This window comes from Zosterops lateralis, assembly GCF_965231275.1.
Source record: "Zosterops lateralis genome assembly, chromosome: 8".
Taxonomy (NCBI): Eukaryota; Metazoa; Chordata; class Aves; order Passeriformes; family Zosteropidae; genus Zosterops; species Zosterops lateralis.
Window position 1 is genome coordinate 7,294,905 of NC_139768.1, and position 461,304 is coordinate 7,756,208.

Consider the following 461,304-nt stretch of genomic DNA (forward strand, 5'->3'; position numbering starts at 1 on the left):
AGAATCCAGAATTAAATTGTCGGGCAATCTGACAGCACAACCTGAAATTATTTACCATGATTTAGCATTATGTTTCTAAGTATCTATACAGCATCCAAAAATATCCATTGACAGATATTGGAGAAATAATGAATGGCTAAATAGAGCAGGTCAGACTCTGATGCCCTTCTATGAATTGGGTAGTAGTTTATTCCTCAGCTGCTCCCACTGGCTTCAAATTATGCTTTGTAGCTGACACTCAAAGCCAAATGTCAGGAGCCCAGGCTCATCGAACAGATCAGTGCAAAAGCTCAGAACAGAACCCCTGACTTGACTCTCTTGCATCCTGAACTGAAAACAAAGAATAGAGGCATAGAGGCAGGAAGAGAAGGGAAGGGAAGGGAAGGGAAGGGAAGGGAAGGGAAGGGAAGGGAAGGGAAGGGAAGGGAAGGGAAGGGAAGGGAAGGGAAGGGAAGGAGAAAGAGTCTCCACAATGTTATGACTACTTGCCTTTACATATCCTCCTTTTCTTCAAGGTACACCAGTGTCTTGTAGTTTCTGTAGGTAAGATACACAATGTTCACATACTTATATTCACTTTAAATGAGCATAATTATTAGACCAAGACATTGGTAAAGTTGTTTCAAAAGAAATGGAAAGTGTCATGGATGTAAAGCAAGAGGGACAGCAAATTTAACCACCAAATCATTGGGGTTTTCCTTACTGACAGGCAAATTCATGCAGTAAGAGTGGTGTGGCATATGTGACCAAATATTAAAAGCAGGGACTGCAACACATTCATCTTCAGCCTGTCAGTTTTTCTTGATTAAAACATATCACATGGATATATCAAGTTAAGAAATTAGAAATTAACTGTGAGATGTAAAAAGTCATATCCTTCTGATCAACCCATAAAGCCTGAAGACCACACACATGGCAGACTCTTAGTTTTGTTTGCCATTCTATTTTCACTCCAACATATTAATTTCTCTTCTTCTTACCTATGCTAGAACACGAGAAACGTGCAGCCTAAAGCTCTTTTGAGAGTAGCACTCTGATGAAACCAGAGCAGTGTTACTTGCACAAAGCTGTTGATGAGCAGGCTGGCAGAGGGACATGCAGAGCCTTTCTCAGGCAGCAGGTGTGAGCCAGAGGCCCTGCAGGACACGAGGGACTCACCGTGCAGAGCCCCGTGCTCGCGGTGCTGCAGGTCCAGGGACCCATGTGGATTTGCAGAAGTCACTGGTTGATGCACTTGAGGATCTCTAAGACGACAGAGCCTGCTGTCCAACGTGTCAGATTGAACAGTGGACCAAACAGGGGAATTGGGATCTCAGCCTTGATTGCTCCCCATGCTCTTTCCAATACACAAACTGCAATAACAACATTCAATCTCTGTGTGTCCTTTGTTCCATCCTGGGCAGTAAAGTGTGAACCCTGCATCAAACTTAACATTCTTTGGTGAACCCTAGCCTTTAATTTTTCATTTCTTGTGTGGTACAAACACCAATTTGATGTTCCTTCTCTTCCTTACTACTTAGTTCACCCTTGAACACCCACCTGGACACAGAAAGTCATGTATAAAACATTGAGATTTAGCATGTACTGTGAGTTAAGCACCCATGTCTTGTTCCCATTTCAGTAGGATACACAGAAGAAATACAGACATAAATCACAACAAAACCAGGAGTTACTGTATGACAATTTTTTATTTTATCAGTATCAAATTACATAGCAAAGTAATGAATGCAGTGTCAGATCACCTTTTTGAATACTGTAAATACAAACAAAATCCACCATATTGCTTAATTATCTAAAGTAAATTAAAAGTTTAAAAATGTGCGTTTCAGAGATTCCATTTGGCATATCCTGTCAATATATCCTGCATAAATATTTCTGTACCTCATTTTCATTATGTGTACCTTAATGCAGCCTCTAGAAAGCACGCATGGAGGAGATAGGACCTATCTGTATGTTTATTTTTATCACCAAGTCATGCATCTGCCCTGAAATCACTGAAAGTACCTATCTGCTAACTCACCTGACAGATAAAAGTGACTGTACCTATAGACCTAGAGATGTACTGACAGATAAGAGTGGCCAGACCCAAAGCTACTGCCATCAGTGCAAGATGGCTGAATACAAAGTATCACAACTGTGGAGCAGGTCTTTAAATTACTGACAAAACAGTGATGTACTTTCATGGAAGCTGGACTATCTGATGACCAGATCTTGTACATTCCAATATGTATGGAAACTCCAGGGACATTTACACCACTCTTTACACAGGTCTGACTCTACTTAGATAGATAGAACAACTCCCTGTTTATAAGGTTAAGTTATGAATATAGTCAGGTCTGTTGATTTCATGTAAGTTGAATAAGATTTGGCCACAGCTGGATACAAACTAGATAATTCAACAGAAGTATTTTAATGGTGTTAATCAGCAGTGTCATTTAAACGGGACTTCCTTGGAAACTGTGTAAATAGAACTTTTTCCTGATGGATGAGATATTAAGCTTCACTTAGCACTGTTCCCAAAAGTTAAGACTACTGAGACGTGGTAGATGTATGAAATGGAAAACACTATAGAAATACATATTTTGTTTAGAATACAATGAACAGAAGTACAGAAGCGTTGATGCAGGTACTGGAAAGGTAAGGAAAGGGAAGGAGGAAAAATTTAGGCAGCAATCCCATGGCAACACAGAAGTTACTCTTGATCCCTCCAATTCACCACTATCAGTGGAAGTCAGGCTTCTCTGGGAAGGTGCAACCTGAACGCTTGATGATCACGCTGGCGGCGTAATGCCCAGCCCGGATGCACTCGGTCACCGGCCGGTCATAGACGAGCTGGGACAGAAAGCCTGGGGGAGAGAAAGAGAAGGAAGAAAACAGCCAGATTAGTTTTTTGAGTATATCAGTTTGTTACAGGCACTGAAATACTGGCCTGTCTGTGTGTACCCCTGCAGCCTGGCCAGTTTAAATTGAGAATCACGCCTGAGTGACCTGCAGGGCTGGAGTGGTGCTGCTGCTGTTCCTTTGTGAAGTCTCCATTTGGTAGCTTCCAATAAATTAAAGATTATCAAGACTGATCATTATTAGTGCTCTCAAAATTATTTTAACAGAATTCCTGCTCTCTTCTTTATAGAGATAACCCCTGATTCCTCAAAAAGAACATTTTAAAAACAAAGAAGCAGTTTTCCCTGCTGAAGAGAGTTCCTTCTGTTCTTACTGGCTACAGCTACAGCCCCAACACAACTGTGTGCAAGCTTTTCTCCAAAAAAGAGAAAGGCATGTCATAGAGAAACATTATATTCAGAGTTACAGGTGCTCACAGTGCAAAAAAAAAAGTGAAAAATTTTTACCTGATGAGGAAAGTTGGATGACATCAGTTGCATTTGAAAATGGGACATTTAAGCTACAACTTCAGCAACAGTGGGTCCCCCTGAGCATGGGCAGATACCCCCCTGAAGAGCAAACTGTGCAGAGAACTGAGCACCTCTCAGAACCAGGGCACACAGTTCACAGCTTCAGCTGCCACAGCCTGGAAACCCAGGAATCACCAAGAGCTGAGTGCTTTGAAAACCTGAGCATCTCCTAAATGATCAGAGGTAGGCAATCCCAAAAAGATACTTGGAGAAGTTTAGTGCAAGCAGCACCAGAAATGTTATGGATTTAGTCCCTCATTTCTGAAGCATTTTGTCTTGGCTGAAGCTATTGTGATCAAAAGCATGACAGAACTTATGGCAGAGGTGAAATATGTATTTTAAATTTGGAAGAGGTTTTTGAGATGTGAGAAGTAAACTTAGTATCTTATAATTTAAAACTCCGCTCTGTCATTCTAGAGGTAATATTTTATTCACTTTTATCCTGTTTTTAATATGTTTCAGATGTATCTCTCTTTCTCATCCAATCACAGAAGGAAAGTGAGACTTGCCCAAGAAAATCAGAATTCTAGCAAGCTGAAAGATGTTCTTTTTAAAGATTTCATCCACCATTTCAAGTTTCTGTCATGCTCAGGCTTTGGGCCTTGACAGTACAAATGTAGTCTTGAAACCATGTCTCTGCTAAGTACTGTGTAAAACTCGTAACTACCAACTTCTGACATATTACAAATTCTGATTCAAAGCTGATATGTTTTGCTAGTTTGCTTCCATATTCACGTTCTCTGTTCATCTGGGTTACTATTGGGAACTATCCACACTGTATTGTGATGCTGTCATTTAACCTGTGCTCTGTTTCTAAATAGTTCCTTTTGTGGTACACCACAGCATAATTTTAGAAGATAATAAAAATATTTAATCCAATGCAATGATGTCTGATCTTTGGAGATTAAATATCAGATAAAATAAGAAAAATAAGGTTAGATTAATGAAGGATGATACTGGTGAGCAAGACACAATTTCTTGAATTACCAATATCTATCTTGGCTTCTTGGTCATGACTGATAATGAAAAGAAGCCTAATTGATATACAGTTTTTTCTAAACTGCATCAAATTGAAGAAGAGTTTGAAACTACAAAATCTATAAATCAAGCACTTTTCCTTAGAATAGGGAGGCCATAAAGAGTAGACAGATTAGTTAAAAAAGGAGAAAACTCATATATTTCTGGCATCAATACTTTTCTAGAGAACTACATATTGGCTGGAATGTCACAGATATTGACTGACACTAGCTCGGAAAAAATGACTCTTCACCAACAAAAGCTAAGTCCATAAGCACAAGTGAAGACGGCAGGAGTTATCAGTATACAAAGATAAGAATCTGAAACAGGAAGAAATTGTACTGTGAGTGCTATCACTGATGGCAGTCAGGGATGACAGACAACACAGCTGTGGCAGGATGGTCCAGCTGCAATAGTTGGGTAACAGTTGAGAAATTCAAACAGCATGCCTGGCAGAAATCAGATCGTTTCTGAATAACGAGATGAAAATGGTCTGCTCTCCATTAAATTAACATGCATTCTTAGGAGAAACTTTCTTGGATATGTGGAGGGTGTCAATCATTAAATTTAAACTGCCTGGGAGGCAGGAGCTTGCCAGTGTGCTTCTGGGTGGTTAAAACTTGAGAGCAAGTTGTAACCATATGTAAAATGAGGCTGTTAAGACAGTCCGTTTCTGACTCAGTAAGTATGAAGATGCACTGGGCAGGTCTCCAAAGGCAAACATGGGGCTAGGTTTTGTGCAGAGCATGAATTCAGAGAGAGGTTTATACAAGAAAGAACAACTATCCTCTACATTTATGATCAAGGCATCAAACATACATGAAGATGAGAAAAAATCCACAGAGCAAAGGACCATAAAACATGAACTACTTTTCAACACCAACTAGACTGACACTGTCATCACCTCCCAGGCTCACTGTAGTTTCAAGTTAGTATGAGTCTTTTGTCTTCAGTGAAGCTACTTCTTATTTATTCTGATCTAAGTGAAAGCAGAGTCAGGTGAAAAAACATTTTGTTCTAATTGGGGATAGAAATGAGAGATCTCTGTGATTTAAGAGTGTTGCAGAAATGACATTGAGTACAGCTGTCATATATGAGATATGTAGAAACTGCAGTGGGGAGTTTGCCCTCAAACCATTCTCTTGTCTGCTGAGTTTCTTTTAAAAGGTATGTGTTTCATAGATGAAATGGAAATAGCAGTATCTGACACAATATCGCATGGAATGACAATACAAACACACATATCACAAACAGAACTACATCACATAGGAAGACTAGGCAGTTGGCAAAGCAGACCCCGAGGGAACACCAGAAAGCAGTGTTGTTTGAGCAGAGAAGCAAAGAGCTCTATCAGGTTGGCTGCCTTAGCTGCAGAATGTTCTTTTTAGTTAATGCAGTAAAAAGCAACATGGTCAGAATGTAATTCAGAGTTTGCCTCCCCCAGTGTATAAGGCACGGTGATGCAAACCCCATGAGTCATACTCTCAAGGCATGGATTCAGATCTGAGTTCCAGCTGAAGAAGTTACTCCCCCATCTGTTTTTCACCATGCTGCTTTGCTGCTGCTATAACCTGATCCCCTGTCAAAACGAGCAGATCAGTTTAAACAGTAGCTGTGGAGCAGGGGATCTTTGCTAACCCAGCCGACTGAAGATGAAGTGGGTTAGTGAGCACTCAAGCAGCCCGACCAGCGAGCAGGGCAGGGGAGGGAAGATGAGAAGCAGTTGAAGGCTGTAACCTCTTAAGGTGCCATGATTGGAAATGCAAGAAGATAAGTGAACATGGCTTCAGACTTACTTCATACTCCTCCTACAACTTCAGAGACCAAAAGGGCAGGACTGAATTCTGATCCTGTATCACAGACCTAGATCATCCCAGCACATACTAAAGTAGCTCAGCATCTACTTCATCTCTGTGTGGTCTGAACTGGTCCCTGGCTATCACTGGAATGGAGTGCAGAAAGCAGCAGTAAATTTTGGCTACACTAGACAGCTTCACTTCAAGTATTTTACCAAAACAACTTCAGGCAGTATTGTTTACCATGTTGTTACTGCAGCTGTTCTGCAGTAGCACTTCTGCACTGCTGAGGCTTGGATGGTGTTGCGAGCATTGTGCATCACTCTCATCACACTAGAACACAAAGGCAAGAGCCAAACTGGAGGCTTTCCTGTCTGCCTCCCGCCCTGTTATCCCATAACATGCTAACTGTTAATGGAGGAAGGAAAAAGGCAGCTGCAGGATGTCTAGCAAGCCACCTGGATGTAAGGAGCCATCTTGGTAAGCTTTCAGAGTAGACTGGGATTCCTTTTGTCCTTCACAAGCATGGATACCCAAGTAACCACCTTGCACCTACTAATGGTGAGAACTTCTTTGGAACTGGGTCCAATTCATCCCACTTATCTTTCCTAGAAAAAAGCAAACTTTGCTTCAGAAGTTGCTTTAAACCTTAGAGTGGTACAAAATGTATTTGCATTTTCAGATGATAGAAGTGATTATAAAACACCAATAGCTATTTTTGGCTCTTAATTATTTCTTTTTTGCTCAGTAGAAAAAAAGCAACTCTGGAATCACTTTGCTCTGAAAAGTGTGCCTGAAATAATTGAGAGTTAATCTTTATTATCTCCAGCTTCCTTACTACATATTCTCAAACACAATGTTTGTAATTGTTAGGTCTGCAGACAGAATGAGGGATGGAAAAGTGAAGTTGCTTTGTTCCTTTTTGTGCTCCCCACCCAATGGAAAGTCCTGTAAGCCAAGTGCCACAAGTGGTGCTTGAGCCTCACAGCCAGACCCAAACCAAGGCCCTCACTGAGACCAGCTCAAATCTCTTTGGGGATGTCAGTACAAGTTTGAAAAGACACAGCAGGACAGTCCACTGACTGACACAAAAGGTGTCTTCTTCACGTTGTTACTCCTTAGAGTTGAGTAGCACTTAAAAATCATTCACGGAGAGCCAAGTTGATTTTCTAGCAAAACAGATATTTCAGAGGCAATTTCACTGAAATCAGTGATTTCTCTGAAAGTTTTATTTCCAGATTATTAGTGGTAATTCTGAATGAACACTTAGCACTAGTGCAGTTGGGCAGGAATGTGGGAGTCCAATAGTAGAGATCTAAAACAGCTCTGGTCTGCTACAGCCATGGTTTAACAACACTTAAAAACAGCTCATATTGAAGCCAAATGTTTCATTTCAAATTGTACACTTGACAATTAATTTTAATGACTGTTAATTACTAATGCTGGCTGAAAATCCATTTATAGCCCCCAACACCCAGCTCCCCCACTACTCGTCTTTCTGCAGTTTCTCTCACACTTCCAACCTTTATAAAATGCCCATGGCAAAATTAGTATTTGTTTTTTAATGCAAGAGAGAAAAGCTGAAAAAAATCCAATTATCAAATGCATCAATTATAAACAACTACAAGCTGACCCTGAGTCAGAGCCCCTCAAAACCTTTTTGCTATGTGATGTTCCCAGACAATTCTGCTTCCAGATGAACCCTGAAGCATCTAACCTATGCTAGACAGGCCATTCACCAAAAAAATTGTCCCAGCACAAAAAGGATCATGACCAGCTTAGCTGACTCCTCTTTTTTATATTTAAAATTCCTACAGCCTAATTTGTGAACTGCACTTTTAAAAAATGGTGTTATTTCACCATGGGGACAGTTGCAGGCACCTTTTCACACTCTTGTTCATATACAGAATTTACCACAGTTGCTGGGACGCTCATCTATTTTTAGGTGATTCTGCTAGATTTCCAGGCCAGGAGTGTGGGAAGATGCAGTTTTCAAGAAACATCACCCAGTCAATGTAAAGACTTGCAGCTGATATGACTGGGGCTTTTTCTGAGGTCTTTTAGCAATGTTGGAGCTGGGTAATGTTGAAGCACGAGCCTGGTCAGTAGTAATCAGGTGGCTGACAGTGCTGCTGCCAAGAGCCAACCAGCCACCCCAGATTTTGTAAAAGATGTTGGCATCAGTCGATTCAGCGATATAGTCACTGCACGACCGTACGTCAACATGCTGAGGTTTCTCCTTTTTTAATTTTGTGGCAGATGGTGGATATTACAGCCAAGAACTGTGGTAAGCCAGAGGCCCTGCCCATTGCTATCAAACCAAATGTTGGCTATTCTAAATGGAAACGTTTTTGATTAAGGGTGGGATTTGGCTTCTGTTTTCATGTCTTTTGGCACTGTGGTCTGACACATCAGACTTACAGTATATAAGACAAATTAAATGTAAGCATCTTCAAACACTCTATATTTCTTTCAACCTTCAAGCACTTTTAGCACTTTCTGAAAATTTACTGTAAAAATGATTCCATACATGCATATATATGTTATTAACTGCAAATGTATATGCATAGAAACACTTCTCTTTTTCTCTCTTTTAAAATGAAATGGCTCTGTGCTTAGACAGAACTCTAGTGCCAGGCTAATTACAGTTGAAAGAAAAAAGGTTATCCACCCTTCCGTAAAAATGGTCATTTAAGATGTATATCTAACAAGTGGCAACCTTGAAATCTCTCACTGCAAAGAACATTAGAAAATCCTTCCTGACTATACCACTGGAGGAAAGTTTTAATAAAAACTAATTAAACTACAAAAATCTCAAGTGGTTAACTGATTTTAGGGGCTAAATTTCTGGCACTTCTAATTATCCTCTTGTGGCTTCACTTAGTGTTTCACAACCATGACAGATGACAATGAAAAACTGCAGTTAAATTCATCCTCCCTGACACCATGCTAAGCACTAGCTTCTCCCTCTCCAAGTAAAATCAATACCATGTTTGAGTAAACACGCTTACAGCTTTATTAGGATGTCTTGCTTGTTCTGTAACAGCGACCTGAAGCTGTGGTAGCAAATTGACTCAACTCAGTTAAACCTAGAGAGCTGAGTAAGAGGCTCATCGATAAGGTTGTTATATAAATAAACTGCAGGAGACCAGAAAGCTGGAACAAACAGCTTGGTAAATGTCAATATTTTTACTTCCAGAGAATGACAAAACCATGAGATCACGACTAAAATGTTTCAGAAGTCTATATCTACTTTATTTATAAAATGCTCACGTGCTAAAAGCATTTCACTGCCCGTGTACAAGAAATTTCTTACTTTATAATCAGCAGTGTGAAAACTAAGCCAAGCATGGTTTAAGAAATGCAGTGACATTGGTATCACTGTGCCTATCCCTCTTGTTTTCTTCTTATTTATGGATACATTCTCAGTGCATTGAATTTCTGTAAGGATCACTCAGATGGGTGTACATCTTCCTCAGCCTGAGGTTATACTATCATTTATGGACACATGCAAATAATACAACTTTGCATTTACTAGACAACTATGAATAAGTGAAGGGAGTGTTTTCAGTTTAGCAGCCTCTTCCTGGAATGGAGAGGAGGTGTTGAATACACAAAACAAAAAAAAAAAGAATGCAGTCTCTAAAGCTTTAAAGCATTACACGTGGAAAATGTTAATGAAAGGTTTCTGCAGAAATGTGACACAAAAAAGATTTTATTACATCCCTGTTATTCCATTAGGCATCAGTTACTCAAGGCTGAATAATTTCACTGCATTGCACATGATTGCCACTGTTGGGCTCTACTGGGCCAGCTCACTGCAGCTCAAAGAACAAGGTGTCATCATAGTTCCCAGGGCCTGTATGTGCTCAGGCCCAGCAGAGGCTCCCTCTAAGGAAAATCAGCAGTCTCCTTTCTTTGATGCTTTCATTCAGGTAGGAACGGTGTGTGCAGCTCTGTGGTTGTTTGCCCCTGGAGGCTGTGCCATGGATTGAGAAAACAGACCCTGAGGTAAAGTCTACTCACATTGATGTGAGTTTTTCTATTACTGCCCTGTGCCTTGACTGCATACTGTCCACCTTCTGAGGGAACAGCTCAAAGCTGGAGCTTTGTTATATTTTGTTATAAATATAAGAAGTATTTTACACTCTGATATGCTTCCACATTAATCATCCTCAGTGGACTCCATTTATAACCTGTTGCATATAATTTCTATTAAATTCCCCATTGCACGTTACTGTCCAAGAAAAGAACCATTTCAGTCTATAATATGCTCCAAGAAAGATGTGATAGAGAAAAATGATAACAACGTTGTAACTTTTCATGGCTTGGTCCTATTTTTCATTTTTAAGTCCACATGATGAGCTTTGGGAAATTTCCTTTAGGATCAGAATCTGATTGCCTTAGGCTTGTCTCCAGCAGCCTCCAGGGGAAACATTTGATTAAAAAAAACCCCTCCAAGCTTATAAGGAGTATCCAAGGCACTCATGTGCCAAACCAGAAACAGGTATTTTCATTGGAAGTACTTTGTCTATTTGAAAAAAATACTTTCCAAGCTGATATTTCTCTTTGTTTTTTCCTAAAAGCATTTCCTAGAAGTGTTCTTCAAAATCTAGAGTTTTTCTTGGTAATTTTTGAGACAGAAGAGTGAAATAAGCTTTCTTTTATTAGTACCTGTGGAAAGTTTCTGAGCCTCAAACCAGATCTGTTGTATTGACACTAAATGGTGCCAATTACTACACCTACAGCTTGCAACAAGAGGAACTGCACTAATTTACTATAGATATAATGAAGTTCTAAGGATAATAAAATGGAATAATATGTCCTATTCTCTTAGTTTTTAACATATATTCAAGAGCAAAAAAGGTTGCACGAATGTAACTTCATAGTCAAGATTCACATACACGAAATTTAGGAGATTTGAAGTTGCATTTGCAGAACAACCATCCCTCAGGAGAGTTTTATTTGCAGGTGTGCTTGCACACAGCCAAGCCAGCAGTATGTAAAGAGAATCGAAAAGCAACACCCAGTGCAGTGGGAATATGGGGAGCTAGGCAGCCTGTGAATTTCCTGACTTTTGTGGGCTGAAATAGCCTACCCCAGCATTATATTCATAACGCTCCTACTTTAATACAGCCACACTTAATATCTTTCGTCTTTTCAAATATCTGTTACAGTTCTGGATTGATAGCAAAATTTTACTGATCACCAATAACAGCAACATCCCCTTCCACTGGGTCAGAGATCAGTGTCAAATCAACCAACAAGCACTGCTATGACCACTGCTTTTAACTGCAACCACGTTTTTACTTTTAATTCCTTTTTACTGCAATCTTGCCATCTTCCCACTTCAAGTATGAGCCCATTGCAGTGTGAGGGAAGTGAACAAATTCTGGGATGATCTACCATGTTGTTATATAACAGAGGAGCTGTAAGTGAGAGAAGATCCAGCTTGTGAACACCACTGCCTGAGAAGTGTCCTTATGGTCACTGTGTCCATGTCCTTAGCACCCACTGAGGCATGTTAGATGTCAAACAGACAATATATTCCAGTGTGTTTTTGTATTTCATTGTGTGGTGTTTTATCTCCTGCGAATATAGCATCAGCTTAATCTGACACATCATTTCTTAGGGGACTATATCCTGCCCTGATTCCCAGGGGAATGTTCTTGATGATCCAATCTGACGAGTGCCTCTGTCTCTACTCAGAATACATTAAAATAACACAAAAATATTGCCAACAGTCTGCAAGCAAGGTAATAGTAACTCATTAAAGTAATTTCTAACCTTCCACATGAACATTTTCTTTATCATTACATGATTTTCTAACACATGACACATTAACATAAAATGAAATGTTATGAGGGTAGGCATAGTAGGCATGACAAAGTATTTTAAACGGTGATGATTTGCTTTGAGGCGTTAAGTCAATTTGTAATTGTCCCACAGCTATTACAGCAAAAATTGGAACTTTCTAATTGGTTTTGAAAATCTATTTTTAACACAGTAGGTTTTTTTTTTTTTTAAAGTGTACACAACCAATTTGACGTTTATTTTTCACAAAACCTGTCCAGAATGTCACTGAATTTATGGTGAGGTAAATTAGGCCTTTTAAAAGCCAATTTTGCAAAATATTAATCCTCTTGCTGTGTACTGAGACTCCCTTAAAGTGTCACTGACAGGAAGAGAGACAGAGGCTAAGGAATCAGGTCCTGCTTCAGTCTAATTAGAAACTTCTGAGGGTTTTTTAATTCCATACACTGATCCTTTTAAGTGGATCTTTCTCTTCTACATGCTATTTAAGAAATGACAGCAAGTATTCTGTGTTTTGCCTTACTTTTATTCTACTATGTCTTTTTCTGGATTGCCTTTAAATGGAACAGGTGAAAATGTGAATGATTATATTTACATTACTGTATTATAAGAATACATACGTAATGAAATTAGGAGGAACAGTTGGAGACCAAGTGAAGGATAGCAATTAAAACAACGAAAACAGTATAATCACAATTATACTTGGACAACACATGCAAACAGGTTTACATATGATGTCAGCACAGAAGAGGGTATTCTTTCCATAGAAATAATTTTGAATGGAAACTGGTAAACAAAGAAGTAGGGAATTAAAAAGAAAACAGAAATATTCCATGTTTTTTCCTGAGTGAGATCTACTTTTATGGTTTAGTTTAAGTAGCTGCAATTCAAACTGTGGCAAATTTTGAAAATGAGTCAATACTAATGTTGAAATTACCAGCAACTGACTACACTATTGATCAGGAAAATGATGTGCCTCTAGCTGAGACTGAGAAAAAAATCAACTAGTAGCATATAATCTGGTCATTTTCTAGTTTGTAGAAGGTCAGTTACAAAGATAACGTGGTCATCTAATAGTCTGGGTTTATGTGGGATGTTTATCTGACAGGGTTCCAAATGCCATCAGAACACAGGGGTGGTAAGTCATGGACATGTTGACAGGTTATCCCCCAGCAGGCAAAGATTGATGCCCTCTCTGCAGCTCAGCTATTATACTCCTGTATGCTGTTTATAAACCAAGAGTAATAAAGACAGGCAAAATGGGCTGTCAGTCAAAGCGCTGATGACACAAAGTAAGTATTTTTATTTCAAAGCTTCCTATCTCATCCTCCATGATCTCAGGAACAACAGGAATGCTCAGAGGCAATTAGCCACCAGTGTCGTACAAATGAAAACAAAGAGAGTGCTGCTTATTTAAAGTAGTACCCCCTCTCTCTTTGCTGGTGAAGATAAATTTTGTAGCAAAATTCAGCCATTACAAGTTACATGCACATATATATTTAATTGATATCACCAAAAAAATATCCCTTGCTCCCAGCTGGCAAGTAGCTCTGCATCTCAGAGCTCCGGTGTTATCAGAAGGGAGTGTTTCACAGCAGTGACATTTTATCCACTGTATTTCTCTCTATCAAATGTGATTAAAAAATGATGAAAACTTCCCAAGGTATCTTAAGCAAGTATAAAAACATTATAAAAATTAAAGATGGCTATAAGTGGATGAAGTAGCTTCTGATATACTCCTGCTGTTCAGTAAAGAAAAGTTCCCAGCTCCTTGCACTCCTACTTCAACAAATCTAGAATGTTCTATGGGCAGTGAATACTGGAGGGAGAGCAACCCTTACAGCACAGGTTTATACAGAGAGGAAAACACAAAAAAGAAGAGAAAAGTTCATTTTTAGTGTAAATGAATTCTTCTCCAGTCTTCAAGAGCCCTAGAAATGCATTAAGTAACTTTCTTTTTAATATAGTCACAAGCTTACCCATAATTTAGTGTTCTGAAAAACCATTCAAATCTGCCTCTGCTGAAGGCATTATCAAGATCTTTTTGCATGTTTAGCACTCCTGGAATAGCCATATAGGAACTATTCATAAGAGCTTATTTCATTTCTCACATGTGCACATGCCTCTATCCGCACAATGCTTGCACAAGAAATACATAAGGGACTTGTTAGGCAGAGTCATGAGTACAGCCCCTCTTTGCCCTAGAACAGATTTATTGCAAGAAGATGGAATTCCCACTCTTTGAGCTTGATTTTTTTAATTTGGTCAGCTCCTACTCTGGAGCCACCAACATTGCCCTCTGAAGATGTCTGAGTCTGGATTTCCAGAGGAGTAGGAACTGGCACCTGGAAACTTAATACCTATAGGATTATAATTCATAGGGCCATAACACAATTTAGGTGTGAAGGGGCCTCTTTTGGTTCACTTGCTCCAGCCCCTGGCTTAAGGCAGGGTCAACTCAGATGATGTCAAATCCCATCAAGATGATTTTTTAATTTTAAAAATCACTGGATTCCTTCCATAAATTATGGATGCTACAGAAAAACAGCATAGGAATTATGATACTGGCTTCAATTATGTTTCAATTTTTATCAATATTATACTTGCTGAAATCCACCAGCTTCAGCCAAGGTATTTTAAAGCTATCCTAGTGTGTTCAGAAAACAGAAACAAACCTTTTTTCCAAGAGTTTCTGAATCAAGCACTTAATAGTAGAGGAGTAATGATGACAAATTATTTTGTGCACTATGTATTCTTTGTAAACACTTATTTTTACTTCTTGTACTGTGGTTTTATAGATACCCATGTACACACACGTATATGTACATGCATAATATATTCAAAGAATATTTCACACGAAAGATAGTATTTCAATATTTGAATAATGTAGAAGTATATAAAATATTACTTAGTTCTGAAATCAAAGCTGAATGTCACTCTATTCAAAATCACTTGCATTTACCTCATGAACAGAGGCTAAAATTTGAACAATGTGAGAACCTTTAGGCAAACTCCTACAAGCCCAAGATCTTTATCTAATTTGTACAGACATTTAGATTAAGATGGAAAAATAATGCTTGGAATTAACCTCTCTATTAAAGATGAGGAAGTGGCTTTACTGACACAGTTTGGCTCAAATAGAATCAGAAAGATTCTCAAGTATCTTCAGTAAGCCCTGTGGTTCCTAAAGAGGAGATAAGGATGCCATGAGGCCACTCACACAAGGACACATAAAAGAGGATGACTCCTCTTTTGCTGCTCTCCCTATCTCTATCAGAGTAGTTGTCTGATAGCTGAGACAGGAGTTGGCCATCTCATAAGGCTCATGCTGGGCTTCACAGGGAAGAGAAAGAGAGAGAACTGCTTATTCTGTAAGAACGTGCACCAAAAAATCGTGACTGTAGCTTTCAAACTGTAGCTAGCAGCTTTATGAGATTCCTCAGCACATGAAAGCTGCCAATGCCATTTTTAAATTGACAGGTGGTTTGAGCCATTGACCTCCCCTTTGATACTGACAGAGGCAAATTGCTATCTGGCACTGTACAATGCTTAATGAAGAGCTCCTTCTACCTTGGGATTTCTTTTCCTTGAGAATGGTATAACATCTTTATAGCATGGTGATAAGTAATACACACTGGCTGTGATCATTCTGTCACTGCCTTATCATGCTGCTTGAGAATGATTTGTGGTTCCATTTCATACTCTGGTACTTTTCATGTAGTATATGACTAAATCATAGCAGATTATTAAGTCAATATATTTATATTGATGGAACCTGAAGAAACATCGATTTTACACCTTCTTCTATTCATTTGTTATGAACTCTGTACTCAGTTCCAGTGACTAGACAGAGTCTAGGGGAGAGATTTTGCAGGGAACAATGGCAGCAACTATGAGAACAGATGTGTATTGTTTTCATTAGTTACGGTGGCAATGACAAAGGGGAGTTCAAACAGAAGGCAGGCCTATTCTGGCTAAAGAGAGCAGGATGGCATAAAGGAAAGCATATGATGGTAAAACTGTCTGTATTTCAGTCTATTTATTGCCATTAAGTAGGCTTTGATTATCATTACTGCAATGGTTCAAACTGGGGCTGCCTAGTAATAAATAAATGTTAATTTAATGAGCAACAGAATGCTCCCCAAACTCTACAAACTAAGGCTGTAATTCCATTTAGAAGACTCTCTTGTGACATAAGCCATGTCAGCAAAGCTCAAGTGATTTGCCAATGTCATAAGCATCAGGAGGTGGAATTGCAACTTTAATTTATGGGTATTTCAGGGATTTATAACCAAATATCTGTGGTACTCCTGAAAACCACAAGAGGTGCTGAGATGCTACAGAGTAAACCATTACTGCTTGAACTTGGAAAAGGTAGCAGTGTTGCTGGTAAGCAATAAAAGCAGAACTGTGGTAGTGTTGTTTAGAGAAGTGTTTTTAGCATAAAGATACCTGCAGCAATTTTAAAACCCAGTCTCTTATTCATGCACTGCACCAGCCTGAGTGGCAGATGACTTGATGCCTGCAGTAAGAATCAAGAAATTCAGAAATATTCCTGGTGCCAACTTAATAAAACCACATTTCAACTGAAGAATGTGGTTTATTTCTTGCTGCTAGCTGTTGGGGTGAGCTAGTTCTCCTTGGAGGCTGGCAGCTTCATGTTCAGAAATGCTGAACTCATGAATCAACTCACAGAGTTACGAGTGCCCAGAAACTTTGTGTCTTTAAACTTTTTCTTGACTTTACGGTCTCAAGAGCTTCAGTAGTTAAACTGGTTCTAGTAAAAAAAACCCCACAGTTTTCTTTTTTTCAACTTTTACATGGAGAAACATATGAGGGGTGATTTGCCAAGTTGGCATAATTATTGAGAAGGAATTTCCCTACAATTTGTGAGTTATACCTCTGGAAGAGAGTGCCACTGTGAAAGACCTTTCAAAATATGATAGAGTCTAACAAACTTGACCTCCTAAAGCAAAATAAATCTTGTTTGATGAGGTTAGTTCCTATTATATCCCACATTCCCCTCTCAGCCAAGACACCTGCTCCAGAAAAAAACACTGTTCAGTCATGTTAATATACTGGCTCCAGAGAAGTACAGGAAACTTTGCCATGGGAGTCTTGTTGTTTGCTGTTTGAATAAAGGAACTACGTTTCCAGGAGGGGATATTGTAAACTGAGTGAATTTTTTAGTTAAGGGATTAATTTTGAAACATTTTACTACAAGGACACTAAAATCAAAACATTACCTGTTGCCTAGGTAGTAACAATTGATAAAAAACCTTAATCAAAGAAAGAAGCAGAAAAGCACTGAAGAGAATATAACTTTTCTGTTGTAAAAATTCTGTCAGGACAGTAACAATACAGCTGGCTCAGTGCTTGACCCAATGCAAGAAGATGTGTATGTTGAGCAGAATTACCTACACCACTGCACAGGGCTTGCTACTAAGGACACATTCAAGAACTTCTCCTGTTCCAAATACACATTTTGAAAACATGTGAAAAGTGTGACACAGATAAAATACAGACATTTCCCCCAAATGAAACACAGACCAAATCAAAGCCCATCCAGTCCAGTATCCTATTTCCTACATATGGGAAGGAAAATTAAATGACTCCTTGAAGACCACAGTACACATAAGACTAGAATCAGCTGTGTATCTAGGCTGTTATGAGCTCCAACTCTCCCATCTGGACTAAACTCAGGAAAATCTATTCTCTAAGGAGAATAAATGATGAATTTATTATTTATGGAGTGACAGAGGAGACCTGAGATATCCCAGAAGCCAGTGGAAGAACTATGGATATTCTGCAGCTCATGTTGCTTGGAGTCACAGGAGAGAGAAACATGGTTGGTGCAACAAGGGGCTGAGCTCACAGACTGACACTCAGGTAACTGTCCAACTGCACGGACAGCTCAGATAGATTTGCCATGGCTGAGCTGACTCCCATTACAGAGGAGAAAACAGCTGTGGTCCCTTCCCTGATAGTGAGGGAGAACTGTACAATGCACTGGACTGCACTGCACTTGTGCCCCAATTTAAAAGCATCTGATGCCTCAGTGCCATTTGTGTGGCAACTGAAGATAATATGCATCCATAAGCAGTGATATAGGACTTCTGCTAAGGTTATCCCCAATAAACAGAAGTTTGCTGCATCTTAACACTTAAAAGGATAAGGGAGAAATAATCTTTTAGAATATGTCTCTTCATCACTCTCTTCCACAGATTAACATTGTACACATCATCTTCCCCCTTTGAGAAAGGAATCTCACAACTGATCCAAGACCAGCCTGACAGGATGTGCCCCAACTTCCACTGCTGGTGGAAGGCAGTAGTTTGGAATAGAGACTGATCTGGTTTATATCAGCCTTTCCATTCAGGATATTCTGATTAAAGTTAATGTTTTAGCCCTCCTATAGAAAACCAGCAGCTATGGCAGTACCAGGGAAAAAGATGTAATTTAAAGAGGAAGGCTTTTGAGAGATCTATTTTTAAATTTGATCTTTTATATTATAAAACAGTTCTTAAAGCCCTGACTATTTAGTTGCAATATCCTTCTTGCAGCTAACCTAGGAAAGAAGAAAATTAGGATTATTAAAACAAAAGTCCTGATTTCAAGAGGCCTAAAACTGAAGAACGGAAAATAAATATAACCTGAGATAAACATGGCAGACACATGAGAACAAAATAGGCAAGACCTATTCTCTCTTTTTTTCCCTCTCACAAGAACAGCAGCTTCCTGGCACAGCTGATACACAGAGCAAATGTATACAAGAACAAGCACTTGAAGATGATCTCATTTATGTTATACTCACTGTTACCTACTGGTTCAAATTTAGTCTTGTTTGTGATTTAGGAACAATAGAGAGTGACAAGCATGCCCTAAAAGGTGTATGAATAATACAACCTATGTTTCCCTCTATTTCTGTCCTTTTTGATTCATGAAAGCACTGAAGTAATGAGTAAAAACATTCCTGTTCTCAGACAGATTTAAGTATATACTGAACATTTATCTTTGGTTTAAATGCTGTATTAAGTAAGGATGGAATTACTCACATGCTTAAGATTAAGCTTATGTTGAATATTTTCTTGAAGCTTTAATTTGGACACAATTCTGAAGCTTTAATTTGGTAACACACTGCTTGTTATCCCCTTCAGAGCTACAAGACTGAGCCCTGCAATTCTATTTATAAAGTCTCTTTTGTATTTCCAGTAAATTAGTGACTAATGGAGCTCCTTACAGCTACTACAGACTGGATATTAGAGCCTTCAGGATGCAATAGTGCATCACAGAACTACATGGATGAAGGTTACAATGAATGACAGAAATCTTGGATTAGATTGAGTTTTGGCTTATATTGAATAATTTTTTTACACAGGCATAGACATAACATCCTCTTTTTTCCTTAGAGCTTGGGCCAAAAAAAATAGTAAGTTTGCAAATGGATATTAAGCAATGCCAGATATTTTCGGGGTTTGTTTTAACAAATTAACCCTTTGCGTTCTTTTCTGATGTTCAAATAATTGTATTGGAAGCAGATGTTCTACCAAAATTTACATGATCAGAGACATTATGCTCACTTATTAACATACTGTTTAATATTCACTACAACCTGTTTTAAAGAACAACAATGTGTTAACATTTAAGCCAGGAGGGATTTCTGTACACTATATAGTACTTGATGCAGCTTGTTTATGCAACAGTCTGACAGATACAATTAATCTCATGAAAACGACCAGAGTACAGCATAATGGCATATTATTTTTGAAGTAATAGAAACACACTTTCCCTTTGGAAGTTAGAACTTAATTAAATCATATAACTTCAGGATGCAGAGAAAAGCTGTAAAAGAATGAAGCTCGTTGTGAAGGACAGCTGAATGAAAAACAGTAGATTATATATAGAGAGAATAATAAGATAATCTCCAAACAACAGAAAGAAGTAAGAAATACCTCCAACAAATGCATCTCCAGCTCCATTGGTATCCACAATTTCACTCTGATCACTCACCAACACAGGGAAAGTAGTCACTTCATTTTCTGTAGAGAAAGGGAAGAATAAAACATGAGTTACTTGGGAATCTTATTTTGAAATACACAACGAACAGGGAAAACCAAAACAACTCAAAATGATGACCTTTAGCATGATAATTTGGGTAAAAATAGATTGAGTTTATAATTCTGTCTGTATTTACTTCATAAGGATATGGAAACACATTCAAACAAACCATAAGTTGTGGGCATTTTCATTATTTACTCCCAGCCTCATTTATTTTCTCTAGATCCTAATACTAAGGAAAAGAATAAAAGAAAAAAAGTAAATCAGAAGGAACAACGTAAAACACGTGGGCATATGGATAAGACTGAGAAAAATCCATCCTGCCAAAAACAATGCTTTCTACTAGTTGCAGGAAGGTGAGATAGCCTCCAGAATGGCCAGTACAAGCCTCCAAAAGATCAACAGAAACTGCTGCATTGTTAAAACCAAAATAGATGTGAATTAACTGAAATAAAACTGTGAAATAAAAACCAAAACCAAGTGTAAATCAACGTGCTTCCAAATTATACCTCTAAAAAAATCCATATAAGTAAGAAGCCTTGCCATCTGACTAGATTTGGTTTCAAGATTTCAATGATTTAGCTCTTTTCTTTAGTATTTATTTCAAAAACCCCAACTATTTCCTTCAGCTCCCTGCCCTCTACTGGCACTCATTAAATGTATTGCAATAGGTGGATACTCAGCATCTTCACCTCCAACTCACTGCCACACCACAGTTCAGCATAATTACACCACTTAGGTATGATAACTTTAGAGTTCCAGGGTTATAAATTTAATATATGCCACTAATTAATCAGCTATGGCTTTCCAGGTGGTAATGTCATAATGACGTGATAAAAATATAATTACCACCTTGTCACAATACCTTGTTAAAGTGTAAATTACCCCTGTAACAGAGCCAATGGAAGTTCTGCCTCTGGTAGTCAGTATGCATTAAACTGTCTCAGAGCAAACAGATTGTCCTTTGGCAGACAGCAGGAATTACAAAAAGGGGAGGGGGAAGAAAAGCCTGTCAACCAGTGAAAAGAAAAAACCATCAGAGCTGTTTTCTTTTAATTTTTGGTAAAAATAGAAATAAAATGGAAAACAGAGCTTCCAGTAGCTGAAACCTGGAGTCTTCACTGTCCAGCAACAGAGCAGATCATAAAAATCACTCCTACACTGACATACACAGTAGCAAACAAGGAAACCTAGTTTGGAAGGCATATAAAGAATTCACAGTCTCAAATCAGGCAAGTCTGTGTATGCTGCAGAGGTACCAGAAGGATCCTGGTTTCTGTGAAATGCAGTGTATCAGCTCTACTGCTCTTCACCATCTGCTACTAAGTGAACCAGGCAGATATAATGATGCTGCCTCCAGAGGGAACTGTTGGCTGGCCCACCAGGAGGGGAGGGGAGCATTAGCAACAACTATCCATGAGAGGCAAAGGAAAAAGGGTAATGAAAAACATAAGATGAATATTCCAATTAAAGAACAGGTTTCAGTCAGTTCTCAGTGCATCCTACTCTCTACCCTGTTAAGAAAGCTATTTAGAAACGTGCTTCAATGCTGTGTTGTGCTCTTAAGATAAGTCTTCAAGAGCAATGTTTTTTAGTAATTTTAACAGGATTCATTTGAATTGGAAATCATGAAAGAGAGGTCTTACATTAAACTCTGCCAGACAAGCAGAGTGTATTCATCCATTTCACAAGAAGGTATATTGATTTGCTCTAGATAATACTAAAACAATGAACAATGTGCTAAGTCTGTTGAAGACACATTGTAATAAACTAACCTGCTCCTTCCCAAGTGTGCATGGGCACACACAGATGTTCTATGTTAAATGCACAGCAGACAATTGCATATGCATACAAATGTCTGTGCTTGGGCACAGAGAGTGAATAATGCACATTGTACTTTGAAAGCTGTAAATGGGGAGTGGCATCAAGATTCTGTTCAAGCAAACTAGCACAAATGAAAGTTATCATCATCATCTTTTTCCTTTCTTTTCCTCTGTCTTGACTCCCTCCCTCAGCTCCCTCTAGTATGTGCAGGTAAGTATTGCACTAGGAGCTCCTATTCTATTCTTTCTGTAGTAGATATAATTGTAACTAACTGAATTAGTCTAAAACCCCAAATACAATAGGAAAGTCTCCTGGTGTACAATCTTTTTGAATTTTTTTTCTGGTCACAGTTTTCCATGTCTAGCTGGGTAATACATCTTCTATCTGCAACTTCCTATATATTCTCAAGCAATAATTTCATATTGCTAAATACTGAAGTTTAAGAAGGAGCCAGAATGGCTTTGGAGCACGTACTAAATTATAAAATATTACTATCTGCACACATCAAATCGGCAAATTATCTGTTTTTAGCCTTAGGAGAACTCCTAGCATAGTAGAGTTAACTAAACTACAGCTGACAATAATACATATTGGAAGATCAACAAAAGAATATCAAGGTTTGGGGGGTTTTTTTGTCCTTTCTTTTACAATAAAAGAAGTAAATTAGAATTAAAGCTGCCATCAAATCACTGTTACTATTAAATTTCTATGTCTGTGTAACAGCACCAAAAGAGCTAATTTCTCTTACTGAGCTGTGTTTTGTAGCAACTAAACACAACAAGATGAATCACGATGAAGCAGAAGTCTCCATTCTGAGTATCCTTGGTTTTGCAAATTTAATGTTGCTTTAACTTCATTTTTGATCCATTATGTTATAAAACTCCCAAATCCATCATAGTGAACATTGAGACACCTTGGCTAAGTGCACTGGTCGTCAGTGGCCTTGCTCCTCAAAGTCAGTTCTGATTTCATTCATCATTCTGAGAGCTTATGAAATAAAGAATAATTACGTAAGTGTTTTGAAGCCTAAGTGCCACTGCTCTGGGCATGAAATCCAGTGTTCTATTTTTATGTAACAAATATCTTCTATGACACAACATATTTCACTTGGATATCATTTCCTGGAAGCTCAGGATTGTGAGCGCAAATTACAACAAGCTGACTACAATTAAGGAAAGTTTAGAAAATAAGCATTAATGAAATCTAAAATTTTGGGGCTTTGATTCAACTTCCAGTGACTTTACATTTGTCAGGAACTCAACTCCTTCAAAATGACATAGAAGTAATCCAGCCCAGACATTAATGTGACTTCATAGGCCAAAGACAAGGTAAATTCATAGGTAAGTCAGAAGGATATAGCTCATTGGTAAATTTAGTTATTATTAATCTCTCACATTACATATATAAAGATGTAAAATCTCTATTTTCCTAGTCAAAAATATATATCCTATCATATCCAGCTTAACATATTATTGTAGGTAAAACAGTCTGGAGAGATAATAACTGTAGAGCTGGAGTAACTGAGAAAAGCCAGTGCTCCTTCCATTCTAATACTCTTAAGCTCCCAAATGAACACAAGCCTGTGCCACAATGTTAGCAGAAACAATCGAACCCCGATGATAGGTGCAAATACTACAGGTCTGTCTCTAAACCAAATTAGAATCACAGACTACATGTCTACTCTTAGTACAGTAATAAACACCAGCAAGCAATCATTACATCCAATTAGGCTGAGTACTTTCCTTAACTGGGTCATTTACCAGTCTCTCTTGCTCTTAAAAGTAGATTAAATGTGTAAACTTACATTTAATTACCTGTAACAGAACTCTTATGGGCAACATGTTGGAGTGTCCTTAATTTGGTTTTAAAATAAAATGAAAGGAAGAAGGTAGACCTAAAATATACACAAAAAAGGTCTAGCTATTTCCTCAAATAATCTTTTGATCCATGGGTTGGTAGTGGTAGTACAGATGCTTACAAGATGGAGTCACATTCATGTTTCTTTTGTGAGCTTTAACTTGTAAAATAAAGCAACAACTGTGAAAGAGAATTCTGTCCCGTCTCCTCCTCACCTCCACCCTCTCTAACTTTCTTTAGATCAGGCGCCAAAAAAAAAAAAAAAAAAAAGAAAAAAAAAAGAGAGAGATAAAAAGAAAAGAAAAAAAATGAGACAGGAAGAACTTAACAGAACATAGAAACCTGAACTCAAAACCTATAAATGTCTCTGGGCAGCTGTAAGGTAAGAAGTAATGAGAAAAGTATTTGAAACCAGGCCATGTTGCTTAGGATGATTTTTAGCTCTCACCTGTCTCCAGAAGATAAACCCCAAAAGGCTACAGGCTCTAAGTCTCTTTATCTCCTTCAGCACATCAATACATCTTTAAAAACCCTCAGTATAGCAATACTTTCTCCTGTTTTGTTTGACAGTAAAATAATGCTGCTGCTGTCTTTCACAAGTTGACATCACACACAATAATGTACATCAAAGAGACACTGCAGCTCCCCCACCCAATCAACACAGCACTGTCCAAAGCTACAAGGCAAGGTGGAACCCCAGCTAGGAATCCTTCAGACTTAAAGTGATGATGTGCTTTAAACACATCACTGTCACTTCTAAGCAAACAGAATGAGATCCCACATTTTCAGGCTGGGACTTTCTGATGCCAGTTCTGGATGGACACTCTGGCACTCCTGGCACTTTCTGGCTGTGTGTTAAGCTGGCCTTGTTTTGCACACCAACAGCTCCTCCCTCCACCATCTAGGTGTGTGCACTGTGGGCCTGGGGCTGTGGCTATGTAGGGTTTGTCAGAAAAAGAAGGAATCTCTTTGTGCCATCCAATGGAGTTACAGCATGACAAGCAAGACTCAAGTCAGCCACATGCTTTGGGATCTTTCCATCAAGTATTTTAATAGTATACAACAAATGATGCTTTATTATAATGAATTCTATATGCAACTGAGAAATCTTTATAACTAGTAATGTAGAAGTTGTTTATCCTTTATTGCTACAATAAAAAAGTGACCCTAAACAAGTTACAGAGCAGCTGTCATTTATAATGTTTTAATATGTCTGTGGTTTGATACAAGTAATAAAAATATTAATTGATTTCCATAATAAAAACCCCAATTAATGGGTCTCTTTAGCAATGGAGTTAAAATTCTCTTTGCAGCTTGCTAAGCAAAAGTGTTGATCAGGATGCAAAGGGCTGTCCCTCAGAGACAGCTGGTTCATTTTCAGTAGAAACAGAGAAAGAATATGATGCCAAAGACTTTGAATCTCCTGTGGCTCTGGTCATAGTCCCTCAGATACCCGTAGGGGAAATGACAGTGTGCACACGCCATTTTCCTCTATCCCAGGAGGTAAATGAGACTTGTCTTCCCCTTACAGCTCTCCTCAGACATACAAATTGTACCATTATCTGGTCAAGAGCATTTTGATTCAGGAGTCATATTTGTGGCCTCTCACTGAAGTGTGATTCATAGGATTAGCGTTAATAGGGGAAAGAAGGTTCATCCGAATCAACTCATACACATCAACTATTAGCAATAATGTAAAATTAAACACTAGTTCTGTACATAGTGTGCATCCTCTGAACCTACACCTGACTCTGTCTGCAATCCTGTTAATGCAACACCACTCCTTTGAAATAACTCTTGATTTATACCACCACAAGATTGGACTCACAACTCTGTACATAGTTACAACAATTTTAAGAAATGTAACAGCATTGACTAATGGCTCATGGACATCCTCTATAGGCAAAATGTATTTTGTTTATTTTACCAAAGGTGTGGGGCACACTTAAATGTCATTGTTTTCTATATCATCACTGTCAGTGCCAAGAGTTAAATCTCTACTTTATTTCTCATATTAAATAATCTTTAGCACAAATAAACAGAACACTTTGCTTAAAAGATGGAGAAGCAGGAGGTCAACAGATAATACTAGTTCTGCTTCAGTTTGTTGCTAATAAAACATTTTTTATTATATATATGTGCATATATATTTATATATATGGAAAAACTGCCCTAAAGAACAAGCTGCTGAATTTTTCTGGCATGTGTCACAATGTTTAAGGTTTAGAATGGCAATGAACTCTGTTGAAAAAGCCTCACAAGCACACAAGAATATTGCCATTTGCCCGCCAGGCACTGATTTCAGAGGCAGCTGAAACTGCACCCACTGAACTGCCAGGAAATGCTCTGCTGGAGCTCAGCATGGCTGCTGGAGACATAAGGTAGTGTTCAGAGCTCAGGCCTCTCCTCTGACTTCTGTCCAGGCTCACACAACACTGAAGACTCAGGACAGGCAGGGGTGTGAAGTCACAGACACCAAAATCAAGTATTTCAGATACAACACAATGACTGTCTGGAAATACTACAAAGAGCTCGGATCAGTCCCGAAGACAGGAGAGATGGGTTACAGTAAACAAAGCCCATAAATTGTATTATCCTGGTCTCTATGAGGAGCAAGCTCTACCACAGTGAGCTGAGCCACAGCAGTGAGCACAGGGTGACACAAAACCTCCTCTGGCCTTGGATATTAACAAATGTAAGTATCTCTCCCTGCACTGTAAATCCTACATATATTGCTTTGGGATTGTACATCTTACTTGATCCTCACAGGTAAAAAAACCAAGCCACACCCCTCCACCATTATTTTTTGAGCTGTGTATGGGAATTAGAAACACAAACAAATCTATTTCTGTTTGTAAATAGGTAGGCAAGACTTGTAAACACACACAGACTATGAGAGCTGGAATGTCCATGTCTAGTGTAAGGAATACATCACAAGGTGTGTCTGGGTTACAGTGACACACATTTGGCTCCTTCTGAAGCTTGGCTGTAGAGACTGTGCAAACATGAAACATCTCTCAGCTCAGAAACCAGACCATGTTTGCACTGACCAACACACCAACAGGAAACGTGTGTGCTTGTGCTCCACTTCATGGTGTTCTACAGATGGATTTTAAACCACTGCACAGCCAGGCCACCAAAACACTGTCCTATGGGAGAATCTTCTGACAATCATCAACCTATAAATCATGTCAATGCAACTCCTGCTCAAAAGCTTATCAGGGCATTGGCTAAAAACAAAATAAAACCCAAAAAAGAGAGAGAAACACATAATAATCTGATTTTGAGTAGGACAAAAACTCTATTCTGCCTCACATTTTTCATACATTAAGCATATTGCCCTAGTGGGGTAAACACACCTGTCAAAACTTGCAAGCTTTCTTAGCTCTACCTCAGTTTCAGAGTGGTGAACACAGAAATCACATCATTTAAATAAATGCCATGTTACATGACAGCTTTTTTTCTGCTACATGATAATCTGAGAAGCATGGGTTGTCAGTGGAGGCAGAAATGGGCCCAAGGCACTTCTATTTCACTTGAGCATCAGTAAGACTGAAAAGAGAAGGAGTGAGCATTAGGTCACTACAGAGCAGCTCTGAAGGAGATTTTTCTTCTGGGAGAATTTATATTTAGTTTCATAAATAAAATCAGTCCATTGGAATGAGAGAGACAGCCTTCCCTAGATATATTACTAAAAATAAGTTAATGTATATATCTGCTTCTCCTTGAAAAAAACCCTATTTTGTTACTAGCTAAACATTGATGAGGTAGCTATACCACAGAAATTCTACAGCACTGCCTTTAAAAATTCAAATTACATGTAGAAATTTCAATTTTTAATCCTTTTATCTCAGAGCTCAGCTCTAGAATTTTACAATTCTTTTTCTTCTCATTCTATGTTTGTAAGCCCCATGTTTCCTTTAATTAAGATCTCCCAAGACTACTTATTTATTTTTGAAGAATAAAACATGCTTACTAAATGAATTTTATCAGACTTTAGCAGGTTTTAAATCTATTTAGAAGATGTCACTGCAGTGGAGGCCAAAATTTGTTCTAATGCCAATGAGAAAATACCCTACTCTAAAAATGCCAGTTGAAACAGAGAAACTCTGCTGGTTTTAATGGAATTCTTTAAGGGTTATACCAGTCTAAGACAAAAAATCTGGCCCAAAATGAAGGAGCTTATTTTTCCCCTACATTAGTTTCAGATAATTTCTTAGATAATTAAATAGCCTAACTATGATCTCTGTAGTATCATGTTATCAGTTTAAAAGCATTACCTAACCATTAACATAAGCATTATACCCAAAATGACATTCTTATCTTTTTAGAAGCAATAAAAATTTTTAAGATTAATCGAACTTCAGTTGGTGCATATGGTGCATTCAACTCATGATCTCTGTAATACATATTATTCTTGTATTGTGAAGATGACCACAAGATATGTTCTAGAAGAAAAAAATAAATCCTGCTCTGTAGTTTCCAATCTGAAAAGCAAGATTGGTAAGCAAGTGTATAGATGTGTATAAGCAAAATATGGACACTCTGCTGATACAATTAAGTTATAAAAAGTTATGAAGAAAAACAAGAAGCAGATACTGCTTTAAAACCCACAGAGATATGCAGGAAAAAAACTCTGGTTAGCCTACAGAGTGACATCATTTGAACTGCAACTCAAAAATGTGGCAAAAAATGGAAAATGCTTGTTATTTGTTCCTTTTAGAAGCATTTCAGTAGAAAACATATACTTAATGGCTATTTAGACAGTTTCACGGGGTTTTTCTGCCATCTTTTCCTAGAGGAAATAAAACCAGATTTCAAAAGGAAAGACATTAACATTTTTAAAGAAAAATTTTCCTTTTTCTGTGGTAACAAAATTTAAGACTCTAACTCTCAACTTTCCAAATTCATCCTTTTACCAAGCCTCTACTCATCTTTGTCTAATCACTCTTCCTCTTTCCCCACATCCTTCACCATCACCTGTTGATTCTTGCAGATTAAAGCAATGACTGAGGTGTCTTCTCCTGACCAGGAGGCTAATTGCAGCCAGTGATCCTAGCACAATTTGGATTTTTATGCTAACACAAACTTAGAAGGTTTCATTCTTCTTCCACATAAATACAAATCTGATCTGGTCACTGCTGCTCAGTGCCAACAGTCAGGAGTAGACAGTGCCAGGAGGGAACAAAGCTGCTTGGGAGCAGACTAATATTTGGAGCAGGATTTTCAGCTGAATGCACTTGTCAAACTCAACCTTTGAGCCTGTATTGATTTATTCATCCAGTCTCTTATTTCCTTTCTGTTTTAATTCTTAAATACCTGTGCACTTGCACATTGAGGATAAAGCAGGAAGAGTGGTAGCTCTAAGCTTTCCTGGTTCCCTGTTAACCCAGGGAGTCCAGCAGTGTCCCCCTGCAGGGAGGGGAGGGCTGTCCCTCCCTACCAGTGCATCTCCCTGCAGCAAAGGCTGTGCTTCAAGCCCAACCTATTCCCAGAGTTTGGCCTGGCCCTAAAGAGCCAAACCTCCTTTCTCTTTGTTATCAACTTCTAACATACTTGAGTTTTTGTGTACATTTCCCTCAGCTATTTGAGACCACAACTTCACACACTCTCATTTTCTAAAGCAGTGCAGTGTCTCCTCCAGAAGCCAACACACAACACATATCCAGTACAGACATCTAACATGCTTTACTTTGTCTCTCCAAACATCTGAGTGCACACACACAAGACCATTTTATGTTTTCTGTATGCTACTTTTCACAACAAAACAACTGTGCCCCGATTTTTGAAATGTTCAAGCTATCTAGACAACCAGGAAATCAAAAACAATTCTTAGCTTCTTTTATAGTATTTGGTTTTAGCCAAGAATAAATATGTCAATGCAAAAAGCAGATACTTCTATTTCATAATGTGTCAGAAATTCAAAGAAAATTGTATTTTTAGCATTCTACTAATTAAAGTTAGTTACTGCTCACAAGAAGATTTTCATATTTTTGTATGAATTTACAGCAGACAATAGGTATTGTAATCTAATGCACTGCAATTGTGTAATTTTTGACCAAAAAGCTGTTGATAAATAATGCAAGTATCACGTTATTAAATTTTTTACAATTAGGTGACTAAGAAAGCTGTTTATTGCCTTCCCTTATACCCTCTGTTAATAAGATCGTTGTTGCAGATGTTCATGTGTGCTGCATTGATGTTTAATGGTGCATGATGCTCTAGGTGGTTCCCATAACCTTGCTTTGTCTACTATGAGCTGACTCAATTGATATGATAATAGAGAAAAGAGGTCTGAAACAAGCTGGGCTGTACTGGCACAATTTGCATAACCTTTAAATTTGCCATCACTTGATAGCCAACTGCTCCTAAAAATTCTTATTCAGTTGTCAGCGACAACAATGTACTGTACAAACAGCATTCTGCACTTGGACAGGTGCGCAGGGAAAAGAGGGCACGCACACTTTACTGCACTGTTATATTCTAGCAAGAAATCTACTTATTATCAAATTTATAAAGCCAACAATTGGAGTAGAGTTCTGCAGTTCCATTTTTGATCAATTGCTGTTAGACACAATGCATGGCCTGGCATCTTTTCAGGTTCACAGTACAATATCACAGTGTCATGTTACAAGGGACATAAATATTTGGTTCCATAGACTCCTCTCTGATTTAGTTTTGACTGCTAATCACTGGGGCAGGCAGAAGAATCAGGATGGATTAGGAGGGCAGTGGGGGGCACAGGGTAGTGAACTTCAGCAAACAAAATCAGTGTATGTAGCCTAAGTAAACTTTAAATCTGGTGTCAAGAGTATTCTGTGCATTCCTTTTGAACAAACATTAGTATTATATCATTCAGTAGATAGAGCCAAAACATAACAATATGAAACCAGTCCATGTTTACCCTATTCACTAAATCTGCTGTCTGTATATACTCTATGCCAGGTCTGCTTACTTTACTGTCTTTATTATTCATAACAAAGAAAACAGTTATAGTGAAAATAAGACTGAGAGTACTTTCATTCAAACGGCAACAACTATGTAACTACATAAACATTATTTTTGGCATCCTGAGGTTTATATCTTAACTGCCACTTCACAGTCTATAATATGCTCAGGTGTGTCAAGGCCAGGTCATGGTATCAGACTGACATGCACAGCCTACTTTTCACATATGGCATTTAAATAATTTCCACTTTGCATTATCTCTAAAAACTACTGTGGAAATCACTGAGCCAAAGTGATCATAAAATCTCACAATTCCACTTTTAGACAATTAACCATTTCAAAGCACTCCAATTAACCTCCCACATGCCCTCAATGTTCATTCTAGACATTTTGTCATCTTGCACAAAATAAATTCCAAGTCTCCAAAGTCAGGCAAAGCAGGACCCATTCAAATCTCCCCTTTGTCTACTTTTTTTCCACTAGCCAGGATCTCTGCTCTGTCCCTCCTGGAGCTAAGGATTTGTCTTCCATTCAGCCATCTATTTCCCACAACTTTCATTGTCTGAAAGTGGATGCTACAGCAGAGAAACTTCTAATCAAAGGGTCAGTTCCTGCAGTTAATTTTCATCCAGGGACACCACACATACCCGCATTTTACTCTCCTTCCATTCTGTGCAATTATTCTATAGAGACTATTTGAGCAGGTGAAGATTAGAGGCTTGAAAACATAAGTTCCATCATTTATGGCAAAAGCATGACATGGATAGCTACAATTTAAACTTTTCTACAATGTTCATTCAACTGTAATCACAAGATGGGAAATAAAATCTCTAAATTAAAGATGATGGGCTACCAGAGTCTGTAGGGCACCTTCTGAGTACAGATTCTGCTGTTCAAACTCCTCTGTGATGATTTGTTATGAAGTGAACTGCTGCCAAGTAAAAAAACAGGCTAACACTGCCAAAATAATGGGAAAAAACATCTCCTACAGAAGATAATCTGCCCAGGTGCCAGTGGTCAGAGAGCACAGTTCTTTGTGCCCCTCAGTTCTACCACACAACAAAGAAGACACCTCCAGGTAGAATGTGTTATCAAATCTTTCAGCTTACATGAAGTTTGCTTTGCTTATAACCTCTAGGTAGACTACAAAAATTGAATCACAAATTCCAGACAAGGTACAACACAGGAAAAGACACATGGATCACTATAATCCATTAATATTCATGAGTGTTTTAGGTTCTCATGACCATAATCAATAGCCAATGAAGTTAATGAGATCTTTCCATTGATTTCAAAAGACACAGGGTTGTGCCTCACGGACAAACATGGCATTCTCTCAAGCACTACAGCTGATAACTTACACTTTGATAATTTGTCTCTTCCCATCCTGAATTTCAGGAATAAACAAGAGATGCTATCTTATTTCAAACTGGTTTTGTGGAATGAGCAATATACCATTATAAAGGTCCATATGAAGCATTTAGTATCTTTAATTGAAGAGCAGCCAAGGCCACAGTAGTTACCCATGTTGTTAATGCCAGTATGAGATCCATAAATAAGACAACTGTTATTTATTTAAGGAAACACAAAAAAGGCCTGAATGTGTCATCCTCCCAAAAGGCTGAGATTTTGTTTTGTTTTAACTTTGGGCCCTGGAAAGCAGTGATTCTAACTCTCATGTCTTCTAACATATGTCAGCCCATCCAATAGATTTAAACATTGGTAAGGAGAGTTTTTAGTTCAAACTGGCCTTGACCTTGGGCAGTGTGATGTTATCTGAAAACCATTAATGGTCTGAAACTAAAGTTAAAGCTCATTAATAAAAGCAAAACCATACAAAGGTACAAAGGCAAAACAAAAAAAACCAACAAAAACAACAACCCCAAAACAACAAAAAAGGGAAGTTTTATTAAAACTATTGATCCTGACCTAGGGCACTACAGACATTGATCTTCCCACATCTCCACAGGAAAAAAAAAAGTTAAGCCAACAAATTATTGATCTATTATGAAATCTGCTGAACAAGCCATACATTTAATTTCTTACAATGAAAAATATAATCACACCAAATTAGGATACAAAGAAAATCTATTTCTCAAAAAAAAATATTGGTAAAAAAATACTATTGGAATAATTTCATAAACCAGACATCCTGTTAATATGATTCAACCCTAAATGTTGGGAGGTGAGAAGTGTATGCATTATAAACCTTTAAAGCACAGGTTTCAGATTTCAGCTCATTAAAGCATATGTTTTTAAGGAGAAATGGCCAGTGTCCAATACTGAATATTGCAGGAGCATCGAATGAATGCACAGAAAAGGACAATGGTGAACTTTAAACTTAAAGCATAAATTTAATTAGAAGTGTCTAATTATTATTTTCTATGAAACAGAATACTATAGATTTGGATTTTCTTCAGCTTTTTCAAAAACTCAGAAAGATATATTTAGACTGACATAACATTGTAGAGGTCAAAACAGTTGCCAAAAAACTGAAAGTCACCGGAATTTCATGTTTTGTGTACATGGAGATGGGTAGGTAGGGCTCATTTTCAGAAAACAGGGATAACCTTGACAAAGTTGCATCAATTACATGTATATGTGAAAAGCACAATTTAAATTTGGAAGGCTGTTCCACTTCCAGTGCTTCCCAATTACTGATTCTGCTGCTTCACTATCCTTTTAGTTGAGTTCTATAATAAAATTGGTGGTTTTCAGCATAAAGATAACAGAGTTTTTTCCCCTTCTGTTGCACTGTCCCTGTATTCTCTGCCCTTTGCTTTGCAGACATCATTCTACAGCATTATCAGCCAGTGAAGCTAATTCTATTCCAACCTTGGAACTAGAGTCTTTGTTCGTAGATGGAAATTCAAACAAAGCACCATGTTTTATGCCTCAAAGTGAGGCTCCACAGCAGCTCCAGCTGCTTTGCAGACATGGGGCCTCATCCTTGTCTCCTCCAATGGCAGATGCTGCACATTCCCCTCCCGTGCTGGCACCAGCACTCACCTGGACACTGCAGGGGCTGGTCCAGAGCACCCAACACCTCCCCAGGCAGGCTTGTGTCAGCCTGGGCAGGATGAGGAATTAAATGCCCCATTTGGGTGGAGGAGTGCTGGCAGGGTGCAAGGAAAAGTAGGGATGGAAATGTGTGTCCTAGGAGGAGCCATCAACTTCTGATTTTATTCTCAGTTTAAAACTGCCGTGGACCAAGTCTCAGAAGTTTGTGCTCTGAGGACAGAGTCATTCCAGCCATAGAAAGTGTAAGGTGAACCCTCATTCCTTCCATGACTGCTCAGAAGAGTAGGGGCTGCTTTGGTAACCACAAGGCTCAACTCCTACCATTCTCCCTTCCCAAGATTTGTGACAGGCAGTTCTGTTGCTTCATGGTTTGAGCCAACAGAATAATAATGTACTGACGTAACATTTTCTAAACAAACACCTCACAACTCACTCAGATTGCAAGTAAAATGATTATCAGTTTTTATGTATTACAACCATTACAGCAGACACCAGCAATTTATTATAAATTAATTCTGTGTGGGTGCTCTAATTGAGGAATAATATCAAAGGGAAGACCTAATTTCTTAATAATAATAACGAAAAAAAAAAGAAAAAAAAAAAAAAAAAAGAAAAAAAAGCAGCCTGGAGGTACATTCTTTCCAGAAAAAGAATGCTTATTTGGGATTTAATGGTGTCTGAATCAGTATCTTACTGTAAATTCATTCAATTTTAGTCTCCAGAGTCAAGCAAGAAAGGCCTCAAGTGATTTAAGAGGTGGCCTTACCAAAATCCCCCTGCCTAAGTCCAGTTTCAATGCTGACTGTGTGTACCTGCTCTGGGGCAGCATTTCCTGCCCATATACACCATTTCTGAGGGAGCTCCACAGTACTGCAGGCACCATCTTCTTCTGAGATATTTAGATTCATTTGGGATAGCAAAAACAAAAGTTGAGTGTGAAGAATGGCAAAAGTGTCCAAGATTAATGGGCTACAGAATTTTTTGTCAATCAATGTAAAAAAGGTGCCCATTTAAAAAACAATTTAGCTTTAAATACACAGTGATGGGGTCTAAAACACAAATTACCACACCACAAAGGAAATTTGAAGTTAAAACAGCTAATTCTATAAAAATGTCAGATCAATCATAAGTGGCAGCCAGAAAAGCAAGTTAAACTGTTAGGAACTATTAAGAGAGGAATATAGAACAAAGAAAACAACAAAATTAAGCCACTTTGTAAATTCCTCAGGAACTTGCAAGTTGAACATTCTCGTCCTCCATTCACAAAGACTAAGCAGACCTGTAAAAGGTGCAGTGAAGGGTGGCTCAGAGTGCCAGAATTATGGATCAAACACAGAACAAGTAAACAGAATACCAAAAGAGTCGTGGAAAAAAGACTAGTGCAGGGGAGATAAGCAAGAGTTCTTCAAAATCAAAAGTAAAAGGACATTGTACATGGAATGATTATGGACTGGCCGTGCAATACAAGCAGTTGGAAGCAGCCAGGAACACTCTGAAATGTCTGAATCTGAACAAATAATGCGATTCATTTCTTTACATAATACAGACCCTCTGACACTCATTATCACTAGACATGTATAATAAAATTCTATTCTGGCCTATTAAGCACAAAGATAACATCTTTAGTTCACAAATCCTCAAGCAACATTTTGCTGGAGTGTAACATGGAACTATTACTCCAGATTTGCTCTGGTTTTACCCTCTTTTCCAAGTTCCCACTGCTGTACACTTGTAAACATCACGTTAGAGACAGACCTTTGGTCTGCCTCAGTCCTGCTTCTACTCTTTCACTCTGTATTGCCACTCCAATATCATAATTTCTACTACCTAAACAATGAATTTGTCTATTAGTAGCTATGTCTCCAAGAATCCTTTTTAGAATTACAGTATAAAAACTGAATTCCTAAATCTATGTACCTGTATCTGAGAAACACATACAGAAATTCTTCCATGGAAGAATAAATGCAGCCTAGTTCTAAGGAATGGAGTAGGGGCCCATATTTATTGTTCTTTAACATTCATTTTTCCACAGCTTAAAGGGGTAATTTTTCCTCAGAATTTTAGAATGTAAACTCATTGTAGCACCTGAAATTGGAGCTAGGTTTGATATTCCTTTCTACACATGATTATATATGAAAAAGAGATTTCCCATCTTCACTCAATTTCTGGGGTAAATTGGTGTATTGACACAGTAGACTAGAGAAGACATTCATTTCTTAAATCAATATGAAATTATTGAAACACACACATGTGCCTATTTACATATGTGTATACACATTCTTTGAGGTGCAACAGTTGGTACACTTTTAAGTCCAGTCAAGATATCTGTATCCAGGAATTTAGGTTTTAATAATTGTGTTTCCCCTGTCTAATAAAATGCTCAGTCTTCTTCTCCCATGCAGCATAAAAACATGAATGGTCTCAGTTACAAAAAGGTATTACCAGCTTTGCTATTCATTAATCCCTATCAACAAATGTTAATTATTAATTTAGATTTTGTGGTTTCCTAAGACACAAATAAACTGATTATTTTGGGCTTTCTGGCTCACTTGTTAAGCCATTAGGGGACTAAAATGTCCCTTTTTTTTTTCTAAATCCACTTTTGGTTTTGAAATTTTCCTTTCTATTTGTGAATATAAATGGATAGGGAAGGGTGAAAGGGTGTAATTGTGTGAAAAAGAGAGAACATGGTAATAAAACTCAGCTACTGCTTCCCTGAGTCCAAGGCACTACTCTGGTTTGTATAAATGCATAGGAAGCCTAGTTGATAAAAAAAGGGCTAGTCAAGGTTTTCCTGTCTGAAAGGCCAAGCATGAAAGCTGTAAGCAAGGAAAAAAATAACATCTTTTCTTGTCTCTCAGAGAAGAACACATTACAGTCAGTAACTTACAGAAGAGAAAGGAGCTGCAAACAGACCCACCACAAAATGTCAGCAGTGTCAATAGTATTAAATACTTGTATGTTTTATAGATGGGCTTACAGGGGAAAACATTGGTCTGTGATGGCAGCACAACCTGACAAAGAAAACCTACTGACCTCTGTTTAGAGTGAGCTATATGCTTGAACATCAGCCCTCTTTATTGCCCTCAAAACACACACCTCATCATGCTACTATGCTCTAAGAATGGCTCTTAAAATCTCTCATTTCCCCAACTGTGATAAACCTTCTTAAAGAAAGGATTTTAAAAAATCTTCTAAAATACTTAAGACGTAACATATACTTACGGAGTAAAAGGAGTTTCATAATTCACAAAACAATGGAATTTAAAAATTCTAGTTTAATTTAGATCAGGTTTTAGTTCTGTTCAAACATAGAAACTTTCAATTTATGAGCATATCTGCATATATTACCATAAGAACAGTTGTACTGGGTGACACCAACACCCATACAGCTCAGCCTTCTGTTCCTGATAACACGTAGAGGCAAATGCCTACCATGGCTTCAGTATCAGGAGCTTGGTAGGCAGGCTCTAAAATTTGGAAACATTGCAATTTTATTGTGACATATTAACTTGGCTACACTGCACAGACTTAAATTTATGGATGAGATCAAACAACAGTGATAAAACATAGAAATCTACAAAACTATCTCTGCATGCACTATGTGGTAGGTGCAGTAATGATGTTTTAAGATGAACCTCTCTCTTTTTACCACATTTGCCAGGACTGCTAATGGATTCCCTGAAATATCTCAAGTAATGTGTCCCAAAAAATGAAGATTTAAGTCGTTAGTAAGCTTGACCTGAGCTGGCTTTAATGTTTGAATCCTTAGAAAAATCCATTTTTACTGCCATAGTCTAGCAAATGAGGTTATTACAAACATGCCCTTAAATAGAGGTGGTCCTGCAAACATCAGGGGGGAAAAAGGAATGGAAAATTCTGTGTTCACCTCTGAACATGCCAGATTTCATCATTCATAACTTGAAAAATGCTGAAGTGATTTTCTTTAAATTTGGATTGTTTTTCTTTCCTCTATTAAAGCTATAAAACAAGCCAAGTTTAAAGTTTGTAGCTTCAGCTGTTCTTGAATTATGCAAATATTTCAATATAAAAGCATTTTCCACTGCTGAACTGATTTTGCTCAGACTTTCTGAAGATTTCCCTTTGGGCCAACACCAGTCATAAAATGTATCTGACTAAAAGTAATTTGTTTAAAACTGTTATGAGCAACTCTGTAAAAGGGACAGCTTTCACAGCATTTGATTCTGACAAACATTAGAGCACACATATAGATAGGACATATATGTTCCTGCCATAGCTTGTGATTTCTGGTGCATTTCTTAAAAGCTCCAGCTGCTGAAATCAGGAGACTGCACATGTTCATTAACTTCCCCTGCTCTCTCTGACTGTGTATTTCTTGTGGTTACAGAAGAAAGTCTTGAAATGTCAAATGTATCCTATAAGCTTAGCCAAACCTCAAAACTTAGTCAAATCCAGAATCTCAGGCCTGCTAAGAGGGATGTCCTGGAACAAAGCTGTGGTAGTGGGATCAGAGCCTGGATAGCCAAATAATTCCCAGGACAGCTGAGAAGCACCTGCACAAGAAATTAACGCAATACTGTTCCTCAAATAAACTTTTTTTGAGCAAGTCCAAAGATCCCATTTTCAGTTACAGTCCATTTCCCGAAGCATAATCCTCTGTGCTGAAAAGTTTTGTCACAGGTTTCTTTCACAGGTGGGTTTTTCCAAGAGAGTTGTATTAAAATTCAGTCATGTTGGGGATTAATGATAGAGAAAATTACAATCTTTGTCCATGCTCATTCTTAAGGTCACTGAGAAGGTCTAACAACTCCAAGTCTTTCAGTAAAAAGATAAATTCAACATCACCAAAAAATGCACCTCTGGCTGCCCAGAGAAGTTGCATACATTCCCAGCCCTGGAAATATTCAAGGTCAGGCTGGCCAGGGCTTTGAGCAACTTGTTCTAGCTGGAGATGTCCTTTTGCATTGTGGGGAGTAGGAATAGGTGACCTTTAAAGGCTCCTTCCACCCCAAACTATTCTACAATTCTATGGCATGGAGGGGAAAACCTCACACCACAATCATTTGCTTGTGCTCAGTGGAGTCTTATTAGAAGGTGACAGTTAATTTAGTCAACGCTTCATCTGCCACAGCTCCTGTATGCCAATCCTAAACACTCCTTTCCTTCCCTCTAAAACACACTGATCACACTCAGCTTGAATTTGAGCTTGCCTCTTCCTCACAATGACAGAGAACAGGAAGGAAGGGGAGAGAAAAGGGGCCTTGGGGCTGGAGTACTGTGACAGAGCAGATATGAACAGACAGCAGAAAGACCCAATGCACTCCATGATAAAGACAGAGAAATTTTTCCTCTGAAAACACAAATAATTCCGACAGCTAAAGAAAGTGGACTGACAAATGGGAATGGCTTAGATTGAGACTGCTGATGCAGTTTTTGCTTCTTACTGTTTCCATGATCTGCTCCAGCTGCACGGACCTCTGAGCTGTCTCTCAAATCCATACCTGACTGCCTACAGCTTGTGGTCTGTTTGAGGTGAGCCACCAGTATTTTTGGCTGACATTAAAACAATGTTGTATAAATTGCAGCAATTCATAAGATGACTAAAACTCTTAGCAATATAGCTAGGCCAGATTTTTGGAGGAAGATGTTTTTCCAGTTGTCTCAGTCTAAACTCTCTCTCTCATTTGCAAGAACTATATTCTCCAATCTGTTTGGTCAATCTTTTCTTTTGGTAATAAGCTGTGCCTTTCTGCCCTATATTCTGCTCCTAAAATACCTGTTAATACTTCCATTCTCTGGAATGTCCAGGAATCAAGACTGTTGCCACAGTCCCCTCCACGTGTAATGACCAGCTCTATCTGGGCCTTCTTTGTATGACACCTCTACCCTGTCCTAGAAAGTCCATGTCAAATTTTCGGCATGTATCATTCTGTGCCCCTTCATGAATGGCCTGGCAATCTGCAACAACCTCTTATACCATTCTTATTTCCTCTCCTTACAGCCAGAACTGTATGCAAGCATATCTTCTCATTATTTCCATAATCTGATCCTCATCTGACTTACACATAACTCTTCAAAGAGGTGCAACCCAACCCCTTGGCTGCCTTGGCTTGGAACATCCTTAAGAAAGCCTTTGACAGAGCAAACAGAGCTCTGTTACAGACATCCTCACAGTCTCTGTGCTGCCTGTCTCATTTTCCATGCATGGGGGCAGGGGGAAAGGGAAGGAGGATGGGGGTGGCCATCTGGCTGTGACTCTTCTCAGAGCACAGTCTGATCCAAGCCAGACACAGTTGGCCTCCTGGTTGCCAGGGCACTGCTGACTCATATCCACCTTGCCATTGGCCTGCACCTTCAGGTCCCTTTCCACAGTGCTTCTCTCCAGCCTCTCCTTCCCCAGTGTGTACACACAGCCAGGGCTGCCCCATCCCAGTGCAGAATCCAGCACTTGCCCTTGTTAAACTTCATACGGTTGGTAATTGCCCATTTCTCTAATCTGTCAAGGTCTCTCTGCAATCTGTCGAGGTCCTTGCATAAATATGTTGTTCAACATAATAAACATGTTGCTCTTATTATTGTTAACCTGGACAAAATATAAAGCAGAAGGTATGAACAAGCATACCCAAATCCATAGCTGACTTTGCAAATACTATTTTAATCTCGGCACAAGCTCTTTGAGACTTTACCATTCCCTGGGAAAGGCAAGATAAACAAGTACACACAGCCTGCTCTTTCAAAAACCATACTCTATGCATTAGAAAAAAGAAAGTAATTTTATACTGGTAACTCCTAAATGTAGTAATTCTTTTAAAGATAATTTAAAAACTTTTATACTTTCCACTGCAGGTTTGAAATCTAGATCTAGTTAGTTCTGAAATAAGTGTGTTAGCAGCACTCTATGCCGTTCTGTGGTATCATCATATGCTAAATTAAGGGACACATTTTCCTTCTTTCATTATTATTTTAATGTGAGGAGGTGGGAAAAAGATGGTCCACACCAAAGGAAAAGGGGGGAAAACAATAACAAATTGGTATGTCTTTTGAGAATTGCCCCACAGGCCAAACATTTTTATGTTCTTAATCATTATTAAATGACTTAACATGACACACAGAGCCTGGCGAATGATTGCATCCTGACACAAGAACGAATTACAAATGAAATGAAAGATCAAGCTGTATTAGAGGACTGCCTCTGGGAAATGAAAATCTTTAATTCTCTTTTATTATTGACATTTATTTGGCTGCCATGAATAACAACATAGCAAAGAGATTCAGCTATGCTTGTGCACTGAATAGCTTATCCCACGGCTCAAAACTGCCTTAACATTTATCATGTTTGCTTTTGTAGCTGACACCATTGCATACAGTCTCTATCCATCTCACATTTATCATGCATATAAAGTGCATTCTCTAATTTAAGTTCATTTCATAGCGAACAAACAGCTAAGATTAGCAAGTGTCAGTCCTCAAATAAGCTCCCGGTTGTAAAAATATCAAAGAAGGGATTAATGGATTTGTTAACAACTCCAGTTTGAAGAATAAAAAAAGTACTCAGTGAAAATTAAATAAGAGCACAGGAGGGTTACATATAAGATTTAGGTTTACTACATTATTACCAGCTCATGTATAAAAACATTTTTTTGCTGCTATTTTTCAGTCAACTATACAATACTCAAGTGGAGTGCCTCCACATGGGCTGCTCACATTAGGCATTAACTTCCTGGAAGGAACACTTCCATCATCATTCAGTAAGACACACATACCCAACCCTCAGTGACTGGTTTCTATTTCCTTTAAAACAGTTTGTAGCTAACAAAATAGGGGAAGGAGCAAACTATTGAAGAAATCATTCAAACTGCTGCTAGGAATGATCTTTACAGCAGTGACATACCTGCTTAGTGCTTAGCTCTGAAGCCACAGTCTGAAGCCAATTCTGATTTTGAGGCAAATATCATATGAGTAAGCACCAGTCCCTCAGGTGCAAAGCTTCCTCTACTTCACTTGATTTCCAAGGGAAGAATTCAGCCCAGCCTAATAACTTACCTTGTGAAGGAATGAACTGCTAAATGCCTCGTCACAGCACACATTTTTAATAGCTTTATTTAGTCTAGAAGCATAGGTGGACAGAATTAAAGAGACTGTCAAAAGGTAGGCAGTCATGTTTATAATGTTTAAATCTGTGCACCATACATCATCAATTCAGACAGCAGAAATTCCTTGTATCCCTGCTAGAACACCTTTTTCCCACGTACTCCTTTGAGAATTGAAGAGCAGACAGCTGAGAAAAGCTAAAGTGAGACTTTCTGCTCAAAGCAAAAAAAGCCTGGAAATTCACTTAGTACTGGATTTCACTTCCTCCTCTTTGCAAATGTTTAAATATACTACACTGTTGCACAGCTGTTCTCAGCAGGCACAGTGTATTCTTGTTTGCAGCAAAGATGGCTACACAGATAAAATCTCAAGTCATAAAAATCTGAGTAAAACCAACTGGATCAATATTTTAAATCTATGTTATAAAAATGTTCAGAACTCAAGCATTCTTGTGAAATAATAGCTTCTTAAATTCCAACTCTCGAGACAATTAAAAGCGTAAAAGATGAAAAACATTGAGTAACATCAAAAGGCAAATAATCTGAGTATACCATTTAAAAATTGTAAAACCACAACTTGTAATTGATTAGCTGGAATATCTATTCTGAGCAACAATGGAGATTTGAAGGACGTACCTGTAGCCAATATAGTGTCATCTTTGCCTTGGGTAAAGACTACGATTCGCTGCCTTTTAGTGTTCACCTTCGGCAGCGCTTGTGTCTTCCGGGCGATCTCTTTAATGTCTTCAGTCTATTAGGAGAGAGAAAGAAAATTCTTGTTACAGCACACTGGAGTGGTGGGAACTTTATTAGCAGATCAAAGATTTATTTTCTTACAGCTAGGTATAAAATAGACTTTACTGTCAGTAGAGGAAGATTTTTAAAAGGAGGAATACTTCATTCTCCAAAAGGTTTATGTAGTACTATGAGATCATTGTTTCTAATCTTGATAATGATAGTTCAACTCTTCCAACCACTGCAAAGCCAACAAAGGAATTACAGAGCATTTATTAATGAGCAATTAGTGGGATTCTTTGCTGCTGACTGGATTCTAACCATACCTATCATAAAATTAAAAATTAAATTGATATGAGAGTACTTTGGATAAACTCCGAGCCTGATTTTCATCCAATTTAGCCAGGTTTTATACTATTGTAATACCTCTGACTTCAGCACACTTACAAATACTTTCTCTAACTTCCCTACAGTAACTGGTCCCATCAAGCAAACTGCACACTGTACCCCTGAGATGGTGTGCAGCCCAGCTCCCACTAGCTGGTTGCATAATTGGTTGCATAATTGAGATAAAGGGCAAAAGGTATATTCAGTGGGGCACAGAACATGCCCAGTTTTCTGAAGGAAGGCTCACCTGCAAAAGTTTCAGAAATCTTTGCTTTAAAAGGATGTTGTACTTCATTGTGCATGTAACTAAGAACAGAGAACCTGGCAGACTGAACCAAACCTCTCATTCATCCAGTGTCTTACACACTAACAAGTTTGGAATGTTTAAATTAATACAGTAAACTCTAACAACACCACTTGTGATTATAATATTATCATTTCTATTCTCACACAGAGAATATGACTGGATTATACATTTACCAGCACCCCTTTATGTGAAAATATCTACCTCTTCTGCAATACTTTCAGCCTCCCTCTAATTTCTTCCCTAACTTGGGTAGTCATGAACCCATTGGTTTATATACACTTGGCAAACAGGGAAATAGTTTCCCTTTATTTATTGGTCTCTTCGCCTCTTTTTAAAATTCCATCATACTTTTAATTTACATATATTATACTCTCACTTATGTTATTTCTTCCTTCCTCCTGCTTAGACAGCTAATAAAGCTTTTAGAAGGCAATATCTGCTACCTGAGAAGAGAAGAACTGAGGACAGTTACAGGGGTCATCTGACCATTAATTCTCAGAAGGCAAGGAGTCTCTTAAAGATGCCAGAGAAAAAAACTGAAATTGTTGCTCTTCTGTTTTGAAATGTCTTTTTAAGAGTTTTATGAAGAGCAGGTACCTGCTGGTGGCACAAGCTGTTGAACATGGGATGGATGGAGAATGCAACCATAGGGTTACCAAAGCCTTGCCATACAAAGGTTAATCTCAATTCTGAAACCACCTCAGCCTCGGTAATTAAGAGATCCACAAACTAGAAATTGCAATAAAGCATTGTGAAGATCAAAGGAAACAGGGGAGAGGTGTTTAGTTTTTGCTAAGTAGGAAGTGGCTACTAGTGACTTTATTAGGCACATTTTCAGTGGAGTAAAACAGGCACAAAAATCAAAGAGCTTGAATGTATTTGTACAATGTATTTACAGGCATGATGAATTTTAAAAGGAAAATGATGAAGTTATAATAGGAGAAAATGGCATGATCAAGAGATGATTTCTTCAGCTTAAGGAAGAATAAAGATTAACTTTGATGAAGCAAAGAGGACCCTGAGGAAAGAGATTAGTGAAGACTGATGGTAAGGATGAAATAATGTAGACAAGGAAAAAAAGTAAAAAGCACTTATGTTTTCAGGAAGAATTAAATATAAAATAAGCATGTAACAGTAGAAGGAAAGTATTTAGGGCGAAAAGGTAATTTTTTAAAAAAAGTACAAATTTCAAGACAGAGAGGTTTGGACGCTTCTATCTGATTGTGCAGACTTTAGAAATAACTGAACAGTATCTTCTGTGAAAATTAACTTCACCATTTTTAGCCAAAATTGCTTCCCACACTATTTTTTTCAAAGGAAAAGAATAAAATAGAGCTTCAACATGGGTATTGAGGAGGCTTTACCTTTCCACAGTTTTTTTTTACTGAAGGTACAACTGTGACATTTTACAATATGTGAATATTTACAGCTGATGACTGCAGAGGTACTAATGCCCCTTATTTCAGTGTCAGGCAAACATCATCAAATGTTGCCATCTCCGATTTATTTCAGAATAAATAGCCAAAATGTATAATATTTGTTTAGCAGTGATTTTTACCTGCCCATATGCTGAGTCTTTCTGTGCCTACAGACACAGCTGAGTGATAAACTGTACTGGTTTGTGGTCCTAAAGCCTCTACACACGCCCTGAATTCACAGGATACTCCCACACACACCCAGTTATATACTTGAATCTGATTTAAGAAAGCTGACACACAAACCTCACAAAAACATGATTTGCCTGTTGATGCTGCACCTGGAAAACCCTGCATGTGGCATTCACTGCAGCCTGTCAGTGGGATATTTGCATGTGAAGAAAGCCTACCAGATACCCCAGGATCAGACAAAGGCACGTGGCAAACTGCACCCAGTTAGAGCCGCTATCAAATCGTGTCTTCTGATTCCTACCTCTGAACTGGGACTGCCACAGCCCTGACCTAAAGGCATAAATCCTTTGGAAACCGTGGACTTGTGCAATGTACCTCATTAACTTGAAGACCTAAAGCTGGTCCAGGGTAACAAAACTCTCTAATATGGTTCCTCAGTGAATATGGACTTAGAGGAGACCCCTAAGAAGAAAAGTTATTTTGCATTGCAGCTGCTACTAACCTCTTAGATATTTATTGTCCCATTCATTTCCATTTACTTCTTGGGTTGACAGACAGAACTGAACCCTAAATTTTATGTTTAATGCAGTCTTTTGTTTTCCTAATTTCTACTTCAAAGACACAGGAAGTTACCTTTTTGTAAAAGCAAAACCTCATAAACCTTTGTTATTTGAAAATTATTTAGAAATGTCATTAAAATATACAGTATATGTCATTAAAATATACAGTATATATAAAGGTACACTATATATATCGTTTTAAAATGTCATGAAACATGAAATTCACAAAAAAAACTCCAATCCCACAGTGATGCTCAGGAAAAGACAACAGCAGAAGTAATGTTCTATTTTTGATTATTACACATAAGTGTTGGTCAGGGGATGAAGTGAGGGAAATAATGGTCTTCAAATATGATTGATTTTACAGATATACTTTGTATTTCAGCAAAGTACAATGGAAAACTAACTGTGGGAATGGTGCAGAATAAAAATTAAAATTCCGTTGAATGGAATTTCCCTTGCAAAGAAAAATACCAGATTTGTGTCATGGAGGTGTTATCTCCTACCTACAACAAGATTTAATTTCTTCAGAAATGAAGTGTATTTTACTAAAGTTCTTTTAATTGTAACTTCTTTGTTTTTCAAAAACTTTTTCAGATACATTGAACTCATTCCATGTGTAAAAGATGAATTTAGTATACAAAACTGTTGGAATTACTGAGGTAGAAAAACCCCCCCATAAACAAACAAACAACTAAACAAAAGAAGCTAGTCATCAACTGGTTCTCTATGCTAAAAGATTTCTGATTAAGAGATAAAAGTCCTTTCAGGTGGCAATTCAAATGCAGCCATCAGCAACTTTTAATCACTTCGATGAAACACATACTCTTGATTTCTGTCCTGGTCAATCAAGTCCTTTCCTTTAATTTGCCATGCTTTACCAGTTTTCTATTCTCAATATAAAAAAAAACCAAGCTTTTGACAGTTGCTTGAAATTTTTCCTTAGTTTTAATTGAAAGGCTAATTGAAACTCTTTGAGTTTTTCATAAGATGCTTTCTTATCAGTGTGATTTTTTTTATTTTTTTTTGCCTCCACAGCACAATAGGAAAACAAAACTGTGGACACTTATCAAGTTTTACTCATCTCTGTCAGCAAACTTGACATGTGAGTCGTTGCCAAGCAAGGGAGTAATAAGAGATAAGATCATAATCATTGTGCACTTTACTGATATGCTGTAATCAAATGTGGCAGATTTAGGATGTTCAGGAGGAACTGTGCTAAAATCTCTAGGCAAGCACTAATGGAAAGGTTAATATGATGGTAGTTAGCAGACACCAGCAAAAGCAGTTTGTCACTAGAGCTGAATTTAAACCAGGCACATTCAAAGTCTTTAGCTCAAGGGGGCAATAAAAATATAGAATGGGTAGACTTAATACACTACTTCCTTTCTTTTTATTGTCTAGCTACCAGAGGGTACCAATAATTTCTTATGCTTCATATTTTGGAGGCATCTGTGAAACTCGTTCATTAGCATAAACTCAAAGTGTATTTTTATGCCTAACAATACAGATTATAGAAATGAAAATTGACAGTGATAAAAAGTCTTGATTTCCTACAAAGCAGCCACGTGAATTTGGGAAACATAAAATGAAATGGGACAGCCCACAGTTTTAATAGCTAAAACAGTGATGGCACTGATGTACCTGCTGGTGTATGGTTCTAAAGAAATCTAAATTGCAGAACAAAAGCTGTCAGTCTTTCCCCCTTTTTTTTGTATGCAACCAACCACACACAGAAGTGGCACATTCTGTAAGAGATGTGGTTTGAATTGCGCGGCTTCTATTATTTATGCAAAATGGGTGTTGAGCAGTCAAACTCCTCTCTATTCTTTTACACTGCAAACAAATCAATTAAGGTGGGTCTTATTCCGGTGGAAAAAAACAACATGTAAAAGGATTTATGTGTGTTCGGTTCTGCAATTTAGATTTCAGTAAGATCACTTACTATCTGCAAAATTAGCACAAGCCTTGTCACATTAATTATAGTATTTAAAACCTGCCTGTTTGAATTGGGTAGAGACCAATAGCTGATGGCTCTACAGATTAAGCTATCTGAATGTAGCCAATGGGAGGTACTAGTCAAATAAATACCTCGGGAAGATGAAATCAAAAGCTCTGAAAATCACTGTAAAATCAACAGTATTTACTTCAAGAAAGTAGAGCATCAGACATTTTTAGGGCTCAGATGGAAAACACCAACTCGAATATGTTTTGAAACACAATTTCCACGGTACCTTTTCCAAAAAGCAGCTGTTTGCAGAAGCACGGTTTACATTAATCAGTACCTAACAATTTTATATACAACCTTCCTAAAATTCATTTGCATAATGATAATCCGCATATGGCAGGGTTTAAGTTATTTAAGCGGTGTTATATTTCACTATTTAGTCCTGCTTCACCACTGCTTTAGCAGCGAATCCTTCTGGAGTGTAATGCAGCTAATGAGGTAGCTTTTTAACTGAACAAACTGACAGGTCCCATATCTGCAGAGGCAGCTTGAAACCGTGCCCAACCTCTCGGCTTCCCAAGAGGCTTTTCAAAATTCAATAAATAACATCTGTAGGCGATGTTGGGTGCAGACCTAGCAGAGTGCGTCATAACACTGAGCTGGCAGAACAAAGAAACCATGACGACTGCCAAGTTTCCATGGCAACCGCTGCGAGGCTTGGAGAGTATAATAGCACATCAATCATTGTCCAAAAGAACTTCATTATCAGCAAGAAAAAAACCTTTAGGATCTGTTTAGTGTGCAATTGTGGGTTAACTCACCTCAAAGCCTTGCTCTCTAGCAAAAGTGGCAGCTTCCTGAAATAATAAAAAAAGAACAGTTAATTATAAAGTGCTAGATAATGAAGAAATAACACATTTTGAAACTCATTCAGCCAGTTTTCCCTTTACATGATTATCTCAATATAGCCATATACAGTTGTTCAATTCTGATAGTCGCACCAAAAGCTTCCCCCCTCTTCCCTCGAGCCCAACAACAGCACAATGTCAACACATTTCACAAGTTCAAATAAAGAAGGTACAGTATATTTTTTTCTAGGCGAGGAAAGTTACTTCTGCAGATAGGACTTGAACTAGGAAACATTCCTCAGACAGATTTTTAATTGAAATTGCATCATATCTCCATTTATGTATGGCACTTCATGGGATACATGTTATCAAGCCATTTAAGAAAATCATTTATCATCTACAGTGCTTTAAAAAACCAGGATCACTAAATGTGTTCAGACCCTTGTGGTAGAATCAGATAAACACTTAAAATATTCTGATGTCTTAATCACTGCTTTAAGCAATTTAACTATGTTCCTTTCCTGAAAGAACAGAGGAAACATCATGGTATCAGAATGTCCTCATGACTTATTTATATTAATTGGTGCAATTTAAAATCTGTTTTGAAATAAAAGCAAGGGGATGGAAAACAATAGCAATGTTTTCCCCTTACTCACTTTCTATCTTAACATTGGAAATATTGCAGAAAACAGTTGAAGTCTTTATGTTTTAACTTGCATTCTTCCAGATTATCTTTGCCAAGTGATTATTAATAGAGGGATAATCTTGAGCCAAAATGGTGAGCTGATCTATCTAAACAGAACTAAACTACTGTACCAAACCAATTCAGTGTGCCTATGAGAGGTTTTAGTGCTTCAGAAAACACACAGTTGTGGACCTACATGATCTGTCAATTTGGGGGCAATAGAAGAATTTGAAGTGGGTACAATTGATTATAACAACAGTAAGTTGAGGTTAATAAAATGTGATAAGCTGAAAAGCACAACTCCTCAGGCTGCTTCACTGCAGAAACATAAGGCTGACCGGGTTACCCTTAGCTGATGTTGACAGAAAAACTGAATCATGGTCCTGACAATTGGGTGCGGGCAAGGTTAGCCACTTTGACAATTTACTTACAATTGAATCCCTTCTTGTACATCACACAGTCAATGACATTTGCTAGCCTGGCTGTCAAGAAGGAGTGTAGGGTTCAAAGATATCATGCAGTGTTTTCCTAAACCAGCATGTGATTAACAAAGCCTATGCTCGTATGAAAAAAGGAGCCTTGCAAGCTTCCACTCTGAAGTGATGCTCTTACAATGAACTGCAACACAATCAAGAAAGCCTCAAATGGGACTGTGACACAGAAAAAAAAAAATAAAAATAAGAGAAATAAGGGACTGGTAAAGAGGAAGACAATAAGAAAATTGACTAAAAATTATGCCTTGTGGCCAACCCCAGGTTTTTGGCCATGCAATTGAAATCGGAAGTTACACTGATCTGTCCTAAGGGATTTCTTTAAAATCCCAATACAGCAGGACATTAACATCTGTGTTAAACTATTGTCTGGCCAGGAAATTGGACACCAGTACACGAAATAAAAACTATTCCAGGGAAGTGGTGCTTTCTTGTGTGGGAGACTTTGAGAGAATTCATCTTAATTTTCTGCACTGGGGCACCCATGCATAGCACATGTGTTTTGGAAGACCTGGCCCTGCCACAAGAAAGGATAAATGATTGCACATTTGTTAAAAAGTATCTTATCCTCAGATTCTCCTGTAAGAGCGTCATCTTTTAGCCTGGTGTGCTGCCCAGCTACATGAATAATGGCAGCCAGCATAAAATCACAGATTTTCCTGCAGTTGACCTCTAATCTAAGGGTGCCTGAACATGCCAAAGAACAACAGCAATCTTAATTTTCTTTTCTCCTATCAACTGAACCTAAGAATGACTCCTCAGCAGCTTATTTCAGTAAGGATTGTGCCTACAGTCCCCTAAAAAACAGCCTCTCTCAGAATGAGAGCCCTTTAAGAATTAAGGCCTTTCCAGAAAAAAAAAAAAAAAAAATAAAGCTCAAAACACAGATTTGGACTGTACAGTTTGGTGTTTGTGAAACGCTGAGAAATGTGAGGCAGGCTGTGATTGCCAGGGACAGTTCAAAGTAAATTAACCAGATAAAAGCAATGAGAACCTTTTAGTATCTATTCACAATAACAGTGAGAACAGGAAACAAGCAGAACCCATCTGTGCAGCCCTAGGGCACCTCATACTGAGCTCCACGTCTCTAATAAAGTAGTCAGGTTAAAGTCTAAGTGGATGTAACATGTGGAGACTGCTTGGGTTACAGCGGCCAGCCGGGGCGTTCCCTGATGCAGGTGATAATCAGTATGATAATCACTATATTTACAGGCTTTCCATTTTATATCTGACATTGGAAATCACGAAGAAGGAGGGATTAAGGAAATAAACAACCTACACAGAAGCTTTACTGCTCCCCAGAGAATGCAGCATTTTCATTCATGCGTGACATGCGACAACAGCAGAGCAAAACAGCGACAGAACAGAATTTTCTTTGGAGGCTTCATTTCACATCAGGAGTTCTTTCAGTTTTGATAAACTTTACACATTATTCATTCATTACTCCAGCTCAGCGTTTTCAGAGCTGTTTTCTGTTACTGCCTACAGAACGTTTCATAAAACCCTCTCCCCACCTTATCACCATTTCATACTAAATATATTAAAAACTCACACTCCTTTTTCTGTATAATCTTTTTACTAACTGTGACAGCAAATTTATTGTTGCACCACCCAAAGTAGAAATGAGATTTGTTTTTAGTTGTGAAATGTCATTTGGCTCATGCTGTTTGGGGGAAAAAAAATCCTAAGTACACTCATGCTGACAAAACCTGTGTGCAACAACACTACTTAATGGGAGTAACACAATGTCACCAAAGTTAACACACACCCTCTCTTTGCACAATAGTGAGCAGTTTACACAGGAAAGCGAGATTAATTAAGGAGATAACAATAAAAAAAAACAACTTCCTTTAGTGCTGCCCTTGCTGTTATGTTAGAATTTGCTTGCTAGCTGAAAACTATTTCCATTCTTGTATGCATTTTACTGCTGTTGGAGTCCCAGCTGAAAACTATTTCCATTCTTGCATGTATTTTATTGCTGTCTGAGCCCCAGCATTCAGTAAAAGGAACTGTTTATAATCTACACACAGGCTAATTTTAACGGGACTTGTTAAAATCCTGAGCCCTTTTATCAGCAGCAGTACAAACTATTTGTTTATAAGTAAACAGAAACATACCCTCCAAACACAGAATCCATCAGCCTCTGCAATCCTAGGAATAACATATAATCCTATGTTAGCCCCCTGTGCTGGAATACTTTTATGATTATAGAGTTAAGATGGCTCAACTTCAATAATTGCATGTTCAGTTTGCCACAGGACATAGAAGGCACACCATATATTGAATATTCTTGACACATCCAAATTTTTTTTTGTTGGTACCAAGGTTTTATGATTACTTGATCAAATTACAGCCCAAATGGTAACAACATGCATAGTGGGTTAAAATTAATTAATGTGGGCCAACATAAAACTCATGCAATTGCACTGAAAAGCATTTGAAACCATGTATTGCCAAAATTAGCTGACAAAGGCTGTTTCAAAAACACCAGCAACATTATTATCTACAATATGCATTTTAACCTTTGTATGGGAAAAAAAAGAGCACTGAAAACTAAATTTGCATTTCATTGCCGAAATCAACATTATCTCATAAAGAAATGATAAAACAGCAGGATAGCAATGATACCCTTGCACACTGAATGCATTTCCCATAATTGCACAAAAAAGCAAATGCAGGGGACGCTGAGGATAATCCCTCCCCTGCCATCCTTCTTGGTAGGGAAAACATCTCACACAATAACCCCAACTCACATATTACAGTACTACCCCCTGGATTTGATTTACTGTTTTTAATTGCCAGATTACTGACAGGTTTTGAGGGAGTTCCTACTTCATTAACTGTAAACTTCCTGACTTGTCCAAAATATCCCCTATTCACATTTTCAGGAATACCATCCTCTTTTCTCTGCACAGCAAGTCTGTGACGCAGAGGGTTCAGCCCGGCCCATGAATCAATGCAGCCTCAAGCCTGCACACACACAGAGCATGTGTAACTGCAGAGGAAAGTCCGTGCAGCTCAGCGCAGAGTGCACAACAATAAAAAGAAATAAAAAAGTGAACTTGTGTGGACTCACTCAATGAGAGATAATAAATGACCATGAGGACCATCTACATCTCTGCATTTGACGGGACAATTCCTACTGGTAACAACCATGTTTGATTGTAATTTGAATAGTACTTCCACCACTGTACCTTACAAGCCTTTCTAGACTGCTAAAATCTTCTAAAAACGACTCTTAAACATTTCCTTCCTTTCCTTGATTTCAGAAGTATGGCTTGTTAGTTTTCTGCTATTTACACTGTTTCCTTGAACACACTGAATGCTATGATTATCTCGCTCAGGTAATTCCCTTTTTCTTCAGTATAATCATTTACTACCATTCATCCCACTCCTGAGTTCACCTCCAATCCTGGTATAAATTTGTGTTCTTTGTATCCTCCCTTTCTTTTCTACGGATTGTACTGTTTGTGGCAACAAAGTTACTTTCACAAATCTCTAACATTAAAGCTCTGTTATCTAAAAGGAGTGGGCAACAACTGAAATAAACAAATGAAGATATAGGTAAGGTTTCTGTAGAAGTGATGCCCACTGATATCTACATCTTCATTCTGTAGAAGACAGACTCAAATAATCAAAGTTGGGTTAGATTGATAATCTCCTTTCTTAGAGGTAGGTGAAGATTCATATTTCTGAAAAAAACCCATTTTTATTCATGATTTCCTAATGGACAGCAGACTTGTAAAACAAAAATCAACATCAAACAAAAACAAAAGCAAAAAATCACGTATTATTTGTCTCTCTGCACTATAGAGACATTTATTGTAATATAATTACTAAGACTTGTCATTCAGCTTTCTTTAAGTGGGCACATTTGTCCTTCTCTCTGTCTGTCCCTTCTATTATCTTTCCCTGTCCCTAACAAGGAGCTTTCTTATACAATTCTGTGTTTTCAGAGCTATACCCTTGTTTTATATATGTCATAGGTACTGAGAACCTCTGATTTCAGTAGCATCAGTTGCGCCCTGTAAATCTGAGTGTGAGCCAAAAAAAGGATATTCTTGTTAAAATCTCCCTTCTTATTTTCCTGGAAGATAAGTAATGAAGAATGAATTATCAAGATCACCATGTGCCCTCTTTTTGTTATTTCCTTTCTAGAAAACTTGCCACAGTGCAGGAGATAAGCTAGTTTTTAAGAAAGAGACCTAGTGAGCTGTGCCATGCCACGTTTTCTACACTTCCAGCTTCAGGCCAGTTTATACTAAATGTGACCCTGGAAACGGGGCTTAAGGCACAGAAAGGACAATGGATTTTCAATTGTTGCCTTTGAATTATAACAAAGATGTCATAAATATATCCACTAACTTCACAGCAGGGTTGGTGGGGTGTTCTATCAAATCCAGGTATTTAATGCAGCCCATGAATGTGCAGCAGTATGATCTGTCTTTATACCACTTTTTCCTGTATATGATACACAAAGCCAAACTGAGGTAAATCTGATTTTATTCCCTGTCCCAATTTTAGGAAAATAGTTGATTCATATATATTTATATATATACACATACACACAGACAGAGATATCACAGCAAATCCACAGTTCTTAACATGGTGAATTAACAGCATACAAAAACTACAAGTACTTTCATGCGATGCAAATAGAGGTGATGTCAAAGCTGTGGTAATGATAATCATGACCTCCCCAAGGAATTAGAGGTAGATTCTGTTAAAGACTCTGCTGATCAGTTGAAAACATGATTTCAACAAATGGCTGCTATTATTCTGCTACTTAAAATGAATGGATGAAAAGTCTACAGGACACAGTTCCAGCTGGATCACTAACCTCTGGTGCCAACAGTACATTTATTGTAGTTAGTGGTAAGATACACATGTTCATCTTCATTCAGTGCTAAATAGCTATCAGTGGTTACTCAAAACACTGCAGATAGTCCTATCCAGCCTGTCATGTCATTGTAGTCTGATTTAGACAGACATTACTTTAAGGTCAACTAATACTACATTTCACTGTGTAAAGGCAATAGAAGCTCATATGCCTTTATTTAAAAATGGCAATTTATAAAGGCATTAAGGGCTCAAAGGTAAATGTAATTTCATGCTTTTCCTTTTTTCTTTTTCCTCAGAGACTGTTGCTTTAATATGGGTCATACAAGACTTTGAGAACAAAAGACAAAAGAACTACCCAGCACATTTTCTGAAACAAATGGTGAAATTCTGCTACAGCTGAGAAAGTTTGTGATATACCTGGGGATGTATTACTTGGGGATGTAATGCTCCAATATTATTTTTGTTTGACAACACAGAGGACTAATCCTTGATTCAGTCAGTAGTGTAAACCTGTTCATGTTTCAGAGAAGATGAGTAAAAGTGGTCAGAGAATGGACAGACCCCAAACACAGCTTGAGAATCAACACTGAGAACCAACAAGTATCCACTCCTCGCTGGTTATTAACACAGCTGGCATCAATTGGATGGGCAGATTATCATAAAATAATACTGAGGGTTTTTTTACCAGACTTTCCTTTTCTTATGAGCAGTACTAGACCCCAAAATTGTGGAGGGTTTTTTTTTTGTTTTTCTCATAAAGGATAGATGGCAAGAATTCATATCATATCCTAAAATATTATTTCATCTTGCTCCAGGAATACTAAAGACACTGGTAAATATATGTAACATTGCCTTCACCCAGTAGCTGACAATATAAAATAATAAGAACCAGCTCAAGTGAATAATCAGAATAAGTATAAATACCATATGGGGTTAAAGTCGTAGTGTTCAGAGGGGGTTCTGGCAGAGTACCAGAGGGTTTTGTCTGAAAAAGCCTAGTGTGAAAAGAATTGAGAAAGAAACATATTTCCTGTCCTGCTTGGGCTCACCCTGGAGTGTCTGTATCACGTACAATTCATTAATATTCAAGCTATTTATTCTCCTATTCAGGTTACTACCAGAACTATAGTTCCTGCCAGAATCTTCTGTGGAAAGAATCACCCTGAGTCAGAGCTTAATGCCATTACAGGGCCTGCAACGGCTGCAGCAGGGATGTGCCTCTGAGCCATTTTGAAATGTTATGATGGATAAAGTGCTATTACTTACATCTCTATCTTACATCCTTACCTAAAGAACTGAACTGCCTATGACTCTGTATGTGTCTCTCTCCTCACATATTACAAGCATTAAATTACTGAACAATACTCCTTTAGACCATTTCTCTAGACAAATGTCCGTTTCTACCTTAAAAATAAATGCATCATCATCAAAAGTGAGAAAGAAGAAAAAAAATAACCCCCTTCTTTAGACATAATAGAATCAGGAGAACATAATAAAATGAAAACAAAAATATTAATAGCTACAAGACAAGACTTTTATTTGTACATAATAGAAGACGTGTCTTTTGAAGTCTTTAATACTGTTCCTTGAATGCTCCCAGCTCTAACTTTCTGGCTGGAGGGTGACAAACAGAAATAAAAGATTGCATCATTTTCAATGAGACTTTCTATGATTGTAACCACTCAAACTAGCCTGAAATCAGACAAGACATTCTCATCTAGCAATTTCAGATGAAGAGAATAATCAGATACTCTGCTAAAAGTGCTGGGATCCAGCAGGATTGTCTCTAGTCCTGGTAAAAGGTTAATGTATTTTTAGCAGTGAAATTGAGTTGTTTTATATACTTTGCTTAGTGTGATGTCATGCACAGCCATTTAGAATTATAACTGAGGCTGTGGCATTGGAACTCTGTAAAAAGCAATCCTTGTGTCACACTCTTCATATGCTGGGGTTGCTCTGCCTGTTAACTCTAGCAAAAAAAAAAAAAAAAGTTGCTCACTGCAATCTTCAGCAACAACAATAACTTTTTAATTGATCCTCAAATTACAGATTTTACCCTTTTGATGAATTTCAAAGCCAGTTGACTTTAGGATTCTTACTGGAGTTTCTTGTGTTTAATGCAAATCCAATGATGCATTTATCTGTGTTCAAGATATGAACACCTGAGATGAATTTTGTTTTCTGAAAATTTCAGTTTTATCTAACTGTATCTCCTTTATAGAAGGAAAAACATAGTTCTCAGTCTGTACCAGCAGTGCTCTCTCACAACATGGTCACTGCATGGAAAAACAACATTTCATTCTGACCACAGTTAGATCACTGTGGTCCTGAGTGAAGAACATAAGCTCTAATTCCAGATGTGACCAAGGCACTATTTATCATCTTGGGCAAGTTGCTACTTTCTTGGAGCAATTTTTTAAAAGTCCACAGAAGTTAGAATTTAACTGCTTTTGACCATTAAGTGTTTATGGATGAAGGAGTAAAGTTTGTTTTTCTATTAGAAGCCATCCTGAACTCGAGACAGGCTCAAACAGATCAGAAATGGAAAGAATAGTCAAATAATGAAATTAAAGGGATATGATTCCAACATATTTTAAAACGGTATTACAAAAGACATGCAGTGGTTGAGTTTGGGAGAGGCCTCTACACATCATCTACCGAGTCCAAGCCCACTCCTCAAACAGGGCCAGCTAAAGCAGGCTGCCCAGGACCACTGGGTCTTGAATATTTCCAAGGATAGAATCTCCACAGCCTTTCTGGAAAATCTGTTCCAATGCTTGACCACCATCACAGTACAGCTTTTTTCTTATGCTTAAATGAAATTTCCCATAGTTGAATGTGTGTCCATTGTCTCATGTGGTGTCACCACCAGCACTGTAAAGAGCCCACCTCCATTTTATTTACTACTCTTGTTAGTGTGCATTGGTAGCTCTCCCTGAGCCTCCTCTTCTTCAGGCTCTGTCTGCCCTCCTCCTACAAGAGATGCTCCAACCCTCAACCATCTTTGTGGTCCTTTGGTGGCATCACTCCAGTAAGTCCATGTCCTTCTCGTGTTGGGAGCCCAGAACTGGACCCAAAACTGCAGCTATATCTCATCAGGGTGAGCAGAGGGGAGGGACCATTGCCCCCCAGCTGCTGCCAATGCTCTTCCTAATGCAGCCCATGATGCTGTGCTCTTCCTTCTTGTGCAGGCACATCACTGCCTCACATTCCTTTTTTTCCACTGAAATTCTGAGGTCCTCTTTTGCAAAGCTGCTTTCTACCCAACTGGCTCCCAGCCTGTCCTGGGACCAACATTGCCCCCCAGGTAAAAAGACCTTCCACTTCCATTTTGCTGAACTTCATGAGATTCCCATGAGGCCATTTCTTCTCTCTGTCAAGATCTTTGAAATCTGATATTATATTGTGATTTTTGTTGAAGAAGTGGGGTTCAGAACTCCTACGACAAATGAAACTACAAGCATACTGAGCATTCCATTTTACTTTTAAGACACCACACTAATAAAAAAAGAAAAAAGAATAAAAAGTAAGAGAACAAAAAAAGGTGCACAAATGTGCATTAATTCCTATAGGAAAAAAATTTTGAAATTGGACATTGTAATTATGGAGAATTACATTCCTGCATTGAAGATCAGTAATCTTCCACCTAACACAACAACAGCATTATGACAACAACTTATTTGTCAAAAGTGCATAGTCTAGCAATGCATTACTCCATGGAAAACTGTATGCAGTTCCCTTTCTTGCAGTGTGATCATCTGCCCCAAGTTGCCCTGGATATGCAGCACTAGTACTGATATGCTGAATTCACAGTGGTTTTGCCTTTTGTGTATTTGCCTTCCCTGTTACACCAACTTTATGTACACACACATATACACATCCACATACATGACCTTCCCAAATGCATGTATAGATCATGACAAAACAAATGTGATCTCCCTCTCTAAAACATCCTATGTTTCACTTTTCCATATGCACTCATTTTCCAAGCCCTTCCTTGTTAAGTCAGTGGTTTTCACAAGCAATTTCATTCACTAGACCTTCAGTTAGGAAAAAACAAGGTGCCTGCAATGGAATCCCAGCCAGTAAACATATATATAAAATATAACAATTTATTGGCACCTTCAAGTTTTCTGAGCACTTGAAGGTTATGAAGACCTACAGCAATAATTTGAGATGTACTGGTTATAGCACCAGTTCATCTTAAATAGTACTGATACATCTTGTTACTATGAAGTAACAAGTTATTTTACCTTGTTAATATAATTGCAATGACTTATTATCTGTTCCTCCTTAAGATATCATTTGCTATTTTCACTAGTTATAAAACATTAAATTATAAATACATTTTTCTTTCAGCATAATGACTGAAGTTATTGTACAATTTGCTATGTTCATAAACTCACAAAGATAATTTTAAAAGCCAAGCTGAAAAATAAAATTTGAACTCAGTCCACATAGAAGAGAAATGAAAGATTTGGTCAATATTCGAATAAAAGAAAATTCTGAGTTTCAACTGTGCTCTTTTTACAAGAGCAGTTCTCTCAATCTCTGCTGAGCAAGGACACTCTCCTAGTGGCACCAGTTGTATATTCTAAAGGATCATAAAAATCTATCAGAGTTTTCAATTAATAAAGTTTTATAAACTTGGTACAGAATGATACAAAAAATTACCATTTCTGATTCTACCATATGTGCATTCTCCACATACTTCCAAACTCAAGGAAAAATTTTTAAGCCTCAGCTATACTCCAGAACAGTTACCATTTAACCTCTAATTCTGTGACTTAAGAATGCTAAATTTATTTTAGGATTTGTCTCACAACTACTTTTTAATTACTGAGATAACAGATTGACATTAAATTTAAGTATACATTTATAAATTTGTTAACAATTACTATATGGTTAGTATATGTAAGTAAATGAACCTGAAGTTGCACCTGATACCTTTCTTATTTTATATATGACAAGTGGAAGACTACAAATTATTCTGAAGCTGAAATTAGTAGTCATAGTAATAGTAACAGTAATTCAGTTTTGGACAGGTTATTTTTAGCTAAGTACTTGCTCAAGCCCTTCACTGCAGATTTCTCACACCTCTGAGTGTTTCAAAGTATAAATAATCTATTTTTTTCCTCTGCCTCTAGCATTACATTTGTGTTTAAATAGAACAGAAGTTATTTCAATCTATTTAGTTTGACTCACACTTTCCAACACAAAGAATTCCTGTGATTTCTTCCAAGATGCTGCGTCTCTTCCATTTCATGAAAAATTTGAAAAGAGCTGTAGGGTCAGCTCAGTGCTGTTCTTTTGTTCAGATTGCATTCTGATTTGGGCTCTAGAAATTTACTTCTTTCTCTTACATTGGTAATAAATTTTTTGGCCAAATCCCAGGTAACAAGTGAATGGGAACATTCTAAAGCAGTAATGCTGTACTCTCAGAGCAGAAGTAGTGGCAATAACAGCACACCAGATGCTGCATTGGAGTTTTGGTTTTTTTTTAAAGGCAATTATTTATGGATTTAGGGAAATGAAGAAAAAATAGGATGGGGCCTCTGAAAAGTGGCACAAATTTGTAGAATCTCGGTTTGAGGTTTATTTTCTAAAGAGCTACAAGGAATGCAGTGCTCACGTAATAGACTAAAACCTAATTATGCTATAAACAAGTCAGAACAGATATTCAGCACCAGCAAACACACACTACAACTTTCTTATTCCTTACCTCTTGTCAGATTTTTATATCATGCATACCCCTATTTCAGTCAGGTTTATCAACTCTTCTGAACTGTGCTTAAAGAAGCCACATGTGATACTTACCATGCCATGTTTTGAAAATCACTATGCTCTAAAAGGCATTTTGATCTTAGGTTTAGACCATGAAAAGGAAGAGTTTATTTGGAGCCTGGATGGCTTACATAGCGAGCAGTGAACAGTTTGCAGAGGATACTGTGCTAAAAGTGTCACTTTTAAAAAATAATATTGAAGCAGTTCTTTACAAACATGGCACTTGTCCAAAGCACATATGGAACATAAATATAACCATAAAATTTTATGCACCACATTTGACCAAGGTCTTGAGTGCTAATTTATATTTTCTCCATTTTGCTGGAAGACTAGCTGCATTTGATAAAGCTACTTCATAAGGACTCTGTTCTCCTAACATTTACACATCACACATCTGGACTTGGAAAAGGATCCTGAGTAAAAGAGCCAACTAATGCAGATCTTGTTTATGTTATGTGCAATTACTCTTGTGTCATGAATCTCCCTGGGATATCAGAATGTGCTGAAGACACCCAAACAATATGTACTTCAAATAAAAGTGCAAAAGCCTGAGTGTTTCTGTCCCTATCAATGATCTTGCTACACACGATCAGGGAAGAAAATTAATGGTATTTGTATTTTCTAACAATATTGCATTTCATTTTTATTAATTATTTGTATGTAATTAGAGCTGCCCTCAGCATCTGAAGATCTCTGTTTGGATTGTTTTTCTCTCACAACTCGCTCACTGCAGCCAAGGGAACTAAGTGATGGCAGTTGCAACACTCAATTCAGTTACATAAACACATCTTCCTTGCCAGATTCCCCTGCGGTGTTCCCATTTCATGAAGTCAGTCTGTAGCATTTAGTAATGTACTGTACCAGCAAGTTTCTTTTCATGTCACAAAAGATTAGGTCCTCTGCTCCTGGCAGCAGAGCAGCATGTGTGTGAGCATCACACACATGGAATCCACCCCACACCAGGTGGCTGCACCAGCAAGAGAACAAAGAAGAAATACAATACTTGACTAGCTACAGAACAAGAACTGGATGTCAGATTTTAGCAGGAGAAAGACAGACTTCATCCAGAAAATAAAGCAGATTTATTCCTAAACCTATTGCAGTGTCAACAACAATGACTGTACATTATACCTTCAACCACACACAAGATGCATGTGCTTCAGTCTGTACTGAGTGCATTTCCCAGTAATGATAAATAATGCTCTGGCCAGACCGTCCCTGTAGATGTAAACAGAGTTACACTTTTTAACATCACAGCTGGAACAAACACACCTCTGACTATGAAAGCACTATGTGGTAAAAGAGGTGACATAGACAGAGTGACCTAATCCATCACACATCCCATCAGCTGCAGAGATGAGGGGCTTTTTGGATAAAGTTTCCCCCCACCTGCCCATCAGCATGAAGCTGGGTGGTCATAGTCCATTGATTTGCCAGATCTTACTTTCCCCATGGATAGGTCACTGCCAAAGGCTAGCTGGTAAATTAGAGACTAATAGCTGTATGTCTCTGCAAGGATCAGGCACGATATGAGCCTCTGGGCATGCTTATAGCAGGCAGTGGAGCATCACAGAGGTCTCAGAACTACCTGAGCTACCAGGCTGAGCTGGTAATTCATGCAGAGTCACACAGCTGAAGGTACTCTGGAAGCACCAGCAAATTGAATCATCTAGTTTAGCAGGTTGTCTGTCCTGGGTCAGTTCAAATGTCACTGGTTGAGGAGTACACCTATGCACTTCAAGATTAGTTGTAAATCCCACTTGCTGCCTAGATAAATATAAAAACACTGAGGGTTTTTTTCCTAAGAAAGAAACATAGGAGAACAGAAAGAATCCAAATAAAAACTGAAATAGCTGGAATTACTTATTAATGGCTAAGAATTACAACACAATGAAAGAGGCTTTTTTGGGTCCTTTTACACAATTCTCAGTCAACACCGAAGCTGTGTAAAAAGTTTTCTTCCTTCTTTCTAATTTAAGACTTCATTTTTCTTTGGGGCCTTCTGATCAGATTAAAGAGTCTTAACAACAGCACTGCTATATGAAGATGGAATCTGAACCACCTGGTCTACATGTCCAGTTCAAGGACTTAGGGAGGTTGGATCAAACTACCTAGATAAAGTGATTTCCTTACTGTTCTCCCCAACTCCTACAAAGAAATGTCCACATCCCTACCCAGCAAAGTGAGACTCATCTTTGTGAGAATTCTGACACTACACAATGCAAGGAAGACAAGATCAACCATCACATGAATGTAGATCAATTTTACTTTCACATTTTCACATGGAATTGCTAAAGGCTGGCTCCAAGTGTTGACATGTTTGCTCAGTAATTCATGTGCCATGCTTCTCTTCAGTTAAACAAGAATAAAACACTCCTGCTCTAGCATAGGATGGTCCACAAGTGGACACAATACAAATCTGAGTTTAAACTGTTCTGCTTAAAATGATGTGCTCTCTCAGTTCAGATTAATGTTTCAGAGTAGACAAGTCTTTATTAAAGGAGAATGACTGAAATGGTGGATTAAGTCTGCAGTCCTGCAAACTGCTTTTCTTCAAGTCTCCATACTCCTTATATGTATTCAGGTTAACTCACACCGCCTACACATGGGGAAACCTAGCTGTAAAAAGGAGTGGTCTACATCTGTGCAATGAGTTTTCACCTTTCACTTGCCCACAAGTCATATTGAGGTAATCCACCACTGCCCCAGTGGTTAATGCTGACTTGGGAAATCTAGTACCTTTCTTCTCAATTCTACTGGTCCGTGAGCTGCAGACCAAGTTATAGAAGTTACTACCTAAATTCTTCATAAATTTGCCATTTCTAAAGTAAAAGAAGCAGCAGGTAAAAATCACACCACTTTCTGTGATGCTGTTTTATATAATACTAACAACCTGTAAATAACCAAAGGATAGTTTTACTTAGAGTTAACACTTAGAGTTAAAATCAGAGAAAGTGTCTTCCTGAATACTACACATTTTCTTGAAATATTGCAGGTAAGTACCAATATTCCACAGAAGACTACTGGTTAAGTATATACCAGTGGAGTCTCTTTTGATAGGAGCTGGTGAAGCTTTTCTTGCAGCTTAGTGGCAAAGGATTTACAGTACTAGGGATGCTAACAACCCAAGATCCACTTGCAACACAACATGTTCTGTAAATCAGTGTGTTGCTGTTTGTTTAGAAAAGTGTGTGACACTCTCAACTTCTACTTTCAATACTTGTGCAGAAAATAATCACAGTTCAGGTGGCATTTGGGCATTTTGTATTTCAGAACTAGCAAAGAAGTCTGGTGACATGGTCATTGCTATGGTAACTATACTTTTGTAGTGAACATTGAAGTAAGTAGGTACATAAAACATGTATAACTTGTCACTATATAAGTTACTGTTGCCCTGGGGCTGCAATAATTTCCTTCCTTTAAAATCGTTAAATCTAGCCATAAATACTTGGTATCTCTCAATGTCCTATTATTTCAATAAGATGACAAGGCTCCTCGTACATAATATAGTGCAAACACACAAGCACATCAATTTATCAAAATAGGAACTTTCTGAAGAAGTAATTTATTGGCTTGTAAGTAGCAAAGTATGAACAGGCTTCTGGCCTGAATAAAGAAAACTACTTCCAGGTTTGTATTTGGGCAAGACTGAGCTATTAGGGGTTTAAAATGCTAAGGTGATTTCTCCATCACTGGGAAATACAGAGCCATTTCCAAGAAAAGAGCTCCACTGGATCTTCTCAAGTCTTCCCGTTATTCTTTATTTCCTCCTCTCCTCAAATAATCCACCAATGTCTGAGATCTGGAATTAAAAGACAGGCAGGACCCTGCCTCCTTCAGCAAACAGCAGTAACATGCAGAAAAAGGTTTTGGTCCCCTTTTGTGTTCTGCTCTTCAATATAAAGAATGTTTGACCTAAGGAGGTCCTCCTTTTGTCCCAGCAGAGCAATATAACACCATTGTTATGTCTTTGATACACAAACTTGTTTTGGAACAGTGAAGTGCAAGCTTAACACAAGTTTCTCACACTCAGTGACAATGAACTGATACCCAGAGAAAGGAATCACAGTTGCCTTCCAATTTAGAGCAGGACTGTAACTCTGCTGAGCAAGGGACAGGTCTACTCATGGCACAGAATGAAGGCAGGCATTGATAGGTCAAGTGGATCCCTTGGGATCATTTCCTTGGCTTACATTACATGTATGGCTTGGAAGTCTTATGCTTCAGAAACAAAGGGAATAGTGTTCTACGACAGCTGCATTATATCATCATATCAAATGGATTAGGATGGCCATGGAGACTGGAAGGCCTAGCCAGCTATCAGTGATGAGGGAAGTACAGCTGAATAAGTCTTTTTCAGAACATATGTATGCCCAGTGAGTGGACAAACATCAACAGACACCCTTTTAAACTAGAGAATCCCACTGCTGCAAGGAAAAAAAGAGAAAAGGTGCTAATTTTATGTACAATGAGAAAGCATCCGCTTCAATGTGTCACTGGTGTTCTGGTCATCTCTCTAATGCCAGTACTAAATCCTGTTTTTCACTTAAAGCAGATATTTGACCTCTGTTTGCTATGATGTATACTGTATCAAAACCTTACATGCTTTGAATACAGTTTCTGAGTGTAGAAAAACTTTATTTATGAATCCTTTGACAACTAGGTCCTTTACCACAGATACTCACTGGCTGTATCCCAAAGAGTTTCCCAAATGTCATAGGTAATTATCATTTGAAATTTTACCTTTGGACTATATTCAAAGATGGAAATTTGTACACAAACTATTCTAGATTATCTATTTAGAGGGACTCCAGCAGTGCAGAGAGCTCTAATATGGGATCACTGAAATGGTAGTTACCTATCAGTCATTGCCTCATGATTCTTTAGATTGTACCAATTTATCTCTGGGAAAGAAGCTCAAGGACTGTTTTTTGGTTTCTTACTTTTAGATGTACTATCTCTAATTAACTACATCCCTCATTAAAAAAAAAAAAAAATGTGGCCACACCCTCTTTTCTTTAAAATATTCCCATGTCTCTGCTGCTTTAGCTACACTGTACAGAGGGAACCTGAGACAGAAGATACAAGTCTAGGAAGGGACAATAGGAACAAGATCTCCATATTCCTCCAGCAGTAATTTCCTAGATCAACTCAGGCTGTAATGTGCAACTTTACACTAATGTAACTGCAAATCACCCCCCTCACAGGCTTCATTCACCAGTAGAGCTGTCACTTCATTGTGCTGTTTTGCTGATACAGAAGGTACAGAAGTACAGGTTAACAGGCTGGTGCACTGTGGCTGTTTGTCTTATGCCCTGTTACATTTGGAAATCTGTTCTTATGAGTCAACACCAATAAAAAACAATTTAAGGTTGATATCACTTGAGAAGAATAGAATTTTTGCATTGCTGTGTAATCCTTGGTCTTTTGAGTCCATGTATGATGCTTTTAAAAAGCCATAATGATAATGCTGATAATGATAACAACGACACTATTAATAATTAATAATAATAATAATAAGAACAACAATAATAATAATCCAGGATGAAAATTTACATCAAGTCAATATCCAGTAAAAATCAGGGTATGAACTGACAATTTCAGTATTAATAACTGCAAGTGTGTTGTAAGAATTTTGCAATCCACAGCTTGAATACGAACTCAGAAAACCCAGAATTAGGCTGATATTGAAAAAAAATCCACTACATTAAGATAAAAGATAGACAAGCAAGTTAATCATCCATTAACTCCTGCTTGTCTTGATACTGTGAATGAAAACATATATGAAAAGAAGTTAAATGTTCTGATAACATAATTTCCAGTTAATTTACTTCTCCAAACACTGAAATATTTAATAGTAACAATAGTTATTCTGCAGCTTTACTACAGAATAGCCTATCATTAGTATCCTCAGCAGTAGGACTGTGACATCTCTCTGACACAGAGCTCCTTCATAAAGCTCTTGTGCTGACAGAGGACAAGTTAACAGAGAGCCACCTACTTGTCACAAATCTTGCATCACACAATCCCTGCCATCACATAAAAACTAATGTAGAAATGTAGGGAAGCCCAATCTCCTTTCCCTTTGCTCTCCTGCATAGGAGTTAAGCATAATTCAGTTAATGTATTCTTAGCCCAGAAGCTTTCCCTCTGTTCTGCTAGAATTCAACAGTTGTTTTAAAACATGGGGACTACTACTAAAAGTTGCTGGAAGTATTCATGCAGAAAGCTGAAAAGATTGACAGTGAATTTTTTTTACTTATATAGCAAAGACTAATTTGTATTTTACGCTGTTTCAGCAGTCTTTAACTGTTTTCTTCAAAATCACTGGCTCAGTGGCACCATATGGAGCATGTTGAACTTAAGGTACCAAGAATGTGTCCAAGATATATCTCACTCCAGTGTGTTAAAACATTCCACCCTGCAGCTGTCATTATAGGAATATAATTCATACCCTAAAGTTTAAAGAAAAACAGTGTAGCTTACTATGCTTACAAAAATACAAGATTCTTTTGGTTCCAAGTAACAGTCAGTAAATGGAAAACAGTTAATCTTAAGTACTGCTGTCTTAAATATTTGAAATTTTAACTGATCATGAACTGCTTTAATTCCGTGTGATATTTAAGACTAAAAGCAAACAAAAAAAAAAGAAACATGGAAATGAATTCCTAAAAAAAAAACCATAGTGAAGGGACTTGTATATCCAACCTTAGCACAGACCATCATTACTTCTTTCTTTTCCATTCACTGTATTTATTTAAAAAAATGATATATGAGATTATGGTGCAAAAACCTTAACTACATTTTGTAATGGCACTGAACAAGTGTATCATCAGTGTTACAACATTTCACCTCTCTCTGATCATTACTTCTCCAGTCTTTTCTTTGTTATCTCTGTTTAAAATGTAAGTTTCTCAGGACAAGACATGCATCTTTGTTTTGCACAGTGTATACATCAGCTATAAAGTTAATTGCTGTAATAAGGAGATAGGCAAGAAAAAACCCATGACAGTCTCTTAGAAAAGCTGACTTGGGATGGACACATAATTCAAATAGCCAGTTCACAAGACAGTAATGCAAGATGACTTAGAAAAGGATCCAGAAACCCCCATTCTTACATGCCAACCCATCATCTCGCCTGTATTTAATATGTTTCAGATGAAAACTATTTTAGAGAATTTAAAAACTTCATTGATACAGTCTCTCATGGGCCTTTCCTTGCAAAGCCAGGAAGTTTTAGGAAGCTCAGGGGAAGACATTTCAAAAATCTTCTAAGGTTATCTCATGATAGTTTACTGATAAATGGCAAACTCCTGTAAGGCTCAATACCCTGGAGGCCCCCATGGGCAGGCACTAAGTTGTGTGTGCTGTGCCAGGCTGGGGATCTCCCCTGGACAGCAGAGTCCCCTGGACAGCAGAGTCCCCTGGACAGCAGTGCCAATCTTGCATTTACAGTCACTCAAGGACCAAGGGCACTGATGCAGACCTGAACACTGCACGCCTTGTGGCTCCAGCCAGTGTGATAGGAAGGAGACATTTCATATTTACAGAGCTTACTGGGAGCATGGGAAGGGGTTTTGAAGGTGAGTTTATTACAGCAAGATGGGAGGTTGGGGTGGTTCAGAGCACAAAAGTTGGCTCTTGGGAGACAGCAGTAACTCATATTCATTATAAGTACTACCAGAAACCTTGGTATATTCATAGCAGAGACAGGCAACATAAGATCCACACAACTGTTTGAAAATGTGGAATTGAAATAGGAAAGCATTGCAGAGTTATATAAAATTTGCACTCCAGGCTGTGGCTTGGAATGATGTGTTTGATTCCAGAAAAATGAAATGCAAGAAATATACATGAAAAAAGAAGCTTTTAAGGAAATGTTATGAAAAGGTAAGCATTGCAACTTACTCTGATATCAATTTAAATTAGTAACGGGTTTGGGCAGCTTAGCATAGAGAAAATTAGTTACATTTTGAATAGTTTTCAGGATTCATAATATATTTTGATATATTTGATATATTTCAAATCTCCTTTTGTGAATGTTATTTACATGAAGAATAATTTTTCTTACTTGTAATCCTGAACAAGGATTTATTCCAGAAGATCTTATTAACAAATGAAAAAAAAAAAGTAGCACTGAAAACATTTTTCAAATCTAATTAAAAAAACCCTATTTGAAACATTTCTACATATTATAAAAGTGACCCAATTTTCTGCATACACCTAACACTCAAAGTCATTACAATATCATTGAATGTATAAGATTTTAAAATAGAAAAATTATGGGGTTCGCTCTGTGTTTCATTAAGAGACACAATTCTAAAAGTTGTTATCTTGAACAGTATCCACAAGACATAATGTCTGTATATCTTATTCCTGGATTAAGCATTTTCCTGGTCTAATAATGTTGTTCAATAATCTATTACCTGCTCTCTTCCCACTAAATCTATGTAAATGTCTTCCAATGTAGGTAACTTCTGTTAATTTATGTTCCAATATTTTACATGGTGCATTTTTCAAATTCAAGTAACAATAAAGAGAAACTCGTTTAAGAATAGCAGAGGTGAAGTATGGTTAAGAAGTTGTAATTTCATCCTAAAAAACCAACTCCAATGGAAGAGGTACAAAATAAATCTGCATGGCCTCAATAAATCTGTTACAATGAAGATCCTCCTCTAAAATACTTGATAACTTTACCATAAATGAAAAGATAACTTTGGGACAGGTTATGTTGTCACTACCTTGCAGACTTAAAAATTATTCCAAGAACACCACTGAAGATGATGTTAATGGCCTTAACGCTTTGATCTTGATTTTAACTTCTTCTACCTGAAATATATACCTGCACCACTTATCCTGGGACACAGAGTTCTTGTTTAAAATATTAAAAAAAACTCATCTGCAAGTAAAGTTAATATGGACTCCTGAAACACAGGGTTTTCCATGGGGTCTAAATAATGGGTCCAACTTCCCATCATTCTACACTTCAGAATGCTCCTAAGTGTGTCCACCAACCTCTCAGGTAATGCCTGTTCAGAGCTGTGTTACAACTGGCAGCATAAGGCTATGTACTTCTTCAGTTCTTTTCATGAGTTTAGATTCTAGAAGAAAGAAATTTGGTTCCAGATGATGAGTGTTCTTTTTTGAGCAGTGAGATTCAGTAGTTTGACTCATTACTGTAATTCACATATACCAAGATGCAGCTTCATCCAAATCTGGCATTTACTTTGATGTTCAAATCAAATGCATAGTGTTTGGCAACTATATATGCAGAATTTAAATTGACTGATCCATTTATCTGAAACTGGTATGTGTCCAAGACCACTCACAGATGTATCTCTCCTGCTCTAGTAGAAATTCCAACGAGAGGAAAAAGACATGTTAATCATAACTGCTCCAAAATAACACATACAGCAAATATTGTGTGTTAAGACCATCTGACTGCCCATCTACATTTCAAAAGAAGTTAAGAAAACCCAGGTAAACTGATGGTAAAGGATACCTGTAATTCCATGAAATTTCAGATCTTTTTCCAGTTGCAGGGAGGTTCTCCTTGCACAGCAATTGGGACTGCCCCAACAACATATTTTATGGCTACCACTTAATTTCTCATGAAAATGCCAGTTCTTTTTTTATTTAAAAGAGTGTTGCACAACCTGGAGAGGTCAACAGTTTGATAGACAACATAAACATGCCCCGGTCTTTCAGAGGAATTCCAGAGCAGAAATATGCTCTATTAAAAGAAAGCGTAAAGAAAACCTAATTCTGTGACGTCTCTTATCCGCCAGGGATCAAAAATACTGTCCATAGCTTAGCCTCTCAGATTTTCAAAAATAGAATCCTTCAGAAGGGCAGCCACAGAGAAAGAGAAATTAATATGCTGTTGATTGGTGCCTGCAGACTGGCTTAGACTCACAGGACAATAATATCAAGATGAAGAAGCAGAATTTCTCAAGTTCTCAATAAAAATAGTGAGTTTCTCTTGAATTGAGATCCATGAGTTTTCAGCATCAGAAAAATTTAAAATAAAACTCCTAACTCCAGAAATACTAGGGACATCCTCAAGCAGCTTATTCAACTAGTAAGGCTATAACCTTGACAACAGCAAAATGGCTTGAAAAGTATCCCAAAGGACAGGTTAGTTGGGGATCCTAAGGGCCTTCCACTGGAATGAGTACCACCTTGCCATTGCCTTCAAGTGAGTTTCTCCAACGCTAAAGGTTTTTGCTTCTTGAAAGCACAGCCCAGCTGGGGCCAATTCCTTTGCAAGAGTGGAGAGGAAGCCCTTCTCCTTAGCTGTGGGCGAAGAAAGAAACTTTCTACTTGTGAAATTATAGCCTTCAAATAACAAATTGAAGATGATGGACACGATTGGTAGAATTTCAAGTTCAGAGTCGGGAGTTCCCCTCTACACTAGAAATGGAACCAACAGACAGAGAGGTTTATATATTTCAGAAGTTTTACTGTCCCAGTCATTAGACTGCTATGATTCTGTTCTTTAGAAGGAAGCTCCTGCACCTGGAAACCTGCACTTCAGCATGGGAAGCAAACTGACTGGTGGATGCTTGTTTCTCTCATGGGGAAACTGCACACGCTGCTGGCTCTGACACAGAATATGAGAAATCAAAGGAGGGTCTGAGGATTTAATGAGCAACATTTTGACAACATTACTTATCACATATGGATTAGCAGTAGTTTTACCAAAGTACAGGTTTAATGGATCATTTCTTTGCAGAACTAAAAAAAAAAAATCAAATGTAATGACTAGGAGGGATAAGTCTGTCAACTTAGAACAAAAAACTTACAGAGCAAAGCAATTTCTCCATATTGCTTCCCTGGGAGGTCAGTACTTAAACAAATGGTGTTGTAAGTCAGAATATGACCATTAAACCTGAAAATATAGCTTCAGGACACACTTTGATGTGGCTGCAAAATTATCACCCAAAGGCTGTTATAAATGGGGTGGCTTAAGTTTATAAATAAGGCAAGGTTTTAGAGATCAATTAATGCCTTTGGGAAAACCATGGGTGCTTTTATCTATCTTTCAAATATTTTAGGTATGCTGCAATCATATTTTTTCTACTTCTTTTACAAGCTTGTTTCCTGCTTTTAGGAAAATTCTGAAAAAAAATTAAAATTACCAAAATATTTTTGCAACTCTTACATTGCATATGCCTCATAATATATTGCACAATTAGCTTTCAATCTAATGTCATTACCTCAACTCTAAATTATAATTAAAAATAAAATACAGATTTTAATCTTAATAGTTCAGCTTAAGTCCATTCTAAATACCCTCAATGTGTATTTTCAAGAAGGAAAAATCTCTTTCCATTATTTACTTATACATAGCAATGTTTCAATAGTCTTAAAGAGACATCAGTGGTTAAACTTATTTTTACAAAATCTGCAAAAGGAATCCTGGTAACAGAAGATTATATAGCTAATTGGAAATAAGAGAGGGTTCAAGTGTCTAATTTTGCTCTTCTTTGTTGAAGCAAGCCAAAAAAAGGAATCTAGCTAATAGATTTATAATGAGATGTGAAACTCTCTTGAGGGAATAAAAATATTACATGAGCTATATAAACAGAGCGAAGGAAGGTGTTGACAGAGAAAGATAACATGAGAGAAAGAACAAGGCTGAAACTGCAGTTTTGAGAAAATAGTGCTACGCAATAGTACAGAAAAATAGGTTAACATAATAAAGATATTGCCAATTCTATTCCAAAACCCCCAAACCATATTTTCAAGATTCTGAACATCAGCATGGACCTACTATTGTCTCCTTAACTATCCTTCCCTTTTGTCCCCTTTCAAGAACCCTTTGCTCAGGCTCAAATTTGTAAGCACAGGAAGCATCAATAGATATTCTGAAAGCATCAATACATAGTCTTTAGGCAAAAACTGTCTCGTTTATATAAAACCTTCTGTCCAAGAACATTTACAGCTAATATACAATTTATCCATGCATAATAACATTTAAGTCAGTCAATGACTGTTTTTTGCTGTATTGCCTGCGAGACCCTAACAGCATTGGCTGCTTATATCTGATGAAGCAGAGAGGTTATCAGGCTTTCTCTTTCAAAGTCCTTTGTACCACCATGGATTACCCTCTCATCTAATCAGATCTAGTGATTGTGTTGTCTGAGAAAGCTGGACCAGCTCAGTGATTAACAGAAGTCTGGTCCTCTTGCTCTGGATATAAAATTGCTAGATGTGAGTAAAGGGGGCAGATGACATCATCTGATAAGGGCAGGTGAGAGAGGTCTGCATCAGCTCACACTCAGATGTTATCCATGGGGATAACATGGCACTGCAGCCTTACAATCCACTGCAAGGACTACCAGGAACAGGGGGAGAATCTCCAGCACATGTTGGTGTAAGAGGCTTTAGCATAACCTAACAATATTTTGAATCAGAAACTGGCTACATCTGCCCCAAATAGGGCTTGAAATGTGGAGGCACTGAATTAACCCTAGCTGTAATGGAAAACAAAGCTTTATTGTAACATATTTTTCACCTACATTGTTGTCTGCAGATATCTCTGTGAAATTCAAAAGTTCTGAATTTACACTGATTTAATGAAGTTCTTGCAAACATTTCAGGCTCTATTCCTCTTGTTTGTATCAACTGCATAATTCAATTTTATTCATACTCTTAAGTTTTGCAGCTCTTAAATTATATATTAGATATTACATATTATACATTTTTTGCCCTAGTGATCTGAGTATTAAAAGGCATATGTAGTTTACCTTTAAAAGGCTTTCAGAGACAAATGTTAAAATTACACTGAAAACTGAAAGCCAGGTTCTGCAGGTCTTTTCCTCCAGACAGGTGAGTTTTGTCCAAAATGTATTCAGCAGCTGAACACATTTCAGGACACTTAACTGAAGAAAAAAGTTAGAATTCAATTTTCCTTGTTCCTGGCTCTGCTCTTACTGTATGACCTTGGGCAAATAACCTTTCAATTGTCCACCTGTAAAACAGTCAAGACTACACACCCTCCTGATTGGTTTATTCTCAGCTTTAATGTGTATGAAGTGTTATGAAATGCTCTGGGAAGTGCTACAAAGTGAAAAGGGTTATCAATCATTGTCAGTAAAACACAAGCTGCTGAAATACAGTGGAATCTGCCTTCCTCTCTCAAAGGACATGTTCCATCTTGTGCTGCGTGTTCTCCAGTATTCACAGTCTTAAAAGTATCTCAACACTGCATAGCATAAGGAAGGATAAATATCCCTAAGCATTCTGAGAGACTACCAGAAAATATTTTCAGTTTTAAGAAGTGAAGTCTGTTGGAAACTATAAGCTTTGCTTCTAAATACCTGCTTGTTTCCCATAACAGGAAACAAGAAAGACATTTTTCGAGAAAGGGTTCCTAAATTGCTTAAATAGCTAGACATTAGCTGAAAGCAGCACTAAACATAAATTTAAATACTTGGCTCTCAATTTTCCTTTCATTCATAATGTACTAGGTAAACTATACTAAAATAATTACTTGCTTATTACTCATGAATTTCAGTGCAGCAGCTGAGACAATGTAGATAAATAAGATGATTAATTGAGACAGAATGAATCACAACAAAATATGTTGTTGTAAAAGGTATGGTTAACTCCACAGTGATTCATATCATTTCAGATAACAGGGCTTTTATCAAAAACGGCTGCAAGGTTGGGAAATGATTTAAAAGCATTTTATCTTAGAGAGCCACTGCAGTTCACATGGGAGGGAAAAAAAGGGAAAAAAAAAGAGAGGAGAGAAGAAGCAGCAGATTCAGTGTCTGCAGCTGAAATAGCCTTGGGCTGTTTCAGCATCCTTCCCACAGCACATCTTCACAACACGCCACTGACATTAGCAACCTCCCTTGTGCTAGAGACCCTCTCATTTTTCAGATGGTCACAATTTATTAGATATTCCTGAATATCTAATATTACTACAGAAAAAGTTAATTCTGTGAATTAAGGAGCGACATTACAACACTATAGCTGTCCTATAATTGAAAACACAACACCTACTGCAGGAAATAGGCATCAAAATTCTACAAAGACACCAAAGAAAAACAGCATTTATTTTTTCTCCATTCAGAATTACAATTTTTTAATTCCCAGTCTCCCTCCAAAGACTTTGAAGAAATCTTAAACGTAGGATTTAGAAAAAGAAATACTATGTGTTTACTGCAGTTTAGAAAAGCAAACACCAGCAGCAGCTGACCTTAAAAACCTCTACCTGTTAAAATAGAAGGGAAGATGAGATGTCTCCTTACAAATTTTTTTCCCATGTGTATTTAATAAACTGGGTCAGAATATCTGACTACGATTTTTAACTGAACCACAGACTCCCTGTAGGGAACTGTGCAAACCTCAGTCTCTCACCCAGCCCAGGAACTGAAGATAATTACCCTCACCTGTGGGGCAAGTTTCTGAGAACTGAAAGTACAATGAAAAAGAAAATCCCAGTATATAAAATGAAATGTGAAACACTAACACCCAACTTAATGTCATTTAAGATGATTAATGTTTCTGAAAATTTAATTCTGAGTGAACAGAGATGTAGAAAGTAAAGGCTGAACTCTTAAGGATGACAGATTGCCAACAACCAGTGACTGAAAATAACCTCTCAATATAGACCAGGTCCAGAAAGATATGAAGAAAATGTTTCTTAAGGGCTCTTTACATAACATACATGCAAGTTAGCAGTACTAAAATAAGCCTCTTCAAGGCACTCAGTTTCAAATATCATCTATTATTTGCCTTTCAATATTCATTCCCAACATTCAAAAATAATTGTAAATGCTTACTTGAAAATACTTCAAACAGAAACATCAACTTAGTGATATTTATGGCATGACCAGCCATCCTTTGCTATGTTCCTCACTTCTTAGTCCCATCTGATACTGGAGAACAGACTGAAATGTTAGTCTTCCTTTCATTATTTATTGAAAGTCAAACTGTATTTCCCTTCTTCCACACACCAAATTACATCTGCCACCTGATTTTCTCCTGACTCCTACTTCTTAATTGTTTCCTCAAAATCAGACAACTCACCAGTGTGAAAGGACACTTGTGGCTGTGGAAAGCTATCTGCTAGGGCTAGAAACAGTAGGAATTGCACTGTGTAAATTCAAATCAATTCAGTTATGCCATTATGAATGCACACTAGTTTGAAGAGAATCACCATGAGGCTCATTTATCTTACAAAAGTGATTATGTCTCATTCAAGATTCTTCTGGGCTCTGGGCAGATTCCTAAGCCTGCAGGTATCAATCTGATCCCAGGTGATAATGCAGCAGAGGAAATTTGTAGGTGGAACCGAAGGTTGTTCTCAGTGTCATATCTTAATGTAATATATCAAATTATGTGAAGTGAGAGTTTACAGCAAGGAAATAGACAAATTTGCTTGGAAACTGCCATTTAGGTGTAAATCCTAGTGTGCTGAACACAGTTGAAGCCAGAAAACTTGCCAGTATTTCCATTCCCTCCCTCAGTTAAAATAAGACTACAGACTGCCTGCAAGTGCAAAATAAGGAGAATGTAAATCTCACCAAAACTTCAGTTTCATATCTACTGTTTTTCATTGCCATTGAAGAGAATTTTCCATGTCATTGAAGAGACTTGTCTTTATAAGGGCTTACAAAGGGTATTAAAGGTTGTTGTCCAAACCACTAAATTTGTAGGGTTCTTTCTGTTAGTATTTGATGCCTCATTTGAAAACATTTTAAATAAAGGAGGCACAATGTACCATTCCAGTATAATTGTGAAGAGGAAATGATGACAAGACCCATTTGATATCTTATTCCATTCAAAGGCACTCATCTCTTTAAAGGTCAGGATTTCTATCTCTAGAACCACCACTAAGGCTATAGTCATTGCTTCTTAAAATGTACAAGTCTTGTACACAACCTGCTTTCTTTTCAGCACATTTGCTGTCACACCAGCAGCGATTTCCCAATGGGCTCACGGATTTCTCTGTCTTTGCAAACTTCAGCTTATAATCCTGCAATTAATTTGTTCAGAGATTGAGTGTTTAGAAGTAACAGCTTTATACACTAGAAAGGAAGAGGATCACTTTTAAAAGAATAATTCTTATCTTAGTTTTTTTTATTATTTTGTACTTCAAAAAAAATCACGATTTCTCTTCTACATAACCTCAACCTCTACTGATCGTTGTGCTCTGAATACCACAGGTCATTGGTTATTGTTTTTGTTGTAAAGCACTAGATGAAAAGCTCGATGAGTCTATAACTCCAAAGTTTCTAAATTTTAAAATTTTTCAGTGATGCTCTGCTTACATAGCAAGAGAACCCAGACCTTCACCACAACAATATCAACAAATATTCTTTTGAGTCATGAACTGGTGCCAGATGCAAAGATCAATTATGTGAAAGCCCTGCAATGTCCCTTAAATCCTGAAGAAACTGCTGCCCAGGTGCACATGCAAAAATAGACAGTTCTCTCAAGGTAGTTCCTTCCCTGAGGAGATGCCATTGTAACTCAAATCTTTTGGGGAGACTGGAAATTGAATTCAGATTCCTGTGTCGAGTATTGACTTTGATGGGTCAAGTATTTCATGTACATGAACATTTACCCCTAACCAGGAAAATGGAAAGTGATACACACAAATTTAATCTCCTTTATTTGCCTAGAATAATTGTAGGAAACTTTCTACAACTCAGCGTAAAGATGTTACTTTCAAAGCTTTCGCTGTTTTGACCATTCTGTTACTGAAAGTTACTCTGAGTTGTAAAGTATGTGTTCTAAGGTGAGCTTTTACAGCTGAATTAAGCAGCAACTTGTGACAAAGCAGTTATCATCAGGAGATAATTGACCTTATTTGAGAGTTAAGCATCCTGAGGCAAAGTAGAGTGTGCTTAATCCTGGCAGGTTAATTATCCAGTGATTATGGTAGCTTGGAAGGTATTACTGCTAAGAACCATTTGCAAAATGACACTATTAAAAAACCTTAATTTAATAAAAATTAAAAGCAATGACAATAATCAAGTTCTTCAGTCATGTATTGCTAGATAATGACTGCAGAATGGCCCTACTTGGTTAGCTGCAATGACCATATAATTACTCCTTTTCTGAATGTTCTATACTAAATTTGTTATATGAAGTACTGTTACTAAATACAAAAAATTCAAGACAAGATGTTTAGGTAAGTTATAAATGAGATTAAAATAAATTAGCAAAACACCAGTGGCCACTGAGTTAATGCTGAAATTGACAGATATACTGAGCTGTTACCACAGCATTCAGTGTCTAAACTGCAGTTAAGGGTATGCTGGCATTTACATTCAAAACTAGAATATTTATTCTGAGAGGTTTATAACTTGCCCATTTTAATTACCATCTGGCTGAAACTTGAAATAACCAATCTCCATTCAGATGTAAATTTTTAAGTAGAAGATGTAATTTAAAATCACTTTGCCAATTGTTTTTAGTTTAGGAATGGCAGCAATTTGGAATTTTGCTGCACTTGGATGTTTTTGTATTACTCAAAAAATAAACAGCTCAGTGCTTAACAATAGAATTTTATTGGACTATAATGTGAAGATAAATATAGGGAAGGAAAAAAATTGTGTCTAAGAGTATTGTTTGTACTAATGAAGTAACAACCACACAACTCAGTATGCCTGGCGTATTTGTTAACTCATGCACTTACACTGATGGAAAATGTAGCACAAAGCAAAAGGAAATCACACCAAATGGCTGAAAATTTGGTGTTGGCTAGCTGAAGTGGTTCATGGCCCATCAAGATATAGACAAACACAAAAAAACCCCTGTGAATGTGCTTGTAGCTGAAATTCATATGGGAGGAACAAAAAGCACCGAAACCAAGGGTGGAAGCTACCAGAAGGCAGAACATGTCAGACTGAGCTTTGAGTTCTGCAACTACTTTTTATCAAAAAACCATATGCAGAGAGCAGAAATACTGACAATGAGAAGACACAGAAGCTACTCAAAACTAGAAGTACATCATGCCAAGAGCATGGTTTCAAGTCACACGGAAAGGCAAGACAAAGAAAAAACAATTGCAAGCAGCATTTCAACAACTCCAAAGCAGCAACAGCCAGGAGGAAGCTGAGACTAAAAAAATGACCAGGGTTTCATGATTAATGTAAGTAACAAAGAGGCTGGTACTCTAAAGTATTTATAGATATTGTACTGCCAAGTTTAGGGATGATCACTTAAGTTTAAATAGCATCTTTTCTCCTGAAAGACACCAAAATGCTTTAGAAATGAAATACAGAAAATGCAGGGAGTCTTTCAACTTAAACAAACACAACAGTACTACACAATATTTTTGACAGCAGTTGAATAATACCATAACAAACTGAAATGACAGAGGAAATTAACCTAGTCTGAATAAAATTTCTGAAATGAGACTGTCACTTGTATCATGAGCTACTGCTTATAAAACACACAAATACACAAAAAGTAACAATTCATGAAAAATAGTACCTAATGAACCACTATGATCTCAATTATTCTAATAGGTCAGTGGAGCAATATTTATATAAGAGACCTTCAAGTTTTAATCTCAGAAGTTTCTGTGTAGTTCTTCTACTCCAAAATTATCTAGACTTGGTATTACTTAATCTGTGAAATCTGGCAGGGTTTTGTGTGAGATTATACTGCTATTAAATAAAAATACTCAATACCATCTTTGTGAGGATTGTATCAAGAAAGATGTACAAAGGTAACAGTAGGAAATAGCAAGAACTTGTCTGGAAAATACTTCTGCTGTATAGTTAACTACAGTTAAAAAGGTTTCCCTTAGCCCACTGCATTTAAAAACATTGCAATTTTCTTTGTTTTAAAAGTAAGTATTTTTAGTTTTCTTAAAGTTCTATATCTATAACAATGCTAGCCCCTATGTGAACATGTGGACAATAGTTTAAAAACTGACTTGTATGGGTGCAAGTCCTGTGTCACAATCGGGAATAACCACTGACATAATAATAATAACCACATAAGAACCACGGGGGTTAGTTGCTTTTCCATCACTTTCCTATACTCATGTAGTTATCTTGAAAGACAAACCCACACTTCATTTAGGTGTGTTGCACATTTCAAGGCTTTTTTCAACCTTTTCCTTCTGAGACAGCTAATAAATATTTAAGAACACTTTCTAAAGTGAAAAAAAATCAAAAATGATGGGGGAAATCTGAATTAATTTGGTCTATTAACATGGACTTCCAGGCAGAATTTCATACCATCTGTTTGCCAACTTACACAGCAAAGATAAGCCTTCCTTTGATGGGCTGCCAATCCATCTACCATAAAATCAATGAGAACCTTTTAAACCAACTCTCTATTTCTTAGTCTTCTCATTCCATATCTCCCCAAAGAGTCGTCTTCATCACAGAAAATGCTATTAATAGCAGCACTATGGGTAAGGAATCAAGTTACAGGAGCTCAGGGTAGCCCTTCATATGTTTTCATCCAGCAGAGTCAAATTCAGGGTGAGGACCTTATGCACATGGACAGTTATTACAAAGCACCAATGTGTTGGGTATTTCCTGCTAGAATGAGCAAGTTGTAAACCCCTAATAGGTTAAGTGACATCTACTGAAATATCCCAGTCCAGTGACCATAGATTTAACTTTCTAGTGACACTTGACATGGTCAGATTCCCTCTACAAAAAAAGGAGCAGCATGAATCACAGAATCATCAAAGTTGGAAAAGATCTTCAAGATCATCAAGTCTAACCTTTGACTGACCATCACCCCATCAACTAGATCTGCAGCACTAAGTGCCACATCCAGTTTTTTCTTGAACACCTCCAGGAAGGGGGACTCGACCACCTCCCTGGGCAGTTTGTTCCAGTGCTTGACAACCCTTTCAGTGAAGAAATTCTTCCTGATATCCAACCTGAACCTCTACTGGCCCAGTTTGCGGCTATGTTCTGGGGCAGCAGGCTCTGAGACAGAAACACCTAAGTGCAAGAGATACTAATATTTCCATTGCTCTCTTAAGACTCACCGTTTCATTTCCAAAAAGAACATCCACGTAGGGCATGACCTTCATCATCGGCTCTTTGTAGAACTGGCTTATAAATGGTGCAGAAAGATTCAAGCTGAAGATCTTGTTGTTGGCAGAAGCCTGAGTAGCCACTTTTAATACTGCTTCTGGTGACACTGTCAGGAAGAATCCCTGCAAACATCAAAACAAATCAATGTATGTTACTAATTTTATATGAGGTACCGCATGAAGCATGCTATTTCTGTAAAGTCTCTCCCAACCCACATTTGTCATACACGTGCACAGATAAAAACTTCTGGGAAATACTGCCTTTCCATTAAGGTATTAAAGAGGTGACAAAGAATCTGCATATGCCTAGAATCACAGCCTTTCAAAATGAAATGTAACTCTTACCTCTGCATTCCACGGACTACACCTTCCCATGGCAGCTAAGACTAATGTCCATATATTAAAATGTGATGTATTATAATTCTAAATGCCCCTTTATAGTACTAGAGTCAATCAGACTGTGCTGCTTAATTTTGAAATCCAGTCTGATGGCTCTATACACAGCTAGGAGACTAATGAAATCCCTCACCTAAAACATCAGTATTTTATTTACAATAAAGGCCTTGAAAATGATGACTTTGTAGCACTTGCTACTATTTTGCAGAAAAAAACCTAGAGGTTTTCATGTTTCCACATAGGTATTTTATTTGCCCCCTTCTCTCAAAAGTACTTTTCTTTGCTCAGAACATCCACATTTAAGTAAGTACCAACTTCCACAAAGCACAACTTGTCTACTAAATTGTAAAAATGCTGGTTTCATCCCTGTGAAGAACAAGACTGCCATTTTGAATTTAGGATTGCAGATGGTTACCCCAACCACAGTGTTCCAGGAGCCATGAAAAGATGCCCTACAGTTTCATTAATCTACTTATTAAACAAAGGCTTAGACTTTGCATTAATTAAACAAATTCCACATGTTTTGTTTTTATAATTCTAAAACTTGTTTTACTAGCTGTTCCCTAAACTCAGTGAATAATAGCAATTTTCAAGCATGAGCAGCAAGTGTTAAATTTAAGGCCAGAGATAATGTCTAAGGCAAAGTGAGAAGCAGCTTTGAGGAAGGTCTGACAAATAAAACACCATCTCACTATCTATAACATCACCACCATGACACTCTAAAAGATGTAGTAGTGGCACAGTCTTATTTTTCAGTTTTCATCCATATGATTATGCCTTTGAATCACAAAATATCTATATTTTCATCCTGCATCCTTCAGTTATCAGATCACTTTAGGCATTCTACTCACTGGAAAAAGAATGTAAGTCTACAGATTAAAGACTACTTTGAGAATATATCTATTTATTTCTCCTCTACTCCATACTCTCCAGTCTAAAAAATACATCATTGATTTCAAAATCTGGGCACGATTTGCTACTTGATGATAAAAGTCCAAAGGGCACAAGAATCCTGTGCACCTTGTGGAGCTATTCAACACCCTGGAGGACTGGAAGCCTGTAAACATCCAAGCCTCTTTGCTAATTTTACATTCTGAAGAATTAAAATGAACAGTATATATAACTTCTCATTTCCATAGCAATTTCTACTATCTTTTAGTTTTTTATTTAATAAACAGAGAGATGGATATTTTTTAAAAAAACTGTTCTAAACACAAAATAAAAATCTTTCAAGGGTGACATGTTTCCAGCTCTGGATAAATAACAGATTGCTCTACAGTGGTCTACGTAAATAGTAACCTGGTCAAATAATTAGGCTTCTTACCAATTTTAGGCTGAAAACTTCATCTGAAGTAAAATACATCTGATTGTAATTTAAGGTACAGAACACTATCCCCATGAGATCTAATGCAGGCCTGCATCCAACTCCCTTTTCCTTGGAAAGGCAACATAAAAGTACTGAGATACAGGTAGGAGAGTTTGCTTTTTAGATCCTGCAAAGTAAAGGCCAGGAAATCTCAAAGGCTATAGCTCTGTCTTCTGGGTTTCTTAAAAATCACTTCTGCCATTTAACTGCATTCCTCCATGGTTTTGCTTATATTTTTATTTAAATAACTGTTTGACATTAAAACATCTAGAAATTAAGAGCTCAGTGTATGACAACTCTTTCCCAAGTATAACATTTCTTTGCAAAATAAAATTGTAGCAGTACAATCCACAAAATGGAATTAACAAAGTAAGGAGAAAATAAAATTTGACCTGAACAGATATGGATTTAAAGAAACCTAATTCAATCCCCCCCTTCATGTATTTAAATTGACTTTGTCTCTACTTTTAGTGGAATTCCATGCAGCTATGACCAGTGTAGTTACAGTAACCCAGCTTCTCAAGCTTAAATTACAACCAGAGAAGCTACAGACCACCCTACTGTGGCATGCTACAATAGTGCACATGAATGAACTCCCCTAAAACCCCCAGGTTTTCTTGTATCTCTATGGGATTCAGAGCAAAGTTGCTTTGTGACTTCCTTAGAAAATCAGCCTGCAGGCTCTTGCAGCGGCCACTGCTTTTGGTCCAGAAGAAGTATATAAAGGAAATACACAAAGTTGGCCTAAGACAACTACTCTTACCTGCTCTAACAACTGTCAGCCAACATCAGCTTTGAGTGGGAGAATAAGTGTGTCCAGTATCCCTGGTATAAAGGCTTTGTATTTCACCAGTAGAAGTTCTATTCCCACTAACAAGAAGGTTAACAGGCTCCTCAGAAGATACTCCATATCCATCTACACACCTTAGACTACCACAGAGAGTTTTGGGGTCCTATTTACCCTCAAAACCCAAAGGTACTTAACACAACCATGAGGAAAATACCTTTAATCAAAGGATGAGACAGTCAACAAAGAGAAATTCCAAGAGCCTGGAAAATGTACGTTGCATAGAGAAATGAAATTACTGTGCATGTATCTAGAGTGGTCAGGCATTGGAATAGGTTGCCCAGGGATGTGGTGAAATCAACACTCCAGAGGTGTTGAAGATGCATCAGGATCTGGTGCTGGGTGATGTGGTTCAGTGGTTTAGGGGTTACAGTTCTAGTGCTGGGTGGGTGGCTGGACTCGATCTCAAAGGTCTCTCCTATCTTGATGATTTTATGATAGAAGGACCTGTGACAACTGGGCAGCGCAGCCACAGAAAGTGAAAGGCAGGAATACTGTACACCAAGAAAACCTATAAAACATTAAAGGCTATCAGATACATTAGCACACACAGCATTCCTTTGGCATAGAGTATACCAGATGCTACTGCCTCATGATGTGATACTATTTTCTGCTGCTCAAAATTTAATGAGTGTCTTTTCTATGCCAGGAGGAAAGTACCGTTGTACCACAAGGCAGAGAGCAAGGCTGAACCAAAATGCACACCAGGAAAATAGGATGGTAGGCTGAATTATGTATATACATGCTTGTATGTCCACATGCACAAAGCAATACCATTCTTAGGCACTGTAAGCAGTCCTTTTATTTAAATACAGTCCTTTGGTGGGGAAAACCCCCCATTTTCCTTGTGGGATAAAAAAAAAAAAAAAAGGAAGAAATAAGAAAAATATATTCATGTATTGCAGACACATGGCTACAGGAGATACAGTCACTTGTTTGTAACTTAAGAGCTTTTAAAATTCAATAAGATGTATACAACAGCAGAGGACAAAGTCAATAGAGAATATTGTATTAATCTCACTTCTACTATATTCAGGAATTCTTTGATGCACCTTATAAGATATGCCAGGGTACTGTGAATATTGCATAGTCTTTCACATCCATGTCTTTTTTTTGTAGACACTAGCATTACCAGAAAAACTTGGGGAGTTTACACACTGGTAATTTGTCTTGTAAGCCACCTCTCTCATTTTTATCACGCACACAAACCCAAAAGGTTTCTTCTGACCTACACTAAGCTCTTACAGCACCAGCTATAGCAGATGTGAAGGCAGCAAATTAAGGGTGTCAAAAGTGTCAGCAGCATAGAAACAGAGAGTGCTGAAGAGGTGACCTCACGAAACCAGCACAACTGTGTCTTTGGTGAATGCAATTCTGCACAAGGTGTTCTGTCCAAGCTGAGAAGCCTTGCCTTACACTGAGTCTGTGCTCACAAATTCATCTGGATTACAGACATGGAATGTTTGCACAAACAGGATCAAGATTTTTTTTTCCTGAGTGAGTATTTCCAAACAAATGGAGAACAAGATGATAACAAACAGCCTTGCAATTTGCAATTTATTACAGTTTAATAGTAAAGAAGCCATATTGCCTCAAAAACATACAGAGATAATAAAAATTAGGATTGCTTTCAAATCTACTACCTGCTAAAATACATTTCTTTCTAACTCTTCCACTTTCCTCGCCACTCCCATTTGCAGAGTGGATTACATGAAAATAACTTTATCATATGAATGACAGGATTTTGAACCATGGTATTCTGAGCTGATTTGGGAATGCCATTTGGTAACAATGTAAAATCAATAAATTGTAACTGCAAATCAAAATATTTAACTTTCAGGAAAACAGATACAACAGTCTGCTGCCATCCAAGACAAGTTATATTCTGCCAACAGGAAAGGAACACATCATTTAATCCAAAATTATTTTATAGCAAGCATTTACATAAAAAATGTAATTACGATGACATCACACTCTCATCCATCTAAAGGGTGGAATTTTTCAAGCACACAGAAAGCTTGACAGTTACGTAGTGACAGTCCTGATAAATACCACGATTCAGTAAAGCACTACAGAAATCATCTAACTTCAAGTGTGCTGGCAGTTCCAGTGAAAGAGTGAGAGTGCTGAGGTGCCAAAAAAACTTGCTCCATTACATGACAGACACAACCAAGTCAGAGCTTTTGGACCTGGTTAAGTTTCCTATATTCTGCACACAAAGAGAGCATGAAGCCACACTCTTGGGCAGAAGAGGCATCCCTCAGCTCTGCTCTGCCATCAGTCTCATCTGCTGCAGTCTAGCAAAAATACCAGGGCTTGGAAAGAGTGAGGCTGAACACATGGCAATTCCTGAGCTGGAGAATGAACCACTAGGTAACTGCTCCAGACAGAAGAACTTACACAAGGCTTCCAGGTGTTTTTACAAGCAGAAGAATCTGAAAGACTTTTGCATTCCAGCCTCTGAACTGCCTGAGCACAGATGGGGTGCAGTCCACGTCCCACCCACCGTGAGACATGGCAATGAAATCATCTTCCCTCAGAACAGGAACCAGAAGGAATCTTCTTGGAATGATAGAGCAAAAGCTCTTCATCTGTCTTAGTACTTATGTGAGTTTAAAAGAGCAGGGAGCAATTTAGAAACTACCTTTAACACTGAAACATCTGAGCACATTACTTGGAATGTGCAAGACTGTCAAGTTGGCAGATTTATTGACCCTTTACCACTCGAATCTCTCAGTTTTGAGCATTTATACTTGCAACCTGTTCCTGCTTGAAATTATTGTTAAATTATTTTCCTTACTGAGCTATGACAGAATAGTCATGATGATAAAGATAATAAAATACTCACAGTATGGGGGAAAAAAAACCCCCAGAAATAATTAAAAAAACCATTACAAATTAAATAATCAACATGACCTTTACTAATAAAGGTGCTTGTGGCTTTAAAGTAGCATTTTACTTTCTCTAGAAAGGACAAAAGCTCTTTGTAACTATCCACTTGGGAAATGTTCGGTCTGTAAATTAGTGAAATACATGGATGTTATTTTAATCTATGTACCTGTTCTTCCTGTAAAAGGTAATTTAGGAATTTAGAAAGTACCTAGACAGTATCAATTGAATTTTTGAACTCTATTTTATCTCAGTGATAAATCTTATCTCAGTGATCAGCAAGCAGTTACTTAATGAAACAAACCCCGCTGCTTTTTGTCCAGTTCCTACTGGAGACAGTTGTTTTAAATCAGGAAGCAAGGACAGCAAGAATGCAACATTTTCTCTGAGTAATTGTTTTGGCTTGTTCCTGTATGCCTTGTTTATTTTTATGAAAGTATTGCTTTATAACTGGAAAATGACTAAGCCATAAACTATTGTTTTATCATTCTGAGTGGCCAGTGTTTCTGTTTTCCATAAAAGCCAAGTTTCAAACAGTTTTCAGGAACATAGGAAAAAAACCCTAACTGTCAGTAAATGTGCTTATATTGACCATGACATTTTCCTCTATGATGGTGCCAACATGTCAGAAGGAGAGGATTGCTTTCAGACTTGAACAGCTTCTTTGTTGCTGAAGTGAACTCTCCTTATTGCCATATTTGTATCTCTCAGTAGCAGAAACCCTTCAATATCTGGCATTGCACGCTAAAGAAAACATTTCTTTTATACGTAGATTACCAACCTATTTTTAATTTTAATCAGTTTGAAAATATTTTTCAATTGTGATCACTAATGTTTCAATTTGACACTCTCCAGGAGTTATTCTAAGCCATGTTAAGGACAAAATAACTGTGTGACTTTACTTCAGAGATGTGTACTCACAAGGTAGATGAGAACTTTAACAATGAGGTGAAACACATGTGCCAGAGAGCAGTAATATACCTACTTTTGGTGTAGAGAAATGTCATCCCAAATAAAGAAATTCTCCTATTTCCCTGAAAAGTACAAAATTACTTAAGATCTTAATTTGTCTTGCCAGAATGAGCTTAAGAATTTGGTTTGACAATGCTCCCTTAAGTCAGATCCGTGAAAAAAATAAAAACACCTCTCAAATATGCTCTCTCAAATTCAGTCTATAGTTTTACCTCAGTTTATTAAGCTCAGGGAGTGAGATGTATACACTTAATTATACTGAATTTTTAACAAAATTTTGGAGGAGGTACTAAACATCATCTGGGAGAGATAGGAGCCCAGAGATTTTATTACTTTGATTAATAATTCAACCTCTTTTGCCTCTGTTTACCCACTTGCAAAATAGTTATAATGATAAATGCACCTCCATTGGCAGAACCAGTGGGAGGTTTAATTACTTAACATCACTGAAATGACTGAAATTTTGTGTTGAAAGGTATTATAGAGTATAGGGTATTACCATCAATAAAATATAAGCTGCAAATCAAGCAAGCTATGATAAAGAGCAAGCCACTTCATTTCTCTGAGTATCCCAGAACCACTTCAACACACTTTTTTTATTGAAAACCAATTTAATCCTTACTGAGAAAGCCATGCATCTTAAAAAAAAATGTTAAATTGCTGATTAAAGAGAGAAACCATTTCTTTCACCTTTCATCCTTTTAAAATAACTCTTTATTAGGTTTGTCTAACTAGTCTATTAATAGGAGGATAATGTTGTGTTTAGACCAAAAAGTAGACTCGGACATACTCCAAAAATTGGCATCAATATTATTGATAACGTTTGGAACAATGAGATAACTGGTTTTCAATAGTAATTGTCACAATTTGAACACAATCCCAGGATCCTTGTCCTGGCAAATAAGCACTTTCAGGAAGCATAGAATAAGGTATGGCTAATTTAGGCCCTCGATGATAGTGCAGCATTTGCTTTTTTGTGTATGGTTAGTTCCATTAATATAATGTGGCATCTCATAAATTATGTAAACATCAACCATATGTTGAATTCATTCAAGTTTGGTGTGTACATAATATTTACAGTATATTAGTAAATTGAGAGAATCTATGTAACTACAAATGCATAGAGAATTTCTAATTCTCTAGACAGTTAATCCTCAGTTTGAAAGCTCTCTAAGTAAATACTTTAAACAAGCCCATTTCTTGCTTATTAAAATAGCCTTGAACAAGAAGAGAACAAACCAGAGTATTTGCTTAATTAAATGTCCTTATATCAGCAAAATGTTCTGTTTTATAAATACAGGTTAAACTCAGAGTGAAACAATGACTGATATTAGTAGATAATCACCACTGACTGACTGGGTGTCAAATGGACAAAAAAAAGTCTCACTAAGCTCTTGCTTATAGTATATAATATATACAAATATATATATAGTATATAACATATACTAGCAGATACTGCTATACCTGTGGCCTCAGTGTCATGATCCCCAGGTGAGGCAGAGGAATGCAACAGCTACATAAGATAAACACAAGAATGAGTCCAGTGCCCTGGACAATTAGTCCATCTTACAGATTTCCCTATCAACAATGTGGTCACGGTACAAAATGTTTCCACTTAAATTCAGGTTTGAAAGCAGATACAAGGTATAATGAAATATAGGTATCTTTCTCCCTAAGCACTTTAATACTGCAACACTTCAGCAGAAACCTTTCTTCCCTCCCCCAGCTACCTTTGAGATCTTGTAATTTATAAGAACATAGCAGCATGGGGATTAAATATTAATCAAAGTCATTACCATCATCGTTAGAACATATTTCAAGAGCCCCAAAGAAAGAGCATATTATTTCACTAATAAAGATCGTATCATCAGAAATATGTAGCATGGAAGGTATGAAGAGGCAAAAAGAAATGATCAAGTGGTAAGTCAGAAGATTTCTGAAACTTATAGCACTATTCAAATACTAACTCATCCTTTAACTGAGTCTGTTAAGACAAGGCAGACTCACCATGGGCAAGACTGAGCTCTATATAGAACCACAGAATCCCACAGTATACTTAAAAAATGTAACTTTGCTGAAGGAAAAAACCCACCCCGCAAATAAAATAGAATTTAAAGAGGGGTGCAAACTCCACCAATATATCAGTGAAATTCTGGAGCAGCTTCAAAGCTTCAGTGGAGATGTGAATTCATTTGGGATGCAATAGGGCTTTCCAAAGCACAACCAGGGCACCTGAAACCAACACTGTTCACAGGATGACTTATTCTTTGTATTAAAGAAATGACCACCCTTAAGAAATGGTAGGACCTCCATTATTTACAAATTAAGGTGTAAAATGATTAATAAAACAAATACCTCACTCAGTCCCCAAAGTACTTCCTAGCTGATTTTAAAGGGTCTACATATCCTTACGTTTATTTTCACGTTTAAGCACCACTAGAATTAGGTGCATAGTGCAACAAAAAGCTCAGAAGAGCTAAAAACATACTTGGCATAATAATAAAGGATGTATTTCTTTCAATTTCTGGCTTATCAAGTTACGAGAAAGTGTGTTAAATATTTCTTTCAAATATCACTCTTCTCACAACTCTATCCTCTGAACCACAATTCCAACAAAATGTCTTTCACAGCAAATATAACATTTACTATGAACATGCAATTAGGTCCTAATCGCTTGGATTAATTACCACATCAGGGTTTACAATAAAACATTTATTGCTCACACTTCCACACATTAAAATTAATTATTTAAAAGAACCTTAATGTTATTGCTTGGCCTTTTAATTTTCATTATAGAAAGACTCTTACATGGCTTTGTTTCTGAACACAAATAAATGAGGGTCAGGATCTATGCTAATTCTAATAATTATTGATATAGTTGAAATGTGGACAGTTGCTAAGCTCTAAACAGATATCTTCACTTAAATTAATTTCGGTAATAATAATTGCCTGTAGAATACTTTGAATACAAGGAGCTATTTAAGTGTTGTGCATTAATTATTATAGTCTGAATAAGTACTTCCTTCAAATTCCAAGGGCGAGGGGGAAATACCTCTAATTATTAGCTTTATAGAGCCAAATAATACTTACATTAAGTTTCTGTTGCTAATGAACTTATGAGCTCATACCTCAGAAACCCACTTTTAATAGCAGGACCACTACTGTAACCAGGGAGAGTAGTGTAAGTCTTTTATTTCCAGATCTTAAAACCTCAGGGGAAACTTCCCTGCTAAGACATTATTTTCTGTAAAGACATTATTTTTTGTAATGTCATATTATTGGGGGAGTAAGAGACTTTAGTAGGGGCTTCACTTTACACTGCTATTCAAGATGCTTGAATACCCCATGTAAGTTTTAATTTTCTACTGGATATTTTCCATGCTTCTCTACTCAAAACTGACTCTACTCCCATCACATTATTTTCCCACCTTCAGAGAAAATCAAGATACATGAAATATGACAGAAAAAATACTTTTTTTTCAATTTAATTAAAAATGCAGCATTTTAAAAAAAGTTTTAGATCAATAAAAGATCAGGTTAGATGGTCAACCTATGACAGACAACTAACCTTTCTTGATGCAGAATATCATTGAGTTTAAAAGTCAAATTATTTTGAGAGCAGGAAGCACCTGAAACTTAAGTGAGTAAATACCTTAGTGTTCCCTAAGAATGTGTGACAACACCTCTTTGTGGAAACCAAGCTAGCTGAGATGGAGAATACCTTAGCCCAGGCAGCCTGTGCAGAAACCACTAACCTGAGATCATGGGAGGTGGGATATGGAAATTAGGATGCTAATGGAATCATTCCAAAATAGGTCACGTCTCTAATTGTAGTTCGCTGTTGGTTCAGGACCTTTGACATATAAAGTCATGTCCTTGTCCCTCATTTGGGATTGGACCCCTACCCACAGATAACCTTACATATTGTTCAGTTAGCCATGCCCCCACATCTTTGTATGTTAACCATTGGACCATGAGGCCCCTGTGTTTGTTATTTCACCAGCATTAAAGTTACATTTTCAGGCTCTCCATCATTCCCTCACCTCTATTTTCCCCAGACTCAAAAGTCACAGTGCTTGACTGTGATAGCCCTTTAGTTGCCTTGGAATATGAGGCAGCCAGGGCCCTTGTCAGCCTTCAGGAACAGGAACCCGAGCCCAGCAGGACACGAGCGCCTTCAGTAGATGTCGAGCTGTGTACAATTTACAAGTAATCACATACACTGGAGAACAACTGCATTTGCTACATATTCAAGACCTTCCTAAGACAGAACACTAAGGAGGCAAGGTCAAAATTTTTTCAGCACCAAAGGCTCACCTGACTGCACACCTACAGCACAGCCCATCTCAGATATTCTACTGAAAGAGCTCCTGTGGCAGGGTGGGGCTCAGGAAATACTGACTGAGGCTGCTCACACATGCAACACAATGCAATTTTTTATAGAAGGATTGTGTGCTACTGATTTCAAAAATATTGTGCAACCCTTCACATTTCTTCTGAAACAGTAGAAACATATGGGCACTATTTTTTAATGCATGACAAGAAATGGATTTTGTAAACTACCATGTAAATGAGAATTTATAGTTCCAAATCAACTTACAGATTAAAAACAAAAGTGCAGAATAAAATTAGCTATAAAGACAATCACTGCTATCTAGTAATTAAGTGATTTCTTTGGACTCATTTAAGTCTCCAAAACTTTTACTTTATGGAAGCAAGGTTACATTCAAGGAGATATTTCCAACATGCCAATCCTAGTTTCATAAGTCAGACCTAACCCCCTGAACCAATGTCTCTTCTATTTGTCGGTGCCCAAATTAGTTTGTGTGGTTTAATTCAATTGGTTCATTTTTGAACTGAAGTGTATAGGGAAAGAGATTTATGTGACTTCATGTTCTTAAAAATAGCATTTAAAATGAAATCAAACTGCTTTTGAAACTCATGTGAGTTTTACAATATTCAAAGAAATTTCACAAGGAAAAAGAATTTTCATGACAGGGATCAAACATTAGAACATCCTTGGAAGTATTCAAAATGACTGAAAGCAACTGTAAACTTCAAATTTGTTCTAGCAAACCTCTAGGGGTCCATTGCAATGTGAATTATTGTAAAAATCTATGCTAGATATGCTAGATTTGTGCGTATTTGAAAAGCATGGACAAAAAATATGTGGACCATTCATACAGTCTCCAATGTTCTATCAGCTTCTTAAACAGTATCTCAAAGCAGAGCATCCCAGGTGGTACTTTAACAATCAGAAATCAGCTATTTTACCCTGAAATAAACACCACAAAGTGTATACACTTTGCAAACAAACCACGTAGACATGTTAGAACACCTTAGACTTTGAGATCCTTCTGCAGCCCTTCCTCTTCACATGGAGCATCTCTGAATTCCAAATTATGAAGTCAATGTGATCCTAATAATGCCTACAACCCTATATGTAGACAGTCCTTTGAACAGGAATGAGCTCTGTTACAGAATATTAATCAGAATACTAATTATGAAAAAAATATTCCCTGTTCTTTTTTACCCTTTACTTGAATCTTTGCCCATTCAATTTGTGTCCCTGAAAACAGAGAGAATAAGAAAAATAGATACTAAAGCTATCATAATGTATTTAACAGTGTTAACTTGTGTGCTAATTTATACACTATAACCATGATTTCTGGATTAGACTATCACTGAATAACTTTGACATATTTGAGGCACACAGAAGAGACAAATGAAAAAGCACTCCTTTTAAAATCAGCATTGGAGCTCATGTTTCAGTGCTTTTATAAGAAAATGAAGTTGGGATTTCTCAAAATCACCTACTTAGTTCAGGGAGTTTAAATCCCTTCCTTATGCTAGATAAACAGAATTTCTACTTTTTAAGCAGCCAAACAAGAACATTTTGAAACTGTGTAACAGAATAACCTTATTTTAGGGAATGAAAATTATTAGTCCATGTCAAAGTAAAATGCAGCAGGCATTCTTGAAACATGGAAAGTGCCTGTCTCAAGTTTTTGATTTATTTTTATGCATCTGTATCAATGACATCCTTCATTTACAGAAATGGTATTTATGGTACAAGATGACTTGGTAGTTATTGGAGCTTGCTCTCTCTTCAAAACAGCTAACCATGGAAATCAAGGATTTCCTTTTTACTCCTGTTCCTACAATGCCTCCTCATCAACATCTCTGCTCCAACCTGGTCATGAATCTAGTTAGACACCAAGGCTAACAGAGTGGCATCAAACCCTTCTGTAAATAATAAGAAACCGAAGTGATTATGGTACCCCAAAACCAGAGCTCATCTGTCATGCATAAATTCTTTACATTTCTTCAATTTTCTGAGGTTTAGAGCTCTAATGTTCTTCAGTAAAGGCAGTCTGGACACAAATCAGCCATTTTCACAAAACTTTGCCCAAGAGAGCAGTATCTATTTGGTGCTATTTAAAACATCTTCTGCAGAACAAAATTAAGCTTAAGAAGTTTCCTTCTGAAACAAATGTTCAGAACTGGTACAAATCACAGAAAAACTTATTACAACAGTCACGTTTACCCATAGCAATAATCATTGATAATCAAGGGGTTAAGTAGTTGGCAATGACACAAACAACAGAAAAAATTATTTGACAAGATTCCACCCTCATTCCAATCTCTACCAAAGCATCAATTGTAATTATAAATTTTCACCAAAGATGTCAGATTCTTATGTTAATCTCTGCACAATCTGACATCGCCATTCTTTCACTTGTATAGATGTGAACAGTTATCATTTTGTTTGTATGTCACCACAGACAACATAATCAATAGTTTTCATATCTTTCTGTTCATACTTTTTGTTAAAATGAATTTCATGAGTGCTGCTTACTTTTGTTCCACTATGAAACTTGTTACTGCTTGAATAGAGAGTACTTAATCTCAACAATAAACATTATAATGTATGATGGAGCAGTCAAGGGAAAAAAAAAGTTTCAACTTTTTTTTCAGTCCCCACTTTAACATAGTCTGTCCTTATCAAATTAATATCTAACAACAGTGACACAAAAGCAACACAATGAGTGGCTTTGTTCATTTTATATGTACTAATCTGAAGCACAAACTGCCTTTCACTCCTTTTCCTTTTATGCTCCATAATTCTGTATTAAGGAAATCTTATTTCATGAAACTCAAAGCAAAAAAATTGTAACTGGAAATAACTGGTTTATAAAATATTACATGTCAGCATCAATGATTTAAAGAAGATTCACAAACAGATGGATTGCTTGTTTATTGTTTCCATATGCAAAGAACCACCAGGAAGGCTGGAGAGTTATTCTTTCTGACCTATCACTCAGGTGAAAGAACCATGCAGGCTCTTCCTGCAGTTCTACAGCAGAACTCCCTCACCTCTGAGCTCAGTCAGCACAGTTGCTCTGTACCAGAAACAAACACTGATAGATTTCCATAACAGTTGCAAATGACACTTATTGAAAAATTGTTCATCATAAGAGAGTGGCTCCTGTACAGGTAAACTTGATCCTTACTGTGCTGATCCATTTACCTATTCTTATGGATGCTACTTTAGAAAAGGTAATTTTTTAAATCAGTCAGCAGAGCCACAAACTGAAATGCAAAGAGGAGAGTAAATTTCCTGCTGGCATAGGCTTTCCTTTAGCTTTTACAAATGAGCACCACTGCACCAATGGTGACACTGGTCTGGATTTTATGTTTGCTGAACTTGAGCTTAGAAATTGACTTTCTTGATACACAGTCAGATGGAAAGTTTCCCTTCCAGGCACCAAAACAGACTAAACTGCTCCAATAGCAAGAACTTCTCTTGGATATAGTGACTTAGCTAAGGTTTGAGACTCTAGCTTCACCAAATGAGTACTTTAGACATTTAATATCCAACTAAGAGCATCCAGATCTTCTATTGCCAGCACTCAACTGATTTTATCCAGTGTGAACTAGAACCAGTTAAGAGTTGGTTTCATCCACACCTTACCAGCTTACAACTGATTTATATAAATCATAGAATATGCTTATATCACCTAACTGTTAAGTTTAGCCAGAGGTAATTACTGTTAGGAACTGCAGGCTTGGCTTGTCTAGAAGCACAGAAATGACACGGGCCCCCTTGAATGGGAGCCTCAGGCCTGTGAAGCTTATGTACTTTGTAAATCCAACAGGACTCAAGTCTAAGTCCAATGCACATCCATAACCTTGGAGTAATAATACCATAGTACACTTCAGGCTGCTGGAACAGCAGACTTCAGAGAGCCCTTTGCAGCACAGCAGTACTTCAGTGCATGTGTAATAAACGATCTCTGAAGTGTCTTCTGACCCTATTTGCTCCTGACAAATGCACAGGAGTTGCAGAAGTCTTCATGTGAACTTGCTTTTCCAGCAATTTGCTCTCCACAACAATTGCTTACATCTCACGTACCCAGCCATATCCCTGACCATTCTAATCTTGGAGCAAGGAACTTCAGAATATTCACTGCTAATAAAGTCCTTGGAAAATATTCAACAATTTCAAGACTCTGACACTTTTTAGAATTCAGACATTTCACACCACTGATGATTACCAGTTTTCCACAATTACCACCATAATCATTCTAAGAGGATTCTATCCTGAGGATACAGATGACCAGGAGATGTTTGAAACTTTTATTATAAAACATCTTCTGAAGGTCTGGCATTTTGACAGGGTAATACTTTCTCTGCTCTTCTGACTGTCTGCTACAAATTTGTATTTGTCTTTGGATATTTTTCTTATGGCAAAAGAGTCTGTTGTGAGGAGATGTGTACCTTGGTTTTACTACAGTGAATTATGCATCTGTTCAGAGATCACACTCTCCCAAATGAACATCCAAGCCTGCTAAAAAAGTCTGCCAACATACTGTGAAGATCTGGGAAATGGCACACCCTCACAAATGCCAGATGTAATTTTGCCCACAAGAAAAGTCAGATGGATTCCTCCAATAAATTCCTACTTCTTTTGTCTGCCTCTTGGTTGATATATGATACCACTGCAGATGTATCCAATTTTATTAAAATTTGTCCCATCAGCTCTACTCCAAAAGGAGAATTTTCAGATTTACCCTGAGTTTGTGCACATTTGTTACAAGTTGTTTTTAAGCTGAAACCCAAGTGTTAAGCTTTATTCCATTTAATTCCATTTAGTTTAGTTTAGCTTAGTCCATATCTGGTTAGACAGTCTTCTGTGTTTGTGGCTGTGAAAAACAACTGGATTTTTCTAAGTGTTCTTGAATATTTGAGCTCCCATCTCAGTAAATTTTTCAGTCAGCCCTGAAACTGGAATTATTCTGTTGAATTTGGCTAAGTTTGAAAATCTTCATAAAATAGTGGAGTTCAAGCTACAATATATCCCACGGGCCTACTGTAAGACATAGAGATCTCATCACAGCTAGCTCTTCAAATCCTAGCAGAAGTTTTGCTAAAGAACTGGAGAATAACAATCTTTAGTATTTAAAACTTAATATTGAAAGCTTTTCTTTAATGAGTGGCTAATAAAGTACTTCACTCTGGAGATATTGGTAAATCTATAATTAGAGATATCACTTAATTCCCCTGTTCCAAAGACATCCCTAATGTTAATGAGTACACAGGAAATTCATACAGCTGAAAGCCAAAACAGTTGTCTTTGCTCAATTTGACACTAATAAAATTGTGAACTACTCTGAAAACCTTGTGTCTGAAAAATCACCTCGTAATAGAAAGTTAAATAAAGTGGCAATCCAAAGTAATTTCAAAAAGGCTTTTTGAGTGAATGTTTACTGTAATTTAAGCATGATAATTTACAAGTAATCATATACAATAGAGAACAACTGCATTTGCTACATATTCAAGACCTTCCTAAGATGAAACACTAAGGAGGCCAGGTCAATTTTTTTTTAATTGGGAAGCATTAAGACTTGCTATTGAGCTAATATTGTAAAATCTTGCACTGAATTACCCATACATTTAAAGACTGATAAAATAACTCCACATAAATAAATTCCCCTCCTTCCTCCACCCCCCCAAAATACAGATATCCAAATACGCTGCTTGCTCTGCACTGCTTCATATACAGAAACTAAGCTTTTAATTCAGCTTGTCTTTCTGTAGTATTACTACCCTTCAGAAAAGCTTGTGTTTTGTTTCTAAAAATGACATATTTGGCATTATGCCCACATTACTTAGGATTCTGAAGATATTGTCCACAGTCATCCTCCCACTTCCACTCATTCATTTTGCAACTAGTGTTTGCAGAGACTGATGATCTACAAAGTCCCTTGTGGTAAGATTTTGTATTCCACTTTCTTCTCCACTGAGGGTAGTAAGTTCTATTCTATTCACATTTAAAGGAGCACAGAGTGTAAAAGTTAGTGATGCCCATGGGAAGATATTTTTCTGTTTGGAACAAAGAAGAGATTAATATTGTGTGAGAAACAGAGAGATAAATTTTAACCCAAGTGTGGAAATGAACTGGGGTTACCATTTTTGTCACTGTGGTGTCACAGCTGGCCTTGTGATAGATGAATCTTTGTGTATGAAATTCATATACACTAAAACTTTATTAATGGAAGTATTAATTACTCCAAGATGATAACACATCTTGGATCTAAATCAGATACTGCTCAAGAGCACACCAGGGATAACTAAGCATTGTTACATGAGTGCCTTTCTCACATGAGAAAACACAATAAAGATTCTGTACATCTCAGTTTTGCAGACAACTACCCAAAAGCATATTGGGGCTTCCTGTAGAAACAGAAAACCTCTAAAAGGGGCCTTTAAAGTTGGCAAAATCAGTAAATTTAATCTATCCACTTTCTTCTGACCTTTAAACCTGACTTGAAAAAAGTGTTCAGCAACATAAATTTGATCTCTAAAGGCTGCTGCAGATCTCATTTTCTGCTGTTTTTCCATTAGGCATTTATGGGACTTGCTGGTGTTACAGGGGACTAGTAAAATGTCGAAGTAATCCTGCAGTTCCTGTGTATGAATTCAGCTTTTCCCTGTGAGATGACAACATTTTTTTTTTGTCTGCCAGGTTTTTTTCAGATACTGGAGTACAAGACTAATACCATAGGTGTGACGTTATTTTTTTTTTTTTTTCATTTGGTAACATTAACCAGATCTGGCAGTTCAAGTGTTGAAACAAAAGAATTCCTTCCTGAGCCAATAAGGTGGCTTGGTGTACATCTGCACTAATTGAAATCACAGCATGGCTTTTCAGGATAGGAATTGTATCCAAAGCATACAGAGGATTTGAAGATCTTGGTTGTGTGTTTGTGCATTCTCACAAGTGCAGAGGAAACCAGCTGCTTCCATTTATGAACTGTGCTGATACATGTGCCTCAACATACCAGTGACATAATGAGCAACTTAGCAGGCTAAAGACTGGCCAACTGTTTTAACAAGGGAAAAGGAAAGGACAGGTATAGAAGGCAAGACAATAGAAAACAACTTATAATATAACAACATCTAATGTTCAGATTCTATAATTTATGCTATAATTCTCGAGGATTAGAGCTAGAGGATAAAAATAATAGGTTATTCCATCATGCTGCCCTTTTATCCAGCCATAATGGCCCTTGACTTCAAAGTTCCTTTCTCCCATCTTTTTGGCTATTGTGCTGTTTTTCAATAATACAGCCATCAACTTCCAACCCCAATTCAGTATCCACTTCTTTTATGTAATAGTAAATTTTGATGTAAATTCTTCTTTCTGAAGTGTTCTTTTTCTCTTGACTTTACTAACTTTTCACTTTAGGTGCTCTTACCTAACAACTCCTTCAGTACCTCTTTGGAAAGATCCTCTTCTATAGTACTGAACCTGGTTCTACAGGTGGGTTAAACATATCCTTACACTACCTCTGTCTCCAGTCTGTATTGAGGCAATCACTGCCAAACACATTTCAGCTGACAGTGGAAGGACCTTTGTTTCTTCTCCTTTCTCTGTTTTAGTCCCGCCTTATTCTGTCCAAGCTGAGATCCCTACTTTCAAACCACATTCTCAAGGCTTTTTTTATGTTGTCACTTGAATTCTTCTAATTGTTTCTCCATAAAAATTCCTCTACTTATTAGTCACACAGCTTCGATTGAGCAGACATCACCTTATTCCAACTGTGTTTGAAAAAGGAATGCAAATCATTTTCCATTCATCACCGTCCTCAATCAAGTATTTGGGATTTGGCTTCTCTTCAAGGCTTTGATACCCATCTTAAACCAGATTATCTGTGAGCATGCACTGCTTGCTACTTCACTTTTAAAACAATTAGCCACCTGTTTTTATCCCATTCTGTCCAAAGCAGGTGGGCAGCTTCCCATAAACTCTCCTTTTCCAGGTCCACTATAAAACTTTTAACACTGGAGATTCTGGGAATTCTGGAATACTCAGACCAACATCGTTGCTATGTTCTTATTTTTATGTGCTTTCCCTACTGCACACTCTACAACAGGAAATACTTTGAGTAGCATCCCAGCAGGGCTTGGATCTGTCACTAGGCTCCAAGGCACTACAACAATAGGATGAAAAAGGAGTAAGTTTGTGTGAAAGTTTATAGAGAAAGTTCCTGAGACAGAGAGGAAAGAGCACAGTTTTGAGTGTGTTTTACTCCATGCAATTCATATAATACTGAGCACAGTCAGTCCATACGCTGCAATTGTAGTAAAACAACAGAAATAATGGAGGGGAGGATAGCTGCAATTCTTTCGTTAAACAGCGGAAGTAAAATTACTCATTATTGATTTAGTCCTGGAAAACCATAAAAGCATTTCTATTCAATAATTAAATACTGCACAGCAGAGGGAGTTATACCAAAGACAGTTAGGATCCTGACATTATTACAAGCAAAGTAAAATTTAGTTCAATCAATGAATTTCAGCGTCAACAGACGAAAATTATGATTGTGATCACAAACAGTCATAAGCTTTCCTTTGGAAAAAAAAATCATATAATTAAAGGTGCTAGTTTCCACATCAAATTCCACTTTGGATGTGGTTAAATTCCAGCTTGGTTAAGTATTTCCTGTCTATTTAATTTCATCCTGTAGATCCAGCTGCACATAGTTATTCTACACTTCCTGTTCTAAACTATCACACAGTGCCATTGTGAGTTATTGAGCAGCTTCATTTTTGAATCTTTATATGATGTACCGATTACATCATTTAGAAACTGCTTTGAGACTCTCTGAGAAGCCACCAGAGATGTCAGGTTAGTATCCCTAACAAACAATATGCAGTGTAAACTTTCAAAAATTTCAACTTTTAAAAGGTAGCATAAGTAAAGTAAGAATTGTTAGATTATGGCAAATTATGCGAGTAACCAAAACCTAAAAGCCATATAAAAATTAATTCCAGACAGAGTTTAAAAAAAAATTACCTCAATTTCATCACAAAGATGCTGCAATTTCTATGATAGTATTGGTGGGGGGAAAGTAAATTTAGAAGTAATTATACAAAACTAAAAAACAGATAAATGTACTTTTCTGAATTTCCTTTCACTTTTTTTGCATTATGTAAGAAGTAAATGACAAAACACAAGTATGCGCTGTCAATCACTCAGTAATACTCTAGCACTCATACCAGCTCACAAAGGAACAGAGAAGTCCTCAGATAACACCTGGTCTAAAAGCCTTAAAAGCATTTAAAAATAATGCTTGTGGATTCACAACAGCTCAATTACCAGTGATGAATCTTCAGCCAACACAATCCTCCCTTGGCTGTACCATGAGTGAATTCTGCAACACCCACATCAACCCATGACTTCAGTCTTTCCCATCCCAAAGACTGACAGAGGTTCTACAGTTAAGTCCTCAGTGTAGAGGACATCACCTGTAAGCACACAATCTCCTGCTGATGGGCACATGATTCTTGTGGGGAAGTGAAAAAAGCACAAGTATAATTTCAGCAGAATGCAGCCTCCTGATGCTGACTGATTATTAAAAGGAATGAACTAGTTAAGACAGGCACCTGCACATCACTGCAAGAATTCTGCATGAACATTTTATATAAAAAAGACTAGTTGGCAGCAGCCTTTTCCCCTTGTAACCAACATACAGGAGCACAGAACTTATTCTGGTTTCAAAATACAATACATACATAAGGTCTATCTATACATCACTGACATTTTGTCAAGAAACATAGTTACAACACCACTTTTCTATGACATTCTAAAGAACAGATTTCATCATTCAAAAGGTTTGAACCAAATTCATGTTCTTAAAAAAGGTTGGTGCTCACTGCGTCTCAAAACCTAGACAAACACAAAGAAGAACATATGCTGCCTATGATACCACAAGGCATCAAAGGCCTTGGATGTGGTAACAATACTGGTGGAAAATCTACTTCCTACCATACCAGGGACAACAGGTTAGTAAGACTAATTAGTAAGATACATTAGAAAGACAAAGACTTGCTGTGATTCCTTCAGTGCATTTCAGACTAATGACCCACAAAAGTGAAAGATCTATTGGTTTTACAATGCAGATCAATGCTTATATGCAGTGAGCAGCTTCTCTTGACTTCCATTATACAAATTACAAGTTGCTCTGGAGAAATGGTAACAGCACACTAAGTAAATGTAATTTCTTTTTTGTTTACACTTCTGTAAATTACAGTACTAGAATACCAATAAAGTTTCTCCACTCAAGTGAAGAGAAACGAAAGAACTTAATACCATGAAAAGTTGCAAACATGGAAATACATGTCAATGAATCCATGAATGTAAAAAACCACTGGACACATAGAGACAAATCTGGGAGACATCAGCTAAGCTATTTTCACATTCAACCTCAAATCAATTTTACTGCAACATACACATAGTGTTTCACATCAGGATAACTTATAATAAAATTTACTTTATTCTTTCTAAATTTATTTGCTGATATAGGGAAACATGACCAAACAATGAGTCTCCATTTAGCAGTGGAAACACAGAAATTATATTTGCATTTTTATTAAAATAACATGTGAAAGATGTATTACAGATTGAACTTCCTTTTGGAAACTTTAGCTGCCCTGGGAGACAACACAGCCTATAATATTTCTTTACTAAGAATATCCATAATAGTTTTGGAAAGGTCTTAAAATAAAATCTAAAATATGCATGAAATATATGTTTTTCATGAGTTCTTTTTTTCCCTGTCTTTTCCTTATGAGCTCTAAACTGCCAATTTTAATGTTTTAATATTTAATTCAATTCACTTCGTCTTTTCACCCTTTGCCTTGTAAGACTTAGGAGAGAAAGGTTGAAAAGGTAAAGAAAAGGGGAATTTATCTAATTAAATGGAAATCTTTTAATGATGTTATGAAACCACTCAGAGCGATGTTTTAGATTTGCTCCTGCTGTTGTTTGAAGCTGTGGTGTTAAAAATGCCCTGGTTAGAGTTACAGACTGTTCTAAAAAACTGTGAGGAATTTATGTAGGATTTAAAACAGACACATGCTTTTAAAGTCGAGAACCTTCAAATACTACAGCTAATCCACACAATAATTCAACAACCAACCATGCTCAAATTCCTAACAGATACCATATGCAACCTGTAATAAAAACTGCATCAAGGTATTTCAAGCAATAGGATAATTTCATTTTCCACTTAAGAGCCCTATTTACTTTTAATTAACAAACTCCTATAAGGTGCATGAAAATTATTCCACCATTTTGCATACAACACTTACACCGAAATGGCTCCTGAAGATATTTTACTTTCTGAAGAAATTGGGTTATTGAGTAGATTCGTTACGAGAAAATTAGTGATCATTTATCTAACTATCCTTGACAAACATACACCACAAAAACACCTTTTGCTTTCTGTAACTACAACAAAAAAGAGAGGGCAAAGTGACCCATCTGGTGCAGAAGTAGCAAATGTATAAGTTAAAAAGCAATAAGGAAAGCAACCTCCAGAGTTCAATGTCATGTATCCTGTAATGGAAAACGGCGCTTTGACAATATAGGAACACACTGTAAGGATACACTGCATTTAATGGTTCAGCCCTTACATTTTTCTATCTACTTTTTCATTCTAATATCCCCTCTCTCAACATCCTCCTCCTCCCCGAGGATTACACGTCTTTTGGAATCGGACTTTCTCACAGGAATAACTGTGGTAATAAAGCTGAACCCAAATTCCTGTAGTAGTTAAAAAAAATGTACTTCATACAAATAACAGGATGTAATTCCTCTTTTGACTGTCTCTTTAGTTAAGCAATATATTTAGTTGGCTAAATAATTAGGCCATTGCTAAATGTGAAGATTTTTCAAATGTGAATCTAATTAGCCTAAGTAAAGAAGGTACTTCATGGGAAATTATTTTTTGCCTTCAAGGAGATGATTCTACACTCAGTGAAATTGTGTCATCTTATTAACACTCAGCTTGTCTGGTATAGGTCCTGAATGATTTACTCCTGTACTCTGTTCCAAATTACAGATTCAGTAGTTCTTGAATACTAGCAATCTCTACCAAAATTCTCAGGATTTCTATTGAAATGCTATACTTCACAGAAGTATAAAAATTTGACACTGTGAATATATTTTTAAAAACCAGTAAAGAATTCTATTATGTCAAATGGAAAATTTCTTTAAATAAATGAAATAATTGTTCATTATCATGATGGGAACTTGGCACACTTAATTGAGGAGCTTCAACTTCAGATCAGTGAAGTCCCTAACTGCAGACAGCCAAGAGCTATCAGAATACCAGAAGACAGGCAGAGTTTCTCCCCATTTCCTTAAGCATTTAAGGAATATCTGACCACTATCAGATACAGCATATTTGGCTAGATGGATTTTTGCCATCTAGTCTGATGGAATTTGTTTTGCAGATATGAGCAACTGGAAATATTTAATGTATCCTTGGGCATAGCAGCCTTTTACTCTATGAAAAGATTATAATTCAGCACAGCACAGCTATTTAATAAACACAGCGTGCACTAAACAAAGTATTTAAACTCTTTCATAAAACACCAAGAGCTCAGTGGTAATTCCTAAAGATGGCATAAATAACAATATGACTATACAATTCCAGATAGCAAAAAAATCTCACACTGTCCACCTGAGGTAAGCACAGTATTTTGCAGCAACATAGATTCCCTCTCATGAGATTGTGAGAAAAAAGAAAACAAAATGAATAAATATATCACATGACAAAAAATTATTTGTCCTGATAAAATCAGTTTCATTCTAATTCACTTTACAACTACTTAAAGAGTCTAAATTCTGGGTGCTCCATACTTCTGCTTCTGACTGGCCACAATGAACAATTCACGAATCTTTTTTTGGGCTGCAGAGTATAATTTCCTCTGTACTAACACTTTGACAAACTTCAGCAACTTACTGGTGTTCACTGAGTGGAAGCATGATCAGTCCACCTTCCAAAGTCTGGTGTTCACGTCTCTTATACAAGTTATTTGGGAGATAATGCTGTACTTCAGCTGTGACTTCCCTTAAAGAACTACTTTCAGAGTCCAAAATAGAATTAAAAAAATTTACTCTTACAAATCAAACATTTCAATAAAGTATTTCTAAATTATTGCTTAATTCTAGGTTTGAAAGCTGTGTTTTTATGGATCTATAAGCTACTCAATAAAATGGTGTTTTGTCTTTTTTCTTTTTGAAGTTGTTTTATGAAAAGATGAAGGAAAAATGATCATAAAACAATGTAATTTTTAAAAGCAAGACTATTGACTTCAACTGAAATGCTTTCCAAAGATTTTTAATTGCCCTAAATTTGTGAAAAACTGCCCAGGAGATCAACAAATTCATATCAATGAACTGCATTATACTATTGAGAGAACCCTTGGCCTCAAGCCAAGGGAGAACAAATAGAAAGGACCATTTTCACTTGGCTGCAAATTATCAAAAAGCTAAGAGAAAGCTATGCAGTTAAAGTGACATGTTTGTATGGTGGGAAAAAGATCAAATATTGATCGTCCAAGCTGAGGTAATTAGAGCAGTTGTCAAGGAGATGTGATGCATGTCGTTAGCCCTACAGAAATGCATCTTTGTTTTATATTGAGTGAATTAGCTGTTCAGCAGTTGGCAGCGATTTTTTCTTTTCTTTCTTTAAAAGGCCATACACCATTCAGTAGCAACATATTCCTGCAATTCGAATTTTTAAAAAATAAACATACACAAATACACATTAAAAGCATCTTCTGAATATTCTAAGTTTTTTCTACCTAGACTTTTATGGCTATTTTGTCAAACAAATGTGTAAAACATGCATCTTCCCATGCTTATACCAGTGCAAAACCTCCAACTGTAAATGGAGAGAAAGACACATGGCATGGAGCTGTTTTATTAGAACCCTTCCTCCCCACCCTAGGCAGCAAGTCCTTGCAGATTAATGTCAATTCACTGATGACTGGAAGCTCACACCACAATGGACACCAGAGACCCACCTGCTGGAGCTGGTGGCACTCCTGCATTTCGTTCAGCAGTGAAATGGTGCCCCTTCCCCAGCAGTGAGATCTCAGTGTGCCTCCCCTCTCCTCCAGCAGCTGCAGCCCAGCAGAGCCCAGGCTGGCAGCAGCACCTTCTGCCACAGCCCTACCTTTGCCAGAGCTCAGCCCTGGGACACTTGTGCCAAGGAAGGTCAGAGCAGAACGTGGCACCTTCTAGAAAAGCACAACTCTGCAGGGTTACCAGACTCCCCACAAAGACGTGGGCCAAACCAACAGCTGCAGCTCTGCAAACTGGATTTATGCACTTCAGTCATCAAATCTGTATCTATCAACAGGGAAGATCATTATGGAGAGGACACGGAGCCTTCGTGGAACTGCACGCATCAGGTCTAATCTCCCAGACACAGAAGTGTTGTTTCTGGTAGACATTTACTAAGTATCTTCACCTACTAGACTAGTGGCAAACCTTCCCAAACCAAATTGCTCCAAAAATATCCCCAAATGACAAAAGGTGAGATGCATGAGATCTCAATTCACAACTGCACAATACCCCCAGGAAAAACAGCCCATCTGACACTTAACTGGGAACTTGCTGTCTCAGGGATTTCCCTTCAGTGTCATATTACTATTTAAGTGGTCTCGTCCTTCCAGTTGTAAGACTGTTCTCAGTTGTGCATGGCTTTGTAAAACTTTCCATTTGAGTCAAAATTTGCCAGTGCTGGATGTCTTCTTTAAGCTGAAATAATAATCTTTACAGGAAATGTTAAGCAGAGGACTTAAAAAGAAGGCATGAAGTAACTGACTTAAATTCAATTCTCCATAGGACGACAAACATGTGAGGATTGTGCTTTACCTTAATGCGCTGCTAAAATATTTTTTTAAATATTAAAGACTGAAAGATACGAATTTGATAAAATCCAGCAATTTATTTTTCCAAAGACAAAGTCACCTCTACAGTTCTATCTTGCACATATTTCTCTCAAATAAAAAAATCTGGTCTGGAAACCATCTGACTAGAGGGTACAGCAAACAGCCACCTTCCAGTAGAATACTGAACTAAGCCTCAAAGCCTCGTTTCCTTACTATGATGATCCCAGATTTTTATTTTTTAAATACTTATCACCATTTTAAAGCTTCAACAGTAAGCACTAATGATAGATTTTCATACTGTTCTCAAGAATTCAAAAAATTTTTATAAAGAGAAAACAAAACACAGCTGCTCAATCCACCAATAAAAAAACCCCTCAACATATTAATATACAAAATGTAATAGCCTGTCTTTACTGCTGTGCCATGTCTTTAGCTTATTCCAACTAATTCAATAAAAATAACTAGCTTTAACAGAAGCAGACCAGGTACTGGAGTTGATACTTTTTCACAAGTCTCTGTTCTTTTTGAGCAGAGCTGTACTGAATGTACAAACCTTTTGCTTCCTTCGGTCATTTACTCTTCCCTACACAGAATCAGATTCCTGGAACACCTATTTGCTGGAAAAGGAATACATTATCACCACTCAGTTCAAATACTATCCTTCTTATAAAAGACAAACGAAAGTAGAATCTTGAGCCAAGTACAATATTTCATCTATCTGGATGCCACGGTGCTCCATAACATGGCAATGCTTTATAAAGACCTACTAAGCAATCAGACATGAGTTTGAGAAATTGGCAGCCATTGGACTGCATATTGTTAAGGAAACTTCCCTGTCTGGCCACCCAGGAGCCACCCTGGCAATCACATCTGCACCCCCCGTGCTGGCACCAACAGCAGGAGGCTCCCATGGGACTCACTATTCATCCCACACACAGAGGCAGACAAGGTTTCCTCACCAGCTCGATTCCCAAGCAGAGACTCAGATGACCAAATCCTTCAAATAGTTGAATCTTGGTGCAATAATTAAATAACACAATAACAATCTGAGCTGGTGCCTTCAAGAACAGACCATGGGCAAAGGAACCCCCACAGTTCAAGCACAGGCAGGTCTGGGGTCCTCAGCTCCCTGAGTGACCAGACCCCTGGCTGGGACACAGCTCCCTGAGCCTTTCATTATGCAAAGTGTTGGCGGCTCATGACCTCTTGACTGGCCTCCCACCCAGAGCTCAACCTGCAGCTGCACCCTGAGCTACTGCCCTGAATGTGCTTCTTAACAATATCCTTCCCAAAAAATACTTAAGTACTTATTTCACATTGGCATTCCTGACATAGCCAAACTCAGAAAAGAGTCTTCTTCATTCTTTCTGCCATTAGAATTTGTTTGAAAACATGATGATTCCTAAGTAAAAGCTATCCCTCAGATTGTGAAAAATTGCCCAAAGAAAAGGTTCTTGTTTAAATTGTTACAGAATTTTATTTCCTTACTGCATATAGAAGGAAAATATATTTCTTATCTGCCATTAGAGTAACAACTTCTCTCATTCATCCTAATGGAGCCCCAAATTTGATAACCATGAAAACTAAAAGAAAAGCAACCCAAAAGGCCAAACAAACTCCTAACCCAATAACCACTGAGCACAGCCCAGATATTCCACTTTCTTATATCATGTACTTGGTCAATACTTGTCCCACATAACAGCACAATGATTCAGAGTAGTCTTGTCTTTCTAAGACAACATTTTCATGCATACTGTATACTGTAAGACAATACTTATTCTTAAAGAGACATCAACATTGTCCAACAGGAGCAATATAGTAGTAAAAGAATCATGCCACTAAGAATATTTTATAGATACTGCCAGCTAAATGTTGAAAAATGCTGAATTTTTAATGTAACCAACTGCATACTTACTATCTTGATCAATAATTAAAGTATACTTGTCAGAATACATAAACAAGAAACGTGATTTCAAATACCTTAATTTATTATGTTTGTTTACTTGCTTCATCCAAAACCTGATCATATTTACTCATCACTGAAGCAAAGAGTTTCAACAGCACAGTAAATACCACACATTGTGTTTAGCATAATGAGACCTTTAGATCTGCACAGTATTTCTGTTTCAGTACCAGTGCTGAAATTAGGATTCTTCTTACAACATAAGTCAATTTTCTGGCCAGCAAAAATGTTGTTTCAAAAACAATCAGCTCCTTTCTTTACTACAGGCACAAGGCAGTTGGCCTCTGAATAGGAACAAGGGAAGGACTGAATTTTCCCCTTCATGTCCACCTCACAACAGTAGACCTTTAATCTTATGTGCTGAAAACTGCATCAAGCTCACAAATCTCTCAAAAAAGAAAGCCCAGCACTGGGCCCTATCTCCATCTGCTTAACAACAAGGACAGACAGTTCAATGGTTGCAGAAAAGAAATCATAAGGTGGCATGCACTGCCCTTTAGTGGTTGTAGAAATCTTCACCCATAAAGTACACAACTGTTAGATTATCACTAAGAGGAGCATACCTTACTGTGCTTTTCTTAAAAAATCCCAATATGAGCTCTCCAAACTGGCATTTCTCAACAGCATGAAAACCACTAGTCTCATTTCAATGTAACAAATACTTCAACAGGAGAGGATTTCAGGGGATATGTCTAAATGTGCCATGGTTTCTGACTCATCCAATTGCAGAGCAGAATAAGAAAAGACCAGGCTTGAGAAGACAAAAAAGAGAAGAGCTGAAATTAAAGAGAAGGAGAAATTTATTTATTCATCCTTGTAACACTTGGACTCTCAAGGGCTTTTAAAAAAGATACTGGCATGTAAGACATTACTTCTGAAACTACTCTTGATGACCATCAGTATTAAAAGACACCCAAGTAACTTTGATTACTGAACCCTTAAACCTCTCTTTCAACTTACTGAAATTTTTATTTAGGTAACTTCACATTTGTTTTCCCACTCATGCTCTTGGATGGCCAGTGATAATTGCTACTTGACTTCAACAGTGTATGTAATGCTTCAGTATTCTTCCACAGCTATTTTTTGTACCACCCACAGTTCCAAGATTGCAGGAAACAGGAGCATGAACTCTGTAAGACCCAATATACTCTGACTGTCTACAGCTCAATAGTTGTCACAATTTCCTCTGGTTAGTGTGAAACACTGAAAGGTTTAATAGAAGTTTAAAGCTCATTTGAAGGAAACACTACCACATCTAGGCTAATAAAGTGGGAAATGAATTTAGTTTGATTTTAAGGTCTTCTATGGATTAGATGGCCAGTCGTGACTATCATGTAAGTTTTATCTTCTAGGTGTGAACAACATTTCAGAAGTGTACAGAAATGTTCTAACAGAAAGGATATATTTATTACAATGCATAGTAAATATTCAATTCTGAGTATGAGGGCTTTTATATTAGTTATCCAAGGAATTAGTCTCGAGGACTGCTGAATTTTTGTCTGAAGTCTCTGATTAACCTCGCAAGTGATAAATGAGTGAATGCCATCTTGTATTTTCCTCAAAGATACACTGAAATAATGTTTACTATGAAAATCCCAGGTGCACATTCAGAATTACAGAAGATGACCTGCTGGCCCTGAAAATACCAAAACTGAAGCATGTTGCAGATAAAAAACATGAAACTGCTGCATCTTCCTGATGACACTTGTATTTCAATGATTACTTAAGTCTCAATACATTTCTTCTGCCTTTATCAACATAAAACCACTCAGCAATTCACAGAATACTGCAAAGAAGAGTGAAGAAAACACAGAAGTATATCACATGCAATTTCTGCTTGGGGAAAAAAAGAGAGCTGGAGAAGGGATGTGTGTGTCAGATTATAAGTAACGACTACATAATAAATATTTGTTTATTCCATTATTAGGATGGCATATGATTAAAAATAGCCACTTCCCTAAAAAACTTATGCTATTTCTTATTGCTCAAATAGGAGCAGATCAGTAGTGAAAATCTTGGCAAAAACATTTCATACTCACCCTGTGGCCATTCAGACCATGGGACAAGTCCCCAGTCCCTGTTAGGCAATTGTCACCTGATTTCTTTTGGTTTTTCAACAGATTTGCCCATAGTATTACTACATGGTTATTTTACAGTTTTGAGTACAGCATTACCTTCTATGGTAATTATCATGAATTTGGTAAAACGGGTATGCGCTGAGAATCCAGTGGCAGGTGAAAATTATGGGAGCTATTTACTTAGTTACACATCCTGCCAGGAAACAACCAAATAATATGGAAATCCTCAAACTAGTCTTGTATCCCATGTGACTGGAACCCTAGAAAATGTTTTAACTTCATTATGTTAAATTAATGTTCTAAATCTACATTGTTCCACTGCCTTTATTTCTTAGGTACCTAATATATGTTAGCAAAATGAAAGGCAGTTTTATAGTATTTTCCCCAAAAAGGAGATGCATTTCCTGGTTACAAAGAAAAAAATTTATACTTTTAAAAACTTGGATTTTCTCCAGCCCTCTCCTGTACATAAAAAACTTCTAGATTTTTGCACAGAATGGATTTTTAACAGCATAGCCTTCTTCAAAGATAGAATAGAAATTTGGTACTTTTTTCTCTTAGAACATCTTCAAAACCAAAATTAGTAGAAGTAGCACAGTGAGAAGTAAAGCAGTCTTCTTCATGCATTAATGTGTTATTGACCAGCAGATAAAGTAAGGAGATAAGACAGTGTGGCTAATTAGTCTTTAAAATACGTGCCTTAAAAAACATTATTACTTAAAGTAATTATTTGTTCTTTAAAAAACATTTCCATTCAGTCATTTTCACTGTCTTCTCAGAGGCAGCATAGTGAGGGCTGGACTCATCCTATTTAAAGTCTGCAAAATCTGGCATTCACTGTGTTGTACTGGATAAAACACTTGTGAAACAGAGGCAGCCAGTTGGGAGTACTAGACAGAAGGTCTTTGGCACAACTCAGTTAATGAATCTAGGCCATGACATCCAGCAGAGCACTTGGAGCATCTAAAGAATAGCAAGGAGTTAAATTCTATAAGCTTTAAGTTATTATGGGCTGCTTTCCAAAAAGCATGACTTGCAATACTTGAGCATGCAAGCCAGATTTCATTTCTGGCTCCATCTCACGATGCTGTAATAGTTTAATTCAGCTGAACTAGAGATTCTCTTTTACTATAAAAATCAAGAGCTAGCACAATATAAGTGTTTCATTAACTGCAGCAAAATTAATTAGCAATTGATGAGAGAAAAGAAAATCAATAGTGTCCTGCAGCAATTCTGCATCTGTGTTGGCTTCTTGCAAATTCTGCTGGCTGCTGAAAACCCCCCAATGATAGAAGATGCTTTTTTTTTTTTTTTTGGTTAATAATTTATTATATATTACAATGTTTCTTCTTATCTTTAGATAAAGTATGTGTCAAATCTAGTGTATCTGTGACCAGGAAACAAAGTTTGCCCTATCTATCTCTCTGAGTACTTTGCAGGCTGAAAGTACAAACCCTAATACTCACTAATGTGGCGTGAACAAGTCGTGAGATAAAAACTAAATGTTATCTCTCGTGTCAAAAAAAAATAGTTTTAAAAATTACAGTCAGATTTTGATTATAATGAAGAAAAATTTGAAGTCAGATTCAAAACAAATGGCAAACTCTAAAGTAGATACCATCTTGGTATCTTCAGGAAAAGCAATCCCACAGACATCTCTGTGTGTACCTGTGCACATGCATGGAATAGATCTGTACTCTTGCTCATACAGCCAAAAGTTCCTGATGGTGACATCTCTCATACAGTCGTCACCTCTTTAAAGTACTGCCCAATGAACTGTCATTGGGACAGCAAAGCAGAATTTTGATTTTTAATAATGTTACATATACTTGGATTTTTACAGAACATTTTCTTGGAAGATACCCCTAATTTCTTTAGAAATATAATTCATAGTTTCCTTTCTGAGCACATCACAATGAAAAAAGGGAGGGATGGGACCCACGGGTATATCATATATATAACTACTAGCGAATACAAATGGAAATTCTGGCTGAAGAAATTATCCCTGGAGCAAATCGTTAACAACAAGGCAAATAATACTAATACTTTGCACTTAAAACAGAAGCTGAGAAGGTTTCACAAGTGTTATTGAATTAAACCAAACAGCAAGTTTCCAAGCCAAGGTTCCGCAAAAAAATTTTAATTGTACAACCAGGAAGCAAGGTGTTTTTCATGACTACAGATTCAGTAATTCATCTCAAAGACATCTTTCTCTCATCCCCCCTTTCACTCCTAATAATTCTGGAGAGAACACTTACGTTTTGCAATTAAGAGAAGACTCATATTAATTACTTGCTTCCAACTTTGTCACCTTCCTCATCTTTCTCACAAACTGCCACTGAACATTCACTCATACTGAAAAGATTGACACCACACCAGTTCTGAGTTACACTTGCTTTAAGAGAACTTTGTATATGCACTGAGAAATGCAGTGAAACAACTCACTTTTTCGTAAAAATTATTCACAAACTTTATTATTTACTATTACAAAGTGATGGACATCTGAAGAGCAAACAGTTCTTATTTGATTTCTTTTGAGCTCTCAAATGTCCTAATGAGCTTGTGCAAAACCCACATTTTGTTTTCATAAAAAACCCTAAGTGTATCCTAATAAGCCAAGCTTTTTATGATGAGGTAAGAGGTAAAGCACAAACAAGTGTGGGTGAAACACCTTCCTCTTGCTTTTTTTGTCACATGCCATTTTCTGCTATCTACTGCACAAAGTGAGCCCAGAGACATTAACTGAAAATGACTGAAGAACAGGTATTGCAGAAAACCTGTTGAATAAGAATGAAACTGATTGCCATTCTTAGAAAAGTGAATAGGCAAAAAATATAGAAATTACCTGATTTTTCTCTCCTTTTTTTTTCTTTAAAAAGAACGAGTGGGCACTCAAGTCATCTGCCTCTAAAAGATGAAGAATTTAATTTATAGTTCTAAGAAACTGCATTTTTTTTCAGCTGCATTTTGGTAGTTTAAGCAACAAAACCAGTTCCTTATGTGTAGAAGAGTAACAGCCTGACTTTGCTGAAGTTAAATGAGACTTAGTCCAACTTTCCATGAGATAGAAACAGACTGTAAGGCACATTTTGTATAATCACTTCTAACACAGAGATAAAATGCACGTAGCTTTTATCTGCTTTCTTAAGGAACTGTACATAGATGGACAAAATTTTGCCAAATACACAAGAGGATCACATTTTCCTATTCATTTACCAACATCCTAAATTGCAAAAACATTATACTCACAAACTTTAGAGCAAACATTATTGCCTGCCTTTGCTAAAAATGGGCTGCTGTTTTTGAATTTGTTTTGTATTATGTTTCTTAACCCAAAAATACACAGGAAGAATTACAGCCCAGAATTTTCTCATGCAAATACATAAACAAGGTGAGAAATCCTCCCCCATCCCCAACCACAAGTTTCATTCAGTCTCAGACTGAATGAAAGAAGCAAGTTACAATGCAATAGTTAACAATTCATTAAAAAATTTTAACAATAATTACTCTGCAATCATCACTTATTTACAAACATGTAAATGTGTGCTTTAGTTATGTAATTAATCATAAAAGAAATGCACAGTATATAATATTGTAATTAAGTATAGATTTATTAATGACACATAACACTTGTAACTAATTAATGCACACAGTTAATCATTAAGTATCCTGCTAAGTGCTTATTAGGGTGTTTCTTCCCATGGACATCTGATATTTTTCTTTGTCAGCTGCCTGATACCTTCACATTTCAAAAGAGCAAGGAACGTAAAGGAAGGCAAGACCTCTGAACAAATTATTTTGTAAGGAACATAAACGAAAGTAAGACCTCTGAATAAATTATTTTGTAAGATGAATATTACTTCAGATTTCATTGCTTTACAATTAGAATTGACCCAATAGCTTCTGTCTTGGAATGTTTACAATCTAATAATTTAAAATCTCTAAAGCAGGAAGTTCTGCTAGATCCAGATAACTTCTATTTTTTGTTAGAATATGCATGTTTTTTCTTTTAATAGATATTTGCATACAAAAGTAGTTCTTTTTCAATGAGAAAGCCTTTTATGGATTGAGGATATTTTCTCTACACCAGAAATGTGCACTAACTTATGAAACCCAAAGCTTGCAGTTCATCTACATTTGCCATATTTAGAATTTAGGGTAGTTGTGCATCCAGTGTAGATGGGCTGCTGTTTCTTATTAATAATGTTTTATTATTTATTCATGTTGTGGTAATGTTCTAAGTCTCTGATCTAGATTGTAACTTCATTATAGTACAGGTGATCTATACACAAAGGCTAACTCAATTCCTACCCTAAAATTCGGAAAAACTGCAAGTGAACAAGATACAAGGTACAAGCAAAGTAATTAAGAGCACAGACAAACTTCCTATTAGTTACCTACTGTTTTTATAACCTCCATAAATTCCCTATTGTATTTCCATTTCCTCCTCTGTCACTGTAAATAACACAACAATTACTTCTCTTTTCTCAATTTCATGTTTTAGCTACAAGAAAAAAAGAAAAGAAACATACTGCACTGAATCAGAACTGCTCAATTTACTTGGTACAGCATTCCTCCCAGGGATGGTTGTACAAATCTCCCACAGGTATTTATCAGCTCCTGTTCAAGGAGGAGTGATGGCCATGAATGTCAAGATTGGTCATCCCAAACTCTGGAGTTAGGCCAGCTCTTGTTCCTGGGGTCTTCTGAACTTAGTCCTCTACTCCAAGAACGTTCTTCTGCCTTTAGCAGGGTGTTGTTTAGGGGATGTATTTCTTTTGTATACACTCAGGTTTTTTGAAATGTTTTCTAAGTGTCAGCTTCATCACCATGAATATTTTTGGTGTGACTTTATATTTTAAGCTGAAGACGTACCCTCTGTACTCCCTCCTTGCCCATCTTTCCTTTCATTTGCTCCTCCATCCCTGTCTGCAACACCCCTCTTTCTGCCTTTGTTAGTCAATAACTTGTCAGCATTTATAAAACAGTACAAGTGTCTGGAAAGAATGAAACAAAGCTCAAGGACTGGGAGCACAAAGGTATCCAAACATGTATCAATATTTCCATTGGCTCTGAAACCTGCACACATGACAGGGCTTGGCTTAAATGGCGTTTTCCTGTAATAGTAGTGAAAGTAATAAAGGCCCTCATGTCTTAATCTCACTGGTTAATGAAATCTTCACTAATATCTTAAAATATCAGACAGATATTATAAAATTTATAACCAATGGATCACATATCCTTTAGCGAATGCAGAAGACTGGATCCTAAAAGATTAATATTTTTTATTTACTAAATGAATAATTCTGTAAGCTTTTCAAATATTTCAATTAAATCAGTGAGAAGTTTTTAGCAGAAAGCTGGATGAGATGCAGCTGCTTAGTATATTTAGGTAGGCAGCTTTTTTTTGGTTTTTTAATTACATTTCCAATAATAAGATACATATCCAATTTTTTTTTATATTTTATCATGAAGGCAACTTCTACTACTGCAAATACTGGAATAAATCTTGGTGGCATTAATGTGTAATTTATATGACAGTAGCTACATGATAGATGTCCAGAGCATCTGAGATCAAAACACTGAATCAGTCAAGAGCACGTGCATGTCATTATCTTAAGAGAAACAGTATGCTCCGTTTCTGCTTCTGAAGAAATGATTCAAATTTCAATCCAACAATCTGAAATTTTACTTGAAAACAATTAAGCTGCTTTCTCACTATTAGAGAAAACAGACATCATGAATATCTAGCATGTAATAATTTCTACGGTGTTTGGTTTCTTGGCGTTTCAAGGGGTTTTTTGTTTAAAAACAAATAACCCCCCCAAAAAACCAACAACCTCATGATGAGCAAAGGCTAACAGATGATGAAAATGATCATGTTCAAATTGCCCAGAGAAGTTTATCTTGACCAGATACCTTGCAGAAATAAATACATTTACACTTATCTCCCGCATGGAAAATAGGACATAAACGCACTGTGAGCAGCACAACACAATCACTCATACAGTAATAGAGGCACTGTAAACAAAACATATTAAAACTTTCTAACAGAAACCAGTAAATGTGTGAAGCACAAGAGATTTTATTTTTTTTGAAGAAGAAGAAGAAATGCATGCTGTGGGACTGGTACATTGATCTCTCTCACCGGCCACAGAGTCCCTGGCCAAGCTCAATGTAAGACAGCATCAGATGAGTAACAGGCACTCATCAAGCCTCTTTGTCATGCCCTTATGATTTGAAATCCCTGAGCTGAGACAGGACAATAAATGAAATAGAGTTAGAATTATATGGTTGATGGTCAAAGACACTGATAAAAATGGCAAGTCCAGTGAGCAGTGATAGCTTCACATATACAGACAATTCTACCAGTGAAACATGCTTTAACACATGCCTTACAATTTCAGGGATGCTGTTTCACTTTAAACTATTACAGATATCTTTCAAAAGCAAATGTGTAAAGACAAGCCACAGACAGATGCTCACTTGGGAACTTTTCATAAGGAATTCAGAGTACCTTAAATAATTTTTATTTCAGTAGCCATTGAGGTGCAACAAAAGAAGAATGTTAGTAATAATACTAGTGGAGGTGTAGGGGCAGGAACTGATCTCTTTTCCCTGGTGAGCAGTGACAGGACCTGAGGGAATGGCCTGAAGTTGTGTCAGGGGAGGCTTAGGTTGGCTATCAGGAAAAGGTTCCTCACCCAGAAGAACCCAGAGGGTGTTCAGGCACAGGTCATAGCAGCAAGGCTGCCAAAGTTCATTGTTTGGACAATGTTCTCCGGCACATGGTGCGATTCTTGGGGTGTCCTGTGCAGGGCCAGGATTGGACTTTGATAATCCTTGTGGGTCTCCTCCAACTCAGGATATTCTATAATTGCAATTTTTGCACATCTCACTCCAAGTGGAACAATCTGTTGCCATTACAGTGAAACATCTGAAATTAATTTTGGATTTTAGCTTTCTTGTGCTAAAGATATTTCCAATCGCTGTTTTATGGCATGAGCTGATGGGCAACATATACTATTTGAATTAGTGTTAATAATTGTATTTGCTCTGCAAAAATAGATATTTCAGTCCAAAGGAAGCTCTGCTGGATGAAATAACAGGGCTTACATAAAGGGTAGTTTGCAGCTCTCCACTTTTCCTTATGTAAACTGTTTTTTTTTTCCCCACATAGCTGAACATCAGATGTTCATATCCATATTATTCTGCCCAAACCCCAAACTTGTCCATGTTAGCAAACTTACTATTTCTACTGCAACCAGAAGTAGCATGGAAACAACGAGTAGCACAGCTGCCCTGTGAGCTCTATACACAAAAAAAACCCCTCTCTGCAGAATAACAATTTTTACAAACTTTTTAATGTTTCAGAACATTCTGGAAAACAAGCCACAACTTTCAACACTGAGCACAGCTATATATGTACACAGATGCACCCAGTCCTGTGTTCTACCTCTACTAATGGCCATGAGTGGACACACATAGAGAAAACCGAGAACAAGGCACACTGCATTTTTCACTTTCCCCATGTAATCTTTCAGCCTCCAGTTGTTTCCAGCTCAAAATTTCCTGAGCACACTGCCTTTTCTCGTGTAAAGCTCTCTGTGGATCCATCTTTTCAAAAAACTCACCTTGTAAGAGAACATTTTGCATCTACAAACACCTTTGCCAAAGCTGTACCATGTCTACTACCTGTATTTACTTTGAATCTGGCTTCTACTGGCTTGACTAAAAAACATTTTAGTCTCATCTTGTAAGAAAGTGAACAGTTGATTCTGATGTGTCCTTTTACACCATGACTGATTTTTTCAGCTTCCGTAGTTTCCTCTTTTCAACAGTTACTTTCCAAGAAAGTTCCTACAAATACGTTCTTTATCTTTTTTTACTGCTTTTCTCTGAACTCTTTCCAGTTCTGTTACAGCTTTTTAGAATTAACGGAACAGAACTATCAGCATTACTCAAGGTGTGGATTTCTTTGATGACTTGATGATATTTTGTCTTCCATACCTTTTTCTCTAGTCCTTGCTTTATGATTCCTAATTTTTGGCCAGCTGAGAACCATGCATTCCTTCCTAATGTAGACATAGTTGTATTAGTTGGATATCCCTCACCCACAGGTTTGTTGAGGCCTTCGAACAGCACAAATCAGATTTCTCTTTGCAGAAGTCATACTGACTTCTCCCAGGTGAACTATATTTAGCCAGACATTCATTAATGCTCTTTTATTATCGTCTCTACTAAATTTTCCTGGTAAAATCTCCATCTTACATGCCTTAAATCCCTAGAAACTTCAGGAATTGCTTGAACAACAGGATTATCTCTAATCATCTAAACTAAAATGTTTAACTACTTGCTAGAGAAAATATTAATACAGAGTTTCCTTTGTGTATGATTAAAATCCTCAAACAATGTGTTCCAAAAGACAAATATACTCCTTTTTTCAAGGAAAGGAAATAATAGATGTGTTTTTACCTTGACCTTAGATAAGGTGGTAACAGATACAGTTGTCAACCAAACCAATAGAAAATATTTTTATTCCCAAAGTGCATTTTCAGTTTCAACTTTCTGTCCCCCAAAATTACTACTTTAAAAAAATTTGTTTTTAAAGTAGGGATATGATTGATAAAAATATTTGCTACAGATGTGGACAGAGTCATACACACTTCTATATTAACATACAGGAAAGGCAACAATTTGCCTCTACATTTCAGCTACCACACTACCCATGAAGCTTGCATCTTCTGGTAGAGGGATGAAATACAATTGTATCATCTCTGATTGCCACAAAGGTGAACCTTAAAGTCATCTGTATTTATTAAACAGAAAGATACTGGCAAAGTCAGAAACAAATATATCTGACCAGGATAACATTTATCAGTTATCAATAATTAAGGAAAAAAAAAACCATCTAAAGGCTTATTTAACAACAGTTCTGACAAATCAATTCAGTAGTTACTGAAGGTCTTCTCCAGAAAGGTATTTTTTGCTTCTAAAAAGTTGTTGCTGGCAGTTCTATGCTGCTCATGATGGGTTATGGTCAGATTCAGTTTGGCTGTGCACAGGAGTGACCCAGCTGCAGCAGCTCCTCGTAGCGTTTACCTGCTCCAACATCTCTAACTGGATGGGATCTTCTGTGCATACCAATGGCTATCACAGGACTTTTATTTCCATTAAGCTCTCAATGGAGGCTCTTGCAATCTAATTTTACATGTGTTTTGTGTTAGTCACATTTGCAATTACCCAGGTTACCCCCACCTTCTCATTACGTTATTATAATAGAGACTTGACTAATTGAAACCATAGGTGCAGTTTTAGAGCAAGACATAATTTTCCTGTAATAATGCACAACTCCCTCCTTCCTTTCTTCCTCCAGTGGAACCATGGGAAATTCAGAGACAACACTTTTCAGTAAAAAGCTTTTAAATATTGATCATATGCAGAAAGTCTACTGATGAATTGGGGAATCATCACTTTCCTACCCTTCACCTCTCTGTTCTTAAATATGAAAAGACAGAAATTTGACGAACAGACTAAAGACATAACGCCATCTCAGGAAGGCATCATACAGGAGACACAATGGAGAAAGGACATCTACCTTTGCATCTCACATAATTTTTGACTTTCCCAGGGGGGTGGACGAGAGCATTTCAACATATGCCAGAGCAGTGCTAATTGCTGCTCTAACGCATGGTGGTTGCCTTCTTTCAACAGCTGTTCTACAGCACAGAATACAGAGTTGAAAGTGCTCCATCCTTTGAGGCCCAGATGCTCCCATCCCCTCCCCCAGCAGACTTCCAGTCTGCAGTTTGGGAAAGCCCCGGGGGAAAGTGGCTCAAGGGGCTTGTTACATTGCCTTTGAAGCTGAAGATCTACTGCAGAATGAATGCACCACTACAGACCTGCCCTAACAAATAGTGCATAAACAAAGGCAATTCCAATTTTATATAGAATTTAAAACCAAACAAAAGAAAACAAGTAATATTAATTTTTAAATAATTATGCCAAATAGAAAAATTATAAGGGGCATATTTCTTTGAAATCTTTCAAATTTAACTTTCTGTGTATATAACAGTTTTTGTTCAGTTACTACAACACCATCAACCCACATCTAACTAAAAAGGTATTTTTAAGACTAAGTAGTACATTGATGTCTTAGAAGTCTAAAATAATAAGTTACAAGCATAATGGTATTAGAAATGGGGTCAATAAATGTACTTTACACATACATTTTTTTCATTGTTAAAAATGCAAATGTGATGTAGACAGTTAGACAACAATTACTTGCACACTTTTACTACCAGCAGTGCTAGGGCAAGTAACTCCTAACCTTTACCTTCCCTAACTGCTCCTCAATATCCCTAAAGCATGGTCAGTTTTATGGGAGGAATGTTTGTGGGGTTGCTTGGTGATTGGCTAAAACACCAACATTTATTTTCTGTTTCTTTCACTCAGCTCAGTTCCCTGTGCAGCCCAACAGATTATATTAGTACACAAGTGAAAACATGAATTAAAGACAGGGAGAACCTGCTTGGGATATACTATATGCTCTAGGAGCACAGTACAGCTAATTTTTTAGCTATAGATATGGGAAAACACTGCCTTCTGGTTCTCTTAAAGACTAAGACTATATTGCCTGCCATGGAAATGTTGCAAGCACTTTCAAAAATAATGAATTTGCCCATATATATCCATATATATGTATATCCATATATAGCCATATATATCTATACGTCCATTCTATGCCACATAGCAATTTTCTTTTTTTCAAATGACCAAATGAATTGACAGAGAATTCACAGCTTTAGGACTGCAGGTACAAGACAGTGCTGGTGGGCACAGACATTTTTCTGGAACAAACCACCTATATGGCTGGCATTTGGTGGTAAACACAGAAAGGAAGCAAGGGCACACTACACTGCTATACCCCCCTCAGCTAGGAGGCTTTCAAGGCTTGCTGATCCTCAGGACAATCCTGATGCCCTCCCTCTACTCTGCTCCTTCATACTAGCCACAGGCTCATGTTTTGCCTGAAAATTACTCAAACTCAGAATTATGTTTCCTTCTGCTTCTCAGCGCTGTTTCCTTCAACTCTGAAGTCCCTCTTGGGGATTCCTGTAACCTTGAGTATTTACAGCTTAATTGGCCCATGCACCTCTGGTTTCTTCTATGCTTGCAGAACCCTGTTTCAGCTGCCATCCCTGCCTGGGGCGTGCTCCTCCCTGCTGGCTGCACAAATTTAGGTTCCTGCCTTCCCATGCAAACCAAAGGCAACACTTCCCAAGTAGTCAGCGAGGAAAAAATGCACCACCTCCTAATCCTCAGGCACTTCCATAGCAGAACCTATTGATTACACATAAAGTAAAAATTACTATTATATTAACATTCATAAGACCAGTGAATACACTTTATCCATAGTTCTAAACTGACAGCAAACAAATATGGAGAGGAATGTTAATTTGGGAAGATAACACCTAAATACAGACACTGGAACTGGAGTGGGGAAGAACTGCACTCTGAGATTTCTTATAGCTCCCATAATCTGAAACAGATTTGCACATGTAGTTTGTACTGTTGCTCACTTAGGATACAGTCAAGGTTTCAAGCTGGCACTAGGTTTTCACAGGCAAGTTTAAGTATTAGCTTCAAACTATTTCTTTAAAACATAAATACTAAAAAAATCTTAAACACTGGAAAAGGTAGTCTTACACATAAGGAATATAATATAAGTTGCTGCACAGTTCTAGTTAAGTGCTGAATGAATGCTTTAAGCACTGTAAGAAACATAAAGGCAGCATCATTTTAGCTACTAAAAGAGGCATGGAAGTTGTTCTCATTTACAGTATATGAGTGCTATTATGCAGTATATTTTGCAACATCCTTAAAATGAGGCAGATCAGATTAATTGCACTCACAGGCATCACTGAAACCATAAAGCAAAGAGCAGCTCCAGCCAGAGCTCTGAAACTATTTTATAATTCTGAAATTATCACTATCATGTACTTAGGACACACTTGCTCACTACATTATTATTTTACAACTAGTTCCCCCAGGTACTGGTAGCTTTCCAGATAAATTAACTTATAATATGTTATGGGAACATTGTTATTTCGGGTCAACATTTTCAATATGAACTCATTGTCTCCATGAAGGAAAGAAATATTATAATCCATTAATATCTCTTTCAACAAAAAGGATGAAATCTTCCCCTGGTTATGCTGATAAACACTTTGGTGTCAAAACTAAGCCTCTTTATCATGATAACCTAGAGTAATGGTCTGCTGCTCCAGGCACTTTACTTTACAGATGAAAAATCAGTTCTACTTTCATGGAATTAGATTAATGCCATAACAGGAAATACTTCTGGGGCTGAACTTGCTTCATGCCTTCAAAGCTGGCTGTAAATTTAAAATACTTCCTGAACTCAAAAGATAAGACAGGAGAGAAGGAAAAAGAAAAACAGTGAAGTGACCCTCTTTCTGAAGAAATATATTGCTTCCTGAAAAAGCTGTCAAAAGCTACTTGCTAAGGGCATTGTGCCCCAGAAGGCCCAGGGCAAGTCTGGTTTAGCTGAACATGAGGATACTGGGTATATATCAGACACTTGCCATAAATCTGTTCCTTCCATAATCCTCTACGATAAACTTTTCCTTTTTTCGTCATCTTACTTGGCAAAAGCTGGAGTAATAATTTTCTCAGCCTCTCACAAATACAAAACAGCTTGCTATTTTATGTACAATATTTTTTAAGGATTACAGTTTTGCAAAGGGAAAAATGCTGACCCCCAAGCCTTAAAATTGGATTTCAATGGTTAAAATGGACAACAAGCAGCAAATTCAGTAACATCTTTATACATAAACAGCCTTACAATAAAAGATGCAAGGCACTCTTAAGAGGAATTTAACATTTATAGGAACAGAACCCAAAATGTGATACAAAATATTACTATAAAGGCAGACTTTAGGGAATTCTGTGTTAACTTTGTCAGGACAAGGAAGGTTTTCTTTCGTTCCCTTTCCCATTGGACAATATACACTAAGGAGTGTGGTATACATTTGCTGTGGTATACATTTAAATGCATGGAATATCACATCATTAAAAGCTGAGGATCAAATAGCAAATTTCACAGTTAAGTACTGAATAACAGTAACATTTACATACTCACAACCTTAAGTCAGAAAATCTGAGGAAGATAATATATGTGACTTCCATCCATTCTAGACCAACAGTTGTGCCTACTTGGGCCAACATTTTTATAGATCATGTAATCCTTTTTGCCTTTTATGTTTGTTGCACTCAGTACATTCCAGCAGCTGAAAAAAAAACTCCACTTACTGTCTTGTCTCCCTCGTCACAGTTCACCTCTGTAACATTACTGGTCCATGATGCATGGATTTAAATGTTTATGCCTGTGCTAAGGCATCCTTCACTTGATCATGATGCAAAATTACTAGTTTGAAAAAGTAAACAGGAAATGAAGTTTATTGACCAGCTCAAATCTAAAACCGGCCCAAAAGGGAGAGTCAGCTACTCTCTTGTAATTATAGATGTTCAGGCTTCCATGCCACATATTGAGAACTGCACACTATTTCTGAGATCCAACTTTACCTCCAGGTTCAAAGAGGTAAATAAAGAGCCCACCCACAAATCACCATCAGCCTTCAAAAGTCGCATCAGATCCACAAGATGCATAACCTGCAGCTCACTACTCTCTGCTCATCTCTAAGCATCAATTTAATCAGTAGGAAAAACTACAGAGGTTTGCTAAAGATGAGTGGGAGGTGAGAGAATGCTGTGAAAAGGGTACATAAGTAATGCAACCAACTGAATTTTATGACAGAATTGTGTAAAGCATGCATTTACACATTTTTGAGAGATCAGCTTGAAGCTGAAACACACACACAGCTGTTCAAATGTTCAGAAAGACTGTAGCAAACCAGATGCTTTTCTTTGTAGATTATAACTAAGCTTTTCACAAATTAGAATTGGATACATTATTCTGCTAGTATTTTCTGTAAAACAAGACTGGATGCTAAAAAAACCCTAGCACTGCAGCAAGACCTAACATAGAGACAACAATTCAATCTTTGACCTTACAGTATGCTCAAAAGCCCAGGAAAAATAAGGAAAAAACCCCTCAAAAATCTATTTTAAGATCCCCCCACTATGAATTGCACCCTAAATACCCATTATTATTCCCATATCCATTCATAATAGCCCATTCTCAGAAATTTTTCTTTTGGAAAGATTTCAATCTTGCCAGAATGTTCTTTTTGCTTTTAAGTCCCCAAGATCAAGTACTTCCTCCTGAATACCTTATGCTATTGCAGACAATTGCTGCAACTCAGGGACAAACAAGCTTAGCACCAGGGAAATGTAGGATTTCAGACTAGCCTTACTCAAGTAAAATAGTACTTTTATAAACCACATCTTTATAGTACTGAAACTATCCTGTAAGAAATTGCAGGTACATTGCACCAGTTAATGCAACAATAGGACTAACCTGCTTCTAGGATAAAGCAAACTTGCTGAACAACACACCAGTGTGTTGATTAACTCCTTTGAAAGCTGTACTGATTGATGAAGTTTGTTAGGGAGACAGAACTAGATCTTAATCTTGTATGTGTTTTTCCTGTCAATGTTTTACTCCTAAGACATATGGAAATCACAGGATTCAAAGGGGAAAAGTAAGATCACACCTGCATATTTATCTTAGTAGCCTTATGGAGCAGAATATGATCTTTTCCACTAATTTCTATAGAAATATTTTATGCTAATGCATTATTAAAGAATAATAAGAGCATTGACTTCACAAGAATGTTAAGTTAAATTAACAGTGGTTTCATCTATGAAGTGGCAAATATATGAAAAAGTCACTATTAAAAGAAAAGGTAGGATATTACAGTGACACCAGAAACACACACACAAAAAATAAGCAATAACAAGGAATATAAACAAGGAATATAATTGGTAAACGAATTTTCTTCAGTTGTTTGGGTTTTTTTTTGGGTTTTTTTTTTTTTTTAATGGGTTGGGTTTGGCTTTCTTTTAAAAAAGGATTTGTTTTGTTTTATGAAGATTTGATGAATCTGAGACCTTACATTTTCAACAAATAACTATGTGAGTTTGCAGTCAAGATTGCTGATAAGCAGGGTTCCTACAATAGGCAGGTTTTGTGCTCTGTGACGCTGGTACAGGACACCAGCACTCCAGAAGTGCCAAGTTTCCCTAGAAATCTCTACAAAGCTATAGATAGCACTGCACCCCATCTCTGCTTCCACAACACTTCCTTGCATTCACAGACATCTGTCACTTTTTCTTTCCACAGCACTGACATTCCTCTTACTGCTATAGGCTGCAGACCACACATGAAAATACTGAGGTCACTTGAAAGAAGAACCATTTGGATCTACTATATGGAAAAATACGAATTAAGGACATCCATTTCAGTAACCTATTCATTTGTTTTTCTGGAGTTAAAAGCATCATTATGAAAGGATTAAGCTCCTTTGTGAAATGGATATGTCATGTAGAAAGTTCAGTGTAAGACTTCAGCCTTATCTATTATTCACATGTGAAGGAAATTTTTATAAATGAGCATTACTGCTGTCAGAATGTTGTTATATTTGCATGTGTTTAACAAAATGCTGCCTTCTTACACCTACACTCACTAGAAATAGAGCAAACATATCAATCTTTTCATAAAAAAAAGCCACAAGAAACACTGCTGTCCTAAACCTCAAACCCTCAATTTAATAAAAGGGAGGCTTTTCAAGCCTGAGTAGAAGCTGTATCTTTTACTCCTTGAATCTTTCACTGTGAAGTTTATTACTTCAATTATTGTAATACATCAAGTCTAGAGTAAGACAAGATCCATGAGCAGAACATGTGATCACGACAGGCACCAGCTGTAACACTCATTCATCTACTGGTGTCTGTATTTGTTACAAAAGGGGTGGAAGACTTCACTTGAGTGAGCTCAAACAATCCTTTTCTGTCCCACACGGATACCACATCAATATCCACTTTTGTGAGAGACTAGTCTTCCAGAAAATATTTGTTTTAAAAGAAAAGAACTGGAATACTCAATTTGTTTGGTATATTTAAGAAAATACTCTCCAGATTTTCCCCTGAGAACATATACTTTATATTTATGAGCAGGCTTGTACTACAAACAGTGATTCACAGAAAAAAAAAATTGAGGAGGCAACAATGTTACTGCTAACCATTAGCCCTTTTTATAGATGGATTTATCATTTTTTTAAATATTTCAGAGTTCAATTCTAAGTGTGAACACTATCTTTTGGAGGGTTGTGCTGCGGGTGGTAAGGGAAGAAGACTGTCAGCTGGATGCATTTTGCCACAGCAGAAATGTTTATAATACAATATACAACAATATTCAACCCAGAACAACTCAGTTCCTGCTAATGTAACTACCCTGAATGTGGATGCTGACAAGCTCCATGATGAGGCTTCTAATACTTTGCCGCATGTAATTATGTGCCCCAAAAGGACTGAGCAGCTTTAACATAACTGTTTAGGAGACATACAGGATTGGTGTTTTCCTGTGCTGAGCCCCAGGGAGCTCTGTCCCATACCGGATACAGCAATGCCAGGGCACAGCAGCTCAAGTGCTATTTTGCACACCCTCACTCAAGGTAAGCAAAGGACAGTGAGCCAACCTGAGCTGAGAAAACCTGATCTAGCAGTGTAAATGTACACAATGTCCCTGTACAGTAACACAGGGCCCTTCTAGGGAACCCTCGGTCTGAGAGCAAACACTGGACATTGACACTTATTTCACACTAGGCTGTGTGTGCAAAGGTTATGCAGACAAATGCATATTTGTAATTCAAGAACAGACGTAAAAAAGGTGCGAATGAGTTTTTGAGGGCAAAACAGATTAGCAGATCTATACAGAAAAAAAAATTTAGAACAGGCTCTCACTGCAGACAGGGCATAACACTGGCATGGTTTACTGAGGTCCCACTAAGATCATATCCAAAGAAAAAGAAATTAAATGGGCATAAATACAGCCTGTTCACATTTGACAGAAGCCATGCTCAGACTATTTAAGAAACAAGCAACCCTGCAAAAAGCATGCCCCAAAGCATCACTGAATGGCTACCACATCCTCCTCATCTTCCCACTATATTCTTTTGAAAGTATTTGTTGATTACTTTGTTATGTTTATCTATAAATCTAACCTTACAAATCGTAAGTGGTCTGTACAAACAGCCTGTATGAATATTTGGTGCTATGAAAACACAAATTATTTTTTAGCTTCATTTTGTGCAAAGCCACAGGCAATTGCTAGGGTTAGGTGTAGGAGGGTGGCACTGTGATAAAATTCTTTTCAGGCTACAACTGATTCTTTGGAAATGACTGACTGTTCTGGCCTTAAGCCATGTGTAGCAGCCCACATTTTATAATTATCAAGTTTGTTTTGTTGCTTTGGGGCAATTGTTTGGTGTTTTCTTTGTTGTTGTTGTTGTTTGTTTTACCTTACTGCTACTGAATATACAATAGTCTAAGGCTTTAAAGCAGTAGAAGTCTACACTCTTGGGAGATACCCACATATGCAACATTTTGTGAGTTGTCTAAACAACGTAAAACAAAACAACAAAACAACTTAAAAAACCCCCATGTGCATACCAATTCAAAACAATGTAAACAAGATTGATATTCTTTTTTTACATATGGGATTTTCAAATTCCCGAAAGCTAAACTATCAGAAACCACTTACAAACAAGTAATCTGATTGCTGATCAGAGAGTCTTTCAGTTTGCCCTCTTCTTCACCAGCAGCACCAAACCAGACATACTGACTCAGGCCTTAAGGCAAGGACTATTCTCACATGCTGGTAATTGATTCATTCATTTTGTCTTTACCCTCCCAAAATCTAGATCAATGATTTTTTTTTTCTTTTATCTTTTGGTCTTCAATTCTCCATCACTAGAGTATTTAAGAAAGGAAAAAAACTAATTGGATATACCCTCAAAGTTTACCTTTTTGAGAAAAACCCACTGCTCAGCAACTGCAAAAAAGCAAAATTCAGGAGATAATTCTGAATAAATTACAGTCATACATCCTCAGCTGAAATATAGTTCAGCTCTTAGGAGCCAGAAGCAGGACTCTGTGATTGCAGACAGACCTGGTTATGAAAACAGAGTAAGATAACCACAACTAAGAAATTTAGAACCAGGATGCCACAAACATGTGGCATCATATAATTAAGAGATACTATGTTTTATATGAGATTGAAAAAATGGAAGGATAATTAATACAAAAAAAGAAATACAAATCTGCATCTACTTGCTGTATTAGGGCTTGTCAACATTGCAACATACATATCTATAGAGAGAGAGAGAGTAAAGCAGACTGTAATAATATCATAATCATTAAGGTTGACTCTGATTATCATAGTCATTAAGGCTGAAAAAGACCTCCAAGATGATCAGGCCTAATCTCCAGTTTGTACTCTGTGGTAACTCATAGCAAGACTATACATGGAGTTTCTCCATGTTTGTAGAACGAAAATACATCTTGCCAGTCCCTCAGTGTGGTGTACACTCAACACTACTCATGCAACAGTGACTGCCATGCTGCTCCTGCCTGGTTTCTGCAGGCAAGCCTTAGGACTTCACGGCCTTTGCACCCATCAGCCCATTCCACTTCAGAAGTTACAAGTGTTTCCTCACAACCTGCCCACACTAATGAGATCCATATGGGGTCACCCTCCTTCACATCACTGCTTACTCCATATCAACCAGCTCATACAAAATCATTCTTCTTTGATGCCACAGCCAGCTTAGAGCTTCAGGAAGGACAGCAAGAACAATTGTTCTGTGTCTCTGATACTGTGGGGACTGAAGGACATCCAATAAAACTACCATGTGGCAAGTTCAAAATTAAAAATTCTACTTCATCCATGTATTGCTCAAGTGTACGACTTGTTACTCCAGGAGGCCACAAAGGGAGAGGTTCTAAAAACTATTATTTGCATTTACTTGTAGAAAAATGATAAAAGTCAAGAATTCTTGAGCAACATGCCACTGCCTTTAGCTGAGGAAGACCCTGAGCTGCAGATTAAGGAATGCTGAGAGGGTATTTTGTGCATATTTCCCCACAGAATGGCTATGACCTCCTACCCTTCCCTTAGTATTTCCTGTACTCTCTATCAGCTCACTCAAGAGTTTTAAGTGTTGCTCTTGCTTTGTTTCACGGTTTTATTTCTCATTTACATTTCTGTTTTATTCTGTTTAAGAAAATATTTTAAAGAAAATAAACAGTATCTAAACCCCAGTTTTATGTATGTTTGATTATCTAATGAGAGTGATATAAAAATAAAGGAAAGAGTTTATGTAATAAACAGCATTGATTTAAAGCAACTAGAGGGGCTGAGGCTAATTCCTGGTTTTGAACTTATAAGGAAAATCAATGACAGTAACTTTGTCCAAACCATGCCTGAACATTTGTATTAAACTATGTCCCTATAAGTTTGGGGAGCACCTTAAACTATCAAGATCAATCAGAACACAAAGTACTCCTGAACAAAGCATTGCTCAAAGTACCATAACTCCCATTTAGTTAAATCCAACTGCCAATAATCCTGCTACATCCCAGCTGGAGCACCATGGCCACCTCGGAAAGCAGCCTTATCCAACTGCTTTCAAGCCAGTCATAAACAGCTACAACTGCATGAAATATCAGCTTTGAAAGTGATAATAAATGTTGTGCATTTCATAGCAAGTTAAGCAGTTCTCATTATTTCTGTCACGTACACCACTTCTTGGGAGAATTCACTTAAATCCACAGGAATTTCCCTAACTAAATCCGTTTTGACAAAGCAGCAACTTGAAAGTGTGCTTAATTTTGAATCTGACTTGTTAGTATCTGAAAATTTATTTTCTGAAATGAAATTATTTTTCCATTCTTTTTTAGGATTAGCTTGCTGGAGTCAGATGACAAGTTATATTTTTATTAAACTCACTAACATTTATATTAAAAATTCAAATATCCATTATGAACATACGACAGTGTTGAATAAAATTTTAATAAAATTTTAATTAGCCATTATACAGCATAGTCAACATAATGCATCAAATATTTGGGTGATCTTACCAGGACATAATCTCTTATAAAAGAGATATGAGATGGATATAACAAAAGCATGAGCAAAATTGGAGAAAAATTATGCTTAGATTTACAGCTACATTTGAACCACCAACCACAGGCACTCACATTAGCACAAGGCACATCAACCACTGCTGGTCTGGGGCTCCTATCGCCAACAATCACTGAACTTTAACCACAAATGTCTGCAGAAAATGATTTGTTTGCTTTACTGTGCTTAACCAACGTTACCCTCTCAGGAAAACCACACTGTAAACCGAATGAGGTATCCCACATCCTAACAAAGTATCTTCAATATGCTGAATAAAAACATGAGTAGCAGTACCTTTGGTACTCTAAACTCTTTTATAACATGCTCTTTGCCCCCTCTCGTTTAATTTCCTTCTATACTGTGAAAAAAGTCACAAGTCCTATGTATGACAAGTGCTGCAGACTGTACCATTACAGCTCTTTAGATGATTTATGAGATCCATGACTCAGTTTTAAAGTCCCACGTGACTGCAGGCTACCGAATCCTGCAGCTCATCAGCAGGAGGGATTCCGAGAATGACAAGATGAATTTTTATATTTTAAATCAAATTACAGCAAGCAACAGAAATCTTCCATGTGACACAAGCAAATTAAACTATAAAATAAATTACTAAGTATAGAGAACATTATCTTGAAGGAGATTTAAAAAAAGAATCTCTGGAGACTGAACCAACCATCCTTGCAGTGTAAGCCCTCTGCTTCCATACACTTAAAATCCAGGATTTTGTTGCAAAATGGCAGCAATCTTTTCAACGTGGCAAGTTAGAGGGAGTAAAGATGACAAAAGAATGAAATCCAATTTTTCTGGCCCATTATTACCAAAACAGCAGAGACTATTAGGGGGTTGAAGGATCTGTGGTATATCATTATTTGAAACATTATGCCAAACAAGGCTATACAAAATAAGACAAAGGCAGATCAACCATATGTGCACCCTTTTACAATGAATTTTAGACAAAAAACCACTTTATATCAGACATTACAAGCTAAGAGCTTTTGAAAAACAAACAAACTATAAAGTTCAATATAAAAACCAGTGTACTGAGAAATTTTGGGAAGGCTGTTTTCTCATCAGAGGTTTTGGTAATGAAAAAATTTTATGGCAATTACAAAGCCAAATGAGTCATTAATAATAATCCTTAACATCTGGGAAGAACTGGGTAGTTTATTATAATATATTCTCAAACATTTGTGGCAATAAACATTACACAAGATGAACTCAACAATGTTTCACAGGATTTCTAAAAGCTTTTCATTGTTTTTAAACAAGAGATTTTAATTTGGGAACCTCTTTTACGCTTGCTCTAGAAGTTCTTACGCATTTGTCGCATCAGGCAAATATTAACTCCCTCTAATTTGCACAAGGCTTATTTTTGAACCACCATCCATTCCAGGGCAGTCATCATTTCTGAGTATTGCTAGGCAAACTTATCAGTGAAGGCAAACAGAACTCCAAGCAAATAATATTCATGTAGAATTTACAGCTAACATCTTTTATGCATTTCATAAAAAATCCATATTTAGCTACAGCTTTTCAACTTGAAAGGACTGTAAACACATTCTAGATTTGGCCAAAATCTGTACAGGATTGTTGTGTAAAATTTTATAATTTATAATGCAATTTTTCAGTTCATTGAGGTCATAGTAAGTATTTAATCTTATTTCATATAAAATAATTAATACAGATAAGCAAAACATAAGAGTACACACAAAGCAACTGATATTTCTTTTTATGTAGCTCTGGGCTACTGCTGCCCTTCTGGTACAGATGAGTCACTCCACAGCACTGATTCTTTTGCCAGGGGCCATATCAACAAACCAAAGTTCTTATTATCTTCATCCCTGTTTTCTTGCTGTACTAAAACCAGAAATTGATTTCCACTAGTCATTTTGAATTGGCAAAACCAAAACCACAAACACACAATAATATTAAGGTTTTTTGGATTTGTTTTTCTTGTTTTGTCTTCCAGTTACCAGTGGAAGAAGCTTCCAGGAATTCCATGTAAAGATATGTATTTTCTATTAATTTTAAACCTGGCCTACTGTTAAATTGAAAACTTATCTGAATTGCAACAAGAGGACAAGACAGTGTTGTAAAACTGATGCAATATTAAATAGTATTTTCTTTCAATAAAATGTCAGTGACTACTTTTAGCATTTATAATATATACAATACTAATAAGATTGAAAAGACAAGATGATGACTGAGCTTAGATTTTGGGAAAAAAACCCTCTCTTACTATAACAATACTGCCTAATTATTGTTAGGAGGAAGAAAAAATTACTTTCCAAATTCCAACTGATTCATCAGTTGCATATGCACAAATATATTTACAACTCAAAAAAGAGCAAGCAAAAACAACATCTAAGGTTTGCTCCATTCTAATCTAACTCGGCTGAAACGAGGGATATGGGAAGAAATATGGAAATACTCTTCCTTCCTGGCAAATGTCACTCAGCACCAAAATATCCTGCCTTCTGTCCAAAGGTCTGAACTATTCCTCCAAATGAGTAAGCAAGGATTACTCTGACAGAAGTTCAAATATATATTGACTGTGATTCAATAATAGCTTTTTAGGTATTATAACCATTTATAGCCTACAGATAAGAAAATGGAATTCACATCCTGAGTAACATGCTGGGTGTAGTTTTCTACATAAAAAAGCCTAAATTCATCCTGGAATTTTCTACTTACTTAGATGTTATTACATTGTACCATCAGAATTAAAACATTTGCCTTCAGGGCAGATCTTAATTGTTGATTCGCTTTCTAATTGGTAACACAAGTTTAAAACAATTATAGCTTAACAAAATCTATTTTCAAATCTAAAACCAATAGCTCAAACAGTGTGGAAAACCCATTAAATGCTCCACCATGGTTCACCAACGTGTAAGCTGTATTCTACTGTATTAACATTATCACAATACTTCTGAAAATAAAACATCAAAGTACACATATTCTTTTTATGCAAAAGAGAAAGACACTACATTATAACATGCTCAGGAGAATTTCTTCCCCAACATCTGAAGATTTATACTTTTCTTTTTAACCTCTGACACTTTTGTCTTACTTTTCATTATTGTTTCCATTTCAGTTCTCTCACTAGGTCAAAAAGCAAGAACGAGAGGTGCAAGCCATGAATCTTTTGAACTTAAAAGCTGCAATAGTAAATTATCAGTTCAAAGTCCTTCCTAGTTGGGTATGGCATCCCAACGTGGATGTCTGCCACACGTGGATGTCTAGACAAGACTAAAACAAGAGAAGCACACACAGTACTCTTCCAGGTGCCAACTATTTCCAGCAGAGAAGATTTTCTACACAGATCTGCCTTGCAGAAGGACTGGAGTGATCTTCAGATACTCCTGCCTGTCAGGTCAGTGGTGAGTGACATGACTGCTAGTGATATGAAAATCAGCAGACACAATCAGATTATCTACTAATTAGTAAAAGAGTCTCCACAGTGCTATCAATCTCAGGTCACTTGGTTAATTTGTAGATATGATTCTAAAGTGGTTTTGCTACTGTACCTCTCTCCTCCAACCTATAATGTCACTTGATCAACAGAGCAGCCAATAACTCCATGTTTTTAGAACAAAATTGAAATTAACTTTCTTACAGATGAGATCAATTCAACCTAGTGCTGTAAAAAAACTCCACCAAGACAACTGTTAAGCCTGTAATTCTACAATCCTATAAAATAGGATATTTGGCTGGGGAGCACGACTGACATTTAATGTAAAATTGATATGGTAGAGTGACTGAATAAAGCAGAGAATATGCCTCCAATTACAGAGGGTTTTAATACCCTTTTCTGATATCTATCTACTAAATCATAATATTGGATGTTTTCTGTTGTTACTTTTACCACTGTACAACACTTGGTACCAACTCTGCAATTGGGCAGATTACCAAAATGACATTTTTACTCAAAAGAAAAGAAAGATGACACATACTTTCAATTTCACTGACATAATTTTATCATCACACTGATAAAACAAAGTAGTTATTAAATTCATACTTTGAAGGTCTGTAGGCTTTGTAATAGAAAGAAATTCAATGCTTTCAAGATAATTAGAATCTGATTATTTTATTCAATATATTTACCAATCTAACGCTCAAACATTTCACTCTGCTGCAATACAAACTTCACAATATTCCATGATCTAAAAAAAATTTGAACATTTTCTGATCCTTTTCCATGAACTACATTTTCTACTTCTGCTGTTACTGTGAAATGCACTAAAGGCAGGTCACATGGTTTCCCTCATGTCAACAAATGATGGCTCAATTAGGCAGATAAGAATCCACAGTCCTCAGCAGAAAGTCTCTTCAGCCCATTCTCAGCACTATAAAGAAGCACTTAGGGACAGCACTGGTTCTGGGGAATGAATACTTGCTATCCTTTATATAGACACTCCTTGAAAATTTCTCTCTTTCTTCAGCGAAAATTGGATCCTTCATATTGTTGAAAATTTTCAATCACTTACAGTTTGTAATTTTTTTCTACATTCAGTTGTAGTTCATGATTAAAATAAATAAAATAATGAGGAATTTGAATTTTAGTACAGTGCTCTATTGATTTTAAATTGGAATTTTTCCTCTTGGAAATCAGCTATCTTAATAACTAAACAATTAAAAAGTATTTCGTTTTGACTACAGTCCTCAAAGGACAGGGGAAATTCATATTTAAGGAACAAAGTTAATTCTTACCTTACTTTGCTGTGATCAAAAACAGTATGCACAGCTATAAATGCCAGTATTGTCCTGGGTGCCCTCAGTAGATGACAAGGTTGTTTCTGCTTCATTCCAATTACTCACACAATCTTCCATATCCACTACCTGCCACTGTTTTGCTGAATTTCTTTATTTTAACCCTTCTGTGAAGAGAAATCTATGAAAAATACTGTGGTCTCTCACATCAGGTTACCCAGAGAGCAAGACAGAGTATTCAGTACCGCCCTCTTCTCCCATTTCTTACATTTGCCTCATTCTTTCAGATTTTATGACTCTTTATAATGCTTAGCCTTTACTTTTCACAAAACACCTCAATGTTGTTCAGCACCAATTATACTCCATATGGTCTTAAAAAGACATGTTCAGAGGCATATGCTGAGGCATATTTCATGATAAATACTGTTAACTGCTGTTTCCCACCATTTTCAAATTTGCAGGAAAGTATTGTTATATTGCATCTGGCAATACCATAGTTGGCAAAAAACTATTAGGAGCAGTGGCATTCTGCAAAACAACTTCCATAACTTCAGCATAAAAAGCAGTAACAAGATACATCTCATCTCCACATCTTCAAGGGTGAGAATTGTTAGCCATGCACTTACCATGGGAAATCTTGTGGCTTAGGAAGAGCTTTGCAACATTTATGGACCATGAACTTTGAGCATTTATGGTGAATACTATGGCCAGGTGTGTATTAAATTATTTTGTTCAAGCAGCTACATTATTTAGAAACATGAAAAAAAGCACATTATCCTTAACCAACATGGTTTTCCCAATAGAAAGATGGTGCAAGCATGACTGGGAAGGTGAGAGCACTTCTGCTGGTGCAGCAGCTGTTACAAAGTGCCTCCATATTAGGGTGCTTATGCCAGAAAGAAGTGTAAATCCCCAGGATGGTTTTCCACAGCAGCTGCACCAGCAAAATCCTTCTATTATGGAAGAAATCTAAGGGCTCTTATCTTTTGTTTAAGTCAAACCTTTGCAGGGATTAGTACTGGTGTTTTTATCTTGTTCATATCGCTAAAAATGATGTTTTATCTATCAATTACTAGCTGCTACTATGATGGTCTGTATATTCCTTAGAAAGAAACAGTGTTTCACATCCACTGCTCCAAATTAAAAAATTCTTCAAAAACAGCACATATTACTTATTCAGAGAATGTAGTATTTCCTTGAGCATTCTACCCTTAATTAAAGGAAAAAGAAAAGAAAAAAAAGGAGGATCTTCCTTCTTTTGACCAAACTAGACAGTCTGAAGCACATTTACCAAGGTGACCTGGTGCACTGCTGATTGAACAGTAGCCTGACGACCAGAAGGATTAAAGCCACACCACAAAAATTTCTCAGTAGCTCCTTTTAAATGAACTTCCAGAGCCTGCTTTTGGGATCAGTCAACTTCTGTTTCAAATAAACCTGATAACAAACAAAGCTGGCAGGACTCAGCCCTTCTGCCTCCTAAAGGGCAAAAGAATTTATCACAAAGTTGTAAAAAGCCCAATCTGCAAGGCATACTATTTATGTGTTTACCATATTATCACTGAAAATCCATGAAGAAGCATTTTTGCAAAATAGGGTTTTTTACTCCAAGTACACAATTACTAAGCACAATGTAGCACAAATTTTTCTTGACACGGACTTTTAGGATATTGATTATGCTGTAAAAAATATTTTTACTTTCTAAAACAGTAATTGTTTCTTGCAGAATCAAAAAGTAGCCTGCAGGTTCCTATCCTGTTATTTCGAAGCATCTGCAGTCTACTGTAAAGATCAATGTCCCTTAGTATAGTTTAAGTTTTGGAATAAGAAGCAGCATATTTGAATCCCCTTGCATCATGTACATGCATATTTTAACATTCTATAATTTTACTGCAAGTTACTGTCTTTGAAATAGCATGCCCAAATGTTATAATTTCAATGCTCATTTCAAAGCAAATCATTCATCATGAATGATTTTTTAAAATTTTTTTATTTAAACAATGGCGCTGTCCTTATTACACAAGTAAACAACAAATGAAACTGTAATTTTCACTTAAGACCAAGTAGTTAGCTATCATAAATAGCTTAACTCTAAAGTTATGCACAGTCTTTGCTGTTAAAAAACCAATTTTCTTCATGCAAAACCCAGCACAGTTGCTGCAGAATCTGTATGATTTTTTAATGTAAAAGTTGATGACACAGACACAATACAAATTTCAGGGTTATGCAGACTATGACATTTCCTCATGTCAATGAGATCAAGTCCTTTAGAAGAAAGAAGGAACTTCACATTTCAACCAATTGTACAGAGTGGTGACTATGAATTTATGATAAATTTTGGTAGGCAGCAACCAGAACAAAGAAGTTTAACTCAAACTAATCACAAATTTAAAGTTTTGGTCTTCAGAACTGTCTTAAATTAATGATTCCTTTAAAATGTTATTAGAGAAGTACTGAAACAAAAATTAATACAAAATGGAACCAATATTGTTTCAAGCTTCTAATGCCTGGATTTGATGGTGCTTTAGTTTTGAGATTTTGCTCTAAGAAAGTTGACATGGTAACAGACAAAATTCTTATGCTCTCACAAGGAGAGCATTGAATAAAGCCTGACATGCAAGAGAAGCTACAGTAAAAATTTCCCTTCCAACTGATTCAGCACACCACTTAGAGTATAAAGTCTTCCCTTTTTAATTTATATTTAAATAAGTGTGTTAAGTCTGTCCAGACTTTACATATGACTTGAAACTCAGTGTCCCTAAAGGCAGAGGCACCTGGGAGCAGAGGTCTCTGCAGTGAGCTGTGGGTGGCACAGCAGGTCCCTGTCCCTTGTGAACACCAATTCTCAGCACTCCCCAGCCTGCTACAAAGCCTGATTCAGTCTTTGCAGACAAGTAGCTTACAACCAAGAGACTGATTTAGATTTCAACAGATTTACATATTCTATTAATGAAATAAAAGCATGCTCTTTCTCTTCTTCTCCCCACTCCCCCTTTAAAAAGCAATATATTTTTAAAAGGGTAATGCAATCACAACCATTATGTCAATGAAAATTACATGCTGAGTTTATCTCTGTAGGTATCTGTCAAATACAAAGCGTGCACAACATCTTTGGATGTAATAATGATGTTTTATCATTTTAATTACAAACACTTTGAAAAAAAATCCCTAAAGTGTACCAATTGGGGTGGTCTGAATTAACAGTAGCTTGATAGCCCAAGGGTAGCAAAAATAGATTGAGCTACCAAATTTCATAGTAGTTATAGCAGCTGTCTTCTTGCCTCAGGGAACCTGGGTATTTAACAAAGCAGACAGCTTGGCATTGGCATCTGATTAGTAATGTGGGTTTTGTTGGACAGAATAGGCACAGTTCTATTGTTTCTCTGTTTCGTTCGGAATTGGGAGAGCTATGGCATCGTTTAGTTTTTATAGTCAGCTTCTGTGTATTCACTTGCAGGTATTGTAAAAGGTTATTTTCTCACTTATCACTTGCTCCAAGTAGGGAATATTGTCTTGAAACGAGCAATGAAACATGACAGGATTTAAATGTCAGGGTCAGTTGCCTTCCCATTTCTGTGCCAAAATTTTGTTGAACCAACTGTGTAAGTTTTTCTAATTGGGCAGAAAAGTGAATAAGGTGAAAGCCTGTTCTCTCCTTATCACACAATTATTTGGAATTTAATATAATTGTTAAACACCATTTATTCTAGCCTAACTTCATAAGGGAAAATTTCTCTTCACAAAGAAGACTCAGAGGTAAAAATCCAACTATTGGGCCTTCTGAGAGAGGAGGATTGATTTTTATTTTTTAAAACCCACAGTAGCCTGACAGTTTGGGTAACTACTGCGGTAAGATTATCTCTAGTTCAAACCTAATCTGCTTAATAGTAAAAAATCTCAGTTAACATGCTTTATCTAAAAAGGTTTGATCTCAGGACATAACCTTAGCACATACGACAATATTACTCTGAGGTTTGTGTTTGAACTTCATACAGCCAAAAAGACCCCCCACGTGGCTCCTCTCTCTTTCATTCTTTAAGTATACATCACAAATTATTGGGGCTTGTTGGCAGAGTTCAAATCACTGAACTCATTGCAAATAGTCTACTTCAGCTAGAAGTACATTCTTTTACTCTATCAAATCCATCTGAGGTAATAAGACTTGATGTTTTATTCAACAGAGCTGAGGAAAATTGTTGCACAATAGGTTAATTCAAAATGGCAGCATAGAAAATGCATCTGTCAGTGGGGATCAAATTACAGGGCAAGCTCCTCTCAATGCTTAGAAAAACAAGTCTGCAGTTCTACAGATTATGTGCATGTGTGTGTTTAAAGGGGTGGGAAAGGAGCTAAATATCTGAGCTAACCTCCAATTAAAGTCAATCATAAAAACAGCCAATTTAATGAGTACGGATTTCTTTGGGTAATTATAACACCAACCACTTTTTTTTCTCCTTCTCTTTTAAATCTGTAATTCTGCCTTCTTTTTATTGCTTGCTTTGTCATTAATCGCCTCAGGAACTTGATTTCCTAGCAACAGACTCTGCCACCAAACATTTGGCTCCTTTTCAACATTTTCTTTGTGAAAAATGGCACTGCTATTGCCGCCTGGCTGTTGCAGCTAGACTGGCTGTGTAAGTGTTCTAATAAGGCATTCTCTCTAAAAAACCACACAAAAATCACATGGTAAAAGGAGCGATGGCTGAACTTCACTAATTACTGGGCTGAAGAAACATATCTCCAATTTAAAGGCTACTAGGGTAGGAGGTGGAGGACGACGACTGAAAAGGAAATATGTATGATCTTCATCTTAAAAAATACAATTAATAGCATAGAGGTGAACATTTAGAACTAAATATTTTTACAATGTTAGACAGATTCTCATTAATTTTATCCTATAGAAACAGGAGGTACAACCTTCATTAAAAGCTGATGACGTATTTTTCTGCATAAAGTACAAAGCATTCACTTCGAAGAATGGCATCTTGAAGACCAAATTCCACAACAAAAAAAAGTTCATAATTCACTTTTTCACATAAGTTACTTGAGAAAACACTAACAAAATAGTTTATGCATGAGAAGTTATACCTGAAATGGTAGCATAATGCACTCCACTTCCTAAATATATCACAGGATGACACAACATGTGGCTGGTGCCAGTTTAGACAAAGCTTTTTTTTGCATTTTAATCAATGAAATAAAAGTGTGGATATTTATGAGAGAGAAAGGTTTTCCCCTCATATTTGTTTTGGAAGCCAGTAAATGGCAGATTTGCTTCTTGGTTAGATAGAGAGTCTATCATCCCTCCACAACAAATGTATCCCACTTCAGCTATGACTTCCAGAAAACACAATACCAATGATGGTGGGTTTCAGTAAGGGGATGTTATTCCAGGCAATGAAAAAAGGCCACAGCTAACTGTTGCTAGCTGTGCTGCCTTCTCTGTGGCTAAGACACTCAGTATGGTTTCTTCCTGGCCATAAAACCTGTTCATCATTGTGAGAAATAGTTTTGCATGTCAAATGGCATAATATACTGGTGCCAGAGCACGATGGCAGAAGTTATCAATGGGAAAAAAACTATTGTTAAGTTATTAAAACAAATGTCCTTTTTAAGGGATATTTTGCTTCCTGCCACTATCTTGTTTCCTGTGATGCACACACACCTAGCACATCTCAAAGGAAAAGGCCTATCACAATCCATTGTAAGTTATCATACCTATCATAGACTAAATTACAATAAAAATGCATTCACTGAATACGCCTCTGAAAAGAAGAGACAGCACAAAAGAAATTTCATTTATACTTACATTGTTATAATAATCAGCACTTTTTCTCAACTAAAATAGCCAAACCCCATGTAAAATACTGTAGAATGTTATTTAAGCTTTGCTACTCATTGCTGACATCAAGCTTATGTTTTGACAGACTCACGTTGCAACCAGATAATTCCTCCATCAAGCCCACTACACTACCAGAGTATCTCTTTGCTTAGACAAGCACTTAGGCATTAAAAGAAAATAAATATAAAAATACCACAGTGTTTGTTGAAACAGACCAGGGTGGTTAGAGTTTTAAAAATTTCTCCAGCAGATAGTCATGTTGCATCGTGTTCATTATGATTTGCTATAATAAATGACATTTCCTCCTGGAAACTCAGCCTAAGCCCAGAATTCCTGGTCTTCATCAGAACTGTCATTATCAAAATAAACTACACTTGATATTAACTTTGATAGCACAAAAGATGCTGAAGGTGGTGAATGTAATTCAACTGTGGGCTAACAAATCTAAGCAGCATTAGAAAATTTTATACTCAATGTGGAACCGCTGAAGGGCATCATCATTGAGAAAATTCAAGTATTTTCTATGCAGAAGTAGGAGAATAAAATAGTTTAAACGTTTACAGATTATGAAATAACAACAGCCAAATAACAAAGAAGATTTGTTTGGGTTTTGGAAGCTATTTTACTGATCCATTCTAAGCTGACTCACATTACCTCAGATTGGGAACACAACTGCAGTCAATACTGCCATTTCAGATGCTTAGTAAAGTGTTTGGGAAAGAAAAAGAAGCCAAACAAAAAACCTCAACTGAAGCATAGAAGGAACTTTCAAGAAGAAATACATTACTTCAGCACCAAATGCCAGTGTTCCATCTACCTCATAATCACCAACTGTGAACCTTAAACAAATGCAGGTGTTGGACTGAAGGACAAAATTGAGTAAAAACTAAATAACTGGCTGAAACAGGAGGGCTAAATGGAACAGGAGAAAACACAGGAGAATATCTGGTAAGCCACCACACTTGTAAACAATCATGTTCATGTACAAGGAGAAAGTTAAAATTCAGCTGTCTGTATGAGCAAGACATGTATCAACTGATATACTTAAGATTTCACAAGGTTAAGTGCAGCTTTTAATGAAGGAAAGCATTTTCTCCTTTCCCATTTTCTTCCTATTATGGAAGAACAAATGCAAAATTTCTGACTTATATACAGCAACACAGTTTTCCATCGGTGTCAATTGAGGAAAATTCTCCTCAAATTTCTTCTGCCCTTCTAAGTAACTATTATCAATAGATTTTTTTTTTTAACCAAAACCACTGACAATAAAAATATCCTTGCATTTCAGGCCTTTGTAAAATATGAAAATTAACAGCTACATACTGCACGTCACATTAATAATGACAAAATGTTCATGTGCAATGTTAAAGAAACTGAACACCAGCAACTCCCAGAGATGCCTCTTAGAATAAGGCAAGGTGCACAAACACAGAGTTTTATCACCCAAGTTTGTAAGATGCAACTCTGACACCTATGATTTCTAAAATGCAAGTCCTGACAGCATGCACAAACTCACAGAATGAAAAAATGAAACAAACAAAAAAATAATTTATTTGCCTGTTCCTTCCCCGAATTTATGATTAGTTTCATGTTGTGTCCCATTCACAGTTCCAGAGACTGAATGACAGTGTTTAGTTCTATCATGACTCTCAACTTATTCTGAAATAAGGGAAATGTTGGAGGAACAGGCATCCTCTGGCCTCAGTAGGAACCAAATAAAATCCCTCACGGTGAATTCTAATCAGACACCAGCAGCACAGCTAGCTGATCCACAGCGAAATGAATATGACAGACTGGAAGATATTATGTCAATGGTATAAATTACTGCAAGTATAGGAATTATATCTGCAGAAGAGAAAGAAATTGCATGGAGTTTGACAGTACATCTAGCCTGTCTTAAATGATACAAAATAGAGTAATTTTAAAGGATTAAAATACACCTTTAAAGTTTCCCATCTTTGAGAAAGCTGGGGCAGCCTCTGCATTTTGCTTCTATCTGTGATTTACTGGGTCCTATTCTCCGCTAGTCTTTCTCTAATTTGTCTGCTGGATCTGATTACCAGATGGCTAAAATAAATGTATTGTGTTCATTCATGGTAACAGAAGTTGTCTTTAAGGGTTCTGTCACGGCTTCACTATCTTTTACTTTGTACCTACTCCTCCCTCTGTGAATTGATTAGATTTCAGAGCTAGGTTTTACGTGAGGGTCAGTCTGCTGAATGCTGCATTGAAAAGCATATTATCTATTCTAGGAAGCACATACAGATGACCATAGGATATCAGAGACCTGTCCTAAAGCAACAACTGCCCAGTTCTGCCAAGAAAATAGATTGTTTGATAATCTCAGGACATGGGTTTCCAGAATAAGTATCTGTGGCTGACATACACTCTAATGCAATCCAAGAAACGGGTGACATTTGGACAGCAAGAAGGGAATGAAAAGCAACATATGCACAGTGCAGAGTCAAGGAAGGTAACAAGCCTAAAGTGAAGACAGACAACAGCAGACAAACTAATGACTCAGAGCTACCCTCTACCTCAGGAGTGGTAATTGCTCACTACATGGTTTCATTTAATCTGGTAAATCACTACAAACCCATGAGTAAAGAAACTAAATGAAAGAAACGGACACAAGCACACTGTAGCACAAGGAACTATGGACAGTTTGTTCTGCACTGTCTCCTCTCCTTCAGTAAAGTTACATATGCAATCTGTAATCTGAAGTGATAATACTGTCCTAGAACTCTGAGTTGAGTCCATCCTTGAGTGGATATATCCTTTTCCTATACATATGAACAAGATTCTTCACTTAAAACATCTCCTGCAATTATATACGTCCCTAATTGTTATTTATTTATTCATTATCTCATGTACATCTTGGGGTTTATCTTCAGTTTAGTACAACAATTTCTCTGCCTCCTAGTCAAAGTTTGGATGTTGCAAAACAGGCATGTGAGAAAAATAGCTTTTAATATATACAAAAATTAGTGTAGTGAATCACCTAATTTAAGTGATCACCTAGAGAATCACAAAATTTAAGTGATCAAACTGACTGAACACAGAAGAGCAACTTCAGAACTAAAATAAGAGGAAGGCTTGATCTTAAAAAAATACAAACCTGTTTAGCACCTCACGTAATATTTCAGTTTTCCTAAAGCATGTCTACTAAGTTTAATTTTTCCAAATTGTACATTGGAAGCCTCATTGGGAATTATATACAGGCATGGTAAATTTAAAAAAAACCAAAAACCCAAACTTAGTGCAGTAAAACTTTTGGGAATTTTTGTCATTCTTCTTTATTTAAACTATACTCTTAGCCTCTCAAATCTTTTCAGCCAACAGCAGTAATTCCCAAGCATGGCGTTTGGAAAAGAAAGAGTTCAGAAAACATGAAAGAAACAGCAATAAAAAATTAGTGGACAATTCACCTACATGTATTTTAACCACAGCACAAACACATGGTCAGAACAGTGGGATGAACTTTCTTTGTACACTGAGAAGGTTGTAAGTATTTTTTTGACAGTTATAAAGGGCCAGTCTTGGCCATACACAAGAATCAATAACAACCATGTAAAGCCTACAGCAGTGCACACTAACTGGCTGTAGGAGACATTAACACTACCTAAAAGAAGTAAGTGTATTTTCAATGAACTTGTTCCTCCTGGATAATCAATTTTTTACACTTCTTGCCAGCTGTTCCCACACAGCTCAGGTAGCAGAGTAGAAACAGCTGTCATACAGAATCCATATATTACATGCATGTTATGAGGTTCCAATCTGTCATAGATGTTCTATGTTTGTTAATTTTAATCAGTCATATCAACTTGAGAACAAGATGAAAAAAAAATGACCACTGCTATTTAGGCAAGACATGATCTACACAAATCCCATAATCTGGCTTGATTAATTCTGGATGGTAAAATAAGAATACTAATTGTGAATCTAGTAATCTCCAACCTCAAACCCCCCCTTTATTCCAGAAGCAAGATTTAATAATTAAAATCAGTTTTCCCCACCACTCACATTTAAGAGATTTGTCAAAATCATTGTTTCTGAAATATTGAGTTATAAGGTGCCACAGTAATTACTATGGAATAAATAGCAATTAAGATTGTTCACACAAATAAGCTCACTGTTTGCAGTGAATAATTATGCTAATAGCGTTTTTCTACATAATTTGTGCATCCTTCACAACAATTTACTAGAAAATGTGAAATGTAAATTTGATGCATTACTACAAAAGCTCTGAAAATATGTTTAGTTCTTATGATTTTCCCCATCAATTTAAGTGAACATACAACTACAACATACTTCTGCATTTGTACATCTAATTTTGAAGAGATCAAGCTATGCTGAAATTGAAGCTGTCATTTTCTTTCCCTGTCTTCCTAAAAAATCATTTGAAACCACATTTAAGAGACATTCTTATTGCTTAAAATTCAGGATACTGTAACACAAACTTTAGCAATTTGAAAGAGGCTGAACTTACTGCTATATAATAAACTTTGGCCTTTTCCACCAACTTCCAGTTCTTCTCCAAATCAAGATGCTTTTCCTTCTTATAGCAATTAGCAGCTGCGAGGTTAGCTACAAGAGACCTGAAAGTGATTAAAGAACAAGTATTAGACCCTCTGTAAACAACAGTACTGCAAATTTCTCACAATGAACATAACTTCGCAAAGATCCTAAAGAACAAAAAAGCAATTAACAAAGAGCACCACAAGCCACATATACTTTATTTGATCATTCCATAAAAAAATAAATAATATATTTCAATAATAGCTTAAATATAATTTAAATCTGATATTAAACAATGTATTTTAAATCCAGCTACATAGTGTAGGTAACCTATCACTATTATATTAAGTGCTTTCATTTGCTTTGAATCAACTTCTGTTTCATTCTGTGATCAACTCCCTCCACATGGTTTAGCATCTGCAGATTTTCATTAAAACTCCTCTACTACCTAACACCTAAAGAAAAGAAATTACTCCAGTTTATCTTCTGAAAACTATTTTCCCTCACTAGAAGCAAAAGGTTGATGGCTATGGAAGTCTTGCCATTATAATTTTCCAATGAATAGTTATATTATTTTAAAAGGGGCTTGTTTTGGGATTTTTCCCCCATTAGGTTCATATTTTCCTTTCGTGAATAAAAAAGGGTCAAGTTGCTACTTTTAGATGATGAACTGTTAAAAAAAACTTTGGCTTAGCTGTGGATTACTGGAACACTACCAAAAACTCATTTGTACTTCCTTCTTTCCTAACAAGTTATAACACAAGCTGTGGGACACAACTTCCATTACCAAGAACAAAAATACTTGTATCACATTGCGTCTGTTATGTGCAAAATTCATTCTATTTTAAATCCTCTTCACCCACTCCATTCAGCCTTATGAAACACACAAAACTTACAGATGTACTCCTTAGAGGCCATAAAAAGACCTCTACCTCTCCACTCTGGCTGCCACGACCAAATTCTTCTATGCAATTGTATTACGAGAATGTTTAATAACATGCAATATTTAGAGAAGAGGCATTGGGAAACAGATAATTCCCATGGTAGCATATAGAGCTTTAAATACAATTTTCAAAATTTAATAGTCAATGGATGCTCTTTAACATTAACACATCACTATTTTGTGATATTTAAGTGCATTAGCCAGATAATTAATGTGTAATTGCAGATACAACATTTGGCTATCAAAAACTTTGGCCTTCCCAAGGTGCATGCAATTGATGTTGTATGCATCATCCTCTTCCACACAAGTGCTACTATAACCCAGAGACAGTGGTGGGAGCAAACTGCTCATCTGCTTTCACCAAGGTATGCTTCTGCCTCCAGGCTCATTACCATGTTCAGGTGTTGGGCGTAAGTAAGCGACACATTCTTTACTCAATAAAAAACAAACAGAAGACCAAAAGAAAACTTTCATGGACAATCAACTCTCCTAGTAAACTTCCTGAAGTACTCATCACTGACAATCCTTGTCAGTTACACAGATCATGAATATAAAATGAAAATGAAGTTAGACTAACTTTATCTGAATATATCAAAATTACAGTTCTGTGTCATTTCATCCCATGAGCAAACTTGAGGCTTATCTCTTTAATTCTAAAATCTAAACACAATAAAAACTAATGTACATTTGGAATACAGAAAAAAGAAAAAAAAAAGAGAAAAATTTATGAACAAATACACCAAGCCTCTGTAGAATTACATGTAACAGGGCAACAAGTTTCATTCTTCATGAGTATTATCAGTTAAACAAGAAATCCACTGGAGAAACAAGTGAATCCAGAAAGACACGTGCACATGTGCATGTGGTAATTTTCTGTATATGAAACTTTAAAAGTAAATTAAATCTTTCAGTTTTGGCAAACCCTAAATACCCATCAAGGACATGGCTTGAAAAAAAAAAAAAAAATCCTGTCTGTCTACGTATGTTGCTAAGTGAAAAGCAATTATGTTCCAGAAAACTGAGCAAAGACTTTCTATATGTTTCCTTTCACTTACCACATGCCCCTGAAACTGTAAACCCAGCTCTGTGTGGCTACATCCAACTGTAGGGATGCTCTGCACATATGGGTAATAAAAGATTGCTACACTGACGACAAAGCACTGAACTTTTCCATATTAAAACTCTAAGTCTGACAGCACTAAGCTCAACATGTGGGGCACAGACGAGGTAGATATTTTTTCAATGAAATTGAAAATTGGAGACAGCCAGAGTGCTTCAATTGAAACAGCTTAATGGAGACACTGTGCATGTGGTTATTTCTAAGCAGAACACACAAATCAAAGTCATAGACTATGACAGAGCGTAGGTATTACTTTAGAGTTTAATCATGTGTTAGGATTTTCTTGAGAAGCTCTGAGAAAACAAAGTGTATTAGTGCTGCAAAACTAGAGAATTCAGGGTGGTAATCACGCATCAGCTCAGAACCCTTTGCTGCAAAAAGCTAGACAGAGTTAGCAGAAGCAAAAAACATTCATATCAGAGTATCTGGAACATAAATATACACAGCCACTTCCTAGGAAAACCAGGAGTGCTACTTGCAGCTGCTCCAAAAGAGACAAGAGAGCTGAAGAAGGAAGTTAGCACATATCTGAGCTGGGACAAGAGATTAATCAATAAATATAGCGTTTTCAACTGGGGCAAAGTTGAAGTGATTCTTACCAATACAGAAAATGCTAAAAACCACAAAACAAGGAGAAGGTAATTAAACATTGAGAATAAACTTGCTCTCACAGGATGGACAATTGCACACTAAACCCTTTAGCAGCAACCATCACTGATTTTTTCTTCTCCCAAGGAGCATGAACTCTCTGCTGCTCTCAAGCATTGATTGAGATGAAGCCACTATCTAGTACTTGAGCAAATATTTGATATTATGAAAAAAGAGTGGTTGATGTTAGCAAACCAAAAATACTGCTTATGAAGTCAAAGAAGTATTTGCAGACATTCTTATGAACAAATTTACCTAAACTTTTAAATTCCATTGAGATGCAAATGTTTTTCTTGAAATCATAATGTGTGCCTATTGACAGTCTTGACTTCAGTTTCCCATCATGTTATCTAGAAAATGGTCATTGCTACAGGACAGATACACAGACACTATGTGATTGAGGAGAGAGAAAGAATCACAGAGCAAAAACATCTTTATTGCTCTTCTTCTCTTTGATAAACTGAATATGGATCTTGGAGACGAAGGGGGAAGTCTGTAGACATAATTAGTGTCAAAACTCCAGATGAAGATGAATGAACTTCCTTCCTCCACGGAGTATGTACATTCATTCATGAGAGTAAGACATTATGTACAACATTAAATTGGGAGGGACAGGTTGATAAGCTGGAGGACAGGGCTGTCTATCATTCAGTGGATCTTCAACAGCCTGAAGAATTGGGCTGGCAGAAAACTTGAAGGTAAATGCAAAGTCATGCAATTATACACAACAATACAAGCTGAATGTTTAGAGGATATCACACAGGTTTCCAGAGAAGGACCTGGAGATGCTGGTGAACCAGGCTTGGAACAGGAGTCAGCAGAGCACTACCCAGAGCAGGTTAATCACAATCAGGTGTATACATGCAAATATACAGTTAGGAGAAAAAAAGAGGTTATAGGCTCTGTCTCCAGACCATATCTGGAGTTCTGTGTCCAGCTTTGATTTTTCCATCACAACACACTGACACAGAGCAGTGAGTCCAGCAGTGGGCCAGAATGATTATTAGGAGGCTGAAACACTTAACAAATGCTGAAACACTTGGGTGAACCTTAAGAACAGGTAGCTAAGGGGAGAGCTTCCTGCTTTCTTCAAATATCTAATGAAAGTTTACAGAGAAGATGGAGCCAGACTGTTCTTGAAGACAAAAAAGAACAGACACAAGCTTGAAGAGGGAATACTGCAACTGGGTACCATCACAATAATTTCTCTCATGAAGAGCTATCAAAAGTTTGAACAGTTTGTACAGAGAGCTGGTACAATCTCTATCCTTTGTGATATTCCAAATCCAGACGGACATGGCCGTGGAAAACCTAATCTACCTTTGAAGTTGGTCCTACTTCTGCAGGGGTTTGTGTCAGATATCTGCTCTAATTAAAATTCTTCTGGAGTTCTACATGTTATATGGAAAACACTTCTTCCTTTGACTCTCATTTCAATTCATGTTGCTGTCTACCACCTTCTCTGATTCTACCTAAAACATTCACCAACATCTCTGGAAGTATGGCATGGACTTTAATTACTGTACTGCTATCTCACCTTAATAAATTCTACTAACTCCTCATACTGCTTTGAAAGGAAAAGAGTAGGTCCTTGGGACCAATGGCATTGAAAGTCACAGAGGGAAACAAAAAAGGATAATGACAGATATTTTTATCTTATTCTGAGCCAAAAAGAACATATTCTTCAGGGTAACTGATACCATTTTCATTATTGATTCAGTATCACAAAAATTAAATACTGTCAGAAATCAGGGAGGCCTGATTTGTGCTGGTAACTTCTCAAAATAAGTCTAACCTGATTCTCTGGCTTTGAAACCTTTAAAAATTGTCAGAAGATAATCAGCAAAGAAGTAGAACTCAAGTTCAAGAGTTCTCGGTAAAGGGTGAAAGAAGAAAGCAAAGGGCCATGGTCAACAAAAACAAATAGAAAAAAGTAGCAAATGAAAACATGAAAGACAAATACAGAAGAAATTCTTAAAATGTAGACATACAGAATTACAGAGAAGAAATTCTCAACAACTGCAATAGCAAAAAAAGAAAACAAAAGCTTTTTTCTAGTATAAAATGAAATTAACCCTTTCTGGCTATATGCTGTCACTGTTCTTGCTAAACTCAGAATCACCTAAGGTATATTCTTTACTTGCGAATCAAGTATAAGCCCCATGTACCAGTCAGCTTGCACATAGGCTGCATAAACATATTTGTTAACCAACTGTTGTCTCCCACATATTTTCTCTCTCCAGAGCAAGTGGAAGTTATCAAGTTCAGAAAGAAGTAGTATATTATTATCTCACACTTTTGGGCCATAATACGATTGCTATTTTCTAAAAGCATATTAATACTGCCCAGCCCCAAACTATGACCTAGGCAGTCCTGTGTTGTCTGAAACCAGTGCTAACACTTTATCATTCAAATCACAATTTTTCAAGGCTGAATACTCCAAGCAAATTAGGCTACACTGACCATGTAAACGGCATTTGTATTTCCAGGAAATATCAAAGGCCTCTGACCTGTTATCACTAGTGATGCAGGCAGCACAGGTTCCTGTTGGCTCTTCACTCTGCTCATAGTAATGGGCATCCACATGAGCTTCCTCAGCCTTCTTCTTCAAGATCTCTCCAAATTTATCTTTGCCAATGCACCCGAAGAAAGTTGCAGCTTTGTGAGGTTTCTGAATCATCCACTGCAGATTAGCAGGAGAAAACAAAAAAACACAAAACAAAGTTAACATATCTGGTATATTATTTATGGCATTTTTTCTCTCCACTCAGCATATTTAACTCTGTGCCTTCATTTTGACTTATAGAACACTTGTATGCCTGAAGTAAAAAAATATAAAAATCTTGTTCAACAAAGGAGGGAAGGGCAGCAAAGAAAACAAAATTTACCCTTAACAATCCCACTGAGCCTGTAACACCTAATATAAAACCTAAATACATGTGGCTCATAAATAAAATAGATTAGTATGTTTTTATAAGGTATACAAAAAGAAGTTCCCTTGCTCAAAGGAGTTGCCTTTACACTTAGATTTATTCAAGCAACATACAGTATCTTCAAAGAAAAATTGTAGAAAATATAAAAGAAAAAAAGGAAAAAAATAGCCCACAAAATCCCACAAGCAAACATAATAGACAAATAAAAAGAGATAGCACATAAGAAAAACAAGACATCTGAGAAATGCAAGCAACATTATGCAACATTCATAATATATATAAAAACTAAGTGATACTGAAAATAACCATTTGTGTCTACCATTTAATTGCATGCAAAAAGGAAATGTTCCCTCTTTACATTGTTAAACCACATACGAAAGCATCTTATCTCCAACTTTACTAAGAGCAGTTCTGTCACTTCAGTTGTAAAGAAAGAGAGTAGATGTACAATGTTGCTAAGCTGCCAGGTTATTCCATAAAGCTCCCCTTTTATCAATAAAGCATGTATCATTCATCTGTAAATGTAACTCCATTTTGTGCTAAGTTAAAAAATAGCATTTATCAGCAATGTGAAATTAAGAGTGAATCAAAAAAAATAAATGTGAAGAAACAATCATAGGCCCTACTCTGCTGGTGGTGAGTCAGCCAACTGAAGTCATTATAATTCACTCTAATTACAGTCAGAAAGCTTATCCACTCAATCTGTAGTATGAATTAAAGGCTACAGCAATTTTCTGCTATACTAAAACCCTACTTATAATTGTTTCCTAATCAAGATTTAAATAAATGATAATGTCTCCATTACAAAGCAGCATTAGTGGTAGCTGTGGGTTGTAGAAAGGTCAAGTAACCAAGTTGCAAATACATACTTAGTCACGTCTTTATTACTACCAGCTCCAGGGGGAAGAGCAAGAGAGAAGAAACCCCCTTTAAAGAAACCTTTAGTCATGTAAAGTCTTTAATGATAAGACAATGGCAGACAAAAGTTGCAAGGTCTCTTTCTTGCAGCAATTTTGAATAAAGTTTAAGGAGAGAAAAGATTTTGTCATCAGATGGTGGCAGTGTTAAATCTCTCATTCATGAAATGCATACACTCTGCTTATCCATTCCACACCACCCTAATATAAATTAAGGAAACCCCTAATAAGAGAATGAATACATTTCATACAAAGATATCTATTATAGCCTTGTATTTGACACACCTTTGCACATACATAATATGCATTTGCACAGTGTTCATTTAGGATGTCTCAGGAACAATAATCCTTTATATATGAGGTATGATTAAGTGGAACAGATTATTTTAAAAAGATGAAAATTGCTGTGACCAACTGTAAGCAAATATGGAATCGATTTCCACACGGGTAAGAACAGAAGTACCTGAAGCCTTGTGCCCTGTGCAAGCATGCTTTACTGTCACAAAGAACAAGAATTAATGAAGATCACTATGAACAACATTTATCACAGAATCAAACCCGAAAAAATCTTCAAAAGACTTCAAACTACACCTTAGGCTTACAACATTTTATCAAATTGTCTGACAACCATTACAGCACAAGTAATTAATATTTCACATAGATCTCTGAAAAAAGAATTCCCATTCAAGTATCACAATTTTTGGGTATTGCCACCAGGTCTTTGAACTCAGATGTGATATATGCCATATATAACCTGTCACAATACAGATTTTAAATTTAAGTCAAGTTATACATGAGAATCAAAAGTCATGATCCAGACTTTGCTGAGATGAATCTCTGTATGTGGTGCAGACAACTTCCATCAGCAGTTCTACTCATATTCATGATTATTTAAAATATAGGTATTATATAGTGAGAGGATATTCCCACTGTATAGGTATTATTTTCATTTGAGTATGAGTTAAGCAACACTGAGGAAGATGGGAAAGCAGTTCAGCAGTGTTTCTGCAAAGATCCTCTCATCAGAGATCTCCAGTTACCAACACTCCCTTGAACGATCTGCTCTTATTCCCACAATAATGGTGGTGAGGTGGTGTCACTTGCAGAACTCCTCCAAGCTGATTCTCCTCTCCTCAGCTAAAAGACTACATATTAGTAAGAGTAAAAGTAAACATCACGTTACAAACTTGATGAAACTGAATGATAGAAGTATCTCTGTGGCACACCTCTGAAGCTGCACCTCCTGGAATGAGCCACAGCAGGCATCTTTTGCATACATGTGAATAAACAAGAAAGGCTCTTTAAGGCAGACACTTGAAGATTTCTTTTTTAATTTGACCTAGAACTGGATTTTAATTTTGAATAACTTGACATGAAAAAACAGGCTTCTCTAGGCTACTTCACACACTGTTATTATTAGTGACTCTTTGGTGGAAACACTCTAAATGGGAATGGGAGTCAGTCATCACAAGATGTTTATCATTGTGATGCAGCCATGCAGCATTACAGACAATATCATGTGCAGGCCAATAACAAACTGCACACATTAATGCCAGGTATGTGGTTATAGAAACTGAAAATTACTTTTATAGATTTATGTGAAATACAAGATTTAATTGAATGAAAAAGACTCTAGACAGAAACAGAAAATGACCCAGCTCAGCAGGAATCAGCATAATGAGTTAATTATCCAGGGTTTGGCTAGGCAGAGAGGCAGCTACTAACAAACTGTATTGACAGTCTGGTCAGGAGAGGTTGGCACCTGGCCACACCATGCATCCTCACCAGCACCCAAGGGAATCTGAGGCTGCTAATGGACCAAAGACAGAAGTGTCAAAAGTAGGAACTTATCATGAAAGAACAAGACAGCCTCAGGAGTGGAGTACCACATAGGAAACTCAAGGAGTGGTTTATGAAATCTAATGTGTTTCTCTGCTCTAAAGTTTTCTTCTGTCAACACAGCTTGGACATCAGGTACACACAAGGACAGGCCCTGACCTTTTCAGTTAGCATCAACATCTGTGACAGAGAAAGGAGCTCAGGAAATAGAACACCTTTCAGACATTCTCTTGAGTTAAACAGATTGCATTTTCCTCACATTTTTGTTGTATGCACTCTGATAAATGCAAAGAAAACTTTAATTTTAATTATTTTTATATTTATGCCTTGCCTTTAGCATAAATCTGTCTTAAAATTCAGCTGATTTCAAAATAAGTATGATCTAGTATTAGGTTACCATATCTCCACAGACACATTATTTCTTACAATCAAATATTGAGGCCAGCACTTGCAAAAGAAGCCAGTACCTTGGCTTCCCCAAAGCACACTAGAGGGTGACAAAATACTTCCCTCCTTATTTTCATGAGGCTCACTTGGGTTCACAGGAGCAGGACTAACTGTTCATGTGGTTTTTGATGATCAGAGTTGAAGAGGATGAACTCTCTGGCAAGCTTGAGCTATCAGAGAAGTGTAAGAACCCTTGTGTTCCAGGGTGGGTGGTAATTGCAGCACCAGCTTTTCTTGCAAGACCTTGAGATGCCAAGAAAACTAGGTAACAAGAAAAGCTTCTGAAGAGTTGTGATTTGTGAGACTGCTTGGAGTGAACTATGTCCCATTCTTTCACATCCTCAGACTTGAAGATGTGGTACACCTATTTCCCACTTTTGTCTGATTAGAAAATGACTTTTGGAAACAACCTTTCTCCTTTCTTCTGAGTTACACAAGCACTCCTAGAAGCACTTCTGACTAGTCACTAGAAGTGACTTGACTTTGATTGGATACTCACTGCTGTCTTTTGAGAACCAACAGCCCCCCCACTCCCCCCCAAAAAAGAAAAAGCCCTTTCACATTATGTGAAAGAAAATCAGAGATCTTATACAATTAGAGAAAGGGGAATTTCTTAACTTTGAATTTCCCAGGCTTGGGCTATTTATCTTGAGAATGTCATACTTCTGCCACAGGAGCAGAGTCCAGTATCCCCTATACAACACTTGATCTGCATTCAAAGCTTTTCCTTGCTGTTCATGCAAAGTTCACCATAGAGGAGGACCCTACTGATTTACCTCACTGTCTTCAGTTGCAGACACTTTCCCTGCAAACGGAGAGTTTTCTTCAGCTGGATCTCAGTGCACATTACCATAAGACTTAAAAAAGACACATCCTACAGATGAATCTTACAGCAGCTTTATAGCCTTCTGTCTATAACAAACATCCATCAGAAATTATTTCATTTTACTCCAACTCTCTGCCTTGCTCTAAGTGCCACCATTAACTGGGCAACACTCATAACTGGAACAAGGAGGCTGATGAAGACACTCACAACCACATTGTTCTCTGCCTGAGCTCCTGAATTAATTTTTTAAGTGGTAGCTAGTAGTGCATTTCCACATCTGTCAGTCATCTTAAACTAACAACGCCAAAGCATCCAAAGCTTTGCTTAGACTGACATACCTTCTGCACATAGGAGTTTTCAGCTGTGGTCTTGAATCCTAAATGCCTAGGAACTGACAACACAACAGGAAGCATTATGCCCCTTCACAGTGAAGGATCTTCAAAACTCATTAACACTGAATACAGACATCTGAAGTGTATCTGAAGTATGTTATTTGAAGCTGGACTCTTCTCTGCATGATCTGTCAAATCTGATCTTAGTTTAAATTGCAGTTCACAGAGGAGAGGACTCCAAGGACCTAAAATTAGCTAAGACTTAACATGCCTGCTGAAATCTAAACTAAACAATATGAGCAACTACTTGTGAAGTGTTCTTTTTCGTAAATCAAAACAGGAATGGAGTATCCCTTATTTTTATATTCTAAATTTTAGAATGAGTTCATATACTTTTCAAAAGGTTTTACCCATCTGTCGTGCCCCTCACCAATTCCATTCCTATTATGTCCAACCACCAATTTACATACAAACCATTAAATCCCAGTCAATTAAAACCTCTTTGAAATATTTTTAGGAATATTTTAGATGTTAAAAGAAATTAAATCACAACTCATCTTAGATGGTCATACAAAATGAGAAAACATGGGGTCAAAAAATCAAATCATATATCTTAAAAACTCAAAAGCCTGATAATATGCAAAACAATCCTACAAAAAGACAGTGTTACTGTTCCAATGAGCACACTTATTTCTTGTGTATGATATGATACAGCTAGGGCTCAAAAGGAATGCAATAGTCTATTACCGTTACACATCCTATGTCATTTAAAATCCCTACTACAGTGGGGTAACCCCAGCCAACAGTTAAGCCTCCACTCAGCAACTCTCTCCATCTTCCCTCTTTGAGGGATCAAGGAGAGAATGAGAAGTGCAACAGTGAGGAAAAACCACAAGGCTCAAGAAGAAATGATGCAAAGCCATTCATTCACTACCTTCCATCAGCAGATTGATGCCCAGGCACTGTCTGAGCCCATGGCTACTTCGAAAAACACCTTCTCCCTTCCAGTTTTATTGCTGGGCATATTCCGTGTGGCCTGGATTATCTCCTTGGTCAGCTGTCCTGACTGTGTCCCTTCAAAACCTCTTTCCCTCTACACAGTCTACTTGCTGGGGGCAGCAGAGTGAAAAAAAGGCCTTGATGCTGTGCAAGCACTGTTCAGCAGCAGCTAAAACACTGCTGGGTTAAAGAACACTGTTTTGGTGACAAACCTAAAACACAGAACCATATGGGCTGCTATGAAAAATTAACTTCATCCCAAGCAGACCCAATATACCTGACTCCAGAGCCACTGTTATGAGATGACAGCAGCAAAACCCTGTTACTACAGTTTGTTCCAATACCTTTGCAGTTTTTTTCCTTTCTCTCATTTTCATTGATGGATTTTTAAACACTGCGACAGCTATTATCACATAATGGTCATATAAGAAAAAAACTGGGAAAAGGAAAAAATAAGCTTATCTTTATAAAAGCAGGCTTGTGCAAAGGAGCCCCATGTCCTGTACAGTAATTCTTCCACCACTTGCTGAAGCTGCCAAATCTTGCATGAGGAAGTGATATTGTTAAAATGTCTGACAACACCCTCAAGCAACTTCCAGTCAAATGAGATAAAAGTGATAATATTTTTTTAAAGGAAAAGAGTATTTAAAGCTTTGCACCGAGACCAATATCTAAATCTTTTCAGCATTTTGCTCAACACATGCGATACAAATCCCTGCACAGGAACATCTATTAACATGGTGCCACAAATGCCTTTTGCTACAGCTTTTCAAATGAAGATGCCTATTAAAATATTAATCATCCAGGAGCAGTACTTCATTCAGTTCTACATTTAAAAACAATTATAACAAACCAGCTCTTGAAAAAAAAAATCTATAATCCAAATAACTATTTTCAGTGCTGCTATTCTTCTGTATTCCATTTCCTATTTATCATTGTTCTTCATCTGCTTGTTCACTGTTTTATTTTTAGTCTAGTTTGTAAGCTTCTTATTGCACAAGGAAATACAGGCACATTTTCTGTAATTAAACATGTAGTAGCCATATTCCAAAGTTTCAATGAGACCAAAAGCTCTTTTTTACTGCACCCTTTAAATAACACTTAATTCCAATATACTTACTCTTACACACTCTTATGCTGTATTTATAATGTTACAGTTCTGCCTCAAATACCTGAAGTGCTGCAGCCTCTCATCTGAAGGTCACTTTATGTTATCTGAGGGCAAAGGCAGAATGTCTCCTGCAAGGCCTTACAAGGCACACAATTGAGACACAGCTGGCTTTGTGTCCTTTTCCCATTTGAAGGGCAGAACCTGAGACATCAACCACTTCTCCATTGTCTGACCTGATGGGTCACTCCCTGTCCTCAGTCTTTGTGCATTCCCTTCCCAAAATCAGGTAAAAGATGACAGACCTGCAGAACAGGACTGGTCACACCAGTTCTTCATTGCTGGCACAGATGACAGTTACTTGAAGGATATTACAACAGAAAGAATTCCAGGTTTACTTGGGACTCTTCTGCAGTTGTTTCAGTGTATACAACTATTCATTAAAAATTTCACCAATATTGCAAAGTTGTGCATGAAGTAAGGATTAAAAGTATCATTATCAGTAAAAGAAATCGAAAGATACCAACATCCTCCTTGAAGACTGGGTGTGAAATAATGAAAAGCGGCAAACAAAGTACAACATAAAGTCTTGCTCCTCTCTGGTCAGAAACAGAGGTATTCAGATATGAATAGAAGGATATAAAAACCATTAAAATGATACATCATACTCAGGTATAGTAAGACAGACTCACTGGGCAACTGTAAGGTACTGTTAACAACACCTCAGCCTACTCTACTTGTAAAAAATTAGCACTTCAAACAGATACAAGAAACTGATAAGCAATTTGAAAATACCTTAAAATTCTCCAGCGTAAAACATTGTGTATGTATTTAGGTACTACTCTATAAGTGAAGCTGATGCTGTTGCAAAGTGACATTTTCAGGATATTTCATGTATGATTTTGCATATCTGTAAGAGTAAAACAAAACTTTCTGTTCAAAATCCATGCATATGTCTGCCACACACCCCTGCTAAATGACGTGCAATCTCAATGAATACACCCACACCCAGAAAAGGACAGCAAAAAATCCACAAGTGGAAAGACTTCTTCCATTGTCTGGCAGCACAGAATTCACATAGCACAAACTGTAAACAGCTGCCTATCAGCTTCTATCAGCAACAGTATCAAAAACAGATGGCAAAGGTCAAGTCAAAGTTTATTGACAATGATGAACTTGGACAACCTCTATTAAATTACTTCTTCCTTTAAGGTGTATGTGATCAAAGCAGCAGAGAGATTTTCACTCAGTCACATAACAAGCTATTTGTTGAGATTGAAACATCTGGTCAATATCTTCTAACACTGCAATTTCATGCACAGTTAGCAATAGGGTACATTTCTTTTCTTCTTCTTACAGGGTCCATAAGGGTGGCACATATGGCTGATCATTTCATTCAAAAAGGTTTCAATTCCAGGCATTACATACAATTGTCTCTATGCTTTATAGTATTTTAAGCCTACCTACCATCGTTTTCCATCATCACTGCTGCCTGCTCTACTCTTTGCTATAAAAGCCCACAAATATGACAGAGCACTTAAAGCTTAACAGCTTTTGACTACTGGCGATAGAAAGCAGTTAAGGCAAGGGAGTTTTTAAAGTGGCAAGTCCTCATCTATCTGTTGTCAAGAATTCCCAGTGCATTAAACTATTTGCCAAAGCTCTCGTAACACAGATTATAATTTTTGTTGTAATAGCAAACCTTTCATTTTTAAGGCATCCCAGAGCAATTCGAAATCATCCTTTTTACTAATTTGAAAACTATTATATATTTTACAGACATAACATACATCGTATTTCAAGCAAATGAATGTGAATTATAAAAAAAGTGATGAAACATAAATCCTGTTTCTCAACCTGAAACAGGAAAAAGACACAAAATGCCATCTACCCCAAATGCTAAAAAATGCTTGCCTTTAAAATTATGCATCTATGTTGCCACAGCAACAAGTACTGGATAATGTAAAATGTACTTCACCCTTCCATTTCTAAATCCCAATCTTTCTGGTCAAAAAATGAAGGAGGGATAGTTGCAAGCCTGCCTACACGAAGTACATTTCAAAGAATTTTCAGCTGCTACTGAACGACCTTAATTTTTACCCAGTTAATGTTTGATTTTCCACACCTTGTTCCAACAGTGACTGACTACAAGTAGTATCTGAACCTTAGAAGTTTACCTAGCAGTTGTAGGAAGACACTAATTGTAAATCTCTTTATTATATATATAGTGATGCATCATGCCTAGATGTTGCACCAAAGGAACAATGGAAATGTGGGATGGGAAGGAAGAAGATAGATAATATCCATGAGTGAAAAACATGAAAAATGCTTGAACAGAGATGTCACTGAAGATGCCTCAGGTGTGTCGACTTTTGGCATGATGGCATCTCTTCAGGAGATCTAGTCTAAAGGAATGGGCTATGTAACCTAAATCTAACAACAGCAACAAAAAAATAAAATCAGAATAGTCCACTACAAACTGATGGGTTTCATGTAAATGTCAAGATAAGGTTTATAGGTAACAGCTTCTTCCCAGGTTGCAAATGTTAGTCTATGCAAGTGCCTGTCACCCCATGCAACAAAGACAGACAATCCAGTCAGGAAAGCAGCTAATTACATCACTTAGCACTAACAGCATTGGTGCCGAAATTAAGTAATTAGCAAGATTCTAACTGCATTTTTAAATAGAAGTTCAAAACAGGAAAGGTTTAGGAGCATCAAACAAATTCAGAACTGATGGGATTAGCACTACTGAATTGCAATATTTTTTTTCTAAGAAACAGAAAACCACCACACCCAGCAGCAAAGAGCGCAAATTCAGCTTCAACTTTATTGTACGTATCCAGTAAGGCTTATAGCATGGTGGTGGAGCATTCCATCTAAGCCGATATGGAGTTTATTTCTTCCACAGTTACTAAACAAGCTTCTCCAAAAGAGATTAGGAGAAAAGAAGATTCAAAAAGAGATTTAAAATATGGTGTCTTCCCTCCAACTTCAAGGCTTTCTCTTACTGGACTAGGAGCCCTCTGAGTGAGCAAGTCAAAACATTGGAGAGGTGATTCTTTAAGGAATTAGTATTTCAGGATTGGCCTCTCCTAATTGTACCATATATTTCATCCACAGATCCACATGGAAATGTTCTCTCTCCAAGGTTCAATATTCTTAAGGAATATTCCCTCTTCTAAGAAAGAAAAATGTGAATCAACTGAAAAATTACTGCCTCAGGACAGGCAAACCCCAGAAAAGCCTCTGGATTCATCATGTGTGACTTCCAACCACATTTAGTTGGAAATACTCTGTGTCTACCAAATCTGTGACTGGAACACACCAGACAGATGCCAGGGGAATAGGGGGGTCCACAGTGTGCATGTGAACAACGCTTTGGAGAACTCACATGGATAACTCACAAAATATTAAAATTGCCCTATTATTGCCCAAAGGAAGTACTTCCTCAAAATTAGAACGTGTCATTACTGAAGCAAATCCATTACATTCATTGCTAAGTGTAAAAACATAGATGTCTTTAACAGTTCAGGAAAGAACAAGAAACTTTGGATAAAGACTACACTTTGACATTTCTAAATTACCTTTAAGCTTTTTATTCCTGTATCAGCTAGATACAAAATCAAGACAAGCTGCATAACTCCTTTCTTATTGTTTCTTGCTACACTAACATCAGGAAGTCTGCACAAACAGCTCCAGAAGAAACGGCTTGGAAATTCTGTAGCCCAGTGCAGAGAACTTCAAGCTCTTCTGGCAGATGCTTCTGCCAGTCACTTAGGGGAGAGATGGTATGTGCTTCCTCCACCGCAGTTAATGTTGGCCACACACATAAATAGATGGGGCTTTATTCTAGTCACCAATAACTGAACAGAAAAACACTTTTTAAAAACTATTTTTAAAGCATATAAATACAGTATTTCATCTGTTCCAATCACAAGAATGTCTTTTTGTAAGTTTTGTCCATAATGCCTTTAGATTTTCTGTAGAACTACAAGCAATATCTTTACTAAATTAATTTAAGATGGTTTCTATTTGCCACAAACTGAAAGACAGTCCATTCTGATTCCCAAGATATATAAAAAATAGGAAAATAGAATTATTTATTAAAGCTTTTGATTTCTTTTAACTGGATGTATTTCTCCCCTCATGGTAGTTTTTATATTTAATTGTAACAAATCTATTTTTTAAAAAATTATTTTAACTAAATGTATTACAGAAGTCACATATAATTATTTGCAGTTGAAAGCAGCGTTTGACACTACCTGGATTTCTTGGCACATAACTCAAACACTCCAGTAAGTTGAAATAATTTTCACAGAACAGATAATTTAGTTGCCAACTCCTGTGTACTTCTGAAAAAGAACTGCAAATTGCTCTTAAATTTGTTTTTTTCCTGAATTCAATCACTGCTAAGCACTTGACACTTGACTCCCACGATCAGCTCCACCTCAGCACTGAACTCCAAAACCTAATCTGGCAGGAGTGGAAGGCAAAGGAAAGCTTATATTTACTAGAATGCTGGTTTTGATTTAAAAAAGTGTCAACTTTTTGGCTGTTGGCTTAAAAAAAACCCCACAGGGTGGTGTTCATCAGACCTGATGAACTTCATCTTACCTTCTGTACAACAGGAACTATTTTATTCACATCTAAAATCAAAATCAACAAGAAAAAATAAATAAATACACCAAACATTGAGAAGATGCTTTGCTAGCCACTGTACATTCCAGATCCAGTTAATATTCTTTGAGTCAGGTGTATTTGAAGTTACCAATCTCCTTTTCCAATTTCTTCTGAGAATCGGGAAAGACCTGGATCTCAATTAGTCCAGTTTTACACTAATGTCTTATGATACTGCTGACAACTGATCCTTTACCTATAGGCAAGAACAGCATGTTTATGAAAATGTGTTTATTTCTATCCCCCAAATTCACAAATTTGGAATTTTGGAGGGAGGGTGAGGGGGTGGTCTGTATTTTGGAATGCATGCTATTGATGAAGATTGTACTATAAGGGTAAAATGTAGATTCACAACTTAATTTCAAAAGGCAAGAGTTGGAAAGGGCTGCCATACAAAAAAAACCCCAAAAAACCAACAAAACAAACAAACAAACAAAAACCAAAAACCAAAAAAATAAAAAACCTCCCCAAAAACAGAATCAGAAATATCTGCAGAAGGTACTGCTTTCCAAAACATACTCTAGGACTAGAGTACCTTCTATTAGTATCACAGGCAATAACTGTTATAGAAAAAAAGCTGAAAAATCTTGTGGCCAAAATTTGGTGTGATACACTCTGGGCCTGCACATGCCATAGAGGACAGTCAAAGCTATTGAATGAGACAGAAATCCCCAGCTGATGCATTAGCAATACAAGAAATCTGGTAAATCTGATTTTATAATAAATCTGTCATAAAATATCTTGATCTGAGCACATATAATAGTCCGTTTACCTTTTAAAGAAATATTTTATTGTATGCTTTATTGAAGAAGATAAAGACCAGTCTAAGCAACAATGTCATTCAGGAAACTCCTGCTTTCTGTTCAGGGGCATTGCTGCTTTCAGCAGCCCAGAGAAGCCAACTGCCCCATATCCCCATATCTTGCTTGCACTGGCTGCAGGACATGCTGATTGTGAACTCTTAACATCCAACACAGCAGACAGCATGTGCTTCATGTGAAACACTAACTGTACATGTGCTAATTAATTTGGATCTATAATTAGCTTTTATTACTCCATCATTTTCTGTACAGCACAAAATCTATTATAATGAAAGTTTGTAAGCATAATTGTATTTAATTTCATATCCATGGAAAACTAAAATCAAGGGATAAGTATCTTGAGATACTTCCCTTCTCAGAAAGACAAAAATTGCAACATCATTTAAGGATTCCTTCTGGAGTTCTTTTGATCTCATCATTATTGTTAGCTGCTATATTAATAGTAATTACATCATTAAATTATTTCCCATGGATAACAACTTGTATTTATTCTCTTCTGAGGGACACAGTAAATTAGAAGGCTGTCAAAATTATAACCTGACATAAAATGCAAATCTGCTTTTTTTAAATACAGCATGGAATATTTGGAAATGCTTCTTAAAACAGAAGCACCAAACTAGCTACAAGCATGGATTGCATGCTTCAGGCAGCCTATGTACAAAAAACCACTGATGCATTAGAAGATATGACTCAACAGCAACCAAAAAAAAATCTATCTAAACTTCTTTAAGAGGAGAATCTGGCAATAAATCAACTGAAAGATAAGGACAAGTATCAAAATTGAAATACATCAGCTATCAAGAACATAAAACAGTTTCCTTTATGCCAAAGCCAACAAGTTATTATAAAAAGGTTAACTCATTAATCCCTATTTTTAATTTTCCAGAACAAATCCCTATCCATTTCAGATACTTTTAACCTAAAAGCCTATTTTCTGCTCATAGTTGTTTTGATGGAATGTGTTTGATATCAGTGGGATTATACCAGTATGGATTAAAAGAGAATTTGGTCTTACTATCTTAATTCTGTTGGTAAATTGCTAGTTGTTCTACATAGTGTATTACTATTCAAAATTAAGTCCTCAGGATGGAAATACATTGCTCTATTAGTTGGCTGTGAGGACATTAATTAGTAACCATAAAGCAATTTGAAATTGAATAGACCAGATCAATGCCAGATGCTGGTATGAAAGTTCTGCCTGTACATATGATTTCAAAGACAGCAACACCACTTCTTATTTCTAAGAAAATACAAACACATTTTTTTTTACCACTTGAGGTACAAAAACTACTTTAATTAAATCAAAACAATTTAATGTAAAAAGGAACAAGCTGAAATTACGTTAGACCATCCAGATATTAACAGAAACTATTTCTGCAGATCCATTATTTTAACGACATTGAAAGCATTCATCCCTTTAGTGACATGACATAACCCACACTCTGAAAAATGCCATATTAATAAAACCAATACAACAATGTGATTATTCTTATTTTGATGCAGTCTAGAAAGACTGTTACCAAAAGCTAAAAGCCACCCATGACTGGCCAGCAGCAGCAGTGGCCAGTGACAGCAGATTTTTGGGTTTATAGAGCATGCCTATCCTCACAGTTAATTTTAACACATACCAGTGTATAGCAGTGCCCTATGGATAGATGGGATGAGAGGACCAGGATGGGCTCCCTCTCTAGGGCCTCACTCTGCAGGGAGAGGGTATAGACTGTGAACTGTCACCTCATCACATCCTGTGACCAGGGACTAGTTACTATCACCACACTGCTTCTATTGCTACAATGATTATTTACTCGTTCTTTTGCCATTTTTAATTTTACTGTTACTTTCCAGAAAAACAAATGCAGCTGTCACAAAAAGACGGGCTGATTTTTATGAGACCAAAATCTGTTATGTACTAGTTTTCACATTAAATGAAATTTCAGAGGAGCATGACCACCATTACCAGCTTCTCAGAGGGTCTGACAACAATTTACATTTAAATTTAGCCTACTAAGTCCAATATTTCTAGCAATGAAATGCAACATTGTTATGAAAAGTCTTCATTTTTCAGACCTTTCTAGTTGTCTCCTGGAAGTGCACATCAAATAGATTTTTGCTATACAAATAAATTCCAGAGAACAGACAAGAATTTCCTCATTTTATTTCTACAGACCACTTAACAAGCCAGTGATTCCTTTTAGATCACTCGATCCTACCATGGACAAACACAAGGCAAATACAAAACAATATCCTCCTTTAAAGGGTAAACTAGAAATGAACCCATATTCAGCTACTTCAAGTTGATATCTTCAATAGCTGCTCCTATTCCACCACCACTCCCAAACCAATAGAAAGTTACAAAGGAAACAATTAGCTTACAGCTAATCTTTGTTGAAACACTGTGTGCCATGCCTGGAGTGACTAAAACCAGATTTATTAACTCTCATGTTGCTTTCCCAAATAGCAGAAATAATTGCCAAAGAGGATTCCCTCTCGATTTAGAGATACTAAAAGCTCACCCTTTAGAGCAGTATTTTTGATGACTTGTCTCTCAACAACTCAGCTCCAGCCCCAGCACACTCTCTTCTAGAACTTTTTACGTGAGCCAAAATAAACACTTGATTTTTCCAAATTTTATCTGTTAAAATCCCAGTCTAACCCAGTATTTTAACATTTTGGAAAGGTTAGGATGACAGATGTAGGAAAACAATGCTGTTACAGTCATTCCTGCAATTAAATGACTTATAGCATTAATCATGTCAACTTTTTCTTTGTTTCTATTTTTTTCCTCTGCTAAAAGCCAAAAGTAGAATTCTTATGTCAAGAAATTGTATCCAATTTCCTTGCTAATCCATTATCCATTTTAACAATTGTTCAAGCCAGAAGAAAAGACAGCAATGTTAAAAAATGAGAGTTAGAGATATGACAAATCTTGGACTGTTTCAGAATGAGGTTTTAAAAAGACAACAACTCCAATAGTACTGTAAGTTTCACATTCAGAAGGTACTAATGTAGGGAGCTGTAAAAATCCTTTTTACCCTGACCTTACCAGAACACATCTAGACAACTTCTGGTGTTACAATAAGCTAACCTTCTGCTCTCCCTCCTCAGAATAACAAAATCAAAGCAAACCTCCAACAAAAAACCAAACCAAACAAACAAAAACCAAAACAAACCTTAACACAGATACAAAAGTCTAAGCTTACTGCACAAATGCTTTGGACTTCTTAAAAACCAAAACAAACGCAGAAAACCTCTTGAATTGTTACTAATCTGTCTGTCCATATCAAGCCAGTCTGCACAAACCACATTTAGGATTAGCAGATTGCTACACTGAGGAAGAACTGAAAACTGAGAAAAGACATTTCAGGCAGAATTCTACAGCACCTCAATGAATTATGACAACTGGCAGCGTGCAGCAATAGATCCCACTTAGAGAGCATTAGTAACTTCTATCAAGTACATAGAAATCAGCTGATTTATGGAATTCAGACTATAACACCGCACATGAAATGTCTAAGAGAAAAATCCTGAGTTTTGATGAGATGGAAAATACCTTAAAATAAAAAAACCAGTTTTAACTACAGCATATGGCTGAGCATTATACAGTCATTCAATATTGTATCACTTTTACAGCATAAATACATCTCAAGATGTAGCTTCTTTATTATAGTACTCAGCTATTGTACAATCACCTTGTTAGAGCAGGGGATTACTTCTTACTCACGAGTGTGTCACTGGAAGACCACACTGACTTAACTGATTTCCCCTGTAAAAACTCTACTTTTCCGTCTAGGAGAGTACACCACCCCAACACTTCCTACCATAGCTACTTGCAAAACAATTGCAATTTCTTCTACCTTGAACAACCTATTATTTCAAGTCAAGGTCTCCTTGAACTGTACTAATGAAACAAATGCACCTGGAAGAGAACCAAGCTCTTGTTACTATTACATAGATAAAATTTGTTCAGTCAATCACAATAAATTGTTCCCAGGTATGGATATAAAACTGTTCTGCTTTCATCAAGACACATAAAATCTTCAGCATCCCCCTAGAAATTTAAATGAAAGATGAGCACTGGGAAGCCATTATAAAGCAATTTTCCATTTGTATGTTTTGTACCAAACTCCAGTGAAACCCTAAAATTTGGTTCAGAAAAGATGTTAGATAATAAAGTACTTAAACATTCATTATACTGTTTCATACCAAAAAGAAAAGAGAGTCTGCATATTCTAAACTGACTAAAATATTCACCTAAACCAAGCAATAAATACTCTACAAATAGATAGTATTCTATTTATTGTGTTCTGAGTACAATGTCTACCACGAGGCACAGTAAAGATGGAACAACTGCACCTAGTATTTGGAAAACAAAATGACTTCAACTTGAACATCTGGAAGAATTTTTTCACTGAAAGGATTATTAAGCATTGGAATGGGCTTCCCAGGAAGATAGTGGTGTCACCATCCCTGGAGGCATTCAAGGAACAATGTGGCAATTAGAGCTATGGTTTAGTTGTTGTGGTGGTGTTTGGTCAAAGGCTGGACTCAGTCTGGAGATCTTTTCCAACCTTAATGATTCGATGATTCTAAATATGCAGTCTTGAGACCTGGGTCACTCAGTGAACCCTTCTACACAAACACTAACAGAAGCTACAGTTCTGTTACAATCAATCTACAAATTGCAGGGTGTTGAGAAAAGAAAAAAATTTCAAGCCATTCTATCCGCAAATCCATTTTTTGTTTCAGATCCTACTGCACTCAAGAAGGCATTAATAATTATTTTCAGATATTATTTAAAGTAACAGATGCATGGTAGAGAGAACAGGTTACAAAATTTCCAGAACAGCCAAAATAACTGGATTAGCTTGTGCTTGATAGTGGGGCTCAATATAGAGACAAACTAGAAAACAAGAGCTCCAACTATCCATAACTATCTGACTCAACATACAGAGAATAGGAAAAAACCAAGCACAACATTATTAACACCAAATGGAGCAGCAGAAGGGGTTTGAATATATACCTCAGTGCCTCTTTTAATTAAAGTTCCCAGCTATTTCTGTGAGTAATTCTTCATGAGGTTACTATAAGCATGTTAGATGTCAAAATGGCTAGCAGAAAGAAGTCAATTTTTTCTTTATAAGGAACCTTCCAAAAAAGTCTCATTTCAGCTTATTTAATTGCACAAGCAAAATATGCTCCTTTTACATCTCACAGAACCAGTAACCAGTACTTTTGTCATGCTATACATTCACCATACTTGTACAGCAAATATCCAAATTTAACTGATCTTCTAATAGTTCTGCCTTGGCAAATCAAGAGGTTTTAACACAATACAAAGTAAACTACTGTATCACCCTAATAGTTTTTGTTTTTTTCTTTGAGTCTAATGATCACATTTCAGTAACCAACGAACCAAACACAGCTTAATTAATTCCTTTACTGCCTTGGGAAGTTATTCTTCTCTTGACATTCTGGCATAGCTTCCATTAATGTTAATGGAAATTATTCATGTTCATAACAGTGACAATGAACTCTTTCCAAAAGACAGTATAGAGTCTGCAGACAAGTTGGAAGATGCTTTGATAATAAACTGCATTTCCCAACTCTAGGACAGAAAAGCCCTACGTTTCAGCTATGGATTCACAGAGAACAGCTCCAAGTGGGGATAGTCATCATAACTGCTGGGAACTACTTCTGTTTCCTTCTTCTGAACAGCTTAACTCTTCCATTTGAGATCCATACAGAGAAATGCTGAATAGCAAGAATTTTGTCTTAACTTTAAGCTTTTTAGAAATAGTAGCTTAAGGCATTAGAGAGTGTCTAAAGAAGGGCTACAAAGACAGTGAAGGGCCTTGAGGTGAAGCCATATGAGGAGCAGCTGAGGTCACTTGGTCTGTTCAGCCTGGACAAGAGGAGACCTCACTGCAGTTAAAACTTCCTCGTGAGGGGAAGAGAATGGGCAGACTCTGATCTCTGCTCTGTGGTGACAGTGACAGGACCCAAGGGAATGGCCTGAAGTTGTCAGGGAGGTTTAGGCTGGATATCAGGAAAAGCTCCTTCACCAGAGGGTGGTTGGGCATTGGAACAGCTCCCCAGAGAAGTGGTCACAGCACCAGCCTGACAGAGTTCATAAAGTTTTTGGAAAATGCTTTCAGGCATATGGTGTGACTCTTAGGGGTGTCCTGTGCCAGATCAGGAGTTGGACTTTGACGATCTTTGTGGGTTCCTTTCAATTTATGATATTCTGTGATTCTATAAACTTTGAACGTATTAAGAAAACACAACTTGTAACTTTGAAGATTAGGAAAAAAATCATATGATGGGACAAAAAAGAGAATACATTCATGTGGGTGGATTTGCAGCTCTGAGAGAAACAAACCTCAAGTGCAACACACAAACAGAATAAAATCTTGAGGAAGAAGTGGAAGTGTAACTGGTAGGGAAGAAGGCGTGGTAGTTACCATATGAAGAGACATCTGAGTAGATGTTGTAATGTTCTAGACACAAAAATAATTCAAGAGTTTGACATTGAATTTAATTTGGCTAATGGAAGCTTACCTGCAACTATACATTTTCTTTTTTTTTTTAACTGCAATTTGTGCTGTAATTTTGTCCATTTATTATTTCTTTAATCTGAAATACTGATGAGAGTAAAGTAAAGTTATATATCAGGTGAAAAAACTGTGTGTTTAGATTTCTTAAATTTAAGTTTTCAGAAGAAATTGTACCTAATAGATTTTTAAGTACTTCATGAAAACTGTGATATCCATGTTCAGTTTTACAGCTACAATTTGTATAATCTAAACTGAATGTATTTTTAACACACTGAATAGAAGACTGGATTGTTTCAGCCACAAAAGAAAAGTTTCTTTGAAAGACTGCCAGAAATACTTTCATAGCTGATATGTAGCTGACACATTAACCTGCTAAATGTTTGTGGAAGTACTAATGACTAAGCAAGGAATATCAAAGAGAGTGAATAAAAGAACAAACAGCTGCCAGCACTTGGCATTCCATTCTGCTATCATAGCTCATATGATTGGCAAAGGAAGTTACACCTACTTTATAATAATAATACTACATTTGGCAAAGACTTCTAGATGGAAGTATTCCAGCACTCACTTTTCCAAAAGGTGTTGTATGATTCATTAGAAAGATCAAAATAAAACATACTACTACTGTAACTGCAGTACTGAAAAGAATTATAAAATTAACGCATCCAGATCAGCAGTATGCTCAGATATATCATCAGTATTATTTTGACACTGACACACATTTTACTATCACCTGATTTTGATCTCGTTCAAAGCATTCAGTTTAAATATATATTAATGGCCAACTGACTTGGTGTTGAACATTTTACTGAAGAAGAGGGATTTTTTATATTATGATACCATGAAAGTCCGATTCTAAATAATCCATTCTATATTAGTAATGAGAGGAAAAATTAAAATTGCAGTGGACTATCTACTGAAAAAAATGTGAAAATGAATATATAAAAGCTACTTGCAGCTTTCAAAATCCCCCAAAGATCCCAAGTAGCAAAAAAAGCAAGTCAGATTTTATACCCTACTTTTATTATGGGTCTAGTAAGTATTCAGTGTAAAATGAACCCTGTTTGTGATGATCAATATTCATAATGTATGTTAATTTTACTCAATATGCTAATCTTGATCATATAATTTCCTATGTCTTCAATATTTAACAGATTTCAAATAATAATAATTGTAAATAATATTAAGATATTTAAAAAAAAATAATGATTTCAGAATATATTGTTAGAAACCTGTAGATTACAGAATCATTATTATGATGATGACAGGAAGTGTCATCATAAATCAGAAAAAAATGAGGCAAATATTGACCTTAAATCCATTGGGTTACCAAAAAATCTGATTATCACCCATAATCAGTTTAACAGATTAGGTCAATATAAGTACAATTTATATAAAATGTACACGCTCAGTTAATACAAGGAGTTTGTTTTCAGCAGGTGAATGTAAACACTATTGTTCACATAAAAAAAAATTAAAAATTAAAGTTCTGAATTTAAAAATTATTACTTTTAAAATCTGAAAACATTATAGTTAAACATGCTGTCGCAAAGTTCACAAAATAATGCTTCCTTAAATGCTTCTTTGTGGAATTTATACTGTGAATAAGCATTCAGAAATACTGTCTTCAGTGTCTTTGTCTGACTTAAGATATAAATAGAATCACAATATCATAAATATTTAAGCAAATGAATAAAACAATTCCCAAGGGGAAAAAAAAAATATTTCATGTACTTACTTTTCAATACCCTCCTGTTAGCAAGCAAAAGTATAGGGATGTCTCATCCACAAAAGCACTATCATCCCCATGCGCTTAATTAGCTCTTGATTGGGATGAGATGGGAGAGTAAAAATGAGCTACACATATTTATTCCACTTAAGCATTTGTACCGTGTGTGATTACTAATATAAAAATTGATAAAATTGATTCATATTCAAACACAAGGAAGCACAGGAAATGGGAGACAGCTTTACCCCTTGTTGAACACACCTAAGGAAAGGAGACAATCCCTCTCTCCACTAAGAAGAACAGGCTGACTGCCCCTTGAATAAGGCAAAAACATTGTGAGGTTACAAAGGACCAAGTCTGATGTCTCTGGAAGACTTTGCAGGGCACACTAAGGCAAACCCTCCTGTTCATGGCAGAAGCTGGGTAAGCAGGATCAGCTGCTCAGGGGTGTGTGTTGCAGGGAGGGTTGGCAGCAGCTCCCACCACTCACCCTGTCTCACTCCCACCTTTGCCGCGCGCTCCAGTGCGCCGTTCCCATGCCAGCTCCAGCAAGGGCTTCCAGGGCTTCTCCCAGAAAAGCAGCAGCCACTCCATGGGAATGTATTTACATAATATTTGTTCATTATACTGTGCCCAACAGCTGTCTACAGTTTGCTTTCCTGCTAGTTTTCACCCACACTTCGCATACCTTGTTTTCTGCCTGTGTTCCAACACCACAGCCCAACATCTTGAGCATTTTGGGCCAGGAGGCACAAAATTTCAGGGGGCAGCTTTATAATGAGCATTCTAAAATAAAATCCACATTCACGTGCCCCCACTAACTTCTTGACCACCATCCCAAACCCTGAAAAATAAGGAGTATTTCCTGAGATAATTTATTTAACTTTTAACAATAATTAAAAAATAGAAAACTGTCTTAAGCAAACCAGTGAAGATTTTACACCACACACTACCAGGTTTTTATCTGTGCACTTAGGAAAGCTTTGGAAATGTTTATTCCAAAACAGATAAACAACATCCGTTGCAGGATAAAAATTCTGTTCCAGATCAAAAACTTGAAAAATAGCAGAATTCTACTAAGGAAAACTATCAATCTGCCATTTAATTAAAACTACTACAAATTTACATGGTTGATAAAGTAAGAATATGAAAAATATGCACAACAAATTTTCAACACAACAAATGGAAACATGATCAAGTACTTCAAGTACCATTTCTCACAGAAAACATCTATTTCAGATACTTAGAGCTTTTTGCCTACAGGTATTAATTGACATTTAAAAAAATTATTGATACAACAGATTGGCTACTGATACAGTAGACTGACTACTGATACAATAGAATTACTACTAAAGCATCTTGTACTGCCAATATGGGGAGGAAGAAATAGCTCACACACTTAAGAAAAGGCAAAAAATGACACGGATAAACGAAGAAGTGCAGTGTGACTTCAACAACATGCAAGACTACAGGCACTCTTCTTGAACAGCTGAGTGAAACATATGGAAGCAAAAGTGAGAAAAGTTGCATGGACTTCCTAAGGGTAGATCACGTCAGACAAATAAGAAATTTGTCATTGATATTTAATATATCTGGGCTTGACTGAAGAATTTGATTTAATGCTGTAGAGGGAAGCATTAAGGGAGCTGCAGAAATGGAAACTGAGAGTACACAAATCTCAGGAAGTAATAAGATGTGGTTCCTGGCAAAGGGTTATGCTGAAATAAAGATCATGAGGCTTCAAGCAAGTTAATGCTGTAGCTCCTCCAGGATCAGCTCTAGGATACATCTCACAAAACAAAGACATCCCAGACCAGTGCAAATGATTTGCTTACAAAGAATCTCAATAAAGAAGAAAATCAGAAAACCTTACATAAGAACAAAATAACTTCAAGACCTACTGAACTGTGAAAATAAAAATGATATGAAATGTTTTCATATGGAATGCAAGCCCACATGCTAAATGCCCAGTTAGTATATAGGTTTATTTTTTGGAGAAAGATCTGGACATAACAATTGACCACAACCTTAGAGAACCTACGATGCCTTAAAATACACTATTTCTGAAATCACACTAAGCAAAGAAACAAAAAAACTAGAAGATATTTCCAATATAGAGAGTGAAGCATTAATTCAGTTTTAAGCATCTCTGACATGACCACAACCAGAACCAGTCTGGTCACTGTTTTCAGAACAGAAAAATAAAATTGAATAGAACAGTAAGATTATAAGAATGAAGAAAGTAAAAATGGATCATAAAATACTCTAGCTTTGTGTAGCTAAATAAAAAAAGGATGACAAGGATTTTATACTTTGGATGATACATCTTTCTACAGTGAGATTACTAGGTCAGTGAGTGAAGGAAACACAAAGGGTGCTGTTTATCTTGACTTCAGCAAGGTTTTTGACAGCTTCTCTCGTAACATTCTGAAATGATGAAGTATGGCCTCTGTAAATGGACCATGAGGTGAACTGAAAACCATCTGAGCTTCTGGGCTCAAGGTACAGTGAAAGTACCTTAGGTTTTACATTTTTACCTTAGAAAGTTTTTAATTAATACACCTTGAGAAGTGAAAATGATAATGGAAGAAACCAAAACCAACCAACTTTCAACTCTCAACCCCTCTCCCCAAAAATGATCAACTTTCCCCAAACACCAACATCCAAAATTTTTATTACGATTTTTTAAGTGCCTGCATTGAGAATGACTTCTGCAATTAAAGATAAAACCCGAACAAATAAGCACCAGCTAAGAAATGCTAATTTTCAAACACTAACCTGTAAAAACTGAAACATTTAGGACAGGTTATGTCACCTCACCTTAACGTCTGGGTCTCAAGATCACTGTATGTAAGAAGCCTGTCTTTTCCTGAATCTATTTCACTCCAAAGCATCTTCAGTGCCCCACCAACTATGACATATCATAACTTCTGAGCAGTTGATTTCATGGCAGCAAGCAATTAAACAAACTTCCAAATAAACATTAAAAATCTACATAAGTTGTGGCGTTTTTATTTTGTTGTTTTGTTTTTTTTCTTTTTTTTGAACAGATTAGCAAGTTATCCATTTAGTGTATGACTGTAATTAGGAAGTATCAAACAATTCATGGCATGGAATAATAACTACTAGTCATTATCAAATGTTTTGCATACACAAGAAAATAAGTATCTGCAGACCTCATTTTAAAACTGTCTTCTACTGAAGTGCATTCAAATAGAAGCAGTTTGTGGAGTTATCCTGCCTTCTCATTTGGCAATTTTTAATCGTTATCACTAAATTTCCTCTTTTGCAAACAGCAGCTGTCCACACAATACACAAAATCACATTGTAATTATTCTGAAATGGCAGGATTTTCTTACACATTTGACCTATACAAGCATTCAACATATGCTCTTTATCAGCTTTTAGAAGTCAACCTACTTCAAACAGTGTAAATGGACTACTGCATAGTTAAGTAAAAATCTGAAGGCACTACTTCATCACATTACCCTTCTGGTAAGCTTGTAGTAGCCCCTGATCTTACAAAATGAAAACACAACACAAAAAAATGGCCCTTCCTTTCTCATCACACTTCCATAACACACAAGCAACCAAGCAATTTCTGAAATGGCTGTTGCGACAATGACATTTTGTTTCCGAATTTAAAACTTTGATAAAACACTTCAAAAAATGCTGAGGTATCAACCATAACATATTTTTCCAAGGAATACATGGATACTCTAGTTACAGATGATGTGTTATTCATTTTTACTAAAACAGAAGAGTAATTCTGCCAAATGCTTCATTTGGTAACATCCTGCATGGAAATACATCAGAAAAGCAAATATATAATAGCTATAAGCAAAAACACCCTGCAAGTCAAGGGGAAAAAAAAACCACCTTGAGGAAAAAGAGTTATATTTAACTGTTAAGAAGCCATGGGACAACTATATTTCACTTGAACTGATAACACCAGAAACGTCTTTTTTTTTTGACAACAAACATTTAGAAACTGTCAGTTTCTCTGTCTAGCAATTTTTCATCTCTGTAACAATTCTTTGTAGCCACATTTTCCATTCTAAAAGAAGAAAGCAACTTTTAAAAATGTTTCGTTTTACTAGAAATAGCTTCTGTCAAGATTTCTTCAGTGTGAATCCACACTCATAAAAAATTTGAAGTCTACACGCCTAAATAATTGAAGTTTGGTATTGAATATAGTGGCTGCCATGTTCAACAGTATTAGATAACTCCTCTATCTATTGACATTGAATGGAGATAAAATACTGAATGTCAACACTGAAAGCAAGGCGCTCACTCAGTGGCTCCAAGTGTTTCTGTGTGACCATTTAACCAGAAGAGAACATGAAATCTTTAATGGGAAGTTCCTGTTCTCATGTACAGTTTGAAAAATTATATTCTCTGACACAACTGAGACTGGCTACATCAGTCTCCCATTAGCCAGCAGGATACATGATTTAAAGAACTGGCATCACAAAATTTGATTCTCATTTAAATAGTTACGATTCTTTCCAGCTTTATTATTAGAGAGTAGGGGCATGGGGGCATGCAAGAATCATTTCATACTCAAAATACATCTACAATTCCAAATAAAACTTCAGACATTTTCTCAGTTCTACAAACACCTAAATGGTTCAGAAGACAGTAGTCAAAACTGAAGATGGGAAGAAGAGCTGGATGGCAGAAATGCCCTTGTACACTTGTGTGGAGGCTAAAAGACCCACCAAACAAAAAGCCCCAGATATGCAGAGAATGGTCCTTCAGGAAGTCTGCAAAGACCACAAGAAAAAGCAAAGGGAAGCCAGGAAGTGGCCATCAGGCTCTGCCTGTTGGTCAGCTCCCTGGAAATGTCCATCTCCATGACTCCTCAGGCCTCTTCCATACATACACCTTAAGTACAATCTAGGAAATATGTACACTATGAAGATTTCTGGTGTATGTCACATAGTCTCATTCTTTTAAATTATAAAAAAATTTCAAAATTTATTATTCAAAACTCCAAAACAAGTGGTCATTATTCTTTGTAAAAGTCAAAGCCACTCAAAAAAGTGGCCAAGTCAATTTGGCTTCCATCTGTGGTGAATCTAAATTCCTTTTTTACTTAGTTTAAGAACTGAAATCAGCAACTCCAATAAAACTGTATTTGAATAATTTTCTGTGACATCAGGTAACCATAAGCAGAACTAATACTGTAAAAATAATCTCTGTTCTAATAATCTTCAGAGCTAGCTCCTGTTCTGGGCAAATGCACAGTGGTAAAACCACCATTTCTTTTTTAGTAGCACCATGGGCTTCCTATTCTTCAGGTTATAATATTCAGTGCAAAGTTAGGAGAGACACATGATCTTATGCTCACTTCAGTTCTTTCTCTACTGTAACTATATGAATAAGACACTTTTTATCAGTCATTCTCTGCATTTCTAATGTTTAAGACAAAAGTACTCTAAAAACAAAATGAAGACATTAAATATAATGTACTTAATCACTTTGATCTGGAATAAGCCCCTCTTAGAAGAAAATAAGACAGCTTTCCTGCATGCATAAACAGATATCCCTACTGGGTTTTTTTTCTTAATTGGCACATGAAAAACACAGGTCTTGGAAAAATAGAAGAAATAAGATTTATCCTAACCTGTATGCAATGTTCTCAAATAATATGTAATTTTACTACTTTTGAAAACGTTAGTTAAGAAACAAAATTGATAAAAAGAAAGTGAAAACTGCATGCCACTGTTGTAGTTTTTCACTGAGCTACCAATAACACACACTGAGAAAGATTGGTGTTGAAAAATTACTGCCTGCTAAAATGGATTTAGTACAAACCAGAATGCATAGCAAAAAAGAAAATTGATCACTACGTACAGAGTGCTATAAATGAACACAGGGCTTTACAGATAAACATTAACAGGGTTCCTTCCCCTTAAGAGCATATAATTGAACTTAAATGGGATATTCTGAATGACAATTAAGGATTGTGAAAACGAGCAGAGACATTGTTATTGCAAAGATGGATATAGAAAGAAACAACAGAGACTTGCATACTCCCTGCTTGATTTCCTGCAAAAGCCATAATTTGCACACTGCTATTGTTCTGATGGCTGTAAGGATTTGTCCAAAGGAAAGATTACATACCTGTAATTTAAAGGGTAGCAACTGACTATTAGAATGATCAGGTTTTATATTTCTTTTATTAATATAGAACACTAACAGAAAAGATAAGAATTCTATAATCGATGCTGTTCACTGCCTAAAGTATGGCATTATTTTTCATCCTAGAACAAATGAACACAGTTACAGCATGCATTTTGTTCACCTTCTGGTTGTGGTTGAACAGACTGAGAGCTGCTTGAGACAGCCAAGGAGATCAATACAGATGAGAAGACAAATGACCACCAGCTGTGCAGAGCATCACATCACAAACACAATACACAAAACCCAGAAGAGAACAATCAGAAATAAATGATGTGAAGTAGGAAACAGTCTCTGTCAAAAGATAATTTTAGTACAGTTCTTTCAAGGGTCCTGAGGCAGTTCACAGATGAACTCACAGAATGAAACTATATGTGAACCTTTAGAAGTAAATAGGACAGCTGGGGATAGTCCTCTGTCACTGGCAACAATGTAAAATTAAAAAAAAAAATAAATCAAGTGCCAGGTGAGGTCATAGGCACTCTAAAAGACAAGCTAAGAATATTTTAATGCAAATACTGCAGTTGAGAAAAATCAAGCAGATACTTTTTATAATTTTAGTAACATAAATCTACTCCCTATTCCAGAATCCATGCTGAATGCACCAGCACACAAAGAACTGAGATGATCAGAGACTTTCTAATAAATTACATAAAAAGAGATAAATTCAAAGTTTTCTTCAAGAGTTAGATACTAGACTGGGAAAAAAACTCTGAGGGAGCAGGTGGCCTGCTTGTTAATACACACGATCACCACTGCAGAAAAAACTCAAATACCCTGAGACAGGAGAAAGGTAAAGCACAGGTAAACGTAGAACCATCAAACCAACAAGAGGCCTGAGCACTGAAGTTGTCAAGTTGTTTGGGAAGTACTTGAATAAAAGCTGCTTTGGGGGTTGTTTGGGGTCCACTGCTTTGTTTGGGTTTTTTTGACAAACAGGGAGAAAACTTGAAATAAGTGGCAAGAAGAGAAATAATGATACACTAACAGAAAATAGTCCTTTTCCAGTAAAATCAACTTAATTTACAAGCTAATGTTTAGCTACCTACAGAAACAAAAGGAGATGCATGATCATCTGAAAATTTTTCAGACAAATAATAAAGTATTCTTAACCATTCACTAAGGTCCTGAGTTTCAAATATCGTTCCTTGACACAAGGGGAAAAACTTATTTTTAAACGTCCTCATTTCTTACCCATGAGATCTGAGAAAAGGTGTCCACCCACATGTAACAATATCACAGCGCAGAAGAACAATCCAATCACCAAAAAGGAAAAAAGAACACTGCTGTAGGATCATCCAAAAATCTGCAGATTTGCCACTTATGACGCAGAAGGGAAAATTAAGGTGAAATTAGGTATACCATTATAAAACTTTAGTAATATATCTTTGTTTAATTGTGTGTAGATTTTCACACATTAACTTTTCTCCCTCATGTCCAAAAGAAAAGAATTGCAGACTTTTTCTTCTGGAAATGGAAAATAGATACGTATGAAGATAACCAAAATCCATCAATAGTTATCTTATAGATAAAGTCAGCTACAAACAGCATTCCATATTTAATCTGGCCCAACACAGGCACATCTGAAAGGGGTGGCAAGGAACAAACAAAACCCCACATGATTAGGCAGCTAATGTTTTTTGCAGTGCACCTTCATAAGCATTTATTCTGTTAGTGATAGCTCATCTGTTAGAACTTCTGGTTTAGTAACTAGGAATTAAACACCATGAGAGTCATATTTAACTCTACAGATGGGCAAAAGAAAGCTGTAAAGCAGAAGCAAGTATGCATTACTGAAATATGACAGTATGAGCAGCAAAAGTAATGCTCACGAGTTTTGTAACACCGTAACAGTCAGTGCAGCATCTAAACATCAAATCTCACTTCTGCAGTTGCTTTAAGTCTTTTCATCTAGCATAGGTCCTGAAATAATATAAAACTTGAGGAAAAGATGGAGTGCTATTTTAACAGGATTTTCTGTAACCCATATTATACATAATAGAAAGTAGATGAAGAATTAGGAGCTTCGAGGTGCCACTATACCAATATTATTATTCATGTATTTCAGAAAGGAAAACTGCTTTTGGTCCGTGATTCCAGATTGTTTGATCTCACCATAGAATTTCAACCATAACCTGAAATATTTCCTTCAATGTAGAACTGCAGTGTACCATCTTCAAAAAAAAATTGAAGCAGGTATGACCAACTTCTTCTTTTGATAAAACATAGTGACAAGCTGGTAGAAATTTGTGGATTAAAACCCAGTTAATACATAAGAGTGATGAAAGCAGTGCAAGCATTTGCAATGTTTTTGTTTATATTTGCTTCGTTTTGAAAAGAAAATTTGAAATATAAGCAAGTTTTCAATGAGTTTTACACAGAAAAATTGAAGAGAACACAATACTTCTGCTAGAAGCAAATCACTGAGACAAAGAAGTGCATTTAAATTAACCACTGAGAACAATATACATATTTAGAGGGATGGTTATTGAAATGTCAATTCCTTATGCTATTTAAACATGCAATAAAAGCAGGCTAAACATTTCAGCTTCATTCATAGAATCTGTTTTACAGCATGCTACATAAAGTGAATCTAAATCTATCTCTTAATTGTAGCAGATGCAAAATTAGTGAAAGCTTATCCTTTGGTTATTACAGGACTGCACTCACGTCCATAAATACTGGCTTCAAGTGACAGCTGTATTATGCAAAATCCTCAGTTAAAAGAGTCCTGATAGAAGCCTCACTGGTTTTATTGGGTAATAAAATGCAAGTCACTCCAGAGGAACCATTAGAAGAAATTTTTTAATACGTCATTAACACTACCTCATAAACTAAATTGTTGATTTGAAAAGGGTATGAGGTAAACAGCTCACATTTCCTGCTGGATAATTTACACCTAAGAATGCTGTAGTATAGTATTTTTACTTTTTAAAAGGTGACTTTGCTCCTGTTCTTACGCCACACACGCTGTACTGGAGAGACTTCTAGAAGTAATGTAACACCCAGCATTGGACAAGTGCTGAATTTCCCTGTAATAGCTGTATTACTGATGATAATACTCCATAGGGCTACATATTTTCCACTTCTACAGTGTGTTCTCCATCTGAAACATAACATAATGCTGTTGTAATAAGATTTTCTGTAAGCATACTTGCCAGTATACATCATATCGGTACACATGTATAAACCTTATATAGGTTTATAATACCTTTAGGTTTGAAAATACACTTGTTTCCCCCACTAAGTATAACTATTTTCCTTTTTTTTTTACTATTTCCCAATAGTTTTTCAAGTCATCTATAAAACTCTTACAATTAAGTGGGAAATATTTTTGTAAAATATTTTAATGTTTTAAATAAAAACAGAATAAATTCTCTTGCATGGCCTAATTAAAGAACTCTTTAAAATAAGGTATTTGCAACATTTCTGTACAAGCACCCAGAGAGAGGAAAACCTGCCTTCTCCTTGCATACATGTACACACAAAGAAGGCCACAAGTTCCATTTGGACTTCTGAATTTTGAAGTACCTCCAATGCTTTTAAAATTGTTTACTGAATGTAAGAGTCCACTCAATGTAGTGAGTAGGAGAAATAATTTATAACATTTATGTACTTGTTTAGTGCTGCTTCTGAATATCTATTCCTGCTAATGTGCAGCTCTTCATTTGTACTGTGGCTATTTTAGTGCACTGTGTCAGCCAGGAGAGGCTGAATCACTTTAAATCATCATCCCAGCTGGATACCACAGACTTTTCACCTTCCTCGTAAAAAAAAGTGTATTGTACACCCATTTAATACACATGGGCAAACATGTATTAAATCTGCAACTCTTCCTCTATCTGTCAGTATTGATGTTGAGTTTAATATATGGGAAAAAATCCTATTAATAACTACAACTCCTGAAAACAAGCAAAAAACCAAAACAGCTTTATAGTGATGGAGAAAATGTTCTATTCAACATAAATCTTTTGATTTTTCTGTTCCAGACCCTACCATTTCACAATTCGTGCCATTAATACAGCTGATTATGGTAACTTAAAATATTTTCCCATCTTGCAATTAAGAAACTATTAAATACTGGGACATGTTAATAACTCTCTCTCATTACCACATTAGAAATCATTATTGTCACCACACAGTATAATATAATGCTGGATTAATATAGTGGAAAATTGCTAATCATATAATAACATTTCAATGTTTTTATTACATTAGCAAAACTGATTAAGAATAAAGTGCAAATAATAAAGAAGACAATTTTACAAGCAAGGAGAAAATTACAAGCAAAATGACAGCCCTGAGAATGCTGCCATACCCAATAATATAAATATCAATTATGTTATGCTTCTGGCTAGAATTTAAAATACTTCAGAGTTGCTGATACACAGCACTTTTGGAAATTAAATCTATTCTTCTATGTCTTAAATAAAACTAAAAACTGTTATGGCCTTTTCTAATTGCAGTGGAATTTGCAACCAAATGGGAATTATTTTAATGGTTGGAAACCATCTACAGTCTTAACTCCTGTTAAATTGTACATATTTTTAAGCACTACATTACAGCAAGAAAGTTAGTAGATAATTTCAAGTTTTGGCTAGGAAATAACCATGTAATTTTAATAATTCTCTGTAGCATATTTAGATACTACACTTTTGACTTAGCATGCATGAAATAGAAAATGCCAACAGGATCCCATTTTTGTTAACATCCAAGTAGTTTTTTCCTAAGAACTTTCAAGAAACCACAAACACTACTTTTAATTTAAAACATCCTTTTTGTAGAATACAAGTTCCAAAAATCATGATGAAATATGAGATTACAACACAAAAGCCTTTCCTTTTTATCAGGCTTCATCTTGAATACTCTTTCAAAGTATGAAAGATTTATTACAAACGGATTCATTAGTTATTTAAATATTCTGAACAGTGCATATTGCTTCAAAAGCAGTTAACAGCATATATTCAGATGCTTCTGAAATTTCTTTTGAAATAAAGAATGCAAAACAATTGTAACAACTTTTACTAATTCTAGCAAGTCTACTGTAATGAAGTTCACAGACTTGTGAAGTGAATTTGAACTTATCTGAATTAAGTATAATTAATCTGACTTAATCTAAACGTAACTTTAACATTTAAAGATAACAAGAGACTTTATTCATTTCAGTAAAGATGTTTTTAAAGTACTAAAAAGAAGAAAACATTGCAAAGTGTTTCACTTTCTACCTCTCAGACAATAACATCAACCTAATGCAAGTGAAATTTTTATATCCCCTTGCTTCCAGTCTCTCTGCTAGATTTTAAATTACACTTCACCATCTATCCTCAGTCTCTGAGTCCAGATGGTTTTTGGCACTCAGTTACTGTTAGAAGTTAACTCAAGCTCCATGGAATGCCAATAGCCACTGTGTATTGTGCTCTGTTGTTAAACACTCTCTCTTCTCACTTGATTTTAAATTAGAGAAGAAACTGGATCATGAACCCAACAGACAAGGAATTTCATTTAATTGTGCAGAAGGGTATCTTTGTTTGACAAGACTTTTGTCAAGACTGCTCATGATGAAAATGCATCTCCTCATCAGAGACAGACCTGAGCACAACCAAGAGTTTTGCTGCAGATCATCTAATTAGTGTGTTGAGAAACGGCAAAGGACATTCTGAATAAGGGTTTTCTGTATTCCAGTGACTGCAGGGACTACTTCAGTATTCCTTGGACTGATTACTGTTTGTCATAGAATGGTTTAGGTTGAAAGGGACCTTTACAGGTCATCTAGTCCAACCCCCCTCCTATGACCAGACACATCTTGAAGCAGATCAGGTTGCCCACAGTCCCATTCAACTTGATCATAAATGTTTCCAGTAATGGAGCACCCACCACCCAGAGTTTCATTCCACCATTCTAAAAATTTTCTTCCTTATATCTAGTCTAAATCTGCCACCTTTTAATTTAAACACATTATTCCTCATACTATCACTACAAGGCCTACTAAAATGTTTGTGCTCCTCTTTCTTACAAGGCTCCTTTATGTCCTGAAAGGCTGCAATAAGGTCTCCATGGTGCCTTCTCTTCTCCAGACTGAACAAACCCATCTCCCTCAGCCTTTCCTCACAGGAGAGGTCTTCCTCCCTCCAACCAACTTCATGGCCCTCCTCTGGATGCAGCATTCCAGGTGGGACTGCACAAGAGCTGAGGGGCAGAATCACCTCCCTCAACCTGATGGCCACGCTGCTTTTGATGGAGCTCAGGGTGCTGTTGGCTTTCTGGGCTGCAAGTGCACAGTGTTAGCTCACGTCCAACATTTCTTTATACTTCTATCAATTCTATCTCCTATCAATTTCTTTCTTACCCTATCAGATTTGGCTCAATCAATAAAGGCTCTCAAAAAGCTGGCTCTTGAAAATCTTTTGGCGTTACATAGGAACGAAAGAGTATTCACTGACAAAGGCACAGCTGAGAGCGTGAAGCATCATAAAACACCAGTGAAACTTCATTTTCTGACAGAGGAAAAGAAAAAGCTTCTCTACATTTTGTTTCTTACACTCATAGAGATACTAGTCTTCCTCTAGTAAATACCAGAAATACCAGGTATATCCAGGTGTGAATACATTCATGATTCCTACATCAGTTGGGAAATATTATGTTTTATACTGCTAGGAAACTCTTAGAAATGCAGAAGGAGGAGTAACGGGATTACAGTTCTCTGTAGAATTAAACCCTGGGTGTATCAATTTCTAAGCTCCCAACTTTGAAGATCCATTCTTGCAATGCTCAAATTAAAAAGACTGAAATACAGAAAAACCTACCTAAAATATCAAAAAAGGACTTTTGAAGTAAAACTAACTTCAAAATTAATTGCTATTATTTGCTAGATGGTATTTCAAATTTTATGTTCCAGTTCATTTTCCAAATGAGATATTTAAATACTCATCTCTCCATCATTTCAGTTTTATCATCATAATGGTTCAACACTTCTTTAAGAAAAAAACCCCAAAGCTCCAGAACTGAAAAAATTTACCCTGACATTAATTATATTAAGCTACATTGCACTAGCAGAAGTGTAGAAGTGTAGTATCTGCAGACTAAGATTACCTCCCTCATGAAAGACTGGAGTAATGCAATTAAATCCCTATCTTATCAAGGTGGCTCGTATTTTGGCATAGGGTTTTTACAGTTTATTCATTTTTATCTGAAGTACAATCCCAAAACAATGGTCCTCTGAAGAATTAGGTGATACTTCCTGAAATTCACAGGAACAAGGGAAGACTTGGTAGCAACTCATTTATTCTTACGAAACAGATTTGTAAACCAATCATTTTCTATTTATTAAGATAAAAACAAGTACTTAAATTATTGATATAATACATTTTTTATGTCCTGAAAAAAATTTTCTTTTTTATTTGTCTCAGTGGAAATTTAAGAGTGTCTCCAGATTCTGCCTTGCTGTAATTCAAAAGCACTGCTTCAAAATCAGCTTACCCATATAATCACCAATATATCACAGTTTTCAAATTAGAGGTTTAATAGATCCCTAAATTACTTTGTCATATGGAAGATGGGGTTTTCAACTTACACAAAGAAAATATTATACCATAAAAAGCCCAACACCCAAACAAGTTGGAAAAGGCATTAAAAGCCTGAGTTTACCAACAGAAGCAAAGGTATTCTAGCAGGACTCCTCACCTTAACTGCATGGTGTCTAGGGAATGAAATACATGCCATGAAGAAGATCAATCAGAGATATGAAATTGTTACAACACCTAGACACACACACTGCACTGAGGACTGCAAGGCAGTACACACTGAAAAGCTTTTACTTGTGTGAGCAGGATATTTTATTTCCTATTAAAGAAACATCAACAGTCTTCAAAGTGAAGAAAGAAACATATTTGAACAAAAACATCCATTTGTTTTATTTCATTATCCAAAAAATCTAAACATATGAGCATATGCAAGGCAAGCTGCTACTATGATTAAATAATTTTGCTCTACTACCACAGGTAACATCAGTAAGGAGAAAGGCACATTTTTGAGAAATTTTACAGTACTGTGGATCAATCCCAATTGTAAATCTTTTTATTTCTAAGTTAGTATTGGAAGTGTTTGAAAGAGAGGTTATTTCTACAGACAAGCTGACTTTTCTCATCTAGTACTTCCCCTCCTGCAATCACCTTCATGAGAAATTGATGGGTGCACATGCAACTTAATATACTGAGAGACAGGTACAGAATGAGACTCTAAAAGGTCAAAGAGAAAGTAGGTGAAATAAAACTGCCTGGCAGCATTCTACGAAGTGATTCTCCACTTCCTCAGGAACAAATACTTTTACCTTCTAAAGGTAAACATTTCTAAAGGTAGAACAAAAACCAAATGATGAAAAAACCCAAACAAACCAAACCCAAAATCTTTGCTTTCCCCTTAGCTGCCTTTCAGTCTTGTCTGGACACTTTACTATGTTTATCTTGCTTTTTTTCTTGCATCTGTACTTATTTTACTCCATTAGAAAGCATTAAATAAAAATAGTTGTTATAAATAATTAATAGTGAATAGTTACCTGAATTTCAGTTACCACTGAAAGCTTACAGGTGGTTCAGAAGATCTGAGGTCAAAAATTTCCCTTGCAAGCAAATTTCGGGGGGCTGATCATCACAAAAAAGTCCTAGCAATGTTTCAAAATTATACAAAATTCTCATAAAATATATTGCTTTACACTGACTTGCCTTGTTTGGCCTCCGTTAAGATGCATACATTAGAGTTCATACTATAAATGATTTCCTTCTGTCTCTAAATTTGATTAGTTATTTCCAGATTTATTTCCAGTTGTAATTTTTAACATCTCCCCTGCTTCTGTGGAGGACAGTCATCATGGAAGAGGAAGAGCAGTAAGCTTCAATATTTAGCACTATGCCCTGTAGCCAGTTTCAGTATGTAATAGTGTGCAAAACTGCAGCCTAGGACTGAACCTTTCAGCTGAACCTTAAGTTGCCATGTTCTGCACCAGACAGCATTATTTTAAACCTTAGTTTTTTTCCAGGTATATAATTGTTAGTCAGAGTAACAAGCATGCAAGTCTCAAATGTAAGATCTGTATGTCACAGTAACAGCACAGACTTGTAGACAATAAAAAGCAAATTTTAAAAGCTCAGTCCCAGACTGAAGATCTTAAGCTGCACGTAACTTTTAAAGAACTGCAACATTTGAAGCACTAACTTCTAGCAAAGGTTTCATCTTTCCATTGGTATCAGTTCTACACTAAGTTGAGTCCAAATATATTGATTTTCATTTATGTTCCTATTCTTCAGAAGCCTTCGACGCTCTCTGCACCAACTTAAGGGAAATATACAATTATTTCATGTCTGCATACTGGCAATATTCGATAACCTCCTGGGGTTTCATGTTCAAACTACCATGGAGAACAAGACAGAAGTCTGAGAGACTCCATACAAGGCAGCTCATGCACAAAGATGTCACTTCCCATAATACAGAATTACCAAACTTACTACTACTGACAGTAGCAACAGCATTTGGATCCCTGAGCTGTGAGACAAACAAATAATGAACACGACTGTGGAAAAGTTGTTTCCATCTCTTATTACTCCTCTGATTGCAACCCTAATATTAGCTCTGTTAGAATGAGTGTTTCCCACATCCAAAGCCAAACTAATGAAAGGGCCAAGCGGAATAGCTCCACAAGAATGGCAATTTTTGGAATTGTCCTTCAATCTGCCTCTAAAACAAATTTCTCAAAAGTGAAAAGCTATCATTCCATGAGGAAGATACAGAAGCATCAAGTCTTTTTGTTTTTAATCTTCCCTTACATCTAGATTATATTGCATGTTACATATATTACAAAAAAAAGCACCCCAAAATAACAAAACAAAACAAAACAAAACAAAACAAAACAAAAAAAAAAAAAAAAAAAAAAAAAAAAAAAAAAAAAAAAAATTGGGAAAAAATAGTACTCTCCTTGAAAGAAATGCAAGTATCTACACTTCAAACATAACTCTGTAGTACAGTCTGGATCCTATGTCTGGCCACAACATTGCCATGCACACTCCAAAACCAAAGCAAAAAGGAACAATTTTGAACTGTTTATAAGGTACTCCTTCCATAAGGACAGTGAAGAGTGCTGCTTGTTGACAGAATAAGCAGCACCTGACAAATTCTGTACTAACAAAATACCAAATACTATTCAAAGACCCATCAGCTCTACCCTAGGCAAATCATCAAAATAAAAAGAAAACTTTCTAGTAATGACAGCTTGCCACTGCAGTCTGGGTTCCACTGCTGTATGAGAGGCATTTCTACTTTCCTGACAATAACCTGGAGTGGCTCCCTTGGAAAAAGGGATGCTCCCTTTTTCAGATGAACAAGGGAAGATTACAGACTCCTAAGAGATACGGTGAGCTTGTATTAGAGAACAAATCCAAAGAAAACACTTGCAGAGATCTCAGGGTGAAGAGGAAATTGCACAGAATTTGTCTAGTGTCAGAAGCCATTTCAAGCCCCTAGACTACAAAGCAAAACCATCAAAAAGGCCCTATAAAGAACAGAACAGGGTGGGATTTATTTTACAACTTTTTTATTTTAGCTGCCTCACCCATATAATTTTAAATTATAGCTTTAGAACTCGGAATATTTTGGGTGTTGTTTGCATACTCACAACAAAAAAAGGCAGGGAAAGAGATCATGGAAAGTGGAAGAGGTCACTTCTTATTAAGCCAGACATTATAAAAGAGAACTTCAATGCCAGTGGTCAGAGAGTAGTTCAGAGCAAGAATTAGAAAAAAAAAGTGTCTTTTTTGTGTCTTTGATGAAACAGATTTATATTTTAATAGGCAAAAGCCTGGTTTCAGCTGTCTAAAATCATCCTAAAAGCTAGACACTTTTCATAATGCTAATTAAATAAGAAAAATCTGACAAGGACTCGGGTCAGATGACAGTCAAATTCTTCCCGTCCTTCTAAACCTTCTAGAAAAGAAGAAAGAATAATTAAAACTCACTTCGACATGACTAACAAAATAGTTTATCAATAGGTCTCAAAGAATGTATAGGAAAAATCCCAAGATTAAAAAAATGACAAGAGCAAAAGAAAAACAGAGAACCCAAAACGGCAATTCACTCCATCATGTTGCAATTAAAAAACAATCATCTCACACATGTTATTGCTTGCTTGACTTGGAACATACTCAACTGTTATCCCTAAACATGGGCAATAAAGCATGCCACACCATTCTCCATTTTGTAAGGGAAGCTGCTTTGGAATTTAAATATTAATCTTCAAATTGATTCTAAAATTAAACTTGGCCACAACATTTAACAAAAGCAAACCTGGATGTCAAGCTTGTGCTGTCTTACTAATTGCTCCATAGAGCTTCTTTTATTTGCAAGAAAAATATTAGGCTATTGACATAAGGGTTTCTTGGAAATGTAGTTTCTGATGACCAGGTCACATTTACCTATTCTTGTAAGTATCATAATTCTCAGTATCTTTAAATATTGAACTGTATATAAGAGTTAAATAAAATACCATAAAAAAAAAATCTCACAGACATAAGCCTGTTGTGGTTTTTTTTTTTTTTTTTTCTATTTGCATATATATTCTGAATTTGTGTGTACAGCTCAGATTTTAAAAGAGAAACCTGCTTTATTTTTAGCAGGGCAGCTTTGAGTCATCTAGTCTAAAATTCTAACACAGTTAGATTGTCACAGAAAATCACACTTAGTCTACTTCACAGCAGCATTCCCAGCATAAAGCTCAAATTTACATTATGTATGTAAATTTAAAAACTGTCATTGCTACAGTTTTTTAAATCATGTTAGTTCTTCTGAAAAAATTATATGTGTCATACCTAAAGCCATTATCCAACCATACCACAAACAGGGTAGCAGAAAGAGAAAAATTTCCTTTGATTCCTGCCAACTTGCTCTTATCCACCAGTTTCAGCTCATTCTAGACCTCTGGATCCTAGAACAAGCTTAGTGGAAAACAAGGCATTCAGATTCTTAAAAAATTACTGCAAAGAATTTTAAAAGTGGTTACACCTTCATCAATAGTGATGGTAAAATTTGATAAGTTGCAAGTTTAGAGAGCCATGGACCAGCTTGTAATAAAAAAAATTAAAAAGGTTATGAACCTAACTAAATATGCAGACAAATGCTTATTTGAGACTAATTATTTGAGAATAGTTTCTTTGGTAGAAAACCAAAACTTCTAATGTATTGTAAAGCATATACTTGTTTAAAAAATACAATGAATTATACAGTAATCAAGTATTAGATATAAATGTAGCATAGTTATATTTCTGCAGTGTTAATTTCTTTGCATTTTGTAAATTTCCATTCAATAAAGTTTTGAGAGTAATAGTTGAAAAAACTTCACAGTGACTTAAACAGGCAATCCCTAAAGATGTAATCATATGTTACCATCTTATGTCATTTATAAGATGGGAGTAGGGCTGATAGTTACGAGCAGCAGTAGTTTGCAACTTTTCGCAGCAATTAAAAAAGGTAATGCATGTCACCATGTTATCAAGGTATCTGCATTTCACACATGATAACCATTATCAAAATTAATTTGGGGATCAGTTACTGTTATTACACTAATGCTGAATCTTGGACTACCTCACAATTATCTTCAGGTATATTCATAAGATGAGAATAATCTGAGATCCAATTCCCTCTTGCAGCAGTGCAAGGGCCCATATAGACATAGCTGGACACCAGTGAATGATCCAGATGGATTTCTGTGCATCTCCTAGGGAGGAGGAGCTGATTTCCTGGGTGACCAGCTCTGACTTTCGAGAAGGAACAGATTTCCACAGGAGAGTTTAGTGGTGTTTAACCAGCAGCCTACCTATCTCCTTCCCAGGAACCCTTGCCCTCACTGAAGGAACAATTCATGGGCTCCTGACGTATCTACTGAGCTCCCACAGGTGACAGCCTGGTAAGTTAAAATAAACCAGCACCAATGCTCTCTCAGTGTCCCAGCCTGCAGGTAGCAGCAATTCAGCAGCTGTTACAGAATAAGCTGACCCATTTTGAGATCATAGATGAGAATTGCTGAGGCCACACAAAAGTTAGCTCTTTTCATCTATCACACCCACTGTAGTCTCTATTTGTACACAATGTATTTTAAAAACTTCAAAAATTATTACTGACAATGTTAAACATTAATGTCAACAAGTTTCAGTTTTCATTTAATAATCACCTCCTGTAAACTATGGAATTAATCTACAGTCATGCAGAATTTATTCCACATAAAATGCATGAAAAAGGCAGAAAATCCTAGTTAATCTTAAGAGTTCCAGTGTACTCTCAAAAGCTGTTTTTAAAAACCAAAATCCATGTGCTTTATTTACAAACTAAGAATATGAGATCACTGATTTCAGGCTGTATTTTTAAAAGACAAGCTAAGCAACTTAATTGGTCCTACAGCTCACTTATACCACTACAATGACAATAAAATAAAGATGTGTTCTCAGGGTTTACAAATAAGTGTCAACACATTAATGCTACCATTGGCAGAACAAGAGTAAGTAATTTTCTTGAATTAGTTTATTTGTCAGACTGTAATATCATGAAGAAACTCAGTATAATTGGGTGCAGTCATTACATTTCAGTAGGATTTCTAAACTTCACTCTGCTTACACAGATGGGTGTGTAATATACAGTATGCCTTCTATAAGTAAATACCATTCAATTCCACAAAGTCTGCATCTAACTCCTAAAGATGCCTTAGTAAATCAGAGCAGTCTTCTCATAAAAAAAATGGACAAAAATAAAACTGTGTAGAAGCAAACAAGTTCAGTACTCCAGACATGGTTCAGTTAGTCCTGACAGTCAGTCCTGTGAGGATGGAGGAAGAGTGAAAGAGATCCTTAGGAACAGGATCTTGCATAGCAAAGAGAATGATGCAGAATGCAGCTATTACACATAAAGGACTCTTCCTCACTCACAAGTGAAAAAATACTTCAGTTAAAAGCAGAAAACAAGCATGGCACTTGGAGTGAATAACTGCCAGCTTTCAGTACTTTATGGGTACAATATAACAAGAAACTCAGTGGAGCTGCTGCATATGTTTTTGTGCTTTAACAAATTCAGATTATACAAGAGCCATATTTTTCCCCTTCAGGTCTTGTTACCATTCCCAACATGTTGAATGGAACCCCAGCATATATTCTGGTACATTTTCCTGACCTCCTGACAAATCAGTCCTTACCTCTGTGCACTGTTAAAAAGTTTAAGTAAATTCCTGAATTAAATTTCTCTTCTGATAAACCACTATTACCTCCATCATATCCATAAGAAAGAGAAAGGAAAGAATAGTTTTAGGCAACAAACCTCTGGATATATTTAAAAAATGTGTAAGGAACTTATACCAATATATTTGAACTTTCGGAGGGAAGCAGAAGATGTCCAGGAATAGTATATTACAAAACCTGCATGGAGTTCTTAGCTAACAGCAAGATTGTCTGTGTTTGTGTTAAGGGGGGGAAAAAAAAGTATATTTCCAACAGAAAGCATTCCAGAGATGTGCAAGAAACCTCTGTAACTTGGCATTTCAGATTTCCAGGGCAATTAACTCCCCACTGTATCACATCACTTAACATTAATTAATTGCTAAAGATGTAGTTATGTAACTTCTTGAGCTGCTAAGGATAAAACAGCTCCCGAGCTCCCAAGGCTTGAGTGGCACGCCAAATTAATATCAGTGAAGCACAGGGATTTACCCTCTCTGCTGAGATTGCCAAATCAAGCACTCATTCTCCTTCCAGTGTCAACTAATGGGGGAAGTCAAATAATCGTCAGTCAAGCCATCAGCCCACTGCTGCATGAAAAGTTTTATGGGGCAAAAAGTTCTGAGAAAGTCCCATTGTCATTCTGCACACAAAAACATTGGAGGGTTCAATCATGGCACCTCTGGAACCATGTCCCCTTATTGTGGCTTACTGATACATCCAGATCTTGGCTTCTTCAGGAGAAATCCCAGGCTGCACTAATTACTGCACTACCTAGAAATAGCTTAATTTTCAGGATTAGCATAAAATAGAGAATGTGCTAATTAATATCACTCATATACTGTATGTCTTATAAGTTAAAGGTAGCACTGGCTCAGGGAAAAACAGAATCCAGAACCAATGAAGTTTGAGTCCCCTCATTCAGGTGGACATCAGCTTAGAGACAGAGTCTAAATTCCTTTGTTGCTTTTGAAAAATCTGAAAAAGTTTTTACAGCTGCAAAACATGATGTTAACATAGCTAAAGACGCATGTAAGCTGAGTCACGCAGCAGGCAGCTGAATTGCACATCCAGAAAGAACCAACTGCCACCATTTATATAGTGCCTTCTGATTCCATGTGGGTGACTGATGTTTGATTACTCCAGAATATGGAAACAGTTTCTAATCATTTAAATAAATTACAATTTTGTATGGATGAACAGAGGCTGCATATGTACACTGAAGCTCACTCAAACACACCGAAGAAGAGAAGAGTTTCAAAGTTCTATCTGAATGGATTTAGCAGGAATGTATTGGTACAACTCCTTTTCTGTTTTTCTAAAATATGTCACATCCAGAATCACTTTAACCTACAATGCTATTGATGTTGTAGGCCGGGAACAAGACCTAGAAAAGCAAGTGAATATGGTTTTGGTATGTCAGACAGAAAAGTCCATGGGACCAGCAGTGAACCACTCAATTCCATGCCAAAGTGATGCACATAAGGACATTTGTCTTGCAATGCTTAACAGTTACCATCTGTCTCATAACAAAGTCTGTTGTCACACTGACAATGTGGAAACTGGAACTACCTCATTTTCAAGAGGACAGATTTAGGCACCTGGCACTGCAGAATCTGAAAAACTGCCACATGCTTTTTGGACCTTCATTTTCTGACCATCCTGATATTTGTTGAAATTACATTCCCAGGTCTGTAAATATACACAGAGTTGTACACAGCTACTCCCAGTGTACTGAAAAAAGCCTCACTGTTAGCAAACTCAAAAAGTCAGGTCCTCCAGTGCACTGCTGCATCTTTCATCATCTGATCCATAACCACATAAACAATGGATGGTCTTCCTCCACAAGCACAAAGAAATCTTGACAAGTTCCCAGCTTTGTAATCTGGGGGGAATTTTGCTTACATTTTTGCAGAGTTTGTCATTAGGATAAAAAGGTTTAGTTGCTTTTTTTGAACTGTCCACGTTGTTCTGAATAAGGCTTTGAAAATCATCTTAGCTACAGCTGAGTAAAAGGCCTGGCAATTTTCTCTTAAGATGTTCCAAAAAAATCTAGGCAGCTCTCAAATGTTACAAAATTTCTATGACATCTGTACTGATCAGTTTAGGCATTACACCAGTTTCCCAAGCTGCATGTTTTAATTCTGATGAGGAAAGGCTGTCTGCTCTGTAACAAGCAGGGACACATCACTGTGATGTTCGACACAGACTGATTCCTAAACACACATGAATGACAGAACGCGCTTGAGAGAATAAGTAGCTCGGGAACTGATGTCACTGGCATGTGGTACTGTCTGCTGTGACACTATCAACAGGACATCATCTCTGCCATAGTGAGAATAGCCACTGCTGTATTTCCAGAGAGACAAACTTAAGTGACTGTTTTTGTCAGCTCTGAGGCATGTTTTGCTACTCCTTGGGCAAGCACTCGTTTCATTGATTAGGACTGGTCACACAGAGCATTGAGGACAGGTGTTTGAGAAATCCATTTAATTGGCTAGTAGGATTTAAATTTTAGTAAGGTATAAATAAGAAAAAAAACCCTCTTAAGTCCCAGCTCTTTGTCTGGTTTATCTTCTTTCACATGGTTTGAGAAGCAGGTATGTGCACTTGCAGGACAGCACATGGTGCTGACAGAAGACCACACTGAGAATGAAACCCCAGCACGGCAGACACATGTGAGACCTGGCACAGAAAGAAGCACACACCTCAGAATATTTTTCTGAAGAGAGGGTAAGGCTATTACCCCTAAGTTTATTAAACCATACCAAACAAAAAATGGTTTAGAGACCTTTTTTGTACATTTTTTTAAAAGCTGGATTAAGCCACTGAAAATATTGGAAACACATGTTTGACGGAGCCACCAGGCCCATATGAGCAGAGCTGCTTAAGGAATGAAAATGAAGCTGCTCAAGGAATATCAAGTGTATGGCCAAAACTAACTCTGAGGAATTTAACATTTTGATCCAAATAGTTCAAAAAGCACAAAACCTGCCTCTCTGAGCAAAAAAAAAATGACCTATTTCCTTTTGGTCAACAGAAAGATACTGAGCTAAATGTTCTTTGCTTCACTAAGTAGGAGGAAAAAGTTGTTCAGGGGACTCACTTGCACTTTCTTGGAGTGATAGTCCAGAAACAGTTTTTACAGAAATCTATTCATTGCATAAGTGATTTTAAGCACACAATTAAGCAGAACATTTCTAGTCAATGGTATGATTGACTTCATAAAAAATGATAGTTCCTGCAACGTTGCATCAACATGAAAAAATTGAGAGTGTGCTTGGGGTGACTCCTCTGATAGCCTTTCCATTATCTCCATGCCAGTTAGGCATGTTCAATACATTTTGAGGCCTGCTCCTGAGCCAAGTCTTGCTTCCTGCTATGTCTCAGTCCAATCTACTGTAGAGAAATAATCCAGAAATACTCACAACTGAGGAAAAGATTAAATTCATTAATTATATGCTCATTTACACAGAATGATAGGAGAGCGAGGAGGAAATCACTAAAGGACTGATGGATCCCTGTGCTATGGATCTTGTAGATTACAATCAGTAAGTACTGTTTAGCCAAGGGTAAACTTCCTGGCAAATAGGCATAAACTTAATTTTAAAAGCAAGGAATCAGTTGCAATGAAGCTACTTAGACGTTTACAAGATTATAGCTCATATTGTTTATAAAATACAGTTCTGTGCCTTCAAGTATTCTTCATAGATAGATTTTTAATTTTACATATTTTTTTTGGATTAAGCATGAGGTGACCCAGTAGAGAGATGTTTAATACAAATCCAAGGTTTGGCTAATTACTCACAAAACAAGTAGTAAAAATTTAAAATACTTCTAAGCCTTTAGAGCATACCGTTTTTTATAAACAAGCATGAATCTGTTCATTTTTCAAAGCCAAATTCTCAAACTTATGATTTCATTAAAATGCTAAAACACACAATCCCTTTAGATTAACAGAACAAGTTAATCGTAATGGAAGAATGAAAATTTGGATTAATTTACAAGCCCTTGAAATAGAGGCTGATATTCAAAAAAGTGCCACACTTCCCTGACATGAATTCAAAAGTTCAACATAATTTAGCATATTATTCTCTCTTAATGTTATCCCTCATTTAAAAGTCATTCCAGTCAACACTTTATTAAGAGTAAATAAAGACATACTCTAGTTTAAAGCTAAACTTCTTTAAAGTATCTAATGACAGGATGCAGGCTTTTCCCAAAAATGTTGTACTCCCAAATGTTGCACTCCAAAATTAAAGGTTACAATTAGATGGCAAGAAGTAACACAGAAAAAAAAAAGAGAGTCATGATGATTTTCTCAGGTGCGATTATACAAACATTATTGTAAATTCCCAAAAGTATCTATATGAAAGCTTCCCAAAAATTCTATCTTACATTTTCCCTTTACCTGCCAGTCCTAGCAATTCAAGTTGAAATGTGTCAAGCTACATTCTTCCAAGCTCACATTGCATCAGCAGCGATAAAATTTGTGTAATGAGAATTTCACAATTCTACCAAGGATGAAAAAACAACAGAATACAGGACTCCCTAGCTGCTAAGTTAGATCCACAGCAATACTAGAATTGCTAGAATAAAAATAAATTGTTAAGAAATAGGACAAAAACCAAGAGAACCCATTCTGAGGAAGAAGATCGTGGCATTCTTTGTAAATACTTCCAGAAAAACAAGAATGAAAATGTGCTATTTGTTGCCAAGGTCGAGTAGTTTTAAATCCAAGTTATAAAATTCTATCAAGTTAAACTTGAAATCCAGCCCTTGTGTTAGAAAGATAAAACTTCAAAGACTATTTCTTGCAGTTCTAACCTCAGCACTCCAAAAGCAAAAGAAATGCTGATAAAAATCATGTGGCTACAGCCTGGTCAGCAATACTCACCCTCTCTGCACATGTAAGCTATTTGCTTTACATACTTTAAAGTCATGAGCCCTATTAAAAGACTCAGATTTTTTTTTTTCCTTTCCAAATCAATGTTTATTGTTAGATGGGCACAAGCTTAAATAAAATTATGGAAGGAAGCTGAGTAGTAGTAAAACACTGTCTCTATGAATCTGAATTTAGTTTGTTGGCAGAACCCTAAAAAAATACATTATTTATGAACTGCATGCAGTTACATATATGCATATTTTAAAGATTTAATATAATGGATCCAATCATTTGGAGAGATTGCAAGAGCTCAGATTAAAGCAAGATGTCACATATCATATTAGATACAAAGCCAAAATTTAATGAGACAAGTAAAGGTCAGAGAAGCACACTGCAGTTTCAATTTGATAGCCCTACACTTCTTGTTCTTAAGCATGCATCACAACTTCAAACATACAGCAAAACTAAAAGTTAGCATAAAAGGATAACTCTAATGCCAAGCAAACAGGAAAATTAAACTTTGGTTTCTATTGCAGAAACTAAAGGATTGCAATTCAGTCCTCATTTTCCAAAGTATTATCAAACAATTTTTAGTGAATGATGCCTCATCAATTGAAACTTTATCCAGCAAAGTTATCAACATGTCTTATCGATGGGTTAAAAAAAATAATCAACCCAACAACCGTGTCTAACAGTAATATAGCACCTTTAGGAGCACATTACCTGCATTTTTACTGATTATCTGGATTCCATCTGTTTTCTGTATTGTACTGCAGTCAGGAAAGCCCTTTGTTATTCCTTCTACCTTCCTCCTGTTCTTTACATTCTGTCTCTACTTTTCCACGAGTACTAGAGTCTCAAACAAAAAGATAGTTTGGTAAGACTTTTCTTTAAGGCCTTAGAAGTACTCCAGCTCTCATAGTTAACCATCTTTTTTTTGCAGGTGAACAAATTTACATGTAAGAAGGATTAGAGCTGGCAAGGAAAGCAGATTGGTAAGGGACAAACAAGAATGGGACAGTGAAGGAATACAAATCAGAGCAACATTTCAATTTTTATACTGGTTTTCTCTTTCCATATTCCATTTCCATATTCCACTTTTCTCTCAGTTTTGTAATTTCTCTCACATTCTGTCTCCACTTTCTTCACTTCTTTCTGTCACCATTACTATCGTAATATGAATTAGTATTTCTAAAGCTTAATTTGCTGTTAATTTATTCTCATTAAGGAATGACTAAACTGTTGTCTCATTTATTTTATCTTTTCCTTTTTTATGCCTGCTACATTTCTGGAATATATCAACCACTTTCCTCCCCACTCCCTTTCATATTATGAGTCAAGCCATGATAATAATGATTCCCCAATTCTTCCCAGGATCAGTTCAAACAACTTTAATATTCCAGAAAACTTGACCATAAAGAGCTTTAGTACTGCCCTTCAATTCTTTTACATTGTTCTTGGTACTCCATTTCACCATTTGCAGATATTTTTAAGAAATATTACTGTACTTATAAAAATGCTTATATAACACACTTAAAGAATGTGATGTTTCTGCCCCTTTGTAATTTATCTTCCATCCTCTCAAGGTTTACTCCAACAGTCTTCTGTATTTCTTCTGCAACGGAAGAATTTTTCCTTTGCTCCTTCCTTTCCTTTCACAGAGCTTTCCCTCTAATGTATGAGGTGACTCTGCTTCCACATTTCATTTTGTAGAAATATGTCTTCTCCATTGTACATTAGAAGCATTTCTACAAAAAAAACACCCCCAACTTTTCTATTGTCCCTCATATGTCCAGACCTTTCTCTTTTCCTGACCCTGCTGAGATACCCTGTCCACATGTCTGCTTTGAGCAGTCAACAGGGCCAAGCTTCACCTTTCTGATTTCCACAATGCTCTCCAACTATTGTTCAGTCCTGTAGAGTGCCACACATGCTCCTTCTGCTCTGCTGCAAGACAACATTGAAAAAATACCAAGATTCCCTTTCGTACCTTACCAGCCAAATTCCTCCTTCACGGCTGCACTTCACATCTTTCCTTTCTGTTAACATGGTAGAAAAAAAAAATAAAATCTAACTCTGCTCTTCACAGCTTAACTGCAATTCTGGTTAATTCTTTGTAAACTTCTAAAATCTTTGCTTCCCGTTATAGTTGATGCTGCTTTAAATTTTTGCTCCAAACCCCACGATTTAAGCTTCATTTTCTTCCCAGTTTTCTTCGTAATTCAGAACTTCTTCCTATTGCCTCTTTCTGTGATTACCATCTCAAATTTTTCACACATGACAAATACAGTATTTCTAAGACTTTTTTTTCTTTAAGAAATTGGCTTACCCTGCTCAGAAACAGAGAGCATTTCTTGAGTAGATGATGCTACCTTTGCAGGCTCAAAGGAAATATCCAAAATACATGAGCACATGTAACAGATGATGATGTGCTCATACCCATGAGCAGATGATCACCAGATGATCACCACACACCATGTAAGCATCTGACAGGTTGATTTTCCCTTCTTAAACACATTATATACTCTAAAGTTTCTCCACCCATTGCTTTTGGGTATTTTTGTTTCAACATAGTGTTGTTTTTCTGATCCTTAAAGAGGGTTTATCTATCTGAAACAATCAATTCCATAACCTTGAGCTTCCTCCTAAGTTCTTCCTTTTTTTTTAATCCGATCATTTTTTTTTTAGTTGCACTTTTCCTATTACACTCCTTAGTAATATACTCTTCCCACTCAGAACTCAACTTTTAAAAAAGCAATTTGCCAGACTTCAGGGCCCATTTGTTCATTTCCAACCATTCTATTCAGATGCATTTCATTGTAGTCAGGCTTTCTTTAACTTGTCATTATTTCTTTCTCACCAGCTTTCGAACAGTTGGAGAAAACTCTTTTAGGCCTTATCTCTCATTTTATAGTACACTTTTTCAAGCTTTTCCCATAATGTTGAGAAATTAATAAGAGCTGTATTAGTATTTCTCCCCTGCATCTTCTCACAGAGAATCCACATTCACTCTGAGTGTGGCTACTTTGACACTCTGAACTTACTTTTTGGTCTCTTACTTCCCAGTCACCGGATAAGCTTCCTGAAACAGTGTTTATTTTTCCCATTACTTTCAACAAATTAATATATATTTAAGTTGGCTCTCTCAGGTTACTTACACACTCATCCTCTCCAATGAGCGGATGAATATTGCTGCAAAAACTCTTCCAGAATTTCTGATTTAAATTTTGGTTTACATTCAATTACTTTTTTTCTATCCTTGCTTTTTTTTTTTTTTCTTCTGCTAAAGCTTACAGAGTAACAGCTTCTTTCAAGATTTCCAGAATTCACTTTCTTTTCTCTCTCTCACGCTCCCATCTCTCTTTTTCAAGTCTTATAGTGATGTTATGTTATTCATGCACAACTGTTTAAGTTTCAATCGTATTTGAAACAGAAACTAGGAGATGACAAACCTTCTGGAGACAAATACAATTCCAGATGGCAACTGGAGCTGAATGAGGCTCCCAGCTCTGAGCCAAGATAAAGGAAAAGTTCACTGACAAAACCTGATCAGTGTAAGAAAGGCGCATTGACGCAGAAATACCTACATTTCACTGACTTATATTTTGTCTATTTCTTTCACTCTATATGGGTTCCTGTACTTCATAGTATAATGATTGAACAATACCTGGACTGATAAATTAATGACAGTTAAAGAATGACACCTGGTTTAGTAATAAATTACCTAATGCCACAGAGGTCACTTCAAGGAGAGATGGAATTAAAATCCTGGGCTCTTTCAACACTTCAAAGTTTAGAAACTCTGAGTCTGCCATCTAACCCCCACAATCTAATACAGCAACAGAAGCAGAATTTCATGTCTCTCAACTAATAAAGAGTTCCAGAACTTCCTCCAAAAGGTTCACCTCTAATCAGCTGTTATGAAAAGGCACCACCTTTACACCATCGCCATAGGTGATAACTGACAGAAAATTATCCCAATAACTTGAGCTCCATTGATGAAGAGATTTTTCAAAAGTATCAAAAGCAAAAAACTGGCCTGACTCCATGGTAAAAAAAAAAAGCTTAGAAAGCTGACTATATTTTAAAAACATTACCATTTCAGAATGACAATACTATATACATTAAAACATATGCAATTTTTTGTTTTAAATCCAAAATATTTTCAAGACATTTGGTGTTTCAGAAAATGAAAACTTTATTAAAGAAGCAACAACTATTTCCTAGAAAGGGGCAGTAATTATGACAATAATTTTTTCCCTTTTATGGAGGGGGGCAACCTTTATTGTAATTTTATTTCTTCCAAATGTGCATTTAATGCGATCAGGCAGTCAGTTTTAGTTATATAGGGAGCCTCAAAGTTAATATGCCAGGACCATTAACAAGAAGGTCCAAAGAACCGTTTCTGTATTTTTTAATAGAATTTTTACATCTCTTATAATATGAAAATATGCACACAGGTATATGCTTGAAAGTGTTGTGACGAAAAGCATGCTTCAGTTATAGAAAACCTAGTATACCTGAAGCCAAATTCATCATTACTGTTGTTCATCATACCCATAGCCAGAAACATTCCCGTTGCATAAAAGAAAGTTTTATGTTTCAGTCTTTTATGGACAAACTTTGAAGTTCTTACAGGATAAATGTGGTTAGAATCACAGAACAAAGCAGGATAGACAGGACCTCTGCAGTTCTCCAGTTCAACACACCAGTCAAAGCAGAGACAGCCTCAAATTTTGAACTGCTTGACCAAAGGACTCACCCTAGTACGTTATGAAAATCTCCAAGCACAGAGACTCAACAACTTCACTGTTTAATCACTGTCATTGTGACTTTTCTCAGTGTAAGACTCCTAACTGCAGCTGGTGACCTTGTCCTTGCCTCTTCTCCTTCCAGCACACATCCTTGACAAAAGCTTTTCACTCCTGGTACACTGGAGCTGTAGCTATAACCTCAGCAGAACACTTGTGAAAGGACTAAAGAGCACAACTACAAAACAAGTCACATATAACACCATCAGCATAGGCTGAGCAACAGAATCGCAAGATGCCACTCTGCAGTGCTCATGATGAAACAGACAACAGAGAGCAGATTCAAACACAACACTTGAAATTATCAATAATTCTTTGCTACAGAAGAACAAACCTGGGCAACTTTAACGGAATTTTGAGTGGAACCACCAGCATGATACTCTACTTTGAACTTTTTCACAAGTTCTTCGAATCTGTTAAGAAAAAGTAGAGAAAAAAGTTAAACTTTGCAATTATTTTTTTTTCCAAAACAAGTCATGAAGATTAGAAGCAGATCACATCACATTACTTGAAAACAAGAAATGCACATACATTGACTGTTACATGTAATGCAAGCTGGAAACATTCATTTAGAGTTTGCCCAAATCAAAATACAAAGTATGACATCAAACTGAACTCTTCACCTAAAAGTTGCAAGTGGAGTGAACAATCTGGAGGAAAGAAATTATCTGGAGCATAATCTCGACTGCAATGAACTGTTAGATTGGCAAAATATATCCTTGAAGAAAAATTACATAAATGAAGATATTCAGATACTTATTCCACCTCATTAAATTTTACATTCTGTTTCTATCTTAAGAGAGAAAATTGAGGAGATCTGGTGTCTAGTTCAAAATTAACTTAACCAAAACAACAGTACTATATTTTAAGATTTCATATGAGACAGTATATTTTGACAGGTGAAGAACTTTGATGAACAAATCTACCAGTATGTGAGAAAACTTGGTTACAGAAAAGGTGTCTCCAGGTGAACTTCAAAACCCTTCAAGCCATACTACTATGAAAATATAGAATTCTCTGTCAACATTCAGTAGTATATTAGGTTTGAGTACTAAAACAAATATTTGAACTTTGAACAGAAGTATCTACTCTCATATTTCAGCTCACACTTTCTGGTTAAGACCCAGTGACTGTAGGGTGCTGCTGGTTGTCTAGGATGTGTGTCACAGCTCTGACCAGCGGGTATAAACCACTCAGGAACAGTCTGCTCTGCTCTCTGGTCACAGGCTCTAGAACAGGGAACTGGAAGGAGGGAGTTACAGAGACTGCAGGGAGCCTGTGCACAAATACTGCATCATACTGCCTTTAAATTCCAAGCACACTTGAAAATGAGTGGATTAAACAGCAGGATTAGCAACCTCAGAAGGTGTTAGACTCAGAAGTACTCCTTCAGGCAAGTCAAAATGTTTACTGTAAACTTTGTTTGCAGATTTGAGGTTCAAAATTACCCCCATTACCCTAATTAATGGCATCCATTTGCCTTTAATGCCTATTAACCTTACCTTCAACAAACGAAGCTTGCCCTGTTAGATGTATTCCAATATATTTTATTGTGTTTACCTTTAACATCCTTTTAAGGAGTACACATCTTTATTTCAATCACAGTGCAAGTTGAATATTATCTACCAACCCCACCCTTTTTCTCCTCCTCACAACCCCAATCTTCTTACATCATGTGAACAGCTTTGGGGATAGATTTGTCAAATAATGACTTGTTTGTTTAAAATATTTTTATTTTCAATACCATCTTATTAATATGAGCATTTTTCTTTCTACAGTACTTTCAATTTAAAGTGTTTGAATAATGAGCTACTTACCCCTAGTGAACTACCAATGGGCAGACAATTAGAAAGAATCAAGAACTAAATTACTACATATGCTTTTCACAGTTACCCACACTACTAATTATCCACCAGTTCTAAGTCAAGGAATTGAAACCTTAAATGATAGCAAGTAGATGAAAGTGGGAAAAAATAACAAAACTCAACAGGTCTCCTAACAATTGCTTTTCAAGCAAAGACAAAACCATCATGAACCAATTAAGTATTTTGGCAATATTTTTTCTTTAATTTAATTGACATTTTGCCTTTTCACTCAATTTGAGTATGTACTATACAAGTCACATGGTTATTTTTGTATATCTATAAGCATGCACATTGATATTTTAATTCTTTTACCTAAAAGAACTTCAAAAAGTTTTCATGTCTACATTATTTAATGACATGTTTAACCTTGTAAACACAGTATACTTCAGTTGAGCACCTAGGTAAGCAGCTCTGTGTCTAGGTTAGTACATGTTTAAATAGTTATCTGCTAGTTCAAGTGAAAAATAAAATAGGCACTATCTGAATTTGGAGGAAAAAAAATTGGAAACTGCCACAAAATACCATCTGTATTATAAAAATTTCAACGTGACAGCTATGCAATCTAATAAATAATCTGAACAAATCACTTAACAATTACTTAAAACACTAAGACAAATTATGGTTATACTATTTCAGATTGAACATAAAAACATATAACTCCTTTTCTTTGAATCAAGACGGCAAATTTAGCATCTCTAAATATCTGTTATATAAAACATAATGAGTTCATACAGCTGCAAGAAAGGTAAATTTTGCTGGTCATTTCCCATGACTCATCAGAAGGACTATATAAATTCTATTGGTTTAATTCACAAGAGACTGAATTGCATCAAGAATGACCTCAAATTTCAGAGTGCTCATAGTTTTTCATCTATGATGAGCAGTCAGATGGACACTTTTCCCCATGCCGGCAGATGGCCCAGGCAGTGTGGGAACAGACTTTGTCACTGTGTGCTGCCTGCCTGACCTGCAAAGAGAAGACTCATCCCTGCACGCCTCAGAAACATGGTGCTTGCTTTTAGAAAACCCTCCCCTTGATGGAAAGAAGTTCAACTGCAGAAACGGCTCCAAGGCTGGGGAATGCTGAACAGAGCTGCTGTGTGTGCTTCAGAACTAAGCTGTTATCACACTTAGGATAATTCAAGAAAATTAGAACCTTATGAGCACAACAGAGTATTATTTTTGCTTCATGTTCTGTAGTTGCCGGTTTTTCTGAGTATCTCTAAGGCTGTTCTGTATCTGAGAACCGTGACCCTTCTCCTGACCTAGCAACATACCATTACCTTAAATAACAGAATAATAAATCCCACAATCGGCACCACATAAAGGGCCCCCTATTTTTAGTACCATGAATTTGTCCACCACATTAAAGCGTACTTTAACAAAAATAAGTCTGCATTTGCAGCAGCATATGTTTTCAGCTGTGATACTGCTGATCACCTCTAGCACTGACCAAAGGGGATATGTTAATGTTTTACTCAGTTACAGTAAAGGCAATAACACTTCTGACAGTTGCTTTTTTTCCCTTCTTCAAAAGAGAATGCACTCCTAATTGAACTTGATACTGAAAGGTGAGGCTGCTCACTAGCCTCACTTTTGACAGAATTAATGGCTATTAAAAAAAATTATAAGGTGGTAGTAGAAGAAGCTATTACACAAAAGAACACAAACAAGAATGAGAATATAATCTGTTTGGCTTGGGGTTTTTTTTAAACAAAATTCACCTCCTTCCTTTACAGGAGGTGGAAGCTGATTTTTAGAAGGCACAGACTCTTCTTACATATTCCATACCATTACCTCAAACTGGAGACAGCTGTTAGAATTTCCCCCCAGTAAATATCACTGCTGACAATTTCACCACCCTGTTTGACTCTCAGACCATTCAGTCACTTTCTCTGTGTGCTCTTACCAAACTATGTGTAAACCTTACACTATTCCTTCTCATAGCACCTCTTAAAAAGCATGATTTACTGTACTGCAGAGAAAAATGCACTCGCTGTAATATCTAATCCCTTCAGACACCTGCAAAGATCATCTGTGTCAGCTACCCCTGTGACCAGCTCCTGCCTCTCACCCCAGCTCTCTCACAGCCCCTTTTCAGTCAATACAAGCAGAATTCACTTCTCTGCATTTCCAAGGCCCTGCACGGTGTTATGCACTGAACATACCATCCTTCATTCGGTACATTCAGATTTACAACAGCCTCCGGGCACAAAGCTGTCAACAAAAATAGCTTTTCTCTCACTAACCCATGATATCATCCAATGTCCAGTTACTAGAATTTTCTATGACTATTAGCAAAACTACTTTAAATCTTCCTTCAAACTATCTTTCACCATAATGTCATAAAAAAGTCATCAGCAAGGCTGTGTGATTTCCCGAGGCTACACTCCAGCCTAATAACTGGCAATCCTCTCGTGGATCAATACCCGTCTCTCCTAACTTGCTTTATACACAAAATCTGAGGGGTTTGGAGCTGGGACTATCTTCTTGTTACACAGCAACAGATACACTCATGTATGGCTCACCATGGTTCCAAAAATCAAACTGACAAGAAAAATAAGCACATAAAACATTCCCTACAACCAAAAGCTGGCAACATAAGGCGGTGGAGCTACACTACAGAAAATTAAAGCAATTCAAGTAATGCTGTTAAGTGTTATGACATAATTTATATTAAACTAAAAAAAAAAAAACCCTTTTTGAAGAGTAAAATGGCCACAGAATACCAGTCTTACATTGAGAGTGCACCAGAAAAAAACATTCCTGATGCATATGTCAGAAACTACTTACCTGGAAGAAAAAGAGAACAGTAATCTCTTGTTTTTCAGCAGGGTATGTTGCCCTGGATATCTTTTGATATATCTGCTTATTACCTAAGATGTACTCAATAACACACATCAGCAGGAGCTACACATAAAAAAATCACCTGCCAAAAGCAACTAGAGAGGAGAGAAAACTAATTTTTGCCCTTTTGAATGCCAGATAACCAGGTAATGACAGTCTGAATGTAAGACAAAAATCAGGTTATTTCGTATAACAACACTGAAGTATTTTCAGTGGATTGTACATTTTGTTTGGTGTTATAAAAATCTTCAAAACCACTAAGATGTAACATACCTCTTAAATAATCAATAAAAGGTTGCAAGCTGCACTTAAGTCTATAACTCTTTTTTCTTTACAGGTATGTTGGGGCTGGGGATGCAGCCATTGTTGATACCTCTAAGAGAGGGAGGTAGACGTGGATTTGGTATTTTTAAGGTAGTAGATGAATTTTAATTTGATTTTAATTAAAAATCATAATTAATGGTGATTCTGACACCTTTGCCAGATATTTTTTTTTACTGGCAAGAAGCAGTCATATTAAGACATGGCAATAGCTTTAAATGTTCAGCTGTGAGGAGAACCAGACTAATACGGTGACAGTTGGATGTTTGATCCTTTTAATTGCACTTTTTTAAAAATCTACTTAAATCTTCAGTTTAAGTAACCTGTGTCCAATTGCCTATGAAATCACCCCATAAATTAAAAAAAGAAAGTATGTAAGAGAGCAAGAATCATATTTTACAACCTGTTTTAATCATACTAAAAAAGGTCAGTGAAACTACAAGAACAACACCAAATATTATTTCAATTTTTAAGGAAACCCTCAAGGAATAAAATCAACACAAACAACGAAATAATGCCAAACCTGCATCCTGATTGTTTTGCAGGGCATGGCAGAAGTAGTTATGCATACATCTGGACAAGCCTGTCATCTGTCACATTCTCAGTTTCATCACAGCCTGGGCCAGTGCCAGAACAATGCAGGCAGCCACACCGCCAGGCAGATGGGGCACATGTTGTTGAAAGACAACCTTCCCTGGTCAGTGTTAGCAGGCAAGCTGAAACCCTCATCATTTCATCCTGAGAAAAATCTAATTTACATTTAAGGAAAATGTCTAGCCTTGAGATTCAAACATGATAATTAAATCAGAAAGTATTATTTTTAAACAGAAGTAGAAGGGAGAATATTTTAGAACTAATTCTGTGGATAGAAAGAAGAGCCACTCATATTTTTTAACTCTAAATAGTGCACCTCATTTCTCTACCTAAATTGAAGGACTCGGTGTACAAAGTTCAAACCCTAGAAAGGATAGTTACATATATGAACAATTTCATCCCTACTCTTTGAAATACAACAAAATAAGATTGAGATACTGATATAATTGGTTGCTCTTATTTAAAATTGAACCCAAAAGAACAAAAATCCCCGTTTGAAATGAGGTACAATCAGAGAGGTACATGAGAAAACTTCATAACAGCTGCTTGGCAATGACTGACTTTACGCAGAGCTAGTTCTTCTTATTAGCTTGGCACAGAATTAAAGAGCTTGGGAAGGGGTGAGGGAGTAAAGGGGAAGAACGAAGCATGCTAAGAAGGAAGTATTGCAGACAGGTTAGCACCACAGACATATAACACAACAGAAAGCTAAATTTGTTGGGAATAGGAATGTCACAATTGAATAGAGCAGATCATCATATTTTTCTCCGTTATTTACTAAAGTTCACAGAACGGTGACTCTTCATGGAAGCATTTACTGCTGCAAACTAGAATTTCACATGAAGTATTTTCCTAATCACCTCATCCAAACAAACACCAAATGAAAAAAGGCAGTAATTCCAACCAGGTTAGGATTATGAGTACCAAATGTTAATATATGAAAGAAGAAAAAAATGCATAGGCAAATTGCAAGATTCATAGCTTTGAAATATTTTACCACAAATGTTAGTGAGGTTGAAAAAAATGCACTTAAATGTCAGTTTGATAAAAGCCAAAAGAACATTTTCCACATGTGTTTGCATTTAGGCATATTGAAACAAGATGGAAGAAGTAACAGTCATTCAAATATAAGGTTAAAACATCAGCTCTTAAGATCATGATTTAAAGAAATTTCTCAATTTTTTTTTCAGCAGAGGCAAATTTACGCAAGCATTCTTGAAAAGCCCCCCCTTATTCCAGATTATCTGGATATCTTCCTCCACATTATCTCAAAAATATATATGATTACACTCAGAAGTATCGGCCACAAGGCAAGTTTTTCTGTTGATGTTCTATAATGGTGCAGAAAAATGAAAACAAAAAGCAAACCCCACAACCCCCCCACCTATACCACTAGATTATTAAAAGATCACATTTCTGATTCTGTCTCTAAACACAACAAATACATACACTATAGACACACAGAGCACCATTTCAAAGCTTAAAATCTGTTTATAATATAGAATTACTATAACATCCCTCCCTCTATTAAATTTCTATTCAAAATATTTTAAGAAGCTTCATATAAGGGCAGTAATCAAGAACTATTAATAAAGAAATTCTGTCATTTCAGTAATTTACAACTGGATGCTTTCCTCTCACTGTCTTTTTGAAGGAAGACCTTCCAAAACAACAGGCAAGACTCAAACATTTTGTGGATATATGTAGGGATTTTCACCATAGTATTTGTTGCAAAACACCACAGGCAGAAACAGCTCTCTGCCCTTATGCACAGCCAAGAGGAATCAGAAGACATTGCAGGCAGGGAAAAGGATGTAGCCTTTACCTTCTTCATCCTTGCACGCACCAAAGTCTGTTCTGGAGCACGAAGGAACAAGGTCATTTCCTTTGTTATTTCTCAGCAGCATTACATTTACACTTGCTCCTGATGTTCCCAGTAAACATCTGGCTTGTGTACAAGAATACTCCTTCTAAAAATACTGTGTCATTTTCTGTTTGCTTCTCAGAAGTAGCATGGGAAGAATACGTGCTTTATGAGACCTACAAGTAAATTTTTCATGTCCAAATTTACTTGCTAACTAAACAGTGAAAGGGCAAGTTGTTTATCATATTACAAAGTGGTGAACTTAATCCTTTCACCATCAGTGTCTTTGATCTACAATAAAAATGCAGGAACAAAAGTAACACTAACTGGTTTTGAAAGTAAGACTAGACTTACAAAATTAAAAGCAAATTAGAGATCATAATCCTAATTATGCAGCAAATATAAGAGAATGCAATAGATGCTTCCCACTTGGCACAGTAGAGACCAGGTGTTAACTGTCAATAAACCTTTAGTGAATGCTAATTGAAACTGCTGTTTCACAAGCATCAACTAACTCCAGCTCACATCAAAGTGAAAATTTGTTTAACTCAATAAAGTATTTGCCAAGAATATTTTAATATTAAGAGCATTTAGCCATCAAGAGATCTTAGACTGTATCTTTGCTACAATTTGGATTATCTAAAGCTGTAGCACAAATCATATCAAACTGTAAAGAACTGACAAAAAAGCCCCACAAAAAAAATCCATAGGCACACTCACACATGGTAGACAGAAATGTTTTACTACAAAAATTTTACAGTTTGTACTTTTCTCTGTAACTATATAAAAATTGTAAAAAACGTGTTAGGTGCAAAGTTTGGGTTCTGACTCAGAGCCAGTAAGATATTAGAAAGTTTTGGAGAACTGTTTCAAAACCAAATTATAAACTAATTGTTTCCATGCATCACTCAGATCAAGAAGCATTTAATCTAAGTAATATTCCCTATTAAAACGAAGTCCAAGATAATGGTGACAGTTGTTAACCACAATCCGAACCACTTTTTTTTGTGTTACAATAATATAAATGGTTCATGGCAGTGCAACTACATTGCTAAACCATCTATTTTTCTTCAACCCTTGTGTTATTTTAAATTCTTTAAACTAGTAGCCAGTTAATACATTTATACCAAAGGCAAACATTAAAAATAGATCAGGAAATATAAGTAGACCAAGAAGACAGTATGCATCCACTCTAAGCTCCTATTAACATGCAGTGAACTGTAATAATTTTCCTCATGAACAAATAATGAGTGCAGAAAACCCTGCTTTGAGCCCAACAATCAGTAAGTACCAAGAGATATTTCCTGTTTAGTTCTCTTTATCCTCCCTGTTTCTCACTACAGCTCTGCCCTCAATATACATTAAGACAGTCACCTACTGATAGTCGGAAAAAACTTCCATGTTTCTGCAGTTAAACTGACTCTGATACTCACACAAGCTTATTTATAGGTTTCTCAACTGTTTTGACCCCAACACACTTGTCCACAGTGTAAATACTTGTCAAATTTCTGAAATGTCAAATAATTTCTCTTGACTAACCCAGCCCAAGCCTTGTGGGTTAAATAGGAGCAGCACACACTGGTAATATCAGAATCACTACACTAGATTGGTTTAAAGCATTTAGAGTGACCACAGCAACATGAGAAGATGAGTTAAAACAATATACACTGAAGGGTCAACACCTACTAATAAGGCAAAAATATTTATCTGAATAAGGTAAGAGAAAATATTCTTTTTTATCTCAGTACTCCATTTATAAATCAAAAGGAAACCCAAACAGATAAATAATCAATGTAGAGTAAAAATTATTAGGTCTAAAGGAAACATCCTTTTTCCACCAAAAAAGAATGAAATCTTCAGATGTGTAATTTGCTTTACAAGAGGAAGATGTGTAAACAAAATAAGACAACTGTACAGATGGCAAGTGGCATTAGAAGTACCAAAGGTGACAAAAGACTTGATCCTCAAGTTATTCTTTAAAATATTCCCTTAGAAAATAGTGTTTGGGAGTCTTTTTTATCCTGTCTTTCAACAGTTGGACCGAAATATTTGTGCTTTTAAAAACAAATTAATCATCTGCATTACCAAAGCCTGGAACTTCAGTAACACAAAAACAAAATGACCAGATCAACAGCTTTGATTAGTTACTCTTACATTAAGTTTTTTTTATTTAAGTGTTGATATTTTCATCTCCAAAACAAAGCCTCCCACACTATATCAACACAAAACCTTCAAACCTTGAGGGAAGAAGTTGAAGGAGAGACTACAAATTGCACACAGAAATGTTAAAAAAATTAAATATAGTCTTCAGTAGGGAGAAAAGCAAACATGCTAGTTAATCCTTAAAAATAATACATAATGTTAATGAATTTGGAGTTCTCTTAAAGGCACAAGCTTTTTATAGTAATCCCCCTACTTTGCAATCTTTTCAGGAGATTCCTCTAGAACTAGGTAACATTCAAATTTTAGAAAGTATATGATGTTCTGAATTAGGAAGCAACTATATTTTCCTCTCTATCTCTAAAAGGTGACTGTTTTCAATTAACCTTCTTCCTCAAAAATGTTTCACTATTATACCATTACCAGGCTCTTCATAAATCTTCCAGTTTCTGAGATTTTCATATACATGATAATACAATAATAATAATAGCGAGTGCATGCTTATTCTTACAGGGAGATTAGTCTCCATTTCAGCACATTTTCTAGCTGAAGTTTTAGTTACTTGACAGAGTATCTCCTGCAGAGATTAGCCTATTATTATTTGCTACAGACCCTCTCTGAAAGCAAGCCCATTTTCTCCAGATGACTCATTAACAAGCACGACAGAATGAAGTGTTCCAGCCTGAAATGCCAACAGCTAAAAATAACTCATCCCACAGCCTATGACAATTCAGTCCATCTCTTCACTCCATAGGCACAGTCTCAGAGGGTCACCTTTTGGGGGGTGAAATTAGCATATGCAATGAACTGGGAGGGCAGGGCAAGGCACAGGGACACCAACCCAACAGAACAAAGAAAGAAAATCACGACTTACAGCAAAGCTACAAGGGGATGATAGTACTGCTTAAATAATTTCAAAAATCAATGTTCCAAACAGCACTTAAAAGGCTAATTTCACAGTAGAACAATAATTCACAGACTGAAAAGAAAAATACAAATATTTGACACAAATAAGACAACCCTGAGTTTTCCTCTGAAAAAAGTAATTTTGACTTACCCTGTCAGTGGGCACCCTGCCACTACAACACTAACAGGACACCTTTGGTACCCTGTGTTACCCTTCATGCTCTTATTAAGAAGTTAATGGTCAGCTGTTAGGTTGCACAGAATCCCACCAGCTCTTTTGCTGAACAGTATTTCTAAAAAGACAGCATTTTATCATAGGAGATGTGCATTAAATAATTTTCCTTCACTCCCTAGAAGGCTGCAATGAAGGAGAAAGAAACTTACCTTCTTACCCTTAGGCCTGCAAAAAAATTTATCTCTCTTATGAAGTACAGAAATACATTATGGACCGTGAAATCATAGACTAGCTTAGGTTAGAGAAAACCTTTAAGGGTTAACTAGTTCAAGTTCCTTGCAATAAGTAGGGACATCTTTACCTAAATCAGGTTGCTCAGAGTCCCATCCAACCTCACCTTGAAATTGTTGAAGGAAGTGGCCCTTCTCCTGACCCCTTCCTAACACCTGTGCATAACACCTGGTAATTAACTGTCTTACAATTACCACTAATTTGATAATAACATTTTATTCACAAACTAATTTTTAAGAAAAGATTGAAAATAATGGAGCTCAATGGAGAAAAGAAATGTCTAGAAAGAATATGGACAGCTGAACAGCTGAACAGTTGTGACTCTTCAACACAAATATTTAGTAATGCTTGCTGTATTTCTCAGTCCTTACCTCTAATCTCAAATACTAGTAATGAAGCCTTTGAACTGACTGGATGTGACTACAACTACATTATTACATAAAATCAAGCAGAGGAATGTGAGCCACTTCATGTGTTTTAAGCAGCCTTGGTCACCACTGCACACTGCTTTATTATTGAGAATACTCGGGTGTATTACACTAATGTAAATGTGGCTGAACTGCTAGCAAAACCACATTTGCTCTTATGCCCAAGGCTGGCTGCTGTTTGTCACACTACAGCAATAGTACCAAATTCAAACTAATTTCAAATTTAGTTTTTGGTGGCCTTGTGAGATGATCCACAGGGAACATGATTGAGTAGAAAGCTTAAAGATAGTGTCACTACCTACAGATGGTGGGTGACTCCCCTATAACCTTGAATATGCCACTCTGGTCACAGGAAAAGTTAATCTTTTTCTAGCAGAAACTCCTTAGTTTGTGGCATAGTAAGAATATCTCAAATTGTGCAAAACTATTTCCATCTCCAACTTTCATTCATTGATTCTGCAAAAACAGTAGAAGTATAAAAGCCTCCGTACAAATGCTTTCTGCCATTAGAGAATACAAAAAAAGGATGTTGAAAAAACAGACAAATTTATCCTCTCTCTAGATAAGAATGACTGAAGGTTTTGTGCAACAGAGCCATTATTTGTATCATGACCATATACAAGTCAGTAGCAATGGAAACATGTCAAAAAAAAAAAAAAGTGGAACCAATGTAACTTACATTTTCTCACTTTGTATGCCATGTAATCCTTGAAGTATGACATTTCAACCAAGGTGAATTAAGACCAGCAATTAAACCGATTGTATATATTTTATTTAAATCCTTAAAAACCTAGGCTTTTAAAAATATGATCTTAACAGATTATAATAAAAGTCACAGTCAAATAATAAACTCAAATTCAGAGTCTTCAGTTTTAATAAGTAGTTTGATATCATAGTGAACTCTAATTTGTTTGCTTTTTCTATTGAGTAGGAACAAAGCAGCTTTGAATCACAAACAATGCCCTGCAGTCAATAAAACTCATGAGGTATTAATTTACAGTTTCATCTGTGATCAGTTAAACTGAATGTGAAATCTTAAACATCTTTTTAAAAAACACCACAAATAGCTCAATAAGATATTTTTTCAACAGTGCTTTAACAAAAACCATACAGTATTAACTATTATTGTCAAAACAGAGCCAAATGCAAGTTGTATTTAAAGCCTGCATTCTAGTAACTAAACAATTGTGAAATATGCTATCCTTCAATAATACCTAAGTAGTTGATACAGAGGTAACCAATACAGCCTTCAAAAATCACTTTACTGACTTTTAACTCATACAAGAATAATAATAAAAGCGAAAGTAATATTACAGATTAAAAACCCCAATAATCACAAAGAAGTATGTCCACGTGCATATATATGAAACACATTGTATGTATGTGTGCAGATATTTAGATCACGAGTCAAACACTTGGAAAAGAGAAAAGAATCCTGCGTGAAAACTAGAAAAGTTACACAGAAGACCAGAAATCAATCTTCCAGGAGAGTCTTTAGTTCTGCTGTACAGGAACCTGGACAATTTTCAATCCCTCTCTTTTCATTCATATGCACATATCCCATCTCCCACAGTGTATGATGCTCTATGCACAAGGACATCTTGTCATTTCAGAATCACCTTCCATTTCATATTGTGCTCTGAACAGTTCTGCATAAAAAAAAGTGTTTGATCACATTGTCAAAGACCACTGGCATGGAAATACTCACTTGTTATCAAGAGTAAAGAATTTAAGACAATCATACTGCTGGCTGTCACCTTAGTGGAAAAGGCAATAAATGCAAAAAAAGGCAATAAATGTATAAATGTGGATGGTCAGTTTTAGTGTAAAACAAGGCAAATTACTTCAAATCACTTTCAGAGATAATGAGGAGGCATCCACACTGAAAATACCCCCCCAAAAAAACCCTTGTTTGTCATATACAATCATCACATTGCTACTAGAACCAATATTAACTACATACTTGTTAACTGAACTTGTAGAAAGAACAAGTACATCCACAAAATGAAAATAGAAGATATGGCCAGACAAAGATAAACCCTGAAGACATGAAGTATTTAATATTCAGAGAAGTTTCAAAGACCTTTTCTTACCCCCTTTTTCAGTTTTAGATCCTACAACAGAGAAAATCAGACTTGCTGGCAAAATTATTAAGCTAAATCAAGTCTGTGCAAACTGAAGAGCTCTAAAAGGTTGACCTGAAAATCTGAAAATGAATTGAAGCTGCTGTTCATCTGAACACATGATTATTTTAATATGCTTTAAACTTTTAGGACAGGAAAACGCAGCAGCAATGGCAATCAAGGCATCACATACAAACCTCAAATTAAGATTTTAGAAGACAAATAACTATATTTTCCTGAGCCCTTATTGCAAACCATCCAGATTTAAGAATTTAATGCATGCATGTTACCAGCAGAAATCCTGAACGTGGACAAACCAAGAGCTTATATAGCAAAAGAAAGTAAGTCCTGGTCATTTTTTGTTTGTTTGTTTCTGAACAGGCAGAATCACAAAAAGGTATTTTTTCAAACCCCCTTCTTTGCAAACATGCATGTTATCAATAACAGCAGCCCTGAGGATAGCAACCATTATCCATGTGTTCTCTTATTCCTGTTTTTGAGTAATGGTTTCCAAAATATTTTTCTCAACCTAATTCTCTTCCTGCTTTTTTCTCCAGCAAACATACATGAGAACTTAGCATACTGTCCTCTGAACAAGAAATTTTAACTTTGTTTATTATTCAATTTAATTCCTACCTAGTATTTTATGAAATACCTGTTCAACTCTCTTACTCCCCTTCAACTATTTCTGAGAGGCACAGAGGTTTTTAAAGTGATCTCATCTGCAGACCTTGTTTTGTTAGCTGGGCTGTCTCCTCCATTTGGAAGAATTTTCTATTGGTCTGCTTAATATCTTTATTTGGGAGCCCTTTTGGAAACCATATTAGCTTTGTGTGGCCTTTTACTGTTCAAGGTAACTGCACCCTGCAACTCAAACTTCTAGAGAGTCTTCAGGTGGCAGATTTCAGCCATTCCTAGGCCTTACACAAGGAGAGGGAAAAGAGAGTGTGCAGACAGCTCCTTGCACACATATTTGTCACACTGGTGAGGGGAGCAGATAGGTTAAACTCCTATGAAGAGTTATATATGGCTGAAGTCTGAGCAGAATTTACATATTTAATTTATAACTGATCATTTAAATAACATTAGAAGTGAGGCAACTGCCTGTACTAGATAATTAGGTATAACATTCAGTACAAGCACCATGATCTCCTTAAATCTATTATATTATCAGTGGTTTCAGCTCGTAATAATAATCTGTTCACAAAGAACTAGTTTCATTTATACTTCCCTCAGGAAAAAATTAAATCTTCTGTAACACATTATTGATAAGAAAGTATTTATGTGCACTGTTTGGCCTAGTGACTTCCTTTATTTCCCCCTACTTGAATGCACCAATTTTTTGGTTAATACAGTAAATCTGTTGTATTAAATCTGAACCTGATTAATGACGCACTGTATCAAGCTAAGTAGAATTCAATTAGTGTATAATTGATTAGTGTGTAATTGGAGCAGAGCTCTAGATTTACCAACATTAATTAGGATGGCTTATTACAGATAATTTATGTTATCATAATATAAAACAGAAAATAGAAGTACTTGGTTTATCAAGAAAGCTTAAGTTAAGATCAGGTGGACATCCTGACAGATTAGAGAGCATACAAACTAATGCCTGCAGAGTTCTTCAAGACACGTAAATCATAACAAGCTAAGTCTTTTAAAGAAAGTTAAATTGCTGATTAACCTTTTACCCTGGATTTCCTAAGCAATTAGACTGTTCATACTAATTTACTATAATAGACCATTCTAACAGAAGAGGGTACATCTACAAAGCTGCTACAATTAAACATCAAATCCTTTCAGTCAATGCAAAATATTGCCAGACGGAGAACAGAAGGGTGATTATATCTCTCAAAAATTAAAAACAAACCAAAATCCACCCAAAAAAACCCCCAAAACACCTTTAAGGTTAAAGTCTACAAAGCATATGCATTTATTAAAGCAAAGAGGGAAATAAGAGCAGCAACTCAGCTACCAGACCTCGTCCATATTTGCTTAAAACGCCTTTGGATGGTAACTCCGGTCTAGACAGAGGGAAGAACTGCACATTCCCCTGAGTACACTGCCACAGTAATTATGTTCATTATCTTGCATGCTAACAACAAAGACATAATAATCTATCAGTGAATAATTCATACATTGTCAGGTCCCTCTATGATGTTCATTACTAATGGCACCACTCACATTGCAAGTTAGAATGCAGTTTTTTTGAAGATCCATTTACTACATAAACAAAATCTTGAAGTAATTTTTACCTTCTTGGCCATTAACAAATTTGGCAATCAGTAGAAATATGGGTGGCTTCAAATAATTTTATTATATATTTAAATGAATATCAAGCAAGAAAAGTGAAACAGACAGTGGGCAAGTTCACAGATAAAAGTTTAAAAAATACTTTAAGAAGTAAGACCTTGACACTTTTTCTTGTAAATTAACAACAAAAGAAGAATCAAAAAGCTTTAAGAACAATCATAGGTTCTCTCCATCTCTCAATGGTTGCTTCATTCACTACCAAAATTAAAACATCTTACCACTGTTTTTATATAAATATTTTTATCTAACTACTTGCCATCTTTCACAAAGAATCTAAACTAACATCAAATTTAAGCACATACATTAACATAACCGACTTACCTGCCTACTATAATAGATAATTACAGCATTTGTTCATTATTGAAACTAAATTCAGTCTCTATACCTACTATTTTGCCTCCCCTTTCCACTTGCTTTTATAATTTCTTTTATTGTATCTGCTGAACTTCACTTGGAAAAGTTAAAATTAGTGCATCTTGATCTTTTTCAAAAACTGTTTCAGGTTTAGACTTGACTGACAACCCACACATATAACTGAATTTTCTGAGTCAATGTACTTAGCTTTTTCAATAACCTGAACATAGTAAGGTACAAAATGTCTTCATTTTTTTCCCACCTCTGCTCTCAAATTCTGTACTGGTCCCTCCAAAATATTTTTACAGGCTAACAGGTAATCTAATTACATACATAATTTATTCACAAACCTTAGCACCAATATTGCTCTCTGCATATAGAAGGTATTAAGACTATAATGAAACATAACAGGAATAACCAAAATTGATCATAATGTTCTGATTTAGGTTTTGCACACTTAGGAAATCCATTCACAGTAAACAAACACAAAACTAGTTTTCTGTTGAAGATAATAATGAATTAGCCCATGTAAAAAACATGATTTTGGCAAAATCAAACACCAAAATGATAAAAAAAACTGATACAAAGTTAATTCAAATATATGCATCATCAGTACCCTTCAGCACCAAGAAAATATTTAGCAGAATTTGCTGGTTCTCAGGCTCCCCTTGCACATTTCCATGACCATTAACAGAGGATGCCAGGTAGCTCAGCCCTTGGAAACCTCTGGCTTCAGTAAGGCACAGCACTAACCATGGTACGAGCCCCCCGTAACAAAGGCACCTTCACAAACCTGGGTCTGTGCTTGGCAGCATTAAGAATCTAAGACAAATAAGAAAAAGCTCAGTATGAAGACATTCAAATTCAGTTGTAGAAAAAAACACTTAAAGTTTAAGAGCACCCTGTGGATCAGAGGTCACAACTTACAAGAATGAATGAATGCACTTCTTGCCGTTAATTAAAGTAATCCAAGGTAACAGAATTAACTGCCTCAAGTGGTTAAAAATTTTCTGTAACATAAGAGTTTTTGCCAACGTCACCTACACTTGGTAATCTGCTATTTAAGTTGCTTGCAGACTGTTGTACTCCAAGTTAGTGCAATTTCACTTTGTTTGATTCAAAACACAGTGTACATTTTCACACAGCCTAACTGTATTTGCAGGCTCCACTCACTAACCACAGGATTCACAGTCTACCCAGAATATTACCACCAGTTGTAATGCTTTAGAAAAAGAGTTCAAATTTTACTTTCACACACTTTCCCCAACTTCTCGGGGAATTTCAGTATCTGACACCTTTTTAAACTTTCCATGTATACCTAACTTCCTAATTTTCCTAATCAGCATCTTCCAAATCTAATATACTAGCATATCATTCCCACTTATTATACAGGAAAAGCCTTTATTTTGAAGTTTTTATTAAACAGCCATAATGCTTGCCAATCAGATCTTCAAAGCATACTAAAAAAGGAAAGAAATGCAATTGATAAAAATGTGATGATATGTGGAAACACATTTTAACAAGAATTCCAGAAATATTCAGGTATGTTTGATTTTTAATAGGTTACAATGAAATTATTCCCTGAACAAACTGTGATAGCCCTTTTATTTCTTTCCCAGCACTACAGCCACTCCATTATCTACTTTATTATACAAGTACTCATGCTCCAGTTGGTCTCTAAATAAATCATCCTCATGTAAGTAAGAGAAACTAGTTCCATTCTTAAATTATGAAATTTAGATCAATTTTCTGGCACTTTAAATCAATGTAACTAATGGTCCAATTTCAAATCAATTTGATGCATGTAATTTACAATAAGCATGCACATCCTTCCTCTGAAAGGCTAACAAATGAATTTTACAACGACCACACCATGACTATGATAGGAATTCAAACAAGTTAAGAATGCTCAGCCATAAAGTTTAAGGAAAAAACCCCAAACAAAACAAAAAGAAGACACAAGCCTCTACCTCCAAACCTTTGAAACTCAGCACACAGGCAGCACATAAAAGGTCAAAGTGCTGCTCTTCACCACAGTGATCCAAATGTACTGTCTGTACTATCCAGCTTCTCTCATCCACAGAAATAGGTCATTTTTTTCATGCCTGGTCTATTGACAATTTGAGACACACTGGTACTTTTTCCAGAAGAAAGAAAAGAACTGATTTCTCTCCCTCACTCACCAGTGATACAGTAACAATACTTACCAGAAACCCAGTTCACTGATAACTCAGGATCTGGTAGACATAGAAAAAACCCCAAACTTTCACAGCCTGAGGAATAGTTATCAAAAAAAATCAAATCCTATACATTAGAGAATCAGGCCCCAGTCTAGATGCTCTAGACCTCAAAACCAAAGTCACAAAACCAATCCCAAAGAAACATCTTAGCAGCCTATCAGTTCAAGAAAACTGAAGATGATTTAACAGACTTCAAAGCAAATGAAAATAAAAAGTAAACCTCAGAGAGGACCATAGATGCATCATCTATCAATTTCCTCCTCCCTTCTGACAAAAGTCAAACGAATTTCTCTCATTTATGTCAAGAGTCAGAGGGTGGCAACTCCCAAACAATGATGCTTATTTCACTCCCTAGTTGGGTGGTACAGAAGCACAACTATTCCATGTCCTCCTTTTGCTACTCTGAACATCTTTTTCTATGTTCTATTGCTATTTAGTATCTGTGAATTTTGTTTTACTTAACTGATTTTTCAAGCAGCAATTACTTTGACATCTTAGTATTGCAAATGAAATTAAAAATAAGAATTGTACCAAAAAATCCTGCAGTGATGATAAAGCCTCTATTAAAACAGTTTGTGCTAAGCCTAAATGTAGAGCTTAACTTGAACTGCAACAAGAGGAACAACCAACTAATACCATTCCAAACCCAGTTCCTGAAGAGCAAACTTTTATAAAATCTTAACTGAATTAAAACATCCCTAAACAAACAGTACAGCCAGTACATGCATTTCAGTCCAGTCCTGATTTCTGTCTTTTCTTTAAATCCAACACTGGAGGTTATTTTTTTTCCCAAGAACAGTGTGAACTCCTTACCATGTCTTCACTTATTTATTCTTCAAACAAGATAAAAGCTTCAAATTCATTAAGAGCTATGAGCTGAGCAGCCCCACATTCGAAAGATTTAACCATGCCAATATAAGCATGCAGATGGCTTGTGGACAGCAGTGCATTGCCCAAGAAGTCCTAGATCTACAACTCATTTCAAGCTCCTATACATGGAGCCATGATGGAGCCAGACAATTTGCTGGCTTTAGGAGTAGCCATGCATTGCACAGGTATTTCAGGGCAGTTGTCAGACCAGCTCTTGCCTGCTCCCAGAGCCTGAGTTCACAGCACCTGAGACAGACAAGGCATGCTTCTGGAACATTCTTTCTTTCTTGTTTTGTTCAAAAAGAATTCAGTTTATGTGCTCACAGATCACTCTACAATGGGAAGTCAAGCGAAATAGGTGGGGACAGATGAAAAATTCAGTTCAGAAGAAGAGGAAATCCAAACTAGACACTAATCTCAAGGCACCTACAGCACCTACGGTTCAGTCTGTCCAAACAGCACCCAGATCAGCTAAAGGTAAAGACCTCAAAGGCTAATTCCCTGCTGTGTTTTTAGGATTACATATAACATCCATATTCCCAACTGTTATTCCTGTATGTAATTCCAGGGAGTCAGCTTAATTAAACATCCTTCATTTATGTATTAACACTGACTTAGATAACATACAGTCTACTTAAACAAACAAACAAATGTGGCATTCCAAGTCTGATTTCCAGAGCTGTAGAAACCTATGGGTAGCATTATAATCACTACACTTCCCCTCATCTTCCAAAATCAGCCATAATCTCACCTTTCCACTACAGTACACAGAGGAGGTAAGGTTATAGCAGTGTCTGCCCCCAAGGTAGGGTACTTGGAGCAAATTACTTCCACTCTATGAGCACCAGAAAGGATTAGGCTAACACTGCTTTGCATCCTTGAAAACCAAGCCTCTGGTGCCTCATACCAAACCCATATTTGCATGATGAAAGAGAAGGAAGAAAAAGCAAGTCCAAATGAATTCTTTCTGCTAAGAGAAACTGAAACATCAAGAAATTGAAACACCAAATTTGGAAAGCATACGCATCTTGGCTAACAGAAATTTTCATATTAAAGTATAATATGCTAAATGCACTAATTTTAGATTGTTTAGATACATATATAACACTTGCAAACAATTCTTCAAGATAAACACCAGTTGAAGTCTGCACTTAATTCAATCAAATGTTCTTCATTAGGATCAAAGTTCATCCAATTCAACGAAGTTGTTTTAAATAACGCCAAGTATTCAGAGACAAGTCGTGATGCAATATGTGAAATTTCCCTAGTCTGTTCCCTCTCGTTGCATTTGTGGGTGTTTAATGCAAAATTTAACATCTGCACAGACGCTCTCCTGTCTCAGTTTATTAAGGACTTAATAAGGAAAAATAATTCATTTCACTAATTGTCAAGATACTGCTTGCAGGATTTCATTCCTTCTTTTAACCAGCTTACCAATTTCAGCATGCTTAATCTTAGATCAGCTTGCATGCCTTAAACTTCCAGACTGGTTTGATCTTGGTTAGCTTCTCTCTTATATTAAAAACCACTCTCCAACAGTCTGCATTTTCTCCCTATCAAGGCTGTTGTCAAGTCTGGGACAACATCTCTAAGGCTGAAGTTTCTAAGGCAGAAGAGGAAAGCTGTTCATGGGAGAACGCCAAGATTTCCACCCTCCTCCTTCACTTGGGCACGTGTCTCCACACAGTGAAAGACAGAGCTCCCTCAGACAGGACCAGCCACAGCTCAACTGAAACAGGACAACTCCAGCAATTCCATCTTTCAGAAAGAGTGGAATACCAAGGTAACAAATGAAAGCCAGCTTACCGATTTAATACAAATGGTATATGGAGAACAGATGAAGAAGAAACCAGGATATATTACAAAATAAATAAATAAATAAATAAATCAGAGGAGCAGCATAAAAGGCCAGTTTTCACCCTCTTGCAAGATAAGAGCATTTGAATAGTATCTCAAGATGCAAGAGGTGACAGGGCACTAAGATGTAACCCTGAGTTTTAACTGCTTTTACCTAAGAGATTGGAAAAAAAGAAATGATAGTCGGGGAAGAAAAGTTGAAATAAATGGATAACTGGAAAAAAGTTGGAGAAAGGACTTCTAATACTCAGTGAAGATTCATGAATTTACATCACAAAGATACTGGAAATAAAAATATGAGGCCTGGACAGACAGTACCTCTAAGGAATTGTCTTTATTTATCAAATGAAGCTGGATGCTCTCAAACAGTATCTGTTTCACAAAATCCATCACGACTACTTGATATTATAAATTTTAAAAAAAGACATATGTTACTACTACATCTTGATGTTGAACACCCTATCTATATTCAGTCACACTGACTAAAACATGAGTTTGTGATGTGTTACTTCATTACACTCAGAAAATGAATCTCTAGTAATAAGAATTTAAGTGAGACAGACCTATGACACACTGAACATGAGAACTCCATGTGGGATGTACGTAGGATTTCATATTTCTTCAAACAAGGGATCATTCTGCTTCACTATTTCATACAGAAGCTGAACAGCATAGCAGCAGTCACATAATAGAACATAATGACTCTTCCACATGCAGACAAATAATCAAGGAAAAAAAAAAACAAAACCGAAAAATTGAGTTGTATCTGGAATCACATACCTAGCCACAGTGATTTAGAAATTTCATTCCAGTGTATTGACACTTTTTTGTATGGCCTGTTCATTTTTGAGCCTATAGTAAAACAAGAAGAATTTGAAAAAAACTAGAGAGGTGAATATTGTCAGGTTTTTTTCCCCACTGTTAAGTAAAATTATTTTATAGTGACCTACAAAAAAAATGTGATATAAAGCATTATCAGTGAAATCATAAAATACACTAATCAAATTCCTTTAATACCTCACAGAGACATGACATTGTCCAATAAACATCCACAGAAGACTTCGAACTTTCAATTACAAGAACACAGATTCTTGCAGGTATTTGATCTTGCAGGTGATCTCAGTTTGTCTCAGAAAGAGGGACACAAAGAAGAATGCAAGGTAATTTTCCCATTTTTTCTTTCTGAAGCACATCATCTTCAGGTATTCAAGAGATGAAGAAACAAAAATACATCACACTAAAAGGAGTCATCCAGCTTACAGGGCTGTGTACATGGAATAAGATTATCATTGACCAAGATCTTCACTTACTTTTTAAGCATTTTAGGTCCTTTTCAAAGCTAAGAAATTTTTTAAAACTTCAGCTAAGTGGAAATTCCAAAAAGACCAATACAGGATCTAGCTGCCCATTTGCTTGTATCAAGTGGGAAGAGCTACATATTCTATTGAACTATCTAAACATAGTGAAGAGGATTTTCAACTAGAATTATATCTCTTCTCAACCCTCAATGCAAGAGGAATGGATTCATTATTCATAATCCTTTTAGATAATGTCCTAGATATACTTAGTCTAATACTTGGCATCTCTTTTCAACTTCTACCACCTACAATATCTACTTGCTTCAAGTAAGTAAAACCTTCAGCCCAACAGACTTTCCAAGTTTAAGATCAATATCACTTATCACTGTCACAAAAAACTTCCACATGAAGCTCCAAAGTTGGTTGACTCCCTGTAAACTCCTGCACTTCAGCTTCCAGCAAGGATTCCTGCATCTTCTCTTGCACTCCTCCTGTCTCCAAGAATCTCCATTTTGACCCAACAGTACTGCAGCATCTACTACAGCACCTAATCCTCTGAATTTTTTCCCAGACTTCTCCCAGAAACAGTGTCAACACTTCAAGACAGCTCCTCACAGTCTAATTCCATCCTGCCTTATCCCAATCCTGTTCTTGATCAGAGCTCTAGGAAGAGAATTGCCTTCTCTTTGAGAATTTAAGATTTAAAACATAGCATTACCTCATATGATTATACACTTACTGTTACCTCAAAAGTTTAAGTTGACATTGACTATGTCTGTCAATGACAGATAGACAGGGCTAACATCTACAACAGCAAGTAAAAGAGTTGATAGGTTGAGACAGAAAGGAAAAAAAAAACTAACACAAATCATATGAAATATTTGCACCAGAAAGAAGACCTGTTAAAACAGAGACTTTGGGATGGGTTATCTAACAAAAAAAAAAAAAAAAAAAAAAAAAAAAAGCTACTCTCATATTAGAGAATTCAAGTAATAAAATGAAAATTAGAACTCCAGGACAGATGTAGCATAAACAAACTAAGGTCTTTCAGGGGCAGATGGAGCAAGCACACAGATTCTGATTTCAGCAAGTAATGGACATATCCACAAAGCAGCCTCTTAATAAACCTTCTGAAGGTAAAACTGCTTCTAATAAAGAAGCCTGGTTTCTTAACAATGCATATTCTGTATTTGCTATACCAACAGCCTTACTTCTCTGCCATGTTCCTGAAGTCCCTTCACTGTACCTTCTCACCCTCATTCTTCTCCCCACTTCCTCCAGCCCAGCTGCTTGGCTGGTGAGAAGGGAGGACCTGCTCATTTGTGATTCCCTGCATTGTGGTTGATCAGGTAGTGCCCATAGGCTGCTCCAGTCCATCAGGCAGGATCCTGCTCTGAAAAAAAATGTCTGTGTTCCATCCTCCTTCTCCTACATGCAAATCTCCTCTTTATCAAGCCCCTAACTTGCCTGACACCTTCAGTAACTTCTAATCCTACACATTTTCTCTTCCCTGTCAAACACGGTTCTGATATTGCCCACTGAGCCCAAGAATTATTAGAGACAGACACAGAATAGCTCAGTTGGTAAAAGAGGCAGGCTATAAATACACAAGAAGGTGTCTTGCCAAATCTCATAATTTCTTCTGAAGTCAGGACTGACAACAGCAATAGTTTTCTTAGGTTCTTGGGACTTTCTTCCCCTTCCTCTCCTCTCCCAGGCCTCTTAAAAAAATTTACTCCAATTGCTCCAGACAGACTGAAATATGTGAATGAAAATGGAAGGGAAAGAGAGAACAAGCACAAAAACCTCCCATTTTTAAGCCAGCTTATAAGAAAATTGGAGTATGTTTTCAATTGTTCAAAGCATACTCAAAGATGAATTTCCAAAATTTCTAAAGTCATTTTAACACTCAAATCTCCAGCTTATCAAACCGCAATCTTTAAAAGAAAGCGCACCTTTTCAAGTAGTTATTTACTTCTTGAAATGCAAATTTGTAAGAAGAATTCATTTTCTCCACCCTCAAAAAAACATGAAGGGCTTTCAAAAGCTGATTTACCTTCTCATTTATACCAGGTAATGCAGTATATTTGCATAAAACAGTCAAAACTTTTTTTTTGTAATGTAATAGGTAGCTAACTATGTAACCCCTGCCGTTTTAAAAGACAGTCCCCTCGTTAGGAAACCGTTCAAAGTGACAATTTCAGTAACTCAGCATCTCTTCCTGGATAATTAGATGTATTATGAATATGCAGATTTCACACAGCTGATTGGCTCAAATGTATCCCATTCCTCAAGAACATCACCTTCCCTACAAACAACTGTATTACCAAAGGCAGGCTGTCATCCAAACTTGTATTAAACATTCATCTGCAAAGCTCAAATACAGATCACACAGAATTACCTTTGCCCAGCCTTCATGAAGGTACAGGTTATGGATGACTATTTTACTGCTAGTACTGTGACCTCTATACACAGGACTTTCTTGCAGCAGATCTTCACAAAATCTTTTGAGGGGACAGGGGTGGAGATTTCACGACATGCACATTATCACAGAAAGAAAGTTAAATAACATAACAATAGCACCATCCAGTGGCAGAATCTTCCCTTTGAGGAAGATTCATCACTCATAACTTCACTTAGTGTGAAGCCATTGAAGCAACTGCAAAACAGGTAAGTAGGGCACTTACACTTCTAATCACAGTTTTTTGAGCAGCCAGCATCCCAAAAATAAAGGGATCTTGGTAGGAAATTCAGTACTAGTGAAGAGTTTGAAAAGAGCAACTGCACCTACAAATAACTGGGGGGAAAAATACTGAACAAAGTAACAAATGTAGAACCGTGCTACTTGTAAATATTGCAACAGATGTAATTCAAGTTTATTACCATTCTGAAACCTTCTAACATATATAACCTTCAGTTAGAGTTGAAAATACTTTTACCTGAACTGGGCTGCTTCTTATTGCTTTTTAGGCAGAAAATTATTCAATGTCTTCACAGTATATCCTTCAAAATTAAAGACCCAAACAAAAAGACAACCCTGGCCATTTCCACTTAAAAATATATTTCAACAACTCTATCCTGTATATTTTACACCTGCTCGTTCCTCCCTCTAGTGTTTTTTGGCTTTTTTTTTCTATTTTTTTTTCATATTAATTTAAGATTTTCCCTTCTATTCACTCCTTTGATGTCCTATTTCCCCACAAAACCAAGTATTTTTATGTTTTCAGTACCAGAGTGGTAACCTTTAGTCATGGTAAGCACCTGTGACAGAGACAAAAGAAATCCCATAAAACAATAAAGGGGAAAAAGGCTGTTTGTACAGTAATTGCCAACTGCAATAACCATAACAACAGAAATAAAACCAGAAAGTACTGGTTTCAAAGACATTTGCAGGTGTCTTGCTCAGAGTAGACAGTAAATAAACAGTCACAAAGTTTAATAGTTCAGTGTCAAACCCTTGATGCAAGCACATCCTTCCAGCTTAGGAAGGATTCCCATAAAACATATCAACCATTAACACATGTATGTGGACAACTATGATGGAATGATTTTCTCCTCATTGTGAAATGGGATATTCATACTGCAAAGTTTTAACAAAGGTGCTGTTTATTTCTAAACATTCTCATAGCTCCTGCTGGAATCCTAACCCAATTTTTTTTCCTTAGAATTCAAGAAATCTGTGCAGGACTATGTCCACAGATGGGAATTGGTAGGCTTATTCACTGATGCATACAGATTGAGATGCTGTTGCTGAGTGCTAGAAAGGTTAGCTCAAGAGATCACCTACTTTTAGAAAAGTTCTTTAAGTTAGTTCAGAAGTTTTCACCAAATCTGTAAGATAACTTGTCACTACAGGATAAAATCAGTCTTAACTGCTGGAGTTGCACAGCCTGTTTAAATACTCCATTTCAACTTAAAGCATCCAATCTATTTTTGCATTAATATTGAATTTCCCAAAATCTTTTTTCCCATATAGTGGAAGACTGGGATTCTGCCTTCCTATCTCTGATAGTCCAGTACTGGACCTGCACACATCCTGCTGAACTGAATCAAGGACAAGCAAGACAGGAGAACATATGTGTCTTCAGGGGTTTTTACACAGATATTAGAAATAAGAAATTGAAATTAAGTAATGCCATTATATTGCCACTGCCTGTAGCTCTCTTGTTATTCCCCTCACAACCAGAACCAGTGACATCAGTTAAAGAGACAAGATCAGGCCAGGGCTGACACACTGGGTGCAGGGTGGTTCAGGTGCTTAACTGGCCCAGGGAGTTTAGGTCCATCACCTCCCACACCCCCCTGCACTCGCCTGTATCATGTCTGTGTGTTTCAGCTGCTCAGCAGAGACACTGGCATCTGCAGCTGCAACTGCACCAGCTGACTCATGTGACCAGAAGGTACCACTGAATCCCTTGCAGCAGCTGCACTCCATCTGTGATCGCTGGTTTGGGGACAGAAGCTGCAGTGTGTGTCAGTTGCTGTTTCCACTGCTTGTAAACAAGGTCATCTGATCATACAGCCACAACAGCACCAGGGCAGGAGACCCCCTTCAGAATAAGCAGATGGTTCCATCGTTCGGGCACACAGCTTCTGAGTGTGCAGCAAGTTTCCCGTGCAATTGAGAGCCAGCTACATTCTCTGTCTGCTTTGGCCACAAATCCATAAAATTACAATCTTATCTGGCACAAAGCTTCAAGAATAAATCAATTTAGATATCTGAGAGACGATTACACAATACGATGATTATTGAGCTATATAAGTATGTAGATTAGATTATATTTCCTGGCAAGTCTTCCATGTTATTCATGAGCAGTAAGGAAAGCAGTACAAAGTTATCTCCCTGCAAGTGCAGAACTGCACATCCATACTGGACATATATACTTAAGACTACTAGGCAGGGGCATCCAGATATCCTGATTAAATCAGATGGTCAACTTCAGGTGACTTCTTCCATCACACTACTAAAATGGCTTAAGTCTCAATATTTTCCTCACAGTTTAGGCTTCTCTGTCTGCTCTATGTTTTTGTCTTTAGGGGTGCACAGGACCTTACCCCAGCAAAAATACATATGCACATTCTCTTTGCACACAGCCTTGTCCTACACTGCCCTGGCTCCCCTGCTTAGATCCACTGCCTTTTTACCCCATCACAGTTCCTATGCATTCTGTACTGCACCCAACTCCCTCTTCACTGCTATGGGCAACAGTTCTCTGTTCCATCCTGCAAGCAAACTTTTCAGTGGGAATGAAGCAGCACACCATTACAAGTTATGCAGTAAGATTGCACTGTCTCCACATGACATCTTACTATTTCCAAAGGCCCTTGGAGGAGGCCAGACAAATATCTGCCAGGAACGACAAAGATGCATCTCCAGCTGGATTGGAGGATTGAAACAAAATGATCTCTTGAGGTCTCTTTCTACAGTTCTATGAAAGAAAAGGCAATTAATGGGCAGCTACTAAATTATTTTCACACAAGCCATTTAATCTGCTCTGATAGATGACCACCTTTAAAATAGCAGAATTCACTATTCCGAGCACTAATTGGTACTCTTGGGGCTAAGCTTAACACAGAAAAGACTGAATGGGCAATAGAGACTTATCTATTCTCTCAGTTGCTAACAAATTATACAGCTTATTTTATGTTTTATTTGTGGTGCTTACATCTCTAAATGAGGATACTTTAAGAGCCAAATTAGCAAAGAGAGTGATACTGCATTAACTGCTTTGGAAATGGAATATCTGATGTGATTCTGCCATTTTGATAATAGGGTAACAAGCAGGGCATTGGTGGAAATTCTCTGGAAATTCAATTCTGAAGAGTTTCACTAAAAAAATACTTTAAATGAGAAAAATGAAGTCCTAGCACAGGAAGAATTTATACCATGTTATTCATTGCACCCAAATGTCAGAAAACAAGACTATGCTACAATAAAGGTCATTACCTGATTATTTAGGAAAAATGCTGGCATTATATTCTGACTAAGTCTCTCATGGAATTATAAAAAAAATACACAATAAGTACACATGATTTATTGATTTAAACAGAGCAGGCAAACACAAGTGCCACCAAGAAATAAGCACTATTTTTAAAATCCTAACAGTTCACAAAAGCCTGAAGCTTTTCAAAAATCAAATGAAAGGTGTCTACATTTGAAAATTCAGTTATAGTGTATCTTCTATTATAGTAATTTTTTTCACTAACCTGCAAAAGTATTGGAAGTTTAAATTCTCCATTTACTCTCAGGATTAGCAAAGAAAAACTACTAAGAACTAAAAAAATGAATATTTTTATTCTTTTTGTCATTGGCCGGCTTATAGATAATCATACCAGCCACACATTAAAAACCAGAACAAAACCAAAAGTGAGTTTAGAGAAGAGACCATCACACTCTTATTCTGGGTTTTGAAATTTCATCTAACCAGTTAACATAGCAATCTGAACATTAAAGATGTTTGTGGTCTGCATTACAAAAAAACCCTACACAAACCCCCACTTTGTTCAGGTGTATCCCATCTCAAGCTCTAACTGCACACACATGAAATACACATCTCTTACCTCCACTGGTTTTAAAGAGCCTCAATGAAAAGCAGCAAACCCCCCTCTCAGCAAGCTTAAAAGCGTTTTAGCGAAAAGATAACAGTGCACTGTCAAGTCCTTTCAAGTAGTTAAAAGCTGGAGACATTTTACACCTTTTACAAGCGGTTTCAAAGAGCTGCCACCAAGGGGCTGCTGGTTCCCCTGGGCTGGTGGCGCACCCGGCACTGGCCGCACCCCGAGCCGGGGCTTTCAAACAGCGCCTCCACTTCAACAGCTTTGATGTTGTGTCATTAAAATCAGAACAAATTCCGAATTAAAACAGGATTCTCCCAACAGAAGATCGTCTGAAGGTTCTACTTCACACACAGTGTACTTAAGGCCATAAAATTAATGTAATTCCATAAAATGGTTGGGTGGGTATTAGCTGTTATTCTGATTTTGGTGCGATGTCTAGAGGACTGTGGGCAAAATACATGTAAGGAATACAGTAAGAGAAATAAAAAACACATGTTAAAGTCTCACTTTTTGCTTCAGAATATGCAGTTCTTGCCCTGTAACTTGCAGCTTACAGTTAAATAATTACTCTGACAGCTCAAAATCGTCCCACAGCCATCTTTAATCCATACTCTTTCTAAGAGACAATAACAATGTATCTTCTAGGCTATTAAAAGGTCACATTAATATTTTCTAAATTTTAGGAAAATCTCAAGTTTAGGGCTACACTGCATGACACAAAAACGAATACTCCCAAGACAGATCTTGTCCAATTCTAAACTGTGCAATAAAGATGCAGACACCTTAGCTACTTTAACTAAAAAGCAGCAATCCCAGGAGACTTTGCATGTTCTATAGCACAAGACTACATCTTATTCTAAGAGTGCACCCCATTTTCTATTGGAAAGAAGCCTCTACAGTGACAGAAATAATGCAGCAGTATGGAAAAAAAAAAGAATCATTCTGCACATTCAAAACTCAGTCTTCAAATACCTCTGTCATTGCACACAGTCCTGTCACTACTGCATTAGCACCACACTTCATCAATACCAGGAGTCAGTGCAGTTGAAACATTAACACCATTTTTTAACGTGTTGTAAAAACAAAAAAGGTGCCAAGAAAAGTCATGAGGGAAGAAGACTCTTTCTGGACAATCATGTCTTACTGACTGCTCAGACTGGATTTATTGGGAATGAACCCCAGGACAGGAGGGTGCAGCCATCCTGTGCTGTCTGTGAAGCCTTTGGACAAACACTGGGTGAGAGGCAACTCAAGTGCTTTACAGGAGTTCAGATCACTTGAGCTTTCCGAGTCTGAGAGTTCAGTTCAGGGCTGTGGGTTCTCTGCTCACTCTGTGCAGGAGGGTGAGCTCAGGAACAGAAAAGCAAAAAGAAAAACCTTATTTCCTTGCTTTAAAGCATGTATGTCTAGTACACACTGAGGAACAGTAATCACTGTCAGGAATATCATCAGGAAGAAAAACAGAATAACCCGGCCTCATTAGCTCACTACAGAACCAAACAGGTGGCCCATGTCAGTCCACCTATTCCTGCACAAATTGTCAAAGTAAGAAATCACTATGAGAGATCAATTTAACTCAATAACCAGCACTGTCAGAGTTCCTGTTATCAATGAAATCTGAGCTGGAATTACCATTTGGAATATTACAAAACATCTTTCCCTTGAAGCATCTTTTGACGTCTCTTCTGTACCACCTGTGATATGGCTGTGGTAATCAAAGCAGATGACACAAGAAAACCTCTACTGAAGGTAAGAAAAGAAAAATGAATATATGAGATTAAGAGCAAGACTACAGAAGAACAGTGAATCTGACACCAGGAACTTTTAAGCAAATACAGTTTCAATCCTTCAGCAGCTGTTTTTACACCTCGTATGTCACATAAATAAAATATTTTGGATTCTCCATTGGCTTTCATATCCATCCTTCTATTTCCCCTCCAGCACTCCTCCTTCCCACTACCATGGAAGTGTTGTATCACACAACAGCCTCAGATAAGCATCTCAGGCTACAAAACCAAGCTCCCCAGAGGAACATAAGCCTTGTTCTTAACTGCCAGCCATAGCTATTATCAGAAGTTTTCTTCTATTTTACATCAAATAAGCACTGTGCCATACGAGAATGAATTGACACTGATTTCCAGGAGCTGCTTAACAATAGAGACTATTCTAATAGAGCCTTTAAAGCCACATAGCAAAGTTGGGCTTTAATGTACTATGCACACAAAGGAACATGAATACAGGCAGGAGGCTCAAATAAAACACTGTACTGATACATAAGCACAGTTTTAACATACTGATGCAATCTGCTTACCACCCTGTACAAGTATTGTGCAGATTACTTATTTAACATCTCCAACAGCAGGATGCAAAATGAAATTATACACTAAAACTAATTTGAAATTTTGATTTTAAATTTAAGCATATGTAAAGACTGCTACATCAAAGAAGTTAAAAATATTTCTGCTATAACCTAGAAGCTTAACTTCTAGAAATTTTATGCAGGACTGCCTGTTACCGAGAATTTCGTGAGCTGATTTCTATACTGCTAATTTACATTGGTGCTGTAATTCAAAGTAATTGCTTGAAGGGTGGACACACAGAAAAATGAAGGAAAAAAAACAGAGGGAGGAATCTTTAATAGAAATTCTGTAGCTAACCATAAATCATTCTTTTTGTACAGCTGACTGAAGCTTTTATGTGTGTGTATATATATCCCACAGAAGTGATAAAACAATTCTAGAGAAATCAAACTGCAATTTAAAGTAGTTTCTACAGAGGGAGCCAACAACTCAAGGAACTGGATTAAGAAAACATTCCAGATCAGCACAAAGTTCTTCTCAACCATCAAGCTCATTCCTCGCATTTACAAATTTCTCAAATATCCACAGCACATCATCCAGATTGTTACCCTACAGAATTCCCAAGTACTTATTGGAAGTTTCATTAAAGTGCTTAATTACATGTCATGGAACAATCAGAGTCAATATAAACAGAATTTTATTTGCTGTGGGAGAAAGTGGCAATTTAAGAGACTAGTCATTCTAAATTACTATTTATTTATTAAAAAGAGAAGTTTAAGAGTTCTCTCTGTAAAAATTCTAAAACTATTTGATTTTGCAAAAATGAGTATCAATTGCACAGTAGAGATTTTTATTGAAGCTTTCAGACAAAACTCTGTATCAGGAAATAGGTCAATATGATACTTGACCTAAAGAAAAGTGAGGAAGAAATCTAAAATAAAGCTGTGTAAAGGTGGGAGCTGGCAAGTTTTTTCATTAATCTGGGCACCTTGTTATAACTGCCATAACAGTTTTCCACAGTAATTCATTGCCAAATCATATTTCATAATATATATTAATCCACTCAAATATAATTACAACTGAGGTGGATTATATCAAGTAACTCAACAGCTGTGACAGGTTCATATATCACCTCATCCATACAAATCACCTATATTGTCAGCATTTATTGAGAAGGCCAACAAAAGTCTTAAAGCTTCCTATTTCTGATATTTTAATCTATCTTCCCCCTGCTTTCATAAACAATTTTCTACCCTGTTTTTTAGCTTTAGGGATGGATAAAAACCAAAAGTATTTCAGAGAGACTTAAGCCCAAGAGGGCAAACCCAACACGCAGGGAAGGATTTCTGCATTACCGAAGATAAACTGCCCCCTCTAGTGGCACAGAACCCTCGGCTGTTTCCAGAAGTGTTACACGGACAGTCACATCCCCTTGGTGACACAGAATTCAGCCTCTCTCCTGCAAGCTGAACTATCAGTGACATGACACACGGCTGAACTCTAATTGTGCTTGGGTCGAGTCCCTTAGTGTTGTACTGAAGTGCTGTGATAGTGATGGACAAGGGGTAGCCCCTCCAGCCCCAAATACAAGGAAACTGCCCTTCAACATTCCTGTGACATGGGGCTAATCCCTTGGACATCCTCTAGCTCTCTAATTTACCCAGACTACTTCCAAATCCCTACTGGAGTTTCTCTACTTTTTCCCAAGCACCAGAGGGCCCCCTGTAATTCCCAAAAATCCCTATTTTGACTCCAAGATTGACCCTTCCACTTAAATGTCTATCTGTCTATCTTGCTTAAGCAAAACCAGAAAATACACACACACCATACCCTGCCAGATGTTCCAGGTAAATCAAAACTCCATCAGTCATCCAAACAGCTGTCCTCAAATTTAAGAGTCCCTCTCTCCCTTGCTGAGTTTCTCTATGAAATATCATCAGTATGCAGGTAAGAATGAAATCCCTCTGGGCTAAATAAATCCCTCTCAGCTAACTTGCAGCAGAGCAACACATCTGCTCTCTCCCTTCTGACCAACATATCAAAAACTGACTGAAGAGAAAGAAAGCTGATATTTATTTTCTTCCTCACTTCATGGTCTTGATCTCTGAAAAAAGAAAGCTTTCAAAATCAGAAGCACAATACAGATGCCACATTTCTTAGTCTCTCCTTCAACTAACTTTCAAAAGTGTCCCATCACAGCCAAAACTGTTTAAAAAAAACATTTATAAAACTGTTCAATCAGCAGTCAGTCAAAGCTGCACTAAACCAAGTGTTCTGAAGCATTGCTTACACACTCAATGGTACTACTGAATTTCAAACAATGTTTTTAGAACTCACAATGACTATATTTCAGTCACCTATATTCATACAAACTAGTCAAGTTACCAAAACTTGGCTCACAGCCACTAGCCCCAACTCCTCTGTCGACACTTATTCTACACAGTGAAGATGGACTCTGTATTAAAGTATTCCTACTTTAATATAAGACAACTTAGATCACACCCCATCGTTTGCTGCACCTAGCCCTAATTTATTCTCCTAAAAATCTTTTGATATGGAACCATAGTAAAAAAAAAAAAATCAGCCTAGGCAACAGGATACACAAGTCTATACTTGGCTAATATGACCTTCAGTCAAAGCCATTCAGTCCAATTCTGAGAATTATAAATAGAAACAACTCTTGTAAAAGAACCATACAAAGGGTCAGGAGAAATATTTCTTTTTGTCTCAGAATTAATATTTTTTTATTGCTCTCAGAAGGAGAAAAATATATGCAATATTAAGGCCCCAACAACCTTATAACATCTGAGTTTCCCTAGCAGTCCTCAAACATTGAGGGGGGATTAGTTGGGCTAGGGAAGGTGGGAAACATCTGCAGGATATCCCTTGAGCCACAAATGTGTCCTTCTCCTGTAAAACACCAATGCAAACTGAAGACACCACTGTACCCCACCTTTGTTATCCCCTCTGCAGAACAGCAGACTGGGCACTGAAAACAATGTGTGGCTCATCTGATTCCCTACAACATGGGCATGGCTTGGTTTGGCCAGTAGTACTGATGGCTCTAACTAATCTGCTAATTTGCCATGAAACAGGCTGAGCTGTGGGACAGTACCCTCTGCCCTTCATGAGGTACATTCAGAAGCTGATTGGGGCAGGGAAGGAGTAGATACTTCCAGCTAAATTCTGAAAAGAATGCAGAGATGCACAAACTTAACAGCTTTAGTGCTAATAAATTCCTGTTAGATAAAAGAAGTGTAGACAAAATGATAAGACAAATTTAGAAGGCTGCTACCATTTAAGTGAATTGAAAGCAGGGGGAAGAAAAGGTGATCTTTCATACCTTAGCACTAAAAATAGAAGTTAAGCATGATGCCATGCCTGTAAACCAATGCCAGTCTTAGTGACTGTACTTATTTCTCTAGATAACTAAGACTCAAGGACTAAAGGATCAAGCAAAGTCAGGGTAGCAGGATCAGTTACCTTTGGAGATAAGGAAGTCACTTTTGAACAAAATTTACATTTTTATGAACAACAGCTATACAGAAGTATCTCTGAGTAACTGAAGGGCATCTGATAGTCAGATAATAATAATCCACCATGATGGATTTTAGATGAAGAATGCCAAAAGAAGTCTTCTTTACTACTAGGGAAGACAATATAAAAGCTGCTGACATTTCAAAGACCGAAAGATAAATTATTTTAGGTAGGAGGATTTTGGCACGAATAGTAACATGTAGAGATTAACTTTGTATTAGACTTAAAAACACTATGACAGGGTCAGGAGGATACCTTAATTATAAGGGCACTGTATACCTAAGGGTAAGTTTATAACCACAATAAGCCTAGTGGGAAGTTGTCTTGCATGTTTCCTAGAACTGGCATTTCTTTTTAATATGAAAGTCTACTTAAACATCAGAAAAGGTTAATTAAGTATCTAGTAACTCATGTAAAAGTTAAATCGGAGAATTTAGCTTAAAAGACTGAAAGTGCTCTGAAGTTCAACAATGTGCAAACAGTTGTATTCACATGGTCCAAGGAGAAGAGTACACAGCAATAGAAAAGTTCCAAAGGTCTCCCCTGAAAACAACGTGACACTGACCGACAGGAGTTTTCCCCTGGTCAAGTATCCAGTGACATTCAAGATGACAAGATCAGTGGCAAAAGCATGTTCAACCTCTTTTCATTATACCCAGCAACTTATAAATCATCTCAGGAGCTAATGCAGTGTGTGCAACAAAACAACACCAAGGAAGGGTTTCTCTTGCAGCTGATCCATTTAAATCTTGAGTTTTACTGAATTTTCTGTATTAATCAAAATTTAATACAGAACTACTTTAATAAAATTAGTTCAACCCTCCGTTTAAGAAGTGACTATGCTGTAAACATATCAATAACAAACATGCAATTAACTAATATGGAATATACTTAAAATAAAAAGCTGACAGATGACTTAACTACTTCAAATGAAATATCTCACATCAAAAGGTTCAGTTTAATCAGTGTCTATTGAACAAATAAAGCTTGTGTACACAGTACAACTTGTACTGTCCAAATTACAGACCTGCATATGATTTACCTTGTGTTTAACCCTTCTGCATGCCAGTACTTTTAACAATTCCAGCTCATAGCATCCAAATGGGTTAATGGGTTAATCACAGCTATGCTGTCCATAAGTGTTGTATTATTAGAGAGTGTGCTTTGCATAAAACCAAATTTATCTACTTATCAAAGGCAATTGCTGTTGCCTGTCTTTTGCCTGGAGCTCAAGCAGTTTTAATGTCACAGGTACATTATACATGATGTACTAACTTAAGTTAAATGTCTTTTTCCATCCTCAGAAAGAACATGGGACATTTGGTTAGTAATTCAAACACTAAAGCTTTTGGAAAAAAATCCTTTTCCAGAGGAATTAAATCCTTGTTACCAGAATACATTTTTATTGCTTGAAATCTGTGACCTTACTAAAAACATCCAAACTTTTAACATGGGAAAACTTGACAGCTATAGGTGTGAATTCATCTGAAACAGGTACATTACCTTACACAAGGATAAACTGTACAAGTCTTTTGGGTACATCATGAAATAATGCAAAATAACGCTGATATAATAATGGAAACAGACAGTTATGTGCAAGAGCCTAAAGTTTAAAATAGTAAGGAAAAAAAGGGGTGTTCTTTTTATATCTAAGCAAGCATGCAGATGAACACAAAATGGATGGAATTCCCCACTATCTCTACCCTGAAAACAAGAAAAGTGAAAGTAATCCTACAGATCTGTATCTAATTTAGAAATGAACATAGACATTTAGGATGAACATTTAAATGAGGTATTTAAATTGCATTAGTGCCAATTGCAGTTAATATGAATAAAATAAAAAGAAATTTTAAAAGAAATTAATGAAAAAAGATTTTTAAATCTCTTTTTGCAATAATTAGTCTTCAGACAAACTTTGCAATTTACAGCAGACTACTAAAGAGCAAAAGCAAACATTTTTGTTTCAGGTATTTAACAATGAGACATGTATATACATTAAAAAGTATATAGGTAACATGCATGTATATCACCACATAAAAGCTTACAGTTCTTTGTGCTTGTCCTCTGCCAAAATTTGGTCATTTGGCTTCAGCCCATACCTTGGGAAAAAGAAAGAAAGAAAAAAGACAAAGCAGTTACTCACATGAGAATATGGGTATAAAATGTAGGTTTATAGTCTCAAATTATTAAACTATGCATTGTCAATTCAGATAAAGCAGGTATTGAAAAGACAGTCACAAAACTTTCTAAGCAGTTATTACATGTTTATCAAAGTAAACTTAACATCGCACAAAATTTTGCTTTATTTCATGGCTTCAAAGTCTACTAGATGCTTTTTCTGACTATCTACCAAAAATCACTGCACTTCATACCATGAACCATACATCAATCTTATAATTTTATTCTGACAAAACATGAAAGGGAGGATTACAGACAATAGAAACACTCAATGTGGCTGTAATGTTTCTCTCTGTACCAAATAAAACTATTAAAATACATCCCAAAATAATTCTGTAGATAAAAAATATACTTTAACAACAGGCTATTTAGGAAAACTTCTTCAGTCCATACAAGCAAATTCTGAGAAAAGTGAGTGCTTGAGAGAAAGAAACTTTCTTTGCCAGCTTAACCTAATAGTTGATTTAACAGAGTAAGTTGCCAACACTGCCTGATCAGAGGGAAAAAAGAATGCAGTTTCTGCCAGGCCAGCCTACTGCCAGCCATGCTGCAGCCTGCACTGTCACTCACTGTGGAAAACCTTTAAGGAGCAACCTCACTTTTGTTCTGCCTCAGAGCAAAATCTTCTGACATCTCAAAATAAATTGCGGTAGTGTTCTGTGGGGTTAAGTTTTTCCTCTTGGATTTGGTGGGGTTTTTGGTTGATTGGTTTGTAAGACAGTCATTCATAATGTAAGCAGCTAGAAGTCAAGTCTCCATTGGACAACTCTGCAAGCAGCTGCCTGCTCACACTGCAGAAGGTTCCCACTGTCCCATCGTCCTCTGGTTTTGTTCCTTGCTCTAGACAACTGCAGAACTGGGAGTTATTCCTCCTGAGGAAAGATTCTGGTCACCAACAACTACACTCAAGCTATCTTGCAAAATTACTTTTGTCTATAACAAATCAGCAAAATATTCTCCATCCCTTACAGTATTTTCTGATGATGCTCTTTGGAACTTGTATTTTCAGCATCCATTTAAAATGCAAACACCGATGCTGGACACGTTCTCCAGCTCACTGCTGCTTGCTGCATTCAGACATACAAGACACTGACTGACCGATTGTTATTGTTTACACATGCAGAGACTGCCCCGGGTTATTTGCTACAGTATCCTGCTGACTCCAAACATTTATCCACTTTGCTGCTAAACCCTTGGTGTAGACACTCCTGATCAGGACACAGTGCACTTCCTCCAGGTTCTCCTTCCAAGTGCAGGGCTCACGTTTGACTCAGGGTAAGCAGGGTTTCCTGTACAGATTCAGTTTTAATTGCCCAATCTTCATACTTTACCATTCTGTCCGTCTTTAAGACATCATTTTTTACTGTTACAATCTTATATTTACTTCCAACTTAATGTTTTCTGTAATCAACAGTATCAGGCTCTTTTTCTTACACGAAAAAGGATCTAGCCCAATACCAGTCTCTTCATAATGTTGCTATACCTCCCTAATATATCCATTTGTCATGTCTTAATAAGCATTTCACTGATAGCAAATACTCATGTATCAGAGAAAATGCAAGGAATTACCAGGAAATTCTAAAAGGAACATTTTTCAGAAATGAAAGGACACTATCTCTTCTTATGAAAGTTGCAAGTTGACTTAAAATGGAATCAGGTCTTTGTCCAAAGGATTTATCTGTCATAGACAGATACACTAATATGCAATCCATTTTGTAAATGGAGATCATTTTGCCCATTAAGAAATATACCCACAGGAAGTCACATACACTAAAAATTAATCCATGTGCTTTTCCTCTACCAGTAGTCAGACTACTTCAGATTCAAAACAATTTTCTCTGCTGAGAAATAAAATCTATCTTTGAGCTTTTCAAAGCTCCCAGAATCCTTGTTACTACAGGTTTTGGGGGGTTTTTTAACTCACAATTTTACCTCCACAGTCATTTAGAGTGCAAAAACACCCAAACAAATAAAACCTGTCACTACTTATTCAGCCTAATAAATCAGATACTACAGAAATCATGCAACATATGGGGAATGCTGTTCAGCAGATATGTGATTTTGGGCTATGTTACTGACATAACACAGCATGGGTATGTCAGTAAGGGAGGGAGGGACACAGTTGCCAACCCTAAGGTTTGCAGAATGGTTCCTTCGGTGAACCTCAGCTTACACAATCTTTTTCATTACCATCACCTTCTTTTACTATGACAACAGGGTTTTTTTTAAATATTCTTCCTTGATCCCTAAAGACATTGCTTTGGTAGCAAGTCATCAAAGAAAACTTCCCACAAAGGGACATGCTTGTAGAGTTCAAATGTTTATGAGTACTTTATGCATTAAGATGTATGTTATATTTCATACACAGCCACTGAACTATTTAATAAATTTAAATGTGGAATTAGCACAGTGACCAGCTTACATAATATTTTCCCAACATGTGCTTCATAGGCAAGATTGGTAAGCACTAGTTGGGTCTTCCTAACTGATGAAGGTTAGATTTGTCAGAATTTCTCTAAAAAGCATTTAGGAGCTAACAATATTAAGTGCAAAACTGAAGCTAAAGATAAGCAGTCAAAAACTTTAAAGTAGGGACATCTAAACACTCTAAGCAACCAGAACAACAAACTGTGTATATATTATAAATTTAATTGCCTGATATTAAATTAGAGAGTAGAAGAGAAGCATGTATGCTATGGAAGTAAGCAAAGGAATGATCACAATTTCTTTTTTTTCTGCTCTGAAATTTGAAGCTCAACACATCCTAGAACACAAAATAATTATTATTTTCAACTATGAAGTTGCAAACTGTGATAGTTTCAAAGTGTTAATAGTCTCTTCAGCACTGCTTGAGGTCCTATTTTAAAAAGGCAGCTTAAGAGTAAAGAAATGCAAAAAGGGTCGACAGCCAGACTGTAGGTAAGTGTCAAAACACACTGCAGTACCTTTCAAAAATGATACATTCAAGGCCTTTGATTTGTCCTTCACAAACATTTTATTTATTGGAGGAGTAGCCAGTGTTGCAGACAGCCCCTTCAGAGTGTCAGCTGTCCATGAAGCTGGGCAGCAAAGGGCTGGAGTGCAGCAATATCCACAGTGCGCAGCTGCCCTGCGCGGGGCTGCAGCTGCCGGTGCCGACACACGCCCGGCCCTGAGCAGCGCAGCTGCTGCCGCCTGACAGCCCCACACCTCACTGCACCCCGGGAAAAACTTCCTGCTCTGACACCAGCTGCTTCCCCAAAATCACTTTCTTATCAAGTTTCTTAAGCCATGGCAGCTTGGGTTAACCTCTAGATGTCATCGTGCCATGGCCACTCTAATATACTCTGTTCTAACAGAAGGTTAAGTGGCCGAGCTACAGAGAGGTGCTGGCAGAAATTATAATTCTATCCTCCATCTATAATGATAGTTAAAATTGTAAGTTTCACAGTATACATTACCTTTTCCAGCGTCAAGATAATTCTTTCAGACAGTATTCTTTCTGACCTTACAGAAAGACATATTTACACATTGAACTTACCAGGATAAATTACCAATCTCATGCACCTGTACTTCATCAAGAAACACAACTAATTATAAATCCACAACTATAGAAATCTCAAATATTTTTCCTCTCCACAATCCTGGGAAGAAAGTAACAGACCCAGACTAAAATACTATTGCAGGCATTCTGAGGACATGGTATTGGGGAGTCAGATGGTGTTGAGGAAATTTGTTCTAAGTACATCTGAATATACTCTATGAAAAAAATGCAAAGGCCACTTGGAAGAGATCTATTCCAACAGAGTACAACTCTGACCAATACATTCTATTTGGTTACACTGGTAAGAAAAGGTGGTATATTCTTTGTTTCTTCATGTACATGACTTGCCTAGCATTCCCCTGCAAGTTTATCATCAATTTCAATTTCAGCAGAAATGTATCATTTTAATTATATGCCTGTGTCTCATTTTTTAAGCATATCAGAACTTCCAAGTCCAACTTCTGCAATGCATTTTAAAGATCCTTCTATAATAGTAATTCTACAACTCCAGGACTTTTTTTTTTTTTTCCCAGTTCCTCATACAAGACAGAAAGAAAATTCATGTACTTGAACAGTAGTGAGCATTTCTACAGTAATATTTTTAATGTAACAAACAGCCATAAGGCGCACTTCCCTTCAGGCAGCATCCACTTTCACAAAGCCTTAACCAAATTAAAAAGAAAACACAGCCTGCACTAAATATGCACTGCTGATAAACTCCAAACATATATCAAGTTCAGGTCTACTCTATCAAAAATTTCCTGAAAAGACTGCAAAATTCACCTGCCCATAAGCTCAAAATGAAACTGGTCATGAGCAAACAGGTTTAAAAGATGACAATAGATCTTCATAGCTGGAAAATCAAGCCACCTTTCAAAATTTCTGGCTTGAATCCACTAATCTAAGCAAAACCTTCTATAGAAACAAGAAGTAATAATTGCACAGATATCAAAATGAAAATGAGTGCACATGTGTTTGGGCCAGAAAAACCAAGATGAAATGCAAACCAGCCCCAAGGATGTATGAAAAACTGCACATGCATGACAGTAATATTCTGATCCTATCTCCAAGAATACTTGTGAAGAAGAAGATGCTAGAGATAAAAGTATTTTTCTGCATTAACCATCAATATGAGTAGTGAGCAAAAAAATCCTATATTTAAACTATTTCTATGATACAAAGCTGGGACAGTAAAACCCTAAATCTGCACAGATATCCCTCTACTTTAGTTGATGTACAAATAAATACAAACTCCTTGCCTCAGTACACAGCTCTGACTAACCTTGCTCACCTTTAAATGCACTTGGGCTTTGCTATTCCATAAGCTTATTGTATTTGACATGCTTTGCTGCACTTACTGCTTTAAGTATTCCCCAGATTGATAAAAAATTCAATACATGAAAGGGCAGCTTTCCAACGTGTTCTTTGAACTTTGCAGAAGAGTCATCAAAAAAAGAACAGTGTGATCTCTCCATCAGACACCTACCACCCATTGGTTGCATTAACTGGACAAGACAAGGAGATTTTATTTTTACTAGGCTATGCTTCATCAATAAAAGAAGAAACCTTTTAAGACAGAGCTCTGCAGAAGTATTTCTTCATAAATTTTCAAAGAAGTCGTTAAGGAACCTTAAGGATTTCCCTATAGTCTCATTGTATTTCAGATTAATCTAAAGAAGGTTGCATAAGAATGATTCAGCAATTGTGTTACTTCAAATCCCAAGTGATCTTAAGGCTACCTTTACCAGTCAAAAAAAAAAAAAAAAAAAAAAAAAAAAAAAAAAAAAAAAAAAAAAAAAAAAAAAAAATAAAAGGAAACACAGTCTTTTTTTTATTTTATTTTTTAAAATTATTAATCTTGTCAAAACTAGAACAAGGTGTCTTCAGGACATTGGGCTCACATGTCTTTTTTCAGTGTATATTGACTGATTTCTGTGCAGTTCTCACATCCCAGGAGATCATTCAGGTCAGGAACAGCCATGTGTGAACCTGCTACAACAGTGCATCCTCATGAGCATTTACAGGCCACTGCACACAGCAAGCCCAGCTCACGAAATACTCCTAACACATCGGATTCAGGGGGATGGGTACAGAAGGTCTGCCTGTTTCTCAAGTTCCATCTGCAATTTTTCAGGCAGATTCAGTAATGCTGCCATAAGTGCCAACTCCATTTCTTCTGACTTGGTCTATACAGAGATCAAAAAGCAGTAAGGAAACTGCTTTTCCTACAGTAGTAAAATAGCACTTGAAGTATTTCTGCGTTTTTGACAAGGCTGCAGCTGCTTAGAATTTTCAGTTAAATCTAATGCAGCCTCTACTCTTCCCCTTAGCCCAATAATCTTTCCCATGCACACAAATACAGTGTGAGTACCATCACTTGTACATGTTTGGATCATTACTTTGAGCTTGCTAAACCACATTCTAGGGCTGTAGATTTTTCAAATCAAAGCATCCACAACCCAGACCATACCTGGTATGTAAATTTAGCAGCCCAATTCATAATGGACCAGATGAAACCACCTAAACCAAATTACAGTTTTCTGTGACTGGCAGATACAAGGACCTTAGTCCAAATATTTAAGACGTGTTTTTTCCCTCCATTAAAAAAAAAAAAAAAAGACAAACACCAACAGTAAAGGCCTTTTTGATTTATATTCTAAAAGTCACAGTCTTGCCTGACTTGCACTGTTTTTAATCCACCAGTTAATAAGTTTATTTTTTTTCCCCTATAGATTCCATTGTTGCCCAGTCTCCCAGTTTCACCATTTGAAATGCACCACACTCCATTCCCTCAAAGTTTCTCCCCCTCTTTAGCCTCTCTCCTATTCTGTAACAGGCCAGCTGGTCCTCCCTATCTTTTCACATTCCTTCTTGGCCTCAAGCTGACAGCAAAACAGAGACTATTTCTACACTAATCTCTGGGTTCAGTGACAGCTCATCATTATTTACTGTTACTTAAGGATGATCTTGTAACAGGTTAGACCATTTTAGAAAAAATCCTCACTGAATAGATACTGCTTTATTGACAAATATAAAAGTCTAGATTGCCATCCCTGAAAAACTGAAAGATTAAAGATGGACTGTACAATAGCAATACCACCCCAAATAAAGCCTCCTTCCAGAAAAAAATCCTAAATTTTGCAAGAGTCTTCTTATATCAACAAAAGAGGAAACTGCTTAAAACATCTTTTAGACATTCCTCTGGGAAGATACTAGAACTGTAAGAGAATGCATAAATCAGATTGACTTCAACATGGATCAGTGCTAGACCCAACACTATGCCACACATCCATGAGAGATCTGGTGTTAAGTACAGAAGCTCCTGATGAAATCCACAGATGACAGCAGACTGGCGCGGGTATGTCATGACAACAGAGCATCCTAGCAGACAGCAAGACTTCAAAATACTAACACATGTTGAAGCCAAATAGGCAAATCAAAAGCATAAAAATATGGGTGGGTGTAAAGGCATCCCACAGAATAATAACTTGGAGAGAGGAGAAATGAGGTGTTGTGAACTGCAACTAATTCAACCTGAGCTTCCAGTTCACACCAAGCATTTAAGACAGCAATGAGCTACTACAATACAGAAATAGGAATGAGGAAAAAAAACAAAAACAAAACAAAAATTAGCAAAAAGACCCCAGAGTAAGCTGTCAGCCTCACTAATCGTTTCATTTCCTTCCATTTTTGAAACACAAGAACTTGTAGCTAAAGTGTTCAGCTTCAGAAGAAGAAATGTAGGTAGGAGTAAAGCATACACTAGTGGTAGTGGGAAGAAAACTTTAAAAATAGCAACAGAAGGCTAAGATACCTCTATCTTAACTTCCTATAGAATGTAGAAAACAAATTTATTCAGAGAAAATAAATTACTTCATATTTAATAGGAAATAAATTACTTTACTTTTATCAATGACAAAGAATCAAGTTCAGTTTGGGAAAGGGCACATACACTGACTAGTGGAGAATTACACTGCTTAACTAGACAAAAGCATCTGCTTAGGGAAAAAATTAACTGCACTTCAAACCACAGGTAATGGGAATTTCCTTTAAAAAAACCTCCAGACATTAAACTTTGCTATGGGAATAGACATGTCAGAGCTGAGAGAATGAAGGACCATCTTGGAGAAACATGGAGCAAATTTCTAGTGTTTTCCTTTTTACTCAGTTCCTGTCCACTGTTATGACTGGAGTCTTATTTGGCTGCATCACTCCCTATACAAACCTCTGTTTAAAAAAAAAAAAAAAAAGGTTGGAATTTCTGAGTAAAAGGGTTTAAAAAAATATTAGCAGATTTTTTTTAACACATTACTTAATATGAAAGATGGGTTATGGATTTTAATGTCAACACAGAATTAGCTTAAAATGACACTACTGTATTAAAGAAATAAAGTTATTCATGTCGTAAATTAAAGCATTTTGTTTCCCCCATTTAATACATTGACATGATCGTTACTTTAATTATAAAAATTACTGGGTTGAGTTTTCCTGATGTTCTTTTCTTTCACCCATGGTCAATATTTTCCTAGTTGTTTCTGAATTATTCAGTGTAATAAGGTAAGACGCCCCACTGATAATATGGTTGGAAATCAGCACTTTAATCAGCTATTAATATTGTAAGACAGATTTAAAGGGCTTTTGAAATTGAAGTCAAAACAATAATAGGTTTAAATGATTAAAAAGGATTAAGAAAGCCAGGAAAGTTCAAAGCCTGTTAATCACCAGACTGTGAAAAACTATGATCATTTAATAAGGTCAGCCCTATCACTCTGGACTTAAGCATATAGAAGTGGCCTTGCCAAAACAGTTTCCTTAACTACAAACTAGGGAGCTGAAAATTTAAGACAGCTAAACACTTGCTGTATACAGAAAAATGTTTTTCCAGTCATAATTTTAAATATCTGATTACAAGTACCTTTTAAAAAGCTGTACACACTCTACTTTTTTTTTTTTTAATTGGTACTCTGAATTCTAGACTCATTGCACCAGTAGAAATACATTTTGTTGACCTCCAGTAACTTTATCAAGGAATAAAATATTAATTCAATTTGTGCAAAACTACAGATATTTTCCTTACAGACTGAACTCTTAACATACTCCATTACTATTATTCCTTTAGGCCTTGAATATTTAAGCCACTTCTCTAGTTTCCCCAGTTCTTTTTGCATTGCTCCTGCTCTGAAATAATCATCTAACATTTACATACCTATTTTCTTCAACCAGAAATAAACACTCATTTGCAGTTTAATTCATCTTGATTAGAAACACAAACCAGTTTCCACAATCATGTGGTAAAGTTTCATTTGCATGAAATTTACTAAAAAACACCAACTAAAGTAACATGTACGTAATCTAAACTGAAGGGTTCCTTTTCTTTACCTATTTACCCACAATGATTTGCTATTATCACTTTAAAATTATTGTTCAGACCAACTCCTACCAGCTCTACAGCAGATCCTGTCACCACTAGTACTGAAAATCCCCAAATACTTCCCCTGCCCTATGAGACGCTGTGCGTTGAGAATTTTATATACATCTGCACACACATGTATATCTAATTCAGAGAAGGCACAGTAGTATGATTGCTCATGCAACCATAGATGTATATATTTCTTCTAAATATTGAAGATTTCTTCTAAATAAACACTCCCTGTTTGCCACATATGAACAGCACTGCCAGCTACTCAATTTACACTTGAAAACAAATTCTTCATCACCTTTTCAGAGAAGGCAGACTCAGAGAAAGCCATCAGGATGAACTTCAATAGGCTCTACATCTACAATAAAATAAGGTTAATACTCTGGACACACTAACAAAGGTCACAAAGGCAGTAACATTACATTGCTGCAAGCATAAGACCATGCACCATGCTGGGCTCCATTAACACAAAGTACATTTCATAACTGAATTACAATTCTGTCCCCCTACTAGATCTGTTCTATTTCTATCTCCAAAAAGAACGAATGAAAACAGAATCTCTAAAATACAATTATTTTAGTGTCTCTAGTACAAAGAAATAAATGCCACATCAGTAAAAATCAATTAAGACAGAACAAAAGACATTTATTTGTCAGTGAAGACCTCACAAACCACAATATTACCCGGAATATTACCTTCAAGAAACAAAATCCTCCAAAAGGAAGGAACTGAGAGTTCTGAGGCTATATTGAATCTTGATTGATATTAAATATTTAACTGCCTTTAAAATGCTAAGAACTGACCTTGTCATCATTCATAGGGTGATACAGAAAAATACTGGTGTATCATATTAAATAAAATCCACTCTATTCCCATTTAGAAATTACAAGGAAACTAACAGCAAGTCTTACATATCAGTTAAAACCTCTCTTATTTCTTTAAAAAAATGGAATTTAAAATGTATTCCATTTTTCCTGTTAGACAACTTTATCAATATATTTCTGCTTTTGACAGGCTAGGCTGAAGTACTAATTTCATATTATTACTGCAACCTAAATGAGTCTCAGTGCAAAACCTACATCTCTGTCATCACCTGTCTCTGCACCCAAGGGCTTTATACAGGACAGTCCAGCTTACAGAAACTTGAATAGATGATTGTCAGGGAATTCATGTACCTTAATTTGCCTTCTCTACCAATGATTTTTAACACTGTTTAGAGCAAACAGAAAGCTGCAGACTAATGTTACAGCTAGTGCAAAATTTCAGCCATGCTGAAAGAACATATCTAAGCCATTAAAGGCATCAGCTTTCTAAGAAAACTTAGTATATGGAAAATGGCAGAGAAGTCTTTTTTACTGCACTGAAAATTTTTGATTTTTATCCTAAAAAATGAATGAGCAATGCCAAGATGGAGATTTAGGGGAGTGTTCTTGCGAGATTAAATCCTTGCTCTGCTGCCATGGGGCATACTGAGAACTGCAATTACTGCTTCTGGGAAGAACTGCTCCTCCCTTTTGCCTCAAGACATCACCACTGCTTAGTCTATACTAATTCTTCACCCACTGTGGGGTACCTGCAACACCAAGTCCAGACATGCCAGGGTCTGGCAGAGGAAAAAGAGACTGACTGAGGCATTGGGACAATTCCTGTCACTTGTGGCCCAGATGAGTGTTTTGTCTCAGCACTGGTTGTAGAATTACAGACAGAACTTAACATGTCCTGACAATTCTGTTTAGAACTTTGGCTGTTGTTTAACACTGCTGCATGTAACATCACAAGAACATTTCAAAACAGCTTCAATGAAACACACTGGAAGATAAACCGGCAAAAATGGGAGTTATTGCAATCAGATTTGGGGAAAGGTCTTCGATCTCTTTTCTACACAGCAACTATACAAAATAAATTGTCAGGAGACACGTGAGATTCTGGAACATTGTCTCTTCTGCAGGGAAACCAGAGAAATATTAATGGCAGAAATCAGAACAGAAGAGATAAGGCATGCTGCCCGGAAGCCACGTAAGACACCAGGCTTAACTTAATATTCACAGGTGAGATTGCATGCAGCCTTTACTTGGAGTGGTCTGGAAGTGAATTTGGGCATAAATTCATTTCTAATGAAGGAAGTTGACTGTACACTTCCAGACTACAGTGATAACCTAATGTTACAGTAATCTTTATTGCTTACCTTCCTACCAGTGGGAAGTTTCTGTTCTTTAAAAAGAATAAAACCCAGTCCCAAGACTGAAAAAATAAATAGCTTCAATAATACAAGAACTGAATAAACGTTCATGGTATGGTTTGTATTTCTGTGCTACTGTTCACTTGTTACAGCTTGTCATGTTAGACAGTGATATGCTCCCCTTCACACTTTATCCCTCAGATTCTTACAATGAAACTGAATCACTTTTGCTGTCACAAAACAAGGGAAGAAATACAAGGACTAAAAAAAAATCACTGGAACGATCTGCTAAAATAATCACCAAAAATTGTTTAGCCACTGTTTCCTCATATTCATGTGCCACAAACCCACAAGTTTCGAGGAGAACTAAAAAATGAAAATAATTTGTATGCTAACACATTGAAGAGAGAAATCAAGGATTTACAGAACAAAAATAATCTGTCCCCAGCTCTGCATTTTATTTGAATTTATAAGGGAACTGCAGGCTTCATAACACACTGGTCAACAACACAACCAGATTTCCTGTAACTTGGAATATTGATGATTCTGCCCTGACAAAAATAACATAAAACAACACTCAAACAGCTAGTCTATCCTCCTCCAGCTCTTGGCTAAGGGAAAACAAGAACACCAGTAATTAAGAGGAAGACGGGCTGCCTCCACCCTTTCCCTGTGGCTACAGCAGAGACCACAAGGCCGACACTACAAAAAGGAACAGGACAAGAAGCAGCAAAGCACAGAGCAGGCCTGGGCAGGATTCTGTGCTGAAGAGCAGAGGCACAGGATCAGGGATCTTCAGTGGCATAAGCACCTCATATCTTAGGTTACAATTACCTGTAACACTGATGTGGTATCTGCACTTGAATAGTCTGATGTAATAGCAAGTTACAAAAACTGCTGAGATTGCATATTGCCTGACCTGAATGAAGTAAAACTAATCAAATAATAGTGAGCATTACAATTTAAATATCTAGCTTTTTTGAAACTGAAGTTTTAAGAAAGATGAAGGTATTCCAACCACCTTGAAAATGTTATCACTAAAAAGCCATCTTTTCTAAAAGATGACAGATCAATTTCACCTAGAGTAAAAATCCTGGGACTTTGTCAAATAGTTGCTCATTTTTGACTGGGCTTTTCTATTCTTCAAGTCACAAGTGATCAACCAGTTTCACTTTATTACTGCAGCAGAAAACACCCCTCTAATCTGTACTATGCTATTGAAAATTTTGGGTTGGACAAGCAGGATGGGAATGGAAAACAATATTAAAATCACATCTTAGTAATCTGTAATCAAAAAGAATGCCTGAAACCATACACAGAACATGAATCAGAATTTTTGTTTACTGTATCCTAAATAAAAACCAATCTTGTAATCGTGTAATCTGGAAACTCTAATATGCAAAGTTCCTCAGCACAAACAGCAAGCTACACTTTAAAGGAGAAAGTTTTACCATTGCATTTAGGATGGATTCCAGTTCTCTATTGACAAGACCCAGCTTTTTCCATCAAAGATATTTTCACCAAGGGTCTTTTCATTTAATTTTATCACCTAATTAAAACCAGAGACACTTACTTAATTCATAGACCTCTTTCACTTAAAGCTCCTTGTTTGCATCGAAGAGGCAAATGGAACCCATTATTTCATCATTTGCCTTGCAGTGCAAGTCACCAAGCTTTGTTAAACAAATTTTCACTTGTAAGCGAAGGGAAAATCTAGATAAGCTCTGTTTCTGTATCTGTCATGTGCTTAAGGTTATTCTAAAGAATACAATAAGTCCATTAACTAGACATGTTCTACTGACAGGCATTATATCTACAAGTCTTCTGAAGAATGGGAAAAATAAAAGAATAATTCATGATTTACAGTTTATTACTAAACAAGTATTTAAGAAAGTAAAAGCACGCATTAAAGAGAAGAGTGGAATATTTCCCATTCATGGACATTTTACATTCTATTTTACAGGTAAATATGTAGTTACAAGCTCCTCTATAAACATTGCTCAAACCCTATATACCTGAAAACACCACAGCTCTCCATGCCATACTGTCACTCCAAAAGTAGATTTTTCAAACAGCTTTTTCCAAATAGAGTGTAACTAAAACCTTTCACTCGTTTAAATTACATATTTAACTAAACGAACTAGGAGAAAGCATTAGGGCTGTAGAAAGTTTTAATTATGTTGTCAGGAATACTACCAAATTTATAGACATATTAGTATGAAGAGGACCTTCTTAAGACAGCTATCATTACCCTCAGTTTTTACAAGCAAACACTGGACTTTTATAACAGTCAGATGATGCAACTGGGCTACACAGTTTCAACAATGTTCTATGTTCAGACCTTGAGATTAATCAAATTAACTTCTACAGATACAACTAAAAACACAAGGTAATAATATAGCACTCAGCTATGCAGCTTCTCTGCAACAGATACTTTTAGGATTAATCTTTCACAAGAATTACTGAAACAATGGAACACCATACACCAAGTCATCTTCTGCAGGGGGAGGAAAAATACAGGGACAAATTTTCAGGGAGAGGTTTTAAAGTTTTTACAATGTACTTTCCATACCTTCATTACTGCATGGACAGTACACACTAAATCCAAAACAATGAGACATCTACTAGAAAGATAATTAACCCTGTCTCAGCCAAAACCAGGACAACAGGTAATACAATTCCCAAAAACCCATTAACCTCTCCCCAAGGGCTGATGAAGCACAGTCTAAGTTAACATATTAATGAAACTGAAAAAGCTGCAAGTCTGAAGGGGGTAGGGGGCCCCCACTTAAATCTAGCAGCAAAACCCATGTTTGCAGCCTGTGCATTCTTGGATACTTCAGCCTCGTAATACAGAATCACCATTTGTCCTTCTCATTTTTCAAGCTCACTCCAGTACATTTCTGGGGAAGGGCTTGTCTTGCATTGAAGCAAAGTTCTGTGAACAAAGAATCACCTCCAATTGTCTAAAAGCTGTTTAGACCCTTAGCCACTTCATGAGAGTTAACTGCATGAATAGTCTTTTGATTTTTTTTTTTTTTTCCTATAGGAAGTTACAAAGGCTTCTGTTAGACAGGAGCAAAGGTAACCAACTGAAAATGTTTTATATAACACAAGCCACAGTTTATACAGACCAACCTAAATTTAACACAAGTAAGCAGAAAGTTTTTCGTCATTGTCGACTGAAGCTGCTTCACAAACCTTTTCTTAATTTATAATTCAAATTGCCACAAGAGTGGAAAAAAGATCAAATACATACATCTTCTTCCTTTTCATCATGGCAAACACTAAAACAGCTTCACACAAGAATGTTTAATTTACTAGGTGTTAACACTGCTCTATTAGGAAAGTTTGTGCTCAACTAATCCATTACCTTCTGCCAGTACTTTGCAGCCAGGAAAGGTAAAGGATGCCCACACATCTTGGGATCTCCAGGAGTGACCCCAACACTTTCAGTGCTACAGGTAGCACACTGAAGGAGATCCAGATCTGTACTTGTGAAATTAGGGATCACAATGACAGCACTTCTTCCTTCACTGAGATATTCTCTTTTCATATAGCAATCATGACCACCACTCCAAAGACCCCTTTCATTCTTCCTTTGCAGTTTCTCCAAACTTGTTTTTTCCAGTGAAGAGGAAGAAGAATATAAACCCATTGCTTGATTTAAAGATAGTTTGTATTTACACCAGAGAAGGCAGGGAAAAGAACTAAGGAGCAGCTGGGAGAGGGCATGAAAGATACAAAAATCCCGGTCTTTACTGAGTATCCTCAATGAACTTGCGCAAAGATTGCCACAGATCTTAATTTTAAGGGGAAAAAAAACGACCTAAGGAGAAAAATATTTGTCTACAACGCAACCAATAAGAAATCACACAGAAACTTGTAATCCTGGACCATGACGGTGATAAAATAGTCAGTCTGCAGGTTATAACTATAATGGAATTTGGCAGCCTGAGTAGTAAACATACCTCAACTTATGAGATCATGGCTCTGGTCAAGAGCCCAGAAATTAGAGTGAAATACAGCAATATGATTCTTAAAATCTGCTGTGATAAATAGAACATATATCCTAATTTTCTCCTATATCTCCACTCCTTTTTAAGAGCATGGGCTGAAAGATGCTTATACAGGTGCTGGCAATTACAGATATTTTCCCTGCCTTCCCTCTGATGAGTTAGGGAAGATACCAGGTTTCACATAGTGAGAAATTTCAGGACTCGCACAACAGTTCTGTTAATGTCGATTTGTCAACATTGATTCTCTCCTCCTCAGCCACAGACTCAGCAAGAGAGGATTTATCCATACCATGAACACACATTTCTCAATCACTTAAGGTGACAAATAATGCCCAGATCTCTACAGCCTAAAAATTAACCATATTAACTATAACTAAATTAACTGTCAAAAACAGAACATATGCAAAACAGAGTGCTCTAGGGAGAGCAATGAAACACAAGCCATGTCTCAGCTTTTAACAGCAGGACACTGGAGTACTTACAGGAGTCAGAAGTACTGAGTTTAGTGTCTTAAAATGTCACTGGCATGTTAATCAGAATTTCTTTGCCCGTTTTAGCAGAGTTTAATATATGTAGTGTAGATTAAGTTATTTTTAAATGCCTGTCGCAGTTAGAAGGTAAAAGAATCATCCCTGTTAAATGTGTGAGTACACCAAAAGCTTTAATGAATACCTGTTAGCAAAGTTATTTTCACGGATTAGCATAGCTATAGTTAGCAATTCACCCACAATGCATTAATTCTTCTTCTATTCCTTCCCCTCTACCCCCTAAGAAGCTGCTCTTTGAGCAAGTATCTGTATCTTGATAAATTAAACAAAAATACTCCTAGGTAATGGAAAAAAGAGATCAAAAAACCAAAACAAAACCACACTTCTGATATTTCTTTTATGCAGATACTAAAAAAAAAAAAAAACAAGGACATATGGTGGACTATATTTATTTCAAGACTTCTTTCCAGCTCTGTAAACAGAAACTAAAGTGGTTTGTGGTATCACCAGTTTTCAACAGTTCCATTAACATTGCTAACACTTTTCCAGATTGTATCCCTGAAGAGAGGCAAGAAATGGGACCAGAAATCACAACTTCACAGAGGCTAAAGCTTCTCTGGCTCAGGTAATGCCAGACTGGTGATAATGGTCTGAAAAGCTCAGATGGGCATGGTGAAGTTCAGTTGTGATATAAATTAAAACTGCCTCTCCTAGGAAAGGCTTAAAGTTAGCAAAGGCTTAAAGCCCCCCAAGACTTGTTGAGAGAGCAAACGACATCAGAGATCAGATTAAACCAAAATCCATTTTGACAACAAAGCGTCAGGGTTGTGCTAACAACCCAAGCCAAAAAAACCCACTCATCCCTCCAACAGTGCTCATTTCCTCAAACCAGTATTACATGGCAGCAAACTGTTTAGAATCTGCAAGGGGTAGGACTCCATTATATGTTTATTTTCAGTTTTTTTAATAACATGGATTGTAGGCCAATTAAATATTGTTTACAAGACCACTTTCTATACTTCTTATGCTGTTTCAATTTGCATAGCACTTTCAACTTCCTTAACAGAAGTTACAAAAATAAGCTGTTTACAGGACTCATTTTAATACTCTCATTTCACTGACAATATATATTGATTAAACTTGCAACATTCAAGTCCTTTATTCTGAACAAATGTATTTATTCTTAAAACTGACTGTACCAGAGGTGGATGAAGTAACAGAAACAGTGTAAAAGTTAAATGCATAAAATTCTGATGGGTGTTTCCCTAAACTTTTCTTATTTTCCTAAGCTACATCCTCAAGTCAGACCCCTGGCCTGATGGCCCCATTAAACATTCCCACCCAGCAGAAGAGGTGAGGAAGGGACTGAAGGTTGCCAGGATACCAAAAGCTGACACTACATGGCTAGAGATGGGTGCATGTCTTGCATGACAAGAAAAAAGAGACTACAGTGATCAACAATTTCTCTTTCAAATGCTCCACAGTCCTGAAATGTCTATGTTCCTGCTCCTCCCTGCAACATTTGAATAGATAACTTTATTCTAGACTTGTTCTACAGCTACGTTTTCTATTTTATCTCCCTGCACAAGCTGAGGAAGTGTGGGATCTGATCCCTATTTCAGGAAATGTTGCAAAAGGTAGTTGGACCTGGAGCAGAAACACTCTTGTCAGTTTGTTAAATGGACTTCTTTGCATACACTGACAAACAGGGAGAGGGATGTCAAATCAGGTGAGGGAGAAGGTAAACAAGCTCCTCAGTTTTGAGGTTATTACCAGAGCTATCACACTGTCAGCAGGCTCCCTGTGAAACTGCTTATGGCTTTCAATAATGCAATACCCCACAAATGTATTTTGGCAGTAAAGAAATGCTCACAGAGCATATGCTGCTCCAGGAGGTAATTTAATTTGTCCAACAGTACTCAAATTGGAGTACATAGGACTTCTAATTTTTAAATTAAATTAAATTCTGCACAGCACATCATGTCCAGTGAAAAGCACAATGCACTCCTAAAGGATTTCAGGGTTGCAGTAGAGATCCCATCATCTCTTCTATGTCAGCAATTTATAAGGATTAGTTGGGGAGTATTGTTGGGTTGGGAGAAGGGCATTACTTATTTTTAGAGACTGGATTTCAAGTTATTTCACTGGAAACATGAGGCAGAGAATTACTCCAGATTAATTCACTTTTTTGAATATTCAAACCATAGACCTGATTTCTAAAGTTCCAGGTGTTTGAATTTGACACAGTCCATTAAATTCTTGTATTTTGTTTCCAGATTACAACATAGAGCCTTTCACTTCAACAAACCTTATGACAAAATTTGAGTGATGAAATATTGATGACAAATTATTGCTATTAAAAGCTGCAGAACAAAATTTGTGGCTGACAATACACATTCAAAAATAAAAACTCTGCACCTGTTCTTTATTTGGTGATGTGAAATTTAGTTTTGATGCACTATTCCCATTAACAAAATAAAGAACAATGAAAGAAAAAAAACTATTAGCACTTCTAAAATTGAAGAAAAAATTGCAAGCACTCTGAAAGATCAAATCAACTTACAAAGCAGAGAAAAAGTGGCAACAGAAAGAAAAAAAATGGAGCTCAAGCAGAAAGATTTAAAAGAGAAACAGTATTTTACACCTCTGGAAAAGACAGACCTCTAAGAATGAGAAAGCTTAATGGCAATTTAGCAATACAGCAATATGGTTATATGGATGGTAGCACAGGCAAGACAAGTAGGCTTAAGCAAGATAACAGACAACCTGATAAGAAGCAGTCCTGTTCCTGACTGATAAACTGGAATATGTTTTTTAAAAGGTATATTTGCACAACTTTTCTTGGTGTGGTACAGAAATGGCCTATTTACCCCACAGACATCACTGAAGAAAAGAAGAGTACAGTAATAGTAAATTAAAAGTAGCACATGAAGGTTCATACAAGGGCTGCCTAAATCTTACTGAAATTGATGACTCCAATTAAAGACTAACAAAGACAGAATGAGGAGACTAGAATAAAATTATTAAAAAACTATGAAAACACTGAAGGTTTTCATAGATACCACCACCACCGTTTCATAAAACAAGAACAATCAAATGACAGACACCATGCTGGCCACTTCCAGCACAAGGCCAGAATCCCAGAGATCAGCATGAACAGCATTACACAGGCAGGTAGCCCTCCATTTATTTATAGACATTATTTTGGGAACAAAACTGACATTAAAAATAAAAAATAATAAAAAAAAAATCAATGCTTACTTGTCAAGGAAGTCCTTGTCCACAACTGCACAGATATCAAGCAGAGGATTTCCCATTCCAAACAGGACATTTTCACTGTAAGAGAACCAATTATTTCAAGTTAGCTTTGCACTGGTGAATTGTTCCTAGTATATGTAAAGACATTGTTTTTATTAGAGAGAAGAACAAAAAAATATACGTTTTGCCCAGCTCAGTAAACACGCAGTGACCTGGCATAAACACAGAGTCAAATTTGAGTGAAGTACCATCCTACAGTGATCCTTGATCCATAGACAGACTGCAATAATAAACATATTATTCTGTTAAACTTACTCATATAAAGAATTTAAGCTGCATGTCATATTCTGGAGTTTTAAAGGATGACATTCAGGTTGTAATACCAAATTTTAGACAGGAGGAGCATCACACCAGTGAAATAAGAATTTCACTGAACTCACTCAGTTGTTGGGTACCAGCAAATAATTAACAATTTAAGTCTGTTCTAATAAACTGAAACAAAGAGACTACAGATTCTGCATTGTCAGCCATTTTAAACAGTGCAGCAGTCTATTGGTAGGTTGGATGTACTTTTTAAGCAATTTGACATTCATTATCATGACTTCTTTCACACAGAAAAAAGATATCAAAAACACTGCAAACAGTATTTTTTGAGAAGGATAGCTTTAATTCTTTTTTATTATTATTTATTAATTCAAAAAACATGTGCTACATATTCTTGAATAGCATGTACTTGGGTGATAATGGAGTAATACCAAAGGATTAGATATGTGGCTTAGTGTCAAGCAGGAGTGAAAGCAGCTGTTCTCTAAAACTGCATCCAAACCCATCACATCCCTTGCCAAACTAACACCTACTGTCTCCAACCAGAGCAAGGCACACCCATGCTCTGGCTACCAAAGGAAGCTTCAGGGTGACCTATACAGGGTTTGCATGGCCAGGTTTTGGTAGCCAGGGGACTACAGGGGTGGCTGCTGTGAGAAGCTGCCAGAAGCTTCCACCATGTCCAGCACAGCTCCAAGACGGGCACGCTGCTGGCCAAGGCTGGCCCAATTAGAAATGATTGTTACACCTCGGTGATAACAGATTGAAGAAGAAGGGAAGAAAAAAGTTACTGTGCAGATGTAATGCAGCCAGAGATCATGTGAGAGGAACAGGTCTGCAGACACCATGGCCAGTGGAGAAGGAGGGGCAGGAGGTGCTCCAGGCACCTGAGGTGAGGTCCCTCTGCAGCCCATGGAAGAGACCCACACTGGAAAAGGTGGATGCCTGAGAGGAGGCTGGGAGCCCATAGGAGATCCGAGCTAGAGGCCCCTGGCAGGGAGGGATCTGCAGACCCATGGAGAGAGGGAAGAGCCCATGCCAGAGCAGATTCCCTGGCAGGACTTGTGACCCTGTGAAGAAGGACCCATGCAGGAGCAGCCTGTCCTTGAAGGACTGCACTCAGTGGAACAGTGACCCAGATTGCACTGTGGAAAACGTGATTAATAACCTTGATACTGAGACACAGCAAACCATGCTTTAAATATCCTATTTTCTGTAGCTTTAAGGACAGTCCTTTAGAGCCCATTTCACTGTAAATAAAATGTGGAAGATGGTGCTTCATGAAGATGGAGCCAGAATTCCAGCTCACTCCTAACTGGGAGAGTTGACATCTGCTTAGTAAAAACCTGTAAGACTGACTAAATACTTTAGTCAGAGTGACAAATAGCACAGCATAAGTTCCACCTGGCTGGAAGACAAGAAGTGTGAGAGACAGATGACAGTTCAGAAGACATAAGGATAAAGGGCATAGCAGCTGAAGTCACAAGACAGAACATTCTCTCCATTGTAAAACCTAAGTATTGCATAAGTAGTAGTGTAGGACAATGAATGAAGTCAGAACTTTTCAAGTGTTGAATGCAGATTTGTCCCAAGCTATATGTTCCTGTACTTAGTGATTACCTGATTCTCACATGCTGTGAAATTTTGCACATCAATAGATTTATAACTACACTTAAGGAAAAAAAACCCACATATAATGGATAACTTCTGCATAAGACATGAGCCAGCACTTTAATGGTCAGTATGCCAGAAAACAGCAGCTGCACTTAAAAAAAAAAAAAAAAAAAAAAAAAAAAAAAAAAAAAGTCAGAAATACAGCTGACATGCTGAGGTCACCACCCATGAAGAAGTTACCACGTTCAATGGAAAAGCAAAATAGAAGCTCCCAAACATTCCATGAGCTGTGGGGTACAGAATCTGCAGGTCAATGTGTGTTCAAAGCAGCACAAGAGCAACTTTGTGCAGGAGCTCTATGGCCAAGCCAATAACACACATACAAACTCCTCACATGTCAGCAGCAGCAGGAACTAGAACTTTCGGTGCCATTTAACCCACGCAGCTCTTTACATCACATGTAAGTCCTGCTCATTCCCAAGCCTTCCTTCTGCCACAATATTTTATAATCATCTCCATTCAAGTATTCCAGAGGCTTTATGTAGGGCACCATTTGGAACCAAGTTTTGAAAGCCAAAGTAGCTATCATTAGACTAGTAAGTTTGGAAACATTCCACTTTAAACTTCTGGGCAAACTCTCCCTGAATTCAGTAGAGTTGTTTCTCACTATGTGAGACAAATGTAGGACAGCAGAGCTTGACAGCATTTTAAACATATAAAATGTTGAATAGGTTAACATTGATTTCTGTGAAGAAATCAAGTTAAGTGTTATAAACTGTTCACTTATTTTTGCAAATAATCTGAACACATAATATAACATACACTGATCTCTAGCTCTGTGTCTTTGATTAATATGTATTACTACATTTTTGGTTCTTTCACCAAGGCGTTAGAATTATCTAAGTCCCAAGACACTAGAACTTACATGCTTAAAAATACATATTAACATTCTATTGGGAAAAAAAAGAAAAAAAAATTCCATACACACCATTTGTACTGGGGACTGGAGTCGTGTCTTTCTTTAATTGTCACTGTATTTGACAAAAATACTTTTATGGGCAAAACGGTAAAAGTCTAAACAATTCTGAAGTCACAAAATTTTAAAAGTCAATAAGCAGATTGACTCCATCTCACAGGTCTTTTCCAACATAACTGATTCTGTGATCCCCACTGTGATCAGCCATTTTCTAATATAAGCTTTGTGAACCAATCTGGAAAGTCCTACTGTTAGAGAGGAAGATTTGACTGTAAATTGTTACCATGTTCAACCTGACTAACCCAACGCTGGCTACATTTAGTGCAATGCAAATCACCCTTCCCTTCTTGAGGAGCTGCAAGGTCTCTGCACTGCTATACTACTGCACTTCTTGTGGCACTACATGAGGTACAGCAATTACTTGGCTTCAGTTTGCTCCTCAGTAATTTTTTTTTTAATATTATATACTCTAAAGCCACATAAGGCTCTGTAAAAGCATAAAATAAAGCAAATAATTATGATTCTGGAAATGCGTAAATTTACGCGTCTCCAGAGAAAAAACTGAGATATTAAAATGTTATATTCTCACCAAGTTGAAGACTTTGAACAGTAGATTTGAATTTTATAGACCTTATGTTTGCTGTTCAGTCACACTGGACATCTGCACTAATTAAAATAATCAGCTGGTTGATTATTTCCAACCACCTAGAGATAAAGCATAGTGAGGAAGCAGTAATAATTTCCTGAAATTTGAGATTTCACAGTACACAGGTTATTTGGGAACACGCCTCTGCCACAGACACAGAACACACTTCTGTAGTCCCCAGACTCCTTGACTCTCCCCAGTCCCTTCTCTTTCACTGGAGTGCTGGTATCATTTAGAAAGGATGTTCTTGTTTTACCCAACCAACCTATTGCAAAAGAATATCTGGATCAATTTTTCAAGAAGCAGGTGGCAACTCCTTCACCTGTACAAATTAAGGGCTTATATAATTGACTATACAGTCAGCATCTATGTGCGTGTACACATACAGACACACAAAGAGCACATATAGATAGTTTTTAAACTCTAAACTACAAATAAGATGTTCATACAAATCTAAAAGATGTTTGGACACAAAAATACACCATCCATCTACCTGGCAAAACTACAGAAAGCTTTAATGTACATCACATTTACACTCGTAACTATTGACAAGGAGCAACACATTTCACCAGTTTGGCTTTTAGCTTAGGACTACATGAAGTGTGAGTTGCAATTACAAGTTCAAGCAATATCACTCATTAAGTATAAATAAATCCTCACTTGTTAATTAGGTGTTTTGTTCAGACATTACCAATATGAGTGATTCTATACAAATGGCCAGTTCACACCTCACTCTTATCACAAGTGGCAGAAATAATTAAATGAAACCAAACTGGACAAAAAAACAAAACAAGGAACCCAGACAAATAAATAAAAAAGAACCCACAACATCAGTACTGAGCTACCCTTGAACCTTTTTCAAGAAGTCAACAAAATTAACTGCAACTGAATGATCTGGAAAGCTGTGTCCAATCTCATGCTCTACTGCTTGCAGGCATTTTTTAAAATATGGTCCTGATTCAAGTTGGCTGCTGAACATTAGCAGTACTATATCCAACTATCACACAATATTGTTATCATCCCGTGCTGCTGCGCATTTCCGTGGAAGAGCAACATCAGAATATCAGTGAAAGCTTATTATTAGTTACTGGCACAGAGACAGAGGAATATTTTGGGCCTTTGGATACTGGCAAGTCAGAAAGCCTTAAACATGACTGAGACATTTGGGTGTGCAATTGCATAGCAGCACACTGTGTACCTAGTCTTCCTTTTACAAATTTAAGATACTGTCTTGTAAGATCTGAAATATTAGTATTTCTAAAGGGTTTCACTACACCCTTTAAAGTAAGGCAAAACAAGGCACGTTTCAAGCCTGTTCTCAGCATGTCTATTTCAGCTTAAAACCCCATATAACACAAGATTTGAACTTACCAGAAGTTATTTATATATGTAATTAAAGCAAAACAGCAATAGTGCCAGATTTATAACACTTGACTAGTTATAATTTCTCAACTAAGAGCATCCTTCTCTCACCCCACATACCCCTGTAACATCCTTACAAGCAGCATGATACTGTTAACCACAACTCATCTAACACAAAAGTACCCTAGCACTATTAGGCCATCCTTCCAGAGTTCAGACAATTTTCTTGCATCACTGCTCAGCAAATCACTCTAGCATGTAGACCTTAAACATACAAGGCAGCCTGCAGGACTGCTCACATGCTTTCCTGACATGGGCCTTAAGCAAAGACAATATTTGGCTAAGCAGTTACATATTTACATACTGACTTAGGGGAACATCTTCAGTGAAGATTTCATTTATTATGAGACTTTTCTAGTCTTCTGAAGCGACACACTCACAGGTTCCAACTTCGAAAACAAGCCCAAAAAGCTCTGGCCTTATGTAAGCAAGGCTGCCGCAGAAAAAAACTCTTCCACCACCACCCAGCTCCTCGCACAGCTGCGCTCACCCCACAAGCTCCAACAGGGAAATACTACTGCGAGTTCAAAGTTACCGTCTCGGTCAGAAACACTGTAAATGAAACCTGATACACGGAGTTTGGAGGGTGGAGAGAGGAGATGGGAGAATTGCCCTGAATTATCAAATTGAACTTGGAATCTGTAATTTTAGGCATTTCTTTAGCAGCTTGAAGACCTGATCAAAGCTTCCCACAATACAATCCCATCTTAAGATGAGGTGTTTGGAGGAGAAGAACTATTCACTCCTTCCACTGAACGTCAAGTTAGGGGTTTGTCATTCTCCAGGTTTGGCTGACAGGCTGACACCACCACAGCTCCAAAAGCCTGCCAAGAGGCTAACCTGCTATTAACACCATTCTTCTCGTTATTGGGGATTCTGTTAAAATCTGGTTCCAGCCACGGCGAGCTACAGCGAGGGTTTGAGGCTCCAAGGCGGCTCGGGAGCCGCTCCATCCGCGCCCTCCCACGGCCACGGGCGGCGGCCGCGCACACCCGGCGGTACCTGTGACAGCGCCCCGGACACCGCCCCGGACACCGCCCCGAACACCTGCGGGCCCGCCCGGGGCTGCGCGGGGCTCTGGGTTCCTATGCCATCGGGAGCACCGCCCGGGGCTGCTCGGGGCTCTGGGTTCCTATGCCATCGGGAGCACCGCCCGGGGCTGCTCGGGGCTCTGGGTTCCTATGCCATCGGGAGCACCGCCCGGGCGCGCCCACCTGCCCCGCCAGAACCCGCGGCGCTCCGGGAGCGCTGTCCGCACCGGGCTGAGGGGCCACGGCTTTCCCTCCTTCCTCGCCCCAGGGGAGCCGCCAAACCAACTCGCTGCAGAAGGAGAGGTTCGGGACGGAGCCGCGCTGCCCCGCGCCCCGGTTACACGGCGCGGAGAAGAGGAGCAGAGCAGAGCCGAGCAGAGCAGAGCGCGGCTGCGGAGGAGCATCGCGCCGGGCGCCCCCGCCCCGCCAGCGGGATGGATCAGCACCGCCGCCCCTTCCCCGGGGACCAGCGGCTGTGCCGCGGGGGCTCGGCGTTACCTGAGAGTGGCCATGGCTCCACGCCCGCCCGCGGCGGAGCCCCCCCGGCAGCGGCAGCAGCACCGGCACCGCCGCCTCTCCGCCCGGCGCCCGCGCCTCAGCCGCGACTGAGCACCGGGCAGCGCTGGGCCGGCCCACCGCCCGCCCCGCCCCGCTCCGCCCGCTCCCGCCTCCCGCCATTGGCCCCGCGGCCGGCGGGGGCGGGCCCGGGCCCTGCGCGGCGCGAGGAGCCGCGGGGCGCTGGCCGCGGGCCCCGAGCCCCGGTTCGGCTGGGCCGGTACCGAGCGGAGCCGCCCGCCCGGCGCCCCCGGCCCGCCGCCGCCATCTTGGGTACGGGCGGAGAGCGCCTCACACACACGGCCCCCGGTGCTGCTGCTGCTGCTGCTGTGCCCTGTGCCAGCCCCACTCAGGCGGGGAGTGTGAGCGACAGGGACAATTCACAAAAAAAGAAAAGAAAAAAAAAAAAATATATATATATATATATACATATATATATATGTTAAAAAAGTTTAGCGGCGGTGTCGCGGAGGCGCGGGGCTCCAGCCGCACCGCCCGCAGTAAAGATGGCCCAGCGGAGCCGGCGGCGTGTCACGGGGCCGTGGGAACCGAGAGCAGCCCCCGCCCCGGCTCTGCCCAGGCCGCCCCGACACACCACTGCTACACCCTCCACGGGAACGCGGCTTTATTCTTTTTATTGAACTGTGCGTCGGGACAGGCGCGAAGCCGGCCCGGGAGCCCTCCTGGCTTCCCCCGGGGGCCGGAGCCCGGAGCACACCGCCCCACGGGCTGCCGGAGCGCCTGGCAGACACCTGAGGAACGCGGCGCTGCGGGTGCCAGCGGGCACGGCTGCACACACCGGGAGAAAAGGGCAGCCCGGCATTGCTCACCCCCTTTTCTTATTCGCCAGACACCGGCAGAACTGACTTATCGGAAAGGGAAAGCCTGGCTGGAGCCAAGTTACTTTTGACAGGCTCGTTTGGCTGTCAGAGTTACCGCCGCGCTGTGCGGATTTGGCACTTTGTTAACTCACTACACCAGAAACACTGATTCATGAGACTGAAGTCAATAGGTTGTTTTTGCCAAAAGTGAATCCCACGGAGTTAAGTACTGCTGTGTCACCTCTAACTAAATATTTTAACTTCGCAACTTCGTAATCCTGTGGTTATTAGTCCGAAGTTTCCCTTCCTTTCCATTTACAAAATGGGAATGTTGTACTCAGAAAAGTTAAAGCCAAACTTTCCATCTATTTCTGATTTTGGGGTCTCTCAGAGGAGATGATGCCAAAATGACACACTGATGAAGGTCAAGGACCTGTATTATTACATTACAATAACAGGGAAATTTATGCTCAGTATCTGAGGTAGGACAAATCTGGGTTCTCTAAATCAGACACTCAAAAAAAAAATAATCACCACTTGAACTCGCCACAAAATTCTCATTATTGAAGTGTGTTGGGGTCCTGAAAAGTCAAGTAAAAGTGGGAAACACATCTATCCTCCTACTGTTATAACAACACAAGGTCCTCAAATCCTGAGGGAGGATTTTGAACTCTATTGACATGCAAATACATAGATACATAATGGCCGTATCCTCTGATTCATGTTGAACAATTTACCATGTCTAGTTTAACAGTTTCAGTGTTTAATAGCCAAACCTCTGTTTTGTAACCTAGAAGGTGGGGGAGGAAGATCCCATCACCAGCAAATATAACAATAGCTACATAACTTGTTATTGTATACAACTGTAGAATGCAGCTGTCTTCTTGGTTCTATCACTATATTCAAAATAATAATAATAAAAAAATTAAAATCTAGTTGTAGATTCCCTCATAAATAACTGCTTGATTTTAACAAGCACAAAAAGATATGTAAAGAAAAATAGAATAACACTTCAACATGAACTATATTTACAGTAATTTGCAACATACAGCTGCATATTATGAATAGTAAGCTATAGAGTAGGATGCCAAAGGAAGTACCACCTAAATTTTACTACTCAAGCATATTTTCTCTAAAAAATATTAACATCTTTTCGTGGAATAGCATGTATGACACCTCAACATTGGTCAATAGCACTTTGTAAGCTTCCAGCTATTCCCTGTGCCCAATGATCTTGCTTGTGCTATCACATGCTCACAGGTTCCACTGCCACTGACATCTTCGAGACTCCACCTACCCCTGCTGCCCCTTGTCACTGGGCTTCAGTCATTTACCAGGGAACTGCTCACACCCAGACCTAACCCTGACCTAAGCAGAGAAACAGCAACCAGGGTATCCCTGGGAAAAAAATGGTCAGCTATGACTTACGGTCATTCAGAGATGAACTTAATGCTTGTGCCCCAAGTTCAGCTTGCAGCCCCACCCTGTATGTGCTGGGCACTCAGCCTGAGTTTGCTCGGCCTTCCTGACTCCTGACCTTCCAAAGTCCCTCAGCTTGCAAGGGGCAGCTGACCTTGCCTTCACATGTGATTTCAGGCCCCAGAAATCCCTGAGAGAAACATGGAATTCACAGCTTTTGCATCTAAAAATACATAAATGCCTGACAGGGTCTAGCCACAATTTCTTGACTGGTTTTGTTACTATACAAGAGAGAAATCTGTATGCCCACGTAAGTTTCTCTATATATGATAAACAACTTCCTCAGGTGATTTCACTAAAATGTTTCCAGTACACTATGAATTCAAAATGAACTCCACCCCTACCTGGTAAAATAACAGGCAGGCATACATTTAAAATTGTACTTTATTGAAGTAATCCATGAAACTCTACACATTATATATTCATAACTTGTGTATCCAAGAGATAAGCAATCTAGGCCTTAGCCTTGGACTAATGTGTTATATTTTACACCACAGACATTTGGTATCAATCTTACAGCTTACAATATATAAACAAAAAGTTCTCTATTAACCCCCATATCTTCACTCAATTTCTTCAAAGTACAAAAGTAAGGTTGATCTTAGATAAGCTGCCCATCTGTTTGCAAGACAGAAGGGTGATCTTTACGTAATAGCCCCAGCAGACATTATAAAATGGGACTAGTGAGCAAGTCCACAAATTCTCTTTCAATAACAGCGTTTTGCAGAGCTTGCAGATAACTTCTATTATAACAGTTGTTTTGGAAACTTTTCTGCAGAGAGAACTGAATATCTTGCAAGATAAAATAGGATGCATTTTTAGCTTGTATGGGTTCTACTTGGAAAGTATTAAAAATCTTTTATTATTTTAAAAATTCCATAACATCATCCCATTTATTTTCATGTAGCTTCACAGAATATTCAGGTATAAAAGCCAAGTCTATAAATCTGCTAACTGTTCAGCATATTGCAGACACCTATACTTTCTTCTGTTTTTTTCCTAATCAAATAGCACAGCCCTTGAGACAGTTACAACTGCTTTGTACCACTGAATGTACAAGGAAAAAAGAAACCCACAACAATCTTTCACTGTAAATGAAATCCCAAGGCAGCATAAACCCAGAAAGTAGCTTTATCTTACCATCCTTCAAGTGCAGAACAGCTTTGACTGTGGTCAAACAATCATTATGGAAATTATTAACAGTTCAAAATGGAAAAATCTCTTTCCCTTCCCTGAAATCTGAGTAATATCCAAAGACTTCTCTCCTTCACACAAAATGCATTGATATAATATAAATAATATTTGGTACCACTATTATACATTAAATGAATAATACATTTTTAAGAATCAATTTATGTAAATAAAAAATGAACAGCCTTGGAAAAAACATTATGTTCACATTGTATCTGCAAATTCAATTTACTTTCTTCAAGAAGATAAGGTTTTCCAATACACTGTCAGCAAATAGTAATTAATGACCTTTAGATAGCAACCCATTCCCTGCTTCTGAAACTGGTTTTGTGAAATATTTGTGTACCAAGCCTGTGTAAGTAACTACTAAAATTCAATATCACAACCTTGAATTACAAGCCAGAATTTTGCTCCCAAGATTTCCACATGAAATATACCTTAGCAACAGTAGAGTAAGCCAAGGTCTTGATCTACAGAATTTCACATTGCTACACTAACACCACAGTCAGCTAATTCTACATGCATTCAAGTCTCTTTCCTGGGCATCTTCCTTTGTTTGTTTGTTTACAAACAATATTGGTAGATCCAATGAGGTGAGTAATCCTACACAAGCTGTTATTTTAGTTGAAAAAGAAGGAATTCAAATCTCAGGAAAACTAAGAATTTCAAGATGAAAAAGGACTATTTACACTGGCTGCTCTGTCCCAGGTTAATCCAGCTTTTGAGCAGCCTCAGGGACAGGACCATCCCAGTGACTCAAGGGAGGCTTCCCAGCAAGGCACAGCTGCAGCTTTGTGCAGGGAATTGGCCAAGGCTGTTATGTCTAAACTACTGCTGTGGGTGTGACTCTGCTGGCCAGGTGGGCTGCAGGTAACATCAGTAACGAGAGAAAGAGACTCGTGGTCCAGAGAACAAAGAGCCTTCCCACAACCACCTCTTTCCTCAGGTTACACACTCCCTACTATATAGCAAGGAATTACTTCAATTAAAAAGATGAAACACCATGGCAAGCCTCACCAAAACAAGAACACAAAACTGTGGAAACATGACACACGCCGTGCAAAATCCCAGAGGATTACATCAAAGGCCAGGTGAAGACACTTGTCAAGGGTAATTTGAGAGTTACACATCCGAACAATAGAAGCCAGTGCCTGCACTGTAAGAGCACGGCGGTTTCCATGCTGCAAGTCATTCTGGTTTTGGATGTATTTCTGTCAACACAGCTTGGAAGGGAAGGTAACTGCTGCTGCGCCCTAAATAAAACAAAATTAGCAAGGTCTGTTGCTACTGTCCTCAAGAGTATTTGTTTGCGTGATTTCTAAATATTCATCTGAAGAAAAAGTCTATTGCTTTAATTCTGGGAACAAACACAGCAAAGTGCTTGTGTTTCAGATCTCTCTTTGATCTGAGGACATTACGAGTACCAACATGGAAAATGTTACCTGAACTTGCAGATACAAGAAATAGGAAAGTAAGAATACTATAAGCCATGAAGACAAAAACTGAAATGAATAGAAATGGGGAGCAAGGTGAAATTAAAAACCAACCCAAACAAACCAAGAGATAAAAGAGAAAGAAAAATGATTTACTAAATTCTAACTGAAAGCTTTGTCACAGCTAACTTAAAATATTCAGAATCTTCTTTCATTTATAAAAAGTTGATGAAGGAATAAGCTAAATTAAAAGTCCGCTTATTAAGAAAAGTAAAAATGCGTGAAATTAGGAATAGTGTCAAGCTTTCTAAAATCTAGTGGAACAGGATGACAAAGGACTGTTTTTGCTAACAATAATGCACAGAGTATTTGATAATTTATTCTTAAAAGGAAGAGATGTCTAATGGTAAAAGAAAAGGAGGAATACTTTGTGCTTTTAGTATGAACTATTTGCCAAACTCAATGCTTACATTGTAGATAAACTGATTTGTTCAAACAGCTAGCCACGTCATGACTATTCAATCAATACAGCAGCTGCAGAACAGCCAGTAGGTCATGATGCAGCACAAGGGACTTGACAAGTTTGTGTGCAGAAGGAAAAAATGAACATGCATATTCCTATACAGACACGTACAGATAAGCTCAAACATTTCTACAGAAAATGCCCAAATTCTTTCATAACTGTACCAAGCTGTAAACAGATTCTGCTTGTGGTTTTCACAGACTTCCCTAACAAAACCCAATATAAAAGGACACAAATCCTTACTAATTCTCCTCTAAAGTAACGCCTCATGATGTTTCTAGCAAGTTGATGCTGCCACTCGGTGACAAGCCATTTGCAGCTTTGCAAGCCCATTTTCTGTTCAAACAGTTTACACACGTACAATGATATTCTACTTCACACAGCAGAGATGCAGGCAGAAGCCCCAAACAAGGCAGCAACACATTAATGGCCTTGCCTAAAGCCCATTGGTTTGTAGCGGGGATTTTCGCCCCTCAATAAAGACAATGCAAAACCTGCCGCCCAGCAGATGAATGTCAGCACAACACATTGTTGAGCTGGGAATGCCAGTTTGGGTCTCAGGCTTTGTGTGCTGCTCACTGGGTGGCAAAAGCCAGCCACCCTATGCTGCTTTCAAACAAGTGTAGCTTCCTGAACCCAGTCAGCTTTGCCTACCTCATAAGGGAGTGATATTTGCTTTCCTTTGTCTGAAAAGACTAAAAGGGTCTAAAAATGTATCCATGAAATCTCTATGAAGCCACTTTGAGAGAGAAAATGATGACGGGAAGAAAAAGAAAAACCAGGGAAAGGAAACATGTGGTATTGTTGATGAAGTATGGCTTATCATTGTATTGCATTGCAGAATTAAATCTTTTTACGTCATTTTCTATACTAGAATAGTTTTCATGGTATTCTCAGGAAAGATTGAGGTTGAAATCACATGGGAGGATAAATACGGTACAACCATCCTTGTTAAATCCATTAGATGTGGTTTTCTGAAGAGCCAGGAGAGCCTCAGATCTACATGTTGAAAACAAAGAATTGTTCTCTACAACCTCCTCGAACTCTTGGTGTAACAAGTACGATGCTATTCAGCCCCAAAATTTTCAAGTGATTTTTCACTTCTTTTCTTATCTACAGATGAACTGTTCCCAAGCACATCTAGCAGTGCTTTGCATTAACAACTGAACCTTGTTACAAATACAGCCAAGTCATGGAACCTCAACCAGTCTGGTACTTTCCCTTGTGGCCTTTAGGTCCCACAACAGCCCTCAGCCAAACACGTTCTTGCCACTACATTCAAATGAGTGTTGAGGTCTGCCAAATCTAGTCCAACCACCAACTGCTTCATGAGTTCAACCTGTGGCACAGAGCACACATCAACTTTATTTGATCGCCAGTTAATTCTGGCATTTCTCTTACGAAACGGAACTGGAGCCTATTTACACTTTGTCTTGAAATAACTTGCAATAGCATTAGCATATGCAAGTTCCAACAACATTCCTGATCTTTTATCTATCATGCCTTACAGAAGTAGTATTTGCAGTTTAGTCAATAGTTACCAGAGCACTGCCTTTCATTCCACTGCAAACAACCTTTAAATTTTTTAACTCAGTACAGCAATATTCTCAAATTTTTAAATTTTTCTCATGTTTCATCTTAAAATGCTGTTTCTTCTAATAAATTTTATAAACAGAAACATCGCAGCTGCCAGTTTCTTGTCTCATCTTGCTTCACGGGCCATGGAGACAACTGTTGCTTTTTGACTAAAACATCATCTTGCTGCATGCCATTTATTTGCTTTAAGAGCTCAGTTACATCTTTCCTCTTCTACTGTCTGCAGCTGAGCTTGTCAACCGTTATTAAACCTGAAAAGTCACTTGGCTGCCAAAGAAGCAAGTACTCTGACTTTGACAAATTTAATAGGATTAACTCTTTCAGTAAGGACATCAGTACCAAAAAACACTGTTCTCATCTTAGTACTAAAGTACATCCCTTTTATGCTATATTTGAGCGAGTTATTAGTTATCAGTTATCAGCAAGATAATTTTGGACCTTTCAAGCCTTATGTCAGTAATTCTCTTCATAAGACTTGGAAGAAGTCTTGAAGACTTGGAAGGAAGTCAGCTGTCTTACAATTAAATTCATATCTGAATAATCCTGAGAAAACAAACCTGAAACTGCACCCCAAAAAAAGCTGCTCTACCTCTCTCAGTACTCAGAGTTCTCATTTTGACTGTGCATCCTTCATGGAAAAATCTTACATTTTTCTGCTACAACATTTAAAAATAAATTACTTATGCCTGTGCAGGGATGGGATTCAGTCAGCGGCATTGCACTGTGATCACAGAAATGAGGAAGTATAGTAAATCGCACAGATTATTTCAATACGAAAATATTTTAAAATACACCACGTGTCTCGAAGAAAACGTAACAGTTAACGGGGATTTTCAGTTTCCTGCCCAAGGCGGACAGAGACACGAGCATTAAGCGGGGCATTTCCCAGGGGCTGTTTCCAAAGGGGAGGCGGAGGGAATGACAGCCCCAGCTGTGCTCTATTCCGGGGGCCATCGCTCCATTTCCCCGCACCCCTCCAGATGCTCGGCGGCTCATTCTCCCCGACCGGCCCGAGCCCAGGGCACGGCGCGGCCCCTGCCCGGCTGCGGGGAGCCCGGAGCGGGCCCGGGCAGCGGTACCACGGCCGGAGCGGGGACAGCGAGACGGGACGGCCCCATCGCCGCCTCCACGTGGGGCCGGTGCCGCACTCAGCCCGGCCGAGCCCAGCCCGGCGGAGCCCCGAGCGCCGTGAGGGCGGCACGCCTCTCGCCCTCCGCCAGGGACAGCGCTGCCGCCCCTCCGGCCCCCTCAGGGCTTGCTGGCGGAGCAAACCCCGTCCCGGCGCCCGTTACCTCAGCTGCTTCTGCTCCAGCTTGAGCTTCTTGGCTTGCGGCTCTCCCGCTGCCATCTTCGCGCTGGGCGGCGTGAGGCGCGCTCCGCTCGGCTCGGCTCGGCTCGGCTCGGCCCGCCCGCCGGCCCCGGCCCGCCCCGCCGAGCGCGCCGGCACCGCCACCGGGGGGCGGGGGCGCCGGGACCGACGTGCGGCCGCGCCGGGCGCCTGACGGGGCGGGGAGCGGAGCCCGCGCCGCCCGCCCGCCCTCCCTGCCCAGCCGAGCGCTGCCGCGGCGCCGCCCCGGGTGGGTTTAGCGCCCGGGGGCCGCTCCCCGCTCCTTCCGCCCGCTGAGGCCGAGCGGGGCCGACCGGCCGTGAGGGGCGGGCGCGGCAGCGGGGCCGGCGGGCCGGGGAGGGCCGGAGGGGCCGCGCTCAGCGCTCGGTGCTCGGCTCAGGCAGCGCCCCGGCCGCCCGCGCCTCCCCCGGGGGGCGGCCCCGCGCCGCCGCCGGGCCTCGCCGCCATCTTGGCCGCTGCCCCGGGAGCGGGACGGGCCGCGCCGGGCCGGGGGAGGTACGTGGGGCGCGGGCCGTGAAGGGAGGGAAGGAAGGAGCGGGGCGGCGCTGCCCTTCCTCGGGGGAACGGGATCCCCGCCAGGCCGGAGCCGCCCGTGCCCGGTCCCGGTTGGCCGGAGAGGGGCAGGGGCCACATCTCCGCCGGCGGCGGTAGCGGGAGGCTGCCTCGCAAATCCGAGACTTTTCCTACCACCCGTTTCCGCTGATCGGTGCCCATTTAAATACAAAATCGTTGGCCTGTTGGAATAAACTCCCTCTTGTTCCGTTGTTCCGGGCTGTGGCGGAGATGCGGAACCGCCCGGCGGGGAGTGAGCAGGGCCGGGTCGGGGCTCCGCACCGGCGGATCCGCACCGGGATGAGGGGCAGGGATGGGCGATCGGGATCATTTACTGTCCCAGTGGGGGCACACAGCCCGCAGGACCTGCCGAGGGGCCGTGCTGGAGCCGCCGGTGGTGGCAGAGCCTGCGGCGAGGCCGGGCCGGGCCGGGAGGGGCAGGGCAGGCAGGGCCGGCTCACCTGGGTCGGTCTGGAGCAGCTTTGCTGCAGCCCGTGCTGTTCCCATCGTGCTGGACTTGCTCAATTAGCCAAGGGCCCTGCCAGTGCGGATCTGTATAATATTCGCTGTCAATAAACCCGTTATCATCCCCCACGTCGCTCCTGCCCTGTTCAGTTCCCAGCCGTAACTGAGTGGAGGTTGTCGCTTCTTTTCTTTTGTTTCAGTTGAAATCTGCTTTGAATTAGTAATGCAGTTACCATCTTTTCGGTATGATGAATGGTTTATACCCATTAAGTGTTAATCAAGCTGGAGGAATAGTGTCACCATTCAGTGTAGCTTTTCTATAATCAACCAGGCAAAAAAATCATATTTGAATGATGAAAATTTGTGTTCATAGCAAGGCAGGCTGCAGTACGGGAGAGGAAAAGGTATTTTGCAAGAAAAGCAAAACCAATTCGATTGCTCATGCAAGAGATGGAAACAATGTTTTACAAAAGAAATTACTATTGCCAGCCATGGGAGTGATTCTGCTGTGGGATTTCCCAGCAGGTTTGAATCATACATAGCTTCTCATTTATTTATTAAAGAGAGAAAAAAAAAAAAAAAAAAAAAAAAAAAGGAAATACCTGAAGTATCTGAATTATCTGAATGATAGTTCTCTGTAAAAAATGTTTTGGGGTTAATATGTGCCATGATGGGTGCTAACTCAAAAGCACAAGCAAACTTGGGTTTTTGGGGGAGGAAAAAGGGACAAACAGATTCTTTACTGCCTGTGTGCACTGTGCACATACCTGAAAATTCCTTGCAAATGGCAATTGAAACTTGAAGAATACTCCCTGCCCTCTCATTTTTGATTTTGCTGGTTTTATTCAGAAATTAAATTTTCTGTTGTGCAAGACAGCTATGCACCAGCTAACTCCCAGTTATTTTCTCATATAAAAATCTCCTTACATGAAGAATCTTTAATAAAAACCTTGTCACGAGGACTCAGCAAAGAGAAATGGAAGTCCTTGAGGTAGAGAAGTCTGAACAGTAGGAGACGAGTGGTAGCTGTAGTTCATGGCTGTAATAATGGCAAGAAACCAAATTAAAATTAGTTTAAAATGTTAAGTGCCTTCCTCTTATATCCCTTTAATTTTTCCCCAACTTACAGTTTCACATATGATTTTAAAAAAATTAGTACAGAGAAGTACTTTGATATCCTAGGATTGAATCCCCTACAGAGAAGGGCTTTGATATCCTAGGCTTGAATCCTGCTGCCTTGTCCATTCACAGTTCTTTATGATTTGGCTGGACTATAAGCCAAATTATCAGTATTTTCTTGAAAATACTATGGACAGTAAATATATGGTGTGATACTCACTTTGTCTGTGTCCATTTAGCCCTATCTGTCTCTTCAGTGCTGCTTTCAGAGAGTGAATTCCAAGTCATCCCTTAGTAGTCCTAAAGCTGCTGGTTCAGATGTAAGTTGTGCTCAAAATGTTCCATCTCCATGTAAAACTCTAGTTTTAGCAATGAATTTTTAATTGTTTTGGTGTGGGGTTTTTTTCCTAAGAAACTCTTGCCTTTCCAGCTCTTACAGAAAAGCTTTCTATTCTTGCAGATCCCAAAGGGAACTGCAGTTATTCAGGATCTAATATTGTTCGATTATTCAGAATCTAATATTGTTCTGTTGACAAGAGATGGAACTCTCTTGCCAGCAGTTAGAAGATTTTTACTGAAACTAAATTGAACAGAGGCGCCATGCAAGTGTATTATTGGAAAGCTCATCAGACAGTAGATGAAATGCTGCACAAATTCTCATGCAGGCTGTAATTGCTGCTGGTGAAAGAACAGAGGAAGTTGCAAATTTTGTTATGGATACCAAACACTGATTTAAGACAACTTCAGAGTATTCTCAGAGGATTACTTCCTTTTACAAACAATTTCTGAACGTTACTAACAGTGTTTTAAATGAGAGCAAACATAAATAAATATATGCTGAACATCTGGGAAGCAAAGCATTCCGTCTTTAATAGGGATGATCTTGCTGATAAAATATGTCTTAGTAGTTGTACAGACACAAACAATTCATGGTGTTGAGTAAATAGAAAGTTTTGCTTCACTAACAGAGGAGGACAACAAGCAGTTCTTAAAAAGGGTTCCAAAAATGTTTTTACTTTGATGTGCAGATACCTAAGCTGTAAACATCTTATATGTAAAAAGATTCATGACACTTGAGCAGCATCATTAAGGCACAAAAACAATAATAGGAGCATAAAAAACCCCTGTGAAATTACAGAACATTCGTGTTTTAGTAAACCTGAGACTTCCAGATTTATCAACTTGAATCACAGCTGCTAATGATGTGTCAGGCTGGTCCTGCCAATTACAACAATATATCAGACCTGCTATGTTGGTTTTCTTGCAATTGTTCAGGTGTTTAATGGGACTTCTCTTAGGTTTGCTAGTTTGAAAGCCAGTGAATGGGGTTGGGAAGGTCAGGAGCACATTTGTGGCACATTTTGAATTTATAGGAAAAATCTAAAGTAGTGACTAGCTGATAGTGACAAAAATACGAGCTTTACAATAGAAATAGAACTGCCTATTTTAGCTTATTTCTCCAGATTACTTTAAGCATTTGATTACTTTCCATCCACTTGTCACTAAGAGTTAATTTCCACAAATACATAACAGAGACTAAGACAGTCTACCTCCATTAATCCTTCCACCCTTCAGAGCAGCTCTGCCAAATTCAGGGAGTGTTGAAGACTTTTTTTAGTGATGGTCGTGTTTGGAGCTGTTTCCAGTAATTAGTGTTAGCACTGAAGGGCATTCCAGAGGTCAGTGATAAATTCTTCACTTCATGATTTCAGAGCTTTGAATGTAACTCAGCTCAGTGTTATGGAAAAGCAGCTGTTGACAGTATTTCTGCATTAATTACATTTTAGAGTACTTAATTGTAGCTAAGGACAAGCATGTGCAATCAGTCTTTTTTCCCATGCTCCCAGCCTCTCTCTCTTGCCAGTCAGCTCCACTTTTGTCTTGTGAGCCTGCTGTGACTTTAGTCCAGATGTGTCCGTGCCAAGAATTTGAAAATCAGTAACATTGCAAATCCAGATTTAGTCAAAAGTTAGAGAATGTGGACACAGTTCATTGAAGGCATCTTGGTTAAAATATGTTTTTCTTCTCTGTGGACTTCAGATTCTGGTAGAATGGAAATGACTGAAGAATCTCGTGGAGTTTTGCATGTCAGAGGAAAGATGGGAAGACTGTGAGAAGAAGCTGTGACACTGCAGGGCTGCTTGTTGCTGCAGACCCTGACTTTGCAGTCAGGCAGTAACATGAAAGGCTGTCAGACTACTGAAAATGGTCTTGAACAGTTTGCTTTGGCCTAGATGCAAGTAATCCATGTACACCTTCAGTCTGCTCTTAGGTAGGCCTAAAAACAGAGATAACAATGGCATGTCCTTTAGAGTATCCTAGAAACACTTTCAGTACCTTACATAGAATGGTTTTATGCTGACATCTCAAAAGTGCCGTCTGCATACACTGCTACATGGAGAAAACTCTCATGATTCCTGAATTCTGGTGATGTACTTTTGCTACTGTTTCTTAAAACTTAGGAACTTTGTTTCAAGACCTTTACCCTCAAAGTGCTGCAGCTCTTAACACACTTGCTATTGGCCTACAGATGTGAGGAATTTTGACCTTACTGGCTTGATTTCTTATGTTCAGCATTTGTCAGTCTTTTTTGCTTTTCTGCAGAGTCTTGTGTTCTGATGAGACAAGAAAGTCAGGTACTGAGAAATTAATTCAGGAGTCTCTACATGTCTGAAATGAAATCTGGCACTCAGAGTAACAGGGAAGTCTTCAGTATTTGGAGCAGTGTAAATATTTTTTGTTAAATAATAGTTTATATATCTTGTATTGATATTTTTGTAGTGTTACCACTTCTAAGATATTCAACATGAAATCCATCTTTAATCAGCTGGTGCCAATCACTTGACACTGTATGGGATAAATCAAATTACTTGGTCTTGTGTATAATATACTGATGTCCCCACTGCTATAAGAGCACTTTTATTCTAGTCAGCACTGGGAATTGTACCAACTGAGCTGGCCCTTGACTGACAGGGCAGGGCTTGTGCCTCTGGGGCTGCCTGCTCTGCACTTAGACTGAAAGGAGAGAGCTTCAGTTTTCCAGAGCGCTTCAAATTAGCAGCTAAAACTTGTGAAAGAAGAAAGGAGTATGTGAGAGGATTTGAAGGGAAGTCTTACTCTAGAAGCAGAATATGTATCATGGGAAATCCTGTAATCCTTATCTTCCTACTTAGAAGACAGGGTAGGCAGCCAGGTGGGATTTTGCTGCTCGGTTTCCATAGGTACTACAAAGCTGTCACCTGCCAGGTGTGGTCCCCTGGATCAGTTTGCTCCTCGGGTTCACCATGAGGCCACACAAACACTCCTGTGAACACGGCTGGTACCTGGGCAGCTTGGGGCAGAGGAGTAAAGAAGGGCAGTGGCCAAGTGCTCCCTCCCCTTCTGGCTACCCCTGCCCTCCCTTGGTTGTTGATCAAGTCATGGTCTAATATCCTAAGTGGAACTTAGGGCAAAAGAAAGGGCCCTGCCATTACAGTCATTTGGTGCACCAGGAGTTTGCTGTGATTGCGTGGTCTGCTGCACAGCTGTGCTTGTTAAAAGTATATTGTGACAAATGCAGCCATTTCTGATTCTGATGAATAGAATCTGGATGAATGTTAACAGAAGCGCAACTGCTGGGGCTTACAAGCACTGTCACACGTGTCTGATAAGCTTTGTCAGAGTATCATTGGAGGCTGCCTGCTGTCCAACACAGCTCCTCCAGACCGGGCTGTGGATCAGCTCCTCTGGAAGTGAAGTCTTACAGTGCTGCTTGTACTGGACTCTCAGATGCAGCTTTGTGTGCATTTAATAGGAAATGGGTCTGATATTTGTTAACAGATACACTATTGTATTGATTTAAAAATGTACAGAGATCTATTCTAAGCTTTATAGCTGAGCACCTTCCTATGTGTGGGCAGCCATAGTGTTGAACAATACTGACATTCAGTGGTTGATTATACTTTCCACTGTTGTGTGACTATCCAGGAGATTTTGGAAGGCTTTAATGTTCAGTGCTGGCTGAATTCAGAACATGTTTACTTGAACTGGATTAAAGCAATTGTGTCAAGGCTCCTTTATAAAAATGCTGTGCTCACAGTATTAAAATTGTCTGGGTTTTTAAAACAAACTAAATTAATTAATTAAACTAAATTAATTTGGTCCAGGAGAGAGATAGTAGAAGCATGCAATAACACTTTGTATCTTTGTTTCCTTTCCCACTTTTAAGGAAATGTGCAGTCACAGTTTCTGAAAGAACTTTTCTTTAACATTCCATATTGGCTTAGATGAATATTTTTGTCCACCTTTTGACTATTGGTCTTTTTTTGTTGGCTACCAAAGACAGCGTGCTCTTGGCAGGAGGTATCTGAGACCTGGCATGGCCCCAGTGAAGATGAGCACATTGCTGTCATGCATGTGAAGGAGCAGCTGGAGTTTAGAATTTGAAAAGCTGGATCTTGGCTCTCTTCCCACATCTGCTGACTTAGGTGGAGGGAAATAGCACTCGGACAACCTTCTTGAGCTGTCCTTTTTCACCGTCTTTGGTGAGCTTTGGAGCACATACTTTTGTTTTGTCAAAATCTGGAGGGTAGACCATTTCTCATTCTTACAAGTGTATTTGTAGATGAGTTAGTACTCTGGGTAGTTTAGATTGAGACACAGCAACACAAGCTCACTCTGGGTGGAGCTAAGTGCTTATTCCAGTATTTTGGAATGAGATTTAGTTATACAGTGTTTGGACTCAATAAAATAAATCTCTGTGGGACTGGGCCATGTACATCTAGATGCTTCCATGCTATCTTTACAGTAGTGTGCCAGAGTTATCAGAGAAGGAGCAAATTTTATTGCGTTTTAGGACAGGATTCTGGCCAAACATGATAAAATGAATGAAAACTATAATAGGTTTTTGGTAGGTGTGTTTGGCTTCTCTTGGACATGCGGAGTTGATGGTGGTCTTCCTGTTTCAAGGTGTGGACACCCAGTAATTGTCTGGTCTCTTTCCAGTCCTGTTTGAATTTTTCCAAAGACTAACTTTCAATCCTGGATCTCCATTGCTATCATCTGCCCATTTCTACCACATGCCCTGGACCAGCTCTAGCACTCTCTGGCAGTGTAATAACTGGCGTTAGGAAGCTTGTTTGACCAGCAGCTCCTTTTGCTGGGTCAATTTCTGGCTGGATCATTTTCCTATGCAAAGCCACAGACCTACCGAAATCAATATGTGAGAGGCAAAAGGGAAGAACAGCCAGTGCCAGGGGCAGCTTCCTCAACTACAGATGAATTTATGCTTGACATTGAGTACCAGGTTAATTTCACCTTGAGAAGCTGCTGTTGGGGTTACAGTTTGGTTTGTTTTCCAAGCCCAAGTTTTATCTGGTACTTATTTTTGTAAGAGGGTCATTATGCTGCAGGTCAGCCAAAGCATTGTATCTGTCTCATGTAAAGGCTGAAGAGATAAACTGAAGTCTGGTAGCATTTGTCTCCTCTGTAGATGCAGAGATAATAGTCTATTCATTTTATCAACTACTTAGTTCACTTGCTATCGCATTAGAAGTTGAGAAATAGACTTGGAATTCTTTTTTTTAATAGGCACATAAGCTTCTTGCCCCATGAATAAAATGAAGGATCAGTGGCTTAGGCATGTTATTTGTAAATGTTTAAAGAGATAAGAAAAAAGTTACATTCCTTACCTGCAGTTTATACTCCCCTTTTACATAAGTGAGCTTTTAAGTGAAAAACATTTTATATAAACATATTTCATGCATGCCAAGCACATTTGAGGCAATTTTATTCATTAAATCAGCTTTAAATTGCTAGTTTTGTGTACTTTTAATGAATTCCAACCCTTTACCCAAGTGCAGCTTGGCATAGATCATAAGACTAATCTGCCAGCAAGTAAAAAGCACTTTTCTAGTTGGACAGCTGAAAGCTGACAAGCTAAAGAGCTGTATCTTTAAGATAGAGCAATTCTAAGTTATGTGGGCAACTGCCAGGCCAACTGCACTGCCATAGGAAACCTTCTGTGCAAGTGACTCTTTCACGTCGGCAAATGTGTTTGAGCCAGCGCCAGCTCATGGGAGTCAGCTTTTCTTTAAGAAATAAATTGCAAATACCAGATAGAGATGAAAGTAGAAAACGAGGGTGCTTTCTTCATGCTTGTATTGTGATATACATTAGCAGCTTAGTCCTGTGGCAAATATTTTTTGGTGGAATGTTCTTCTTAATAAAGAAAATGGAATTCAAAGAAAAGCAACAAAGTGGATATTTTTCCAAAATTCAGAGTGCGTGTTAATAAAGAATAACCATCATAAGAAAGCGAATCTGGGATAAGAAATGTCAATCCACATATCCTTTTGTTTATCTTAACTTCTTTTAATGTGTTTCCAACAGAAAATGATCCACAGCCTGTTTCTTATAAACTGTTCTGGTGATATATTCTTGGAGAAGCACTGGAAGAGTGTTGTGAGCCAGTCCGTGTGTGATTATTTCTTTGAAGCTCAGGAGAAAGCAATCGATGTTGAGAATGTGCCTCCTGTCATCTCAACTCCACATCACTACCTCATCAGCATCTACCGGGATAAAATCTTCTTTGTGTCTGTCATACAGACAGAAGTGCCACCACTCTTCGTGATTGAATTTCTGCACCGAGTAGCAGATACTTTCCAGGTGTGTCACCATGCAGTGATTTTAAAATTCAGTGTCTGAAGGGCGCCTACAGGGAAGCCAAAGAGGGACTCTTCATCAGGAACTGTAGTGATAGGACAAGGAGAAATGAGTACAAACTGGGAGAGGGGAAATTTAGGGTAAATTTTTGGAAAAAATTCTACACTCTAAGGGTGATAAAATAGTGAATGAACAGGTTGCCCAGAGAGGTTGTGGATGCCCCAGCTGTGGCAGTGGTCATGGCCAGGTTGGATGGGGCTTTGAGCAACCTCAGCTAGTGGGAGGTGTCCGTGCCCATGGCAGAGGGTTGGGACCACCCCTTAACATTCTGTGATTCTGTGATTCTAAAATAACTTCAAGGGGTTTTTTGTATAAACTTTTGTTAACATAAATAGTAGTACATCACATTACATTATTTCACTGTTCATGTTTGCATTTATTTTCAGATAGGTGATAAATATAACATTAACAATATGTCCTCAGACTATAGATATAGCCAGTTTAGGCACTAAAATGCCTTCATATATTAAAGGGTTTCTGTAAGAAAAAATCAAACAAACTTCCTTTTGCAAAGCATTCTAGCAGGAATAAAAATCCTCTCTTTTGTAATCTCTGAATTTGTTTAGGATTACTTCGGCGAATGTTCTGAGACGGCAATTAAGGACAATGTAGTAATTGTGTATGAACTTCTAGAAGAAATGCTAGACAATGGCTTTCCACTGGCAACAGAATCCAACATACTGAAGGAGCTGATTAAGCCTCCCACAATTCTGCGCTCTGTTGTCAACTCCATCACAGGTATGAAAATATGTAATTTCAGCAATGACAGCTGCTTAAAAAAAAAAAAGCCCCATCATTCCTTGTAGTTAAAAAATAATATATTGGTGTGAATCTGTAAGGTGAGGGCACTGTCCTGCCACTTCTCATCAATAGGAGTTGAATAAAAACAACTCCCTCCTTATTTGCAGTTTATGCCTGGCCCGTTTGCTGTCCTCAGAGGCACTGCCTGGTTCAACCACAGCTGCTGAAATCCCTCAGGAACAGCAGCTCCTAACACAGTCAGGACATACTGGAGACAGGTGCTCTGGGGTCGGTACAGAGCTCACTCCAAGCCTTGAATAACTGAGGGGCACTGGAGAAGGTTAAGCATTTTGTAAGAAATCCTTACAAGAAGGTATAGAATAGATACCTAATAAATCCTTGATGGGTGGGAACAGATAGCAGATAGCCTGTCCTCATCCTCCACCCTGCCCCCACCACCATGCAGCACATGGATTCATATGGATTTGATTTCGCAACTGATTTCAGGCTGTTGTAAATGGGTCTGTCTTGCAGTGATGAAGCCAAATGTCTGTCAGCTGAGCTGGTGGAATCTGTTTGTCTGGCAAGCGGGTGCAAGGGAGGTGAGCCATGAGATGTCACATGGGGGCAGAGGAGACGGTGGCCTGTACATTGTGTTAGAGAAGGGGACTAGTTGGGCTGCAGGGCCACACGTGTAACACCCAGAGGAGCTGATCTTTAAGGTGGTAGATACGGTTTAGTCTTAGAGTATAAATCTCATCGGTTTTAATTTCTGTTATTTGGAGTTCAGTTAGGTTTTTTAAATGTGGATTGGGATGCTAGTATTTACACTTATGAAAAAAATTACATTAATGGACTAGATGGACCTCTGTAAGGAGAATTAAGACTCCTGAAACCAAGGGTTGCAGCATCAAATCCTCTTGTTTTATCTAAAGCCTTATTAAAATTCCCTGGGAGCCTAAAGCACCTGCCCAGTGCAGCCTGCATCTTGTCACTGTCAACAGCTCAGCACTGAGCAGGGGGAAACAACAGCCTGAGAGGTCTCCTCTCTACCTGGCCTGGCAGCACTGCTGCACCCTGCAAGGCTGCTGAGGGACAGACACAGCAACTGCTCCTTCTCAGAGATGCAGTGGGAGTGAAGAAATGGTTGCAACTCCTCCCCTGAGTTATAGCACATGGTGATGGGGGGGGGGGGTGGACTTTAGGATGGGGTTTGTTTGAGTAGCTACTATTAGCTTAAAAGAATGAAAACTTCTGTTTTCTGCCTGCCAGGATAGGGCCTGCCCAAGTAGATTTTGTAGAAATGATACCTGCTGGCCACCAGGATCTCAGTGAAGCTGTTCCACGTGGCAGGGACACACTACCATGTTCATTGTGCAAAAGGGCACAAGTCAGCAGGAGCTGTGGCCCTGTCCCAAGATGTACTTCTAGCAAAGGGAGTTGTTTCCACTCTGCTGGGATTCTAGCATCAGTCACCTAAGCCTCCGAAGTGATAAGATTTTTTTTTTTCCTTTCTAAAGTATCATCAATTTACTTTTGTAGCCAGGGTAGCTCAGGAAGCCTTCTTCTCATGCTGGATAGCATTGAGTATCAGGAGCCAAGGGTGAGAGCAAGGCAGGCAGAGCAGTGGCATCATTGGTCAGGAGCCCAGAAGTTGAGGCAACAGGTCAGGGACAGGATCAGATGATAACAGGTCATCTGCAGCTCAGTGATTGCCAGTAACATCCACCAGAATGGGACAGGCCAAGCCAGAAAGTCCAGTCTGGGCCAGGTCTGGATGGATTTGACACATGTTACATTGATGCAGGGTAGCTCAGATGGGTACCAAGGGTGAGACCCTCAGCCTAACACCAGCTCCAAGCAAAGGTTGTAGGAACCCTCTCTAAGGCTTCTTACACATCATGCTAATGACTCTTACCTGTTAATCACCCCTGAAGTCATCCAGCTAAGACTCTTAGGAGAAGGGGGAAGGAGGCTTAAAGCCCTCACAGAGAGCTGTCATGTCTTGAATTAGTGATGAAATCCTCCACAAAATCTAGCCCCACATCCACTCCCACTCAAACCTCCTGCTGACTTGAGCACTGGATTTTGCTGTGCAGGATGTAGTCTGGGATAAGTCTGGATACATGGCTCCAGTGCCTTCACATTACCTCACAAATAACATTGCAAGGGTCCAGGCTCTAGCTGCAGTTCTTGGGGGCAAGCCTTACCTTGATTTTTAATTTTGTAATTAATTACTGATTTTGTGTTCTTTTCATTTTTAAGGCAGTAGTAATGTGGGAGATACACTCCCCACTGGACAGTTGTCCAACATTCCTTGGCGCAGAGCGGGAGTGAAATACACGAACAACGAAGCCTATTTTGATGTCATTGAAGAAATTGATGCAATTATAGACAAATCGGGTAAGGTGCCTTGCAAACTAACATTTGTTTCTCAAGTGTGTTTACATGTAGCTAATGATGTTTTAGAGAGAATACAGTCCAACCTTTTTTTTTTCTGCCTGTGTTTTCTATACATGCATTTATATCTTAGGTAGAAATATTCCATTTAAAATTATGAGCTTAAATGTATTTCTTCAATTCATCTTAAAAGAGCAACATGCTCTGGGCTGTTCCAAGAACATCCACAGGAAGTATGTTTTCTGTTTCTATATTAATTATCTCATAACAGGTATTTGAAATGTGATGAAAAAATTATCTCCCATTGTCCTGCTAACAATATACTGTAGTCCTTGACGGCCCTCAAGTGAGCAAGACAAAATCCATCATTAGCTTTCTTGTGATAGCAGGATAAACTTGGTGCAAAATAGTTGGACAGTATTGTTTTCCTTATATTTAAACTGGAGCCAGATATTATGAAGCATGATAGTACTTCTTTCTTTTCTACGAATGAAACGTATCATTTTCAAAAAGCCTTTACTCTGAGATTTAACTTTGAGGAGGAACCTGATAACTTATATGCCAAAAAAAAGGAAAAAATATGCAAAAAAAAAAAGTGCAAAGCTGTGGGCTGGAACCTGATGTTTTGTTCAGTATTGGGGCCAGCAGTTAGCAAGGGTGAAGACTGCAGGACACCCTTTTGTGGTGGTATGGGACAGGGAGCTCACCTGATTATTCATTCAGTGCTGCTGCTGTAGCAGTGTCAGTGTTGGTTTGGTTCTCTACATCACCTCAGCAAATGCTTTGGCCACCATTGAAGTGGACAGTCAGTTATTGTGCAGCTCTCACAGTCTTGAATCTAAAAGAAGGTGGCTCTTCCAGGCCCTTATAGGAGGAGATGCTGGTGACTGTGTTACTGTCCTACTCCTCAGGATTCCCAGGAGTAGCGTGAGTGCTTAGTCTGAGAAGGTACAGTCAAGACCATGGTGAATGTCTGTGTGTATTTCCAGCAAAACCAGTGTGCAGCAAGTGTTTAATTTCCTACAGAGGGTCTGCTGCAGCAGACGTAGCTACTCTTTTCTGCTCTGATCTCGTGGGGACTAGCAATGCCAGAACCCTTCTTTATAGCCTTCACGAGGACTAAAGTAGATAAAGTTGCTCTGCTTGAATAGGGAAGTTATCTTGTTTCACAGGGGTATGGTCGACTGCTTTAACCTGAAACAGGATCCTTTATTTTCAAACAAAATATAAAGCCACCATTTCTCCTTCCCCTTGCCTAGATGAGACAGTGTCTACCTATCTTCTAAAATTACCTTTGCATGTGGAGCTAATTAATTAGTCCAGAGTCCTGCTTATGCCTTTTTCTACTTAGAGGGTATTTCAGGAAATGAGCATTTCCTGGGTGAAATGCTTGGTACTCTTGGTTTGGGCTTTGGGGTTTTAGTTACAGATGTATTTAAATTAAAATGAATATTTAATTCCATTGTTAAACAACCTTTACTTGTGAAAGCTAAAGTTAGCTGGAGCTTTATAGCCCCAGCTTATTGCATTTTGACATTGACTGTTTTGATGTGCTTCAGCTTCCCTGCACCACTACACAACTTGCTAGGGATGAAAGAAAAGATTCAGGGCTGGTGTGTTAGGAAATTCTTATTTGCTTATTGCTGGAGCCAGTTCAAGCACATCCAGTACAAGTCCTGTGTAACAGCTGGCACAAATATAATTAACCAATTTGGGACAGGCTGTTTGCTCTGGCTCATGGATTTCAGCAAGCTGCCCAGGACACAGGTAACTGGAATGACCTTTCCTAGCTGGGCTTGGCATGTTGTTGAGTGTTGTGCAAATGTCCTCTGTGCCCTTCACCACATCTGTTAGGCCTTTTATAATAATGTTAAGTCAAGTGTCTTGTTTTTGCCTGCAGGTTCCACAGTTTTTGCAGAAATCCAAGGTGTTATCGATTCGTGTATTAAGCTCTCAGGAATGCCAGATCTCTCTCTGTCTTTCATGGTAAATTCAGCCTATATTTGGGAATCTTAATTGCTCAGGATTTATTTTTCTTAGTGATCAGAGTTAAACAGCTTTAAGATCACTATCACTGTTTCATGTGTTACACATGTGAAAAGTAACAAATTGTGCATTATATTGTAGAAGCTGCATTGTTCAGTAGTTGGAATAGCTTTTGTCTGTACATAAAAATACTCTCACAGGAGCTGCTGTACTGGGTCAGATCAGAAATCCATCTCAGTAACACATCTCTGATAACGTCTCAGAGTCTAAGAAACAGGAATTGGGTAGAGTTCAGCAGCTGCTCAAACTGCTGGTATTGATGAAATTTCACTGACCAGTCTGTCACCCCTTGCAGAACCCGCGGCTGCTGGACGACGTCAGCTTCCACCCCTGCATTCGCTTCAAGCGCTGGGAGTCCGAGCGGGTCCTTTCCTTCATCCCCCCGGACGGGAATTTCCGCCTCATCTCCTACCGCGTCAGCTCCCAGAAGTACGTGTCCATCAGCCCCTGCTCCTCCAGCCACGCCACTGCTGCTTCCCACTGAGTGAGGGCACAGTCCTCCTTGTTCATGGGGAATTTGCCTTGCTCTGAAGTGGGTGTGCTCAGGTTTTGTCTCATCTGTTGCTCTGTCCCCACTAACAGAAGAAAACCATTTTTCAGTGACCTGCAGATCCTCAGCAATAATTTTTCAGTGGAGTAAATCACACATGGCAGCAATATAGGGATATTCAGTCCTAGTAAATGTTGTTGGTGCTAGATGCTTTGTGGGTAAGTCTCTGTGCACATGGAGGACTCTGAGTTTCATAAAGAGAGTAAAGCAAAAAAAGTCCAAACTGCAGATATTTGCAAACTAAAACCTGATCTGACTGGTGACTCTTCTGAGATTTGGATCAGTGAGATTACTTATTAAAAAATAAAAAAAAAATAAAAAAACAGATGAAGAGAGAATAGGACAAGATATTTGAAAGAAAATATTTTTTTCCTGTGATTCTCTGCTGATAAAATTATTTCAGCAATGATGCTGAAGAGCAGAGTATCACTTCACTTATCGCTTCTGAAACAAACCAGTTCTAACATGAACACCTACCAGAAACACAAGAACCATTTATCAGAAAGTGCTTTAACTTCTCAAGCAGAGAACTAGCCAGGATGCATTCAGCTACTGTCTTCTCTTTTCAGCTTGGTGGCAATTCCTGTATATGTGAAGCACATGATCAGTTTTAAGGAAAATACTTCTTCAGGAAGATTTGATGTTACCATTGGACCAAAACAGAATATGGGAAAAACAGTAGAAGGAGTTGTCATGACAGTTCACATGCCAAAGGCTGTACTTAACATGAACCTCACTGCTACACAAGGCAGCTACACCTTTGACCCAGTTACTAAAGTAAGTCTTAAATTTTTTATTTATTTAAATATCAAAGATGGGATTACTACAAGTCACCCATATTTCAGAATACTAGAACAGTGTTCCACATTTGGCAGAAAACTCTGTTTAGCATAGTTTTGTGAATTTAAAATTTACCTTTAAAATTGACTTTTTCAAACTTAGATAAGCACCAGCTCTGATTTGACAGTATTCTTTTCCTTCCCTTCCTCTCTTTTCACCCTGCTCTTTCACCCACTACCATCTTTCCTTAGTGAATGCAGCAGTATTTTGCTGATAGTTTCAGCCACAATATATTTTGCAATATATGTTATGAAAACATTTTTCTGAAGAAAATGCACTAGCCTTGAAAATGGATAGACAGAAAAACTGGGAGCAGGAGATGAGAAAAAATTTCTTCCAAAAGATCTGCCTAAAGACACACAGAAAAATAAAGTGTCTGAAAAAATGTGTCTTGGATTCCTGATTCCTTGCCTCTGAGTTGGGGTTTCAGACCTAAATCTCATAAACTCCTGAAGCCTTTTAGTACCCAGGAGCCATTTTGCTGAAAAGCAGTTTGAGCCAAACCATTCTGCTGGCTCTAATACCCTGCTCTGAGCTTTCTGCTGCCCTTGGAATATCTAAGTCAGCAATTCCTTAAAGTTGTTAGGGAAAGCTCTCCAAGCAGCATTTTGTTCAAAAACAATAGACCTTGATCTTTTTAAAAGAAAGGCACCAACAAAAAAGCTTAAGGTGTGCTTTCCTCTCTGCAGAAGTAAATTTTACTGTGTTTTTATCAAGAGCTGGAATAACTAGGTGGATTGAAACTGCAAAAATTTTTTAAAGCATAGAGAATTGAGGACTTTTTCTGCATTTATGAATTTGTGATAAGAACAAACAAACCACCTCTTATGGGTGAGTAAAGAGCCTGCTTGGTTCCACAATTCTCCAATGAATGTAAGAATCAATGGCAAACAAGTGAACCTTGAGAAAGTTAGTCTGGTTTAGATGTCTCCTGTGGTCCAGTGCCTTGTTCCTGCCCTCTCCATTCTTATGTCTTGTGTTTAAGTTTCTGTGGTCCTTGTGCTGCTCCCTGTCCTGGCTTCATGGATCCAGCTGACCCAAAGACACATCAGGGTCAATTTTCCTTAGCAATGGGAACAAGATGTTCTCAGTGCACAGACCCACAGTGACAGGGTGAAAAAAGACCCCACACCTGCAGGAGCCCTCTCCCAGCCAGTGAGGTAATTCTCAGGGCTCCCAGGCTTCTCTCTGTACCCAGCCTGCAAACTAAAAGCTGGACATGAACTTGATCTCATGGGTTGTTTCCTAGAATGCTACTACTGCTATTCTCTCCTTCCTGACAAGGTGCTAACGTGGGATGTGGGCAAAATCACCCCTCAAAAGCTACCAAACCTGAAGGGCATAGTGAACCTGCAGTCTGGAGCCCCCAAGCCAGAGGAGAACCCAAGTTTGAACATCCAGTTTAAGATACAACAGCTTGCAATTTCAGGTGAGTGGGGGGTATTACATGAAATTGGTGCTGGCAGAATGAACTGATGTAGGAAATTAAGTGGGAAACTGTTAATCATTTAATTGGAGAGGCAGATCTGAAGTCAGCTTGGTCTCAGATGATAAAGTCTGATTTACCCAAACCTGACAGTTACCCTTGCTGGAAGATTTCTTTTGCCGGAAGATTTCTTTGCTGGGAATTGTGAACTCCCATTTTTTTTGCTCAAGAAAAACTGTAAGAAGTATACAGAATGGATTTTGCTTTTTGACTGGTGCATTAAACATGCAAACTTATCTTTTTAGTGCAAATTGATGGATGGTGATTCAGTGTGCTGCTCTTGACTTGCTTTAGCCTTGTACCACTAAGGCTCTTTCTAGTGGTCATAAAGATGCATTTATTTTGAAGAATGCCCTTCTTACTCTTTCCTTGTGGAGCTGGTTAGTTTTCAATCTTTGAAACAATCAGCAAGTAAAAGCAGAATGAAGTCTATAGGGTATAAGTGCAAAAGTAAATTTAAAGCAGACAAGGCCTCAAGTCTGCAAACACTTAAATCATGTGGGTTGTCCCTGTGCAAAATGCTTTTCCAAGCAAGCCTTGCAGGATTAAGGCTCTAACAGTGCAAGAAGTCACATTCAGAGAGGAGGAGGACAACTGAAAGCAGTTGATGAGAATTGGTGGTAGTACATGTAGTATCTCTCTGGATAAGTACCAGGCTGTGGTCATTTTGGCCCCTAGACTGAGTAAATAACAGTTCCTGTGTAAGAGCAGAATCCTGCAGCTTCTCTTAAACCAGTTTAAATCTGGCAAGACAGAGCTGGTACAGTGGCTGGACACCAAAGGTAACAGACCTGTGAGAAAGCACAGAACAACCTGAAGCTGTAGGTTCTGGCCTCCCTCAAGGAATAGCAGAGGGATTGCTGGTTCTTGCCATTACGACTTGGAGTGAAAAGAATTCTGAAACTTGTCCTTTGCTTCATCTCCATGATCGGAAAGGAGTGCAGTGTCCAGGAGCTGCGGAAGATAGACTCAGTCATTCCATAGTTCATCTCTTGGAAGGAGGATGTTGGCTTAGGGAGTAAAAGAGAAACAAAGTGTTGCCCTGCCAAGACAGCTATGATTAGGTGACAAGAATGTTCTCATCTGCTGCTTCAAACCAGATGAACTTGTGAAAGAAAGGAAAATGAGAATCCTAACCAATTCTAATGTGCTTCAAGACAGCTGGATTTCTAATCAGACTGCTGTGATTTCTAGGATTCTGCTTTTAACTTTGTACTTGTCTCTGTCTTTTTTCAGGACTGAAAGTCAATCGCCTAGACATGTATGGAGAAAAATACAAGCCTTTTAAAGGTGTCAAATATATTACAAAAGCAGGAAAATTCCAAGTCAGGACATGAGAAGATGCTAAGAGGAAATTCCCCTTAAAAAAAAACTTGACTGCTTAGTGACTTATGTTGGTTAGGTGCCAATTAATTAATAGACACTGATTAGTTTGGGATCAAAGCATTTGTGCACAGCAGCTCTTAAAATGAAATCATAGCTTAGTTTTTCTTAATATGGCTTTAAAATAAGGTACTTTTTTTCTATTACACTTTCACTCTTTTTTTACTGAATTGTTGTGCTGGTGAATAGTTTGGTATGGGCAACCCACAAAATGTTGCAAACACTACACTGCCAGTCAGATACCAAAGCCCTGAGGTCAAGCACATTCTGAAGGCCAGACAGGCCGCTGGAAAAAGTCTTCTGCTGGCATGTTTTGCTGCTGCAGCTGCCTGCAATGAAAGCTCAGTTTCACCCACAGCCAGCTGTAAGCAAGCTGGCATTCCACAAAGCAGCACGCAATCCTTTCAGAGAGAGAGAGCAGCAGTGAGAGGGGCAGGGGTCCCCCCGGGGCCTGGGACATTGCAAGTGACACTCCTGAAAAAGCTTCTGATGAAGTAAAAAATAATTTCTGTGTTGTTTACAAGAAATCGCCTTTCTTAAGAAGCATTTGCCTTAATCAGCTTTCATTTCTGCCAGCTGCAGATGAGCTGATAAAAATAACATCCTGCATTAAATCTGGGAGGTGATTGTTGCTTCAGTAATCCACTTTCTTTCCATTCAATCTCATGATCCCCATGATTTTTTTTAAGAATACAGTTGCAGAGAGTAAGATCTATTTTTTATGTGAAGCCTTTGCTTTGATTTAGACGTTCCACTTGTTTGAAGTGGATGCCACCAGATCTGTGCAGTGTGTACCTTCGAGCGTAGCTTTTTAGATAGCACAATAGAAGTGTTAAGTGTATTTAATGGTTGTGTGCTTTAATGTTCTGAAATAAAGGGAACTCTACTGCAAATATGTCTCACCTTATGAAATGTTCGTGCTCTTGTAAACCGTTCATGATGATCTTAAGCAGGAGGGATATGATGCACCATTAAATAATGACTATTTGCTACATCTTTACTGAACTTGATCATTGTGCAGCTGCTTAGAGTTTTAAAAGGCTGTTAGGAGCCCGACAGGTAAAGTCCCTTTCTTATTTTTAAATGGAGGGCAACTATTTATTTATGATATTTCAAAGACTCAACAGTCAGAGCAAAGCTGACTGAACTTCTTGTTATACACCAAGAAAAACCTCTCTTAACCAGTCCATACTCCAGAGTAGCTATCAGGTTCCAAACCATGCATTTGGTCAGTATTAATTAAGGGTGGGATACTGGAGACTCTCTCTGACCTGTTTGGTTTGCAAATGGATGAGTAGGTACTGGCTTTGCTTCATATAAAGAGTAAGAACCAAAGTCACTCAGTAGTCAAAATTTCAAATACTGGGACAAAAAGCGATCCAGTGTGGAAAGAGGAGGGGTGATCCATCTGAACTTTGGCAGCAAGTCAGCAAGGAAAGAAATGGGCATAGAGTTTCTATTTGTAACTTCAGTAATATCATCAGGGTAAACTTGGCCATAAACAACTATTTTGAATTTCTAAAATTCCAGTAAATCAGCACTACGAAGAACCAACATCTAATAAGATCTTCCATTTGTGTAGACACACCCTGGTTATTAAAAGCTACCAACTTTCTAGTCTGCCTTTTTCAATTCATCCATCAATTCAGCACTCACCGCACAGCTCCGCTCTGCTTCGGCAAGTGGCATCCTTCACTTACTGTAACTGTAGAAGAAATCTTGTCTCCTGAGGTCACTGGTAGCATCCCACGCTGACATCTGAGCAGCTGGAGCTGCTCTCTGCATTAGCAGCCTGGAAATGCTGGCCCGTGGCCTGTCAGAGCTGACACCTTTCCTGAGCCAGGACATAAGGAAGTGTCAGAGCTCCAGTCCCGACCACAGCCCTCACTCCTGCTTGTGACTGACTGAACCAGGCCTGCCCACTCCAGGACCTCGAGCACCAGAGGAGTGGCACAAAAGCTGTTGGCAGGGGAAAGCCCAGCTCATCACCACAACTCTCTGGCAGCAAGAACTGCACTCACTGGTAGGAAACCAGTCTGGGCATGGAGATGTGTTTTGTCAAGGAAATGGTTGCAGGTGTATGAGGCCAGTACCTTTTCTTGTAAATGTGCTGGTTCCTTCTCTATCTCCAAACACTGCAAGCTCAGCTGCAGAAGGGGGCCTGTGTTCCTGTTCTGTTTCTGTTTAAAAAAGAAAGTACCAGCATCTCTGAAGAGTAGAGTTTAGGGAATCAGAGGATACCATTAGCAAGGAATTACACTGCCAAGTTTTGATTTCACCTTCTCCTCATGTCCAGCTCTGGGAGTGCTGACAAAGGTGGTTGTCTCATCTTCTTTCAGATATGGAAAGAACAGTACAAAACTGAATTTTATCAATTTTTACTAAATACCAGGTACCTTCTGGTACTATGGGGCTATGTTTGGTCCTACAGTACAATAAACATTGGTTCCACCAAGTCAGAACATTGTGTGCTGGTAGAAATTTTTAGCAAGAAAATGTTTATAAGACATTCCTTACAGTGTCAGAGTGAAGGAAACACAACAGGGGTTTCATAGTAATCATCCCTGCATTCAGTTTGAGAAGTAAAATTCACATTAACAAGATACTGATCAGAGTAGAGTTCTTCCCTTACTGACAGGACCAGGCCAAGCCCATTGCAAGTTTTCACAACAGAGCAAATCACTGTCAGGCCTCAGGAAAATCTGTTCTCTCTCATTGAACAAAGCTTCCAGTAAATTCTTTAATTACTAGTTTGACAGGCAAAAAAAGACAAAAACCCCGTGGTTTAATCTTCTCCTGTCTGAGAAACTTTGCACTTTTTTTCTGTTCAGAACATGTAGAAACAACTGTTCTTTTGCTTTTTGCTGCTCTTCTTGTTACAGCATCATCTACTGCTGTTACCATTAACACTCAGAAGCTGATATTTGTACAAATGCATTTTTATTGTTTTAACAGAACCAAAGAAAGGTTGAAAACATTAGACTATACAATACATTTTGGTTTATAAACAAAGTTTTATAGTGGTAAAACATTTCTAAGTGACATTCACGGTCTTATTTAAATTTTTGCTGCACTTGAGGTCTGAAGACCAATAGTGTTCAAAAATGCAGAAATTGCATAAGGTGGACAAGTATCTCGGCTTCTATAAACAGTTCGAGAACTTAGAGCAAACATTCTGGAAGAATATCAAAGGCAACCATGATTCATAACTCTCCTGCAAACATTCCTCAATAAACAAAAAGTGATCTTTGGCATAAACAATTATGTATTAAAGGCATTAGTAATATTGCATTAATATCATTCAAGCAACTAAACAGTGATGCTAAAATAATAATAATTAAAAAAAAAAATCTCAAGGAGAAGCCTGGATGGCAGGGGCAGGATTAGGGGATGTGAGGAGCATTGAAAAGCAATACAGGAAGACTATTTAGAAAATCCCTTTAAAACAATCCCTACGTATTCAGTGTTATGTACTATTAAATAGAAATTACTACATTAAAATTATGTTAAAGATCTGATATAAACCAACCAAATGCATCCAGGTTAAGGCTCTGGCACCCCTTCCTTCCTCCTCCTGTTGCAGGTAACTGCAAGAAGAGAGTACTAAGGAAAGATCCTAAGTACCAAATATTTCATAATACCCAGACACAAGGAGCGAATTCAAGACGAACACACGTCTTCTCTTGCTGAGGTCAGTTTGAGACAGTTGTATTATCAACAGTTTAACTTCCCTTTTTAGATAACAGTGCAATGAAGGGGATGGAGGGGAGAAGGTCCAAGCACAGAATAACTGTTGCAGGCAGGCAGAGGACAGCTGACTGTGCTGTGTCTCTTCCTTTGAGCTGTTAAGACTGAGAAGTTTTTCCCCAAGGACACTTCTGTTCAATTGATCGTGCAACAATTCTCAGCAAATTAAGAGGGCATTATGAGGTCAGTGCTGATTTGGGCAAAAGTCTGCAAGTAGTCCTTGCAAATGTAGAAACTCATTCTCAAACAAGTTTTCCTTTCTATAGGCCATTAAATGAATGTGCATAAATATATAGATATGAAGGCATATTCAATTATGGAGGGATAAAATATCACAAGTCTATTTTAGTAAGGGGAGGGAGTTTGGTTTTATTGTTGTCATTTTGTTTGGGATTTTTTTTTTAAAGATACAGTTAATGCTTTGTTCAATTCACTTGAAAAAAAAAAACAAACTTTGAGACTCCAAACTCTACAAGCAGTAAAAATAATGAGGTATGTGCAGCATTAGGAACCACCATTTGCTGGTAGCCACCAGCTTACCTAAAGAGTGTTTCATATCCCTGCAGAGCTCAGGTTTCAAAAAGCTTATGCATTGTTGGAAAGAAGAGCAGTGAGGCTAAAGGTATTTTTAAATGGAGTATCTTTATCTTTTAATTTTCACCTTGAGCAGCTGGAATAACATTAGATGGAGGGAAGAGATAAGAATAATTGCATGTGCTCATTTGGTTTTCAAAAAGAAAGAGCCAGCAGGTGGCATTTTCTGGTCCTGGCCATGCAGTTAAGTTAAGAGAACCAGGATTTTTCAGCTCAATACCTTGCTGAATTGAGCAAGGAAAGAGTTCCATGATTTAAGGTCTCCAGCCATAAGGCTCAGGCTGTCAATGACGTGCCACTAACATCATCTGCAAAACCTTTCAGTACAGTACAAGAGTTCTGGAATGCCTACCTACAGGGTGACAGGAGGGGGACAGGGACAGCTCCAGTTTCTGTTAAACTACTGTTGCCAGGCAAGAATCAAAAAAAAAAAAAAATAGCATTTCAGACATGGAGTTTTAATCCTCAGTTTACAACTGTTCTGCTGCCCCACCTTCCCTTCTTTTAATCAAAAACCCCACACCTTCCATCATTTCTGCATGGTTTTAGAACAGCCCAATAAAATCTCGTTGAGAAGTTGAATGTTTCTGTATCAATGATTGTCCCTAAAAAACTGCCAAGTAACCAAGTGTCCTAAACTCTCAACACAAGCTTAAAGTGAGGTCCATGTTTTATATCATCACATGGAAACTACTGAAATATACAGTGCATAAATGAAATGTGCTTCTGGGAGTACAGAATTCACTAAGAGAACCTTGAAAAGAAAAAATAATTAAATTATAAGAACTGTCTACTGTTGGCAGCAAATTAGAGGTGTTGGATATCAAATGTGTTCCAAAGACATTTGAAATGCATTATCTTATAATTCATACCCTTAGAATGGGGCATTAGCACAAGCTAATCTTAAGCTCATGTATACAGCACCTTTTGCTGTTAATATATCTCTTCTGTTTCCAAAAAAGGCATTTTTATGTTACAGAAAACAATACTAACGTGGCAAGTATTTACTGATACCATGGGGTCTTCCTGACCCAGCGAAGAGTGAATCCAGCATCTGTTCTTATCTTAATGGATGCTGCTTCAGCTTCTCTCACAGTTTCCTTCACAGACTGCATGAGGTTCTGGGCATTATGGACCAACATCTCAGTTGCCTGTGAAGAAAAATAAGAATTTCCAATATATCAGTAAATACCATGATTAGGACAGTAGCATGTAAACTCTTTGTGCACAAAGACTCCCAGTACAAATATATTTAAGTCTGCTGCCTGAAACCATGAAAATAAAAGTGAAATAACTGTCTCTGGGAACCAGCAAGTGCTATCCTGACTCAAATCAAAACTTTCCTCTTCCTCACCGTATATTTGTGAAAATCTGAATACAACCTTAATGTCGCTAAGTAGAATAACCTCCCTGGGAAGCCAAAGCTGCGGGATTTCTCCTGAAAAGATGCCTTTGGAAGGACACTGAGCTGCAGGGGACCGGGATGATGTTGGAAAATAAACGTTTCCCCTGGAACCCACCAGAGGGCGCCCCTGCCCCTCCCAGGTCCAGCCTGCGGGGCCGAGTCCTTCCCTCGGCTTTTTACTGAAGAAAGCAGGAGATCAACAAGTTGTTCATCGCAAAATTGGAACCTAAGTAGCTTTTTGGCTTGTTCCTCTATTGAACTGTAGCGTTTGAGCCAGAAACCAAGGTGCTGTACTAAAGTTATTTTCACTTAGCAGCTGAGGTGAGCTTCAACATCAAGTTCCCAGAACACATCTCAGAGAACAGGTTGTATATTTTGTTCCCGTAAAGGTGACCAACAATTCCATGCCGTCATCAGTCTTTACACCTCTTACCTGTTCTGACTCTTCATCGCTGATATTAGTTCTGCCCAGCATGGTAGCTTTGACAGTGGAGAGGATTTTCAGCTGTGTACTGATGGTTGGGATTCGCTCACAGACCTAAGCAACAGGGATAAAAAACCATATCGCAATTTGAACCAACACTTTATGCACCTATTTTATTTTTTTTTTTAAGATAAACTTTTATATTTTCTTTTACTATTAGAAAATCAGTGAGCATAGAGGTGATCCTATACCGTCCAAGACTATCTGATGCATATTGGTAGGATATTTGAATCTTACTTCACTTGCTTTGGGATTATTTGGGGATAGAGCCAACATTTTTCCATTTTTCCTGATACTCCTCAAATGTTGGCTTGGTCAGGAATAGCATGATATATACTGAGATATATATAGATAAATATATTGAGATATATATGTATAGATAGGTATAGATAGATAGATATTGAGATATATATGTACAGATATATATATATAGATATATATATATTGAGATATATATGTATACATATATATAAATATATATATCTATATCTCTATATATTTGTCTGAGACTGAAAAAACTTAGACTGGTTGCATTTCTGGTACTATGCTTTGATGCAAAGGAATGAGTGAATGAAATACAAAACATAGGACAGATGAGTATTGTTTCAAAAGTTCTTTCAACATCAAATTCTAACTTTACAGAATATACATTCACATGAATATGTGTATATATATTCCCATGGGATCTAAAAACACAGACCTCAAGAAATCTTTACAAACCAAAGGAAGACACCCACGATTTCCTGGCACAGCTCAATCCCCCTGAAGGAGGCACAGCAAAAGCATCCTTTGAGGCGCTCCCCGTTACCTGCAGGAGGTTGGTTCTGATGCGCTTGTCCGTGCACTGCTTGGCCACCTCCTTGGCCAGGCGGGTGACCTCGTCGGAGGCCTTGGCGATGTCCTTGGCGCACTGGATCAGGGCGCGCTTGTTGCCGCTGCCGCCGCGGACCAGGCGCGACATCTCGGCCATGAGCAGCGCCATGCGCTTCGCCGCCGCGATGATGTCGTTGCCCTGCCAGAACAACACGGTCACTGCCCCGCTCGGGGAGAAATGTGCAAAGAGGTTAAGGGTGGAAGGACGGCTCGTGAACAGGGAAGAGGTTTCTTCAAGGAACAGGGAAGGTCTGTACTGACTACATGTTTCTGACTTTTCCAACACTCAGGGAAAAAAAGCTCACTTCAAAACTGAAAAAAGAAGTTGTCAAGTGTTAGTTTGTCCACGGAATGAGTTACTGCTCTCATGACTAGATTTTAGGATAAAGCATGTTATTAGCATTTGAAATTCCAGATTTTCCCCCAAGAAAGACTTCTTATTTTAAAGTTAAAAAGATGTGCTAAACAACCTGTTAAACCGTAACGGTTAAGCATAAAATTTTCAGTGGCATCTGAAACTGAAGTTGTTAAAGCACCAGCTACTCTGCTAATAATGCTAAAGGATAAATGGAACAGAATCTGACACAAAACTTTTATCACCACTAACGCAGCAGTCAGATGCAACTTTTATTTTTTTAAAAGTTATTCCTTGAAAATAAATCTTTTGTGATACAATCTCTCCCTTTAAAATAAAGGCTTCAGGAGAGAAGAACATGATTATCAAAAGATAATCTAGTGATATTTCTTATATGAAAATCAAGATTTCTTATAGATCAAAATTTACAGTCACAGAAATACGTCTGAGATATATTTGATACGTGAATTAATTGTGACCAAGGCAAACCCATTTCTTATACACTGTTCCAAAGAGAAACCTAGTGCAAGGGAAAGCAGACCTAGCTGACTGATTGTTAGTAGTCTGTCAGTACATTTAGTATATTTAACTTACTCCCTTTCATAGAAAGCTGTTAAGTCAAAAAGAGAACTATTTGGTGCTTTGAAACATTCCTATTGTGTGGATGAAATAGTAGCAGAGTGAGTTTAAGTATTAGCACATGCTTTCCCTGGAATGATCCCACACATAAAGACTGATGAAGTTCTGATGAAGTTCAGAGCGAGGAGCACACAGTGAGAACCCAGCTGAGTCAAGGTATCCTCTACCCTGTGCACACACTCCTGTGACTCACTACGAGCCAGTTCAAGATGATAGCCCAGGCATTTTACAGATACAGTGATCCAAGCAGCTGAACCATTTGTTACCGTGACCTATTAGATAAACAGTTTGCTACTATAACCAGTTAGGATATAAATGACATAACACAAAGCTTTTCCATGTTTTCACGTAGAAGGATCAGTGTCTAACAAGTTATCCAAGCACCAGAATCTGAAAAGGACAAGAACATTTTTAAAGCCCTTTTTATTAAAATGGTTTAGTATAACTATCCACATAATTAGATACACACACACACACACATATGCACACTCCCCTAACTTTTGTTTGTTATGGGACATCAACCTTATTTTTTGCAGCATGCTATGACAAGTGCCCAGTCTTGCAAACATTTGTGCTTAGACAGAAGACAGGCTACGTGTGAATGTCTGAACCTCGTTAGATTTCCACTGGTTTCCTATAGACAGGATCTCAATTCAGCAGCTAACAGCATTCAGTGCAGCTTCTTCAGAAAAGGATTCTCTCAAGACCAGCATTTGCAATACAGCCCAGTGCAAGCCAGCAGTCAGGCAGTCTCTTCCATAAACACTGCCATACAAAGCCATTCCTTGTTGGAAGGGATGTTAATTGACGGCATCAATTGAGGCCAAGCACAATAGACACCTTAAATGACTTCTTGAATTCTGTAACTCTGCGTATCCGGAAGTCATTAGGAAACCATTAACCACGGCTTCCAGGTAGCCCACAGGAATGGAAGAAGGAACCGAAGGGGAGGGAGACAAATCCCTATTACAATTTGAAAACTGCCATAACAAAGAAGACCAGGCAGATGCAAAAGGAGAGGAAGTCTTTGAATATTAATAAGTGACCCCAATCAAGCTTCAATCCGGCACTGACAAACATCTAGCAAACTCGTGAAGCCACTCTCAGTCCTTAAAATGAAGTGCAGACACACTTATTCATTCAGGATGGCGGGGCCCCACAGGGGTCAAGAGTGATGCAAATGTGTCAGTGTTCCAAGTGGCCGGATGCGCGCGGATCAGTCCCCGGGGACTCGGGAGTACCTTACTAGACCACTTGGTTGCTTCTCGATGTAGAGACTGAGCAGCAGCCAGAATGGGCTGGTTAACGGGCTGATTGGTTGGCATTAACAGCAGCTCAGGCTCGTAATCATCTTCAGTGTCATAGGGGAGAGTGAATTCAACATCTGCATCATCCTCCTCATCTATATCTACACCAGCCTCAGCCGCTTCATTAATCACAGTCACATCAGGCTTTGCAGGTGGCAGCAAGGGTGGAGAAACAGGGGACAGTTAGTACAAGAAGCAGAATTTGGTAGAAGAGCAGAAACTGAGCAGTTTTTAGTGACAAAAACATCCTCTTGGCCTCTCAGGATCTGACAAGGCAGCTCTAGGATCAGGTCAAGGGGAGGAGGGTAAGGGATATAAGATTAGCAGAAAGAAACAAACAGTTCACCTGTGAACCAAAGTTACCACAAGTATTAAGAAGTTAATTCAAATATGCAGCAACATTTTCCATCTGAGCACTCAGCTTCTGCGGACAGAGGCTGACCCACAGAACATTTTACTGGCAGGTCAATAATGAAATGAATGGCTTTTTTGTCTCAATGGAAGCCGTTCTGACTGCACAGGAGCAGGCACAGCAGCTGATGACTGTGGTATTTGTGCAGATACAAAGCTTTGTATGGAAGCCCATTCATATGTGTGATAAGAGCAGATAGCAGCAGGAGCACTGAAAAGCCACTGACACTGCTTGTTGTAGAGTCACAAAACAGAGATGGGATGGAAGACGCTGTAGAAGTGAGTACTGAGGTACCACACAGAACATGTAAAAGAGAAACACAGGGTTGGAAAAAGAAGAGGGGATGTTGAATGCCATGAATATTGCAGTTCTAGAAGAAGACTGAAACGAAATTAATTTAAAAAGAGGATTATGAGGCATATGATACTGTTTTGTCACGATATGTTGTATCCATTACCTTAAAAAAAAAAGAAAGGAGGGGTTCAAGCAAATAAATTATGTTAGAGACGTTCTCAAGGAAGAGGTAAGAGGTATAACAATATAGGCATTAATAAGACAGCAATATTTCAATACAAAAATAGTCTACAAGTTTGCTAACTGTATTTCTTCAACTAAAGCCAAGTGTGATAAAAGTAAAGGTATCCTTACCAAAAACTGCATTTGCAATTGCATTTTGCTTAAGATACAGCCTTTTCTAGAAAAAAAACCCATCTTTGTCAACAACAACATACAAGAATTTTGGAAGTTCTAACACTTGTAAGGCCAAATCAACTCACCTTTCAAAGGCAGTTTTTATTTCAGTCCTAATCTAATGAAAAGTATCCAGATATCCCTCATTTTCTGATTTATCCAAATGAGGGAGAAGCCAGAGACACTAAAGCAATAGACATTGTTCAGCTGGTGTTCCATGAGAAAAATGGAGTACATGAAAGCCCAAAAGCCACTCAGTGAAGAGCTGCTTTTGCAAAGGAGATAAACCAGATTTTCATTCTTAGAAGAATGTTATCAATATTTTTTAAAGACATATATGGTAAAAGCATTTTATTACCTACTCTGTATTGTTAAGTTACCAGTTCTGGGATTCCAACATCAAAACACAATTAGGAAACCAAAATTAAGGCTTTTAGCCTCAAAATTGCTTTCTGAGATCACTAATACATTCCAGTACTGTCCCTTTAGTAATGTAAGAATGTGTTTGGTATATCCAGAAGTGTGGGGAAAATAGAGCTTTGGATTTTGGACAAGAGACAGATTTGCAAAAACTTTCCTATTTTATCTGTACTTCCAAAACAGATGTTCCTTTAGCCCAAAGCACTGAAGTTGATTCTGTAAGCTATTCGAGTTTATCTCCTTACTCACCACCTAATTTAGTGCAGAGAAAGGGTGAGATTATAAAAGCCAAATTCTGACCCTTAAATTTACACTTGCAGAAGACTAAATCTCTGAAGTTCTTACTCAGCATTCAGCTTCTGCCAGAGGAAAAATGTAGCTCTTGGGGGAAGGAGGAAGAAAGGAGAAAAGCAAAATAAAGTGATATTAGCATTTATGAGACCAACAAATTCACACTTCTTCATCATAGCACTGAAATGGGATGGAAATTCAGGATTTCAGCCTTAATAGCAAATGTGAGTCACTCCAAAAAAAAAGAATGAGACCACACCACCTGTATCTGGTCATTTTTCCCATCATAAATGCATCAGGTTAACTGCAAAGTACCTTGCAGCTTCTTCCAGAATTAAGCAAATCAGGTTACGATTCCTGCAGCTGGCATCTGCAACATCTGTATGGACTTTTCCATACAGACTTTTCAAAGTCACTTTTATACAGCAATCAGCTTGTCGCCCTGCACAAGCATAAGTATTAGTGACTCTCTAGGCAATACCAGCACCAATGATCACAAACAGCTTAGCATACAGAGCATATTTGTGTTCCCAGGGGTATGTTAATAAAGCAGTCTAACAATTCCAAGTATTGTTGACCCTAGTTCACTCTGATCTTGAAAGGGTTTTCATTCCTCCTGCAGGAGATATTTTTTCTGTTTAGTCTGTGAAAGACACTGTCATAAGATGAAACACACTGATCCTGAAAATAAAATTAAAAGAGAATCCTTTTAGCACAAAACACTTACAACAATTTCTTACCTTGCTAGACCATTTCCGGGCTTCATCGTGCAACTGTCTAGCAGCCATCATCATGGGCTGATTGATTGCCTCTCCTGCCTTTTGCTCTGGGAACTCTTCATCCTTCTCCTCAGGTGGTGGTGGTCTGGGTGGGGGAACCTCACCCTCTGGCAGGGGTGGTTTTGGAGGAGCGAGCTCATCAGTCAGCTGAGGAAGACAAACATCTCATTGAGTGCAATGAAAATAGAGCCAAGATTGAGTAAATGATGGTGTCATGGCAACACATGACTCTATGACCTCAAGTCTTTTTCCAGTTTTTCAAGTGCTTCCTGTTAAAGAAATTAATCTTTCCTTTTGAATGCTAGATTGGTATTTTTTAGACTTGAGGCTATTTGTATGTGTGGCTGGCCAGACAATACCTTTTATTTCTAAGGAATAATTATAATACACTTCAGTAATTTCAGTGTAATCCACACGTCAATGACAACTGCGTATTTTATTACAAACTACCTCCACTTACATGAAGGTGCTCAAGGTCAGGAGGAGGAGGAGGAAAATCTGGTTCCTGAGGCTGGAAGGCTTCTCTGACTTTGGCCACAGCTCCCAGAATTTTGTATCCAGAATCCAAGAAACTCTTCTGCAAACCTGAACAAAAGTTTCATTACCAGTTTAATACCAGTCCAATAGAACTTGGTAATATTTAGAACACTACCCAAAAATATTACTTCTATAATGCACTGTGCCAAGTACACTTATATGTGTGTTTAAAAACTACCAAATTGCTTACAGCAGACTTGCATGCTTGAAATGTTAGTGTCATATGCAACATACATACAATAAAGCCTTGGCTGAGTAATAATCACTTATCAGCAGCCCAAGTAATTCCCTGAACAACTTTTAGAATCAAAAAACTACATAATATTTTCTTATATAAAGTAGTATTACTTAAAACCAGTAACAAATGCTTCTAATTAAGAACATGAAATTGCATATCATGCTAGAATGCTGAATCCTTTTCCCTTGAATATGTCAAAGGCCTTTGATTGCATTTTAGAACAGCAGGATGCAGCAGTTAATGGTGTGAGCTTGATTTCATCATTCTGAGATGTAAGTGCACACCATATTTACATAAAAGGAGATACACAGCTGTGTAAGAAAAAAACGAGCACTACTTCACATCATCTCAGTCAATAAAAGGCACATTTTAAATTAGCTGAATCCTTACCAGGATCAGAAATGTTGCCTGCCACAGCTTTAGCATCCATTACCATGGGTGATATAGTTTTGCTCAGCTCATCAGAGGCTGCTTTAACAGCCTCCCGGAATTTGGGGTCTTCAGAATTCTCCACCTCCCGTTTGGCGACCAGCAGGATGCGGTTTGCTCGCCTGGCAATGCTGGTGGCACCAGCCACCAGCATCTGAGGCTGCATGTTGGCCATGGCAACTTTACATTTATCCAGGTCCTTCTTAATGGCCTCTTCTGATGCATCCAACAGAGATTTAGTATCAATGGCTTCATCCACCAACCCTAAAATAAAAGTTAAATATATTAATATCTTAGTTTCATCTGTAGAAAGGAATATTTGGTATTCCAGAGATAATTCAAAACCAGAAAAGTATTTTTAAACTGGGGTGTGGGGAAGAGCAGAAGAGGGCATGGAAATCAGACCAAAGTACTGCTGCAGTTTAACTTCTGATTCTGTTGGACCTGTGTGACAGTTACTGTGGTGAAGCTCTTACTTCTCTACCATGGAATGTAGTTTCAGTCAAGAACTGGCTTACACAGTATATGCAGCTGAGATTCTTTCTTCACACCAAATTTTCTTTAAGCATATTCAGTACTTTTTGTACTCTCCCATTCATTCCAAAGGAAATATCCCTTTGCGTGTGCTTTTTACATAGGAGTGATTCATAGTGACAAGGCAGTGAGATTTGAAATACCCAGGATTTAATTACTGGGGTGAAGGAGGAGATAGTACAGTCACAGCTGCTCAGCAGGTCAGTGCAAAGGATTTGCTCTTGGAAAGGACTGAAGCATTTCAGTGCCTCAGCAGGATCAGTAGCTTTGTCTTAATCTCTGTGTTCATCGAGCTGTTACAATATTTTGAACATGCTTTCTTTCCTTCAGTTAATTATCTGTCCTATTTCAACATGCCAAGATTATAGAGAAGAAAACCTCAAGTTGTCAAGTGATATACTGCTAAAATAGCAAGTGCAATAAAAAATACGGTATTTTGATTTTCCCAAAGAAGAACTAAAGCAGGATTTCCCCTTCTACAGCTCAGTAATTACAGAACAGAAACCAGCTATTTTGTATATCCTGTAACATACACATATTCCCAGAGTCAGAGCACATTCCCACTTCTCTTAATTTATTTTTAATCAGTCATTAATCTTTACATGTTTCATAAATCCAAACAGAATGGAGAAAAATCTATACAAGCTAGTTAGCCACAGGTAGGGATCTTCAACAAAAATTCCTACTTTACCTGTCATTTTTTCTACATTATCAATCCATTGGTTTTTCATGGTCTCAAAATGTTCATAAGCAGCTTGATTTCCAGGATTTCTCAGGAGGATACGAGCTGCTGATACTACCTGCCAAAAGATGACGTTTTTAATTATCAGTACACAACAACGTGATGCACATTCTTGAAAATGCATTTGTTTTTTCAGGACTGGATGTGTAGCTCCACATTTGAAAACCTAGTTCATTAGCTCTAGTGCAACATCTGGCTCCTTGAAGATCTACCATAGTTCTGAAATTAGCTGGCACAAATACTTTATTCTGGAACTTCAATTACATATTAATTTATCTTATAAACAACTCTTGAAAGCACTCAAGTACAATACTTACTACACTACCAACAACATAAGTTTGTTTTGGAAAAAAAAAAAGGAGCATTTTTTCCGCTTACATATTTTACTAAGCCTCAAAATCATTTTGTTTCAAGTAAAAAGTCAGACACTTCTGTCCAAGAGTTGAAGAATAAAACATGTCATTTGATTACTTTGTTCTACTTAGTATCATGTGTAAAAATATTTGCCATTTCTCTTTTAAGAGTGTCAGCACTATGTTCCTGGTTGGTATTAGTGACTTTCTTTGAGAACAGAAGCATAAGGAAAACTCCCCAGAAGTCATTCCCAGCCCTTTTAACAGCCCTTCAAACCCATCAAGCACCTGTGGGGTGAGTTCCCTTGCTGATTTCACTGTTGCCTGAATGCCCTCCACAGTAGTTTTATTGGCAGTTCCAACTGCAGCTGCTTTTTCTGCTGTAGCTCCCAGTTTAGCAGCATGGTTTTCAAAGTTTGCTGCTCTTTCATCAAACACCTAGTTGTCAAAAGAGGGGAAAAAAAAACATTTTTAAAACCCCTAACCTCCTTAACAGAATACACAATTTCTACAAAGTGTCAGAGACACATTTGCAACATCCCCACTTAACTCATCCTGAGAGGATACAAAAGGACACAAAAGATTTGAAGGCATTTAGTTTTCTTTAATCTTTACATTACCAGACTTGCTTCTTTACTAACTCAATGGGACAACTAAGGAGATGTATATATACGCTTTATAGCTTCAAGGTATGAAGTTCAGTAATTCCTGATGACTACTGCTGCAAGAAATACTCTATTAAAACTATTTTAGCTCAGAGATTCATCTTCAAACCCATAATACAAAAGTAACTATATTTAAACGATAAATAAGGGGGTTTACACTAAAAATTCACACTGGAAAAAAATCCCTCCTTTTACAGTCCTTAGATATTCAAGAAACAGAATACTTGGACAAAAAGCTATCCTGCCATAAAGCTGAATTCTCCAAGGCCTTGGGAATTATTTTGATCACATAGCCAAAAGCCAAAACAGCCAAACAGAACTGCCAGACACTGCATTTTATGTACTTCATGTGCAGCCAGTGGCCCTCAAGAACAGGAAACAATATCCAGCAAGAGAACGGGTTTAATCTGTTGATTAATTCTGGCATGAATTTGACTATTGTAATCAGCTTGTGTAATGCTGAGATATAAAAATCCACCAACTAGAGCATTAAGGATTTTTGCACAAGAATTCTGTAGCCCACTGAAGGCAATCTGGTACCTACAACACAGGGAGACATTTTTGGTATTTACTGAAGTCAGGAACACTGTTTCCAGGGTTATACAATTCATACTCTCCAGGAGTCTGGAGAGAGTTGCATAGTAATCATTATGTTGTCAGAATTAATAAGCATGTATCACAAACTTGAGGAAAAAAAAATACCAGTTCATTTTTCAGAGCACTGATTTATTTTTCAAAATACCAATTCAGGTAAAACTAAACAATAACTGAAGCTTTACATGGAAAGAAAAGACCACCTGGGTATACTTGCCTCATCTCTGTTGGGAGCATCAGAGGGAGCAGTGGCTGCTACTGCTAACAATTTAATAGGAGTTGTAGTGTCACTAAAAACATCAGAAACTTCCTGGGTCATTGCTTCTTGCATTCGTGTTTTAAGATCCTTTAAAAAAGTGGAGAATAATTGATAGAGGGATACAAAGTTGTAAAGATTCAATTCCCATAAAACCTTCTCTTGCAAAGTAAGTCTGTTCCAACAGCAGACATTAAGATAAAATTACCTTTTTATGACAAAATAATCACCTTTTACATAATTTGAAATATACAAAGCTTACATACCACTCCTTGAAGCAGCATTAAAAGCTATGAACAGCATGATTTGAGACCTTGCCCCTCAAATTTGTGGTGCTAGCAATTTTCTTTTGGGAGAGACTTCCAAACTGTTCATTCGAAATTAAAGCAAACTTTCTACAAAGGCCTTGTTATCATGCCATAGAGGTTAAAGCACCTCAGCTAAACCAACAGGTCTGTAGCTGCACGTTTTCACGGATGCTCCACACACACAAAGTTGGCTCAGAGGAGCCAAGCGCTGCAGTGGATGGTGTGCAGGAGAACAGGTCCTTACCTTCAGCGAGTCCTGGAGCTGAGCAGCGATGGCCCTGGCCTGGGGGGACTCTCCCTCCCCTCGGGCAGCCAGCTCAGCCAGCTGTGCAGAGAGCTGGTCCACGCGGTCGCACTTGGCCAGCAGGTCTTGCCGGTACGGGCCCATCATGACATTGGCCAAGCGCCGGCCCTCGGCCACCAGCCCACGGATGGCAGCCTGACCTGCAGGGACAGGGCACACAACTCACTGCCAGCCCAGGGCACTGCACACACAGACACACATCACAATCCTTGAGCTCCTAACAACACTTGTCTAGGCAGTGGAAAAGATCCTGTGCGCTTTATCACTGAATAATTACACTTCAAAGCCACAGAGGAATTCAACTGTCTCCAGTTTCTTTTTGCTTCATTCAGCAACTCTGGCTAGAGATACATCCTTTTTAACTAGAGTGGTTTGACAAAAATTAACCATGGCAGCTGTCAGGTATTTCTAAATAACTGATCTGTTGACTCCAACAGAAAGCACTTGCAAACTCATACTGCAACTCATCTTCTCACATCATTAAAAGATGAGGAGCAAGAGGTGAAGAAAAGACAAGGAGAAAACATAACTTAAAAAGCCAAATGCCCTCTCCCAGAATTCCAGAAGTCATAAGTAAGAAGTGACAAGTAATCTGGGTTGGAAGTGTCAGTGGGGATAGGGAACACCTTACAAAGCCTCCACAGTGTGTCAAAAGCTTTTCTGTTAAAAAAAATTATTTTTAGCATTGGTAATTTCCTTCATTCATTTCCAGATGCTTCCTGCTCATTCAGAGGAATGTAATTCTCTGTTCTTTCAGTAATACAATAGCAGTATTCTTTTAAAAGAACTCATCATGCATTAAGTCTATTAAAGAGCTACTGAAGAATAATTGTAAGCTAATGCTAACCCACAAGTTATCCAAGTTTGTGATGAAGCTTAAAATTACTTAGAAGTTGTCACAGCACCAGACTATCCAAGAATCACTCAGCACTGCTGCCATCTTTTATATTCTTAACTTACTTTTCTTACGAGTATCCTGCCAAGTGCCAGCAACTCCTGAACCAGTTATATGATCATCAAGAGCATACTGGGATTATCAGATCCCCTTTCTCTTTAATTACTAGCATTCTCCTCAGATAACCCAGAAACCATACAAGAAATAATACTTTTAGGTCAGGTTCATGAGTGTTTTTCTCTTCTCTGAAGGACTTAATTATTCAATTTGCTGGAGTAGGTATAAATTCAAGTTTGAGATACCATATTCGCATAATAAGAAAAACAAGGAGCAATCTTAGGTTTGTCTTCTCTACAGCACATGTGCTTCCATTCTTTAGAAAAGAGCACAAAAAGAATCATAGGCCAGCTTCATTCTGTAATTGCAATCAGGACTTAGTTATAAATCTTCAAGTCTCTGCACCAGTGAAGATTCAAGGCATCCTCAGCATCTCAGGTGCAGTAATTTCCACCACAAAAATTAGTAACAGGTTTAATTCTAAAATTGGGAGAAAATCACAGAGAAACACTTACCCACTCCCCGATCAGCAACTGTAGGATTGTCTATCCACCTCTGAGCTTGTTCAATCTTGCCCTCCAAATGGACAGCTGCTTTAACTGGCCTCGTGTTTGCTACAGCCCTGTTTGTTTTGGACTGTAAATTCTGAAGTGATGTAGCTATTTGCTTAGCCAAAGCACGGGCCTCAGGAGAGTCACCTTTCCCACTAAGGATTGAAAAAAAAAAAAAAGAGCGTAGTCATGTAAAGGTCATTCACAGATTATCTCAAATTCAGCAGGAAGACACAATAAAAGGTACCTGGTATTTTTAAATAAGGTTGAATTTGACACTTGGGTTGAGACTGAGGAGCAATTCTCTGCTGTGGTACCTGGACATTACATATGTTCAGTACAGCACTGAGGAGGGGGAAGGCATAGTTCTGTCACTGCTAGTACTGGTGTAAGAATTGATTTCCCATTTCCATGGCTGTCTTATGAGCAACTGCAATCATGCCAGATTACAAGCAGAAAAGTAAGCAGCCACAGAACAAAGGCTATATATAAACTTGACAAAAGGGAGCACATTAAGACTTTCTGCAGCTAAAGCTCAATAAAAACATGATTAAAGCATCTGACTAATGAAGTGAGAAATAGATTTATCGGTATATTGTAACTGGCCTGAGGTGAAGATCACACTTTGTACAATAACTGTTTCTCCTCTTCCACTCTCAAGCAGCCTCTTTGCAAAACTGATATAGAAATATAATTCCTGAAAGTCTTATCTTTGGCATAGTTTGCACTTACAGCTTAGAACACTGACAGCAACAGAAGTGGTAGATATTCCACCTTGATATTTAGTAAACTTAGCAAAAAAAACAGTGATGACATCTGCATAAGCAAACTTATATCTCCCATTACACCTTGTTGCTTCAACAGTACAAATGAGCTCTTCTGGCTTCAGTTTCCTTCTCAAATATTCCATAGGCAGTAGAAAGAAAACACTTCTATGTAATACATCTCTGGTTACCTTTTTTTAAAAAGGAAGCTAGTGCAAGCTAGCTCCACTAGGCTGAGGAACTAAAAAGGGTTTATTTTAATCATCAATATTCTCATCTTACTCAGCATTGTGAACTGCATGTGAAAATAAATTAATTCAAATTTCACAAAATAAATTTATTCAGAACCACATTCAAATATTAATGGTGATATAACAAACACTTACTGTCGTCGCATCTCTGACAGCTTGGCTGTCAAAGCAGAGATTTCCCCCAAGGAACGAAGGATATCATCTCTTTCTTTAGGCTCCTCACATAGTTCTGCAACTTTTCTTGCTTCAGCCATAATACCCCGAATATGCTCTTCTCCTTCACTGCCCGCATTAGGATCTGCCAGCCAATTCTTAATAGAAATAAGTTGTGTACAAGTGAAGACACAAAAGTAGTGTTTATTCTATATATGTTTTTATAGAGGAAGAAATACCAATATGGCTTTCAAAACTTCATTTAACAGAAAATACTTCTCAAAAGCAATTTCTGGTTTTATGCACAAATAAGTCCGTTCAATCTGAAACTCTTCTATTCTTTAATAGGAGTAGTTTATCTGCAAATTTAGGGTGTTTCATCATTTTAATTTAATAGCCTTGAAATTTTTAGCAATGCCAAGTAAGTTACCAAAAAAGATAATCAACTGAAACATAGCTCACACTTAATTACTATTAATTACTGCATAAATTACTGAATTTAAGATTTTTCTTTGTTAAAGCAAGTATCCTCTCTATGTTCTTCCTATCAAGTAATTGTGTTTTGTTTGAAAACAACTACAGTAGTTCAGTATAACAGCTCTAACAGCAGCAATGTAATCACATTCTGAAGGATTTATTAATCACTAGTGGTACCTGAGCAGCATCAATCTTCTTGGCAATTGCCTGCTTGGAGTTGGTCATGGCCTCCAGCTTGCGGGCTGCATTCTCCACCTTGGCAGTGAGCAAGTCCAGGCCCTGGGACACCTGCTGGGCTTTCTGCATTGCCATGGGTGTGGCTCCCTGGCCTCTGCCCCAGACAAAAAGAACACCACAGATTCAGCTCAGGACTGATAAAAGTTATTTTCTAGTGAAGAGGCAACAAAACCTGTTTATGAGTGTTCCCAGCAATTATTGCAAGAGATATAGTATTTAATCAGATTTTGTTTCCTCCTCATTAATGAAACAAAAAATAACTGAGGAACAGAAGAAGAGAAAAACTAAGAGCATGTTTTCCCTATTCCAGAATGTGACATTTAGCATTCTCAGAAGAATAAACATTTTTTAAGTGTCAAAAAGTAAAACTATTTAAGAATACAGTTCCATTAAAGTACCCAGGACAAGGCCTCTTCTCTCCTCATTTACAGACTGATGCAGAGTGAGAATCTGCAGGAGTTAAAGTCTCTCCACATCTAAGTGAGGACAGCAAATCAATAAAAAATATAAATACAAAAATAGAATGTCTTAGCTGTCTCAATCCCGTGACACACAAGGCTCAGCAGGATTTGCCAATGAAGGATAAACAACAATCACCACATGTGATCTAACATCCCAAAACCCACCTAAAAAGTAGAATATCCATGTATCTTACAGTAACTGGGGTATATCCTATTTGGAGAACAGATGTAACAGGAGAGTTTAAAATTTCCTTTCTGTCTAATTTGGAGGAAGGTTGTATGTTAGACAGCAAGCAAACTCAGAATTATCTACTTGAGCAATTCTGATTATCTTATTATATAATTAACATCTCTCTTATTAAAACATATTATTCTTATGAGAAAAGACATTGAAGTAAAAAAGGTAGAAAAGCAGTTCTGGCCTGCTTTTCTACAGGTTAGGAAGTGACAACTGCAAAAAAAAAACATTTTTACAGCACTTGGGAAGTGTCCATCCAAGTAAGAGCTTTACCTGGCCCGGAGGTCAGCCAGCTGATCTGTCATTTGCCCCAGGGTTTTGCAGGTGCCCAGGATCTCTCTGCGCTCTTTGCCTGCACACAGCTCTCCTGCCTTGCCAGCCTCATCAAGGATCTGCCTTATGGCCTGCTCACCAGCATCCCCTGAGACACACCACAAACAACCAGAAAAGTACTGGTATCATGCCATGTGAACTGCATTAGGTTCAGTCATGAAAGTACATTTATCAAAAACAGAGATATACACCAAAAAATTCACATCCAACTTTTACAACTGTATTAGTTTGGCTTTCAATTCAGAGGAAGTAGATCTGATAAAGTCTTTCAACATTCAAATGGATCAGACCTCCATCGAGTTTTTTTACTTTAAAGATACATAAAAAGGTAAACAAACCCCTTATATAAGTAAAGGGGTTTGTAAATGCAATTTTAAGTAAATGCAATTAAGCATGTTTATGGCTGATTTTTATAATAAAATTTTTATGTCAAGACTGAAAGAAAAACACTTAAAGAGATTCTATTAGGGAAATCTCAAATTATAAAAATTTGAAAATACAAAAGAAGGGATTTTAAATATTAGCCATGGCTGCAATTAAGTACTGCTCAATTCATCAAGTTTTCGGGTTTACTGCTGGAATGCGAATTAAGAATATGTATGTTCCATGGAAAACATATCTTTTAGGCCATTGAGAAGCAGCAAAGCTTTTGAGGTCACTAGCCACAACTTGTTCAATTCCCAGTACCTAAAAAAAGGAATAAACACAGGCTCCTTCAGAATGATCCACCTATGTAAGGGTTATTAATGCTTAAAGACCATTTTGTCTTAAACAACAGAAATAATAATACCTTCAAAAATCAAAATACTTTATACTGTTGTTTGTGTTTAAATATTACCTGGAGGTGCATTTGGATCTCTCAGCCAACCTTTTGCCTGATTCATCTTTGAATCTATTAAGGCCAAAGCTCTCTTCATGGCTTCAGTGTCCTTTACAAAAGAGAAACCAGTAAAATAATGCTCAAAACAAAAAAATCACAGCACAAGTAATGAACACAACCAAAGCTGACAAAGGTTCTATAATGCAGAGTCTACTTATAAAAACACATTCATATAAGCAGCTCAAAACCCATTTTCAAACTAGCAGGTCATAATTGCTTCTTTCCAGTTAGAACATACATTTTCATTTCACTCAAAATGCAGAAATCATGCATGCGATTTTAGTGGTTTTTCTATTTCTTTATTTACTAGTGCTTTAATTTCTAAAGTTGGAGCTCTAATAAGCACACATCTTGGAGTTAGTTCCATTTTACATCAGGGCACGTAGAAGAGTTGTGATGTAATTGGAGTATCCATATCTGGAAATTGGCCGGTGCATTTTACTACTTCAGTGTAAGAGGCTGCACATCTGCATTTCTCACCTGCTCTGCTGCCTAAAGTCAAACAGTTACTGTTTACAGAAAAATAGAACTACCAGCTAATTTCTGAAAGTCTCAGATATGGAGTTGGATGTCTTTGGAGATAAACACATGTATTTACATGTGATTGTTTAAAACTCTGAACTCCTCCACCAGAAGCATCAAAGAAGCTGCTTCTTGCACTATTATGCCGCTACTGTCCAACACCTCTGGCTGCAGGGGAAACAACCTCCCAGTTCTGATTTCTCTGCTGTGTCTGTGCACTGTTCATGTGCCATCCCTCCACTAGAGGCCACGAGTTTTCCATCTTACATAAATGGATGGACTGAAAACAGTAACAAGTACCTAAGGAAGAAGTTGTGGAAAGGCCAAAATAGCTTTTTACCACACATATCATGGAAATTATCTGAAATGCATCTAAGATCCCATGACTGGTATAGAGAGGACAAAAAAGAAGCCTGGCTCTCATGTAGCATCTGAATCAGACTGCCCATGTCCACTGCTTTTGAAGAGGAGCCTGCTACCATCAGTGATCAGTATCTTGCTATGTGCTATCCTGACAACACTAAAGAAATGCCACATTTTTGAGGAGTTGTTCATTCTGCATGCTTAGTTTTAAAAATACAAAACTGAATATTTTGGCATTTTTATTCAGGCATGTTGGTCTGTCAAGTATTCATAAGGTGCTATAATATAATTCAGCAATCAGCTTTCTAAAATGTCATTTGATGCAGCTGAATATTTTTAAAGGCTCTCAAAACACAATCTGAGAGAGAGCACCAAAAGCAGAATTATTTTCACCTGGATGACTGGGTCTCAAATCTAAAAACTACATCTCCAAACTTAGTTGGGATCTATTTGAAAACCCTTCCAAAGGGTAGGATATGCAGCTAGGGGTGGGAGACGGGTACATTATTTTAAATGTCATCTTCTCTACAGCTCAAGAATTGTGCATTCAATGTATAAGAGACAAGCAAGTATTCATTGAATATTCAAATATATAGGCATCACTATATAGAGATCTTACTAGCTATGAAGGTAGGTGTTACTGTTTTCTGTTGTTTATATCAGGCTGAAGCCACTTTAATTTGAAATGAATGGTCTGTGCCAGACTTGTCTACCCAGAAATAATTTGAAACAAGGAATTGAATTTTTTTAAAGCAACAGATGTTTCTTATTGTGTCAATGAGATGATAGGAGTGGGAGGAGGAAAGGAGTGTTGGGAAAACTCTTTGTCCCTCCCTTTTTACTGTCACAGGCTTTTGTGTTGTCTCAGCTGCTGCAGATTTGCAGTTTCAGCAGAATTATGTCAAAGCCTCTGAATCTAAAGTTTAATATCTGAGGACAAAATCATGGGTGTTCCAGTTTTGCACTCATGATTTTGTAATTGCCAGCACTGCCCCAGCAGCAACAGGATCCATCTGCCCTGTCAGATGAAGTCACATAACTGGATCAGTCTGCAGGGTGAGTCTTGCTATCTCTCCTGTGCTCCTCTGCACTCATGTTGGCAAAACACTGTCCCTTTTTCCTATTTTAAAAATTCTGCTGAAATCCTAACATAGCAGTTCAAGTGTTTCAAGACAACTGCTCTTCAAGCACCAATTTCCCATCTTCACAGGCCAAGGAATCCCCTCCAGCTATAGCCTGATAAGGAGTTATCATTGCAGTGAGCTGAGTAATGCAATAGAAAATTAGAATGCATCCTTAACTAGGTTTGTTGGTACAGCACTTTTGTGTCTGCCAGAGCTGTGTCTGGTGTCAGATACTTGGCAACCAACAAAGGTGTAGCTCTACTTAAAGGTCTGGACTTCCCAATTCAGGCTGTTAAGAAAGAAGAAGGAAGACAAAAGCAGAAGCATTCAATCTAAAACAACAGCAACTTGCTCAAGGTCTCACTGCCCGAAAGTGTCTTGATAGTCCTGATTTCTGTAGCTGTTCAAATACCTTATTCCTCCCTTAAACAGCTAAATATGTTTAAAATTCAACTCTTTAGGATTCACCAACAGGATATTAGTTGCAAGCATGAATTTTTTTTAAATCCTACTGCTCTTCTGGAAAAAAATTTATGCAGTTTTATCAGCAAAAATTGATTCTTTCCCTTCTCTCCCTGCCAAGAGTTCCCCTGTTGCCAAAAGGAATTCTATTAACAAAATCAGCACTACTACATTTTCAGAAGAGAGAAACTATTTCAGTTAATCAAGTTAAACAACTAGGGCAACACTGTCTGAAGAGAAAAGAGCAAGCTGGACTTTTTCCAAACCAATTCCTAAAGCAAATATTATTTAAGACACCTCTCTACATCATTTCTGCCACTACCAAGAATTTTGAGCTTATTCAGGAGTACGTAGTATTGGCTCTGCTGTGCAAAAGAATAAAATAAATCCTATACAATTCCTTGCTGGATGTAAAACAACCTCTGACTCAATAAAGTGGTCTAGTCTAAGAATATCTGCATTTCATGACCAAAGAAGGCAATGTTGGAGGAAATAAGCAAAGCCGGTGTCCTGGCAAGATGGATAGCTTAGTCACCATTCAGGGTCAATCCTGCAAGATATTAGATATTTCTCAGCTTCATACAACTGTTAACTCCCTCCAATTCCATGGAAATGAAAGATGTTTGAATTGAATATTACTTCAAATTCATTTTAAAATAAACACTAATAATATACAAGAGAAAAATCAATTCCTCTGTAAAACTTAAAATTCAAGAAAAAAAGTTCAATGCTATGAATGAAAATATAAATATAACTCTTTCTCCCAAGATTTAATCCAAGAATAGCATTTCAATTCTAAAGCACCATACTATTTTTAAAATCCAGTGTAAGCAGAGATTACTGCAATCCAGTAATAATAATATGCAGAGTCCAAAAAGACCAACAAAACAGTTTACACCTACAGCTACAACTCCTACAAAACCTACAAGTTTGGCTCCATACCTTGTTCATTCTCCACTATCTCTAGACAGATTGTGATAACTCAGGGTATAAATAACTCAAGATAGAATAATAAACATAAAATGAAATCTGACATCAGCAATAGCATGTACTACATAGATAAAAATTCAAGGCTGGGCATCCCCAAATACCTTACTTTATTCCAGAAAAGCATTGAGAAAATTTTTCCTTTGATCAGCAGGCACAAAACACATGCAACAGTGACCTCAACTACAACTCCTTCCTCTCCCTCCCAGCAAAATAACAAGTCAATTGTTAGATATGCGTGCAAATACAGGAATAGGTCTGTAATAGGTTTGCTATTAGCAAATTAGTTTCTGCTTCTTCATCCCACTGCATTTTTCAATTCAAATACTTTGTCATTACTGTTTGATTAATGTCCAGTGCTACAGTTCCAACTCATCAGCATATCTTTATTCAAAAACAACATACAATTTAAAAGTTCTCAGTTCAGAACAGAACAATACTTTGATTATACTAATCCACACAATGTATTTATGCATTAAGCATAATGACCATTATTTTCCATAAGGAAATACTGCTAATATACCAACTGTTTTCTTAATTAAATCCTTTATTAGTCTGCCTCACCAGCAATATGAATAAGAATTTCCTAAGCCTAAATTGCCAACTCTTTGCAATAGACATTTTTCTCTACCACAAAAATTTCCAAATCTGTTGTGTCCAATAAAACTGTATTCATATTTCATAACATAGAGGAAAGCTTAAATCCAAAAATAAAACTGAATTGAAAAAGTACCCATACAAGACTGCAGTCCTAAGCCTAGACCTAAAGAACTTGAACCATCTGAACTGAAGGAAGGCTATGGGTAAAACATTATGGAATAGACAAAATTCTTGACTTAATAAAGCTTTCTGCCCATGCAGAAAGCTCGTTCCTGCATGACTGGACCCTTTATTTGTCACTGCAGAGACTCATAAATGAACATAAAAGCATTCAGAAAGAATGTGCTGTAAAATCTTGCCCTAAATTTAATCAGATTCAGAAAGAGCCTTAATGCAGATCAGCTTGCAATTCCCATTCTCAGTGACAGCCACAGCTGGATAGAGCTATTATGATCTTTTTAAAACTCTGTGTATATCCATAAGTATAAATGCCAGTGTCTCAGCTGGCACATAGAGAAGTTGCACAGCACACAGTCTGCACACAGCACAAAATCCCACAGACATGCTTTTTTGGGTTTAGTAGAGGTGGAGGGTGTGGAAAAAAGCTTACCTTCTAAAGGTGAGAAAAGGGTAAGAAACAGGACAACAAAAACAGAGATGCATACAGTAGTCACAATAAAGAAGTGATAGTGACAAAATAACTCAAGAGGCAAACTAAGGGTCAAGTGCCAAACAACATAACCCAAAGTGATTTTATGTCTTGGTTACATCAATGTTAGATTTCCTGCTAGGCTTTGTTTACTAACCAGTCTGGCTTCAGGTCTCAGTAAGTTTTTTATGACATTTATGCTTATTTGTTGCTCATAGCATTAAAAAAAAAACACCTTCAGCAATTTACTTCCAAGTACTCAAAAAGAACTTGGCAAGAATTTCAGTTATGCAGCTGCATTTATTTGTCAGCCCACAACACTCATGATTCTGTCAGACCTGCTTTACAGTCTTCAAGACACTTCAGTAGCATCAGTATCACTTCAGAGCAGCACTCAGCTCCAGGTAAGTGACTGCAGTCATTCACACAGCTGAACACTGAGTTGTAAGGAACCAATCCTGTCCATCAGACAGCTTCACAGGCATCAGACTTACCCAGAAAGCCTCTTCCATCTAACAGATTTCTTTGAGACAAGATGAAAACCTGAAATTTACTCTCATGTCCAGAATAAAAATGGGGCAGGGAGAAAAGGGGCAGCTGTTCAAAGAGGAATCCTCCAAAATTAACTAAAATTTCTCAATTCCAAGACTTTTGCATGAGGAATGTGACAGTAGCTTATCTTTTCTAGCAGGATCTAGAGGAAGATTTCAATCTCACTTATGAATGCCTAACTTCAAGAACAGTTGAATGTGCACAACAGTAACTTTCATTCATAACTTTCTTATGTCAAAAATGATTATGCAGGGTAGTTGTACACAGGGAAAATATCCTTCTCTGTGTGGAATACACTATATCCCAGGACTTCCTAATGATGCTGAAACTAAAGCATGAATAAATCTTTCTTTTGTTTGACCACCGATTTGTAGTAAACCACTGAACCACCTTCAAATGCCACACTAGTTTAACTTTGCTTACTGAGAGAAAGATCATTTTGAAAGACACATGAATATATTTATCTCTGAAGATACTTGACCTTGAAGTTATTATATGAAGCAATTACATAGTGTTACAAAACTGAAGCACAAATACGTATTTCAGTGGTCTCAAAAGCACAAGTTTAAAAGAGTAAAAGACAGTAGGTAAAAACTAGACTTCTACATACAAACGTAGATATGAAAATACCTTGCTTGCCCAGGCATCTTCATCCCAGGAAGTGAGTTGCAATACACGAATTATTTCATTTATCTCAGCACTCATTTTCTCTACTGTGAAATTGCGATTTTTCAAGGCCTCTTCTATTCCCTGGCTTTTAGAATTTTTTGTGGTTACAAAAATCTTCATAGCTGTGAAAATACCAGAGATTAGAAAAAGGTATATGCAAGACCAATCAGTGGTCAAGTTGACCTTCTACTGTATTTATATGGAACATTTCCTTTTGCATGGACCATTTTATCTCAAAGAGATTGTAGTTTTAAGAAGCACAGTTACTTGCAATTGATTACAGATATTGAGGTTATTTTTAATAAACATAAGACATTGGAACTCCAGTTAAAAACAGTAATTCAGAATGGCATTAAAAAATAAAGCAAAACATACCTGAAATAAGTACTGGCAATAGCTCCTTCACTGTATTCATGGAGTTTACCAGCATAACCCTATGCTCCTGATGAGTTAATTCCTGTTGTCTCTCGTCAATCATTTTGGCCATCTTTGTCATTCCTAAAGATTAAAGTAATTGAACATTGGAACATTTGAGATCTCTAAACAAGAGTAAGGCATAATGATTGATGAAAACTATACTGAAGTTTAAACTTTTGTATTAGCAGCTGTTACTTTAAACACATTTCAGATACTTCAGAAAAGTCACCTATTCAAAACTTAGCCATTATGTAAAGTAGAAAGGACTACTCAAAATTCTTGATTTTAAATCCTATCAATAAAATAGGAAAATACTTGAAACTACTGTTTTAACACATGAAGTCACTTAATGAACACTGGATTCTGTTTTAAGGAAGGGGGAAAGGGTGTCATCTTTTCTGTTAAGCATGGATCACCATACCTTAAGTGAAGGACAGAAAAAGGAAATGTCAGGATTTTATTTGTTTGCTCAGAGATTCTGCCAGAGGTCAAGAACTGTATTTATTCATACTTCATATTTGCTAGAAATATTCTAGTATCCTAGAAGCCTGGAAACAATTACATCTATTCTGGAGCAGATCTATTTTCAATAGCTAAGACTTGTGAGGTTTACCACAGAGTGCACATGGAAACTTCAGACACTTCATAAACACAAGATTATTTAAATCAGTGCTGTTGTGGTCCTACTCCTTCTCCTCCAGGGTATAAAACTGGAAGAAAGCTGCATATTCTTTGGCTGAATTACCTTTCTGCTGGTTAGCATCTTAGGCATCTTAACACTGCTTTCATGACATTACTGAAAAGCAGTAGGATCCTCACAATGACAGCACAGAGAAGCAAACTATGCAGAACCACATTTTCTTTTACATGACAAAAGGCTTAATAGGTAATCATGTCCCCCTCCCTACTTCCAGCATAAAACCTATAAGCACTTCCTTGACTTTAAGTTTACCTGCTCATACTCCTATTATTTAAATAGTACTCACATGAATGTTAAATTCAGGTGCTCATTAATATAACTACAAGGAATAAGGACTACAGGCATTAAGTTCTGTGGGCATGGGCTGCAGATGTTGAGCAGCAGTCAGCTCAGGCAAAGACAGATCTTTTACAGCATTCCAGAAGCACAAGGCTCACTATTTATTCAGAACACCATGAGTTTAGATAAAATTATTTGCAATAAAGGTAACAAGTCTACATCTCACTCTAAGAAACTAAGACACTTACCCAAGACCTCTGTCATACACATGTAACAGCAAATTATGTCTGTGAGGTTCAGTGAAAAGACCCAACTGCTTGTAACTGAGCCCAACAGAGCAAACTGAAGCCAAGGAAAACTTCCATTTTTAAGATATGTAAGACAATAACCACAGAGAAACTAAAAGTGTATATACCAAGTTGAAGAAAAAGTTTCAGGGAAAGAGAAGATTGCCCTTTTGTTTTATCTTTTCCTCTTCAAAATGAGGCAAAAACTATTTCATTGAAGGTAATTTCTGATGGGAAATAAAAGTTTAGAGAACACTGTAACTCCATATGGAACTTCAAAGTTTTTCCACATCTAGAAACATCTAGAAAGGTCAAGTATACACATGTTAAATAAAAACAGAATCATAACATGCTCTGTGCCATGACAGCTCTTAGTCATTTCATTTATCACGTAGCCACATTACACATGTATTTATAAAGTACTAACTAGATTTCTGCTGGTTTTATATAAGCATTCTTTAGTTCAGTGTAATTTTAATTCCAACATCTTCCTACACTACCACCACCACATCTTGATTTTACAGAATGCTTCTGTTGAATACCTTAGCTACTTGATGCTGAAGCTGAAGCATTTGAAATAGCAGATGACATAGATTAATGGTAGGTTTCCTCTGAGCAATAAAGAGACAGAGACAGCAGCTCCTCACTTACAATCACTTCCAGCACTGAAAGTGTGAGTTAACACAGTGAACTTACAAGCAGTAAAGGAGCATCAAAGAGCAAACACAGAATTTCCATAACAGCTGGGCTTTTGTATTATACTTCAAGACAGCTATTTCTGCAACCTCATTAAAATGTTAATACATGACATGTAGCCTATACTATTCCAAGAAATTCCTACTGGGCCTGAACTATCTCAGCCAGTGCAGACATTTTATCAGCTTAATGGATTTTATATCTGTGAGTGCTTAGTTACATTTTTTTAAAAACATTCTTTTTGTTTTAACCTTACTAATGCATGCTTGCTTCCTTCACAGTATAGGAAAGTACAGTACATATCATCTATGTGCACATATCATTTACCAACACCTTCTGCATTCATGAAAGAGACCGTGAAACAGAAAGTCATTTTTTCCAACAGAAACTTCCAAAGCAACTGCTTTACCATTGTCCCAATGTTCAAAACTTAGGTGAGGAAAGTGCTGGAGGGAAAAACAAAGTAGTGGAAAAGACTATACTATGTTTATGAAAGACTGGAGCAAATCAAACCTGGCCCTAAGTTCTTTGTGTAAGTCACCAGATCCTCCATTGTCTCTACCACTTCGGCCACAGTCAGATATTCCAATATTCCTTTGCAGACACGGATGATTTTACGGACCTAAGAGAGGAACATTTCATTATTTCTTAGGTAAAGCTAAGTTAAAAAGGAGCTGTCAGGTGAATCCCACAAAGCATTAACTTCCCAAAACTCAATTAATTTCCTAAACACTAGAAAGAGAGATTAAAAGCTATTAACTTCCTTGATAGTCCCATAATACTTGTATTAACAACCATTTCAGAGGAACGTGCTAACAGTCCCATGAGCTGGTTAAATGAGACAAGGATACCATGTTAGACTACTCAGAACAGCAAAAAGTGCAACACAATTCCATAGGCAAACAAACTGTTGCAGAATTAGGATTGACATCAGCATTTCTAACAGCATGAGCCTTATTTCTTCTCTGTAGAATGATCTTTCTTATTCAGAAATGAGCAAGACTCCACATCCCCAGAAAGAGCAACAAAAACTATGATTTGTAACAAAAACAAAAAAAATTCGAAAGAGATATTTACATTTCCTTGCAACTATGGGGTTTTTGTACATATGAGGATGGACAAACAGCACTTCTGAGTCAGTTTTTGGCTTGTGCAGCAGCCAAAACGTAACAACTGTTACATTTATCAGAGTACATCTTCTGCCTGACTAGCCAGTCCAAATTTGTATTACTCCCTTGCCCCAAGGCCAATTAAACTGCCAGAGCTAATGAGCCAGGCAAACATGATAAAAAGCGTCCTAGGGCTTTTCAGTGAAGGGATATAGAAAATATAAGGATCAGTAATGGGTAAGGTGAAGGGAATACAGAAAAGTATCAAGAAGATGTCACAGTTGATGAGATCTGGCCTTTTTGAGCAATAATCACAGGCAACACCTAAACATTATGTCATGCAAAAATGCTCCTAACAAAACAGAGCAACAAGTCTTAAGCTCCTTCTGACAAAAAGGAATGTAAAATACGCTTCCAATCCATCTAAAACAGTCAAAACCTCATTAATCTATTTAATAGTTTGGTTTAGCTAATTTAGGGGGACATTTTAATTGATAATACTGTTGTGCAGGCACTTATGTCAGTCATGCTGGGATTCCTACCTCTGCTTCATCAAATGTCAGGAGCAAGTCAGATGTTCCAGAAAGGATTCCTCTTGATCCATCAATGAGATAGTCACGGGCTGGGACTGAATAAGGATCTGCTTGCAGCATCTGGGCTGCCCGAACAAGTTTGGTGCAGGCATTCTCCACTCTGTGGAAAAGCAGCAGACAACAGCTGCTGATTAGCTCCTGTCTGTATGACAGCAGGCTTGAGGAAATGTTGGATTTATTTTTAACTTTACCATTTGAAGCACCGCAAGCAAACTGATCGTTGTACACCTTTATAGTTTAAAAGACAGGAGTATTTATTGCATTTTTTTTAACAAAAAGTCACCAGCAAGCACACAACCCAGCTTTTCAGAAGTCACACAGTCTTCCCATGTAGGGAATGTCTGAAGTATCCCTTACAGAGCACAGAGTACAGTGTCATTAAGGAGAGTTCCCAACCCAGCAAAATACCTCACATTCTTCATGACAAAGGCAAGGAACAAAACAATTTTTTTTAAGACTTCACAGTCAGACTGTTAACTGTTATCAGTGTTGTTATTTAAGTAGTAATTGCTATTAATAAATATTAAATGACAGCTACGCATTAGGAGAAAATAACATAGTTTTAAGACAGACACTGTGCTCATTGAAGCTGTAGTCTAGGTCTTCAGAATGTTAACATTCATAAAAAGAGCATTTTAAATAACCACAAAATGTAGTGGTAAGGTACAATGTTCAAATGCAGCTTGCAATTCCAGACATAAAAGCAAAAAGAAGATTTTGCAAGATATTACAGTATGTAACTACAGTAACACAAAAGGTACTTAAAATAATAAGATGAGCTCTGAAATTAGGTTCCATCAAACCATTTAACACAACAATTTTAAAATATCAACAACTGGAAGATTGAAAATGTTTTCATTTTGTTCTCCTGTAATTACTTTGTGACACCTTTGGAGACTAAAAGATTCAGACTTCCCTTTCCTGTTAGCTATGCTACTCATGACTGTACTTATTGACTACACTGACTGCACTTTCCTCCACTGTCTCCCATTTCATTTAAGTGTAGTGTAATACAGAATGCTCTGTGCATGTGAATGCCATGTGCTTATTCAATAACATGAGGTTCCAACAAACATAAAACACTTTTATTACAGCAATGCTACCTCTTACGACCACTTTTGCATGCTTGTCACATAGCCCATTCTCTACTGTCCACTTGGGCACATTCTTTTATCATATTTTTATTAAAGTACAATTGGAAAGTTACAGTTAACCCATTCCCCCCCCCCCCCCCCCCCCCCCCCCATGTTCTTTGCTAACACAAGTATTAGAACTTAGTGGTTACATCTAAATTTAACTAGTAGAAATAAGACACCCATTACAGGAAAACACACTTTTGTCCAGAAGGTAAAGTTTTCAGCTAAGAGCTCCCTTGAGTAGATCATATTGGACCAGCTGCATGATCATAACCTGCTCTTTTTGGGAGACATCTGCTCAGTGTATCAGATGGCAGGGACTCCTAACTGAGCAAGAAAACGCAGGAGGACTTCAAGGCAGAAAGTGGAAATGGTTTGCTCATTACTATGCAATGCACTTAGTTGTGTTATCAAAGTCAACAGACTTCACTAAATTAGATTTCCGTGCTTGCTTCTCACATTTATTCTTTTCAACTCTGCCAAGAAAGGGATTAAACAAATAACCTATTCAGCAGCTCAGAGCTATAGGCTCAGAAATACTTAATTTCCTACAGTTTAATTTCATGGTTATCTGTTTAATACTAGTAATTATCTCAAGGCTGGCTTTTTCATTTGTTGAGAAAAGAATTAACATAAACGCATACTACACCAGAAGTCACCAGAATTAATAAAAAGCGTTTCCAAGGATTCAAAGTTTTCTTTTACAGCTTTCAGGGTTGAACCTCTTAAAGGTAAATGTGAATTTCAACAGTGTAATACCTATTTTGTATGAACTTCTCAATTCACTTAAAATACTTCAGGTGTGTAAGCCGTGTACAAGCAAAGTATAGTGGTGTTTGAAAATCAGACACGTTTCATCCCCTGCAAAGCACACAGGCTAGGAAGCAAAAGATTAGGAAGAAAAGGTATTAATTTACTTCCATTAAAAAAAAAAACAACCAACCAAAACAATAACACAAATTATCAAAGCCCCTAAAAATGCAATGAACCACTTGTTCCATCACAAGAATCAAACATGTTGAGAAGTTTTAAATAGAAGTTCATTGCTATGGTGAAGTTTCTCATCTCTGTATTATACTGCAGCATAAAAAAACTAACAACACACCTTAATAAAAAAGTGTATTTATTTTTGAGGCATGATTACAATAAAGCTATCTTAATGCCAGCCAGATCTTAGTGGGGAAGACACTGGTCATGATATTTATAACCATACTACTTAGGGTAATCAATCAACTTCATCACTGTTAAATGTATTCCTTACAAAACATGAGGGGGGAAAAAAAGTAGGTTTGTAAGTTTTAGGAATGACTTCTGCTTTTCCCTGAGTTCCTTTTCCAGTTTAACCATTACAGTTTAGATTACTTGCAGTTCTAGAAATATAAAGTAAAAAGCAAATATTTTACATTAACAATAATTTGTTAATACATGTTCCAGCAATGCAGCTACAGCTTGGCTACCAAAATAACATTAACATAGAATAGCATTATTGCTTAATTTATTAAATGAGCTAGTGTATGCAAGTTAAACAAATTTTTAAACACAGTGTAAACAAATAGTGTAACCCTATTCTTTGCCTAGAGACTGCAGTTCTTCACTTCTTTACAAGAGAAGCTTAAAAAGCAATAGGAACACATTGCAAAACATCTGATGTAAATTATATGCATTACTTATACTCCCTGGTGATTAAGACAATTAAGATAAAGAACTCAGCATTTTTTAGCTCTAAGTCAACAGTGTGGTTTATGTCAGTAGCAAGTGAAGGGATGCATGATAGCTTTTCAGCAAGTTATTTGGCTGCACAATCACACTCCTACTGAAAGGCTTTAGAGATTACCATAATATATATTTATTATGAGCCCTCAATGCTGGTATCAAGTCTTTCAAAACAATAAACAGATCTCTCCATCCTCCAAGACTGGTGATCCTTTTGAGTGGAGGAAATATGAAGAGGGAATGCAGTGCTAGCACATGTGTACTGCTTCTTACTCATCATCCATGCACCAGGACAAATTCTGTCAGAGTACTCCCTTGAAAAGGAACGCAAATTCCTGAACTAATGCTTTAGAAACAAAAACTCCTTCTCAGGAAAACAAAACCAAAAAAAGACTCTCATCTGTTTCAATTCCTGCATCTAAATTCTGTCCTTTTCAGCAGTAAAAGAAAAGGCTTCCTTTGTAGCTCACCTGTAACTATCATTTGTCCCTATAACCAAGATATCTACAAAAATACTCTCCCCATGTTAACAAGAAACTGTTAACATGTACTAATTCATTTTGATATAAACTCCAGATTAACAAAAACATACAAAAAACATTTTATCATTCATAAAACCACTGAACACTCCTAATTCTGTTAGATGTTACTGCATCTAGGATAGTAAGTGCTCTGTGAAGTGTGTCATAACTCTGACAGTTAGCTTTGCTTCCCATTTTACATTATATCACAGCTCACAGAGTCATGAATTGCTGCAGAAAAAGTTCTTGCACACAGCATAAAGTGGTACTATTCAGCAGTGCTTGTGTCACATTTCTACAGTAATTTAATTATTGCAGACTTGCACAATTTGCTTCATTTTGATCAAAGGCTGAATACAGTAGAGCAATTAAAATCTCTTTTCCTTAATCCCTTACTTGAAGCTGAAAATCAACTAAAAACTACACACATCCTAGAAAATGAGCACAATCAAAATTACATGTTTGCATACAGTTCATCAAGAAGCAAGAAAAAAGTTTTGATTTCATTTCATGAAATAACACTGCCCTCAAAAAATCAAACCCCCCTACAGCCACACGAGATCACACACCAGGAACAAAGCATGATAAATACTGTAGTGGATTGTATCAAAGGATCAAAGGCCCATTTAGCTCAGTATCCTGTCTCCAATAGTAGCTGCAAGTAAAAGCCTAAGGAAGGTTAAGAACAGGATAAGCATTTATCATACTTCCTCTAGGCACTCTCCCATCCTTCAACTATTTTCAGTTCTTGGAACTTCCTGCAGTTTGTCTATTTGATGACCCACAATATATCCCTCTAAGTACATAGCTATTAACCTCCAAACCCACATAAAGAGTTTTAACAGTATGCTACTAGCTATACAGAGGATCTCTCCCTACTGTTGGCTTACAAACTGCTGGCTTAAAGCAATTCTCCCATCAAGGTCTGCACAGGAAAAACACAAGTTTTCACCTTCTCCATGTAACTCATACTTCCTTAGACATTGTCAGGGCCTCAATCCCCTCTGTCGCTTTTCTCAGGCTGAAGAGTTCCAGGCTAGTCAGTTTCCCTTATACAGAAATAATTCTCTTCCTTTGTTCTCCAAGCCTTGCTATGAGCTTTTTCCAGTCCTACTACAACCTTTCAATAATTGTGTGACTCTAGTACATGCAGTATTTCAAACTGTGGAACAAAAATAGATAGTGACATTTTGAGCTCTCATTCTTTGATGATAAACCTAATTTTTTATTTACTTTTTGACCATTATGAACAGGTAAGGATGCTCTCACCAACAGCTCCAAGACCTTGCTCACTATTGGTAATGGTCAGTTCAATCATCCTACCTGTCATTAGACCTGCTGCTCTCCCAAGCCTGTATAATTTCAGATATTTAGAAGTAATTTAATCCACACTTAACATCAAATCACTTCAATTAATAAGGTACTGTAATTTCCCAGAGTCATCCATTAAGCTCTCTGCCCTGTGTAAGACTTGAGGTCATCACTGAGTACTTTTGCCTCACAAGCCAGCCTGGTCTCAAGAACATTTATTAACATGGAGAAAAGCACAATCCCAACCAAGAGCTCCACAGTCCTACTGATTTCCTCCATCCATTGCCAGGGTTAACCATATAATCTTTTCTTCCACTTTCAATTTTCTCTCTTTCATATAAAAATTTTTCTAATTACCCTGCAGCTACTTCACCTTCTTAAAAGCCTCTAGACCCTGCCAAGTGTATACTGTATTACCTGGACTACCCTTTTCCCTGGTTGTGGTATTTCTAAGAATACCAATAGATTTATAAGGCAGAATTTCCCTCCACAGAAACACTGTCAGTTCACTGAAAGCACACTATATATAGGTGTGGTATCTCTGTTCTCTAATACAGAATTTCTAAACATTTATTCCAAAAGTACATCAGACCTACATATCTCCTGTTCCCTAGATTTCCCTAGAAACTTTCTCAGGCTGTAGCATAATTTTGATTGACATATTGGTGGTCTCAAGTGACAGACTGTTTCACTAAATTCAGCTGTTTCATTCTCAGACTCGTGCTAATACCACCTGACCCTAAGCCTTATTTTAATTATTCATCTTGTCAACCTACAATGCCATAAACTACATCCTTATTCATTGCCTACCATGAATTTTCTCTCTAGACATCACCTTTGTTCTTCCTTTTATTATTTTCCCAGTTGTCTCGATGCTCTCTTGTTTTGACTCTCTGCCTGTTTGGTTTTTGGAAATAACAGTAAAATACTCAGTAATTCTGTATAAACTGGACAATCCTAACAAAGATGTTCCTATAGGTAGTAGATTGTAGAGGAAAGTTACTTCAATAGAAGTCTTTCAGGTGGCAATAAGCAGCTTGGGAATTCCACAACAAGGTGTGATGTATCATTTTTAAGGCTTAAGGCAACAGGAGAAAGTCAGTTGTCCTTTACACCAAGACATAGAATTAAGAATGTCTGCTGTAAGGGAACTAACTGTCTAAGCAGTAAGTCACTGGTTTCCAAATGTCTTAGATTTCCAGGCAGTGATGCCATCAGCTGCCTACACTGACACATCTTCCCATCAGCCAAATAAACAGAAAAAAGATTGAGATACCACATTGTACCTGACACTTTAGGCAAATCTACAGCAGCACATAGCTAAGTACCAGTATAACCCTGATTAATTTTTGTTATTATTTTTAAAGAAAAAAATACCATATCTATGTACTCATATATACAGAATGTAACAAGACAAATCCCTGCTGCCAAAGAAGTTGTTCCTAACACTGGAACAGGTTTCCTGTATGCATAACACAAGATTCACAAAAAATTAGTTTACTTGATAAATGCTGGTGGCATATCCCTTTTCAAGATCTGGTCTTCTGTTGTCTGCACAGTCTCTTTTCCAACCTGCAGGAGAAAAAAGACATACTTTAGAATCATTATTTCAATGACAAAGCCAGATAAAAGCTAATACTGAAATAACAACAAAAATGCATTGTACTAATGACAGCTCCTTTCACCAGGTTCTTGTGGCTGTGTCTACTTTTGGGATTACTATACACTGTAGTTAACTTAATGCTTTAGAAATCATAAGTTGTTTTCTATCAACATCTCTACTAAATTAGATGGGGACACACCAACAAACACTTCTCCCTCTTCCTACTCTCCTTAGAAACAATACTGTTTTTTCCCTGAATTTAGTTGTAAAAACTTAATCTTGGACGGTTTCCCTCTGTCCTAATCTCCACAGGTCAAAAATCAAATTCAGAGCTAGAAAAAGAACAACCCCCCTTTTGCTAGAGACTTAGTCTATTAGAAAAATGTAGTTAATTACTGAGAATACACCCCATATCCACACCATCCTTCAGGCAAAAAACAATTATGCAGAAGCCAATAAAGAGAGTAAGATCTGGACTTTTCTATATACCAGCTCTTGTGTTATACAATAGAAGTCTTTATAATTGGTAGCTGACTCTCTGAACTGTGAGATCACCAACTTGACAAAATATTTCCAGCTCCTTTGTTCGCTGTATTTTCCAGTTGAATAAGCTATTCAGAAAGGCATCACAAAGCAGAAGGTCTTTATACCAGACACCACTCTGTGTTAAGAGCTGCCAGACCTGCTCAAGCTAGACAAGATAGCCCTGAAAATCCCTGATCAGCTGGTGCTTAAGGATTCACTGGGCTTGGACAGAAGATGTAGTGTGTCAGTATGCACAGCACTTGCCAATTCTAATGCTGTACAGCCTTCCAGAACCACTGTTTCCTTGCAACTGTTTGCTGCCTGCCAAAAACTGTCTCCCTGGTCGGCTCCTTTTCAGAGGAACTTCATAGAAGTACACTGGCCTGAGTATTTTATTTGCTTCAAACAGATTCAGCCTAGCCTACTTATTTTTTAATCTGTTAGTACTACATTCACAATTAGTCACACAGTAATGAAACTTAAAAGTAACAAAAGAGAAAAAAAAAATAGCTAAAGATCTTGAATTTTATGGTAGGTTTCTGACCCTTGTGTTCACAAGAGGTTCACCAACAGTCGTACACAGCACTGCAGTGTTGCTTTGACTCCTGAACTTCATGGCAGTGCCTCAGGAGCATGGATTCTAAAAACGTATCTCATGACCCACCAGAGAGTGTGCCTGCTTTGTTCTAATTATTTCCATTGCACTCAGGAAACACATTCTTTTTCTCACAAGTTTATATGGATACATGCACGATCAAGATAACACAGAAAACTGAGTAATCCCCAGTAATTCTAGATTACACATAGTTAGACAAAAGGTGAAAATGAAGAGCAGTACTTCATTTGCAAGAACCATGCCTTCAAGATTTATTTTCCTGCAGCTGTACCAACCTGCATATAGTTCCACATATTGAAAAAAGTATAACTTAAAAGAATGCAAAAAAAAATAAAGCTTACAATGTAGGGTACACTTCAAGTCGAAGGTCACTTTAGCAATTGTTATCTTATACTGGCCAGGTGTATTAGACCATACAGAAAGCATTTCATCACTAATCTAGAAAGGATAAGTCTCTTCCATAAAAGGATAAATCTAGGCTCAGCACTCAAAGAAGCATTATCAATTAGGTAGATATATACCTACTTTATATATCTATAGATGCACACACACATATATATGGACATTTTTTGCTGTAGCTAAAAAAGTAGCTATAAAGTTATCTTTAGTCTTCAAATAGAAGTAACACATAGGATGAGTCAACTCCTATTGTTTGGGGTTTTTTTGTGGAGATTTTTAACCTCAAAAAACTGTCCTAAATTCCAATGACATTTCCAAGTCCATCCATATCCTCAGCACTGTATACCACACAGAAGGGACACAAGATTTCAAGCAGCTTTGGTGATGTCTCAATTAAAAAGGTCCACTACTTTTCCAGTAAAAAGGACTTTCAACTTTTTTTCAAGCACCAACACAGAATGTACTCCTGAATCTTTTTAAGTATAAAACCTTGTTTGCATAGCTATTATTTAACCTTGCCAGCTGTTGCTCTTTGCAGCTGTAGCCAAGCTATAGAAACAGCATGCAAAAACAAATGTATTCCACGTAACTTTTAACAGGAAAAGTGTCAAAGCATGACACATTCATGAGTAAAAATATATACCATCAAAAAAGTTTAGTTGGTTTTCCCTTCTAGCTTTGTGGTTAAGGGTTTTTGTTGCTTTATTTCCTACTTAGTTTTCACAAGATCCTGTTTCTTCAGATTGAACTTTACTGGCTAAGCAAGTTTTGGACCCACTGCAGTGTAACACAAGGTAACAACTACCTTCTCCCCAATCCAATACCAAGAAAATGAGGATTTTTTTTTTCCTTGAAGACGTAGTGTCTACACATTCCTTATTTCAGACAGGTAGCTTGTCCAGCTTCATGCCAATATAAAACAATCATCTGAGGAATATATTCCTAGCCAACAGTACATATGTAGAAAAAATGACATGAGTCCTACTTGGGTTTTAGATATTCTCACCTCCTAAGATGATCCTTTCTTAACTTACTGGGAAGTGACAGAGTGATATAGAACTTCTGCTATTACACAACGTTGGAGAGGCACTTACTCATTGTTCCAAAGAAACTGCCCTGACTAACACACTAAAATAACCATAACTTCAACACTGCACATTGCAGAGTTAGGGGAGCTCTCAAGCAAACCTTACCAAGACAGTTTCCTAGTCACAACTTCTACCCACCCATATTAATTTCCAAATTCTTTGGAGATTAGAGAGAAACAGTTGAATAAAGAGTGAGCTACTTTCCTTCTTGCTCCCTGCTCAAAAAAGCAGGGAAACAAGAGGCAGATAAGAAATTTAAAGGAAATGGGACACACAAAAGTCAGAGGGCATATATAGCCACTGAAAAACTTTCTAGGAATGTAGCTAGGAGCAGCAGGAAGAGATTGAGATTTCCTACTGCTTTTAGCTTTTAACCTTGTTTGTAATTCTGCAAGTCCTATTTGCCACTGAGAAGTAGAAAACCAGTATGCTTTTAGCTTTCTGATGTGGAGAATTTTCTTCATGGAAAAGAAAGAAGAAAAGGTTTTCATCAGGCCAACTTTTTTCCTTATAAGCGGTATTGCAGTTTTTTGTCATGTCTGCTTCTATTGCAGGAAAAATAAGTCAAGATCCCTTGCACACCTTCTTAGCCTGCTAGATATAGCAAACAACAGCTGTTCAGTGAGAAGGAGAAAAAAATTTCATTTTCTGTAATTCTGTAAGAGTTTGTTTAACCAGACAAGCACCCAGTAATAGCTATCCCTTTTTACTTCTGCAGTTTGAAAGTCAAAACTGCACATATCAAATAAAGCACACAAACAATTAAGATGGAAGTCCAAACTTCATTGTTTAGGGGTCATTTTATTTTATTTGTTTTTTTAAAGAAAGATTCTTCTGAATGCCTCTGTTGACAATACCGGTTTGACAGTTTGCCAGATGCTGGAAGTGACATTTTCCTCACAGCTTATATGATTTCCCCTGCTAAAAGGAAAGATGACCTTAGAAAAATTAATTCTTGCAATGTTCCAGAAGCTTAATTTAAAACATCTGTCATTTTAGTGAGGAGCCTAAAAATATTCCCTCATCATCATTCAGTGAACACATAACAGCCCTGGCTGTTAGCCCCACGTCTCCCCCAAGAAATAAGCCAGAGTACAAGTTTTGCTTGACAAATACAAGTGCCACACAAAGTGATCTAGGTCCATATGCCATAAAAGCAATTTTATCAAAGAACAACTCAATAAAAATCCACTCCCTGGTTTATGTGCTCTTCCACGTCTTGCAAGCTTTCAGGAAGGATTGTGACAATAGTAGGAGCATTAAATCTCAGATCAAAAATTTATTATTCACCACTTCAATCCTATCAAATTCCCTGCAACTTCTTTTCCAATTTCTTTAGCTGTCGGTCCTGAAAAAATGAAATCAGGTATTTGCTTTAATTCTACAGTGACAACAGTCTCTACATTGCACAGCTACATCTAGAATCCATCTCAAAATGGAAATACCAGTACTTTCCACACATCCTGCATTTTCACAAAGTAAAACTGACCTATTTCACATGAATAGGAACAAAGAACCAAGTTGAGCTAGAAGCAAGCCAAAGTTACACCAAATTTATGCTATCTCCTTGCTGGCATAAGTGATATATATTTCAGTCTGGATTGAAAAAATACAATGTGAGCAGAGAGAACTAAATTCTCATGGAAGAATTTTTAATTCAGGTTCCGTACTGAGGGGGTCTTACTCACACATGACAACATAAGGAAAATGATGACTGAAATTCATGATATCTAGTTGTGAATCCTACACTTTTCAGAGTTCACTCCTTGGACAAGGCTTGTCCACAAAGGGCTTAGGAAGGAGGCCCATTATCCCACACTGATTCAGAGACCAGTTTGTCTCAGTGGCTTAGGAAGTGGCAAGGGCTTAGGAAGTACTTCACTATTTTTCAGTTTTCTTTTTGTGAAACCAGTATCAGAGCCCAACTACATGGAAAGTTTTTTGGAAGAAACACACAGCTAAATTCTCCTCCTGCTTTTAGTTTACACCAAATGAACAAAGCATATCTCCCACCAGTGAATCAGTCACAGCTCTTGCTTGAAGCCAGGCACGATGCTAAAGAGACTGCTGAATCAGAGCCTGTCCACTTGTCCCTTCAGCCAGCATGGAAGGTGTGTCCTGACTCCTGCTTGTCTTATGAGTGCCCTGGAGACTGCATTCCAGCCATAGCAGGGTACAATTCCAAAGTCATCTGGCAGCAAATTAGAACACATGAGCCATCTGGTCCCCAACAGGAGCAAACTGACCTACCTGTATGCATTGGTGATTAAGAAAAATTTAACTGGCTTAAGGCTAAGGAAATCCTGCTGTCCACATAAAATACAGAATTATGAAACAAGAACCATATGGAAAATAGAAAGCAACATCATTTGGATACCAAAAGACTTCATGCTGCTAATACCTACTAACTCTTACCAGTGCAGAGCTGAGGCCTGGATGGTTTGGCTAATCACAGGATTAACTTAACAGGAGCTGAGTAAACACATACTGATTATATGATATTTTTTGACAGAACTATTATAATTTGGAAATTAGTTCTTCTATCAAAAGAAGAGTGTCTTTTTCCAAACGAGTACTTGAAGTTAAAATTACAATAGGAGATTATAACTCTGTTTCAGTCAAATAACAATTCATGGAAGTCATCTCTGACCCTTGGGCATTCACAAAACTCACCAGGAAAAATAAGATACAGCAACTGTAGTCTCCAAGTGAGACTGAGAGCTGCAAACAGCAACACCACATACCAAACACCATGCAGACTCCAAAAGCTTTTGCAGTTCATTTCCATGTACTGAGATCTGCAGTCAAGAGTTTCAGAGCACCTCTTAACATAAATCCTGCTGCAGGTGTATACACATGTTACTACTGTACTAAAAGATAATGTGATTTTGGAGCTAAGTTCTCTCATTATTCTGAAAACTTGTCTGAAAAACAAGAAACCAACACCATGATTCTGCTGGTAGATTTACACCATCTTTGACAATATGCTAATATCTGTATGTAGCAGAGGACTTTGGTGAATGAGGATCTCTGTCCTGCCCCAGTAATTGACGTATCCTGTCCTCCCAGCACTCCAAGTGTTAAATCAAGTAGAAGCATGCAGAAAGTTGACTAATCTTGAGGCTTTTTGGCCCTGCTGGCAAGAGAGTAATAGTAAGAAGAGCCACCATAGTAAGTGCATAGATCACATCAAATGGAAGGCAGATTTGGTTCCAGATACAGCAGGGCTACCTACGAGAGCTGTGATTCTGATATACATAAATATTGTACTGCAGCATCTCTAAACCAACTCAAGTAATAGCTACACACAGATAACAACTGAGTCTACCAAGTCTGTTTTTTCCTTCATCAGAAGGATAAACTAACTTATTCTTATCACACAGATTACAACATAAGTTATTCCACTTATCCACATGTCGGCACAGATACTCAAGAAGCCGAAAAAAAGCAACAACAATGTGTCTATTACTTCTCGAGTGACTTTCAAATGTAGAACAGCAGTGCAGTCTCTCTACTGTTCTGCATCTGAAATTTACTGATGTAGTAACTGACTATATCAGCTACAAGGCAGATATCCAGTGTAAGTGTCTTTATTTCCCTTTGCCATTTAGTTAACTACAAAATCTGTTGTTACCTTTTATAACCCATTTTACTTTTTGAAAACATTGCTGCTTTGACAGGTATTGCCACCTAAATGAGACATTTTAAGATGCCATAACTGAAAATGTAGGATGGCTACCAGGCCCTGAATTTTAGGATCTTCCAGTTATATGCTTGTACTGACTTCTGAATACCAGCCTGTTCAACGCTGATTTTCCCTTTTCCTCAGAAAGATTGGCACCACTTCCCTTATCAGCTCCCTCCTAGAGCATCACTGGTTCCAGAGAACAGATTATTTTTTTTCCCCGAAAGTTCAAGGCAGGAATAGTTTCCTGCAGCAAAACAGAATATATAAGCATAAGAAAGAAAAAAAACCTCATCTAGAATTCCTTTATTGATAAAGTAGTATTTTTCACTATGTTTTTAATATATTGAAAATACCTTCACATGCTCACTAAAGTATGACTGAAGCAACAGAAACTCACAGCATCTCAAATCTTTTGGCATAAGCTCTGCCACAGCAAATGTATCCTGACCAGCAAGATACATTGCTACACAGTGTTTTATTGCAATTATCCACCTTTATTAGCACACTGGACAATTTGTCTTTCATAAGTCTCACTTCACTTGACTAACAGCTAATTCTAGTGTACACTAAGTTCATGGTGTAAATCATTGCTCACATGTTGAATGTAATCTTTGAATTAGCTGCAACAGTATCTAGTTACATTAAAGAGAACTTAACTAGATATGGTGGGCTGTTTTCCAAGGGACAATACTCATTTCCAGCACCACTGAAAACATGTGTCAAAAACCTTCTATCATGTGGTTATTTTTCAGTTTGACTTTGCTTTCAGTGCTCGTGACCACTTACACCAGCTCTGCAAGGAATTCAGCATATAGATGACCAGTTTATATAGAGCCACCACAAAGAATTTGCAAAGTATTAAAAAACAGCCACTCAGCAGAAAGAGTTGATAGAGGATATTAAAAATTAAGTAAGGTAGTGTCTGATGCAGCATTAATTCCAAGTTAGATGGAGAGTTTCTGCTTTAAAATTAATTTTTAAATCTTAAGCCTACTATATGTTCATATAACAAACCACTATCACATAAAAAAAAGCTTTAAAACCAACTACTTTCAATAGCATTTGCTATTTCTTTATTGACTTATACTGCAAAACAATATACTTTGAAGAGATTAAGGGCTTGGGGTTTTTGTAGTAAAAGCTTATAAATTATGGCATAGAAACAAACCTTACCATTGTAGTCAAAGTCTTCCTAAGGGATGACATAACCAATAAGAGCAGTGTAATCCAATTCCTAGTTGTCACTAATTCTGTTAAGAATTCTTATCACTTAATTCATTCTACAGATATAATTTCTCTCTCAGAACAATTATTATTTTCCATGCATCTAGAGTAGAATTTACTCTTAGCCACTTTTACAGTCAGCATTCAGCTGTTAAAACCTATTTCCACCCAAATCACTACTTCTAAATCAGTGCTTTGGGCTAACATTAATATACATCACATTCTACTTCTCTATGTTCACCCAATTAAAACATTATGAAAGCATTACTCCTTCCCTTGCAGTCCCTACTGGAAAGCCCAGCTCACATAATACTGAAATCTGTGGCAATTCTTTATACCAATGGATTTGTTCAGCCCTGTGATTGTAGGCAGTGTTCTGCACATGCTTGACAGGATACACAGACTTTATCAGCCGTAGCTTCACTTTAAAGCTATACTCAATTCTCTTTTAAGGGAAAATTAGGTAATATAAGCAAGCAACTTGAAGGTTACAGTCCAGTGCCACATAAACATGTAGGCTGAAACTGCTTCTTCAGTTAAATCCCCATGATTGGCAAAGCTGGTCAAAGGCTGGGTTCACCTCTTGCATGCAAAAGGAATAAACTAGTCACTGGTAGTTCAGAAGTTGTGGAGAAGCAAAGCCTCTATAAACTGGTCTTAAAAACAAATATCTAAATTTGACATTTAATCAAAAAGAGATATGACAAAGTTCAACTTCTTTAAAACAACAGGTTTTTTTCCATCTTCACTGCAATCTGCTAGCATCTTAGAACTCCACAAACACACAATATGCATTTTACATACTACAGTAAACCATAACTGTGTCACATTACAAGAAGGCTGACAAATCAACTCTGCAATAGGAAAAATGTATTAAAGGGCCACCCATTTCTAAGTGTTAAAATCCTCTTACAAGCTTAACAGACATTAACAAAAAAGTCTTTAAATCTTGGTGAAATAAATAAATTAGAGATGAAGTTTCTGTACTAGCTACAATAATGTAGTTAGGAAAAGAAACATCAGTACTGCTGCAAAAGCAACTAAAAGCAATTCCTGTAACAGAAACTTACACTTGTTCCCAACATTTTGCCCTATTTGAAGAAGGTGTTTGAAATTTAATAGCAACAGAACAGAAGAGAACAACTTTTTTGAACAATCATTTTGCTACATTGAACAGAAATACAAGGGTTTGGGCCATCTAGCAAGCTAACAGGAAAATCTATCTAGAAAAGGGAATTGCATTCAGTTATGAGAGCAAATTCTAGATCCATCATGTTTACAAATGCCTCCAGTTTATTACCTCCACTGCCATACAGCAACCAAGTCAGTTTTAAATATTTTGGTGATGCTTATAATTGAAAGGCAAGAAGAGAAGAGAAGTTTGCTGTTTGCAAAAAAAAAAAAAAAAAAAAAAAAAAAAAAAAAAAAAAAAGAAAAGTGCAAAATAACTATGTAAAAATCTGCTGGAACGGTGCTTTGTAGTGTTAGTGACCACTCCAGGATCACAAAAAAATCTTTAGCATTTCACTACTCTGAGTAACTGGAGAACAGGCCAGATTTTCCAACTATATCCCCCAGCCCCCCTCCAAACTGCCAGAACAAAGTTCTTATGCAAGAAATTTACTTGCGCTTGTCAGATAAAACACTTTCTATTCCATGGCTTTGAACTACAATCATCACAGATGTCAAGCTGGGAAGAGGAGGGGAAAAAAAAATAAAAATTAGATCAACAAAAAGATACATTCCTGTCCTCCTGCTGCAGGGGCAGTGGGCTGGGCTCAGCTGGTCTGACAGCTCAAGTGCCAGTGGAATCTAGTCTGAGCACTAAGGAATGCAGGTTTTGCCAGCATTAACTGAAAAGAAATTAAAGAAACGCCATGCTATTATATTTTTGTTTTTCTTTTTTTTTTTTTTAACTCAAGAGAAAAACTGAAGTCTAAGTGAAACCTGCCTAAAATTTGCTGAGGTTCCCCCTCACCATGCTTTGATTTTTTTGAGAAAAATGGAGTATTTTATAGGTGTGGCAAAGACTCAAAGAGCACTTCACTTGCTACAGTCAAGCCACTGGTTTGGCAATTACAAGCCCTTCACAACTCATTTTTCTGTCACTGTACCAGGGCAAGCTAAATAAAAAGTGACCTTTTGGCTACTACTCTGTAGTTCTAGAGAAACTCCATTTATTCATCTCTGTTATTCAGCACAACTATTGTGCTGCAAAAGCTGCAAAGACAGCTAGGCTCTGAAAGTGATTTTTGCTGTAGTCCAAACACTAGTCAGTTTAATTTCAGTTCACCTAAAAACCTCTAAGGGTTGTGCAGTAATTTGAAAAAGCAGTAACAGAGTCCACTCAACACCTGGAAGAAAACTTCTTATGAAGTGTAAAAACAGAAGCTTTTGAAGACTTAGCTGAAGGGCAAAGAGACACCTGTATACACATTCAGAGGTTGACATGTGAAGCCCCTTTTGTGATTTATCTTGACCAAAGTTACAAAACCCCCTATGATTTTAACAGCAAACAGGCACACCAAAAACAAGTTAAACTCCCAGTAATTTCCATCTGGGTGCTTGATGCAGCAATCTTTTCCTAGTGATAACTCTTTAAATAAATATTCAGTGCATCACACACTTCAGTATTAAAAACCTTCTCTAAGCAAGTACACAAATGTCTGTTTAGCAAGGCTTACAGAATTTAAATAGGAAGGTTGAACATGGCAGCTTTCATACAATGAATACATTGATTTTTTTTTCACTCAGTTATATATTATTATATCTCATTTTGCACTGAAGAGCTTAACCCTTCATTGCCTATGAACAGACAGGTATCATACTCATTTATAAGAAGCTCACTGGTTTTAACCATAAGTTTGTGGTCACCAGGAACCAAATCCACCCAAAAATGCTCACAGCTCACAACATATCTGTCTCTCAAACATGATGATTATCAGTCTAGATGAAGCCAGTTTCCTTCTGGCAAGTATTTGTGCAGATGAACAAAACAAAATCTGCATAAGAGAAGAAAATTCTAATAATGCTTCCCTCATCTGAAACAGTTGCAACATGCAGCCTCTTCCAAATTCAGGAAAAGTTTGGGAGACGAGAGAAGAAGCAGCTCAGCTGAAATAACTTCTAGATTACAGTTTTAACAGCTCCCTGCTTGACAGGAAGAGTCAGACTTCAGAAACTGAAGAGCTGATACACAACAAATGGCTGAAAGATGACAATGACCAAGGAAGTTGATATGGACTTTCCTGGCTCAGCTTTTAACAAGCTTCCCATTTTGATGCACCCATTCAAAAAGAAAGGCTGAGAACATTTGCCACCACACAATGCCTTAACTAAGGTGACCAGAGTGCCTCCCATCAGTTCAGGGATGCAGAACTCACCACCATTTCTCATACTGCTACTATGGCACTTCTGTGACTATAGTCATTTACAAAATTAATGACCACAGCTGTTTTCTTGCATGCTTTTCAGCATTTAAGGAGGGCCAGGCTTGTATGTAGCTCATGCTAAGGTTCAGCTACTAAAATGAAGTTCAAATTGAATAATGAATAATTGAAAAATACCATTGTATTTTACTATTCCCACAAACTGAAGTTAAACATTGAGTAATGAGACCAGAACAGCTGCAACATACCCAAATATTTTAAGCTGCATACACAAAGATATCTGAGCATAAAGCTCAAAGTTCACCAAAGCAGTACTTTCTCAGCTCTGTCATTCATCATTTTATTTATGTACCATATGTACCTGAGGACAAAAATTAAGCATGACACTTGCTGAAACCTTCTTAAGCCATCACAAAATAATCAGTTTAACATAAAAACTGCTTGTCTGTACTTTTCCTTTCCCAGACTGTAAGCTCTAATTATCTTTCATTGATAGATACAGACTGAGGCCCCAAAGGCAGGAGGTGCTCTGCTGTTAGAAACAGAAGAATTGATTGGGAATGCCAATGGCAAATGGAGTGACCATTAGATGGTAGAATTAAGAATCCTGAAAGGAAAAAAACTAGACAAATCAGGCCTTGAGCTTCAGAACTGACTTCAGCCTCTTCAGGGACCTAACCGGAGAAATCACATGGAATACAGTTCTAGAAAGAGAAATTGTGGAGAGCTGATTGATTTTCAAGGATCATCTACATCAAGCTGGTTCATCTGACGAGCAGGAAGGCAAGTCAAAGTGGCAGGAGGCCACTGTTCATTCATGCCTGAAGGAAGAGTGCTCCTGCAAGGAGGAACAGAGACATCAGCTGAGCACACAGGGATGGGGTCCATCCCAAAGCATACCTAGAGCTGAACCTAGTGAGGGGCATAAAAACAACAAAAAACACTTGTGTAAATACAGCAGCAAAATAAAGACTCGGCAAAATGTGGGCCCACTGTGGGTGTCTGACCACAACACAAAAAATTATGCACTCAAAGACTTATTTACCTCTGTCTTTTCTGAGAATATCTGCCTTCAGCAATCCCAGGCCTCCTGAGAGCTTGGCACAAGGAAAATTTATATTTGCTGAAAGAAGCTCAAGTTACATTTGCCATTCTGTGGGTGTAATCATTGATATAAAATGCAATGCAACATTATTACAATAGGTCTCTTCATAAGTATCCTAGGCCAACACCAACAGAGACAGATTGTTTCTTTTCTCCATTCTTTACTGGAGAAACCCAACATGAATCATCAGTTCCTACCCTACCCATGAAGTCAGAATACTGGGAAACTGTTCCAACACATGTTTTCTCAGTGAGAGAAAGGGTTAGATATCATCAACCAAAACGCAACGAGCTGACAGTTTCAGAAACTCTGGAAAGGCTTTGATAATGAAGAGATTTTCAGAGTTTTTTGCTTTTGTCCCCCTCCATTAGCTGCTATTGTTATCCATTGTTCATTATTCATGCTGTAAATAGCTTTCCTGAAGCATCAGAACAATATTGACTTCTGAATAAGAGATATGTTACAAAGTGAGTTGGTCAATATATTTTGACACAAGTCTTTGGTTCTAATCTCAGGATGTGAGCAACTACAAGTCATACTTCAGTAGACTTTAATGATTAGGCAAAGTAAGCAAAGGAAAGCTTTACCCCCTCTATTGATTCTCTAGTCACTCTTCTATATCCTCACAGATGCACCAGGGGCTGATTTACTCCAGAGACAAACTAGACCCACTCCCAAGTATTAATAACCCAGGGTCATGTCTCCTCTCCCAGTTCAGTTTTGAGCTGCTGGAATGCTGGGCTTGTGTGGAAGAGATACTTCTCAGTAAAATATCTGTAACTGAAAAGAAGATCCAGCCTTCATTTGATCCTGTCATCTTGTATCCACAAAGTATCTTCTGAAATGAAGGTAGCTGCAATATTCACTCATCCGGTATATTTTCATGACTCAACACAAATTGTTACTCTAAATTCCAACTACAAGACAATATTTAGAGTTAACTCTCTTGCCTTTTGTCATAAAAATTAAGGAATTAGTTATGTGGAGAAAAATATTGTCTTGTTTCAAAGTACAAAGCAAAACTACATCACACTTTAAAGTTACAAGACATCAGGCAGAATAAATTGCTAAAACCACTGATCCTTAATATGGGTTTAACTCCTCCCACACTGGTGTAATTGACTTATGCAGAAAAAAGCATTCACCATATTCTTGGCATATGGAACATTTTAGTTCAACTGCCACTTAAAGACTATCCATCCCAGAATAATAGTCTGTTTTTATGTCCAAAAAAGCAAGCTGCATATGAGGAGACATTCACCATCTCTATGTACATTTAAAGGAAGAGAGAACAAAAGATTCCTTTAAAGCTGATGGAGGAGACTGGAATAAATTAAGTACCCAAACACAATAACAGAACAAAGAGATTATTTCATTCAAATCAGTAACTAATTAATCACTTACGGAAAAATGACTCCTAACAGATAAAAGCAAGAAAGAAGTTTATGATGTGCTTTTGTTATTACAAAGTTGCTTTCTGTCTGATTAATCACTCTTCTCCCAGCCCCTCCCATACACACACCCTAATGGGGTTTATCCACTTTCTCAGAGCATATGGCCACAGTTCCCACAATATGGCAAATGATCCCTGAAGAAGGCTGTTCTAATTAAAAAAAAAAAAGAAGGAAATTTTTATTGTTTGTAAAACACTAATCAGTTTTCTACTAGCTGTAGTGAAAAGATGTTCTCTCATGAGAACTTCAATACTATTCTAGTACTCATTGACTTGTCACTAAGTTTGAGTTCTGTAGAGGTCATAAGATCTGTTCTTTCGACCATTTCTTCAGCTTCAAAATGTACCAATAAAATAAACAGGAAACAGGGAGGCGCAGATCTATACATATCTCATGACAAGAAACATCAAGAAAAAATGCAAAAAACACAGCCTCCTTGGGACTCGTCTTTGTGCTGTGCAGAAAAATCTTCAAGGAAAAAAGCTTTTCTTCTCCATCCTTTTCCAAGATACATAAATATATTGCAAGCTAATTTTTCCCCTCAAAAAGAGAGAAACACTAAGCTGCTCACAACAGCTCACTCCTCTCTTTGTAACCTGAGTTACAGGCAAGTCAGCTATGCCAAAAGAAAATTTAGGATGATAAAGCTGTTTTACCAGCCTCAGCAGTCAGAGCATTTCTCCTCATTCCAGGTGTATCTGTGTATTTGACTTTTGCTGCTGGAATCATGACAAGGATGTCAAGGCAGGCTGCATTCTTCACAAATTCATTTAAACAGGTGATTTCCAAGCTGGTGGTTTGCAGGTGTCAGTAGGCAATTTACAGCCTGTCCAGGGAAATAGAGAGCCCGTTCCAAATGACCCTGCAACCCCAGGAAACTTCTCACCTGTCAGAGGCCCGTGGATTCACAGCCAGAACATGCCAGGGGCTTCAGGTAATTATTGCTTCTTCCTCTGCTAAGGTGAGACAGGACAGCTGCTGTAGCTACACTAAATGTAACACTCCCACAGTTAACTTTTTTGTTTGGTTTAAACTTCCTGTCTCTGCCAAAATACTGATATCAGTATTCCATCTGTTTTAAGAGCTATCTGGGTAGTTTTAGTTGTGCCTAGATGGGGTGGGCTTCAGCTGGTGGTAGTTCAAAGAGACTGACCTCACAACTTCAGGAAGTCACAAAAACCTTTAACACACATGACTCTGACCCAGAACTACACAGTCTTGTTCCCATCAAGCACAATTTCCAGTTAAGCCTAATCTTACTTCAGACTGCATTCATTTACATTTTAAAATACTACTTGGCCCAGACCTACTTAAAAGAAACATTTGATTATCCATGACTATGAGATAAGAGATTTAGAGTATAAAAGACCCTTTCTGATGATTAGCCTGACCTAGCTAGTCACAGTTAGTAAGTGAGATACAGAAAGGTGTCAGTAGTGCTTTGTAAGCCTCCAAAACCTCAGTAGGTAAATAAAGCCATTTCACAGCACCCAACAATAACACCTTCTTGAGAAATGCGGTCATCAGCAATTTAGTAGAGAGTAAAGCAATTTTTTCCCATTTAAAAAATAATATAATAGAGACTGGATACATACAGACACTTGTGAACTACATATACAAGGACAGCACAGAGGATGAAATGGCAGAAGTTGCATCATCATACACAAGCACTGTTTTTTCAGAGCAGATCTGTGTCCTGAAAGATCTTAGTCACTTCATTTATTACCATTAGTGTCTTAAATCTTCCATTATGAGCATTTCATAGGAGTATCACTTTGCTCAGATGCCCAGAGCTCTGTGAAAATGAGGGACATTGAAACAGGGTAAGTCTCAAGCAACTGGTCTCAGGTAAAGCAGGTCAGATCTTTCAGACCATAAACCTGGTTCAACAGCCCAGACTCCGAAAAACCAACACCTCCTTGAGCTGCTGAGCCTTCTCCAATATTTTAAATTGTGTGCTTCCCAAGTCTCTTCTACTACCTTAATTTTCACGCAGAGAATTACAGCCAAATCTGTCAAACTCAGCAGCTTCACCCATGGCATTGTTGGTATTTGGCAGAGCAACAGCAACACTGCTCTGAGGCAGTTCTGCCTGAAACAGCAGAGAGAAGTGACCAGAGTGGGCTCTGCCTGTACTGACAGAATGCCAGAACCCATACAAGGCAGCATGGAGCTCACAACACCAGAGCAGAATTTGCTTTATCCGTTTGGCAATAATATAACATTGGTCTGAACATAAATGCTCATAAATTCACTACTGCAAAGTAACAAATATTTTTTCTCCTCTGTGAAATAAAACCGTCTATATAATGTGCGTGACTGGTTTACCACTTCTGCATCATCAGCCATCCTTGATAAAAATCCATGTTTTTAAAATAGACTAAAAGTCTGATGAGTTTAAAAAAACAACCATCACAAAAACAAAACATAACCAAACCAAAACCAAGAAAACGAAACAACTAGGGGAGGGAAAAAGCCTAAAAAACAACTAGAAAATCCACCACCATGGTTCATTTCCTCCCTGGGAAGTTTGACTAGTTAAAATTCAATTTCATTTCACTCTCCTCTGAACTAATAGGATATTTGGCAAGCTCAATATTATTTCATACCCATTAGGTAGCCTTGACTATTACCCACCAGCAGCACCACTTCTGTTGACAGTGCCACATCTTTTAGCTAAAAGAAATACCAAGTGCCAGCCTTCCCATAAGAGGCATACATTCACTACAAATAGAAGCCAATACAAAGATTAAGACTCTCAGTTAAAAGAGGGACAAATTTAGTACATTCAGAGTCTTCTGGTATCTGAAGCCTCTCCCTCAAATTCTTGGCTCCAGTCAAAGTTGATTTCTGTGCAAAAAAGCTTCTGATGCTTACCTCTTCAAGGGCTTTATCCCACAGTCAAGAAATTTCATCAAAATAGTTCAAAAAAATTGAGAATTATTGTGCAAAAGCTATTCCCCAAAAGAATATTCAAGATGCAGTGGAAGCAAACTGTTGCATATTGCAAACAGAATACCAAGTCTTTCTTTGGCATCGTACTACAGAAATTACTAACTCGTAAAGATTCACTTATTTCATTAACTTCAACAATGACTTGGACTAGCTCTTCTCCAGGATTACTTTACATTTAGGTTCTGACAAGGAAGTATCTCTATGATAGGTCTACTTGAGTGTACAAGCTTCACATTAAAAAAGCCATGTAATTTAAGATGGCATTAGGCAAACCTTAAAATACAGCATAACCATTAATGATAGAAATGCCAAAAGAAAAGTTCTTTTACAGAGGTCTCTGTCAAGGTATTTAGGAGGAGGACCCCCACTTTTGACTCATCTAAAAGTCTCTCATATCTACCAACCTCTGTTCCATCTTGAATAGTGTATTGTGCTAACTCCATCTCAGGAATGTTCAAGTTATTATTATTATAAGGTCCTTCCCTATAGCCATATAGTCATTTCCTAGCCCGTTTCCCCTCTCAGTACACCTTCTAGGCCTTCCATAAGAACGGGCCTCAAAACTTCAAAACTGCTACCAGCAATTACCTACAGACATGATAGTTAAATCAATTAAATATTGCATTTTCCAAAGTGCAGAATCCTTACTACAGGCTGAGCAGCTGGAAAGTAGTGCTGCTGTATATGGAAATTTAACACAAAAAACCTCCTTGCTCCTCAGCACTTTTCTTTATGTACTTTGTGGTACTCACACTACACTTAGAACCCTGAGCAGACAGCAACATGAGCCAGCAGCTACATTACTCTCTTGCTTGCAACTCATAATTCCATCTTTGCTTGTCACCTGGGATGCCACCAGAAGGCTTGTAATTTGAGAACCTGTCTGCACAAATCCTCCTGCTCCTGTGAAACTGCTGTTTCATAAATCACCTTACACTTCAGAGTGATGTACTGAAAACGGAACTCCAGCTAGGAAACAGAACTTTAATTCTGCATTTTTCCAACTGTAGATAAAGCTGTATTTTAACAGAAATGGGCATCTTCCTGGTAACTACCACCTCAGATTACACTTCTATTTGCTCTTTGTGAATAAACACAGAAGAAATAATTAAATCTTTCCTTTTATCTCGCTAGCAGGTAAGAAGAGAAAAACAGATGCTTCCAAAACAGCCCAAAATTAAAGAAGAGCATTATCAAGCTGCAAAAGGAAATGAATTTTGTTTCTGCATTTCTCTAATAAATGAAACTTTATCAGAACAAGTTTCTTTTGAGAGAAAGGAGGGGTGGGGAAAAATAATCACACAACCCAGTGTTACAGGGTTAGCTCAGAGAAGCAAAGCAATATTCCAACGCCTTCCTTTCAAGGAAAAGTATTTCATACACACAGGCTTCACACCCTCACAGCCAAAACACCTATTACATCAGTGAATTGCTGCAGAATGATTGTTCTTCACAAAAAGATGAGTGTCTGCTAAAGTCAGCAAGAAGCACAAGTATTCTGACAGTCTGTAATATTTATAGTCATGGCGACCAAGAGACACAGTTACACTGTAGTAAACTGCAAAATCTCAAAGTGGCAAGTTACTCTAGCAGCAGCAAGTACTACAGGCCAAAACGTGATAAATATCACATACATTAGTCATCTTGACAGTTTCTTATGCCCACAAGCCTCATGACTTCAGTGCACTAAAACACTGGTTAACAGTGACACAGTATTTTAACTTGCACAGCTGTTCATTTTAAGGCAAAGTTTACTGGCAAAGGGGTATTGCAGAATTTCACAGGATTCAAAATGAGCAAGCAACATGTGATGTTCAAAAATGAACTACTCAGTATCTGTAAACGAGCTTAACAAAGGTGCAAGGTAAGTATTACCAGGTAATTCTTAATGCAGTAGAAGAGTAGGCAATGTCACAGTGCTTTCTATGTCAAAGAAAATATTCCTGCCTTGCAACAGTTCGTTATTCTTTTGTTGATTATAAAAGTACTAATACGACTAGAACATTGCAAATGCATTAGTCACTTGCACTTCTCACAGTGCAGTGTCCATACTGCGAGTACTCGGATCTTAAAGAGACAAGCTATGCATAACTGCTTTCGAGAAGCCGAGAGACTCAGGCCAAATTTCCGTCACCTTTAGCTCCCCACAAGCAAACACTAACTCACACTCGAGGCCATGCAACAAGAACAATTTACAGCTCCAGACTTTGCCTGGAAGCCACAGGTCTGTCCCGCCTCAAAGCTGATAAGGAACGGCCAGCCTTCACCGATTTTAAAATGAAACCCAAACGCCTGGGACCTTTGGGGTTTGTTATTGGTTAGGTTTGGGATTTTTTTGGATAGGCTCACGCCAAGTTAAGTATTTTGCCTTTTATAGCGCACACACTTAAAATAGGAGTTTCCTAGGCAGCAGAGAACCACAGAGCGTTTCGGGGCGGGTTTGAACAGCCGCAACTACCGCGCTTTACTGCGCTTTGATTTGATGCCGCTCCTCAGGTGGGCAAAGGCTTCTTCGCTCCGAGACGGCGAACAACTCTCTGTTGGGACAACTCACTGCTCCATAGCGCGGCTCTCCCGGCTCTTCCCCGGCCCGAGCGGGAACAGGCGAACGCGGCTTCCAGGCGGGAGCCCAGACAGAGGTCCAGACAAGCCTTCCAGCTTAACCCTTTCCCGGGCCCGGCCGCTCCTGGCGGGGCGGGGACACCTGTCGGCGGTACCCCGGGGCTGGCGGCCCCCGCCGGAGTCCCGAGTTTGGCCGCGGCGGCCAAAGTGTCTCCCAGGAGAAGGCGCGGAGGAGGCGGGCCGGCCGCCGCTACTCACCCGCACCAGGTTGCTGACAGCGGCCTGCACGGCCGACACGGGGGCGGTGAGGTCCGGGATGGCCTTTCCGTCCACCTCCCCCTCCTCGTGCATGATGACCAGGTGGGAGATCTGCTGGGCCACCGGCTCCAGGATGCTCTCGATGGTGCGCGTGTGGAAGACGGGCATGGCGGCGGCGGGGCGGGGGGCCGGGGCCCAAACTCAGCACAAACTCCTGCCAAACTCCGTCCCCGCGGGCTGGCGCCCCACAGAGAAAGCCGCGGCCTCCGCGCTAAGAGGAAAAAGAGGAAGAACAGGAAACCAAACGACCTCTCCGAGCTCCCCTCGCCTCGGAGCGGAGAGCGGCACACGGAGAAGCGGCTGCCCGGCTCAGGCTCGCGGAGGCGGGACTCGAACTCGCTGCCCTCCTGCCGCCCGCTGGCAGCGCCCACTCCGCACTGGCGCCGCTCCTCAGCCAGGCGGCGGCTTTTCAACCGCCACAGCCCGCCCCGCCCGCGGCTCCCGCCCCCGGCCGCTTCCCCCAATGGCCGAGCCGCGGCCGCCGCTCCCAGTGGCGCAACGCCGCGTCCATCAACATTCCAGAGCCTCCTTCCCCCTCCGCCCCTCCGCCTTTCCCGCACCACCCGCCTTTCCAACCGAGCTTGGGTGCGCGGGCGCTGGTTTCCCAGAGCCGGGGTGACGTCAGACATTCTGGTGTCCATATAAGGAGACGATTAATGCCGGGGTGCCGGGGCAGCGGGGGGTGAGGGCGGTGGGATTCCTGCGCCACGCCTGCAGCCGCCGCCGCCAATTCGCATCGCTGGGCTGAGGCGGAGCGTAACCTCCTGGCCGGGTGTGTGTGGCTGGGCATGGCCGGGATGGAGGTGGCTGAGGGGAGGTGGCTGAGGGGAGGTGGCGCTCCCGGCCGGAGCCGCTGTCCGTCCCCGGGCGCTGCTCGGGGCGCGCCGCTCCGTGCGGGGCGTGCGTTCTCTGCCCGCGGCCGGCCCGCCCTGGGCGCGGCTCCAAAACGCTTCCGCCCCCGCTGAGGAAAAGTGGCGAGAGGCTGCGGGCGCCGCTTTCCGCCCCGGGCGGGGAAGGGCTGTCCCGCCGCCCCGCTCCACACGGGCGCCCCTCAGGGCTTGAGGGGGGGACATGGCGGGACCGCGCTGAGGCGGCGGCGGCCCTGTGGGGAGAGTGAACTCGGCTTGGGGTTTACCGCTATTACTAGAGCTTTTTTAAATACGCTTAGGTGAGCGGTGTGGTGTCGGGAAGAGTACAAACCATAATCAGGGACATAAATCGCGAGTTTCCTCGTGAGGGAGCGTGGCTGGCAGTCCCAGCTCAGCTTGGGGTGAGCCCTCAGGAGCTCTGCCCGCCCTCCGCCCTGCCCCGCTCTCCTTGTGGCACTGGCAGCACTTGTGGTAAATAAAATAAAATAAAATAAATAAAACGTGAGTGAGGAGTTACGCTCTGCACTTCTTACTTTTTTTGATAAACGGGCGCAGGGTCAGATTCGGAAAGTTGTTGCTGGATTGTCTGCCTTTTAATCCTCGCGCTGCTATTTTAAGCGATAAATCAATGTCCCTGTCAGGCGAGGTTGCGGTGTGAAGTGTTCCAGAGCAAACAATGTGTTTTCTGTGCAGTGTTTGAACACAGCCACTCCTACCAGGAGACACAGGGACTTATATAAAGAGCAATTAAATCAGTAAGGCTGGTGTGAGCTCAAGGGTCTCTTTGTAATTTACACCAGCGTTGTCACGGTGGGAGCTACAGGGACAGTTACAAGTTGTAGGCCTAAAAAGCCATAAAAAACAGATTTTGTGCACACTTAAGAAATCTTAGCAACACCTTTAGCTCAGAAGTGTTTTGGCTTGTTTACTGTTTTACAGTATACTATTTTAGTATGATGGAAATTGTATTTCTCTGTGTGTATTTATTGAATCTCCAATGGTAGGAGTCACAGTACTGACTTGCATGTTGTACTGTCCCACTTGGTTTGGAAAGAGGCTTGATAACAGATAATCAAATTATGCTATTGGCATGCAAAACATAATTACAGTATCAGTCTTTCAGCAGTAATGAGTGTTTTAGGTTACTTGAACTGTGCACTGTAAGAGCAGCTTGTGTTGTTTGCTATTGGCTGTATAGCAGGTACCATTTTTAGCATATACATCCCAGCAGTGCCTCTTTCACATACTGTGGATCACTAATAACCAGAATAGATATAAATCCTTCTGGACAGCAGAGTGCAGGAGCTGGGAATTACAAAAAGCAATTAGTCCATGTCTAATAATCTGCTAAATTCTGTTTAATGGAAGCATGCAAACTTAATAACCCCCACATATTTAGTCATTTGTGGGACTTGCACATAAGTGAAGCTCTTTGATTAAAAAAGTTGCTTTAGATTTAGGGTTGTGTGTACTGACTTATGGCTGAATATGCACGTTTATGCATATAACTTTCAGGGGAAAGTGTTATCTGATATTATAAAAGGCTGATGTGGTGGCTCAAATACGTACAGTTACTACAGGCAAATTTAAATACAGAACAAATGAAAAATTTCGGTGGCCTCCTGAAACTTTTCCTACCTACAGGACCAAAATCTGTACTTGAATTTGGGATGTGTTGGCATTAAGAGTCTGTTTCACTATTTCACTTATATTTGTGTAATTTTTGCCCATACAAAATTTAAATTTTATTCTTTACATTATGTGACTGTACTGCATGTCCATCACTGAAATTTCCTCTGTGCTGTTGGTGTGGCTGCCTAATTTTTAAAGCCACATCCAGCAATATTCCATGCAATTAACAGCAATATATGTAACACTGCTTTTGTAACACTGTTGTTGTTGGGTTTGGTTTGTTTTTTTTTTAAGTATTAAATTTACAGAGTTTTCTCTTTCCTTTGCAGTATTCACAGCTGTCACATTGATGTCATAAGAGTAGCAGCTTTGAGGCAGGTACTTTTTTCAAAAAGTTCAGTTTCTTACTGTGATGTTGCTTCCCCAGGTTCTTCAATAATCATTAATTCATCAGGTCCTAGTAGATGGTTAGAAAGTAATGATAGATTTTATGTTTTCTGTTTATAAAGCCCAGGATGGAAACATGTGATTTCTTTTGTCCTTTTCCAATATGTTATTTCATATCAAACAAAACAAATAAAGGGATGCAAAATCTCCTTTCCTTTCCACACACTCAAATTGTTAGCGTTATTAAGAAGTAATATCTATTATTAGTATGACCGTGGTGAACCAGCATCTCAAATAAGTTAATGTGCTTAGAATGAAAGGTTTAGCTTTTAAGGCATTCTTTCCATGTCTTTTAGTGTTTCATCCAAACTCAGGTGAGTCCAGTTAAACCCATTTCTGCAGAGAACCTGATGTCAACAGACTCTTCTGCTTACGGAAATCTCCATTGTCTACAGGGGCATAGTGTCTCTCTGACCCAAATGATCAAATAAATTCTCCTTTTTTCACAAGTCTTTTAACGAAGCAAAGAAATTCTCTCTTTTCTTCCACTGAGGTAAGTGAGATGCATGAATACAGCAGCAATAGGCTTAGGTGGAAAAATGGAGGACACTGTGTGCTTACAAAAAAAAAAAAAAAAAAGTATAGCTGCAGTGCTATGCCACAGTGTCTTTTGGAGAGTTCTGTATCCCATGCTCAGGGTACATGCCACTGGAGCTGCAGGTGGCAGGAGCAGTGAAACTGAGCTGTTTGTAAAGAAATTCATGAACCTGCAGTTGTCTGCAATTCTAAGGTATTTTGCTTGTATTAATACTTTATTGGAGTGAATGTGTCTGATTAGTTCAATGCACTAGCCTCCATTTTACAGTAGTTATTTTCAGTAGTAGGTACCACAGCAGAGAAGAATTAGGCTTTCTAGGTAAATACACTTGTCTGTGATTAATTACTTTTCCCTGGAATCATCTGATTTCGTTCCTTTACTGGACCAACTTCTAACTTTTCTGAGTAAAAACTAATTAGCTACCTGAGGAAATTTACAGGAATGCTATATTCATATATTGCATAAACTGGATTGTATGTGTCTTGATCATATGAAGATTTAAGCATATGTTGAAATTTAAGGTTTATACTCTCTTTTTATCAGCTTCTGGAGAATTGGAGGCTACTGTTGATCAGGGAACATTCTGCATTTCCCTCTTATCAAGCATTAACTTTGGGTAATCTAGGGAGTAAGCAATGGATGATTGAATTTTAAATTAGAAGTTGGGGTTTTCTTTCTTTCCATGGTAATGCCCACCATAAATTTTAAATTTGTCATGAGTTTGTTGTAGAATGTATCAATGTACTAATAGCTCTAGTGTGTAGGTGACTGGCACAGGAGGAATAAGTTTCATGCCTAATAAACTACGACCTTGGAGAAAGAAAGAGCACATTACTAAGGTGTTTGACAGTGTAACTTCACCATAATGGCCTGTCAATGTGCCTTGCCATTATTTATTTGACTTTCACCATGAAACCAGGTTAGGTTCTGTTTAGTTCTGCATCTTGGCTGGCTGTGTTCTAGGAACTGCAATGCCACCAACACTTCAGAATTTTTATACAGTGACTCATCATCAGTCATTATCTGAGCTAGATGGGGGCAGGCTGTTACAACTGGAAAATTTACATCACAGTTGTCATCCAGCTCCTGAACACAAACTTTGTTTCATCCCACAACACCACTTGGTTCCCAGCTGCCCTTCTATAGCTGTGTTCTGTTGCTGTGCAGACACAGTGGGCCTTAGGTCAGCTGAGAAGGCTGCTACCAATTCCTTGTTTCCTGCAAGGGTTTTCTTGCTGGAAGTTCTGCTGGGAAACCAAGGGTGCAAATGTAGTTAATTTTTTTTTTTTTTTTCATTTTTCTTCTCAGTTACTGTACTGAAAACCCAAAACTTTTTTTAACTACACTGCATCCTGACATGTTTTATTGTGGAGTAAGTATTGCACCAATTGTAACAACAAAATTCAATGAATGTTTTTAAGAACATGAAACACGTAGAAAAAAAGGTAAGCATAATAAATGTATGTTTTTGTGTGTTTATTCTAGAAATTGCTAACTAGGGATGAGGTTCAAAAACAGTTGTCAACTTTTCTTCTAAAAAAATTGCAGGTGAAAATATATTTTCATGTACGTGCAAAGCACATATGATGGTGTATGTGCAGTTAAAATTACACAGTAAGTAAATGCAAACAAAAAGTCTTTCTACTCTTGTGTTGACATTACTATTAACCTACAGTAGATTTCAGTGTTTCATAGAGCAACAGGTGGTTTTCAGGAGCTTGACTCATACTGGCTCAGAGCTTGTCAGTATAATTGACTACCTGGTAAACAATCCAAGGGCTTTATTTACAGTAGGTGACCCTTTTAATAGTCTAAACATTCATTTTGTAAATAGGGATTTCGGCTAATATTTATGGTCATTTCTATACACAGACACAAGAAAATTGAGACAAACCAAAGATGTCAAATGTGTTCAAGTTAATAATATTAAACCTCATGTGGGTGTTGTCATTTGGCTTTAAATGGCCTTTGCTGCTCAGTGATTCCTTTCCAAGAGCATGCTTTGTGAGAGCAGTAAGGCTTTTGTCATCAAGCAGTTTACAGTTCTGCTGCATCTACCAACTGAGATGTGGCAACTGACTTCTGGTATGGTCTTGGTGTAGTTCCTTAAAAAGAAGAGGCTGTTTTAAATTACTCCTATTGATCAGTTTAAGCTTCCCCTGTTTTACTTTAAATGGACAGAATCTCAGGTGAGATGCCTACAATAAGTTCTCATATTTTTTATCTGCCTCGCAAGAACAGATCTTGATACTTAGTCCTTTTGTTAAGTATTTTTGTTTGCAGGTGTGTTCAATTTCATTTCAAGGACATCTGTATCCAAATCAGACTCCAAGATGATCTAAGCAATACTTGATTTTTTGGGAGCAGGGGTACATGTTCATCAGTGCCTCTGCAGGCTTTTTTCCCAGCTTCTAATATTAGGTGCTTGTATGGATCAGCTCCTTTCCTAGTGGTTCCTTGTATTGGATTTGATTTACTCAAGTATTAAAGCATGTGTGTGCTGGGAAGTGTAAGCTTGGTCTGAAATTTTAAGTGTTCTGCTGCTTTGGAGTCTCATAAGTTATTTATTTCCGTACTGCAGGATTAACAGACTTGGGGGGTTCTGCAATTCTTCCTGTGTTCAAATTCACCACAAAGTCAAAGCCTTTAGACTGGCCAACACTTCTTGGAAAGCCACTGGCTGAAATTAAGAAGGACCATATGGAGTAATAATGAACTCTTCCCATATATGCCTGTATGTGATTGACTTTTAACTGCATAATTGTAGAGATCTTTAACATTTTCATAGTTTCTTTATGGCTTCTATAATTATCTGATTTAATGTGCAAGTTAAAGATTTGTAGCCATATATTAGTAGCTAAAGGAGTTTACTGACATCAACAAATACTAAATGGCCAAATTAGACTTCAAAGAGGAAATGCTAGATAGCACTTAATTCCTGTATCAGTTTATAAACTCCCTCCATATACAGTGGAGATATAAATCCACAGAATAAATATACTTTTTTTGGAACTAACTTTGGAGTTTCTTATCTGTGTGTATTCAGTAACATGTCTTGACTAAAACTCTTCAAGCGTCTCAAAGGAGCTTTAAGTAATTACAATAGAGAAAGACAATTAGCCTAATGCAAAAATACTTCCTTTTTCCTGCCCCCAGATCCTGAACTTGCAGCTATTTTCATATAAATGGACCTTGTACTTGGGGAAAATTCAGCAGGACTCATTGTAAGATTGCTTTGTGAACCTTTTTGTTCTCTGTTCCACATAAAATGCAGTGGCATTACAGAAAGGCCAGTGTGTATTCAACACTGGCATTCATGATTTTAAAGTTCATTAGGGTTGTTTTAGGAGAGTGTAGGAGAGTTTTATCCTGCTGCAAAGGGAAGAATCCAGAATGACATTGATTCATGCTACATTATTGGGCCTGAAAAGTCTGTTCCCATGGCATATTATGTCCATAAGTTTTGTTTTAGAATCTCTTCAGTATACCAAAAAATTATCATCTTTCTCTTAGTCTCCTCTATAGCTAGATTCCTAGCTATTAAAAATCAAACTGTGAATCTTTTATCCATAGGGAAGATCCCTGTGCTTTGCCTTGCTTTCCTGGAGGTATCAATTGTTAGTGGTATTTTGCCCCATTCCACAGGTGACACTGTCATGTCAGTATTCAGAGATAGGAATGAGAAGTTCATAAATCCTGACATCAAGGAGCTTGGTTATAAACTATTAGTTCTGTTAAAATGTTTCAAAGTGATTCCTATTTAAGGCATTATATGCAATACAGTATCATGTATTCAGTGCACTTACGAAGGGCAACAGTTGATTAATAAAAAAATTGACATTTTTTGAAATTAGGAGCTGTTTGGGTTCTGCTGTCTTGATGCTGCTGGAGGATGAGAAGAAAAAATTATGGGCTATTAAATTTGCTCCCAATGCCCTAAAATGCCAGGGGTGAAATGAAATTCCTGTTTTGGTTTTGGGATCTGTGCGTAGAAAAATGTCCCTGATGCCAGGCAACAATATTTTCTGTGTGGGTCCTCCTCTGTTGCACACTTTGTCAGCACTGCCAACTCAATGGTAAAGTGTGTGCAAACTGGTGCTGAAAGAGGGGCCAGAGCCTCAGCAATGTCCCACTGTGCAAAGTGTGCTGTGCTTGTGAAACCTTGCCTCCTGAGACAAACGTTCTGCCTTCATCACAGTTCCCCTTGCAAAGCACTTAGCCAAGGCTAGACTCACATTTTTCACTCATACTGTATTTGATTTACATCAGCTGAAGGAAATGGTAATGTGCAACAGTGACTCTGGAATTTAAACAGAAACCCACAAGGGATCTCCATGCTGAAGGCCAACTTCCAAATATGGGAGAGGAGAAGCAGCCGTAGTAGCCTGGGAAGACATCCTCAGCACAGCAAGGGACAAAATAGTTGGAAGTATATGAGCTTTTTGGAATTTGTTCAGAAAGGTAACTGCTGTCATGTTTTAGTCAGAGTGATGGAATGAAATACAAATACTGTGATTGCAGAAAGGAGCATGGTTTATGTTAACTATCTGGGCCCAAACAGCAGAAGTGCAGCTATTTTTTTTCAATTTTAAGTATGTAATAGTGCACTTACTCCAGATCCAAATGTGTATCTAAACTCTGCCAATATCAATCTGTTACAATCACAGTTTAATCAGGAAAACCCATAAGAAAAGCATTTGTGAGGAAATTAATGGGGCTCAGTGCCAGGTCTGGTTGAAATTCTGCCAGAACATTTTCTCTCAATAGAAACAAAATCACCAATACTTAGACCCCACATTCTGCAAATTCTGATTCAAAGGCTTGAGAAGAGCTTTTAATACACATATAGCCTCAAAAATGTAGAGGCTCAACAGATTCTATTTGCTGGTAGATTCACTTGTATTTAGCTGTTGCAGATTTTTGAGGCTTCTGATTTCTGTGAGCAGCACTAGCTACATGTCAGCCAAGCACATAGAGAGGCAGTGACCTACAGGGCAAAAGAGTACAGAGCCAAAGCAGCAAGGGCAGCTGACAGAGTAGGGGAGTGCAATGTGGTTCACATTTCTAGTGGGCCACTGTTTACAGAATTTTCTGTAAGTGGTACCCTTGTTCACTGCATTATAGACAAGGCCTAGGACCTTTTGTTAGCATGAAGTTAAATCTGGCTTTTAGAAACAAACAAGGAAAATTAAGCCAAAGTCTTACAAATTGAAATGCTATTAGAAAAACCTTCCTCTTATGCATGTGGGCTTCTTATGAAGGAAAATAATTTGTAGGCTGTTTTTCATAGTGACTGTGAAAGAATTATGAGTTTTCTAGGATAGCTCAGGCAAGAATGGCTGTGAAAGAGACAGGGTGCTTGTTGTCCTGGGACGCTGTCAACATGAAGGTGGGAGCAATAGATTCTATTTTTCTTTTTAAACTCCTTAAAGCAAATATCCTGTATTCTGTCAGCAAATGAGAATTAATTGCAGCATGTTTCAAACTTCTTGAGCTGACTCTGCTGTCTAAACAACAATTGAATTTGAGTTTCTTTAAGGTAGTATGTTGGTCCATATAAGAGTATATTGTTTATATGTCATTAAGTAAAAACATGAACACTTTTCAGGTTGATGAAAAGTGCAAGCTGTAGTGGAAAGGACTCCTAAATTTTAAGCCATAAGTCTCTCAAATTAGGATTGTATATGTTAAAGTTGAGTCATAGTAGTGTCATTAAATGACACCCTTATCTTTCAGAGTGGTTCAAAATAGGAAATGTAGCAATTTGGATAAAGTTGTTTCTGCCTAACTGAAGAGATTCTGGACATTATTCTGTTAGAAGGTGTGGATGCTGTTTGGTAGATGTATTTTATGCCTTGCAAGGCTTAAACCCTAATGCCTCATTTGGTTCTGCTTTTCAGCCTGCATTCCTGTACATGATCATGGAGTCCAAAAATTAATTTGCAATGTAAAAGACTCCTCCTCCCAGTACATGCTAAAACTGTTCAGACTTCAACTGAAGAATTAAAAAAAAAATCTTCAATAGAGGTATATTTTCACTGTATCATCATCAAAAACCTTATTGATTCCAAAAGCTTGTATGGAAAAAAATTCAAAAGCCATTTGTACAATTTCACAAATCGACCCATCAGGGCCTATTAAATACATAGACACACTATTTGTAGTTCAAATCCCCATCTTTAAATTTTTCAGCTGAACATATGTACTTTCAGAATTGTTATTTTATTCTCGCCCCCCTTTTGTACTCTGTCATAGACATTTACTGTTGACCACCTTCAGGGTTAGGATACTGTGCTAGGAACACACATGGCCTGACTGGGCATCTTCATGTTGATCCTGTGAAATGGTTCTACTCTAGCACCTCATGAAAGAAAGGATCAAAATTTGTGTCAGGGTAACAAGTAACTTCAGGGTGATAATGTGTGATATGAAAGTAACTTATCTTCTGTTTCTGTTACATCCTCTTTTCTGTGACTGAGCTTTTCCTCTCCTCGAATTGACTCGTCTCTGTTGCAACAAAGATATATATTGTATAAACACAGTACTGTTTCCATTTGATAATTAGTGATAATGTGAGGGAAAACAATGTGTGCTATGTCATCATATCCTGGCACTATGGACAGCCACGGACACAGTGATCTGAGAAGCACAGCTGTGGATCAGGTCATGGAGTGGGCTTGCATCTAGTCATGTGGCAAGGACTGCTTGCTGAACAAACTTTTAAATGCCATGCATGCTTTTATCACGCCAACATGAGCTGTAAGAAAAGAATTGTACATATATTAAATATATGCACATTATGTGTTAAATATATGTACATAAATGCTTGTATTAATGCATGTACTCCCATGCACCTGATTGACATGCTTATCACAAAATGGGAAAGGCTGGGAAGGGATCACAGGTGAGGTCATCTCGTTCAACCTCTCTGCTCAAGCAGGGTCTTCACAGAGCACATTGCACAGGATTGCATCCAAATTGTTCTTGAATATTTCCAGTGAGGGAGACTCCACAGCCTCTCTGGCCAATCTGTTCCAGTGTTTGGTCACCTTGACAGTAAAGAAGTTCTTCCTTATATTCAGGTGGAACTTCCTATGTATCAGTTTCTGCCTGTTGCTTCTTTTACTGTTGCCCAGCAGAGCAACAATACTGAGCAGAGCCTGGATCCATCCTTTCAACACCCTCCCTTCCGACACTTCCAAACAGGGATGAGTTTCCCTCTCAGTGGTCTCTTATCAAGGATGATCAGGCCCAGCTCCCTCAGCCTTTCCTCATAAGAGAGATGATCCAGTCCCTTAATCATCTTTGTCACCCTCTGCTGGGCCTGAGCCAGGAGCTCCATGTCTCTCGTGTCCTGGGGAGCCCAGACCAGGACACAATGCTATAGATGCCCCTCATTAGGGCTGAGAAGAGGGCCAGGGTCACCTCCCTCAACCTGCTGGCAATGCTCTTCCCAAGGCACCCCATGACACCCTTGGCTTTCCTGTCCACAAGTGCACGCTGCTGGCTCATGAACATCTTGTTGTCCACCATGACCCCTTAGATCCTTCCCTGCAGAGTTACTTTCCAGCAGATCAGCCCACAGCCTGTACTGGTGACAGTATTTATGGCACTCTCTCTGAAATATTTTCTTTGCATCTCCTTTATGTAAGTTGGGAGCAAGCTTGTGGCATCTCTCTCCCAAAAAAGAAGCCTGGAAACAACTTCCCATGGTTTCATGCAAGCCTATTCTCAATCAAAATGTCTCTAACTAATATAGCCTAAAAATGCTATGTGTCTTTAATTAGGTTTGCATTTCTCTTGGAGACTGGGAGCAAAGGCAGAGAGAACATAATGCAATAGAAGCCCTGGGAAAATTAGATCTGAAAATGAGGTAAAGAAAACAGATTCTGAGCACAGGACTGAGACAGGGAGAAAATTTATTTTGGGAACATCGTTTAGGCATTCTACTGACAAGACTGCTTTGAGTAGCTGAGAGATTTCAAGAAAGGAGATTTTATTTTGTCCATGAAATGACAGTGAACATAGGAAACATGCTTTCTATATTTTAATTTCAAATTAATGATAAAGGAGAGGAAAAACATGGGTCAAAACTAAGGCACAACATTTTAAGAAATTGCTCACACACACATACACACATCTGAATACATACAGTTCACGTGTCCACAACAGAAACCCCTTGGGATGTCAACTTCCTCCTGCTGCTGTAGGAAACCAATACTACTATAACTTTCAGGAAGAGTTTAAAATAATATCACTAAGTGGATTTCCAAATGTGAGTTTGAGCGGGGAAGGCCATTTGCTGCACTAGCTGTTGTCAGGAAAGCTCTGCAGAGGCAGTGAGTTTCTGAGGACTAACTGTGGTCCTTGATGGTTATGAAGTGTATCACTGTGGCACAGCTGCTTTCCAAATCTTGCAGCTGAGACAACCCTGAGGTGCACATTTTAACTTTCACCACTGGATACTAACGTTTAGTTCTCCTTTTAACTGTATCATTGCAAAATACAGGAGTGTTAGTTAAATAGCTGAAGTACAAAATGAGCCAGGGTTTGGGGATTTGTGAGGCTCAAACCCTAAGAGCAAGTGCCTTTCAAATGGCTACAGAAAGGGCTCCAATACTCTGGGGACCCCTTTGATTGCATGTCAAATGTACCATGCCAAGATGAGATATAAATATCAATTGCCACGTGTTATGATAGGAAATAAACCTGCCAATGAAAGAGCAGATGTCCTTGCATGAGGTCTGTCTTGCATGGAATAGGAAAGTGATTATTATGTCTCTGACATTGATCAGGGTTACACAACCGATAACAAGATCATTGAATTTGTGCATTTGTGGTTAGGCTGTAAGAAAATTTAAGTCCTATTCCACACTAGCAAACAAATGTCATTAGTCTTCTTAAAAACAACAAAAAAAAGTGAGTGCAAAAAGAACGTGAATATATTTTTAGGAAACAATTATATTACAGATGCAAAAATCCAAAGCAGATGTGCATGTCATGAGAGACATCTTTTTTTTCACAAAGCCTCTAGTGAGTGCAAGCCGATGAACACAGAGATGCTGTGTGAGTGCTGGACCATGGCCTTTGCACTGAAATCCAGCAGATCATATGGAATCATGCAGCAGGCTACACTGGAGAAGGAGGAAATGTAAACACTGCATCCTGGAGGCTGCCATTCTGCTCTCTCTGCCCACAAAATAGGAAGAGATAGAGTTGCAACTTAACCTGTGTCTCTAAGACAACATTAAAAAAAAATTAAGAAAAGAGCAAATAAATCTAAAAAAAAAAAAAAAAAAAGACATGCATCCTCCCAAAAAAACCCCAAACTCAACTGAAAAACTCCCATCAAACCCAACACACAAATAAACAAAAAAAAGCAAAGTCCACCTGATCCAGAAACAGTTCAATAGGCTGAATCTGCATAGCTTAGATTCTGCTCATGATCTCTCCAGTCCAGGGCTGGAACTGCAGGAGGTGCATAAAGGCAAGAATTTGGGAGGTCCAGGAGTAGAACAAGAGGGACTGTGGACATGCAGACAGCAGAGAGAGAAATCCTTAGTAAATGCAGGACAAGAAGAACAACAGCTGTCAGAGGCCAAGGGTTAAGGTGCCTTGCCCCAGAAGAGCTATGTAAAGAATCTTGCCCAGCACCTGTCCATGGTGTCCCCAGCTCAGTTGTTCTGAGATAACATCTAAAGCTGCTAATATATATTGGAAAAAAAAAAAAAGGAAAAAAAAAAAAAAAAAAAAAAAAAAAAAAAAAAAAAATACTGAAGACAACCATGATAATGATGACATTCATTTGGAAAGAGTCATTTAGGAAAGATTGGACTCTGGCACAAGCCGAGACCAAAAAGGAGACCTAAAGAGAGGAGTAGCCATTATGATAAAATAATTTGGGTTTTTTTACAAAGATTCGATGACAAAACAATGTAAAAGTGCATGAAAACATAAACTAAGTTATATTCAGAGGGGTGATACTTGCCTCCAATGAAGTTTGAGCCTACTATAAACTGTTAAATACTCTTAAGTTATGGCTTACTTTGAGTACATGTGAATGTACAGACACTGCAGGGAATTAACAATGCAGCTGATAAAAACTACAGAGTGGAGAAGTGTGCTGCTTTGCTACATATCCAGTCTGTGCCTCTCCCACCTCACCCAAAATCAAAGGAGTTTCTTTCTACTTTACTGTTTTTTTCTACTTTCACCTTCTGCCCTCTGTAGACTGAATTTCAAGCAGATCAATACATGGGAAATAAGATGTCACTGCCCCCTTAGCCTGCAAAATCAAACTGATGGCAGCTGACACCTCAGAAATGTTCTCTTGCAGGTGCCATGGCAGGAAGATGGCTTTTATGGTGAGCAGAGGTAATTTGGCACCACTGCTAGTGCTACTTCAAATGCTTCCATATGTATGGAATGCTCCAGAGCTTCATGAAAATCCCCAGGCTGTTTCTCTTTTCTCTTTTGTCTTTCCCAGCTGGCATCCTACAGCCACACTGAGTTCAGACTTCTTAGTATTCCAAAAGCAGAGAAGGATACCTTCATTTGTGATAAGAAGTAGAAAGTACTTCCTCTGTACATTTTTCTAGGAGCACAAATACTTACATAGGCTTTCCACAGGAAGGTAGCAGTTGTCATATAGCTCAGACCACTAACCCCCCCCCCCGCCAAGTTCAATTAGACTGTGGCCAGTCCTGATACTTTCAGAAGAAGCTTTAAGAAAACCCACTTAGGAACTCCCATCCATGGTAGGAGACTATGAGTGTTCTTTTCACCCCAATAATGTGACAGTGAATTCTTCTTGTTACTTTTGTTGTAACCTGAGTATAAAGCAAACTCCTTTTGGACATGAAATAGTGCTGGGTCAGAATTTAGATGCATTCATTCCCCCACACAGGAAAATCCTATTCGGGTGGGATTTCACAGGCTGCATAATTCACATAGTGGCAAAACGACATTCATAAGTATTTGGATTTACAAAACTGATGAGCTCACAAAACTCCCATTGTAATCTGCAAGAAATACACATACAACATCATGATTTGAGATTATGAGCAGTAAATACTACTATCTTTTTCCTGCCAAAATCTACAGTTATTAAGAAACTCAAAGTGTTGTTTGGCAGTAATAATAATAATATCAATTTATCTGCTGGTAGATTGATCTCCATTGTTGTGGATTATCTGTTTTCTCTGCAAGTAATGGTATTGCTTATATCTATGGGTACACTTTGCAAGTTCATTCATCACTGTATTTTTCAAAGGATAGTTTAGATATTAGCTAATGTGTAGTACTCTCTTCTGAGGTTGGCATGGGATAGGTCTTATTTTAGAAAAGAAGGAACTGAGACTTTTTAAAAATAAACAACTTTTCCTTCTTTAGTAGTGCCTGAAATTACTACATCATATTTTTACGCTTAGTCTGTACTGCCTCTTCTTGAAATATTTGAGAGCACTTTCTTTATGTGCTTTTATTTTACATAATTTGACATGAACAGATTAATTGCACATCAGTCTCAGAGGTGTCAAGAAGTGGTCTCTGAATTAGTTTCACAGTCCAATCCTATTACAGGTTTTAGCCAATGGTCTTGAATACATCTGTGAATAACCACCTGAGTTGTAATACCCCAAAGTGTTCAACACTGTTAGTTCTGTTCTGCCAGTTCTGGGCAGTGATATACATGGCTGAGAATCCATTCTCTTAAATTCTTAATTATAAGTGTTAGATTTCAGATAGAGGTGATGTGATACTACTTATGTCTTGGCAGTGTTTTTTCCTCTGAGCTCCCATTCTTGAAATGTTTGGCATAGTTAAAGTTTTCTTTCATGGGGTGATTTATTTACTTTGTGTAAATGATACTGTTGTAAGATACTGCATATCTTTCAAATGTTTACATGAATATTTGAACATATGGAAGAATATTTAATATAAACTACTAGTTTTATACGCAAACAAGACCCAAAAAAAGTCTTATACCCCAGTCTTCCATAATTTCTGCATCAGCCATTATTTGACCCAGATTTCATAAGTACTTAGCCCAAGTTCACAAAATTTTATCCAAGTCCTAAGCACCCAAGGAAATATCTTTACTGAAATCCTCATGTCAGTGAGTTAATAGAATGTACACATACTGTAACAGGCCAAGGAATTTACCCCTGAACTTAAAAGAACTTCTGTGACCAGGAAAAAAAATCCGGAGACTATTTCCCTGTTTTAGTATTATCAGGACTAATGGTATGTGCACATTATTCCCAAACATATTCAGTCCAGACTTAAACAGTTTTGACAGTCCAGAGGTGCTCCTGGATATTGCAAAGGGAGCTGTGAAGCAGAGCAGGAGCTGCCCTTGGACTGTGCACATAAACACTTTGAATGTTACTTAGTCTAGTTAAAACTAAATCCAGCTTCTTGAACCAAAGACATTTCTTCTGTAGAATTTGCAGGTAGTAGCTCAGCAATGGAAAAGGTCAGCAGTGTCTGACCACAATAAATATTGTTATGGTGAACACAGTGCACAGTCTGTGCTGGCCAGAAAACTGCACAGAGCTTGGTGTGCCCCAGGTTCCTTTGTGAAGAGCCATAAAGGAATAAGTAATGTACAGGAGGCTTTATAACTGTGGATGGAAGCTGGGGAATATCTATTCAGTCATGAATGTCACTGGTGAATTTTAACATCTTCCAGAATGTCTCCCAGGGTCTGCAAAGGTTTCAGACACTCTGGGAGATGACAAGCAGCTCACGTAGGACTCTCAGACAGAATTTATATAGGCTGTGACATTCCAACATGCTTTTTGGTAACAGTAGACTATTACTGTTACAAAACTGCTATTTGCATTCTCCTGAGGGGGAATGTATCCCCTTAGATATTAAATCCCTGATAGGAAGCACCTCACCAGCAACTGAGGGCAGTGCAGCCCATTTGCTAACAGTTGTCACAACATGCTGAGTAGAGCTGTAAACTTTTCCTAGCAGATCATTTATGCCATCTCCCACAGTAATTCTAGGAGTAGTCTGCCCACTTCATGCAGGACAATATTAGTTTTCTGTTTGCTGAAGAACTAGACACACCAAGTAGCACACAGAGGGCCAGCAGAAACAGATATTCTTGCAGTGGCAGTTGTATAGAGTTACTATTACAAAAGTGAGTAAGGTGGTGTAAACTAATATTTTATTTGTGTCGTCATCTGTAAAGACACAAAGGCCTTGCCTTTGTTTGGAATTAGGCCTGCAGACACTGAGGTAGAGGAAACAGTACAACTTCCAGTTCTCTAAGAGAGAGAGCAAATAGGTGCTTTTCTCAATCCTGGAGTCATCTCTGCTCACAGTATTTTTTGTTCTTGTTTCTTGGGAGTTTACCTTGTGCAGGAATACCGGAAACTGTAAGTGTGATTTACAGACCAAACAATGCCCTAGATTTCAAACGATCTGCAGTGTTGCGACAATGTGAGCTGTGACAAGGTCAAGTTTTTGAAGAGCAACACCCCAGAGTGTACAATTCATTGTGAATGAGACAAGTGTTCTCAGTTCAAAGTATTTATATGAAGTAAAGACTTCTAAAAAGAGGTAAAAATAATTCATGTGTATAAAAGCTACTTTAAAATCACCTTTAAAAACAGATCACCTTTAATGTGTTCAGAAATATAATTCATAACTCTTTGTGGAGACTCAGTGACAGGCTCCCTTTATGCCCTGTGTATCATCCCTCCCACCTAGCCCACTGACTAATCTACTTGTTAATAGCTCACACTCTGAAAGAAATTCATCACCCACATCTGTATTGCTTTCTCCTGGACCTGACAGGCTGTAGCTTCTTCCTGGACCTGACAATGGTGGTGCAAAAACCAGCATAAAAGCTGAATACTAATGCAGACAACTCTTCACACCCTCAAACTCTGGGGTCAGCCAGATAAGCTTAAAAGGAATTCCCATGTGACTTCCTTGTCTTCAGACACTCAGTAGTGGTTTTTGTTTGATGGCTGGAGTGTTGTCAGGCTTTTCTTTGGCACAAATTTGTCTGCTTATTATCTGATGAAAAAAATCTCCTTTAATTACATCACTTTAGGTAGTTTTCTAATCTCATCTAATTCAACGTTCAGTTTTTCTGACTACAATTTCAGGTTTTGTCTTAGCATTTGTATTACTACAACTAATTGAACACTAGTTCTTGAGTTTTCTAATAATTTAATGTCATAAAACCTCTTAAATTAATATGCCTAATTCCTGTATCTCATTTGGGGAGAAAAGCTCAGAAATGGGGAACTCTAGTTCTAAAATCCCAGACAATAGTTCAAGTCACAACCCTTAATTAAAACACTACTCTTAATTACAATACTACATTACTTTTCAGGATCCAACTTACTTTCTGCTGTCCCCATTAAATGTGGTAGTTCATTAATGTATTTACTTTGCATTGGGCTTATCTTTATCAGTGGCCAGGACCAGCCTAGAAAGGGATTCAGAATTTTCTTCTATTTGATGTCAAATATTTTTGTACTGTGGATAATGTCTATAAATCTATTGCAAAGAAAGTTGCTGGTACTCTGGTGCCCTCTGAGACTTAACAATCTCACGGATGGTGACTCATAAAACACACCTTATTACAGTTTGGGAAATGAGCTTCTTAGTGCAGAATGCTGGAGTTCATAAATATGAACTCTACTTCTGCAGTTCCTGTTTTTCATTGGGGCCTTCAAGGTCCTACAGTGCTTCCCTTAACAAACACTGCCAGGGAAGCTGTATTACCTTCTCCATCTTCAGCTGAAAGCTGTGTGATGGCTAAATAGCTAAACTTGTATAGAATATATCAATCATCTTTATGATGGGTTTTGGAAATATTTCTTTGAGGTGTCAGGCCATTTGATGGTTGAAGAGAGTTCATACTTTTTAAAGGACTGTTCTATAGTTCAAGTCTCCAAAGGAATTATGAAGTGGCTTTGGAATGCTCTGTATAACATTGGTACCTATCTCAGATCTTATCTGCTTATAAATAAAATGCTATTTTTAGCAGCTACTCCAATATTTTGATTGGAGAGTGAAAGCCAAGGAAGGTTTTCTTCCTGTTCATTAATTCCTTGCAGTAAAGAACTCAAGTTAGGAACTCAGAATAGGAAAGACACAACATGAGAACCATTGTAAAGACTGTCTGTTTACAGCCTTGGTATTAAATCAGAGGCCAGAATAAAGAGCACCTTCTCAGAGTGGCATAAGATATGCAGGTACTATAGGAATAAAAGCAGAAGATTCCAACTTTTCTCACCAGTGTTCATAGATCTGGTTAGGAATAGTCCTTAAAAAACAAACCAAACCAACCAAGCAACAGCCCACACCCCCTCCAAAATACACACACACACACACACACACACACACACACACACACAATCCAGGCAGATGCACTTGGGTTTATCTGGCCCTTACAGAAGTAATGAAACTCCCAGTATAGAAAGACCCAGGTATCTTTTGCTTAGGACAGTGGCTGTAGTGGATTCAAATACAAACTCAGCCCAGGCTTTGGCTTGAAGCTATCTGAAACAGAACATCAGCAATTAGGAAGCTGTTGGATTTTAAATTTTGTGGGATACTGAGTAATTATACAGAATCCCTAGATTACTAAAATCTTTTGAACAGCCATTGATTCTAGTAACATGTGTAAACAACTCAGCAAATATTTCCTCCAGATTTCTTGCAAGGGTAGTGCGTGTTTATTGCAAGCTTTCTCCTCATCAACACCAACTGTGATAACAACATAGGTGTCAGAAACTTCTGTATTTTTGAAATCTGTGCATCCACACTTGCTGTCATGTGCAAAATAGGAGAAGGATTCAAAAATAATGAAGTTGAAGATTGCTAAAAAACCAAATTAAATCCAGTTTAACAGCAACTGAACCCACAAGGCTTTTAACATCAGATGTTTTTTGTTTTAGTGGAAAAAAGAGATTTGGGATCTTGTAGCATCAAATGCTAGCTTTTCATTCCACTAAGTGATCTGTGAAAATACTTTCTGTGATCTAAAATAAGACATACAGACCGGAAGTGTAAGGATACTGTTTTTCTGTGGGAAACTAAATGCAGATTCAGAGTTCCTTGAGTCAGGCTTTTTGCATTGTTTATTTGGAAAGACTTTGGTTTCGGTTGTTCTGTCAATGTAAGTCATACAAGAAGAAAATTCTTCAGTGTGACAGCTACATGGAGAAGAATTCCTTTTCCTTGCCCTGTTTCAAATCAGTTGTTACTGGCTGTGTAACTGGCAATGCACAAATGGTCTATCCTGTCCCTGAGAAAAGCCTTGAGGCAATAGCTGCTAGAGATATTAAAATTTTGTTTTTTCCCTGTTTTCTTTTGACAGAAATATGATGTTTGTATCTCTTTCAGACTAATCTATTTTAAAAATTTCACCAGGGTTTGTTGTTATGATGATGTGCTCTGCCCTTGTGAAAAAGTACATATATCAGAACTGAGTAATTTTTGAAGTTTTAGTTGCTGTGTTTTTTCCCTGCAATATTAAAGACTCGTTCAGGGTCAGGCATACCTATCAACCAGAAGAGACAGAATAGCCTGTAGTTCCTTTTGGAAAGCAGTGCTCTCTTGCTGCCAGGACCTTTGCCAGAATGTTTGAGGCTGGAGTTCTAGTGTCTCTCATATGGGAAAGTGAATTTTTGTCTATCAGTTACAGCTGCTGTGTGTCGCAGTGGTTGCAGGTTATTTCTTACTTTGAGGGAGAAAATGGAAGGTGAGAAAGTGGAGCATCTGTTAAAATTCCTAGAAAAGTATTGCTTGGTTGGTACGGAAATCAGGGCCCTTGAAGACCACCCAGGAACTGACTCTGATTCACGAGGCTCAGCACCACACAACCCCTCAGCAGGCCACAGGTCTGGGACAGTGCTGAGAGCTTGTAGTGTCTCTGTGTGAGTGAGGGATGTGCTGCACCCCTGCTGGGCATCAGGCTGAGGAGGTCACACTGCCAGTAACTGCAGGGAACAGTGTGGATATGAGGAGCAGGGTTAGGCCTGGTGCAGTCTCCACTTTGTTGTGGTGCAGCTTCTGAATCGTTTACAGCCAAAACTGCCCTCCACCAGTTTTCTGTCTTCCTCACTGAATTGGATACAACTAAACTATGCTCCCTCTAGTGATTTTCTTGATTCTTGCAGTTGTACACTGCTAGGATATTTTTTTGAGTTGCCACATTCCTGAGGTAAATAAATCCTTCCTCCCACTCTCCTGCCCTACTGTATCTTCCTTGATAGGGAATCTTTTATGTCAAACCCAAAACATTTTCATAACAGGATGCTTAAATACTGCTGTGACTCTTTTTCTGTATACATACATTTAACTTACCTGCAGTATTTTCAGGGCAGGAGCAAAACCTTATCATGTGGTCTTTATCTGTACTGCACCTTTTTTTTGATTCTTGCAGAACCAATACTAGTGCACACAGTTATTCAAAATATTGCAATTACTTTGTCTTATCTCTCCATGGCAATAGCAATCTCTGCATTAAACAGAATTACTATTGTTTGTATTTTTTCAGACATATAAATGCCATAATTTTATGACCCCAGTAAACAAATAATGTTTAAATTCAGATAGGTTTGACTCAAGGAATTCTAGAATCTCATTATATAACACTGAAGAAATTTGAGAATTATATATATATATATATACACACACACGCCTCATGCAAATTTAAAATGTGTTATTTCATTTCACTTCAAAAGAGTCATCAGCAAATGTGACTGTCCCAGTGCTCACTGATATGATGTTGTGACCAGCAGGAGGGAGAAGCATGGCTTAAACAAAGACTATACAGACATCTTATCTCTAGAAAGCAGAGTTTTCTGCTGCTCCTGCTCTGTGATGTCTTCCTTATAGTGACATATTTCTTGAGATTACCCAGAGAGCACCAACATTTCTTTCAGGTAAAATGAAAACCCAGAATCCAGATTTCTGTTGTCTCTTTTCAGCTCCACCTCTGATGTCTGTCTATTTTCAGATAAATCTGAGCCTTCGTGGCTGAAGCAGGTTTAGCATTTACACAGCTCAGAGCAATGAGTCACATCTTGGTTCTGTTCAGTAAAGCACATAGAGTTCATTGTGAAATACAAAGTTATTTCCAGACAGGGCCCCTCTCTGAAAAATGTTAACAGGTGGAAGCCCTAGTAGATAACTTAATGTCTGCTCTTCAAGAGAGGGTTATTTTTACCACCAGTCTGAGTTTGGTGAGTGCAAGTGTACCATGCAATGATATACAGAAAGCATTTAGAGCTGGAATGCTCTGGAGTGCCATGTCCCTCCCCATTTGTAAAGCAGAAGAGGCAAACAGTCTGATAATATGTATGCATTCGTGCATTCATAACACCTACATGAGGACATGATTTGATTTCTAGGCACAGAATTAATTTGATCACTTAGACAGAGAACTGGGTTATGAATAGAGAGTACCCAGTACCAAGTCCACAGGGGCTTTGATGAAAAACAGTGTACAAAGATATTTTTCATGAAAATGCGGCTTATCTTTGTGAGGTTACTGATCACAGTAAGTTTACAGCCAGGTAAACATGTCTAGAATTTCATATGCTTATATATAAGAAGTCATCCAAGAAAAACAGTGCTTTTCTCCCTCCACTTATTTTTTGCTCAAGGAAAGATTATTAATTTGTAGCTTCTCAGAAAATTTTGCTCTTTTTTTCCCAGTGTCTAGCGTTGTTTTTTAACACTTGAAGACACACATGCGCACAAAACTGAGGAACTTTATGAAGAAATTTGAGCTGGTAACTGAGTGCAAAAGTCTTGATGGCTGCTTAGCTGAGGAAGAAGAGATTTGATCACTTGTGGAATTCCCCCTGCCTCAGCCCACGTGGATAGGCAATGACTTTCATTCTCCCTCTGGCTTGGCAGCTCTGGTCAAGACTCACCACAGTGACTTCAGTGCCTTTGACTACACTCTCTGCTGAAATGCTTGAGGCCCACCAGTATCCCCTGTGAGTGTGGGATAGCAGTGTCTTATAAAGCATAATGCATTCCCAGTGTGCTCCTGAGAAAGAAGAGTCCAGCTTTGCTCAGGTCCACCTCTGTGGGGAAGGACTGTAGAAAAGAAAGCCCACAGCAACAGTGTAAAATGATAAGTCCCATTGTGGTGTAAACAGAGTTTAGGTTTAGAAATGAAGAATTCAGTGGTGAATCACATGAACTCTCCTCACTTACTGAATACGTTACAAGTTCATAGAAAATTCTGCATTAGTAATACTGTAAAAATCTGCTTTTATTGGATTATGGATTATATTGCATGTCCACAAATTTAAAAAGGGAGGTTGTGCCCCCCACATGCTTCTAGCTAGGCCACTAATATCTATTATTGTAAGAGAACAGCTCTGTGTATTTTCACTTCTTGGTCTTTTCTGAAACACCCAGTTTGCCAGAATGCCAAATAGAGGCATGTTTTTATGAGTATCTTTTCTTGAGAAACTGGGCTGAGAGCCAAAAACTTGCTTCCAGTGAACCACCAAACCTTCTTTTAATTTGATGACCTCAGTTACTGTTGTATTTGGATGAACTTAGACAAGTTTATATGTGAAATTGTCTGTCTTTCATTGCTAATCCTTTGAGCTATTCAGTATTTTTAAATCCTTGTCTTTTTAGGCTTAAAAAGGTTACATCTCTATCCAGACACATTCAATGTTCTGTTTTCAGGACTTAAAAAGGCATTTCAAGGCTCTTCCTCTATTTAAGATGATACTGATAACTGCAAAGAAATTTTTTAAAGCAAACATTTTTGCAACATCAGCCAGCATACAATAGTATATTTTTATTCAGGTATAAATGTGCTTAATAACTAAAGCATGATGCTTGCTTATATTAAAATCATCTTTTCTAGGAAAAGACATGAAGCATGTAGTCAGGTTATCCGATGTCTTGCTTAGAAAAAAATCTCCACCAATAAAACATGGACTGAGCATGGACTTGCAGAATGAGCTCTCTTAACAGGAGAAATTATTTAATGATTTTTCAAGGTTACGTAATTAGAGACTGGAATACAGGGCAATAGCAATGAAATGGAATAATGTGCCTGACTTCAGAATAGACAGTGCTCCATATACACAGGCTTTGAGATGGGTAGATGAAAGTTTTGTGCCTTGGGCTCTCAGATATTCAGCAGACTTTGGCACTGCAGTCTTCCTTCCAGACCTGGGCAGTGGAAGGGGTCATGATTTCTGTGCTGTCGCACTGCAGAGAAGTGAGAGTTCCCTGAACCAAGCTACTTCAAGCTCTATGTGTTTAAACTTCTCAAAAATTACTTCCCTCTTTATGATTAGGTTTTTTTCTATTTTCAGTTCTTAATTTTTTTCAGCTTGAAACCAAGGCCTTTGATGATCAACAACCAGAAAAAGTATAACTGAAGAAAGTGTAAGTATGATTATTAAATCTGGGAAGTTCTATGGAGTTTCAGTGATACTTAATATGTTCTGACAAGTATCCACATCTTTATCTTAAAGCTTGCTGAATCAAGATGATGATCATTAACTCAGCTGAATTTTAAGAAAGATAGATAGTGACATGAAAGGGATTATATTCTTCCTTTGTTTTTCTTGGTTTTAGTTAAAATCAAGAGCATCACAGAATATAATATATGTCTTCATTAAGTTCTCAATAGCAGAAGTTGCTGTCTTTTACTGAACAAATTACAACTTTCATCTATTCATGGAAATTGCTCTTAGAATACACTTTTAAGGTCATGGAGAACCAATAGTAATCAATTATTCTGGGAATGGTATCTGAGAGAATCTGAAATTGCCTGAACTTCTCAGCATAAGGGACTCTGTGCTTGCTTAGTGTGAAAAAAAAGAACATTCACAGTTGCCATGAACAGAAGGAGATGCAAGATACTTAATTTTTTTCTAAACTTCATGAAGTGTTTTAAAGTATTCATATAGGTGCTGTACTCTGGTAAGGTGGCATGGTGGTAGCATCTACTGTCTTAATGTGCTCCTAAATTACTGGGTAAACACATTCCTGTGCCTTACCAGATATTAAAAATGTAATAGGAAATATCAAAAATATAGAGGCAGTTCAGCCTTCAACAGAGCAGGTCTGTGTTTTTATGTGGTGGAAAGCAAGCATTCAAAGAAATTACCCTTAACCTTTTGGATTCCAGAAAGAACTGCACTGAACATGGATTTATTTTAGTTTTAAATCCCTTGTCTGACAACTGCCCCTCCTCCTGCAGTACACAATGATGCTTACAGGTCCATAAGCTACAATATCCTTTACATCTTGAAACAATCCTCTGTGCCTGCTGTCGGCTCTATCATGGAGATGAATACTTTCCTCTCTGTGAAACACAGTATATTGAATTAAAGAGAATAGTTCAGTTTAAGGTTCACTAACAGATGCAAACGAATTCCTGAGAAGCAGAGCCTGACCTCTCTAGTGCGATTTTTTTCTTCCTGTGTCTTACTCCACAAACTTTGAGAAAATGCTTCCTCTTATCACAAAGGCTCCCTTGTCCAGATGAAGAGGGAATGCCCTCATTTCCATGCACCCTGAGGGGCTCCCTGAAACACCCCTGTGTTGCCCTGTCTCGCTGGTGCCCTGGGAGCAGCCCGACTAAGCAGAACATCAGATTCGTTCCAGGCTCTGCTGCCTGCCAGCACATTGTAGGACTAACTTGCAAGGAATGTTCCCCTTGGCAGGCAGCCTCCTCCTGGCATCGGTGCCAAATGATATCAACCATAATTGTTACTATTTCTGATTTTTCTTGTTGCTTTTATGAATCACTGCTAAGACAGCTAGGTTATTCCAAAGCTTTGATCAATCGTGCAGTGGAAAACCTGATAATAGGTAGAGGATAGTATGAATTATTTTGAATTGAGTCTACAATTTTTTGAGCTGAGAGATAAAAGCTCCTTGAGCTGGGAGTTCCAAATAAAGGAAATGCTGAGTCTTAGGACTCCAGCATTGACACTGTCCTGCTATGTGCCCTGGGGAAGTTTCTTGAACGTCTCTCTGTTTTCTTTTACTTACACTTTTCTCTATATTCTGTTAATTTGCACTTTTTTCCAGCTGATTTTAAACTAATGTAAGCAATCAGGTCCACATGTAAATAAATATTTCAGCACTGAGAATAGTATCATCTGTATGCAATGGGTCTGACTGTGCGTAAAACCCTGAGTTTCTTGGTGTGTGGATGAAATATATAGATAGAAATGGTAATTCTATTTTTGCCTGAAACTAACATGCAATTAAAAATATAACAACTCTGTCCTATTTTGCTTTTACCAGGTAAGCAAAATACAAATATATATGAAATTCCTGAGGTGAACAATGCTGTAAGTGCTCAACAGCTCTGATTCAGGTTTGCACTTCCAGAAACCCTGGATATGCTGTCACAGGCATTCTGGAAAATGTTGTGTGAAACAGCTATGTGTGCACAGTAATTCTGGCATGTCCTAAAAGCAGGTGACTACTGTGCAAGTACAGTCATATGAATGCAGCCAGTTTTTATCAGGAACTCCCAAGCAGAAATTTATTTGTCCTTTTCTGTGTGTCACAACTAAAGCAGACACAAAAATCCATTTTCTGTAAAAGAGAGAACATTGTATGCAAGGTGTGCTCTGGGGGTGGGTGGGTTTGGATGCCCACTGTAACAGCAGAGGAAAATAAGTCTGGTCTTCGGTGCTGAATCTTCTGTAGCACACCTGGGACTTCTGTGGTAGTACTTGAAGGATGCTTTAAGTTCTAAACAAGGATGTTTGTGTTTTTCTCTACTTGTTGTGATTGACTATGGGAGAATACAGTACCCAGCTCTTCTTCCATTTCCAGTGTGTTTAATGCCTCTGTAATGATGTTATAGGAATAATATTGCTTTTTAAATGTCCATACTGTTGCTGAGTGTCAATCATACTCATGACAGAGTATGAGCTTTTCATTGCTTTTATTTGTTATTATGTATTTCATTCTAAATGCAGTACTACATATTTCATTTTTCAAATGAGAAGTACCTATCAGACATCACTGTTTATACAGGCAAGCTTATGAAATGTACTATTCAAGCAAAATGTAATATTTTTTTAAATTTGAGGTATCACAGGGGTACAAATCCTAATGTGGGCATATAATCCAACTGCATATATCCCCAAATATGTGCATTTTATTAAGTCACCCTAAGCTACATGAGGAAATGGACTGTTAGCCAGTGTAACAGACAGACCACAAATATGAAGCATCTGGAGACCCAGGCAAGGCACAGCTATGTTATGCCATAGAGGTCATGACACTTGTACAGAAATAGAAGGGCTGGTGGCTTGGAAGCAAGGGGCAGAAGGTTTGAGCTGATTAGGGATGCCCTGCCAATGCCAGAGCTTCCTCTTGGCTTCAGAGAGACATTATGGCACAATGCTTATCCTGTGTAAAAAGCCAGGATATTTCTTAGTACAAGGCATGGAAAGAAGTGGAAAAGTGTTGCGGTACACTGTGTAGGTCACTCACTCCAAGGAAAGGAGGGGATAATTTTTTCAGTGTCTCAAATAGAAGACGAAACTCCTAGAAAGTCACTAAAATGCTCTGCATGCCTACACTGGGGCAGCAAGCAAACCCTCTACATCAGCATTAGAGAGTGCACCCTCACTCACTCCTGGTGTCCAGCACAGGAGTCTCCAGCTCACATTGCAAAGACGTACAAGTTCAGTTGTTTCCTCTCCTGACCCAAGCCCATAAATGCACAGAAATATTTTTCATATCTTGTTTACTTTATTCCAAACTCTAGTTAGTGTGAAACTCTGAAAACACAGTTTTGTGGAAAACCAATTAGATGCTTTATTATTATGCAGTTTCAGAGTCAAGAATCAAAGGATTTTTGGTGTAACCCTGCCTAGAAGAAGTTGGAGTACCACTGGGAAATCTTCATGTTTTGTAAACATGTATTACAGAAACCAGAACCACTACATTAAGTTTGAGGCCGTTCTGAATGAATGGATCTACACATACTGGCATTTGAAGTAGTAACCAACCACAAACTTGGTTTTAGTTGTTTAGGTTCCTCTTTCTTTTTTTAAACCTTTGTAATTCTTAGAAAACAGAGTGCAGCTGGGGTGAGGATGGCAGGGAAGAAGAGGTTTCTTTGGTCATTGCTACACTGAAATGTTTTTTTCTGTATTTTCTAGTGAAGAAAAAGCTTTTCCAGAACTTCCCCCCCACCCACCCCAGTAGTAATGTTTCAAGTGAATTACTGTATATGTTAATTTTCAGCAGTCACCTGGCCCACCAAGGAATGTGAGCCTTGCATTTTCCCACTGTTAAAACCTTAGAACTAAAACTCTTCCATATTTTAACTACATTATTAAAGTATATCTGTAGTGTATAAAACTGCAGATCTATCAAAGTGTCAGCCATTTAATTATGACTAGTTCTGACTTCTTAATTGTTACTGTAAATGTTTTATCTTCCATTAACTTTCCTCTGCCCTGAAGACAACAGGCCCCAGATTGCAAGGTGTTGGCCGTGTGACATTAGGTACAGTCTGTTCAGGTGTCTTTTTTCCCTAATAAAGAGAATCTTTCTGCTGCTTTAGGCCTTGGATGTTCTCTGCTGATGGCTGGGACAGTTTTCAACACTCCAGGAGGGCACTGGCCAGAGCGATGATTTTGCTTTAATGGTGTATTTCTCAAAAGCCATCCAAATGCCATTGTGATTGACAGCTTTGAAATACATATTTAGCTTATAAATTTGAAATGGAGAGTTTATCTGTTATGCCGGAGCAAGAGAAAAGCTTTAGAAATCAATTGTAGCAAAGCAAAAGGTTTGATTTACTGGTCTTTCTCACTTCTGCCTCTCATATGTTATTTCTAGTGACCCTACTGTCACAGAACATAACATTCTTTTTATTATTATTATTTTGGGTTTTCTTGAACTATTATGTTTTTTATAGAATTCTGACTGTATCCTTTTCCTAACCATTTTCACTAGTGTAATTTCTCTTTGCTTAGTGTTTCATTTTACTATAAAATTATTTGCATCAGAAGTGCAACACTTGTGTTAGTTGCTGATGCAGGCCACAGCACTGCTTCTTGTTTCCATCTCACAACCAACTAAACAGAAGCAAAAGGAGAATAGGCAGGATACAGACTAGCCTAAATTTCTTAGGTTTCTATTCAAAGTTGTATTTGGAGACCTTATTGTGACAAGCACTGCTGAAATCAGGTGGGTTTACTGTGGTGATGGGGAACTGCCATGGTTCTGTGGCACTTGGTTCCTATAAATTTTAGCTTTTTCTAACACAACACCTTTGCAAATTGTACTGGTAATGCTGCTGGACTGTCAGGGGTGCTTTGCAAAGAATATCTGCTGGATTTCAACAGGACTTAACACATGTGGCTTTGTGATCAGTAGTATCTAGCAGTTTTTAGCAACCTACCTGGCTACATTTTGCTCTGTAGGAATGTATGTTTAAATAGATGTGTTTTAAAATTAATGATAATGTCTTTGCTTGCTCTTGACGAATTAAGTATTTTCTGCACTTTAAAATTTCAAGCTATTGTCCAGCAGGTAACAACAGCAGATAGGTACAGCACTTTTAGAGCACAGATTACAAGGCACAGAATACCAGCCTGAAACATCTGGCTGATAAATTGTGTTGTGCACTAATCAGCATGTCATGGTGGTCGATGGCAAGTGCTAGGCAACTCTAAAGCAAATACATCATTATTTCTGTCTCTCCAACCAGAGCTCCATCTGTACAGTAATTTGCTTAGCACCCAGTAAGCTGTAATTTCCGAGTTATCTGGAGAAAGATACAATTGCCAATAGGGAGGATGGTTCTGAGGGGAGAAATCTGAGTGTGCTTGGACATTGTAAGCTGAAAAATTCAAAATAACATTTATCGTTTCAGAAATACATTTTTTCTTGATTGGGAGATACTGTTTTTCACATTGATGAGACAGCACAACAACTCTAAGAAGTGACATTGTCTTTCATGTCCTCAGAATCAAGTTGTGATGTGGTTGTTGTCTGATTAGAGGCTTGGTGCTTGTAGAAGGAGCTCTACTTCCATTTCATACAAGGCAAGCATCAGACAGCAAATAAGTGTGTGTGGCACTTGCACATGAACCTGTGCCAGCACACAAACATCAGATTGAAGTAGATGGATAAAATCAGTAAAGATAAAAAAAAAAAAACAAAAAAAACCCCAAAAAAAACCCAAAACAAACAAAAAAACCCACCAGCAGTGAAACACAGCTGCAGTTTGTTGTTTTTCTTCATGACTTTGTTACTCCCCAATGGCTAAAGATTTCTTGCTGTGTGAGGTGTTAGTCCTGGCAAAAAAGAATAGGGTTGTTCTAGTTCTTTAGTTGTTGGGTGCTCTTACAGTACTGATGCACCTTATGACCTGTAGAATATAATGTTTAAATTCTGGTTGTAGGAAAAATTCAGAGCTCTATTTTGTCTGGTAATAGGACATTGTGTTTTTTCAGCCACTCAGCAGTGCAGTGCTAATTCTAGATGACTGATGAGCAATGCTAGCTCATCTAGCTAAGTTTACAATGACTTTGTGCTGAGCTGGGGCTTTCTAGGCACCAGCAGAACTCCTTTTTGTTGTTGTCTTGTGTACAAGCTGCTAGGCAGCAGCACCACCAAATTTCAGATGTAAAGCTCTTCTGACTGAAGCACAAGTGAGGAGTAGAAGTCTGGAAGAGAGAATATTTCAGTTTTTGAGAAACTTTACTGCCCCCTTTACTGACCAATTAGATAAACTTGCGTTTCTGTTGGTTCTGAAAATTGCTGCAAGTGCTTCTGTTATGTGGATCTATGATGTTGGTGAGGCAGGAGCTTTAAGGAAACGACTCAGCCATGTGGGGGCTGGTTGATTGCTGTGGTTAGAGAGGCACCGGCTGTTTGGGAATTTACGGAAGTGCAGCACACAGCTGAGCTCATTGTGGCTGGGCCTTCAACTCAAGGGCAACATGTGTCAATCTGCTGAAGGAAGTAGAATGAAGGCATGTTCTTGAGATATACTGTGTTTCTAAAAAGGAATCATAATTGACATTTCATTTGTCTAACCTTGCCTTCATTTTGAAATCTTTCTGTCACAATGAATGGAGGCTCCCAGTAAAATCCACTCCCTAGCTGTTGACTCATGTAGATTTATTTTAGATTTTCTGACTTTTTGCTTATGCTGCCTTAAGCCTGAATCCATAAGCAGTAGCTACACCATGGCGGTGGAGGAGAGAAAATGAATATACTTCAATAGAAAAGAATACTGGCCTTATAAGAATTTTCTTATTTAAGGTTTGAGTCACACCACATTGACAAAATTACTTGCTCATCTCAATGGTTCAGCTGCTATTATGTCTGGGTTTGAGTGTGCATGTGTTGCAGTTTCTAATTTAGGGGGGGAAAAAAGCATTACACTCACTTATGTAGAGAAAATTATTTATGAGGTAATGATACTATGGACCCTGATTTGAGCTTTCAGGAACACTGACTTCAAAGACTACAAACATTTGCAAATGTAGTTAATAAAAATTATTTGGAAACAGGGATGATGATAGGACAAAGAAGCAGTATAAAATTTACTCCAAATAAGGATTCTGCCTCTGAATTTGCTAAGACTCTCCTTAAATCTACGTCCATGGAATTGGTGTTGTCTCTCTCCTAGGGATCTTCAGCAATCCCAAGGGATTACTTCAGGGTGAGCAAAAAAATGTTCTTGCATTATTTACCAATGACTCATTTGTAACCATCTGCCACTCCTCTTCCTTGAGTAAATATTGGCAAGTGTTATTGCTGCAGAAACAATAGTCAGCTCTACATCACAGCTTTCTCAGATACTGGTACAATGGCTGTGCCAGGATAAGGCAAAGTGCTTTTCTGAAAGCTGTAAAAACCATCTGGGGCTTTCTCACATAATGCCAGTCAGGGTAACCCTAAAACCATGCACCTGATGAGGGGAAAATCAGGACTGAGGTCAGGAAATCACCAAGAATCTATTCCTTACTTGTTGGAGTTGTGCCAGAGGACTTGATCTGTTTTACCTTGACAAGGAACAGTTTTATGGATGGAAGAACAGAGCTCAGACAAATAATGGTTCTGTGAAATCCATTTGGGTTCTCATCTCTGGGTTTTGGAGGCTAATGATGCCGAGTGTTCTTGCTTTCTTCTGCAGGGCCATGAAAGAGGAAAGACCCCTCATGTACATTACTTCATGCTATGAGATGCAGTTGCATTTAATTTCTATGTTTTCACTTCTACTACATCTTCATTGTAGAATTGTGAAATCCTCTGTGACCTGATGCTGTATATAAATAACTCAAAAAGTGGCATCTTGGTATAAAATACCAGACAGTACATTTTTCTTAGTTCTAAGAAATGGCCTTTTTTTTCAAAAATGACTAGAATTTTTGCTGCATTCTTACTCAGTGATCTAAAATTATATTTTCATTGATTTGGCACTTACCAGCTTTCCCAAATAAGACTTTACAAAAGCCTTAATGGATGTACTTTTGTGGCTTAGTAGCAGACTGGCTGATGCTGTTTGCTTTCAAGGTAACCTTTCATATTTGCTACATTTTCAGAATGCTTTGACTGTGTGCCCAAAACCACCAAAGACATTCATCCTGCCCCATCTAACTGCAAAGGCTATTTCAGCTGCTCTCATGGACAACCTCTCATGAGGTTGTTGTAAGAGGAAGATTTTTCTAAGTGTTTTTTTTCTCTCTAAACTGGTACTTACTCAATGCATATCAAATCCTGTGCCTTGCTGCATGGAGGTGCCCTGCTCAACCTGGGAAATTTAGCTTGGCTGCTGGAAGCAGTTCAGTTATATGACTGTGTGTGTCTTCACCCTGGCTAAAATTCTCAGCTTTCTGTTTGGCCTGGTCATTCTGAACAGAGTGTCAGTCAGGTGAAATGCAGCCTGGCCAACAAGAGGGAAGGAAATACATTACTTTTTCATTTTCATGTGTTATCCTGGTAGATTCTGGTGATAAGGTATTGGATCCTTCCAAGATAACTTTTCAATGAAGAAGAAATTACTGATGTGGAAGTCTACTACATCCTCCTTGCTACAAACAAGCCTAGAAAATAAGCTTTTCTTCTAAGATTTAAAACATGCTTCCACATGAAGAAAAAAGATTCTTAAGAGACAGTGGTAATATTGCTGGGTAATATGTACACCTAGTTTGTGGAAATCAGTTCCTCAGTAAAATTATTGGTTAATGTGAAAATTCTTAGAAATAGGCAGGAGATATTTAAAGACTATATTATAGCCTGCTGGTTGACTACAGCTTGAAAAGTAGGGCTAGAGACATGGAGTGTGAAAAAGCCCATTTAAAACCACATTCTACTTTATTTAGAATCGTGTAGGATGAAAATTCACAGTAAATATTCATAATCTATCTTCAAATATTAGAGCAGGAATTTAGATTGTCCTGAACCCTTGTGTTGTTATGGAAGTATGAAAATTATTTTCCTGCTTTCATTGCAGAGAGAAAGTAACACTAATTTTGGCAGCTTGAAAGATTTGCAAGGCAGAATTAAATATGCTGGTCTAGTTTGTGAGTTTTTTTTTTTTTGTTTTGGTCAGCATGTGAAAGTGAAATGCAAATGTTAGCAGTCTTAGGGCCATTCAGTCTTAGGGCCTGTTTGCTTAGGCTTCCATGTGGATGATCTTTAAAATATATTGCATCACAAATACAGTTATACAGGATTCAAGTATGGTAATATTGTGTGCAGATCCCTCCTCTCCCCTTCCCCCACCATCCTGTCAAATCATGGGCTTTTTTATGTGTGATCCATGTGGTTTTTTCCACTTATTTCTTTGTGTTGTTTAAGGAAACACCTGAGTCATGATTTTAGTTTTTCCCTCCAACCATGAGGAATACAATTTTTCTCATGAGTGAAAGCTTAAATCCTTTGACTATGAGCTCTGAGCTAAACAACAATTATCATTACAAGTTCTCATAGCTTTTCTTTTTCCACTTTGGATTCTAATTAAAGACACCATTAAATACCATGGGTAATTCACAAAAAGCCTATTTAGCTTGTTCTGCAGCACAGGATTCTTGTTGAGTAGGCTGTTTGTTTTAAATCAAGTCTTATCTCTGGCCATAAAAAAGATGCTGAGATGAAAGAAGACCAGAACATTGCAGGTTCAAAATGGGGACCTAATTTGATTTTCTCTACTTGACACACAAGCACAGGTGAGAAACACAATTCCATTGATTTAATTGCTGTGTCCAGTATGATAATAAACATTTAGCAGCTTGGTGACAGCCTCACAAAGTTATGTTAGGAAGGACTCTGAGGTTTCCTTTGTCAGGATCAAGGATGCAGAAGCACCCTTGCATCTCTTTGTACACAAAGAAAGAAAGAAAAAAAAAAAAAGAAAAAAAAAGCCCTATGTTTGCTGCATGTAATCTTCTGGCATCAACATTTTCCTTCCTGTCATCATGCAGGTTTGCATCATAGGATTTCCCAAAGCTGTCATTGTCCTGAGTCAACTGAGATCAATGTCTGCTGAAGGAAAGTAAGGACAGCTTTCACACTCAGAGCTTGCTTTGATTGTTGGTATAGTCTTGTAGCCCCTACACAAGAATTACCACTCATGAAATCTAAATACCTCATTCCTTTTTGTTTATCTAGGTTTTGGCTGTTTTTTTAATTAAAAAAAAATGTTACTAATGGCTAACTGTGTCAGAATGCCTTTATATGAAAATGTATCTTCACAATCAATATGCCATTTTTAATGCATTAACTGCCCTTACAGATTCCAAATGAAGACTCCTCTCCCTGTGCATTTCCTTTGTGTTGGAATTACCTGTTTTAGTGAGCTTTCTGTCTTCATACACCACTAAGCTCAGTTTCCTTCTGAACATACAAGCAACCAGCTGGGTAGAGAATACATGACATTGTAATGTTCACTTTGATTGGTACTGCAACTTTCACAGAAAATTCAATCAAGGCATCAATTTTAGGCTGTGTTGATGATAATAAATTCTCTATTTAACAGAATTTATGCTTTTGTGCTTTTCAACATGACATTTTAATTAATCAATGTAAGTGCTAATGAAATAACGAAGTGGTTTGAACCATAGAAAATAACTACCGTCTGCTAAGTACTATGTGAGAAACAAATAACAGGATTTACCAGATGGATGCATAAATTAATGTGGCTTCCCTGAGTTTATGGTTTTCAGCTTTTCTTTATTTTGTATTTCCATTTGTCCTAGGAATGTATCACAAAATGAAGTAACACACAGCATGGAAGTCCAGTGCAGAAAGTTAATGTTTAAGCTGTGTAATTAGTCAGTAAAGGATGTGATTTATAAGTATAATTAGTTCTTACTGAATAGTCTTCCATTATGCCTTGAAATGGGAGTCTAGTCCAAATGGGAATACAGATGAGAACCTACACAAGGTGTAGCCCTTTGATTCAGTCATGGCTTTGAGAAAGAGAGGAGATGAGTTATCTGGCTTTTCATGGTATGCAAGGCTTCCAATCTCAGTCAGTCTCAGAAGCAAAGCTGGAACCACAGGCATTCCTGCCTTAGTCAGTGATTGAGCTCCATTTGTTGCTTGGAGTAGAGGAAACTTGCAGTCAAGTTGGTGACTTGCTACCAATCCCCATGAATCTGGCAGTGTTGGCTGTTTGCTTCTGGTAGGCTCCACTTGAGTGCAAGCACTGTCTAATTAGACATGAAGATATTTGTTGAATTATATTCCCTTTGCTCACTCGGTCGATGCTCCCAGCAGGAATCTTTTAGCAGATATTGACGCTGACTCATGGGACTCCAGCTGATGAGGGAGAAGGTTGTGCATCTGCTGTGCTCAAGGTCGTGTCCTGGGTTCATGTGTTTGTGGGAAAGCACAGAGCTGCAGGCAGCTGCCTGGAAAATGTGCTCTGCTGCCACGTCTGCTCCTTCTGATACACCACAAACAAGGCACAGCAAAGATCCAAAGGAAAATCCCATCACTGCAAACACATGGAATGCAGACTGTGGCAGAAGTGTGAAAGTGCATAAGCTGAGGTCTGATTGAGTGAGCCATCGACTCAGAGCAATGAGACTTGACAGGTCTAAGTGAGGAAAGGCCTGGAAGGGCTCTTTAGAGAAAGAACATTATTGCTACCACAGTTCAGTTCCTTGTCAGCCTCTTGCTGGGGCTGCAGCCTAGCCTTGAAACTATGGCTTGCCAATGTTTGCAAAATATAAACTCATAGGAAATTCGGACTTGGGCATTTTGTAGTTCTGAATCTCTTGACTGAGCATTGTCTTTGCAGAAGTTTGATTTTGCTGGAGTATATTTCTATTTCACAGCAAACTGGACTTTAAGGTAAGAGCAAGTTGCCAGATTCTGCCTCTGGAATGAGTGCATGGTGCCTGTCAGATTCTGTGGGAGCTGCTGGCATTGAGGTGAGGGCTGAATATTTGGCCTTGATCCTGAAAAACATTTTCAAGTCCTGCTGTTTTATTCATTGGGACATACTCTAGACAAACAGGATTTGCAGAGGATTTTATTTTTTATTTCATGTGAGATTCTTTAGGATGTATTTTATATTTGGTAAAATAGTTGTTTGAAAAATTATGTGCAACATGAATACCATTTCTGAATTTGACTCCAGCTGAGGAAGACACATGCAGAGGAGATGGAAAAAGATGCATAATGAGAAATCTGACCTTAACCTACTCCTTTGCTGGGTTCATGCTCTTTAACTCAAGAGATACCCATAAGTAATAGAATTTAAAAAACATTTAACTCACATTTTTAAAACACTTAACTTAAATCACCAGAGCATTTGAATAAATGTGTTTAGCCATTTCTTTGCAGCTAACAGCTGCCATGGTGTTTGGTTGCCCAACATTGCTGTTAAAGCAATTGCGGGCTAATTTATTCTACACCTACCTGAGTCTTGTCAGTTCTGAGTAGTCAAGCAAGTCGACAGCTTAGTTTTTATTCCTTTCCTGTCACAGAGGCAGAGAAATAGCCCTGCTGCTGGGCTTGTTCAAAGATGAAATTGCTCTGGAGTCTCATTAATATAGTGAATCAATATGTTCTCCTGAACTGGCATGTTTTATGTACTTAGCCTCTCCTCCCTAGGAAGACACTATTATTTAGGAATCAAATCTATCCAGCAAACTAAAATTAAGTAATTTCCCCCCTCTCTTTATATATTTTTCCAGCTAAAAAGTATTCCAAGCAGCATTCTGAATTATTCAAAACTCTGTAGTCTGTGGAATTTTCAATCTAATGGAAACAGCTGAAAAATAAAAACCACATGCTCCACTGGCTCTGCATACAAGAGTCTGCATTTTAATCCAGAGCTGCTGCATACACTGTGGCATGTGCCTCTATCATTTGGTGTTGACATCTGCATTATGATGAGAGGAATTATTCAAAGCCAAATTACTATTCAGGGTGGTAGAGTGGAACAATGAAAATGAGATTGCTAGAGGGGAAAATATATGCAACAGTTTGTATAGTTAGGGAAGAAAATTGGATTCATTTGCTGAAGCATTACTTTCCTCTTTAGCTGAGTTTAACCCCTTTACAACAGCTAAAATAAAGCTGTGACATGTTTCATGGCAAAATTCAAACACTTTTTCAACTGATATAGTTGTAATATTTACAGACCTAATCAGAAAATGTCCTATAAGTAGGAAATACTTTGTTTAGACACACATCTACACTTTCTTGGAACAGTGGGAATAATTTGCATCAGAAAGTAAAATACAACCAAAGAATTACCACTTTTCATTTTATTAAGCTGTGAATGCACAGATTTTCCTTTTTTTGTTGCAAATGGAAAAGCTTTTCTTTCAATGACTAGATGTGGATCTTTAGTGAACTGGGCCCATGCATTGTGAATATTCTGCTTTATCCTGTGTTGGTGAGCTTCATAGCTCAGGATATAAACTTCTGTCCCTAAAATAATTTTCTTCCTTGGCTAACTAAGACAGTCTGACTTGTAAATACTGATACACAGTATAGAAGTAGAGGTTGGTCTCTGCAAGTTTGTGCTGGTCTATAGCTCTTTTAGAAGTAGAGACCCAACATTCTTCAGCTACCCAAGTATTTAGACATCCTAAACGTTTGGGAAGTCATCCTTGCCCTGTACTCTGCTTCTGCAGAGAGGTTATGGATTCCTTCCTGTATTAAAAAAATTATCTACAATAGCCATAAATTAGAGTTTCTCTGTATATTTTGGTCAGAATTCCAGGTTTGCCCATCACATCTCACAAGACAAGATATTTAGAGCACACCATTGTTTTATAACTCCTCAGCAGAGCAAAATATCCACCCATTCTTGAAAGGTTTATCGCAAAGTGTGGTTCTATTATAACTGCTGCCTCTGAGTCCCCCCTCCTTGTTCTTACATTGTCTGCCCAGTTATTTTACAAGGGACTTCAGTACCTCAGGTCTGGGAGATGACAGTGTTCTCATTTCATTTCTTTACTTCTTGAACTTTGTGCCAGACCAAACCTGGCGTATGGACACATTTGAACTGGTTGCTAAATAAGCAATAGACACTTGTCTTCCTCCTTGAGGGCTGTTTGCTTACCTGCAGTTTAAATTCACTTATGTGTCTTCTAACTGGTTGCACTAACATCCTTTACGTGTGATTCCAAGAATTCACAAAATTCATTATTGACCACAGGGACAATTTTGAAGATACAATAAAGAACTGGAAATTCAAATGTAAGACCTGAGACAAACTGAACTGAATGGTTTTAAGGCTGGTTTTATTTTTATTAATGTAGGATTTGTTAATGTTTTGAGTCATCATTTATACAAACAATCCTCCCTGAACAGAGCTGTCTCTTTTCTAGCAAGAATTATGGGTTTTATAGTGTACATTTTCAACATAAGAAATAAAGTAATTGTTACAATTTTACGACTGCTTGAGAAAGAATTATAATAAGTTACTGGGGAGGGTGAGGGGAGACGAGTTCTGGGCTGAACTGGGCTGTGATGAAAAGACAGTGAATTACCAGATATTTTTTAATCTATTCATGCTGTGTAGCACCTTTTCTTCTAGTGGAATTCTGCACTTTCTTTGATATTTTGCAGCTTTCTTGCAAAGGGAAGCAGAAGGACAGGCACTGATCTCTTCTCTCTGGCTGCCAGTGGTGACACCCAAGGCAGTGGCGTGAAATTGTGTCAGGAGAGGTTTGAGTTGGGTAATAGGGAAAGGTTCTTCACCCAGAGGGTGGTTGGGCACTGGAACAGTTCCTCAGGGCAATGGTCACAGTACTAAAGTTCAAGAAGTTCTTAGACAATGCTCTGCAGCACATGGTGTGATTGTAGGTGCTGTTCTGAGCAGGGCCAGGAGCTGGACTTTGATGATCCTTAAAAGTCCCTTCTGACTCAAGATATTCTATGATACAGTAAGAGAAATCTGTCCTACATATATTTGCATTATATGCTTCTTAATGTGATGCAGACATACTTACCCATGAATAGAGGAGTGTCTGCAACTGCTAAAACAAATTTTTAGAGATGGACAATCACAGAAGCAGAAAGGGAAAGCACAAGTTAGAGTAGGTTCTGTGGTGAAGAGACCAAAGAGTGCAGGAAATACACCCCTGGCTCTTGTAGTGTCTGTAACTACTGTTAGACTGAACATCTGATGCTGAGATTTGAGAACTAAATGTTTGATAGCTGAAGAGTGATGTATCTGCACTGTGTTACAAAAGATCTGAAGAAGTTTTCAGCTATGCTTGTGCTTTGAAAGGCCCAATAAGCTTTGGTGTCAGAGAATTAAAAAATCAGGAGCTGTCCATGATGAAAGACACTGGTAGAATTAACTTATGTAAGCCAATAAGGACGTTGCACTAAGGTACAGAATTCTCTTTTCATACATATGCTGGGAGATACCAGTTCTCTGGACCATGTTCATCCCAGTGATGCACATTAAGTATCTCCCATTGCTGTGGCTTTAACAACCTTCCTGCAGATGCTGGAAAGGTGCCACACAGAGTCCAGCCTGGGCAGTAACAGCAGGAGCTTCTTCATTAGATTCCCTTCTTCAGCAGGGCCTGGGAATGACAGCTAATTAATGCCCATCTTTTGCATGACAGAGATCTTTCCTGTGTAATGCCATCTTGAGTTTATGTAGCATATGTTAATAGATGACCTGAATCTTCTGAGGAAATGGATTACTTGACTGTTAGCTTTCATTTAATTCATAACTGAATGCTCTAGAAAGACTTCCATCCTGAATTATCTTCACATTCTCAGGTAGAAGTTATCATTTAAGAAAAAAAAAAAAAAGCTATTTACATATCCTTGGCTTTTAAATCACTAATTTTTGCAAAAGATATCAATTCTAGAAATAATTTTTGAAGTTATTGAAGAATATGACAATTATTTGCCTATTCCTTTACCTTCTGAATCAATACTGGTTGCCACAGCTTGATCTCATTTGCTGTCAAAACACAGTACATCATATATTTGTAGCAGAAATAACTCTAAAAAGAGTGGAGGATTTGGCACCATTTTTGAACCGAGGTGATGCATAAGGAAGATCAATAGTAATCTAAAAACTCGGTAATTTTTGTGTTCTGTGCTCTTGTAATAGTCTAACAGAGTAAGTAACAGATCTATTTAAATGTTACAAAACCTGTTTGTAATGAGGGTGAGTAATTTGTGAGAAATGCAGAATATCTCAGCATTCTGACTGATGTCATGTTTGCAATCTGCAGAATGAGATGAAATAAGTGTTTGGTTTTGTTCATTTGCTTCTTTAATGTTCATGTGTCAAGAAGAAAATAATCTTTAAAGTAATCTTTAATGGAATGATGAATTAGGATTCTTTACCTTTGCCATATATCTCATATTCCTTAAAAATATGTTAATTTGATAATTCAGAGGCTGGAAAAGTTTCTTAATCTTACAATTTTCAAGTCACAGATGCTTTAACAGTTTCTTGTTTCCAAGGTTCAGAATGATAATGTTTGGGTCATGGGCCTCCTAAAATTTGGTGACAAGTGATAACAAATCAGACAACTGTAGCAAAGGGGTGTACAGACTTATTTATTAAACACATTCAAGTGCTCTCTGTCTGGATGCTCCACTAATCTTTGTGTTACACCTATTTTGATATTGTCATGCCATTTTAATTTTCAAAATGGGACAACTTCTTGAACAAATTGATAAGATTTGTCATTTTACCTGTGCATTGATGCCTGAATAGATCACAATAATTAGTCGATGTAGGATCAGTTGGGTTCTGAAAATGCTGATGCAGCTTCTGGTGGCAGCATGTTTTCAGAAATCGCTTGACTGTACTTTGCTTCTCTGCCTGAATGTGTCAGGTGTGAAGACCCATGAAAAGTAAATTGTAAACAAGCTTAGCTTTTGCCTGTTATCTGAGTGTGTTTGCATTGCCCTAAGAAAGCAGTTAAGGACTGAGTAGAAACTTTATGGGTATTGTCTTGAAGTTAAAATTTCAAATGTCCAAAATCCAAGAGGTTAAACCAATTCAAAGCAAATTGCACCACGTTATTCTAACTCAAGGACAGCAAAGTACTTGTCTCTGTGTGTAGCAAGTGGGAGAAGTGGTCTGGAGAAGAGTCAGCATCTCTCAGGTCAGAGCGGCGAGTTGGTTCCTATTTAGACGTGGCCACACGGTCTGAGGTTAGTATTGTTATAACGGTATGGGGGTTACAGCCTCGCACCGCTGCGGATGCCCGGGATGTCTCCTGGGGAACGCACCATCCCCTCTCCACGGCCTTTGTATGACAACACGCGCGGTGCCGCAGCCTGGCCCGCCTGGCTGTGTCCTCGCACGCCCCGCTGGCCGAGGGCTTCCTGCCGCCTCCCCCATCCCGCCGGTCGTCCCGGCCCCGCCGTCCCCATCACGCCGCCCCATCCCGTTCCCATCCCGCCGTCCCCATCTCTCTATCCCCATCCCTCTCTCCCCATCCCTCTCTCCTCATCCCTCTATCCCCATCCCTCTCTCCCCATCCCTCTATCCCCATCCCTCTCTCCCCATCCCTCTCTCCCCATCCCTCTATCCCCATGCCGCCGTCCCCATCCCGTCCCCATCCCTCTATCCCCATCCCTCTATCCCCGTTCCCATCCCTCTATCCCCATCCCGTTCCCATCCCGTTCCCGTCCCGGCCCCGCCGCGAGTGGCGGGCGCCCCCAGCGGAGGCGGCGGGTGGGCGCGGCGGGAGCGGCTCCCTCCCGGCAAATCTCTGGAGCGGCAGCTCTGGCGGGCACGTTTTAATGATCCAGCGCTTTAGAGCGGCTCAGGGAGGATCACTGTCAGCGCTCCCTCTTAAAACAATTATAACTGTTACTCTTCTTAGGTAAGACTTAGTGCTGCCGCGTTTGCCTGTGCTTTGTGTGCCAGATTATCTTTGCCTGTGCTATTTCAGTCGGACTCGTGCTTTGTTGCAGGAAAATGGTTATGTGGTGTAGTACGGTTTTGCAGGTTCTTCTTAAACACTTTTCCCTCTGTTTCCATGCTTTCCACGACTTCCTGTGAACGTGACGTGAAATACCTTGCTTTTGTTTGATTTCGTTTGATTTCGTTTGGTTTTGTTTGGTTTTGGTTGTTGGGTTGTTATGTTTTGTTTTGTTTTTCGTTTGTTTATTTATGTTTTACTCACGAAGTAACTCTTTATTATGGCAAGGGGTTCTCATAAGAACAGCGTTCTGGCCATTCTGCTGCTGTTGAAGGTGCCAGCATTACCTGAAGTCTAGACAGGTCAGGAAAATGCAGAATTAGAAATGTCAGTGAGGAATCACAGACTTGTCTGGCACGATCACAGTTAGAAGTGCCGGGTTACATACGTAAATGGCCGAGTAACTACTGTTTTTCCCATGCTCACCTTTTTATAAGTACCGGGGTGGAAGAGGGGCAAAGGTTATGCTATAAATAAAACCTCTTCCCTGTGATTTACGCGCTCGATTCCCGTGCACTTACTGCGAGCGACAGCGGCTCCTTTTCTGAGGCTGCTCCCCCATCTAGCGGCGGGTCTGTGCCGTGGCTGCCGGAGAGCGATGGGGATGCTCCCGCCTCACCGCCCGCCTCAGGCACAGAACTTACTCCTGGATTTGAGCAACTGCAAGTGCGGCCCGTCAAAGTTGGATTAGTCTGTCTAGACCGATCAATAAAAGACATACTTAGTTTTTCTGCAGATGTTCATAAAGGTTTTAATAGAGGAAAATGGGATTTAAGTCAGGGAAACTGCCTTGTCTGCTGGGAGCTTTGTAGGTGTGAGATTATTTCATGTAAAATGAGAGATGAGGCTGGCCCAAACACTTAGTACTAAATCTGGAGATAAGAATTCAATCACTCTTGTAGATCATTCAGTATTAAAGGTGTGCTTGTCGGTGCTATATTTACATTGTCCCTTTAAAACATTATTTCTCTAATAGCTCACAAGTCTCCAAATTGATGTGATTACCTATATCTTTGAGCTGAAGACTTTTACATTTCTTTTCTGTAAAGCTTCATGTAGAAACCCTATCTTGATGCATCTTATTTCCATACCAAGATTCTGTTACTAAAAATACAAGACTAAAACTTCTGTTTGCAGTGGGTTTGTTATTAATAAAAATTAGCCAATGGCTCCTGTGCAGTGATACCAACAACATGACTGGGTTACTGGTAACCTTCTATGAGAGAAAGCACCTACAGAAATGCTCTTTGCTGTTGGAAGAGCCTGGAGACTGTAATGTTAATTGTAGTGTCCAGGCAAATTTGACAGATACCAGACAAAGAAAACCCAATAGCTAAATAGCATCTAATCTTGATTGTCCCTATAGAAACTAGAATATAGCAGACACAGCTATTTTCTAATTCAGGTTGAATGCAGGAGCTCAGATGCTGGAGATTTGTAGGATTCTTTTGGATTAAGTCAGTAAAATACATTACATATATATAAAAACTTCAGCCCTTGACATGAATGTTTAGTAGGAAAAAGCATAGCATAAAATCTCTGGTAATTGTGAAATTTGAACCTTGTAACCACAGTCTTTGTATCTGTAAAATTATCCCATCAGGCAAAGATAATTAACTTATTTAAACTAATGCAACAAAACCTATAATATTTCATTAAACCTGAATACTTGTCTCTTCAGTTACACTGACACAAAGTCTATCAGTGCATGTGCCAGCACAGGTATGAATAGCCTGGCCCTGCAGACTGGTGTATCTTCATTGACATTCTGTATCTGGTTCCAGAGAGTTCTTTAAACACTGCTGCTTCCTGGCAATTTCAATGTATTAATAATGCATCTTTTTGTTATTATTGCAGGTTTGTTGATAAAAAAGCCTGCTGACGTAGATCACAGTCTGGTGACAAATTTTTTGTTAAGCTTTCCAGTTCAAAGCACTCATAAAGTAGCATCCTTGGGAGGCTGAAATCCACTGTTTCTTTATCTTCTTCCACCACTTATCATCTTATGTATTTGACAGCTTTGTTGCCTCTGAACAGTCAGTATTTTTCCTGGCCATGATTGTTTTCATGCCTGAGGAGGACATATGTGTATTTTATGTCTAGAATAGGACTGTAAAAATAAAAACTGTTCCAAAATGTTAAGAGTAAATCTAGTGGCTGATATAATTTTCCCTCTGAGTGTTTTAAAATCCCTTTAATATAGTTTTGAGACTGAGTTGAGTCGACCATCAGAAAACACTTCTTTAGACTGGTTTCAGGTACAGAATGTAAAAATTTTCTCTGATTTGTCTGTCCAGGTAATAAACAAAAGATCTCTTGATTCTGTGTGTATTAAAACAAGCCCATTGCAAATAGAGGGTACAGTTAATGTAAGACAGAGTGTTCATAGAGGGCAAAAGATTTAAAATATAAGATAATCCTAATTGCAGTTATTTTAGATGGAACTGGGTTGGTCTGGAAAACTATTTTGAATTTATCTGTGTGTGTGTAATTTGAAATTAAACCTGAATTTAATTAAGGTTAAATTTAAACTCAGACCCCCTTGCTGTCCTGCAATGTTGGCTCAGGTACATGCACACATGATGGTCACAGGCAACTGTTTAAGGCAGTCCTTTGTGTGGCTGGGGCTGCTGTTAACATAACACATAAACATGTAAGCATGTTTAAAAATAAAAATATTATCCAGCCACACAAATTTGCAATGTGTCAGACTTCGCAGGTGCATTTGAAGATGGAGAAGTTGGAACATTAGTGAAGATTTTTTTTTTTTTTTTTATCATGCTAACTATCGTGCTAACATGCTGTAGTAATGCCAAGTACATGCTGTGATCTTCATGGAACAGCTGCAATTTCAACAGCTGTAGTGATGTTCTGGTTTATGTCACTTGGGGGATGCTTTGTTTTAACTTAGGCTAAAGTTTTGTGCCACAAGGCAAGAAAATTTAGGGAAGAATTAGTGGTAAGTAATTATTAACTACTACCATTGATGCTATGAATTTACTGCCCTTGGAACATCCCAGCTGTGACTAGCAGAGATAGTTCATTTCTAATAAATGTGAAGCTGCCTGTGGATGTGTAAACATGTCCATCTGGTTTTCTGGAATGATAGTGTCACCAAACAGGCACCAAATCCCAAGATACAGAAGTCTGTGACTGTCAAAGACTCGTGGTTGCCTGTAATTCTCATCTTCTTCCATGATTGCCTCTTACAATAATACTGAGCTTTGGGAGATTTTATCACACACCCAGAGGTTTCTAGCTCAAAGCAGACTGAGGTAATTCATGTGTATGATGCCAAGTCATAGCATTACATACAAACCACTTTTCAGTTACTCAGTAGAAAAAATAACATTTCCACTATCCAATGGGGGATAATAATTCTACTCTCTTGTCAGTTGCATATGTTATTCATTGACATTATTTTGTCCAGTGGGACATGGAAACAATTTGATTCTAGTCTTTGCTAGAATATTATTTTGTTAAGAGTCACTGAAAGGTTTGCTCAAAACTCTTTATAGTTATTAGTCTACCTTTAAGAGTTTTGCCTTTAATTGTTAATTCAGAAATCCAGACTATTTTCTCTCATAGGACCCATTTCTTAAAGCCACTTTTTAAAAAGATGGGTAAATTGTGTAATATTATTTCTAAATTTCCCTGCAACATCTGTATTTTCATGTAGTCATCTCAGTCACTGAGCATGTTCATTGATTTCATAATAAAGCAGAGAACCTGAGGTTAGATGATTTCTCAAAATACCTTTCAGTTGCACTGCAAGAACCTGAACCAACTATTTTATTTCTATTTAAATTTTTCTGGAAAAATTCCAGTGGATGAGGCTCAACACCACTCAATTCCATTTATTTCATGCTTCACTACTCTTACCAGTAGAGTAATTTCATAATAGTTCAGTTCAGTTTCCCTTCCTGCAATCAAGATTATTGCTTCTCACCCCATCTCCGGAAGAGGCAGAGAACAGTTTATTCTCTTCTCTGCTTCAGCCTTTTCCCTTTTGAGGAAAATGTCCCTTGTAGATTTTGCTTTTCTGGATAAAATGAAGTAAATATTTTCAGTCTTTTCTCCTTGTCATGTTCTGGACTACTGATTACTGCTGTCTTCTCATCAAGAAGAATGACACTCAAAACAAAACACAGCTGAGTGTTTGCCTTGTCCTGAGGTTTACAAACTGTGCTCTGAAGTATGTGTCAGTGTGTTTACAGTTTTTTATTCAGTACTGTTGACTTAAATCCAGCCTGTGGTCTGCAATGCCTTCTGGATCTGTTTTAATACCAGTCATCATTCACCTACTTCTGTGCATTTGGTTATTCCTGTTCATCTTCATTATCTTGTTCATTTTCAATGACTCTGGATTGCTGCATTCACTCTGGATCCTGTTTGGATGCTGGTGTTCTCACAGCCCTTTCCAGCTTCAAAGATCATTCGTGTATCCTACCAGGCAGATGCCACCTAAATCCAAATGAGTCAGCTTGGTGCTGTAGCTATGGAATGGCACACAGGAACTGAGCATACTGCTCATGTGGGTCTGCATGTGTTTTCATGCTTGACTTTTGGGACTGCATCTCATTTTGCATCTGTTCATTAAGTACATAGTCCTTGTTTCTTCAAATTCATGCATTTCCACTTCTCATAGTTCCATTTCATTCACTTGCCAAAAGGTTGAAGAGCAAAGCCAAATTCTGTCCAGATTGTACACTGCATGAGGTGGGATGGATCTGGAAGGGTTATGCCAGACTAAGTTTGAAACCAGATGTTTTCTTCAATGAAGTTCAAATATGTCACTTTTTACTTCAATTTAAGATAGAGATATCTGAAACTTGAAATTACAAGACTGATGGATGCAGGAAGATTTGACTCTTTTTATAGGTAAATTCTGTACTCGTTAGGCCTAAACCAAGAGCTGTGCTTAGGTGTTAGAAGTGAGACAAAGGCTTAGTGACCAAATAGTCATGTTGTTTAGTTCAGGTTTCAGTATGCACAAACAAAATCCTCTCATGCATACAATTCCATGTGGAAGTAGTTTAACAAATAGGTGATGATGTATTACATTTCCTCATCCAGCAGTTTATTTAAAACTGATTTTATTTTTAACTACTTTGAGTCACATTTTAGTTTCACTTCCATGAAGAAAGCTTCAGCTATATAAGGTCAAGTGGTCTGTTCATTCAGGATGCATCACTTCCTCCTGAGAGCTGACAGGTTAAACACACTTCCTATGTGCTCTGGACACATTGGATACTGCTTTGTCCTCTTTATTTGATATGTTTCTTCTTTGGAAAGACTGAAGATAGGTTTAGATCATGTTAGTCATGCTTATAAGGCTTCCAAGAGTATGATCTCTTCACTTGGACTGATGCCCACCTCTGAGCTTTTCTAAATACTTGTTGGACTCCTATTCTGCTCCTCTCTATTGCCAGCAAATACCTGAAATCAATGAACCATATTAACTAAAAGTAGTTTTTGATATCAAATTTTGTCATGCATGTATGTTTGCACCCAGCAGATATCTAATATCTTCCAAAACCATTCTCTCTCTGGTCATGCTCCCTGCACAGTTCTCTAGGCTGTTTCTCTCCATCTTCACCAGCATCTCAACCTGGATCAGCACCTGCTCACTCTCTGTAATATGGAAAGAGAATATTTCCTGTGGATTCTGTTGCATGAAGAGGAAGTTTTGCAAAACTGTGCTTTCATCTTTGCCCTTCGTTTTTCCAGGCTCTAATAACTAGCCAGACAGTATATACTGTAGCTGTGGGGCCAAAATCATGCAGAGAACATTAAAAGAAACTATATAAAATGGTATAGCAGCCAGTGCTGAGGTGTATCTATACTGTATGTCTAAAGATTTAATTTTTGTTGGAATAACTTACCAAATATAAACTAAAGAGCAAATAATATTGCACACCCAAACAAGCATCTAAATGCTTTCTGCTTTCAATAACCTGTCTTTATTTATACTTTGCCTAGAGGTTCCTAGACCTCAAACTGAAGGAAATCTATAAACAAGTCTTATTTATCACTCCTTTTTCATTCTTGTTTATATTCATAATGTTAGAAATAAGTTAAAATTTAAATTATATCTCTGCATAGAAAAAGTCTAGAGAAGTTGATGACAAATGTGCTGTTCATTGCAATGAAATTCATATGCAATTGCCATAGAAGGTATTTATATTCTGCACCTGCTGGAAATTCATTGATTTAAGTATGCCAATAGAATTAAAATGGAATACTGATAGCATGGTAAAAGACATGCTTAAAACCTAGTATATGTTTGTCTAAAACTGTATTACCATTGCTTTGGGCATGAAGTATTCTCTGCCAGCAGTGGCCAAGTGGTCCTGGTACTTGCTGTCCAAAGAAGCAGTAAGGGGGTGCTTTCCATCTCCAGTCTCCCTGTCTCTCACATGAGATCTCTAACTCATTCTCCAGAAACTACACAACTGTAACCAAGTCCCTGCACAAACTTTAATCAGGAGTCCACAAACTTGCCCCAAATAACTACTACACGCAGAGGGGTTAACTCTACTAATTAATTTGGTTGCAGATCCCAACCACAAATGGTACTGCCTAACAGTTTGCCATCCAGCAGTGTCAGCAATCATTCCACATTTCAGTAGTGCTTGGTGTTCCTGTCCACCACGGGCTGTCAGGGCATTAGTCACAGTACAGTCACACAGTTGTCAACTCTCTCTCCTGACAGCTCAGAGGCAGAGCTGTGGGAAAAGGGAAGTGCTGGCGCACCCATTTTATAGAAATGGGGCTGAAGTATAAAGACACATGACTTAATAATAGTGCTGCAGAGACTGGAGCTGTTACCTGGTTCAGTCTTGAGTCTCAAGGACCAGACTTCATGAAGGTTTTTCCTATCATTCCAGCACAAAGTTCATGTACCCAGACTACACAAAGCTACAGCTGTAGTATCATTTTCACAAACACCCATGTGCTTTTTTGGAAAAAGAATTTAGCTTATGCATATCAAATACTTCACTAATCAAAGTTCAAATATTTATGTTTTACTAAGGAAGACTACAGTCAGATTAGAACTTAATGACAGTTCTCTTTTGAGTCATACCCTTCTATTTTCCAGAGAAAAGAGGCAAACATATAAGAAGAAAGATTTTTTTAATGATATTTAACATCTATAATACAAACAATAAGTTAAACACAGTAAAAATAATTAAATAAAGCTTGAGGTTCCAGCCCTCATACATATAATTCAGATCTACAAAACAAACACAAGTTTAAAAATAAACCCAGAATAAGTCTTGGAGATAAAAAAAAAATAATTTCCATATAATATCAGTTAAATGAATGGAAATAAAGTTCTGACTTTTGATGCCTGCAGCATTCAATAAATGCCAAGTCCTTAAATCTTCTCCAGGGTGCATAGGTACATGTAGAGAGGTTGCATAATCAGACTTTCCAGGGGACTCAGACACCTTCACCTGTGACCTGGAAGTCCAGCAAGTTTCCAATTTTCTTTCTTGCAGCAGTTCTTCAGTGAAATACTTTAAGAATTTGTAATGCTGACTCAGCTACACTACTTTTTTTTTTTCTTTCCCCACTTTTTGATGCCAAGTCTGATCACATTCTCAGTACTGATCTTAACAGGTCAGGTTTGTGGGACTTGAGACTCAGTATTATTCAGTACAATGAGGGGAGATTTTAGACTCATGTATAAAATGAATACTTGAGTTAAGTAAGTTGAAATTGTATCAACATTTCCAGAGCAATGCTGCTGGTTCATAAATGAAGTAAACAGGTAACTTGCTATGCATAGTATCGTGCATGGGAATACTCATTTAAATGTTAAATATTTTAGCTTCCCACTGAGTGGTTTCCAGGTAATTCAGAGCAGTAAGATAATATATCAACCATCTCTCTGCCTCATGCCTCAGGAACACTGATGTGAGTGACTGACCACACAAGCGTTCAAAATGAAAGCCTCTTATGACATTCAGGTCTTCACTGTCCTGGTGTCAGTATAGGCTGAATTTTTGTTCATTTCAGTCCAGCTGTAGAAAAAAGGTCACTTTGGTTCAGGAAGAAAACGACTCTTGGCAAGTAACCCATTCATGTTGGAGTCAATCCAGTTAAGGTATTGAGTAACTCTGGTGTAAACACCAGGCTTGTTTTCCTTTGCACAGCCATCTCCCCAGCTGACAATGCCATAAACCATCATCCTGCCATTGTGCTCACACACCATGGGGCCACCGGAATCTCCCTGACAACACAAAGAGAACATATTAGGTCATTTTCTGCAGATGGAGCCTGTGATTGTTTTTCTAGAGTTAAGCAAGCTAGTAAGTACCTATGAGCTAAAGCTTTGATTTTTGAGAACATTGCTAGATGGAACAGGTTTGGCATCTGCTGTGATCTGAACAGTCTCAAGCTGAGGAGCTCTCTAGTTCCCCCTATCAGGCTACCAGGAGAACAGCTACCTTGGAAAACAACCCTCCATCCCCATCCTAACTTTATAAGGACAGATATTAGACTACTGATACAAGGTCAAGGCCAACATGATCATCACAGAATCAACCGTCCCCTTGTGCATAACATACTTTTACACTTGAGGATGCTTGTTCTTTTCAGTTGCTCCTATAGCCACTCTGCCCAATAAGATGCAGGGAAATATATCTAGTTTGGAGGAACCTGGAAGAGCTCCATGTCCCCTGTAATCCACCTTTGCAAAGCTAGAGTTAATGTGCAAGCTGAGATCAGAACAGTTGCTGTATAACTCTGATGAATGTCTATTGCTTGAATAGATTGAAAATAAGGCCCTGAGGAAAAACAGTGGCTAAGATACTGCACATCTTGCACCTGCAAAGAAAGGCCTGGAGGGGGTAAAACCAAACTCTGGGTTCCAACTTTATTCCAGATTTTTGGCCACACTACAGGTCAACTCCACTTGGGCATAGTAATTTCCAGTTACGTTAGAGACTCTTGTGACTAGTAGAATTACAAGATGCTGCCATATAGTAGTGTATGTGCATTTGGAATTATTTAGAAAATAAACCAAACCAATTTTACCTTGCAGGCATCAATCTGCCACATGGGATCCCCAGCACAGACCATGTTGTCGGTAACTCTAATACTGTCATAGTATTCATATTTGCATTTGCTCTGTGATATTAAGTTCACAGTGGCTGACATCAGTTTTTGAGCATAGAAGATGTCATCTGCAAAAAGAAAAGGAATATTTCATTATTTTCACCGTCCAAGACACAAAAAGCAGCAAAAAAACCCTCATAATTTCTGCACTTAAACTAGCATAACCATTCCAATTCTCTATTGAGGTTCTTACCTCCACCTTATGCAGTACTGGTTTGCATTTACTGTTAATAAATAAATTTCAAAGAGAAAAACAAATGATCCAGATACAAAATTATAAAGTTTCATTTTTAGAGAGAAATAGTTTAATAATTTTTGATGGAAATTTTGCACAAATGCAATCCTTTGCTAATCCTCTCACACAGCTTTGATTTTTTTTCTCCTCCTCATCACATCAGGAATGATAAAAATTGTGTTTTACATAATGGCTTACTTTGTATGGTTGATGAGTGAGAGAAGCATCAGATAGGAAATGCCATAGAGAACTAGAGAAGATGATAGCAAAGGTCATCTTCAAGAGATGCACATAGAACACACACAATAGAAAGCAATCTTTTTTTAATACTTCACAGATCATGGTGTAAAAATCATCACATTCCCACCACTGGGGAAGACCAACTTTGGGAAGAGAAGTCATTCACTTACAAAGATCTTGTTTTCCATAGCCAGCTATTTCACAGTGTGTATTTTCTTTTAAGTAAAGGTTCCTCTCTGGCAAGCAGACTGTTCTGACATACTTGGATTCTACTGCACACTGTCCAGAAGTTGTCTTTATCCTTATCAAGGCTATGAAGCAAGTCAGAAAAGATATAGTTAGATTTGTAAAGCAAGATTTCCCCCTCAAGTTCTGACAACAAAAGTATTTGGTACAGTTAATGGGAATAGTTGTAATTATATTTAGTTCTGGCTACATATGGCTCCCCTCATTGCTTTTGGAATGAGTCATTACTTAATAACAACAACATTCATTTCCCAACACTAAAATTGACAAATGTTCCAACTTGAACTTGCTTCCTCAAATGATAGGGGCTGATAGCTCAGGTGAAAAGAGTCTTCTGCAAGAGTATCTTTAGATGTTTTAAAACACCAGCTTTCTGACTGGCTGTAGAGGGTGGCACCCACTACCCTGAATGGCTTACAAAGATATTCTTGGATTTTCTTTATTTTAGCAGCAGCAGCTGGAGGAATCTGGAAGGGTTGATAGCGTTCTAAATGTCAAGTGCAAGAGTGGCAAGTCTGTTGTGTGCAAGTTGCAAAAACCCATCTCTGAAGTGGTTGCTTTAGAATAGGCTTGTGAAACCCAGACTTTCATAAAAGTCTAAATTAATTCAGGATAACCTTCAGCTGATGAGGTGGCAGATATGGCATTCCCATGCTATATGATGAAACCTACTGTGCATACATTTTTTTCATCATTTACTATACATAGTGTGATCTCTAGGCCCATAATAAATCAGCAGAAATGGAATGCTGCCACCAGTGCCTATGGAAAAGCCACATCTTCTACAGGTGCAGAGCCTGCCTGCCAGGTAACACATCTGATATGTACCACAACCAGAACTTACACAAGTGCAAAAACTGTCAGCACAGGCCTAGTTTTCAGGCTGTTCCTGTTCCCCTTCTTCCCGCCTCTGGTTCTACTTCTTTAGAATAGGTATGCCACAATTATGTAGCCTTCACCTATCCCAGTGTTTTAAAGGCTCATATTAAGATGACACTTACCAATATCATTCTCATTGCCACCTGTTTCATCTGTAAAGTCAGGGTGTGTGATGATCTCATCAACCATGAATACTTGCTCCTTATCATCAGTAACATTCAGTATGGACTTTCCAAGGAAGACTTTGTAGACAGATTTATTTATTTTGCTTACTGACCTGAGTGAGAGTAGAGAGATTGATGAAGACTAGTAATGTCTGAGTGTAAGGTCAACAGCTGAGATCCAGTCCCAGCTCTTTTTCATGTTTATTTTGATGCTGATAAGCAAAAGTAAAATTCAGTCAGCTTTGAAAGTTGATCCAATATTGTGAAGGAATGCATCCTAATTTTCCATTTGAAGGGATTAAGATGTTCAGACATTTTGAAACACGCTTAACTGGTTGCTACTAATGCAAGGTGTTGGCTGGTTGCTACTAATGCAAGGTGTTGGCGTTAAGAATCCTCTGCAGGATGTCAAAAGGATCAGCTTTCCACAGAAAAGTCAACAAAAAACACCCATAAATGTATTACACAGCTCATCACCATCAGCACAATTACAAAGTTTGGGGAATGGGTAAGGTAAAAATCATGTCCTGGCTCCCATATACATTAAATTGTTTAAATTGCATCCCACCCAACTGTCTGCATCTTGCTAGTTCAATCTGCTAGATGTGGGCTCCCAGAGACTTAACATTTCTTTTGCTGCTCTTATTTTGTCCAATCAAAGGAACATTCTTACTGTGGTGCATTGCAAAGGGTTGCTCAGTGAGCATCACACCAAGGAATCACTCTAAGAAAGCTGCAAATAAGAAGCCCATGGAACTGGAAACTTACGGAGTGATGAAACAGTGCGCGGCCGTGAGCACCCAGCAAGGGTCGATGAGGCTGCCACCGCACAGGAAGTGGTCCATGCCCCTTATCTTCTGGAAGATGCCAGCTATCCAAGGCTGAGACTCAACCTCTGCCTGCCTTCCACCAACAATCTTGAAGTTCCTGCTGAAACTCCTTTGACCACATGTAGGCCCTGTGAAAAGAAGAATTTTGTTCAGATTTCTTACAAATAAACCCCAACCTTGTGCTATTCAGAATAAAATTAAATAAACAAAGCAGCAATTGTGTTGAAACTAATATTACTTACCACACTTCTCTATGTTGCAAGGTGTTTCTTGAATGGAATATCTGCTTTTGGTGTAACACCAGGGCTTGTTCCTTCCATTTGGGTTTCTAAAAGACAAGAGTGTTCTTTTTATAAAGACAGTTTTAAAAAGTCATAGTATCTTAAAATTCCAGGTGTTCTGAAAAAACCCAAAATATTTTGTTGCAAGATATGCCAGGGAGAAAAATGCTTTGGAAAGTTACATTTCGAATATATCTAGTTAATAATTCATCTCTGTAATGTTATTTTTTAAAAACATATTTCTTACTGAAGCACCTCTGGGGCTGTGATAATAGAAGTTATCACAGGAAGAATGATGCTTTTCTTACCTGCAGTAGCTATGTTTGCCCAGCCCAAGCTGCAAAGCATTCTCTGAGTAAGCATGGTAACGACTCCTCCTGATTAGTGCAGGCGAGTTCCATGGCAGACATTTGTCTTCTGTTGCCATCCCTCTGTAGTCCTCTCCATTTTCAGTATAGCATGTGCTGTCAGTGTCTGAAAAAATAAATATTTTATTAGCAGCATGTTCATGTTAATAATTGTTCTGTGATAGACATGGACAAATCCTTCCAATGAGGAAAAAAGTTTTTGCATTACACCCCAAAACAGATGCAGAAATCTAGACTGACTAGATATTGTTATTAAATTTGCTCTGTATGGATTTTGAGCATCAGGTATCTTATACTTTAAAGCATGCATATTAATTATTTAACAGTTTAAGTGAACTTCACAATCTGATAAGTTCTGCTTCTGAACAGTCACAAACGAGTTCATTTTTTCCACCCCAAACTAAAAGTAAGGTTGAGGTAAGCAACCTTAGTGAAGAGGAAGGGACAAGAAAAATTAGAGGTCGTGATTTTGCACCAACATTTACTTGCTTCTCCTCATTTAGTCTGTTAGCATAAACTGCTAAAGGCTATGCACAGTCATGTTTCTGGGTAATACTTTCACTTTGCATTTCACATTAACTCTTTGAGTATCTTTTAGACCTTTCCAATCAATTCAGTGAGCATTAAGGAAGACAGATACTCTACCTAGCTCACAGTGAATCCCAGTGTATCCATCTGGACATATGCAACGACCAATTCCACTAAAGAGGTAATAGGTAATGCACGTTCCTCCATTCAAACAAGAGCATTCTGTAAGTAAAAGACATCACTAATTATAGGCAGAACATTTGAATGCGGAGGTGAAATGTAACTGAAAATTAAGTTTTAGGTGTTTCATATCATTAAGGGTCTTTCTTCTTGTAGGAAGGTGTAAGTACAGGATAAAAAGCTCTTTTTAGGTTCAAATAGAACAGGCAGATGCTTACCCTTGTGCTCTGATCTGCGTTTATATGGCTGGTAGTACTTCCACCTATAAAGCTACAGGAAAAGGGAAAAAAAGGATTTTTAACAAGGCAGTTCTTTTTATGTGGTTTGATAATTTTTTTCCTACTCTGTTCCCTACTGCATACCTTCAACAGTTTAGGTTTTTGCATGTAGCTACCTGCTGAACCTGCTTTGTGGAATCTGGATATGAATGAGAAGTGGAGCTCTAATGAAGCAAAGCAGAATGGGGAAGGCAAACTAATCCCATGTCATGCAAACAAAAACCACCAAAAAAACCTCAGAAAAGCTCAGAAATCCCCCACTGAGCTGTGCCACTGCATCAGGTCAGCATTGTAATTATTTATGCTGTAAGAACCCAAGCAGCTCTTAATGGTCACTGTCCCTAGAACAGGGAAGGAAACCTCACCCTCTCCACCAAGCAGTGCAGCACAGATGCAACACTCATCAATTGCCTCAGTAACTTTGGTGACCTTGCTGCTACACATTTGTACCACAGAATAAAAGCCAGAAAGTTTATTCAACAATGGATTCTTGTTCTGTCCTTTGTGGTACTCCCTCTGCTTTGCAGCTGGGAATGCCCTTCTCCATGAAATAAGATTAGGCTTTGGATACACTTAAAACTTACAGACTCCAGTCCCGTGACAAGTGCACCCAAGGTTATTGTGAGGAAGATGAGTAACTTCATGTTGTTAGTTAACTTCTCCCTTTGTTCTTCTTCTATCTGTATTTTTTGATTCTGAAAATAAAAGAGGAATTTAGTGTCATGCTGTAGCTTGCAGTGTCAGCTTTCTTGCTTCTATTGCCTTCAGTTGGTTTCAGAATAAATTACAACACAAATGATGAAGAATTAAGCATTTACTTGCAATAGAATATCTGCTTATTATTCCCATATATTAAATTAGAGATTATACTTTGAAGCTTTTTTTGTACAGGCAGCAATACAACCAGATCTTTTTTTAAGAGCATAAATGAAGCAGGAAAAGAGAAATTGGAAACATCCATACTCCATTTTTGCAGTATGGACTAAAAGTTGGAAATTGGCAGATGCATTCAGCTGCTGTCCAACTCTTTGTACCTATTTAACTGATCATTGCTACCTTCAACAAAAGCACTGAGCATGCAACTCCAGGCTATGAAAGAGAAAGCTCCTTTTCCAGTATCTCTGTAGTTATCAGCTACATCTTGTTGCAGCTCAGCATTTAGGTAAGCCTGGCCACCTGACCTGTGCCTCTGACCACTGCCAGTTCTTGAAAGTCTGCTGGTGATGTTGCCTCATTTATTTACAGTATGAGAGTATTTACAATATTATTACTTACATGCAGCCAGATCTTGTAGCCAAGCATGCATAGCAGTCTTACCAATGGTAAATAATTATTTTGTAATGACAGTGTGTGTGTGAGGTGCAATAAAGTCCTATATATTTTTTTAAATTGCAATTAAGTCATGGGAGTATTTTTTTTTAAGCATTCTCACTTCTGGAAAACCATAAAACTTGAGTTTTAAAAGATTCAATGGGAATCTCATTTATATTTACATTAGCAAAAAAAAAAAAAAAAAAAAAAAAAAAAAAAAAAAAAAAAAAAAAACACCACCAAAAAAACCCAATGCAGTAGAACGGAATGTACAGAATTGAGCTGATGCTGAAGACCTGCTCCACACTGTACCTGCTTCAGGTTTCTACACTGGACTATTTCCAGTCTGGTCCTGCAGGCTGAATGCCTACTGATATGTGGATTGCACCTTCTAGTTTGATTTTGTTTGGAAGAAATGAAGTTACTGATACTCCTAATACACATTAAATTCACACACTCAGTCATGTGAGGCAAAACATGGAGTATAGAGAAAATCACTAGATTCATTTGGAAAATAGACATTATACAAATAAAAATGCTAAATACAGATGCAACCTTTGCTTGTAAGCAGGTGCCATAATGCAAGAAAGGGAATCCTCCCCCAGGTACTTGGCTCTGCACGCTATTCATGTTCAGATGAGATTTCAGCAGCTATACTTCCCTCAAACAGTATTATGACAATTATTTTTAGCAGCAATGCAAGTAATTTATTCTTTGCTACCATCATTAGTTTCTGGGGCCAGGCCTCCGCACCACAAACAGCACTACTGCTGAGTCCTTTAAAAATTCTGACATATCGAGGCACCTAGAACTGACCTTCCCCACTGCTGCATCGCAGCAGCTTTTTAATTTTATTTTTTTTTTCAGTGTAATTTTAAGAGCAATCGCTTCATCCCGACCGATTCAGAGGCAGCAGGGGCGCCTTTCGGTGCAGAGCGGGTTCCGAAGGCAGGGTGGCACTTACCGGCGGCGGCACCGGGGTGGAGGAGCTGCAGCGGCTGCCGGGGCACAGCACAGCCCGGGCTCTATAAAGGCCGAGCCGGGGCGGGGCGGTGCTGCCACCGCCCTGGGGCTCCGCACCGCCCCCTCGGCGCTGCTGGGCTGCAAACAGAGCTGCCCGGTGACTCAAGGGGGAAATTTGTTATGCCGCTTTTTAGTTTCGGGGAAGGGGGGCGAGCAAACAGCTTTGTACGGGGTAAAATTTGTGGAAGGGGCTCCTTGGCTTCCCTGGGCAGTCAGCAATTCCTTAGGGATATTTATAAAAACAAAAGAGAAATATGAGTGAGAGCTATGAAAGGAATGAGTAGAAATATGCCTAGAGACTTGACAGAATGATAACAGTGATAACATGCATTAGCAATAAACACAGAACGACTGTGAAGCGTGCCTGCAGATAAAAGCAAATGTAGTGTATTTTATTCGTATGGTGCAACCCATGACAGAAGCACAAGTGATCTTTTAATTAATAAAGGATTAAATTCTTTCAGGTGTGGGTTAAACACAGCCCGCTGGGAGGGAGTATTGGGTCAGAATGTGCGCTTGAAGCGCTGGGTGTGTTTTCAGAGCTGTCTTTAGCTGAAACACAGGACATTGGGGAGAGCGGTTCCCGTGCCAGCTGGAATCTTTTAGGACACGGGGCTTTCAGCGGGTGCTAAACTCATCTCATCCAAATTACTTACGCTCCCTTGGCCCTGAGCAATCTTCTGCTTGTGAGAAAGTGGTCATGGTTTTCTTATAATTTCTCTCTCCCAAAAAAGTATTCAAAGCAGCTCATTTAATGAGATGAGGATGGAGATTCGAAGTGACAGATGTCTAAGAATGCAGACCCAGCACAATAAGTAGTCTTTCCTGGCCCAGTTAAATGTGATTTTGTTCACATTATGCTGTGATCTTATAGCAATGCAGTGAATAGCAGCAAACCAGTACATAATATTTGTGAGTGTATTCATAGGGTTAGCTTCAGGTAGTGCAGGTGACTAAGGTGAGGTAGGTCTCCACTGGCTGTGTAGCTGATGAAGAGCAGTTTCTTTAGAGGTCAGGTCAGAGAAGGAGTTGACCTGAAATTCCCTCAAGAGAAATGTTTTCATAGCTTGACAGTTCAGAGCTTAAGGAGAATACCTTTCTATGTTTGCCATGTAACAACTGGTGTGAGTATGGCTCAGCTTTCTTCTGCCCTCCCCATTTTCTCTGTGTCAAGCCTGTGGTATAACCATACCTTTATTTAGGTACTGTCTACTTACATTCTCTATTCCTTTCTGTTCAGATGCTCAGGCTCACATCAGAACAGATCTCATCTTTGCAGAAAGCACTCTGAGTTCACTTCACTGAATGGCAGGAACTGAGTCAAGAGAAACAACTCAAGCTGGAAGTCCATAAGTGAACGTGGATAAGGAATAAGCCTTTCTGAGTTTCAGGAGAGAAATTTGTCTCACATTCTGTGGTGACTTAATATATCGACATCACAAGTAATTAGACCCTCTAAGAACAGGGCAGAAAGTATCAGGATAGAATCCCCATGGCACTCTCTCCATTTCAGAGGAGTGACTATCAACTAAAGTTATCCTAAGAAATCAATTCTGCAGAAGGGGAAATAATCCAGATTTCAAAAGCAGTCTGGAACATTTACTCAATTAATTTTAATACATCAACCTTACACATAATAAATGAAGAAATAGGTCATGGTTTGATTCACCAAGGAGAGCAGGAAGAGGAAGGCTCCTCAGGCCTGGACAGCACCTCTCCTTCTTCCTCCATGCTTCCAAGGAAGTCTCTCTAGGCCTTCCTCAAACTCTCCTTCTGGAAAAAATCCCTAGAGCAGCTGTATTTCCTCTTTTATATTTTTGTTTCCTGAGAAGTATGATCAGTTACCCTCTCCCTGAACCTTTGACCAAACTGTGCAGATGCCTCGTTCCTCATTTTCTCCTTTAAAACCTGCAGGTTCATACTTGACTGAACTGAAAAAGTGGTTTAGTAGAAAGATATCCAAGACAGCTGCAAACAAGTTTGTGTTGGTTTTCCAAGTAACCTCACAGCTGCATTATGTCTATGAGCATTAAATGACTCTTAGGAAAGCAGAAATGCATGAGATAATTTCCAGTATCTAGATTCACTGAGCTGGCTGATGACTGGCACAACAAGAGCTGAAGTGAAATTTCAGGTAAAATAAATCCTTGGAACCTTGTTATATGCCCTGCCTTAAGGCATAGACCTTGGAAAATCTGTAGCATGGCACTTCTGCCATGTCTTCCATCTGACCTCAAAGCTGGACCTGCCAGCACAGATGGGAATTGCACACGCTCAGGGAGTGGCAGGGATGAAACAGGACCGGTTCTGCTGCCAAGGGATTTTCGGTAGCTTCAGGGTCAGCATTTGCTCTCTATTGCATGTCTCAAGAGTTTAGAAGGGCCTGGTTACAGGCCATGTCTTCTCTCCAGGATAAGATTGAGATAGGACAGAGGAAAAGCAGGTCTTTATAAACTCAAAAGCAAAGTTGTTTGGGAAGAACAGTGAATAAAGTTAAATGCCTACTGCAAGACTCTCAGTGGAAGTGGAATTTACTTGTCCAGTAGATACTGATTATGAGAAATCAAGAGGCTTAAGAGAGAAATGCTTGTACAGACTCATTAACAAGTTTTGTATTTTCAGACCCACATTGTGCTTTCCACAGTTTATTTCCTTTTCTTTTACGTGTCTGTGGTTTCATCACTTTGGTCTCTTATCAAAATTTGGCAGAGGTGTAGACAGGATGGAAGGAGGAAATACTTCTGAAGAAAAAGAGATGGTAAAGTAGGTGCTAGAGTGACCCTGTAGAAGGAACTTTTCCCTGTTTAGTAGGAGTACAGCAGCTACATAAGAAAATACTACTCACAAAATCTCACTCATTTTTGTAGTCAGGGCTGGTAATGATAGGGTTTTATATATTTCTCTTGTTTGCACCTGGATTATATCACAGAGTAAAGAAAATTTATACACCTATTATGAGCTCCTAATGTGATTTGAGTCTGCAGTCATATAGCACTTCTCTAAAATAAAAGTCAGATGCAGTGACCTGAAGAGCAAGTAGTATCAGACCCAGAGCCAGGCAGTTCTTGGGTTACTGTGATTTTGTGGTTTAGTTTTCAGTTCCAAATAAAAATCTTGCTGATTCTTTTAATTTATTGTTGAAGTAACTTGAATGTTTCAGATTAATCGGCCAGCCTGACTTAGCAAATTTAGGAAAGATAACATTCCATTCCAGCTAGATGAGAACACTGACCCTCAGAGAAATACAGGGGGTTTATCTCATGGTGGTGCATTGAAAGAGATTGTGAGGTTTGCATTGTTCTGCAGAAGTTGCTGGGGTGGAAGTATTATTGGTTACAGTGTTCATTTTCACAGCTGATGATAAAATATTAAAACTCAAGAGAAATACCATCTACCATACATTGACTCTGGTGGTCCATCAGCCCCAAAAGGCTAGAACTCCCAAGGAGTTAAATAACTATAAATATTAGTAGCAAGAACTGCTACAGAAGTGTTGTTCTACAAGGAAAATTTAGGCTTTGTCTTGCCTGAAATCTGATGGTCATGTGGTGCATGTTCTGGTTTATATCCAGTGTAAGTAACATCAGCATTAGTCCTTTGACTAGTCAAATGTGTGGTTTGCCAACGTGAATTTCAAGTCCTCTCTACTCATGGTACATTATGAATGGAGAATTTTAAATTTGCATATGAGCAGTTATGTGTGCTTAAACCTCTGTCATCTCAAATGAAAGAGCAGGGTTAAACCATACATTTGGTATTTGCTTAGTGATTAAGAATACAAAAGCTAAGAAAACACCTAGAAGTCATGCCAAACGATTGACATGACTTGTCATCTCTATAATGATGATAGCTTCTTGTTGTCAGTTTTGTTAAAGGAATTAGTTTGTCATTGAATTAAGTAGCCCCAGCTATGGGTATAGAATTTAAAGAATATTTATCGTTGCTTTGTGTACTGAAATGTAGCTTCAAACTCAAACTGTATTTGGTTACAGTAAATTTGGGATTAGGGTAGAAAGGATTTTAAATCAGTCAGAAAGTGTGTTAAGCAAGTTTAAGAGAAAGTTTCCAGTATAAAGCTGATGTAGATTATTTTGTCTTCATCTTGAAAAACATGGGTACTTTTACGGTAAAACATTTTGTATTCTCTCTCTGATGTTATCCAAGTTAAATTTTTTAATCAGTTTACTTCTTGCTCTTGAGATAACAACTGGAATTACTGAATAAACCATTAGATTTTGAAATGTAAACAAATAGATTTCAAATGTTACCTTATCACTATTCATAAAGTTAAAAATATAAAGCTCACTCTTTAATCTTATTTTCTTAAATTACTGTTTCTATGAGTCCCAGGAATTTCCAGATTAGCTGATTTTAAATTGAATGTGATTCATAAAAATTCTTGCTCTTTAATGACTCTTGATTATTTGTCAGTTGTTTGTGGTTGGAATCTGAAGCAAATGATGATCTCATTTCCTTTAGGTACAATTCAGCTACTCAGGTTTCTTTATTTAATTTTTTTTTTCCTTTTCCTTGCTGCCCACTGCTTTTCCTCCTATCTGTGTTATCTTTGTGCACAGAAGTAGCAGAGCATTTTCATTTGAGGGCCACTGGACGGATGCCTGTGGGCGCTGCTTGTGGCTTTGCAGGCAGGAGGAGTAGCCAGGTTTTATCTCTGAGCTCAGCCGGTGTCACCTTGAGCGCCTGTGAAATCCCCGGGCACTGGCCAGGCCTCTTCCATTCATGCGTGGAGAGCAGCTGCCACACGAGTGTTCTTGCTTTTGTATACAAGGATTTGTTGTTTCAGTGAGCTGTCCGGATACGGATAGTTTTCATAACAGTGATGATCACATCTGAGCATTTCTTCATCAGCGTGATGTGCACCTGCTTTTAAACTGTGCTTTGTATCTCATTTAGCATTTATGAGAATTCATTGATAATGAAAATCAGCAATCTCTTTGACATTTGATTGAATTGCTCATTGGATACAGCTAATACCTAAAATTTAAAGGTTAGCTGAGCTACGGATCTTGCATCCAGATCATAAATACTTGAAAATTGTGTTTAGGTCTAGGCCTGTCTTTAGTTGAAACCAAAGTGCTGATAGCAGTGAGGGAAACACAAAAAAGATTTCTGAGTCTGAAAATAGAAGGCAGAAAACAAATAACAAGTTTTTTTAGGTATTCAGTTGTGCTTCATTTGGTGATCTTAAACCCTGAAGTAAAATATTTTTCAAAGGAATCCTTTTTCTACCCTACCATTTACTGGTCTTGAATAGCACATTGAAATCCAACATTGGAAATTTACAGAAACAGCTAACTTTGGACTATTATTTCTGTAGTGCGTCAGTCAATCAGACACACATTCCACAGGGAACTCAGCAAACTGAGAGCACGCCAGTTAGCATGTTTCTGGAGAAAAAAAAAAGATTTGCTAAAATCTTGGAAGAAAGCAGATTCTGGGGATTGACCTCTGCAAGCTGCGTCCCAGTGATGGCGTATCCAAGGAAGCAGCATACCCTAAACCCCCTGTGCAATACAGCCCAGGCGAGAAAACTGGCGCTGTTCTTCTCTCTAAAAGCTGCCTGGGAAGATCATTTAGGATTCCACTCCCTCTAAAGCATTAATTATCTAAAGAAATACAGATATATATATAAATAACTCTTAAATCTTGACATTATTGACACTAGTAATGGACTGTTCTGAAGAAACTCTGAATAAAAAAGGCAGCTCTGTGAATTTATAGTTGAAGGAAAATGGTACTGGGTGCAGAAAAATGGTAAAGAGCCCATAATGATCAAGAGTCCACTGTGTCAGGCAGTCTCAATAGACTTGCAAGTGCAGCTGTTGAACAATTCAGAGGATAAAGCATTTTAGGGAGAAAAAATAAGTTGCTTCCTGGGTGCTGTTGAATGACTGCATTCTTCCTGCATAAGCTCATAAAGAAACTGTGCTGAGAAGAAAGAAGAAACAGAATTAATTTGTATACTCTTGAGTAATAATAGTGTGTATATAGAGTGCTCCAATAATAGTACTTATCTTCCCCCCACCTCCACTCCTTTGGATGTTTTGGCTGCATTCTTCCCTTTTTTTTAGTTTGCTTCCTGTAACTTATTTCTAGTATGGACGCTGTGCTATTTTCCCTAATCTCTACTTGCTGATAGTTGTTCAAGTTTATAGACTTTAAATAAATACATCTCTAAAGAAAGCTGTGCTTGCTCCCCTTATCCTGTCCATAGCAGTTGCAGATTTTATGGACAAACAAGGTGGACAAAAAAAGCAAATACAAAAACAAAGAAAAAAGGAGATTGCAGAGCCTTTTCATATATCATAAGCCGAACAGAAAAACAAAACTTTGAAAAATATGTTTTGTTTGCAAAATAGTCCTTTTTTCTTCTTTGTGCAAATTCTTCCAGAGGGAGGTTCTGGCATAGAGTGACCTATCATCAGTACCAGCAGGAGTACTCCTGCCAGAAAACAGAAATACTTTCTGTCTTTCCCCTCTGTCTCCATGGCTTTTTCTTTGCCATACTCACTTCTTAAGCCATTCTGTGATTTTGGTTAGAATAGTTGGAAATTACAGTGTTTTCTTTCTTCCGAAACATGAGTGTGTTTTTGACCAAAATATCTCAAACTGAGACACAACAAAATCTCTGTCATGGGGACTTTTTGGAGTGTCTTCCCGTTGTTCCCCAAGAGATGCCAGGAGTATGCTCACTTCCTTCTATGTACCAAGCAGTGAGAGAGACTGTCATTTACAGGAGAGATGAAGGCAAGGTGGAGGGCAGACTCCATGCTAATAAATCTCTGAGGCTCAGAATCTTGGGCTGCAAGCTGATACTGTTGTAGTCACGATCAGAAAGGTAGGGAGAGAAGTGGGGAGATGGGAGAAGAGGCAGTGTTAAATGTCACTTGCAGGGAGAAGGGTAAGGAAAAAGTGTTATTGTCAGAAATGGAAGAACATGCTGCTGTAAAGTTGAAAGATACTTATCCATGGACGTAATATCAGAAGAATTACTATGTGGACAATGTAGGCTGGCCACACAAGTTATTCAGGAGGACTCAGCATCCAAAGGATGAGTGTGAGAGGACAGGCCCAGAGGGCACAGGTCTGGAGGTGCTCTGAGAGTGAAAACAAATTATGTATAGTTGACTCAGTGAAGAACAGGCCTAAGATACAGGATGACTTGATCGAAGAGAATTCCACAAGAGATGCCTTTGCAGGAGCTTGTCTGAGTGCAGACAAAAGCAGCATAATTACAATTTTCAAGGCTTCTGTCAGGCGGAAAAGTTGCATCGCTTTCAATGACAGCCAAAGAAAGTGGAAGATGGTTGTTTTGGACCCAAAAGGACTAAGAAAGATGGAGCTCTGTTATAAATGAGTTAGATCTTATGAAAGGTCTTATGAAAAGGTAATACCAGAGAGATGTTTGAATTTACTCTTTGACAGAGTTTACAGAAGGTTTACAGTAGAGACGTAACATCACCCACATAGAGATGGCAAATTAGTTTGTGTTTCCAAGTGAAAAAAGGAAACCAGAAGAGAGCCATTTCAAAGTCATGTTGTGTTAGAAGAGTATTAAGAGATTCAGTGAAGAAGAGAATTGTGGAATGTGGCCAGTGATGTGTAAAGGAAGCTTCCCAAGCCTAGAAAAACAAGGACAGAACTCTGCTTCTGAGCAGTTCTGTGAGAATAATTTGAATTCCATGCAAATGACAGAAGAAGAGGAGGAAGCCTAAACTGGAGTTGGAGGAGAAAGTCCACTGTTAAGTTTGTATTTGGTAAGCTTTATGGAGATCACCATGTGAAGGAATTGCAAGTATACAGTGGGATATTGTTAAGATAAGATTTAGTGTAGGAAAGAACCGGATTTTCCCTCACGGCACCTGGTGATGAACATTAATGTTGCCATCCAATAGGAAAGCTTTTGTAGCCCATGTGAATTCCCCTGAGATAAATGGAAATTTCTAATATAGTCTGTGTAATACAATTCATTATATGGAACTACTTCTATGAATAAGCATTACTCAGTGGGTATAAGGAATGTCAGGACAAATCCTAGGCTAGTGTATTATGTTGTACTGAATATTACTTAAAATCACCTTGCACTGCACTGAATATTATTTAAAAGAAAAATAGCTTAGGTAGATGCTAATTTTCTGTTCATTTCAATGGAATAGGTCCAAAATGCCTACTAAACCAGAAACAGGATCTTTATACTTTCTACAGGATCATTATACTACTCTAAACAGGGGTCAGCATTTGGCCCATAATAACTCATTACTGTTTTCTTGTATTCACCAAATTATAGAAAAAGCCTGCTGTAGAATATGTTCCAGTGGAGCAGCTTTTCCTGAAAGCTATCTGGTTATTCAATTGTCTCTTGGGCCTCAGATCTGTTTCTCTCTCTCTTCAGGGTCTCATCAGAAAAAGGTGGAGATTGACCCCTGCCCTAGACCACCCTTTTCACAAAAGCTAGAAATTCGTGCCTTACACTGACAAGAGCCTGGAATCCAAATCTTTCCTTTCAGGATAACTGCAAGAAGTGAGTGCTGCTACTGCTGGCTCTTTTGTCAAGCTCCTGCTCTTAGAAGGTAACTTCATACACCTCAAGAAGGAAGGTGTTTCTAGTGCAGGCACTGAGTGCAATGGTTCTACAAATATACCAAAGGACCTGTTTAATGTTTTTAGGGGATGCTCTCATGGGACGTAAGGACATCAAATACCTACTTTAGGCATTCTGAACCAGGTGAAGCAATTTTTTTTAATGTTTCCATGCCTAAGTTTGATAAATATGGAAATTAAGCTGGTAAGAGTAATGATTTTCAAGCTAAATTCCAATAAAGGTAATGTAGGCTACTAGGTCACTTGCTTCAGATATTTTAGGTGATTAATTGCTATTCCTCTGCCATTCGTTCTTCCCCCTGAGTGATTCATAATGAAAAAGGGATTTATCTTGTCTTTCACAGTATGGTGATATATTAGTAGGTGATTCCACAGTAGTATTCAGTGCCAGGCAGAGGTGTTTCCTTTAATCCCTGAAGCATGTCACCACATTAACATGAGCTCATTCCTCAAAGTGAGGTTCATTAAACTCACAGAGCTGCCCAGTTATGATTTCACAGCTCTCAGTTCTGGAGCAAGATAATTTGGCACATTTGGACCTCTCTGATTCTGTGCTTTGACATCTCTAGGCATGCATGACATTTTGTCTTACTGTGGAGACTTATTCCTAAGAAAGAAAAAAAAAAAAGAAAATAGAAAAGAGGAAAGACACAATCATTTATGGAACATAAGAAAACCGCAGCCCGAGCATGTGACATCTAAGTCCATGCAAGCACATGTGAAGTACTAAAAACTGAAACAATTCGTGTAAGTAACTTCAGACTAGACAATGGCTAACTTTACCTTTAGCATCTTCAAAAATACCCTATTAAACTATTAGAGTATAAGCTCTACTACATATGTAAGTAGTATTGACAATTCAAAAGGCAGGAGATATAGTATAAGCTATGTTTTGGTTGTTAACAAATGACATGGACATTTTACAGCAATTTCATGAAGTGAAGAGTAAATACCTAAACATCTGGTGTGACTCATTTATGAGATGATTTCTTCAGATGTTAACTGGACCAATGCTATTAGAGCCAGCATCAGGAGTGCTTTGATTTGACAGGTAGTTCTCTGAATCCTGGCACGAAAATCACCTTCTGAAACAATGGTAACACTCCTTTTAAATAAGTCTTTCTAAGAAAAGAAGGAGACAAAAAGCTGAGCAGCTGGAAGTCAACATCATGTTTCTTTTTAGCTCTTGATAAAAGAAGTATTTATAAGCACTGCTTTTAAACAGCTCATTAACAGGAGTGTGTCCTATCTGTTACTCTATTTCAAAGCCCTGGAATGGCAAATCTCATAAATGACTGAAGGAGACTCCTGGGTACTTGTAGGTCTGATTGTCACCTCATCTCTACTGAAGCCTATATTTCACAATGTTAGATTGTGGCTATGGGAAATTCCACGGTAAATACCTAGAGGCTGCAGTTTTAGATGTATGGGAATATTGTGATCTATTTGGGCTGCCTGTATAAGTTAAAATTATATTAAATGCAAAAGATTTAGTTCAACTCTTAGTGCCTGCCACATATGCAGCCCACCTTAGGTCATCTGAGAATTTCTGATTTGAATTTTTGAGTTTGCCAGTGGTTCTTACTTTCATCATTCAGACATGGAATAGGGTGTCAGTGCTGTTACTCTACTGGCAAAAATAATGTCCTAATTCCTTGAGCACTAAATCTCAGAGAAATTTGAATGTTTTAGCAATTCATAGTTAGGCTTCCACAGTTGCCTTCTCATTCCACTACTCTCCTTTTGGACAACTTCTTCAGAAATCTAGTCACTAACTGAGGCTCAAGACTAGTAATATCTTTCAGAAGGAAAAGTGACTTACTGCCGATTAAAGAAGATGTGAAATATTGGCTACTTTGGCAGACATACAAGTAGTCAGATATATTTCAAATAAGCTCTCAAAGGAGAACTTAGAACTGGGCTAACAATGAGAAATCTAAACAGATTAGAAATATAAACTTAGCCTGATTTCATGCATATTCCTAGGACTTGACAAACATCTAAGCATAACTTACCAGAACCTTTGCTAATGGAAATCATAGCAGGAGAGTCACAAAACTGTAGGAGAGTGCCTAGGCTTGGCAGGGCTGTAGAAACAACTTTGCTGTCCCATGTACAGCTGAGGTGGTTTGGACTGGCATGCAGGCATGACCTCATGATAAACTCACTGATCCTCACTAGCAATTAATCATTTGGCTACTTGGAACCAGCAGCCTACCACCAAGAGGAAGAGACTGCTGTCTTCCTTTTGCATATCATAAGGGCAAGTACATTTATCAGCACTGTTGATCACAGACGTCGCAATGAATTTATGAGTTGATTTCTGTAATTTCTGATAATGGTACTGTGTAAAATTTCCCCACTAGTAATTTATTTGTTTTGAAGATTCGTAATATTACAGTGACCTAAGAATTGCTTGTTTTGGTTTTGTCTCTTTCTAAAAGTGTTCTTTAGCCAAAGATATGGAACTCTGACTCTCAGAAAGTTTGAGCTATCATGACTTACTGATAAGGAAAAATTATCCTAATCAATAAGATATCCATTCTTATTAATTGTTATTCAGTCTATCCATAACAAAATGCTTTGAAGAAGAACATAAAGCAAGAGAAACACAAAGATTGACATGTTTTATCAGTTTTCTTTTGAAATAAACTCCTTATTTTATCTTCCTAAGAAAAAAATATCATAAAGAACTTACAAACTGTTATGGATTTGAGTAACCTCATTCAAAGTCTATGGGTTGGAATAGTCTATTTTGAACAAATGTTACACAAACTGTTTGTGTTTTGAGATGTTATTGTCTTAAGTTGTGAGGCTGATTTTCAGCTAACCAGCCAAGAAGTCCTTGGAAATACTACAGGCAGCAAGAGTCCCGCAGGAAGTGGTATTTGTGATTCAGTCAGCGGCACCTTGCCCACTGAGTCAGTGTTGAGCCAAGGTCCAAATGCGTTTCTAGAGTGTGGAATATAAAACTGAAGTCATGACTGCTGCAGCCACTGGGAAATTCACTGAACTATTGACGAGAAAAGGGACATTAACCGCAACATCCCAGATTCCAGACAGGGATAATTACAACTTTCCCCCACTTACTTCACTGGGAGAATAATTCTTCTAATTTTCTCTAAGCCATGCATTTTTTTCCTGCACCTAACAGATCACCATCCTCTAGGCATGTTGGAAGGATGAGTGCCACAACTCAGATGTCAGCCTGTCTTTCTGTGGGCTATGCTGGAAGTGCCGGGTGTGGCACCTGCAGTTTTGCAATTCCATTACTTATCCCACTTGAAGATGTCAATGGACGCCATCATTGTAGGCTACCTGAACTTTTCCAGCTAGTTCAGTTTTGCAGCTGAAGGGATGTGCTGAGGCATTTGCAGTACATTTCCTCTCCAGGCTCATGACCCACTAGATGTGCACAGTGACTCAGAACAGCCTTTTCTAAACCAAGTCTTAATTCATGGGTAGGAATTGAACAAACCTCAGCTAAGTTTTAACTGAAGATGCTCTGCATATGTGATCTTTCCTACTGGCTTTCACATATCCAGTATAGAATTGTTGTCATTAAGTTTTCTGGTGCTTTTTTTTTTTCTTTTTTTTTAATAGTTGTTATATATACTTTAAAATTTAACAAAAATAAATCTTCAAAACAGATTTTTTTTAATGTCATTCATCCATACACTAATTTATGTGAAAGTTTGTGGCAGTAAATTTTGGCATCCAGATTTCCAGAATAATGCCAGAAGTTGCTGTGAAAAATCACAACTACAAATCTGGAGTTGTCCAACAGGTGGTCTAAGTGCTGTGACCCTGCATGTAGATGATGATATAGTGCTTAGATTTGTAAATATTCTTCATGTCAGTTATTCACATAAATATTTTTATCCTTTTCCTGATTTTAATTTTTTGTAATTATGAAATAATATCTACCTGCATTTGACTTAAATTTAGAGAAAAATCAGTAAGACTTTTGGTACCGCTGGTTTTGTACCTGCTAACATTTTGATTAGGGTCATTGCTAGCAACATATAAATGAATCAAATTTTGTAACAGGTAGGTGTGGTTTCGACCATTTAGTTAGACTCTATAATCTGTATGTAATGGCTGAAGGATTTCTAGGGTTATGGAACATATTAAATATTAAGTAGCTCATTTAGCAGGGGGATAATTTTGTCGACATGTGAGTTTCTCCATTAGTGTTGGGAATGTGCTTAAATGTTACACGTATCATCTTGGCTAGAAAGGTGGTGCACTGATGCTACTGCATGAGTGGATGGTGTAGTAGCTTCCTAGGCAGACCAAGGGACATAAGGATGCAAAATTTACTTCCCTGGACACAACAGTACTACCTCTGAGCATCTACTGGATCTGGATTTGCAGGTCCAAGCCTCTTTGTTCTTCATTCCATTGGAATGAGGAATAGAGGATTATTCAATGTGAGAAACACTGACAAGATTTCCCTCTGAAACATAATACGTTCTCATGGTGTCGTACGAAGAACACAAAGGTTATGCACAGCACACCAATCAATCCTGGTCTTTCCCCTTCTCCTTCCTTTATCTTTCCTCCACCCTTCAATACAGAAGTTTCCGCTTGGTCATGAAGGAAGTGAGGGAGCCTGGATGCCACTCCAGGAGGGAAAGCTAGAGGAAGGGCTGGGTGACTTAGTCAACCAAAGGGGAGGAGAAGGAAATGATCATTGAAAAATAAGATTCTAAATACAGGGCTTTGGATGAGAAATATGTGGAAACATTTGTTTAGAAGTGAGGAATGAGAATAATATATGCAAAACGGTTTAATCACATGCCACTAGTAAATGGAGATTTCAAGGTCTGGGGTGGGCCTTGTGTGAGACCAACATGAATTTAGAGTGTCAATTCTCACTATGTATTGTACCAAAAAATGCCTATTTTTATGGAACTCCTGGTACCACTTTGCCCTATAGTCCACCCACATGGCCGTCTGGTTGACCATAACTCCTTTTTGATCGGAATCCTTTCTGATGCCTTCATCTGTCATATCCTGCCTGTTGCAGCACCTTTCTTTGTGGCTTCTCTCTCTCAGATATGATGATTTAGGCTGTCTGCATTCTAACACTTAAAAAAACCACAACACCACAAGAAACTGATCATGTCATATGCAGTTACCATATTGGTGTACTTTGCATGTCTATTAGTATCTGTTTAATTAGAAAACCAAGTAATTTTTGGTATTTATACTCTGCTAACATACACTAATGTATTTTGTGTTAGCCCATCCTAAGGTTTTTTCCCTCTTTTTCAGATCTTGCTTGGCTTAGGTGTTGTTTTTAAGGTATTTCTTCAACTTGCAGTTCTGTAGTTCTGTGAACATCTATAGGAGCCAGGCAAGCTGCTTGTGAGTATGCTGGGGCTTTTTAAGTGTATTGCTCTCATTTTATAATGCTGAAAAGACTTGCATAATGCAGAAAATGAAAAACTTGTAAAAGTTCTTTGGTCAGAAATGCTGGTATCCTACACCTGTATTGCCATAGCATGGAAGCTCACAGAGTGCAGGTGATGACTTGGGTCAGTTGGCAAGAGCTGAGTGATCACAGACAGTGGAGCCCATTTGCAAGCACACAGGCTTCCTGAAAAATTCTGCTCTTAAGGGCTGGCAGAAAAGAATGGAAAAAATAGTAGTGGTTTTAGATTTTATGACTTGACTACCTCTTTCCTATTCTGAACTTCCTTTCGGATATTCTTTCACATCCTGGGCTGCATCAAAAGCAGTGCAGGCAGGAAGTCGAGGGATGTGATTGTCTCCCTCTAGTCCACTCTGGGGGGACTCCACCTGGAGTGCTGTGTCCAGCTCTGAGGCCCCCAGCAAAGAGAGGGCATGGATACATGGACCTGTTGGAGCAAATCCAGAGGAGGGACACCAAGGTCATTAGAGGGATGAAGTGTCTACAAGGCAAGGCAAGAGAGGATTGGGACTGTTTAGCTTGAAAAAGAGAAGACTTTGGGATGACCCTTCCAGTACCTGAAGGGGGTCCATTAGAAATATGGAGAGAGACTTTTTCAAGAGCATATAGTGGCAGAACAAGGAGGAATGGCTTCAAGCTGAAAGAGAGTAGGTTTAGATTAGATATGCTGGGAGGGTGGTGAGGCACTGGAACAGGTTACCCAGAGAAGTTGTGGATGTCCCATCTCTGACAGTGTTCGAGGCCGGGTTGGATGAGGCTCTGAGCAACCTGATCTAGTGATGTGTGACCCAGCCCACGACAGATGGGGCTGGAACAAGATGATCTTTAAGGTCCTTTCCAACCCAAACCACTCTATGATTCCTAGCCTTTGGGGAACTGTGAAGATATCAATACATGCTGAAGTAATTAGTTCAAGTTCCAAGGAAGAGTTAGTAGTTGAAGTCTTCTTGGAAAAATTTTTCATTTCCAAGTAGCTAAGGCAGCTCCTTTAGGAAAATTTTTTGCAGTGTATCAGTGAAAAGTCATTGAGTGAACAAATTGCATTGTCCTTCCCTGTATTAGGCCAGTTCATAAATAGGATTTTTTGCCCCTTCCTACACTTTGCTATTTCTGAGCCTCATGGTATTGTGAACAGGCAAATGTTACCTGGTTAAGAATTCAAAGGGCAGAATTATTTCACCCTCTCCTTGGAAATGCAGGTTGAAGATAAAATGGTCAGAGTATATAAGGTGAACAGCTGGCACCATTCCTTGATGGCTGTTTACATTGTGTTTATATAACTCACTTGCTTACAGTGGCCCTCTTTGTATTATCCAGACTAATCAGCAAGAAAAAATTAGGTGCTGTCTCCCCTGACTGTAAGCTTATTAGCCAGGGTGCACACAGCTCACTGGAGTGAAGATTAAGAGACTGAATGTCAAAAATTGAAGAGAAACATGTCTCTTACCCACAGATTTTTTTAGGTGTATCAGGGCAACTTCCCCATTTCCTTCAGACACATAAACAAGAATACCATATTTAGTGGCGGCAGGAAATTTCTGTTTCTTTCACTTCCTGGGAAAGTGCTTTTCTTAATTCTTTTTTCCTGTAGTAAAAAAAAACTCTGCTGGCAAATTCGTCCCCAGTGGTTCAGCCTGCTGACAAATGATTGTCAGCTCATTCCCTGAAAGCAGCTAATGGAGTTGTTTCCAGGTGCAGGAAGATATTACATGTTCACAGGTCCCTTTCTAGCCATGAGATTTCTTTCTGAAGTGTGTGTCAGTAGGAATATCCTCCAGATGAAGACCTCTGTCAGATGCAGGCCTCAGTACCCCTGCATATTACTTATCAGCTGAAGATACTCATATAGGAGCATCTTGCATGTCTCTGCTTCACATATTCGTTTGCCTTAACTTCTTACCTATAAATGCAGGGAGAAAGTAAAGCAAATTTTTCAGAGTCATAAGCATTCAGATTGAGGAGTAGGACAGAGATCTGCCCATTATTCTAGTGCTTGAATTTTAAGCCTGAGGTTTTCCTGAACTGCTGCTGCCTGAAGAGGCCTGGGTTATTATTTAGTACGAATTCTCATCCTGGTATTTCCAGTGATCTGAAAAAAAAAACCCAACCTTAAAACTTTTTGACACCTAGCAATGTAAAAACATATAGAGCAGTCAAATAAAAAGATAAGCTCAACCATCTCCCCTTCAGCCTTCCAGGGAGAAGTAAAGTAATTTCCAGGCCCACTGCATCGATGTACCCATCAGCCATTTTCAGGAGTGCCACAAACAGTAAAGACTGGTGCTGGAAACAGCCATATTTTTAGCATTACAGCCATTTATTATACCAGTGACTGCACTTCTCTACTACAATTTTGAGTTTCCATGGCTTGCTAGGGAGGTCATGAATGTAAATTAAAGGTGGGCATATGTTTGCAGTTATGTAAGAAAGTAACGTAGGGCAAGCTCCCTGTTGAGGTGTGATTCACTTGATCAGGATATTTCTGAAGAATTTTTTGTATGTTTCATAGACAAAAAGTCAAATACCTTAGAATGGATGATATTAAAAGTTAAGTTCATTGTCTCTGATGGAACTTCATACAAATTGAGTTCCTCTTCATTATTCTTGTTTCAAAATAAAATGGTAGAACTGGAAGTCCAGGTTGAACTCTTTTTCTGTGACTTGACACAATGAGTTCTGTTTCCAAGTTGTGTTTTTAAATGCTTATGAACCATCAGCTTCAAAATATGAGAACAAAAAGTTGATAGCTTTGACCTTACCAGGTCAATATATCCTGAAACCCATTCCATTTTTGAGGTAATGAGACAGGAATGAGTTTCACATTGTGAAATTAGTCTGCTTCAATTCTCTCAACTAGTAAACTTAATTATTTTGCCTGCACAATTAATAAATTCAATTTCTGTAGTTGAAACATCATCAATCCTTTCATGGAAATAATTTCAGGCCTTCTAAGAAGAACAAATATTTTTAATGCAGCTGCTTGCCTCAAAAAGTAGCAGAATGTTCCACAAAGTATTATTCCATGAAGCTCAAAAGTATCTGCCACACCTGTAAAAGATGTAAAGAGAAAAGAGTTTCATGGAGGAAGGCTAGAGATCATCTTTCCACTGCACTGGTCTGGTAGGATAGGAACTAAACCTATTTCCAGTAGGATATTTTTGGGAGGAGGCATCTTGGAGTTCCAGACAGATTAATAAACCAGTTCTCACCTGAAAGTAAGATGTAGCTGAGTATTGCCACTCAAGCAGCAATAAATGAAAGAAGTTTATCTTTCCCATGTTAATTCTAGAATTTATCTGACATGATAGAGTGATGGGTTGAAATGACATCATGTACTCATAGGGAAGAAATCAATGTGTTGCTCCAAAGATATGCAGAAAGCAAGGTTTCTGTAATATGTTTAAAAGTAGTTTGTGATAACAGAATTAAAGAAATTGTCAATCTCTAAAGCAAGGGGCTTAATTACCTGATGTTGTATTAAAAAGCAACGTGTACTGCATATTATTTTCTGTCCTGTTATGGAAACTGTTTATTTTCACCTTTCCAAATGAGCCAAAATTCACAAATACGTGTGTTTGAGGGAATGCTCACTGTATGAGTTTCTCAATAAAATGCCTTGTGTGTTCTCACTGCTAATCTGCAACACTGCAGAACTCACCAGTGCATCCTGCTGCGTGACATTGTGTGGGCATTTGGTCACGTTGTATTTGAACCGATTTGGGATAAACAAGAGGGGGCTGTACAGTTTTGTTTAGTTTTTCAAGATTTTTATATTATGATAAGAATAGTCCAGTGTGTTGAAATAAATCCCTTGTGGAGTTCATTGTTGGTTTATCTTGTAATCTAGAATTAATCTTGACAAGAAGTATGTAAACACAGCTGAAATTGATTAAGATATTTCTTGGAGAAGATAAGAAAGAACAAAGTTGAGGCTGGCTTCTTTGTAATATATATATATATATGGTTTTTTGAGGTTTTTTTAAATAAAATAGTGGTGAACAAAAGAGTTTTTAAAATTATTTAATCAGTACGTGAATAACCAAAGTGATCATTTAAATATAGGAAGATCAAGGCAGGTAAATTCCTTATTATTGTGAAAAGTAATAAAACAAGCAGGCTTTGGAAGGAAGATTTGTAGCTGTCACACACCATGTCCAGTTCTTGCTAGATTTGACACACATTAAGGAATACAGCTATTTCAGGACACAACCTAAAAAGAACAAGTTAACTCCTTGCAAACTTTATCTGGAACTTCCTGCAATCCAGGTGGGAAACACAGTTGGTACAGGTATTCCTGGGAGGGGTTTAGACTTGCTAACTTATCTCCATCCAGGAGAGCTGCAGGGGCATGGAGGTTCCAGTGTTAGGCCTGGAGTCCCTTCTGGCCATGCAGAGACCAAGCTGCCCCAGCTATGCTGGCAGGAGTGAAGAACTTGTGTTTAAACCTTCTGTGATATGTTTACACAAGCTGGATTGCCACTGGATTGCCCAGCAGCAATACAATTCGTAGTACACAGATCAAAAGTGTGAAGCCTGCTCAAATCTCCTCTGCACAGCCAAGTTACAACTATTTCCAAGCTGCTTTTCTGTGGAGTCCACTACTGTCTCAAATTCAGAGAGCAAATCTCATTGATCTCCAGTTCTCTTGCAACTTTCTTTTGCCAAGGCTCGCAGACAGATCCTCTGAGCAGCACTATCCTGCTGCCTGCTCAAGTGCCAACTCAGTGATAATCCAGCCTCCAGGCATAAAGGCAGTGGGATAAATTATGTTCTCACCTAAAGTATGTGTTTCCTTGTCCTATGTAATTTTTGTATGTCAGTTTTGAAATTAGAGAAGCTGTACGTGCTTCTGCCATTCAGTTTGCTGAGGTGTGTGAAACATACTGTACTGAGGAGTTTTGTCATAAAATGCTTGTTGACTTTGGATTGCGGGAAGCTCTTCATTGAATCACTAACCTAGAAGAGGAAAAGCAAGGTATTATGAACAAAGTATCTGACTGATGGAGGACTATGAATTAGTCATATTTACTGTAGAATGTCATATTTACAGTAGGATGTGTTCCTAAGATAGATGAGGGTACTCTGAGAAATTTGTGTGAAAGGTATCAATGACTTGTCCATTTTCCTCCTACTTCCATCCTGTGCACTATCTTACCACACTCAACTATTTTCTACAACTATTTTATGATGGGTAATCTTTCCCTGGGCAGGCCAGAATATCCTCCCACAAAGATACCCTTGTACCATCAGAGGGATCTGCAGTGGGAACCATTAACCCAACTCCCCTTCCATCAGCTCCCCTTTCCCTTATGGCTCTTGCTTGCCTCCTCTCATCAGATTGTTTGCTGTCTGAGGTAGTTGTGTGGTTATTGAAATAGATTGCTTTTCTGGTCTGAGTACTGTGTGGAGTTGTGACTGGAAAGTTGTGTCAACTCCACAAAGATGGAGCCAAAAAAAAAAAAAAAAGGTATCCTTTACTTATTTTCTAGCTGTATGTTAAATGCTGCTGGATTGAGTATGTGACCCACCAATTTATTCACAGAGGGACTGCAAGAGTGGGGGGGGATCACAAATTGCAAGACTTTCAGCTTGACCTTTCAGCTTGGTTTTTAAAGTCAGGTTACTATTTTCTCCAAAATTCCAAAACAGTTTGGAAGTTAGGGCTTCCTATTCATCTTGGTTTCCATCTGTGTCTGAACATTTCTACCTGATGATAACTGCAAAGTCAAGAACCAGTATAGTTGTCTCAAATATACATAAGAAGTCTTGCTGTGGAACTCAGAAATGGCTCACATTACCAGCTGGGCTGAAAACTCAGGAACACCAAAGTACTGAGTCCCGACAGGATTTCAGTGAAAAATCATTATTCACAGATTGGACTAAAGAAACTGTCACAATGTCCTCACTCTCAAATTCTTTCATAGACTCGACCAAAACTTGTGATTGAAAGTACATAAAACAGCTTGCCATTTTAATTTTCAGATGTTTCAAAAAGAACTCAGGCTGTTATATCTGCAAGTTCCTGCTTATTGATTCCCATGGACAAAGATATAGCCTAGGACTGTGCAGTCTTGACAGCAATTTTGGAAAGATACTGTGGCACCACCAGGTTTTGTGCATGTCAGGCTGTGTTTTAAAAGTAAACTATTCAGTGCATACAGGAAGAAAGCAGCCCTGCATTTTTGTTACTAATGTATGAATACTATTCAAATAATTAGAAAAATTTCTGAAAAATGGTAAACACCTTACGCTGCGATGAAGTAGCTCAGTTTCGGACTGGTCATTAGACTGATCATTTACAAATAGTGAGTCAAAATATGTCCCAAGCCACACCCTTACAATGCCACTGACGTCACAAGTTGTGACCTTCGAACAGTTGTATTCACTGTTCTCTATGATGCAATTAGGAAATGTAATGATGGTGGTATTGTATGCTCCTTTTACAGAATCACTAGTTATAATAGCAAGAGCTCTGGTACAGTTAGTAGGAGGAAGTAGCACTAACAGTCACAGCAAGCAAATACTTCTCTCTGTTGCTTTTGGTCAACAAGGGCTCTTTTCTTTTTTTTTTTTTTTTTTTTTTTAATAAGGAAGAAGGCCAACTATTTTTAGTCACTTGATATGAACTGGAAAGAAGGGCATCCAATTTTCAAGCCAACTTTCCCTCAGTCCAGTAAAAAATTCTTACTAAAAACAGAAGTGCAAGTAGAATTTTATTTGCCTTTCACATTATACAACAGCTAGCTAGTGGGTCAGCCCGTTTTAAGAACAAAAGACAAAATTACACCCATATCCGTAAAACTGGCATATGCAGTTTAAAAATGGAAGAGAGACCAACTTGCTGTTTTTTCCTGATCTCCAATGTAGGTGAGAGGTGGAAGGAAGGCTGTGGCACACAGCTATAGCTAAGGGTATATATTCCACTGATTGCCAGCTCGAGCTGTCATCTCCCACACCCTGATCCTTCCTGTGAAGATAATCACAGGAGCACATCTGATTCTTGCAGCTCTAGTCATTACTCATTTCCAGTTGTGCCCTGGAAATCACCTGCTCTACACAACTGCTGGCACTTCACTTGCACCGAAACACATCCCACCCTGAAATGTAAGACAAAATGTCCTTGGAAAGTTTTAAAGTTCCCCTGAATAGTCTCAGAGTTAAATTTCCATAACAAATGATCTAGATTAAAAACCCTAATAAACATATGACCTTTCTGGGGAAGACCAGCTGCAAACTGCATCTGATATTCTGCATACATGAATGCATACATAAATGGTTTAGCTGCAGCAGGAGGCACCAAAAGTTTAAATTACATGGCCTATAGGTCAGTGGAAAACCAGGGTGCAAATTTAAGTCTTGAGCTCCCTTCCAGGGCTCTATTTAGATATCTCCAGTGAAGCCATTTGAGCGTTGAAATGCCCTGAGGATCCTATGTGTAACTGTGCGTGATATTTTTGGTTTCGTTATTTCCATTTTTAATGGCTTCACAGTGATTAATCCTCTCAACTGCTATTTCTGTCAGAAAATATTAAGAAAAGTAGCCTCTTGTTCTAGAAAACACAAGGTAGTTATGAAAAAAACCCATTAATAACAACAAAACCCTTTGAAATTAAGGCCTTTTCTGATGTCCATGCTCCTCTGACTCCTATATCAGACTTTCCTTGAAAATGTCAACCTTATAATTTCAAATAAATGATAAATCTTTGTAGCTTTATATTGTCGCATAGTCCACATTCCTTCTTAGCATTTAATGTCTTCCAGTTTATAAATACAAGCTATTACAGGAATCCTTAGTACTTATTAATTGGAACAACTTTGTTTATTCATTGAGTTTGAAATGAAGTGGTCTGTCAGCCAAAGTATACAGTTCTACCCCCAGCACTGGGGACATTGCATTTGCTCGCACGCCTGCTGACTCTAATGGAGTCAAAGGAGCTCTGGGTCATTCATGGTACATTAGTTTAGTTTGGGTGTGGAGTAATTGTTTAAGGTTACATAAAGGACCTCGATATGTGTGTTCTATATTTAGAATTAAAAACCTAGCGAAAGTCGTGTCCCATGCTAACAGGGGATTCACGTCCATAAGGTGGATGGAATTACCTTGAGTAAATTGAAGTGCTGAGGGCTTTTTTTAAATATGGCTTCTTCTTTAAAATTCACCTCTTTAACTATTTTTTGGAGTTGGCACTTAAATTTGATGTTCACTTACATATATAGAGCTGATCACCTCTAAACTTTGCTTTCAAGTATTTTTTGAAAGTTCTTGCAATCTATACATATTTTCTTGATTAGTCCTTCAAAAGCCTACAATAGAATTAGATTTTGTGGTTTTAAGCATTTTATAGATATATAGAAAGTCATGCTATAAAAGAATTCACAACTCAACTAGTACACCATTATTTGGTAGGAAAGAAAGTGAGAAACTAAGTTATGGGAAGTTCAGTTGGCACAGCAAAGTAATAAAAATTATATATAGAAAAAATTAATCAATGACACTAAAATAAAGACTTCCCAAATAATTTTCATCAGCTGCAAAGTCAGTTCCTGTGTACCTCTGTCCTCTTAACTCATAGACATCTGCCCACCTAATAGATATCACAAATATTGACAAATTGCAATCTTCAGTCTCAAAGATGATGTCTATCACAAGCCATCTTTGCCATGGTATGATATGGAGGTATTTTTTGTGGAGATCAGAGGTTTGTGCTTGATTGAGTTCCTCCATTTGAGACATTGTAAATCAAGAGTTGTTTACTTGTGGTATTGGCATTCTAGCTGGAATGTTTACTGGCTGCCAAAAATGTGTTTTTATGCTACTTCTTTACAGACCACAACACTTGAGAAGTGAAACTTTTAAAAAATGCATTCATACTTAGCAACAGTCCCATCTGCTTGTTCCCAGCTTTAGCACTATTATCAGCCATTATCTCTCAATTCCTGGAATTAGTTTCTCTGCCTGAAGAAAATCTGGATTATTGCTCTTTGAACTACCATCAGTCAGTACTGATAATGTTACAAAATCTTTTCTAAGTCCGATATTTTACAGATCCTGGATTTTTCAAGCAAAATGTTATTCAATTGAAGTTGAAGTGTCCAAAACAAACCAAAAAAAAGGAGCCCCGTTAGGAAAAACAGTTTCCTTTTCCTGTGTGCATGACAGAGTCCAGCAGCTGGTAATGGTAAGAGTGTCTTAATCTGATCACTGTGAAATGATGAACAAATTTGAAATTGTAATTATTTGGAATAAGGAGTGCCACAGAATACAGATGTCAGAGTAACCAAGGCCCCTTTTTTTTTTTTTTTAAGAAAATGACAAGTGTCTTCATGTGCTGATCTATGATGATAGATGTTGTGAGTCCGAACTTCTGTAGAATTCCTGCCCCTGAACTGGAAAGATGACTAAAGAACTTCTTCCTGCGTATAAATTTCTATCATTACACCCTTAAACCTGTACAGAGTTAATTCAGCAAAGATTTCTCATGTGCCAAATATCCAAAGGGATAGATAAATTTCAACAGTTCTTCTGCCATCAGTACTTTATTTTCATTTTGATATGTCTTGGAAGCTAAGGAGAAAAGGCTAAGGATCTGCTCTGCCTTTCTCTTGCCCTCAAAGTGTGAATGACTGAAGATTGCCCTTTAGCTAATTTGATACTAATAAAAAATACTAAATGAACTTCAACATGTTTTTCTTTGAGAAGAAAACACATTTCCCCAGGCACTTAACAAAGGTAATATAAGGATAATTAGGAGACATAAAGCGAGCAGTTTTCCTCTGCTCTACATAGACAAAGACTTCTCAAAGTCAGTGGGGATTAAGATGGGCATGTTGGAAAAGGCAAATACCATCCTGCTGGGACAAGTGGAGGTACAATAGAGATGCTAGTACCTGCTAGAAAGAGTAGAGAAGTATGTTTGGGGCCTGCTGGGAGGAAGCAGTTTAATTTTAATTAAAAAACAGCATCGTTCTGAAGTCTAGAGGAATATTTAGACCTTTTGGACCATGGAGGTTAAGTACTAACTTCCAGAATGTTTATGATCTTGCCAGGATTAAGTTAAATTGAAATTATGCTATCTGCTTTCCACACTGGTTAAAAGTGTACTTGCTCTTCTTCCACAATGAACTGCTTGCTCTGGTACCACTCATTAAATCACAGAATCATAGGTTGGAAGGAACCTTAAAAATCATCTTGTTCTAATCCCATCTGCCACTGGCAGGGACACCTTCCACTAGACCAGGTTGCTCAGAGCCCCATCCAACCTGGCCTTGAACACTTCCATGGATGGGGCACCTACAGCATCTCTGTCCAACTTTTTCACAGTAAATCACATCCTCACAATAAATAATTTCTTTCTAATATCTAATGTAAATCTACTCCCTTTCAGTGTGAAGCCATTACCCTTTTTCTGTCACTACATGCCCTTGTAAAATGTCTCTGTCTCTTTCTTATGGACTCCCTTAAGCACTGGAAGGCCACAATTAGGTAACCCAAAGTTTTCTCTTTTCCAGGCTGAACAGTCCCAATTCTCTCAGCCTTTCCTTGCAGCAGAGCTGCTCCACTCCTCTGCCCATCTTGGTGGCCTCCTCTGGACTTGTTCCAACAGGTCCATGTCCTTCCTGAGCTGGGCACTCCAGAGCTGGGTGCAGGACTCCAGGTGAGCTGTCACCAGAGCTGAGCAGAGTGGACAATCACCTCCCTCCACTTCCTGTCCACACTGCTCTCGATGCAGCCAGGACATGGCTGGTTTTCTGGGCTGCCAGTGCTCATTGTAAGATCTCCCACTGCTTCCTGTGTAAGGCCCCTTTCTGTTTTCTCTCAGTATTCTGCTGTCCATTATTCTATACTTTGCCCTCTTTCATTCTAGCATAGTAATAGCAGCACAAAGATTTATACTAGTGTAGAAATATGATTTAAAATTCTACTTGTTTGTCATTGATAAATCTTTCTAATGGAAACTGAAAATTTCTTCTAATCTGAAATTTTGAAAAGTTAAAACCTTTGAGTCTTACAGAAGTATTCCTAGGTTGTACATAATACTGATCCTCTTGCAACTCTCAGCGAAGAGTAATGGACAGGTGCTCTTAACTTGTGTGTTTCATAGCTTTTCTTCACCAAGAACACAGGATTTATGTATGTTAAAACTTCTTGGTTTCTGAGAACAATCAATGCTAATTAAACTTGAACCATTTACTTGATGCCCTAGAAAGTTCTTACTGACAGACTTGAGCATAATGAATTCCTGTATTGCTTGGAGCTCTGTGTTCTGCCCATGCAACAGACCTGTCTCTTCTCTTTAACAATATTAAAAGCCTGTGTGCTTTACTGTCCTTGTCAGGAGCTAATCTATAGGATAATTTTGTTGTTGCTGACATGCATAAATAGAATGTGACACTTGCAGCCACATAGCTGTGTGAGGTTTACCCACCCAAAATGTTTTAAGGGATAGATTTTTGTTCTTAAATACATACATTAAAATCTACATCTGAGTTTATTATGTATAAAATATGTCGAACAAAGTTCTGAGATTCAGTCATATAAACTGGAGAAAGAAGAAAAGTATTTAGATGAACTTCTTGCAATAATTTCTTTTGATGTAATGTAGATATCTAAATGTATAGTGAGGGTCTGGTATGCAACATCTTTTAGTATCAGTGTTTCTGCTGATGCCAAGAGACTTGTAAATCAGATCTTGAAGTGCCTATATTAGCAATGGACTTCATGATATGCCTGATCTGGATAAGAAAATTGGATATAACACCATGCAAGTACAGGTCTGTAAGCAACCTTCCCCATGTTTGTGGGCCGAGCGACCCATGATAAAAATCAAGGTATAGAGATGTACCTCCTTTGACAGTACTCGTGCCAGAGCAAGCACTGAGTTTTCCATCCAGTTATCAAAGAATTCATAATCTGAGTCTTACAGGAATGAGATATTGATTTAATTGTACCAAACACAGGGTCTGAAAAATAAGGCTGCCCTTAAAGTACTTCTTGACATTTCAAATATATAGGAAACAGCACAGCTCTCCTGAAGCATGTTAGAGTTCCTCCTTGGAAGCCATTCCATATGGCTTCTTCTCAGGTGTCACCTTATCTGAACTTGAGGCCACACAGGAGTATAAGCCACATGCTTGCAACCCATATGACTCATTCCTCAGCTCCAACATAAAACAAAGCTTTAGATATATCTGCCCCTTTCTGACTTTGCTTTTCCCCACAGGAGCAAAAAGGATTGCAATAGCGTGAGCAAGAGGACTGCCTAACATCACTCAGGTTTTCAACATATTTTTCAGCTGCTTCCTTTATTTACGCTACTGTAAATAAGTTTATGCAATCGTGACTTGACGCTAAGTCTCTCTTGCTTTACATAACTGTGGGCTGCCTTTCCTAACAAAGTAGGATGTGACTTAAGTAGCCTTTTAGACTGAATAGACTGTCAGCCTTGTAGGGTCATCTTTATTCATTTCCTCTGCACAAATACTGCATTCCGTACATTGAGGCCTCTTTGGGTCTGTTATATGCAGTTTGTTGATGACTATTAACCATCAGTCATATTGTATTTTTTCTTTCCTTTGAATTTACATCTCAGGTCTTGACTGACCTATCCACATTCCTTCAATAACTTTGTGATTTTGTTTCTGGTTTTTTTTCCCTCTGGCCTGCCTTTTTTGGTGGCCCACTTCTATGGCATTGAAGCCTGATTATTTGCCACTTGTGCTGTTTCAAATACTCATTTGCATTGGTATGATGGATCGTGTTTGATCCTGTATCCATATGTGCCCAATTTCAGTTAATTTAAATTCCTTTAAAAGGAACTGGAGCAAAATACAAGAGTTTGAAAAAACATTTGCTACATTCTGTTCCAAAAAATTGTTTTGGCTACATGGTGAGGTTTGAAAACCCACTAAAGCCACACATAAGCCTTTGATGAATGAAATCAGTAAACTGAAATACAGATTTTTACAGGGATTTAGAGGTAAAATATTACAAATAATCCAGAAAAGGGTTAATGCTGTAAAATCAAGCAAAAGAATCATGTGCCAGCTGAAGATTATTGGGAAACAGAAGCCAGTGGTTGATTTGGTTAGCCTGGAGGATCACAAGATGTTAGGAAACACTGGGAAATACAGACAATTTTTGTGACTGCAAACCAACTTTCTATATCTGTCTTCTCTATTGATTTTGGAGATGCATCTATCTTAGACATGCTTTCTCCTTGTAATGCACATTAAAAAAAAAACATATCAAAAAGAGGGGTGCTGGATCAAACTGGTAGTTCGGAAAGAAATAGTGCTGTTAGGAGGTAAGCAGCATCTCAAACTTCTGAATTAACTTTAATATGAAGTACAGGAATATTAAAAACGATGCTGCTCCTCAATTAAAATTGCTGCTGATGGGGATCAGAATTAGTAAGTAATTCTTGTGTTGAAAAGTACTCCAAGGCTAACTCTGTATTTTATATCACAAAACTTTACCTTTATTCCCAGGAATTTTTTGAAACTGTAGCTCCAATAGAGAGAACATTGGAAGATGATGTTCTCAAAGTATGAAAGAAAACAAGTTTTGCAAGGGTAAATCTTGCTTCTCTTATTTGACCATGTCAGTAGAGTGAGGAATGAATATGAATGAGGTTATATAGTTAGTTTTATGATTTAGAATTTTGACTTTAATATGATGAAGAAATTGAATAATCTTTTGGTAAAAACCAAAAAAATATTTGGAGTGGAATAAAATAAGTAATTTTTTGGACCTTCTGTTCTTTTTCCTGCATATTGGCATGGCTACTCTGATGGCATTGATGTAGAACTAAACCATGATTATACTGGTTTGGTCTGTAATGGAAATAGTCTTTCAGATCTGGCTTCAGCTCTTGGTATTTCTGTTAACTGCTTATGGAATTCATGGCAAAGCTGCATAATTCAGGGACATGTTCAGAGACTTAGCCTAACTTAGGAAATAAAATAATCCTCACAAAAATTATGAGTATATGGAGAAAGCTGTCACATTGTTTTCTTGACTAGTTTTAAAAGCTCAGTAGTTTTGATCAGACAGGACTTTCTCTTTTTTATATTAGATACAGTGTGATAGTTTGAAGTACGTTGAGTGCAGTTCTGGCACTATGCAATGTAAATGTATTATTATAACAGTATGTTAGAGAAAAAATGTGTTGAAAAGGACAAATGGAGTTTGGTGAATCAACATTGCAAATACTGGAATACATAAAAGCTCAGTAGTTTGTGAGATTTCATTCAAATAATTTTCAGGTACTTGTGAAAATGTTATGATATGTTCACATGACCCAGTGACTAGATATGAAGAAATCAGAAGTGACTCATGAAATATTTGCAAACCAAAAATGCCTTCAGTGTGAATGTCAAAACCAAACCCATTTACAGTGCAATCTCTCCTTTATGGGGCTAGAACAGACTTTTCGTTGTATGTAAAAGCATGGGATTTTGGGGGTAGCCATTGATACAGTTACTATAATAAACCACCCTGTAGCATCTTGTGTTCCCAGATACCAATGATATAGTGGAAAAATAGACGTTTCAGACCTTTTCCTTTGAAAGGGGCATTCAGGAATACTCTTGTCAAAAGCTAAGATGTGCTCTTAAGATTCTAAGACGAATCTGAATTTTACTAGTTGAATTTCTGTGCAAGTGAAGCAACTTTTCCTTGCCTTTGTCAGATGAACTTGGGTTTGGTGAATCTCAAGAGGCATAAATGGCCTACTGGGATGAAGCTGGCATGCTTATAAGTTAACTGTCTTCATCTTAGTCCAACCACATGAACCAGTGGAGTTCTGTATTTCCTAAACTTGGTTACTCGTTATCTGAGATTGCGCAAGAATCATTTGAAGGGGTTTTATAAAAACAGATGATAAAATTTCCAAGTCTGTCTTTTCTGCAGGATATAATGCAGATGTTCAGCAGTTTACTCAGGATTTTAAAGAGCTCTCCATGAGTCAACATCGCCAGTATTGTTCTTGGCCCATTTTTCAGAGCTGTGGTTGCTGGGTCCATCATCTGTAACCTCTGGTTTTTATTACTTTGGAGGCCTCTTTAGAAAACCATTCCTGTTTGACAATTTGTCTATTAATATATTTGCCTTTAAGAACATAGCATGTCTTTGAAATTTCTTCTATGTTAACAAATTCTGTCAGATCAGAAGAGGCAGATAGGAAAGTTCATTCTGAGTGGTTATTTCAGATGCAGAAAGGTAAGCAAAAGTCTTTGTGTTACCACACCAGTATTTTGTGTCTTACAAGTGTCTTCATCAAATTGAATGGAGGACAACTGTCTTTTCAGACAGATTTTTCCAGGCAGTAAAAGCTCTGTGCTGCTTGTCTCTCTTATCCAGCCAAGAACCCAAGATTTCTCTGGCTGCAGGATTATGTCCATGTTCCCTGTCAGAATTCAAGTTCTCCTACTGCTTGTAGTGCTTGCACTGTGTAAATCTCATTCCTTAGCAGATGGTGGGAATGTCTATTTTTTTTCTCTTCTGCAGCCTGCTCTTTGCAGAATTGTAATCAGGAAATGATGTTCAATCCCTTGATCCCAGTAGCCTGAACCCTGAGTATGGGTGATTATGTATACTTTATTTCTCTCTTCTTTTGAATCCTCAGTCAGCATAAAAATGCTCTATAAGGATTTTCATTATAGTAATACTTCCACCTGTGGAAATGGATCTTTAATTTCAAATGTTCTCATGAAGAAAATTTAATTATTGAATCTAAATATCTTTTACCTTATGCAAATCGTTGAAGATCTTTTAGAAATTACAGAAGCTGTTTTTAAAAGTGAAAGAAACTAAGGATTTTGTTTTTCCTGGTTTTCAGATCTTTTTTGAGATTTTATGGATGCTGGAAGCATCTTCCAAATAATACCAAAATAAAATACTGATAAAATACTGTTAATTTTAAAAGCTGTGTGTAACAGGATTGGCTTATATGCTTTCTAGAAAACACACTACTTAGCCAAGTCCCTATTTTTTATGTATTGACAAGGAAAATAATATTTTGAGTATATTGTGATATATCTGCTTAGTGACTTTTATGTGACAGTCATGGTTTTAAACTTCAATATTCCCAGGAAATAAGGACTGAGGCTTAGGGAAGTTAAATAAACTCGCCGTCATAGCAAATTAAATAGTTTAACTAATTCCTGGGTTTCTGAATGCAGTGTGTCTCACTGAGGCTTTGGCCTGTGCAATGGATTATAATGTTAGGCAAGGAATTAATTAATGGCAGGAATAATGTTAGAAAGATTTGAGGTTAGTGTGTCAAAGACTTAACCATTTCCATAATAGGCACAAACCAGAGAATTTTTTTTTAGTGTTGGACAGAGAAGGAACCTGTGTTAAAGAGGAAGAGAATGATTTCCTTGAGGTTCTTTTTTTCCCATGTTAGTATTTTTGTTTCTACATATCATAACAGGAATTGGTAACATTCACATCCACATGGTCTTGTGAGAAGGATGTCATCTGAGAGGCAGAGTTGTACATAATTTTTTAGATTTGTTTTCTTTTATAGTCTTAAGTTCAGTAATGGTCTATCTGCAATAAATGATTAAATAATAATTCTATTAAATGATAAAAATCATATTCAAAGGAACCTTGGGTTCATCTCTCTGTCCAAAAGCAGGGTCATTCTATCTATGATACTGTTTCACCTGCTTTAAAAAATCCATTATAATAGAGGCAATATATGTTTCTTGTCAATTTATTGTGGTGAAAACAATCACTGCGACTGAAATCCATTAGTTGTTGTCCTGTCTACCATGGGCATTTAAACATTTCATTTCTAGACTCCTCATGTACTGTAAGACTGTATGGCATCTCCCCTCTTGCCTGTGGCTGTGACTGGTGTGGTGTGTCTGCTCTCTGCCCGCAGGCAGCGTTTCCTGAACCCCTGATGCATTTCTTGGGTTCCTTCTGTCTCCTACTGCTGTGTGCCCTTCTTGGCACTTAGAGCCACCCTCAGTGCTTCAGCTGAGGCTTTGCAAGTGCCCAAGTGGATGGTGAGGTAGGATTATTTCCTGTGTTGTTCAGGCCATACTCCCATGTAGACAATCAGTACAATCCCTGCTGTTTTCACAACACCATGATGTTGTTGACTCATCTGTGAATGATTATAACCATCTGTGGGATCTCTTCCCACAGACCTGCTGCTGGGATGGTAGGATCCCAGCCAGAGCCATCTTCTTATTGAAGCTGGTCTTCTTCTATTTGCTAGAAGAGATTACTATTTTTAAAACTTGTTCCCCTAGTTTGCCAAAATTTTCAAAATTGTAATCTGGTCTTCATCAGTTTTTGAGCCCTGCATGTTGAATAATGATAATGATAACTTACCCTTCTTGCTGTTTTGAAAATATCCAACAGTCCTAGGTCAAAGACAAACTAGTTTTTAAAACCCTACCCAGTGAAACCCCAACCCATATCAACTCTGTGGCAATTAAAGAAAAAACAAGAAAAACAAGTTTCTCTGGTTTACTCTGAAGAACATTTGGTGTGCCAGGATAAGAAATCTGGTACTTGTAGATGGTGCAGGCCAGCCTGCAGAGGCTGAGCTATCTGTGATCGAGGAAAGGAATACCAGGAGCAGCCTCCCTGCACAAAAGGAAATTGAGGTGTGGCTCTAGATGACCACTGTGATGGCCCTTTCTTCATGGTGGGCAGACTGAATTACAGAGGTTGACACAGAGGAGTCACATACTCTTTCACCAGTCTACAGGCCCCACAATGGAATAAGACAATGGTGGTCTCACATTCTCTATCCCATAATCCCTATTAAAAGAGTGACACAATTTAGCATTGTTACTATAGTTCATCTGATGTTCAGTACCATTAAGTTACCAGCCTTAACACTTAATATATGAGGGATAAAAAGGAGCAGGAAGCTGGGAGTTTCCTTGACAGTTCTGGGAATTCATACCAATTTGCTCAGTGCTGTGTGCATAGTGGGGATTTCTCTTATAGACAGAGACTGAAATCCAATGTTCTGTGTTCTCTCTTGGCTCTTTCTAGACTCCCTCAGTTTTGGGAAGTTAATACTTCTGTGTTTGTTTTTTCCTATGTGACTAAAATGATACAGAAATGTGAAAATGAAAGGGAGGTTTAAGAGGTCATTGCTGAGGTATCATTAGTTATACATTCCTGAGACATATTTATGTTCAAACCTCTGGTGAATGGAACCTCCACAGCTAACTTCTTCAAGAGCTTTTTCCTGCAGTATTTGTACTAACCTTCAGCTTCCACATACTATACTTCTTGTTTTCCTTGCCATTAAAGATGGAGAAAAGTGCATCGTTATTCTTTTAATAACATCTACAAACCTTAGACCTTGCTTTTTCCTCATGGTCCTTCATGGTTGTATCTTTTCCAGATGCTGTCAACCCAATTTCTTCAACCTTTTCTTTTAGGCTATGCTTTTTAGTTGAGTCAGCATTTACGTTGCCTTTCTCTGGTCTTTGTCCAGTTTGCCTTCATCTTTATTTTGCTTGTCTTCAAAGCAATGCATATTGTTCTTCACCAGCATTCAGAAGCACTGATTTTTACCTCGACTGTCTAATCCACAAGGAAACTGTAAATTTAGAATAAGCTGAGATTTCCTTTTTTTTTTTTTTTTTTTTTTTTTTTTGTAGCCATCTTCATGTAATTACTTTATAATCAGGTCAGTATGGTAGGAGAGCACTGTAATTAAAATGCAAATAATCTTAACTCAAGAAAGCATTTCTTTTCAGACCTGTCTGTAAGTCACATGTGTTGGAAAAGAAAAATCTGCTTAAATGCATTTCTTAACCAGAGTTTATGCATTTGAAGTATTTAATTGGAAGAAGAAAAATCTGTGGTGTTTATACTTCATCATGATACTGTGTAACCCTGGCAGTTTTCAGAACTTCTCCTCAAACTCTTGTTTCATATTGACTGTGATATACTGGAAATAATTTGTTTATTTTTAGCAGCTTGCCACACAATCATGCAAATCTAGAGGATAAAGTTGCCAAAACTTCTAAACATAAATACCCTAGAGCTGACTCTGCAACAGATGGAAAAGTGCCAGAACTGCCACTGACATGAGGGCAGCCTGACATTCAGGGTGAAAGTAATTTATTGCAGAGTGGTTACAATGTAGTGAACAGAGGGTTTGCATTTGGGGAAATTTGTGTTGCCTTCTTCCATATTTCGCTCTCACAGTCATGACTGTCAGCTAAGCAAAAACAGGAGGTGAGACAATAAAACAGCTTAATGAAGGATGGATAAGATTTTTCTGGTTTATGTTCATGTTCAAGATTTTTTATTCATAGGTCACATTTTAAAAAAATGCTTTTCGCTTTCCTGCCACCCTTTCTTTTGAGAATAGACATTGTATCATCAATGACTTACTTCCAAATATTGCCCCACCACCTTTTCACAGTGGATATTGTCTATTTCATGTTCTCCTTAGTCACAGGCTGTCACTTCTTTTCACAGAAATGGGGATGAAGACATCAAATCACAACACATTTGAACCCCCTCCCCATCCCCCAAGGACATATTTTTACAGAAAGAGCTGGCAGCATTTCAGAGTTCATAGAATTTTTCCTTTCCCTATGGGTTGAATCAGACCTTGGCCAAGAAAACCCAGTCATTAAAAACAAGCCATTGTAATAGCAATGCAGCTGTCAGATGTAACAGTGGGCTGTGGGTGGTATTGTAGGTGGCGCTTCCAAGTAATTGTATTCTTACTTCATTGTTCCTGAAGAGCTTAGGGATAAGGCTGAGAGAACATGACCCTTAAGAGACCATGTTACACTTACCCAGACAATGTGCCAAATTTGCTTGCCCTAAGTTTTGTCATCCCAGCCATGATGCAGGCACTGTTGGTCATTGGCAATTCTGACATCACTGTTACTGAGAGGAATCCGCGTCCTGCAGACGTCAGTTGCGCCAGACGTGGTGCAAAGATGTGTTAATGCTGCCCCAGCCCCTCAGAAACAGCATGCTGGAGCACAAACTAATGAACAACCTGTTACCAACTAATGCAGGCAAGCTCAGAGTAGCTCCAAAGGATGTTGCATTTTAATGGTTTGTGGGGATTTGGGGTTTTGTTTGTTTTTTTTTCCAGAAGTGAATGTTATAGTGATGGACCTATCTTAGTGCAGGTAATTGGCCTGGGAAGCAGACACAGTGGTCAAAACAGAGAAGACCCAGCATGGCAGAGCAGGATATTGAGGAGTTCTGATGTCATGAGGAAGTGTTCCGTCCCACAGTCTGCCCAAGTACACTCCAGGCAAAGCACGTGTCTCTCTCAGACACCATTTCCTGGTGTTAATAAGTTAATAAGTGGAAGTGGTCTGCAGGGGAAGTGATGTGTCTGTCACAAGTTTGAAAGTCTAAGGATTAGACTAGCAGAGTTTGAGAATAGCTGTCAGGACTGCAGCTGTCAGTTCTGTAAAATTTGATTTCTAATTCACCACATTGCTGAGAATGCCTTTTATTTTATTGTTGGGGTTTTTTTGTTTGTTTGTTTGGTATGTTTTGTTTTTGCTCTTTACCTTCTAAACATGTCATAATTCTTACTTGCATAAGAAAGTCAGAGGTGCAGAACCCAAACCCACTTACAAGGCACTAGGTAAAGGAGTAAACAAATTAAATCAGCCACAATCAAGTCATGAAAGCCACTCCTTTCTCCTGAGGCTGAATATAAGGAATTTGAAGAATTCCTAAAGTCAGCTGCCCAGCACTGTTGCACCCTCACCTCCACCCTAGCAGCACAGATTCAGGGAACACTACAAGGTGGAAAAAATATTTTCATTTCAGAAATTATGAAAGTTTCAATAAAGAAAAAAAATTCAAGAATTTTGAGTTCATGCTGGTCATGTTTAATAAAGTCATGGAAACATTTGAGGTGTTACATAGAGACCATGTCACAAAGTGGACCCAAAGGAGTCTGCGTAATAACTCGGTTTCCTTGCCTGGCTGGGTGCTCCTATGAGCTAATTATAAGGGAGCTGCAAGCCACCCTTGTTTGTCAGCATTGCCAAATTTCACAATTTCATGGCAAGACTTTCTACAGTTGCTTCAATACTTGAAGGTTGCTTGGTGTATCAAAGCACTGGAGAATGTCAGTTACCTTTTTTACCTTCCCAAATATTGGAAAAAAGAACTGAAGCATGGGAGTGTGGATTTCATATAGGAAATCATAGGACCCACAAAATATTGTATTTTGAAAATATCATTAACTGATGCAAAATCTTTCTTTAAAGCATTTGAGGTGGTAATTTTTCTTCTTGCAGTCATTATCAGGCTCTGGATTGATGCAGTATGTGATACACTGTATTATAGCTGGGTAATGCCATACCGTGATAAAGTAACAATGCAAACTTTTTCCAACTGAACTTTGCAAGCTTGAGCTGGTGATTTGTCTTCCTCTCCTGGCCACTGATCAGTAGAGCCAAAGAATGAGTTGACAGAGATGAATCTGCTTTTTTATGGATTTTGGTTAATTTTTGAATATTCCATTTCAAGTTCAAAACCACCAACATCATGTAACTATGTTGTGTGAAGTCCTGGCCTCTGCAGCAAGGTTTTTAAAGAACAGGCATCCAGTGAAATGTTTATAATCAGCAGGCACTGTAGTGAGTCACCAGCATGAGTCACTGACCTAGTTGTAGTGCATGGGATTATGAAAATGGGGTCAGATTTCCCTCTGCCTCACGGAGGGGGTACACTCAGACTGGCATCTGCACTGTGCCAAAGTGAGGATGTGGCCCCTGGATGCTGAGTGCCAGTAGGATCATAGAGTGTGTCCTCAGAAGTTTCAGGTTGACATTAAAGGAGATGCCATATGAACTTTAAATGAGAGATTGCCACCAGCAGCAACAGAATCTTTACAGTCCTGAGCACACTGACCAGTGTTCTGTCACCACCCATAGTGTTATCCTGATGTTTTCCAAGGTAAGGACAGTTGTGAACACAGCCAGAGGGGGCTCTCAGGGAGGTTGTACAGTTGTGGTTCAACCAGCTGTCCATCTACTGAGCTTTTCTTAGTGTTACCATACAGTGAGGGAGAGAGCACCCCAGGTCAGCTATCAAAATGGCAGCCTTACCCTTATGCACAGACCACTTTGTCCGTTAGCTATCACTTCCCCTTGTAAATATTAATGATGGACAAACATTTTGTCAGTTGCAGACATATGTCTGGTGTTGGTAGAAGTTTGATGTAAACCAGAAGGTTGTTATGAAGGGTTGATTACATTCTGTTTACTCATATCCAAGCTCATTTCCCACTGGGAACTGCGTGAAATGTATTTCACAAACACTGTGGAAAGATCACAGGGTTTCAGGCATCTTTCCATGAAAATATTCAGTGAAAAAGAGCAATGTGGAAACTTACAGTAAGGATGGATGCCCTGCATAGGCCATACACCAGAAGCTGCACAGCACTCTGGTGTGGGAGAGAACATGAAAAGAGATGAGGCTGGCCAGTAGCAAGAGGCTTAGAGAAAAGAAGAGACAGTGGAAAAGAAAGGCTTAGTTGCAAAACCAGTCAAAGGGTGTTATGGTGTGGTGCCCATTCACAGAGCAGCTGCCCTCAGCTTGACCACCAAATTGCCAGACAGTGAACTCAGTGAATCTCTCAGATTGGACCAACCAGATGCCATAATAATTAATTCCAACTGTCCAGTAATTGAAAACAGCATAGAGTCAGCAATTCCTCATTGACAACATTAATACAAAATCATCTTTGGTTGGAAAAGCCTCAGGTTTTATAGTTTTGAATAATGCAAAAAGAAAGAATAAAATTCTGGATTCTAAGGTAGGCTTTGCTAGTAGTGTTGCATCTCTCAGAAGGGACTTGCTCAGCAGCCATAATTCTAAAATATCACTTTGAAAGCTGGTTTCTGTGTGTAAGGCAGGGCTTCTTCACAAGGATGTATCTGTGCATTAAGAAGCAATAATTTCAAATCATATTTCACAAATTTTGAAATTTTATAAAGGATTGCCAAAAACATCGGAGTACTTTGCTTCTTTTGTGTCAGTTCTAACTTTACTGCATAATGTAATTATCCTTGAGGTAAATTATTCTTAGGATGCTTTTTTCTTATTTAAACATGATATTTTAATGTGTATTTTTGTCCAAGAATTTAAATGCCCAAATTGCATTGAAATAAATGCTTTAGGGGCAAAGCACACAGTTCTTGTAAAAACTGTTGCCTCTATTAGTAACTCCAATGTTCAAAAGATCCAAAGGGAATCTTCTTGTCTGCATATTCCTGTTCTGTTTCATTTTATTTGAAGGATGTTAAAAATGAGGAAGGCCAATATTGTGCTTGTTGATGTACATAACAGTGCATGAAGAGTGCTGGATCTTCCCTTTTTTAGGATGAAGCCTTTCTGTAAAGTAATATGGCAGTCATTTGCATCTAATCTATAATGTTCAGGTATTTTAATTGACTAGCAAAGTATGGTCCTCAGGATACCACAAGAATTTAATCAAGCAGAGCTACTTTGTTTACATGGTGCAAATGGGAGCAAAATTTACCTGCAGGTGAGACATGACTGAGATTTATGTTTTTCATCAGAAAACTAATACTATCACTTCTAAGACTTTATATACATTTTTAAGAACACTATCACTTCTAAGGTTTTTATATCATTAATTGTAGATAGTTTGAGAAATTGTTCATTAAAGAATTCACATATAATTGTTGAAATTACACTCTTTTATCCTGCCTAGCACTTTAAATGGAAATCTCAGAACATGGTTTTACAGTTGTTTGCCAGAAGGAAGTAGGGAAGTGAAGCAGATAAATAATTAAGTCATTAGCTTTAATGGGGATTTAGGAGTTTGGTTAATTGTTTGGTTTTTTCCAGTACAATTTATACAGAGGATTATAAAAAAAACCCCAAGAACAATCCAGCCAAAACCAACCAAAAAAAACCCCGCAAACAACCATCTTGCACTTAGTGTCTTTAATGCAATAACAAACATTTCTACAGTTCAGCACTTGTGAGCAACCCTAGAATAGCAAACCTGTGCAAACAACTCAGATCTTCTGAGAAACTTTGAAGTAAGAAGTTATTTTGTGCAAAACTCAGCACTTTGTGACCATTCAGAAAATGACAAACCAATGTTCTCATCTCAGCACTTGCCCGCTCTTCTGCAATAATATGCCAGTGTGAATGTATGACAGAAAAAACACCCCAAAAACCAAGCACTTAAAGATTTCTTTTCCAAGTTCATACAGAGCAAGTAAAAATAGATTTGGTCATTTATAAATGCATTTTATTATATACAGAATCAAGCGCAAAAGGTTATACCTGGGATTTTGATATGCTGGAATACTTGTAGTTGGTACAGGAAAATGTGATTTTTTTTTTTATATATAATTTTTTTTTTTTCTTTTTTCATCTTCACCAGAATCCTGAGACAACATTAAATAAAGAAGACTGAGGTTGGAATAGCTGACAAGATGAGATTAAGAATTTGTTTCTTTTCACAGCAACTTCAGGGTGTAATTCTACTGTTCACCCTGATGCTTCCCGGGTGCCTTTCTGGCTTTTAGCTCTGTGCTGCAGGAAACCATTTCAGTGTGTGCTGCAGCTGTAGCAGCGTGGCAGGGACAGCTGGACAGACTGCTCCAGTCTACAGTGCTGGCTTCCATCCCCATTTTCCTCCTGGTCTAAAACATGACTGCCCTTTTCCCATATTCTCTCTCCCTGTTTCTGACTCATTCACTGTTTCTTTTTATATACAGAAAGGAATTGTGCAGGAGAGGTCAGAGCTGCTTCTGCAACTTTGTGCTGCTCACACAAAGGCGGTCTCTGGATACCCCTCACTCACACAGTGCTCTGCAGACCTGGGGGACCAAAGTATCTGGCTCACAGCAGATTTTTTTCCTACAATATTCAGCTCCTCTGTATGTCTCATCTCCTGGTGGCACTGGAGGAGGGGAGGGAGAACAGAGGAGCTAGATTGGCATTTGTCACGTGGTGACAAAAATAGCAAATCACCATTATAATTTCAGCCTGAGTTATATGAGATTAAAGGATTTTTTCATGATGCATATGAAAGTGACCTTTAGTAAATGTTTTGCAGTCAAATAAATATGAAACTTATGGAAAAGGAAAGTCCAATTGTGTACAGAATGTTCTCAGCTCTTACATAGAACTGGGAATCTAACAATTAGGTTACAGATGAACCATCATAGTCAGAACGTGTTTCACAAACTGAAGTTAGTCTATGGCGTATTTATCAGGGATTTAATCAGAAAAAGCCTGGAAATTCATCTGGAGCACAAGCAGCCTTTGTTCAGCAAACTGCTGACATGTTCCTTCAGGCAAATTGTTCCTTTGGCTAGATTAGTTAAGTAAATAACTATGCAGAGTGCTTAGTCCTGGGTTTGCAATTCTGAAGGAAATTTATCTCCTTTACAGGTGCACTGGATATATGATAATGTTAAAGACAGATCGAAGTCACAGTCTTTGGGACCATGTCTTGATTCAGTAAAGCTCAGGTCCTTTGAAACAAAGGAGAACTCTGGTTCTGAGTTATCAGCAGAACTGCTGGTGGTCATCACCACGTGGTTAAGAGACACTTTCAATACCACTGAAGTCCTGTTCATATTTTTGTGCCCTTTTACACAAGGAGCCCTGTAATAGTAAAAGATATCATCTATGATTTAGAAATCCTTCCATTCAGAGAAAAAGGACTCTGTGTGTACCAGTGCTTGGTAGTGAGCTAGCTCCTGTACAGCCAGAGTTAAAAAAGCCAAACACTTTTCTTGGGGTAATGTAATTCTCCCTGTATGCCTTTTAGGAGTTTGCAAGGGAATGTCAACATTAGTACAGATGACATAGACATTCTCCTGAAATACCTTATTATATTATTAGCACTACCTGAGAGATCAGTTTTGTCCAAAGGTGTCCAGTGATGTCTTCACCTAAGTAAGTCTTAAAGTACAGTTTTCATTTAACCCAAGATGCTGTATTAATATTTTAATGACTGCCATTCTACTACAGAGACTTTTTCAATGAGGTACCAACTATGTACTCTTTTTCTGAAAGTGTCCTGCCTACTTGATTTTTTCCTCACGTTTCACAGACTCATTAACTCAATCCCACCTCCTTTGCCATTAAGAAATCTGAATTGCCATTCTGTGACCACTACAGACTTGCCTGCAGCTGCTTTTGGACTTTGGCAACACCCAGTTGTTGTTCATAGGGCTGAGTGATGCTCTGACTTGACTGGGCCTGTGTCTTGTTCTGCAACATGTAAGCTGTGCTTGTATTGTGCAGTTCATTGCCCCACTTTACTTCCCCTGAATTCCCTTCCCCGTTGCCTTTTGTGGCTCAGAGTGGCAAAGCTGAAGTCAAGGAGACTGTCTAAGGAAGGAACTGGTCACATCTGCCTTTCCTGTTGAGCCTTTTCCCTTTTACAGTTTAGTAGCCCTATTAACACATTAAGGAAAGCTGAGGAGTCAGTTTGCTCCTACAGAATATTTGCTTACACGGTAGTGGAGATGCCTCCTAACACCCCTTCCCTGAGGGCAGAATGGAAATGTGAAAGCATGCCTGGGTCTTTTGAGGGGGTCTGAGCACCACAAGTCAAAGTCCACATTAAGGTAGACAGGGTTAGAGATGCCAGATCTTTCAGAAACCATTTTGAAAATTATGAGCAAAACAGGAAAGCAAATAATAAGATGATGAATACATACTAATGCAGACATGCCCTGCACCCATATAAGAGGAGTTAACAAAAAAACAGGGAGAGCTTGTAGAAAGGACTACTCAAAACCTCTGTATGGGGGCTGAAGAGGTTTGGGAATCTGGAGGCATCCTGAGAGAGTGAACAGAGGAAAGTGTAGACCATATCTCCAATTAAGGGTGGAGGGACTGGGAGCTCTTGGAAAGTAAATGGGCTGTGATGGAATCAGAGTTGGGTGTTGCATACATGAAATAGGACAGATGTTTGCACAAAGCTGCTTGGGCAATTTTGGATATAAACACACCAGCCAGCCCCCTAAGGAGAATGTGGAGAGACGGGTCTGCCTCTCCTACAGCTAGTAGGAATACCCATCAGAAAGAGGGATGGTCTTATCCTATCTTGCTCTACCGACGCTTCAATACATTTCTCCAGTGTATTGTACCTCGTGTACTCTGCCTTTCAGGTGCTCTCATGTCCTTCTCAGTTGTATGGAAGCATCACGTAAACAGATAAGGTATGGCTGAAGGGAAAACGACAAATGAGCTGGGATTCACAGCCAAGAGAGAGGAAGCTCACCTTCCTCTATTTCTGTCATGTCTTATTCTTTTACACCTGCTTTTCAATGGTTCTGTTTCCTACTGCATGCTAGCTCTTCCCCAGCTGCAGCTGCCTTTTTGCAGATCTCTCTTAGATGGCCACATTGCTCATTCTGTTTGGCCAAGCTGATATTTGATAATGGCAACACCCATGCCAGCACTTTTAACATAAATTACTCACTATCTTTAGCTGTATCTCTGTGATGAGAACTGAGATTACGGGGTTGTGGAAGAAAAGAAAATGGCAACAAAATGGAAACTAGACAGAATTCGCAAAATGGAAACTAGACAGAATTCGCACCTTCTTTTCAGAAATATCTTGACAACCTGTTGGGATTGTAGCTCTTCTGCCACCTCTGGCTGTCTATGGATGGCACCCCACAAAGAGAAGATAGTTCTGATCTTTTTTGGCTGCCTGCCTTGTGTCCTGAAATCTTGCTAAAGGAGAAACCTTATAATCGGCTTTCTCTTTGCACTGTAGAGTATTGTAACATATGTTTCTTTAGAAAACATTTGTTTCTTTCCCTTGGTTATTGGAAGTTATTGGCTGTTTAGTTGAGAAAAGGTCAAAGGAGCAGATGTGTTAAGGTGGGTGTCATTCTTTCATTTAGTGCACAGGCTTTTCTAACCAAAAAGAAAAACTGTTGAGGATTGGCCTTCTTGTTAAATATGTGAGACAGTAGAAGCTGTCTGGCTTGACTCATGGGTTTGACAGAGGAGTTAGTAAGTTTACCTGAGGACATTCTGAAACATCATGAGTCTGGTAGTAGCTAAATATAATGCAAGTCTGTTGGTGCCACCCTGGGGAACAGAACTGATGGGTGTGTGGCACAGAGACAGCAGAGCCTGCTGTGCAGAGGCAGACAGACTGTCCCACTGACCTCTTGCAAGGTGTCAAGGCCATCAGACTCACTCACAGTTGCAGAGCTGTGGCTGAAACTAATAATACCCAGTACCTGTAGGACATTAGGGAAGGAAGAAGAAAATATAAAAAGATAGTATAATCAATAGGACAAGGAGTACAGATCGTTAAAAACAGAGAGTTTCAAGGGACTACAGATTTTGCATCTTTGAACCTGGAAAGATTCTCACCCAAACATACATCAAAATAGCCAGAAAACAGACATTTTCTGCTTTTCTTTTAGCTGCATACTGATTTTACTTGCTATGGTATAGCAACTATGCTGTAATTTGGCCTACATACAGGCCCAGATGTTTTCTGATAATGAAACTGTAGCTCACTAATGCTTAAGGAGGAAAGATGCGAGGTCTTCTTCAGGAAGAGAATGGTGTGTCCTCCTCAATGCAGCTGGACAGAGTTAACCAGCCAGAGTATTTGCTGTACAGAATAAAGCCAGTCTCAGCACCAAACAGCAGTCCCCAACCCCAGGTACTGTATTAAGCTCCTCTTTGTCACAGGTATAAGAGATGTATTCTGATTTTAACCTGCCTCAGATCTGGCTTCCACTTATGGATGTAGAAGGACTGTGTTTTGGAACTTGACTCTGCCCACAGGTAGCTTTCTCTCACTGAATAGTTCAAGAATTTAACTAGACTAGACTATCTACCTCTGAAAGTCTTGCCATGCATGTGTACTGCTTGAAACTTAATGTCTTCTCAAACTGATTCTCAGTTATCAAATCAGGTTACCAGTACTTCCTTTCACCCAGTACTTTCTTTATTTTTTCTTTCTTACTTAGAACCTGAAATAATTGTGGTTTATATTCTTAAGGCATAGCACTTCAGCTTCTCAGTACTTCCAATGCTTAAGGGAAGAAACCAAAACAGGAGCATGTGTGTGGGTACAAGCCCATTATCAGTGAAGGATCACATAGCAAGGTTTCCTCTTTCAATGACTCCAGAAAAAGCATGACCATCACAGCTTGCAGGTGGGACTGTCTGCAAAAGAGAATAAGAATTAAATTGTTCCTCATATTTCTAACACCTGCTCACTGAGCTGTATAAAATGTCACACAGAAAGCAGCTACCATAGTGGAAGTGAAAGCATACTAACTTCCAAAGTCTGAAAAACTTTGGAATGAAATAGGTTTTATTATCTTTTGGTCTAGACTTGAATAAGGGGAGATACCTTGAAAAGAAGTTAAAAAATCAACTAGGTGTCTCAAGGATCATGTGGCATATATTTTTAGAAAGCAGCCAGAGGGTGGGGAAACTCCCAAGTTAGCAATCCCGTGAAAATTACCATATTTGATGGCAGCACCCACAGAATATCCATCTCCCTGTAGAAACTGGTTTTGCCACTACAAGCACATTCATGTTTAGATCATTATCTACTCAACAGTTCTTGATTCCTTGTACTTCAGAGGAGGTGCTGTATCTCTTTTAAAGGTGGATGGCAGAGAATGTGAAGATTTAATTTATATACAGGTAATTTAAAATTATATAGCACATTTATTTCAAACTAGAACACCAGTAGATTTCATGTATACCATCTTATGCCAGAATCACTCTCCCTAGCCCTTCAGAATTTAAAAGAATATTACAGACATAGAAGATAAAATTAAACTCTTCTATAATTTTTCTGTATTTCTATGATAGAAATAAATATTTTATAACAACTAATTCAGGACTAGTCATATCTATGGACTTTCCTTTCTCTCCAAATCTTGTTGTGTGAATAACAGTCCCGAGTCTTTCTGTTCTGTGTACAAACATGTTTCAAAGGTGTTTTCAGCCTATAGTTCCAGGCACAGCTGTTTTTCCAGCTTTATTTTGCCTGACCACTTCCAAACAACTTGTTTAGAAGAGAGCTGTAATTTTTTGTTAGTACAAAGACCCAGAAAAATTTACTTGTACATCTAGAGGACAGGAATCACAGAGGAAGGACAAAATAATAAAAGGCCAGCATGCAAATTATTCTAATAAGTGCTTAGCACCTTCCTTTGCACTGAAGCAGACACACAAGTGTCACTATTCACAGGAAGCAAAATTTCAGCTCTTGCCTCTCCTACTCTGGACAGGTCCTCAAAAATTCTACTCACAATTGCATATCCTGTTCCACTGAAAATGTGTGAGGCCTTTGACACCTGTTTTTCTACCAATTATGTGATATTTCTTACCTTTTTCCAGATACATATATAAAACACAAGCAATGCAGTAGCCATCAAATAAACAAGGCAGCCAGATAATGATCACTGATAGCATCCAGGTGCTTCACAGGGAAATTGCAGCAAAGTTTATTATCTCTTGCATTGCTTGAAGGTTTTGCCTGGAGGCCAGTGCTGAAATCAGATTTCCAACCTGCCAGAAAATTTGCAATTACTTGATAAGTCACCCTCCCTGCCCTGAAGACTTTCTATTCTAAAAAGTCCCTTTTCTATAGATAGAAAGGTGATGCACAAATCAAATCCAGACTCACATTTTGCAGCAGGTTGACACTGATTTTCTTGATATCTGACTGTGAGAGAATCAGGAGTGTTTTGTGGGAATGTCCTGAGTTTCAGCACTGTGTCTTTCTCACCAACCTCTTTTACAGATAGACACAGAACAGCCTGTGACTGAAGTATTTAAGTCAGCCTATTCAGTGGAGGCACTAATGGTTATGAAAAACATCCAAAATTGCAGATAAAATGGATATGCAAAACTCCACTCAGTTCCTATAAAAATTAATATTCTACCAAAGATCATGTTTTCAACAGAGATCAGACTGGGGCTGGTTCTGTGTTTTCATTATTTTATCTCTCTCTCTCTCTTTTTTTTTTTTTTTTTTTTTTTGTGTGTGCGTGTGTGCGTGTGCGTGCGTGTGTGTGTGTTTGGTTTTTTTTGTTTTAAGTCTTCTCATGGAAAACTGTACAGTTTATTTCATCTGTGTGAGAAAGGGCAGGATGTTCTGCTGGTTATTTCATCATACATGAAAAATAAAATGTTGCCAAAACCTACATTGAACATACTTCCTTAAGAAAAGCAGATTAAATTACATTAAGCCTCAAGGGGTTTTAGTCACTGTAGAAAAGTCAATCTGTAGTTTCTACTATACCAGCAGGTTGGAATGCCCATACTTGCCCTGAATATCACTTCTCTGTTATACTGCCTTCTCAATTTTATTTTACATACTAATCTCTAATTACAATTTTTTTCTACATGTGAGATTTTGGAAATTCATATAAAATCCTTTGAGACAACGTTTTATCTTTGTCTCTATATATATCAAAGCTTGAGCCAGAATTCCTTAAATCTGAAATATCTGTACATGAAAGGAACAGATACTGTTGAACCTCGAAAAATGCAGAAGTCTGATAGTATCTCAATTAGTTCTCCTATCTTTATGTTGCTGGGACGTGAAACATGAAATGGAACTTAAAACAAGAAGTTAGATAATTAAAGGTGATCCGAAGTTGTTTAAAGCTTTTATCAGCCCTCTGGATGCCTGTTTAAGAGATGTAACTGCCCATCTTGCAGTCAGTGGTATGCTGTTCTAAGTAAATGTACTTAGCATAGAAGAAGGATGCTTGCTCCTGCACACATTCCTGTGAATCATGCACATGATTTCACTGCAGATTTTCGTGAAACACCTGCATGGAAAAGGGTTGTTAGGATCAGTCTTTAATTCCTCAATGTATTTTCATATTTTTTAGGATTTTGCAGTGTGGAAAATGCTCTAAAAAGACAAATATAAGCCAGTCGTCGGCAGTGAAATGTGGCAGTTGCAAGTTTTATTATTTGAATGTTGACAGGTCATTTCCCCTTTGCCTCTTGCATAGACTGTAATAGTATCACCAGTCAGCACCAGCCATCTGGCTGGTCAGCAGAAGGGCAGGGAAATCACACACTAGGCAGGGAAAGCTGCTTCTTTTCTTTCCCAGGGAAGTCCATGACAGGAAACAAAGGAAGAAACTATAAACTATGATCAAATGAGATAGAATCGTCCACTCAGGAATTTTGTTCTCCTTTCATTGGGTGATGAGAACAAAAGGCTCAATGTTTAGCCTGCTCTGACCTCGAGAAAGTCAAGTCAGTTCTCTGAGGACTGGGGCTTTAATGGTGACTAAAAGCAAATCCTGAGAATGGTTACATTCCAAGGGGAGGATGAGTGGAGTAGGTTGGGGACGGACTACACTTCTACCAGCTGTGAAAGACTATTGAAGAATCCATCTTTGCAGAAAAATATACTGGGTAAAAATGTGGAGTTTTTCTTGGTGCATGTCAGTCTGACCTATGGAACAAGGTGCAATCACTGCAAGTACACAAATATGTCACCAGACCTCAACAAAACCCTTAATTATACGGTGGTTAAGGAATTACTGCATTGCTAGGAGCATGAAATGCTCAGTAATACCCCACAGCTGTCTGAAGAAACCTTTGTGCTGCTGCCAAATAGTTTGTGGGGACATTAAAACAAATAGTGAATTCTCAGCAAAAAAATAAGACTGAGCTCCTTTATTTACAGAGAACAGCAGTGTTTCTGGGCTCCAAATCTGGGCAATCCTGCCTTGGTGCCTATGCCAGTAAGAAAAAAGGGCTCTTGAATTTTTTCTCTGTTCCAGCTTTTGAAGGGATGTTGAGACCTCTTTTATCTCTGTTTTTTTTTGTGTGTCTTGTCAATTTCTGTTCTCCCTTTCAAATATTGTTAGCACACTTGAGTCCTTTTAGACTGAACATCAACAGCTAGAATGTGGACCCTAAGGGAGTCATAAGTTACCAGATGCAAGAGATACATCCTCATTGGGTGTGATTTTACAATTTGTTAAAAGCTTGAAACTAATGGAGACATGCAAACTTGTGACATGCAAACAATATTTTGAAACCTGAGTTTTTTAATACCAGGAAGCCTGTTATTTCCAGCCTGCTCAGTGTAGAATGGGAAGATCTTACAGGTATGCAATGAAGAGAGTTATTTTTGGAAACAGAGTTGAAGAGTTCTGCTAGTTAACCTAAAAGAGTAACATCAAACAAAGTAGAAAAATGTTGTTATGCAGATCTGAATTATTTGCTATCATCTTCTTTTGTTGCTTTAGATGAGTCAGAAATTTTCGGCTTCTTACTGACATATCCATTTAGTGGACTAAAAACTTTAGTTACTGCCTAAACATGCTGTTCATTTTGACTAATGACTATGTGAGAAGCAAGCTGCTGTCCAAGATAGAAGATCTTACAGATATGCAAAGCCAAAGTGTTTTTAACAGTGAGAGTCTGAACATCCATAGTACTATGACTTGGTTTTGCTCCCTTTGGAAATCTTTTCAACAAATATGCAGATCTTCAGTCAGCCATTCTCTGAAATAATTCAGAACTAAATCTAGCAATTAAAGGGCCAAATTTTGTAATGAAATATCCTGACACTTCTGTAAACAGCACTATCAATTACTAAACATCAGTCCTGGGAAGGTCAAGTGGTGGGTGTTTCCTCAGGGTTCCTGTTGCACAGGAATAGGGGAAGAAAAAAAAGAAAAAAAAATTAAGAAAAAAAAAAAAAAAAAGAGAGAGAGAAGAGATCTGCAGGGCAGAACTATTGTAGGAAAATAGGCTTTGATTATATGCCTCGATCACATTTTGGCTCCATAAAGCCTTTTTCAGGCCTGCCACTCCTTGCTGACACATTACCAGGTCACCTCCGCTTCCGTCCTTTTGCTCTCTTTTTCCCAGGCAGGCCATCCGCCAGGTCCTTTTGGCCAAGTGCCATTCTGTGAGCCTAAGGAGGTCTCCTCTGCAGACCAGAATTACTCTTCAGACCAAACAGAAATCTATTAAAGCTGCAGGATTTTTTTAACTGCTTTTATGGGCCATCAATGCTATACTTGTTCATATCCTTTTGAGGAACAATACATATGGCTTCTTGTGAGTCAGAATGAATTTTCTTGGCAACTAACGACGTTCAGGAGGTGAATTTGCCAAACCCTAAGTTATTCAGTGTCCTTCTGTCTCTGGGGCATTTTAATCTCTGAAGCCATGAAGTTCTTGAAGTATTTGTGTCAGGCAGCACTCTGATTGCACAGGAAGATGGCTTTTCTGCCTGCCAGTTCTCAGTCCATTTCCTGCTCAATCCTCTGTCAATGCTTACAGAAATAATTGGTTACCTTACTTGCATAGGTTTCTGTTGTCTGTGACATGAGTACTGCTAAGAAAAGAAGTACCAAAATGCAGATGTATCTTTGGAAATTCTTCCAAGTTTTCAAATACCTTTGCCTTCAGTTTGTTTTCTGTCAAGTTTTTGCATGAGTTCCCAAGGGAACAGTAGAAGTTGGTCTCACTTTATAATGTGACTGGCAATGACACTCTCAGCAGCTGGGAATGAACAGCCTGGTGAATGTGTGGTTTTAGGAGGAAATGGTTCCTTGTTTCCTTTCACACTGCTTTCCAACAGGATGATCTTACTTTCCTTCATTGTATTTATTATGAATTACCAACATCCTTTATAGGATGGCATACTCCTTCCTCCCTTAAATAATGTTTAACCTTCAAGGAGCTAGTTTCTTGCAAATTGGGAAGTACACTCCTTTTCATGGACATCATGAATATAGAGTAGCAGTGTATCATAATATGCTGAAAACTTTGGAGTTCTAATTCTTTTCTATGGATGGAAACCAGCCAGAAGGGCAGTTCTACTCCCACCTGCTGGAAAGAATGTTGGTGGGGCATATAATTGATTCTATTTCTGCAAACTGTTGATGGAGAAATTCAGACACATCATCCTCTTTGTGCTTTAGCAGGTCTGGAATTGAAATTTGACCCTGAATGTTATAAGGGACAGATATTTCTAATGAGAAAAGCAATGAATGACTCCTGCAGAGACTAAGAAGCTCTGGCTGCAGGCCAGGCTAGCTCTGCTAGCACCTTTGTACACCACTGTCAGTGTAAAGGTGAACACATTTGAAGGTGCTGATTCACATGCTGTGAGATATTGCATTACAGTTTTGTTACTGACAATGGCTTGGGTAAGTGATTCTAGAGAAACCACAATCCCCTGTGCTCAATGGATCAGCTACTTCAAGCTTTATTTACTTAATTAAGTAAATTAATAAGCTTAATTAATTAATTACACTCATTTTCAGGCCTTGTGCTAGTGGCGAGGGCTAGTGCATTCCTATAGAACTAATGAAAGGTTATGGGCTGCTGTAAAAAAGTTGCATTTAGAAGCCACTTTAGTGTGATCAATCAATTTTTCTTACCATATCAGCCTTTGAGAAGGAATCCCTACTTATTTGGCCAACCACACATGGATCATATTCTTAAAACAAGTGAATAATTGAAATTCTTAAGTGTGTAATGAATTGTGAGGGATTTTTCAATTCTAATTTCTTTTCCTAAGTCAGAAATGCCTTACAACATGGGCAGGTGAAGAATGTGTTCACTGCATTCAACCACTTTAAATTTATGGTACTTCACTTTATTGGAGGGTATCTGTATTGGAGAAGGTCAGTAACCAGAAAAGTACAATTAGCTTACCTTAATGATGAACCCACAGAATAAAGCTGCTGCAGCTGCAAGTGTAAATGGATTAAGCCACTTTAAATCTGATTTATACAAAATTAGCTTATACCGACAAGTAGCAGTTTAGCCTATAGTTGGACAAAACACAGGGACACAGATCCTATCAGTAATTTCAGAGTGGACATTAAAAATTACCCTTCAAGCTTCCTGCTTGAATCTATTCCTTGCTTACTTGGTATATGATAATTGCAAAAGCAAGGCAAATACACACTCCGTAAGTGGTGCTGGGGGAAGGACCTTGTATGCAAAAAGCTACAAGACAAATATTCTCATTCCTTTCCCAATTCATTAAGCAATGTTGTGCTTTTTGTTGTGTCTGCTTTCATGCTGTCTCATTTATCAGTGAGGGATTTTCCTCCTCTTCAAGCTAAGACAAGACTGAGGGAATGCTGAGGAGCTCATAAAAATATTGCTTTTGATCAACTGGGAAATTCACCGATATGTAATTAGAAATGATCACCTACTTGAGTTGCCTGGATAAGAAGAGGTCTAGTCCACAACAGAATCTGTTAATGCAGTTACATATTTCACATGCTTTTAGCAATGTCATCATAGATAGATATTTGATCTATCCAGTTTGGCATCCTGTCTTTTGATCTGGCTGTTAACTGAGAGTTAGGTGAGCAGCACAGTTTCCAGTCTCTTCTCTCACCCTGAAAATACACATAAGCTGCTTTACTGTAGTAGCCAGTTTTGTGCCTTGGAGGGAGCTTTGTGCCTTCAGGAGCTGCAAAGCTGAGTTTTAGTACCAGCTCTGTCACTGACTCACACATTGGCTGTAAGAACCTTCACTGCTGTTGGATTATGTCAAATGTCAAGCCCACTCATTTAAAGCTTGTCTTTTCTTAGGATTCTTGGGATCTTTTGTAGAGTTATTATTTATTTTCAGTTCAAATCAAACCTATTCAAATACATTTCAATTAATTCCCTGAACCAACATCTTAAAACATGTTCTTTAACTACAAGTGTCTGACAATTCTGTTAATAATCAGAAAAGTTAGCTGTCTGTCAGGCTCAGGAAATGTCAGTCTGTTGAGTTGAAGATCTGCTCCCTGGCTGAACTCTGCTCATGTGCCATGTCATCTGCAGCTTCACCTCCAGGAGATGAGGATGAAGGCCTAGTATATTGGTGAAGTCTGGAAGGAGGCTTCTTTCCTTCCTTTGCACATGGCTGGTGAATCTGCTGATGCTGTATGTTACACAGACCAAAAGCTAAAATATACAGACACGAGACCAGAGGATGCAAGGAAACAAAAAGCAGTAAGCAATAGGTTCTGTTTGAAGAGATTTGGAGAATTATTGAGGGCACGGAGATGACTGGATGAAAACTATGTGTGCCTCCATCAGCATTTACACGACAGAAGCTGTTTATGAAAGAAGTGTCACTTGGAGAATCCCTGGAACAAACTGTTCAGATTGTGTGGTTGTAAGTGTGTTTAGACTGGAAATTGAAATTCTCTGACCATCACAGCTATTGGTCTGGGATACCTTCCCAAATGATGGAATGAGGCAAAAAGCATGTTATTGTTTCACAGATAGGATCAGTCATTTTAAGAAACAGGATGTTTTGAAGTGGCTTCCTTCAAAATCCAATGCTCAGCATGTCCCCTAATCTGATATTCTTAATATTTGTTCTCTAGCAAATTAAAGCATTACTTTTCTAAGGATCCTTCTGCTGGGGTTCTTATATGTTTGCTTTTGAGCATCTGTGTTTGGATAATATAATCTTTGTTTTCATCTCTGTCACTGGGCTTCTTCAAGGAAACCAAAATATTTTGTAGAAAGAAAAACAGTGCTATTAGGCACAGGCAGAAGACATAATGGAAATACACCATCCAGTGTAATCTGCTTTTAATTGGTCATATAATTCAACTATTGCTAGTTAGAAAAGACACTGGAAACAAAAAGTATGGCCTCAGAAAAACTAAAAAGTGTTATAAAAAATTAAATATAGAAAATGGATAAATCAGAGTGAAACTAATCATATGGAAAATCTCAGCAAACAATCATCATACAATGGCTGGGATAATTTCAAGTGTACTAGAGGTACAAATGGGCTTGAAATAACATGGGGCTTTTTGCTTTGAGTTACAGCATTAATATGATAAAGCTTTGATTCTTTACTGCTTGTATTTACCCAAAAGAAAGACTAGCTTTTTTAAAGTTAAACTACTTGGGAAAAGTAATTCTAGATTCCGTCCTTCTTCCTTTAGGTTAATGTGGTAATTAATATCTGCTTTTTATAACAGAGCAACTTTTCAAAAGCTTTATTTTTTCATTCAAATTATGTAGTGTTATGTAGTAGCCACAGCACAAAACTATCCTACCATTTTGCTTCTGCTTTTCCTTCGAAGTTGTTTTCTTTGTCCTATCCTTAGTTTGTCCTGTGACAACCAGGCTACCTGCCAGTTGTACTATGCAGTTCTCTGATATCCCTTAAATACCTCAGCTATTGAGTAGCTGTAGGAATATCAGTTATAGATCAAAGCTTCATTATGCTAAGGAATTGTACAAACACAAGGAGAGGACCCAATGCTTTGCCTTAAAAGGTACAGGCTAATGGAGAAACATTCTAAGTGCCTGTGTCTAATTGGTCAGCTGGTAGCACATTTGTTTTGAATCTTACCTCTGTGCAGGATGCTGACATTCAGTATCTCTTCAGTGAGCCAGTGAAGAGGCTTTTCTGCCTGTCTTTTTTTCTTTAGATAGTGTATAATGCATTGGCTACAACACTGAGCTAAACTTTTGCTTTCTCCCGAGGCGTGATTACTAAGCTGTGTGACACAAGGTGAATGTGGTTGGTGTTTGCTGCCATTGCTCCATGCCCCTCAGCAAAGGCAGGCCAGTGTGGCCCAGATGCCAGGGTGGTGTGCTCATCACCCCGAGCCCTGCCAGAGTCACAGGCAAGGCAGGTTTGTTTCAGACCGAGTTGGCCTCCCTGGGTGAGTCAGGGCTGTGCACACTGCACCTCCACAGCTCTCTGCAGAATGGCAGCTGCCTGTGCATGGTGAGGAGCAGGTGATATGTGTATGTGCTGAAGGCACTCAGCAGTTTCCATTTTAGATTACAGGAAGTTTTGGGGTGCATTTTCCAGATAGAGTTGGTTTATTTGTGAGTTCCAGCTAGGCATTTGTCCTGTAAGAGCAGAGTTTCCAGGAAAGCTTTCCATCCAAACAAAAAAATTTTATCAATTCACAATGAAGATTAAAGCTGGGTCACCATAGGCACAGAAGTATGAAGGGGCTCCTGCTTACCCAAAACAGTGAACTAAATAATAATTTTTTTGTCCGGTATAAATAAATATAAATATAATAAGGAGACTTTTTTTTTTTTTTTCACTTTTAATCCCTTTGTGAGAAGGGTACCAGGGAACAGCAGGAGCGGGTGCTCACCAGGGAAGGTGAGCTGTGCCCGCACCAGCCGGAGCGCGGTCAATGAGTGGGGTCACACCAGGAGGGCAGGAACCGGGCATTTCACACCCTCAACACAGCCTGGGCAAGGATCGAGGCTGAGGGTCTTCACTTCAGCACCACTCCTCAGCTGTTAATTCCTCACCCTGGAATAAAAGGGCAGGTCCCAGTTTCATAATCTGAACCCAGATTACAGTCGAGCTATCAGGATAGACCTGGAGTATAGACACAGAAACCCTGGGGCAGGGGAGGTGCAGGCAGGGCTCTGGCAGGTAGAACTTGAAGTGTTGTTCTGGCTCCAGGGACTGGATGGTGAAGGTATGGACTTGCCTCCGTTTGCTCAGACCTGTTTCCAGTTGTTTATGCAAGAAAATCTGAAGCGCCTGTTTGTTTGCAGACTTAGTTCATATCAGTAAGGTATGGCTTTGATTTTAACAAGGTATGTAAGTGCAAGTGTTTGGGGTTTTCACTTATTTGTCAAATTAACATTTCAAAAGCCAAAATCTTTAGAAAAGGTTAAATTACCTATTTGCCTATTCCCAACGTGTGAGGTGGACAGCATTTAATCATATCTACTATCTGCATAACATTGTTCAAACAAATTATAGGGAGAGATATCATTGTTATGCAATAGATAATCCAGAGGAGGAAAATGGGTCTCAGTGAGGTCAAACAAGAAGTAAGCCAGCATGTGTGAGGCCAGTCTTCCAGGAATTAATATTTGGCACATGAAAACAACTGAGGGTCTCTTAATTTTATTTTTCCCCAGAGTTACTGAACATCCACAGCTTCCTTTAAAATTAGCGAGACCTCAAGCATTCCTGAAAATCAATTCACATTTGTCACCCACTTCTTCTAATTAGATATGATAACTTCTGGTGCTGCAATTTGAGCCAAGCCACTTGCCTACAGAGAATTCATACTTAGCTCTTCTGGAGGATTAGAAACTGGGATCCATGACTGAAAATCATGTTTACAACCAGATTTGTTGTAAAGTTTCTGGGTATCTGGGTGTGACAGGATGAGAGCAGTAGCATTGCTCTATTACTGTGTTTGAATCTGCCAGGTTACACTAGTTGCCTTGCTGATGGTTTTTTTTCTTCATTTTCTGATTTTTCCAGCTCACAGCTGCAAAAGAAAAGCTGTCTGTGGAGTCTATACAATACAGCTTTGCTTAGGCAAATCTTCTTAACCCTCTGACATGTCATTCTCATTTGGCTCATCTCTTGCTAGTGAAAAACACAATCTGCATTTGGGGCTGAGACTCTACACAAGCCCCAGAAAGAAACCCACACCCTTGGATTCCAGGGGGCTGGATGAAGCAGACTGCACCATTTCCCATCACACAGGAGCACCCAGCTGTAACCAGCACCCACACTGCACCTCCAACACACTTCTAGGGAGTCAGTGTCACAGAATAACGTTTGCCTAGCAGAGTGAAGCAAAGAATTTCCTTCACACATCACCAGCTGAGACCAGGGACTGAAATACCTCTTGGGAGCAGCCTCCAGATGGACATAAGCCTGGAACTGGAGTGTTCCCAAATATTTGAGGAACGCCTCTGAGCCTTTCTGGCTACCTATTTCTAACCCAAGTACTATGTTACTAATTTCCAAGACAGTTCTGATGGGACCAAATAACTGAAGTCAAATTTGATGTTCAGTGTTGCTTTTACAATTAGAATTAATTAATTAGTATTGTCATAGCTCTGTAGCTATAGCTGGCTGCTTTCTGTAGGGTCTTCTAAGGAAGGGCTTAGGCTTCTGTGGATACAGATCCAAGACAAGCAGTGAATCAGGCTCACTTCTTTGGCTGGGTAGGACATGTCTAAGATCCTTTCTTTCCTTCCTCACTCCCCAGGATACTGACAAAATTTTGCAGAGAAGACTGCAGAGCACACTGTGAACTAGATCAGCTGCACAACAGAGTTATTAGTGCAGTTTGCCAGTCTCTTCCAAATATCACAGTTGTCTTCACATTTTGAAAAGCAATTAAAATCAACAGCACATAACAGATTACAGCTGTAGTAAACATTTCCCTTGGCTGTGGCAAACAGCCCTGGGAACTCTAAACTGCAAACAACAGCCCCTCCTCCTGTTTGCAATGGGGATGCACATTTAAGTTCAACTCTGCAAAAACTGTTTTTCTCCCAAATTTTTGTTTGTCCTTTGTAAGCCACCTGGGGAGCCATAACCTCCAGAATATTACATTTAGAAAAATTAAGTTCCCCGAGCAAACTGGGGCTCATTATTCTGGGGTTTATTAAACACATAGACTCTAGTAGAAACATATATTAATCATGGATTGCTGAGAGGGATGCACACCCACATAGTATTCATTTCTCACTGGCTACAGGTTTATCTGGTTAATCCCAC

The 461,304-nt window shown here is 38.0% G+C and overlaps 4 protein-coding genes across 8 annotated transcripts; 1 reads left to right on the forward strand and 3 right to left on the reverse strand.

Moving 5' to 3' along the window:
- Positions 1 to 1,669: 1,669 nt before the first annotated feature.
- Positions 1,670 to 272,044, reverse strand: ADK (adenosine kinase). 2 transcript variants are annotated; one of them, XM_083866949.1, is made up of 11 exons: positions 271,935 to 272,044; positions 257,035 to 257,109; positions 238,013 to 238,066; positions 201,401 to 201,479; positions 150,273 to 150,445; positions 145,023 to 145,131; positions 79,999 to 80,169; positions 48,183 to 48,218; positions 42,454 to 42,568; positions 19,990 to 20,076; positions 1,670 to 2,846 (listed from the first exon to the last, which is right to left on the reverse strand). In XM_083866949.1, the coding sequence occupies exons 1-11, from the start codon at positions 271,988 to 271,990 to the stop codon at positions 2,722 to 2,724; spliced, it is 1,080 nt and encodes a 359-aa protein (XP_083723075.1). In that variant the 5' UTR covers positions 271,991 to 272,044; the 3' UTR covers positions 1,670 to 2,721. The 2 variants fall into 2 exon arrangements, with proteins under 2 accessions (XP_083723075.1, XP_083723076.1); XM_083866950.1 differs by lacking the exon at positions 271,935 to 272,044 and adding an exon at positions 263,543 to 263,671.
- A 151-nt stretch (positions 272,045 to 272,195) lies between these two features.
- On the forward strand, positions 272,196 to 291,268 carry AP3M1 (adaptor related protein complex 3 subunit mu 1). 3 transcript variants are annotated; one of them, XM_083866068.1, is made up of 9 exons: positions 272,196 to 272,219; positions 280,496 to 280,771; positions 281,395 to 281,566; positions 283,835 to 283,972; positions 285,870 to 285,955; positions 286,311 to 286,444; positions 287,135 to 287,342; positions 288,690 to 288,834; positions 290,128 to 291,268. In XM_083866068.1, the coding sequence occupies exons 2-9, from the start codon at positions 280,499 to 280,501 to the stop codon at positions 290,226 to 290,228; spliced, it is 1,257 nt and encodes a 418-aa protein (XP_083722194.1). In that variant the 5' UTR covers positions 272,196 to 272,219; positions 280,496 to 280,498; the 3' UTR covers positions 290,229 to 291,268. The 3 variants fall into 3 exon arrangements, with proteins under 3 accessions (XP_083722194.1, XP_083722195.1, XP_083722193.1); XM_083866069.1 differs by lacking the exon at positions 272,196 to 272,219 and adding an exon at positions 272,404 to 272,485; XM_083866067.1 differs by lacking the exon at positions 272,196 to 272,219 and adding an exon at positions 276,705 to 276,852.
- Positions 291,269 to 293,185: 1,917 nt separating this feature from the next.
- Positions 293,186 to 348,505, reverse strand: VCL (vinculin). 2 transcript variants are annotated; one of them, XM_083866303.1, is made up of 22 exons: positions 348,084 to 348,505; positions 328,719 to 328,789; positions 322,486 to 322,636; positions 321,348 to 321,456; positions 318,831 to 318,953; positions 318,417 to 318,577; positions 312,486 to 312,576; positions 311,588 to 311,735; positions 310,556 to 310,709; positions 309,884 to 310,059; positions 308,698 to 308,888; positions 307,171 to 307,370; positions 306,580 to 306,708; positions 305,392 to 305,541; positions 304,700 to 304,808; positions 303,436 to 303,738; positions 302,731 to 302,855; positions 302,232 to 302,417; positions 299,613 to 299,822; positions 297,313 to 297,516; positions 296,454 to 296,558; positions 293,186 to 295,766 (listed from the first exon to the last, which is right to left on the reverse strand). In XM_083866303.1, the coding sequence occupies exons 1-22, from the start codon at positions 348,249 to 348,251 to the stop codon at positions 295,620 to 295,622; spliced, it is 3,411 nt and encodes a 1,136-aa protein (XP_083722429.1). In that variant the 5' UTR covers positions 348,252 to 348,505; the 3' UTR covers positions 293,186 to 295,619. The 2 variants fall into 2 exon arrangements, with proteins under 2 accessions (XP_083722429.1, XP_083722428.1); XM_083866302.1 differs by lacking the exon at positions 299,613 to 299,822 and having other exon boundaries at positions 348,084 to 348,503.
- Positions 348,506 to 397,217: 48,712 nt separating this feature from the next.
- On the reverse strand, positions 397,218 to 404,081 carry PLAU (plasminogen activator, urokinase). Its single transcript, XM_083866747.1, has 10 exons — positions 403,974 to 404,081; positions 403,330 to 403,381; positions 403,049 to 403,153; positions 402,344 to 402,509; positions 401,997 to 402,082; positions 401,693 to 401,882; positions 400,883 to 401,037; positions 399,806 to 399,946; positions 399,080 to 399,228; positions 397,218 to 398,273 (listed from the first exon to the last, which is right to left on the reverse strand). Exons 1-10 carry the CDS (start codon positions 404,031 to 404,033, stop codon positions 398,079 to 398,081), a joined length of 1,299 nt encoding a protein of 432 aa, XP_083722873.1. The 5' UTR covers positions 404,034 to 404,081; the 3' UTR covers positions 397,218 to 398,078.
- Between the last annotated feature and the right edge of the window lie 57,223 nt (positions 404,082 to 461,304).

Bases quoted from the DNA above. Each gene is read 5' to 3' on its own strand.
- ADK (XM_083866949.1), bottom strand. From the start codon at position 271,990: ATGGCAGCGGGAGAGCCGCAAGCCAAGAAGCTCAAGCTGGAGCAGAAG. The intron at 238,067-257,034 runs GTAAGCATTGAT...CTTTTTCCCAAG, and splicing joins GACAAGGACTTCCTTGACAA to GTATGGGCTGAAGCCAAATG. The intron at 201,480-238,012 runs GTAAGCTTTTAT...TTTTCTTAACAG, and splicing joins GAGGACAAGCACAAAGAACT to ATTCGAAGAACTTGTGAAAA.
- AP3M1 (XM_083866067.1), top strand. From the start codon at position 276,793: ATGTCTGAAATGAAATCTGGCACTCAGAGTAACAGGGAAGTCTTCAGT. The intron at 285,956-286,310 runs GTAAATTCAGCC...CACCCCTTGCAG, and splicing joins ATCTCTCTCTGTCTTTCATG to AACCCGCGGCTGCTGGACGA. The intron at 288,835-290,127 runs GTGAGTGGGGGG...GTCTTTTTTCAG, and splicing joins ACAACAGCTTGCAATTTCAG to GACTGAAAGTCAATCGCCTA.
- VCL (XM_083866303.1), bottom strand. From the start codon at position 348,251: ATGCCCGTCTTCCACACGCGCACCATCGAGAGCATCCTGGAGCCGGTG. The intron at 321,457-322,485 runs GTAGGAATCCCA...TTCCTCTCTTAG, and splicing joins TGACATTTGATGAAGCAGAG to GTCCGTAAAATCATCCGTGT. The intron at 318,954-321,347 runs GTTTGATTTGCT...TTTAATCTTTAG, and splicing joins CACAAAGAACTTAGGGCCAG to GAATGACAAAGATGGCCAAA.
- PLAU (XM_083866747.1), bottom strand. From the start codon at position 404,033: ATGAAGTTACTCATCTTCCTCACAATAACCTTGGGTGCACTTGTCACG. The intron at 402,510-403,048 runs GTAGAGTATCTG...TTATTTTTTCAG, and splicing joins TGGGATTCACTGTGAGCTAG to ACACTGACAGCACATGCTAT. The intron at 401,038-401,692 runs GTAAGTTTCCAG...ACTCTCACTCAG, and splicing joins GCGCACTGTTTCATCACTCC to GTCAGTAAGCAAAATAAATA.